Genomic DNA, 576716 nt, shown 5'->3' with positions numbered 1-576716 from the left:
TGAAATACACCTTTATTTCCAGTGGCCTACAGAGAGACAGCTGTCACATTCAGAGACAGGAATATTGCTGATTTTTATGTACGATTTTTACTAAATCAAGCCCAAAAATAACTCAAAAACATATGCAACTTTTGAAGAACAGATACATTTTTATGTTTATGTTATGTTTCTTTATTGTAGTTAAAACGATGACCTTTCAACCAAAAATGTCCTATGGAGAAGGAGGTAGAGGTTTGAATTGTGCATTTACATACCTGATATAGCTACTGTGAGTGAATTTTACATTAAGTTATTACCAATGTTACATTTATTGAGCGTTACAATTATGTAACACATGTTTGTATTTCTGTCATGGTGGGGACTTTCCATTGACTTCTGTTGTTTTTACACTTAGTTAAAGATATTTTCTAGCTTCTGACTACACCCCTAAAAACTAAATACTCACAGAAACCTTCTTGCATTTTTAGATTTTTTTTTAAAATTAAGACATTATTTAGTATTTTGTGTGTTTATTAAGTTACTTTCCTCCATTGTAGGTGATTTCAGGTTTTACTCTCCTTGTTGGGGCATATGGTCCCCTGCATGTTGAAAAATCCTGACCAACACACATGTGCACACACATGCAGACACTGACACAGAAGCTCTTTGCTGAAACACACAGAGAAGCAAACCCTTGAGAGAGTGGCCACTTCAGCATGCTTTGGAGAAGAGCTGTTTAAGTGTGGCTGTCTCCCTCATAGAACGGCAGACGGGGGGCTTGAGTGGAGGAGTGAAAGATGGAGGGAGACCGGAGGTGTGGAAATGTAGTAAGTGCAGCTGAATTCAGTGGGACAGTAATTATTTCTCACCGCTGGTATTTGACACCTGCCAGGGAGCGTCTGTAAAAAACCCTGCAGCAAGCAGAACAGAGAGATAGAGAGAGATATAGGCAGAAAGGGAGAGAGTCTTAGTGCTTAGTGTTTGATTGATAACTGTACTTATTCCACTCGACCCTTTACCCCCAGGCACTGAAAAGAACAATGAGACACTTCTTCTGAGTGTATGTAAGTATCTGTGAAAAAGAGTGTGAAAATCCACCTCTGTGTGAGTGTGTGGAAGCACCCTCATGCACATGCATGTTTGGGGAGACATTTGCTTTGCGGACTGTTAATCGCTACTACACTCTGCTATTTCAATTTCATAGTGTCACCTCACAAATCCCACACATTCCATTCAATCACACCTACTGTATTGTCTTCTCACTGGTTATGCTGAGGATGTGATATTGTCAGCCAACACAACACTTCTGTCTCATAAAGATGAGAAAGGCAACATTTCTCAAAACCACAATTAGGATAAGATTTTTACAATGATGGGGGCCTGGGTAGCTCAGCGAGTAAAGATACTGACCACCACCCCTAGAGTTCGCGAGTTAGAATCCCAGGGTGTGCTGAGTGACTCCAGCCAGGTCTCCTAATCAACCAAGTTGGCCCGGTTGCTAGGGAGGGTAGAATCACATGGGGTAACCTCCTCGTGGTCACTATAATGTGGTTCGCTTTCGGTGGGGCACGTGGTGAGTTGTGCGTGGATGCTGCGGTGGATGGCGTGAAGCCTCCACACTATGTCTCCGCGGTACCGCGCTCAACAAGCCATGTGATAAGATGCGCAGACTGATGGTCTCAGACGCGGAGGCAACTGAGATTCGTCCTCCGCCACCCAGATTGAGGTGAGTCACTATGCCACCACGAGGACTTAGAGTACATTGGGAATTGGGCATTCCAAAATGGGGAGAAAAAGGGAGAAAAAAACAAACAAACGATTCTTACGATTCAGGACGGAGCTTTTGTATTATTATTCATGCAGTTTTATGACCTTATACTCCATTAATTGAGAGACTGTATGGAATATTTGTACATTGAAAAATTAATTTGCCGAGGTGGGTAGTAGCGTGCTACATTTACTCCGTTACATTTACTTGAGTAACTTTTTGGAAAAAAAGTACTTTTATGAGTATGTTTTATGGTGGGTACTTTTCAGTCTTAAGTAAATTTCTGATTTAAAAAAGTATGCTTTTACTTGGTTACAATAGGTAGTGTTCCTGTCGTTACATTACTGGTTTTAATTTAATAAATGCTAATAAATGTGTAATTTATTAAGATTTTTGAATGAGACTCTTACGACAGAGGAACTTCACAGCTGCATACTGTCACTCGAGTCGAGTAAAACACCACAGCTGCAAGCAAAACAAACATTTCTTCACTCCACACAATGCCTTTATTTTACACCAAGACATATTTCAAGATTAAAATTGCAGCTCCAACTTAAGAAAACACAGTGAGGTTGACGCTTGAACAGTGTTTGACAGATACGGGCGGCTTTGTCTTATGGACAACACGCTTCCAAACACAGAAATAAAGTGCAATTTACCCTTAGTGTACAGAACTAATTATCTAAATTCTTTCGGCACTGACAATGCTGGACCGTCACTGAATTAATTCATACAGGGCTTAAAAAGCTGTGAAATAAGGACAGAAGGCATGAATAAACCATAATCTTGCTTTAGTGTATAATTAAACATTATATATAACTTGGGACTGTGTGACATTTTTCACTTTTTTCAAAAATGATTTAGTGACTTTGAAAATTTCTTTTGAAAAAGTAAAAGATATTAAAATACTGCACCTTGAGTATTTGAAAGTGTATGCAACTTAATAATTATTTTCAAAAAAGTTTTCAAATATATTTTGGGTCAGTCCATCTGAAGTGGTCCAATAATTGTAAAGTTGTTTGCTGGCCATTTTTAATTTTCCTTTATTTTTTTAAATTTTTTTTTGAGTGATTATCTATATGTATTGGTATTGCAAAACCACCAGTATTTTACTTGGTTTAACCACGGCAGCCAAATTTTGGTCATACAGATGTTTACGGAAACCTCAATACCTCAGCTCAGGATGGTCCTAGCTCCTTGGTCCTAGCTTCCACCCACCTAGACCAAGAACACCACTCAAGATACAGTATCTACTGAGGACAAAGCGTGGGTTTTCAAGAACAATGTTCTAAGAAAACTGACACCTGCCGAGTTGACTACTGCCATCAGATGCTCCCACAACATTTCCGGAGAATGCGTGAGGAAATCCCACAGCTTCTAATCAAACATGTAGCATGAAATTGTGGTATGTCAATCATAAACATAATTACTGTAAAATACTGTTAATTTTTATAATTTGTTATGCTTATATTACATCTGTTCATTTCTCAAATCGCATGAATGAAGTAGGCTTTTCCCCAGATTTCTACTAGCCTTAGCTCTGTAACCAGTGGAACCTCAAACTCAATTTGCTACTATAAAGCAGAATGCTACTATAGAATGCTACTATAGAGGACTTATTTATGTGAAAATTGCAGGTTGCTATCTGGTCCCCCACCAGAGATAATCAACCCGAAATTTGATTTAAAAAAAGTAAAACAATTAATAAGAGAAGTCTCAAACCCAAAATGTTCTGCATGCACAAAAACAAAAAAAATTTAGGACTGAGACTCAAACCCTTCCCATTATAAATTTACCCTAAAAGTGGAACTTTCAGCAATCTTGATCATTATATTAGGACTTAAGTTCTAAGTCTAAGGGTGTGTTCACACTTGGCAGGTTTGGTTCAATTAAAACGAACTCTGGTGCGATTGCTCTGTTAGTGCGGTTCATTTGAACAAGTGTGAACGCTGCCATCCGAACCTTGGTGCGCACCAAACAAGCGGACCGAGACCGCCTGAATAGTGGGTCTCGGTCCACTTCCAAATGAACTCTGGTGCAGTTCGACAGATATATGAACGCAGCATGGACCAAAGACGTCTAAACGGACCAAAAACAGGAAGTAATTTGCCTTTAATACTGACCTCAAGTATACCTGGTTCTTCTCATCATAGGAGCTATGTTGCCCATTACAGTTCAGTACAGGCGTTGGAACCGCCGTCAGCCGTCCTTGCAGCATATCTTCGTTTGTGTGTGCAATGGAGGAATTCCTGGTGCTGTTTTGACTCCTTTACACATTTTATTAGCTCTTCGTTTGATCTCAGCTGGTAAAAATACCGCCACATATATATACATAAATCCAATGAACGCATTTCGCCCAGCAGCCAGCATTGTTTTGGATGTTCGGCAAGTTCCGTCGCAAAATATACATCATAAAAGCTGTCCAATCAGGTTGTGACTTTTTCCTGATGCCTTTTGTTTGTATCTTTAGGTTCGGTGTTAAAAATGCCAGTGTGAACACTAAGCGAACCAGGACTAAATGTATCATTTTCTTTTTGGTCCAGACCATGAGGACCAAGAGAACCAAACTACAAGTGTGAACCCTAAGGAACAAGAATGTGCAAAATGTTTATATATATACACGTAATTTGTAATGTGCTCTAGAAATCAGTTTTTGTTCCAAGGAGCTAGGACCATTCTGAGCCGAGATATGGAGGTCATGCGTCATGACACAAAGATGGCCACCGTGTTTAAACCAAGTAAAATAAAAATAACTGGTGGTTTTGCAATACCAATATATAGAGGTAATCACTCAAAAAAATAAAAAAATAAATAAATAATAATAATAATACAAATAAAAATATTGGGAAATTAAAAATGGTCAAGCAACCTGTTTTGGACCACTTGAGATCAATTAACCCTTTTACATGTAAAAAGTATATTTTTTTACATATATCATGAATTTTTTAGTCAATAACATCAAGATTTTTTCTCGGGGTTACTTCATATGACCTGAACAAAATGGGCCTTTTCATAAAAATGTAGATATTAAATATTGATATGGAATGATATGACACAATAATTACATTTTTTAATGCTTCACACACAGTCTTGAGGGTCTAAAAGTGTCCTCTCTATTTTATGTTTCTTTGTTGTCACATGACAGCAAAATGGCTACCTACATGTTGGTTACACCACATGACCTTTATATGGTGGACAAAAGTTTATTATTTATCATATTTTAAAACAAAATTATTTCACTGCTTAGTTTTTAAGAAATGATATAACACAAGATTATTCTCCAACACCCCCAAAATGTTATGCTTCTCACAACACATACACATTTACTGTAATACTATTGTTACATTTTCTTGCTGCTTATCGGAGCAGTGCAGAGATGGTCAGAACATCCTAGATTAAATTTTTTTATGGCTAAGAATGAAAGAGATTAGTCTAAAATTACAGGCTTGTGCTTGTAGAAAAATTCTTTAGAAGTGCATAAGCCATTGCCTCTGTATGTGTTTTTGAGCGTGCATGTTTGTTTTTTCAATCAGAGCCTGCTCTGTGGGTTATTGGTTTAGTGTAATTTGGGAGTAGCTCTATTAAAAGAGATGCTTTTGTTTACACAATATTTTGACAACCCCTCCCTGAACATTATGGTTACAGTGTGGGATTTAGTCTTCAAATAGCTGCATGAAGACACTAACCACACGACCATACCTCTGACCATACTTAGACTCAGTAACAGTCACTTTATTGCTAGAGAGAGCATGTGTGAGTGTGTGTATGTGTCTGTGTGAGTACAGTAGAAGAACTAGAGTTCTTGCTTGGGTTGGCATGGACCTCAGTGAGCAAGAATTAAACTTAGCACTGCTGACAGTAAGAAATGCCTTATACAAACAAGATCTACTAACAGAGACAGAGAGTGAAGGAAAAAAACCAAGGGCAGATTGCGAAAATTTGTTTTAAACATTATTTAAATTTTTTATTCCATTTATTCTATTTGTTTTTTATTGTGTGATAATGTCTTACTGTAATATGTGTTTAACACCTACAATTGACGTGTTGCTACTTTAAAAAAAATTATTTGGCAACACTTCACATTAATGTTTTCTTTGTTAAGGATTCATAAATTGATTCATTAATGACTAATAATAATTTTCAAATGCATTATAAATCATTCATATGTAGACATAACAACATACATAAAAGGTGTTATTTTCATGCAATACCTGCCATATAGTGAGTTATATACTGATGAGCCAAAACATTATAACCACCTGCCTAATATGTTGTTGGTCCTCCGTGTGCCGTCAAAACAGCACCGACCAGCTGAGGCATGGACTCTACAAGATCCCTGAAGGTGTCCTGTGGTATTTTCACCAAGACATTAGCAGCAGTTCCTTCAAATCCTGTAAGTTGCGAGGTGGAGACGCCGTGGATCGGACTTGTTGGTCCAGCGCATCCCACAGATGCTCAATCAGATTGAGATCTGGGGAATTTGGAGAACACCTTGAACTCTTCATCATGTTCCTCAAACCATTCCTGAGCAATGTGTGCAGTGTGGCAGGGCATTTATCCTGCTAAAAAAGGCCACTGCCATCAGGGAATACCATTACCATGAAGGGGTGTACCTGGTCTGCAACAATGTTTAGGTAGGTGGCACATGTCAAATTGATGTCCACATGAATGGCCGGACCTAGGGTTTCACAGCAGAACATTGCCCAGAGCATCACACTCCCTCCATCGGCTTGTCGACTTCCCACAGTGCATCCTGGTACCATAATTTTCCAAGGTAAACGGCACACACATGCATGGTTGTCCACATGATGTAAAAGAAAACGGGACTCATCGGATCAGGCGACCATCTTCCACTGCTCCAAGATCCAGTTCCAACGCTCACGTGCCCATTGTAGACGCTTTTGAAGGTGGACAGTGTCATGGACACTCTGCGGCTATGCAGCCCCATTCCTCCCGTAACCATCATTTTAATTTACTATGACGTGCCACAGTAGACCTTCTGTCGGTTCAGACCAGACGGGATAGCCTTTGTTGCCCTTGCGCATCAATGAGCATTGGACGCCCAACACCCTGTCGCCGGTTTGTGGTTTGTCCCTCCTCGGACCACTGTCAGTAGGTACTCATCACTGCTGAGGGAGCACCCCACAAGCCTTGCCATTTCAGAGATGCTCTGGCCATAACTTGTCAAAGTTGCTCAGTTCTTTACCCCTGCCCATTTCTCCTGCATTCAACACATTGACTATGAGAACTGACTGTTTGCTTACCATCTAATCTACCCAGACCTTGACATGTGACCTTGTTAGGAGATGATCAACGTTATTCGCTTCACCTGTGAGTGGTCATAATGTTTTGGCTCATCTGTGTATTTCCCAGATTGAACACTTATTCAACATTAATAAACCATGAAAAGGTACCTTAATATAATGTGGACATATACAGTATGAACAATTTATTGAGGAGTTGCCAACATTAGAACCCTATGTACATAAAGTTCAGTATGGATTAATTGTAATCAGTCTTCATGCTGTGAATGAGCATGAAGACCTGAAAAGTGTTTTTGCAGAGGACTTTATGTAACTAGGGCTAGGTAAGTCAAGATACCACTCAGAGTAGCACCATTCTTTTGACATCAACATGACAAGGAAAGTATCTACACAAATGATTCAAGACATTACAAAAACAAAAAACACAAAGCAGACTGAAGCAAAATGACAACCTCCTTTTAATCTCACTATAGCAATCTATTTTTGCTGCATTGTGACATAAATCATGAATTAGGGAATTTTATGATTTTGATTAATAGAAGTATAAACAAGTGTGTTTATTAAGCATTTATAACATAGAAGTGAAAATGCTCACTATTTGTATTGCATATAAATTGCTGTTGTCATGTTGTTATAACAGCATATTTTTATTTAGAATGAATTTAAAAATGACTTCTTGGCAATTAATGTACCCTTTACATACCTTTTACAAAGAGAACATTGTAAGGTTTTACCAAATTTCCCTTGTAATGAAATTTTCCCTGTGGGGATTAATAAAGTGTTTTCTATTATATATTCTGGTCTGGTCTGTTATAAAGAAAAAATTACAATACAATTACCAAAACTGAATAGAGGATTGGTATATTCTCCCACAATTACCTTGAAGTGAACCCATAAGAATAGAATATCAGCATAATAACCCAGAGGAACATTAAATGATCCAAGGTTGCTCTTTCACAGCTCATGAGACAAAACTGTATTCACAGCTATGTTTCACTTAAGCATCAAACTTATCTGATGTTTCTTTTACAAACAGTATGTTTGTTTATATATGGTAAGAGTATACTGTATATGTACTAAATAAATTCATTTGTACAGCATACCTCAGATATTTTGGTCTTGGAGAAATGTTTGAGATCATTTTGATATCTGTTGACTTTTAATTTCAGACTTTGGTATATTGGCAAATCTGAGCACGGTTTAAAACATTGTTTAGATCTCCATTTTCTCTTCATTTAATCAATTGCTGTCTAGGAGAAAAAATTAAGAAATCTCATTTGAGAGATTTCATTTTTTTCTACAGCTGTAACTTTGGCCCCACCTTTTTTCAATAATGCATAGAGAATTGACAACCTTTGTATGATCAATAAATTGTTCATATCTGCCATGTGACTATGATATTTAAGCCTTGAGCATTCTGTAAAGGTCATTTAATTGAAATTAGTCTTATTAGTTATACAAGGACAACAATTCAGCCGGGGGAATTGATAAGCAAACTCGACATACAGAACACTTTAAGTGTGTGTGTTCCAGGAAAGATTGATTTTAAGTGTTCTAATGTGAACGACTATATGAAGTTACAGTTTAATTGTCCATTTATGAGTGAGTGTTTGTGTGAGAATGAGTGAATATACACTGGTGGCCAAAAGTTTGGAATAATGTACAGATTTGCTCTTATGGAAAGAAATTGGTACTTTTATTCACCAAAGTGGCATTAAACTGATCACAATGTATAGTCAGGACATTAATAACGTGGAAAATTACTATTACAATTTGAAAAAAAATATCAGAACTTCTTAAACTACTTCAAAGAGTTCTCATCAAAAAATCATCCACGTGCAGCAATGACAGCTTTGCAGATCCTTGGTATTCTAGCCGTCAGTTTGTCCAGATACTCAGGTGACATTTCACCCCACGCTTCCTGTAGCACTTGCCATAGATGTGGCTGTCTTGTCGGGCACTTCTCACACACCTTACAGTCTAGCTGATCCCACAAAAGCTCAGTTGGTTTAAGATCCATAACACTCTTTTCCAGTTATCTGTTGTCCAATGTCTGTGTTTCTTTGCCCACTCTAACCTTTTCCTTTTTGTTTTTCTGTTTCAAAAGTGTTTTCTTTTTTTTTTTTTTTTTTTGCGATTCTTCCTATAAGGCCTGCACCCCTGAGTCTTCTCTTTAGTGTTGTACATGAAACTGGTGTTGAGCAGGTAGAATTCAATGAAGCTGTCAGCTGAGGACATGTGAGGAGTCTATTTCTCAAAATAGAGACTCTGATGTACTTATCCTCTTGTTTAGTTGTACATCTGGCCTTCCACATCTCTTTCTGTCCTTGTTAGAGCCAGTTGTCCTTTGTCTTGGAAGACTGTAGTGTACACCTTTGTATGAAATCTTAAATTTTTTGCAATTTCAAGCATTGTATAACCTTCATTCCTCAAAACAATGATTGACTGATGAGTTTCTAGAGAAAGCTGTTTCTTTTTTCCCATTTTTGACCTAATATTGACCTTAAGACATGCCAGTCTATTGCATACTGTGGCAACTCAAAAACAAACACAAAGACAATGTTAAGCTTCATTTAACGAACCAAATAGCTTTCAGCAGTGTTTGATATAATGGCAAGTGATTTTCTAGTACCAAATTAGCAATTTAGCATGATTACTCAAGGATAAGGTGTTGGAGTGATGGCTGCTGGAAATGAGGCCTGTCTAGATTTGATAAAAAATGAATTTTTCAAAAACTGATTGTGCTGTTTTTTTTACATCATTAATGTCCTGACTATATTTTGTGATCAGCTGAATGCCACTTGAATTAAATTAAAGTGAATTAAAGTACCAATTTCCTTCCGAAACAGCAAAATCTGTACATTATTCCAAACTTTTGAAATAATGTTTTTTGTAAGTTTAGACTCGTGTTAGAAAATAAAGAATGCCACATATCCTGTTCAGTGTCCCACCCTCCTTACACACCAACTTACACCAATCTCATAGAAGGTACACCACATATAAATACACACTTACATAGCACTCATTCCTACCAGGAGTTCCAGTACACTCAGTTCCAGTACACTTAAGCTCTGTGTCTTTCCTTCTCCCTTTCTTTCTTTCTCTCTCTCTCTCTCTCTCTCTCTCTCTCTCTCTCTCTCTCTCTCTGTCACACACATATTCAGACACATAGTCACACCTGGTCTTCATCATTTAGTTTAGGTTAATGCCCAAGACTAGTAGAAAAAATACAGACCTAGACAATCTGGCATCCAACAGATTTCTCTGAGGTTGGCACAGAGGTGAAAGGTTTAGAGGCTCAGACAGATCTTCTCTCTGGACCTCTGTGTGTGTGTGTGTGTGTGTGTGTGTGTGTGTGTGTGTGTGTTTCTGTGTGTTTGTTCCTGGTTTCATGTAGGATACAGTAGGCATATTAGGGTATGTGATCTGCTTCCTCCAGTGTAATCACGTTAGGACCTCAGGAAGGTGGTTATTAAAGGTCACGGGAGTGGCCATTTCAATATCACGGGTTGATCGATTTTCGGACCCCTGGGGCTGAAGGGGCTCCCTGAACTCAGTGTTAAATTTTTCATTTCTTACTTTTTCTACTTATTTATATTTTCTTGTTCTTAAGTGATTTTACAGTATACTTTTATGTATCTTGTATTTTCTTTATTTCCATGTTAAGCACTTTGAATTACCACTGTGTATGAAATGTGCTATATAAATAAACTCACCTTGCCTTGACTAATCTACATTGTCTCTGCAAAGGATGTGATTTGAGCTTGCATGTCCTACAGTACATATCCAGTTTGTTGTGGATGACCAAATACAATGCAATGAAGGTTCAGAAATTAAATATGACATGGGTGAAAACATTTTTTCCCACTTCCTTAAAATGACAAAAAAAGGCCCCTGTGAATTCCTCACATATTAAAGGGGACCTATTATGCAAAAATCACTTTTATATGGTGTTTGAACATAAATGTGAGTCGGCAGTGTGTGTCCACCCACCCAAAGTCCACCCACTCCTCTTTCTTATATTTCAAATAATCTAAAACAGTGTCTCAAAGTGATTGGTTTTCGTTTCTGCTCTAACGTGACGTCACGTTAGAGCAGGCCTCGACCACGGCTGGTGACAGACTCCACCCTATTATCATAGATACTCCCCTGAGTGATCTACACACAGTCCGCCATTTTTTTCCATGCTGGAGCAGCTACAGCTACAGCTACACCTCGTAAGCATCATAAGTGTTCTGTTGTTGGCTGTAAAAGTGAACATAAGAGTCTTCATGTACTCCCGACATCAGAGCCACTGAAGGTGCAGTGGACAAGTTTTGTTTTTGAAGCAAATGTGCCCTAAAACATACCAAAATTTGTGTATGTTTGTGCAAATCATTTTACACTGGACTGCTTTGTGAATGAGGGTCAATGTAAAGCAGGATTTTCCAAAAATGTGATTCTCAAGCATGGATCAGTACCAACTGTTCATGTTCCAGCTTTATATCCTGAAGATGTAAGTATCGCACTTTATATTTTGTGAATGTTTGCAAATCGCCTTTCCGAATGTGCTTGTTAGCTGATTCCACGGCTAATGCAGCTAAAGTTACCATTGTTTCTGATTGTATTCACGGAGAACAGAGCTATGTCGTTATTTTTCATTTTTAACCCGAAAACGGTTACTGTCAGTTACCATTGTCTCTGATTGTATTCACGGAGACCAGAACTTTGTCGGGCGGGGAGCAGCAGCTCATTTGCATTTAAAGAGACACACGTGTTTTTGATTCCACCCAAAAAGAGGCATTTACAACATGGTATAATAAATGATCTGTGGGGTATTTTGAGCTGAAACTTCACAGACACATTCTGGGGACAACTGAGACTTATATTACATCTTGTAAAAAGGGCAATAATAGGTCTCCTTTAAGTAAGATATAAACTAATTTATTATCAAATAGATTTATAATTAGATACATTAAATATGTTTAGCTTTTCTAAGATAACATTTAGTTCAATAGTTCAATTACATTAATGCCAAAGCAAATAATGTATAGTTGCTTTGTCATTTAGCAAACTTGGTTTAAAACAAAACCAAGTTTTTAAAGTTTTAAAGTTTTATTCTGAATTCATAATATGTACACTATTTAAAGATCACTCATTTGATGGACATTTGTCATACAATTGATATACATTTCTTAAACTGATTTTTTTTAAATTAATAAACAACAACAAACAAAGACTGTATATTTGTGTGCTAGGCCAATCTATTTATGGGTTTAGTTGCAAACAGATGGTTTTGTAAAAAAAAATCAGTATTTTAAGGGCAAAAGAATAAAAATGCTACAGTAAAAAAACATTAATTGGTTAATGGGTAGATACCTTAACATATCCACCTTATTTTGCAATGTGGAAGTAAACAGCGGCTCCATTTCCGGCGAATGTGAGAAAGTTCCACTGGCATTGACCGCAGTGTAAATAACTAGAAGGTTATAATACCAGAGTTAGTGATCTGGGCTTATAAACTATCATACAACCACAGGATGTACAGCAGAATTATGTTCCAATGTCGGATAATCAGAATTAGAATGAGCTTTATTGCCAAGTATGCTTACACATACAAGGAATTTGTCTTGGTGACAGGAGCTTCCAGTACACAACAATACAAAAACAGCAAAAAGACTTTTAAAAAATAATTAAAATTGAATGAAAAATAGATAAATATTGAAAAGAAAAAAGTATATATAGAATACACAATAGACAATATATATACAGGTGCATCTCAATAATTAGAATGTCATGGAAAAGTTCATTTATTTCAGTAATTCAACTCAAATTGTGAAACTCATGTATTAAATAAATTCAATGCACACAGACTGAAGTAGTTTAAGTCTTTGGTTCTTTTAATTGTGATGATTTTGGCTCACATTTAACAAAAACCCACCAATTCACTATCTCAAAAAATTAGAATATTTTGACATGCCAATCAGCTAATCAACTCAAAACACCTGCAAAGGTTTCCTGAGCCTTCAAAATGGTCTCTCAGTTTGGTTCACTAGGCTACACAATCATGGGGAAGACTGCTGATCTGACAGTTGTCCAGAAGACAATCAGTGACACCCTTCACAAGGAGGGTAAGCCACAAACATTCATTGCCAAAGAAGCTGGCTGTTCACAGAGTGCTGTATCCAAGCATGTTAACAGAAAGTTGAGTGGAAGGAAAAAGTGTTGAAGAAAAAGATGCACAACCAACCGAGAGAACCGCAGCCTTATGATTGTCCAGCAAAATCGATTCAAGAATTTGGGTGAACTTCACAAGGAATGGACTGAGGCTGGGGTCAAGGCATCAAGAGCCACCACACACAGACATGTCAAGGAATTTGGCTACAGTTGTCGTATTCCTCTTGTTAAGCCACTCCTGAACCACAGACAACGTCAGAGGCGTCTTACCTGGGCTAAGGAGAAGAAGAACTGGACTGTTGCCCAGTGGTCCAAAGTCCTCTTTTCAGATGAGAGCAAGTTTTGTATTTCATTTGGAAACCAAGGTCCTAGAGTCTGGAGGAAGGGTGGAGAAGTTCATAGCCCAAGTTGCTTGAAGTCCAGTGTTAAGTTTCCACAGTCTGTGATGATTTGGGGTGCAATGTCATCTGCTGGTGTTGGTCCATTGTGTTTTTTGAAAAGCAAAGTCACTGCACCCGTTTACCAAGAAATTTTGGAGCACTTCATGCTTCCTTCTGCTGACCAGCTTTTTAAAGATGCTGATTTCATTTTCCAGCAGGATTTGGCACCTGCCCACACTGCCAAAAGCACCAAAAGTTGGTTAAATGACCATGGTGTTGGTGCGCTTGACTGGCCAGCAAACTCACCAGACCTGACCTATTGTCAAGAGGAAAATGAGAAACAAGAGACCAAAAAATGCAGATGAGCTGAAGGCCACTGTCAAAGAAACCTGGGCTTCCATACCACCACAGCAGTGCCACAAACTGATCACCTCCATGCCACGCCGAATTGAGGCAGTAATTAAAGCAAAAAGGAGCCCCTACCAAGTATTGAGTACATATACAGTAAATTAACATACTTTCCAGAAGGTCAACAATTCACTAAAAATGTTTTTTTTATTGGTCTTATGATGTATTCTAATTTTTTGAGATAGTGAATTGGTGGGTTTTTGTTAAATGTGAGCCAAAATCATCACAATTAAAAGAACCAAAGACTTAAACTACTTCAGTCTGTGTGCATTGAATTTATTTAATACACGAGTTTCACAATTTGAGTTGAATTACTGAAATAAATGAACTTTTCCACGACATTCTAATTTATTGAGATGCACCTGTATATAGTTACATACATACATACATACATACACACACATACATACACACACACACACGCATACATACACATACACATATACATACATATACAGTGCATCCGGAAAGTGTTCACAGCGCTCCACTTTTTCCACATTTTGTTATGTTACAGCCTTATTCCAAAATGGATTAAATTCATTATTTTCCTCAAAATTCTTCAAACAATACCCCATAATGACAACGTGAAAGAAGTTTGTTTGAAATCTTTAAAAAAAAAAAAACGAAAAAAATCACATGTACATAAGTATTCACAGCCTTTGCTCAATACTTTGTTGAAGCACCTTTGGCACCAATTACAGCCTCAAGTCTTTTTGAGTATGATGCTACAAGCTTGGCACACATATTTGTGGGCAGTTTCTCCCATTCTTCTTTGCAGGACCTCTCAAGCTCCATCAGGTTGGATGGGGAGTGTCGGTGCACAGCCATTTTCAGATCTCTCCAGAGATGATTAATCGGGTTCAAGTCTGGGCTCTGGCTGGGCCACTCAAGGACATTCACAGAGCCACACCTTTTTATCTTGGCTGTGTGCTTAGGGTCGTTGTCCTGTTGGAAGATGAACCTTCGCCCCAGTCTGAGGTCCAGAGCGCTCTGGAGCAGGTTTTCATCAAGGATGTCTCTGTACATTGCTGCATTCATCTTTCCCTCGATCCTGACTAGTCTCCCAGTTCCTGCCGCTGAAAAACATCCCCACAGCATGATGCTGCCACCACCATGCTTCACTGTAGGGATGGTATTGACCAGGTGATGAGCGGTACCTGGTTTCCTCCAGACATGACGCTTGCCATTCAGGCCAAAGAGTTCAATCTTTGTTTCTCATGGTCTGAGAGTCCTTCAGGTGCCTTTTGGCAAACTCCAGGTGGGCTGTCATGTGCCTTTTACTGAGGAGTGGCTTCCGTCTGGCCACTCTACCATACAGGCCTGATTGGTGGAGTGCTGCAGAGATGGTTGTTCTTCTGGAAGGTTCTCCTCTTTCCACAGAGAAATGCTGGAGCTCTGTCAGAGTGACCATCGGGTTCTTGGTCACCTCCCTGACTAAGGCCCTTCTCCCCCGATCGCTCAGTTTGGCCGGGCGGCCAGCTCTATGAAGAGTCCTGGTGGTTCCAAACTTCTTCCATTTACAGATGATGGAGGCTACTGTGCTCATTGGGACCTTCAATGCTGCAGAAATTTTTCTGTACCCTTCCCCAGATCTGTGCCTCGATACAATCCTGTCTCTGAGGTCTACAGACAATTCCTTGGACTTCATGGCTTGGTTTGTGCTCTGACATGCACTGTTAACTGTGGGACCTTATATAGACAGGTGTGTGCCTTTCCAAATCATGTCCAATCAACTGAATTTACCACAGGTGGACTCCAATCAAGTTGTAGAAACATATCAAGGATGATCAGTGGAAACAGGATGCACCTGAGCTCAATTTTGAGAGTCATGGCAAAGGCTGTGAATACTTATGTACATGTGATTTTTTATTTTTTTTATTTTTAATAAATTTGCAAAGATTTCAAACAAACTTTTTTTCTAAAGTTTGTAGAATTTTGAGGAAAATAATTAATTTAATCCATTTTGGAATAAGGCTGTAACATTACAAAATGTGGAAAAAGTGAAGCACTGTGAATACTTTCCGGATGCACTGTACACATACACACACACACACACACACACACACACACACACATATATATATATATATATATACATACATACACACATACATATACATACATATACACACATACACATACACATACATATACATATACATATATATACACAGATATACACATATATGAATATATATATACATACATATACATACACACACACATACACATACGTAGTGCAAATCTAAATAGAAATCGGTTATGTACAGTGCAAGGGAATTTAATGGCAGAAGAGGTAGGATGTGTTGGATAATATAAAAAGACTAAGCTGTGTATTGCACATTAATTATTTCTCAAAGGGGCAGTTTTAACTGTTCATGAGATGGATAGCCTGGGGGAAAAAACTGTTCCTGTGCCTGATGGTTCTGGTGCTCAGAGCTCTGAAGCATCAGCCAGAAGGCAACAGTTCAAAAAGGTAGTGGGCAGGGTGAGTGGGGTCCAGAGTGATTTTTCCAGCCTCTTTCCTCACTCTGGAAGTATATAGTTCTTGAAGGGGGGGGGGGGGGCAGGGGGCAACCAATAATCCTCTCAGCAGTCCGAACTGTCCTTTGTAGTCTTCTGATGTCTGATTTTGTTGCTGAACCAAACCAGACAGTTATTGAAGTGCAGAGGACAGACTCAATGACCACTGAGTAGAACTGTATCAGCAGCGCCTGTGGCAGGTTGAACTTCCTCAACTGGCGAAGGAAGTACAACCTTTGCTGGGCCTTTTTCGCAATGGAGTCAATGTGGGTCTCCCACTTCAGGTCCTGTGAGATGGTAGTGCCCAGGAACCTGAATGACTCCACTGCTGCCACAGTGCTGTTTAGAATGGTGAGGGGGGACAGTGTTGGGGGATTCCTCTTAAAGTCCACAATCATTTCCACTGTTTTGAGTGTGTTCAGCTCAAGGTGGTTTTGACTGCACCAGATAGCCAGCTGTTTAACCACCCTTCTGTATGCAGACTCATCGTCATCTCGGATGAGGCCGATGACAGTGGTGTCGTCTGCAAACTTCAGGAGCTTGACAGAGGGGTCCTTGGCGATGCAGTCATTGGTGTAGAGGGAGAAGAGTAGTGAGGAGAACACACATCCCTGGGGGGCACCAGTGCTGATTGTACAGGTGCTGGAAGTGAATTTCCCCTGTCTCACAAGCTGCTGCCTATCTGTCAGAAAGCTGGTAATCCACTGACAGACAGACGTGGGAACAGAGAGTTGGTGTAATTTTGTCCGGAGAATAGCTGGGATGATGCTGTTGAAAGCCGAACTGAAGTCCACAAAAAGGATCCTTGCATATGCCCCTGGTCTGTCCAGATGTTGCAGGATATGATGCAATCCCATGTTGACTGCATCATCCACAGACCTGTTTGCTCGATAAACAAATTGAAGGGGATCTAGAAAGGGTCCAGTGATGTCCTTCAGGTGGGCCAACACCGCTGGTCCTGTTGCATGTTTTCTGTTTTGGTTGCCAGTCTTCGCCTTAGTGCCCTGATTGTGGTTACCATCCTGTTGGTTGCATCGAAGCCTTGATGCTTCACCTGAGTATTCCTCATCGGTTATCTCTCTACACTGGACCTACTCTTCACACTACCACGATGCACACAAACCTAAGAATACACTATCCTCCACAGGATTCCTCGCAGATCTGCTCTTCACACTACCACGACGCACACAGACCTACAAACACACTATCCTCCAGAGGATTCCTTGCGGATCTGCGCTCCTCACTACCACAACGCACACAAGCCTACGAACACACTCTCCATCTCCACACTGCAGTCGGTGCCAGGTCCTTTCCATCATGCTTCGCCAGCTCTGCTGTGTTACATATTAAATAAAGTCTGTTACTTTGCCTCCATACTTGGATCGCTGGTCTCATCTGTGACACGGTGCCTGATTTAATTAATTCTGCCAGTACAACAGTGTGTGATTAAATGATGGCAAAATGCGATAAACGGTAAAACTATATGTGCTCAAAACCAGTGAGTTTATGAAAATCATAATTAATGATAATAATATGTAAAAATTTATTGCCAGCCTGAAATATAAAGCAGCATAATCTAGTATTTTCATATAGCTAAAATAGCTGGAAGTGGCTTATACCGGAAGTGGTCCACATTCAAGGCTGATAATGGCGGTGCCCTAGTTTTGCTGAAAAATAAAGTGGATAAGGTAAAAAAAATTATAATATATTTAGCAAGAGAATACATTTACTTTTTTTTTTTTTTTTTTTTACTATTGTTAATATTACAGTGAAAAACAACAACTGGGGTGTTCCCAGAAGTCCCTGAGTGACCCATCACATTTCATTATATTTTATGGGAATAGTTATGTTTCTTCTTATTTTTAATATCAGTTATGTACATTGTGGTGTTCTGAGTTATATTTTATGTAGTTTAGTTAATGTTTATTGCATTATTTTAGTGTCACATGATGGTGTTTTGTGTGAGTAACACTGTGCACTGTCTCTACATGTGCATTAATTATTGTTCCTTGATTAATTTTAAGTCATCATGTGGCCATTTGTAGTTACTACGGTGATTAACAATCCAATTTAAAGTGAAAAGCAGACTTTTATAGTTCCAAAAGGTTAGTATACTAAGTTTATATCATTTAATCATATTATTGGTAGTAAACCATAAAAAACATATACGGGCATCAAAATTACATACCATAAAGCATGAAACATTGTCACCATATTTTTTATAGTAAGTTTCTGGCAAACACAGCTGCCAGTATTTTACTGTAAATGTAACGGATTTCTTTTTTTTTTTTTTACAGTGTGTAGCTGTCAGATATCTCTGTATTCGCTGTCTCCAAGGTGAATTTTGTTGAAAGTGTAGCTAATATAAAGTTTTAAAAAAAAAATTTTAAGCTTTATTTACAACTATTTGTTCATTTGGTTTGACTTTATATGTTACAGCCATTATTGTTCCATTAACTGTGTGGTAATTACCATGCATGTTGAAAGAATTAAAATATTAAAGGATGAGAGGAGATAACGCCCAGTAAGGTCTACCTCTATCTTGTTCATCATAATTACAATGATTCAGTTGAAAATAATCAGCTCTCATTCTCAACCTCTTTTTTTGTGGCTTTTTATATCATTCACTCTTTCCTTTTTTATCTAAGAGAGTCAAGATACATTGACAAGAAGTGAAATGGGGAGTTTTAAAGCAGTCCGCTGAGAGAAGCTCTGGGGGGAAAGGGAGAGAAAGGGAGAAAAGGAATCAGTGAAAGAAAGACAGAGATGTGTAATTTGTATTTTGCCAACAAAAAGCTCTAATCCCTATACAGTCCACCCTCATCAGGCCTACAGCCTTTGCGTCTCCGACTATTGTTGGTCAAAGAGCAAGAGACAGAGCTAAGGAGGGAGAGAGAGACTAAGACCGAAAGAGAGATTTGGGGCTGAGATTGCTTCATTGTCAGCCTCATACCGTTTTCTGCCTGACATAGTTTATTTAGAGCTAATCTCTGTTCTTTCACTGTCTTTCTTCTCTCTCTCTCTCTCTCTCTCTCTGTTTCTCACACACTCTCTGCCTCCCTCTTTTTCTGGTGGTGTGGGGTTAGAGGTTGTTAGGATAGTCGCAACGGTTGTTGGACTCATTTAACATGAGGTTCTGATGAGCTCTGTGACATGAAGCAGTCAAAATAAAGTTACTATATGGTGACACATACAGGTTTTGAATTAATGGAAACAGATTTTTGTACTCAGGGGTGAATACTAAACAGTTGCACCACTTTTGCATGCGGTATTTCAGTGCAAAAACCTGCATCTTATTCGCTAACCACAAGAAATCCAATTGACCAGGTGCTAAATGCACTGGAATATAGCTTTACGTTGTGAGTATTTCATGTGCAAGTGCAAACAAATCTCTTATCTATGTAAATTGGCTTATTAAAGGATGCAGCATATTTACAGAAGTCAGCACTATTTGCCAAGTGCAAGTAACGTTGCACTATTACCACACACAGAAAGCATAAATTATAAAGATATAATTTAAATATGTCTGTGCACATTTTCTTGTGACCATGGCAGTAGTAATTCATTAAATGATGATCAAAAGATGGAGAAAAGTGTTATAACAGGGAAAATCCCCATACGAGTGGTGTAGTCGAGCACACTTTCAGCAACTTAAAGAGCTGATTATGATACCTGGACCGAGGATTTTGTCACGGTCCTGTCACTCTGTCAGTCTGGGTTTTGGTCTGACAGGACAGTGGCATTATCCGCCCATGTTTGTCTTTGTGTGAGCATGCGGTCTCTATTTTATTCCCTGCCGCACGCTCTTCAGTCTGTTGTGTTTCATGTCTGGAGTGTGGTGTCTGGGTCCTGACTTCCTGTCTAGTTCGGTTTCAGACTGTGTTGGGATCCAGAAATTCATACTCCTTGTCTGTCTGTTATTGACTTGGGTGCATCGCACTTGTGTCATCTTGGCTGCATGCACTCGCATCAATAATCTATGTCGGTCTTTGTGTCTGTCTCTCGTGACCGCGGACATGTGTTGCGCTCACTTTTTGGGCAATTTGGGCATTCCAATTTGGGGAGAAAAGGGGATAAAAAAATGGTGTTGGGAGTGTGTGTGACCGAACTTTCACACAAGTGTCTTCTCTCATTTTGTTTGTCGATTGGCATGAGTGTATATCACCTCATTGGTTTGGCGATGTGCACTCAGGCCATTTGGTTGTTTTGCCTTCTTGTGAAAACACTCGGCTTTGTTATTGTTTCCTTATCGCCGCGTGCTTCTCTGTCTTATGTCACACCCCACCTCGGTCCTGATCACCTTTCTGGTTTCAGTTCAGCCCGGTGGTCCTGTTCCCCGTTTCACCTGTAACAAACGTGACAGATTTGCATAATTCCTTTGATAAATCATGTGCTTAAAAACACAGACAGCAAGAGTAAATAAACAACACTATCAGTGGACAAAATTCATTTTTAGGGAATTCCCCCACACGGAATGTTGGGGTGCTGGACAAGGTGCATCATCTAAACCACATGGTGTTTTAACCAATTGGATCAAACAAACTCTCAGATACAAGATAGCTCCTCTTTATTACATCATCATATCCGTGTGTGTAATTGGTAAATAAATAGGGGAGGCAATGAGGTGATGGTAACTTTGTCAGTATAAAACAGAGAATGAGAGAAATGAGATGTGGCTCTCTATTCGCCCCCTGAGTCATTAGTAGTGATAGAAGAGTTCTCTCTTAACATCTTAATTTTAGTCTGTTTCATCTAACTCCCTCTCTCCTTTTATCTCCCTCTCTCTTTTTCTCTCTCTCCTCTCTCCTGAATGCAGCAGAATGCATGTCACTTTTCTGTTCTCTCTCTCTCTCTCTCTCTCTCTCTCTCTCTCTCTCTCTCTCTCGCCCTCTTTCTTTTATCACAATTTCTTTTTGATGTTGGCCTGATCAGTGATGTTTGAACTGAAAAATCCAACAACTAAAAATAGACCTTGAACAGGCAGAAAATCTTTAATCTGCTGCTGTTTCATAAAGTGTGTGTGTGTGTGTGTGTGTGTGTGTGTGTGTGTGTGTGTGTGTGTGTGTGTTACAGTACATTAGGAATCCTAGTGTGTAAACATGCATAATAATCATAGATTAATTCTGGCTGAGACAAGGTTAGAGTCAAAGGTTATGAGTTTACATAAACGTCAATAATAACTCTCATCTGTCTAGTGGAGAAGCCAAGATTCTCTGTCTCTTTCATAACCATGAAAATGAATCATTCAACATTAGCAGCATGCAGGATAAGTGGTAGCAGTAGAAGCGACATCTAAAGCATCAGAAGTAGGCAGATACTTTATTCTGAATAACTGCAGCAACATACAGTATATTCAAGCAACAGAGTATGAGAAAATAACATTAATGAATTCTACAACAGCAGAACAAGGATGCACAGAAGCAGTGTATAATGTAACAGCATCAGAATGAGTGTGTACAACAGCAGTAATGTATGCTAACAGCAGCAAAATGTGCATTTATAAATCTTTCAGATGAAATGAGTGAATCGCTGGTAGACTCGCAGGAAAACCTCAAATCAAATCTTCCTCCTCCCACCATCCAGGCAAAGCATTTATCATTTGAAATCAAACTATAGTATACACTGTACGTGACTTTCACCCTCAAGCATTTATACACCTCAAGGTCCCTTGTTGCCTTCTTCACAGAAAAACACATAACTCTCACACTCAATCATGCTTACAAACAAAATACTTTTCTATGCAAAAATGGTAAACACTGTATTTAGTGCAGTTCCCTGTCTGTCACTCACCTGTCTGATGTTGTGTTGATGTAGTGACACTAGGGGTTTGCTCTCGGTGGACGCTGAGTTGGAAGCCGTGCTTGCCCAGGTGGCCACGAACATTGGGCTGGAGTGCAACCCTCTGCCCTGCCCTGAGCGTTCGCAGCTAGATGATTGGTTTCTGGGCTCAGAGCGCAAGTCATGGCTGTGCCCCCCCCAAGTGCCCTTCTTCCCCGAAGTGCGCAAGGAGCTCGCAAAATCGTGGAAGGTACCTTTCTCTGCCCGTACACGCTTCACCGGCTCATCCACACTAACTAGCCTCGATGGCGGAGCGGCTAAGGGATATGTCGAGCTTCCCCAGGTAGAGCGCTCTGTCGCGGTGCATTTATGCCCGCAGGGCGCAGCCACCTGTAGGAACCGACCAAGGCTCCCTTCCAAGGCGTGTACTTTTTCTTCGTCACTCGTGGCAAAGGTTTACAATGCCGTGAGTCAGGACGCTTCCACCCTGCACGCCATGGCCATCCTGCAGGTCCACCAGGCCAAGGCGCTCAAAGATCTGCACAAGGGTAGAACCGACCCAGGGCTTATGCAGGAACTGCGAACCGCGACCGACCTCACTCTACGGGCGACAAAAGTCACGGCGCGCCCCCTGGGACAGACGATGTCCACCGATCTCCAAGAGCAGCATCTGTGGCTCAACCTTGCGGAGATGCGTGATGCCGAGAAAGTCCGCTTTCTATGGCCTCCGAAGTCCTGCGTCCCATCTGCCTCTCGCCAGGGCCGTCCTCCCGCGGTGCCGGCCCCGGCTCCCCCACCATCGGAGCCCGTACGCCGGTCTTTGAGAAGAAGTTCCTCCCGCAGGATGGCGGCAATGCCTGCCCACCAGCCGGCCACCATGAACCCCGGACGGGCTTCGAGGCAGTCCTGAGATGGGCGACCCAGGGATGAGGCAGCGCTCATTTACGACTCTGACCCAGGTGTGCGCACAGGCCCCACTCCCAATCCTGGATCTGCGTGCCTTGAACAGAGCCTTACACAGGTTTCCATTCAAGATGTTGACGCAGAAGCGCATCCTGACATCTGTACGACATCAGGATTGGTTCGCGGCCATCGACCCGAAGGATGTGTACATTCACGTATCAATCCTTCCTCGACACTGACCCTTTCTTTGGTTTGCCTTCGAGGGATGAGCATACCAGTACAAGGTCCTCCCTTTCGGTCTGTCCCTGTCTCCTCATGTCTTTACCAAAGTCGCAGAGGCTGCCCTGGCCCCACTGAGGGAGAAAGGCATTCACATTCTCAATTATCTCGACCACTGGCTGATCCTAGCTCACTCGCGAGATCTTTTGTGTGCGCACAGGGACCTTGTGCTTTGGTTCCTCGACCGACTGGGGCTTCAGATCAACTGGGAAAAGAGCAAGCTCTCCCCGGCACAGAGCATCTCTTTTCTTGGTATGGAGTTGGACTCGGTCACCCTGATGGCATGCTTTATGAACGAGCATGCACAGTCGGTGCTGGCCTGCCTGAAAACCTTCATGAAGAAGGTAGCGGTCATGGTGAAACAATTTCAGAGGCTTCTGGGGCATATGGCATCCTCGGCAGCGGTACTCCCCCTCGGGTTGATGCATATGAGACTACTCCAGCACTGGCTACAGACTCGAGTCCCGAGGTGGGCATGGCGCCACGGCACCCAGTGCATGACTATCACACCTCGGTGCCGTCAAACTTTCAGTCCTTGTTCAGACCTGGCATTTCTACGGGCAGGGGTACCCTTAGAGCAGGTCTCGAGGCATGTCGTGGTCACGACAGATGCCTAGAGTTCGGGCCGGCACACTCTCACGTGATCTTGAGACCCCCAAAGTTCCCACCACTCCCTTCCGGGATCAGGTGGTGAACCTGCAAGCGCTCCCTTCAGAGTGGGAAGACCCGGCCTTGTCATTGCTGTGTCCAGTTCGCACCTTGTGCATCTATCTGGACCGCACACAGAGATTTAGACGCTCGGAGCAGCTCTTTGTCTGCTTTGGAGGGCAGCAGAAGGGGAAAGCTGTCTCCAAACAGAGGATGTCCCATTGGATTGTGGATGCCATTTCTCTGGCTTACCAATCACAAGAACTGCTGTGCCCTTTGGGAGTCTGGGCACACTCCACCAGAGGTGTTGCATCCTCTTGGGCACTGGCGAGGGGCGCCTCTCTAGCAGACACATGCAGAGCAGCGGGTTGGGCTACACCCAATACATTTGCGAGGTTCTACAACCTCCACATAGAACCGATTTTGACCCGAGTGTTACGGGTTAATAACAGGTAGGCCGGGGCGGCCGGTCGGGTATATCGCTTGTATTGCTCCTTTCCCCTTTTGAGGTGATAATGTGCGGTATCTTGTCCACAACAGTTCCCCGTAACTGGTGAACACTGGATGCCTCTTTAATTCCTTAAGCACTATTCGGTGGCGAACTCGGCGGAGGAGTGATGCCGCCAGACCCAATACTCGTGGTATGCCCTTTTCAGGTGAGCCCGTGTATTTGGGCTCAGTGCTCCATACGTGGTGATTCCCCCTTCGGTAATCCCGTACGATGCGTTTCCAATGTTCGGTTTCCCCTCTGGTGAACCCTGTGTTTCCCCTCGTCAGAGCTCTGCTCTGCCTCTGCCACTGTTGCTGTGTACCCTCTCCGTAGATAGGGTCCAGTTCGCACCCTGCGCATCTATCTGGACCGCACACAGAGATTTAGATGCTCGGAGCAGCTCTTTGTCTGCTTTGGAGGGCAGCAGAAGGGGAAAGCTGTCTCCAAACAGAGGATGTCCCATTGGCATCATTCCATATGTGAACTTCCCCGTTGGTAAGTCCATGTGAGGTATTCTCCACATATTAACCTCTCTCCAGTAGGATGTGGTCTCCTTAGTGCTCTCCCTCCTGGAGAGGGAAGAGCACTTCCCCAGCGTTATTCTAGCAGGTGCTCGGGGGGAGATTACTTATCAGGAAAGTCCACCGCCTGTAGCTTCCTCGGGTAAGTGTCTCCTCCCACCCTTATTGGACCGCTGACATGGCCAGGACTCTCTCTCGGTTCCTCAGCACAACTCTGAATGAGTGGTGCATGCCATCTCCTTTTATACCCGTATGTCCAGGGCAGAGAGTGGCATGCAAATTCAACTCGCCAATTTTCATTGGCCTTTTCTGAATAAAGCAAAGGTGATTGGGGCTCTCAAGAGCGAACCCCTAGTGTCACTACATCGACACAACGTCTCGTTCCCTCCATCAGGAACCAGAGATTACACCAGTAACCAAGACGTTTAGAGTTGCATTTACTTTCTGCCTCGTGATTATCTGTAAGTTAATTTGAAGTATTTCTGATGGTCATTCATCTTAGCATTACTGTACATCACACCCTTGTAGCCTTTGCACACCAAACACCAATTTTCGCTGCAGTTATTTGTCACGATAAACATTTAGAATAGAAACAATGGATTCTTATTAAGCCAACACTGAAAAAAAATGGAGTGGGGTTTACTTAAAAAAACCTAGGAAACAATTTCCACACAGAAATTGTTAGTAAATTTAACAGAACATATTTAAGAAAAGGCTACACACAATTCTTGGTGATTTTAATCAGAATTTCTCAAATAAAGTTTACTTACTGTTTCAAGTATCCAGAGATGTGCATGCAGACCTCAGCACTTGGTTCACAAAACACAATGATGGTAACAATCAATAGACACTTTTTTTGATCATGAACGGGTAATTTTTTGGTAGAAAACAAACTTCAGTCTTCACTAAACAAGAAGTTTCTAAAGTGACTACAAAATCCACAATAAAAATGGTGTGAATCAACTTGCAAAGAGTGAAACAGTGCAAGCTCATTAATTATTCAAGCACGATGCATGCCAGGAACACCAACTTTGAACAGTAAAGCAAAATTTACTTATTTAATTTAACTGTAGAATTTACTCAAATAAACAAATAAATATGACAAAATGTTCTACTTTAGGATTGGTACATGATGATGCATTGGAAAGAAAACAAACTATCATAAATAATATTTAAGAATTTACTTTATATTTTCAAGTTCACACTTTAACTTATTAAAAAAAAATTCTGCTATATTTACTTCATCACAAAATATTATTATTTTTTTCAGTAAATTTTACACCTGGAGAGAACATTTGTGCGCTGTCAGAGAGAGGTTAAGTGTTTTTCTTGCCAAATATTATTAATATTAATACTATGCTGTGACTTGCAGTGCACTCTGTGTGACAATGCATACCAAAAAAGTGATGGTTTCTCCACAAAATTATGTTATTGCTGTGCTATTGTTAACAGTCGTTATCAGCTGTGCTGTCGTTAACAGTAAAATAATGGGTCAGACTGAAGATGGGTTTTGTGTTTAAAATGTCTTCATGTTTAATTTGTAACATAAGGGTTTTGAGCAAATGTACAACAAGCAGATATACATGTAAATAAGATATAATCAGTATTGTTCCAATTGACAACATTTGTATTAACAGTCATTATGTGAGTGCATTACACAGTGATTTTAAACAAATGTCCATTATATAGACTCTTGGAGTGTTTAGATGTTGTCATGTTTCATTTGTAACATAGGGTTTTGAACAAATGTATAAGACAAGTTGATGTACATGGCAATAAGATCAGTATTGTTCCAACATTTGTTCAACAGTTAATATCTGTGTGCATGACGCAGTGATTTTATACCTTCAGACTGTGTCTACATGATAACATTATCAGTCAACTTGTCAAGCAGGTGAATTGCAATAGTTTGTGAAAGTGTCTCAAATTTGTTCTTCTTCATTGAGCAAATCAACCACACACTCATCAAAGCTGCTGCAACTTGTAGAGAGATGCATTTTATATTATCGATCGTAACACTAGATAACTTGTTTTGCGTGTCTTTCATATTGTGACTATATTCCATGATAGTTCGTTTCATTCGTGATGAGCAAAGGGCAGACCAGCTGAAAGGTGCTAACCTAACGTACCGGGATAAAACTGCTGTCGATTAACGCCACCTATTGTTTTTAATGTGCCCTCTACATTTCATTTTACATTATCCTGTCGCCTCTGGTGTGCAAAGCCCTTTACTCAATATACCTGGCACCAGTGGTGCAGTAGTGTCTGAAGAGGTGGGCATACTGTGAATTTATGAAAGACCTAAGCAAAATCCTAAGAAAGATAGGTGGGCATATGACGTATGCCTGCGTATGTCCTAGACTACACTACTGCCTGATATACAGTACTGTTTGGAGCAATACAATACAATATATGCACACTCATGCATAATCAAATGCATATAACAAGAAATATACACACACAAACATACACTTCATGCTCTGTTTAAGAAAAACATTTGCACCAAGTCATTACAATCTTGGCTCTATCTCAGATGGAAGATATTTTGAGCAGCAAATTAAAATTTTAATGGTTTTAATCTCTCTCTCTCTCCATGTTGTGGCAGGTTTTTGTCAGGCTCTTTTAAGGCTGAGCACTATTGTGTACAGTGAGGTCTATAGAGACTGGCCAGTAATACGGTTCTCTCTCAAGGCTCAGTCTGAATCTCAATAGGAATGTAGGGGGCAGATTTACTCCTAAATCCGTTGGTAAACATCACACCAATGCTGCTCTCTGAGTACCAACAGGTCTCTTATAATTGTTCTCTCTGTGTACTTGTGTGTGTCAGTGTGTGTATACAGCGGAGGGTGTTTCTTTGTTTGTTCTGGTGACGCAGTTCTTGGCCCACATGCTAACTGAGTTAGGTGCTAAACTAAGGAGAAAAGAGCACATGGAGAAATGGATTCGTTCTGATTTTTGCATGAGTCAAATGTGAACCTTTAAAAAAACAAAAATAAATATGTGTGAATACCATGGTACAGTGATGGTATCAGATGGTCAACCATGATATGTTATATTATGTACTGAATGATACATGGTACTCCAAGGTATTTCAACGAATACCAAAGTATTTCCATGGTACATTTCTAACCGATGGTTATAATTCCACTGCACTATGATATGTGCCACTGAATGATTACCATATTGGTATTTACACTTCAAGGTACTTTAAAGAATACCATAGTATTAACATGGTACATTTCAAACCAATGATGGTTATTCCATGGTACTTTGATATATACCATGGCACTGAATGATTGCCATTGTGGTATTTTCACCTTCAAGGTACTTAAAAGAATACCATAGTATTACCAAGGTACATTCCCTACACATGGTAACACCATGGTACTTTTTGGTAGTTTTTGGATAGTGGATGCTTAGTTAGCAGGTCTGCAAATGATTTTCCCACTTGCCACATCTTAAATGATAGCGCAGAGGCATTCTCTAGTATACCATAAGAAAGAATGGAAGCTTCAGGAAGCAGTTAAATCATCAAACGACTTAAAGTTGCAACCTGCAACATGCGAAAGCCACAGTCAAGCTGATAAATAAGCTCTAATGGCATCTCAGACGTTGAGCTACAATCACAAGCTATAGACGCATAACATGTCTGTTACTCATCAATGCTGTGTATGTCCGATGTCTCAGAGACATGTATTAAACTATTATCAGTGGAGAATGTGGCATTAATTCAGGGTGTCTGAGGGAGAGATTAGGAGGAGATAGAGCAGGGCTTTAGGGCGAGCGAGAGCGTGGGTGGGGGGTGGCAGAGGGCGGTGGAGGGCAGAAATTCCAGGGATGCCTGCTGGATCAGGGATGAGGGCTGCTGTGTTTGGATATGGATCAATAGCAGTTGCACAGACCAGGACATGTGTCCATATGCTGCTTCATAGGTGACTTCTTCAGATGAACAGCCTTTAGAGGGATAGTTCACCCAAAAATGATAAATCTGTCATCATTTACTCACCCTCATGATGTTCCAAACTCGTATGACTTTCTTTCTTCAGTGGAACACAAAGGGAGATGTTAGGCAGAATGTTGGCCTCAGTCACCATGAACTTTTATTACATGGGGGAAAAGATGACTGAAGATAAAGATTCTGCGGATGATTAAATAATTACAGATTTTTCATTTTTGGGTGAACTATCCCTTTAATTACAGCCCATCACCGGGCATGACAATGCATATCTTATTAATCTACTGTAGTTAAAACTGAATATCTTTCAATTATTTGTAATTAGAGTTGTATCTGTGACTCTTGATGTGTTTGATTTTAATTAAAGTTAAGGTGGCATCATTGTGATCTCTCCCTGCATTTTGTAGGCTGCTTTGGTATTGCTTGTCTCAATGACAGATTTATGGCCATATCCTTGCACAAATGCATCCTCAAGGAAGACACTTGAATACATAAAAATTCAGAGGGCTCTCTGTGAGATGAGTGGACACTGTCTCTTAGAAGGATAATGGAAACAGGAATGGGAAAAAAGGTGCTGATAGGAGAGACTGGGGTGAGATTATATCTGCAGCATAAATAAGGGCTCTCAGGTATATGCCATGAACTCATTTCTGCTCGTGATCTTTTATTCTCCATTTTTTACAGCTCAATGATGAGGAAGCTAATTGATTATTCATAGCAGTACTGGCAGGTAGCCGTGCACAGATACACTGTCTGTACTGTACGGAAATAGAAGTTGTGACACAGATATGCCAATTTTTTTCTCTGTATTGGACAGAAACTCTGAAGTCCAAAAGGAATACCTTTTCTGTGGCACATACTTTAGAGTCAGAGACCATTACACAGAGATCTGGGTGTATGTCAATGATGTGTGTTTGATTTTGTGTGTGTGTTTCTAGGCCATGGTCTAGAATAGAAGGATAGTTGTATACCTGGCAGTGGGACATGACATATGGACAGTGCAGTAACTGAATGTACGGCAAGGTTGACAAAGCACCTTTTTTTAGCTTTTGTACCGTGTACAGTAACAATGCAACATTGTAACTAGCTGCATTAATATGTGTGGTCACAGGTGTGCATTTATAAGAAATTTGCAACTGCTTCAATCGCGGTTCATTGCAATCAGAATTTTAAGTCGAAACTATACATTTTATAACAAACATTTTACACAGGTACTGTGTAAAGGGACCATGATGAACACATAAATGCTTTAAATTGAACATATTGCTGTTACATGCACACACACACACAAACACACACATACATGCTCAGTGAAATACTAACTGTCAATATGCAAAGGTAGAAAAGAAAACAAACACAATTGCTATCAGCTCCTAAGGTTATCAGTAAAAGCATGCACACTGATAAGAGCTGAACTGGCAAAAAGATACAACAAATGTGGCTGTGTCTGTGTATTTTACATTTCACATGCTTTAAAAGCCCATGTGGTGTACTGATGCTTTAAATCTCATGCCCATCCTGTTTTTTTTTTGTTGTTTTTATTCCCTTTTCTCCCAATTTGGAATGCCCAATTCCCACTACTTAGTAGGTCCTCGTGGTGGTGCGGTTACTCACCTCAGTCTGGGTGGCGGAGGACAAGTCTCAGTTGCCACTGCTTCTGAGACCGTCAATCCGCGGATCTTATCACGTGGCTCGTTGTGCATGACACCGCGGAGACTCACAGCACGTGGAGGCTCATGCTACTCTCCATGATCCACACACAACTTACCACACGCCCCATTGAGAGCGAGAACCCCTAATTGCGACCACGAGGAGGTTACCCCATGTGACTCTACCCTCCCTAGCAACCGGGCCAATTTGGTTGCTTAGGAGACCTGGCTGGAGTCACTCAGGATGCCCTGGATTCGAACTCACGACTCCAGGGATGGTAGTCAGCATCAGTACTCGCTGAGCTACCCAGGCCCCCTGCCCATGCTGTTTTTTAAGGGATTTAGCCACATCTGTAATCAGTGAGAGAGTTATTGATTTGTGATTATCTCCCGCCACTCGCAAAATCACACTACCTTCTGATGTTGTAAAACATGGCCAGTAGGCACTCATAAAGGACCAAAATTGTTTTTAAGGGATAATTTTTACCCAGTTTAATATTCAACCTCTCCTGAAGGGAGGCCCTTGTCCTCACCTCTGCTCCATTGTGCATGTGGTAGCCAGAGGCTGGGGACACGGTTAAAGGGGTGAAACTGGGGAGAGAATTCTTGGTTTGAAGGTTCAGTCGGCTCTTGGGGTGGGAGGTCACCCACTCTTTCTGTTCATCAGGTTTCAGAATGTCTGACTGTGCATTCTGTATGGCCCTTAGGCCTGCTTTTCCTATACTGCCTGCTCCATTCAAACTCTCTCTTTCTTTCTCTCTATTGCACACATTCATTTTATTTAATCATCAATCTCTGTCCTCAGACCACAAAGCAGTGCTCTTGTGCAAGGTCACATGATCACACAAGTCAGTCTTTCAAGACCCCATGACATCAGAATTGAAGTTTTGTGGCTTTTAGTCCATATCTGTTAACTCTGAGGTCATCTACTTTATATCCTAGTATAAAATTGGACAAACTAAACAATAAGCAGATATACACACTTAAAATGTACGGTCTTTCTCTTACTGGAAAATGGATGACAATTGACTCATCTTGTTAGCAAATTTGTGTTCAATGAAATGCGCTTGACTGCGTTTCTCAAAAGCACCGTAAGCCAAAATAGAACGTAGAAACCATTGGCGCCAATGGTCTCTACGGTTAACTTAAGCCTGCGATGCTTTTGAGAAACGCAGCCTTGTAATTTTAAAAAGTGGTAACCTGCAATTATTATCTTAAGGAGCTATTCAGACATGATCTGACCTTTAACATTTATTTATTTTTTAGTTGAAACCTAATGTATTCAGGTTGATTCAGGTATTCTGAATAATATTTTTGACTTTATCATTTTAGATATTACCACATGAAGCAAATTTTTTTTAGGTTAACATTTTTTTTTTCAGTAATAAATGGCAATGGCCATTTACATTAAATTGAATTATACCGTAAATACCACATTTATCTTTCTAGCAATAGCAAGTAACATCATGAGTTATTGTATGTCTTAAGTTGTGCTGGTTTTGTCAGGTTGTGATGTAAACTAAAGGCTACTGGCTACTTAAAGCTGAAGTATTTAACATTTTCTGTGTTAAAATACTTTCTTTTATCCCAGCTTAAAATACAGACAACATAAGTAAGCCATTCATAGGTTAATTTCCTCGAAAACTGTAAACACTGTGTATCTGTAGTTCTATAAAAATTCCTGTTTGTTTTGAACACCTGCTTTGACCCACCCCAACAACATCACTCATCCAATGGCGTGAGTTGAGGGCAGGACTATCTGACGGTTTGACAAGGGCGTATTTATAAAGCAGTTGTGAAAACATTGTTTATTTTTGCAATTCCGTTCGGTGTCGCTAGTGTTGCATAAATTAAATACTTCAGCTTTAAAAAATGATGAACCCTTTAATATGTCTCACCTCAACTTCCTTTTTGGAAATACATCAACACAGGAAAAAAAAACTGCACTTGTCAAAGCATTCCATGGGGTCTTTAATGTCCTCTTATGATCCCTCTCTCTTTGTCTCTTTTTGCTTTCTCTTTCCTCTCTCAGCATGTATGGTTGTAGCAATCATGGAGTGTTTTTACAACTCACTGCCAACAAGCCAGTAAAATTCCTATAAATACCCATGCTGGGGTCAGAAGTCATCACTTACAGCTTTGTGAACGTACGAACTGTCAATCAATACAATCAATTTTTTTTTTTCTTAAGGCTTTGATAGATAGGATGTTAGTGGTGCTGCTATTTACTGTGAGGATACAGTTTTGAAATAGGCTAACAAAGGTTATTATTGAACGGGTGATGTTATGTCTTTAACCCTAGTGTCAGGAAAAAGAGTGCTGATGTGAATGAGAATCCCTCTCAAGACTCCTCATGTTTGCATGCTGATTTTACCACTCACAGGATAAAAGCCCTTCTCTTAAAGCAAACACAGATGGACAGCTACTGAAGAACTCTGTGTCTCTCTTCCTCCCTCCCTGTCCTCACACATACACACACTCGTCTGGTGATTAAGAAGAGGTTTCTTCGCTTTATGGCCCCATAAAGTTCTCTCTGCAAACATGTTTGCAACTTTAACAGTAAATGAGTCTTTGTTTTGGTACTTTTTCTACAGAATTACAGCTGTCGTCAACACTTGGCACTCAGCTAATCAGCCTTCAGGAGACACATGCATGACAGCTTTATGATGGAACAATCAACACATATGCACTGCCAAAAACACAGAAACCATATACACACACACAGACCTGTACCGATACACAAGCAGAAATACCTGATCACGCAGGCTGTTATTACATGCACACTTGAACTTCTGGTTTCTGCTGAAGAAATGACAGCAGCTTGAGATGTCTGAGGATAAAATAATGAAAACATAAAAGGAAAAAGTAACAGGCCTTAGGTTGGGGAATATAAAATGCAATTTATACCTGAATATTCAGTGTAGAAATGATCAGGATCATGCTTTTTGCCAACATGATGTGATTTAAGGTTCTTTTAGTCAGTCTTACATCTGAAATGACCTACAACCAGATCCAAAAAAATTTCCTTGTCATGTATATAGAATAGTAAGCTTTCCCCCCTTGAACCCCCCCCCCCCCTTCATATCTCACAATTGTTCCTTTATTTCTTTTAATTGCGAGATATAAAGTTGAGTGTTTATCATGCAGTTGCGACTTAACTCGCAATTGTGACTTTATAACTTGCAATTTTATATGTTGCAATTTTGACTTTACATCTTGAAATTGCGACTTTATTTCTCACAATTGTGAGCTTATATGATGCAATTGCGACTATATCATGCAGTCTATATCTAGTTCATGTCATTTAATTGTAACCGGGAGTTGCAAGTTATAAAGTCAGAATTGTGAGATATAAATTCAGAATTACCTTTTTTATTTTTGTATTCCATGGCGAGATCAAGGCACCATAGTATTCAGGTTGATTCAGTTATGTTAAAGGTGCAATTAGTCACTTTTTTGTTTGTTTCATATTGGAGTTTCACTGACACCTAAGGGCATGGATGCAGCATCATTCAAACTCAATAGTTTTCAATTAAGACTTGGACATACTTTGTTTTTTTGCGTGTCGGGTGGTCTCACACACTATCGAGCGCTCAGCCTTTTAAAGTATAGTCTTTTGACAGCATGCGAATACAAATGCGTTCAATGCATGCACACTATTACTGCTTTGTGATACGCTTTTAATACAGTCAACGGCAGGCACATACTCCAACAATGTGCACAGGCGATGACTCTCCATATGTCAAGAAAAAACTGGGCCAAACGCAGACAGTCCATGCAAACTGTGCTGATGACAAACAATCCGATCCGGAATGCGGAAAATCAAAGTATACTTTGGTCATTACAGATGCCTTTGTTTAAAATCACTATTCACATTCATTTAATCCATGATGAGTGAAAGTGTCCAATAACAGGGCGGTTACTGAGATTAAGTGAGTAGTATTCGGCTGGTCATGTGATTCTAAATCCTCGTTCACACTGTCAGCGATTTTGTCGCTAGATGTCGCTACTCTCTGTACTCTGTGTCGCAAGTGGGCGTTCTTACTGCTGTCGCTCTAATGTTATTAGTCGGCTGCACAAATCTGATCACAGATGAGATATATTGCCTGTAAAACTAAGATAACATTCTTATTTGACTAGCAATAAATTGTTTTGTCTCTAAAAATAAACATTCTGCAGGGGAGAGTGTTTTTATGTAAACTGCAGCTGTGCTCAATGCATCATATTATAAACAAGACGAACAAACTATTAATGTATGAATTAAACTCACAATGCCAACAATTTCTGGTACATAATCCAATCTACATCATCCCGCTAAAAATGAGTATTCTGGAGGGAAAAGTGTTCTGAACTGCAGCAATGCTCAATCATATCAATGAACGAACCTTTAATGTATCAATCAAACTCACTCAGAATGCCTTAGATTTCAGACACGGTTTTCCAGGTATACAGACAAACGATATAGAACAGTGAAATTGATGACAACAACAAATCCTCCGTCTTTTCTGCGCTCAGATCCATTATCTCACAAGAGACAGATGTCGTGAGCTCCAATGTCTTCTCTCATTGGTAGACTCTGTGCAATATTGCTCTGCATTTTTCATAAAGTTAAACTTTTCTCAACTTTGTCGCATCTCTTGACACGCATACATCCTGTCGCCAATGGTTGCTGTTACTCGTGTCGCCGGATGTCGCCAACTGTCATTTCATTGAAAACGAATGGTCTCCTATTGAGCTGTCCATGTTGTAGTCCAAAAACCCGGAAGAGAATACGGCATTAATTTTTTCTCAAAATTCACATTTGAGGTGTTTAATTTTAATTTAATTTGTAGTGTGTAATTTATGTTGTAGAACGTATCATCAAGTAATGTTTACCACTGTTTACCTTATTTCACTTATAAGTTGACAACCCCCATTTAAAAACCCATAGGAAAATCCAGAGGAAACCCATAGCGATTTAGACTTCTGAGTTCGCCTACAAATTGACGTTATGGCTGAACAGCTCTATAGCATCCAGCGACAAAATCACTGACAGTGAGAGCAGGGCTTAACATGGCCTCTCCATGTAGAATAAAACAGCTTTTATAAGGTTACTGATATGACTGGAGTACATACAGTATGTTTCATAATTACAGTTCTTCAAGGAGTAAAACTTTTTTAATGAGGAAAAAATTACCGAGTGCACCATTTTTTACTTGAATCAAACCAGTAAATGTAGATGTTACCACATGAAACACATAGCCTACTGTCTTTAGGTTAGCTCACAAAACATTTTTACAGTGTAATGCTGTATTTAAAAGAGTATGAACAGCAAATATTCGCTTTTTTAAATTGTTTTTCTGCTGACTCTCTCCACACACCATAGCGCGGTTTGGGTTCGCTTAGCGCAGCTCATTTGACAGTAAGTTGATTGAATATTCGGGTGTGATGTGGGAGGTGCCTGCAGCTCCAGTGCCCCCCTCTCTTTCTCCCTCTCTCAATGCAGTTTCTTTCTCTCTCCCTCCCTCTCTCTCATTTCAGGTTCTCTCTCTCTCTCCCTCTCTCAATGCAGGTTCTCTCTCTCTCTCTCTCTCTCTCTCTCTCTCTCTCTCTCCCCCTCTCTCTCAGTTCAGGTTCTCTCTCTCAGTTCAGGTTCTTTCTCTCTCTCAATTCAGGTTCTCTCTCTCTCTCTCTCTCTCTCTCTCTCTCTCTCAATTCAGGTTCTCTCTCTCTCTCTCTCTCTCTCTCTCTCTCTCTCTCTCTCTCAATTCAGGTTCTCTCTCTCTCTCTCAATTCAGGTTCTTTCTCTCTCTCAATTCAGGTTCTCTCTCTCTCTCTCTCTCTCTCTCTCTCTCAATTCAGGTTCTCTCTCTCTCTCTCTCTCTCTCTCTCAATTCAGGTTCTCTCTCTCTCTCTCTCTCTCTCTCTCTCTCTCTCTCTCTCTCTCTCTCTCAATTCAGGTTCTCTCTCTTTTTCTCTCTCTCTCAATTCAGGTTCTCTCTCTCTCAATTCAGGTTCTTTCTCTCAATTCAGGTTCTCTCTCTCTCTCTCTCTCTCAATTCAGGTTCTCTCTCTCTTTCTCTCTCTCTCAATTCAGGTTCTCTCTCTCTATCTGTCTCTCTCTCTCAATTCAGGTTCTCTCTCTCTCTTTCTCTCTCCCTCTCTCAATTCAGGTTCTCTCTCTCTCTCTCTATCTTTCTCTCTCCCTCTCTCAATTCAGGTTCTCTCTCTCTCTCTCTCTCTCTCTCAATTCAGGTTCACTCTCTCTCTATCTCTCTCTCACTCCCTCTCTCAATTCAGGTTCTCTCTCTCTCTCTCTCGCCCTATCTCAGTTCAGTCTCTCTCGCTCTCTCTCTCTCGCTCTCTCTCTCTCTCTCTCTGTGTGTACCCTGAACTCGCAAGGGGGGGGCGGCAGGCGGCGAGCATTGCACTCGCAGCAGGGACGCGGTTTGAAATCCGATCCTAGTTAATTTTTTTCCCTCTCTCCAGAGCCTGGTGCTCCGAACTGTTAGTGGGAGTCTGTCAGCCAAGCTTTCACACACAGCAACAAACGCCCCGCACCTCATAACCGACCGAGCGGCGCAGCGAAGCAGTTGTTCTCGGACAGTGCAGCGGAGAAGAGCGGAGCGCTTCATTAGATGATGAAATTTAGTGTGATTTTTAATACATTTGTGAACGCTTTTCAGCGGTCTAAGGACTGGACAGAGTTGGACAGTTCAAGGCTGTGTGGTGAATACGGCTTTCTTCTCAAACCGTCGGCTGACTACACGCCTGTCAAAGAAAGATTTCCTTGACGGAGCCCAACGCTTGGATTTGTAAACTTAAGTTTATTTTCTTTTCTATTCCTTTTTTTTTTGTTGTTGTTGTTTTTTTTTAATCTTCGTTTTTATACGGAGTTGGCTCCTGAATGTAATTCACGAAACATCTGGAGGGACCTCGCAACCAATCCTTCTCAAAGAGTCAATCAAAATAGCCTACTTAATTGTGACCTCGAAAAGGATTACTTCCAAAAAAGGAATCTTTGGTGAGAACTTTGCTATTAGTATTCTTATTACTACTACTACTACTACTACTATCAACTAAGAAGATAGTCTTGTAAAGCAAATTTCTAGTTGTTTCCTTGTTCCAGTTCCAAAACATGTTTGTTTAGTTTTAGGTAAGAAGCGCCCTTTAAAAAAAAAATAAATAAATAAATAAATAAATAAATAAAAAAATTAGACGAATGATTAAATCAAAGCCATTCGAAATGAAAGTTTTAGTTCAGAAGTGAGCTGCGGTTCCGGTGACATGTGGTGTGTGCTCCTATCGCTCTCAGTCGGACAGGTGTTGCACGGAGCGCTTGTGTATGGATGACTACACCGCGTGCTCGTAAGCTGCTTCACCAGTCCCGAGGAAGAGCCGCACCTGTGCTGAAAATACATCTGCAGTAAGATTCAGATACAATGTTTGGAGTGTATAATTTAGATTTGTGTTGACAGAAATAGGCTGTGGACAGACGATTAGAGTTATGGAACTGACTAATTTTCCTCAAACGAGTATATGAACCTGTATTTCGTAGGCAGCAGCAGGTCTTTGTCATGTAGTAGGTGTTCTTGATGGTGCTGAAACACGCCGTGGGATGTGAGGTGACGAGGAGAAACGCTGTCAAGGGCACTTATTTTAACCGATATATAGTGCTCTCCAACACAAAACTGTTTTGAACAGTGCAGCAGGCTATGTAGATATCTACTGACTTTAGCCAAAATACATAAGCTATAGACTATTATAAAACACTTGTGTGTTCATATGTTTACCTGTTACAAAATCACTAACTCGTTAACCTTCACTCAGCTGGTTAGAAAGACTACTCAAAGCACTTTACAGCTTGATGTGTGACGCATTTTAAAACCAAAATAACATCAATTTCTTCTGTGGCCACCTTAGCCAGGCTTCATTTGTGTTATTTTTAGCTCACACTGAATGGAACCTCGCTGCCCCCCCCCCCCCCCCCCGCCGTACCCACGGGCCATCTGAATCCAATTGTTGCTATCGGAGTGAATTAGATACTCTGGAGGTGTTAACGGGGGCTACTGGGGCCAATTAGCCACCTCATGTAGAATGACGACAACTAACTGGATAGAAACTTTGTAAACTGCAAGTTTTTCCCCAAATATAACTCATATAAAGATTTTCAGCAGATCTAATATTTATATCTGCTATTTTAGGGCTTTTACAAGGAAAATGGATGTTAAATGGTTTCTTGTTGCAAGTTTCACCTTGTGAGAAATTTGGTTGTAGAACTAATATGTGTAGGAACCAATATCACCACTTTTAGAAATTCGCCTCACTTTTGAGGAGGTAATAATTATTTTTCAGTAATGTGTCCCCTGTGTTTTCAGATCATTCATACAGCCCATCTAGAATTAGTTACAATCCCTCAAAAATATCCCAAAGGTATTAAGAGTCTTCACACAACTCAGCCATTAAATAACTCAACCGTTAAATGTGACAGGTCATGTCATCAGGGAAAAATCAGCTCCTTTTCAAATAGACGCAACAACGAATTGTGACCCTTAACTGACTGGTGCTGGCTCAAAATCAATATGCTTCTCTTAGGACTATCTTGCCAAAAAAAAAAAAAAAAAAAAAAAGAGGACTATATGCCATTAAGGTTTCTCTGTCTATCTATATAAAGCAATATTTGGACCCTATAGCTGTTGACAGGATTAAAAAAAAAAAAACTTCACTTAACAAATAATGTACACAAGATAATTTTGCACACAATGTACAATGCGGTCCAAGGGCTAAAAAAAGAATGTATGAAATTGAACACACAATAAACAATGGACAATGCAGAGCTGCTCACAAACTGTTTCATCCCTCATGTTTTTAATTTTTCTTGTGTTGCTCTTTTGCCATGAATAATGGTTTTGTGGACGGTCTCATGCCGGAGCCCTACATTTAAGCAGATGACATGTTGGGTTTTATAGGCTAGAAAGGACAGAAAAATCAACCACTAAAGAGTTTAGAGGGGGAAAAAAGACATTTCAGAGTGACAAACATGTGTAAATGTAATTTGGTCCTCTGATTTGTGCACTTGGAGAGTGGAAATGTGATGTGTTCCTACATGGAGATGTATAATAGAACTCAGAGTGGGTTAGTGAATTTATTTCTCACCACTGTGCAATGTTCTACATTAGACGTACACACACACACACACACACACACACTTGCACACAGAGCTTTTAGAGAGCCACAGGAGGGCCAGGGAAGTCCTCGGAAGAGGATTACAGCCCAACTCTAATAGAGACACCTATGGCTTCAGCTTTTTATCTATTTTCTCTCTGTCACTTTCTCTTTCTTTCTTACCGTCTCTCTTTATCTCGCTCTCTCTCTCTCTCTCTCTTACTCTGTCTCCCTCCTAATCCATATTTTCATTGGCTAATTTAGACTGGGCCGGCCGTTGACATGGCTGCACAATTACTAGAGATTACTGACATTTTTGAGTCCCAGTTTTTGTGCATTGTTTGACTAGCGTGTGACAGGACTCCATTAAAACTCTCTTTCACTGAAAACATTATACACATTATACACACATAAATGCCCAGTAAGTGACAGCATATTCCCATACACACCCTTGTTCAGTTCTGTAGTTGTTTTGTTGCCATCAAAGGAGCTTTCAAAAACAGAATGTTGTAATCTCTTTTAAATTTTTAGATTTTAATATTAGTTCCGTATCGCCAATGACTAAGCAGTCTAAAAGTAAGAGACAAGGAAAGATAGATACAAACAGACTGTAAACATAGAAGCTAGTCTTGATTTATTGACCGGACTGATAACCAAGTCAAATTCTTCAGTTATCCCATAGATAAACACTGACTGTTTGGAGAGAGCTGAACTTCAGAATACCACACGGTAGCACATTGCTGGAGATCAGTCATGTAAGACGCAATCCCAAAAAGCTGGTAATATACAAATTCTAAGAAGCACAAAACAGCACGTATTGTGTTTGTCACAATTACTGAAACAGATACAAGCAGGTGTAGGCATGTATGACAATTTAAGTAGACTATATCCAGAACATATTATTGGAAGATTTGCCCCAGTTGACTCATTTTCAGTCTACACCCTGCTAGTTTAAGGGATAATGTACTGTCAGCTGATCTGATTATTATTGTAAACCTTAGTCTTGTATTACCCTAAAGGAGTTTATTTTGTGCTATTGCACCAGTAGACTGTACGTTATTTCATTTATTGTACAGCTACTTACCAAATAAATAAAAAACAAGTATGAAATATTGTTTTATGTTGAGATTAAATAGAAAAAAATATTATTACACGAGAAGAAAAAGACCATACAAGAGATACGAAACTAGCACAGCTATGTAGGAAAATGGTCAATTAAACAGTTTAGTGGTCATTATACAATAAAATTTGATTGCTGAATGCCATGAATCATGATTGACCATTCAGAATGAAGTATCCCAGAGAGTCTAAAAGGAATATTCCGGGTTCAGTACAAGTTAAGCTCAGTCGACTGCATTTGTAGTATAATATTGATTACCACAAAAATTTATTTCTTTAAAAAAAAAAAAAAAAAAAAAGCAAAAATCTGGGTTCCAGTGAAGCACTTACAATGGAAGTGAATGGGGCCAATCCGTAAACATTAAAATACTCACTATTTCAAAAGTTTAGCCACAAGACTTAAAAAGTATATACATGCTAACATGATTTTAGTGTGATAAAATCACTTACTAACCTTTTCTGTATAAAGTAATAGCCAGTTTTACATCTTCGTTGCCTTGACAATGTAATGTCAACGAACTCTAAAACCCTAATGATTTAAACAACTTTACAGGTCAAATAATACACAATTTTTAACAGAAAAATTGATGTAAGTGCTTTTATAAAACTATAAGCTTCACATTTCTGCCTTTAAACCCTCCACACATTGGCCCCATTATTGCATTTTTAGAAAGAAAAAGAGAGACGAGTCGAAAATAATTTTTGTGGTAATCAACTTTATGCCAAAAATGCTGTCAATTGAGCTTAACTTTTCTGAACCCGGAATATTCCTTCAAAATAAGTAATAATATATAAAATAAGGCTATTTCTATCTCTGAGAATATGGTAGCAGACCCAAAGTTTGTTTCTGCTTAAGGCCAACCCCCCCACACACACACACACTCAAGACTGTTGCTGTAAGATAGTATGGCTCCAGAAACATTCTCTAAAAACACACCTGCGATACACACTCCAGAAATACACTATACAGATACACTTCACAAATATACCCTTCTCTCCCACAAACAGCCAGCGCTGATACACTATCAGCACACACCACTATGCACACTCCTGCTCAGTGCAAGCCAGGGAAAACACTGAGTTACTCAACACACCAACCTGGCTTCAAAGGTCCTTCTCTCTTCAGTATGTGCTGACCAAGAACTGAGTGTCTGCTCATCAGGGGAAAGAAAAACAGCGCTGCGCCAGCTTTAGAAGTGTGCAAGTCTCAACTGCGGCCATACAAGAAGAATGCCGCCGTTTCAAGTTAGCACAAACATTTTGTGTGTGTGCCTGTGTCTAAATCATGGCTGTTCTAAAATAACAGGAGTTAAAGTTTAAAGAAACACAGAGTTTTCACATATTTTTGACATCTTTGAGTGAAAATCTTTCAGTGGGGCACCAAACCATACAGCCTTCAGCTCTGTATGTATGTGCATTTAGCTAAACTTCTATACATTCCTTTTATTGTGACTAATGTAAACTCTCTATGTGGCATGGCGCAGACACACACACACTCACAAGCCACAGTGTGTGAAGGGAGCATATGTTTTCTTTAGAGAGATAAGTGTGTTTGTGTTAGCTTAGTGAAAGACGTGTTTCAGAGTAGTCCGGCCAGAGAGAAGGAGAGAGAGAGAAGAAAAAGAGAGTGAGTAAGAATGCAAAAGAGAGTTTACAACAAATCCCAGCCTCGTCTAAACTAGAGCAGGACATATAATTTCAAATAACTCCATTTTATGCAGTTGTGTGTGGTCGTCACACTTTATTTTTCAATTTACAGTAAACACAGAGAGCTTTGCACGTCAGCAAGGTATTTCAATAGAGTTGGCTGAGTATTCCATAAATAACAAGCAACAGGCCTAATGTTTATTGAAAATTTGTGACAATTTTTTACTCTACACCACTAAAAAATATGTTCTGAGTTCCTCTTTAGTAATGAATTTCTAAATGCTCTTTTGTTTCAGGTGTGGGACCAGCATCGTTTTTTTGACAGGTGTGTGTGTGGCAGCGCTACATTGACAGCATGTGTGTAACGGTAGAGGATGTCTGATTCTGGTCTCTGTAGTGAGGACACTCGTCCCCGCGCCGCTCCGCCCGGGATGGTCACGCTCTGTCTCCTCCTGTACCTTGCGGCACTTGTCTTCCCTCCGGTATACAGTGCCCGTCTGTTGTCCCCAGAGCCCACAGGTCAGACATTACATCTCATTCTACATGGCTCTCTCTCTCTCTATCTCTGTTTCTCTCTGTCTCACTATTTGCAGGGTTTACATGGGCTTCGAATACTTGGGAATTTTTCATTTTCAGGTCTGAAAAAGTCCTGGAAATAAAATCTTAAAGAGATATTTCACCCAACAATGAAAATTCTGTGATCATTTACTCACCCTCATGTTGTTCCAAACCTGTATAGCTTACTTTCTTCTGTGGAACACCTGTTGTACTTACACCCTGTCTACACCAGACGCGAGCAGCGTGTCGCGTAAAAAGCAGTAGAACTCATTGTAATTAATGATTTTGTCTACACTCGAAACGTCCGTTGCGCGCATCGCATCTATTGCGGCGCACCTCGTCCATTGCTGCATGTCGCGTCTCGCCAACAGTAAAAGAGTGTCTCGTTCCATTTTTCACTGCACGCACTAGCGCAACTACAGCCAACAACACAAATAAATGGTTTAGAATGTTTCTGTTGATGCGTCAAGTGTAGACAGCCTCAAGCCATTGCGTTGCATCGCATCAACGGACACGCCTGGTGTACACAGGGTGTTAGTCACCATTCACTTTCATTGCAACTTTTTTACATACAATAAAAGTGAATGGTAACTGAGGCTGTCATGCTGCTTAGCATCTCCTTTTGTGTTCCACAAATTAAAATCATATGGGTTTGAAATGCAAGAGGGTGAGTAAATAATGACAGAATTTTCATTTTAGAGTGATCTATTCATTTAAAAGTCATGGAAGTAGTAGTGAATACAGGTTTTTTTAGTTATGCTTAGCTATCAAATATTTCATTGGCTCTATATTTTGTGCTTGAGTAGGGAACAAATTGCTTGCAAGCTACGTATTGTGATGTTCTGTTTGTGAGCGAATCATTCTTTTAAATAGATTATTTTAATGAATCGGTCAAACCAGTTCACAGATTGGGATGAGTGATTCATTATCAAATTGTTCTGATTTAAACTTTATCACAAATGACTGAAAAGGTCATGCAAGTCATGGAAATTAATTGATCAAAAAGTAGGGGAACCGTGTATCTGAGCCTTTGAGTCTCATATGCATTCTTATTTAATGCGATCTGCACCTCCTCCTCTTATGAATTCCATAAACATTCATCAAATATTTAAACTAGGTATAAATTGATTTGAGCTTACTCAAAATTCATAAACCTGTTTGGACACACACCTCTTCCATCTCAATGCAAGCGCTCCTTAAACATTTATTTCAGAAGCAATCTGTGAACACTTTCACCAAGATTGCTGTTTATTACTGTTTATTACATACTGAAAATGAACAGGTTGTCAGTAAATCTGCGTTTTTAAGAGGCTCAGGTTTCCTGTACATAACAGGCTGAGTTTGTACTGTGGCACAAAGTGGGTATTGTTGCAATGAACACTTGTGTAGCTGATATTATGTAAACACACTTTGTCCTTGCCATTGATTTATTATCCCGCAGTTGACGGATGAGGCCCTGCAGAGCAGATTACATGACAGTAAAGTGTGTGTGTAAGAGAGAGAGAGGGAGAGAGAGAGAGAAAGTGAGAGAGAGTGTGTGTGTGTGTGTGTGTGTGTGTGTGTGTGTGTGTGTGCACGTGTGTGTGTGTGTGTGTGTGTGTGTGTGTGTGTGTGTGTGTGTAACGACTGAATAATAGCTTATCACTTCAGGCAGGTAGTAACTGAATTTTCTGCATATGTGGGCAGGCATGAGAGTTCATGTTTTGGTGTTGATAGAGGTGTAGATTGTTTGTTAAAGTCAGGTTTCTTGGCTGAGTTCACCCAAGTCTCCGTTTTGTTTGGATTTAAGATGGGTCTTCTAAACATGTTACAGTCACTTATGAAATAAAATGAGCTTGATTCTTTCTTGGCCCATTTCTCGGCTGTTTGAGTGTGTGTTGGGAGAGATCGTCTGATTGCAGGTGGATCTGATTTCTCATCCTGATATCAGGTAAATATTAGGAGACAGAGAGAGTATTACAGTTAATGTTCACACTTGGTCCAAAGAAAAGAATGCAGAATGTCTTTAGTGAACCCACAGCATAAACAAAGAGGAATTGTTCTGAGAAAGTAACCAGCAAACACTTTACCTCCTTTTTACTCTTAATTCTAACCACCAAATCCACTTTTCTCTCACCTTTTCTATGCTTCTGTTTATCTAATTCTGTCATTCTGTCAATATCCAGATGGAGTGAAAAAGTTAAAATTACTAACATTTATAGACAGACAGATAGTCAACTGCATCTGCATGCACACAGTTTGCTTCAACGTCTTAATATGTGGCCTAATGCTTGATGCTTTATAAAGTGTGTTAAATGTCATCTTAAATGTCACTTAAATACACATCCTATTCCAGTCCCCTCTGATTACATACTATCTATGGTCTATAACCATATTTAGACCCTATGAATGTGTGTACATGAGTGTTTTTTTTTGTGTGTGTGTCATTAGTTGGGGTTCATTCACCTTATTAATGCTCTTCGAAACCCGCTGCAGGTCAGCAGATGAGTTATTAATGAGCAAAGAAACAGTTTCTCCAAGTGTCGGCTATAGCCACCTGTTCACTAAAGCATTAAGTCACAAGGGGCTGTGCGTTACAGTGATTTCACCATAAGTAAGAGGTGTTTTGAAGCACAGCGCGAAGCGTTTCTTGGCATTTTACATCAGCTTCAAATGTGGCCTGTCCAATAAGAATTTAGAGTCATAACTATCTACTTTATGAAACACACACAAACTTCCTTACAGATAGCCTACCTGCACAGTAATGCACACACACACACACACACACACACACGGAGAAGCATGTACACACTTGCTGGTCTGTCAGCCTGTAGGATGGGTCTTAAATGTAATTATTAGTTCCCCTGAAGGAAATTGCTTTGATACTTAAATATGTGGTAGAACAAACGGCTGAATATGTGTGTTTGTGTGTACGTACTGATCAGCCACAACATTAAAACCACTGACAGGTGAAGTGAATAACATTTACTATCTCATTACAATGGCACCTGCCAAGGGGTGGGATATATTAGGCAGCAAGTGAACAGTCAGTTCTTGAATGTCATGTGTTCAAGCAGGAAAAATGGGCAAGCGTAAGGATCTGAGCGACTTTAACAAGGACCAAATTGTGATGGCTAGACGACTGGGTCAGAGCATCTCCAAAACGGCAGGTTTTGTGGGGTGTTCCCGGTATGCAGTGGTTAGTACCTACCAAAAGCGGTCCAAGGACGGACAATCAGTGAACCAGCAACAGGGTCGTAGGCGCCCAAGGCTCATTGATGCGCATGGGGAGCGAAGGCTAACCCATCTGGTTTGATCCCACAGAAGAGCTACTATAGCATAAATTGCTGAAAACTTAATGCTGGCCATGATAGAAAGGTGCCAGAACACACAGTGCATCGCAGCTTGTTGCGTATGGGGCTGCATAGCCAAAGACCGGTCAGAGTGCCATGCTGACCCCTGTCCACCGCCGAAAGCTCCTACAATGGTCACATGAGCGTCAGAACTGGACCGTGGAGCAATGGAAGAAAGTGGCCTAGCCTGATGAATCATGTTTTCTTTTAGATCATGTGGACGGCCGGGTGCGTGTGCGTTGCTCACCTGGGAAAGAGATGGCTGCAGGACGCACTATGGAAAGAAGGCAGGCCAGCAGAGGCTGTGTGATGCTCTGGGAAGTGTTCTGCTGGGAAACCTTGGGTCCTGGCATTCATTTGGATGTTACTTTGACATGTACCACCTACCTAAAGATTGTTTTAGACCATGTACACCCCTTCATGGCAGCGGTATTCCTTGATGGCAGTGGCCTCTTTCAGCAGGATAATGCGCCATGCCACACTGCAAAAAGTTTGGTGTACTTAGCTATAGTTTGGGGACAAAATGTTCCCTAGATCTTTTTGGGGATGTCCTTTTTTGGAAAAACCTTTCATAAATTGTTCAAAATAAAAATTCAGAACTGTATTTTATTTTTCATTCTATAATTGCAAAAAGTTTTTTTTTTAAAGGGTAGGGCTAGGGTGTGGGTCAGGGTTAGTCTACTGTAATTATCATTAGCTTTATATAAAAACAATAGAAGTCTATGGTATGTCCCCATTTAGGTAAAGTAAACGTGTGGGTGTGTGTACATCACTTTCTTTTATTAATTTGATTGTGTTTTATATACATTTTTGTGGGATTATATAAAGTACATTATGTGTGAATGAAGTATGTTACGTTGTATGATGGTGGTGGTGGTTTTGTGTGTATGTGTGTGTGTGTGTGTGTGTGTGTGTGTGTGTTGTTCTTGATTTCCCCCTGCTCTACAATACCACTTCTGGCAGTCATGAACAGATGGCAGAAGTTATGCTCTGTACGACATCCAACAAATACACATACACACAAACACAGACATGTACACTGCTCCTTTACCACCCATGAAATGAACCACTGCCCTGGCAATATTCCTGCATTTAACACATACACACATACCCTTCCGCACACACTCATCCACAACAAACCAATGCTTGATGTGTCACAAAAGCAATCTAATCTGTTCATCACCCTTCTCTAGTTGGGGTTATATTTAGGGTTTGGGTTTAGGTTAAGGTTAGTATATTCTACTATACTGCACATTTCAAGGAGTTTAGGAACACCGTTTCCTGTTTGACTGCTGACTTATCTTCTGGGATGCTTATGAATAGTTAATAAAGCATTAATAATGCATTTATGACAGGGTAACGAAGCTTATACCACACACTGATCAGTTTGTTACTGAAAGTGAGCAAGTGTTGGTTTTGTTTAGCCGTATGAGAGCTTTCTAAACTGTTATAATGTTACACAGGGACAGCGAGCCATAAGAATTTTTTGGTTTCAAATGTTAGCTGTTTATACTGTGTGATAGACTAAACAGTGTGTCAAATGTTTAGGGGGATCTGTTTTTGTTTATAATATTAAGTTATAAATGGCATTGCATGTTGATACACTTGGATTGTGTGTGTGTGTGTGTGTGTGTGTGTGTGTGTGATTGGGGATATTTCTGAGCAGCTGTTGCCAGTTGCTTCTGGGTATCATTGGCTGGAAAAAAGCAAGGCAGAGGATTAGTACTTTTCCTGCTCAGTAATACCTCATCTCTCTCTCTCTCTCTCTCTCTCTCTCTCTCTCTCTCTCTCTCTCTCTCTCTCTCTCTCTCTCTCTCAGTTTTCAGTTTCAAATTTAAAGTACTTATTGGCATTTTACACACAATATGACCAAAATATTAATACACAAAACAGATAATGACAAGAAAATATAATAATAATAATAATAATAATAATAATAATAATAATAATAATAATAATAATAATAATAAAACCGTAACAAATGACAATATAATATAATTAAGATAAGGTGCCAGGTAAGGAATAAAATAAAATGAAAACTATAATAACAATATACACTATACAATTTAAAATAGAATAAGCAAAAACACCCCTTTCTCTGTCTTACAATCTCTCCTCTCTCTCTCTCTCTCTCTCTTTCTCTCTTTCTCTCTGATCTCTCTGAAAAAGTTTCTTATTTCTATTCATACTAAAAGACAGAGGGGGTGAAGGGGGAAGGGCAGGGTCAGTGGAGAGGTGTGTGTGTATTTGTTTGATTGGTTGTGTTTTCCTTGAGGGAAATTTGAGGTCACAGAATTAAAAGAATAAAGTCTCACTCAGATCAGTTGTTATTCTGTCAGTCTTAACAATGTCATTATTACGCATTGTTCAGACAGTTAAGACCTATTTGGCTGATGCCTAACACCACAAATTTTGAAATACAATTATTGAGTAGTGTTAAACCGATATATTAGCCAGGCCAATTACTCAGCTGATAATGAGCTATTTAGAGATTGCATTAGCCTACAACCATGCCCACTTGTCTGATTAAAAGTAGTTAATTCCCCTTGTGTCAGCTCCAAAATCTATGAATAGCTTAGTCAATGCTTAGTTTCACATATTATTTTATTGATTTTTAAGTAAATAAGATGTAAAATAAGTGTTCATTTAACTCCAGCTATATTTGTGCTTCTCATTTGCTATCTTTAAATTGTATTATGCATAATTCGCCATTATATCAGCCATTTGCAACCCTGCTGTCTAGATATCAATGTCAGCACCAACATTGAAAACCCATAATGGTCAACAACTAATTTAGAAGTCAGAAATATAGACATTTTCTTTGGAAACTTCCATTGGAAAATATTTTAAAACTGCTCCTTTGTAAATATGACCATATTGTTTTGTTTCTTGAATGGGGATTAAGGGACCATTCACACCAAATGCATAAAAAAGCTATATGCAGCACAATAAATAGAATAGAACACAGGTGTCTCGAGAGACGTTTTTGACAGTTGAAGTTCTTCTTAACTTGACACAATGTCTAAAAAACAAAGCACGAGACTCTGAAGCGAGACAAGGTACAATGGTCAAGATGTCATCTAGGGCATGTTTAAATAGGGAAACAATTGAAAAACAGTGTGTACAGACACAAAAACGCATTGGGTGTGAATGGCCACTAAGTTGTGTCTTGGTCTAAATTACACTATGAATAGATATGGAAAGGATGCAACCAAATATTGAAAGGATGTAACCAAATATTACTTTTTGGGCGAGTAAATTATAAAAGTCAAGAATTGGTCTGTGAACAACATGGATCAACCACTATTTTTTATTAGAGGGTACATGTCCTGTTGTAAAATGTAAGTCTAGAATAGACACTCCATCATGTTCTAATGATAATGTTGTTAGAATAATGAACACTTTTTTTAATCATGCAATATTTTGGCAGGTTATTTTAACCCTACTTTCTGAGAAAATTACTTTAGAAAACAAAATTACTTAAAGACTTATGTTTGTGAAATATCCAATAATTTTGCAGGTGTTTCTTTAGATTAAGAGCATGTGTTGCATTGATTTTACAAGACGCTTCAGTGTGTGTTTTGGAGTGTGTGTTCTGTACAGTGTGTAGGGTTTGAAACTAGGCCAGTTCGTCTATGGAATGACAATTAAGATGGTCCGGTCCCTGATTACCACCTGTGTGTTTTTTTGTTTTTTTTCTCTGTGTGTGTGTGTGTCTGTCTGTGTTTTAGTTTGTAGATATGTGTATGTGTTTAAAAACCATTTAAATAATGTTTTAGCACAGAGATAAGAAAAGGTGTGTATATGTGTGTGTGTGTGTGTGTGTGTGTGTGTGTGTGTGTGTGTGTGTGTATGTGTGTGTGTGTGTGTGTGTGTGTGTGTGTGTGTGTGTGTGTGTGTGTGTGTGTGTGTGCTGAAAGAGTTTGGCTCAAACACTTGATGGGGCCTGAATGTTCTGAGCGTCCAGCTTCCGTTACTAATTAGTGCAGTGGGGCGAGAGGGTTTGTGTGTGTAGACAAGGTCTTTTTGGATGCAGCAGCTTTCTTAAAATTTCCTCAGGGGCATGCTGTCATACAAACTCACACACGCATGCTTCAACAAGACAGAATAAAAGAGGTAACAAGCTGCAAACCTCTTTCCACCCACCTCTCTTTTTGTCTTAATCCTAATCACAGATCCTGTCTTTCTTTCATTCCTGCCACTCTCATTCACAGGAGGAATTCAGATTACAATCGTGTTTACATCTGGCATCTTGTCTCATACATTTAGCGGACACACACTTTAGCCATTAGGCTGGAAACAAACTACACAAGTATGCAAATGCAGACACAAATGCTTGGCCAACAGATTGCAACTGTGCTGGCCCATCTAGAACATACTTAGGGACCATTCAGGCCAAATGCTTGAGCTATAGCTGAAGTGTGTAATGTCTGTGACACTAGGGTCACCGAATAGAATTGCAAAAATAAATGTTGTTTTCAAGCAGAGTTCCATATACCATTCAGTTGAAAAAACAGATAGTCCCAACCCAAACTCACACCATTGGTTGAGCCAGTGTTGCTTTGTCAGGCTGGCCCGGGCCGCTCAAACAAACAGATACATTTTGGAAAGTGCCACAGAGCCACAGTGTTTACACTTTTCAGGGAAATCAACCTACTAATGCTTGCTTATAGTTATCTTTACATATTAAGATGGGATAAAAGAAAGTATTTTAACATCGAAAAAATTACACTCAACAGCTTTAGAAATAGCTAGACAATGAATGGAATGTAATGCAGGTTTCGAGATGCAGTTTTAAAAGTTTAAATTCTTTTAACTTCTTTTTAATACAAATGTGGCACCCCTGTGCAAGACACTGGAAAAACAACGAGACATGGGGAAATGGTGAAAGACGTCAGTCTAGCACATTTACATTGAAAAACAATTAAAAACAGCACATAGCAATTTTATCAGTGTTAAAAACAACAATTAAAAAACCATGTTATGCATGTTTGATGTGAAACCCCTTAGGGTGCCTAAATCCATTGATTTTAGTGGGAATTGTGTGACACAAGACTATAAAATGAAAATGCAAGGGTGTGACACTCCATCATGTGACCAAAAGTTGAGAACATTTCAACTTTTCCCCTAACACACTCTACTGTAGGTATCCACTGTCCAATGAGAAACGTCAGTGAGGTGGGTCCAGTTGTGCTTCGAAAATCCAATTCTCTGTATTCCTGCTTGGTCTGGCCAATGCACTGCAAACGTTCTCATGTTTCTTTGCCTGTTAACAATTCTCGGTACTCAAGGAGGCGATCAAGTAACCTTCAATTGTGTTATTGTTCAGGTAGCTACCTATAAACATGTTAGCTAATTTGCTCCAAAAAATTATCTTCAAACTGTTTCTTCGCAATGACAGTAGAAAACCTGAAAAAGAAAACTGGCCGTAGAAGAAGACAGTTTACACTAATTTAGGCCTTAGCACCTCTTGTGGCAATTCTGAGAATGCAACATGTAATTGCATTGTATGAATTGGGGTTCGACACATTTCAGAATGCAGTGACACATGAAATGGAGCTTGTGTAGCTAGAAGCGTTTGCATTCATGCAATTGCATAAAGTATGTTTCAGGGATTATAGTATATGAGGTTGTAAGTCTTTATAAAAGACTAAATATTGCCTGAACTACAGTCCTCAGAAGGTTTCTATATCATCCCTCTAAAACCTCAGCACTCACACTGGCTCCATTTTCCACACGCCCTCCTGGGGAAAATGGAAACACACAGTAGCCATTTAAGATATTTATTTATAACCCCCTTCCCCCCCACACATTAGTGTCTTTGACTGGGCCAAGCATACGTTACACAAACACACATACACAAAAAATCTTGTACACTCCCTCTCTTTAATAGGTTCTAGAATAGACTTACACACGCATGCACACACACACATAGGCTTTTAATCACTCAGAGAGTCACCATCTGATGTCAGCACTGTAGAACCTCTAGATGAGATAGAGAGGTAGAGAAATGAATGAAAGACAAAATGAAAGGTAAGAGATGAAGGTAAAAAAGTGGGACGGAGTATAAAATGTGACGGCGTCAAGAGAGAAACTCACAAGAAGTGATATGAAAAGTGATCAAAGAGGCATTAGCACTTCATGTGGCCTTCAGACAGCCTCGGATGGATTGGTGTTTTTTGGGCTCACACTTAACCGTGTGTGTGCATGCGTTTACAAGTAGCAGGCGATCTATAATTTATACGCCTGAATCTGTATTCCACTCGAGCTTAGTCTCGTCTACAAGCCGTCTGCCAACACACTCCTGACCTCATACACACAAAAAATGCAATGCATATCAAATACATCAACCCTTTGTAAGTCTGTCTTTGTAGAGATGAATGTCACTTTGATAGAGACAAACTTTGAATAGAGAGAATGAAAGAGTGCTATAGAGATGCTACAGGAAAAAACAGGGTTTGGCAGAGAATAGAGAAAGGGATTGAAGGATAGAGAAATTAAGGAAATTCTGTCAGGTAGAATATTTATTCCATCATGTTTCATTTCTTCATCTCAGCAGGATCTCCATGATGATGATGGGGGGGATTTAAGGCATCATAGGCATGTTCCCAACGTGAGGACTGTTCCAAAAAGTTGGATCATTAGACGGCGAACAAACTGGAAGAAAAGTTGATTATCAATAAATATCTTGTCATTCATTTAATATCAAAAAGTTTAAATAAAAATACATCAGTCTAAATTATAAATTATATATATATTTTTATTTATTTTATTTTTTTAATGTATTTGTATACACATAATTTTCTTACTGAGTATCTTTGTCTTATTGTCTGGCAAAAATATCCTAAATATCCTTAAAAATATATATACTTTTAAAAATTTAAAAGTACTTAAAAGCAGAATAACATAATATATTAATTATTGTTTATCAGATAAATCTACCAAAATTTAGTGTTGTTTATGCTTAAAACAAGAAAAAACTATTTGCCAATGGGATATGAAAAATAAACTTTGAATCTCTCTTGAAACTCTTTGAATCAAGTTTTGTTTTTCTTACTCCATTGGCAAATAGTTTTTTACTTATCAGTATAAACATTTCTAGTTTTTTATTTATTTATTTATTTATTTATTTTTATTTCTCTGAAAACAAGACAAAATGTCTCTTATGTCATTTTGCTTCTCAAGTAAATTTTTACGATATGTTTACTGGAAAACAAGACAAAAAAACTCTTTTATTATATTTTGCACCATTAGCTTAGCAACATGCTAACGACAATCTGCATTGAAATAAATTGTGAGTTGAATCTCCTGTGCGCTTTGCATGTGGAGAACTATTTGTGTGGTGTGCAGAGATTTTTGTAGAGTGTTCTAAGTCACGCACACTTTGTAGAGTGTTCCAGATCAATCACTTATGAGTCTCCATTTTAGTTAGAATGCTGCCTTCGAAGGCAACTGCTTATCTAGGCAGTAGGAAGCAAGGCAGCCCACTAAGTTTTGGAACAGAGCTATTCTCCTCTACAGTATATGCAAATGACAACAGTAACTATCTTTAATTACTGTTAATGGTACTTGTGCACAGCATATCAGAACTTACTCCATTAATGCATGTCTCTCTTTCTCCTTCTGTTAGACTGGGTGTCGAGTGAGGTGGAGGTATTTCTGGAGGACTATGTGGCAGGAGTCGGAGACACTGTGGATCTCTCCTGTACTCCACATGACTTCCTGGTCCCCATCGTGTGGCAGAAAGATGGCGACGCTGTGTCACCTAGCAACCGTACGCGGGTGGGGCAAAAAGTGCTCCGCATCATCAACGTCTCCTATGAAGACTCGGGAGTGTACTCTTGTAGACACGCCCACAGCAGCATGCTACTAAGCAACTACACCATCAGAGTCACTGGTCAGTATTAAACTGTGTCCGAAACCGCTCACTATTCACTATATAGTGTACTATTATGTGTGTCGGCCATTGTGTAGTACTGTACTGAGTTTGTTCCATACATATGTTCCCTCATTCTTACCCACAATGCACTTCCATTCGAGTGTACAGCCGGTGTAGAGGTTATTGTTGATTTTTATTTTGCCATTAATTCCAAATGATTTCTTCCTTCACTAATTCACTGAGGTGACATTGTTAACTCAGAAGACCGTGCACTGTCGAAATTATTCAAATATTCCTTTACTTGTAGGTAACGTATTAGTCTAATAATCAGCGGATGTTATGTTATAACTTAAGTACTGTATTATAATCTCATGAGGGTGATATGCGCACATGTCATCTCTTCTCTGCGTTCAGAAATGCTGCCCAGTTTGGATGGGAGTGTGTGAAGAATCAAGATAATAATAATGTACGCTTGTTTAAATGTGTTTATTCTTGTTGGCAGTTTTTTATTATTATTTTATTATATTTATTATCATTATCATTAATTATCATAGTATTATTTTATTATATTTATTATCATTATGGAAAATATATTGTACATTAAACATCAAACAGAATAAAAATGTATTGTATATATACCATTTTATAGGAATAAAAAGTATTATTATTGTTGTTATTTTGATTATTATTATTCTGAATGTATAAGTTGTTTCTGCGACAGCTCCAGCAGTCCTCTCCAGGACACATGGTATATACGTCCGAATTCACTCATTTAGTTCACTCCTTGTTGACAAAGTGCACTCACTGCCATCCACTATATAGGAAATAATGAATGAGTGAACGGGTTAGCAATTTTGGACACAGCATTAGTCTCTCCTTAACTCTCTTTCATAATGTCTTCAAGTAGCAGTGTTGTCTTTTTTTATACACTAGAATTTTGAGCACAAGCTCAGGCGTGCAAAGCATTGATTGGCCACTTGCCAATCAAACTCGTTCCCAACAGACAAACAGGTCTTGAGACATATTACCTATAGGCAGACTTTGCAATTCATCATACTAGCACAATAATACATGCACAAAGGCGGAATACAGTCTGCTTGTTGTTTAATATTCCAGGGGGGAGATACAGAGCTCTTAGTGTTTTAGAATGTGATGAGGGCCTTACCTGAATAAAAATCAGAGAATTATGAAATGTGGCTTCTGTGGGGAAAACAAAGTGTTAAATATAGAGGTAAATGCAATATTTCGGTCATTACAGATTCAAATCAGTGTACAATACTCTCTAGACTGTATCGTTTGTCTGTGTGTCACATACCTGTGTGGCCCAATGAGTTAGCAGGTATTGTTACCTTTTAGTTGACAGACTTTTAAAGTGTCTCATGTTTGGAATTAAGTATTAGCGTATTACTGAAAACTGTGCAGTTTACACTGTATGCTGCCTAATATTTAAAAAAAATATATTTGAAGCAGTACTATGCATGAAAAATGTTTTAAACAGTAGTATGCTCCATGCATGCTTAATTCAGTGAGTGGCATCCAGTTATCATATTGGAAATTTAAATATGAATTCAAATTTTGGGTAAAAATGTCTGATCCTTTTGCCAGTCCAGTGAAATAATTAGTCATGAAATTGATGTTCAGAATCAATGTAATTACTAGGGATGCACCGATACCACTTTTTCTCTTCCGATCTGATGCTGATATCGCAAATCTCAGTATCGGCCAATACCGATACCAATCCCGATCCGATACCAGTGTTGTTTTTTGCATAATCAGTTTAGAATATCTTTACATTATTGTGTGGAACTAATTGGGAGTACTCTTTAATATGTAAAGAAACACAAACCTCTAACTACACATTATTTCAATATAAATGTATAGCTTAAAAAAAACTTTATTGGTAAGTAGTATACTGGATAATGTAGCAGCAAAATTAACAGTAATTCCAGTATAAGTCATCAGTAGAAAAGAAGCTATTTATTTATTTATTTATTGCTAAATTTTTTCAACTTGTATCTGGACTTTAAAGGATTCAGATCTCTTTTTTTTTTTTTCAATTTAGTTGTAAGATATCAGCTCACTTTTCATTCACACAGTTATTTTTTGGAACCCATTCAACTTAAATATTATTATAATTTATAAACAAATGATAATAATAATAATATATTATAATAGTAATATATAGTAATATATCTCAGTCATGCACCTTTTGTCATGGATCCAACAGTCTCTCTCTTTCTTCCTCACTGCCATCAGCGGTCACTCTCCCCTGAGTTCTGATTACACGCACCTGCATATCATTAGTGGCTAATCAAGGACTGCATATATACCCTGTTTTCACACACACTCTTTGTCTGTTCTCATCGATAGAATCTCTGAGACTCCAAATCTTTCTACTATGTCAAACATACCCGTGTCTTCATTATTGCCTGCAAGTATCATAAGACTGTTGTGAGTTATCTGTTCATCGTGTCTATACCCTGTCTGGATATTACTCACCTGCTGTTTGCCACTCTGCTCAGCTGGATTTACTCACAATGTTTACATCACTGTTTCAATCATCTGTTCAATAAACCCTGCTACTGAGTTCGTATCTCTGCCTCCATGACACCTTTAACTTTTAAACCCTCACGCTTTTATTTTGACATTCTGAACTCTCCAGGAAGTCCTGTATCTGTTTGTTGGAAAGTTCACAGTAGTTTAATTTGATTCTTATTCAAATTCTGGTAAAAATGCACCTCCGGTGTCATTCTAAATGCATATAAGTGAACCGAACTATTGAGCATCTACATCTGAGATGTTGTTCATGAGTAGCGCTCAAATATTGCACACCGCGGGAAGGCTACAAATAGGCGCGTGTGTGTGTAAACAGAGAAGCGCCATTCAATAACGCGCTGGAGCTGCACATGCATTTTATATTTACTTATAAAACACAGCCTTTTGTGATTCACAGAGCTATCGCACGTCTTCAAATGGCTTTGAATAAAATGCATGAGTCATATGAACTACTTTAACTGTGTTTTTATGGTTCTTTTATGTCATTTTTTGAGCTTAACAGTAACGAACATGACTAACACACAGTATCGGATTTGGATCTGGCTCATCGGACCGATACCCGATCTGTTTAAAAACTTCAGTATCAGAGCCGATACCGATCCAGGTATCGGATCGGTGCATCCCTAGTAATTACAAAATTGTATTTGTCACACTGGAAATTGAGCTCGTTTCATTATGCCAAACACTACTGCAAGCAATATGCGCTTTTAGTATACTGCAGATTTTGACAAATGTCTCTTTGCATGAATAAAATTTAAATGCTGCACTAAATAATACTGCAAAAGTATGAGTAATATGGTTGGATAGTATTCCGAACATAGCCACACCTACACAAATGTTCATGCTTCAACAACAATTATCATGAGAGCAAATAGACATATTACATGATAAAAAGCAGAGTTTTGTTCTTGTGAAAATGTGTGTGTGGTTGTGTTTGTAATGTGTGTGTGTGTGTGTGTGTGTGTGTGTGTTTAAACAGTAGTATGGAGTGATCTTAGGACCTGTAAACTTGAGGACACAAGCTGAGCTGCTCATTGATAACTAATTAGAACATAATTATCTGGAATCACCTAATCATTTAAAGCAGATGGGAGAAGGAAGAACTAAGTAAGAGTTTTTTTTTTTTGTTTGTTTTTTTTTACGCACATGTGTTTGGCGTTAGGCCAGAGCAAATCAGCTCTCTTTCTCTCCTGTGACTGGAGAAAGAAAGAAAATTTAAACGGGCGCACAGTCTGGACCAATTACTGCAATTCGATAAAGCGTTCACAAGACAGCAATATCCTGTTCTGCACACTTTAACACAGAACAAAGCTCCCAGACAAACTTACAGACAGCAACATTCAACAAAGGAACATAGGAACAGAACTTTAAAGGAATAGATCACTGAAAAATCATTTTCTCACCATCATGCTGTTTTCCAAAACCAGTATTTCTTCCGTGGAACACAAAAGAAGTTATTTGCAGAGTGTTTATGTTGTTCTTTTTCATAGAATGAAAGTAAATGGTAACTGGGGCTGTCAAGCTCCAAAAATGAAATAAAAAGCATCATAAAAGTACCATTAAAGCAATCCATATGACTGAAGCTGTAAGATAGCTTTATGTAAGAAAAAGACTGAAATTTTCATTGTTATTCATTAAAAATCTCTCCATCAACCATAGCTCAGTAATCTCATTCGCGTTCACGTATATTCAGATATGCCGCCTTAAGACACATCGTGCCGGCTTTGACATCAGTGACATAAAAAATAATTGGTTCTTGTGTGTCTCGTCATTGATGTCAAACTTGGTGCGACGCATCATAAATTTTTTTATTTTTAGGTGTTCTATTCCTATAACAGCATGTAACTCCACAGAACAACAACATACCTCTCAAAACTCCAAAATGTTTTATAAGATACAAACCACATCAGCCAATGAAGATAGTTAAAGCCACACACATAAACAATAAAATGAAAATATAACAAAAAAGTGACTGTCTGGTAAAACTAACGCTGTAAAAAATCCCACACAAATACACACAGAAAGCTTCAGTGTCCCGGTAACAGCATATCTTTAGCACTAAACAAGCCTAGTGTTGGATATCACGCTCTGCTGGTATTTTAGGAGTGTGTACCTTACAGTTTTACCTGTGTATATTGCTCACAGAGGAGGAGCTGAAGACAGAATAATATCTTTTTCAGGGAAATAGTGCTTTTTTCCTCCTCTGAATGAGTTAATTTAGAAGCAGGATACGTGTGTGTGTGTGTGTGTGTGTGTGTGAGCACGCGTGTGTGTTTCTGGGTATGTGTGTGTAAAAATACAGCTGTTGTCAGAAATCTCCGGGACGTTTCGCTTACTCAAACATCTGCCATCCATTTACCGCTGTGTGTGAGAGCGTTTGAGTGGTGTGTGGGTGTGTGCAGTAATTGGTTTTGATTTGTTATCAGTTTATTTTCCTCATTTTGCGGATCATATGAATAGGTTCATTGTTCATAGAGAAAGGCCACTGTGCTGTGTGGTAATAAGATCTCTCTCTCTTTCTGTGTCACTGTCTCTTTTAGATTCCTTGTCTTCTGGCGATGATGAGGATTATGATGAAGATTCGGACGATGCAGGTAATGGAAATGGTGTGTTTCAGCCTCTCATTCCTCATTTCATTCTTCTTTTTTTCATTTGATATTTTCATGAAATGTCTCCATTGCATAATAAATGCATTAGATTACCATCTCTCTTTGCTGGAGTTATAGGTTGCATCTCATTTCATCAGCTACTTTCTACCACTTGATGCTAAAACACAAATTCTCCTGAGAGAGAAGGAGAGGATGAGAAACAATTTAAAGTCTAACTGTTTCATGTGAAATGTGACTAAAAAATTGAGAAAATGACACATCTTCAGCTAAATTCATATATCTACAGAAAGAAAGAAATTACTGAACATTTGTCTATTGTAGTGAGGTAGGGGGAGGGCTCAGGGTTGAGGGGAGGGCATGAAACGAGGGATTAAGCAAAAACCAGAAACCCCTTTAGAGTTTAATGACCAGTAATCCAGCTCTAATTAATAAAGAGAGAGAGAGAGAGAGAGAGAGAGTTCAGTACATTCGAGCTAAAAGCTGTGAGGTCTGGCCTCTCTGAAATATTTGAGAAGCGCTGAGGTTGTGTGTGTGACATTCTGATGACATCATTCTGTAATATCTTAATGATGCAGCGCTGGTTACCGCTCGCAGTTTGGCTGACTGAAGCAAGCTGTGTGTAATATCAGCTGTATGGAGTTGTGCTTTACTTTGATGGCTTATTTTGGCTGTAGAATAAAAGGAAATGAAAAAAAGTTGGGTCACTGTAGATTTGTGGTCCCCACTTCAAAGCTTAGATTGTCTGTATTGAACTGCATAAAAAGTGTAAGCAAGGGCAAACCACACACACATATGTATTGGCCAGGACCACTGTTAGGTACGGACCCCTGTTGAGTTGCCCTGATGGTTTGACTGGACATGCTCTATTGACCAACAGCATGCCATCTAAGAATGTATTGCAAAATGGAAATATTATGTTTGTGTGCATTTGTGTACCTACTTAACCGTAGTTTGGGTAAAAAATTGTCCTTAAATGTGAGAAAAATCTGACATAACCTTCCTTTGTGCACTCTCAGAAATTTTTTTACCGTTTAAAGTATTGTGTACCTTTAAAGTTACATTTATGTTTTGTTCCTCTGGGAAAAAACAAAAACAAAACATACTTTTTAATGTATAAATATGTACCCAAAAAGTGGTGGGGACAGCTTGGAGGGGAGAGGGGGGTGTTGTGATGTCACAAAGTTGCGAAACTCATGAATATTACTTATGTTATGTGCAGATAATGTCAAATAATATTTTACTGTTTTGATAAATAGTCATTCTTGATGACTAATTCAAGCGCTCTAATAAATATTTCACATGATTAATTAGTTTTTATTTAAAAGCGCATAGTGTGCCTGACATCAACATGCAGTGACACAGATGAGAGACATGCTTATCTGAAGCTCAGTTAATACAGGTATTCCACTCAAATGAAATGTACTCGAAACATCATGTTTTTGCTTAGAATAAATGCTAGTTTAAATGGGAGAAACAGTGCACCATTTTGTTTTTCATCTTTTGGTCACACTTTATTTTAAATTATTCTTGTAACTGTGTGTTTATGTACCAATGTAATTACTGAATAATAATAATTTTACATTACATGTAAATACTCTGTAATTATTTTATGGAGCTGCTGATACTTACATATTGTTATTGTTATTACTATAGTATTTAATAATAGTTACATGCAATATGTGTAACATGGACATTTTAAAATGAAATGTTATCCTTCTTTGAACTTTTTGAACTTTATTACCATGCAGTAATACACTGCTGTATTGATTGATGTATGTGATCATGAAATCAGACAACCTCCCCTCAAAATCCAAACTCAAGTAGTCAAAGAGACGTATATTACGACCAGGTCTAAATGGTAATGTCTCGTTTGTCCACTTGTGATCGGATCACCCAAAACACATCTTAATACCAGGTGTAAACAGGGCCTATTTTATAATCCACATTTGGCTGGACAGTCCAGAAACTTTGATGCCATTTTTCTCAGTTTCAGGGTTGGCTTAGTTTGCATTTTCCCTTTGTAAGGCAGTATGGTATATGCCCATGGAAATAGCTATGGTAATGTATGTGTGCATGCATGCAGGCATTAGTGTGCCAGTGCTCCGTGTCAGAAATGCCAAAGGAAATGCCAGCCTGCCAGTCTCCCCTCAAACTTACAGCTGATACCATCTATACAGTAGGCAAAGAGAGAGAGAGAGAGAATTATATAGCTTCTATGCACTGTTGCATTTTCAGCTATATGTAGATTACAAAATTACTACAGTTTTTCCCAAGTCAGTTATTTATTGTGCTACACTTCTCTTTTCACTTTCTCTCCTTAGTTGTTTGTGTGTGTGTGTGTGTGTGTGGCATCTGTGGATTTAATCGCCAAGTTCACGGGTTGATCTGATTTGGAGTTAATTGTTTGACAAGGGTTGAAAGTATGTTTACTAAATCTCTTAAAGACACACTCACATTTACAAAGTACAAGACCAGGCCAGTCTGAAAATGGAAATAATGACTTTGTTTTGAGTTGTATTATTGTAGCTGAAGGATGTTACTGTAAGTATTTATGCTCTGATATTTGGCATTAACTACCAGGAAGCCTAAACACAGACCTGACCGCATGACAGTTAGTATTATAAACTTGTGGAAAAATTAGACAAAGGAAAACTTGTCTGTTATTATGTAGTTAATTATAATTAGGAATCCGCATTGTGTGTCATAGCTCTGTGAAGGATTTAACACTGGGTGTCTTTCAGAGTTCTGTCTCTAAGAGCATTAACATGCCTAACACTGTAAATGCGTGTGTGTTTGCTTTCACAAAAAAAATTTTATTCAGTCTGGGAATTAGGCAGCCAGTCTGACGCTGCCACAGGGTGCGCAAAAAAATCTTTCCATAAACATTCACCCACACGAAGACTCCCGGAGAGGGAACACCCTACCTACTGAAAAATAACGGCACACATCAGCTTACAGTGGCCACAAAAAGTATTTGGACACTAAGGTCACACTTGAAAATGTATGAATGTCATTGCACTAGAAACAATATATTAAACCAAGTGGCAATTATTGTAGAGAAAGATAGCACAAGAAGTTTGTTAAGTAAGTGTCAATTGCATCAGGAATGAGGACCCAAAGGCAGGAATGAGGCAAAAAAATTAAGATTTATTAAATAAAGTTATAGAAACAGGGAAAGCAAAACACTCTCAAGGGAGAAAACAACTAAAGAGAAAAAAACAACAAAACTTAAAACTGAAAAACAAATTACAAACCAGACTGGAGACAGAGCAACAAAACACAGACTGAACGTGAGAACAAAACGATGCGACAAACACAAGAGGAAAAGGAGCACAATATATACAGGTAGGGCACATGAGGAACAGGTGAAGACAATTAACATAACAAGGACTAAATGAGGGAGAGTGATGAGGGTAATGAGGTGGCAGAGTCAGGGAAGCACATGGCAGACAAACACAAAGCCATGTGCTAACACATGAGACTGAAACACACACGAGTGCACATGGTGATGAAGGACCATTCACACAACACACAAGAGTGACAGAAGAGCGCATGGAAAGAGGACCGAACCCGAAGCCATGCGCTCACAAATGACAAGACATGGAGCATGAGTGTCCGGATCCCGAACCAGAACAGAAACCGAATTAGGCTGAGTCAGGACCCAGACACCATGCTCCGAACATGAAAACACAAACACAGAACATGAGTGTCAGGATCCTGTCACCACTAAAAACATGACTGACAAAGTGACTGGATCCTGTCAGTAAGAAGAAAAAAAACCCAACATTTTGACACTTTCTGGTTGTCAAACAGATTGTAACATTTCCATAGTTAATGTGATAAACTACACCTGTGTGTACTCTGCTTGGACACTTGTGTGAACTTGAGGGGAACTGACTTCAGACATCCACTAAAATGACTTTGGAAGCAGCTAGTTAAAAGTAATTGATAAAAAAAAAAACAAGGTAAATTCTGAAAAAGGTTTTGACATCACTTGTTTACAGATGCCACTTAGTATGATCTTGTGTACCTAATGCAATGACATTCAGAATTTTTTTAAATGTTGCTTCAGTGTCCAAATATTTATTGGGCCCAGTGTATAAAGAGGATAGAGCTGTTTGCTAATCATTTACTCCTAAGGATTTCTGTATTTTCAATATTTTCAACTGAATTTGGCAAACTTTCAAAACATCTGCTGTGAACCATAAAGCAATTATTTTTGTATATTTTAAGCAACATACAATTCTATTCCTGTCTTTATCTTTCTTTCAAAACAGAAGCTCCATACTGGACCCGCTCTGACCGGATGGAAAAGAAGCTGTTGGCTGTTCCTGCTGCAAATACGGTGAAGTTCCGCTGTCCTGCTGCTGGCAACCCAACACCCACCATCCACTGGCTGAAAAATGGGAAAGAATTCAAGGGAGAGCAGAGAATGGGTGGGATTAAAGTAAGGCAATAGGAATTTTGATAAAGAATATGGGCTTCTAAACCTTTTTTTTTTTTTTTTATTAGATTGCGTTCAAGTGTTTGTTTAGGATTACATATAATAGAAGTCTGCAATTACTAACAATTTACACGATCACCATCTGCTCTTTCAAGAGCTCTCTCTCTCTCTGGATCTTATTTACATGTACAGTACACTGTAGAGAATTCTTCCACCTGTTGTGCAGAGGAACAGAAAGTGCGTGTGGTCTTGTTGTTATTTATGTGTTTGTAAGTGTGTGTGTGTATTGGAGGGGGCCAACTGATTCTTGGTTTATGTTTTTTTTTATTTATCTGATGGCTGTTGCTCATTAGCATTGGATGATTTTTCCCCCACAATTAAATACTGTAGAGTTATTAAACATAACTTTCCTTAAGAGTCACTTATGCCCACTTATGCTGTTTCAAGATAAAAATCACAAATGAGATATTGAGATGAAATGGAGACAAATGGCCATTCACAGAAAATGTGTTTCTGCATCTGTCTGCACTGATTTTCAATTGTTTTTCTATATAAACGTGTGATAATAGATGGACATTTTTGACTGTTGTGCAGTGTCTCACTGTTTTTTCAGCAGGACCGGCTCGTTTTTTAGATGCCGTGTCAATTTAGAAAAAAAGTCAACTTTTAAAAACACTCCTCAATACACCTGCATTCTGTTCTATTCATTGCGCTGTGTCTGCCTTTTTTTAGTGCAAGGACACTTTAGGTCTAAACAATCCCGTAAGTCTCCAGCATTTCAGAATTTTCTTCTGATAAAAAGTCCCCAGAAATCCAGAGATCTCAACAATGAGTGAAAGCTGCTTAAGACTCAAAATCAGAGTATGTATTTAAATGCACTGTGTTCATGGCTTTCTCTTTACTCCCATATACATGCGGCTCAGTAAGTAAGCAGCTTTCTCCACAGCAACGTAATTTCCCCGCGACGCTTGTGTAAATAACAAACATGGGACCTGAGGAAGACTTAGCAATTTTATTCTCTGTTGCTTCACTTTATTTCCAGATATTCCAGAGTTGTTGTTGTGTTTGTTTCCTTAACTTCCCATTGCAACCTGCAGCGGAATTGCGCTGCAATAGTGGAGTTTCTCTCTTTCGTCAAACCTTGGGATTCCCCCAGTGTACTTGAGCACGTATATGCAGATGTGAGGGACAGTCGATATTTTAAATTGGTGTGTGTATAAATGGGTATATTTGTTTTTGTTTTGTGTGTATGTGTTTTTGCCTTTTCCCATTTAGTTTTTACCGCTGTGTTGACTTGTTGATATGATGTATAGCTCCATCCTATGGCATAAGTTATCCGGTTTGTTCACACATGCACACTCCTCAGAAACCTGTAAAAACGCAATGCGTTTACATGGCCACATATGCTGCGTTTGTCAGGAGGAACCTGTGTGTCTTAAACTGATGTCTCCTCATCCCTTAAATGGTGTAAGGAAAAAGGCGTTCTCGTCTACACTATGTTTCAGAATGTCAACGTGCTCAATGTCACAAATAAAATACTGTCAAAGTCTGCAATCAAAAGTCAGGGATTTCAATATGATTTAAAACATTTCTTATCAAATTCTTCCATGAACAAATAATCTGAGCAATGCCATTGAATAGCTCTTTAATGATTCTGTATGTCAGTAATTGTCTCATTTATTTAAATTTATTTTAGTATTTTAGTTGTGACGTCTGAAACAAACTGATCTGTTAACTCTTAAAAGAAACATAACTGAGAACTCCACTAAGTCTCCTAAGCTAGTAAAATCAAACTCTTTATGACATTTTCTTCTGGGTCCCTCTACACACACAGATACAAGCATGCACATTCAGATTCTTTAACATACTCTTACTTTGCATTGACCTGTTAGCATAGAATATAACCAGCATCCCCTATGAGAGAAATTTAGAAACAAAACATTGAACTCTCCACCTCTTCATGGCCATAGTGACCACCCTGCCCTTACAAACACACACACGTATACACACACCAGGGGTTCACACTGACTCAGGGTCATCCTTTACATCAGACCTGCACTCTGAATCAAAACATTCACCACTGGCATAGAGACGCCTGACAGCATCATAATAGCTTTATTTAACACACACATACACAGAGGCTTGACAGCTCACATTGAATGTCTTCTGTCTCTATTAAGACCAAGGCTAAAAGTCATAGGTCTAATATTTATCCGTGTGTGCAAATGACAGGACTGAAAGCTTGATAATACACTCAAAAATGTGTTAAAGAGACAGTTCACCCAAAAATGAAACCTCTCTCTCATCACTTACCCACCATTGTGTTGTTATAAACCAGTATGACTGGTTAGGAACAACAAGAGGATGAGGAAAAGATGGCACAATTTTCATTTTTGGGTGAACTGCCCTTTAACACATTTTTGTGTTATTTTGCAGAGAGTCGTTGAAAATTAAACATAAGGAGTTTAAATGATTCCCTGGGAGATCAGTGTATTCGAAAAACTATTTTCTGCATGGAACAATAATGCCGGGATTATGTTTCAATCGGAAATGGAGCTAGTCATACATTTGAATACTTCTCTGGCTGACAGTCAGAGCTTGTTAATTGCACACTAAATGCGGTAAGATTACGGAATGAGTTTTAAATGCAAGTAAATGAGTCACATGTCATACTCTCATTGTTTAAAACTATCCATGACTTTGTTTAGACAGTTGACTTTCCCAGAGCTTTACCCTTCAAATGACCACACACACATTAACGCAAACACACTCAAACAAACACTCTTACAGACACACACACCCTAGACACTTTCTGTCCCTGACTGGCAGCGTTCTTAGGTCAGAGGTCACCTCTCTATTGAGTCATCAGAGGGGGGAGGTTCTAAGAGGGTGTTGCTGTGGCAATTTAGAGACATTGATTGACGGGGGGAGGCGTGGCTTTTTCCATGCTCACATATGGCAGCCGAAGTCGCATTGTAATAATGCTAATCTGTGGCACTGTGGGTTAGTCACACCTCGCACTCACATACACACTGAAGCTTTGTGAAAACAGTGTATGTGTGAGTGTGTATGAGAGCGTCTTGCAACATATTCAACAGCTCAATTGACAAGTGAGTGCACGAAGACTGTTACATCTTCTGGAGAGATGACTCAATTTCAGTCTGCATTCTCTGTGGGAGCACCAGTTCTTTAAATTCTACATGCTTAAAGCATTTTGTATGTCACTAATGAAATGCTGAATCCCTAATCCACTGACAAATGTACCGTTTTGTCTGTATGCCACAGCAGCAGTGAATTACTTTATTAAGTTGCATAAAGTGCCTGGGTAAAGAAACAAATGTTTTTGTGTGAAAAAAGCTTGATGTTTGAAGGTCAAGTGTGTAATTTATCGATGTTCAAATACTTTCGCCTTTCCCAGGTTAATGTTTGCAGTTTATTCTGCCTAAGACAGGACTTAGACAGGAAAAGTCTGTCTGACCGACATGAAAACTTTCTGTTAAGGGGCAAGTTTATATGAAACAGTTTATATCACAATAATAGACCACAGTGGGGGGAAAAAAACTAAATCAAATAATCAAATAATTGCACATCAGTAGACTTTGTAATCAGAATTTCTGTCCAAACAGTAAAGTAATTTACAGATTTTTTTGCAGACATAACCCAGAAAATATGCATAATATGCATGTGTATAATATATTATGCATAATATACAGTTCTGTTTGTGGATATCTAGTTTACTTAATACTTTAATGCCGCAAACAAAATATCTGATGTTACTATCCGGGCAAATTGTGGCAAATCTAAGATTAGTTCTTGTTTAAAAGTGCTCATTGCATCAAATTGGTATTGCATCTTCTTGTTCTTTTCCGATTTGTGTGCCCTTATCAATATGAACTGATTGATGTTGGCCTGTTGTATGTTCTCTAGAGCTCTTAGCAGACTTTCACATGATAGTGCATGTATGATTATAGGTCAACTGTATAATATTGATGGGATCATTTAATGATGAAACATTTCCCGTCAGACTCTCACTTTCCACTGAGAGAGACAAAGAGAAACAGTTTTGTCATTTTAATGACTAGTCCTGGGGTCAGTTGTTTTTGCTTCCTGTCTCTGTGGGTCAAATTAAACAACACCGCTGTCAGAATGAGCCTGCACTATCTTGACATAACCATAAATCCTGGACATACACACAAACACACACATATATGCAAGAGAGACCTGAGCTTCTTGTCACCTCCTGGGTCCCTTTACTTTTAATATTCCCAGAATTTCGGCTCAATCCACTAAACTGATTTTAACTCCTAACACAGTCTGACATTAGAGCTAAAGAGGCCTAATACGTTAACAGAGTAATGCTAGGAGGAATTTGAACTGTGAAGTTCAGCTGATTATTAACCCTACACTTCGGTATTTCTCGCTCAGAGAAGAATTTACTAAAAATGAATTGCGGCTGCAGATTTATTTCCAAACGCTGTCTACATTGTTTTAGAGCCTGGAATTAACTGGAATTACTGCTACCATGACCAATTGAAAATGTAAACAAACATGTCTCTATTGTCAATATTATTCTGTTTGTTTGAGTTGCCCAATCACCTGATGTCATGTCCACACTAATAGGTTTATGTTTGAAAACGTATTCACTTTAAGAGCTTTCTTAAAGATACGTTTTTACTTTGTACAACCTTCACAATGCATTCCATCATAGGCAACACAAAGTTTACTCAAAATTGCTGTCTGGCGACAAAACATGAGGGCAATTGCGTTTCAGCTGTATATGAAATGTCTATTTTTTGCATGCGCAGTAAGGGGATTTAAGCGTTTTTATACGTTTTAGTGTGTTCGAGCAACTTTTAGAAAACGTCTTGGTTACTGATATAACCTCTGTTCCCTGATGGAGGGAATGAGACGTAGTGTCGAAGTAGTGACACTAGGGGTTCGATCTTGAGAGCCCCAATCACCTTTGCTTAAAATAGAAAAAGCCAATGAGAATTGGTGAGTGGAATTCAGATTTATGCTGAGGAGCCGATAGACATAGTCCCAGCCATGTCAGCGGCCAGTTCAGCACCGCTGCAGGAGGAACACAACGTCTTGTTCCCTCCATCAGGGAACAGAGGTTACATCAGTAACCAAGACGTTCCCTGTCTGTCACTCACTCGACGTTGTGTCGATGTAGTGGCACTAGGGGTTCCTATACGAAACACTGCAAGCGCTGAACCGTGTCACGAGGTACGGAAGAGTGGACACGGGCAAGCTGCTGCATGCCTCGTGACCTTCCAGCGAGTTAGGCGACTCCCTAGTCCCGTTAAGGGGGGAGGAGGCACTTAGCCAAGGAGGCTACCAGCGGAGCCTTACCTGATCGCTGTAAGGAGTTTCCTGCAAAGCACTTTCTAAAATAACGCTGGGAAGTTCTCTTCCCTCTCCAGGAGGGGGAGCACTACAGAGACCACATCCTACCGGAGAGAGGTTAACATGTGGAGAATACCTCACATGAACTTACCAACGGGGAAGTTCACATATGGAACGATGTATGCAGCAACAATGGCCGAGGCAGAGAAAGCTCTGGCGAGGGGAAACACAGGATTTACCTAAGGGGAAACCGAACAGTGGAAACTCATCATAAGGGATTACCAAGCGGGAATCACCAAGCATGGGGCACTGAGCCCGAGCACATGGGCTCACCTGAAAAGGGGTATACCACGAGTGCTGGGCCAGGTGCCATTACTCCTCTGCCGAGTTCGTCACCGAACAGTGCTTAAGAATTAAAAAGGTGCCTGTGGTTCACCGGATAAGGGGAACTGTTGTGGACAAAAAGGCATTATCACCTTTTGAAAAAGGGGAAAGGTGCAATGCAAGCGATACACCCAACCGGCCACCCGGTCTTCCTGCTGTTACAACATAACACTCGGGTCGAAACCGGGTCTATGCATAGGTTATAAAACCTCGCAAAGGTATTGGCTGTAGCCCAACCCGCAGCTCTGCATATGTCTGCTAGAGAGGCCCCCCCTTGCCAGTGCCCAGGAAGACGCAACTACTCTAGTGGAGTGTGCCCAGACTCCCAAAAAGCACGGCAAGTCCTGAGATTGGTATGTGAGAGAAATGGCATCCACAGTCCAATGGGCTAGCCTCTGCTTGGAGACAGCTTTCCCCTTCTGCTGTCCTCCAAAACAGACAAAGAGCTGCTCCAAGTGTCTAAAGCTCTGCGTGCAGTCCAGATAGATGTGCCAAGAGGGAATCAGGCACGGTCTAGGAGGATTCAACCTCCTCGTGCCCTTGAGGAACCTGTTGATCAGGTCGCGCTGTCGTGAGGGTCTCCCGTCCAGTGTATCGTGATAAGCTGCTTTCTCATCGCCGAGAATTGTTGGGTGAAATCCTCGATGGTGTCGCCAAAAAGCCCCCCTTGTGGGATGGACACATCGAGAAAGCGGACTTCCTCAACGTCACACATATCCGCAAGGTTAAGCCACAGGTTCCGCTCTTGGACCACAAGAGTGGACATTGTCTGGCCCAGGGCACGCGCCGTGACTTTCGTCACCCGTTAGGTGAGGTCGGTCACAGTACGCAGTTCCTGCATCAGCCCTGGGTCGGTTCTACCCTCGTGCAGATCTTTCAGCGCTTTGGCCTGGTGGACCTGCAGGACGGCCATGGCGGAAGCGGCTTGACCCGCTGCCTTGTAAGCCTTCATAATTAATGAGGAAGAGAACTTACAGGCCTTGGAAGGGAGCCTTGGTCGGTCGCGACAGGTGGCTGTGCCCTGCGGGCAAAAATGCATCGCTACAGCACGCTCTACCTGGGGGAACTCGACATATCCCTTAGCCGCTCTGCCGTCGAGGGTAGTCAGGGTGGACAAGCCCATAAAGCATGTACGGGCAGAAAAAGGTGCCTTCCACGACTTTGTTAGCTCCTCGTGCACTTCCGGGAAGAAAGGCACCGGGCCAAAAGCCAGTTATCCAGCCGTGAATGCTTAGGGTAGGGTGGAGGGTTCCACTTAGCCCGATGTTCGCAGCCGCCCGGGCAAGCACAGCTGCCATCTCAGCGTCCGCCTCATCCTGTGCTCTACCGCCCGTGCGCAGGAACTCAGAAGATTCGTCCGCTTCTGATAGCAGAAGCCCACCTTCCGATGCTGCGATCGAAAGCTCATCCTCATCGCGATCGGACCACCTGTATTGCTTGACAGCTCTTCTGGATAGAATAAGCATGCTGGGGAATGGGAGATCCATGGGGCTGTGCCGGTGGAAACGCTCCCTTGTCCACATCCAGATCGCCCATGGTGCTTGCTGACCCGGCCGGCTGAGCATCAGCCCAGGGCGAACCAGGTTGAGAAGCAGCTGCGGTGGTGAGCCGTGACCACAACGTTCTGATGGGTATGTTCTCACAATGAGAACATGTCCCTTCCACGAAAGCTGCCTTGGCGTGCTGGGGCCCCAAGCACTCGAGACAGATTTCATGGCTGTCCGGAGGGGAGAGATAATGGCCACATCCAGTAGTGCAAACGCGGAAAGACATCTTTAAAAAGATGCCAAGCTTTTGCGTGAGCTCTTTTAGAAGGAAATATACTCTTTTGAATATACTCTTTTAGCACCCGCGGACTCAGCTGCCGAAGCACCCAGGGGAAACACAACACTCGACCGTGCGAGGGTGTCCGCTGATATGCGCTGTAAAATCCAGCAGCGTAAGCAAAATGTGAGAGGACGAACACAAGCATGCATTCGGCTCCACAGAAAAAATCTGAATGAGTGGTGCACACCATCTCCTTTTATACCCGTATGTCCGGGGCAGAGAGTGGCATGCAAATTCCACTCGCCAATTCTCATTGGCCTTTTCTATTTTAAGCAAAGGTGATCGGGGCTCTCAAGATCGAACCCCTAGTGTCACTACATCGACACAACATCGAGTGAGTGACAGACAAGGAACACAAATGTATCTGGATTAATGTAGACATAGCCTGACAGTGGCAATATTGCCTCAACCAGTGGTGTGAGTTTGTGGTGCAAGTATCTGTACAATTAACGGTAAACACTGGGAGTATTCGCAAAAGCTGTTTGAAAACAGTGTTTATTTTTACAATCCCATTCGGCGCTAGAAATTACACACTTCAGCTTTAAAAAAAACAAAAAAAAAAAACGTTTACTGCCTTCTTCCTGCAGGCGGTAATAGTGTAACGTTAAATTTGGCAGGCAAATAGCACTGATTTTTGTGAAGAAGGCCATACAATAATAAGCTTAATTTGTGTACTGTAGAAAGGAGGTGCATTTGTGCTGAAACAAAGAACAATGACTTAATTTTCTTTGCAGTGCAACCCTATTTCAGCGAATTTGCGCATAGTTAAACTGGATTTCTGGTTGTTAGTAAATAAGAAGCAGGTTTTTTATGCTGAAATGCCATGCACAAAAGTGGTGCAGCTGTTTAGTGAATTAGCCCCTAAGTTTTTTCAGTATCAGAATCAGCAAGGTAAAGCATGTCATCATAACACTTTTCCACTCCTATCATTTGATGAATGATGGGATAAATTGACTAACGGCACTCTTTCTCACTGCCTCTCTCTCCTCTCTTTCCTTCTTGATAAAGTGCTCGGCTAGATTCACGAACAGCTGAGAATTCTTTAAGGCTTTTTTTTTCCTGTGGACACATTGAGATAAATACACATACACACACACACACACACACACACACACACACACACACACAAAATGCCAGTGTCAAGTAAGTACTAATTTAACTCTCCCTCTCTCTCACACACACACTCTCTCTCTCTCTCAGATGTACACACATTTACGCACATTTCTCATACTGTTTAGCATGTCAGTCAGCAAGCTCCAAAGACTCACTGACTGAGAGTGCCAGCGAGAGGAGGTGAGGAACCTGGAGATGAGTGGGAGGAGAAGGAATACAGGGGGCATGGGCACATTTGCCAACTTTCTGAGGCATGTACGTTTGTGTGTGCGCATGTTGCTGCTCATGCGGTGTTACCATGTAACTGTTAAAAAAACATAGCCCATAATATTTACACAGCTAGATTTATTTCCACTCTGACCTCCAATGTGCAGAGAGAGGGAATGAGAGAGAGACAGAGTGAGAGTGACAAAAAGGGACAGCGAGAGAGAGACATATATGCAATTAGATTATAGTCTATGAATGAGTTGTTGGTTCTGTATGTATATATGCATATGCAAGGAGGTGAAGGGTTTGTGTAAACATAAAGAGACTTTGTGACCCATCGGCACATTTTCCATGCCTGGTGATGTTGGTTTGCCATACAAACGGTGCTGTTGACATGGTGTTCAGATGTGGCATACATGGGTAGCTGCTCTATCAGCAACAGGCCAAGCCCCATGGAGCTTACTCATAGCATAATACTGACATGAGGAATTCAGCACCTGCTTTTCGTAGACTAACAGAAAAACCTGAGGAAAGACTCAAAAGAACCTCTTAAATAATCTACCACTTTATGAATAAAGGAACTTTCCATAAATGCAAAACACTTTGATGTCACATGAATGTTTTTAAAGCATTATAGGCACAAATCCAATGTTTTTGTTGTGAGAACTGTTAGGTATTAGATACGTTTATTCATATTTTATATTTATTTTTATTTATTTTTTAATTTGATAAATGTCTGTTTTCTTGTAATTGTGATGTTCATTTAATGGTTTTGCTAGAAAATCACAAAATCACACAAATTAGGGTTTTAAACTGTTCCAACTTTTGGTAACAGGGCTGCAAAAAACAGACAGCCTCATATTACATTTATGGAAAATAACACAGCTCATTTTATATTGAGTTTGACCTCCTGATGTTGATGATTAACATTTTCTTAAAGTTAAGATTCTAAGTATCTCCTTTCACTAACCATTTCTTGTAAGTAAAAAAAATAAATAAAAAAAACAATGTTCGACTTTCAAGCCATATTTTTTACCCTATAAATTGAAAGCACATAGACCTCTCTGTCTCTCTTTCTCTCCCTCCTCTCTCTAGTTGAGACATCAGCAGTGGAGTTTGGTAATGGAGAGTGCTGTTCCATCTGACCGAGGGAACTACACATGTGTGGTGCAGAACAAATACGGGACAATCAAGCACACTTACCAGCTCGACGTGCTAGGTATGAACACACACACACATACAATCTTTAACCCAAACTCACCTTCAACTGTCTGCATCACTTACCGTATTCCATCTCTTGTCCAATCAGAACGCTCCCCTCACCGGCCCATCCTACAGGCTGGACTCCCAGCCAATCAGACGGTGGTGGTGGGCAGTGATGTAGAGTTCCACTGTAAGGTGTACAGTGATGCTCAGCCACACATCCAGTGGCTCAAACACATCGAGGTGAATGGAAGCCAGCATGGGCCCAATGGCGCCCCCTATGTCAACATCCTTAAGGTACAGCACTTAGTACAGTGTTCTGTACTGGCTTATCAGAAAAATGTATAAACAAACCATTTTTCAATTTAGGAGAGTGATTTCACTTCTGTTTTTTTTTTTTCTTTTTTTTTTTTTTTACGTTACATACTTTTATTATGAAATCTTTATTAGCTTGTGCATGTTGGTTCATAACAAGAAGGTTTACAATATTTGAAGAAAGCTATCCATTAGCATTTCCATTCATTTCAATGGTAGTTGCTCGGCTATACCTTATGTTGTCAAATTCTATTTAATGAAATTAAAGCCTTCCAAAAAAATAGGGGTACTGGTATACCATAATATAAAGAAATATTTATGATTCAGCAGTTATATTCTGAATGGAGAAACAGAATGGTGTAGTTATAGCATCTAGCAGCAGGGGCTAGCTGCCAATGCTAACCTGCTAAACCTTGACACCTCTGGTTTGTAATAGCAATCCTGGAAGATTGAACATGAATGTAGAAGGAATTTTTGAGAAACGAATCCAACTGCAGCTTAAAATAAGCCCTATATTATGTCTCACGTGAGGTTTGAGTGACTTTTAAAGCACCTCCCTCAAACTGCTAATCACACCCATGTTAGCATCTCACTATAGACTCTGCAACAGGAGAATTAGGGGTCTCTCAATCTGTTTTTCTTCTCAGAGAAGAGAGAGAGAGAAGGCAGACATCTGTTTTGGGCTAAGCTAACCGCCGCGGTGGCGTCGCGAAGGGAGACAGCCATTAGCAGTGCTGCCCCACTCACTCTTCAGAAGAGAAGGAGGGAGGGAATGAGGGAAGAGGCTCCCGAAAAAGCCATGGAAAAAAATAAGTGCGGGAAGCGAGGGAAGGGCAGCGTCAGCAGGCAGAGGAGGGGAGAGTGTCGGCTCGCCAGACTGCCACGCTATTTTAGACTCCCACATAATTGAAACAGTATTTTACTGGGAGCCGCGCGGCCGGCTTTTACCTTCCCCACAGTCTCATCTGCGCACCCTGCAAAATCTTGCTACACAATACATTTGTTGGTATCTTAAAAGAGTGGTAGAACAAGATGCTGCATTCATTTTAAATCATTAAGTGTGTGTATTCACATGTAAACATGCTCCCCTTTGACTAAATGTGTGTGTGTCTCTGCAGAGTTTTGTCAGTAAGGTAAAAGAGGCCCACGATATGCTGACTCTGTATAATGTGTCAGAGAGAGATGCAGGCCAGTACTGGTGCAGAGCCCACAACTTTTTAGGCATGTCAGAAAATGCATTCTGGCTCACGGTGTCCCAGCCAGGTAAAGCTCTCTCCAAACAGACTTTGGTGGTGGCGTAGAGTCAAACTCCCTTAATCTCTCTATATTTCTCTATGCTCTTCTCCCACATATCATCCTCCTCTTCTCACACATTAAAAACGGTGACCTGATCCAGGGATTTGTTATGTAAGGCGAGTGTGTATCTGCTTAATTTAACCGCTCGCTTTTTCTTCTTCTCCAATCAATACAACAAGGGCTTGTTTAATAGGAACCGAGTTGGTGCCACACATACTTATTGATTTCCCATTCACTTTACACTGCCACTCACATACCAATGCTCCTTTTTAGTATTTAAACACACATCTACACACCAGTTTTGAGGAAGCTACTTTGAAGCAGTGCTCATAATTTAAATCTGAAGTGTGTAATTTCTGCGCCACCAAACGGAATTGAAAAAATATACAGCTTTTTGAATACATGCCCCTTCTGCCGTTGATCGAACAGATAGTCTCGCCCCAGCTCATGCCATTAGTCGAGTCAATGTTATTGTCTCTCTTGAGATGGGTCACTCAAAACAAACAGAGGAATTTTAATAGACGAATGGCTTACTTATGACTGTCTCTTCATATTTAGCTGGGATAGGAGAAAATATTTTAACACCAAAAAAGTTACATACATCAGCTTTAAAGTAGTTAAGTAACCACAGTTAACTACTTAGGAAAAGTAGTTACTGTAACTACACTACAAAGTACTGACAAAAAGTAGCAAACTTTATGGCTACTTAAGGGGTTAATATCTTTTTAAAGATCACCATTTATCTGGCACAACAACAATGAAGATCTCAATCAGGGTGACAACATTAAACTTACACAATTACAGATACATTTATATCCAAACATAGTGACAAACAGCAGCATTTAAATAAATATTTTGATACAACATTTGAGTCCCTCGCAGTCACTCAAATTAATTAGTGAATCGTTTTGAATAGTTGGTTTACTCAATGAACACCAAAAAGCGGCTTATTGCAAGAAAGCGGGTTATTGTGAGAAAGCAGTGTTACGGTTTACATGCACTGTTTAAGCAGCATACACTTTACTACCGTATACGTGCGGTTTGGTCAGTAAGCAGCTTTCTCCACAGTAATGTAATTTCCCTGAGACGCTTGTGTAAATAACCAACATGGGATTTGAGGAAGACTTCACAATTTTATTCTCTGTTGCTTGCTTTGCTTTATTTTCTGATATTCCAGAGTTGTTGCTGTTTTTGTATCCTTTAACTTTGCATTGCAACCTGAAGTGGAATAGTGGGGTTTCCCTCTCACGTAAAACTTCGGGATTCCCTAAATGTACCAGCGTATATATGCAAACATGAGGGACAGTCGATATTTTACATTGGTGTGTATAGATGGGTATAGTTTATAGTGTATGTGCTTTTCCCACTGTACCCTGAGAAATGTTAAACTCCTTCCAATGTGTTGAGTTGTTGTTGGGCTGCATCCTATGACGTTTGTTATCCGGTCTGTTCAGGCACATGCGCACTCAAAAACATACATTAGAACGCTGCTTATGTGTTTATATGATCACATTAGCTGCGTTATCCGGGAGAAACCTGTGTGTGTTTTACCACTTTCTCTTAATCCCTTAAACGGTTTCTTAAGTGCATGTAAACCTGGTCAGTATGTTTACATGCACTTTAGAAGTTTGATTTCAGTCAGATTAACACCATAATTATGTCATGGCTCCGGTGAGTTTGTCGGTTTGTTTTGTATGTTTAGTCATTTTCTCTCCCTCATGTCTCGCAGGTGCGGCCGGCATGCACGATCGGCATTTCCATTGGAACACCGATTGTTCCCGGGGGAACGCTGATCATGCCACTGATTAGCATACCGAGCAACTCCTGTTCTCCCCTAATTCACTCCCTTCTTAAGCCCATCATGTTCTCAGTATCTTTGCTAGATTGTTGTTTGACGTTGAGTTCTAACCTCACTCTCTCTGCCTAGTTGGTCCTGTCTCATGTATCTTTTGGTTGCCCGCGTGTGGGGTGTGTGGTTGTCTTCCAGTATTGCTGCGTGTCAGCTGGTCTTCCACAGAGCATACCTCGTCTCTGCCTGCGTGTCGGGATTTAAGTTCGCTCATCTCTGCTGGGCGTTGTTCTGCATCTCACTAAGCTTCAGCGGAGGATTCTACGATCTCTTCCTGACTTCCACCACACACACACTCATCCTGCGAATGCTCTCTTCACGGATTGCCCCTTGCGCAACTGTGATGCGCACGCCATTGGAGATCGCTTCCCACTGCTGCAGCCGGTGTCGGGATTTTCTACAGTCCTCCACCCAGTGACTGCTCATTATTATTGTTAAAATAAATCCTTTGAACTATTCCTCTGCTCTTGGGTATGTTTGTCTCACTATCATTTGTTACAGAACAATCTAGCCAAGTATAGACCCAGCAGAGGAATCCACTCTTCGCTCCACCCTCTCTCAGCAGGGAGTCTTGCTGGGATGTCAGCAGGATCAAGACGCTGCCTCGAACTGGGCTTTGGAGATGATGGCTTCGCAGCTCGCCAAGCTCACCTCCTTTGTTCAGCAGCTCCGCCTATCTCCTGATGCTGGCCCATCTTAGGATGCTTCCTTACTGGCTCCGGTGGTTCCTCTGGCTCGTGGATGCTTTGAAGCCCGCATTCCCCCTTCAGCCCCGTATTCAGGTGAGGCGGAGTCCTGCAGCGCATTCCTTTCGCAATGTTCCCTGTTCTTCATGTTACAGCCCTCCACTTTCGCTTCAGATACGATGAAGGTGACCTGTGTTATTATGCTCCTCACCGGAAGGGCTGGCGAATGGGGCACTGCCGTGGGGGACAACAGACATCCCTGCTGTGCTTCCTATCATGCCTTTACTACAGAACTCCACCGAGTGTTTGATCGCTTGGCTCAAGGTCGGGAGGTGTCGCCACCATCGACGCCGCTTTCCACCTACCCTGGCGGCTGATCCTCCTACCCGTTCTGCCTCTCCAGCCAACTCACCAGTCTCACAGCCCGACACCGAGCCTATGCAAGTCACTAGAACTCAAATCTCATGCAGGGAGAAACAGCGATGTTTCGTTAATGGACTGTGTTTTTACTATGCTGCCTCTGATGATCTCTCTGCTTCCTGTCCGGTAAAAGACATCGCTCGTCAGTAGGAGAGGGGTTACTGGTGAACGCAACACCTTTGGACAAAACCCCTGGACTTCGGACACTTCTCCAGGCCCGGCTGCAGTATGGATCTGCCTGTCACATGGTTTCTGCCTCAGTTGATTCCGGAGCTGAAGGGAAATTTATGGATTTCGAATTGGCTTCTAAGTGGTGACTTCCTATGGTCCAGTTGGAAAGACCCATCACCGCCCACACTCTAAGTGGTATGCTGCTGTCCGTCATCACTCAATCCACAAAGCCTGTCACCTTCATCTCTGGGAATCATATGGAGCAGTTGTCCTTTGTGGCATGGGGGGGGCGTGGTCATGTGTTGGTCTGCAGGAGAGGGAGAGCGTTAAGGCTCGTCACCTGGGTTGTGAGTACTCTAATACCTGTCTCTAATTATAGTGATGGCGGAGGGAGACCTGAAAAGGCACGCCAGAGTGTCAGTGTGGGAGAGGGAGAGTGGCTCAGAGCAGTGGTGTCTGAAGAACCAGCAGCTGTTTATATTGAGAGCCCTATTTGAGTTGGCCACCATGAGCCGTTTCTTTGTTTTATTTGCTTTGAATCTGAAGTGTGTGAATAAAATACTCAACTGTTCGCTGTCTCCTGACTCCTCCATTGCCCACGAACTTGGATCATTACCAGCGTATATACGCAAACATGAGGGACAGTTGATATTTTACATTGGTGTGTATAGATGGGTATAGTTTATAGTGTATGTGCTTTTCCCACTGTACCCCGAGAAATGTTAGTCTTTCCGCTGTGTTGAGTTGTTGTTGGGCTGCATCCTATGACGTTTGTTATCCGGTCTGTTTAGGCACATGCGCATTCAAAAACATCCATTAGAACGCTGCTTATGTGTTTATATGACCACATTAGCTGCGTTATCCAGGAGAAACCTGTGTGTGTTTTACCACTTTCTCTTAATCCCTTAAACGGCATAAGGAAATCGGCATTCTCATTTACACAACGCCGCTTTCTGCAAAAACCCTGGAATAAACTGTTTTCTTAAGTGCATGTAAACGTGGTCAGTATGTTTACATGCACTTTAGAAGTTTGATTTAAGTCAGATTAACACCATAATTATGTCACGGCTCCAGTGAGTTTGTCGGTTTGTTTTGTATGTTTAGTAATTTTCTCTCCCTCATGTCTCGCAGGCGCGGCCGGCATGCACGATTGGCGTTTCCATGGGAATACTGATTGTTCCCGGGGAAACGCTGATCATGCCACTTATTAGCATACCGAGCAACACCTGTTCTCCCCTAATTCATTCCCTTCTTAAGCCCATCGTGTTCTCAGTATCTTGGCTAGGTTGTTGTTTGATGTTGAGTTCTAACCACACTCTCTCTGCCTAGTTGGTCCTGTTTCATGTATCTGTTGGTTGCCCATGTGTCTGGTGTGTGGTTGCCTTCCAGTATTGCTGGTCTTCCATGGAGGATACCTCGTCTCTGCCTGCGTGTCAGGATTTAAGTTCGCTCATCTTTGCTGGACGTTGTTCTGCATCTCACTAAGCTTCAACGGAGGATCTACGAATCTCTTCCTGACTTCCACCACGCACACACTCATCCTACAAACACACTCTTCATGGATTGCCCCTTGCGCAACTATGACGCACACGCCATTGGAGATCGCTTCCCACTACTGCAGCCTGTGTCGGGATTTTCAACATTCCTCAACCCAGTGACTGCTCATTATTACTGTTAAATAAATCCTTTGAACTGTTCCTCTGCTCTTGGGTCTGTTTGTCTCACTATCATTTGTTACAAATTAATCTCTTTTAAATGTCTTATAAACACTTCAGTCTGATCTAACTTTTTCCCAATTTTTGCTAAATTGGACTAACAGACCTAGATAATGCAAATGTAGCTTGGCTTCATCCAGCATGTCTACACATTAATCGGACCATAATTGTGCTCATGCTCTAAAAGACAGAGGTGTTACATGAGGTGCATTAACACTTCCACAGCTGTGTCAAATATACTTGGACTGACAGATGAAAACTGTTGCTTGACTATGCAAAAACCCGCTGTAACTCAATGTAGTGTTTTGTCATGAAAAAGCTACACTGTTATGAAACAAACAACTGAACTATTGTCACACTACTGAAAAAATTTAGTTCAGTTAGTTGCATTAATACTTTTAGTTTGTTACTTATAAAACACTGCTACTTACCACTCAGCAAAAGAAGTTTTAAATAAGCTTTAAAGCTGGTTCTCATCTCTGGGTGCATTTTTAACATTTTCTTTGCACCTCAAACAGACATTCTGGATGAGAATCCTAATGTGACCTGCTGCTGCTAATGGGGCGTTCAATTTTCCGCCATGGTTTAGGGGTTTTACTTTGCTTTGAGGTCATCTCCCTCACAACCAGGAGTGTGGGATTTCTTGGATACTGGTGATGGGCTGACTGATCTTCCTCCCCGGTGCTGGGTGCTGTTCTCCCCTGCTCCTTTTCTTAAGGGTTGTGGTTTATGGATCTGTCTTTCTCTCTCTCTCTCTCTCTCACTCTCTCTCTCTCTCTCTCTCTCTCTCTCTCTATCCCTCCATCTCTTCCTGCTTTTCCAGACTGCGGGTATAAATACTACAGATAAAGAGCTGGAGATTCTCTACCTGACCAATGTATCTTTTGAGGATGCGGGGCAATACACTTGTCTAGCGGGGAACTCCATTGGCTATGCTCATCACTCTGCCTGGCTTACAGTATTACCAGGTATACTCGTCTCTCTCCAGGACTTCTCACTCTGCTTTCGTCTCTATTTCCTGTGTTCCTTATTGTGCTTGCATGTGTTATTCATAACTTTGAAGTTAACTGAAGTTCACTGTTAAATTTTATGTGTTGTTATAATTATATTCTCTATGGACCATAGACGGTAGATGGCATTTTCATTTTCATTCATGGCTAATTAAATATGACGTCTACCCTGACTAAGGTCCATTTCCTTTAAACAAGAGCCCAGCAGTTAGTGATTCTTTTTAGATTTTAACATGACATATGCAGACAAAACATTGTTCAAAAATCATTGAATGGGATGATGTGATTTTCTCATAGACTGTTTCCACTTGATAGCACACACGCTCAAAATGGAAGTGTTTTTCATTGGAGTATTTGCACAATTCATTAATTCTTATATCCTTACAACTTTGCAATTGGATAAACAACAGAATGCTCATCCTGTTATCCCACTCTACATTCTGTTGTTTATAATTAAAATTGCTTCTCTCGTGTTGAGCTGCAGAACTCTGTAGGTAAAGCTCATCACACAAATGCTAAATAAGCCTCCCAGAGAGATGTTTGTACCTGCATGGGGTTGCGATAGCATGTTAATTAGTTTGAAAGGTGGCTGTACATTAACTACAGGCTTTCCGCTTAATGACCTAACTTTGAATAAAGAACAATCAGTAGTGATTGACTTAAGATCTCCTCTAATGTAATAAATGAGTGGGGTTTGTTCTTTTAAACTTGTCTTAAAGTTACTCTCACTCCCCTTTGAGTTTTTAAATTAAAGTCCTGAGGCCACAGTGAGTGGGGAATTAATGTTGGGGAGGATTTTGTGGTTAAAGGTTTTGGTTACTTGTACTATAGCGATAAGCAGAGTTCAAAATTTGCTAATTGAAGTGGCCATAAATATTTATTTTTGACCAGGAACAGTATTTTGCATTATTTTTATACAAATTATATACTTTTATCCCTTTGCCAGTGGGATTATTTAGTTGTTTTTCTTGCATATTAGTGATAAACAACACTGATCATTGTGCCACATAGAGTTCTGGAGAAAAAAAAAACTTTCGGCATCCTAGATAAACTTTCCAGTGCGAAGAAGACGTTAGAAGACATACGATTTGTTCCAGTTGTTTTCTTTAGTAGACGCTTTGTATGCCACTTATGTCACTTATATCAGCGAGGGTTAGACTATCAATGTCACAGTTCAACTCAAACCATGTATTATTTTGCTGTTCCTAATAAAACTTTAACTAACGTCCAATTGGCGAGTAATTAACACATATAGCAAGCATTCATTTTTTTGGACCCTGACGATAATTAGAGAACTTCTTTTATAGTTTTATATGATCATCACTCATAGTATAGGACAATGGTACACTTTGCTCATGCCTTATTGTGACGACATCATCATCACATCTTCATGTGTAATCTTCCTGTTTGTTCTTGTGTTCTGTGCCAGCTGTGGAGATGGAGAGAGAGGACGATTATGCTGACATTCTCATCTATGTGACGGGCTGCGTGCTTTTCATCCTCACGATGGTCATCATTATCCTGTGCCGTATGCGGATGAACACGCAGAAGACCCTCCCCACGCCGCCCGTGCAAAAACTGTCCAAATTCCCCCTCAAGAGACAGGTAACAGAAAGTAGATACAAGATTTGATCAAACCATTTCTCTATTTCTTCTTCTGTCGGTTTTCATTCAATTTCTCTTCTCGCAGCATAAAATTACCATGAATGCATAATTTGCACACTTAATAGTGGGGTATTTAACTCAGTAAAGCTGTTAAAGAGTGCGTAGTGTTTGAAATGGTTCTCCAAACACTGAAATCACCTACATTGTCACAATGTTTTTTTGTTTTTCATTCAAAAAATTAAAAAGTGTTCTTTTACTGGAAGGTTGTGGGTTTAGGATAATTTATAGTGGTTATAATTAGCTTTTTATGAAATCAGTAGAAGTCTACTGTATGTCCCTATTTAGATAGCTAAGTAAACGTGTGTGTAGAGGGAGAAAGAGATGTCATAGATATGATGCGTCAGAGGGATAATCATGCCCTCCCATGGCTGCCAGTGTTTAGATCGCATTTCACTCCTGGTGAAACTCATGCGCTCTCTGTTGATTTAAAGATTTTAAATTGCAGCAGCTGCAACTGAACTGACACACACTAAGACATATACAAACTCACTCTCTTTCTTTTAGTCTCTCTAATCTCTCAGTCTCTCTTTTTCACTCTCCCCCAAATTATTGTCTGCAATCAAAGTCTGACATGAGCTACATAATCATGTCTCAGAGTGGCTTTGTTTTCCTTCTCTTTTTCAAACAATGTGTGTTTGGAGGACGATTGTATTTGTGTGTCTGTTTTGAGTGAAGCAAGGCTGGTAGTTTTGATTTTATAAAATATTGAGAAATCATTGAGACAGTTTAGATCTTTCTACTGCTGCTGACACACTTTCTCTGGGTGTCATGAAAGACTCAATAAGTAAATGGCAGTGCTTGCAAGACAGCAAAAGAGTAGTGAAAGAAAATAAAATTATAAAAATTGAAGAAAAGAAAGAAAGAAAGAAAGAAAGAACAAGTGAGCTGGTGGCCTTAACAATCCTTTTAGAAGGCAAAACAACAGCAAAACCCCAGTTAAGAGCTGTGTGGGTGTGTGGCAGCAGTGAAATGTTGCTTTACACACTCTGCTGTGGTCCATTTTGTGGAAATCTGACAGCTACAAACCTGTCTCTCTCTTTGGAACACTCATCTGAGAAACAGACACCATATTATTGTCTGCAACGCAGCAGTTGAAAGTACTGTAGATGTTCTACTTAAAATAACTTATATATTTTTCTCACACTATTGCTCTCGCTTTTACACTAGATCGTTCTTCGTTTCTCTTGCAGGGACAATAACATGCTGTTTTTATTCTTTACCCAAGCAGGTGTCCTTGGAATCGAATTCTTCCATGAATTCAAATACCCCATTGGTCAGGATTGCCCGCCTGTCATCCAGCGATGGACCGATGCTGCCCAATGTTTCTGAGCTCGAACTGCCCTCTGACCCCAAGTGGGAGTTTCCTCGTACAAAGTGAGTTAAAAGAAGAAGTGAACATCAAAACTATCATCTTTAATGTTTTAAATTACCAAGCAATTCCAGTGTCTGTAGAGTTCTGTTCATTGCATTAAATTTTTCCCTTGCTGATTGTAAGTGATGATTTGGTTTCAGACTAACACTGGGAAAACCGCTGGGAGAGGGCTGCTTTGGGCAGGTGGTGATGGCTGAAGCCATTGGGATTGACAAAGAGAAACCCAATAAACCTCTCACTGTTGCTGTCAAGATGCTCAAAGGTGGGTGTGAGTGTGCATTTAGGACAAACTCTAAATGACGCAAGCTGATAAGTTCTTTGAACTTGTTATCTGTTAGCCAATCAGCTCGCTAACATGTGATATGTCAAGCCAGTCGGCTCACATGGTGTGAGCTGATAGGTCCTTTGGTGTGTAATCGGGTAGCCAATCAACTTGCGTACTCTCTCTTTGCCTAACATTTACATTTGCTCAGTTTGCAAGTAAGCGGTTTCACAGAAGCGCACTGCAAGAGTTTTATCTGAAACCCTCATCCTCTCCTGCTCCACTTGTCTAGATCTGATACATGGGCATTATATTAATGTCTAATTGTGCAGCAGCATATAATACGTGCTTGATGCAGCATGTCTTGTGTTTTTCTATTTGTGCAGCAGCAGCAGCATCTTGTCCACATGCTTAACTCAGTATGTTCTAGCAATATCAGTTCTTTGATAGTTGCCATGATTGAACTTAATGAAAACATGTCCAAACTTATGTTTACTTTTTTATTATTTTATAACTACCATTATTCTCAAAGGTGATTCTCATTAAATTATTGCTACTTTAATAAAACATACTGTACAACAATTGTAGTTTTTTTATTTAAATCAACATAAAGGCTGTACAACAATTACTACAATAATGTATAATTACTTTACAATAAATAATATATATATATATATATTTTTTTTCATTATTGTAATGAGAATGGGATGATGAGTCTAATTGTCATAAAAATAATGTCACAAGGCAAAAAACAAATGTTCTAAAAATATTTTCTTTAAGCAATATATAATTTCTTATTTCTTTCTGATAGCACGTTTATTAATCTGAAACAACTGCTTTCTTTCAGATGATGGCACAGATAAGGACCTGTCGGACCTTGTGTCTGAAATGGAGATGATGAAGATGATCGGAAAACACAAGAACATCATCAACCTGCTGGGAGCATGTACACAAGATGGTCAGTGCACACATATATACATTCAGCACAATACTGTATATGTTTCTTATAGACATGCAAAAGAGGCCTTGATTTTTCTGACTTAATTGTGTGTCTGTGTGCATGTAGGTCCTCTGTATGTGTTAGTGGAATATGCTTCTAAAGGGAATCTTAGGGAATACTTGCGTGCAAGAAGGCCTCCTGGGATGGACTACTCATTTGACACCTGTAAGATCCCAAACGAAACTCTGACTTTTAAAGACCTGGTGTCCTGTGCCTATCAAGTCGCCAGGGGTATGGAATACCTAGCCTCAAAGAAGGTAACACATTTTAATACATCTTCCCAATTGTTTTGTGCTTTATCTTAGTTTGTAACTTTTTTTTATAGAAATAATGTAAAATGATATTAACGTTATAATGTTTATTGTAACACTCTAAGAATGGAGATTTTCCCAATTTTTATGTCATACTCCACATTTATCAGACTTCAACATAAAAGATGGCCCTCCCTCTGTTTGTGTTGCCAGTGTATCCATAGAGACCTAGCGGCCCGGAATGTTCTAGTTACTGATGACAATGTGATGAAGATCGCAGACTTTGGCCTGGCTAGAGACGTGCACAACATTGACTACTATAAGAAGACCACCAACGTAAGTCGACACTAATTATCAATCTCAGAATGCTTGATGGATCGTGCTCTTGGGTGGTATTGGACCGAAGCAGAGGGGATGTGGTTACTTATTTGAAATGTCAACTTCATAGGTGTCGAATTAATGCAGAGTTTAGGAACAATTACGAGAAGACTGTTATTAATGAATTACCCGTTGAATGATTCCTGGAGTTGGTGAGTATTGGCGTAAACTGGACAGGATTTGGAAGCACAATACTGTTTAACTGGCCCTCTTTGTATTGTAGAATAAATGGCATGTGGAACAGTAAGGTGTTTTGAGGCGGGTTTTGATGTGGGGTGTGGTTGGTGAAGTATGTGGGTATTCGATGGGACAGTTGGAGATTAGAGTGCATTGGGGAATGGAACGCTATCAGGTTTTTACTGATGTGGTCTACTGAAGTGTATTTGTATTAGATAGGAAAGTAGGAGATTAAGCTGCGCCCCTGTTGATGTTCAATAGGCGTCTGTGTCAGCACTGCTGTTGTTCTGACTGATCTGTGTCCTTTCAGGGTCGTCTACCCGTCAAATGGATGGCACCAGAGGCGCTGTTCGACCGTGTCTACACACACCAGAGCGATGTGTGAGTTTACATTGCCACACATACCTCTTCTTTTTCCCCATCACTCAATCTTTTCACTCCTTCATGCCATCTGTTTATATAGTCCATCAAACGGTAAAGGAATGCAAGTGAACACTGTAACCCAGCATGATAGCATTAAAGCCAGCTGAGTGAGTGTGTGTGAGCTGGTTATTGCACAGCTTGTATATTTGCACAGAAGGATTTGATAAGTATGTTAGTATATTACACACCGTCTCTCAGTAACCCGAATACACATTTGTCACACACACACATATTGGTACCTGAAGCTGTACTTTCCAATGTGTTTAAATACAATTTAATAACAGTTCGGCTGAGACAGCAGTAATAAAATAATACCATCTGCCTCTGCATATAGGCTGTATTTTTGCTATGATATATGAGTCAGTTAGCTCTTAATTCAGTTGGTCTGTTTTGTGTGTTGTGTGTATAATGTGTGAGAACTATGCTGATGTGTGTAAATGAGATTTGACTCTGACATAAATCTAATGATGGGATAGTGATATAATGACGAGCCTATTATTCAGCTAACTGAGTGTGTGTGTGTGTATGTGTGTGTGTGTGTGTGTGTGTGTGTATGTGTGTGTGTGTGTGTGTGTTTTGCTGGCTAGCATTAGCTGGCTCATAGCTCCTGTTGTCTCTTAGCATGGCTAATTTGATTAGCACTGCTCAGTGGTGGCGTGGGAGGAATGGGGCCAAACAAAAGAGCCCTGACTTAACAGAGCAGCTTGTGATAACACACACCCACATACATTCGCTAGTTTAATAGACTCACATCTCATATCACAGACATACATTATGAGCTTCAGTGAGAACCAACAAAACTGCTCGCTCACATCTGCCAAGTATCTACACCCCAGAGAGAGATAGGAAGAGAGAGACAGACAGATAGAAAGGGCTAGTGAAAGTGTTGTTACTCCATATCAAACTATTTCAAGCAGAATGGACATATATATATATATACAGTTTCCCTGCTGGTTTGCTGGTGTACCCACCAGGCTTCTTAACTCGTTTAAAGGAATATTCGGGGTCAATACAAGTTATTATGACAGCATTGGTGCCATGATGTTGATTACCAGAAAAAAATTACTTAAAAAAAAAATAAAAGCAAAAAATCACAGTTACAATAAGGCACATATTTTGGAAGTTAATAGGGTCAAATCAAATGATGTTGATTTTGTGAACTTGGAATATTCTTTTAACCAAGCAAGCCTCCCTTCGTCAACTAGCTTCACCAAAAAAGATTAAACCAGCATGGCTGTGCTAATTCACCAGTAAGACCAGCAGCAACCCCTTTGGACCAGAATGGAAATTCATGCTGATTTAAGGTGGTCTTTTCTGAAGGGTTCATAGGTCTGCTCTCATTCCATACTATATATGTCTGATTGTCTCCCATACTGTATTTGCTTTGAACTTTGACTTCTCTTGCATCACAGGTGGTCTTACGGTGTGTTGTTGTGGGAGATTTTCACACTGGGTGGCTCACCATACCCAGGTATCCCAGTAGAGGAGCTCTTTAAACTGCTGAAGGAGGGTCATCGAATGGACAAACCTGCCAACTGCACTCATGAACTGTACGCCCATGATTTTCTTTGGACATTCACTCCAAAAACACTTGCACTATAACAATATAATATTATAATGGGGGAAATCTTCTTAAAGATAAAGTGTGTCATTTTTTAGATGTTAAAATACTCAGAGACAACAATAAGAAAGCAATTAGTTGGTTTATTCCCTTAAAAAATGTACAAACTCTGGATTTTATCAAAACATTGATGTGTGTGTGTGTGTGTGTGTGTGTGTGTGTGTGTGTGTGTGTGTGTGTGTGTGTGTGCATCCCGACCAGCCCAAAACAGCAACAATGGCTCAACCAGTGGCATGAGTTTGGGGTGGGATTTTGTTTGTCTGACCAATGGAAAATGGAGGGGAGTGTTTGGAAAACCAATTTGAAAACATTATTTTTGCACTTCCACTTGATGGCGCAGAAATTACGTACTTCACCTTTAATCTATATCTTAAAGGGATAGTTCACCCAAAAATGAAAATTCTCTTCTCATTTACTCACCGTCATGCCATCCCAAATATGTGTGACTTACTTTCTTCTGCAGAACACAAAGTTTTTTTAGAAGAATATCTCAGCTCTGTTGGTCCTTTCAATGCAAATGTATGGTGGCCAGAAATCTGAAGGTCCAAAAAGCAGATAAAAGCAGCATGAAAGTAATCCATAAGACTCCAGTGGTTAAATCTATGTCTTCAAAAGCGATATGATAGGTGTGGGTAAGAAACAGATCAATATTCAAGTAATTTTTTTACTATAAATCTCCAGTCAATTTCACTTGCAGATGTGAAACTGAAACTAAAAAGGTGCCACATGTGACTTTCAGATGTGAAATTGAATGTTGAAATTTATAGTAATAAAAAAAAGAACTTAAATAGTGATCTGTTTCTCACCTACACTTTTCATATCGCTTTTGAAGATATGGATTTAACCACTGGACTTGTATGGATTACTTTTATGCTGCTTTTATATGCTTTTTGGACCTTCAGAATTCTGGCCACCATTCACTTGCATTGATAGGATCAGCAGAGCTGAGATATTCTTCTAAAAATCTTTGTTTGTGTTCGACAGAAGAAAGAAAGTTATACACATCTGGGATGGCATGAGGGTGAGTAAATGATGAGAGAATTTTCATTTTTGGGGAATAATCCCTTTAACATAGACACATGATAATGAAGCATGTTGTAAATACATTTATTCTATTTTATCATGTTATTTGTGCAGGTATATGATTATGCGAGAGTGTTGGCATGCTGTTCCTTCCCAAAGGCCAACATTCAGACAGCTGGTGGAGGATCACGACAGAGTTCTTTCCATGACTTCCACTGACGTAAGAGCTCTTGTGCAATCAAACCAGACACCTTAACTGTTATACATTCATCAATTGCACCCTATTCTGATGTGTGTATTTGTGTGCATATGATCGTTTTAGGAGTATCTGGACCTGTCAGTACCATTCGAGCAGTACTCTCCTACCTGTCCAGACTCCAACAGCACCTGTTCTTCCGGAGACGACTCTGTGTTTGCTCACGACCCCTTACCTGACGAGCCCTGCCTTCCTAAACACCACCACAGCAATGGGGTCATACGAACATAAGCACCCTAGAGAGGAGTGGTGGTTTAAGAGCCATGGGGATCTGCTTTGGAGGAAGACCTGGGACCTTTCTGAAAGTTTTACTGGACCAGTCTCCATGTCTCTACATCAGTGTGGATCTCATGAAACAATGAACGAGCAGCTTCAGAGGTCCAACTGTTTGCAGGTCTGAAGGATGGATTGTGCTCCTCCTTTGGCTCCTCCTTTTCTTCCAAATCATTGTTCAGCTTTTTGTCTTCAAAAAGAGAATTCCTATTTTTGTATTCAGCCAGTTTCATTTTTCCTTTGTGATAGTCTGAAGGGTCAAACCATTCCGTGCCTACCAAAAACAAACAACAGAGACAAATTGTTGGAAAGGAAACAAAAAGAATGGATAAACACTGTGTTGCTGTGTTACAGCACAGTTCTAAAGTGGCAGTGACAGTTTCGACCTGTCATAGGTGTAAATTCTCTTCATGTTTAAAGAGAAAGTATTTTTACAGCAATATCTGACTGGAGTGAAAATTAAACCCATGGCCAGTCTCTTCTCTCCACTCCGTTATTTTCTCACAAATAACTTTTTTCATCCTTTTTTAATGAGAAAGATTAGAAAAGAGAGAAGGGTCTCCTAGATGTGAGATCTGATTAGAATATAACTGTGTGCTTTGTATGTATCTTTAAAAGGTTTTTATTGTAAATATACAGATATAAATATGTATCATATTGCAGTAAGTAGCAGTGTACTTAAAAAAAAATCATGAAATAATCTACGAACAATGCATTGCATGTGGGCATACACTGTTGAGATCATGTAAACATTCTATCTTAAAACAAGCAAAACAAAAGCTGTATTTGAATTTACATGTATATTTGTAAAGCTATTTATAGACTAAAGGTTTTTAAGAGGTCTAAAATTATAGTCTGGGTTTTGGTACTGTAAACAAAGGATTTTTCTTCTTGAGATTTAAATTTCTTAACTTATTTACCACAGAAGTGCAAGATTTTTTTTTTTTTTTTTCAACTGGTGGGTTGTACTTAATTTTTGCTCTTTTTCTTCTTCCATCTCTTTGTTTACAGAGACAAGAATGTATGAAAAATGAATTGGCAATATCAGCAGAGTAAATCGATGAAAAAGAACATGAAATAAGTATGCCAAATGTCGCTTTGCCCAGTATTACATTTCATTATTAAAAGGCCACAAGTGCATCTCCTCTTGAGGACAAAATGTACTACTTTTCACAAATTTCTGTATATTGATAAAACAATTTTAATTATCCACATTTGGGCTTCCATGCATGCAATTTCTAGAGACATCAACAGCTCACCATAGTTTTAGAAAAGTACTGGTCTTCTCTGAGGTACGGTGCTGTGGTCCTTTTAATCTAACTCTATATGAAGGAATGCTACGAGGTAAAACCTACAATGGCATAAACTGTAATAGTAATAGATATATGGTGAAACCATATTATGAAAGTTTGTTGTAAGGATGCTCTTATTTGCTCTTTTGCTAAATGAAAATGTATAATGTTAACATTTTTGAGGTAATCCTCTGGGTCGGTATGATTGCAAAGTGCCAAAATCTTAAACTTCCTCTATGCTGTTGGAGTTTTATGTTAATGAGTACAGAACCTTTATAGTTATTCAATTCTATCGTGCATGCTTGTCAGATGAGTGTCTCTGGCCCCATCGAATCTAAGCAAAAGCATTGTGGGATAGCTTGGTCATGTCTCAGAGTGTCCTTGGACAATTGCATTCAAGCAGAAAGCTGGCAAAAACATATAATGGGAATGAAAAAAGAGGAGACAGTAGGATGATTCGCTTGATGCTAAAATACGACAACTGTAGATTTGATACGAGATGACTGTAAAGAGTGGAGAGGTCTCTCCCTCCTTCTGCAAACCATTTAATTTTTGTACTTGCTAAGTGCCTGCGAGGGAGTTGAGTGGCTGAATATTGTGACATATGGTCTGAATGTACAGCCACATTAATAAAAGATATAAGCAGGGTCTTTCTAAAAAAAATTATAAACAAATGATTTGCTAGGCACTTTGTTACCTTAAAGGGACAGTTCACCCTAAAATAACAATTGTTATCATTTACTCACCCTCATATTGTTCCAAACCCAGACTTCTTACTTTCTTCGGTGAAATACAATAAGAGATGTTAGGCAGAAGATTAGCCTCAGTTCCCATTTACTTTCATTGCATCGTTTTTCCATACAATGATGGTGGATGGTGACCGAGTCAAGCCAAATCAGTTTGAAAAGATCTGTGGGAGAATAAATGATTACATAATTTTCATTTTTGGTTGAATGAACTCTTTCATTCTCAGATTGGATTTTCATACATCTTCTTCCAGCTGTGGGACATCATGTTCTGGATACAGTGTTTTGAGTATTTTGCTGTTTGTCCCTTATGTGTGTATGAAATTATTTGTTTACTGTTTGATGTGGGACAGCAGGGCAAGTGTTCAGTCTTGGCTTACTCTTTTGTACAACCTATAACCTCTGGCTCACCTCTGTTTGCCCTTGTGTCCTCTGCTCTACTACTGATCGCTCTCTTGTATTGTTTCAAACATATCAAAACAATGTTGCTGGTCCTTTTCCCTCAATGAAAAATCTACATTATTTATTTCTTTGTATTTATGTTTTATTTTATTAGTTTTTTGTCTTTATCCTTAAAACATCAGTTTATTTTAATGACCTTAGTGTTTATTTTATTCAAAAGGACGGCATTCCTTGATGCTTTTGTGTTTTAGGATGGAGGTAGAGCCATGATGCGTTAAGGGGTTGAAGAAGGTTTTCTTTAATGTTTACATGAACTTCCATACAGTTTTCAAGGACGATGTTTTTCCCAGCACTTTTAAAGTGGCTGGATGATTAGCAATACTGGTGTGATGTCAACACTTTCATTCATTTTAAACTCATTTGTTCTTTTCTTCTTAAGCTCTATTTGATAGTGCCATTCAGCTCTTATTAGAATTAAAATATTACATTAATTTATAGATTTAAATTTGCAAATTTAAATTGTTTTATGTTGAGTAGATTTATCTAGATGTGTTTTTTTTTTTAATAGGGATGAAAGCTTCTTTACAGTATTTTCTTACAAATGGATTGCATTGCATTCCAGGTAGATTTATATTTCTTTATGCAGTGAGGTAATTTGTTTGCAGAATTAAAATACCCAAGTCATTCAACCTACATCTGCATCAATCTGTGTTTAACAAAAGAATGGAATAGTTGACTAACAGTTTTTTTATGTTTTTTTTTTTTCTTTTCCATATTTCTGTATCTCTGTAACATTCCATTTATTTCAGTTGTGCCCCATACCAGCATTTGAACCTCTTTACACTCTATCAGTCTGTGCCTGACGGAATTATGCTGTCAATCAAAATGTTTGCAATAAACATAACAAAACGAGAAGCCGCTTGTCACGTTCTCATAAAATATCCATATGACATCAAGTAGTAAACACAACACAGTAACAAATGTAACCTGTATTTACAGTAATGCAGTTTTGGTCATATTTTCAGAATTTATAAGGATGAGAGCATGTCACCCCTGGAGTTGTGAGTTCGAATCCAGGGCGTGCTGAGTGACTCCAGCCAGGTCTCCTAAGCAACCAAATTGGCCCGGTTGCTAGGGAGGGTAGAGTCACATGGGGTAACCTCCTTGTGATCGCTATAATGTGTGGTGAGTTGTGCATGGATGCCGCGGAGAATAGCGTGAAGCCTCCACACGTGCTACGTCACTGCGGTAACGCGCTCAGCAAGCCACGTGATAAGATGCACAGATTGATGGTCTCAGATGTGGAGGCAACTGAGAATCGTCCTCCGCCACCCGGATTGAGGCGAGTCACTACGCCACCACGAGGACTTAGAGCGCATTGGGAATTGGGCATTCCAAATTGGGGAGAAAAGGGGAGAAAAAAAAAAGGATGAGAGCATGTCACGCAACCTGTCTAAGTGATACAAGATCATATGGGATAATCGACATGTTGCTTCTAAAGTTCAGACACCCTAAAATCGACCTTATTCAGCCGAATTACTGTTAAGTGGCATCCGCAATCAGACATTTTTGCATCAATTCCAGTGTGAATATATTTCCCTCTAGAGATTCTGATAGAAACCAGAATGTGTTGGGTAAGTTACTCAAAAAGAGTAATCCACTACAAATTACTAATTACTACTCTAAAATTGTGGTCAGATTACTGATTACTTCTTGAAAAAGTAATCACATTACTATAGTGGCAAGAAAAAGTATGGGAACCCGTTGGAATTAGCTGGTTTTCTACATTAATTGGTCATAAAATGTGATCTCATCTTCATCAAAGTCACAAGTTTAGACAAACACAATATGCTTAAGCTAACAACACACAAACAATTATAATCTTTAATGTATTTATTGAACACATCCCATTAAACATTCACAGTGCTGTGGAAAAAGTAAATGAACCCTTGGATTTAATAACTAGTTGTTTTTCAGCAACAACCTCAACCAAGCATTTCCAGTAGCTGCTGATTAGGCCTGCTCAACATTCAGAAGGAATTTTGGACCATTGTTCCATACAGAACAGCTTCAGATCAGCCATAATCTTAGGATGTCTGGTGTGAATGGCTCTCTTGAGGTCATTTTGCATCGTCTCAATTGGGTTAAGGTCTGGGCTACACCGTACTTCACTGCTGGGATGAAGTTTTCATGTTGGAATGCAGTGCCCTTTTTATGCCATACATAGTGCTGCATGTTCTTCCCAAACTATTCAACCTTAGTTTCATCAGTCCACAAAAAACTTTTCCCTGTAGCGTTGTGGGGTGTCACGGTGGTCTTTGGCAAACTTCAGGCGTGCAGCAATGTTTTTTTAATAAAATATAAATGTAAGATGATACCATTGTGCAGAGGTTTATTCATGTCAAACTGCCTCAACTCTCACCGGATGCACAAATGACTACACAGACTCATCGTGTGATTGATTACAGCAGCAGCCAATCACATGAAAGTATAGATGAAGTTACTGTTTACAAACAAACCACCCCGTCCCTTCCGGGTTCTTTTGGTTGCCCAGAAAATAGCTGCTGTCTATGGGCGCTTCGCTCAAATTGCGCTGAAACTGCCCAAAAAGTGCTGTTTGTGGGGCTGAAACACCCCGTTTCCCACAGATTATTGGAGATAAGGGCTTCTTTAAATTTCCACCAGATCGTTGCATCAGGAGAAACTCTGGATTTTACATAAATGATGACATTTCATGGATCACCATCATTGTTATCGCATCTGCTCTATTAAACACAATTGACCTACAGCAGCTGTTGGTGAATATTAACTTTTTTTAACGAACAAATCCCACAAACTCTCTCTGATCACAAACGGCTGTTTTTAATTTCCAAAGTGCTGTCGCTGTGACGGATATGAAGTTAAATATGATCTAACAATGATCTTATCTGATCAAGACCACCAATATACTAGCGGGAGGAACAGATCCTGTCTCCACCACCACAACGCATGAACTACTGTTTGTGAAAGGATAAATGAATAAAAATAATGTCATACAGCAAAAATGATGTCTTTGCATTTATTTTGAATGCAGTAAATAATATTGTTCAATCGAAATGGCTGTTATTAAGTTTTGATATGGAATATGGTCATATTGAAGTAAAATATTATTTATTGTATGTGGGTTAATAATTTAAGCCATTAAGACACATATTGTATGTCTGATGGTAGTTTTCATTTCTAAGTACTTAAATTCTTAGGCTTCAGAAGTGTTAAATGTGTGAGGATGTGTATTTATTCATCATCAACCTGTTACATGTCTGACATAACCATTCAGGCTCGCTGAACCAAGATTAAACTTGTTTTGCCGATATTGCAGAAAATTACCCACATACTTTCTTCACTGTAAACTATAGCTATTCCTTTATAATATATTTTTTTTAACATTAAAAGGCATTATTACATTCTATAAAGCTTAAAAGAGTATTAAAACTGCAGCGCTGCCTATTTCCACCATTGAACTCTGCTGCTCGAAAGAACCCGGAAGTGCGGTTTCCTGCGGTGTGACGTCAGAGTAATATAATCTATATCAATGGTCAATGGCGTGATGGGTTACAGCAGCAGCCAATCGCATACTTGCTGCTACAGCGCATGTGCAGTGTTTGGGTACTTGCAGGTTTAGGTTTTTTGAGCTTATTTCCTCAACCACAACAACAATATGACAATATGGACAAATAAATGGAGAAAAAAGAAGAAAGAGATTAATTTCTCAGTTTTTTTTTCAAGTCTTTACTGAATGATGATTCGATATATTGCTGTCAGTTGAGACATGTCCTCAGCACTTTCTGAAATAGCTTTCATCAGGTATGTGTATAATCCAGATGAAACACCTCCAGTACTTGTGTAGGAGTTTCTATTTAATCTGATCTGTGTACGTTTTGATTGGAGATCCGGCGCTGGAATGTATTATTATGAATTTTATGATAAATGTTCGTTGTGCCTGTTATCAGTTTCGTTTAGTGTCAGTAGTTTTTTTCTGCAGCTCACGCTCTTTTCCAGGAATTAGAAAAGCAAAATATGTCCCCCATTGTGATGGCCTTCTCGGCCGTATTGTTTGTGTTTGTAGAGCGTGTGTTTTCCCTCTCTCTTATGAGGCCAGCGCAGCTAGCACTGGGGGCGATTTGGGGACCCCAATGGGACCGCCTCCGCCGGGTATCCCCCCGCGGACCTCCCATTCACCAGCACGCTTGTCTGCCCCAATCGGGCTTCCGGATGAGTCCGCCGGCTCGTCTCACGGTGAGTTCGACCTCTTATTTGGAGCCCGCGAAAGTGATGAGCTCTCGAGCACAGCATCGGAGAGCGGGCTCATCCAGTCGGACGCGGAAGCCTCAGCTGGGCTCCTCCCTTTGGGGACGATTGGCCACTCACAGGCTGATGCGGAGATGACGACATGCTTTCCCGGGCAGCCACGAGCGTCGGCTAGAGTGGAACCCTCTGCTCTTCCCTGAACCCTCGCGGCTCAATGATTGGTTCCTGGGCTCGCGGCGCCACTCAAAGCCAAGCCCCGCCCCCGTTCCTTTCTTCCCGGTGCATGAAGAGCTGACAAGGTCATGGGAGGCATATTTTACTGCCCGGTCCCGAACTTTTCAGCTTCCCCGCCCTCACTACCCTCGATGGTGGGGCGGCCAAGGGCTATACAGCAAGACCCCAGTGGATAAAGTTGCTTACGGTGCACCTATGCCCGCAGAGCGCCGCCACCTAGCGTGGGTGCCCAAAGCCCCCGTCCAAGGCCTACGGTGCGCTGGACAAGCCACCTCTGCCCTGCATGCCATGGCTCTCCTACAAGTCTGCCAAGGCACTAAAGGAACTGCACGAGGGTAGTTCCGCCCCGGGATTGATGCAGGAACTGTGCTCGGCAACCGACCTCGCTCTCCGTACGACGGAGGTCACGGTGCGGTCTCTCGGGCGGACGATGTCCACATTAGTGGTCCAGGAGCGCCACCTTTAACTCAACCTGGTCGAAATGGGTGAGGCCGACAGGACACGATTCCTTGCTGCCCCCATCTCCCAGGCTGGCCTATTCGGCGACACCATCAAGGACTCTGCCCAGCAGTTCTCGACGGTGGAGCAGTAGAAGGAGGCTATCCGGCATATCTTGCCCCGGCGCGGCTCAAGATCCCGCACCCCGTCTACTCGTCGCCAAGGGCGTCCCCCTTCGGCCCGGCCCTGGCGTGGAGCCCACTGCAGGAAGCAGACGCCACCCATCTCGCGGCCACTCAGAACCCGTGAAAGGCTTCAAAGCACCCTTGAGATGGGCGACCAACGGACGACGAAACCTGCTGCTCTGGAACTGGTAAGCAGACCTCTCCATCTTTTTGTTACCTTTTCCATTTAATTGCGCTGCATGCCCAAGTGGCTGCAGTACTCAAGAGTTCAGCAAAAGCGGTTTCCTTGTTCCCTGGGTCATGTATCCGGTGCGCACGGCCGTCATCACGACCACCGTCCACCACTCTATTTGGCAGGTTTGGCGCTCCAGCGGCGGTCTCCCGCCCCTGAGCGCCCAGCTGTGGCACAAATCCGCCCCCGATGTGACAGTCTCCACGGGTCACGAGGACAGGCCTCTTCCTCCCCCATCCCAGGCTGTTCCGGGGGTGGTCACAAGGAGCCAGGTAAATGCTTCGATGTCCTTAGACTCAGCATGGCCACGACATGGTGTGGCACCTCGAGCTCCGACCCGCCGCAAGGCCCCACCTGCCGGTATGTCCGACGACGTTGTCCCTTAGGTCCCCCTTGCGCAGAACTTGGACGCATGGCTTGCGCTTTCCAATCCATTGCGATGGCTGGTCGGGACCGTCCGACTCGGCTACGCGATTCAGTTCGCCGGGTGTCCGCCCAGGTTCAGCGGTGTCCACTTCACCTTGGTAAAGGACGAAAATGCTGTTACCTTGCGCAGAGATCGCTACCCTCCTACGGAAGGGCGCGATAGAACCTGTCCCTCCAGCCAAGATGAAGAAGGGGTTTTACAGCCCCTACTTCATCGTACCGAAAAAAGGCAGTGAGTTGTGGCCAATCTTGGACCTGTGAGTACTGAACTGGGCTTTACACAGACTCCCGTTCAAGATGCGGACACAAAAATGCATTCTGGCGAACATCCGGCATCAAGATTGGTTCGCGGCGGTAGACCTGAACTTCCACGTCTTGATCCTTCCTCGACACAGACCCTTCCTGCGGTTTGCATTCGAGGGTCAGGCAGATCAGTACAAGGTCCTCCCTTTCGGCCTGTCCCTGTCTCCTCGCATCTTCACGAAGGTCGCAGAGGCAGCCCTTGCCCCGCTAAGGGAGGTGGGCATTTGCATTCTCAACTATCTCGACGACTGGCTAATCTTAGCTCACTCTCGGGACATGTTGTGCGCACACAGGGACTTGGTGCTCTCACACCTCAGCCGACTAGGGCTTCGGGTCAACAGGGAAAATATCAAGCTCCTCCCAGACCCTGTGCAAGATCATGGAGGACGAGGAGCAGGATGTCCTGGTAGCACCCTACTGGCCCGCCCAGGCATGGTTCTCGGACCTCACGCTCCCCGCGACAGCCCCCCGGCAAATTCCCCTGAGGAAGCATCTTCTTTCTCAGGTACGGGGCACCATCTGGCACCCGCGACCAGACCTCTGGAATCTCCATGTCTGGACCCTGGACAGGACGCGGAAGTGGCAGACACGATCACTCAGGCTAGGGCCCCCTCTACGAGGCACCTGTATGCCTTTAAGTGGCGTCTGTTCGCTGTTCGACAGGAAGACCCCCAGAGATGCGCAGTCGGATCAGTGCTTTCCTTCCTGCAGGAGAGGTTGGAAGAGAGACTGTCCCCTTCCACCTTGAAGGTGTACGTTGCCGCCATAGCAGCACACCACGACGCAGTCGATGGTAAGTCCTTAGGGAAGCACGACCTGATCATCAGGTTCCTAAGAGGCACCAGGAGGCTGAATCCCCCCAGACCGCGCCTCGTTCCCTCATCGGACCTCTCTGTAGATCTTCGGGGTCTACAGAGAGCCCCCTTTGAGCTTTTGCAGTCAGCCGAGCTTAAGGCACTCTCCTTGAAGACTGCGCTCCTGACTGCGCTCACTTCCATCAAGAGGGTAGGAGACCTGCAAGCATTCTCTGTCAGTGAAACGTGCCTGGAGTTCGGTCTGGGCTACTCTCACGTGATCCTGAGACCCCGACCGGGCTGTGTGCCCAAGGTTCCCATGACCCCTTTTAGGGACCAGGTGGTGAACCTGCAAGTGCTGCCCCAGGAGGAGGCAGACCCAGCCCTGTCGTTGCTGTGTCTGATGCACGCTTTACGCATCTATTGGCCCAGTCAGATAATCCCCCTTCTTTTTTAGGGAATGGAAAAAAAGAAGGGGAAAAGAGGCCACGACTGGGTTAGCCTGTCTCTATCTTTTGGGTAGTCGACTTGTCCCCAGAGGGCCGTTCGACACTCATAACTATGTTGGGGGAGGTTACGTGTCGACCTGGTGTGCTGGCTATGAGGCACACAGTAGTCTGCCCACCACACACTGCCAGTTCACGTAACACAGTTCAGCCAATTGTGGTGTTTCGTATAGGGACCCCTAGTGTCACTACATCGACACAACGTCGAGTGAGTGACAGATAGGGAACGTCATGGTTACTTGTGTAACCTCCGTTCCCTGATGGAGGGAACAAGACATTGTGTCCCTCCTGCCACAACGCTGAACTACCCGCTGAAATGGCCGGACCTTATATCGGCTCCTCAGCATAAAACCTGAATGAGTGGTTGCATACCAGCTCCTTTTATACCCGTATGTCCGGGGGAGTGGCATGCAAATACCACTCGCCAATTTTCATTGGCCTTTTATCAAAGACCAGAGGTGTCTCGGGCTCCCAAGAGTGACCCCTAGTGTCACTACATCGACACAACCTCTCGTTCCCTCCATCAGGGAACGGAGGGTTACACAAATAACCATGACGATATTTTTACAGGAAAACAATACAAAAATTATTATCAAGAATAAGATTTTTTGGGGGCCTGGGTAGCTCAGCAAGTAAAGACACTGACTATCACCCCTGGAGTCGCAAGTTTGAATCCAGGGCATGCTGAGTGACTCCAATCAGGTCTCCTAAGCAACCAAATTGGCCTGGTTAATAGGGAGGGTAGAGTAACATGGGGTCTGTTGTGTATTTAATGTTAAGAAACATATAAAAGTATGTTTTGGAATAATGAGGGAATAAATGCCATATGGCATAGTTTGTTTATTAAGGAAGATTGTATTTATGACAATCTTATACGCATGTGTATAAAAAATACAGCACCAGTGCCGCCTCCTGTCTGTGGTGGGTAGGACTGGTGAACTTGTTGATTGTTGAGGGCATGCCAATGAAGTCGGTTAATACATTTTTTTTCTCTTCAACCATGGCTTCAGTGAGTCTTTAAAATATGACCTTTCTGCTTCTTCGAAATCCCAGGTGGCCGTGCGGCTACAATAAATTGGAGACGAGGATGGGATAAGAGAAAGGGGCTAAAAGGGAGTCGGACTTGAAGCAAGTGTTGAATTAGAAGATACCGGTGTTTAGCACGGAATCGGGCCTGTGTTTCATAGAAGCTAGCAAGAGTTTCACGGATTATGAAGAGTATTTTGCACAGTTTGTGGAGGCCAACGAAATCGACATTTTGAAAGCGCTCAGAGAATTCTATGTACCCAAGAAAAATGTTTTGAGTGAAAGATACAGTTTCCGTGCACGGAAGCAGCTGAATGAGGAATCTCTGTCTGAATATGTGGCTGCATTAAAGGGATTAGCATCCACGTGCGAGTTCGGCGCGTCATTGGAGGAACAGTTGCAGGACCAGCTCATTTACAGAATATGCAGTAAGGATTTACGAGCTCGGCTTTTGAGTGCAGCTTATGGCGAACCACTGACCTGGCCTAAGGTATTGGACATTGTGAACAATTTTGAATGTACTGTTACGAGTTGAAAGGCATTTCAGCATGCGCCGTTGAGAACCGACAGTGTGAGTTATGCCAAGTGATCTTCTTGGTCAAGAAAGAAGATGACGCCCAATACTTCAAAGGACGAATGGAGCGTAGATCAGCTAGTACAACCACCAGACTCAGACTCCAGTGATGATTTGAATCAACCTGCTGTGGAGGCTGAGGGGCAGCAGTCAGAGACAAACAAGGACTGTGGACTGTTTGCATTAAAAGGGAACAGTGAGTATGTAAAACCATACATGGTAATGATCTGATGTAATGGTGTTAAGTTAAAGATGGAGGTCGATACAGGAGCTGCCATGTCCATCATTTCAGAGACTTTGTACAGGAAGAGGTTCGAAAAATGTAAACTTCAGCCTTGTGATGTAACCTTGAGGACCTTCTCCTCAGAGCAAATTTCATTGTTAGGTCAATTTCAGGTTATAGTGACATGTAAGGAACAGTCAGAAAAACTGTGTCTAAGGGTAAGGGGCCTAGACTCATGGGAAGAAACTGGATTCAGCGTTTACAGCTAGACTGGTCTAGAGTGAATTATGTGTCTGACCCAGTATGTGAGCTGTCTGAGAAATACTCTAGCATGTTTAACGCTGACCAAGGAGTAATTTCAGGGGTATGCGTCAAATTGCAGTTGTTGAAAATGTAATTCCAAAATTTTGCAAGAGCAGAACGGTACCTTATGCCATGAGGGACATGGTTGACAAACAGTTACAACTGCTGGAAAAGCAAGGTGTAATTACGCCTGTTGAGTACAGCGACTGGGCGGCACCCATTGTGTGTATACCAAAAACAAATGGTGATGTGCGCATTTGTGGTAATTACAAGGTCACAATCAACCCGTGGTTAGCTGTTGACAAATATCCCTTGCTGAAACCCCAGGACCTGTTTGCGTCGTAGGCAGGCAGTAAATACTTTACTTGCTGGTACGCCTGAGTTATGTCTAGTTTGGTAGAGTTAGACTCGCAGTCTAAGCCATACTTGACTATTAACACTCCCAGTGGATTGTATCATATGAATTGGTTGCCCTATGGTGTGTCTAGTTCACCAGCAATTTTTCAACGCATTTGGATCAGATTTTACAGGGTCTGCAGAATGTAGTCTGTTATTTGGATGACACTCTGATCACTGGTAAAAATGAAAGTTAGCATTGGAAGAATGTTGAACAGGTGTTAAAAAGGTTACAAGACAGAGGTATTAGAGTGAAAAGGGGCAAATGTGCTTTCTGTCAACCTCAGGTAACCTATTTGGGGCACAGAATTGATCAGGAAGGTGTACATCTGGTATCGGAGGAGGTCGAGGCTATTGAAAAAGCCCCAGCACCTAAAAATGTGACTGAGCTCAGAGCTTTTTTAGCGTTCCTTTCGTACTACGGCAAATTCATGGAGAACTTGTCAACAGTAATTAAACCCATGACTGAACTATTACACAAGACCGACCTTGGCAGTGGTCAAAGACCTGTCAACAGTCATTTGAAGAAGCTAAAAAGCTGTTGTCGTCATCAAGTATGTTAACACATTTCAACCCCCAACTTCCCATATTGCTAGTGTGTGATGCATCTGCATATGGAGTAGGGGCAGTGATTTCGCATCGGATGCCCGATGGTATGGAAAAACCCATTGCATATGCTTTGCGCACTCTTAGCAAGTCGGAAATAAACTATTCCCAAATCGAAAAGGAAGCCTTAGGTATCATCTTTGGAGTGCAGAAGTTTAGAGACTATTTGTATGGTAGGAAATTTCTACTCATCACCGATCACCAGCCTTTGGTTAAGATTTTGGGGCTGAAAACTGGAGTGCCTGCTTTAGCCGCCGCTAGGTTACAGAGGTGGGCATTACTTTTATCGGCTTACCAATATGATATCATATACAAGTCGTCTGCAGAACACGCAAATGCTAAGGACCTTATAAGATTACCTTGGGGTGAGACAGGACCTATGGGTAATACCAAGTTCAAGGTCTCATTTATCGAGGCGATTCCAATAGATCAAAAAGACATCAAAACTGAAACCGACAAAGACGAAGTTCTAATGAAAGTGAAGTCATTCACACTAAAAGGTTGGCTAAAAAGGGTGTCAGATGAAAAACTCAAACCATATTGGTATAGACGGGAAGAGATCATGTTGGAGGCTGACTGTCTATTGTGGGTATTTCGGGTAATTGTACCAGACTCGCTGAGACATCAACTCTTAAAAGAACTACAAGAGTCACATTTAGGGATGGTCAAGAGTAAGGCAGTAGCCAGAAGCCATTTTTGGTGGCCTAAACTGGATGATGATATTGAAAATATGATTAGTCACTGCAAGGTATGTGCATTACATCAAAAGGTGCCTAACACTGTACCTGTGCATCCCTGGAAATGGCCTGAATATCCATGGGGAGAGTGCATATTGATTTATGTGAAAAAGGGAAGCATCAGTTTCTATTGGCCATTGATGCTTATTCAATTTGGCCAGAGATCAAGCTGATGACTAATACTACTGCCAAAGCAACAGTTGAGGTTATGTGTAGTATGTTTGCCAACTATGGATTACCTAAGGTAATACTTTCAGATAATGGACCTCAATTTGTGTCCAGGGAGTTTGAAACCTTTTTGGAAAAGAATGGGGTAAAACATTTCAAATCGGCAGCGTACCATCCTGCCTCAAATGGTTTAGTAGAGAGACTGGTGCAAACCTTTAAAAAGTCATTGGAAAAACAAAAATAATGGAACATCACGGTTCAACACTGCATTAACAGATTTTTATTCAGTTACAGAAATGCTCCCTTGACTGTGACGGGAAAACCTCCATCTGAATTATTTCTGAAAAGAAAAATTAGAATGAGGTTGCTTCAGATACAACCTCAGTTCTCTTCTCAAATGCAAGAAAAACAACAAGTACAAAAATCAAGGGTAGCTCGTGGGAGAGTATTTTATCCACAACAAAAGGTACTTGTGAAACAATTCAGGGGAGGGGAAGAGAAGTGGAAGTTAGGAGAAATTGAAAGACCGTTAAGTCCAGTTACTTACCTGGTCTGTGTTGAGGGCAAGTCCTACAAAAAGCATGTAGATCAGTTAAGAGCAACAAAATTAATGAATACTGAACAGGATGAGGAAGCACTTTCAGCAGAAAACTTGAGTGACACTTCACAAATGATGTTGAAGGAAACTCCTGGGTTGAGAGAGAGTGAAAATTCAATGGTTGAACCAGAAGTATCGAAAGAGTCTGTTCATACTCGACCTTGTCGGGTAAAAAGAATTCCACAGAGGTTAAATCTGTAGAAACACTTGCAACCTGAAAATAAAATGTGGTGTCTGATTATTTTTGTTGTTGTATGGGTATGTGGGTTTTCTGTTGTGTGTTAAAAAAAAAAAATAATAAAAAGGAAAAGAAAGTGTAATTTTGGTTGTTGAATTGAGGGACGTCGTATTTTCAGGGGAGGAATGTAGTGTATTTAATGTTAATTAAATAAGTGTATTTAATGTTGATTGCTGGGGGCATGCAAATGAAGTCGGTTAATAAATTGTGGTTTTTCTCCTCAACCATGGCTTCAATGAGTCTTTAAAATATGACCTTTCTGCTTCTTCGAAATCGCAGGTGGCCGTACGGCTACAACGGGGTCACCTCCTCGTGGTCGCTTTAATCTGGTTCGCTCTCGGTGCGGCGCATGGTGACTTGTGTGTTGATACCGCGAAGAATAACATGAAGCCTCCACACGCGCTATGTTTCCGCGGTAACGCGTTCAACAAGCCACGTGATAAGATGCGTGGAAATTGGGGAGAAAAATGGGAGGAAAAAAAATATAATAGGATTTTTGCCCTAATATCAAAGGTCTTACTAGAAAAAAAGAAATTATGATCCAACAAGAAAAAAAATTTCTCCCCAATTTGGAATGCCCAATTCTCCTGGTGGCGTTGTGACCCGCTTCTATCCGGGTGGCTGAAGACGAATCTCAGTTGCCTCCGTGTCCGAGACAGTCAATCCATGCATCTTATCACGTGGCTTGTTGAGCGCATTACCGTGGAGACATAGTGCGTGTGGAGGTTTCACGCTATTTTCCGCAGCATCCACGCACAACTCACCACGCGTCCCACCGAGAGCGAACCACATTATTGCGACCACGAGGAGGTTACCACTTGTGACTCTACCCTCCCTAGCAACCAGGCTAATTTGGTTTCTTAGGAGAACTGGCTGGAGTCACACAGCACCCTGGATTCAAACTCGCGACTCCAGGGGTGGTTGTCAGCATCTTTATTGCTGAGCTACCCAGGCCCCCCAACGAGAATTTTCTTGATAAAAAAATATGATCGTGCCAGGTAACATGCACGTAAAATGGCTAGAAATAGTACTTTAGCTTAGCGTAAAGCTGACAATTTACACAAGGTTTATTTCTATTTCTTCTGCTCCAAACTTACTTCAAACTTCTCTGTCTGCTCGTATGAATGTAACACATCATAAGAAAGTGTTTCACCGCTGTTCAAATGCACTTTGGATCACATCATTTATATGTATACATTTTTTCCACCTGAAAGGACTATATATTAAATGAAACAAATGACAATAAAATGCAAAGCAATCTCTTCAGTAATCAAAATACTTTTTGAATGTAACTGTATTCAAATTACCAATTATTTAAATTGTAACTGTAGTGGAATACAGTTACTTATATTTTGTATTTTAAATACGTAATCCTGTTACATGTATTCCGTTACTCCCCAACCCTGTTCCTTCCTATATAAACAGAGTGTTTCATGGCTGTGTTGTGCGATGGGAGACGGGTGTTCGTGAGCTGTGCCATCTTGGTCACCGATGCTCTCGTGCAGATTCCCACTGCTGGAGCGGAGAGTTTGTGGTTGTTGCTGTCTTTGGAGTTAGATGTTTTTTTCATTTTATTTGTAAAGTGTAACACTTTTCCACTGACATACAGATGTAATCTTGGTTTATAACAATAAAAAGTTGTATTTGGGTGAATTAGAAACCAGAACCTCTAAAAATTAGATGCAAAAAGTAACCACTAGACTAATCAGCCATGTTCTTGATTAAATTGCTGATCTATATGTTCATCTACTGACTAACAAAATCCCAAGACTGATAGTGGCAGATGTAGAGATGCTAGCATATTATATGAAATATCTATTTCAGTGCTTGAATCGGTCATTAAGTATTAATGTTTATCAAAATAGGTGATTTAAAATAATCTTATATTGTGCATAAATTAATTAATATTTATGAGTTTCGCAGCACTGCCACCCAAAGTACAGTTTTCCTAGAGTTTATTTTATTTAGAACTAACTTTGTTAATGTTCCCTTTCAAATGGCTTATTCCAGCTGTAACAAAGTTGATAGGCCTACAGGATTTTATTAGCAGGGTATGCATGCACTCTCCATCCACTGGTACACTTAACACAATAAAACAATTTGGCCTGCACAATGTGGTGAAGTTTATTCCAGATTGCCAGTTTTATGTCAAGCTAAGGAACATTTAGAACTTGTTGATGTGTTTACTAGACAATGTCTTGGTACTCTGGAGATCATGTCTAGATAGGCATACATATGAACGTAATCCATGTTTTAAATGTATTATAAATAAATAATATTATTTTAGAAATATGGGTAACCTAAGCAATGTACTTAAAGGTAATCTACGTAATCTGGAAGTCAGTAACTAATCTGATTACAAGAATTACAATCGTAATTTATTACATTAATTTTTTATTTAAGTAATGTGGAGATTTCATGCAGAAATTGGAGCTCACATGTGCCCATATGTTCAAAGACATTTCCACCTCCGGTCGCTAGCGGCTGTGATTCGAATTTCAGTAAGCACAGACCTATTTCAGCAGCAGAACTTTTGAGCAGAGGTTCAGGAATGGCTAGTTAAGAGGTTCCCATTTGCCCTTGAAACTACACTCTACGGTGGCAAAAAGCATGTTCTCCCCTGACAGCCATTCAAAAGTAGTCATGTTTTTTACACTATAGTACCTCTTTTTCCAGTGACAGATTACTTTTGAAGGGCTTTTAAAAGCGTGAAATGGATTTATATTTATTATATCTATTGTCATTGACAATTGATTATTATTATTGATTATTGGCTATTGCCAATCCCCAAACTGTGCACCCATAAGCAAAGAAGGCAGCCTCCAGGTCACACATGAGAACCCTGTGCTAGCTGAGCAGATGCCATTGAAATAAATGGGAATGCTAATGAATACCTTTCTCCAGGTATTTTAGAGCCCCTTGTTTTTGACCTACTGTTGGCGAATTCACATCTGCATAATTTGGCTAGCGTCTACCAAAAGTGGGATAAAATTGTAGAGTTTGATCATATGCAAAGCCTTTGACGTCAACAACAAAAGATAGGAGAAACTTTTTCTACCCCTTTGTAAAATTTGACAAGCCTAATCATTTTGCAAGCCAAACAGTGCTTTATATAGTTATTTACATTTAACAATTTGCAATGTTGTCCTGCTGATCCCTATCAGAACAGATTTGTGACTCTTCGATTCTTGAGTCACAAACCACTGGTATAAACCACAAACCATTCTGAATAAAATGATCATCCCAGACCTTCTGATAAGTTTTAGAACAGGAAAAACTGTGACACAAAACTGTATTTTTGACTGTGAGAGTTTGTTTGCTGAAGTCCTGTAGGCTCTCCTGAGTCAAAAGATTTAAATGTGTCCTGAAGTGGAACATCCAGTCCCCCTGAGGCACATCCCCGATCTCTGAAGAGATTCATCCACACAGAGTTTATGTCAGTAGCGGTATTAACATTTTGTGGTATGGCATTTTACGTTTTGGTACCTCTGGCACATGCCGCTGGGTTTTGTGGCACATCCGGTTGTGAGTGGCATGTGCCATTGGAAGTTGTGGCACATGCCAGTGATTTTGTGGCACTGACATATGCCGCTGCATTTTGATACCGTCAATAATCCATTTTGGAATGCGTTCGTATAAAGAAAAACTTGAGGAGGAGTCGGCAGCACATACACAAAACTTAAAATTATGAATACATGCAGTATAGTGTTTGTTCTGACGCGGTTCAAAATGAAAGGTAAGTGGCTACTGTCGTTGTTTTAACTAATCGGGTTAGCTATTTGCTAAAGAAAGAAGTATGGCTGGATAATAGTGCACCCTTGATGCACCCAGATATTATGTATTATTCTTAACACCGTTTCAAAGCTTGTCATGCTCCCAGCATTTATTTCCACATGAAGAAAACGGATCATTCAAAAATATCTACACTTGAAACTTATCAGATTTGATAGTGTATTGCTAAACATTTTTATGGTTGTAAATTTAAAGTTACATCTTTTATTGGAGTATTTTGTGGTAATACCTAATTTATGCTTTATTGATTAAATGACATTAAACTTGAAGGCACTGTGGATTTTTTTCATTGACGTGTCAGTCAGCATGAACCCTGAACCTGGCTGGGGATCACTTCATTCTGTGGTAAGTGTAAAATATTGAGGTATTACTATTGGGTTTGAAATGTATTGTGTATTGTTTAGTCTGGCTCTTATGTTGTTTTTGTTTTATGTCAATGAATCAAAAAATTATGATTTGTTGGGGCTTTTAGAAAGACATACCAGAGTGGTACATGGATTTATTAGTTATATTGCATGTCTATTGCACATTCTATTGCATGTTCATGTAAAAGCAGGTGAATGTTAATAAACTTTAATGTGTATCATTTGTAATAGTATCTGTAAGTTCATTAACCTTTAACAGTTTACCTCACAAGACATGAAGAAACTGGAAAAAGTAATTAAAGTGCATCACTGGTGACTGTCATGCATTCTGTTTCTAGAAAGTGGGCCAAGAATAGGACTTGTTCATTTTAAACCACTCTAAGATTTTAAGGTAATAAACTTTTAACTCTTTTTTTTTTTTTTTTTTTGAAACACAATAGCAAGTTAATGTTTCCAAGTGCTGCAAGGATGTAGTGGGTACAGTGTGATGTATGTTTGGGTTGGCTGCACACTGATTCTGCTGGAGTTACTGAGAGTAAGATGCAACCCTACAAATCTGATAGGTAAGGTTAAGTGTAAAGCATTGGATTAGTTCATAGTCTAGCTCAGAAATCTTAAAATATGCCACTATCCTGCCAAAGTTCTTAATGGATTTTAACCAGATAAAACATAAATGTATGCAAAGAATGCAGTATTGACAAAAATGTATTTACCAGTCACTATTTGAGCTTTAAAGAAGGACTAATGAAACTTTCATACTGTATGGATCCAGAAACTGATTGTGCCACTAACAACCAGACATACCACTAAAGTCAACAGCATGTGCAAATCTGTTCTTTCAGTTTTTGGATCCATACAGTTTTTAATTTTCATTAGTCCTTCTTTAAAGCTTGACTAATGACTAGACGAGAGAGTTTATTGTAAATCAATTTTGGTCAATGCAGCATTCTTTGCATGCATTTATGTTTACCTTTCTATGGCAAAGAGTTGTGCTTAAAAACCGAATGTGCCAACATTCAGTAGCATGTGCAAATGGCAGTAGACTGTAAGACTCTGTTTCCAGCTGGTATTAAGATGCGTCTCGGGTGATCTGATCGCATGTGGTCAGGTGAGACACTTCACTGTTTACACATGGTTGCTTAAATGCATCTTCTGCGACCACTTGTGATCAGATTTGTAGAGGGACTCTGTTTCATGGCGACATACATCAATCACTATGTCAGTATGTAACTGCATGATAAACTGCAACAATGTCAGAAAAGACAAATATTCGTATGTGGTTTTTATGATCCGATCACAAAACGTTTTAGATGCCGTTTAGATCTGTATTTAGCACTGATCACATCTGATTGGATCACCTGAAACGCATTTTAATACCAGGTGTAAATGGGGTCAAAGATGCCATGCCACTAAATGCAGCAGCGGTTATAACTTTCATTGTTATGGCATCTTATGTTCTGTTGCCATTGGCACATGATGCTGTATCTTGTGGCTCATCCGGTGGCATTTCTGTTCACAAAATGTGTGGCACATCTGGTAGCGACTGACACATGCCACTGTATTTTGAGGTACTTGGGTGACACTTGTGGAGTCGGCAGCTTAGACAGGCTATTTTGTTAGAAAAAAAAAAAAAGCTAAGTGGCTTGTTTGAGATCACATGTGTGTGTGTGATGCCCCTAGAGGTACATTCTAATGGTTTATGGAATTAGTGTCTGAGACCAAACATACTTCATATACTGTACTGTATGACTCTACAAACCGAAAGAACATACAGCTCCATTATTTGTAAAACGAATAACTTAATGGTTTCAACCTGAAAGAATTAAACTTAATTCACTTTAAAACATTCACAGTCTCTTCATATTTACAGCTTTTGAAAGTGTGTAAAGAAGAAGGATAGGATATGAAAGGTTATAATTTTTTTAATATGTATGTAATGAAATGTCAACTTACAATATATATTTCTTAGAGTTATGTTTGTTTTTACATAGATTTTATCTGAGGACATGCTTTTATCTATGAGACCCAGAAAGTGGCCTTCCTCACACCACCAGCTGTGATGTAAACTTTCAAGGCTTCTTCTATAAACAGTTTTATCCAATAGTGTTCAAAATATCAGTGATGCTGCCATGTGCATTGTATGTATTTCTTTTTTTTTTTAACAAGTTGAACCATTTTTTTATTTATCTGTATTTTCTTGGGTACCACTTTGAGACATCTGTTGACATGGACATGATGGCATTTTATTTTCCTCTTGTAGAGAACACTGTATTTAATGTTGTGTTCTTGGTTTAGACACTGCTTGCAGTTAGGGAGAGGTGAAAGTTACAGCTCTGTATTTGGAAAGGCACTAATGTCTTCCTGCAACAATGTTCACAAGTCTACCATGTATGTGCATTGCATGTTTCTGCAACAGTATGCATAAAACTGTATTTAAGCACTCATTCTCTCTTAAGCATTTGACAAATGCACACTCATAACATCTATGTGTGTGTGAACAGTTAAAGGCACAGATAACATCTCTGTGTGTAAAGACACATAATCTCACTTTGTGTGATCTGATGAAGATAAATAAATGCATGTTACCCAAACTTCATCCACCACTTTCTTCTCTCCTCCTTGACATCAACACTTGTGATTTCAACTGTAGGTGCTTTTCATATGTCATTCCAGACAAAGGACAAATGGTGCCACTGTATAATCTTGCCATATTCCACATTAATAGTCTACAAATGATCTAAGCCAAACCTGATTGTAAATTATTGGTGGCAACTGGCAAATATCCTTTTTCTCTCTCTAAATTTTAGTTGTAGCCACCACTCTATATAGACTCAGAAGAAATCAATCACACATTGGTGATCACAGTGACATATTAACCAAACAAATATAATGAAAAGTTAAGCAGTTTAAATAGTTAAGCTGTCAGTGCACAGTGACTATTTAAAAAATAAAATGCCTGCCTACCCAAGATTTTGTTTTATTATTATGCATTCGGTCTCAGACATTTGGCTCATTAGTCGCTTCCACCTGAGAGAGCCCCTCCCTGGTTTTGTATTGAACAGGAAGTTCTTGCTCCTATTTTTCCATTTCCATTCCTTTCTATTAAACTAACTGGAGAAGTTAAGTTACACCCCGTTATCTCACATTTGCACTCGGTGTGGACAAAAGTGTTCAGAGTGTTTAATTCTGACATTTATTTAAATGTTGCCTCAAGCATATGGCTGAAACCTAAATTTTGTATTAATAAGTACCCTTTCTGTTGGTCAGAGTGGATTGTGAGGGGGGCATTACTACACTCGGTGACCTGTATGAGAGTGGAGTGTTGTGATCCTTTGAAAATTTGGTTCAACACTTTGAGATTCCCAGATCTCAGTTCTATAGGTATTTACAGCTACGCCACCTGCTCTGTATTGTTTTTGGGAGTAGCACACACCTCCCTAAAGTGGCAGATACTCTGAGAGAGGTGATTACTGCTTTTGGAAAAGGTCATGAGGCATCAGTGTATTACTCCCTGCTAATTCAGTGTCTTGGGGACAGAGCTTTAACTTCTGTCAAGAGATTATGGGAGAAAGATTTAAACTTGGTATTGGAGGAGGGAGTGTGGGCTAGGATTCTAAAAAACATCAAGTCTGCATCTAGAGATGCAAGGGTGCACCTTATGCAATTCAAGATTTTACATAGATTCTATTGGACCCCCTCTAGATTGTATAGGCTTGGTCTTAAAGACACACCAACCAAAATGTCACTTTGCCCCAGACTCTGTATTTTGGGCGATGGGGCGGTCATAAATTTGGGGGATGAACATATAAAAAATTGGGTTCTGACCAGTATCATGATTGGCAGGCAAATTATTTTAAGGGGATGGAAGTCAGATGGAGCCCCCTCATTTCCGGAGTGGCGTGCAGAGATGGGGAGGGTGGCTGCTTTCGAGGAGGGGTCAAGCAGAATTTGTTTGATAGGAAGTGGAGCAACTACTTAGTGTTTCTGAGGGACACTCAGGGAGGGACTGTGGAGAGAGTAGCTTAGTTTTAATTATACGTAATTATAGTATTTTCTTTCTCTGTGTGTGTGTGTGTGTGTGTGTGTGTGTGTGTGCGTGTATTCCTATTTGTGACCACAGGGGTGTTCATTGGGGGTCAGGGTGGGGTTGGTGACTGGGGAGGGGTAATAGTGGGGGTTAAATGTTAAATGTGATTCAATGTATATATGTTGTGTTTTTTTTCTTTGTGATATGTCTATGAATCAAAAAATTTTCATTGAAAAAATACAAATAAAAATAAAATGCCAATGTTGTTATAAAAAAAAATGATAAAAGACAAACATGGGTTGTTTAATGACAGAATTACTTTATTACAAGAAAACAAAATACATTTCATCCATAACACATATTACAACGGAACACGCAACAGACCTAAACTACAGTGTAAAACAATCATTTTTGGCTTTGTGCGGTTAGCCTGCCAAAAGCTAATGTCAGGAAGCAACATGATTTATACAGTATGTCCGCACGCCATCACTACCATTAAATAAACCGGCACGTATCATTGACAATGTCTACAATATGCCTTAAAATACAGTGGCATGTGTCAGTCGTCCAGTTGTGACACTAATTTCTGTGGCACATGCCTGTAATGACCGGAAATGCTACAAAATTCAGTGGAACATGCCTCTAAAAACCGGATATGCCACTGGATGTGCCAGAAAGTCCAGAGGCATGTGCCACAAATGTATTGGCACATTCCACTCACAAGCGGATATGCCACCGGATGTGCCACAACTTCCAACGGCATGTGTACAAAATGTAAGATGCCATACCACAAAATGTCAATACCCCTTCTCGTTTGTGTGTGTGTGTGTGTGTGTGTGTGTGTGTGTGCGCTCGTGCGCTTGTGGACTTTGCTCTGCAGCTGAAGAGGTCCTTTCACAAATGTGTATGAGCTGTGTTTGTGAGAGCCTATTTTAAATGGCTATGTTTGCTCAGGGGGTGATTTGCATCCCTCATTCCTTTACACCTCTTTTTTTATTTTTTCTTGTTTTTCCACCCCATGTCATCTTTTTCCGCTGCCTGTCACCTTATTACCATGTTGTCCCACTGTTCAGTAGTTTGTGTATAATTGCTCACACAGTTAATTGAAACTCAGTCAGTTCATACCTAAGTCAGTCTCTTGAAAATTATACAGCCTATGGTAGATTTGTCATCTTTCCGTAGCGCAATCCCTATATTATAGAGCGCATTACAAACTTTTGGATATATTTCTGCATAATTAGTTTCGCTGAAGGCAACTTGAATGTGCACATCTGTTTATTTATAAATATGTAATGTGTTTGGTCACACAATGGCACCAGTGATGCTGAGGTCATTCTAAAGAGTACTGAAGGAATTAGCAGTGAATTGTTGTGAGGGACAGTTCTTGCTCTGGCAACAGCATCTGTGACATGCTGTCGAATACCACAGAAAATTATTTCTACTCGTCTCTCAGGAAAAATGCATGTACTGTATAGGCCTAGTAATGCACTCACAATGGAAACCTACAGTTGTGCTCAAAAGTTTGCATACCCTGGAAGAAATTGTGAAATTTTGGCATTGATTTTGAAAATATAACTGATCATGCAAAAAAACTGTCTTTTATTTAAGGATAGTGATCATATGAAGCCATTTATCATCACATAGTTGTTTGGCTCCTTTTTAAATCATAATGATAACAGAAATCACCCAAATGGCCCTGATCAAAAGTTTACATACCCTTGAATGTTTGGCCTTGTTACAGACACACAAGGTGACACACACAGGTTTAAATGGCAATTAAAGGTTAATTTCCCACACCTGTGGCATTTTAAATTGCAATTAGTGCCTGTGTATAAATAGTCAATTAGTTTGTTAGCTCTCACGTGGATGCACTGAGCAGGCTAGATACTGAGCCATGGGGAGCAGAAAAGAACTGTCAAAAGACCTGCATAACAAGGTAATGGAACTTTATAAAGATGGAAAAGGATATAAAAAGATACTAAAAGCCTTGAAAATGCCAGTCAGTACTGTTCAATCACTTATTAAGAAGTGGAAAATTTGTGGATCTCTTGATACCAAGCCAAGATCAGGTAGATCAAGAAAGATTTCAGCCACAACTGCCAGAAGAATTGTTCAGGATTCAAAGAAAATCCCACAGGTAACCTCAGGAGAAATACAGGCTGCTCTGGAAAAAGATGGTGTGGTTGTTTCAAGGAGCACAATACTACGATACTTGAACAAAAATGAGCTGAATGGTTGAGTTGCCAGAAAGAAGCCTTTACTGTGCCAATGCCACAAAAAAGCCCGGTTACAATATGCCAGACAACACCTTGACATGCCTCACAGCTTTTGCCACACTGTAATTTGGAGTGACGAGACCAAAATAGAGCTTTATGGTCACAACCATAAGTGCTATGTTTGGAGAGGGGTCAACAAGACCTATAGTGAAAAGATTACCATCCCCATTGTGAAGCATGGTGGTGCCTCACTGATGTTTTGGGGGTGTGTGAGCTAAAGGCAGGGGGAATCTTTGTGAAAATCGATGGCAAGATGAATGCAGAATATTGTCAGAAAATACTGGCAGACAATTTGCATTCTTCTGCACGAAAGCTGCGCATGGGATGCTCTTGGACTTTCCAGCACGACAATGACCCTAAGCACAAGGCCAAGTTGACCCTCCAGTGGTTACAGCAGAAAAAGGTGAAGGTTCTGGAGTGTCCATCACAGTCTCCTGACCTTAATATCATTGAGCCACTCTGGGGAGATCTCAAACGTGCAGTTCATGCAAGACGACCAAAGACTTTGCATGACCTGGAGGCATTTTGCCAAGACGAATGGGCAGCTATACCACGTGCAAGAATTTGGGGCCTCATAGACAACTATTACAAAAGACTGCACGCTGTCATTGATGCTAAAGGGGGCAATACACAGATTTATGAACTAAGGGTATGCAGACTTTTGAACAGGGGTCATTTCATTTTTTTCATTGTTGCCATGTTTTGTTTTATGATTGTGCCATTCTGTTATAACCTACAGTTGAATATGAATTCCATAAGAAATAAAAGAAATATGTTTTGCCAGCTCACTCATGTTTTCTTTAAAAATGATACATATATTTCCAATTCTCCAAGGGTATGCACATTTTTGAGCACAACTGTATAGAGCAAGTGTACCGGAGGATTTTGTATAATGTTTCATACATGTATACAATTCATGTGGGTGATTTGCTCCATGTAAAAATGCTTTTCAGATAGTTATGCTACGTCCTTTCCTGTTATTCTTGTGTTGGTTTAATGTTAGTTAATGGGGTTACCACGTTTTTAAGACATGGTTGTAAGGTAAAGTTGGTGCTGTCCATAAGGTTACAAATGCTGTTAATTAGGGCTGCACGATTATAGCAAAAATCATAATTGTCGATTATTGCCCTTGATATTGTAATCGCGATTACTGATGTTGATTAAAATATTAAATTACCGTGACGTCACAAAGTAAGCAACCATGTGGTTCTTCAGATGAGCAGATTTCAATGGTGGATGTGAGCTGCTCCAGTTTCTTTTAAGCATTAAATATTGTAATAATGTTTGATAATGTTAGGAAATGGATATCTATGGTAGAATAAATAAAATTATTGCTAAATTACTTCTTAAATTATTAGTCCACATACAGTAAATAATATGACATATTCAATATTCAAACTTGTTAACAACCAATTTAAATTGACCAAGTTACTTACTGCGTTCAGTAAGCCCTTTGGTGGCGAGACGATACCATTCACCCCGTTAGATCTTCAGTGGTGATCTTGTTCATGTAAGATCATTGTTAGATCATTTTTGGCCTCACTGGTGCACTTTGGAAATTAAAAACAGTCATTTGCGATCGGAGTTTGTGCAATTCATGAAAATGTTAAATCTACTAATACTAGCTGCGTGGCAAATGGGTCTTATTACAGCAGACGCGATAACAGTGACGGTGATTCCTGAAATATGCTATTCATGCCATATTCTTTATGTTGGCTACACCTCCAAAACAAACTTAGAACAGTTAAGCTGAATTACTTTATTGCTATTTTGTACAAATCAAATACACACTGGCCTAATTATTAACATGACAAAACAAAACTGTTTTTGAATTTTTTATAAATTGTACACAGAAATCGAGCAACACGACAAACTCTCCCATTACAACGACTGCTGTCACTCACTGCAGGTTTACACTGTTTGAGACCTGCATTTCGAAGCGAGCTCAGTGATGCTCCACACAATGTTCTGCACTCTCGTGAATGCTCTCATTAAAAACAAAGCTGTCTAATCAGCATAATATATCAATTATTTACACCGCGTCTGTGCCTTGATTAGAACGGGAGCGTTTTAGTTTTGTTGTGTTGCTCATGTGCAGTGTATTTAACATCTATTTTCAAATCGAGCTGTGCAATATGCAATGAATCCAAAATAATTCCAAAGTGATTTTTGCTCTTGTTCTACAGCTTCTTTTTGAGTGTCAGGTGATGTTTCTTCAGTATTAATTTTTGTGTGCCACCGCGAACAGAGGTGGAACATAAAGTGAGCATCTGAGCATTCAGATGGTTTAAAACTTGCACATTAGGATCAGTTGTCATTACTGATAGGACAGAGGACTAATTTAAGCGGCTCTGATTGGCCATTGCCATTTCATTGCTCAACGGACATGTTAGTTATTGGTTAGAACACTCAACTGCTGCAAAAACATGTTGTAAATAGAAACCATTGACGCAACAGGAGCAGACTTAAATTGAATACTGTAATCGTCAGTTTTCACGATTACATAATCGTGGCAGCCGTAATCATCGTAATATTCGATTAATTGTGCAGCCCTACTGTTAATAGAGGTTAAAGGAATTTTCCGGGTTCAATACAAGTTGAGCTCAATCGACAGCATTTGTGGCATAATATTGATTACCACAAAAAAAAAATTTTTGACCTGCCCCTCCTTTAAAAAAATAAATAAATAAAATAAATAATAATAAAAAAAATCTTGATTCCAGTGAGGCACTGAATGTGGCAAATCTGTAAACGTTAAAATACCTAAAACACTTTTCAAAAGTATAGCCACAAGACATAAAAAATATGCATGTTAGCATGTTTTTTGTGTGATAAAATTGCTAACTAAACTTTTCTGTGTAAAGTAATAATCAATTTTACAACTTTATTGCCATGATGATGTAATGTCAACAACGACAGTAAAATGTCAAAACGACTGTAAAAAAAGTCAATTTAAACAACTTTACAGCTCAAATAATAAATGAGTTTTAACAGAAGAAGTAATGTACAGTAAGTTCTTTTACAAAATTATAAGCTTCACATTTCTGCCTTTAAACTCTCCAAAAATGGACCCCATTCACTTCCATTGTAAGTGCCTCACTGTAACCTCAATTTTTGCTTTTTTTTAAGAAAAGGGGGGACGAGTCAAAATTATTTGCAGTTAGTATATATTCTTGTATATATGGTGGACATGGACAAATACTGAATCACTAATCTGCATTACAGGGACACTCAGGTACATGACTCCCATAAACATCACTCATATGTTCTCGTTGAATATGTAGCCTAATACCAAACCCATAGGCATCAATAGCTTCAACTATAACAGCTTACAATCTTCTGGGAAGGCTTCCCAAGAGCATCAGTGAGATGGTTTTGGGTGATGAATCTTCCATTCATTTCATAACCATTTTGAAAAAAAAAAAAAAAACGAAAAAACAACTTGTCTTTTAATTTAGCAATTATTTACTTTGGTAAATTATTCACTAAAACGTCATGGTTACTTGTGTAACTTCCGTTCCCTGATGGAGGGAACGAGATGTTGTGTTGATGTAGTGACACTAGGGGACACTAGGGGTCACTCTTGGGAGCCCGAGACACCTCTGGTCTTTGATAAAAAGCCAATGAAAATTGGCGAGTGGTATTTGCATGCAACTCCCCCGGACATACAGGTATAAAAGGAGCTGGTATGCAACCACTCATTCAGGTTTTATGCTGAGGAGCCGATATAAGGTCCGGCCATTTCAGCAGGTAGTTCAGTGTTGTAGCAGGAGGGACACAACGTCTTGTTCCCTCCATCAGGGAATGGAGTTTACACAAGTAACCATGACGTTCCCTATCTGTCACTCACTTGACGTTGTGTCGATGTAGTGACACTAGGGGTCCCTATACGAAACGCCACAATTGGCTGAACTGTGTTACGTGAACTGGCGGTGTGTGGTGGGCAGACTACTGTGTGCCTCATAGCCAGCACACCAGGTCAACACGTAACCTCCCCCAACATAATTATGAGTGTTGAATGGCCCTTTGGGGACAAGTCGACTACCCAAAAGATAGAGACAGGCTTAATCCAGTCGTGGACTCTTTTCCCCTTCTCTTTTTCCACTCCCTAAAAAAGAAGGGGGATTATCCGACAGGGGCCGCCAGGTCTAGTTGGGGGGTGTCCCTCCCAAGGGGAAGACACCGTGGAGACCACACCTCGCCCAAAGAGAGGGGGGGATATATAAGTGGAAGAATATGTCACATGGTGTTTCCGACCATGTGGAGAGTCTTCAAGGTAGATCCTACCCAACGGGAGAGGAGTTACTACAAACATAGAGACTGGGGTAGAGGGGCTCTGCCCTAGGAAGACGCAGTTTGCCAACAGGGAAACAAACTAGTGGAAGATATATATCGCATTGGGGTTAGCCTTACAGGGAACCACCACATGCAGAGCACCTACCCCAGAACAGGACTCTTAGTTAGCACATGTACTGAGCCGGCAGCGAGTCTCTCCGAAAACTTGACTGCCACAGGGCTCGGAGGAAGTCAACAAGGGAACAAAGTTTGTGAACACTACTGGGAATTAATGGCGCACGTCTTCAGCTCAAAAGGAGCTGGAAGGCGCTATGTGCAAGCGATACACCCGGCTAGCTATCCCGGGCTTATCCGCTTGTGTTGCGTGCCACTACCTGGGATGAAACCTTGGGTGTTGCCCAGCCCACTGCTCTGCAAATGTCTGTTAGAGAGGCACCTCTGGCCAGGGCCCAGGAAGCCGCTACACCCCTGGTAGGATGGGCTCATAGCCCCACCAGAGGCGGCATGTCATGGGCGAGATATGCAATAGTTATGGCGTCAATGAGCCTGTGGGTGATCCTCTGCTTGGAGACAGCGCTTCCTTTCCGCTGTGCACCAAAGCAGATAAAGAGCTGCTCAGAGATTCTAAAGCTCTGCGTGCGATCCAAATAGATGCGTAAAGTGCGCACCGGACACAGCAACGACAGGGATGGGTCTGTCTCCTCCTGGGGCAGCACTTGAAGGTTCACCACCTGGTCCCTAAAAGGGGTGGTGGGAACCTTGGGCACATAGCCCGGTCGGGGTCTCAGGATCACGTGAGTGTAACCCAGACTGAACTCCAGGCACGTTTCGCTGACAGAGAACGCTTGCAGGTCACCTACCCTCTTGATGGAAGTGAGCGCAGTCAGGAGGGCAGTCTTCAAGGAGAGTGCCTTAAGCTCGGCTGACTGCAAAGGCTCAAAGGGGGCTCTCTGTAGGCCCTGAAGAACTACAGAGAGGTCCCATGAGGGAACGAGGCATGGTCTGGAGGGATTCAGCCTCCTGGCACCTCTTAGGAACCTGATGATCAGGTCATGCTTCCCTAAGGACTTACTGTTGACTGCGTCGTGGTGTGCTGCTGTGGTGGCAACGTACACCTTCAAGGTGGAAGGGGACAGCCTCCCTTCCAACCTCTCCTGCAGAGATGTGCAGTCGGATGTGCAGATCCGACTGCACATCTCTGGGGGTCTTCCTGACGGGAAGAACACCACTCAGCGAACAGATGTCACTTAAAGGCATACAGGCGCCTCGTAGAGGGGGCCCTAGCCTGAGTGATCGTGTCTACCACCACGGGTGGTAGACCGCTTAGGTCTTCCGTATCGCATCCAGGGGCCAGACATGGAGATTCCAGAGGTCTGGTCACGGGTGCCAGACGGTGCCCCGTTCCTGAGAAAGAAGATACTTCCTCAGGGGAATTCGCCGGGGGGGGGCTGTCGCAAGGAGCATGAGGTCAGAGAAACACGCCTGGGCGGGCCAGTAGGGTGCTACCAGGACGATCTGCTCCTCGTCCTCCCTGACCTTGCACAGGGTCTGTGCAAGTAGGCTCACTGGGGGAAAACGCATATTTGCGCATGCCAGGGGGCCAGCTGTGTGCCAGCGCATTTACGCCGAGGGGGGCCTCGGTCAGGGCATACCAGAGCAGGCAGTGGGGAGGATTCTTGGGAGGCGAACAGGTGCACCTGTGCCTGTCTGAATCGACTCCAAATCAGCTGGACCACGTGAGGGTGGAGTCTCCACTCTCCCCTGAGGATAACCTGTCGTGACAGCGCGTCCGCTGTATTGTTGAGGTTGCCCGGGATGTGAATGGCTCACAGCGACTTGAAGTGCTGCTGACTCCAGAGGAGGAGACGGCGGGCAAGTTGTGACATACAACGAGAGCACAGACCACCTTGGCGGTTGACATATGCTACCGTTGCCGTGTTGTCTGTCTGAACTAACACGTGCTTGCCCTGGATCAACGGCCGAAACCTCCGCAGGGCGAGCAGAATTGCCAACAACTCGAGGCAGTTGATGTGCTAATGCAGTCGCGGGCCCGTCCACAAGCCGGTGGTTGCATGCCCGTTGCAAACAGTGCCCCAGCCAATTTTGGAGGTGTCCGATGTGACCACGACGCGCCTGGAGACAAGTTCTAGGGGAACACTTGCCCGTAGAAACAAGAGGTCGGTCCAAGGGTTGAAAAGACTGTGACACACGGCGTGATGATCACGCGATGTGCCCTGCAGTGCCATGCCCATCTCAGGACTCAAGTCTGAAGCCAGTGCTGAAGCAGTCTCATATGCATCAATCCGAGCGGGGTGGCCACCGCTGAGGATGCCATATGCCCCAGGAGCCTCTGAAAAAGTTTCAGTGGAACCGCTGTTTTCTGTTTGAATACCTTCAAACAGACCAACACTGACTGGGCATGCTTGTTCATGAGGCGCGCTGTCAAAGAGACCGAGTCCAACTCCAAACCGAGAAAAGAGATGCTCTGAACCAGGAGGAGCTCGCTCTTTTCCCGGTTGACCCGAAGCCCTAGTCGGCTGAGGTGTGAGAGCACCAAGTCCCTGTGTGCGCACAACATGTCCCGAGAGTGAGCTAAGATTAGCCAGTCGTCGAGATAGCTGAGAATGCGAATGCCCACCTCCCTTAGCGGGGCAAGGGCTGCCTCTGCGATCTTCGTGAAAATGCGAGGAGACAGGGACAGGCCGAAAGGGAGGACCTTGTACTGATATGCCTGACCCTCGAATGCAAACCACAGGAAGGGTCTGTGTCGAGGAAGGATCAAGACGTGGAAGTACGTGTCCTTCAGGTCTACCGCCGCGAACCAATCTTGATGCCAGATGCTCGCCAGAATGCGTTTTTGCATCAGCATCTTGAACGGGAGTCTGTGTAAAGCCTAGTTCAGTACTCACAGGTCCAAGATTGGCCGCAACCCACCGCCTTTTTTTGGTACGATGAAGTAGGGACTGTAAAACCCCTTCTTCATCTTGGCTGGAGGGACAGGTTCTATCGCGCCCTTTCGTAGGAGGGTAGCGATCTCCACGCAAGGTAGCAGCGTTTTCGTCCTTTACCAAGGTGAATTGGACACCGCTGAACCTGGGTGGACGACCAGCAAAGTGAATCGCATAGCCGAGTCGGACGGTCCGGACCAGCCATCGCGACGGATTGGAAAGCACAAGCCACGCGTTCAAGTTCCACGCAAGGGGGACCAAAGGGACAATGTCATCAGACGTACCGGCAGGTGGGTCCTCGTGGCGGGGCAGAGCTCGAGGTGCCACACCATGTTGTGGCCGTGCTGAGTCTAAGGACATCGAAGCACTTACCTGGCTCCTTGTGACCACCCCCGGAACAGCCTGAGATGGGGGAGGAAGAGGCCTGTCCTCGTGAGCCGTGGAGACTGTCACATCGGGGGTGGATTTGTGCCACAGCAGGGCGCTGTGTCATGCTGTGGAATGGGAGGTCCGCGGGGGGATACCCAGCGGAGGCGGTCCCATTGGGGTCCCCAAATTGCCCCCAGTGCTAGCTGCGCTGGCCTCATACCCGTGGGTAAAAGGACCGAGGCGGGGAGCCTCTGGGGTGGCTTGCTTTCTTACGAAGCAATGTTCTCGCAATGAGAACATGACCATCCACGAATGCTGTCTCCGCGTGAGCAGTGCCCAGATACGAAAGACAGTGATCGTGACCGTCAGAAGGCGAGAGATAATGAGCGCAACCAGGAATAACACACAATCGGAAAAGCATCTTTAGAAAGACGTGTCTTTAAAAAGACGTTCCATATGTGCTGCTCTTTTAGAGAAATATACTCTTTTATTTCTGCCGAAGCGCCCAGGGGCATTCTCTGCATTGCACCAGTGCAGAGGGGGGAGAAGCCGCTGAAATGCGCCATCAGATCCAGCAGTGGTGAATGAACGGTCGTGGGAATTCAGCTCAGTGAGCATGACCGTTCGGCTCCGAAGAGAAAATCTGAATGAGTGGTTGCATACCAGCTCCTTTTATACCCGTATATCCAGGGGAGTGGCATGCAAATACCACTCGCCAATTTTCATTGGCCTTTTATCAAAGACCAGAGGTGTCTCAGGCTCCCAAGAATGACCCCTAGTGTCCCCTAGTGTCACTACATCTACACAACATCGAGTGAGTTACAGATAGGGAACATGTTTTTTCCCTGCTTAAAAAATGCATTATGCATTCAGAAAATTACATCCGAATCTTAATATTTCTTAATACTGATTTTGTAAATTTGATTTTCCAATTATCTGTAACTCATCCGTAGTTATTTCCCGAAATGTCCACAGAAGTTCTCGTAAAGGCTAACGAGGATTCACACTTTTAACCTACTTTATATTCTGCTGTTCCTGTGAGGATCATAGATGCTGGAACTTAGTTTTATATGGGGACATGGGAAAAGGTGATCATTACCAGAGATTCTCTCTGATTTTAATCCCGTGCGACTTGGTCATGGCAGTAACTTTTACAGACTGCATGTTCACATGTCAATAAAGATTATCCCGTAGACTATTATACCTTATATAAAATGGCTGGTAAAAATAACCCCTGGTTATAATCCCGTGCAAACTGACATGCTGGTAAAAAGCCAGTGAATCTGCACTGTCCAACATGTGAACCCTTTAACTTTCATTGTTTCTCAAGTTATTCAAGTGTCTGAAGTGGATGTTGGTCAAGGGAAGACACCAGAAATTGTTAAATGCACTTCACTTCAGATGAACTGCAGATAATGCTGGCTGATGCATTTGGACTGATGCATCGGTTAAGAAAAAGAGAAAAGAATGAGTTGATACAGGGAAACAAATAGAATAATATTAGCGTAGATGCCATTCAATTTATTCCAGAGATATAGATTATGAGAAATGTTTCTGAGAAATGTTTCTGAGAAATTTTTCTGGTTCCGGCAGACCTAACTAAAGCAGCCTAATTGTGAGTAGTTAGGTGTATGCCTGGTCAAATAGATGAGTGAGTGTGTCTGTGTCCCGAACAGTGTTTGGGAGACTATTCCATAGTTTAGGAGCCAAATAGGAAAAGGATCTACCTCCTTTTGTGGATTTTGATATTCTAGGAACTATTAACAGGCCAGAATTTTGTGATCGTAATGAACGTGATGGAATATAGTGTGACAGAAGGTCACTTAAGTACTGTGGAGCTAGACCATTCAAAGCGTTAACAGATGTAGTTAACAGAATTTTAAAATACGAAATTTAACAGGTAGCCAATGTAACGAAGATAGAATGGGGCTAATATGATCATATTTCTTGGTTCTATTCAGCACTCTGGCAGCTGTATTTTGAAGTTTATTTATTGAACTTGCAGTTTATCCTCCCAGTAATGCATTACAATAATCTAGTAGAGGTCATGAACACATGAATTAGTTTTCTGGCATCAGCAACAGAGAGCAAGTGTTTTAACTTAGCAATATTTCTGAGGTGGAAGAATGCTGTTCTACAAAACATTGAAAATTTGACTTTCAAAGGACAGATTGGTATCAAATATAACAATTAATTTCTTCACTGTAGAAGACGACATAACAGTGCATCCATCAAGAGTCAAATTATTTTAACAGCTCATTTTTAGAGGTTTTTGGTCCAATAATTAGTACCTCTGTTTTGTAGGAATTGAGTAGAAGGAAATTTCTGGCCGTCCAATCTTTGATTTCATTGATTCACTCTGCTAATTTGGAGAATTGTAAAATTTCATTGGATTTAGAAGAAATATACATTTGGGTATCATCAGTATAACAGTGGAAACTTATTCCACGATTCCTGATCTCCCAAGGTAAGCATATATAAGGAGAAAAGCAGAGGCCCTAAAACTGATCCCTGTGGCACTCAATACTTGACAATTCCTAGTTCACACAAACAAAGTGGTAGCGGTCTGATAATAGGACCTAACCATGCTAATGCAAGTTCACTAATGCCAACATAATTCTCCAGCCTATTCAAGAGAATGTCGAGATCTATTGTGTCGAAGGCAGCACTAAGATCTAAAAGCACAAGAAGAGAAATGCAGCTGCAATCAGATGATAAGAGCAAGTCATTTGTAGCTCTGATAAGTGCAGTCTCTGTACTGTGATGGGGCCTAAATCCTGACTGAAATTTTTAATATATGCCATTTCTCTGTAGAAATGAACATAGTTGGGATGACACTACCTTGTCTAGTATTTTCTACATAAATGGGAGATTTGAAATCGGTCTATAATTAGCCAATTTAAAGTTTCTTGGGACATGTCCTAAGGACAGTGAGAAGTTAATAATATTAAGAAGAGGTTCTGAGATTACAGAATGTGATGAGGAGGAGGGTGGTGCACGGCCGGCACTGAATCAGCTGATCAGCAGGAGAGCGAGATAAAGGGGAGCCAGAGGTGCCGGTTTGAGAGAGAGAGAGACGCACGTGGCTGCACAGCATGTGTGTCTGTGTCCTTATGTTTTATGTTGTTTTAAGTTCATTTATATCATTAAAGTTTATGTTTAATATTCAGCTGGTCCTCGCTGCTGCCATCTGCCAGGGGAGCAGCCGCGGCCATCTGCCTGGGGATGGAGGGGTCACTGCCAGCCGCCAAGAACCAGAGGACCCTTGCCATCCGCCAAAGAAGGGGAGGAGCAGTTCCGTCCGCCAGGGGCCGGAGGACTCCCTGCCATCCACCGGGGGAGGAGCGAGCTGGCTTCTGCCAGAGGACGAAGGAGCAGATGAGGATTGTGTGATAGCGCATCCGGGAACCGGCAAGCAAATTCTTCTCTCTCTCTCTCTCTCTCTCTCTCTCTCTCTCTCTCTCTCTCTCTCTCTCTCTCTCTCTCTCTCTGTGTGACTCTGCGTGACTCTGCTCACCCTTTCCCTCTCCCCAAGCTTCCCCTCCTCTCTCCCTCAGGTTCACTGGAGGCGGGGTGGACCACTGGCTGACAGAACGGCAGTGTCTCTCCTCCAGAGGTGGGAGGGAGTAAATCAGTCCAGTGGCACCCAGGCCTGAATTGGGCGGGGGAGGAGTGTGACGAGGAAGAGGGTGTGGCTGGGCCGTGATGGTGCACGGCCGGCGCTCAATCAGCTGATCAGCAGGAGAGCGAGATAAAGAGGAGCTGAAGGCGTCGGTTTGAGAGAGAGATGCACGCAGATGTGTTCTTATGTTTTATGTTGTTTTAAGTTAATTTATATCATTAAAGTTTATGTTTGCTGTTCAGCCGGTTCCTGCCTCCTCCTTGCCCACCTTTAACTGTTACACAGGGAATACCTCTTTTAAGAGCTTAGTTGGTATTGGATCTAACATACATGTTGTGGCTGTAGATTTTTTGATAAATTTTGTTAGCTCTTCATGACATATGACAGCAAAGGATTGAAGTTGCTTGTGAGGAAATTTATGAGACACTGTTTTCTGAGGTGCAGTGACCATTGATTGCATAATTCCAAATTTATTTCTGATGACTTCTATTTTATCAGTAAAGAAATTTATGAAGTCATTACTATTGTGCTGCAACGGAATATCTGGTTCATTCGATGCTTTATTCCTATCCAATTTAGTCACAGTAATTAACAAGCTCCTAGGATTGTTGTGGTTATTTTCTATGAGTTTGCTATAAAATGCTGACCTGGCAGCTTTTAGTGCCTGTATGCAGCTACAGACACTATCCTTTCGTGCACCATGAAATACCTCTAATTTTGTATTCTTTCACTTGCACACATTTTCCAAGCTTGTCTCTTGAGAGCATGAGTGTGATCATTGTACCATGGTGCGGGGCTTTTTTCTTTAATTTTCTTTCATGGAAGGGGGCGACACTATCAAGAGTGCTAGAGAAGACTGTATTTATATTTTCTGTTATTACATCAAGTTCATCTAGACTTTTTGGCTTACTGAGTATGTGAGACAATTCTGGAAGATTATTAGTGAAGCTATCTTTAGAGGTCGAAAGAATAGTTCTACCTGAACGATAGCATGGTGTAGATTGAGTGACATTAGTTGATCGCTGTAAACAAGACACGAGGTAATGATCTGAGATGTCATCGCTCTGCGGTAGAATTTCTATAGTATCAACATCAACTCCATATGACAGAATTAAATCTAGCATATGATCATTGCGATGAGTTGGTCCTGTCACATTTTGTCTGACTCCAAGTGAGTTGAGAATATCAATAAATGCCAATTCCAATGTGTCATTTTCGTTATCTATGTGAATTATGAAGTCACCAATAACTACAAGATCTGATTCACCAAGGAAATCTGAGTATGGCTCGGGTGATCTATATACTGTAGCAAGGGCAAAAGACGACTTTTTTTACTTATATCTTCAAAATACTTAATCGTATATCCTGTCCACTGAGTAACACCTAAAATTTCACTGTAAATAGTAGCAACACCTCCTCCTCGACCCTTCAGACAAGGCTCATGTTTATAACAATAACCTGGGGGAGCAGATTCATTTAAACAAATATATTCATCCGGTTTAAGCTAGGTTTCAGTCAAGCAGAGTGCATCCAAACTATGATCTGTAATAATTTACAATTAGTGCTTTGGTTGAAAGAGATCTAATGTTTAGTAGCCCTACTTTTATATAATGTTTATCTTTAAAAGAAAAAAAAAAAAAAACATTTCAAGTTTGACCTTAATCAAATTATTTCTAAATGATTTAGTGAGGGGTTTGTGTTTGGTAGTTCTGGGAACAGACACAGTATCTATATGATATCTAGGTGTTACAGTCTCTATGTGTTGTAGTTTATGGGAACTGTGTGATGTCTCAAGGCAGCAAGCAGACATTTGGATAAACCAGTTTGTCTGCTTCCTGACTTGGGCCCCAGTTAGTCAAATACTATCACTATTAAGACTATGAGCCAAATTACTAGAGAGCAGAGCGGCACCTTACCTGGAGGGATGGAGTCCGTCTCTCTTTAGCAGGTCAGGTCTACCCCAAAAAATCTTCCAATTGTCTATGAATCCTATGCTATTCTCCGGACACCACTCAAACATTCAGGTGTGCAGTGAAACAAAGGTACTATAAACCTCATCACCATGATGAGCAGGGAGGGGGCCAGAGCATATTACAGTGTCTGACTTAGTTTTTGCAAGTTCACACACCTCTTTAACATTATCTTTAGTGATCTCCGACTGGCAAAGCCGGACATCGTTAGTGCCAACATGAATAACAATTTTAGAAAATCTACGTTTAGCATTAGCCAGCACTAATATTAGGCGATCGAGCCCTGGAAATGCATTTAACAATGGTGGCTGGATTCTCTATTACCACGTTCCTTAAAAAAGAATCACCTATGACCAAAGCTCTTACAAAATGATTGTCAGTGGGTGCATCACTGAGTGGGGAGAATGGATTGGAAACCCTAACAGGAACGGAAGAGTGGTGTTGCTTTGCTGAGCAAGTATGCCGCCGAGACGTCACCCAAACACCCTGTTTTGGGGGCTCTACAGCCGGAACCAAAATGTGTGTTGCTCGCTGTACTACCCGCATCTGAAACAGTAACTACCGGCTTCTCTTTCTCACTGACCTCCACTAGTGTTCGGATGTGTGTCTCTAACTCATTAACCTTTTCCGTCAACCTGACTAATTCTTTATATTTATCACATGTAAATCCCTCACTGGTGACAGAAGAAGCTATAGTAAATATGTGGCATGTAATGCAGGAAAAATAACATGAGCAGATGCCATGACTTACCACAATTGTTTGTTGTTGTTGTTATGGTTGTTCTTGAGCGGCGAGGGTTTGAGATCAATGTGGTTTAATGGGGTTCCTGATCAGCCGAGGTTTGAGATTTATGCAATAATTAGTGTAACAGTTATTGCACAGTTGAGAAAACGAATCCATGCAGTCGAGATGCGAGATGTAGACAAGCGGAGAAAAAAAAGAACAAAAAAAAGAGAGAAAACGGGTGTGCGCGGTAAAATACATGCAGTTGAAACAGTAGAAAAGCGGGAAAAAATTAAGCACGCAGTAAAATGGCAAAGGATAAAATGATGAACGTATAAGAAGAATAAATGATGCTTAGCAGGCTAGCAAGCTACAAACACAAACTTGTGCAGTGTGCCAGCAGCAACCGGAACAGGAGGTCAATCATCGTTCAGTAGGGTTCAATTCTGGGCTTTGTGCAGGCCAGTCAAGTTCTTCCACAACAGAATCAGTAAACTACTCTATTGATGGCATCCTATGACAGTGCCATGTTGAAAATCACTGTGCTCTTTGGTACATGTTGCGTCAGCAGCATAGGAGACCAGGGTTCGGATCCCATGTTAAAACCCTGAAGTAATCGCATTTGCATAATCATTGATGAGCACGATTCGGAGGTTTAATTTTTCCCTCTAACATTATATTTTTACTCCACTGATGGTTGGTTTAGGTTTGGGGTTTGGGTTGGGGGGGTTCATTTTATAAAATATGCATTTCTCTTCACTGTTTTACACCTTGTACAGCTGAAAACAACTCGCTTCACAACTTGCTTTTGGCGCCCCTCCGTGGGCATCTCACCTGGAAAGTGGAGCTCACACATGCCCATATGCCCAACAACACTTGTCGCTTTGGCCATCGCTTTTGGGGCAGTGTTTCGAAATTGCGGTAAGCACAGGCCAAATTTAGCTAAAGAAAAGTCAACCTACTGTTTCCGCTTTCACAGTGAGATCAGCCTGAATGGACTTTGCCTTTTCTGAAGCAAAATATTTAGTTAACTGCTGCAGTTTATCATTGTATTTTGAGTCTGTTACATAAGATAGGGTTTATTAGTGTATACAATTTCAATCTTATTATATTGTAGTAACAATGACTGTAGTAACCACGTTTTTTGGCAGAAACCTTTGTTCTACTATAATATTGTTGTAATCATGACTGCAGTGGCCATGTTTTGTTTTGTTTTTTGTTCTTTTTTTGTGGTTCCTATGGTTTTAATACAAATACCATGGTTAAACAACTGTATGGTTACTGTAGCAAAACCATGGATATTTTTTGTAAGAGAATGTCATCTAAATTAAATATTCTGTATAACTAAGCTATTAGGTGATGTTACTGAATTCTGCAATTAGAACTGATAAAAAAAAAGTTTATATCTCCTATTGTATGGAAAACAGCAATCAAGACTTATTTTTACAATTTCTCCTTTTGTGTTCCGCAGAAGAAAAAAAAGTCAAACGGTTTAGAACAAAATGAGGGGCAGTAAATAATGACAGAATTTTAATTTGTGAGGGAACTTTCCTTTTAACAGACAAAGGCAGTTACATAGAAATCTTAAACGCACAGCAGCAAGAACAGGCAGTAAAATTCAGAGAGAGGGTGAAAAATGGTCATGACAAGCTAAATTATAACCATTTTGTCACAAAAAAACATGCTTTTTTCCCAAAACATGTATGTTAGATACAATGAAAATAATGCCTTTAAATAATGTCCCGTATTAAGTTTTAAAAATAAAAAAATGACCATAATGTTCCTGTAACTATGACTTGTGAGTTGTGTAGTGATAATAATGGTTCCATGTACCCAGTGTTGGTTTGTGTCAACACACTTATTATTTTTCTGACCAAAGAAAAACTCCAAAATGGTCCAGTGCATAAACAGACCTAAAAACAGAGTGTGCAGGAAATGTCCTCCCGACTCCACTTAACTGACTTGATATGTGTTGAATGTGTGTGTTTGCTGGATTCATGTCATTCCAAACCTTTCTGTAATTGTTGCTGGTTGCCTGTGTGTAGTGGAGAGTTGTGGCATGCAGTGTGTACAAATGCACACATGTACACACACTCATAGCATGGTTTGAGGTATGCAGAGTTTGGGAGGCCTGAGCATAATTAATACCTTCAATGTGGTCCCAGAAAAGGCAGAGTCACAGGCTTTATTTTTCGCTAAATTTAATAAAGTAAAAACATGATTTAATGTCCCTGGCTGGCACTGCGCTCTGACCAGACAAGCTGTTTACCGTTAGTCTGTGGCGTTGGATGGGACAGCAGCAACATTTTTTAGCCCCTATTAAAAACCTACTGCAGACATCGCCGTTTATGACGCACAGAGTGAAAGCGAGGGGGTGGGGGGAATGGTGAGGTGGAGAGAAAAATCACAAGAAAGTGAGATGGAGGGGGGCCTGGGTAGCTCAGTGGTAAAATACGCTGGCTACCACCCCTGGAATTCACTAGTTCGCTAGTTCGAATCCCAGGGCGTGCTGAGTGACTCCAGCCAGGTCTCCTAAGCAACCAAATTGGCCCGGTTGCTAGGGAGAGTAGAGTCACATGGGGTAACCTCCTCGTGGTCGCTATAATGTGATTTGTTCTCGGTGGGGCGCATGGTGAGTTGGGCGTGGTTGCCGTGGTGGATGGCGTGAAGCCTCCGCACGCGCTATGTCTCCGTGGCAACACGCTCAACATGCCATGTGATAAGATGCATGGGTTGACAGTCTCAGACACGGAGGCAACTGAGATTCGTCCTCCACCACCCAGACTGAGGCAAATCACTACACGACCACAAGGACTTTAAAAGCACATTGGGAATTGGGCATTCCAAACTGGGAGAAAAAGAGAGGGAGAGGTTGAGAGAGGAGAGATGTGTCAAATAGCGTCAAAGTGGAGACTCCTTTGACAAATGGCTAAACTCCAGAGTGAATCTGGCTTGGGTAAAGGACTCCCCACCATACTAAGAGAACAGTGTGTTTACAGTGAGAGACCTGCTATGATGTGCTTCAGGAAAGCTGAAAGAGTCTGAACGCCAACACAGCAGAATGTGAATTTTGTGTTCTGAACAGTAAAGATGAGTAAGACTCTTATAAAGACTGTTCCACACACTGTAGGCAGAATATATTCCAATTAATTACCTGTTGGTTGAACAGAGGCCCCAAAAAGTGTTTGGACATGTAAGCTACACTTAAATATGTATGAATATTTATGCATTATACTGTATAACAAAACCAATGGCATTTAGTTTTCTAAAGAAAGATAGCACAAACACTTTTCAAGCTATATATTTCACAAAAATAATTTTGTTAGGTTAGGTGGCATCTAGGATTTGTCTTCTGTGATGGAACACTGTCCTTCCAGACACGGGCAGAACGTTGTTTTGGACCATGCACGACACTGACGGGTTAAGCCGTTGCTGAATAGGTTTTGTGGCGGCATTCTTGGAATCCTCAAGTCTTTCATATCCCACATGTTTCCACAGAAAGACGTATTCTGTGTGAAAGCTTTTGGCTGCTTCATGCACAAGCTCTGGAACACAACACCAACATTTTTGAGGAAAGCTGGCACTGCAGACACTTTCAAAGAGTTGCTTATATGTACCTTTTTTTGCTTGTCTTCAGAAGAATGTTCTGGGTTACATACAACTTAAGCTCTATTGCCAGCACATGTGGCATGCTGTTGATTGCCACAGAAAGTTATTTCGGAGTGACTATTTGCACCCAAGTGTAGATGGCACCTGCCATACAGTGTGGCTATTTGCACCCAAGTGTAGATGGCACCTGCCACACAGTGTGGCTATTTGCACCCTAATAATCACGTGGAAACATAGAAATCTACGACAAACTGTGTTGTAAGCACCTCGGCAGTGGCGTGGGGCAAAATGCTTGTGCGAATGTGCCTTTTAATGCCGGCAACCCAGGTTTGATTTTGCCTTTGTTCCACTTTTTTCTCATTCTGTTTCCAGTCTCCACTCTTAATATTTTTTAAAAATGAATAAATAAAAATGTATATAAAGGTAGTTTTACTGACCGAGTAGTAACCATATTTAATTTTGTGGTTACTATGATTTTACTACAAAATAACATTGTGATACTATGGTTTCTATAGTAAAAGCATGGCAATTTTTTGTAAAGGAAGGTAAGGGTTAGGATTAGGGGTAGGGGTTAGTGTTAGGGTTGCAACCATTCCGTTTAATACAGAATTGTCCAGTATTATACAGAATTGTCTCGTATTTGAAGGAACAAATTTACGTTCTGTATGAAATCCATACGGGATGCCCGGGGCGGATTTCACGATTTGGGGGCCCTAGGCAAAGTAAAAGAATGGGTCCTCTTCAATGACACACATTTAGGTTGATGTCGATGTAAGGTGCTGTAAGCCTTTTTATTATTATTATGTTGGCTTGTTAAAGCCAACATACTGATCTACTATTTAAGCTTATGATGTTGGCTTGAAAACACATACCGTGAAAAACTTTTCCCAGTAATAACTCCTTTAGAGGATTCAATCTACCTCTTATCACTCCACCACTCATACTTTCTATCTATCACTCCATCACTCTCTTTTCTATCTTTCCATCACTCTTTTTATTCTTTCTTTCACTGCATCACTTTAACACCCTAGCATCTGCATACAACCTAGCAACCATTTAGAGCACCCTAGCAACCAAACCCCTATGACTTCCATTCAAAAAGGCTGAGTCTGCTATCTTCAGAACAGAATGTCCTATAGACATGAGAGTTGGCTTGTTTGAATTGGGTGAGCAATCAGTCTTCAAGTATCATCATGGAAACTACTTATCCACACCCTAGCAACCATTTAGAGCACCCTAGCAACCAAATCCCATTGACTTCCATTTAATCAAATCAAATCAATCAAATCAAATCACTTTATTGTCACACAGCCATATACACAAGTGCAATGGTGTGTGAAATTCTTGGGTGCAGTTCCGATCAACATAGCAGTCGTGACAGTGATGAGACATACGCCAATCTACAATAAACATCAAATTAACACAACACAATTTAAACATCTGTTATACATAATTAAACTCGACTTAAAACATCAAATTAACACAGCACAATTTAAACATCTGTTATACATAATTAAACTCGACTTAAAACATCAAATTAACACAGCACAATTTAAACATCTGTTATACATAATTACACAACTTAAAACATCAAATTAACACAACACAATTTAAACATCTGTTATACACAATTACACTCAACAATATACAATAATAACATACATTGCACAGTATACAATATGCTGTTTTTGTTTTTTGTTTTTTTTTTTGTTTTGTTTTTTACTATATAGATACTATATAGATACACATTATTCAATAAAAATTAAAATATATATGAAAAAAGTATATATATAGAATGTACAGTATTGTACTGTATTGACATTCAGGCTGTCGGTTGATAGTCAGTTGTTAAGAGAGACATAATATAATGACAGTAATATAATTTATGACAGTCCGGTGTGAGATAAAAGAGTAATAAAGTGCAGGGATGATGTATTTTGATCGTGGGAGATCAAGAGTTCAGAAGTCTGATTGCTTGGGGGAAGAAGCTATCATGGAGTCGGCTGGTGCGTGTCCTGATGCTGCGATACCGCCTACCTGATGGTAGCAGTGAGAACAGCCCATGGCTCGGGTGGCTGGAGTCTCTGATGATCCTCCGAGCTTTTTTCACACACCGCCTTGTATATATTTCCTGGAGGGAGGGAAGCTCACCTCCGATGATGTGTTTGGCAGTTCGCACCACCCTTTGCAGTGCTTTGCGGTTGTGGGCAGTGCTATTGCCGTACCAGGCGGAGATGCAGCCAGTCAGGATGCTCTCCACAGTGCAGGTGTAGAACCGTGTGAGGATGTGGCGGTTCATTCCAAACTTCCTCAGCCGTCTCAGGAAGAAAAGGCGCTGATGAGCCTTCTTCACAACGACTTCAGTGTGGACGGACCATGTGAGTTCCTCAGTGATGTGGACACCCAGGAACTTGAAGCTGCTGACTCTCTCCACTGGTGCCCCATTGATGGTGATGGGACTGTGTTCTCTGTCTTTTCTTCTGAAGTCCACCACAAGCTCCTTTGTCTTACTGACGTTGAGGGAGAGGTTGTGCTCCTGACACCAGTGTGTCAGAGTGTGCACCTCCTCTCTGTAGGCTGTTTCAACATTGTCAGTGATCAGACCTACCACCGTCGTGTCATCAGCAAACTTAATGATGGCATTGGAGTTATGTGTTGCCACACAGTCATGTGTGTACAGGGAATACAGTAGTGGGCTGAGAACACAGCCCTGCGGGGCTCCAGTGTTGAGGGTCAGTGATGAGGAGATGTTGCTGCCTATTCTAACCACCTGGCGTCTGCTTGACAGGAAGTCCAGGATCCAGCTGCACAGCGAGCTGTTTAAGCCCAGAGCCCGGAGTTTCTCATCTAGCTTGGAGGGCACTATGGTGTTGAATGCTGAGCTGTAGTCTACAAACAGCATTCTCACATAAGTGTTCTTTTTTTCCAGGTGGGAGAGAGCAGTGTGTATTGTAGATGCAATGGCATCATCAGTGGAGCGGTTGTTACGGTAAGCAAACTGCAGCGGGTCAAGATTGAGTGGTAATACAGAGCAGATGTAATCTCTGATTAGTCTCTCAAAACATTTGCTGATGATGGGGGTCAGAGCAACAGGACGCCAGTCATTTAAACAAGTTATTTTCGATTGTTTTGGAACAGGCACAATGGTGGATGTTTTAAAGCATGTGGGGACTACAGACAAAGAGAGGGAGAGGTTGAAAATGTCCGTAAAAACACCAGCCAGCTGGTTCGCGCACGCTCTGATGACGCGGCCCGGAATGCCGTCTGGACCCGCGGCTTTGCGGATATTCACCCGTCGGAATGATCGGGTTACATCCGCTACAGAGACGGAGAGTGAACTAACCTCTGTAGCTTCGGCCGTGAGAGCTCTCTCCGCGAGGGCGGTGTTATTTCCCTCGAAACGAGCATAAAAAGTATTTAGCTCATCTGGGAGAGAGGCAGCGGTGTTCATGGCGGAGTTTTTATTCCCTTTAAAGTCCGTGATGATGTTAATTCCCTGCCACATGCTTCTAGAGTTGGTGGTGTTAAACTGTCCCTCAATCTTACTCCTGTACTGGCGTTTTGCTGTTTTGATAGTTTTTCGGAGGGCATAACTGGCTTGTTTATGCTCCTCCGCGTTCCCGGAATTAAAAGCGGAGGTCCGCACATTAAGTGCTGCGCGAACATCGCTGTTGATCCACGGCTTCTGATTCGGATAGATTCGCACAGTTCTGGTCGGAATCACTTCCTCTACACACGTTCTGATGAAGCACATTACGCTATCAGCGTAAAGCTCGATGTCGTCATCAGAGGCGGACCGGAACATCTCCCAGTCCGTGCGATCAAAACAGTCTTGTAGCGTAGAGTCTGATTGGTCCGACCAGCACTGGATCGTTCTGAGGGTGGGTGCTTCCTGTTTCAGTTTCTGCCTGTAAGCGGGCAGAAGCAGAATGGAAGAGTGGTCCGATTTTCCAAATGGTGGGCGGGGGAGGGATTTGTAGCCATCCCGGAACGGAGAGTAGCAATGGTCCAAAACCCGGTCCCCTCGTGTGTTGAAACTAATGTGCTGGTGATATTTTGGTGCGACTGATTTTAAACTGGCTTTATTAAAGTCCCCGGTCACAATGAACGCGGCCTCAGGGTGCGCGGTTTCCTGCTCACTTATACTCCCATACAGTTCCTTGAGTGCCCGGTCTGTGTCGGCTTGTGGGGGGATGTACACAGCAGTGATAATGACCGCTGTGAATTCCCTCGGTAGCCAGAATGGTCGACACAGAAGCATAAGAAATTCCAGATCAGGAGAACAGAAAGACTTGATAGAATGTATGTTCCTCTGATCGCACCAGGATTTGTTGATCATAAAACATACACCACCTCCTCTAGTTTTACCTGAGAGGTCTTTCGCTCTGTCCGCTCGGAGCATGGAAAACCCCGCGGGTTCAATGGCTGAGTCTGGAATCTCCGCAGACATCCAAGTTTCCGTAAGGCAGATAACGCAGCAGTCCCTCGTCTCTCGTTGGAAAGAGATCCGCGCTTTCAGCTCGCAGAGCTTGTTATCCAGAGACTGAACATTTGCCAGTAGAATAGTGGGTAGCGGGGGTCGATTTGCGCGGCGTCTTACTCTGATGAGAACGCCGGCTCTGTTTCCCCTTTTCCTCCTGCGTTTCCGCGGCCGTGCTGCCCAGACAAAGGGCTCCGCTTGCGTGTTTGTAAACAGCGGGTCGGCATTGAGGAATGTGAAGTCCGGTTTACGGTGTGAGATCGCTGAGCCAATGTCCAAAAGTGTTTGTCTGTCGTAGACAATAAGGCAGGCAACATCCAAGACAAGAAACATAAGAATTGTAAACAAAACAAACAAACCATTGCTAAGTTGTGTCGGAGCTCGCAACGCAGCAGCCATACTCGGCGCCATCTTGAGTCCAAAAATCACTTAGATGGGTATCTCAGGATCAGAATGTCATAGAGACTTCATTGTTGGCTTGTATGACTCAGAACAGCAAGCAGCCTTCTTGGTATCACATTGGCAACTGCCTAGCAACCACATGGGCTTACCCTAGCTACCAAGTAACAAATCACATATCTCTGCACCAGAACATCATAGAGACTTCTGGGTTGACTTATTTCTCTCAGGATGGCAAGGAGCCTTGATAAGTATCACCCTGGTAACTGCTTAGCGACCAGATGGGGCTACCCTAGCAACCAAGTAACAAATCATATATCTCTGCACCAGAACATTGTAGAGACTTCCGTGTTGACTTATTTCACTCAGGATGGCAAGGAGCCATGTTAAGTATCACCCTGGTAACTGCCCACCAACCAGGTGGGGTTACCTTAGCAACCAAGTAACAAATCACATATCTCTGCACCAGAACATCATAGAGACTTCCGGGTTGACTTATTTCACTCAGGATGGCAAGGAGCCTTGATAAGTATCACCCTGGTAACTGCTTATCAACCAGATGGTGTTACCCTAGCAACCAAGTAACAAATCACATATCTCTGCACCAAAACATCGTAGAGACTTCCGGGTTGACTTATTTCACTCAGGATGGTAAGAAACCTTGATTAGTATTACCCTGGTAACTGCTTAGCAACCAGATGGGGTTACCCTAGCAACCAAGTAACAAATCGCATACCTCTGCACCAGAACATCATAGAGACTTCCAGGTTGACTTATTTCACTCAGGATGGCAAGGAGCCATGTTAATTATCACCTTGATAACTGCCTAGCAACCAGACAGGGTTACCCTAGCAAACAAGTTACAAATCACATATCTCTGCACCAGAACATCATAGAGATTTCTGGTTTTGTTCATTTGACTCAGGGTAGCAAGGAGCCTTTTGAGTATCACCTTGGTAACTGCCTAGCAACCAGATGGGGTTACCCTAGCAACCATGTAACAAATAACATATCTCTGCACCAGAACATTGTAGAGTCTTCTGGTTTCATTCATTTGTCTCAGAGTAGCAAGGAGCCTTTTTAGTATCACCATGGTAACTGCCTAGCAACCAAATGGGATTACCATAGCAACCAATTTGCCATTCAGAAAAACAAGCGAGGGGTAGGGTTGCATAGGACTTCTTGCAGCTGGATGTCTATCTGTATGATGTTCCTTCTGTCTGTCTGAATGTAAGACCTTCAAACTTCCAACTCTTCAAACCATTTTAAACTTTCAGACAAGGCTTTGTCAAGCCAACATAAAGTTTGTCTTCAAACTATCTAGTTATTATTATTATTTAATTTTTTTATGGAATGGTATGGAGAAAATATTCCTACACCCTGAAATACATCACTGACTATGGTTACATGGACAACAGAAAGCGGCTTATTGTGGGAAAGCGGGTTATTGCGAGAAAACAGCGTTCCCGTTTACATGCACTGTTTAGGCAGCATACATTACTCCCGTATACATGTGACTCGCTCAATAAGCAGCTTTCTCCACAGCAACGTAATTTTACCGCAATGCTTGTGTAAACAACACACATGGCATCTGAGGAAGACTTCACTATTTTACTCTCCGTTGATTCGCTTTATTTCCGGATATTCAAGAGCTGTTAATTATGTCTGACAACACATTATAAAAACACAATCTGGCTACTATGAACTACAATACAGTATATACTACAATACCTTTTTTCTTTCTTACTCTCCCTCTTTCTTAATGCACTTTTCCTCCATCAGCTTGACCTTGAATTAACTATATCCAAATTATTAGACTAAAAGTTTATTTGCATGTTTCGAGAAGGCTTTGATCAACTTTTAAATGTGAAAACATGAAAAAAATTGCTAGATTTATGCTGCTAAATAGGGCAAACACGTCAACAGTCAGATAATTTTTTTTTTATTTACGAGTGTCAATGCCCAGATCATAATAATCATCAACACGGTGTATTTGTGACTATAGTGAGTGCTATGCTTGTGGAAGCAGTGGCGGGTGGCAGTGCAGGCTGTGCAGCAATCTGATCCATTTGGAAAGAACTTAGGACAGGGCTCTTCAACTACTTTCTTGTGTGGGCCAGATTATCCAGATGAAAACTAGAGGGGGCTGAATTTTTTCTTAGCTAGCACTTTCAATGCAAGTAACATGTTACTTAAAAAACACCTTTAATACTGAATTTATTCATATTAAAATAGTCACAGGGTATACTGTATATTTAATTATAATTTTTTAAGGTCTGGACATCAATTCCTTCATAAGATCTGGCTGAAAAACAAACAGACCTTAAACTCTTAACTAACAAATAATTTTTGATAAACTTTACTATACAAAAAAAAAACATATCATTTTAACATTTTAGGGCTATTGTTTACAATTTTTTAAAACTGAGGAGAAATATTTAGATCTCCTAAAGCCCTTTTACAATATCAACCCACATATGAAAACAATGGTCATAAAGAAATGTCATATTTACTTAAGAATACATTTAAATTAAATTTTCTTTTTGAAAAAAGAGATAAAATGTCTATTCGTCCATTTTTTCTATAAAGTATCATCCTATTCAGTGAGGAAAAAATTTGTCCTGCAAATATTCTGAATTTGCACACAATAACCAGTGCAGGAGCCAGATGTTTGTGTAGGTAATCACTGGCAAAGAAAGAACTGATTTGATGCTGTTCGTGATTGAGAGGGCTGACTCACAGCTGTATAAAACCAAACATAATCAGGATATTTGCAGGTTCAGTTTCACATTATAATTTTTTCCCAAGCCCTACAAACCCTGAACAGATGAGACACAATCGTTTGACACTTCAAAAATAGTGAATAAAAGCAAACTTTTCAGCACATTTTTGTTGAACGGATGGTTTTCAAAATCGATTTATCTTTTGTTGCCTAAGATGTGCATATGTGCTGACAACATTTCTGTAACAACTGCGGTGATCATTTTTCCATCTGTAGATTTGACCGCACCAAGCAATTTTAAAAAATACATTTGATTGAAAAAGACGCGATCAAATGCTCACTTAAACGGTGCGATCCATCTTAAGCAAAGCAGTATAACTAAACTATCACCAGAAAAGCTTAAACGCGTGCTCCGGTCTGCACAACTGGTAATGGCTGAGTGCTTTTGCATGCGCTATTGAGCATTGTTAAACTCACCGCTGTTTGCTGTGGCTCGCGCCTATGAATGCTGAAATTTGCACAAAGAGCGCTCTGGTATTTCAGATCAGAGGGCCAGACAAAGATAATTGGCAGCAATATCAATCATATCGGTGTTGTAACAGTGATATTTAAAATGTCAGTACATGTTATTTAGCAGTAATGATAACAACAAAGCATATTATTTGTATTTTAAGGGGTCCCTTGGCTTCTGGGGGCCCAGGCGGATACTTACCTTTGCCTAGAGCTAAGTCCACCCCTGGGGACACCGTTTGTCCCGTATTTTAGTATCTCACACTTAAACTGCCGAGAATGTCTCATAAATCAGGAAAATGGACCTGAAACATACACCTTTCAAGTGAGTTGTGGGATATCGGCTGTTAGAAGTTACACAGATACCACACATGACAGAAGCGGCCGGGGAAATGATCAATGATAACCTGACGTGTTTTCAGTCAGAAGCAGGAGAATTTTGTCAAACATATAGCATTCGAGTGCATGATAATTGTTTATCACAATTGGGATTTCAAAAACACCAGTAATTCATGACATTACATAACAATGGATACCGCATATGAAGAGAGATTCAGCTAAATGATGGTGAGAAAAACTGCAGCACTTTTTTAAAAGTAGGCTATAATGCAGTACAGGTTTAATAAAAAACACTTTTTTTTTTTACATTCCCCTTGTGATAAACACTGTTTACTGCCAAAACAACGACACTGTAATCCAATCATGTTAAGTGTTTTCTCTCCTTTAAAAATCCATTAAAATGCATGATTACTACTAAGATTTGTACTGAGACAAATAATTATTTAATTTTTTTGGATTTTCTCCTCTTTTCTCCCCAATTTGCATACCCAATTCCCAATGCGTGCTAAGTCCTCGTGGTGGCGTAGTGACTCGCCTCAATCTGGGTGGTGGAGGACGAATCTCAGATGCCTCCGCTTCTGACACAGTCAATCCGCGCATCTTATCACGTGACTTGTTGAGCGTGTTACCGCAGAGACATAGCGCATGTGGAGGTTCACGCTATTCTCCGCGGCATCCATGCACAACTCACCACATACCCCACCGAGAGCGAGAACCACATTATAGCGACCACGAGGAGGTTAACCCAACGTAACTCTACCCACCCTAGCAACCAGGCCAATTGGTTGCTTAGGAAGCCTGACTGGAGTCACTCAGGATTCGAACTGTGTGGGACAAATAAGTTTTTTTTAATGATTAAAAAATATAAAAAACTATTTTTGACACATTCATATAGCAAAGTCATATAGTTTTTAACAGGAAGCGGGTTCGTTTAGCTTTAAAAATGGAAAAGGCTTAAGTTAATTATAGGGAAGAAAATTCTTGACAGAAAAATACTGTCTTTCTCATTTGGTTGCAACTTCTTTCTTTTGACAAAAAGTAGTGTTTATTAAAAGAGAAGATTGATAGAAATTATTTTACTCCTGGACATTGTTTTAAAGCGGTTTTCATTTTAAGCATATTTGTCATGGGAGGATTCATTCTGCTGGTTTGTTTCTGTGTGTCTCCCTCGTGTTGTTGCTGGTGCGGCGTTAATCACGCGGCAGCGTTGCCCAGCAACGCTCATTACCACCCGCTGCTTTATTAGCTCGGCACCTGCACACTATCTTCTCTCTCCCTTATAAGCAGCCCTTTTGTGTGAGTTCAGTATCGGATTGTTCTCTTGTTGTGTGCTTTGTTACTCGTGTTCTCACGCTGTTCTCTGTATTTTTCAGTCTGGATATTTTTGCTTATTTTCCTGTGCTCCAGCCATTACCATCAGCTCCATTCACCAGGATTTCTCACCTCTGTTTTATTAAAACTGCGCCTCTGACTGGTCTCACCTCTGCCAAAACTGAGTTTTGGTGGTCTCAGGAGGCCGAATTAGCCTTCACCAAACTCAAAGGCCACTTTGTTTCGGCCCCAATTCTAATCAACCCCGATCCTTCTCTTCAGTTTGTGGTAGAGGTGGACGCATCGGATGTGGGGGTAGGTGCGGTACTCTCCCAACGAAGTCCCTCTGATGACAAAATGCATCCATGTGCCTTTTTCTCCCATCGTCTTTCTCCCACTAAACGAAATTAACCTTGGAAGAATGGCGCCATTGGTTAGAGGGGTCTGGTGTACCTTTCATCATCTGGACCGATCATAAAAACCTTGAATACATCCGTTCTGCTAAACGTCTGAATTCCAGGCAGGCTCAGTGGGCTTTTTTTGGTTTTTTTTTGTAATTTTGACTTTACTATCTCTTACCGTCCAGGTTCTAAGAACATCAAACCGGACACCCTGTCTCATATTTTTGATTGTTCCGAGCGACCAACTTCCCCAGATTCCATCATTCCTACCGAAATGGTGGTGGCGGCGTTTCTTGGTGTTTCTTGGAAGATCGAGTCGAAGGTCCGCTTGGCCTTACAAGGGGTAACGCCCCCGTCTAAAACCCCACCAAGTTGGTTGTTTGTGCCGGAATCAGTTTGCTCAGACGTCATCCATTGGGGCCATTCTTCCAAGTTAGCCTGCCATTCTGGAGTCGGGTGTACCCTGGCTCTAGTCAAGCAGAGGTTTTGGTGGCCATCCATGGCCCGTGATGTTCGCCTATTTGTTGGTTCCTGCTCTGTCTGTGCTGTTTCCAAGTCTTCCTGCACCCCTCCAGCTGGACTCCTTCAACTGCTGTCGGTGCCTTCAAGACCCTGGTCCCACATGGCCCTTGATTTTGTTACAGCCCTTCCCCCCTCGCAGGGGTTCACGGTCGTCTTGACCATGGTGGACCGATTCTCGAAGGCAGCACATTTCATCCCTCTACCCAAATTACCCTCAGCTAGAGAGACAGCGGTTGCTGTCATTGATCACGTCTCTCGAATCCATGGCCTCCCGACTGATGTGGTCTCCAACAGGGGGCCCCAATTTGTTTCCAAATTTTGGAAAGAGTTTTGTAAACTACTGGGGGCTACATTTAGTCTTTCTTCTGGTTTTCATCCCCAGGCAGAGCGGGCTAACCAAGATCTATAGAGAGCTTTACTGTGTGTGGCCTCTCACAACCCTATGTCTTGGATGCAGCAGCTCACGTGGGTGGAGTACGCACACAACTCATTGCCAGTATCATCCACGGGCCTTTCTCCGTTTCAGGTTTGTTTAGGCTACCAACCACCTTTGTTTTCAACACTGGAACCCGAAGTTCCAGTCCCCTCCACACATGCGTTCATCCAGAGGTGTCATCGCACTTGGATCAGAGCCAGAAGGACTCTCATCCAGATGGGATGATGCACTAAGGCCCAAGCCGATCACCACCGGTATAAGCCTCCCGTGTACGTTGTAGGTCAAAAAGTGTGGCTTTCTTCTAAGGATATTTCTATGCGTTCAGTTTCTAATAAACTCGCTCCCAAATTTATTGGCCCTTTTTCTGTTACCAAAATAATTAGCCCGGTAGCAGTTCATCTCAAATTACCCCCAGCGTACAAAAGGATTCACCCCACTTTCGAAGTTTCCAAAATTAAACCGGTCATTCATTCTCCCATTAATCTACCTGCCCCTGTTCCCCCACCACCATGCCTCAAAGACAGGGAACCCACTTATTCGGTCAAGCGTATTGTGGATTCTAGACGGAGGGGCCGCGGTTTCCAGTACCTGGTGGATTGGGAAGGTTACGGTCCAGAGGAGAGGAGTTGGATCCCAGCCCGGGACATACTTGACCATTCTCTCATTGACAGCTTCCATCAGCAGCAGGTCACCCGTCCTGAGCGCGCCAAGAGGTACTGTCATGGGAGGATTCATTCTGCTGGTTTGTTTCTGTGTGTCTCCCTCGTGTTGTTGCTGCTGCAGAGTTAATCATGCGGCAGCATTGCCCAGCAATGCTCATTAACAGTCGATGCTTGATTAGCTCGGCACCTGCACACTATCTTCTCTCTCCCTTATAAGCAGCCCTTTTGTGTGAGTTCAGTATCGGATCGTTCTCTTGTTGTGTGCTTTGTTACTTGTGTTCTCACGCTGTTCTCTGTATTTTTATTTAGTCTGGATATTTTTGCCGATTTTCCTGTGCTCCAGCCAATACCATCAGCTCCATTCACCAAGATTTCTCACCTCTGTTTCTCTGCTCCAGTCATCACCATCTCACACCCTGGAATATACATTACCTCTACTCTCTCCCCGGTGCAGCTGCCACCGTCAGAGTCTTCCACCTTCATCTTCTTCCACCTCGTCTCTGGACTGTTCCGTTGTTTGTGCTACTTCATATTTTTTCATCATATACCTGAACTTTTCACTCATTAAATTGTTATATTTTTACTCCTGCGTCTGGGTCCTATTTATATCACGACAGTATTAGGGGCTATTCACACCGAACACATTTTTGTGTCTGTCTGCCCTGTTTTTCAATTGTTTTCAATGTAAACAAGCTTTAGGTGGACCTCTTTAACCTTTGCGCAGAGTCTCATGCTGGAGCCCCACTGGAAAAAAAGTGTTCTGTATTTAAAGCTGGATTTGGCTGGAAGAAAGTTGTCAACCCTAGTAGAGGTTGGTGTAGTGTGACTGTAGGAACCTAAATAAACACAATATACATGCTGCAGTGATACCCCAATACTGTATGTTATTTAAATAGTAACCGAAACTTTTGGTTACGAATTATCATTATAATAACTGTGAGTGGAGTTTTGTTTAATAAAAATGTACGGCAGTTATGTCACGTCCTTTTCTGGGCAGATGTCATGCAAAAGTAACATTGTAACATGTTCATGACATGAGTTGAAATACTGGACAGACTTAAAGAAATATCCTGAGTTTAATATTAGTTAAGCTCTTTTGACAGCATTTGTGGCAAAATGCTGATAACCACTAAAAACCTTTTCAACTTCTCTCTAGTTTGTACGGGAGTGGAATTAAGTGGGGCCAGTCCATAAATCTTAAAATGCACATTGTTTCAAAAGTATAGACACAAGATGTAAACATTATCTTCCTGAGACCCGAGCATGACTGCTGTGTGCATTTCCTATTTCCTTTTTTTGTTGTTGTTGTTGTTGTAACTAGTAGCACCTAATAAACAAGTTTTTTTTTTTTTTCTAGAGCAAATAGTTTTCCTAAAAATTGATGGCCACATATGTGGACAGTGTGACTAAGTTGTAAAATTTCAAATCACTGCCAACCATGCTAAACTAAGATTTTGCATAATAAATTCTGAATCTTTGTACTGAAAACCATTGTACCATGTCCCAAACATCATCTTCAGCCTGAAATTGTACTTTTGGTGGTATTTTAGGAGTGAATGGACTTAGCTGCAAAGAAAGCTAAGCTTTTGCTCCCTATTTAGAGAATGACTAAACCTCCAGTGTGCTGTCAGTGCTGTCTGCACTGGTCTCAGAACAGTTAGAAATGCACCTTAATTTCATCCTAACTCCATATAAAGACTCTGAAACGAACATTTTTAGCTTTTGGATAAACCCATTGATTCTCAGTGTGAAAATGCACAGTGAATATGGAAATACATTTAATAATGTTAATGAATAGAACCATATTGTACAGTGATAACAAATTAAACTATAACAAAAGGTATATTAAAATGAAGCGAAATGACCCACTGATGTGTTAATGTTGAAAACATTAGAAAAAAAAACCAATATGTTTTTTCAACTTTTGAGGGAATAATGTCCCAAAATCCACATATGTGGACATGAAGTTTATCACTGCACTGATGCACAAAAAAAGATTTTTTTACAGTGGCATATCAAATGAAACTAGAGACACTAGTCTTTACACTCAAACAGATTTCAATAAAAAAACGTAAAAAGGTTTCTTATCAGAGGCACTTTTGGTGGCTCTGCACCCGTAGAAGTGCTTCACGTAAATCAGCATCATGTTGTTGTGTCACGTAACTCAGTGTGCCAGAAGTTTAACCCTTAAATTACATTTTAGAGTGTTGCGAAAAGTATTCTGTCGGTTTAAATTAATTTAAATTATGCATTGCGTAGAGCGAAGCCAAAATACAATGTTCACGCATGTATACACAAGGTTGCACAAGGTTATATGTCTTAACACAATTTTAGTGTGATAAAATTGCATACAAAACTTATCTGTGTACAGTTATATCCAAAATTACAACTTGGTTCCCATGACAATACAATGCTACTGTCATGTGTATTTTGTTGATTCATGTCTTTTTATTTTGAAAAGTTTAGTTCCTGTTCCCTTGTCATGTGATTTCATGTTTTCCCTCCATGTTCATGTGCCATGTTTTCATTGGTTTATTGTTTAATTAGCTTGTTATCATTGGTTTATGTTCTCCCATGTCTTGTATTTAAGCCCTCATGTTTTCCAATGTCCCTTGTCAAGTATTGAATGTATGTGGATGTGTTTTGTTCTAGCCAAGTCAAGCCATGTTATGTTTATGTCAAGTCAAGTTTTGGATTAAATGAGCCAATCTCTTCACTGATGCCAGGCGTCACAGCAACGCCACAGCCTGCTCCATGCCACGTCACAGCAACGCCTCAGCCTGCTCCATGCCACGTCACGGCAACGCCTCAGTCTGCTCCATGCCACATCACAGCAACGCCTCAGCCTGCTCCATGCCACGTCACAGCCACACCTGAGCAGTTGGACCTGGAGATGGTTCCCACCCTTATACCCACCCTTAGTTCTCCTGAGCAGGCAAGGGGAACTTTCGGCCCTCCGACCCCGCCTGGACCCTCCGAGCCCTGGACTTTGCCTTGGCCTGTCGGTCCCTCGACACTGCCTCAGCTCTGCGTTCCCTCGGCTCCACTGCGGTCCTTCAGCCTGTCGGCTTTGCCGGGGTCCCTCGTCCTTCCGGCTCCTCCTTGGTCTGTCGGTCACCTGGCTCTGCTTTGGCTCTCCGATCCTCTGGCTGCGCCTCGTCCCTCCGATCTGTCAGCTCCACTGGGGACCTCCTTCCCTACGGCTCCACCTTGGTCCTCAGTCCCATCGGCTCCACCTCAGTCTTCCGATCCCCCAGCTCCGCCTTGCTCCTCCGAGCCTCCAGCACCACCTTGGTCCTCCCTGCCATCGACTCCACCCTGCCCCTTCGAGTCTTCGGCTACTCTCCGGGCACCAAGTTCCATGGCTCTGCCCCTCGAGCCTCTCACGGCTCTGCCTTCCATGGCTTCGCCCCTCAAGCCTCTCATGGCTCCACCCCCCATGGACTCTGTCCTAGTCACACGCCCCATGCCTCAATACACCCCCCCCCCCCCCAGCTCCCTACAGAACTTTGAATTTATGTCATGTTTTACATTTTTTGTTGATGTGTTGGGGCATTGGGAGCCACCCCTTAGTGGGGGGGATATGTCATGTGTATTTTGTTGATTCATGTCTTTTATTTTGGAAAGTTTAGTTCCTGATTCCCTTGTCATGTGATTTCATGTTTTCCCTCCATGTTCATGTGTCATGTTTTCATTTGTTTATTGTTTAATTAGCTTGTTATGAGTTCTGTTTGTTCATTGGTTTATGTTCTCCCATGTCTTGTATTTAAGCCCTCATGTTTTCCATTGTCCCTTGTCAAGTATTGAATGTATGTGGGTGTGTTTTGTTCTAGGCCAAGTCAAGCCATGTTATGTTTATAGTCAAGTTCATGTTTATGTTTCACGTTTGTAGTTAGGGTTATTGGTTATCACGTTTGTAAATAAACTGCATTTGGGTTCTCTACACTTCGTCATCGTCCTATTCATTGCCATTGCCAGAAACATTGTTACAGCCACTAAACCCGTTAAGTTATTTTATCACATTAGAGTCATGTAAACACAAATAATGTTTATGTGTTGTGGCTATACTTTTGAAACAGTGTGTATTTGAATGTTTATGGACTGGCCCCATTTACTTCCACTGTCAGTGCTTTACGGTAACCACAATTCTAACAACATTTAATGTTAAAGAGCAATGGTAAATTACACACATCATCTTTAAAACAGAATATTAATTACTATTTTATATAAAAATGCTCATTACAGTTTTAAAAACATTTTCCCTTTGTGCTATCTGAAAAGCACTAAGTTTAATACAAAGGATTTTCACATTGTGAAATCTGATATTAATTTAAAGCATGCGCTCTAGTCCAAGAGATCAATTATGCAGTATTGAAATTTCTGTATCTTGGCTTGCATTCATTTGATCGGCCTGTAAGATATGAGTACTTTTCTTAATATATTAGCAATTTTTTACAAGTATTACGCATAAAGATCATTTCGCAAGTGAGTTCACAGCAGTAACACAACAACAAAAGTTCAACACTGAGACCATGTTACTTACTAAGAAGACAAAAAGGGCATAAAAAAGCCCCAAATTATGGCATGTTTGACATGTTAGTGTATGTGCATGTGTGTAATTGTGTACGTTCATGTGTGAGAGCTCTCCTGCTGAAACTGGACCTTGGAATGTTGTCAGAGAATCACTGCCAAATCAGCGATTAGTGAGGTTGTGTGAGAGACAGCCGTGGAGTGGAGTGAGCTTTGGGGACAGGTGTCTTAAACACACACAAACACACAGCCCATCTTTGGCTCTTCATCTGTTGCGTATTGTGGGACAGTGCGGGTTTGCCTTTTGGTGGGTATTCCAGTTATGTGCAGTAGCAAGCTGAGAGCCCTGCTAACACGGTGAAGCTATTATTTTACCATTATTTTAATCACCTCCAATCCAACCAGTCTCCAGTCACCATAAACGCTTTACCCTTGTATGTGTACAGCTGAGCAGCTGACATTTCTACTCTAATGCTCCATCACAGAGAGTGAGACAGGCCCAATGTCTGATATGTGTACTTACCTGCAACACAATATGTAAAAAGCAGTACTTCAAATGAGAAGGATGTCCAAAAACTATTTACTAAATTATACTCTAAAATCAGAAACTCAGTAAATTTGGATGCAGCCAGAAAGAAAAACAGAGCAAGAGTGAAACACAAGATTATTTGTTATCTCTTGTATTGATCTTAGGTAAGGAGGTTTGTCCATAATCATGTCCTCATGGTTTAGATATATCCATAACTCAAGCATAAGGATTGCAGAATGAACAGTCATCCAGCTGTGTTTTGAAAAAAATAAAATAAAATAAATAAATAAAAAATATTAAATTTAAAGAAAAAATTGAAATAAAATGCTGGGAATAAACTCATTAAACTTTGAGAATAAAGTCATTGAGTTTCGAAATTAAAGGCATATGTGTTTCGAGAATATACTTGTTAGATTTTAAGAAATATTTATATACATTCACAAACATTTAATATAACTTCATTTGTTTCAGCCATCGATCAAAACTCATGCACTCTGCACACTTTCTGAGCAAGAAGTGAGTGAATTTTGACTTAATGCATGCATACCTTGTTTATTATTAAGGACTTTGTATCTCAGTATGCAAAAAGCAGTACTTCAAACGAGAAGGATGTCCAAAAACGATTTATTAAATTATACTCTAAAATCAGAAACTCAGTAAATTTGGATGCAGCCAAAAAGAAAAACGGAGCAAGAGTGAAACACAAGATTCTTGGTTATCTCTCGTATTGATCTTTGGTAAGGAGGTTTGTCCATAATCATGTCCTCATACTTTATATATATCCATAACTCAAGCACAAGGATTGCAGAATGAACAGTCAGCATCCAGGGGGACCCAATCAAGCATTTCATCACTGTTTCTAAAATTCACTGCTATATTCCAAACTCACATTTAAGGCAAGCTCTTAGATCTTGCTGATATTGCGACTATGCTCTTTATTCAGTGGCCAAACCCATGCGAGCGTGAAGGAATGATCTATCTGTTTAGGTCTGCGTCTATCTAATGTGGAATGTGTGCAACAGCATGTCTGTGATCCATTTAACTTCCAGACGAGAGCAAATGATAAACTCTATCACATTCACAGAGCTGCAGGACCCCTTGTAGAGGTCAAAAATGAAAGAATGGAAAAGGAAATGGAAAGAATCGATAAGGACATGGATTTTGATAGGTGAAAAGATGTCTCCACTGTGCCAGATTTATAATTTCTATCAATAATTTGATATACATCTGGCTCATTCCTAATTAAGTCCCATTTTATGTCTCTGTGACTTGCTACTGATATAATTAACAGAGCACTGAACACATTTGATATTAAAGGGTTAGTTTACCCCAAAATGAAAATTCTCTCTCACCCTCATGCGATCACAGATATGTATGACTTTCTTCCTTCTGCTCAACACAAAGATTTTTAGAAGAATATCTCAGCTCTGTAGGTCCATACAATGCAAGTGTACAGTGATCAAAATTTTGAAGCTCCAAAGAGCACATAAATGAAGCATAAAAGTAGCCCATAAGACTCCAGTGGTTTAATCCATGTCTTCTGAAGCGATCCAATCATTTTAAGTGAGAACAGACCAAAATTTAGCTCCTTTTTCTCTAAACACAACAACTTTATTCTCAAAGTATAATGAATTTATTCTCAACATTTTATTTATTTTTTTCTTGAAATATTGCCAGTTAAATCTCACATTATAATGACTTTAATCTCAAGTTTAATCTCATTTTTTTATTTATTTATTTTTTATTTGGCCCTAATCCTCTTCCGTAATATTTCAACTGTGTTATGGGGGGAAAAAATATAGTGATCATCTTTTTTACCATTTTTCTTTTTTAGTGTAAGTGTTAGTAGTAACAATAACTACAGAGACCTTAGTCAGCCATATTAAATTTGATGTGAATGAAATCGAGGCTGTGAGGGATAGACATCTGTTTAATGGGTCGTACTGTTGTGTAACTTGGTACAAGTCTTATTCATGTAAATGAAATATTGCATCTACCCTGATTTAGGTTCATTGGTCCTTTGCAAGGCTGTAACTGAATATTTAGGATTGTGGGTAATAGTTTAGGAGAATAGGGCAGAGAACGGAAAATATTAAAGTTCAGCAGCTAATTTACCTTTACATTTAGTCATTTAGTAGATGCTTTTATCCTAAGTGAATTACAAATGAGGAACATAGCAAATCATTTTTTAGACAAAAGACAACAATATCTGCAGTATCACACTGCCAAGTTCTCAGAGTAGCTATAGAAGCTAGCACAGACCAAAGAGACAGACAAGGATAGGGGTTTTTTTTTTTTATTATTATTTATTTATTTTATAATTAATACTTTATTACATACTGTAGTAAGAGCAGTTATTGTGGATTGGTTAAGTGCTTCCGGAATAGATGTATTTTCAGCTGGTTCTTGAATGTGGAGATGGTTTCAGCATATCATGTGGAGGTTGGAAGATCATTCCACTACAGAGGAACAGAGAAAGTGAATGATCATGAAATGGACTTTGTGCCTCTTTGAGATGGAACCTACCAGGCGCAGTTCATTCAGTGACTGCAGAGAGCAAGTTGGAACGTAGACATGGAGGAGTGAATTAAAGTAAGAGGGTGCTGTTACATTGGCTGTTCTTAAGGCCAGAGTCAAAGCCTTGAATTTGATGCGGGCATTTACAGGTACCCAGTAGAATGAAATTAACAGAGGGGTGACATGAGCCCTCTTTGGCTGATTGAAGCTGCTGCATTCTGGACCATCAGCAGTGGATTCATTGTGCTAGCTGCAAGGCCAGCCAACAGAAATGAGTAGTCCAGTCTTGAAATGACCAGAGCTTGGACCAGAATATATGCAGCATATTCAGACAGGAAAGGTCTGATTTTACTGATGTTGTAAAGCGCGAACCAGCAAGACCATGTGGTTGATAAGATGTGGGTAGTGAAGCTAAGTTGGTCATAAAACACCACTCCCAGGTTCAGGGCTGTCCTGGTTGGTTTTAGTTTAGCCAAGATGAGTAGTGAGGTTGTGGGCAACAGATGGGTTGGCTGGAATCACTAGGAGTTCTGTCTAGGCATGGTTGAGCTTAGAGTTGGGGTACTCGAGTTTGGACTCGGACTCAAGTCCAAGTCACGAGTCCAATTTTAATTAACTTGGACTTGTCAAAGACTCTGACTTGACTCGGTTACTTGATTTTTACTCTGACTTGACTCGGACTCGAGCCTTTGGGCCTTTGGGACTTTGGTCTAGCCGAGTCCATGACATTTGTGATGCAATGAAATTTTTTAATAAATTAATAACAAAACAGAAATTAATGAACACATCGCTGTCTGCATGCAGCTGTATTAGCCCTTGAAGTCATAGATGTAGCTAGAGTTTTTTCACTGTTTAAGCAAACACACGCACACACACATATGCACATGTACAAGCACACTCATCAGTCAACCAATATGCTTGAATGTTACTACAGAGACTGTATAACATCAACTACCGAGGTGGCTGGCATGACGAAAACATAAAGACGGGTATGTATCCAACGTAATAGAAACTAAACAAGGCAGTTTCACATGACACGGGACCTGACAACTGGTAAAATTGCGTGTGGCTTTGGTGCAGCCTAGACGGTGCTCGCATTGTGGTTTCATCGTGGTTAAAAACTTAAAATCAAGAACTTCATTGAGTCAAGTCATCCACTTCATGTCTCTCACAGTTTACTAAAAACAGCATATCAAAATAAAGATACATAAAAATAGTATTAATATTGGATATTAAGTCTTTTTAGGTGTACACAATAAATGCACAACAAAATATTAGGATATTTTGGGCAGTGAAATATTTTGTTTATAATTTAATTATAGACTATAAAATAAATGTATTATTCGATGACAGAGTTTGTGAATGAAGCTAAACTTCATGTTACGAGATGAATTTAGTTATTTATGACATTTTTATTTTAACTTTATTTTATTTTATTGTTATTGTAAACCACTTTAACTTATGAGTAACTTATGCATGTCTTTTTTAGCCTACATCTCTGACACTTTTGAAGGACAATTCTGTTAAATTTATGACTCAAAATTATTATTCTCCATGTTTTTGCAGTTAAAAAAGAGCTCAATTAAATTTTCTTTCAGATTTCAGACCGATTGCAGACCGAATGCTGCTCAAGCAAATATCAATTTTTTTTTATCTTCTGCGGCAGCTGCTGCGAGACACACACGAACGCATCAGGGATTTAGGTACACGAACAGCACGCAGAACTGCCCTGCATTGTGCAGTTTCCCGCAAATTAACTAGAAAATCATGTCCGTGATGACATGGCCCTAATATTATCAGTGGGCTTTTCCAGTGTTTTTGGATGTAGCATTTGCAGTCAAATCGTGAGACGTAATTTCTCAGCGAGTGCTAATTACTACTGTGTTGACTCATTTTTACAGTATGTATTTTCCCAAATCAGTTGGCAGACAGAGAAAAAAGATTCAGAAAGAAATCGTCATGGTTACTGGTGTAACCTCCGTTCCCTGATGGAGGGAACGAGACATTGGTGTCGATGTAGTGACACTAGGGGTCACTCTTGGGAGCCCGAGACACCTCTGGTCTTTGATAAAAGGCCAATGAAAATTGGCGAGTGGTATTTGCATGCCACTCCCCCGAACATACGGGTATAAAAGGAGCTGGTATGCAACCACTCATTCAGGTTTTACGCTGAGGAGCCGATATAAGGTCCGGCCATTTCAGCAGGTAGTTCAGCGTTGGGGCAGGAGGGACCAACGTCTCGTTCCCTCCATCAGGGAACGGAGGTTACACCAGTAACCATGACGTTCCCTATCTGTCACTCACTCGACGTTGGTGTCGATGTAGTGACACTAGGGGTCCCTATACAAAACGCCACAAGGCTGAACTGTGTTACGTGAACTGGTGGTGTGTGGTGGGCAGACTTGCTGTGTGCCTCATAGCCAGCACACCAGGTCGACACGTAACCTCCCCCGACACAGTTATGAGTGTCGAACGGCCCTTTTTGGGGACAAGTCGACTACCCAAAGATAGAGACGGGCTTAACCCAGTCATGGCCTCTTTTCCCCTTCTCTTTTTCCACTCCCTAAAAAAAAGAAGGGGGATTATCCGACTGGGCCACCAGGTCTAATCGGGGGTGTCCCTCCCAAGGGGAGGACACCGCGGAGACCACACCTCACCCCAGAGAGGGGGGGATATTTAAGTGGAAAAATACGTCACATGGTCTTTCCAACCATGTGGAGAGCCTTCAAGGTAGATCCTGCCCAATGGGGAGGAGGTGCTACAACATGGAGACTGGGGCAGAGGGGCTCTGCCCAAGGAAGACGCAGTTTGCCAGCAGGGAAACAAATTAGCGGAAGATATAGATCGCATGGGGTTAGCCTTACAGGGAACCGCCACATGCGGAGCACCTACCCCAGAACCGGGCTCTTAGTTAGCGCGTGTACTGGGCCAGCAGTGAGTCTCTCCGAAAACTCGACTGCCACAGGGCTCGGAGGAAGTCAACCAGGGAACAACTTTTGTGAACACTACTGGGAATTAACAGCGCACATCTTCAGCTCAAAAGGAGGTGGAAGGCGTTATGTGCAAGCGATACACCCGGCTGGCTATCCCGGGCTTATCCGCTTAGGTTGCGTGCCACTACCTGGGAAGAAACCGGTTCCACCCGGAGGTTGTAGAACCTTGCAAAGGTGTTGGGTGTTGCCCAGCCCGCTGCTCTACAAATGTCTGTTAGAGAGGCACCTCTGGCCAGGGCCCAAGAAGCCGCTACACTACGGGTAGAATGGGCTCGTAGCCCTACCGGGGGCAGCATGTCTTGGGCGAGATATGCCATAGATATGGCATCAACAAGCCAGTGGGTGATCCTCTGCTTGGAGACAGCACTTCCTTTCCGCTGTGCACCAAAGCAGACAAAGAGCTGCTCAGAGAGTCTAAAGCTCTGCGTGCGATCCAAATAGATGCACAAAGCGCACACCGGACACAGCAACACCAGGGCTGGGTCTGCCTCCTCCTGGGGAAGCGCTTGCAGGTTCACCACCTGGTCCCTAAAAGGAGTAGTGGGAACCTTGGGCACATAGCCCGGTCGGGGTCTCAGGATCACGTGAGAATAGCCCGGACCGAACTCCAGGCACGTTTCGCTGACAGAGAACGCTTACAGGTCACCTACCCTCTTGATGGAAGTGAGCGCAGTCAGGAGGGCAGTCTTCAGGGAGAGTGCCTTAAGCTCGACTGACTGCAAAGGCTCAAAGGGGGCTCTCTGTAGGCCCTGAAGAACTACGGAGAGATCCCATGAGGGAACGAGGGGCGGTCTGGAGGGATTCAGCCTCCTGGTGCCTCTTAGGAACCAGATGATCAGGTCATGCTTCCCTAAGGACTTACCGTCAACTGCGTCGTGGTGTGCTGCTATGGCAGCAACGTACACCTTCAAGGTGGAAGGGGACAGCCTCCCTTCCAACCTCTCCTGCAGGAAGGAAAGCACTGATCCGACTGCACATCTCTGGGGGTCTTCGTGTCGAGAAGAACACCACTTAGCGAACAGACACCACTACAAGGCATACAGGCGCCTCGTAGAGGGGGCCCTAGCCTGAGTGATCGTGTCTACCACTGTGGGTGGTAGGCCACCTAGGTCTTCCGCGTCCTGTCCAGGGACCAGACATGGAGATTCCAGAGGTCTGGTCGCGGGTGCCAGAGGGTGCCCCGTCCCTGAGAAAGAAGGTCCTTCCTCAGGGGAATTTGCCAGGGGGGAGCTGTCGCGACGAGCGTGAGGTCCGAGAACCATGTCTGGATGGGCCAGTAGGTTGCTACCAGGACGACCTGCTCCTCGTCCTCCCTGACCTTGCACAGAGTCTGTGCAAGTAGGCTCACTGGGGGAAACGCGTATTTGCGAATGCCAGGGGGCCAGCTGTGTGCCAGCGCGTCTATGCCGAGGGGAGCCTCGGTGAGGGCGTACCAGAGCGGGCAGTGGGAGGATTCTTGGGAGGCGAACAGGTCCACCTGTGCCTGACCGAATCGACTCCAAATCAGCTGGACCACCTGGGGGTGGAGTCTCCACTCTCCCCTGCGGGAAACCTGCCATAACAGCGCGTCCGCTGTAGCGTTGAGGTTGCCCGGGATATGAGTGGCTCGCAGCGACTTGAGGTGCTGCTGACTCCAGAGGAGGAGACGGCGGGCAAGTTGTGACATTCAGCGGGAGCGCAGCTTTTTTGTTGAACTGTTGGGTACCGCAGCCACTTGGGCATGCGGCAAAATCAAACAAAAAGGCAACAAAAGATTTTCCACCCGACCCTCCACCGGGGGATGGAGTGGTCTTTCTACCAGCTCCAGGTGAGTGGGTTCCTCGTCCCTGGTTTGCCCGTCTCAGGGGCACTTCGGAGACCTCCGTGGGTTCTTCGGTGCCGGCTGTGAGACGGGTGGCGTCGGCTTCCTGTGGTGGGCTCCATGACGGGGCTGGAGGGAGCGGGCTGCGGCGGAGCCGGTGCAGTCACCGCAGGGGGACGCCCTTGGCGACGAGCAGATGGGGTGCGGGGTCTTGAGCCGCGCCGGGGCAGAATGTGCCGGATTGCCTCCGTCTGCTGCTTTACCATCGAGAACTGCAGGGCAAAGTCCTCAACGGTGTCACCAAATAGGCCCGCCTGGGAAATGGGGGCAGCAAGGAACCGTGCCTTGTCGGCCTCGCCCATCTCGACCAGGTTGAGCCACAGGTGGTGCTCCTGGACCACTAGTGTGGCCATCGTCCGCCCGAGAGACTGCGCCATGACCTTCGTCGCCCGGAGGGCGAGGTCGGTCACCGAGCGCAGTTCCTGCATCAAATCTGGGGCAGAACTACCCTCGTGTAGTTCTTTCAGTGCCTTGGCTTGGTGGACCTGCAGGAGAGCCATGGCGTGCAGGGCAGAGGCGGCTTGTCCAGCAGCGCTGTAGGCCTTGGCCGTCAGGGATGACGTGAGCCTACAGGGCTTGGAGGGGAGCTTAGGGCGTCCACGCCAGGTGGCGGCGCTCTGCGGGCATAAGTGCACCGCGAGCGCCTTATCCACCGGGGGAATCGCTGTATAGCCCCTGGCCGCCCCGCCATCGAGGGTAGTGAGAGTGGGGGAACTGCGGGGTCGGGCAGTAAAAGGTGCCTCCCATGACTTCGTCAGCTCCTCATGCATCTCCGGGAAGAATGGCACTGGAGAAGGGGCGCGGCTGGTCTGAGCGGCGCCGCGAGCCCAGAAACCAATCATCAAGCCGCGAGGGTTCAGGGGAGAGCGGAGGGTTCCACTCTAGCCCGACGCTCGCGGCCGCCCGGGAAAGCATGTCCATCATTTCGGCATTGGCCTGTAACTGGGCGACCGTCCCCGAAGGGGGAAGCCCAGCTGAGGCTTCTGCGTCCGACTGGACAAGCCCACTCTCCGATGCTGCGCTCGAGAGCTCATCATCTTCGCGGGCCTCGAACAAGAAGCCAGACTCGCCGTGCGACGAGCCGGTGAACTCATCCGGAAGCCCGATTGGGGCAGACGAGCGTGCTTGGGAATGGGAGGTCCGCGGGGGGATACCCGGCAGAGTCGATCCCATTGAGGTCCCCAAATCGCCCCCAGGGCCAGCCGCGCTGACCTCAAACCCGTAGGTAGGAGGACCAAGGCGGGGAGCCGCTGGGGTGGCTTGCTTCCTTACGAAAGCAAGCCGCGACCGCAACGTTGCCATGGTCATGTTCTCGCAGTGAGAACATGAACCATTCATAAACGCTGCCTCCGTGTGGGTCGCGCCCAGACACGAAAGACAGCGATCATGACCATCCGAAGTTGAGAGAAAACTACCGCAACCAGGAATAACACACGAACGGAAAGGCATCTTTAGAAAGACGCATCTTTAAAAAGACGTTCCATGTGTGCGCTCTTTTAGAGAAATATACTCTTTTAGAGGGGAAAAACGCTCTTTTAGAAAATATACTCTCTAGTTTTTCTGCCGAAGCGCCCAGGGGCGCTGCAGTGCAACAGTGCAGAGGAGGGAGAAGCCGCTGAAATGCGCCATCAGATCCAGCAGAGGTGAATGAACAGTGCTATTCAGCTCAATGAGCATGACCGTTCGGCTCTGAAGAGAAAATCTGAATGAGTGGTTGCATACCAGCTCCTTTTATACCCGTATGTTCGGGGGAGTGGCATGCAAATACCACTCGCCAATTTTCATTGGCCTTTTATCAAAGACCAGAGGTGTCTCGGGCTCCCAAGAGTGACCCCTAGTGTCACTACATCAACACCAACGTCGAGTGAGTGACAGATAGGGAACTCAGTATATACTATTATTTCTTTAGATAGGGATCATTTTAAATAAAACTAAATTAAATTGAACTGACAAATTGAAAATGAAGTAGAAATAAAAATTAAATAAAAATTTGAAATAATAATAACTCTGGTTGTAATGACTAACACAGCTTTCACTTTCTTTGGTGTATGTTTGGGTGGAGGGGAAAAAGCAACAAATAACTGAAATGTCAACAGAATACAATAAGAAGTGTGTTGAAGGACAGTTTTGTCTTCATACACCTAAAGCGTATGCTTTCATTCTGAAACCACTCTGAAGTCTGTTCAGCAGGATACTAATCATAAAATGTATATATGAAAGGCAACAGAGGTTTTTTTGTTACATTTATATTGACAAACTTTTTTTCTTAGTTGTGAAATTTAAAATAAGCTTAAAATATTGATGTTGAGATTACAGGTACAATATTAATTCAGATTCATGAACAGATTCATTCGGACTCGGCCTGTTATGGACTCGGTCTTGAGTCCTACTCGGCCCCTTTTGGACTCGGACTCAACTCGGACTCAATTGTTTAAAGACTCGGACTCGACTATGGTGGACTCGAACCCAACACTAGTTGAGCTTAAGGTGGGGTTCCTTCATCCAGGCTGAGATCTCTGAGAGGCCAGCAGTGATACATTAAATAAAAATAATGAAAAAACTAACAAATAAATGCATTAAAACCTGTTCCTAAGAATGGACCATCTGCTTGCAACGACATTTCAAATGTCCTGTATATGTAAGTTTCACTGTGATGTACATTTTATGACATTATAAATAAACTTTAAAAGGTCAAATAAAGTATACCACACACCGATCAACTGTTATTCCTGAGTGTACAAGTGTGTTTGTGTGCACTGTTAGCAGAGCAGTAAGTCTCATTAGTAGAGAAGAAAGTGCAGCAGTGTTGCATATGTGTGTGAGATACAGACACATACTGTTCAGTTTGAAGGTAAAGACTTCGACTGGGTTTGCTCTACAGTTCAGTGGCAGTTCAATAGATAAGAGGACGGTTCCAGCACTTAAGCTTTACTGAGAGGAATGCTGTCTTTTCATGGCCAGTCGTAAATGGTGTGTGATTCAAAGGAATCTCTGTTGACTTATTTGCTGTGAAATTAGCAGTCATTATACCAAGCCGAATGCTTCCACATGCTAAACCTGCCTCTCCATCCTGTGGTAAACAGGTTACAGAGAGCTACAGAGAAATTTAAGGCTTGGGAATAATGTGTGTCTATGTATGAGAAAGCATTTCTTTGTGTATGTATATGTGTGTATGTGTACAGTTTAAAGAACACCCATCCATCAGAAGGAAAATATTGATGTGCAAACAGGACAGAACCCTGAAGATGGAATTCATCAGAGGAAAGAGAAAATGGTACTGTGCTGTTAACTTACACATATGCACACAAAACATATTTATACTCAGTAATGTCTCTTGTGGAGGTGACACTAGCAACACCAAATGGAATTCTAAAAAATAATGACTGCTTTCAGACATACAGAAGCCCACAGAGGCTGAGGCAAGCATCACCATTATTCAGCCTGATCTCATGAAAATTATGTGACTATGGCAACATTTTTGCAAAATTACATTGCGTGGTTCATTACACGTATCGTGCCAGTTCCAAAGTGAAATGTCCACTGTATGGCGTGAAAAAAAAAGCAGTTAAATGTTCTCCCAAACAGATGGTCTATTGAGTTTTAAATCAACAAAACCTACCTCCCTACAATTAACCTTATACCTAAACGTAACCAGTGGTGTAACAAAAAGCAAATGTGTCATGAAAAATGCAATTGTTGAAGCAACCATGTCATTTTGTGGTGCCTTTGGCTATCAATTTGACTCACATGTTCTTCTGGACTCGTACCCCAATCCTTAGCATTGTATGTGCAATGGTCATCAGTTGAGCTACCATGCAACTTGATTGCACTTGAATAAGCTAAATGTAAATGTAGTTGGTAATGTAATGCAAATGTTACAAGGTATCATCTTGCAAGTCATGCACTATAGTAAAAGTGTTTTGATGTCATAAGATCAGCATTATATGAGGAACAGTCTGAAGAATGTTTATGAACTGATAACCTGCCATTTTACTCATGATGTGAATAAAAGTTGTTATTGTTGTAGTGTTTGCTATTGTTGTAGTGCCTCTAATGTTTATTTCACCACCAAGTCGCAATACATACAACAAGCCATGTACAAATAATTTTGCTAAAATGTTGGTACAGTATAGTTATGTGATTCTATGGACCATGGTTGCCATTATTTGAACAAACCAGAGACACATCTATGGACAAGAATATCATAGAGACTTGGGGGTGGGCTCTATGATAGTAGGTTTCCACCTAGCAAAGCCCTAACAACCACCAAAACATCCTAGCAAACACAAAATAATGTGCTAACAACCATCCAGAACACCCTAGCATTGTGGCCACGAGTTTCACATGGGCAAAACAACACAGAAAAATAATAATGCGAGACCACTGTGGGCTTCCAAATGTTTGAAATCAGTTGTTTTTACAATTCTGTTGATGCCGCTAGTGTCACAGAAATTAAACTATCCTCTATCATCTCCATTTTTAACCTCCATTATAATCACAATCCCCTCATTGTCACTAAAATTTTAAGATTGTGTGAATTCTTCAGCACTGCCTGAAAGCGGTTTTCCTTCATACCCATCATTTTCAGCTTTGCAAGCAAACCTATCTAAGTGAGTAAACCCGTGTAGCTGGCCAAGCCTGTTTGAATTTGTCCACACCACACAGTGCTAGTCTGGGTTTATTTTGGAGCAGTTTTTTTGTTTACTCTTGATTTGTTACGGATTGTGTTTACTACACTTTGGGGTGTCCTTGCCCTTAAGGGATCCTCACCTTGACAACTGTTACCGAGGCAGTGAAGACCAGACCAGTGCCAGTCAATGGATTTCATTCAGTCTATATTTCCTCAAGAACAGAATGGGGGAGGGAGAGAGAGAAAAGAGGGAAAAAGAGAATGAAAGAGAGGGAGAGAGGAAACAGTAAAAGTTTTGCGCTGGCATCTTCTTCCTCTGCTATCTTTGCCAGCTGTCTTTAAAAATTCACTGCACCACACAATGCACTGGTCTCTCTCACTCTCTCTTTCGTTCTCCTCTTTCCCCATTTCCCTGCTGCCAAGTGGGCCCAACCATGATCAGTCAGCACATCTGGAACACACCACCTGCAGACAACAAAATCTGGACACCCAACATGCTCAATGTGAATGCATGTAATTTGCACTACTGAGCCTTCCTGTTTCTGCAGCCCAAGCCAAGTGTTCATACCCTGAAGAGAAGACAAGGGCAGGATACAGCGAAAAGGATGCAGAAAAAAAAAATCATGTCCCATAATATATCCCTATTCCTCTCTGAAAAATCTAATCAGATCCAAGCAGGTGTCTGTGAGCGTGTATGTGTGTGTTTCAGGCTGCAGCATGGCCAATATCACACAATGCTGGCAAGAGCTGCTGTTCTGCAGTTTCAAAATTACTTTCTCACAGTTTTAAATACCTTATGCATCCCACTCTCACACAGGAGGAAATAAAGAATAGAATATGAGAAAGATTTAGAAAACCAATTAAATCAAATCAAATCTATCTCATTCAAGACCAGCCTTCATCTCATTCAGCACTGCAAAGAAATAAATAAATATTATTTATATAAGATACATTTACTTACATAAGATACTGTAATAACAGTGTTGGGTTACACAAAGATACTCAAAAATCTTAAGCCAATACAAATGACTACAAATTACTAATTACGTCTCTAAAATTGCAATCAGATTACTTTAATGATTACTTAATTCAAAAAGTAATCACTTAATTTTTTACTTTTAAGTTACTATGTAAAACAATTTTCACAGAAAGGTTTTTGTTTTCTACTCAGCAAATTCAAAATAATGTCATATTAAACCATATAATATTGTCATATACTGTACAATATGTCCTCGTTAATTATTGCTGTCCCTTCCCTTGTCACAGAAAAACAAACAGACGTATATATAGTATGAACATAATTCATGTTAACATAATTCACAATTTGTGTAAATAATATTATTTTAGAAATTTGTAACCTGAGTAATGTACTTAAAAGTAATTAACTTGATTTAAAGTCAGTAACTATAATCTGATTACAAGAATTTAAATGCTAATGCATTACACTACTTTTTGACTTTTAAAGTAATTATATTACTGTAACTAATTACTTTGTAATCAGATTACACCCAATACTCTGTATTAAGACTTGTTTAGAAAGAATAATATATCTCAACTTCATTTATTTTTATTTTCCCTTTGGCATATTGTCATACATTTAGTGAGGTTTATGCTTAAACAAGAATCAATTGCCAATAAGGTAAGGACAATAAACCAACCTAGATAGGTGAAGTTTTCCAAAACTAACTTTGATGTTTTAAGGATGTTTAGGTAATTTTACTGGAAAACAAGTCTGATTAATACTGATTAAGAAATTATGCAGTGAGGATGTTTTCAACAGATACTCCTTTAAAGCTCTATAAGGACAAAATCTACTCATTTTCAAGTTATTTCAGCATGAGTTAATGAGAATATGCCAACTCTAACTTTACTTCACTAAAAGCAGAGCAGCTCTGCCTTATTTAAAGCTGCATAACTCATCCGCTACTGCACGGCTCTGAAATTACCTTTGAATAATTTCAGGCTTGATCTGCGATGGCTGTTAGCTTTCTCCACACTGACTAGGGCTGGCCCACAGTCACCCTGCTAACACAGCATGTCTGTAACTCATCCATTTACACAAACACTTACATTACACAACCACACACACAAACACATAAGGTGGTTAAAAGCCTGCACTAAGCATTATCACTAGGTTTGCAGTGGTGGACGCATAGAGCGCCATATGAGCTATAATAAGAGAGAGACACAGAGAAAAAGAGCTGTTGCCAGGCAACCAGACTTGGTTGGCAGGTGCCTTGGATGGATGTTTTTCAAGTCTCAACTGAAATCCTAAAGACTTTTATTAATCTTTTATTCTAGTATTTACTTTAGGATTACTTTACTTAATACTCTGGCTTGAACATCAATTTCTTTACTAAATAATTAATTTCCCAAATTCATATCAACCTTTACCAGATGGAAAATGCAAAGAGAGAGTGTTATGCATGTTAACTAAAGGAAAGTGGTGCATGCATTGTGATCAAAAAATTATTTTGTATTTAATATTGCTAATTGAAATCTTATATTTAACACTAACAAAAAATTACTTAGTAGTACTATGGTAATGCCATGTATTTTGAAACATTACAAGAGACATTAAAGTATAATGCAGGGGTTGGCAACCTATGGCACAGAGGGGTAATCACTGGCACCTGAACAACAGCGAGCAAAGTCAGGCTTGGCCATGAAGTTTTGGTATTTTTGTGCAAGTCTCATCCTTCCTCATACGCAGGGTGTTTTATGTACTTATATTTAGAAGCTTAACACTATTAAAGTGTGAAGAAACTGTGCAAGTCAACAGACAAGTACAGCGTGACCCACTTTGCATCGGTCACGCTGTACAGTTAAGCAAGTGACAGCCTTCATTTTCTTGTTATATGTGCAGCTTTTTTTTTTTCTTTTTTTTTTTTTTCAATTTGGAATGCCCAATTCCCAATGCGTTCTAAGTCCTCGTGGTGGCGTAGTGACTCGCCTCAATCCGGGTGGCGGAGGACGAATCTCAGTTGCCTCCGCGTCTGAGACTGTCAATCGTCGCATCTTATCACGTGGCTTGTTGAGCGCGTTACAGTGGAGACATAGCGCCTGTGGAGGCTTCACGCTATTCTCCGCGGCATCCACACACAACCCACCATGCGCCCCACCGAGAGCAAGAACCACATTATAGCAACCACGAGGGGGTTACCCCATGTGACTCCACCCTCCCTAGCAACCGGGCCAATTTGGTTGCTTAGGAGACCTGGCTGGAGTCACTCAGCACGCCCCGGATGCGAACTCATGACTCTGGGGGTGGTAGTCAGCATCTTTACTCGCTGAGCTACCCAGGCCCCCATATGTGTTGCCTTTTACTTTTAGCAGAACACTTGATGTAAATAAGAAGATACGCTATTAATACCAAAGACTGTTTAGCCCAAGATGAAGCACTTGTATTAAAATGAATGTGAGAAAGTGGTACACCCAATATGGTGGATATAGAAAAGAAAATCCCACCTCACAGGGAAAAGAGCCAATCACCTTTTAGATACAGACATAGTATGTCAGTCAACTTGAGAACGTGTATGCGCATTAGCTGGACCAGCCTGAAAAATAGAATTTTTTAGCAGGATCTGAGCTAATGAAGCACAATTTCTGATACCATTGTTGTCAGATTTAACTACTGATTTGAAATATGTTCTTTGATCGTAATCATGACCAGCCATTTTGGAGATTTCACTCTTTCCCCATTAAAGTAAACAGGAGCTGTACTTTTATGCCGCTTGTATCCATAGAAAATACTAGCTGCCCGGAAGCATTCCCAAAATGGCCCCCGAGTGGACTGACTTGCCTTAAAAGCAACTTTGTTTTTTCAACTCGGCATACACGCTCCCTAAACCACAATGATACAACTACATAACTACATTATTTAGGGATATGAGCAAACAAAACACACATAGTGGGGTTAAAAAAAAACACAGAGTAGTCCCCATGAAATAACAAGATTTATTTCTTTTATTTTTTTACAGAAACATGCTACTTTTAGGCCTGCTAAAATCCCCAACTTTTCTTTGAATTCTATCTTTGAATTCTTCTTTGAATTTATTCTATTATTTTAATTATCCTGATTTCATGAGCGAAATGTGTATTTGCACGCAGTGTGTGTAGCACTGCTGGATTGTCAGTGTGAAATCATTACGAGTCTCAGCAGTAGAGACAGGTGAGAGGTGTGTTATTGCATCTGCCCACTCAGCCCATACTATCTTCTGCCTAACAGACCTCTGGGAATGTTTGCACTAAAAATACAGGTCTAATGGCATATGTCATTACTGTGTGAGAGCATGTGTGCATAAGACCCTAATGGAGGGAGGCTATCATGGAAGATGTTACATAGGATGATAATTGTATAATAACAGGTTATGTGTGAGTGTGAGTTTTATTTTTCTACATGAGGACACTGTAGACAAAAAATAAATAAATAAATAAATAAAATACATTAAAAAAAAAACACACAACAAAATGAAAAGAAGCCTCAAGGGTGCTGTAGACTCACCCTTTCATCTATCTCTTACCTCAGGCCTTTAGTTGTCTGTGTTTTTGTGTCTGTTTTATATTTTTTATGGTTAACAGAATATTGCCAAAAACAGTATGAGGAGAGAGGCCGTTCATAGAAAAGTTAATGGGAGAAATCACAATTCTCAATATGGCAACTTTAGGAATGGATGTCCACTCTTCAGTTTCAAAAAGCAAATCGCCTTTTTGATCAACACAATCTTACAGAAAATCGGCAAGTTAGCTCCAAATTTTTTTCCACCCAAATTCAGATCCAACATGCCAAATTCCAGACAATCACTGTAATGCGACCAATTTTCAAGCCTCGAAAATCATCCGTGTTTTGCCTTTGACATCACTTTTTTCATCCTAAACTTAACCCCTTACAATGCTGCGTCCGAAACAGAATTATAGAGTTAGGGTTAGGATTATATTTAGGCCTTCTACTCTACTAAATTATGTTTCCAAAAATTGGATACACTGTGCCTTTCACATCACATCCATTTAACTGTTTCATTCGTATAATGCTTTATCATGTCTTGTGCTTAAGCAGTGCATCGCACAAAGGTGCCGTCTTGTCTCCTGTCGCCGATTTTCCATTGAAATCAGACTGTTTTGATAGAGACATTGTATTTTTTAATGCTAGAACATACACACACATTAGCTCCAGCACCAGAAAATACAGTTTTTTATCGTGATTTGAGCTACTGAAGCTAAATTTATGATATTGTTGTCAAATTTTATTGTTGGCATATGTTATTGAAATGCAATATTGTCAAACAGTTGGAGATTAATCTTTCCCTATTCAAGAAGATAGAAGCTGTCCTTGCATGCCTATTACTTACATAGAAGGTTTTCAGGTAAACCTGATGAAAACAAAAAACACAACAAAATGAAAAGGAGCTTTAGGGGATCAACGGCTGCCGTAGACTCGCCCTTTCATCTACCTCTCACCTCAGGCCCTTGTTTTTGTGTGTGTGAGGGGAGGTTACATTATGATCATTGAACCCTTCTGCAGCTCTTGCCCTGAAACAATGACCTGCTCGGAGATGAGAAATGATGCAAAAAGATCTGACGAACGGAGAGAAATCAAAGAGAATGCAAAAGAATAGAGCCAGTTTGTCAAACAGATACACAAACACACACAACTATAACAGATGAACAAATAACAATGCATTTGTTCAAAATCATAAAATTCTTTAAAAAAATAACACTTGGTCTGGATGTGTCTATGCCCTCTTTTATGTAAAAATATCTCACCCGTATGTTTTTGTCTTAAATCCATTTCCTGTAACTGTTCCCCACTGAGCACTGCTGTGAGTCTCTCGGGTGCTGGCTAGACTTCTGATCTGTCCACAGGACTCATCATTATTCCAGCCAACCCAGAATACTTCTATACAAAGCAACACAACCCAAACACAGCAACACAAGCATAATACACAAACTCTATTCTAAAAACCTAGTGAGAAAGTTGCAAAAGGTAGTGTTGTATCATGGATTAGAAGTAAAAATGAGACACCAGAGGCCAGGGATACAGTTGAATCAATCTCCATCCATCCATTCATCTTCGACTGCTTATCTAGGATCAGGTCACGGTGGCAGCAGACTAAGCAAAGTAGCCCATACGTCCTTTTCCCCGGCCACATCCTCCAGCTCATCCTGGTGGATCCCGAGGAGTTCCCAGGCCAGCTGAGAGATATAATCCTTCTAGCATTTTCTGGCTCTTCCCCTGGGCCTCCTCCTAGTTGGACATGCCCAAAACACCTCCACAGGAAGGCGTCCAGGAGACATCCTAATCAGATGCCCGAACCACCTCAACTGGCCAATTCAATGCGAAGGAGCAGCGGTTCTACTCCGAGTCCCTCTCGGATGTCAGAGCTTCGCTCCTTATCCCTTAGGCTGAGCACTGACACTCTATGAAGAAAGCTCATTTCGGCCACTTGTATTCGCAATCTTGTTCTTTCGGTCACTACCCAAAGCTCATGACCATAGGTGAGGGTTGGAATGTACACCTGGTAAATTGAGAGCATTTCCTTCAGGCACAGCTCCTTCACCACCACGGTCCAGTACAGCGACCACATTACGGCAGACGCTGTACCGATCCGCCTGTCGATCTCACTCTCCAACTTTTCCTCACTTGTTAACTAGATCCCGAGATACTTGAACTCCTCCACTTGAGGAAGCTGCTCTCTCCCTTCCTGAAGAGAGCAATCCAACCTTTTCCGGCAAAGAACCATGGCCTCAGACTTGGAGGTGCTGACCCTCATCCCAACTGCTTCAAACTTGGCCGCAAACCTCCCAAGTGCACGCTGGAGGTCAAAGTATGATGATGCCAACAGGACCACATCATCTGCAAATAGCATGGATGCAATCCTGAGGCCCCCAAACTGGACACACTCCACACATCGGCTGCACCTTGAGATCCTATCCATGAATATCACAAACAGGATCGGTGATAAGTGACAGCCCTGTCGGAGTCCAACACCCACTGTGAACAAGTTGACTTAATGCCGAGGATGCGGACACAGCTCTCACAATGGTTATACAAGGACCGAATGGCACGCACTAGCAGCCCCGGTACCCGATACTCCTGCAGCGTCCCCCACAGGACATCCCGGAGGACACGGTCATATGCCTTCTCCAAGTCCACAAAACACACATAAACTGGATGAGAAAACTCCCACGCGCCCTCTAGGACCCACACTAAGGTAAAGAGCTGATCCACTGTTCTACCACTGGGATGGAATCCGCATTGTTCCTCCTCAATCTGAGGTTCGACAATCGGCCGGAGTCTCCTCTCCAGCACACTGGCATAAGTTTTCCCAGGTAGGCTGAGAGGTGTTATCCCTCGATAGTTGGAACACACCCTCTGGTCCCCCTTTTGAAAAATGGGAACCACCATACCTGTCTGCCAATCCCTAGGTACCACCCAAGATGTCCACACAATGCTGAAAAGGCATGTCAGCCATGACAGCCCAACAACATCCAGGGCCTTCAGCATCTCAGGGCGAATCTCATCCAACCCTGGCACCTTACCACTTCAGTGACCTCTACTAGGGAAATGGGTATCACCCCGCACCCCCCTAAGTCCTCCGTCCCTGCCTCCTCCACAGAGTGTGTGTTAGTCGGGTTTAGGAGTTCCTTAAAGTGTTCCTTCCACTGCTCGACTATATCGCCAGGCAAGTTCAACAGTTCCCCGCCCCAGCCAACAACAGCCTGGACAAATCCCTGTTTCCATGCCTGAGCCGTGTTATGGTTTGCCAGAACCTCTTTGAGGCCAACCAAAAGTCCTTCTCTGTGGCCTCCCCAAACTCCTCCCATACCTGGGTTTTCGCTTCCACAACCGCTGCCCCTGCAGTCCTTCTGGCCTGCCGGAACCTGTCAGCTGAGTCTGGAGTTCCGCAGGCTAACCAATCCCAAAAAGCCTCCTTCTTCAGCCTGACGGCTTCCTTCACCACAGGTGTCCACCAGCAGGTTCTGGGATTGCCACCCCGACAGGCATGAACAACCTTCCAGCCACAGCTCACAGCGGCCACCTCTGCGATGGAGGCCTTAAACAGGGTCTACTCGGACTCCATGTCTCTAGCCTCCTCCTGGATATGGGAGAAGCTCCTCCACATGTGGTGATTAAAAATCTTCTGGACAGGGGTCTCTGCCAAATGTTCCCAGTTCACCCTCACAATCCGTTTGGGTTTGCCAGGTCTATCTGGAAGTTTCCCCCACCATCTGATCCAACTCATCACCAGGTGGTGATAGGTTGACAGCTCAGCTCCTCTCTTCACCCAAGTGTACAGAACATACGGCCGCAGGTCTGACGATACGACAATAAAGTCGATCATCGACCTTTGGCCTAAGGTGCTCTGGTACCAAGTACATTTATGAACAACCTTATGTTCGAACATGGTGTTTGTTATGGCAAATCCATGACTAGCACAGAAGTCCAATGACAGAATACAGCTCGGGTTCAGATCAGGCAGGCAGGCCGTTCCTCCCAATCACTCCCCTCCAGGTATCTCCATCATTGCCAACATGGACATTGAATTCACCCAGCAGAACTATGGAGTTCCCAGCTGGCAACCCCCATCCAGGGCCCCTCCTAGGGTCTCCAAGAAGGCTGAATACTCTGGACTGCGGTTCTGTGCAAAAGCACAGACCACAGTCAGAGCTTTTCCCCCTGCAACACAAAGTCGCAATGAAGCAACCCTCTCATCTACTTAAACTAAACTCCAAGATCGTAGCACCAAGCCGGGGGCTTGTAAGTATACCCAGACCCGCTCAATGCCTTTCACCCTGAGCAACTCCAGAGAAGGAGGGAGTCCAACCCCTGTCCAGAAGTTTGGTTCCAGAGCCAGGACAGTGTGTAGAGGTGAGTCTAACTATATCTAGCTGGTATCTCTCAACCTCACACACTAATTCTGGCTCCTTTCCCACCAGTGACATCACATTCCATGTTCCAAAATCCAGTTTCTGTAACCAAGGTCCAGTCCACACTGGCCCCTGCCTTCGCCTGCTACCTGTTGGGCATCGCACTGGTCCCCTATTTCTCTCTTTGCAGGTGATGGGCCCACAAGGAGACGGCCCCAAATTGTTTTTTTGGGCTAAGCCCAGTTGAGCAGAGATGCCCGGGCCAGTCAATGCCACCTAACCGTCTTGATCTGGAGATCAGGCTAGTGGGTTCCCCAGCGGAGGCCTTGGTCATGGGATGTCGAGTTCGTATCTGATATTGTCATTCAGCCACTGTGCCCAGTTCACTGGATACCTGTAACACAGGGGACATAACATAGATAAGCAGTAACTGTATGTTTTCAACTCCCTCCGGGGTCATAGAGGGGTGGAGCCATTTCACCACCTATCGGTCCACAGCATTGGACAGGGACTAAACTGAGTGAAGGTGAGTTGTTCAGGCTTCACCCTTGGGAGGCCCCTCCCCCACTATAAGGGAAAGTTCTTTCCTCAGGCTCCCTCACTCCTCTTGACTTGTAATGCTTCGGGCGTAATGACAGTGTAAGGCATGAGTCCACCTATCCTTCCCCATTACTTTTACTGCTGTTGGCATTATTACTAGAATGGTGTGCGGTCCCTCCCATTGGCCACCTTTTCCTTTTAACAATTTGACGTAGACCTGGTGTTCTGGTACATAATTATGCACCATCATGTTAGTTTCGACCAGCTCTATCGCTTAAGCATTTCCAGCTGCCTCTGACTGGCCATATTGGCTGTTTGATGGGGATTTGCATGGCCTTACCACCCTCCTCTCGATGAGCTGTTTGCTTTGAGCTCATCAGGGACGGAGCTTAAGGCTCAGATGTTCCATATCAGCATGCCCATTTCGACCTCTATGGTAGAAGGAATTTGTGTTAGTAAATCCAGCCCTAGTAAGGGCTGACACACCGGTCCCACCCACACTTGGACAGAATAAATTTGTGGGCCAATCCCTAATTGTATTGGGGTTGTTTTACGCATTGTCTCAGTGCTGGGCGTGGCCCCTGACATGTAACATATGTCACCAGTGGTTTTTAAATATCCCCATTCCCTTTTCGGTAGCACAGTTATTTCAGCTCCCATATCTAGTCATCAGTGGTTGCCCTTACATAGAAACCATCCTGTTTCTGTTCCAGCATTCCTCCAAGGGCCTGGAGGAAATGCTGAGCTATAAATCCTTCTCCTTTTCGGTCTCCTTGTGTCTGGCAAAGGCCCCTAGGAGAGCTCTCTGGGTGGTCAGTGACAATTTGCTAAACTGGGAGACTGGGCTAGGCTCATTCGTTTTCTCGATATGGTTAGAGGGTTACATCTGTTCTCGATCGCATTCATTTCTTCTAAAGTTTTTTTCACAATGCCCCTTTTTACTACAGTAACAGCACTCATCCTTAGCTGGCCAATGACGAGGTTTCTTCTGACCAGCTGATTGGACCCTCAAAGCTCTAAGGTTGTGTACTTGTGCTAATTGCTCAGTGCACATCATCATCGTTTGCATATTATTGGTTACTGTTGACGGGATGATCAGACTAGGAACTGATGCAGTGAGTGCCTTTCACACTTCGGGATGCAGGCCATCCAGCCACATTCCCATGAATGGGCCCGACGTACCATTCAGAAGCCACAGCGCATCAAGATCAGATCCAACACCTCCGATGCCTGTGTGTTGAATATATGCCACACCTAACCTCTCAGAAGAATCGACCATGCATTCGCCTGGTTTTTGTTTGATGCTCGCCACTTTAGACCAGTCTACCTTTTTCCGCATTAACTCTCTCAGGAAACCCCATATTATTCCCCACACAGCTTCTTCCGCTTTCGCTGTGTATTGCTCTAAATCAACAGTGCCGTTAACTACCACCCGATCTAGTGTCCTTCGGTCAGCCAATTTTAGGTTGAGATTTAGAATTGCACAACCACCATGCCACGAGAGCATAAATACCTGCTTGAGACAGTCCAATTGGTCTCTAGTGTTATGTGGGTCTTTACATGGGTCCCCAACTTCCCTAGCCCAGTTGCTCAGGGAGTTAGGATCTGGTGGTCTGTAATTATACTGGGTTTCTATATTGACTTCCTCTTCTTTTCTCGTCAATGCCCCACCCTGTCTTCACGTTGTACGTTCAACGGTTAGCAGTCTCAGTTTTTTTAGATGACGCATTGTTAGGTGGGTCAGTTGGTCCCACTGAGCCCCAAATAATATCATCCCATTCCGGGACATCTGGCTCTTCTTCAGTGTCTGTATAATCGCTCTCGCTGTCAGTGCCATCTACATAAGTGCCCTGAACCATTCTCAGTTTACTCAAGTCAGGGTAGATGGGGGAGGGCGTTGGTGACGCAGCTGTGGTTTGGTTTCTAGAATATGTTTTTCTCTCAGTGTGAGCTCTCGCTTCAGAGACTCAACTTCTTTTTCTAAATTCCCTTTTTCTCCTTGCACTGTTTTAAGTCTTTCACCCAAACCAGTTATTCACCCCTCTACCTTAGTTTTATCTATTTTAGTGGCCTCTTTAGTGACTTTTTCATCATGTCTGTAACAATTGGCCCATATTATCAGCACCCAGCGGCCCTTCAAGGACCACAACTTTTTCTTTCTTTCGTTGGCAACGTGGATAATTTCAGGTGACCAGTAACCTCCCATCTTACAGTTAGACCCACATTTAGTAATAATTTCATCCTCTAATTTGTCTAACCACCAAACATGCTCTGCACACTCATTTTTAATCTCCTCCAAGGAGGGAGAGCACCCCTGGCTTCCCTGGGCCATCCTTACTCTACACAATCAGGGAAATCTCCCTTAATTGCAGTTCTTTGATAGGGAGAGGAGTAGAAACTCAACTCATGTGTCTTTCATCCTTAGATGAGCTTCTGCTTCTTCTAGCTGGTTCGACATCAGCACACCCCGTGGATTTGAACCCATGACTTTTTGTTCTAGAGTTCTGTGTGCTATCCACTACAATATACAGCCACAGAGATGCCAGCCAACAAAGGGACATACCAAGCTTAGAGGAATCACAGCTGAGCACAGCTGTTACCATGATCAACTTTATATTCATGCAACTTTTCAACAAAGGGGAAAATAAAAATTTGCTTGGAGAAAAGCCCATCAACCATTCAGGAAACATAACTGAAAAATCTCAGATATGGCAAGCATTACACCATAGCAAGCACAACACATTGCAGGAATATGACATACAAAGCAACCCCACACTACTTCACAAGTCACCAAAAAAGTGGCAGAAACAGAAAAGTTTCACTGCTGCTAAAGAGACACACCAAGCTAAGAGTCAGCAGGTTTTGAATAAAAAAATTTTTTTAAATGGTGTTGTGCTGATATGGCTGATATCAAAGAAAGAATGATTAAACAGGTCATGATGTATTTAGCAAATAGTTTTTCTAATCATCCCAAGCTGGTCTCAAACCAGCAACCTTTCAAACTCCACAGCACACAGGTATAACGTACCACATCGCTGGACCACAATGCCACAGGATTTACAGTTGCTGAAGAAACCTACCAAGCTGCGAGACAGCAAGTTTTGAATAAAAAAAAGTATTCAAAATGGTGGAGAGCCAATATGGCTGACATCAAAAACAACAGAAAGAAAGAACAGACTGGTCATGATGTATTTATCTGATTAGCATGCTAGCTGATTTGCATGTAAAGCTAGTGTTGCCCTACAGTTAGCATTGTGATCAAATTGCCTTATAAGACTGAAAACCCAACAGTTAGCATGCTAACCGATTAGCATGCTAAGCTATCATAACATGTAGCATGAAAACCATGCTAAACAGATCATGTTCTTTTGAACTACAGGTGATGCTGTCTCCAAATTTCCTGGATGAGTCCTCGCTGTGCTCTTGGAGGAATTTTGGAAGGTCGGCCACTTCTGGGAAGGTTCACTACTGTGCCAAGTTTTCTCCATTTGGAGATAATGGCTCTCACTGTGGTTCTTTGGAGTCCCATAGCCTTTGAAATAGCTTTGTAACCCTTTCCAGACTGTTGTATTTCAATCACCTTTTTCTTTATAATTTCTGGAATTTCTTTCGACCTTGGAATATTGTGCTACTGGGTGAGACCTTTTAGCCAACTTCATGCTGCTGAAAAAGTTCTATTTATATGTTGATTTGATTGAACAGGGCTGTCAGTAATCAGGCCTGGGTGTGTCTATTCCAGCTGAACCCCATTATGAATGCAGTTTCATAGATTTGGGGATTTAGTAACTAAGGGGGCAAATACTTATTCACACAGACCCAGTTGGTATTGGATAACGTTTTTGCTTCAATAAATAACATTATCATTTAAAAACTGGATTATTTTGTTTACTCAGATTGCCTTTGTTTTATATTAGATTTAGTTTAAGTTAAACAATTTAGAATGAGATACATACAAAAACAGAAGAAATCAGAATGGGGCAAATATATTTTCACAGCACTGTATATCAGAAGAACAACACTAAGACAAGGAAGAACAAGAAGTACACCTGCAAACATAATTATCTGGTTTAAAACATGCAACTGTTCAGTAAACACAATACAATGATCTCCAGTACAACATAACTTCAATTGTAACACTGGTCACCTTGGGAATCAAACCTTTCAGACTATAAATCAGTGCTTTAACAACAGAAAGAAAGAACAGACTGGTCATGATGTATTTAACTGATTAGCATGCAAGCTGATTAGCATGTTAAACTAATGTTGCCTACGGATAGCATTGTGATCAAACAGCCTTACAGATATGTTGGTTAGTATTGTAACTCCCATAAGAAGTTCTTATAGGAATGTGATTCTTATAATTGCTAATGCTAATAACTTCTTATATTATATTATTGCCCCTTATTTTAATGCTCCAATCATAATGCTGCGCAAAACCTGAATTTAGAAAATCTGCCTAGCAATTGTTGAGCAGTCATGAATAGGTATTTGTGATTGGTTAAATATTTCAAGCTCCGCTCCTGTTAGATACACAGATGAGATGCAAGAGAGTGCAGCGGGAGATTGAGACGAAGATTATGAGCTGTAAGAGAAGATTAAGCTGCAAAAAACTTGTGTTGCTGTTTGAAAGAGTTAAAAAGGGAGCATATATATCAGAAAGGGGTGCAGGAGAATTGCTATTTGTATTTTTGTTGATTTCAAGAATGAAAGAACATTAAATCTCGGCCAGGTTTTTGGTTTTCCCTTGAATTCTCTCTTCTGGATAGAAGATGGCGAGTCACACGGTTTGAATTTGGTGATCTTCAGTTGATTTGTGCAGAGTGCCCTTGCATCCAGCATTTCGGTAGGACTGTACAATTACGATCTATGGATTTTCCCTGCTAGAACATTTGCTTGATGTTGAACCAAAAGGAATTTTACTCCCTGTGAATTGGAACAACTAATCTGAGCTCAGCAACGTGAACTGAATGGACAGACTGGTGATCCTTAATTCATCAAGTGAGACACGTACACTGATACCGCACACACACTTGGTTATTGTATTGTTATATTATTTGTTGTTCAAATAATACAAGTTATCTTTTTGTATGCAAGTACTTGTTGTTTCTGATTCCAACTCTTCCTAAGGTGAATTGTTGAATTGGGGTTTTCAGACTTCCGTATATATATTTATTCAACCGAACCTAGTGTGTACTTACTTATACCAGGGTTACACAGTAAAACGTGGCGAGCCAGCCAGGAGTAATTTGATTTCACATAATCCCTTTTACTAGATTTTATTTTCTTGTGCATATCTTGATATAATTCATTGGCTATAAATAACATGGATGTAGTACTCAAGGAAAATCTGAAAGTTCCCAATTGTGTTTTGATAAGTGGGTTATCAAACACCACTGTTGATGATGAAGTTTTTGAGTTTTTGTATAAATATGGAAGCATCTCTCGAATTGTAGCAAAAACTGATGCTCAGTCCCCATACTGTGGAAAGACAGTAGTTGAGATCGAACATGGTTCTGCCATGGCAGCTTTAGAGTCTCTCCCTTTTCCTCATCGCAGATCTTGTCATGGAGATCCTGAAATAGTTCATCACCTCCAGAGTCTTGCAAGTGTGTATACTGAAACCTGTGGCACCAACACAACTAAAGCCTACCTGTCAGAGCTTAAACAACTAACAAGGTTGAGTGGAAAACACTTTGAAGATATCCTTAAGGAGGAACTCAGCAGGATCAGTGATTCAGTTACAGACCAGTCTGTGCTTGAGGATTCTGACTTACCTTTAGATGCTGGAAGGTCTTCCCTACTTTGTGAATCAGCAGAAATGCCCCATGATGGTCTCCAGGCAGATCCAGGTGGACCTTTGGAAGGATCAGGGTATCATACACCCAAACAGACTGAGGTCTCAGAGAGTGGTCCCACTTTAAAAGTCAATAGTGCTCCTGTGATGCTTCCAACTAGCCAGCTTACTACACCGAATGTTCAGCGTGTGGTGGTAGAGCATGTAGTCAGAAGTGCAGAGTTAGCTTCACAACTTCATGCACCCTTGAAGCTGAAACCCTTTTCTGGCAGAGTGCCCCACCAACATTTTGAAGTTGATTATGGTACCTGGAGGGGAACAGTAAGTCTCTACTTGAATGATCCTATGATTAGTGATGCACAAGTAGTCAGGAAGATTATCAAGAGCCTTTCTCCTCCAGCTTCTAACTTAATTAAGTCCTTAGGGCCTTTAGCCCCATCCAAAGCCTACCTTGACCTTCTTGATTCTGCTTTTGCTGCTGTTGGGGATGGAGATGAGCTTTTCGCTGCATTTCTTAATCTTAATCAGAATGCTGGAGAGAAGCCCTCTGATTATCTCCATCGTTTTCACACAGCCTTGAGTTCTGTTGTAAGAAGCAAAGGCCTTGTTGCTACTGAGTCGGATAGACAGATTTTGAAACAATTCTGTAGAGGGTGTTGGAATAACTTCCTGATTGCAACCCTTCAGCTTGAACACCGCAAACAAAATCCCCCAACCTTTTCAGAATTCTTATTTCTGCTGCGCACTGAAGAGGATAGACAGGCAGCTAAGTGCAACCGTATGAGACAGCACCTTGGGGTGACAAGAGCAAAGACACAGCCAAATGTACAGACTGCTTGTAACCCGTGTCTGACAAATTTTGATTTACCAGTTGACAGTGACTATATTCCATCAGTGGCTGTACAGCCTTTGCAGAAGCAGATTGTTAAACTGCAAACTCAGGTTGCAAAGCTTTTGACTCTTCGCGACGAGAAGGGAGCATGGACAAAAGTTCCCAAGTGAGAGAATTCAAAGCCAGCTGGTAACAAACTAGACACAAATTTGTTGTCAGACCTTCCTGTTTCCACTCCAAAACCAAAACCTTGGTATTGTTTTAGGTGCGGAGAAGATGGCCACATAGCTTCCTCTTGCAGTAATGCGCCAAACCCCAACCTAGTGCGGGCTAAAAGGAAAGAGCTTAGAGAGAAGCAGCATGCTTGGTACATGCAGAATGGTAACCCAAGACGACAGGATTTAAACTAGATGAGGGCCCTGTTGCAGGACACACAGAGTCCATGCTTAATTCATGTCCCACATCCAAAAATCCACAGGGATGCACTTTAAAGACACATACTGTCACACAGAGCAAAAAGATGCTAAAACAGCTTATTGGAGAAAAATGCACTGCAGTTGTTCAGGTATTTGGGAAAGACTGCAACTGTCTACTGGATACTGGCTCACAGGTTACAACAGTTGCACAGTCATTCTATAACAACTATCTCCATGACCAACCCATACATCCTATCAATCAATTGCTTGCAGTCGAGGGAGCCAATGGTCAGTTAGTGCCCTATTTTGGGTACATTAAGGTCTGCATTAAGTTCCCCAAAGAATTCTTCTATTCAGAACCTGAAATATATACTCTTGCTTTGGTGGTTCCAGATGTCAGTTCTAGCAGTGAAGTTCCACTGTTGATTGGTACTAACACCCTGGACGCCATATATGAACAGTGCAGCAACCAGTCAAACATGCAAAGTAGTTCCACTCTTTATGGATTTAATCAAGTCTGGAGAGTCCTGAATAAGAGGCAAAACAGGTTGTAAGTGGTAAGCTGGGCCTACTGAAGCTAAAAGGAAGAACAAATGAAGTCTTGCCTGCAGGGCAGAAGATTATAGTGGAAGGATACATGGTGCAGTCAGCGTTCGTGGGAAGTGAGACCTGGGCTTTGCTTGAACAGCCATCAGAATCTGTTCTTCCTGGTGGAGTGTTTGTGGACAACTGTCTCATTACTTTACCGAGAAGCAGTCCTTTCAAAGTACCAGTCTCCTTGAGGAATGAAACTGATCACAACATTATACTTCCCAATAACTGCATTGTGGCTGAACTCAGCATTCCACTCAAGCTCATTCAAAATCTTGCATGAGAGAAAGGAAGCGGGCTGCAGCTAGTTGTTCTAGTCAGCAAGAGAGAACTTCTGATCCTAAACTGCAGTTTGACTTTGGTCAGTCTCCAATATCTGCTGATTGGAGAGAAAGTATAGCGCAGAAACTGGATTCGTTCTCTGATGTTTTCTCTCAGCTTGACCTTGACTTTGGTCATGCCACAAAGATAAAGCATCATATTAAATTGAAGGATGAGACACCGTTTAAACAAAGGGCACGTCCCATTCATCCCAGAGATCTTGAGGTAGTGAAAAAAACATTTGCAAACTCTTCTTGATGCCGGTATAATCTGGGAATCTGAGTCTTCATTCGCATCACCAATAGTTGTAGTACAAAAAAAGAATGGAGATATACGCCTCTGTGTGGATTATAGGAAATTAAATATGCAAATCATCCGGGATGCATATGTGCTTCCAAACTTGGAGGAGTCATTCTCAGCACTTGCGGGATCACAGTGGTTTTCCGTGATGGATTTGAAGTCCGGATATTACCAGGTGGAAATGGAAGAAGAAGATAAGCCCAAAACAGCCTTCACTTGCCCATTAAGTTTCTGGGAATTCAATCGGATGCCTCAGGGCATTACAAACGCTCCCAGCACTTTCTAACGCCTTATGGAAAGATTCATGGGAGACATACATTTGAAAGAAGTTCTCGTTTTCTTGGACGATTTAATCGTTTATTCTGACTTGTTGGAAGAGCATGAAAGTAGGCTCATCAATGTGTTAGAACGTCTCAGAGAGTATGTACTGAAGTTGTCTCTTGACAAATGTAAATTCTTTCAGACTGAGGTACGCTACTTGGGATATATTGTGTCTAGAGAAGGTGTTAAAACAGATCCTGAAAAGATTAGAGCACTAAAGACCTGGCTGAGACCCCAGAATTTAAAAGAACTAAAATCTTTCCTTGGTTTTTCAGGATATTACAGACGTTTTATTAAAGACTATTCAAAGATTGTAAAACCACTGACCAACCTCACGGCTGGGTACCCGCCTCAGTGCAAGAGGAGTAAGGTAACTACTAAGGGCCAGTACTTAAATACAAAAGAGCCTTTTGCTGAGCGTTGGAGCCAAGAGTGTCAGGAAGCCTTCAAGACCATTATTGACAAGTTAACTTCTGCTCCCATTCTTGGCTTTGCTGACTCTAAATTGCCTTACACCCTGCACACAGATGCTAGCACTACTGGGTTGGGTGCAGCATTGTACCAGGAGCAGGATGGCCAAACACGTGTAATTGCTTATGCAAGCAGAGGGTTAAGTCGCAGTGAATCAAGGTACCCAGCCCATAAGCTTGAATTTTTAGCCCTTAAATGGGCTATCGTGGAAAAGTTCCACGATTATCTGTATGGGAGTCAATTTACAGTAGTCACCGATAATAATCCCTTGACTTACCTACTCACCACAGCCAAGATGGATGCAGCCAGCTATCGTTGGTTAGCTGCCTTGTCCAATTTTACTTTTAACATCAAGTACAGGGCTGGCAAACACAACATGGATGCTGATGGTTTATCCAGAAGACCTCAGGATGTGTTGGAGGACGACGGTATATCGGAAGGTGAGAGTCAACAAATCAGGCAATTTACCTCGCATCTCTTGACATCTTCTAGACCATTGAGAGAAATTGCTAGAGAGACAGTTGAAGCAACATGTCAAAAGCATTATTTTAGCCAAAACTGTGAGCAAAATTCTTATCTTGGCTATGTAGAATCCTTAACAATGCAGTCATCAGCAGTTCCAGCTAGTTTTGAGGAACAGGACATTGAGTGTGGTGTTTCACTCCTGCAAAAGTATAGTCAGGTAGATCTCAAAAAGCTGCAAAGGGAGGATCCTATCATTAGTCAAGTGATAGAGCTTCTCGAGTCTGAAGAAAGACTACCTACCAGCTTAAAAGGTAACAGTCCTGATCTCCAGTTGATGCTACGAGAGTGGGACCGTTTTCGGCTGAAAAATGAACTCCTGTATAGAACACGGATGTCTGATGGCCTGACAGTTTTCCAGTTAGTGTTGCCAGAAGTAGTTCGACCTCTGGTACTCCAGAAACTCCATGATGACATGGGCCATTTGGGGATCGAACGGACTCTCAATCTTGTCAGGTCCAGATTTTATTGGCCTAGAATGTCTCTGGAAGTTGAGAGGAAAATTAAGACTTGTGAAAGGTGTGTCCGCAGGAAAGATCAGCCTAATAAGGCAGCTCCTCTTGTCAACATATGCACCACCAGACCCATGGAACTGGTGTGCATGGACTTTTTATCACTGGAGCCAGATAGTCAGAACACAAAAGATATCCTTGTCATCACAGACCACTTCACAAAATATGCAGTGGCCATTCCCACAAAGGATCAGAAAGCTTTTACAGTTGCCAAGTTTTTATGGGATCAATTTCTCACTCACTATGGATTCCCAGAGCGACTCCATAGTGACCAGGGCAGAGATTTTGAATCCCATGTTATAAAGGAGCTGTGCATCCTCACAAACATTTGTAAGGTGAGAACAAGCCCTTACCATCCAAGGGGGAATCCTGTAGAGCGATTTAATCGCACACTCTTGAGTATGTTGGGTACCCTGCAAGACAAGGATAAAACTCACTGGTGTGATTATGTGAAACCATTAACCCTTGCTTATAATTGTACAAAGAATGAGGTTACTGGTTTCTCACCGTATGAGCTAATGTTTGGTCGACAGCCAAGGCTACCAGTTGACATTGCCTTTGGCTTACCGGTCAAAGATGGTAACACTCCCTCTCATTCTCAGTACGTCAAGAATCTGAAAGCCAGATTAGAGCACAGCTATAAAATTGCAATCCAAAATGCAAGGAAGGTAGCTGAAATGAACAAAAAACAATTTGATAAGGTTATCAGAGAGTCCACCTTGGAGATAGGAGACAGAGTTTTAGTAAGAAACTTGCGCTTGCGTAACAAACATAAACTTGCTGATCGGTGGGAATCTACCATTTACATTGTGACCAAACGTATGGGAGATTTACCTGTATATTCTGTTAAACCTGAGAGTGCTGACGAGCCAGTACGGACGTTACACCATGATCACCTGCTCCCTTGTGGATTTCTTGCTGAAATGGAAGAGGGAAAAAATATTGTCGTTCCAGTTAGGAAGCTGAGGACGAGGAAAGAATGTGTTCAATCTGACAAACCTGATTCAGACGATGAGGAAGATTACTGGCAGCATGTTTTCATCACACCATCTCCTGCGAGAGAGAGGAAGGTGGAGTCATGGGACGTACCCAGGAACCACACTGTCCCAAATCAGTCTGTTGGAAAGGATGGGCCAGAAGAAATTTCATGCCAGCATGCTCCAGGTTTGAGTAAAAAAAAAAAAAAAAACATAATTTCCTGCCAAAAATGTTGTGGAAAGTCAGTGTGACGATACGGTTAGTGCAAACCAATTTAAAGATGGAGCCGAATACTTGAGTAACTCACCTCCGGTCAGAATTTATGAGGAAGATTCATTCGAGACAACTGTGAGCAGAGGAATTGAGAACTCACCTGAACTTCCAGTTGAACCGGACTCACCAGCACAAAACAGTCCACTCGACACTAGTGTTGATGAACAAACTTTTGAAGTGAGGGAACCTGGAAAAAATGCTGGAATTCCTCCAGATGAACCATCAAGTGAATGTCCTGTGCGCAGATCTGAAAGAACCCGTAGACGCCCAGGATTGTTTCATTATCCAACATTAGGGAAACCTATAATCTCGTTTGCACAAACTTTGCTGGAAGGATTTCATCAAGCGGTAATTGACACCTTGATGGAAACACAGGATGTTGTTGATCTCAACAACTATCTCAAATTGCAATGTCATTTAATAACATGAAGAGACTCATGTTGTTTCAGAGGGGGAGGATGTAACTTCCATAAGAAGTTCTTATAGGAATGTGATTCTTATAATTGCTAATGCTAATAACTTCTTATATTATATTATTGCCCCTTATTTTAATGCTCCAATCATAATGCTGCGCAAAACCTGAATTTAGAAAATCTGCCTAGCAATTGTTGAGCAGTCATGAATAGGTATTTGTGATTGGTTAAATATTTCAAGCTCTCCTCCTGTTAGATACACAGATGAGATGCGAGAGAGTGCAGCGGGAGATTGAGACGAAGATTATGAGCTGTAAATGAAGATTAAGCTGCAAAAAATTTAGCGAAATTGTGTTGCTGTTTGAAAGAGTTAAAAAGGGAGCATATGTATCAGAAAGGGGTGCAGGAGAATTGCTATTTGTATTTTTGTTGATTTCAAGAATGAAAGAACATTAAATCTCGGCCAGCTTTTTGGTTTTCCCTTGAATTCTCTCTTCTGGATAGAAGATGGCGAGCCACCCGGTTTGAATTTGGTGATCTTCAATTGATTTTTGCAGAGTGCCCTTGCATCCAACATTTCGGTAGGACTGTACAATTACGATCTATGGATTTTCCCTGCTAGAACATTTGCTTGATGTTGAACCAAAAGGAATTTTACTCCCTGTGAATTGGAACAACTAATCTGAGCTCAGCAACGTGAACTGAATGGACAGACTGGTGATCCTTAATTCATCAAGTGACACACTGATACCGCACACACACACTTGGTTATTGTATTGTTATATTATTTGTTGTTCAAATAATACAAGTTATCTTTCTGTATATAAGTACTTGTTTTTTCTGATTCCAACTCTTCCTAAGGTGAATTGTTGAATTGGGGTTTTCAGACTTCCGTATATATATTTATTCAACCTAGTGTGAACTTACTTATACCAGGGTTACAGTATGCTAACTGATTAGCATGCAAAGCTAGTGTTGCCCTACGGTTACCATTGTGATCAAATTGCTTTATAAGACAGAAAACCCAATAGTTAGCATGTTAACTGATTAGCATGCTAAGTTATCACAGCATGCAGCATGAAAACCATGTTAAACAGATCATGTTCTTTTGAACTACAGGTAATGCTGTCTCCAAATTTCTCAATTCTTTCAAAAGATATCACTCCCATATACAGTGTTATGAAAAAGTATTTGCATATAGAGTCAGAATTCAAGTATAGGTTTTCTTTTGAACTATAGGTGGCAATGTCTCCAAACTGCTCAAGTATCATCAGGACATGATGTCGATGATGCATACCAATTTTCTTTGAAATCCGAAAAAGATTAATTTAATAGATTTTAATACATTTAAATATGGTGGAGGGACAGTATAGTCGATATGTCAGCAGCCAAATCACCCTGCAGCTCTTGCCTGGTTGCCCACTAAAGCTAAACAGGTTTGAGCTTGGCCAGTACCTAGATGGGAGACCTCCTGGGGAAAAACTAAGGTTGCTGCTGGAAGTGGTATTAGGGAGGCCAGTAGGGGGTGCTCACCCTGTGGTTTGTGTGGGTCCTAATGCCCCAGTATAGTGATGGGGATACTATACTGTAAAACAAAAAAAAGCACTGTCTTCAGATGAAATGTTAAACTGAGGTCCTGACTCTCTGTGGTCATTAAAAATCACATGGCAATTCTCGTAAAGAGTAGGGGTGTACCCATGTGTCCTAGCCGAATTCCCCCCATTGGCCCTTATATATCATGGCTTCCTAATAATCCCCATCCCTGAATTGGCTACATCACTCTACTCTTCTCTCCTCTCCACAAATAGCTAGTGTGTGGTGGGCATTCTGGTGCACTATGGCTGCTGTCGCATCATTCAGGTGGATGCTGCACACTGGTGGTGGTTGAGGAGAGTCCCCCTACACTATGTAAAGCGTTTTGAGTGCCTAGAAAAGTGCTATATAAATGTAAAGAATTATTATTATTATATGGGACAAAACTGTATCGATAAAATCCTCGTGACACATAGAATCCATAGACCAACCTCATGATTTTTGGACATATGGTTCAAAAGTTAAGGGCAAAAATAGCAATTTTTCATAGGTGACCCATAGGTGGCGCTGTCATAAACTCTGCATGTGCCCTCAGATCATGGTGCTGATGAAACATACCAAGTTTTTTTTGATAGGATAAAGTGTTCCTGAGATACAGCCTCAAATCCGGTTTCACAGCCACCTCTTTAACTATGATTTTACGTAACTTTTCAACAAAGGCAAAAAATAAAAATTCTTATTCATTCAATTGTTTCGATACATCAAACCATTGCCGAGATATAGCCTCATATCCGGTTTTACATTGACCACATTAATTTTGCAAGGCCGTAACTTTTAGACAAAGGCAAAAGTCAAAATGCTTATGTATTCAATCTGTGAGACTCAGTCTGGAGATTATTTTGAGACCTTGCTTGGCAGAATTGAGCAATGTTTTGAAAGCACTTTCTGGGAAGTAAAAGCTAAAAATGGCTTACTAAGCATGCTAAGCTGGGATAGGAGAAATATTTTAACACTGAATAAAATGGCACATTTCAGCTTTAATCAAAAGCTCCACAGAAACACAATCACATCCAGCGATGAGCTTTGCACATATGACCAAAGCATCCCTTCCCATATCACTATGACACTATCATGCCAACAATTAGACAAGCCTAAGAACAGCTGGAAATTACCATGTCAAAATCACAGGGCATAGCAACATATCAACATTAAAGTATGTGGAGTATATGTAAAGGGCACAATAGATGTGAGATGAGTTTTAAACAGTAGAACATGATGAAAATGTTGAAGTTTGGAGTTTGTTTACATTTCATATAAGGTATATCGGAATATGGTAGGAGGTAGATGGAAATGGGGCTCTGCTCCAAGTATTTCCCATGAGAAACATGGGGAGAGAGACAAATAGAAAAGAAACAAGAGAGAAAGAGATGGGATCCAGGCCTCTGTACTCAGCTGTTAGCCTAATGATAAAACTAATGAGACAGCTGACCGGTATTAGCTGTCGCTGTTCTAAATACACACACACACACACACACACACACACACACACACACACACACACACACACACACTGGTTCCCATAGCCCATGGATCAACACAGTTACATTTCTGACTGTTGCTACTAATTGCATCTAACGTGGCATACATGTGAGTGGGCCACAGAGCTATGCCGTGATGTATCAGTGACAGCATGGAGTGGTATTTCCTGGCATTTTGTGGGGCCTCCACAGCAAAGTGGAGAATGAAGACCCTCTGGAGTCCCCCCACACACCAGGCCATAAATTATTTGAGTGACAAATAAATCACTCAGCCCATCCACACCACACTCGACCCAAAACACAGCACTCATTAAAATGACAAGGACTTCTCTCTTGAGTGAGTGCTATAGAAAACATTTCCATTTTGGATTTAGACACCTGCTCTGGACTGGGAGTTGTCAGTCACGAAAATGAGGGGTGCATGTCAAACAGAAGAGAAATTCAAATCTGTCAAATTCTATAGACATTAAAGATACAGTTAGTTACAGGGGTGGGACTGATTGTGCATTATTTTTTTCTGAGAGACGCCAAAGTTCCTTTAAGGCAAACTCCCTTTAAGGTTCACTCATTGTCGTAACGACATAATTGTAACACCTGTTTCCATCATGCAATTACAGCTCTGTATACTCTGTAGACTGTTGGTCAAGATTATATTTCAGATCAGGCATAAAATCGACAATTCATAAATCATGCTTCATTAGTTCAAATTACTGTATTTTCAAGGCTTGTCCAGCTAATGAGCATTCACGTTCTATATGGCCTCTATATAGAGCATTATAATGCCTTTATCAAAAAAGGTGATTGGCTCTGTTTACTGTAAGGCGAGACTTCGATTTCTATGGCCTCTATATTGAGATTTGTGATGCCACTATCAAAAAAGGTTATTGGCTCTTTTAACTGTTAAGTGGGACTGCCATTACCATAGCCTCCACATAGAGTGCAACAGTACCCGCCCACCTTTTCAGCCATCTGGGCTACGAAAGTATTTTTCCAGTCATGTTTTGCATAGGCTTCTCATAAAATCTTCCATAAAAACCAACCAGCCCTGAGGTAAATCACAACGTTACAAACTTTGTTTTGAGGCAGAAAAGTATTTGAAAATCAAACAAAAAGACAAAGGTACAAAACTGTGTACTTACCGTCTTTCACAAGGGCACAAACTACAATCCTATGAAGCATTGCAAATGATGTAATTGATAAAAAACAAAACAATGGGTATATACAGTATAAAACTAAGGTTTGTTGTTTATAAGTTTAGAAACAATATATGTAACATTTATTGCAAAATATTCCAATATGAACAAATATATAAGTAGTTTAAAAGTTAAGGGAAACAGACTTGGTTGCGTCAATCAGAGTGCATCATGGGAGTGGGCGGTCGCTCCTGGGCTACGGCGGTTTTCTGATTGGTGAAGCTTTCTCTGCTGTACCATGGGAAATGTAGTTGTTTACAAGGAATCCCGCTATTCAACACGATTTTTAAACAATGAAGTTAAAATAAAGCAGACTTATGGCTTCAACAGAAGCATATACCATCGATGAACAACCTCGGAGCTCACGGTAGGTCTGTCTTTAAAGGTTTATTATAAGTTATCCTTGAAAATCAGTTAGTCTATGGAAAAAATTAATGGGGTTTTTACTTCTGGAACCAGACTGTTACGCTCTTTTGGGCGTTATGATACCTCTATCAAATGGTGGTTGGCTCTTTTAACTGTAAGGTGGGATTACAGCCACCATATTTTGTGTAGCGATTTCTCGTACTCATATATGAGTGGTTTGTCTCCACCCCTTAAGCCAGTCGCACACCAGACGAGAAGTGACACGCCGCATCACAGGTAGGACAAGGCACAGGCAAGCTCTCAAAAAATAAAAAATAAATAAATAAATAAAAATACTACTTGTTAATGAAAATACATTGTGTAGGTTATTTGAAAGATACTTATACATAATATATCTTCTAGTCATAGCTAATGTCACTTGATATGTAGTAATCTATGTTACTTGATAAAGATTTGGGCCGGATTTAATGGAAAACTATGTTAGAGGAGCCTCCGAAGTTGTAGCTGGGTGCCGCTGACACGCCTTGTCATCCGCTAAATGCGTCCAGTGTGTGATCTGGACACTATCAATTTAAACTCTTTTTTTTTTTTTCTTTTTTTTTTTTTGGTAGCACTTTACTAGATTAAATTTTTTTTTTTTTTTCCTTCTTCATTTCTTGTTGTATGCCAGCAAAAATAAATAAATAAATAAATAAATAAATCATCAATAGCTAATGTTTGGTAAAAATCCAAAAGTTGAAAGAATTTATAAAAAATATTTTTTATAATGTGTTAATGTAGTGGCTTTATCACAGGTGCACAGGTAGCACACATGATCTTATATCCTGTTTTACATGGTGGTGCATGTGTGCAAGTGATCTGAGTTTGAATCCTGCTCCGTCCTTCTCATTTTCATTGCATCTATTAGAAATAACTGAAGTTTGTACTACAAAACTAGAACAAATTTGTAATTAAAAAATTAACTTTTTTTGAAAAGACTTCACACAGAAAAGTTTTCCTCAATTTAATAAAATTCTTTTAAAAATAATTATTTTTTTGTGTATACATAGATCCTCTTTAATCAGATGATTGCAAGAGAAATGCTGCAGTATCAGTGGGAAGTGGGAGCTTTGTAAGAGCAGAAGTAAACACAGACACAGGACCCTTCCGAGAAGCAGGAAGTTACCCAGCAATGTCCGTCTTACTGCAGCCAGCAGCTCTTAAACTGCTTCAGGAGTCTCCACTTCAGATCTCACCCCCACCCCTCTCTCCCGCTCTATGAAGCTGTCAGTCTCTGCAAGATGGTTTAGAGGATCCCTTCTGATAATTCCACATTCACAAAAGCAGCCTGCGGACAATAGGTCTCTTCATACCACTGTGTGCGTGTGGGTAGATATTATTTATAGAAGCTGGCAGTCAAGTGTTTGATGATGGGTTTGGATGTGAGTACAGGCCACAAGGAGGGCAATAAAGGCACTCTTCATGCATTTGAGCCTAAAAACATATGCAACACAATAGAAACACTTATGAAAGAGATGTGGAGAATGGAAAGATGGAAGAGGGGGTTAAGGGAAAGGCGAAAGAGATGAACAGGGTCATTTTTATGACCGGACCAAAGTACACGGCAGACCGTGACCTATCATTCAAGGCTCTGACAGCAGGACACACCCCTTCAGGAAGGAGATGGAGACGTCGACAAGAGCTGTCAATCTAAATGACACACACAAACACACATTTCTTTTGGTGGGGAGTTTCCATGATTTCTATTGTCTTTATTCTAAGCAAATTATATTTGCTATCCCCTGTAGAATAGGGGATAGCAAATCTCCATTTTTGCATTTTCTTTAAGACATTATTTAGAATGTTTATTGAAAAGTTTTCCATTAGTTGGACACACACATAATCACACATAGCAAGTGACACATAGCTGTAGTCCCTCTACAAAAGACCCCCTGCAAGTGAACCCAAGTAAAAGAAGCTGTTGGCCTTAATATTCATTTAACGTCAGATGTGTTTTCTGCTCAATATAAAGTGACAGGCATGGAGGCAGTGCTCGTGTAGTCTATCTCTCTATCTCTAATACACACACATACACACTTTCTCGTCACACTGACACCTCAAGCTTAAAATCACAGCTTGATAGAGCCAGTGTGACCTCTAAACACACATGCATAGGTGTAACAACCATAAATGCAATGTATGTAACGCATAGAGGCACCATTTGAAGGTTTCTACCCTTGGTTTGAGGGGGTTTGTTACCACAGGCGTCATTTCTGGTGAGGACATGTCCCCACCACTTTTTGCCATGGCTGATTTTATTCCTACCACATTAAGAAAGCCTATCTTATGTTGAATATGGGACAAAATAGCTTGAGGCAGAGGTATATTTAATACAGAAGAACTGTCGAGCAGGAGTTTTCATTTTGTTAGTGTGTGCTACAATGAGAAGGGATGTTGGAGTTGGTCCCTGTTTCTTATATAAATCCACTGAAATACAGCTGCAATTTTAAAAAAAAAAAATGTTTTATTAAAACTTTATATTATGTGAGACTTGAACCCAGGACCCCTTGCACTACAAGCAAAAATCTCTAGCCTCCTAAGACCCTGCATCCACATGTGTGGACACACTGGCATAGAACTGAGGGAGACGGGGGAGCACACGTCCCCCTAATGCTGTGAAGGGGTGATTTGTCCCCCCAAATCATGCATCTGTCCTTGTTTATATATATTTAGCAAGGTTGAAAATTTAGTATGAGATATGTCTTTAACATCTCAAAAGCATGAATAACCAACACTCCTGGAAACATAAACAATTTGATTTAAAAAAAATCTGACTTTCTATAGCTTGGTATTATTTAAAATTTCACAACTTAGTCTCACTGTCCACACATGTCCACACATGTGGACATCAATTTTTAGGAAAACTATTTGGTCTAAATATATACACAGTATATATATATATATATATATATATATATATATATATATATATATATATATATATATATCAGTCACGCAGTCACGCTCAGGTCTCAGGAGGCTAGACCAAAAGTCATTACCCTGTATATGACAGTGCCAGATTTAACAATGACATTGTCAAATAAAATATGTCACAGTTCATTTGAATTGATCAAAAAGTATGATTGCACCCACAACTTTTTAAAGAGAATTTGATTTTATATGCACTCACTGAGCACTTTAATAGGAACACTATAGTCCTAATAAAGTGCCCCATGTGGTCTTCTGCTGTTGTGTAGCCCATCCGCCTCAAGGATCGACATGTTGTTCATTCTGAGATGCTATTCTGCTCACTACAATTGTACAGAGTGGTTATCTGAGTGACTGTAGCCTTTCTGTCAGCTCGAACCAGTCTGGCCATTCCCTGTTGACCTCTCTCATCAACAAGGTGTTTCCATCCGCAGAACTGCCGCTCACTGGTTGTTTTTTGTTTTTGGCACAATTCTGAGTAAACTCTAGAGGCTGTTATGTGTAAAAATCCCAGGAGATCAGCAGTTACAGAAATACTCAAACTAGCCCATCTTGCACCAACAATCATGCCACGGTCGAAATAACTGAGATCAAATTTTTTCCCCAATCTGATGGTTGATGTGAACATTAACTGAAGTTCCTGACCTGTATCTGCGTGATTTTATGATTAGATAATCGCATGAATAAATAGCTGTACAGGTGTTCCTAATAAAGTGCATCTAATCGTAATGTAATATAATGTTAACATAATCGTAATGTTAATGTTAATAAATTGTTGACATTCCAGTTTAGACTTTGGAAACGTGTAAATCCTCACCACTTTTTAAAACTAACCCTTGTTACAAATTCATCTTCACACATGGAAATCCACAGGATTTGGTGCACCTGAAACTTACCATGTCTTTGAATTTAGGATCTCTTTCTGAATAAATGAGCAGCATGACTGCTCTGTGTTTTTATCAGAGCATTAATGTGGGCTCAGATTAATAAGAAAAAATGGAGATGCAGTACAGTCTCTCTGGTTCTCCAGCATGGCCATCTGTCCCAATCAGAGACAGAGTGGACCGGGAATAGAGTTAGCAGCACTGACCACAGCTGGTTAACTTCACCAGGTACACAGGGAGTGGAGTGGGGGTACACACAGTTTTGTGAGCTCATCTGGTCTGCAAAGAACATCTTGACATTTGAGAATAGGAGAGAGTGGAGCTGCGGGCCAACATGGACAGAGGTGAACTGCTGCGCCCCCTTATCTCTGCTGCCATAGACCATCAGACAGGACTACAGGTAAATTAATCAGAATTACTGATCCTGGTCACATTGATTAATGTCAGCACACTGACACATTAGTACAATCACAGACCCTACGTGGAGGGTCTTTAAATTCTGGTTAGATGCAACATGATCATCACACATGAAATCAACATGTTACTTCAGAAAGAGTTCATGTACCCTAAAATCAACCCAAGTACCTTCTGACACACAGGTTCTGGTCCCGTGGAAACCAGGAAATAATCCATATTCAGAGGCTGCATTTTCACTCTGAAATTAGGCCTACATTTTTACTCCACTGACGGTTAGGTTTAGGGTAGGTGTTTGTATTAGGGAGGAGAGTTAATACAATTTGCATTCCTGTTAACTGAATAACATAATTTACACCTAAACATACAACTCGCTTTTGGTGCCACTCTGTGGACATTTCACCCTGAAACTAGAGCTCACATATGCTAATTTGTCCAACAACACTTCCAGTTTCAGCCACTGGGGGCAGTGATTTGAAATTCTGTATCTATACACCGATTTCAGCTACAAAACTTTCAACCTACTGTTGCCAAATGCTGTGTGATCAGTCTGTTAGATTTGCCTAAACATTTTATTTTACACTGGAATCACAATAAGACGGAAACTGGAAAGTTGAATGTTGGTTTTTCGTGCACAGCCAGCAGTTTGTAGAACAGTTTGTAGACGGCCAGATTTAAACTTTTCAAATGACAGGAATCCAAAAGTCGAACACAAAACATCACAGAGCAGAAACAGGTGAAATAAAGGGAACGATTGAGCTAGATCACCCAAAATAATGCTTTCTATCAGCACCACTATTTCACCCCTGCTAGCTACAAACTGCTCATGGATGGGACTCCATCTCATGTTTCACGGGGGGCCCAAAGATTTGCGGTATGCTACTAGGTACAATCCTTGTAGTGCTAAACACACACACATATACAGGTGCATCTCAATAAATTAGAATGTCGTGGAAAAGTTCATTTATTTCAGTAATTCAACTCAAATTGTGAAACTCGTGTATTAAATAAATTCAATGCACACAGACTGAAGTAGTTTAAGTCTTTGGTTCTTTTAATTGTGATGATTTTGGCTCACATTTAACAAAAACCCACCAATTCACTATCTCAAAAAATTAGAATACATCATAAGACCAATAAAAAAAACATTTTTAGTGAATTGTTGGCCTTCTGGAAAGTATGTTCATTTACTGTATATGTACTCAATACTTGATAGGGGCTCCTTTTGCTTTAATTACTGCCTCAATTCGGCGTGGCATGGAGGTGATCAGTTTGTGGCACTGCTGAGGTGGTATGGAAGCCCAGGTTTCTTTGACAGTGGCCTTCAGCTCATCTGCATTTTTGGTCTCTTGTTTCTCATTTTCCTCTTGACAATACCCCATAGATTCTCTATGGGGTTCAGGTCTGGTGAGTTTGCTGGCCAGTCAAGCACACCAACACCATGGTCATTTAACCAACTTTTGGTGCTTTTGGCAGTGTGGGCAGGTGCCAAATCCTGCTGGAAAATGAAATCAGCATCTTTAAAAAGCTGGTCAGCAGAAGGAAGCATGAAGTGCTCCAAAATTTCTTGGTAAACGGGTGCAGTGACTTTGGTTTTCAAAAAACACAATGGACCAACACCAGCAGATGACATTGCACCCCAAATCATCACAGACTGTGGAAACTTAACACTGGACTTCAAGCAACTTGGGCTATGAGCTTCTCCACCCTTCCTCCAGACTCTAGGACCTTGGTTTCCAAATGAAATACAAAACTTGCTCTCATCTGAAAAGAGGACTTTGGACCACTGGGCAACAGTCCAGTTCTTCTTCTCCTTAGCCCAGGTAAGACGTCTCTGACGTTGTCTGTGGTTCAGGAGTGGCTTAACAAGAGCAATACGACAACTGTAGCCAAATTCCTTGACACGTCTGTGTGTGATGGCTCTTGATGCCTTGACCCCAGCCTCAGTCCATTCCTTGTGAAGTTCACCCAAATTCTTGAATCGATTTTGCTTGACAATCCTCATAAGGCTGCAGGTTGGTTGTGCATCTTTTTCTTCCACACTTTTTCCTTCCACTCAACTTTCTGTTAACATGCTTGGATACAGCACTCTGTGAACAGCCAGCTTCTTTGGCAATGAATGTTTGTGGCTTACCCTCCTTGTGAAGGGTGTCAATTATTGATCTGTCAGATCAGCAGTCTTCCTCATGATTGTGTAGCCTAGAGAACCAAACTGAGAGACCATTTTGAAGGCTCAGGAAACCTTTGCAGGTGTTTTGAGTTGATTAGCTGATTGGCATGTCACAATATTCTAATTTTTTGAGATAGTGAATTGGTGGGTTTTTGTTAAATGTGAGCCAAAATCATCACAATTAAAAGAACCAAAGACTTAAACTACTTCAGTCTGTGTGCACTGAATTTATTTAATACACAAGTTTCACAATTTGAGTTGAATTACTGAAATAAATGAACTTTTCCACGACATTCTAATTTATTGAGATGCACCTGTACATATATACACCATCTTTCACAAGTATATAAAATCTAAACATTGTTATGCATTAAATCACAATAAGAATTTAAGAGAGGTTTTGTCTCTCTCATACACAGCACACACAAAAATTACTGCATACAAAATGCAATACATCAAGCTCTAAAAATATCCAGTCCCAGTGCTCAAGACCAAATTATAGGTAAAAAGCAGCCTCTCACTCACATTAGATCCAAGAGAGTGAGTGTGGTGTGTGTGTGTGTGTGTGTGTGTGTGCAGGTTTGGGTGGTTTAGGAGGACTTTTTTTTAGGTTACAAACTGGTAATTTCAAGGTTATTATACTATAAATGTGGTTTGAGGACATTTCTAGTGTCCCCATAATTCAAATCGCATAACAAAATAAATAAAAAAAAAAAAAACATACCAAACAATGTTTGTTTGTTTTTTTTATGTAACAATGCATACCGTTTTTTGTGAGGGTTAGGCTTAGGGGTAGGGGATAGAATCTATAGTTCGTACAGTATTAAAATCATTATGTCTATGGAGACTCCTCATAAGGTTAGCATACCAACATATGTGTGTGTGTGTGTGTGTGTGTGTGTGTGTGTGTGTGTGTGTGTGTGTGTGTGTCTGTGTCTGTGTGTGTGTTTAAGCTAGTCTCATTATGAACAGATCAAATATGATTCAGATGGGTTCAGAAATGATATGGCTAATTACAATATCTCTGAAGATGACAAAAATCTGCTCATTCTCGTAACAGCAGTCCCAACATAACGGCTGTGAGACCGAGTCAGAGGGCTCAGAATTGCACGTTTTAACCACATCATCACTATTTTCAGTGTCACATCTGGTCTAGTGGATTTACCAGTGATGAAGACTCAACAACAGGTTAAAACCCTGAAACCATGGAAATTGATGGATGCAGTAAGGAACCGGGTGAGAAACTGGAAGCTGTTGGTCAGAAGTATTATTAGGATAGCTTTATGTTCATGGCGAACAGAGTCCTAGTTTTGCATGTGTGTGTGGATAACACTGGATTGTCAGAGCTGAAATGAGTCCCAGGGGAATGACCAGCTGTCTTACAGCCACAAAATCCACTTTCCATGAGTTACTTTCCTCCTACCCAACTCCCTCTCTTTTGCTTTTTCACATCACTCTGAGCTGTGCCAAAGGTTCAGCCTTCTAAGAGCAGCTTCCCCAACACCTGCTCAACAGTGCCCTGACACACATACAGCCCAGACACATACACACCCATACAACATTACACACCAAACTACACACTAACTGAAGCACAGTACACACTCTCAGAACTGATCAAATCATTCCAAAACCAAACACATCCTACACTTGCAAAAAAAAAAAAAAAAAAAGGATACTGTTACCATACTTTTGGCATAGTACCATGGTAATACCATGGTATTCTTTGAGGTATCTTGGAGTACCATTTAAATACTAGTGTATATAAATGTGTTAATCGTTCATGTGGTAATCTTGGCATATACAGTGACCCCAAAAAGTATTTGGACACTTAAGCCACACTTAAAATGTATGAATGTGACTGCATTAGATTAAAAAAAAAAGATCAAATCAAGTGATGCTACACCTTTTCTCAGAACTAACTGGACTTTTCTGAGCAATTTTCTGCAATTACATTTAACCAACTGGTCCCAAAGGGATTTTTAGTGGATATATGAAGTCAGCTCTTCAAGTTCTACTAGCAGAGTAACCACATGTGTAGTTCAGCACCTTTACTATGTTCCACAAAGTTTGATAGCCAGAAAGTTAATTTTAAACAGTATTTCAATTGTTTTATCATTTAAAACCCAACAAACCTCTTTTGTTTGGCTTGAAAAATGTGCACACTCTTAGGCTGTGTCCCAAATGATATACACTACACACTTACAATATACACTGTGCACTCAGCCATGTAGTGAATGAATATTCAGTGTAGTATTGTCCCAAATGGAACACTTAAATTTTTTTACTACATGAATGCATTCAACGTTTGACAGCTGACAAACTGAAGTTTCAAATGCATGCGATGTGTTGCCACTAGCTTTTGCACATTAGCTAACCTCAGTTCAACACTTGTATCTCAAACAACGTACATATACACACAGTGTGGGGTGATGGTAAATCATTCAACTCACATTTGTAAGGTGCTGTCTTCACTAACGTTTTTCTAGTTGCTACATTCTCCATTATTTACAATTGTTTTGTCAGACCAGCATAGCAGGCAGGTAGCCCCACCCCTTCCGCTACGTATGGTAAGCCGCGAGCGCTGAGTGCATGGAGTGTCCAACATTCCACACTCTGTTTTGATGGTTGTTTCTAGAAAATATATGCCATTTGGTTAGATATTTTGTTATCTTATGCAATGACATTCAAAAATGTATGTTTACGAGTCCAAATACTGTATATCAAAAGTACCATGGAATTACCATCTGATACAATCACTGTACAATGGTACCAAGGAGCTCTCAAATACCTGGAGACAGATATACTTTAGCATTCCCATTAATTACAATGGCATCTGCTTGCCTAGCACAGGCTTACCCGGAAGTACGCGATCTGGAGTCTGACACAGTGGTCTGTCAGTTCCGGGATCGGGTGTCATGTGACCAAACACTCGTCAATGGCAACAGATGGGGAAAAAAATAAGTCCATTTCACACTTTTCAAAACCCTTTAAAAACAACCTGTTCCTGGAAAAAGATGTACTATAATGTCATGAAATAAGTGCGATTTAAATATTCCTGGAAAAAAAAATATTCATCAGAAAACACGGCTACTTTTGAATGGCTGTCAACTGGGAAACATGCTTTTTGCCTTCATAGAGTGTAGTTCCAGCACCTTAGCTGGTTAGTAGGTCCCTTTTAGCACCTGCTAACCAGCTAATTCCTGTCCCCCTGCATGGTACTGCCACAGTACTTTTTTTGCAAGGGTAGTACTTCCTCACTAAAATCTCCACTTTCATTGACCCAAACCCACTGAACGCTCAAACTAAACATTAGACCAAACAATCACAATGAAGGCAGAGTAGGGAACAGGGTGAGGTCAATATTTACTATTACAGCAATATAGCGATTCAGCCCTGATGTTTTTGAACTTTAGTGAGACCCTACAGGGCCAGAGGGCACTGAGACGGTTTATAGTACACCACAGAAGTCACTGTACATGCCAGCAGTTAGAGAATTATACACGGCTGTCGTCAGTTCCTCATCAAGTCACACATGATCTGGTATGTGTTTGCGAGCAGCATGTTTAACCCGCATGCGTTTGCATCACACACACCTGATGGATTGCATGTGTAAAGAGGATCCGCTGTGGCCCCTGGCCTGGCATACACTGCAAATCCCACAAACATTTCACAGTAAGCGATCCTATTCTAGCATTTCAAAAGTCAAGCCAGGGCAAACCTCAAAATATCAATACTGCTTCATGCAGTCTTTTTCCTACGCAAACCATCACTGTTTGTTTTTCTTCAATTCTCACGACTAACACAGATCATCTTTACCAGCCTATGAGCGCTCCCCTTACTGACCACAATGGTTGGCATGGTAACCACGTTTCCTGGCCTCTGTGCCATGGTTCTGGTGACTGCAGGCGCCATGGCGGCGCAGGGTAACCAAAGGGGGGAACAGGGAGTAGAGAAGTGATGTGTTTGTAGAAGAGTTAGAGGAACAATATTAGTATAGGCAGACTGGGAACTCATGGAGAGACAAGAATTTGCTTGAATACAGTGTGTACTTCACCGTGCCATCCAATAATATCTCTACATTTGGAAAACATACATCAGTCACCCAAAGGGAGGAGAGAAAGAGAGAGTAAGCAGAGGAAAAAAGAGACATGTTTCTTTAACACGTGCTTATCTTGCCTGTAATACAAGTGTTACAATGTGGTTCCACTACCTGGTATTGTATGATATTCTCCCCTGCCATACCAGTTTTAATTTCTGAATTTTTCATAGCAGACTGACTCTTCATAAGCCCAAAATGACAAGTTTTAATGAGACAGAAATTACCCATTCGAGTGGTTGGGGTGTCAATGTTAAAAGAGATCTATTTAGAGATCAGCAGAACAGATTGTCATACACTGCCGTCTAGTGGTCAAACACTTTTAGGTATTCAAAAGACTCTGCTTTAAACATGGCAATGTTTGTAATGGAATACTAGCTAACTACTTACTGAATGATGCCAGAGACTTCATACTGAACAGTATATACTGTATACTGCCTATTACTTTTTATAAATACTAAGTGAAACAGAAGCCATTATTATTTGTCTTGATGTTTTGTTAGTATGCTACATTGTTGTTGACTATGTCACATGACCTTATCACATTATCATGTTTAATTCAATGAGTGCCATCCAGTTATCATCTCGAAAATAAAAACATTTTGTGTAAAAATGTCACTTTTGGCAGTCCCGTCAAATAATGAGTCAAGAAAGAGAAGTTAAAAATTGCAGCTGATATTACTTGCGGTTTGTACTTAAAGGTGTACTCAGTAATTTTTTCTGATTGAACAAGTTTTACTACTAAATAAATTAAGTAATTTTAAAATGTATGTATAAAAACATGTCCACTCACATAAGATGAAGACTCATATCAGTAACCTTATAAAAGCTGTTTTATTCTACATGGAGAGGGTCCCCTCATGGGGGCAGCCATGTTAGGATCACATGACCAGCTGAATACTACTCGCTTAATCTCAATAACCGCTCTGTTATTGGACACTTTAACTCTTGTAATAAATAACTTATGACTGACAGTGAATAATGAACTTCAATGGCATCAGGAACTGATAACTATTGTGTTTACATTGCATTGTGGGATATGTTTGCTGTGTACTGCTCATTATAAACAGCATACATGCTATATACTGCAACAATAGTAAGAGTAGTACGGATGTATTCTGTTCCGAACATGTCCAATGATTTTTAGCTCCCCTGTTTATGAATCAAGTCATACACACAACCTTTATTCAACAAAAACTGACCCTGTAGCCCCCACCTGTGCAGGCTTTGCCACTAGCATGTCAACTTCTGTTTAAACAGAAGCAAAATAAAACACAGCTACACTCATAATACCCAGCCTAAGTCTCAGTGCCCCATAGTGCCATGTGCCAAGCAAGCTGGGGAGGATGACGTGGAGTGTCTTTCCTGACGTCAGCAACATCTCAGTGTTGTAAGCCCAGTGTAAATGTTTGCTCCACAAGCATTCTCCAACCACCATTCCAGTGTTTCCAACCACCAAATACTCTTTCCACTGCACTCACATCAAAATACATTACATTTCTTCAAAGACACAATTTCAAAACAGTTTTATTTAATGTGTATTTCCATCTTAATGGTCAATGTAAGAGCACACTTAAGAACTTCCTAAATGTAATACATTTGCATTTTGCTGATACACAGGGTCCTTTTGCACAATTGTGAAGCAGTTGAGAAACATGTAACATAAACAGCAACATAGTATATAGAAGCATGTACATCTGTGTGACATGTGCTCAATGACAATTAATTAATGGCCATTAAATTAGCAAGATGTTGGTACTTATCTGTACCCCACACCGAAAAACTGCCCTCCACCAAAATAAAATTTTCCTAAGTATATTCAACAGTCATCACTCAAGAAAGCATTGTGAAAGTGTTTGTCTGAAAACAATACTGCCATTCAATACAGTAGCAGATGAATAATACACAGCAGCTTTAGTGATACTGCATAGCGAGTGACCTCTGATTGTAGAAAATGTTTCTTACATACATACTCTTAAAACATTCTGTGGTTTGGTTTAGACATATAAACAAGTCAAGAACAATTTTTTTTTATTTGTTATTTTTTTTGAAAATAAGTCCCAGGCACCCAGTTAAAGTGAAAATTCTGCAATCATTAACTCACCATCATTTTGTTCCAAAACTGAAGACTATACATTTTAGTGCGAAATATCTCTTTAAAGCTGCTGTAAGTGATTTCTGTACCACTAGCTTCATCAAACAGAAATGCATAACGCAATATATGCACAGAAATTGTTATATATATATATATATATATATATATATATACACACACACACACACACACACACACACACACACACACACACAGGCAGCCAAAAGTTTGGAATAATGTACAGATTTAGCTGTTTCAGAAGGAAATTGGTACTTTAATTCACAAAAGTGGCATTCAACTGATCACAAAGTATAGTCAGGACATTACTGATGTAAAAAAACAGCACCATCACTATTTGAAAAAAGTCATTTTTGATCAAATCTAGACAGGCCCCATTTCCAACAGCCATCACTCCAACACCTTATCCTTGAGTAATCATGCTAAATTGCTAATCTGGTACTAGAAAATCACTTGCCATTATATCAAACACAGTTGAAAGCTATTTGGTTCATTAAATGAAGCTTAACATTGTCTTTGTGTTTGTTTTTGAGTTGCCACAGTATGCAATAGACTGGCATGTCTTAAGGTCAATATTAGGTCAAAAATGGCAAAAAAGAAACAGCTTTCTCTAGAAACTCGTCAGTCAATCATTGTTTTGAGGAATGAAGTCTATACAATGCTTGAAATTGCCAAAAAACTGAAGATTTCATACAAAGGTGTACACTACAGTCTTCAAAGACAAAGGACAACTGGCTCTAACAAGGACAGAAAGAGATGTGGAAGGCCAGATGTACAACTAAACAAGAGGATAAGTACATCAGAGTCTCTTGTTTGAGAAATAGACGCCTCACATGTCCTCAGCTGACAGCTTCATTGAATTCTACGTGCTCAACACCAGTTTCATGTACAACACTAAAGAGAAGTCTCAGGGGTGCAGGCCTTATGGAAAGAATCGCAAAGAAAAAGCCGCTTTTGAAACAGAAAATCAAAAAGAAAAGGTTAGAGTGGGCAAAGAAACAGACATTGGACAACAGATAATTGGGAAAGAGTGTTGTGGATCTTAACCCCATTGAATTTTTGTGGGAGCAGCTAGACTGTAAGGTGTATGAGAAGTGCCCGACAAGACAGCCACATCTATGGCAAGTGCTACAGGAAGCGTGGGGTGAAATGTCACCTGAGTATCTGGATAAACTGACAGCTAGAATGCCAAGGATCTGCAAAGCTGTCATTGCTGCACATGGAGGATTTTTTGATGAGAACTCTTTGAAGTAGTTTTAGAAGTTCTGAACATTTTTTTCAAAATGTTTTTTGAAATTTCACTTTGGTGAATAAAAGTACCAATTTCTTTCCATAAGAGCAAAATCTGTACATTATTCCAAACTTTTGGCCACCAGTCTATATATATATATATATATTACACACACATACATATACACACACACTACCGGTCAAAAGTTTTGAAACACTTATTCTTTATTATAATTTTTTTTCACATTTTAGAATAATAGTAAAGTCATCAAAACTATGGAATAACATAAATGGAACTATGGGAATTATGTTGTGACTAAACAAAATCCAAAATAAATCAAAACTGTGTTATATTTTAGCATCTTCAAAGTAGTCACCCTTTGCCTAGAATTTTCAGAAATGTACTCTTGACATTTTCTCAACCAACTTCTTGAGGTATCACCCTGGGATGCTTTTTAAACAGTATTGAAGGAGTTCCCATCTATATGCTGGGCACTTATTGGCTGCTTTTCTTTATTATTTGGTCCAAGTCATCAATTTCAAAAACTTTTTTTTTTTTTTTAAATTGATGACTTGGACCAAATAATAAAGAAAAGCAGATAATAAATAAAAAGCATACATTTTAGATTTATAATGAAATAAATTAATATGGTGGCACAATTATATTTTTGTCTATAAAACTAATTTCAAACATTTAAGCATATACCTTCAGATCAAAAGATTTTTAAGATCATGGGAAACATATCGGTCAAGTGTTTCAAAACTTTTGACAGGTAGTGTGTGTGTGTGTGTGTGTGTGTGTGTGTGTATATATATACATATACATACATACACACACAGGGTTGGGCAGGGGTGGATTAACACTCTTGAGTGCCCCTGAGTCAGCCTAAGCAGTATCTATAAAAGCATTAATAAAATCCCTTTTGGCCCATCCTGTCCAGCACTGACAAACGGAACATGTACCACGTGACAGCGCCATCTGTGCCTGTTTTGGTAGCAGTTTGGACCTCTGGATAATTTACACTTGATTAATGATTCTGAAAAACTTTAATAATCATTCAATTAAAAACATACCTTAGACGATTTTACAAATGCTGTTGCGTGGTGCCCCTGGACATGTACCCAATTGCACATATGGTTAATCCGTCCCTAGGGTTGGGGAGTAACGGAATACATGTAATGGGATTACATATTTAAAATACAAAGATCAATTTGCTTTATCTTGTTTTAGAAGCCACACTGCATAAGATATTTAGGCTTTTTTCAGAGAATGTATTTTTAACATATGTATTTTTTCTTACTGTACTAGCAGATTTTTTTATAGTCAAAAAACAAATAAAAAATAAAATAATAATTCTACCAGTGCTGAAGAAGTAATCCAAAGTATTTAGAATATGTTACTGACCTTGAGTAATTTAACAAAATATGTTACAAATTATGTTTTAGAGCATGTATTCTGTAATCTGTAGTGGAATACATTTTAACGACTGTTTCCAAACAGGTTTATCAAACTCTCCTCACGTTTTTCATTGATTAGGCATACCCTTCCTAAACGCCATTGGCAAGGAGCCGCCTCCAAGTTTTTAGGTTGGCTAACATGCACGTCACTGTAAGATTTTTATTAGTCGTATTATTATTTTGCTTATTACAGACACTATGGCCATTACAGAAGCAAGTGTGATTTAACACCTTGTGGTATAGACCTGTAAATAATCACATCTCTTACAGCAGCTTTAATTTCAGTGCATTACTAGATATTTTGCTAAATGTGCCCAACACGAAGCTACTTGTGCTATATTAACATATTCCCAACAGCTTATTGCAACACACTGAGTATCCTACAGCTGAAACAAGTTCTCTTTGTCTGCTCACATATTTCACGAAGAAGGGAGCAGAGCAAAAGAGTCTAAGAACTCCAAGAATCCTTTCTAAGAAAGTACTCAGCATTTACTGAACTTAACATAAAGCATGCACCATTAATGTCTGGCTATAAGAATGACCCCAAACAACATAAAATACATACTGTATGTTAAATGCAATCTTTCACCATCTTACCACGCTGCACACCTAAAATACAAACTCTCAGAGCAGCTGGCCAGAGAAATTTGCTTTTACAGGTAGACATACAGCTGTTATCAGCTCTTACACAGAGCAGTGTCCTCTTACCAGCCCAAATGGCAATACTTACAGGGCAAAATTATTTACTATGACTCTCCCACCAGTTTTTCAGCCCACTTCAAGTCTGCACAGGTTGTTATTGTAGACTGCCTAATTTAAAGTCATTTCTTAGTTTGGGTGTCAGATTGTATATGAGCTAACTGTTTGAGAGCTAGGCTATTATTTGTCTCCTTTCTGCAACGGTTGTGTACATAAACCAGTGATAGCATGTAACATTTGTGACTGTTGTCAGTTTTCTATGATGTACTCATAAGAATGCACAACATATCCAGGAACATGCATAACAGCAGCATACAAGATTAGCTTCATGAGCAACATACTGTACATTGCAGAATAACAAATAGGGATGTTATGATGTTGATGATCGCCTTTATTAACTAAGACTATAGCACCCTCAAGTGGTCTGGCACTCTCCAAACATTAATTTAAGAAGAGTTGTTGAATGCAGATAAAAACAAACACTTAATAAACACTTTATAAAACCCTGTGACACATGTCCATAAATTATACACCAACAAGAAGGTCTGTCTCTCAACAGTTATGAGAAAGACAATAAGTCAAAAGCTCTGATGTATTATAACAGGTTAGTAAGTTGTTTTCATTTTTGTTTTAGATCAAAATTAGATTTTGAAAACTTTGATATAAAGGCCTGAATACAGAATTATTAAGTCAGGTTTTCATTGTATTCAGAATTCCATTTGTATTTATTAAGAGCTGCTAATAGCTTTCTGCATCCTAAAATGTGTGATATTTATTTAATCCAGAAAGACGAAGCAATATGCATGCATTGCATTAGAAATAATTTATGAACTTGAAATAAGCAGTGCCTTCAAACATAGCTTTCCTATACATATGTCTTTCTTTTCATATGCCAGAATATTTTAACAGCACAGCGCTTTCAAATGGACAGTCTGTTTGCCGGTCCTTTAAAATACTCACCTCTCTCCCAAACTGTTTGATGTCATTTTTCTTATTGTAAAGTAGGAACTGTCTTTGAACTTTGTCTTAGAACTGTTTTTGACAGTTTTAGGTGTAAAAAAAAAAACTAACAACAAAAACAATACCATAAAGCTGAGCAGTAACAAGTTAAATAAAGTGTGTAAACATTAAAGTGGAGAAGATAATTGGGATCTGATTCCATGTAATCTTTGGTCAGTAATGGTTGGATAGTGCAGCAGGGGAGTGAAAAGGAATAAAAGAGAAAAAATGAATAATAAAATTAAGATGACAAATGAAAAAATATAGTGACGGTGTGTGAAATGACGGCCAATGCACATGGATTTGTGTTAATAAGAAATTTTCAGAGATCAGTCTGGTTTAATTCACAACTTTTGAACCACTTTGACATAAATAGTGCATACATTTGTTGTATGATCAATACAATAAAAATTCTTATATATTTTGCATCATACAGATTTTCAATAACATTTCTTTTGCACATCACTCTATTTCCCTATTCTCCATTTTTCAGTCTAGAAGTTAAAAGGACAGTTCACCCAAAAATGAAAATTCTCATAATTTTCTCACTTCACGACTTCCCAGATGTGCAGGACTTTCTTTCTTCTGCTGAACACAAACCAACGAATATTTTTAGAAGAATATCTCAGCTCTGTAGGTCCATACAATGCAAGTAAATGGTGACCAGACCTTTGAAGCTCCAAAAATCACAAAAAGGCTACATAAAAGTAATTCATAAGATGCCAGTGGTTAAATCTACATATTCAGAAGGGATTTAATAGGTGTGGGTGAGAAACAGATCAATATTTATACTAGAAATATCCACTTTCACATTCTGAAAGTAAGTGAAAGTGGAGATTTATAGTAAAAAAAGGATTGAAATATTACTCCGTTTCTCACCCAAAGTGATTGCATCGCTTCTGAAGATGTGGATTTAACCAATGGAGTTGTATGGTGTGGCATAGGGGGCGTGGTCATGTGTCTGTCTGCGGGAGAGGGACAGTGGTAAGGCTCGTCACCTGGGTTGTAATTACTCTAACACCTGTCTCTCATTATAGTGATGGCGGAGGGAGACCTGATAAGGCACGCCAGAGCATCACTATAATGAGAGACAGGTGTTAGAGTAATTACAACCCAGGTGACGAGCCTTACCACTTTCCCTCTCCCGCAGACAGACACATGACCATGCCCCCCCCATGCCACATATGGATTACTTTTAAGCTTTGATTTATGTGATTTTTTGATCTTGAAAGTTCTGGTCACCATTCACCTGCATGGTATGGACCTACAGAGCTGAAATATTCTTCTAAAAATCTTTGTTTGTGTTCAGCAGAAGAAAGAAAGTCATACACATCTGGGATGGCATGAGGGTGAATAAATGATGAGAATTTCCATTATCCCTTAACTAGCATAACAGTACTAAGGTAATGTAGACTCGTTTTCTTGGAGATAAGATAAAAAAAAAAAAAAAAAAAAAAAAACACACAACAAATATACATAGGATGATCAGAATACTAATAATTAGTATGCTTAAAATGACTTTAAATGGGAGCATATTCAATGTCTATACCATTTTAATTAGTTCAAGTTTTAAATTAGTTAATTCCTGTAGTAATTAAATAATTCTTCAACGTCTCACTGTTTTTAATCAGTGGTCAGTTTTACGTGCACATGCACCATCCTTTAAAAATTTATCTGAGAGCTCATTTTAAATTTTCATTAAAAAAAAAAAAAAAATACAAAAGCAAGGTATCTTAATACCTTTCTACAACAGTCACACTTCGTCCCATCTATCACTATAAAAATTCAAGTGTGTGTCTCCTCAAATATCTCTCAATGTGCACACACAGAAATAACATGCATCTTCCTGAGTCTAATCAACACTCCAAAATGGGTCAAATAAAGCTCAGAATAATTTATAGTGCAATTATACATCAGCATCATATTCTCTGCTCTGTTAAAACACAAACAAGGACTGTCATACGCTACAGTAATACTAATTATTGAATATAGTTTAAGGCCTAAAAGCCGTCATCGCGTTTCAAATTTACACAGCCTTTACTGTAGTTAAATGTATAGTTTAAGCAAAAATGAAAATTCTGTCATAATTCTGTCTTACTTTGTTCCAAACCCTTAAGACTGATCAACACATTCCAGTTTATAGGTGCTCGGCTGGAACTGTGTGTATGTGCGAATGAGAACACATTCTCTCCATGTAAGGAGTGCAAGTTTATCCAGGGAGTATCTTGACTGTATCCAGATTGGCCTCTTCTTGCACAAGATGGGATGAGCCATACCCTGATTATTTCCACACTGGCTGAAGTGCCCTCTATCTTTTCCAAACACACACATCAGCTAACAGCCAGCTTACAAAGGCTCACAGCATAGACAACTGTTAATATCCAATTCAAAGTCTAGCAATACCTCCAGCAGTAAAGACTTAAATATTTTATAGCTTTATTGTTTCTCAATTTAACTTTTTTAAGATTATTAAAGGGATGTTTGATTACTAAGGCCACAATATAAATATGATGCTGAAATCAACCCAAGATTATAGCTTATTAAAATACAAATCAAAACTACAAATCTGATGTATCAATTAGCTTCTACCCTGAATAAAGCTCAAGCACTTTAGGGATACACCCCCATACTACCTTAAACCTTGGCTATGTGTCATAAAAGGTGCAAATAAATGTGTATTCACAAGTATAAATGAAGTTTAACCTCTGCAACAAATGTCCTTTGGTTATTAGATAAACATAAATATGATATCAATGTCTTTTGAGCAACATTCAACAATTTCATGAAAATGCATTGAGAATTGAAAACAAAAAAGAAAATATAAAACAGAATAAAGCTGAGCGAGTAGTGGAATTATGGTGATGGGTGATGTAATGTGCAAAGAGAGGAAATGACCTCAGTATACAGGAAATGCCATCACTGCCAACTGAAGAACAATCAAGTCATTTTTTTTTTTTTATCATTAATAATTTTTGTTTGTTTCTTTAGGGTCTTTCCAAAAACAAATCAACAAATATTCCTCCAACATTCATCTCTGAATTATTATTTGTCTTCTAATAAATAAATATTCCTCAATTCAGTCATTATACAAGTCTTCTTTGAACAATGCAAAATTTGTTCCTATTTTGTGTGCAAAACAGTACACGTAAGGGAACATCTGTCTTCTCTTCTTAGCAGTGTTTTTCTCTCTGAACAAACCAAAAAGAAAAACACTTTATATTGATTTTAATACAGAGTGGAGCTCTGAAACTGATTTACATATTAATGGTCTTGAATAGCTTCAATGTCTTTTCCATTCCCTACACAGTGCTCTCAGTTTTAGATCTAGTTTTGGATTTTAGCTGCCTGCTCCTTCTCGGACTTCTCCTTGGCTTTCTCCTTCTCCACCAACTTCTCTTCCTTCTGCAGCATGACCATGATCTCTGCAACCTGGCTGGTGGAGATATCAATGTCCTCCTTATCGATCAGCTCAACCACCTAACACAAAAGCACAAACACCAGATGAAAGTAATTCAGAATGGAATACTAGCTTAATGCTTACTGAATACTTTGCAGTATACACTGTATACTGCCTACTATTTTTTAAATAGTATGTGAAACACTATGTTCACTATGTGGAATGCTTAATTCAGTGAGTGGCATCCAGTTAAATAATATACAGCAGTTTTGCATTTTAAATGTAATTTTGTGCAAAAAGCAATCTTCACATTTGGCAGACTGATCAAATAATATACAATCGTTAAAGATCATTAAAAAAAAATGTTTTTCATCACACTGGAAATAGAAAGTCAGTCGAGCACAATGCATTGTGGATAACAGCGCGCTGATAAACATGACATCCACATACGTGGATTTTGGGACATTATTCCCTCAAAAGTAAAAAAAATAAAATAAAAAAAATATATTTTGTATAACTTTCAATATTAACGCATCTGTAGGTCAGTTTGCTTCTTTTAATATAAATATTATTTTGTGTTTTATTTTGTTATCACTGTACAATACGGTTCTATTCATTAACATTAGTAAATGCATTCCTATATTCACTGTGCACAAGGACACACACAGCTTGTTTTGAGCAATGCTCAAAACACAGCTTGATGGAGCACAAATCCAAACTTAGGGATCTCAATTTCTAAATATTAAACTACGTTTAACTTGACAGAGCGACCTAAAAATGGTATGTTTATGACGCGACGCAACCAAAGTGAGAAGCTCCAAAAGCATCTGTCTGATGCAGGTATACATTGACGGGTCCTTAGATAAGCACTCCTAATAAATCTAGGACTAACTGACAAATTCAATTGCAAAATTGACTGATGTGAACTGTAGGCCAGTGGATTGGCTTATGTTCAATAATATGCAAATAAACAATACATTGGATTCTGCATTTTAATTATCTGAATATTTTTTATTATATATATATATATATATATATATATATATATATATATATATATATATATAATATTTATATACTTATAAATATTTCATCATTATAAATTAAATAATTGTTACATGAGGATTTAATTAATTGGCACACCATGTAATTAATTTGATTAAAACAAATTAGCGATTGACAGCCCTACTTAAAATGTATTATTATTAGTAGTAGTAGTGGTAGTATTACAGTGAATATTACATACACTCACCAATCACTTTATTAGGAACACATATACACCTACTTATTCATGCAATTATCTAATCAGCCAATCATGTGGCAGCAGTGCAATGCATAAAATCACGCAGATGGGCCAGGAGCTTCAGTTAATATTCACATCAATCATCAGAATGGTCTCAGTGATTTCGATTGTGGCATGATTGTTGATGCCAGACAGACTGGTTTGAGTATTTCTGTAACTGCTGATCTCCTGGGAGTTTTACGCACAACCGCCTCGAGATTACATAGAATGGTGCCAAAAACAAAACACAACCAGTGAGCGGCAGTTCTGCGGAAGGAAATGCAATGTTGATGAAAGATGTCAACGGAGGATGGCCAGACTGGTTCGAGCTGACAGAAAGGCAACGGTAACTCAGATAACCACTCTGAAGTGAGCAGAATAGCATCTCAGAATACACAACACGTCGACCCTTGAGGCGAATGGGCTACAAAAGCAGAAGACCACATCGGGCACTTTATTAGGACCATAGTGTTCCTAATTAAGTGCTCAGTGAGTGCATATTTATCTAATTAAATATCAGCCTTTGCGTTTTAATAATCACTAGGACATGTTTATGCAATGACATTCTTACGTCAGTTGGTATTGTTTTGTTTTGCATTTTTACGAGTACATTGGACAGCACAGTATTGGACCCGATTCCGATACCAGTATTGGTGTCGGGACATCCCTAAATTTGAATGTGTGAAAGTAAACTATATTTAAGAATGGGGCAGTCTTTTGTGCCCACCTAACCACACCCCTGGTCCCCCCACACTTTAAGAGCCATTGCTATAAAGAGTCCTTGATCTATGGAAAGCCGCTCGCTATATAAAAGAAACATTATTATTATTAGGCTCCAGTATAGAGAGATTTTGCAAATGTGTTTCTATTCAATCAGCTCACCTTGATGACATCATCAATGTCTATCTTGCCATCCTTGTTTTCATCGAGTGCCTCTGCCATGCTGAGCAGCTTGTGTTCGGGAATGCTCTGGATCTGCCTCATGACTGCAATGAGCTCGTTGATACTAATCAGATTCTCCCTGTAGGACAGCAACACACTGCATACAGGGAACGGTTACTCGATAACACAACGGGTAAGATGGTGGAGGAGGAGAAGTGAAGTGTTAATCAACCAAATTGCATGCCAAGACATGCACAGCCGGGTTCCCAAAAAAGACTTCAGTTATTACTTATTACTTAGTAATGTAGTAGAGTAACAAGCAAATTATTCACTCTCTAATCTTCTCCTCTAAAATTTTACAAGCCTAATTTATGGTTTCACAGTAGTGAAACTTTACTCAAATTAAAGGTAAACTCAGTGACTCAGAAAGAAATAGTTATAGTAAAATAGTGTTTAAAATATGTATACTCGCATGAGATGAAGACTCTAGTTACATAAGTCATTAAAAAACGACTTTATTCTACATATGGTGCTGGGTGCACATTCATGCGCGGCGCCATGTTGCGATCACGTGACCACTCGAATATTACTTGCTTTATCTTGATAATCAACTATTTTAAGATGCTTTATTCACTTGCGGAATAAAGTAATTACGGCTATCTGCGAATAGAAAATGTTTTCAATGGCATCGGTAACTGACAACAGTAACTGTTTTTGCATGCTGCTACATCTATGCACCTAGGTGTCAGAGCAACGTATACCAGTACACAAATATAACTTAAAGCACCTTTAAGGGGCTGTTCACATGGATGTCTTTGACCGTTAAAACACGTCTTGCTGTTTTTTCAGTGTCTCATGCAAAAACATCAAGTTTTTTAAATACTGTGTCATTTTAAAAGAACACATCTTGAGACACCTGCATTCTGTTCTTATCGTTCCACTGCATCTAGCTATTTTTAACCACAAGAACGCCTTAAAAGGCCCCTTTGGCCATTTATCAAGTCATCATGTCATCACTAAGAACACTGAACAAGAGCATACAAGAGAAGCATAATTTATGCCACAATGTTACACAAACTACTGATTAATTTCAAAATGGCCAGCATTACTTATATAATGGTACCAAAAAACAAAATTACAAGCATGTTGTTGATGGATTAAAAAATCTGATTGTCCACATCCTAAAAGTTTTTTGTCCAAAATAAATCCAAGTTAATGTTTTTGGTGAAGAAATAAAAAAACAAAGCAAGAGTTCTCTCTGGTCCTTACCTTGGCAAGTCACTATGTTTCTCAAAGAACAATCTAAAAAAACAACAACAAAAAATAGCTTTAATTTGACTAGGAACCTTCTCTCTTTGTTTGCGTCTACACCTTTGTGAGGCTATTCTTCCACCACCATTTTAATGTGTAGATTTCCCACCATGTGTACACGCACTTCAGATGGAAATACATTAACACTAACACACAGATGAAAAGTACAAACATCACCATTCAACCCAATTCCATATGAACAGTCTCTTACCCGATTGGTGGTGTGGTTCCGCTGTCCATCTGTCCGTCTAGCACTACCTTGTCCTTCTCCAACTCATTGATGATCTTATCAATCCTGCCAATCATACGGTTGACCCGCTTTGACAGGCGTTTACTCGCTTTAGACTCCTCCACCACTTTCTCCTCTCCAGTCTTAGACAGCTCTCGCTTAATCTCTTCCAGGTCCTGTGCAGAGAGACAGGCACCACTACTTCCACAAGTGGATCTGATATTCTTGCATGTTTAAATGTTGTATTGAGACCAGAATTTTAAAAAAAAATAAAATTATGTAGTCTTATATCACACACACACACACACACACACACACACACACACACACACACACTAATAACTGTGTACCACAAAAAATATTTTGTATGTTGATGAAACAGATTATTTGAAACGAGGGAGAGTGTGTGCCTATAGTTAGTAATTACATGCCCAAACCATAGTAAAAATACATAATACAAGCCCAAACCAACTCCATATAAGGGCTTTCTGCACAACCTCTTAAATGTATCCTATCACTCTCTAAAAATTGGCTCTCTGCACTGTTTTAGCATGAGATTTACTAAAGGAATTATGCAGATCAGGAAACAGCACAAACGCAGCAACAAAATCTGCTCTCAACACAATTTGCACATGCAATTCTTGTCATGCAGGTCAATTCTGAGCGCTATATAGCAGAGGATGCAGCAGACTACCGCAATCTGGCACACTCTGCTGGGACTGTGCAGCATCACTCCACTACTGTGATCCAGACACCTGAATCATCTCTTTAACATGCTGAATGTGCACTTGACTACACCGTGCATCTGGATATATGCCAGATTATAATGCTCTTCTCAATCATTTAATGAATTACTGCTGTCATGTTCGATAGAAAATGCACCATAACATATCTTTCCTCGGGCAGTAATAACGCGATGGGCAAATAGCAAGGAGTTTTGTGAATGAAGCGCAATCAATAATGAGATTAATTGGGGGGCCTGGGTAGCTCAGTGGTAAAAGACGCTGGCTATCACCCCTGGAGTTCGCTAGTTCGCCAGTTCGAATCTTTATTTCAGAATAACCAAATGCTGAGTGACTCCAGCCAGGTCCCCTAAGCAACCAAATTGGCCCAGTTGCTAGGGAGGGTAGAGTCACATGGGGTAACCTCCTCGTGGTCGCTATAATGTGGTTCGTTCTCGGTGGGGCGCGTGGTGAGTTGAGTGTAGTTGCCGCAGTGGATGGCGTGAAGCCTCCACCCGCACTATGTCTCCGTGGCAACGCGCTCAACAAGCCACGTGATAAAATGCGTGGGTTGACGGTCTCAGACACGGAGGCAACTGGGATTTGTCCTCCGTCACCCGGAGTGAGGTGAATCACTACGCGACCACGACGACTTAAAAACGCACTGGGAATTGGGCATTCCAAATTGGGAGAAAAAGGAAAAAATAAAAAATAACATTTTTAAAAATGAGATTCATTTACATAGAAAGGAGACATGTTTGCACAGAAACGAATGACTTAATTTAAATACTCAAGACGCAGTACTCCTTCAGTGCTAACTGTGGCCGAATAAACTATATTGCAGGTGGTTAGTGAATAAGATGCAAGTTTTTGCTCTGAAATACCATGGGCAAAAGTGGCGCAACTGTTTAGTGAATTTCCATTATTTAGGTTATTCTGAAATAAAGACTTATTGTAGAGTCTCTTACTTTCAATTTCTAATTATAATAATAACAACAATTATGTGGCGGCCAGGGCGGGGCCGAGCGGCGTCTGGGCAGAGAGAGGCCAGGAAGATAAGTGGTGAATGAGGTCCACCTGTGTGCCACACCGGTCTCGTGTTCCAGTGAGGGGCGGCAGGAGTATTTAAGTAGAGGAGACAGCGGCAGGTGAGAGAGAGAAATGCACAAAGCCTGTTTGTGTGTGTCTTTTTATGTTCAGACATAGCTGACTGAAAAGCAGTGCATGATTTTGATTTGATACACACTGAAAAGTGTTTATTAAATGTCTACGTGTTGGTGAAGCCGGTCCCAGGTTCCTCCTTTGCAATCTTTGAATTGCTACGCTGGTGCTGAAACCCGGGAGGGAGGAGGGATGTCCTCGCTGCTGCCATCCACCAGGGGAGCAGCCACGGCCGTCTGCCTGGGGAAGGAGTCGTCGCTGCCGGCTGCCAATAGCCAAAGGAACCGTCTGCCGAGAAGGGGAGGAGCAGTTCCGTCCGCTAGGGGCTGGAGGACTCGCTGCCGTCCACAGGGAGAGGAGCAAGCTGGTGTCCGCCAGAGGGTGGAGGAGCGGTTGAGGACCAGGCGACAGTGCGTCCAGGAGCGGGTTAGTCAGACCGGCAGTGCCCCGGCCTGAATCGGGCAGGGGATTTGTGTGACGAGGAGGAGGGCGTGGCCGGGCCGTGATGGAGCACGGCCGGCGCTGAATCAGCTAATCAGCGGCACAGCGAGATAAGGGGTGGCCAGAGACGCCGGTGCGAGAGAGAGAGAGACGCATGCGGCCGTGTTGCATGTGTGTCTGTTTATGTTTGTTTAAGTTCATTGTTTAAGTTCATTAACGCATTAAAAGTTTATGTTGATTGTTCAGCCAGTTCCCACCTCCTCCTTGCCCAACCTTTACCTGTTACAAATTGTCTTAACACATTCCATGTTTCTAAGGCCACCAGAATTCTGTGATTTTTGCATTTGCATGGTTTGAGTTGGTTTTAAAATTGATAATTGCATAAATAAAGGTTTGTGCATGAACATGATTTTTGCATGAAACTGTTCACACACAGGTTTTACAAACAAAAATGAGTGCACACACAGTTAGTGAATGAGATCTACTGTCCCTCTAGCCACATTAACACACCTCACTATACTCCTGCACATCATCCTTGAGCTCCTCCAGTTCCTCCTTCTCTTTGGTGAGCAGTTTCTTCTGCTCTTTCAGTTTGGTGCAGGCATCACTCAGCATGTCAATCTCCTCCTTAGTGATCTCCTCCCCCTGAAAGGTCAAACAAACACAGTTTCCATCAACAGATTCACATTTTAACATACATCCTGAGCAGTGTTGGGGAAATTGTAGCTTGCCAGTGTTTTTGAGCTACTCATATTTTGAACTAAAGTTATGCTACCCAAAGAGCTACACAACAAATTACAAACAAAAAGCATCAAATTACATTGTAGCTATATAAGGGGATGACATTTCTTAAATTTTATATATTTTATAAAAAACATTTTTTTTTAAATAATAATTCTAATAAATTAATATTTTATCTCAATTAGTGTAACAGCATCAAACTCAACAATACATTTTATAATAAATAAATAAATAACAAGTAATTACAGCAGTATTTATTCTGCTATAAAAAAAAATAATTTAAAATGTCATACAGAGATGTCTAGGAACACTATTGTGTGATTTCTTAAATAAATCGGTGAATGTGTTTTTGAGCATATACTCCTCAGCTCAGTCACTTGTAAGGCTGGATGCGCAATACAATGTGATATCAACCAGCGATATACGTAGTGTTTATTCTGAAAACAGATGGACTACAGTCACAGTACTGAATAATGTAGTTAAGCTAATTTTAGTTACGGTAATTACTCCCCAACACTGATGCAGAGACAAAAGTGCTGGTCCTTCTTTAATAATAGGATCACACAACCACAGTCAAAGGAAGGGAAAGTCTACCATACAACAAAGGTGACTACAAAAAGGTAACTAAAACCAACCAGAACACATTGTAATGCCAATTTAGTGGACTTCTGTGACAAAACAAATATCCTCAAGGATTTGCTGCAAGTTTCATATGCACTGTCCTACAGACTCACACATACTCATAAACGGACAGAGTTGGGGTGGAGTGGGTAGGAGGATACAAGCATAACCACACAAGTCCTCTGCTCTTTCAAATCACCATATTCACACAAAAGGATGTACATTTGGTACAGAAACTAAAAATTATTTATTTTAGGTTTAAAATAAACAGATGTCCAAGCCTCAGTAGTGTCCATCCCTAACCCTAGGAAAACCATTTATGGAACAGATAATGGAAATGTTTTTGTGACGAGGAGGAGGGCGTGGCCGGGCCGATGCACGCCCGGCGCTGAGTTGCCTAATCAGCAGGAGGGAGATAAGGGAAGAGCCTGGGATGCCAGGGAGAGAGAGAGAGAGAGACGTATGTGCCCGCTCTGTGTGTGTGTGTGTGTGTGTGTGTGTTCGTCGATGTGTCATTATGTTACTAAATACTTTTTGTTTGTTACTCCGGTTCTCGCATCCTCCTTTCCCGAACTGTTACACTGGTGCCGAAATCCAGGAAAGGAGGAAGGGCACGCTGTCTGGGAGAAATCGCTGCTGCCATCCGCCAGGAGCCAGAGGAGCGGCTGCCGTTCGCCAGGAGGAGGAGCTGTTGTCGTCTGCCAGGGAACAGTGGAGTCGTTGCCGTCTTCCAGGAGCGGCTTTCATCTGCCCGGGGGTGGAGGAGCGGCTGAGGACCGGGTGGGCGTAGTGCCCGTGGGAGCCGAAGAAGAGCACTTTTCTCTCTCTCTCCCCCTCGTCTCTCTCAGATTCTCAGGAGGCGGGGAGAACCATTGGGTGGCGGAAAGGCCGGAAGGGCAGCATCTCCCCTCCAGAGATGGGGGGGGGGGGGGGGTTTAAGCCAGTCCGGAGGAGGAGGGCAAGGCCAGGCCGTGAGGATGCACACCTGGCGCTGAGTTGCCTAACCAGCAGGAGGGAGATAATGGAAGAACTGAGGACACCAGGGAGAGAAAGCGAGAGAGAGAGAGACGCACACGGCCGCTCTGTGTGTGTGTGTTCGTCGATTATGTTTTCAGTTCAGCGTTTGTTTTAATTAAAGTCTTGTTGTTTGTTACTCCGGTTTCCACATCCTCCTTTCCCAAACTGTTACAGTTTTGTTTGAGGAAGCACACATTAAAGTGACTAGAAGAGCAGAGAAGTCAGTGTGGTTTTCCCCAGATGGGCAGCAGTTTAGAAGTTTATCTAACCTGAATGTGCAGATACCTCTGCCACTGCTCGAACTGGAGAAATAAATAAACACGCAAAATTATACACAATACAAAAGACACAAAAAAAAAAGCAGAGAAAGAACAATACCTGTGGCATTGAAACAAGCACGATCAAGATCTTGTGTTCTAAAACTTAGTCAAGATTCGACACATCTGTAAATCCAGCGACATTATACGGAGATGGACCACTTCGAAAATGTACCGAGCAAAAAAATAAAAAATAACTGGTAGAAATCGCAACGCTCAGTATGGCAACTGTAAGAAAGTTCCACTTTTGAGTTAAAAGTAACAATCGCATGGTCTTATTGCTACAGAATGCACAAGCACATTAGCTGGACTTGTCAGTTGCAAATGTATAGACTACATGCTATTTTGTGTGTGTGTGTGTTTTGTGTGACTGTGTTACCTTGATACCCTCCAATACTGGTGCAGTATCTCGTAATGTTTCTGAATGGATGGCTACATCTACACTGGAGAAAGCCTGCTCAGCATCCACCCGCCTGTTTGCATCCAACTCCAGAATCTCACCCTCCTAAAAATACATTTGCATCCTTCCATAAACATTGCAACAATACTATAAAAATTACAAGGGTATTGCTGTTAGGCTGAAAGAACCTAATAGTGACAGTAATGACCCGTGTGGCCTGTTCCTTTGCTTTCTCTGCAGCATCAGCCAGTCTCTCCTGCTCTCTCTCTCTGTGCTCCTCACGGATGGCTGCCTCTTCCTGCAGTGTGGCCTCCAGCTTGGTCTTATTATCAACTTTAGAGAAGTCCAGCTCTGCCACCTTCACCTGCGCCTCCTTAGCCTGTGAATGCACACACAACCAAACACGCTCTTATTTTTCCAGAATAAAATGCAGCTTCAGAATTGTCCATAGAGACTAATAAGCCATTTAAAAGTCTGTGTACTAGGGCTGAGTGATATAGCTTAACCTTGTGGGGCCCCGCATCCACATGCGTGGATGTTGTATTTTGGCTTCGCTATATGAAACGCATAATTTAAATGAATTTAAACCAACTGAATACTGTTCACAAGACTCTAGATTGTCATTTAAGGGTTAAACGTCTGGCGTTTAACACTTAAATGACAACGATTTGAACCCAGTCACGTGGCACAACAGCATGGCGTCAATTTCTTTTAAGCGCTTCTATGGGCGCAGAGCCAACAAAAGTTCCTCTGTTAAGAAACCTATTTATGTTTTTCATTGAAACCTGTTTGGGTGTAAAGAGTAGCGTCTCTAGTTTCGTTTGATATGGCGCATTAAAAAATTCATTCATTTTTGCCACGTCAGTGCGCTGATAAACATGATGTCCACATACGTGGGTTTTGGGACATTATTCCCTCAAAAGCAAAAAAACAAAACAAAAACATGTTAGTTATTTTGAATAACATTCAACATTGACACATCTTCATTTCACTTCGTTTTAATATAAATGTTATTGTATTTTATTTTATAACTGTACAATATGGTTCTATTCATTAACATTAGTAAATGCATTACTATATTTACTGTGCATTTTCACATGGAATGGATTTTCAATGGATTCCAAAAGCTGAAAAATGTTGCTTTCAGAAGCTTTATATGGATTTGGATGAAAATAAGGTGCATTTTGAACTTTTCTGAAACAAGTGCAGACAGACAGCGCAAGGGAGCATCTTATAGCTCTCTGTGAAGCTAAGGGAAATTACTCCTAAAATCCAAATAAAAGTTCAGTTTCATGCTGCAGATGATGTTTGGACCACTCAACATGTTTGGCATGGGACAATGGTAATCAGTACATAAATTCAGAATTTATAATGTATAATTGTTTTTTTTTTTTTTTTTACATAGTTGGCAGTGACTGGATGATGCTGGCCATTACTTTGAATCAGAATTAATTATGTTAATTTCTGATGTAAGTTACAGACATTAAGGACGTTACGTCTCAAAAACATGAATAAACAACACTCCTGGAAACAAACAATTTGGTGAAAAAAATCTGACTTTCTATAGCTTGGCATTATTTAAAATGTCACTACTTAGTCCTGCTGTCCACATATGTGGACAAGTTTTTAGGAAAATTATTTGCTCTAGAAATTTTTTTTTTTTTTTTTGCTTGTTTATTAGGTGTTACTAGTTACCACAGCAGTCACTCTCAGGTCTCAGGAGTTTAAATATCTTGATTATTTTTTTATTATTGTGTACGCACCATTATCTCAGGCAAGTTCTGTAGAGTGGTTTTAAGCTGGTCTGCAGGGGACAGTGTGTCTGGCAAGAACATGGCTCGGGACAGCAGTAGAAGAGATGTGGGGATGTGCTGATTCAGATGAAGCTCCAACCACTGGAAGACACAGCAATGTAAAATATGTGATGAGAAGTCCTAGTACTAAGCGATTATGGATTGTAAAGAAATGTGTTTAAACCTGTTTAAGCTGCTCTCTAAGCCTCTCCTCCGTCACCCCAAGAGCTCTCATCCCTCTCACACGACATGCTGCCTGCAGCTCATTCACATTTAGACTGTCCACTCCCTCCTCTGCTATCAGCTGTCAATCACACATATATGCAAAGAAATCAGCACTGAAAGAAATGAACAGATGCAGAATTTTTGGCCTATAATTGTTTTTATGTTATAGCCGATAACCAATTTGATGGCCACTGCTTTGAATCTAAACTGTTCTTTCTATTGTATATAAACTAATTCTCCAATCTAGAATTTAAGAGTTAAATCTGTCAACAAAATATTACTTTGTACAGTAGAAAAGTTTAGTACTTTTAAAACCTGAAATAAGGGGGGCCTGGGTAGCTCATCGGGTAAAGACACTGACTACCACCCCTGGAATCACGAGTTCGAATCTAGGGCATGCTGAGTGACTCCAGCCAGGTCTCCTAAGCAACCAAATTGGCCCAGTTGCTAGGGAGGGTAGAGTCACATGGGGTAACCTCCTCAAGGTCACTATAATGTGGTTCTCGCTCGCCACGTGCCCCACGGAGAGTTGTGCGTGGATGCCGCGGAGAATAATGTGAAGCCTCCACACACGCTATGTCTCTGCGGTAACGCGCTCAACAAGCAACGCGCTCAATAAGATGCGTGGATTGACGTCTCAAGACGCGGAGGCAACTGAGATTTGTCCTCCGCCACCCGGATTGAGGCGAGTCACTACGCCACCACGAGGACCTAGAGTGCATTGGGCATACCAAATTGGGGAGAAAAGAACTGAAATAAGAAGAAAGAATATTTTTTTCTGACCGTTTGGATAAATAAGCTCTGATATTATCTGATTTCAGACCAAACACACATAATGTGTTTTTCACCCATTTTTCATCAGTTTATTAATTATATTTTAATGTTAATGTGCTAGATGGACATGTTTGACTGTTGAGTCACATCTCACTGTATTTTCACCATCTCTTGCATGAGCGCCGCGTTTTCTTTTACGCCATGACAAGTTAAAAGAATTTCAAATTTTAAAAATGTGTCTCACGATACTTGCATTCTGTTTAATTTGTTGCACTGCATCTACCTTTTTTAATGCAAGAATGCGTTCTGTCTGACTGGCCCCTAAGACAGATGTTGATAATTTAAAACTGTATTTAAAACTATGATTAATATAATAAATAATTTCTAAGAAATTATTTTATTAGAATTGTATTATTAATATTGGCGAATGCCAATTTAGTGACCACTATCCAGAGTAAGGGAGAATTAAATGTTTAATATGTTACTTCTGTTTATATTAAACTAACACACTTTTACGAGTAAGGATAGGCTCGTTTAACCTTGTCATCTGCTCGTATGGCACGGAGTTTCATGATGAGCTGAAAGCGCAAGAAGTTGTTCGTGCCAATGGACTGCAGCTCCAACAGCTTGCAAAGTGCCACCAGCTGTGGCCGTGTCAGATTATCTAGAGTCAGTTCATCCTCAAACAGCTTAGAGAAACGTATGATCTGCTCATTACTGGGTCTCTCTCCTGAGTCACGAATCTGAGTAAAAGGAAAAGAGGAGATAAAGAGAGAGAGTTTGATGTAAAAGATTTTTTAGTAAATACAAAGAGATGAAAAAGTCCACATTAAAATCTGGAATTCAGAACCTGGAAATATATATATATATTATTCTTGTCTGTGTGCTTATATATAATGACATAAAATTACAAATAAATTTTTAAGATTCTGCACTATTTCTATGTCACTTCATTCCAGCTTGAGTGCATGTTGTCACCAATTTTATGCTGATCATATAATCTGAAAAGAAACGCCTGTAATAAAGTGGACTCAGATTTTGAACCCCACTGCAATATCTTATCAAAGAGTACATCATAAATATCACCACCCAGGGGCAATAGAGAGCTGTTGTTCAATGTTTTGATTTGTCTGAATGTCAGTGTGGACAGTTGGATGAGATCTGAGTATGTGTGACTATGCTCTACCTTCTGGAAGAAAGTGGAGAACTCCTCGGTAACGTTGCCTTTGGCTGCTTTGTTTCTTAGTGCAATTTCCTCGATAGTGTCCTGCAAGAACTTTGCCATCTCTAACTTCACTCTTAGCTCCTTCTTCAGCCTTTCCTCCTACAAAACACACACACACACACACACACACACACACACACACACACACACACACAAGGATCACATAGATTAGCTCAAAGTATTGTACAAGTAGAGGAACAGAAGTACGATTAAGGTCATTATGGATTAAAACACAAAGGTTACAGGTCAGTGTACCTTTTTGGACTGTGTCTCAAAGGTGGACGGCAGCATGTTAGGGAAAAGCTTCAGTGCAATAGGAAGTAGAAACTCCATAAAAGGAACGATGATAAAAACCAGAAAGGGGAGAAGCCGGAAGACATCTGCACAAGTCCTCAGGAACTGTGATCAACATGAGAGAGGCAGTGATGTCAACAAACATTTAGTCACATAAACGGCTGCTTTGTTAATGAAATGTAATTATTGATGTATATGATATATGGAGTTCTAAATCTAATCTCTTGAACTAAACGAGCTCTGTGCTATCTGTTCACACAGCACTGCTTTGAAAAAGACATAACATAAAAATATAGCCGCAAGCGGCAATCATCGGGGTCCAAGCACGTATGGCCAGGACATGGCCAAAATAATTAAATTGGACACAACAGATCCTGTGGATGCTGTGGACACAGCTGGTTTTGTGAAAAGATTTGCATCACACTTGCAAAATTAGAATTTTATTAGAATGATAAAAGAATAATAATAATAATAATGGACAACAGCACATTAAATCTATAGCTAGTGAGAGGGATTTGGGACCATCCTGACAAGTTTGGTGTCTCTAGGACTTACGGTTTTTGCTACCCCATATGCTTTTAGGGCAGAAAAAGAATAAGAAGAAAATCAGTATGGATACAGTAGGGTTGCAGCACCATCGGTGCTTGGACCCCTAATTATCTAAAACCTCTGATAGCCCGTCATGAAGCACTTAAAACCACTTCTAGCGCATGATCTACTCTTTTTACTGGTGAAACCTTTTTAAACACCTCCAGTAAAGAATTTTCTGAATAGAACAGTTGTCTAGTGTCATTAAAAGCAGGACAGTCCAGTAAAATATGCTTAGTCAATGGTATTCTACAGAAATCACATGTTGGTGATTCTTCACTTTTCAATAAAAACACATGTGTAAGTCTTGAATGACCAGTGCGACAACTTGTGTATACAGTTTGATCATGTCTAGATTCAAAAGGAAATAAGTGAGTATCTTTCATTTATAATAGGGTTGTTAATATTTAAAATAATATTAAAAGTTTTTAAATAGTGTGTTCATGAGCGTGTTAGTTTTAGCTGTGGTATTGAAATTGGTATAGAGAATTGTGAACATTCACTGGTAATGGTATCCACTGCTGAAAATTTGTTATCGTGGAAAACACAAGGCACTATGTCACAATGCAAACAATCACAAAGGCCCAAAAAATAGGCTTGATTTTCTTTATGGAAAATATCAATTGTTTTCGTAAGATTCAACAAATTTACAAATAACAAAAAATAACAACGTAATGTAACATAACGCAACAACACATCATAAATTAACGTAATGCAGCATAACATGATGTAATCCAACGTAAATATGTAAAAATGCAATGCCATTTAATGCAATGTGACAATGCAATATAACAAAACACAACGCAACTCAGCATTATGCTACGTAACAAACTGACAAATTAGCAATGCAATGTAACATGACATAATGCAATGTAACAAACAACATAACAATGTAACAATGTAAATGTAACATAACACAATATAACAATGTAGCAATGCAATGTAACATAACACAACATAATGTAACAACACAAAGTAATGCAACACATCCCAGCGTAGAGCCACGCAACTTCACGCCACGCAGCGCAACAAAAGTGAGCCATGGATAGATGTGGAGATGTGACTTCCTTAATCACACCATATTTAATGGGAGATGAATTCAGAAAAAAAGAGGTAGGACAACAAAAGAAGAGGGGTCAGCTTTATGATCGGGGTCCCTGCTCCTCTTATTCCACCTGTGTGTCAGCGGTCCTAACGGGAAGAAGGATTTCAACCAGGCAGGCCTGAAAAGAGCCTTTGTGTTTGGCCCACTGACATGTATATCACCACAATCAGAGTGAGTTAGAGAGCGGTGGCAGACAGAAGAAAACAGGGAGGCCTAGAGTGTGAAATATTCAGGGATGAGTGAGAGAAAGAGAAAAGGCATTCCAAAGGAAGTGGCTGGGAGAGAGAAGGGGTTGGGAAGGGGGTTGACGGCTGACATCAAAAGCTGAAGGAACCCACGCTGTGTGAGGCTGTTTGTGAATAGGCAGGATAAAGCAGGTCAGAAGAATAGTGAGAGTGAAGTGCAACAGATACTAGCTGAGGCTGCTGGATTAGAATACCTTCGCAATGCTAATGTTGACAGAGTTCAAACCATAAAGATGCTAGGGCGTTATTATGCAGTTGCTAAGGTGTTCTTAGTTAGTCTGAGTCTATTTTGTTGCCTGTCAAGCACAAATTGTCAATCTTATCACTAAGAAAAGTAACAGCACATTTTTCCTAAATAAGCCAAACAATTTGAGGTGGGATTCATGTCTGCTCAAATTGTGAGATGAGTTATGTGCAGAAATTTAGTTCTTAGCCCTAAAATATTAACAATGCTAAATTAAAATCAATACTTAAAGTTTCTTACGTGCCGTTCAACGTGTTCTTGTAGAAAAAATCTAGAATGCAAAAAAAAGCTAGATGCAGCACTACAAATAGAACAGAACACAGGTGCCCCGAGATGCATTTTCTGAAGTTTACGTTCTTTTTAACTTGACATGGCATCTTAAAACATGTGCTCCTGCATGAAACACTGAGGAAATAGCAAGATGCTGTCAAAGAAAATCATCTAATACGTTTACATAGAAAACAATTACAAAAACAGCGCAGATGACGGAAAACACGCTCGGTGTAAACAGCCCCTTAGCAAGCGGCACTAACAACTAGAATGACCCTTGTAAAAATTATTTGCGACAAACTTGCTGCTAATATGTGGTAAATTTGCAGGAAACAGTTTGCCAAAAAGTAGTGCCCGACCGATATATCGTTCGGACGAATGCTCCGACTCCATTGTTTACAGAGCTGAACAGACGGTGGCTCTGCAGACAGGGTGGAGTTAAGTGGTGAGGTGTTAAGCGGTGTCTTCACGGTAAGTTGCTAACTAGTTTGTGAAATACAGTACATACTGGAATGTTAATAAACAATGACCCCATCATTTTCCCTTTTCAATATTACTAATATAACGTTTGTCAGTGCAGTCAGTAACAGCAGATTGAAAGGTAAGTATCAGAGCATCTTTTTGCAGCTCAGCAGACAACAGTGTGGTGGTGGATTGTGTCTGTTGATTGTTGATTTCACGCTATGTTGTTACCTAGTTGGTGAGACACAATGCTGGAAAGTAAAATAAACAACATCCGTCTTTAACTCTCCGTGACAATGAGCTTATAGCTAACTAACTAATCACACAGCTACTTTCATTGTTGTCAGCCGAGTGGAAGCTAATGAGTAAACATGTATTTACCAAACTGTTTTGTTCAGGATTCACAGTTTGGTACTTCCTTCAACCGAATAATTCCAGTTGTTGCATTTACAAAATGTAATATTAAAAAGTCTGGTTTTCCACCGTTGAAAGTTTCCCCTGAACTTGTATAGCTGTAACACTGCTGCCGCTGTTTATCTCTTGACTTGGCAGGTGTAAATGCTTCTTGTTTTACAACCTGCCAATAATTGACTGGCAGTATTAAAATAGTCAGCATTTGACTGATACTAAACAGTACTGATGTTTATTTAGCTATTTATTCTTTATTTTAATGGTCAGCATTTTACTGATACTAAACAGTGCTGATGTTTATTTAGTTATTTATTTTATTTTAATTTATTCTTTATTTAAATGGTCAGCATTTGACTGATACTAAACATACAGTACTGATGTTTAATTATCTATTTATTTTATTTTTATTTATTCTTTATTTTAATGGTCAGCATTTGACTGATACTAAACAGTACTGATGTTTATTTAGCTATTTATTTTATTTGGTTTATTCTTTATTTTTAATGGTCAGCATTTGACTGATACTAAACAGTACTGATGTTTATTTAGCTATTTATTTAATTTTTATTTATTCTTTATTTAAATGGTCAGCAATTGACTGATACTAAACATAAAGTACTGATGTTTATTAAGCTATTTATTGTATTTTTATTTATTCTTTATTTTCTCAGTGTTCATTTCTAGAAATTGTTAACGATGTATAATAATAATGTCAAATATTCGTTTAAGAAAGCAGCTTTCTGAGTACCTTTGCATAGTCATATCGGTGCAAAATCAGTGAAAAATCCATATAGAAAAGGTCTGTTTTCATTCCAGCTCAAAAATTAACTACATCGGTCACCATATCGGTAATCAGTGAATTTTCCCTCTCTAAAATCAGTATCGGTCTCAAAAATCCTATATCGGTCGGGCTCTACCAAAGAGCTCTTCTGCAGGTGAAAATATAACATTGTTGCACATTTTCCAGAACACTACAGCTCTGTTCCGAAACCTAGTGATCCCCATCTTAAGGCATCATAGCCACGCTCCTGAAATGCAAGCTATTCTAAACTTGTCTTCTTAGATACCTCATTTGACCAAATTCTCAGGCAGAATTTGTGCAGAACACAAACAAAAAATATATTATGCTTTTTTGTCTATACAATGCACATCAATGGGGTCCAAAACCTTCAAGCTCCAAAAAGGACATAAGGCAACATAAAGGTAATCCACATGACTTGAGTGATCCATGACTTCTAAAGCAATGCGATCGGTTTTGGGTGAGAAACAGAAACTCCTTATTCACTATAAGCCCTGGCATTTGCACTCTATTTGGCAAGTTCATGAAAGCAATTTGTTCACACTTCCTCACGCTTGATGCATGCGCAGAGCGCTTTTCACACTATGGATTATCTTTATTTACCTTTTTACCTTTATTTTTGCATTGTATAAACAAAAAACATCACATATCCTTCAGAATATCTTTCTTTGTGTTCTGCAGTAGAAAGTCATACGAGTTTGAAACAGCATAATGAGGGAATGATCATTTCTGAGTGAACTATTTCTTTAAGTGTTTTGCGTCATACCTCTCGCATCTCGCAAATAAATTGCAAGTCGAGGCCTCCCATGTGTTGTGCGTGAGAAGAGCTATTTGTGTGGCACAGAGTTATTGCTTATGCAGAGCATTTCAAATCAGTCATTTATAAGGTTCCATGATGATTAGGATGCTGCCATAGAAAGTAGCTGTCTAGTGAGCTGCAGGAGGCTTTTGGAACACACCGTATATTTTTGTAAGGGGATGTTCCAAATTCTGTGGCTTTATCTAACCTTCAGAGGAAAACCAAGCATCACTTCTCAATAATATTTCCATGAATATTAAAAATGATAATGTAGATAATGACATTAATATACTAGAAACTCAAGGACAGACAATTTCCAGTTAATAATGACTGGTAAAAATCAAAGAAGGTCTGCAGCAGTTATATATTGTATGCGTCACTAAAGTGTCACTTTACAACAGACTGAGTCACACAATTGTCTGAGAATTTCAGGCAGGAAGATATCAGCACTATGCAAAAAGAGAGCGTGTTAAACCGTGTAATAGCTGTGATCTGCCATGTGCTTGAGAACTGGTGTATATATAGACTAATATTAAAGAGCAGTAACCTTGTATGTAGTCATATTGGCCCAACAACACTGGCATCAAATCTCTTCCATGCAAATGTTTAAAAAGGAGGAAGAACATAATAGTAACAAAATATGTGAGTGGTGCTTGCCTAAGCAAAACTGCACATCTCTCCTCAACAAGCTGATTTGATTTTAAATCATTCATGTCAGTAGCACAAACAGTGCAGGACAAGTTACACACCAATGTTTAATAATTATGATTTGTGGTTTAGAAATTAAGGGTTGCCTTAGCCAGTACAACTAATAAACAAAGCAAATGCATATTTTCAGGTTTGGCCTTAACTAACCTTGCTTTACCTCAAAAAGAAAACATATCTCAGGGGGACATCTCTTTACTAGAGTCAGCCTGGTATTTGGGCACACTATGTGTCAATGTGAGCTGTATTGATCTATTAAAATCGAGGGAGAGAGAGGAGGAGAGATAGAAAACAGAGAGATAGAGGGAGAGAGAGGAGGAGAGATAGAAGAGTACCCAGGTGTGTATGACTTTCTTTCTTCTGCAGAACACAAATAAAGATTTTAGGAAGAATATCCCATCTCTTTAGTCCATACAATGCAAGTGAATGGTGGCCAGAACTCAGAAGGTCAAAAAAGGACATAAAGGCATTGTAGAGCCGAGGAGGGCAGGGCCGGGTTGGAATGACACACGCCCGGTCCCCAATCAGCCTGATGGGGCACGCGAGGGATAAAGGCGGCTGGGGACGACAGTTCGAGAGAGAGAGAATTACAGGCAGCTGTACGGTGTGTGTGTGTTTACGGTTGTATGTTTTTGTTTAAGTTGTTCATTAAATTATTAAGTTGTCAAGCCGGTTCTCACCGCCTCCTTTCCCTCGAACAGGCATCATAAAAGTAATCTATTCCAGTGGTTTACTCCATATCTTCAGAAGTGATATGATAGGTCTGGATGAGAAACAGAGCCATATTTAATTTATTTTTACTGTAAATCTACACTTTCACATTCTGGTATGGAAGTTACTTTGCCTTTCACATTCAGCTACCTACTGATTGTGGCTGGTCAAAGATTTTCAGTAAAAAGGACTTCGATATTGATCTGTTTCTCACCCACACCTATTATATTGCTTCTGAAGATAGGGATTACACCACTTGAGTCACATAGATTACTTTTATGCTGCCTTTATGTCCTTTTTGGACCTTCTGAGTTCTGGTCACCATTCACTTGCATTGTATGGACTTACAGAGCTGAAATTTCTTCTTAAAACCTTCATTTGTTTTCTGCAGAAGGACGAAAGTCATACACATCTGGGATGGCATGAGGGTGAGTAAATGATGAGAGAATTTTCATTTTTGGGTGAACTATCCCTTTAAAGTCAGCCAATCAGAGTTTGCCAGATCAAGAAAGGACTTTCCAGTTTTGAGATACTCTATGCATCAGATTGTGAGTGACCGGACAGTGGGCATGCTGTCTGGGTATACTTTGTTTTTCTGTGTGCCGTTATGTCAGCCTTTCAAAGTATACTTTTTTGACCACGAACACGTATGGATGCGAGGACTGTTTGCGTGTCTAGAAAAAAGCATTGTGCTAATGCCGAAATTTGCGTCACGTATACTGTGTGCAAAACACAGAGAAACCCTCTCAAAAACAAGTTGCCTTGTGATTTGTAGTAAAGCAACCTGTTATAAAAGGAACTAAATATATCCTAACTAGGGCTGAAACGATTAGTCAACATTATCGACAAATTCGACAATACAAAATTGTCTACAAAAATGTTCGTAGTTGAATAGCCGTTTGATCTCATTTAACGTAACATGAGATCACATTAAACTGTAATGATGACGCATGAGAGCAGCACTGCAGCTCACGCCTGACTTGAGGAGAAGAAGAAAACACAGCTCACAGTCCAGATGCACTCTAAACCTTCCAAACAGCTTCAGGTGATGTAGATCCCAAAGTACGAGGGAATTATAATGCAAAAATACTAAATAAGTAAATACAGAAGCACTCTCGTTGTGGAATAAGTGGAGCTGGAGCTGCCGCTCCACTGAAGCAAAACTTGCGTGTCGAGCGTCTTTAAATGAAAAACCCCGGCGTTACATCTTTAATGCAGTTGTGTTATAGCTTTATTTAGTTATATTTAATGCGTTATAGCTTTAGTAAAGTTCAAATAATACAGAAGCAGATCATGTAAATAAATACAAACTCTGAAACTGGCATTTCTCTGTGCGGTCAGCGCCTCTTCTATGAGTTGCGCGAATGTCCACAATCTAAGGGGGAGAGATTGAAACTGCACCCGGCTGATGCACACTCTGTCACGGAGACACTCATCCCACGAGTGCGCGCGCTTAATGCAGCTAGATTATAACGTGATGGCTCGTGATTTATTGAATTATAATATATGCAACTGTGTATTTCTTATCGTGAAGAAATTTGCAATACGCAGCTTTATTAATAAGAGAGAGTTCGTTTTTTTGTGAGTTAAAGATGTATTGAAGTGAACAGAAAGGTGAGAGAGGTAGTCTTCACCCCATTATACACTGCAACAAAATATGTTTTTGAATCTAAAACTCCTTTAAAACAACATTTACTTTAGCTGCTATACTGCAGAAGAATTTTTTTTATTTTTTATTTTTATTTTTTTTTATCTGAGAATGTTGAATATAATATTAAAAATACAATTTTCTTTAAATATCTAAAAATCCTTTAAAAAAGATGCATTCACCTGAGAAGCAGCATATAAGATATTTAGACTTGCTTATTAGAGAATAGATCTTGAATACAAGTATATTTTGTCTTTACTGCACTCGCAGAAGTATAAGCAAGTGAAACAATACACATATATACAAAATACACTTATATTTAAGATACATTCTCTTAAAGCAAGTCTAAATATCTTATATGTTACTTCTCATATAAATGTATCTTGTTTTAAGAATTTTTAGACAATTTTAAATGGAAAACAAGACAAAAACACTTGATAACAACAGGATTTTTTGCAGTGAATTTCTTTACTGAATTAAACTTTATAAAAAGGATTTTTTTTCCCCCTTTAATTCAGTGAATGTCATTTAGAGGTATTTCTTAAAGATCATTTTGTCCTCTTTATTGTTAGTAAGCACCTTTAATACAACTTTTAAGTCGGGCACAAGCTGAATAGTCAGCTAAGAGCTAATGATTAATCGTTGCAATAATCGCCGAATAAACATTCTAATAATCATTAGATTAATCGATTATCAAAATAATTGTTAGTTGCAGCCCTAATCCTAACCTCAACCTGTTCCATGAACTAAATCTAAACATCATTTCATTTTATCCAGAAATATTCTTAAACTGGACTTAGTGGAGTCCCAGAAGTCATTTGAGCTGGTTGAAATGTTTCTTCTGGCCTCCAGACTTACAGAGTAGTCTCTAATTGATTGTTCCTTGAAGACTCAGCATGCCACTAATTTAAATCATTAAGATATAGCAGTGATCCAGTGAAGCTTTATAGGGCTGGGATTAAACTGTGGAAGAACGCTAACACTGTCAGTCAAATCCTACTGCTATACTTAATTACATTGGGTTAACTCCACAGGGCAATGACACAAATAGATAACTGACCCCACGGTTACAGTTTTGCTCTTTAAAGAACATAGGAATCAACTGGAGATTTCTGTGAAAGACGCAAACATTTTTCATTAAAATTAGCTTAGAGAGCGTTAAAACTTGAATGGATACCAGCAACATAGATTTATCATATCGTTCTGAAGAATTCAGTTGGAAATTATTCAAACACACAGGACTTCCATAGACTTACATTACAAAAGAGCAATACGTTTGTCTGATAATATGGCAGATGGCAACAGTTGATAAAATAGGATTATCAAGGGGTTCCAGTCCACCAAAAGTACCTCAATGAGCAATGAGAGAGCTTACTCTTCCCCAGGGCTGTACAGTGCAACAGATTTTTTTAAGCTGAAGTGTGTAATTTTTTTCTATTCAACAAGTAGGTAATTTCTAGGTTGATTTCCCTGAAAAGTGTAAACACTGTGGCTATCAAAACATTGCTCTGTTGGTTTGAGCATCCCCACTAGCAACGTCACAGCAACATCGACTCAACCAATGGCATGTGTTTTGGGAAGAACTGTCTGTTTGTTTGACCAACAGCAGATGGGGATAGAGTTTGGGAAAATGTTTTGTTATGCTAATAAACACAGAAATAACACACTTCAGCTTTAATAAATGTCAGTTTGCACTACTGCATTTTGGAGTGTATGCCTTCTTTGTATGTTTATACCTGTCTCCTTTCTCTCCGTGACAGAATGTTTCCATTTAGTACCCTCCAGAGCATGCGCACAGCGATGGTTGTGTCTATCCACAAAAGGTGGAATCCATGATAGTAGTGCTTCACCTCATCGATCACACGCTGAGGTATTGTCCGTCGTACAGGTTCTGCATCCACCGTTGGGCTGTAGACTGGTCCGCCCTCCTCTAGCTTTTTGTTCCGATCCTTCAGTGAACGTAAAGAACGCTCTACCTTTGAATCATCATGGAGACGGCCTGTAGTATGAACCCACCGAACTGTACTGTGGTAAATGGAGTGGGTGTGGCCAAGCAGGGCACAGTCAGGCACAAGGATGGCACAGTACAGACGAGGTGACCTAGTCAAGCGACGCTGACTCACTGGTAAATTGTCAGGATACAGGACAGATGATGTATGAGGCCATGCGCTGCCTCCAAGAGCAATAGGACTGCTGAAAAACAGACAAAGATCTGATTTAATGTAGTAGTTCACGCAAAAATTAAAATGCTATTATCATTTACTCACCCTCATGTTGTTCCAAACCTGTATGACTTTCCTTCATTCGTAGAACACAAAATTTAAATTTTTTAATAATATACTGGGATGCTATTTTCCACATAATGAAAGTGAATAAGGACTGGGGCTGTCAAGCTCCAAAATTACAAAAAAGCACCATGAAAGGATCATAAAACACCATAATAAGTATTATAAAAGTAGTCCAAATGACTTGTGCACTACATTCCAAGTATTCTGAAGCCATACGATAACTTTGTCGTTATTCACTGAAAATCGTCCCTTCTAACGGGCTCTTAACCGTTTTGACCACATAATTGAATTAGTCGAGATCCAGATCAGTCCAATTATTAAACAAACCTTTTAGAATGCTTTTGTGAATTGAAACAACTAATTCAGTGAAAAGATCTTACTCAAAATAATTATTTGTTTAGGACTCGGATATCGCTGTCAAAAAGAGCTAGGGAAGATGTTAACATTTTCAGTGATAACTTTACTTTTGGTCTGTTCCTCACACAATACTTTCGTGTGGCATCAGAAGACATGGAATATAACAAACTAGTTGTTTAGACCACTTTTAATGATACAATTATGGTACTTATTTGTCATTTGGAGCTTGACAGCCCCTGTCCTTATCCACTTTCATCAAATGGAAAAGAGTGTCCCAGGATATCCTTTAAAAATTCACCTTTTGTGTTCCACAGAAGAAAATCATAAGGGTTTAGAACGACATGAGTGAGTTCATAAAATTGAGTTTACCTGTTTGTGGCTAACCGCAGTCCAGTGCAATTAAAACATGCTCCTTCTGGTAACTTTCCTAAAAGAGTCCAAGAAAGGAAAAATCAGGATTGAAAACATATTACAAAAGGCAAAAGACTTATAAGCCCACTGTGAATTGGAGAGGGCCTAAAAACACCTTGAGTATTCCATACAGTTGCATAGGTATTTGTGCATGATGCAACAAACCATGTTCTTCTGTTCTAAGCTTGCATTTGCAATGTGTGCATAGGTTGTTAACACTTGGTAAGATGATATGACATAACATAGGCATAGGGGGTCATGAAAAGTGCTGCAGGCTACATGCCAATACAGGATTAGAGCAAGAAAGGACAGGACAAAGACTGCTCGTATGCCACTGGTGTACACATTGCCAGGGAAAATACAGGCTGGTTGCACAACTGACAAGAGAAAGGTCACATAAAAAATGATCCAGTAGTATGAAGTTTCAGAAAGACAGAGATCATCGCTGAAAAGACCAGCATACGTTTCCATGCCTGTCCAACCTGGTCTATGCTGGTTAGTGCTGGTCTACAGCCATGCTGTTCACCAAACCTATTACTTAATTGGTATAGCACCTGCCAATGAACTATGAATACATACTTCAATATGACTTATTTAGAATTCTGTTATCCAGCAATTCAAAATGTTTAGTCATGTCTAGAATACTTTTGATTTGTGTCTCTTTGCATGGTGTGCAGGGCAGGCATTTATAGAGGCTGCACATCTGTAGTTACACTAGCCTAGTTTCCATCCACTTTTCACACTATTTTGTTATCGACAAAGTGAAAATGCGTAAAAATGTTTTTGCGAAATTTTCCGTCTTCTGCCTGTTTCCATTCAAATGGCCTTTTATCGATAAAAAGGGTGTGCGTGATGACGTCATGCTTAAAAAAAACACTTTGTCACATACGTTTTGGTTTTCCGCAAAAGAAATCTGCCCTTAAGCCGTTTCCATACAGAAATGTGTGTTTATCGCTAATTCGCCTCCCAAATGTCCCTAATTTTTTTCCTCCGAAGTTTTGGTAAAATGGGGAGAGTATTGAGACAATTCATTGAAATTAGCCAGCTAACTGTCATTTTAATTTCACAAATAAATGCAATCAGAAGAGGAGGAATTGCAATCAAAAGGGAACAGCTGTCCTTCTGATAGGACTGTAATATTGGTCCTAATGTTGCGCCTATTGCAAGTTGCCACCGGTTCTGACCCGAAAATGAATCGTCATGGCCCTGTTCAAGCTGGCAACCTGCACCAAGTAGCGGGGGAAAATTTCAGTCTTAGTATAAGGACCATCCATCAATGTTTATATGCTGTGTGCACAGCTATGAAAGAAAAACTGATGCTGTGTAATTTCAGGGTTTAAATATTATACATTCCTGATATTTAATAGACTATTTTAAACAATCGTCTAATCTAAAGCATCACCATCTCAACTGCATTATATCTGAACTTGATTATCATCTAAAATTAATTTTAGTGTCATAATGCAATTTATATTTTCTGAAGAAGCTCAGCAAATGCGATCCGAGGTAAAGAGGGTTAGATTTAAAATATTTAAAAGTTTTAAAAGGTTCAAAAGCTCGTTTTCTGAAAGTGAACTCAGCATTGGACAAATAGTCCTGATTGTTTATAGTCTTGAAGTGTAGAAAATGTCATTCAGCTGACTTTATTCATCTACAGAACAGGGTAAGGCTCATTTAAGTTTGTGTAAAGAAAAGGTCTAAAAAAAATTTCGCTTGGTAATTTATTTAATTTAATATAGGGAATTTTGCCAGCATTTTTTCAAAAGCTAAACAATAATTTTATAGAATTGGGCTATATGTTAGTGTTCCAAAAAAGCACACTGAAGCTTTTCTCCTAGTATTATGTATTTATTTTTCATTTAAAACATCTTTGTGCACAGAAATATGTTTTTTGTATTGTGGACTAATTCCGGGACTGCCGTCTATTATTTTGAATGGTGTGAAAAAGCAACTTTAATAAATAAACGGATGACTACCGTGATTTAATTAAACACAAAGAGTGGCCATTCATTTGTTTTCCGTGCACTTGTTGATGTGAATGATATGAGATATTTGTGTTGGCACTCCTGGAAGTGTCATGTTAGCATCGGATTAATATGCCGTTAAGATCAATCCATAATCACGTACAATAAATTGGCTTTCAAGGATGTATACCTTGTCATCATCATTAACATAGGCTAACGATTGGGGTAAATTCTGTCATGTGACACTACATTTTTGCGTTAATGCCAATTTTCTCGACAAAAAGTGTTTCCAAACCAGTTTTTTGCAACATTTGAGTTTATGCACTAGAGTTAAACTGAAAAATATTATGTCGACACTTATGAAATTTTAGCGATAATTTTGTTACATTTTCCATCAGCTTTATTTTTATGTGCTAAAACTTTTTTTCGCAAAAAATCCTTGGATGGAAACTTTTTGTCGAGAAAATTGTCATTAACACAAAAATGTAGTGTCACATGACAGAATTTGCCCCAATCGTTAGCCTGTGTTAATCATGAAGACACGGTATACATCCTTGAAAGCCAATTTATTGTACGTGATTATGGATTGATCTTAACGGCATAAAGATCCGATCACTGCAAACACGACACTTCCAGGAGTGCCAACACAAATATTTCATATCATTCACATCAACAAGTGCACGAAGAACAAATGAATGGCCACAAATGTGGATGGAAACTAGGCTACTGTTAACTTCACCCCAACCCCGAAACCTAACTCTACCCTAACCCTAATCTAACCTAACCCTACCCCTAAACCTACCCATACCTCAATCTAATAGCAGCAAACAATAATCTTGCGGGAATTTTGCAGATCAACAATTAGTTACACAATAGACCCTTTCACACATACCGTGATTTCCAGAAATTTGACTGCATTTTTCAGGTTAGAGGTCATGTGTGAACACCACCCTTTTGAAAGTATTGAGTTTTTTTCTCTGGCAATTTCCCTTAATGAGAAGTTGTATCATTAATACCTATAAATGTCCATTTTGATGGTATGTGTGAACAGCACATGGTACATTTACCAGTAAAGGCAACTCAATGATTTTCCTGTAATTTCCCTGGTTGCATGTGTGAAAGGGGCTAATAAGTACATTGTATTGTATGTATTTTACTGTTAGTACATAGTAGATAAAGACACCTATAAAGTGGGACCAACAGATGGAAAAGCGCACATGAAATGCTTGATAGATTTCTGAAGCAATCGTCATGCTATTTGTGTCGCTTTACTATCAGCTATGATGAGGAAAGGAGAAGCACTCTAAGAAGCAGATATCTCATGTCGCCATCCAGAACCAGCAACCTCGTGGTTATAGTTAAAAAAAAAAAAAAAGAAAAGAAAAAGGAATAGGATAGATTAATTTTAATTACTAATTAAATACTATTAAATAAAAATAATTAACAATGCTTTAAACAAATTTATTTTAATATAATCAGTATTTAATTTAATAATATTTATAAGAGTGTTTTGATAATTCTTTTATTGTGCTTTAAAGAGATTTCTTTAATATACGGTTCTTAAGAAACTGAAAAAATGTGGTACACTTCTAAACTGAGTGTTTTGATAGAGAACTGTTTATTACATTTTATGAACAGTTTGTTCATTTCTCGTTCATACTGAATGTAAAGGGCCACTTTGTTAAATAAAAGACATGTAGTCATTGTTTATTATTTTTATGACAATAGTGCTGCCAGTCAAATGCTATAACTACACAGTAACTGCACCAACAAAACAGTTACTTGATTTTAGTGTGGATTTTGAAGTTACTGAATTTTTCTCAAACTCTGGGAACAGTTGAGCTAGACCTGTCTGTCACAGGACAAATCACAGTCTAAGAAACACGATTTTGATCAAAATGTGAAGTTACTGTGTTTTGCCTTTGCAAAGTATAATAATCAATAAGACGAACTTGGATCTTTCAGCAATTGTTTTGGAATTGAACCGTGACTCAGAATCAGATTAAAATGTGAGGTGCCTAAAGATTCCCACCTCTAAGATATACATGTTAATAGGATCACAACTGTCTTCGTCATTGTGCGCATGCTCTGAAAAACAGAGGGGACATGACATGTATTTAACCCAGAGTCAAATGCAACACAAACAAGGTATCATGGCGAACACAAGGAACTTATATTTTCTTTAATAAATGGACTAACGAAAAACAAGAAACGGCGACAAAAAGCTAAAAAAGCAGGCTTTACGCAATAGGTCAACCTGAAAACATCAATGTCACTTCCTCAGCTGATGTCCTTCCTTCAAATATTCAATTACGCATTGTTGCGTCATGTACACTTGGACAGACAGATGAAGACTATAGCTCAACTATGCAAAAACCCACAGTAGCTTGATTATAACTGTGTATTTAAATTTACTGACAGATGTTCTCACCCTTTCTGTCTTGGTTCCTAATATACAGTAACCCTTCAAACCTTCTTTCTGAACCATTTCTCTCTCCAATGCTGTTAAACTTCATTTATATCCTGCATTTACAGTCTCTTGATTCTCTGACTGAACATTAGCCTTATCCAATCAGAGGCAACAAGAGCAGACCAGACTCCATAATTAATCTGTTCTCATCCCATTTTCCTGGTCTTTAATACTATGGTGTCTGTAGGAGGAGCTTTGGTCCAGTGCCCAGGTTAAGTCTAATCTCCGACTCTATCGCCATACACAGGTTATAGAGGGAGACCGTTGGCCCAGCACGCCTGGAGAAGCCTAATCTTCTTGGTGCCAGGATGTTCGTATTGAAGGATAAACACTTTCTGTCCATCTTGTCTCTACTTTCTCTCTCTAAATTTAGCTCTATAGGATCACATCATGAGGTCAGTCCACTGTTGCCAGAAGGCAAAAAGGCTTTGTAAGCCTTCTTGTGTTTGCATGAAAAAAGTCTTAAAATAATAAACCTGTTTGCCTGTAATAAAGAGATTGTGAAAGGAACCAGAAACCTGAACTTAGAGATCTGTAAATGATCATGGTCTAGCTTCCTTTAAGGGTGGAGTAAAAGGCAAACGTTGTGCTCACAAATTTTCTGTTCTATTTTGGGTTGCTATAGAAACTACACAACCGTAACAAGTTTTAGGGTGTGTCTGGAAGAGAACTCAACAAAGAGTCACCATAGAGCGTATATAGGCCCAGAAAATGCTTTTGACTCTGTATAATGCTTCAGATATACTGATTCAATGGTTAAGAGTAATCAGTTTAAAAGTGAAGTGTAAAGTTTTTCCAATAACACAATACATTCTCCTGCAGCTTAAAGGTAGAGTGTGGTTTTAGAAAGGACCTCACTGGGGTTATGATGCTTCCAGCTGCACTGAATGCACGTTTAGAAGCAGTGTTAACTTCAAAATTACTGACAAAATGTTCAAGGTGTTTTTTGATTCCGTTCACGAATACAAGATGAAAAATGCGCATCATGAGGATAATTAAGTAATTTTAATTAAAACATACTGTTGACAAAAATATGACAGAAAAATTAATGACACTGCATCTGGTTTATTCAAATGATTCAGTTCTGGCATTTTAAGGATTGGTCCATCTGAGCTATACGTGAGCTGAACATGGATAAACTGAAGTGCTTTACTAGTAGGTTAATCACTTTACTCAAATGCATCATAGGCTATATAAATGAGATTAATCAGCCATATAAACAATATAAATATTACAACTTACATCAACCCAGACAACAAAGCGAATGCACAGCTATAACTTGGACTAAGTTGCGTGCTAGATGTATAACTCATGTTGTGAATAGTTTGTTGCCGTAACAATGCACTATATAGTGCAAAATCCTAAAATCTCAACAACCCCCCCCCCCCCCCCAAACAAAAACAGAACATTAGCATGAAGCTACAACATAGTAACTACGGATGCAATTAGGGATGTGCAGGACTAATTGAGTACTTAATCTGCACCAAATATTAAAAACACTACTCCAATATTGCAAATTGATTTTCCTTTGCACATTGTTCACAATGCTGACTTTCCCTTTTAATATCTCACTAAATCTTGCATTTACAATTGAGTACACATTCATCAAGGTGTTGGTTGAGAGATGATGGCGTGTGCTTTTTTTTGTTTGTTTTTTTGTGATCAAACGTTTTTATTGCTTTCTACACAAACAACTATACAGACAAGCAAGGAACGACGCTTTTAGGTAAAGCTAAGTGTGGCAATACTTGCAATATTTTGATTCTTACTGAATTGTACACTATTTGTAATCGGTTCCTGTTAAAGTCATGCATACCAACGGATTAGGATCCATGTTTATAGTGGAAAGAAAATGCAAAGCGATACGAGACACTCGGAAGCTAATCAGAGCATGTGTGTATGTGTGTGAAATCTCAGAACGCATTTTCTAAAAAGCCAACTTTCCACCACTTGTTTTTCTGAATAATACAATGTGAAATTATACAAATGAGAAAGCATAGTTTATTGAAGTTAGCTTATTCTGAAACCATTCTTGATAACATTTGTGAATTAAACAAAATATAAATGTCACGTATATGTCATTCTTGTTATTTTAAACATAACTTTTTATTTACAAGTAATCGATTACTTGTTTGTAGGGGTTAGAGTACTCGACTACAAAATTACTCGATAATGCCTGTATCTAGGTCTAATACTTCACTTTACTTATTATATGCTATTATTTCAGGAATTTATTTCAGATTTTCGCAAGTTCTTATATCCACAGTTTTTCTGAGGAGCCACCATGATGATTCTAATTGCCTGTTTTCTATTTCTGGTCTTGAGACGGAATGTAAAACTAACCGAAATGAGTAACACAGACGCAGAACAGCAACCATTTAAGTGTTATTTGGAGTAAAAATGTATTTCACACTCAACTTGTGCAGTTGTCATAACAACTCAAAGTAGTTAATGATATCAACATAACTAAGCTTGGACCATCGCTTAATGTCATCTACTGTACATACTCAGGTGAGGCACTGTAAAAAAAAAAAAAAAAAGCAATCATCTCGACTCTGTGAAGTATCAGCACTATAACGCCACTTGTTTTTTTGGCAATTTTTGCAAATGTAATACTTTACCACTAAGAACAGACGCTGATGCAGGTGAAAACACTGAAGACCGGAAATTAAAAACCTTTTGAACACGAGTCTGTTTCCAGATGGACTGATTAAATAGTCCTGTATTTTTTTTTACTCACGATAGTAATCAAACCAGACAATCAGAATGGCTCATATAAAATTGTGAAAGTGTTTTCCAGTTTTGAGTGCAATAAGCATTCATTAAGATGGTTATTGCAAGAACTGTGGCCAGTCAGTGGGCGAGCTGTCTGAGGCTCAATTTTCAAAAGAGTTTAAACACTGTGGTGCATTCAAAACATTTCTCTGTTTGTTCAAGCGGTTTGATATGTCACCTTCTATTAACAAACAGTGCAAGTTTTTGGTGGGACTACCAGTGTGCGTGAAAACAACTGAAGATGGCAGTATCTGGGAAATATTATTACAATAAAAACATTTTTAAAAATAATTTCTCCTTTGTAGTGTTGCTCAACACAACAATAAATGTTAACAGGTATTACAAACATATTCTTTATAATACTTACACTTGATAACAGGCTTTATAATGGTATCTGAAAAATTATTTCCTACACTTGATTATCTGCACTCACATGACAGCAGAAATCACCAAGGCAACCTGTGTCTGAGGTCATCATGACCTGAGGACTTCCAGAAGGAACTACACTGAGAACAGGAAGTAAGTTCTGGGGGTGGGGGGGCTATATATTCCTTAGAAAATCTCCTAGCAGATAAAGTGACTGTCAGCATTCAGGGCTTTTCTACTGTAGTTTTGTGTGTGTTGGTCTTATCAGAGGTAACAGCACTTCTCAGAGAGTGATAACACAGCCGGACTAGAACACAAAAAGTTGCTCAGCTATACAGTACATCATTTATGTATACAGTAATTATAAGGTCATGTAAAAAACAAGGTCAACAATGATACATAGTCTTTAAAACAAAAAGCAACAGTGGAAATACAGTAAAACATCTGTGTGTTTATGCAAATGAATAAGCACAGTGGTTTATATCCAGTGATACATGAAGAATAGGACAGTCAACTCCAACCAAAGTATACACAGCAAAGCCTCACCCTCATGCCATCCCAGATGTGTATGACTTTCTATTATTTTAGAAGAATATCTCAGCTCTGTAGGTCCATACCATGCAAGTGAATGGTGACCAAAACTTTGAAGCTCCAAAAAGCACATGAAGACAGCATAAAAGTCATCCATATGACTCCAGTGGTTTAATCCGTCTTCAAAATCGATCTAATCGACAGATCTTTTTTTCACTGTCCATCTTGCCATTGCAGTTTATAGGCACAATCATGATTTCAAGCTCACTTCCTAGTCCTTGACACATGCGTAGAGTGTAATGAAACAGCTGATGCCAAGATTTATAATGAAAAGGGAGTTATATTTTGGCCTGTTCTCACCCAAAACTGTCTGGATCGCTTCAAAAGACATGGATTAAATCACTGGAGTCTGATGGATTACTTTTATGTGGCCTTTGTGCAAAATTTTGGTCACCATTCACTTGCATTGTATGCACCTACAGAGCAGAGATATACTTCTACAAATCTTCATTTGTGTTCAGCAGAAGAAAGAAAGTCATACACATCTGATGGCATGAGGGTGAGTAAATGATGAGAGAATTTTCATTTTTGAGTGAACTATTATAACCTTTAAGAAAAATAAACAGAACCACACAAATTTAGGCAGCTTGTCTGAATCTCAGACCAGGTGTCCTTTCCTCTTATATTGGTTGCCTGTGCCAGCAGGTACAGAAAAAAACATCACAGTCTGTGTTGGTACATTTAACCAGCTTTGTAGAAGCCCTGTGGAGTGAGCTAGTGGCCTGATAATAAAAACCCATTGCTGGCAAGCGACAATGTATGTTAAGACTTGGCTGCAGATGCTAAATTTATCTCACTGTAAACCTTTTTTGGCCAGCGTTCATTGATGCGGTTAACAAACTTTCATCAGCTAATTTTTTAAGTTCTGTAAATGGTTGCTTCTATGGAATGTCAGTGTTGTCGTGCAGGTCTTTTTGAGGTTAATCCACATTATCAATTAAAATACTCAATATACTTGTGGTTGTGGTAGCATTTGCTTACCCAACAAAACATCCAGATCAGACCTTTAATTTATAGGCTGCATGCAAAGGTGTGGTTAATCATTTTCTAGACCACTAGAAGACAAAGTCCACACATAGGTTACGGAGGTTTCTCAGGAAGCACTTCATGTATATTTCCAAATCAGTTACACATTGTGGTAACAATGTTGTTGTTGAGAAAGCAGGCAAAAGAGCATCTGTGTCATTTTTAACAGAAACGGTATATGACTGTGAACTCCCTCAGGGTCGAAAATCACTTACTACAGCTGCAGGGTCCATGGATATAATGGCATAATAATTTTTAATAATTTCCTCGATTTACTTGGAGAGAACTGTGAACAAATTACTATCCGCACACAAGCACAGAGTCCAAATAATTTTACTGGTAGCTGCTATAAATAGCCATATACAGGCCTCTTCGATTTCCAGTACATACAAGACTAAATGAGATTTAAGTAAGATGGATTGAGGTATAAAGTAGAAATAGGCCTAGATAGTGACTTGCATTTCTGGGGCCGGAAGGGTTGCAACTTAGTTCAACCATTAATCATTACATAAGACAGATATGGACCTTAGGACATACCAGAGTGTTAAAGGTACAGCTCACCCAAAATGAAAAAAGGACAATATTAACCTAGTTTCCATCCACTTTTCGCACTGTTTTGTTATCGACAAAGTGAAAATGTGTAAAACATTTTTTGCTAAATTTGCCGTCTTCTGCCCGTTTCCATTCAAATGGCCTTTTATCGATAAAAATGGTGTGCGTGATGACGTCATGCTTAAAAAAACACTTTGTCGCATAAGTTTTGGTTTATCGCAAAAGAAATCTGCCCTTAAGCCGCTTCTATACAGAAATGTGTTTATATCGCTAATTGTGTACCTTTCGCCTCCCAGATGTATTGAGACAATTCATTGAAATTAGCCAGCTTACTGTCATTTTAATTTCACAAATAAAAGCAATCAGAAGAGGAGGAATTTGCCCTTCTGATAGGCCTGTAATATTGGTCCTGATGTTGCTCCTATCGCAGTTTGCCACAAGTTCTGTCCCGAAAGCGAATCATCACGGCCCTGTTTAAGCTGGCAACCTGCACCAAGTAGTGGGGGAAACTTTTGTCTTAGTATAAGGACCATCCATCAATGTTTATATGCTGTGTGCACAACTATTATAGAAAAATGTATGTTGTGTAATATCAGGGTTATATATATATGATACATTCCTGATATTTAATAGGCTATTTTGAACAATCATCTAATCTAAAGGATTGCCATCACAACTGAATTATGTCCAGCAACTTTTAATGACCAACTGAATTTGATTATCATCTAAAATAAATTTTAGCGTCATAATGCAATTTACATTTTCTGAAGAAGCTCAGCAAATGCGATCCGAGGTAAAGAGGGTTTGATTTAAAATCTTTAAATGTTTTAAAATATTCTAAAGCTCATTTTCTGAAAGTGAACTCGGCATTGGACAAATAGTCCTGATTGTTTATAGTCTTGGAAGTGTAGAAAAACCCTTGGATGGAAACATAGCTATTGATCTGTTTCTCACCCAAACCTATCATATCACTTCTGAAGGTATGGATTTAACCACTGGAGTCTTATGGGTTACTTTTATGCTGCCTTTATGTGCATTTTGGATCTTCAAAGTTCTGTTCACCATTCATTTGCATTGTATGGACCTACAGAGCTGAAATATTTTTCTAAAAATCTTTGATTGTGTTTAGCAGAAGAAAGAAAGACATAAACATCTGGGATGGCATGATGGTGAATAAGTGATGACAAAATTTTTGGGTGAAGTATCCCTTAAGTGTGTTGTGGAAAGAAAAGCCTAATAATTTCCCCGTCATTATGTGCGTAGTGCATTCTTAACACTGCTATTGCTCTAGAAACACAAAGCAACCCGTTTTTTATTCGCCTACTTTTCATTTAAAAGCATATTAGCAGATGTTTTTTATAATACGGCATGTCTAAGCGCGTTTGCTTTACTATGGCTGCTGGTGAAACAGGAAACAGTCACTGCAGTCTGCGACAGACGGCTGTCCTCAGATAACCTCCAACACACACCGGGCTAATTAACTCCTATTCTCAAGATATAGCGCTGTAAAGCTATATGTAGTCACATCGCACATAGACTACGACTATTTAAACACAAAAACAACACATGCGGTATAAATTATCCATGGCGCTTTAGCGTCGCGTCGACGTAATCAGACGTCAGTTACGCTACACTGGTAACTGGATTTATGGCGTGATGGAAATTAACAAACTAGTTTCCTTTACAGTAATTAATGTATATCTAACAAAAGAAGCACTCCGTAATTACACGAAACTCAACTGTTTCTTTAAATGTGTGGAAACGACTCGTGTGTTAATCATAACAATGACCAGGCAAAACAGCGGCCAACAACAGTTACAACACTATTGTTTTCTGGAAATGACTTTACAGTAACAGAGAATGAAGACACAAAAGCGCAAACACGTGTCACACTTTGACACATAAGAACAGGTTACAGTGTCTCCATTATATGCTCCTATAATCGTTATACTGGACGCATCCCATATACATGCAGCACGTGAAAACCTTTAAATGTCGGATGGTTCTCGGTTATTACTGATCGCTTCAATCTGTGAAGCTAAACAGTTAGCTTGTTAGCTAATCACTTACAGCCTCCGATTTCACCCCCTTACTGTAATCTTGCGTACCATGATTGCAAGCTAAGTGGCTAGGTCATGAACTTTATGATTTACACACATGACACTTTACATAAAAGACACAGAGGCATTTGCATTATACATAACTAGTCTGGGCATATCCAAATAAATAAAATAAATAATAAACACTGCAAGTGAATCAGTGGAATATTAAAGTCACAAGGCCGTGGTGCGTTTTGCTCAAATATAAAGCAAATTGTTTACTGTACGCCGGGTATCAGCTCCGTATTTGACAGTTCGTAACGGGCTGTGGTCCTTTTAAAAATAACGATGCCAAGAAAATTACAATTACACAATACTTTCAAATGTTTTAAACAATAAAAATAACCCACACACAGATCTAACTCATGCGATTGGGAAAACAGTTTTACCTTTTCTGAATTCGTTCTTTAATGACCAAGATGTTTTCAGAAAAGGAGTCCGAGACCTGGTGAGCAAAATCGATGCCATTCTGTTCCCGTCTGTATGGATGAAAAGGCGCCTAACGTTAATGTAATATTTACAGTAACGCTGGATCGACGTACGTAGAATGCCAGAACGCTGACGGTTTATGAACTATCCACAGATATCATAGTCCCAAGCTCTTGGCTAATGTCCTTGCACCCTCCTCGGTGATCCCAGCGACGAGTTTGCAAGCGCTCGATACTTGCTTCCGTGTTCCTGTGCTTGGGCCGCTTTACGCCAGCAGGGGGCGTATTGTGCTGGTGGTGACAGGACCGACCCAGAATAAATGAAGTGCTGCCCCGTTGCGTTCAGGGACATCACATCACCACCAATCATATGCCTAAAAAAAGTTAACAGACTCTTAAAACCCTCTTAAAACAATCAAATCTTTCAGATATACCGGAAACGCTACATACTTTAGGGGGAATCATGTAATTTTACTTAAATGTTATGCACTGGTGATACATTGACGCATGTTTCCATTTTGTGATTACATTGCACAGATTTGTACTAAAAAGTTTCGAAATATTCGTCGAAATTCTTACGACATGTTCATAAAACGGACATTTAGCAATCAAGATGCTTGTGAGTCCTGGCGCGCTTATTTTCAGGTTGCCAGGCACTCTGTTAAAGCAAAATTTGACGACGAGGCCAAGTCTTATCAACATGTCTAATAAAAAAAAACACTTAAAGAGTAAATGATTCATTATAATATTATTTTATAAGCGACCAACAATCACAAATAATAAATGACAATATTACAAATTAAACAGTACAAGGACACAAAGCTGAACGCTGGCCCCATATTGCACGTGCAACCTGGCAACCACACCGAATTCCCGCCCTCTTTCGCCTGACGTCACATGGTGAGAAGCCCTCCTCCGCTCGATTTCTCGAGCAGTGGTCTGTGTAGCTTTGCCGTTTTTCGGAATAAAAACAAAAACAGATGACCTCAGAATCGCAAGAGTTTGACTTAAACTACATATCCGCGATGATGTTTGGAGCACGCCAGGGAAAAATGTGATGATGTTCATCGGAGAGTGACCCTTGAAGAGAGTGATATTTGAAAAGACCGGTTGAATTGTGCCGTCGAGTGTCAGCCAATCGGATGTGAGTATTTTTGGCGCTGATTGGGATGAGAGAGTTTCCCGCAAGCCTCTCAATATAGGTCTGGAGTAATGGAGATGCTGTAAACCGGTTTATTTTCCCACATAATAAGTCGTGGCACATCATAGTTAAGTGCGATAATTGTCTATTACACGCCGGGTGGGATATCAGAGAGAAAAACTGTTTTTTTGTCTCAATGGGTCGTTTTGCGGTGTGTCAGGCTGAGGCAGCTGTATCTCACTAGCTAGCTGGCTAGTTCGTGGAGTAATTCATCTCTGTTTGAGGGGGAAATTAGCGAGTATATAAAAGTGTCATACGAGTAGTGTATAACCCACCCCAGACACCCTCTCTGAGAATGCATACTAGTGCAACTATGTGTTTGACCGCACAAGTCGTTTTATTTGTTTGTGGCGTGTCATCTCTTTGCTAGCATCTTATTAGCTTTGGCTCTATACAGTAACTTTTGCGAACTTTGGCCGTAGAAGGCTTGATGACTTCACTGGGTATATACAGTTGCAGGGTTTTAACGTAGAGGACTGTGGCAATTTAGGTGTTTCCGTGTTAAATTTTGTCATTTTTACTTGCAGTTTGCAGTGAGTTATTAGGTATTGTTAAACGAGCTCATCAACAAGACGGCTCATCCATAATCTCCCTTCACTGATGTTAACGAGGCACCCCGACCGCTCATCGTGAATGACAATAGCTCGATAACTGCTACTCGTTTAAGACGGTTCGGGGATTTGCATTTGAGCGGTCACTCCGTTAAAGAAAGCTTAGCGTAAATATTGTTCTGATTCTCATGCAGAAGTACGGTTATAACTTCTGATTCAGCCATTGCCATGTTGCACGGTACATTTAGATAAACGGTACGTTTGATTTTTATTATTATTATTATTATTATTATTATTATTTATTTATTTTTTGATCGAAAGCTTGTAATTTAACTTTCGATATAGTTTGTTTTAGGATTAATTTGAGAAGGTGGCGTCGGGCCCACTATTTCATTGAACTGAATGAAAGCGGCTGGTCACTCACTCCCGCACAGCGAATCCGCCATGGTAGCCATTTTAACGTGGGACCAACCACTATTTTAAAACTTTTAAAACTCTTTCCTCAGCATAACTAACTGAATGATTTCACTTTAGCCACCCTGTCATGATGCGAACCAAAACGCAATGGCTGTATAAAGTGTTAATTTGTGGCTTTTGAGAGCTGGTGCTTGCAGCAGTCGTCACAGGTGCAGTGGTCAGCACGCGCTGCGTTTGTCCGCACGTTGCGTGTTTACGATGAACAAATATAAACGACGATGGTGAATTGTTTCGAGACCTATTTGTTTTCAGTTTCTCATCTATATGTTAGTTTCTTTGTTTGTTTTTGACGACAATATAATCACTTTTCAGAACTTTTTTGTTTCCGGTGTTGTTGTTTTTTCTATAATGTTTTCGTGAAATTAATTTGCTTTGTATATGACAACGTAATTTTCCTTGCATTATTATGAAACGCTATAGTTTTCCCCAAACTGATGTATCTGTTGTGTCGTTCTGTTCATAGGAACAATGCATGCTGTGACTCACAATTGTATGTTAAATATGTTGTAATTTTATTAATAATAATAAAATTCATTCATTTGTGTTTCACAGGCCACTGATTCGTAATGACAGACAGTAAGGGGAGATCACTGCCTGCAATGCCAGAGCCCAGGAGTCCTACCACCATGAAACAGCCCTCTGATTCACCTGGTGGACATAAAGGGCGGGGTGATGGGAGCACAGACCCCTCTATTCTTATGGATAAATCTGCTACCCAGCTGGCAGCTACACCTCAAGAAAGTGTTCTGCAGATGATTGGCAATCATAATCACACCCATGGTCATAACCATACCCACGAGCGACTAAAGGACCTGACCTCTCGCTTGTTAAATGGCGATCAAGACAAAATTCCAAAACTCTGTGCTGCCACAGCAGCACAGCCCCTTCTCAAGGGCGTGGAGCCAGTTCCTCAGCACGCCAGCCCTCCGAGGAAGTCCATTGCCTCTCCCGAACTCACGTTGAAAATAACCAAGTTAGTTGTAAATGGGAAGCCAAGTCGATATGAAGCAGATTATGTGGGGGAGGGAACAGAAGAGACAAATGCCCCTTCTGGACTATCAGAAGGTGTTCTGGGCTCTCCGACTGCCAGTAGAGAGAGACGAAAGAGGAAGAGGGGGCTTGTGAGGAAGAGAACTCCACTGAATCTTAGACGTCCTATTTTATCCCCGACTGTAAACGCTGATAGATCACCTCTTCTGCACGCCACATTGAAGCCACATGACCTAACCAGTGATCCATGTGTCCTTCCCACTAAGTCTAATCAGCAGACTAATTGCGAGAGACCTGCTAATGTAAGTCCCACACCAGACCAGGGATGGCTCATTCAAAAATTATAATTCTCGAATCATTTACTCACCCTCGTGCCCTCTCAAACTCGTGTGACTCTTTTGTGCGGAGCACAAACATATTTTAAAGGATGTATGATGGGTGTTTGTCTATACAATTTAAGTCAATGGGGTCTAAAACTTTCAAGCTCCAAAAAGCACATTAAGGCAGCATAAAAGTAATCCATATGACTCGAGTGGTTTAATCCATGTCTTCTGAAGAAATACGATCAGTGTGGGTGACAAACAGACCAAAAGTCCTTACTCACCATAAATCTTGCCATCCACAGTCTCCTTGGCACTTTCATGAGAGAAGCTCATTCACACGTTTTCTCGTGATTGATGCATGCACAGAGCGCTGTGCATGAACCACACACAATGTTTCCAAGTTTCTCTGTTCTCACGCCCAGTTGTGCTATTTTGAAGAAGCAGACGCTAGTTAAAATGATTGAGTATCTTGTAAAAAATTTTTAGGATATTTATCAAATTTAGTTAGCACGATGACCAAAAGGTTGATGATAAAAACTAGAAAATGAAAATGCAACGTCTTATTGATGTATAATACCGGGATTGAAGTCAAAAGCGTGCAGCGTTCAATTCGGGCCGGATGTCAAAGTTATAGTGAATAAGGGCTTACATTTTGGTCTGTTTCTTACTCCAAGCAATCAAATTGCTTCAGAAGACATGGATTAAATAACTCAAGTTGTGTGGATTGTTTATTTTGCCTTTATGTGCTTTTTGGAGCTTGAAATTTTACGTTTGTGTTCTGCAGAAGAAATTTGTGAGTTTGAGATAGCATGAGGGTGAAAAAAATGATGAGAATTCTCATTTTGGATGAAATATCCCTTTAATGACCCTCATTTACCAGCACTTTTTCCTTTAAGTAACTTTCGTACAAAATTTGCTATTTATTCAAGTGAAACATTTTTTTATTTGCCGCTCTTTAACACAGCATTGTAACCCAGCAACATTTTACATTCATTTTTGTCATGCAGCAGCCTATGCCGGAGTGCGAGGTGAGTGATGTTGCACAGGGTGTGGATGAAGTGAAAGCAAGTGATACAGAGACACAACCCCATGTCCAGTACTCGGTGGGTGACATTATCTGGACCAAAGTGTCTGGATACCCATGGTGGCCATGCATGATCACTACAGACCCTGAGTTCGACGTGCACTTTAGGTTGAAAGGTAAGGCCTAGAGCAGTTGATTTGATTTCCTCAACCACAAAAGATTAGTATTATTTTCGTACTCAATTATTTGACAATTTGTGGCGGATCATGCCGATATTTAAACTCTGATGTTGGCTGCCCCCTTTCATGATGCTTAGTGTATGTTTGCTTGTATACTGACATTATAAATTGTACATTGCAAGCTAAAAACAAAAAAACGCACGGGTAATATAAAATATAACAACATAATCAAATAGGTCAAGCACTAACATTACAAGACCGCCTGCTGAAATGAAGAAAAAAATCAAGATCAGTAGCAAAGCATGAACCTGCCATATTTACAGCATTGCTAGGAATCAAATTGGGATTCTCTCATTTCTTTACTTTATGACAAACACAACTGACTGAAAGGTATTTAGGAAAAACATTGATAATCAGATGTGGAAAAATAATACTGTGAGAAAAAAATAATATTTGCATTTTCTTAATGCTGCAAGTTATAAAAGCATAACTTCACGCCTTGATTATGGACAAGCTAGTTAATGTGGGCTTTAAGTCTTAGAGGTGGGAAGAGTTTGTCCAAATAGCACAACCTACAAAGTCATTATCATAGCTGTGGTAGCTAAGACCATGAAAGTGACTAAGGAGGACCACGTAAATATTGACAAAAGGGTCCAGAGGTGATCTGTACTTCTGGATAAAAATATTGTCTAAAAGTGGGATTTTAAACATGAGAGAACCATGTCATGACTTCTCTTTCAACACCATACACAATGTCAAAAGCAGCACTTTTGGTCTAAAATAGGCAAACACTACTAATAGAGGAGAGCACAGAGCCTGTGAAAATTATGTTTACAGAAGTGTGATCCTGAGATAACAAGCAGAGAGAAGGACTGACTTCCAACTGCATTGTCAACAGGACAGCATTAGAAATTTAGCTTCTGTAAAAGGTGGAATTCTCAATATTTGTTTGTTTTAACAGTGAATGGCCGCAAAGGAATGTTGTACCATGTACAGTACTTTGGAGATGCTCCAGAGAGAGGATATGTCTTTGAGAAGAGCATAGTCACTTTCTCTGGTAAAGACCAGTATGAGTCACTTAGTCGTGGCAACAAACTCAGTGAAACCAGCGGAAGGAAGGTACAGTTATTACTACATACATATTCCAAAACGGTTTGTTTTAAAAAAAATCTTTTTTTATTTTTATTTTTTTTGTGGTAGTATGATGGAATTCACTGGTCTCATACTTCCTTAATTTCCTCTCTCCAGCGATCAATTCCTCGTAAGATTCGAGAACAGTGGGAAATAGGTGTGTTGCAGGCTACAGAAGCATTGAGTCTACTCATAGAGGAGCGACTAAACAAATTCAGCTATGTTTATGAAGAAGGGATAGCCCAGTTCAATCCTCACATGCTACAAGAGCTTCAAGCACAGCACAATCAGGAACCACAGCAAGACCACAGAGAGTCTCAGCAGCTTGTCAGTCTCACTCCCCCCGACTCCACCCAGTCCAGCCCCAACTCCACGAAAACTTCCATCAAAGACCTTGCTCCTCCAACAGACATCAGCACTTCAGCAGGGAAAACCACCCTCCCCAGAAAAGCACCTAAAACTTCAGTTAAGAGGGATCGCCGTAGACAATGCCCAGCAACACCGAAGAGGGAGAAGACGGCAGCTACCTCTGCGAAAGAGATCCCTCTAACAGAGTTTACTGTTCAGGTAGCAAGTAGTGTTCTTAGGATTGTTTGCATCTGTATAAGATTTCATTTTGTGAGGTAATGTAGGTTTAGAGATTGAATGTTGCATATCTTTTTGTGTTGTAGAATCCATGCACTGCATCAGAGACACTTAAACCTCAGAGGAAAAGACAGACAAGGGCTGGGAAACGGACAACCCGGAAAAAAGTATGTTTTGTCAAACTGGATTATGAGCAGTGTTAGTGGTATTTGTTGTTCTAATCGCTTTGTTTCTTTCCATGTGGTGTGGGTGAAGGACATACTCTGTATTGGCTTAGACCTTCAGCCAAAAGCACCTCAGAAGAAACAGAGGCAGCTCAGGCAGAAGTTTCCTGCAGCACCAAATTCAGTGAAGAGGAGGAGAGCAAAAGCAGGCGTCAGTATATCTGACACTTTGAAGGCAGAGTCCTCTAATCCTGGGCTGTCAGGTGAGAAACAATTTAAAACACATTTTAAAATCTTTGACAAATCAAACATTTGTAATAATATAATGAAAATATTGACATTTCCATGGATGCCTTGCAAGAACAGACCTAAATCAGTCTGTGAGTGGTTTTGATCATATTTGTTTTTTTTAGATATAGTGGTATCAACACCAAGCCAGAAACCAGTGAAGGACAAGGCTGATGCAGCTTCTAAAGGTGTGTGGGTGGTTTCTTTATTAGTTGCATCCTTTCAGTAGCTGGAAAAACGAATTCTTAGTTCTTAAAGGCTTAAAATGATGAGCGTGTATTTTGACTGCTTCATACAGGAAGGAAAAAAGGATCTAAACGTTTACGAGAGGAGTCAAAAGAGGAGGGTGTGACATCCCAGCCCAGAAAGAAAAGCAGGCTGGAAAAGGGGTTGAAAAACCAGAGAAGCCAAAAGGTATGAAGGTGGAGAAAAAGCCCTGCAGTCACTGAATTGAAGGAGTCTGATCTGAAACGTTTTGTGTTAATTGTTTTTAAAAGATTGTTTTTTTTCTCCTCTTTCTCTTTTGTCAGAAGACCACATCAGATGAGGCAACTTTCACCACACAGAGGAGGAGGAAGCAGAAATCTGACCGGAATGAGCCAAGAAAAAGATCTAGAAAAGCCTCAAGTAAGTTTGCAAACTATTTCAACAAAAAAGGACAAGGCAAGGTCTAAATACTGTTTATCTTTATTGCTTTCTTCTAGATGTGTCCATTTATGCTTCTGTTTTTAAACGTTTCTCAGGGGAGGAGTCTCCTGCCAAGGTCAAACGTGTCAGGAAGAGGAAACAGCAGTCAGGCAGACAATCACTTCCTGCCTCATCCAAAAAGCGTCGTCCATCAGATTCTCCGGAGCCAGAGGTGTGTATGTGTGTGGGTTGTGTTATGGACTTGGCAATCCACAGTCAATATGCAGGGTTCTTACTGTCATGGAAAGCCTGTAAATGTCTGGGAATTCTATAGTCAAAATACTTTTTGTCTAGTCATACTCGGCTCTAAAATATTTTATTGGCTTGAAATATTTATATATATATATATATATATATATATATATATATATATATATATATATATATATATATATATATATATATATATATAGGGATGTGCGAGTCTAGTCGACTAAACGGTTCTGATGCTGCTAGTCGACACCGGAATTGCTAGTCGGTTAATATTTCCCCCCATTAAACTGATAATAATTTTTACACATTTACGTTTGGCTTTATATTTTTACAGAGATTGCACTTAAATTACTGTCATATTAATGTTACATATTTTAAATAGAATTAATAATACAAATATTATTTAAAAAGAGGATATCTGGAGCAGATACAGAGCTTAATTTCACCTCCGGCTGCGTGTGCTTCTTCCCCCTCTCACTCGCGGCGCGCGCAGGAAAATGTCCTCTCGCTAGACAAGAAAACTCAGCAAAGTAGTTATGAAATCACTTCGGTGGTGCGGGAATCGGCTTTCCAAAAAGTCCCTATGGATGTTTTCACATTTGAGTCTTCTTTACATCTGTGTATGCTTGTACATTATTTTTCCGCTGAGCGGGCTTTTTCAAGTGCAGGATAGACACCTCAGGTGAGTCAAGTCCCTTCTTTCACCGGACCATGTCGATGGGTTAATTTTACTCATCAAAAAATTTATGCTTTTGAGTAAGTAGCCTAGAAAATAACTGTTTTAGACTAGGTATGCCATTTTTTTAATCTGCAGATTAAGAAGGCTATTTTCAACGAGGTGCCGACTGCTTAACGTGTCTATCTTTTATTCTGTGTGCACGTCATGTTTAGAATACATTAGGTTTATTGTAGTCTACATCACAGGCCTATTTTTTCTATCCTATAGCTACTATTTTTTAAACTGTTATTGGTTAACGTTCTTTACCGAACAGCTGTCATATTAGATCAATGGTTAACGCACGACTGCACGTCGTGAAATACGCGTGACTTTTCAGCGCAGTTTTTTTCTCTCATAGATTTGGCTTAGTTACCTGTTAATTATTTTCAACAATGTCCTGACTGTTTTAATGTGTTAAGTAACTTTTACTTGGTGAATTCCGTTTAGAACAGGCTTTTAGGGTTGTTTCATTTAATCCTGCACTATTCATTCAATTGTTGTCAATAAATATGTCTATTAAATATTCGCTAACTTCGATTCAGTGAATGCGTGTCATGTTCTATATTTAATGTACAATGATCATGATTCAAGGCGAGGACGTCGCAGATAAATGCCCCTTTTCAGTGGAATTTAGCATCGGATTTGGAATAGATTAATTATTTTAAATGGGTCGCATAATTTTTTTTTTTTTTTAACTGTTTTCTGAAGGTTGGTTTCTCTTTAGACTAGTCGGTTACAATACTTCCGTTTAAACGACAGTCAAATTAGTCGTAGCGCACATCCCATATATATATATATATATATATATATATATATATATATATATATATTATTATTTTATTTTTTTTGTAGTAGAGTGCAATCTCTATTTAAAATAGTACTCATCCAGTGAAAAATAATGGAAATTAATTGGTCAGAAGTTGTGGGAACCCTGATTATACCATTCTTGGTTGTGATATTTAAAAAACAAAATGTGACAACTTTTACTTTGTGTATGCATTAGCGATTCCGGTCTTTTTCTGGAACAACAAATGAATGGTTTGCATTGCTTTTGTGTTATGAATGCTTATTTGTTTTTGGTGTGTGAGCAGAGACCGGATTCTCCCAGTGATAGCACAGATGAATCACAGACCTCAAAGAAGACAGAGCGCACTGCAGGAGCAAAGAAAGAGTGTGTGTGTCTGGTAAGTGAGCTAAGTGTTTTCTGAGACTTTCTGCCATTTTATTTGCTGCATGGGCATGTGTGTGATGTGTTACTGTTCCACAGGTGTGTGAGCGGACAGGTGAGGATCTAGTGTTGTGTGAGGGACAGTGCTTTGGCTCATATCACCTGCAGTGTATAGGACTAGAGCGATCAGCAAAAAAGGTGCTCTGCACCACCTGCAGCTCAGGTTAGACACTCAGTCACTGGTTATGTGGGCTGTTTTTTATATATATATATATATATATATATATATATATATATATATATATATATATATTTAACTATTGTGAGCTGTTTGAACTTCATATTCTGTATTATTTTCAGATGTGCATGTGTGTTTCACCTGTAAGAAGTTTGACGGAGAGGTGCGGCGCTGTTGTGTTCTTCACTGTGGCCGCTTCTATCATGAGTCCTGTGTGCAGTTGAGTGATCTGACTGTGTTTGAGAACCGAGGGTTCCGCTGCCCCCTGCATACCTGCCTCAGCTGCCATAACAGTGGCCGAGGCAATGCCAAAGCCACCAAAGGTACTTAAACTATCTATCTATTTATTTTATCTATATTTATTTAATTATACAGTGACATGTATAAATCTAGTCAGTAAGTTTTTGACCGATTCATTACAAGAACTGTCTCATAAGTGTCATTCGTTTCAAAACAAACAGGCTCGTTGTTGTGCCGTCCTGGCTATGCAAAGTAGGATGTGTATTCAGTTGCTGCTGGTTTTGTGTTGCACTATAGTAAAGCATACGTTCCATTGTCTCCTTGCAGGAAAGATGATGCGCTGTTTGCGCTGTCCTGTGGCCTATCATGTTGGAGATCTATGTGTTGCTGCTGGTAGCGAGATGCTGTCTTCCACTGCCATCGTTTGCACAAACCACTTCAGGGCTAAGAAGGGCTACAGTCACCACTCCCACGTCAATGTCAGCTGGTGCTTTATCTGCTCAAAGGGTGTGTCTTCCACTGTATTCATTCACGATTTAAGATTTCTATTAGTTATTCAGTGAGCAGTGTCTGCAGTAGTCTCATTTAAACATTGCAATTTGGGGGATTTAAGTGTCCCTAGTTTAGTTTTATTTGATCATGAGAACAATGTGCCTGAAGTACTGTACACGAATATAAATATGCATATGTTTGTGTGTTTTAGGTGGCAGACTGCTGTGTTGTGAATCGTGTCCAGCTGCGTTTCATCCTGACTGTCTGAACATTGCTATGCCTGATGGCAGCTGGTTCTGTAATGACTGCCGCTCGGGAAAGAAACCCAGATACAGAGACATCATCTGGGTCAAACTGGGGAACTACAGGTCAGTTTTCAGCTGCAGTACAAACTTGAACTTTATTTAGTGTTCAAATTCAGTTACTTCACGGCTCAACAATAAGGAGTGGCCAGTGTGAGAGAATTTCCGAATTTACGTTGACGGAACTGTTGCTTGCCATGTCTGGCCGGTGCTTAAATTCTTATGTTCCTAAGATCCTGGGGGGGGGGGATTGTTAGTAAAATGTTCACAGAACTAAAAATCTGAGCTTCTGGCCAGTATAACTAATCCTTATTGATGAGGTCTTCACTTACAGCAGGGGTTTTATTTACTTTCGTCATCTTATATTAACAGGGTACCCGTGGGTCCTTAAAAAGTCTTAAATTTACTTTTTTAAATTTAAGGCCATAAAAAGTCTTAAATATCTTAACTTACAAGAAGTCTTAAATGTAGTTTTCTGAGGTCTAAAATTTTGGGGAGTGAATAGAGGAGACGCTTAAAACAGCAGAATCTGCGTGAGTCAAAATCATCATCTCTCTGTCTCGTGCATTTAGTAGCTGATGCTTGAGTTTAGCGTGAGCGCGCGCAAGAGTGCATTTTTACTGAATTACGATGTTACACATGTATAAACCTTCATAAACCCGTTAATCAGAAATGCAAATGCCGTTATTTTGCATCTCGGTAAGCGAGCGATGTGCTAACACTATTGCTCCTGCTTATAATCGACAAAGCTGTCAACGTTGCAATTTGCGAGCATGTGAGGTTGGAGCGGTTTTGACTAGGGATGCACCGCACCGATGCTACTTTTTCTCTTCCAATTCCGATATCGGAAATCTCAGTATCGGCCGGTCCCGATCTGATACAAGTGTTGTTTTTTTGCATAATTAGTTTAGAATATCTTTACGTTATTGTGTGGAACTAATTGGGAGTACTCTTTAATATGTAAAGAAACACAAACCTCTAACTACACATTATTTCAATATAAATGTATAGCTTAAGAAAAACTTTATTGTTAACTAGTATACTGGATAATGTAGCAGCAAAATTAACAGTAATTCCAGTATAAGTCATCAGTAAAAAAGAAGCCATATTTTTTTTGTTTTTTTGCAAATTTTTTTCAACTTGCATCTGGACTTTTAAAGGATTCAGATATCTTTTTAGTTGTAAGCTAAATTTTCATTTACACAGTTATTTTTTGGAACCCATTCAACTTAAATATTGTTATAAATTATAAACAAATGATAATAATATACTATAATAGTAATATATAGAAATACATCTCAATCATGCACCTTTAACTTTTAAACCCTCACGCTTTTATTATGACATTCTGAACTCTCCAGGAAGTCCTGTATGTGTCTGTTTGTAGGCAAGTTCACAGTAGTTTAATTCACTGCTTATTCAAATTTTGGTAAAATGCACCTCTGGTGCTGTTCTAAATGCATATTATAAGTGAACCGAACTTTTGAGCATCTACATTCTAAATGTTCGTGAGTAGCGCTCAAATATTGCGCACCGCTATGAAGGCTAAAAATAGACGTGGGTGTGTGTAAACAGAGAAGCGCCACTCACTGACGCACTGGAGCTGCACGTGCATTTTATATTTACTTATAAAACACAGCCTTTTGTGATTCACAGAGCTATCGCACGTCTTCAAATGGCTTTGAATAAAATGCACGAATCATATGAACTATTTTAACTGTGTTTTTATGGTTCTTTTATGTCATTTTTTTGAGCTTGACAGTAACGAACATGACTAACACACAGTATCGGATTTAGATCGGGCTTGTTAGACCGATACCCGATCCGTTTAAAAACGGCAGTATCAGAGCCGATACCGATCCAGGTATCGGATCGGTGCATCCCTAGTCTTGACACCTTTCAGATCGTGGCGCTTCCTTATTTTACATCACCTTTGACAAGAATTGTAAAGCTAACAGAACTACTCAGCTGCAGAGTTAAACCTGTTATATCTCTCATCTCCATCTCTGTAGATCTGACATATACAGGTATTCTCTCTGCCATCTGAATCAGTCAATTTTATTGTAATAATATACAAAACAATAATATAATTACATAAATATTATAATAATAATATACAGTACTGTGCAAAAGTACTGTATATTATAGTACTGTTTAGGCACATAAGATGTTTCACAAAAACATTTGTCTTAAGATGATTATTTATATCTTCATCTTTAGTGTGTCAATAGGAAAAATACATTTTAGACTCCCAAACATTTCTTTTGCAAATAGAAAAGATTAGAATAGAAGAACAGGGAGCCCTGCAACAGATGTCATGGCACCCACAAAGCCCCCCACTGAACATTGTTTCAGTCTGAGATTACATATAGAGACAGAAGCAATTGAGACAGCCTAAACAGATAGAAGAACTGTGGGGAATTCTCCAAGAAGCTTGGAACATCCTATCTGCCAACAACCAAGAAAAGCTGTGTCCAGATGTGTACCTAGGAGAATTGGGGCTGTTTTAAAGACAAAGGTGGCCACACTAAATATTGATTTAGCTTTTTTATGTTTACTGGACTTTGTATGACGTTAATTGATAAATGAAAACTATTTATGGCATTATTTTTGAAGACATCCTCGCTATGCAACATTTTTAACAAGTGCCTAAAACCTTTGCACATTACTGTATATAATATGAAAATATAATATATTTAATATTTAGTATATAATCTGTTTTCAGTATACATCATAACTAATTATGCAGCACAGTTCTCTTTCATAATTTAATCTGTTAACATTTTCAATACATATTGTCACGTTTAAATGATAATTTTTAAGGTAACCAATGCATTTTGACTTGAGATATTTCACACAAAAATGAAAATTGTCATCACTTACATTCATGTTGTTGCAAACCTGTATGACTTTCTTATTTCAGTGGATATCAAAAGGAGATATTAGTGAGTTTCAGTTACCATTCACTTTCATTGAATGAAAAAAAGATGCAGTGACAGTGAATGAGACTAAACATTTTGCTTAACATCTCCTATTTTGTTCCATGGCAGAGAAAAATTCATGCAGACTCAAGGGTGAGCAGTGATGACAGAAATTTCATTTTTAAATGAACTGCCCTTTAACTACCTGTTAAAGTATTTGTTAAAGGTATCTGCCAAGAAAAAATATATAAATGTTATTCAGAACATGCTAGACCTTATTCACAGCAGCGCCATATTTAATTTTTGACGAGAATGACAACGAGGCTGTGAGGGATAGACGTACAGTCTCTTCAATGGGCTGTACTGCAGTTTAAAGTGTTTTTGGATCATTCTGCAGACAAAGCATTGAAAAAATATCTGTAAATGATCTAGGAGCTTTTTACTGCTCTATACCGTGCATGCCATTGAAGAGATGGTAAGTCTGTCCAAACTAATGAGCACAGTTTCACTTCCATTCCCATTAAAAATCATACATGGCGCTACTGTGAATAAGGTCCATAGACCAATCCTCTTGTTTACAAAAATGTCAGCGCATGTGTAGTAAGTGGTGGCAGAAAGCCATCTGACTGTTAGATTTGACAGATTAGATGATTAAATGAAAGTATGACACAAAACCATCATAAATACAAACGTATTCTTAGCGATACAATTACTATAATGAAATGAGTTAATAACAAATGTAATCATGCTCACTATAAATGTTTGCTGCAAAGTTGTGAGTTGAAATTATCTCCTCAGTCCAGCCAGCTCTGTTGATGGCTTGAAGCCACAGCAGTCAATGAGAGCCCTCTGAATAATTTTTCAACCATGTAATCCAATAAAAGTTTACTTTTTACGCATGGTTTTTGCCACCACTTCTGTGTTTGATATAAGCAGTGACATTGCCGAAGCATTGGTCTATTGCATCATGTCTTGCTGGAAAGCAAGTGACTAAAGAGAAGGGTCACAATATAGGCTACATACTTAAGGCTATGTGCATTCTTAATTAATTCATTTAGAGTTTTAATGTTGTATTAACTTATTTAAAATAAGAAAACACATAAATACACAATAAAATATAAAAAACATGTCCAGAGACATCCAAGTAGCCTCAGTGGGTTTGTTTTACCGGCTAATAAATTTAATGTTTTTTTAAATTTATTTTATTTTATTTTTATTGCGAAAGCGGTCTTAAATTTTTCTCCTTTTTTTGGCCTTAAAAAGTCTTAAATTTAATTCCTTCGAACCTGCAGAAACCCTGATTAAAGATAATTTTCTTGTTCTAACCATTTTACTTCATTTTGAAATTCTAGATGGTGGCCAGCGGAGATTCGTCACCCTAAAAACATCCCAACAAACATCCAGCATCTGCGGCATGAGATTGGAGAGTTTCCAGTGTTCTTTTTTGGCTCTAAAGACTACTTCTGGACACATCAGGGCAGAGTGTTCCCTTACATGGAGGGAGACAGGGGAAGCAAACACCAGCAGACTGGCATCGGCAAGGTCTTTAAGAATGGTAATAGAAGCCTCAGGTGTCTTATCTTATGCATATCAGTATTTTCAGTGCTGTTATTGAATTCCTCTGTCTGGTTCCTCTGTCCCCATCTATACAGCCCTGTTGGAGGCTGAAGCTCGTTTTAACGAGATAAAGATGGAGCAGGAGGCCAAGGAGGCTCATGAGAACAACAAAAAACCTCCTCCATACAAATTCATTAAGGTACTGCGATTTACTTTGTTCCACAATGAACTTTATAAGGGATACACAAAAATTTTCAAATCAACTGGTCTTTAAGTGAGGCAGATTTAGGGTTGTGTCCTCAATAATGATTAACAGACAGATTCAACAAATAAATATGCTAAAAACTATAAACTCTTGTTGCACAAAGTCTTTTCTAAACCGAGACCTACTGATTATGCTTAAAAAGGGAACATTGCTCACAGCAAGTGATGTGAAGTCTGACAGTTGAATTAAGGGGTGAATTTTCAACAGAAGCAGTGCTTTGATGCCTACAGCTGCAGTGCTTTAAAGAGGAGGAATTTAGAGAAGCAACTTCTCAGAAAGGGTTTTAGTGTACCACTGAATGTCTAGTTACTGTCAGACTCTTGGTACGCTTTCTGAGCAGTTCTCTTCCCATTTAAATGTAAAGGTAAAACAATTAAAATAAATTTTGTGAACTCAGAGGACCTCACTAATTGACTAGTTGGTGATTTGACTATTTGACCATCCTGGTCCATCCCTAGGTCTTTAAACGCATTTGTAATGTACAAGCTAATGAGCATGTGTGCTGAATAATATATTGGTGAATGGTTTCAGGTGAATAAGCCTTGCGGGCGAGTCCAGGTCTACACTGCGGACACCTCTGAAATCCCCAAGTGTAACTGTAAGCCATCAGATGAGCGTCCCTGCAGCTTTGAATCAGAGTGTCTGAACCGCATGCTGTTGTACGAGTGCCACCCTCAGGTGTGTCCAGCTGCAGAGCGCTGCCAGAACCAGGACTTCACTAAACGCCTGTACCCTGACACCAAGATCATCCGCACTGCAGGCAAAGGCTGGGGCCTGTTGTCTATGCGAGACATTAAGAAAGTGAGTGTGCTGGGTTTTGAAAAACTGTAACTTATAAAGGAGTTTTACTTTGTGGTTGCTGATTGGGTTTGTGTCCTTGAGCTGATTTGTGTTTTTTGGTGTCATTCAGGGGGAGTTTGTGAATGAATACGTGGGTGAATTGATTGATGAGGAGGAGTGCAGAGCCAGAATCAGATACGCTCAGGAGAACGACATCACACACTTCTATATGCTCACAATTGACAAGGTAATTCATATAAAAAATAGTCCCCCCTCCTTATTTATTGCAGTAATCTTAACATTTATTTATATTATGAAGGCACAGTGTGTGTACGAGTGGTCGACAGGTATATCGCAGAGGCCAATAAATTTGCAGATATTTGGTATTTTAAAATTATCTAGCATGTATTAGAATAGCCTGGATCAGACTAACGAATATTGCGCAAGGTTCAGTCTGTGACACTTCAAGAAGGCGATCTGGGCCGAGTTAACTAGAAGCGGCCTCCCGCTGGATCGAGAGCGATAGAGCAACTTCAAAGTAAAAGCGTGTAATGTGCTCTATAACTAAATTCCATATTCACTGTATTCTGTATGTACAATTGGTTTGATTCAGTCTTTTGTGAGAAAATGCGATTACTAATGCGGACACACTGTCCATGGTTGTTGGACTTCTGTGTACACTGTTGTTATTTCCTTCTTCCTAATGTATTACAATTTTTTAATGTGCAAGTAATTACTAAAATGGGAAGATTAAACTGAAACATAAATGTACAAAACCATCTAAAAAACACTTATTTTTTTAAGTTAAAGTGAAATTGAGTAAATATATGCTAAATAAAAATGTATTTATCCAATTTATGCATGTCATGAACTACAGTATTATTAGGGTTCTTACAAAGTCTTGAAAGTTTGGAAAATACTTGATTTTTCACTGTTTGGTTTTCAAGGTTTGAAATATGCTTGAATTTTCAATATATTCCTTGAAAATGCTTGATTTTTTTTCTCAGGTAGTTGAAAGTTATAAAAGGTCTAAAATTATTTCAAATTTGAAATGGATATTATACAGTCTTTATGCCTGTGGTCTCGTGAGCGGAGGCACACGTGCGGCTCTATGCATTTTGCTTGATGTCGCGTGAACACGGGAGTACTGCAAATCTCAAAATAATTTACAATCAAAATATGGTATCGCATGAATACTTCAGTTGGGCAGAAAGTCAACGTAGGCTATGTGATAAATATGTTAAATGTAGGACTGAGTTAGGCAAAATAAAATCATAATCGTGATTATGAACCAGTGTGATTTCTATTTTTTCTGATTAACATTTTTATTGATTCCTATAAATAACAAAGTAAAGCAAAACACACACACATATATATATACACGCACACACACACACAGCATCAACATTTAACCCCACTATTACTCCTCCCAATCCCCAACCCCACCTTGACCCTCAACATCCCTGTGGTCACAAATGATTATAGACACACACACACACACAAATAAAATAAATTATATATATATTAATCACACAAATTTAAAACTAAATCTCTCCACTGCCCCTCCCCGAGAGCCCTCCAAAAACTCAATAGTTTGTGTCCCATTTCCCAACAAACAAATCTAAGTTACCCAGTCTTCTAAATGACACTTCTGCAAAAGCCACAACCCTCCCCATCTCTGTGAACCACTCCTGAAATGGGGGAGCTCCAGTCGACCTTCATCCCCTTTAAAATAATTTGTCTGGCGATCATTACTCTGGTCAGAACCCAATTTTTTGTGTTTATTCCCCACATGGATGACCGTCCCATTGCCCAGAACACAGAGTCTGGGACAAAATGAAATCCGTGTGCCCAATACATCACACACAAAATTCTGAACCTTCAACCAAAATTCTTGGATCTTAACACACCACCAAAAAACATGGGTTGTGTCTCCATCTTCTGATTGGCATGGCCAGCAGGTGGGTGTGTCTTTAAGACCAAGCCTATACAATCTAGAGGGGGTCCAATAGAATCGATGTAAAATCTTGAATTGCATAAGGGACAACCTAGCATCTCAAGATGCAGACTTGACATTTTTTAGAATCCTAGCCCACACTCCTTCCTCCAATACTAAGTTTAAAAAAAAAAAAAGCTCCGTCCCCCAGACTGAATTAGCAGGGAGTAATACTCTGATGCCTCATGACCTTTTCCAAAAGCAGTAATCACCACTCCAAGAGTATCTGCCGCTTTAGGGGGGTGTATGCTACTCCCAAAAATAGTACAGAGCAGGTGGCTTAGCTGTAAATACCTAAAGAACTGAGATCTGGGAATCCCAAAATGTTGAAACAAATTTTCAAAGGATCTCAACACTCCACTGTCATATAGGTCACAGAGTGTGTTAACCTCCCTCACAATCCACTCTGACCAGCAGAAAGGGGACTTATTAATACATAATTTAGGGGTTCAGCCATATGCTAAAGGCAACTTTTAAAAAAATGTCCAAATTAAACATTCTGGACACTTTTGTCCATACCGAATGCAAATGCGAGATAGTTTGATAAAGGCTTTGTAATGGCGAAATAGGGGCAAGAACTTCCTGTTCAATACAAAACCAGGAAGGGGCTCTCTCAGGTGGAAGCAACCAATGAGCCAAATGTCTGAGGCCGAATGCATAATAATAAAACAAAATCTTGGGTAGGCCTAGCCCACCTTTGTCAATCGGCCTATCGGCTTACTGAAATGTAATCTGGGACATTTACCATTCAAAATGAAGGACTTTGCTATGCTATCAAATTGCTTGAAACAAGAGAGGGGGACATATACAGGGAGAGATTGTTGCAGGTAGTTACATTTTGGAATACAATTCATTTTAATAACATTAACCTACCCAATCATAGATAAATGTAATGAAGCCCACCTGCCCACATCGTTTGAAAACCTTTTTTTTAAAGGGTCAAAATTGACTCACATTTGCTGGGAATAAAATGCCCAATTACTTAATGCCCTGTTTGGGAAACTGGAAGGCGCCTGGCTGAAAAGCCGTTACTGGGCAGTACGCTGTCAGAGCCAAAGCTTTGGATTTAGACCAACTGACTGAGAATTTAGAAAAGGAATTAATTTTGTGAAGGCAAGGCGTAGATCTAGTAGGGTCAGAGATCATCTGGGTAAAGTAAAAGTTTATGCGCCACATATCACGCCACCATCCCTGGAAAATCCTCCTTTCTTATCGTGGCTGCTAATGGTTCCAGGGAAAGACGGAACAATAATGGGGAAAGAGGGCAACCCTGCCGGGTGCCCCTATCCAAAGTAATCTGAAATTAATCAATTTGTTTGTACCGCCGCTACCGGCTGTCTATAAAGTAACTTAGTCCATCCAATAAAAGTATCAATATGTATAAGAGATGTCATAACTTAATCGGTTAGCCAAAATTTTTGACAATATTTTTACATCTAGCTGGATCAGGGAAATTGGATGGTAACTCTTACACTTGCTTGGATCTTTGTCCTTTTTAAGAATCAGACTGATCGGGGGCCTGGGTAGCTCAGTGGTAAAAGACGCTGGCTACCACCCCTGGAGTTCGTTAGTTCGAATCCCAGGGCGTGCTGAGTGACTCCAGCCAGGTCTCCTAAGCAACCAAATTGGCCCAGTTGCTAGGGAGGGTAGAGTCACATGGGGTAACCTCTTCATGGTCGCTATAATGTGGTTCGTTCTCAGTGGGGCGCATGGTGAGTTGGGCGCGGATGCCGATGTGGAGGGCGTGAAGCCTCCACATGCGCTATGTCTCCGTGGTGACACGCTCAACAAGCCACGTGATTAGATGCGTGGGTTGATGGTCTCGGATGCGGAGGCATCCGGATTGAGGCGAATCACTACGCGACCACGAGGGCTTAAAGTGCACTGGGAATTGGGCATTCCAAATTGGGTGAAAAGGGGGGGAATCCAAAAAAAAAAGGACTGATCCGGGCTTGTCACGGTTGGCGGAAGCTTTCCATTCTTTAATGTTTCCATATAAACTTCTAGCAAAAGTAGAGCAGTTCTGTAGCATAAGATCTAAAATATTCAGCGGCAAAGCCATCTGGCCCCAGAGCCTTGCCTATAGGCAAGGCCTTAATTACCTCGCCAAGCTCCTCCCAAGATTATCTCAGAATCATGAGAATTTTTTTGCTCAGTCATCAGTTTAGGAAGTTCTAATGGATCCACAAAGTTTCTAATATCTTCATCAGTAGACGAAGATGTGGAACTATAGAGATCAAGATAGAATTCTTTAAAAGCATTATTCATATCAATGGCCGAGATAAATATTTCACCACCAGCAGAATTCACTGAGGGAATGGTAGAAAAAGACACTCTCTGTTTTATATATCTAGCCAAAAGTTTCCCTGCCTTGTCCCCCATCTCAAAGTATGACTGTCTTGCCCTGAATAGCCAAAACTCCACCTTCTGTGACAAAATAGTATTATATCTGTATTTCAATTGGGTCAATTCTCTGAGGCCATTAGACGACATTCTGCGTTTCAGCTCTGCTTCGGCACTTTTAATATTCCCTTCCAAATCCACGAGTTCTTGTGCTTTGGATTTTTTGGGTGAGTGAGGCATACTGTATGATCCGGCCCCTAAGAACCACCTTAAGTGCCTCCCAAGCCACGCCCACAGAGGATACTGAGGACCGGTTGGTCTCCATATAAACATTGATTTCAGCCTTTAGCATTTGTTGGAATTCAGGATTTTGCATAAGGGATACATTAAAGCGGCAACTATATGATTTATTTTTCTCCGTATGTGGCAACACCTCTAAATACACCAGGGCGTGATCTGAGACTAAAATGTTTCCAATTGAGGAATCAACATCAGATGAAATGAGGGACTTGGATATTAAATATATATATATATAGTCTAAAGTAAATCTTATGGATTGGTGAAAAATTATAGTCCTTACCAGTTGGGTTCAAAAGTCTCCAAATATCTGTAAGACCAAGATTTTTACATATCCCGTCAATGATGCTCAAGGGGACATGCACACTTTTGCTTCACTATGATCAAGGACTGAGTACATCAAAAGATTAAAGTCTCCTCCCAATATTATATCATGTGGGGTGCCAGCGGCTTGCAACATCCTTTCAAGATCTATAAAAAAGCCCTGATCATCAATGTTAGGTACGTAAATATTAGCCAAAATAAGATTTTGCCCCTGAATTTCTGCTAAAACAATAATGACTCTTCCTAATTTATCTTTAATCTGTTTGAGACATTTGAATTGTATATGTTTATTTATCAGTGTAATGACTCCCCTGCTCTTACTTGAGCCAGCACTACAGAAAACCTGCCCACCCCATATTTTCCCAAATATTTTAGCTTTCTGCGGGGAAAGATGCATTTCTTGAAGAAACACTATATTATATTTCTTACAATAAGAAGAGAAATAACCTTCCTTCCTTTTTATGGGGTGCCCCAACCCATTCCACGTGGAGAGAGGCAATCCACTCATATTAACATTTGACATTTTGACATATGAGAAAAAATAGATTGTGTCAAAAACAAAATTATACAGACCACATTCCAACATTAGAGCAACAATCAAACCCCGAATTTCCCCCAGAACCAAACAAACAGAAAAAAGAAAAACGTGCGCATTAACCCTGTGCACAACAGCGCCAACTGGCGTCCATCCCTCTAAACTCAAACAGTCCATGTACGCCTAAGAGAGCCCCCACAACACATTTGCCGTCGGAATGCTCAAGTCCGGTGTTTCAATACAAATTTTGTGAGACAGAATTACACAACAAAAGTCTATAAAACAAACTCCAGCCAATAGGCAGAATAAACACAAAGAATGTGTAAATTCATCCACATATCTGTCCTGAAGGTGTGTTTCACCACAAAACAAACTCCAGCTGCTAGCGGAACCAGCACAAAAAAGAAAGAAAAGAAAACCACTCCTTTTCCTCGGACAGTCTGACAGAGCTCGCCACGCATGACGCCACACAATTCCACCAGTGCGATTTATTAAACCCCACAAAAGGCTGCAATTTCATTAAATTCATAAAATATAGTCTGGATTAACATGGTCCAGCACAGCCACTGTTTTCAACTGTCTCAGCGGCCCGCAAACAGCGAACGGCCCACACAAACTCCCAACATGACATTTTGGGAGTGTTCTGACTCTGAGTTTGGTTTGCTATTAGTTCACGGTGTGTTTTCTTATGTGCATTGAGAATGCAAAGTGCCATGAAATCACTTTTTCACGTAATTCAGAAAATTTTTGTAATAACGTCCAGTCTGTAATCTGATTACATTTTGTGGTAATGCAGTAATGTAACACATTACTTAACAAAATAAATAATCTGATTACAGTTACAGACATGAATGAAATTAAGTTACTTGGATTACACATTTATTGCTAAAACAATAATAATTAAGTAGAATGCATTTTAAAATGTTTTACGTTCCTTTGTTGGAACTTTTATGAGTGTTGCTGTGTCAGCTAATGAGCATGCGCTCTAACAAACCACCATGGCATTGAAGACACGTATATCGAGGCGATGGCAGATGAGTGAGCTGTGTTGCTATGGACGCAGCGGAGTGTAGTTATTTATTCAAATTGAAAACGAAAGTGAAGCGTTTCAAATTTTCATGCACTCACAATCGATCTCAGCGAGCTCTGTGTCAGCATGCTCCCAGCCCTAGCTGAGGTACGCAAGGCTGGGCCAGCAACAAATCCTCCTTAAATATCCACGCTCCGCCCCATTGGGTGTCCCTCTGCGGCTGCCGCGGGATGAGAGGGGATCAGTTTCGAGTGTATATGGAAAACAGCACTTGTTCCCATCTGACAGAGGGATATATAGCTCACAATATGGGAACATTTGCAGAATGGCGTCTTGAAAACGACGTTGCTAAGCAAATGGCTTTTTGTGTTCTTTATGTATTGTACACAATAAAACACAAACACAAAGCTATAGCATTACAGATGCGCAAGTGATAAAGGATACTCAATTCGTCCGAGCACAAGCAGGGAGGTAGAAATAATCCACTCGCTGTAAAGTTATGTAAACACACACATGCTACACATGTACACACAAACAGACAGACATGCATGATGCAACACACAAGCAAACCTGTATATTCACACCGAAAAGAAACAGCAAGCATTCAGATACACAATGGTTTTACTATCAAAGCTGTCTGCAAATGGGTTTCAGAATGGTTCTGGTCTTTTATACCAACACAAACACAGGTAAACAAGCTTACTGTACACATACATGCCACACACAGCTAATAAGGTTGTAGATAGCGGGTACACACACACACATACCTGAAGGTACTACTACAGCATATTTGAGATAAAGTTAAGTTGCATTTTTAGAAATGCATTGGATCTCTTTAGCCAAGTTTCTGTCTTTGTCATATTACTGTAATTTGGTTAATATTTCAGTCAATATTAAAGTACTAAAAGAGCTATTAATGTCACCTTTGTTTTTGTCACAGGTTTGATTGGTTTTAGAAGGTAGCTTCAAAGTAATTAGTAATCTAATTACAATTTCCTAGAAGTAATTAGTAATCAGTAGTGGACTACTTTTTTGAAAATAATTTACCCAACACTGATAACACTGTGGCACAGAAGAGGGGGAGGTGGCATTTTACCACATTGTAAATAAGGAGCATGTAAAAAAAAAAATAAATAAATAAAAACTACGCAAGAAATAAAAATGTCTTCAGTTTACTGTTTAAAAAAATAAATTAAAAAAAACATGAGGGTTTAATGGGACCAGTGCTGTGTGAATGTAATGAAATAACGACAGAAACTACAATAAGTTTATTGCTGTCAGTCCATGCATGAAATTTTACAAAATCATTTAGTATAATTTGTAGGTGAACATTTGTTGTTTATTCATCGGCTGTGTATTTATATGTTGGTCAATTTACCAATTTTAATATGATTAACACACATTTATATTTATGATGAATATTATTCTTCCATGAACTCATTAAGTGGGAAAACACGACTTGATTATTTTAAACTGGCAGAAACCCTGTTTTGCTGAGAAGCAGTGTTACATGTTCATAGGCCTTGTTGAATGTGTACCTTACATATTTTAGCTGTTAGAACAGAGATTCCACATGCATCTAATATCTTGTCACTGAATAGCTTGTATTGTTCAAAGAAATCTTATTTTAGCCTTTATTCAAATAGGGGACAAAATATCAGTTGTAGAATTTTTGCTTGTATTAGTGAAACACCCACACAAACATTGTTTAAAAATATCCAAATATATTTTATATTTCTTTACATTTTGCACATGGAAAAGAATAAGTAACTACAGTAACCAGGATTTGTTTTCCCCCATGGTAATTCACGTCCTATAGATAACTGGTGTTACTGACTGTAACTGTGTGTAAATGCAAGACTTTGGTTGTAATCATATTAAGGATTTTAGTCTTGGTTATCTGTGGTTTTAAAGAAATTCTTAAAACTTTAATTTTTATAGATTGGGCAATGTTTGAAATTAAAGACAATGCTTTTTTATCATTGCATTTTTGTCAAGTAACATTTAGATTTGGATAATGTAATGCTTAAAGTTGAATTTCACTTCTAAGAAGCTGTACGAACGAACCCTCTATTATAATACATTGTGGGTAACACTTTACAATAAGGTTCCATTAGTTAACATGAACTAAAAATGAAAAGTACTTTCACAGCATTTATTAATCTTGGTTAATTTTAATTTCAACATATACTAATACATTTTTAAATCAAAAGTTGTATATGTTAACATTATTTAATGTACTATGAACTAACAATGAACAAAGATTAATAAATTATGTAAAAATATACTGTTCATTGTTAGTTCATGATACCTAATGCATTAACTAATGTTAGAGAATGGAACCTTATTGTAAAGTGTTACCAAATTGTGTGATATATCAGCATTATATCGGCCTCCCTGCTTTCTGGATATCGACCAATAAAAAGACCCATATCAGTCAACCTCTAGTGTGTACGTATTTCACTTTATTTTGGGGGGAAAATTGTTTTTAAAATTGTCTGTTTTTAAAGTTGCAAATTTAGGGGTAGGTTTAGAATGTGGGTTTGGGTTAGTCTAGTAATTATAATTCACTTTGTATAGTAGTCAATTGATAGCCAAGTGAAGGTGTGTGGAAGCCCCATTCGCTCTGCCTGTACAGAGTTTATGCTGCGTGGTGTTTGAACCCTGTGCAGCCGAGCCAGAGAAACAGTGCTGTATTTGGAGTGCCACCAAGCAGCCTTGTGTGGCACTACAGTTCACAGTACTACAGATGATAGATAACACACTTGTAACAGCATAAAGGTTTGTGACACTTCTACATTGATAATGTAAATCTTTGTGTGTAGGATCGCATTATAGATGCGGGTCCCAAAGGGAACTTCTCTCGCTTCATGAATCACAGCTGCCAGCCTAACTGTGAGACTCAGAAATGGACTGTTAATGGAGACACACGTGTGGGCCTGTTTGCTGTGTGTGACATCCCTGCTGGTGAGCTCACATTCTGAAAAGGGGAATACAAAGCCGACTATGTTCGGATATATTCTCATTCAGCTGCAGATTGAGACTTCTCTGGATGTTAATTTAGGAATATGTGATGTTTTCAGGTACTGAGTTGACTTTTAACTATAACCTGGACTGTCTGGGGAATGAAAAGACTGTGTGCCGCTGTGGAGCACCCAACTGCAGTGGCTTCCTTGGTGACAGACCCAAGGTGAGCCGGTCTAATACATTAATATGAGATCTGGCTGTTGTCACTGGTGTCTCTGTAAACAAAAATAAGAATGACTTCAACTAAACATGGAGACAACTCTTATATACCCTTCTCTTTCCACCCCTCATTTCAGAATGGTCATTCTTCTGAGCCTAAAGCAAAGCATCAGAAGAAAAAGGCCAAGCGGAGAAGGTCCCGTAATGAAGGCAAGAAGTCTGAGGATGAGTGTTTCCGCTGTGGTGATGGAGGTGAGCTGGTTCTGTGTGATAAGAAGGGCTGCACCAAAGCCTATCACCTTTCCTGCCTGGACCGCACCAAGAGACCATTTGGTAAGAGCCATTGCTACAGGCTTTGCTGTACTTATAACAGTGATTTTTTAGTGTGGAGAAATACCTGGAAATCTTGCTTTGCCAGAAATGTTCTGTATTGAAACTGTGTGAAGGATGTAGCATTAGTGGTTTAAGTGCACACAAGATAAGGATGCTCTAATATAAGACGTCTGCTGTCAAAGAGTTGAAACAGATCACATAATTTGGAAGGAGATGATATTACTTCGTTTACTTGTAGGCAGTGTTACTCAAAAAAAAAAAAAGTAATTACTATGGGTGTAACAGTTTACTCATCTCACGATTCGGTTTGGTTCACGATACTGAACGCACGGTTCAGTTCGTTTCACGATTCTTTAAACTAAGCCTGAATCAAGAAATGTTAAGATTGAAAGTTTTTATTATTATTATTACTTTGTCTATAAAAACAGTTTGTTTCCTTTTAAAATTTAGCTAAAAGTACTGTTCTTAAAAGTGCTAAATGATCCATCAGAGATGTATGACTAGAACAAGGCAATGATGACACCAAATGGAAATTTTAGCTAATAATTCTGCTTACTGAAAATACGGAATTATGTTAGATACATATGCTGCTTACACAGTCACAGATAACAAACATTTAAAATATTTTAAATTAAAATCAAAACCTATGCTTTCTTTTAAAGATTTGGAGACCGTTTTTCATGCATTTATCTCATCTCGGCTTGACTACCGCAGTGCCCTTTACTCTGGAATAAATCACATGACTTTGTCGCCTGCAGTTAGTCCAAAACGCAGCCGCCAGGTTACTGACTTGCACTAGTAAGAGGGAAAGTATTTCTCCTGTTCTGGCTTCTCTGCATTGGTTACCTGTTAAATACAGGATGAGGCTGAAAAGGCACCTCTCCCTCCCACTGCTGGTTTCACTTTCCGCCAAACTCATTGAACAACACCTGTGGCTGCTAGTATGCAATTGTATTTTAGAGCTCCTTGAGCCAATGAAGCGATTTCCATTTGTATGCCCACGTTACATAGGCATAGGACGTTGCGTGTATTGGACAGAACAGACGCTATAATAATTAAAGGAAATTAAAAAACGTCCCATCTCCGCAATGCGTAGTCACATTTATGAACCGTGATGCATCGTGCCACGATGAGCTGTTACACCCCTAGTAATTATTACTATAAAATTGTAATCAGATTACTGACTTTACAGTTTTTTTTTTTTTTTTTTTATAAAGTAATCACATTACTAATTACTTTTAAGTTACTTTCTAACAATTTTCACAGAAAAGCTTTTGTTTTTCTGCTCAAATTCAAAATAACATCTATTTCCTCGGTCATCGACTGATTAGGTGTCACACACCCTTCAATTAACCTAATTCATGTTTGAAATGTATTCTAAATATATCAATTTATTTGAGAAAAATGTGTAGCCAAAGTAATTAACTTAGTAACCGTAATCTTATTACAAGAACTTTTAAACGTAATTCGATTACTGGAATTACTTTGTAATTAGTTCACACTAAACACTGCTTGTAAGCCATTACATGGGGCTAAAAACTGATTTTGCAAGTTACATTGTGGAAAATGTCAGTTTGGACAGACGCTCAAACAGAAAATCTTGTATTTACCCAAGGGTTAATTACTACTATACTTAATTTAGCTACAAAATGTCCAGAGTTGCTGGTTAGAGGTGATATCATGCAAATGACATCATAGAGTGTTGAACCATTTGGTGCTTGTGTGGCAATTATTTTGTGGCAATGTGGCAATTTCACAGCAATTTGACAACACAAAAGTAGCAACTATTCATTTCCATTCATTTTAAAATTCACCTATTTTGTGCCCATTTGTTAATTTTCCTTGTCCTTTTTTTATTTTATTTTTTATTGAGGGTGAACATCCTTGTTGGAGTAGTGTTTAATGTAATTTGAACTCCGTGTTGTCTCCAGGTCGCTGGGATTGCCCATGGCATCACTGTGACGTGTGCGGAAAGAACTCTGATGCTTTCTGCCAGCTGTGCCCTAACTCTTTTTGCCAGGCTCACCAGGAGGGGGCACTGCAGTTGCACCCACTCACAGGCCAGCTCTGCTGCCAGGAACATGAAGACTCGGATCTCCGCCTCCAAGTAGAGACCCCGGTGGAGAAAACCTCCACCACCAAACCGAGAAAGTACAGGTGCAGAGCAGAGCACAAATCCAACAGCAAAACAGCTCTCAAAAAGAAGTCTAAAAAGGCTGCAGAGGTGTAGTGGGTTATAGAACTGTGGAACATGCCAGTCCTTCCACTAACTCTGCCCCCTTTCCTCTCCAAATGATTCAGTGATATTGACGTCGCCGTGACTGTTCTGCCAAACTGAAAGCACTGCATGTGTCTGATCAGGGAAGCATGTTAACACTGTAGAGCTCCACAGAGCTGCCAAATCAGGTCCCTTTCTACTCACCCTGCCTCTCTTCGTATTCCACTCATGTATGTATGTGTGTGCATGCACTGAGAAATACAGACACACTTGGGTGCATGTGTACCCAACACAGAGCCGACAGATCAAACACCTCAAATAAACAGCATTACCGACGCCAAACTTGAAACTTTGTTCACCTTTTTGAATCTTGGCATAGATTTTTTTTTTTAAACAGTAGATATGTATATGGAAATGTATATGAAAGACCAAAATTATAATGATACTGGATTTATTGTTAGCAACAGGTGCCAGGACTTGTTTTTTGTGTTTTCTTTTGTTTTATAACAAGTGGTATCTTTAAATAATAAGACACTATGGGTAGCCCTTGAATTACATTTTTATAGTCAGTTATTGAGTTTGTGTAATTATAGAGCAGCACAATTATTTTTAGCTCAGTTCATTGTTGTAGCTCTCTTTTTTTAGTTGATTAACCAGTATATTAGAATGTTAAATGAGTCTGTAAAATCTACCTATCCAGAGTTTTAAATCGGCAAATCGTAACAGGGATTCTTGTGATACTTGCAGGAAATAAAGCTTTTTGAAGCAATTATGTGTGATTTTGTTCTTTGCTGAAGTTATGGAGTAAATGCAATTCAGTTGACATCTTGTTAAAGAGATAAAAATGATTTATTCACCCTCATGGTGTTCCAAACCCTGATGACTTTATTCCTATGGAACATGAAAAATGTTAGGCAGTAGGTTTGTCTGACACCATTCACTTTCATTGCATCTTCTTTGCCTTCAATGAATGTAAAGTGAATGGTGTTCCACGGAAGAAACTAAATCATATGGATTTGGAATAACATGAGGGTGAGTAAATCATAAATAGCCATTTACAGTTTTTCTCGAGCGATTTTACACATTTCTCCAAACTCTGGTCACTGCTTTCAAAACAATTAACTTAGCTATCTGAACACTTGTCCTAAAAAGATGGTACATTTTTCTTGATTTTTGTAATTTTCTTGAAACTCTACATAGAAATTTCTCTGATCCAAGATTAATTATTTTTATAAGGTAACACAGATGACTAAATTAAAGTCATATTCTCAAATGCACATCAGGTTGTGAAATCCCCATCTTCTGTGTTAGTAATGCACACAGCAAAGAAAATGCAGTTTACTAAATGTTTCACTGAGCTATCATGACTACTTTCTATGAAAGAGGTCAAATAAATTCAGAGAAACAAACAATGAGGAAGAAGAACAAGACAAAGGAGAGATGCAAACTGAGAACAGGTTGAGTGGGTAAAGGAAGAGGAAATAGGAGGAAGGTGATGAGACAAGGGGAAGGTTTTCTCAACTCTTTCAGAGGTGAACATAGAAAGAGTTGGGGAATAGACCAAATGGAGATGGTGTAATGATGGTGAGTGAGAAGAAAGAGGACAGCAGGGTGGAAGAGTAAAGACACGAGAGGCTCAAATGATCTGAGAGTCCTTCTAATTGATCATGTTATGAATCACTGTCTCTGAGACAAAGTGTTCTGCTGACATACAGTGACATCAATCTCAACAAAGAAGAAGAGGGATGAATGGCACTGGTCTGCATGCCACAATCAATGTCCACAATTACTGTACCATCTGTGCTTACTGTGCTGTCTTAGGTAGGTCCATAAAATACAGCATTTATTTATTTATTTATTTATTTTTTCAGCAAGCTTCCTCATAGTTGAAAATGTTTTGAAGTCAATAGAAAACACATGTCAAAAGTTATATCTGTTAACACTGTGAACTATCAATGTTAATGTTGGTAAATAAAAAATTATATTGTACCAAGATTAATAAATGATGTTAATATTGTTAATTGTTTCTTCATGATTCCTAATGAATTAACTAATGTTAACGAATGGAACCTTATTGTAAAATGTTACTGTTTTGTGTTTACAAAATACACCAAAATGCATAGGCCTATTTGTCATTTGTATGTGTAATTTAATGCTCAGATAAGTGCATTTGTGTACACTTCTGAGACTCAATATCACTCTTAAGGGTGAGAATAGCATCGGGTAAGACTTTTATTTTATTTATTAATTTATGTATTTGATAAATTATTTATCATCCCTCTAACAAAACTGTTTAATTGTGCTGTGACATACTGATAAGAATGAGGTTACTTTTCTCTGGGCAGAATTCCAACCCCTCAAAGAACACGGAATGCGATTGCAGTGACAAGATTCTATTGTGTGACATCACAATCTTCTCACACACAAAAAACTGCAGCTCTGACAGAATCAGGTTTCATTGCACTCACAACACTTAAGAGAGGTACTTAGTGCAGTTGATACAGATATTTGGATTGCGAATTACTTCGTAGTAAGTACTTCAGAGTACTACACAGTTTTGTATAATGGGACTTGTCAATAGTCTTTTTGTGCGACTTGGATGTTTTGGCACCTGTATGCCACTCGACCAACAAGTGAGCACACATGAACGTCCACATCATGTGCTGAAGAGCAACATGTCTTACATGAAGACAGATGAGAAAAGAGAGAGCAGGCATGAGAGAGAGACAGGAAGAGAGGTAAAGAGACAGAGGAAGAGAAGGGTGAAGAAGAGAAAGATTGATGAGGGTAAACAAATGAACAGAAAGTCTGGAGATTCAGAGACGAATCTGAGGAGAAGAGTGAAAGAGTCCAAGCGAGAGAGAAAAGCAATGGAACTGGGAGAGAGAGAGATGAAGTTGCAGTCAGAGATGGAGAAAAAGAGGCAAGAAAGGATTCTGCTGAAAGCTGAATGGAAACAGTGGGCAGAAGCAGAGTTGAAGCAGAAAGAGATGAGCAGTAAAGTTAGGTATGCAGTTCAGCGTGAGTCAAGCGAGGTGTTACTAGACTTAACCCCAACATGCGTTGAGAAGACAACCTTGCAAAATCCTGCTCTGCTTTCACAAATACCTGAACCAATGTTAGCTGCTCCTGCCCATCAAGACCTCAGTCATGCTAAGGTGAAGAAGGTGAAAGCTGCAAGGAAACCCTGGGCAGAAGCTGAGTTCCAGGTGAAAGAAAAAATTTGCAAAAAGATGAGGAGGCAAGTTCAGGATGCAGTTCAGAAAGAGACTAGCGTGGTGTCCCAAGACACAACCCTATTATGTGTTGAGAAGACAACCTTGCAATCTTCTGCTCTGAGTTTAGTAATGCCTGAACCATTGCTGGTGGCTCCTGCCCATCAAGTCCTCATTCATGGTGAGATGAAGAAGGTAAAAGCTGCAAGGAAACCCTGGGCAGAAGCTGAGATACAGGAAAAACAAAAAAAAGAGCAAATTCAAGATTCAGTTCAAAGAGAGACTAGAGATGTGTCTTCTGCTCTGCATTCAGTAATGCCTGAACCATTACTGGTTTCTCCTGCAAGTCAAGTCCTCAGTCATGGTGAGGTGAAGAAGGTGAAAACTGCAAGGAAACTCTGTGAAGAAGCTGAGAACCAGGAGAGAGAATCTTCTGCTCTGCATTCACCAATGCCATTGCTGATGACACCTGCCTGTCAATTCCTCAAGCATGTTGAGGCGACCCCTCAGCTGACCTCTTCGTCTTGGTCCGGCCACAATGCACCACTCACCAACGTCTTAATGGACATTGAGGACGATGAGTGCGTGGATATGGAGGACAACTCTGTATGTGTGCTGGAGGACATCAAACCCAGAGATGGCATTAAAAAGACATTTTGCTGGTTAGAGGAGGAAACTGAGACTCTGGAGCCAGAATCAGAGATGCAAGAGGTGGGCGGCAAATCAAGAGCTCCAGAACAGCTGGAGTCATCTACAGATACGACATGCAAAGAGTCCATCTCGAACCAGGACCAGATTCTTAAGATTAGTGAGATTAATGAGAGAATCATCAAGTTGTTCCAAACAAGTTCTCTCAAACAAGAGGCTCAACCTAGTTTAATGGGTCAGGAAAGGCCAACAGTGATGAAAAAGGGTCTCTTTGCTCTTCATCATTGGGCTGAGGAAAAGGCCCGTGAAAAAGTGCAACAAAAAAGACTGAAAGAAATGCAGCTAAAGGAAAGACAGCTCCTGAGGGAGAGATACAGGAACGATCCAGCTTTAAAGCATCTTTTAATAAACAAACACAACCACTTTTACAACTCTTCCAACACCAGGAGTTAGAGCTTCTCCAGAGAAACAAGCATCAGAAAAGAATGTATGCACAGCTTTCATGGGTTGTCTCCTCTTAGCCCAGATGGACAGATACTGGACCAAACTGGATTGATAATCTTCATTTGTGACTGAACTCCTCTTTCCCCAACCCCCTTCCTCAGTCACTCATTACATGGATCCTGAAAAAAAAAAAAATAATAAAAAAATAAATAAATAAATAAAAATGAATAATTTATGAACATGGTTGCCCTTTATTTACTGTAACAGAAAAAAAAAAAAAAAAGCAAAAATGTTTAAACAGAGTTCATTATGATGTTAAAGTTGTTCCACATTTGCACACACACACATCTTGCTCAACAGGTGGCACTCAAAATACACATAATTTTATGTTTAATTTAATGCACTGAAAGATTAAAGATTTTTTTAAATGTAAAAATGCAGAAAGTTTTTTGGAAGGGTTAGGTTTAGGGGTAGGGTTAGGGTTAGGGGATAGAATCTATAGTTCGTACAGTATAAAAATCATTATGTCTATGGAGAGTCCTCATAAGGATAGCCGAACCAACATGCGTGTGTGTGTGTGTGTGTGTGTGTGTGTGTGTGTGTGTGTGTTTTCATGGTCAGTGTATGTCAGGTAATTTGGACCCCCTTCCCCTATCCAAAGCAATTTATAAATGAAGAAAACAAGCAATTATCATAAATAAGCCTTATGTAACCGTAAACCAGAACTGTACAGAACACAACTAGAGGAAAAGTGTAATTAGGGCTACATACAGTATAAGATTAGAATAAAAGTTTAAAACAAAGATGGGAAACTGATTGATGATGTATTTTTCTTTCTAGTTCATTGACTGCCTCTATTTTCTTATATGAAAACGTCAATTTAGGTAAATATAGAAATAGTGAAAACGCGTGAAAAGAAGATGAAAGACAGTCTGTTTATTCATGTATTATTTTTTTCAATTGAATCAGGTCATATTTTGAGTTCATTTAAAGTAGTAAAAAATATCAAATCAAACAATCACAAGGTTTGTTGGGGTAAGTTGTTCTGTCATTACTGTAAACAGCAAAATGTGAACAGTATAACCATTATGAAATACCAAACAGTTGATGAAACATCACAAATGTAAAAGACAACATACATAAATATTAAACCATTTTTTTTATTTTTTTTTTTGTAAAAAATAAATAAATCTAATTACTGTAACAATAAACCTGAACAGTACCCAACACTGTTAAAAAAATACAAAAATAAAAATAAAACATAAAATAACGGTAAATGGATTGCAGCACTGGGTGCCAAATGTTTACCAGACACTGAAATAACAGTTTTAGACTGTGAAGTGAATTAACATGTTTAGACTGCAAAATGAAATAGGCGTTTCAACCATAGACTGAAATTACACCTTTAAATTGTAATTCGAAAAAACATGTTTTAACTATAAAATGAAATTATGTTTTGACTGTTCATTAAAAAAAATAAAATAAATAAAACATATTTTTACTGTAATTACTGTGCCTCACAAAAAAGTACAGTACATTTCAGTATTTTAACCCTAAGAGTCTAGGTTTACTTCATTATGTATTTTAAGGTCATTTAGACTTACTTTAAGACCTAGAAACTTAAAATTGTAGGAGTTTGTAAGCTCAAGCTTGACTCTTCACCACAGTGGTAACCCCCAAAACTCAAACATTACACAAACTCTTCTAAATCTCAACATAACAGAACATTAAATACTTAAAAATCTCCCCCTTTATTCATCTTGCACAAAAACACATAAAATAGCTCAATTTCAACATTTACTCTCCCCATCGAGTCTCATGCAAAGCATGCTGGGGGAAAAAATCTATGGTAAAGTACCGTAAATTTACAGTTCACTACTGTTTATACTATTAAATGTTATAAACTTAATATGTCAGCCTTCTGGAACAACAAAAATCCGTTTTTCACTTCATCTGCTTTTGTTTTATCTATACTGTTTTTGGATTTTCTCCCCAATTCCCAATGCACTCTAAGTCCTCGTGGTGGCATAGTAACTTGTCTCAATCTGGGTGGTGGAGGATGAATCTCAGTTGCCTCCACGTCTGAGACCATCAATCCGCGCATCTTATCATGTGGCTTGTTGAGTGCGTTACCACGGAGGCTTCACGCTATTCTAAGCAGCATCCATGCCCAACTCAACTGCTTAGGAAGCCTGACTGTAGTCACTCAGCACGCCCTGGATTCAAACTCACGACTAAAGGGGTGGTAGTCAGCGTCTTTACTTGCTGAGCTACCCAGTCCCTGTTTTATCTGTATTGTTAAACACGTAGTTACTACAAAAGGCCACATGATGAACAAAGTTAATCAAAAGTGGCTCTTTAAGGAGCAATAATTAATACACATGTACAGACTAAAAACACCATCAGGGTAACACATGTGACACTTAAATAATGCAATAAACATTAACTAAACTACATAAAAATATAACACAGGACACCCTAATGTACATAACATTAAAAAATGAGAAGAAATCTATCCATTCCCATAAAATATAATGAAATGTGATGGGTCACGCAGGGACTTTTGTGAATGCCTAATGATGTTTTTCACTGTTATTTTTTAGCAATAGTTTTCCCTGTACTCTGTTGTTTGATAATTTAAATTTTTACCGTGAATTATATGGTCAAATCATACTTTTACATCTACTTTTCTTTTTTACAATATTTTACTGTAAAATTACATGTATTGTCTTATTATATATCTTATCATTTGTACTGTATATGTTGAAGTAACTATCTGTTAACTAATTAACATCTTTTTACTTGAGCATTTTTACATTCTTTTTCTGTTAAAATTAGACATTTTTACATTCTAGAAATCCCCCATCCTGTTTCAGTAAAGCAAAATACAGAAAAAATATTTAAATTTTGTAGAGCAAATTGCTGAAGACACTCAATCTTCATATTATCTTCATATTATGAGTACAGTGTAAACTCAATATCTTGTGTCGTAAATGTAGCATCAAATTAAGAAAACTTAAAAAGAAAATAAAATCTGTTTATGAGCAATACATTTTTAATTTGGTGTGAATAAATGTATTTTAGGGGAAATGAATCTTAAATTATACTGTATTTTCTCTATGAAATAGATTTTTTTTTTTTTACAGACATATATTTACAGACACCTAAGGTTAAAATTAAATTTTCACACGTGAAAATTAAGTAAATAATATTTGTATTTAGACCCCCAGTGAGCAAGCTAAAGGGTGACTGTGGCAAGGAACGCAAAACTCCATAAGATGTTGGTTGATGGAGAAATATAACCTTGGGGGAAACCAGGCTCACTGTGGGTGCCAGTTTCCCTCTGGAAAAACAACATATATATAATGCCAATTTTAGTTATTTATGTGTAGTATGAGTCATGGTTTAAAGTTAGTAAACTAAGTAAGTGTTAGGAGCCAATGTTTAAACAAAAAGATTTTGTATAATCTGTAAGATTAATGAATAAAGTCTTTCAAGTCCATCCTGAATTAACTGCAGAAGTGAACACAGATGCATTGTCCTTTGTTATCTGGCTGATGGAGGCTTTAGTTGATAATTAATTTATTCTCTATGTATTCCATTATAAGATTGTAGTTCATCCTTTGACCAAGGTGATGCAGGCAGAGGTCAGTGAGGTGCACTGCAAGCTTGCAGCAGTTAATTTCCAGCAAAGTCCATCCTAAATCCAAGGTTCAGGCAGTGGCCAATGTAGTATCCCATGTCTGACGGTTGGTGCTGGCATCAGTTCATCCTCTGTGAAGTCCATTGTAGTAGACTGAAGTGATATCTGGCTGGCACAGGCTGCAGTTAGTCGTCATTACTCAGCGACACATAGCAGTGGGACTAAAGTTTTTGTTAAAGTCAAATCCCATTTTACTCTATAATTTAATAAAATACACTGATCAGCCACAACATTAAATCCACTGACAGGTGAAGTGAATAACATTTATTATCTCATTACAATGGCACCTGTCAAGGGGTGGGTTATATTAGGCAGCAAGTGAACAGTCAGTTCTTGAATTTCATGTGTTGGAAACAGTTAAAATGGGCAAGCATAAGGATCTGAGCAACTTTGACAAGGGCCAAATTGTGATGGCTAGATGACTGGGTCAGAAGATCTCCAAAACGGCTGGTCTTGTGGGGTGTCCCCAGTATGCAGTGGTTAGTACCTACCAAAAGTGGTCCAAGGAAGGACAACCGGTGAACGGGCACCAGGGTTATGGGCGCCCAAGGCTCACTGATGCGCGTGGGGAGCGAAGGCTAGCCCGTCTGGTCTGATCCCATAGAAGAGCCACTTAGCACAAATTGCTGAAAAACTTAATGCTGGCCATGATAGAAAGGTGTCAGAACACACAGTGCATCACAGCTTGCTGCGGAAGGGGCTGCGTAGCCGAAGACCGGGCAGAGTGCCCATGCTGACCCCTGTCCACCGCTGAAAATGCCTACAATGGGCACATGAGCGTCAGAACTGGACCATGGAGTCATGGAAGGAGGTGACCTGGTCTGATGAATCAAGTTTTCTTTTCGCTTCTGTGGATGGCTGGGTGCGTGTGCGTTGTTCACCTGGGGAAGAGATGGCAGCAGGATGCGCTATAGGAAGAAGTCAGGCCGGCGGAGGCAGTGTGATGCTCTGGGCAATGTTCTGCTGGGAAACCTTGGGTCCGAGGGGGACCTATACATGATATTAGGCAGGTGGTTTTATCGGTGTATTTTTAATGAGTTTGACTAGAGTTGATGATGATGATGGGCTGTGCAGAGCGAACAGAATAAATTAATTTCCACGTTCCTCTATCTGCAGACTATTGTGAGAAATCTACATGCATACTGTCCATGTAAGAGGTAAATTTGAACCGTTAAACATGCAGTGCACAGCATAATGGCTATGTTTGGAATAGTAATGTTTTAGTACTATTTCTGGTACATAACCGGATGTCACTCTGTGAATGAGTTAATGTGACAAAGTAGCATACCACTTTTTTAAATGTTTAGCATTGCATAGTAATATAGTTACCTAGTATTTAATTTAAATTATAGCCAGTGACAGTAAGAATAAAAAACGGATTAATCTAAATTCACATTTAGGTCACTTTTTCTATAAATATATATAAAAACATTTATATATTAAATAATTTGAAAACATAATTGTAGTAGTAATGATTTTATTCAGTTAAGAAATCAGCACATTTAACATATTTACCTCTGTATATACAATGGTCTATTGCACTTATGAAAAAAAAAAAAAAAAAAAGGAAAATACTATCACCACAGGCCTAACATGGGTAACAGTTTGCACATTTAATATATTTACATTTAAGTTAGAGCCTTGCTTTATAGGCCAGTTCACATTACACGGCACAATCTGAGGTTTTATTCACAGGTATAGAATATCTGAGGCATATCAACTTGATCATCCCTCAAAATGTTTTTACGCAGGCATCATAAAATTTGGTCACTCTCAAAGGAAAATTCAGGTTTAGGGATGTTTACACTTTTCTAATGGATTCACAATTTCCTCTGTTGGCTAAAAGAACACTTTACCCCAACAGCGGTTACCTGTCTTGTTTGCTCTCAAAATGTTAAATAAAACTATTTTAAAATTCTGATTGGCAATATTTAACAGTATATTCACCTCAGAAAAAGAACAAAGGATGCATATAGCTCCTCTGAACTCATGTAAACGGATTTCAAGAGCACACCTGCATACTGTAGCTTAAGATCACTGTTAGTATCGGTGAAGTGTAAGTGCATTTAATCCATGTTAAAAGTCCAAATGACATTCAGCAGCAATTATACAACATCTACTTGATCTGAAAATCAAAATGTAAAAAAACAACAACAACAAAAAAATAACACTTTCAGTCAATCCAAGAGCTATGGCCATATGAACCACGGCAAACATCAGTGTTCACAACAGTATAGCAGTGATGGTGATGTATTTGTGTGGGTGAGCTGTACAGTAGTTTTCAATAAATTCAGTATTTTCAGACAAGGTAAAAAAAAACAAAAAGAAATGAACTGGATGGCTCCCAGATAATGGAAATCTATGAATACATTTTTAATACATTGAAGTGTTTGGGTTAATGCTCATCTTTGTCTCTTTGACCTTTCTTCTCTTTCTCATCCTGTAGTGCCGTGCCGAGTTTCTTGATGAGAACAGACAGAACTTTATCCAGAGGGTCCATCACTCCTCTCTGCAGCCACTTGGGAATGGTAGTCCTGGCATGATGGAATCCTAGCTTCTGCAAAATGTAGTCCACTCCAACTGGATCAATCTTACGACCTGTCCATGAGATCAACCTGCAACATCCCGCACAGTTCATGTTACATCAATTCATTACTAGATATTAAACACACAGACGACGTATGCAAATTCTGATTCGTACAAAGTATGAAAATAACAAATTGTGCTACTGGTGGAAAAGTACATACTTTATGGTCAACCGATTTTATTTTATTAAAAATGTCAAAAAGGCCTGTGCATATCTGTGATTTGTGTTGATGTTAGGTGACTGGAGTATATTACCGTAGTGTGGGCTCCAGATGCCAGGTATTACAGAGGAACTCTCTCCAATCCACGGTGGTATAGTTCAGTCCCTCCTCTTTCTCCTTTTTCTCTGATGAACTCTCGTCCTGCTGTGCTGTGGGGCTCTTCTGACCAGGCCGAGATGCAAAGATGCGTGGAGCAAACAGGGCTGTAATGTAAAAGTAAGTACAGTAAATTTTGATTTCTTGTTGGTTTTCTTGATATCCATGTTTTCAGTGCTCATGTTGTTGGATCTCACCTTTCTCCTTCTCTTTCAGGTATGCTGACACCAGGTCATGCAGGAACATGATGAGCTCTGCATCCATGGTGACACAGATGTGATCGGTGAACTCGGTCACCACACTGCACTCCACTTTGGGCTTACTGCTGGCATCTACAAAACAAAGCTCTGAGTCAGCACTCTGTTTTCTCACACCATACAAGCTTATCACAGGCATCTATGATTACCTTAACAGAGGCTACCAAAACATACTTAATGCTACACGTCAAATTAAAAGGAAAATTGTCAGTTTGTCTGTACCGCTAAGAGAGGGTTCCTCTGGGTCTTGTACATGGATGGATTTGAATTGGAGCTGCATTTTGGGAAGGGCGAAAATGGTCTCTGTTTCGTGGTTGTAGCTGGAGGAGCCTCTAAAGCCACTCAGAAGACTGGAGCTCTTCGCTGTAGCTCCGCTCTCAGAGTTATTTGCATCCACATTCCGCAGCAAGTTCAGCTCTGACAGGAGAGAGAAGAATTGAGAGGACAAGAAAGAATAAAATATTTTTAGCAACAGAGAATAGCAACCTCTAAACATGTTTCCTTAGTGGAGAATGCCATCCAGTAATGCACTGACAAACTCAGTAGAAAAAAAATCTAAAACCAAGATAGCGTACAAAGAGAGAGAAATGTCGAAAATTGTGAGTCAAGTCCCCCTTGTGCTTTTTGTGCAGTGCACTATTTGTATGACACACAGAGTTGCTATCTTTGTAAAGTGTTCCAAATGATTTCCCCCTCAGTTCCATTTCAGTTGAGATGATACCCATGTAGGAAGTATACAGCCAGACTAGCACACTAAGTTTTGAAAAGAGATTTTAGTGTGCAAATTTACCTTCGTTCCTCATGGCAGTGACATAGCTGAACCATTCTTTGACTGTAGCCACACCATGCGGAGGGTTTTCATGTCGACGGCGGGTAACCTTGGTGATTGTAGCCATTGGGCTCTCCAGAGCACCACAAGGCTTGGTTACCATGGTATTATGCCCAAGGTGAAAGTCAAGGGTCTGAACAATGTATGTAGAGTCATCACTGGAGCCTAAGCAAAGAACAAAACCTTTTAGTTTTAATTTATGGATTCAGAGAACACTACCAAGGAGGAAAGGAAGGAAGAAATAAAAGGAAGTAAGGAAAAAAGAAAGAGGGATGGAAGAAAGGAAGAGTGTAAGAAGGGAAGGAAGAAAAAAGGGAAGTAAGGAATGAAAGAAAGAGAGTGAGAGAGAGAGAGAATGTTGGTAAAAAGACAAAGAAGAAAGGAAGGAAGAATGTAAGAAGGGAGGGAAGACAAAAAGAAAGATAGAAATAAAAATAAAAAATTTTCATGGATTGCAATTTGAATGCAAGAATGCAATTCATGTATTCAGAGAATACCACCAAAGAGGAAAGGAAGAGGAACCAAGGAAGGGAGAGAGCAAAAATGGAAGGAAGAGTGTAAGAAGGGAGGGAATGAAAGGAAGAAAGAAAGAAAGAGAGAGAGAGAGAATTTTATGGATAACAATTTGAATGCAAGAATGCAATTTATGGATTTAGAGAATACTACCAAGGAGGGAAGGAAGAGGAAGAAAGAATGCAAGAAGGGAAGAGAGTAAGTAGGGAAAGAAGGATGTAAGAAGGGAAGGAAAAGTGTAAGAAGGGAAAAGAGTGAGAAAAGAAGGCAGGCAGGAAGGAAAGGAAAAAAGAAAGAGAGAGAGAGAGAGAAAGAGCGAAAGAAAGGATTTTATGGATCGCAATTTGAATGCAAGAATGCAAATAATAGATTCAGAAATTGCCACCAAGGAGGGAAGAAAGAGGAAGCAAGGGAAAGAAGAGTGTAAGACAGGAGCGAATGAAGGAAGGAAGGAATAGTGTAAGTAGGGAAGGAAGAGAGTCAGAAGGAAGGAATGAAAATAGAAGAGAGTTAGATGGGAAGGAAGGAAAGACAGAAGAGTAAGGAAGAGAGGAATGAGGGGAGTAAGAAAATAAGAAAGGAAGAAATTAAGAGAGTAAAAAGGGAAGGAAAGACAAAAAGGAAGACTGGAAGCAAGGAGGGGAGTAAGAAGGGAAGGAAGAGAGTAGAAAGAAGGAAGGGGAATATAGTAAGAAAGGGATGAAGAGGAAGTGGAGAAAAGAAAGGAAGAGGATAGATAGATGGATTAAAGCTGGCTTTGTGGTTTTACCATCCTCCCAGATCTTCTGTGCCTCAGTCCAGAAGGCAATGTTGGGCTCTTCCAGGTGAAACAGCACCCAGGATTTGGAACGGAAGTTAGGCCCGTGGAAGCAAGCCAGCGTCATATGGTTGCCATGGAGACTCATTGAACCACCCAGCTGCACAGCATCTTCTGGGAGGGGCATCTGAAACAGGGAAATATGGCATCCTGCCACCATCTTCAACACACTGGGCCAATGCCTGTGATGAGCTGCATCCATATCTGTAAGAGAGAAATTAATGTTTGTGCTAGCTATGTATCGGTCATGTAATTTCAGCTACAGAACTGTAATTTTACTATATAAGTGCAAGTAATGTAGACAATGTATTAAAAAATAAAATGGACGTATCTACAAATGGAACTTAAATGGATAAGAGAGCACTAACAGAGTTCAGCTGCTCCTTTGTCTGTGTTGATGACTGGTGTTTTGGGAGGCATGTAGGGCACTGGGCCCCAGGTGGACAGGGCTCGCTTGCTGGTGTCAAATTGCTGTGTGAAGAACTCCTGCAACTTCATGCCGATCTTTATCAGGTCAGGGGTGGTGGAGCGTGAGATGATCACCTGGAATATGTCCCACTGCAGATCTCCATGCACGAAGATCTCACTGGAGGAGATACAGATCAGAGAATGATGGTTATGGTAGTGCTTGTTCTTACTGTTTCATCCATCTTACTGTGTTTTGAGCTCCCTTACCTCTTCTCAGACAGACTGGCCTCTGTGGTGCAGAGGTTCACCTTCCACTCGTCTTGCAGTTGCAGGTCAGCATTACTGAAGATGCCCATCAATATGCTGGAGCCCATATAATCCAGCCGGGCCTCAGTGGAGCCCATGGTGATCTGGATCTTATGACTGGGCTGCTGATTTGGATGTTCTGAAATGTGGGCTGTATGAACAATCAGTTATTAGTCACTGAATAGGATGCCCTATATATCCCCCCCCCCCCACACACACACATTAGTCTCAGCTTCAGATGGCATGGCCACAGTCAGTTCACTGACCGTCTGATGCGTTGCATATTGCAAACAAAAATTACAAGAGCTGGTTTAAATTGCCAGTTCCAATCTGAATGGATTGTGCAATGCAACTTCATCAGTTGCCATCAGATCACTGTTCTGCTCAGCAATCATGTTTTAAAAATGTACAAAGAGGCATAAAAGCTTTTTATTGTTCTAACAATAAATAATTTCCATTGATCATGGATTGAACCTTTTGAACACATGACTGGCCAACATTTTTAAGGAGAGACACAATGAAAGAGCAATAGAAGACAAAAAAATATTGAAAAATAACTAAATATAATAGCATGATAATTGATGTGAATTTTAATTTTAATTTTGTACTTCTAAAATTTTTTTGCACTTCTGTTTTTGCAGTTCAAAACAACAAAACTCACATTTTATATGTTTGTACTGTATATAATAGAACATAACATTTATATTATGCATATGTTGGGCAATTTCACGGAAATGTCAACCACATCATAAAAAACAGAAAAAGTTCCATTCAGACCGCTAGAGGGTGCCGCTTGCTTACACAATACTGACTGAAGTGCTCATTGCTGTCTATGAAATGCAGCCTTTCAAGCTTTCGTAATCGCGCAAGACCATATTACGATTTCAATCTTAACTCAATCAATATTGCAGCCTTAATGGATACCATACCAATGTCTCAGAAGTCAAAAGTTTTCTGGTTTCAAAGCGTTATGGATGGTTTTACCTCATGTACAGGTAAGTGCCACTTTCACAACTGTCAAGTCTGTAACAATGGTTTTACCTCAATGTGAGAATGAGAATGATTATAAATGAAATATTACATGTTCTTAGGAGTGCCACTGCCAACCCTTCTACATTCTGTGGCTATCATTATTTCTGGATTGTGCATTTGAATTCAAAGAGTTTTTACAAAATGTGTTGATAATTACTTATAAATGAACCATCGGTTTTTCATATCAGCATTTTCATGCTTAAAACCCATTTGCAGATGGTTTTAATTTGGTCAATAACTGGCAGATAAATATAGGCGGCTGATACATCGGTACATTCCTAGAAATAATCACTGGATTCGCTAAAGGGTTTACAGGATTATAGAGCCTACAGACATTTTTTCATTGTTTTTAAAACAGCCTTTTAAAGACACTGCCACACCATTATTTGAATTGTTACTGTATAATCGATTTCAGATAAACCCATCCTTTAACAGCATGTAAAAATGGTTTATGCCATCAGTCAAAAGTCTAGCTAAACAAAAGTACATACACATACCTTCACTCAAAGCAAAGAAGTGTACTTACAGACCATTTCTAGGGTGTTGACGTCAATGTTGCCACCCACCACTCCTCCTTTGGAATCCAATTTGGAGCGGCCCAGTCCAATAGACATGCTGATCTCACGATCTCTGTTACTGCCCACTGACAGACGGCCATGACTCTTCAACCCACTTGTCGTCCAACTGTTTAAAACAAAAAGGCTCATAAACAAACACATCAAACAGAGATATTATGCATTTAAAAAGTTAAACCAATGGTGTGGTGAGATTAAGTTTGTAGATTAAGAGATTAGGAGAGTGCTGTTTCTCATACGTATTGTTGCCCATGACATTGCTCATGTTCATCTGGACATTAAGTTGTTTAAGGTTGATGGCGAACACCACCAGTGTCTCCCATGGCGATCCCTGCTGCGCCGCTGCTTTTCCATTGCGGAATGATGGGGTAGAGGTCTTTGTGACTGAGTCTGAGACAATTTATTTAACATATAAGGATAGTTCAGCCATAGAGTTGTAATTTAAACATATTACTAACCAGTGGTGTGCTGCAGTGTGTGTTGATGTGTACCTCTGCGTGGTGCTGAGGAGTCTGACACGCTGCGGGACCGTCCGGTGGCAGGAGACTTAAGGTGTGCATGGCTAGGTGTGGCATCATTGAAGACGGAGGAGGTGGGGTGTTGATTGGTCTGTCCGTCCCACGTCCTCCAGTATGCTTTACGGCTGGACTCTGGAGACAGGTGCTGGGCGATGCTCTCCACCGAGTCTGGTGTGGCAGGACCTGAGGCTACACAAAAATTTCATAGCAGTTATCATCAATATGTTTCCAGCATTCATCTGAAGACGCAAGATGATGGGAAACAGGTGAGTAGAAATCTATAATGTTGAAAGTATATGTACAGTACATGTATAACCTGGCAAGTTAATGGTCTGGTCTCCAAGAAACAATCTCCTGGCGATGCTTCGGCGGTACCAAGCTCTTGGGAAGGCAAGAATCTCACTCAGACGTCTCATGTCGTACTTAAAGGATGCAGAACCGATATCACACACCGCTAGAAAAACACATGCACATGCAATATTTATAATATCTATTTTATATTGTATGTTGTAGTCCAATGATGATTTATTGTGTCAAACAGATCCAGTTGATCTCTATTAACAAGACACTTCTGACATTACAAAAAAGGACATAAAATTGATTTTACATCATAATTATTAATTAATCCTATCAGTCGTTCATTCAGAACATTCAGAGTTAAAAATCTAGTTAAAGATAATTAATGCATGTTTTCCACAATACAGTGATTAAAAAAAGCAATATTTACCTACATATATTTTTACAAAACACTGAACAGGGTGTGCAAAACCTACTACTTCACCCAGTAAATTTTGGAATTCAGTTGTTATTTATTATTATAATCCAACAATTATATATTGTTGTCCAGTTTGTCATTATAATATGATACAGTATTACTTTGAGGGTTTGTTGTATACAACGGCAATATATTCCTGTTATTTACTTTACTTTCACCTGGAGCTTATATTCTGATGCTGCAATGCATTGTTTATCACGTGCAAAAGGCTGTATTTTTTGTAAGCAACATTCGTAACAGTATTGTAACAGTAAACATACAAGGCACGGTGGCCCCTCAGCACATTAGAGCAGAAGGGAAAAAAATCATTGCCGTTTATCAAGCGCTGAAACTTTGCTTGGTGTAGAAAAATCTGGAATAATGTTAAACATTGTAACAGTCACCTCTTTGCAACCTGAACTTGTTCAGAACATTAAATCTTTGTGACACCTGCACTAAAAACCATCTAGATGCAGCGCAACAAATGAAACAGAATGCTGGTGTCTTGACGTGTTTTTGAAACCTGAAGTTCTTGTTAACTTGACACAGTGTCTAAAAATGTGCCAGTCGTGAGTGAGACACTGAAGAAACGTTCATCCAGTGCATTTAATAATAATAATAATAATAATAATAATAATAATAATAAACTTTATTTTATATAGCGCCTTTAAAGAAACCTCTCAAAGCGCTTTAAATAGAAAGGAAAAAATAAAAACAAATTATAAAAATACAGAGCTTAATACAAATGGATAAAACATGCATCTCAAAACAACTTATGATAAAACACAGTAAATAAAATGATAGTATTAAATTAATTGAATACAATAGTACCAATTAAAAGCCTCCCATAAAAAATAAGTTTTAAGATATGATTTAAACTCATTAAAAGACCGAACTTCTCTAAGTTCTGAGGGTAGAGAGTTCCATAGCTTCGAAGCATAAGAAGAGTATGCCCTGTCACCCATAGAGCGTAAACGAGTCTGAGGAACAGTTAAAAAACCAGATTTAGAGGAGCGGAGATCACGCTTTGGGGTGTACGTGGTTAAAACTCAGACAAATATTGGGGAACCAAACCATGCAAAGCCTTGTAGGTAAGCACAAGAATTTTAAAATCAACACGAAACCTGACAGGGAGCCAGTGCAAGGATTCCAAGATAGGAGTGATGTGATCACTTGCCCTGGCCCTAGTCAGGATTTTGGCAGCCGAGTTTTGCACATATTGCTATTTATTTAATGTAGATTTTGAGACTCCGGCAAGGAGAGAATTACAATAATCAATGAGAGAGAAAATGAAAGTACTGATCAGTTTTTCAGCCACAGAGCATGATAACATAGGGCGCAGCCTTGCAATGTTTCTGAGATGATAAAATGATGTTTTAACAGTATTTTTTACATGCGGCTCAAATGACAAATTTGCGTCAAAAATAACACCCAGATTTTTCATTTTTGTTTGAAGCTCCAAAACTGAGCCCTCAATGGACAGAGTTAAGGAGCCAGCCTTCCGAAGCTGGTGAGGAGATCCAATAAGCATAACCTCTGTCTTATTACTGTTAGACAAAGAAAATATTGAGCCATCCAAATTTTTATCTCAGAAATGCAGTTTGAAAAAAAGGCATCTGCCAGATTGTCACCAGGTTTAGAATGAATATATATATATATATCATATATATATATATATATATATATATATATATATATATATATATGTGTGTGTGTCGTCTATGTAGAAATGATAATTAAGACCCAGTGATCTTAAAAGCTGACCAAGAGGAAAAATATAAATACTAAAAAGTAAAGGGCCCAAAATTGAACCCTGTGGGACACCAGAGTGGACTGAACCAATCTCAGACCTGTAACCACCTAGAGAGACAAACTGCCTACGATCAGAGAGATAGGACCTGAAACAATTTAATACAGTACCGGAGACACCAAAGACAGATTCAAGGCGGGTGAGTAAAACAGTGTGATCAACAGTGTCGAAAGCAGCACTGAGATCAAGAAGGATGAGAATAGAAAAAGAGCCTGAGTCTAAAGCCATTAACAAGTCATAAGTGACCTTAACTAGAGCCGTTTCTGTACTATGACATTTCCAAAAACCAGACTGAAATGGCTCAAAGAGATCATTGACACATTGTGTAATTGAGAGGCAACAGCTTACTCTAAGATTTTTGCAATGAAGGGAAGATTTGAAATGGGACGGAAGTTGCTCAAATTGTCCAAATTCATATTTGGCTTTTTTGGAACTGGAGTTACAGCAGCAATTTTAAATGCTGCAGGCACAACACCAGTACGCAAGGAGTCATTTATTATGTCCAAGACAATGGGACACAGAGAGGCAAAACAGGATTTGAATAGACTAGTCGGTAGAGGATCAACTACGCTAGTGGTAGCTTTCATACGTGATACCTCATTACTTAGAGCAACATGGTCGAGTTGAGAGAAATTTGAGAGAGGTGTGCCAGAGAAACAGGACAGGCTGAGAAATGAAACTGAAAAAACAGATGTGGTAGCAAGAATATTTTTCCGAAGAGTGTCTATCTTAGTGCTAAAAAAGTCTAAAAACTTGTTACACGGTGTTAGTGATGCGGGCAAGGTGGTAGAACAATTACATTTGAGCAATCTATTAATAGTATTGAATAGATGTCTCTGATTGTTTTGATTATTTAAAATTATTTCAGAAAAATAACAGGTTCTGGCTGATCTGATTTCTTCTTTATAATCATGTAAGTTGTCTTTCCAAGCCTGGTAATATACATTCAGGCCAGAAAGATGCCACTTTCGCTCCATTTTACAACAAGCAGCCTTCACTGAGCACAGATTGTCATTATACCAGGGAGCAGAACGCAAAGAAGAGATAGTCCATGTTTTCAGTGGAGCAAAATCATCTAAGCCAGATGTGAGAACAGTGTTTAACAGAGGAAAACAATGAAAAAACCGAGCGGACGCACACAAAAACACATTCGGTGTGAATGGCCCCTAACTCATCTGTTTGCAATCTGTGAGTGCGAGCACGTGGGCAAAACAAGTTCAGAAGGCCTGTTTATTTTTTCATAAATTACAAACCCGAACCCAACGCCCTACTTGATAAACTGTGAACCGCTCTGAAAGCACTGACAACAGCGTATTCGCACATGAACCCAGAACAACATGTCACTCGAGCGGTTTTTGCAGAGCCTTCCTAATGGGGCGGGGCAATTGTGTGGTGGTTAAAACCGCTACTGTCAAAAGGTCCAGTTGTTCCCCACTTATCGGTGGCTCTGCTTGCGAGACCTTCACGTGGAACAAGGCTTCACTCGCGCTCTTCAGATGAGAAGCATATTTAGCACTTACAAAGAGTAGAATGCGAGATAAATATCGTAACATTTGCTTCCGTGACCCAAAACTTTGCTTTGACATTGCCAAAAAATTTTCAATGAAGAAAAAAGGCAAATTATCCATCAATATTTTCTAAATTCGCTATAAGACGAAGAATTTTCAGTTACCACAACATCTGATGTAATATTTAAGTAGCATTTTCCATTTTGCACAGATAACATGATCGGATCTCTATCTGATCACAGTGAAGACACATTTGACTGCAAGGTGTAAATGCAATCCAGCTAAGGAATATCCAGATACTGTCTGGATACTGCCGCACTACAAAAAAAAAAAAAGAAAAAACCTTGCCTATTATGTGCGGTTTTAAATAGAAATAACCGTCCAACTGGAAAATTTAAAAAAGCGCTTACATTTACATGCAAGAGATCCTTACAGATCTTGTGCAGTGTGCCTGATATCAACATGTAGTGACACAGATGAGAAGCACGAACATCTAAAGCTCAGTTAATACAGGTACGCCACTAAAATAACAGAATTCTGTTCGAAATGTTGTGTTTGTGCTTAGACTGAATTTTAACTGCACCTGGGAGAAACAGTGCACTGTTTTTGTTCTAGCTTTCTTTGTCTTTTATGACTCTTTTGTGGTTTATTATCATAGTGATTGATGTGTCGTTATGAAATAAGACTTTCCCCTTGAAATCTGAACACAAGTGATCAAGTGTAAACAGCAATGTGTCTCTCCTGAACACGTGATCAGATCACCCGGGATGAATCTTAATTACCAGGTGTAAACAGAGTCTAAATGATTCCCTTTTATTTTATTATGCTACAGTGAAGGCTTTTGTAAAAGCTGAAGTAGATACCTCAGAACTTATTTTCAATTCCTTACCTGAGATATTGATAAGTGTTGTGTCCATCTTCCCGCCCTTGCTGGCAATAAAGGTGTCAATAAATGCTGGACATCCTGCTCGTCTCATCCTGGAAAGACTGACTTTCACAAACTCCAAGTTGATGGAGAGAGAGTCTTTCCTGCCTGTCACTGAAGACGCCTCCTCATCCACTGCTCCTACAAACAACCAACGTCTTATAATGATCATAAATATCAATAACAGTACAGTGCAAAGCTATTTTGAGAGCACAGTTCACAATGTTTTTGAGCAATGTCTCTGCATGAAGCTTTTACCCAATGGTCCTGGTCCAGGTGGGAGGCCAGTGACTGCAGATTTTTGCTTGCCAGCTCCGTAAGGATGGAACACATATAGTGAGAAATCAGACATACAGGCAGTGAAACTCAGACCTGAGGAGCTTGTGGGAGGGCCTGTTAGATCTGACTGGCTGCTGTGGTGGCGACTCCGCCCCAAGGGACTGCCTAACCCCGTGGATGGGCCTGTGGAATGTAAGAAATGACCATGATTACCATAATCAAAATCCAGAAAAAAAGGCATGCACAAGAGTCAGTGGAATTTCTATGAATTAGTCACTCTGAACAATTTATTTTCCATCTTGACTAAATCATCTCATGATTAATAGATAATTTGGTCACACTTTATATTATACAGACTATGTATTTACTGTGTAAATACAGGTTGTTCTGCAAAATTCCCACATTTGCTGCTACTGAGGTTGAGGTACGGGTAGTTTTAGGAGTAAGGGTAGGGTTAGGATTAGGGTTAGAGTAAGAGTTTGGTTTTGGGGTAAAGGTTGAGTTAGGGTTTGGGGTAAAGTTAACAGTGTAACTACAAATGTAATAAATGCAAGTACTTTAAATATAATTACAATGCAACAACATGTATGTACATAATAAGTACATTGTATCAAATGGTTAAGTACATAGTAATTAAGGCCACCTAATATAAAGTGTGTCCGATAATTTTTATTTCAGTAAGTTCATTACATAAATCAACATAAAAGAAGGATTGTCAGTAAGGTACATTCATACCTTTGCTTCCAGGCAATCTGTTGACATTGTGTACTGATGGAGGTGTGGAAGAGGGTGTGTGTTGGCCGTCAGGTGGATGGGTGGAGCTGGTGGGCTCAAGATCACCCCTATTGGATGAGAAGACCAGGTCCAGAGAGGGAAGTTTCAGCATGCACTCCACTCGAGACATGGGCAGACAACTGAACCGGATCTGAGATGGCTGAGAAATAAGCAAGGTGAAATTAATGAACTGCTCTAAAATATTAACATCAATATTACCAGAATATAAAAAATGTGTGCATCATATTCCAAGTCATCTGAAGGCATACAATATTGAAGTAATTTTTCTGTAAAAATCTTTGTCCTTTGCACATTCATAAGCACTATGATTGAAGCTTGTTCACGAATACTGACATGAGAATTTCAATCGTTTTATCACTAAATGCGTTTTAGCATTAACATGCAAGACACTGAACAAGTTTCTCTCTAGCACTCATGAACGTGCAGCGGACATCATGATTTTCACTGAAAAATGACTTTAATTTGGGTTGTTGTTTGCCTTCAATATGATGCAGGAGTCACAAGGTCTACTTTTAGGATATTAGGAGCCTTTTTTAAGCTTTAATGTGAGGAGTTAACTGTGAAATTCACTAAAAACTCTCCTTTGTTCTGCGTAAGAAAGAAAGTCATGCAGGTTTGGAACGAAATGAGGGCGAGTAACTTCAGAATGAAGAATTTTCATTTTTGGGTGAACATTTAATATTACCAAAACATCAATAATAACAGATATTTATGGCTGGATGTTTACTTTTACTTTTTCCTCTGCAGAGTTGGTCTTCTGTAAATTGCTTCTCTTTAACTTTCAAAGCAGCAGAACATGTCTATACTCTTGGAATAATGATGGAGTATATGGATTTGTCTTGAGTACCTGCACCCTGACGTAAACCACCACATCCACAGGGAAGGAAGAGTATGGAGATGTAGCAGAAGATACAAGAGACACCTGAGATTCCTCCAGAGGCTCCACAGAATCAAAATGGCCCACATCCTCCTCAGGTACATTCAGGGCTACACTCCCACACGGAGAAATTTATGTAACAAAATGTATACATAGAAACATCTCACAAACTGTTTTTTTAATTTGTTCAAATTTGAACCTAATGCAAATAAAATAATTGAGACATTTTAATCCATCCACACGCCTGCACTCACTTGTGTAGTTCCTGTCGACTGGTGTGATGGGAATGGTCTCCAGAGCTTTCTCCAGGAAGTCCAGCAAACATGGACTAATGACCATTTCCTCTGGCAGTGTTTGTAAGGCAACCCATGCATACAGCTTTGCAGTCTTCCCCCCTGCACTCGACTTACCTTTACCTGCTCACACAAACACAATAGCATAAATTAAAGTCTCTATGCTGACTTATGCAAGAAAATCCATATGCCACCAAATGTATCTTCAGCATGCATGTAATGTGTATGAAGCATAACAATGCAGCCATAATACCCAAGGATTGTTTAAAACAAATTACTTGCAAACATGCTTAAACTGCAGTGACAAACCATAGCAAAACTTAAAACAGAAGCTACAAAAAAACAGAACTATTTAAGCCATTGTGATTTTTAGTGACATAAATTGTTCTAATATATAAAGTACACTACCAGTCAAAGTTAACTAAAGGAATATTCCGGGATCAATACAAGTTAAGCTCAATCGACAGCACTTGTGGCACAATGTTGATTAACAAAAAATGTATTTCGACTCATTCCTCATTTTCTTTAAAAGCAAAAACTGGGTTACATTGAGCCATGGGGCCAATACATTAACAATAAAATACTCTCAGTTTCAAAAGTATAGCCACAAGACATAAACAATATGCGTGTTAACATGATTTTAATATGATAAAATCGCTTACCAACCTTTTCTGCGTAAAGTTATTTCCAGTTTTACAACTTTGTTACCATGACGACATAACGCTGTAAACACTAAAACTCTAACACCTCCGTAAAAACTACGATTTGATTAAATTTACAGCTTAAATAATACATGAGTTTTAACAGAAGAATTAATGTAAGCGCTTTAATACAATAATTTGCTTCACATTTCAGCCTTTAAACCCTCCAAAAATTGGCCCCATTCACTTCCATTGTAAGTGCATCACTGTAACCTCAATTGTTCCTTTTTTTTTTTTTTTTTTTTTTTAAAGAAAAGGAGAAACGAGTCAAAAATCATTTTTTGTGGTAATCAACATTATGCCACACATGCTGTCGATTGAGCTTAACTTGTACTGAACCAAGAATATTCTTTTAAGTTACATTTATAATGAATTATTATTAGTTTAGCTTCTTATACTATCTAATCTTTTTACTAGGCACCAATTGCTTTATCTTCCAGCTCTGCACACTCTGGGCATTCTCTCAGACTTCATGAGGTATCCTCCTGGGATGTTTTTTAAACAGTATTCAAGAAGACTTTTCCCATTTATGCTCGGCATTTGTTGGCTGCTTTTCCTTCACTATCCTGTCCAACTCTTCCATTTCTAAATTCTTCCATATGCACAATTTGTATTTGTCTACACATATCATTTCAAACATTTGAACAAAGAGTTTAGTGGTTTTTAAGATTATAAGAAACAAGTGTGGCCAAACTTCTGACTGGTAGTGACTGCTGTTATATTCTCTAGTTTCAGTAGACTTTAGCAAGGTACAAGTTTGTTCAAACAAATAATGAATAAAAAACAAAAGCTGAGCTCAGAAGTGTGGGCCATGCTCCAGAGACAAAAATGAAGCTTAGAGCATGTAAGCAGTCAGCAGCTGAGGAGACTGAAAGAGAGTGTGTACCTGAAGGGAGAGGAGGGGGAGGGGGGGGGAGGAGAGTATTAGTCTTGCCAGGGCCTGAAGCTGCAGGTGCATCTTTCATACCATACAGCTTGGACTCTTTGGACAGGGTTCTGGGGAGGGAAGAGCCACGTGAGGCATTGGGCGAGTCGGTTTTCAGCATTTTAGAGTTGTAGTGTAGCTGTAAATAGAGATGGAGACAGTAAAAGATTCAGAAAAAGATATTTGGTGCACAATCAGCATTATAAACTGAATATGGTTTAAATATGACATGTTCATATATCATCTTTGAAATGGCAAATTGAAACGGTGCTGGGCAAATAAAAGCAAGCCATTATGGTCACTTTGTTTTGCCCATTTCTCTTAAGAGCCCAAAAGTGCTATTTGGTGCAATTTGCTTTCTATTCTATAGACAAGCTTGTATCACTATTTTGATCAAATTTGAACACATCATCAATCGCCGTGCTGCTACAAAACCCATTTAATGAAGAACCAACAGGAGCAGTCACACTGCAGGAATGTGGACTAAAATCTTGGACACGGCCAGAACTCTGTCAGAGACTTGTACTTTAGCAAGGTACAAGGTACATTAAACCAAGGCGGCACTTAATCGGTCAAGTAATCCAAGTATTCTAAAACTGTCCATTTTGTATTCCCATGAAAGAAATCATTTACGATCTTCAAATTAGGTCTCAAATTTGCTTTCAAAATACTTTCATTTTGCCTCTTTCAAAAATCCTACAGTGTGCACCCGACTTTACTCAAGGCAAAAGAAAAAAAAATGCATTTTTGTGTAGAGCATAGGTCCACAGTAAGGCTGCAGACCTTGACATCTACTCCAGGGATGTAGAAGACAGTGGTCTCGATGTCACTGCTCTTGCTCTGCAGAGAGGTGGGCACTCTCTTAGCATTCAGCAGATGAGAGCTGGAGGCGAAACTGGGCTGCATCTTTCGCTTCTTAGGTGGAGAGTCCTGATCCAGACTCCTGGAGCTCCGCTCACAACTCCTAAACAACAGAAAGAATAAGCGAGTGTGCAAACATCTGACATAAAAACACTTCAAAGCCCTGATCAAAATTATACCCAATCCATTCAAGACTCAACTTCTGTAAAGTAATATACAGTATTGCCAAATGAAATGGGATGTTCAGCGAGAATAAAAATGTAATGCGGGTAGTGATGAAAAATAAGAGGGCATAGAGATTTTTTGGAATAACCTGCACCAATGCATCGTTCATGATAAGACCAGGAACATGTATTAAGAATATAAATAGGGGGGACTGGGTAGCTCAGCAAGTAAAGACGCTGACTACCACACCTGGAGTCGCAAGTTCGAATCTAGGGTGTGCTGAGTGAGCCCAGTCAGGCTTCCTAAGCAACCAATTGGCCCGGTTGCTAGGGTGGGTAGAGTTACGTTGGGGTAACCTCCTCGTGGTCGCTATAATGTGGTTCTCGCTCTCAGTGGGGCGCGTGGTGAGTTGTGTGTGGATGCCCCGGAGAATAGCGTGAAGCCTCCACACGCGCTATGTCTTCGCGGTAACACGCTCAACAAGCCACGTGATAAGATGCGCAGATTGACGGTCTCAGACACGGAGTCAGCTGAGTTCATCCTCCGCCACCCAGATTGAGGCGGGTCACTACGCCACCACGTGGACCTAGAGCGCATTGGGAATTAGGCATTCCAAATTGGGGAGAAAATTCTGACACAGCCAGCATGTATGGATATCTGTTATGCATTTCTTTACCTCCGCAGTGCGACGTCATCATGCTCGGGTGGCTGGGTGCTAGGGTGTAGCACACACTTGCCGCTGTCAATCTCAACTCGTACATCCAGCTCAAAATCAATGTTCCGTTCAGTGGGAGGGGCTAATCCTCCACGCTGAGGGGGTGTGGCTGGCCAGCGCTCACTGAATAATGCACTCAGTCCAGTTGACTTCCTCTGAGAACCCCTGAGAAAACAAATACCAATCTGTCAGTTTAGGGAGCTTGTAATTTTTTTTTAAGTGTCTTCCTCTAAATGCATGCAGCACTCTCATTCAATCCAAAATGTTATTGAACCTCAAACCTGAATATTTAACAAAGAAAAGGTGAGTTTTGTCTTTCTCAGGGGAATATATAATTGTGCACAATTATTAGGCAACTAAATTACAAAAAGAATTTCTCCCAACTCAATTGTTTATTCTCAATTTTTTGAGAAAGTGCAACAAATAAGTAACACAAAATGACAATTAAATAACATTTATGGCCTTTCAAAAATATTCAGCGACCAATATAGCCACCCTTCTTTTCAATAATTGTCTTCCATCCATGGAGTCTGTCAGCAGCAACCACAGCCTCCCAAATGCTGTTCAAAGAGGTGTATTGTCTTCCCTCACTGTAAATCTCACATTTGAGAAAGGCCCACAAGTTCTCAACAGGATTTAAGTCAGGTGAGGAAGGGGGCCAAGTCATTATTTGGGCATCTCTGAGGCCCTTGCTGGCTAGCCAAGCAGTGGAGTACTTGGATGCATGTGATGGATCATTGTCCTGCATAAAGATCATAGTCATCTTGGGGGGCCGAGTTCGAATCCCAGGGCATGCTGAGTGACTCCTGCCAGGTCTCCTAAGCAACCAAATTGGCCCGGTTGCTAGGGAGGGTAGAGTCACATGGGGTAACCTCCTCGTGGTCGCTATAATGTGGTTCGCTCTCAGTGGGGTGCGTGGAGAGTTGTGCGTGGATGCCTCCACATGCGCTATGTCTCCGCGGTAATGCGCACAACAAGCCATGTGATAAGATGCGCGGGTTGACGGTCCCGAGATTCGTCCTCCGCCACCTGGATTGAGGCGAGTCACTACGCCACCACGAGGACGTCGTGCTTAATGATAGCAGCCCATACCACTGCTGAAGTGGTGCCCTGTGACAATTAGTGATCCAGCCACAGACCCATCCATCTGGTCCATCAAGAGTCACTCTCATTTCATCTGTCCATAAAACCTTTGAAAAAATCTGTCTCCAGGTATTTCTTTGCCCAATCTTGATGCTTCAACTTGTGAATCTTATTCAGTGGTGGTCTTGTTTCAGCGTTCTTGACCTTGGCCACATCTCTGAGCACTTGACACCTTGTACTTCTGTACACTCAAGGTAGGTTGCAGTTCTGGAATATGGTGGCACTGGAGGATAATGGGTTCCTGGTAGCTTCATGTTTAATTCTTCTAAAGTCTTTTGCAGTTAATTTGCGCCTTTTCTTCTCAATGCGTTTTTTGTGCCCCAGTTGACTATTCGCAACAAAACGTTTGACTGTCCGGTGGTCACGCCTCAATAGTTTAGCTGTTTCAAGAGTGTTGCATCTGTCTGAAAGGCATTTTATAATTTTTGACTTTTCAGTGTCAGTTAAATCATTTTTTTGGCCCATTTTACCTGAGGTAATGAAGCTGCCTAATAATTATGCACACCCTGATATAAGGTGTTAGTCACTTTCGCCACACCCTCCCTCATTACACAAATACATATCACCTGAAAATTATTGAATCCAATAAGCATTCAAGTTTATATGGTTTGGAGTTGGAAAATGGAAATGGAAATAATGATAAGATCAGAATACTCACTTGCCTAATAATTGTGCACGCAGTGTATAAAATAAAACTTGGTTTCAAGTTTTTGATAAGCTTATTTTTCACATAAATTAAAGAAACATTTGATTATTTATTTATTTTAAATAATTTGGGTAACAATGCTGAATGATTGAGCTTTACAAAGTCAGGCTGCTGTCAACCAGGGCTGGGTATTGATACAGATTTCCAAATTCGATTTGATTAAATTCTATTTTATTGTCCATTTTGCCCATATTTTATCAATAGTTTTTTGGTCACATTTCAGCTTTTTAAAAATGTACAAATCCATGTATTCTTTCAATAAATATGATGTCTTGGAGGAACATGGATGCCATGTGAGGTTCGGACGTGTGACTGGCAAGCTCTGCGCACTTTGCTAGTTTTAACACTATTTAATGTCATAAACCGGTGAGATTCGATACACTCTGTTCCATAACTGTTCTAGGATGACAATATGTCAAAGAATTCAAAATCCTTGGGCTCTGGAGACATTAAAAAGACACTTACGTGCTAAAGCTGACACCCCAGAGCAGGCCCCGAGCCCGGGAGTCGATTTGGTTGGGGAAGTGCGGGAAATTTGGCGAGAAACGTTGAACATGACGGCAATGCTGACGAAGGTCGTTGCTGACTTGGAGGATCTTGCTGTAATAGGCCGATCGATCACTGCCATGGAGACGAAATTCACTGAGATGGTTACAAGAGTGGGGGATGTCGAGAAATGGATCGATTATCTGGAGTAATCGGAGAGGGAATAATCTGCCAATCCGCTAGCGACTAAAGTGGATTTGGAACATGTCTGGGAGAAGTTGGAGGACTTGGAGAACCATAGCCAGCGGAATAACGTCCTTATTGCTGGAATTCCTTAGGTCGAAGAGGGTCAGGATATGGTGAAATTCCTGGACTGGCTCTTTCCAAGTCTGCTCGGCATAACAAGCCATAAGCTGGAAATAGAGCGAGCTCACAGGGTTCCGGCTCGGCGATCGCCTGAGGGAGACAGGCCCCGATCAATTCTGGACAAATTTATGAGATCATCCGATAAAGATCTCGTGTTATGCAACATGAGGAGTAAAGGAAGGCATTCTTGGAAGAACCACAGCATTTTTCTTGTTCCCAGACTTTGCGAATTCAACAAGAGAGAAACGTGATCAATTCAAGGAATGCAAGAATCTCTTACATCAACGGAAGATTGCTTTTGCACTGATGTTCCCGGCCAAATTGAGAATAGATGCTAAGGATAGCCGTAAAACATTCACATGTCCCCAGCGATGTCCTTCATAAAGTCAATGGAGTAAGTTATTTTGTGGTACTCGCGTTGCAACCGAGTGGACCGACTCACTGAATATTCACTCGACTGTCTGAGGAAACTGAGCACCTTTTTCATTTCTTTTTATGCTGGTTCCGCCTAGTGGCTGGAGTTTGTTTGTGGAGGAATACACCTTCGGGACAGTTATGTGGTTGAATCTACATGTTCTTTGTGTTTATTTTGCCTATTGGCTGGCAAAATCTTTGTTTGTTTGGTTCGGGGGGAAGTTTGGGGTTTGACTGTTGGACTAATGTTGGAATGTGGTCTTTATAATTTTGTTTTTGACACACAATCTTTTTTTCTATTATGTCAAAATGTCAAATGTTAATATGAGTGGATTGTCTCTCTCTCCACATGGAGTGTGAATGGGTTGGGGAAACCCATAAAAAGAAGGAAGGTTATTTCTCTTCTTAAGTGTAAGAAATATGATATAGTGTTTCTTCAAGAAACGAATCTTTCCCGCAGGAAACTAAAAAATTGGGGAAGATATGGGGTGAACATGTTTTCTTTAGTGCTGGATCAAGTAAGAGCAGGGGAGTCATTACACTGATAAATAATCTACAATTCAAATGTCTCAAACAGACTAAAGATAAATTAGGAAGATTTATTATTGTTTTAGCAGAAATTCAGGGGCAAAGTCTTATTTTGGCTAATATTTACACACGTAACACTGATGATCAGGGCTTTTTTATAGATCTTGAAGGGATGTTGCAAGCCGCTGGCACCCCTCATGATATAATATTGGGAGGAGATTTTAATCTTTTGATGGACTCAGTCCTTGATCATAGTGAACCAAAAGTGTGTAAGCCCCCTAGAGCAACATTGACGCTTCAAAGGATGTGTAAAAATCTTGGTCTTACAGATATTTGGAGACTTCTGAACCCATCTGGTAGGGCCGGATCATACAATATGCCTCATTCACCAAAACATCCAAAGCACAAGAACTCGTGGAGTTGGAAGGGAATATTAAAAGTGCCGAGGCAGAGCTGAAGCGCCGAATGTCGTCTGAGAATTGACCTGATTGAAATACAGATATAATACTATTTTGTCACGGAAGGTGGAGTTTTGGCTATTCAGGGCAAGACAGTCATACTCTGAGTTGGGGGACAAGGCAGGAAAACTTCTGGCTAGATATATAAAACAGAGAGAGTGTTTTTCTACCATTCTCTCAGTTAAATCTGTTGATAGCGAAATATTTACCCTAGCCATTGATATTAATAATGCTTTTAAAGAATTCTAAATTGATCTCTATAGTTCCACATCTTTGTCTACTGATGAGGATATTAGAAACTTTGTGGAACCATTAGAACTTCCTAAACTGATGGCTGAGCTAAAAAATTCTCTTGATTCTGAGATAACCTTGGAGAAGCTTGGTGAGGTAATTAAGGCCTTGCCCAAACAGGGCATTAAATATTTGTCCATTTTATTCCCAGCAAATTTGTGATTTAGTTAAGAGTTATTTCTGACCCTTTAATAAAAAAAGGTTTTCGAGTGATGTGGGCAGGTGGGCTTCATTACATTTATCTATGATTGGGAAGGTTAATGTTATCAAAATGAATTGTATTCCAAAATTCAACTACCTGCTACAGTCTCTCTCTATAGATGTTCCCCTCTCTTATTTCAAGCAATTTGATAGCATAGCAAACTCCTTCATTTTGAATGGTAAATGTCCCAGATTACATTTCAGTTAGTTGCATAGGCCGATTGACAAAGGTGGGCTAGGCCTATCCAAGATTTTGTTTTATTATTATGCATTCGGTCTCAGACATTTGGCTCATTGGTCACTTCCTCCCGAGAGAGACCCTCCCTGGTTTAGTATTGAACAGGAATTTCTTGCCCCTATTTCGCCATTGCAAAGCCTTTCTATTATACTAATTGGAGAAGTTACACCCCGTTATCTCGCATTTGCACTCGGTGTGGACAAAAGTGTCCAGAGTGTTTAATTCGGACATTTATTTAAATGTTGCCTCGAGCATATGGCTTAACCCAAAATTATGTGTTAATAAGTCCCCTTTCTGCTGGTCAGAGTGGATTGTGGAGGAGGTTAATACACTAGGTGACCTATATGAGAGTGGAGTGTTGAGATCCTTTGAAAATTTGGTTCAACATTTTGGTATTCCCAGATCGCAGTTCTTGAGATATTTACAGCTGTGCCACCTGTTTTGTACTATTTTTGGGAGTAGCATACACCCCCCTAAAGCAGCAGATACTCTGGGAGTGGTGATTACTGCTTTTGGAAAAGGTCATGAGGCATCAGTGAATTACTCCCTCCTAATTCAGAGTCTGGGGGACGGAGCTTTAACTTCTGACAAGAGATTATGGGAGAAAGATTTAACCTTGGTACTGGAGGAGGGAGTGTGGGCTAGGATTCTAAAAAGCATCATGTCTGCATCTAGAGATGCAAAGGTGCGCCTTATGTAATTCAAGATTTTACATCGATTCTATTGGACCCTCTCTAGATTGTATAGGCTTGGTCTTAAAGACACACCCACCTGCTGGCGATGCCAATCAGAAAATGGAGACACAACCCATGTTTTTTTGTTGGTGTGTTAAGATCCAAGAATTTTGGTTGAAGGTTCAGAGTTTTGTGTGTAAAGTATTGGGCACTCAAATTTCATTTTGCCCAAGACTCTGTATTTTAGGCAATGGGGTGGTCATCAATATAGGGAATAAACACATAAAAAAATGGGTCCTAACCAGTGTTATGATTGGCAGACAAATTGTTTAAGGGGATGGAAGTAGGCTGGAGCGCCCTAATTTCAAGAATGGTGCACGGAGATGGGGAGGGTGGCAGCTTTCGAGGAAGTGTCATGTAGAAGGCTGGGGAATTGTGATTCGTTTGATGGGAAATGGGGCAGCTGTTTGGCGTTTTTGGAGGGCTCTAGGGGAGGGGCAATTGAGAGAGAAATTTAGTTTTAAATGTGTGTGATTATTATATTTTTGTTGTTGTTGTTTTTTGTGTGTGTGTGTGTCTATAATCATGTGTGACCACAGGGATGTTGTTGAGGGTCAGGGTGGGGTTGGGGATTGGGAGGGGTAATAGTGGGGGTTAAATGTTGATTTTGTGTATATTTGTTTTGTTTTCTTTGTTATCTATATGAATCAATAAAAAAAAGTTAATCAGAAAAATAAATATGTCTTAAAATTGCTATATATTTTACATCTATACACGTCTATTGTTTACATGCATAATTTGTACCATTTACAACTATTAACATACATTTTTAGAATACATGCTAAAAACCAGTACTGTCTCTAAGAATATCAGTAGTTCACTTAGCGTCTCTGTGTTCTAAACGAGAGGATTCGAAAGGCTTCTTTACCGCATCTGTGCTATCTTTGCTTAGAATTCAATGTTTATTTTTGCTGTTTTTGAACAACAACTGACTGTAAAGAACAGAAAGGATATTAGCCCTCCTATTATGTTTAATATAGTCCAACACCTTTACTGTTTGAAGTTGACTGGAAATGGTAAATGTATTAAAAAAAAAATAATAAGTCTTACAAGACTAACTTCCCTGAAGTAATACAAATTTATGCACTTCTTTTGGGATTTAATGCTATTTAGATCCTATTTACCTATACATTTCTCAATTACACCATTAATTTGTATATGCAAATAACCAAATATATGTTAACTTCACTATAGTAAAAACCTGCACTTCTATAAGTTGAATCATGTATATGAGAATATGCCATGTACGGAGGGCAGATTGCTGACATCTGGTGAAAAAAAAAACTAACAAAAACAAACAACTCTGTCGGTGCAAGAATGTTCGCTCCAGGTGTGCACTGACTTCATAGGAATCAATTGTTTCAATTCAAAATGTTAACTGCATGTTTGGTGTACAAAGGCCTTATTTCTCTGTCTTCTGCATTGTGGCTGCTTTATTGATTTTATTTGACAAACTTCCAAAAATTGCTCTTTGTTATAGTCTCACCAATTCATTCATGTGTTTGTTTATTTTGCACTCTGGATGTTTTATGGTTTTTCCTCTTCATTTCTGTTTGTGTATGTTTTGCATCGAGGCTGATTTATTGATTGTATTTTACAAATCTAAAACAAAATGGTGCCGTGTTAGAGTCTCTCCTAATAATTTCGCATGGTCGCAAACAGTAAAGGCATCACTCTTTTTACGGCCACTTAGACTCATCGAATCATGTCCAATTTGTTTTTGTGCGTGTGTAGATGGCAAGTCTAGGAAAAGTCATCAAGTCCTGTACTGACAGATAAAGGAAACCATTTATATATATATATATATATATATATATATATATATATATATATATATATATATATATATATATATAATTAGTATATAAATGGTTTCCTTCATTCCATAAATGAAAATAATAAAAAGAATCTGTCAAAAATGACCAAACAGAGGAGGAGGGTTAAAAGAGACATTATTCAATGACAAATGGGTTGTGTGGATCTCGTCTTTGGATACACATTACACGGAATGAGTCAAACTTTTGCTCTCAACACACATGCACTTCATTTACATGGGCAGTTATAATAGCAAACTACCGCAGGTTTTTTTGTGTTGATGAGCTACAGTCTTCATTTCATTTTTAAGTAAAAATTGAGAATATGGAATGACAGACCTTTAAAGACTTTTTTTTTTTCAATTAACATTTTTATTGATTCATATATACACAACAAAGAAAACCCAACACATATACAATGAATCAACATTTCACATTCAATGAATGTCCCCACTAATATCCCTCCCCACCCTGACCCCCAACGAACACCCTTGTGGTCCCACATAACAATAATTAACAATAATAATAAAAAAAAAAACAAAAAAAAAAATTGAAAACAAAAAAGACCATATAATGAACATACATAATTAAACTGAACTATACTCTCCATGTCTCCTCCCCGAGAGTCCCCCAAAAATGCTAAATAATTGCCCAACAAATAAGTCCCAAAACCCCAACCTTCTATTTGCCACCTCCTCAAAAGCTGCCACCCTCCCCATTTCCACACACCACTCCCAAAATGAGGGCGCTCCATCCGACTTCCATCCCCTTAAAAAAATTTGCCTGCCAATCATGATACTGGTCAGAACCCCATTTTTTTATGTGATTATCCCCCCATCACCCAAAATACAGAGTGTAGGACAAAGTAAAATCTGAGTGCCCAAAACATCACACATACAACTCTGAACTTTCAACCAAAATTCTTGGATATTAACACACACCCAAAAAAACATGGATTGTGTCTCCATCTTCTGATTGGCATCGCCAGCAGGTGGGTGTGACTTTAAGACCAAACTTATACAATCTAGAGGGGGTCCAATATAATCTATGTAATATCTTGAATTGCATAAGGTGCACCCTTGCATCTCTAGATGCAGACTTGACATTTTTTAGAATCCTAGCCCACACTCCCTCCTCCAATACAAAGTTTAAATCTTTCTCCCATAATCTCTTGATAGAATTTAAAGCTCCGTCCCCAAGACTCTGAATTAACAGGGAGTAATTCACTGATGCCTCATGACCTTTTCCAAAAGCAGAAATCACCTCTCCCAGAGTATCTGCTGCTTTGGGGGGGGGTGTACTACTCCCAAAAATAGTACAGGACAGGTGGCACAACTGTAAATACCTATAGAACTGAGATCTGGGAATCTCAAAGTGTTGAACCAAATTTTCAGAAGATCTCAACACTCCACTCTCATATAGGTCACCGAGCGTAGTAACCCCCCTCACAATCCAGTCTGACCAGCAGAAAGGGGACTTATTAATACATAATTTAGGGTTCAGCCATATGCTCAATGTAACATTTAAATAAATGTCCGAATTAAACACTCTGTACTGGACACTTTTGTCCATACCGAATGCAAATGCGAGATAGTTTGATAAAGGCTTTGCAATGGCGAAATAGGGGCAAGAACTTCCTGTTCAATATAAAACCAGGGAGGGGCTCTCTCAGGTGGAAGCGACCAATGAGCCAAATGTCTGAGACAGAACGCATAATAATAAAACAAAATCTTGGGTAGGCCTAGCCCACCTTTGTCAATCGGTCTATGTAACTTATTCAAATGTAATCTGGAACGTTTACCATTCCAAATGATGGACCACGCTATACTATCAAATTGCTTGAAATAAGAGAGGGAGACATCTACAGGGAGAGACCGTAACAAGTAGTTAAATTTTGGGATACAATTCATTTTAATAACATTAACCTTCCCAATCATAGATAAATGTAATGAAGCCCACCTACCCACATCGCTGGAAAACCTTTTTATTAAGGGGTCAAAATTAACTAACTAACTAAATCAGACAAATTTGCTGGGAATAAAATGCCCAAACACTTAATGCCCTGTTTGGGCCACTGGAAGGCACCTGGCTGGAAAGCCGTTACTGGGCAGTACGCTGTCAGAGCCAAAGCTTCGGATTTAGACCAATTGACTCTATATCCTGAGAATTTAGAAAAGGAATTAATAATTCTGTGGAGGCAAGGCATAGATCTAGTAGGTTCGGAGACAAATAATAAAATATCATCTGCTTAAAGCAAAAGCTTATGCCATACTTCCCGCCACCACCCCCTGGAAAATCATCTTCCTTTCTTATCACGGCTGCAAATGGTTCCAGGGCAAGACAGAAAAATAACAGGGAAAGAGGGCAAACCTGCCGGGTGCCCCTATCCAGAGTAAAATAATCTGAAATTAATCCATTTGTTTGTACCGCCGCAACCGGGTGTCTATAAAGTAACTTAATCCATCCAATAAGAGTTTTCTCGAACCCGTATATTTCCAAAATCTTAAAAAGATAATCCCATTCTACCATATCAAACGCCTTTTCGGCGTCAAGTGAGATGGCAGCGACTGATCATTCGCCAATGACCACATGATATTGATGAAACGCCTAATGTTATCCCTTTGAAGACTTTTGATGTTTTTTAACCTAGCTACTTTTCATGCTAGATTAATTTCCTGTTAGATAATAGTTCTCACAACAAAATTTTTTTTTTTTTTTTTTTTTAAGACATAGGCCTTCAAAGTGTACCTTATTCAAGAAAAATACCATGTGTTGTATAAAGAGTGAATGTGTGCATGTGTGTAACTCACCCTGGTCTGCGGTAGCAGCTGTGCGGTCTGTCTCTGTCAAATTCGTCATCTTTGTCAGAGTCCTCTGACGATGTCGATGAGAGGTCATCGCGACGACTGTCGTCAGGCTGGAAGGGAACGGTTGGTGAGAAGACTGCGGGTGTGCCAGGTGCACTGAACACTGAGCATGATGGGTAATGGGCAGGATCATCACTGATGACAGACAACAGGTCCATCTCTGTCTCCTCCGGGAACTTCAACAGCCAGTGAGAGCCAACAGTCAGATCATCTATCTGTGCATCTAGCCATCTGTTTACCTCTCCAAAATGATTCACGTCTCTTTAACTAGATGAGTGAATCTCATGAAATTAACTAGATGAGTGAATCTCATGAAAACATGTCCATGTTACATTTCACACCAAAAATCAAAAGATAAAAAATTTAAAAATAGGAAATGAAATTTTGCATAAAGAAAAAGATGCCTATTTTGGAATCATTGGGATTTTTTGCAGTGAAATTATTTTCATGATTGTTTTTTTTTTTTCACATAACAGTAATGAGAATTTGGAAGGGAGGGTTGCTAAATTGTCATGAAAGTAATGTTATGACACACACGCAAAAAAATCTTAATAGGGATAGTTCATCGAAAAAAAAAAAATTGTCATCATTTACTGTTTAAAAACTGTAGGGCTTTTCAAAGAACACAAAAGATGATGTTTGGCAGAATGTTATCATCATTCACCACTCACTTTCATTGCAAGATTTTTCCATAAAATGAAAGTGAATGGTACCTGAGACTAACATTCTGCCTAACATCTCCTTTTCTTTTCCACAGAAGTCAGTCAGTCATATGGGTTTGGAACATCATGAGGGTGAGTAAATTACAGAATTTTAAATTTCGGGTGAACTATCCCTTTAATAGTCCTAAAACAAGCTTTATTCTCTTTAAAGCAATATGCCATTTCTTTCTTTTTTTTTTTTTTTTTTTTTAATTTGGGGTGAAATTATAGAAAAGTTTTTTACAGCTTTCATGAGATTCATCTATATGCATCTATCCATAAGATCAATGAGCACTAAACTACTCTGTTGGGTCGGTCTATTAGGTAAGTTACTCTAAAACTGCATTAAGATATATGGGAGAAGAATTGCACTGCAACTGAAAGAGCAATCTGATGTACCACTCACAAAACCACCCACCCTCACAAAATATAAATCCCTTTATCAATCAGTCTGCCATTTACCTCCTCAACTGAGCTTCTATCAAGATCAAAGAATTTGAATGTGGAAGGGCACAACTATATTTCCATTGGACACTCACTTACAGGGCAAATATTTAGGTCATTTCATCCATTTATCCATCTATGTATCATCATTTTGTTTCTCTATCTGTTAAATGTACAGTTGAGGCCAAAAATATTGGCACCCTTGGTAAATATGTGCAAAGAAGGCTATAAAAAATATGTCTTTATTGTTTATCCTTTTGATCTTTCGTTAAAAATATTCACAAAAATCTATTCTCAAATGGAAATCAAACAACTTCAAACACAGCACAAGTTTTATAAAAAAAAAAAAAAAAAAATAAAAAAAACATATATCTTTGTCAAATATATGTGTGGCACAATTATTGGCACCCTTTTATTCAATGCAACCTCCCTTTGCTGAGACAGCAGCTCTGTCTTCTCCTATAATGCCTAATGAGGTTGGAGAACACATGGCAATGGATCTGAGACCATTCCTCCATACAGTATCTCTCCAGATCCTTCAAATTCCGAGGTACATGCTGTTGGACTCTCCTCTTCAGTTCACCCCACAGGTTTTCTATGGGGTTCAGGTCAGGGGACTGGAATGGTCATGGCAGAACCTTGATTTTGTGGTCAGTGAACCATTTTTGTGTTAATTTTGATGTGTGTTTTGGATCATTGTCCTGCTGGAAGATCCAGCTAGGGCCCATTTTAAGCCTTCTGGCAGAGTTAGTCAGGTTTTGATTTGTTTTATCTGTTGGTATTTGATAGAGTCCATGATTTCATGTATCTGAACAAGATGTCCAGGACCTCTTGCATAAAAAACAGCCCCACAATGTTAAAGATCCACCACCATATTTAACCATGGGCATGAGGTTCTTTTTCATATGGCTACCTCTCTGTATGTGCCAAAACCATCTCTGGTGTTTGCTGCCAAAAAGCTCTATTTTTGTTTTATCAGACCATAGAACCTGGTCCCATTTGAAGTTCCAGTTGTGTCTGGCAAACTGAAGAAGCTTGAGTTCATTGTTGGATGAGAGCAGAGGCTCTTTTCTTGAAACCCTCCCAAACAACTTGTGGTGATGAAGGTGAAGTCTGATTGTAGTTTTGGACTAATAACTAATATCTGCAATTCTCCAGCTGTGATCCTCGAACCATCCTCCTCAGAGTGCGTGGAGACAATATAGACACACGTCCTATTCCAGGCCGATTCTTAATATCTCCAGTTGACTGGAACTTCTTAATTATTTTCCTGATGTTGGAAATGGGTATTTTTAATGCTTTAGCTTTTTTCTTATTGCCACTTCCCATTTTGTGAAGCTCAACAACCTTTTGCCGCACATCATAACTTTATTCTTTGGTCATGCCAATTGTGATGGATGACAAAGGGAATTTGGCTTGTGTGTTACGTCATATTTATATCCCTGTGAAACAGGAAGTCATGGCTGAACAATTTCATGTTCCTAGTCACCCAGGTGTACTAAAAAATGTAAAATATTAATGTGATTATACTTCAGATATATTTTACTCATAAGAATTAAATTTAATTGTGGCAAACATGTTTTGGAGAAAAATATTTAATTATGCGATATATTATTTAATATATTTCCCCCTTACAATTAATTTACTTGAATTAAAGGTTAGATTTTTGTGAATATTTTAAATGAAAGATCAAAAGGATAAACAATAATGACATATTTTTCACAGCCTTCTTTGCTCATATTTACCAAGGGTGCTAAAATTTTTGGCCACAACTGTACACAAAACCTAACCTGAACTGACTCCAGACTAACTGCCCTGTCATATAACCAGTGAGCACTTTGGAGAAAGCGTTTCCTTTTCCTAATTCATGCTCTCCACTAAGACCCAGCGGAGGAGAGAGGGATGTGAAATGGAGAGATGAAAAGATGGATAGATGACAAGACTTGCAATGAGCAATGCATTGGACAAACATCAACTCCCATACATGCCAAAGAAACAAGAGTCAATTAGTACCAACACAGCACACCTAGAGCAGCTTCAACATATGGAGCAACTGAGTGTGTGAATAAATGTGGCAGATTTAGAGAAGAAAAAACAGAAAATGAGGCCACATTCCAACTTTCAGAGCAGTTGTGGTCTGAATCAGTATGCAAGAAAGCCCAAGTGAAAGTTCCAAAAGGCTAAAATCCTTCGAGTTGTAAGACGTAGATTTTTGATTGGGTTTTGAAAAAGAAGTTATTAAGTGATTCAGTAATTTAATACCATGAGGTTTCCATGCACAGCTGAGTATTTTAGAAGATTCAAAGATGATTTGGAGATTAGATTTGGATCATTTTTCTCCTGTACCTTGAATACAGAGCCAGCTGGATTTGGAATTGGGGTTTCCAGAGCCACACTTCCCATCTTAAACACAAACACATTAATGAAAAACCCATCCAAAAATGAAATCTAGCTAATCAGAATGCGAATGTACCTGTTCAACAGAATGCACACTTAATTAAAATGTGTGTGCATAAGTGTGGCTTTCATTAAGTAACTTTTTAAATAAGTGAAGCAACTGCATGCGTTTGTGTGTTGTCCGAGTATTTTTAGAGCAAGATGGAACATGGTGCATAATGCACTGACATGAACAAATGTACACAGACAGGCACACACACACAGATGTAGTCATGCACACTACCGTGTCGATGTTGAAGGTAACCCTCGGTGCTGTAGATGCTGCATCCACTTTTATGTCTGGCAGGTCGTCCCTAGAGAAACAGAGTCAATGAACAAACTAATCATATCTATTTGAAAGACACGAACCCATCCGTGATTAATGAAGTGTGTGTTTGTGTGTACCTGGGTCTATCCGACCTCTTGATTGCTGGTCTGCCTGTTGTTGAGATGCTCTTCGACCTGCTGTTGCTATAGCTGGGCTTGTACCCTAAACCCCACTTGTCTTTCAATGATGCGGCCTAAAACAAACATCCACTCAAATTCAACATTTCACTTCCACCATACATTTAGGCCTGTTTCACACCGCACACATGAACAGTGCGCACTTTGGGGTTTGGATTCTGTTCCACGTAAATTAATTACCAACTGGATGTAAATGTGGTAAAATGTGTTCACTTGATTAAATTCAGATCAAATTTGTACTAGTTCTCAAAAGCTCACTCCCGATAACCATTTTATAATTAATTAAAATAAATATTCAGTTTGGCATCCAAGAAATCATGTCATGTTACTCTGCAGAAACGCTGTCAGTGGCAAGGCACAATTCAAGTATGCTGTTGCAGTTGTGAAACAGGCCTTTGAATCTATAAAGACATTAATTTGCTGTAATAAGTGCTAAATCAAGGCTTGCTGACCCGCATGCTGGAGCGACGAAGTTTCTTGCGCACATCCCGGCGGATATCGTTGACAGCAACAGATTCTAACTGCTGATAACGCTGGATTTCCTGATTTATAGTGCCTTCACTTGCTCCTAGTTTCCTTAGAGAGGAAAAAAAAGAATTAAATGCATTTCCTTTATGCCCAAATCAATTACAGTATTTAAACATCAGTCTTAGGTTTGACCTTACTTGAGATCATCAATGACCTTGGCCTGCTCGTTAAGTTCCCTAATGTCCACCAGGCGTTTGGAGAATTTTCGCCCACGTGCGTCGATTATCTGGCTGCTCATCACTGCCTGTCTGCGCAGGTCAACAGACTCCTGTACGTGGGAGACAACTATCAAAATTACACATCTACATATGAGGCACACTTGGAGTTGGACGGTATGACCATAATCTTATATCACGGTATGTGTGATTTTGTTTTTTGGCAATGGTATATATCAAAATAAAGCTATTTTTGCTGGAAATTCAATGGAGAAAAAATGGTTTATAAACTAAAAAACGATGTGGTAATGCATATTTTTGGATAATCCAGTGAATAAAATGCTTTACAAATAAAAGGTATTTTATGTAATTTCATTATTTTCTCTTTTTATTTGAAACGTGATAGGCGCAAACCACAAAATACGACTTTTATGTATAGAAATGTATTGTAATGAATAAATGCTGTCTGGCTTCACAATATGTAACAGCTGAGTAATATTATAAACCGGATAGTTCTCTTGAAAATCTAAAAACATGCATTTCGACTTAAAATCTCATTGGATGAGTCATAATCTAAGACATTGTAAAATAGCCAATATATGCACACCTGTGACCGCACATCTATTGGATTCTATGTTAATGCGGCAAGTTGCGTTATGTAGCTCTGCCCACTAAATGTACAAAATTATACATACTACTATATATTGTAAAATGTAATTTTGTATAGACAAATCTCTACTGTCGCACAGTACATATGTCATACCGCCCAGCCCTAGGTATACTCATGCATAAAGAGCTGTTCCAAAATCACACAGACTGTTAAACAGTCAAAACAAATGTGGATAATTACAGCACATCAGAGAAACAAACTCACAACACCACCCCAAAAAAACAAAGAAAAAAGATTATTGAAGCACAGCCAATCCATGAGAAATCTTATAAAATGTGATGAAGATTGGCCACTCATTTCTCATGGAGAGGAAATCAGATAAGACTAAAAAGCAGCAAGAAATTTTAGAATACAGACTCCCGTGACATATTTCAGTAAAACCAAGAGTAAGGCATCATTCTTGGAACAATTCAAGTATTTGAATGATCTGACTGATCTTAAAAAGCAACTTCCACCCTAAGAGCATTATCAATGTGGAGGGGAAAAAATGTAATAGAAAAACAGAGAGAAAGAAGGGATTGAAAAGTAAATGGGAGCTCTGCAGTACATACACAGCCCCAGGACAGGGGTCTGGGATGTCTAGATCGTTCTGCATTGGCAGTGGCTGGCAGGCGAACACTTCTCGACTTTAGCCGAGTGATTGTGGATGAAGGAGAAACATTACGACACTCAGAAGGTGAGGGGGGAGGGGGGCTGGGGCTAAAGCCCAGTATGCTGTTCACCAGCCGCATCCTGAACGAGAGTCTGGGACTGAGATCACCTTCAGCACACTGTAAACATGGGTTGGTTTAAAACAAAGACAGATGCAAACCACTACACAAATATTCAGGAGAAATGATTACACATACAAAGGAATGGCTAAGTTACTGTTTTGAGCACACAAATTAAATTAATATACAAACAACAATATTAAAACCAATGGAACCAAGCCCCAAAACTAGATTTCATATTTAGGGCTGTCAATCAATTCAAATTTGTAATTAAATGAATTACACGATAATCTGATTTAGTGAATTAATTGCATATCAGTATTTGCTCTGAAAAGGCCTCAAATGAATACAATTCAAATATACTAATTATTGTGGCTGATGAGGAAAGCATTGAATAAACAAAAAGAGGCTTTAGAAATCAATATATTGTTTTATTTCCATTCCACTGAACATAAGCCTTTCACTCCCCTACAGACCACTGCGATCCATTTTGCAATCAAGTATGTCACCTGTCCGATCAGTCTGAGGTAGAATTAGGGGCCGTTCATGCCGGATGCATATTTGTATTATGCCTGTACTTTTTTTTTTTTAAAGGGATAGTTCACCCAAAAATGAACATTCAGTCATTTTTTTACTCACCCCTGTGTTGTTATAACCCCATATGACTTTCTTTTTCTGAAAACAAAGGGAGAAATTGTGAGAAAAAGAATTGTGCTCAGTGATGTCATACAATGGCAGTTTATGGTGACCACCTCTTCAAGCTTCAAAAGGACACAAAAGTATACTGTAATTCAGAAGTCTAATAAATTATTGTACGCGACTCGTGTCTTGTTTTGAAGGAATATAAGGTTTGGTTACAAACAAACAGAAATAAAATGTATTATTTAGTGAAATTCTCCTGTCCGTGTTCATGAGACAGACTGCACGTAAACTTTAGAGCTCCTTGCACGAGAGCATGCTGCAGCCACTCGCGAGGTGGGATGTTCAAGCGAAAACTCGTTTTGTTTCAAAAGGACTACCAGCGATATTAACAACAGAAAACACAACATGGCTGCACACAAATCAGAGAACAGAACTTACATTTCTGAAGAGTTTGTTGTCGAAAAATAGATGCATTTCTATGCCCAGAACTAGAGAGAAAGGCGGAGGGAGCGGGAATGTCAGTCACCTCTTCTCTATTCTGAACCTGTGTGTGAGACAGACCTCCGCCTGAAGAGACGTCTGCGAAAACTCTCGGTATGTGTAACATTCTCAGCCAAAATCAAGTAGTTTTAACCAGCATGTGACATGCTGGCTTCAATATAATGTTATCAGAATGATTTTGGATCAGTGCCAGTTCGTAGCGGACGGGACTCCCGGAGTGATGCCAAATATAGAAACCAAGTGATCGACAGAATGTCCCGTCGCAGCTGCTTAAGACAAAAACTCTGATTAACATGGAAAATATTACTTTTATTGCTTGTCGTTTGGTGTCTGAGGAGGACACGTTGTGTCAGTAGCTAGCTTCAGCCCCATCTCTCTGTTTGATTGAGGACTCCGGTTCAAACAAATAAGGCTGGCATAGAAATGCATCTATTTTTCGGCTACAAACTCTTCAGACATGTTTTGTGTTCTGTTCTCTGGTTTGTGTGCAGCCATGTTGTGTTTTCTGTTGTTAATATCACTGGTGGTTCTGTTGAAGCAAAACGAAACAAGTTTTTCGCTTGAATGCCCCACCTTGTGAGCGGCTGCAGCATGCTCTCCTGCAAGGAGCTCTAAATCTCGCGTGCAGTCTGTCTCATGAACGCGCACAATTAATACATTAGATTTCAGTATTACTTTAAACAAGACATGAGTCAAATACAATCATTTATTAGACTTTTGAATTATACTTTTGTGTTCTTTTGAAGCTTGAAGGGGTGGTCACCATAAACTGCCATTTTATGACATCACTGAGCACAACATTTTTTCACAATTTCTCCCTTTGTGTTAAGAAAAAGTCATATGGGGTTATAACAACACAGGGGTGAGTAAACAATGACTGAATTTTCATTTTTGGATGAACTTATCCTTTAATGGTTTGTCTGTACGTACACATGCATCAAAAAGAAAAATTCCGTATTACGGAATTAACGTACGAGTCAGGGGGCATACATTTGTAATTTATGTAAATCTTGCATTAATGCATTTTTAATTGTGCTTTTTTTTAAATGATTAAACATACCAAACAAACATGTTAAAACTGACAGCCCTAGAAATAATAAAAATGTATGTTAAAACACAAGGACCAACACTTTGCACTGAAATAAAAAGATGACAGAATTAGTTACAAAAAAAAGTGAGAGCTCTGACCATGTGTATGGGGGGAGACATTCCATCACTCTCGTCTTCATCCGAGATGTCAGCCATGTTGACTGAGTTTAGGTCTGTGATGTCATCGGTGTCCTCTTCACCTGTCAGAGATGTTAGCGTGTTACCCAGTGCATTCAGACGCTTGCCGATGTTAGGATCCATGTGCACATCAATACCACACATCTTCCACAGAACATTCAGGGTCCACGTCCCGGCACTGCTGCTCTCTGGAGTATACAGATGTTGTGTTATTAAATTCACACAAATCAAATTTTAACGTTTAGATGCAATCAGAATGTATTCATGGTCTTATCGAGCACGATTCATTGGTGCATGTTATTGCAAAGAAAATGTTTGTCATCTTGTTTGTAATCTTTTATAAAGTTAAAACATTCTCCGCCTCTGAAAAAACTTCCCTTTTCAGCTGATGTCACAAATCCCTCTTTTTTGTTTTTCAACCCCTCCTCTTAACCTAACTGGCTCCATAATGATATTCAAAATCCAATCAATTCTCACTGGATAAAATCAAGTCCCGTCCTACATTTCTTCTTACTGAATGTCCAATTTAATTTGGAAATACTTCAGATTACGAAATAAAATGATTCCCATACTGAGAAAATATAAACCTTGTATTGTAAGTCGCTTTGGACAAAGGCATCTGCTAAAAGCGTAAGTGTAAACGTAAATGTAAATAACATCAATTATTGTACACACAAGCTCACATACCTGCAGAGGCTTGGCCTGTTGTTCTGGAGCAAACTTCATAAGTACCGTCAGGTACAACACCTGAAAAGACAAATACAAGCAACAATTGAGCATTTCAAGAGTCAGGTGTATTATGGGGTTAACACCAGACATAACTGAGTGTGTAGAATTGATGGTTACTCACAAGCGTTCATGACCAGGTCACCTCTGATCTCAGGCTTCCAGTCATCCCAGGTTGTCTCAAAGCCCTCAGCAAATCGAATGCAGAAGTTCTTGAAATGGCCTTTGCTGACCAAAGACTCAGAGGAGCAGGCTGTTATTAGTGTACTCTCAATGGTCAATACCAGCGCTGAGCCAGTGTCGAAATCAATACTGTGATTGGCCTAATGTACAGCACAAGGCAGAAACAAACAATTAACATCACTCAACAACCACTTATGGTCACATTTTAAAAAATGCATATGATAAATGTATGAGAGATAAAACACAATTAGACAGTATTTTTACAGTCAGCTTTTCTGTATGAAGAATAAAGGTGTGTTCTAGTGAGCACATATCACCGGTGAAGTGCTGGTAATGGGCAGGCAGATGCCCAGGTCATTGACAGTGAGCTGCAGGAAGAGAGTGCTGAAGGCCTGTACACTGGTCTGCTGTATGGCTGGCAGTTTGTCAACCACCTCTTTGGTGGCCATATGAATGTCTGAGTTTAGAGCCAAGCGCTGTTCCTTCCAGTTGTCATATGCAGCCTTATAGTTCAGCCAGAACAGCACAGCTACAACAGACACACAAGTACACAATTACACAGATAAAAATATACAACAATAGCCAAAAATGAAAAAAGCTTACTGGGAACCGACCTCTGTCAAATGCCACCGGTTGGGCAAAAACGATAGGACGGCTGAGAGTGATAAGGACGGCCTCTTTGTCAGAGCAGCTACTGATCTCCTCCTGTAGGGCATTGCGCAAGCCGATTCTTGTGCGAAAGTACGCAACCTGGTGGAAATCTGACCCCGCCTCCTCATACACCTGCAAAGGAAAGTGTCATGATAATGAGCACATTTACATTCACAGTCTTGTGCCGATTATGCCTTCATAAGCTGACAATGTCTAAGGTCATGCAAACACATTAAAAGGCTTTCCTTTATCTGGGTACGGTTATAAACGGTTTAAGCAAAAACAGATTTTTGCTCATTATACCGATTTCGCATTGCATGTAAACACTTTCACCAGTCATCTTACCAACTAATCTAATATGCTGTGCAAATGTCTGTTTACATTTTGACGTCAAAAGCAAACAACGTGGTTTTCTTCCATTGTCTGACTTTTTAAATAAGCCAATTTATAATAGTTATCAGCATATTGGTGTGCATGTCAATGCACTCAATGAGCAACTGATAGTGTTTTAAAATTTTGATTTGTGTGTAGATATTCGCCACCTGGTGCAAAGCTGACAGTCTCATGCACTTGCAAATAACATAACAAAAATTATTTCTTCAAGTTGCATGAGGACTACCTGATGTTTGACGATTTGGCCCAGAGCCAAGTTAAGATCCACTTGACACTTCCCAAACAGCTTCAGATAGTTACTTCCTGTGGGTGTGGTCTTGCATTGAACCCGATTGGACAGTTCAAGTTCAATCCAGCCCGTCTCAAAGCGCACTGCCCTCATAGAGGGAGTGGTGGCTGTCATCTGAATCCCCTACAATAGAAAGCAGAATTTTGTTACTAAAAATGTCTTTAGAATTCACCTTAATCTATAAACACACAATTTATGGAGGTCCATACCTTAAATGTCAGGTTAATAGAATAAAGCAGGATTTTAGGTTTGTCCCCATCTGTTGACATATCATGTTCATTCCAGAGTGGGATGGGCTGTTCTCCTCCTACAGAAACAAACATTTCTAGCCTCAAACTAAAGCCAATAAACTCTCAAAATTCACTTAAAATTGAATGTGCTAAGAGGTGGTGGATTTTCTACAGTTTCGAATTAGGGTGATGGAAACAGTTATCCGCAAAACGATGACATGACTTGAACACTTGTGCATGTGTTATGAGTGTGCGATAGCTTGATGTGACTGGTTTAACAAAAGGTCAGACCGTGGCACACAATCCTTCAAACATAGCCCTTGACATTCGAAGTGTTTAACCCACAGTTGGTCTTTAAATTGGGTCCTCACAATCAGCCAGAACAGTTTTGAGTGCTAAATTAGACTAGACAGCAAACCCAAAGCCCGTGTGTGAGCACTTCACAAGCAAAAAGTGCATTTATTTAGATGTTTTAAAGGCACAGAAGCAAAATCAGTCAGTAAGGATCGAAAAAAGGATGGTAGTGAAAAACGAAATTAATTATTAAAAAAAATAATTTGACCCCTTTAACTTTGCCATGTTTTCTCATACAGCATTCACTTGTTGTCTTGATTTAGCCTGTCCTCCATGACATCTTACCTGACACTTTCTGGATGACCTCATTGACCTCCTTCATGAAGACCTTCTGTAGAAAGACCAGGTGGTTGAGCAAATCTGTGGTCAAGTTGTGTTCAAAAGAGCCAATCTAAAAATGAAAAAGCCAGTATGAATCCAGTGAGCTCCATTACAACCAAATCCATATGTTATACTGAAACAATCTTCATATAATCCATGTGAGTGATAATTAACCCCAGCATTTAGATGCAATATGATTTTGCAGAGAGAAGTCAATGGCACACCTCAGCCACACAGCGCAAGTAGTTTCCCTGCAGATAGCTGCTGTATTCTGGGGCCCAGGCAGTGTCACTGTGGCCCTCGTGCTCCTGTATGATGTACTGTCCTGACATAGTGACAGGAGGCAGGTTCAGGCTGGCGGTGGGGGGCATGGCCGACACGTCCACAGGGGAAACCTTTGACTGGAAACACAGCTTGTGATTGGGCAGCTCAAATGTAAAGCGTGTCTGAGCACCTGTGAAGGGAAACAGCAAAATGTGACCTTTTGTTAACAAATGAATCAAATAAGTATGACTATATGAAAAAGCCCTTTTAAGCATTTTTAATTCTCCCTGCTCTATATGAGGGAAATCTGGGTACCTGTCATGCCATGACTCTTCATACGGCCCATCTTGTATTCTGCTTTAAGAGATGGCAATAGAGCTGCACCAATAGTGATCCCGTCCAGCATAGCACTGAACTTCAACACGATTGGCTTCTTCTCTAATCCCTCGGGCAACTGAGGAAACTCATTGGCCTCCACTGGAGTTTGATTGACACTCACTTCAGAGGGCTGTGGAGTAGGTGTGTCTTCTCTGTTGGGAGGGGGGCTGATATAAACAGATTTGGATTAATTATGATTTAAATTTGATTAGAATTTGTGAAAAGAAAGCGTAGATGACTTACATGTTGGAGGGTTGCCGAATGAGGTCTGAGATCTGTTTAGAGAGCTGGTGTGAGCTGCGGACCATCATGCTGTGCAGAGTTGCAGGGTGTTGCGGGATGTTGATGAAGATGGCACCCACTTTAAATACAGCAGCGTTATTGGTCTTCAGTCCACGCTGAGCACTATATAAAGCCTGGGACTTTGCAATGTTACACTTCACCACAGTCCTAACACAAACAAAAAGAGACATTACAACTGCCTAATTAGATATCTTGTCTTGGATTAAATATTCAGCCAAAACATATATGAAAACAATGGCTGAAAAGAAATGAAATGTGACAGACTTCAGAAAATGTACAAATCAAATGTTTATATGGCTGGAAAAGAGGCCTTTAACATGTGGGAACTGCAAACAAATGTAGATGGATTAATGGACGACAGTGGCAAGGGAGAGTTTCAGCCTCAGATGGCCAATGGGCTGTTCACTGACAGACTGATGCATACTGCACACAAAACTGGCAAGCATTTGCCAAAAATCACAAGCTCTAATTAGATTGCCTGACTGATATGCAACTTCCAGGAGTCAGGGAGCAAAGATTTCTATCTGTCTACCAGGAAACAAAGTTGTGTTTAAAGATTAAATCTCACTCAATTTGACAGTTTGTGAGGTTAACAGCATCAAACACTTAAAAGGATTTTCAGAATTTTGTCTGAAGCACATAGAGGCTAATAAACTAGATATCCATGAGCAGAATACTCTATTTGCTTTGCTTTTTAATTATTTCTCTGAAATAATCAGTAGTTATTACTTTCAAAAGTATACACACATTTTCCACTAATTTCTTCTGTTTTCTATACAATCGTTCGTAAATTCTGCAGTGCCATTATGTGAAACAGTTTGTTCCACGCCAGTCAGTTCAGGGTTCCAGCACCTTTTAAGATTTTATTAATTTCCATGACTTTTCCAAGCCTGGAAGCCACAATTTAAAAATTAATTGATATTTCCAGGTTTTGCATGAGTGTAGGAGCCTGTACGTTATTCTAGAATCATAGTTATTTCAGATTAACCTGTCCTTAAACATGATGTAAAAACAAAACAAACCGTGATTGTTTGCTTTATGTGAAAACAACACATGGTCTCTTGGGCAATTCCTGGCCAGAATAATCTGCAAAGTGGACCACACTTCATGTAGATAGTCAAAATTCTGGCGTTGCGAGACTAGGCAAGGGAAAACAAGTGTATCATAAAATAATGATAAAAATATCTCCATTATTTACATATATCCCACTGACAAAGCTTTAAAGTAAATATGACTTGGCAATGAATGTCATGAGTATGTTATTATTAGGGCTGATCCAGATTTCATGATTCCATACCGACTCACAAGCTCTCGATTTGATTTGATTCAGATTCCATTAGATTCAATTTCCATTCATATGGGTTCATTTCAGTTATAATGTCCATTTTACTTCCATATGAAATAAATTCTCTCCCATCTAATGCTGTTAATTATACAGGCGACCTTCTAACTAGGTACATTACGAAAATATCCTTTTTTTATCATCATTTTGGTCACATATTAGCCTTTTAAGAATGTACAAATCCATGTATTCCATCAATGAATATGATATTTTAATGCATATATTATATTTTGTTACATGATTATTGTTAAATGCATAATTTATATGATTTACAAGTATTTACATTGATTTGTAGAACACCTGCTAAAAATCTGTATTGTCTCTTTAAGAAAACCGGCACGTCTGTGTCAGTAAATGAGCACGTAATAATGACAGATGACTGGAAAGTAGCTCCTTTACCTGCTATTCATGATTAGAATTAAATATTTATATTTTGTTGTTTCCGATCAACAATAGACTAAAGAACAGAGAGGATATATATATATATATATATATATATATATATATATATATATATATATATATATAAAGAAGACATTATCCAATGACAAATGGATTGCGAGGATATTGTCTAAACATTTACCAGCCAGTGGCTAATCACTGACATTTTTAGTCACATTATTACCACGCAATTTTGTCTCACATGCGAGTGATTTATTTGTATTGTAGGGACTTGCGCAAAATAGTAAAAGATCAATCTTGGGATTTAAGAAACTATATCGAGATTGTTCAAAATAAGATTGCGATGCATCGGAAAATCTATTATTTTTACCCAGTTCTGGTTATTATGATTTCATGAATTAGGACATTAAAGCATGCTGTGAAGCATTTAGAAGAGAGGGATTTGAGGGCTAAATATGGTCTGGAATTTCATGGTTTTAAGAGTGACCAAAGGCATATGAAGAGGACAGTGAAACACAAATATTATGAAATGGTATTAATTGTTATGGAGGACAGGAAAGGGTTAATGAGGAAATTTTAAACATACAGGAACTCCTGCTTTGATGTGCTGGTTGGTGAGGTTGGAAAATCCTCTAGTCTGCCAGTGAGAGAGGCAGAAAACAAAAGAGAGGGGAGATGTTGAAAAAGAAAGGTAGAAGAGGGGAAAGTTACCCACAGAGAAAACATTTCAAAATCAGTCAGGCATTCTGTGATATATCTGTACTCTGAAAAATACATTTGAGGAAAGAATAATCAATGCTCTGAAAGAGAACAAAATAACAGTGTTGCTATAGCTGTTCATTTCAAAAGGTGAAAACAGAATGCAAGAGAACATCAACAATAGACTGACAAACGATTTTTAAATACGATAACGACAGAGTATGCTGAGGATAAAGTGTATTTTAAGTTCAAAATCAGTGTTTTCACAAGGGTTAAAGACTGCAGCAGGAATTACAAAGGCTCTGTTCCTAAGCCTATTGAGCTGCATATTGACTGTTTCGGACTGCTCTGCATAGGCAGCAACTCCACTGGATTCTAACAGAGTTTGTCAATAGCACATGTTGCTAAGCTAATGACACAAAACTCCAATAAACAAACTAGATTTTTAGATTTACTGAAGAAAACTTAAGTGGTGCTTGCCATGCAAAACAGCCACAATGTTAGGGTACTCAGGGTGGTTGCTTACTGGTCCAAGTCAAAAGAACCCTCACCCAAATCTCTGATATTCTGGTCCCTAGATATGGCACAGGCCTCTCCTTCATAAGCCTATGGGATTATTTCCACCCGTTTTATCATTTACCAGGCTAAAGTAAGTCCAATATCTTAGTAAAGTAACAGCATACTCTCCTCAACAAGCAGCACGATTTGAGGAATCATTCCTGTCTAAAGCACAAACAGTGTATGCATCCAGGGCCGTATTAAGGTGCTCCGGGTCCCCAGGGCTTTAGTTTAGTTTACATCAGCATCTCCCGCTGAACATGTTTACATGCGTGCCTTCCCAAGAACATCGACGGAGGAGAATACGTGGAGGATGCCATGACTGGGCCCCCCCGGTAGTTCGGGGCCCCCCTGCTGCTGCAGGCCCTGGGGTTTAAGCCCCGGCAGGGTTCCCACTCTTTTCCAGGACATTTTATGCACCCAAAAAGTGAAATATTAAAGTAAAAACATATGCGTCCATTTAAATCTAGCTTTTATTTTGGCATTTCTGTGTGTTTTTGAGAGTTTCTCACCTCCAGATTAGCAGTTTGCTTCATGGCCCAGTTTGATTATTAATCCCCATAAAGCTGTGATTTAATTAAATACATAGTCTGTATGTGCTGTGCACTTCAGAGTGCTCTATGTCATCTCACACACAATGACGATCATGATGAGGTGTTTATGAGCAGAGGTACACATTCATTTTGAAGTGCACATCAAATGCAGATTATTTATTTATTCAAATAAATCAGATACTTTTTTAGTTTATCACACTAGGACGTATCCCAATTTTAATTTGATTAATTGTACATTCAAACATAAATTTTCGTCCAAATACTGTATGTTATATTCCATGACATTCTGCGTTTTATTGCTAATGCCATTTTTATGACTAGATTCCATGTTTTCCACATACTACTTAATTCACATCCCGAGGTATTAAGGCCAAATCACGACGCTACCAACCCAGTGTGAATAATTATTATTTTTTTTTTTTAGTGGTCCGACTGTCATTGTTGTCTAAAGTTTATAACTCACAGGGATGCAAACTCATGAGGGTCGTTGAGAATCACTGATCCATGAACATGTATATCTTTCAAAGAATAAGTTAAAAGTGCCAACTTAAGCTATTTTAATGATTTAAGTATAGAAAATTATCTGCCCAATTGTGCAAAATTAGCTGCAAAAATAAAGGCTACTTTGTTGTGGCTTGCTTTTGTTTCACAAATTCGTTCAGTTTATTAATTGATAAGTTTAGTGACCACTTCTGGAGATGCCACTAGATGGCGACATGTGTGCTATGAGTGAGTCATTGAATCATTTTGAGATGTTCAGGACTGAAATCTGCCAAGAGACTTTATAGTATTTAAGCACTATAAGAACAAAGATCTATGATTTCTGTTCAGTTTGTGAACTACCGAGCATGACTTTTCATCCAAAAAGACAACAATAATAGTTTATTATTAATAATGATATTAATGAATTTAATAATGTCAATAACATCCTTCCCCTCTCCTTTATTAAAATTTGCATGTCAAATCTACTGACTTCAGTAGAATGTTTAAGCATTATAAGAACAAATGAGGTCTACTGTATTATTTTCCTACAGTATTTAAACTGCTGAGCATGACTTTTATCAGAAAAGACAACAATAACAGCCTACTAATAATAATTTTGAGTTTCAATACTGTCCTCTTGTCATTGTCAAAGCGCATTTCACATGAGCTGAGTCGAGGCATCAATGCTCCACTCAACGGCAGCATCAAGTGGCGCTTTGCCCTCCACATGACAAGTGTTTATTTTTAGGTCTTAGCGTTTTTTTGTTTTTGTTTTTTTGGTTAATGTAATTACTATAGTTCAATAACTGGGTCTCAGGATACTCGGAAACGATAAGTTAACAATGAATTCAAATAAATTATGAGACATATACATCTCTACATAAATTTGGACAGTTTAAAAATATTTATTGTAGCTTTGTACTCTCAATGTCACCATTTGTGAGGCAAAAACATGTGTGAAAAACACTTTGGTCTTTAGTTGGAGCCGAAGTCGCATTGACGTGTCACTTCATAGACTTCAGTGTATTTGGCAGCGCTGACGCAAGTCATGTGAAAACCCCTCAACGTGTATAAACATCAACACACAACAACTACACACAACCTAGTCACGTTCGGCAGTTCTAATGCTGGTGTTGATGATGTTATGTCTGTCGCTGCATCTGGTGAGTGGTCAATGGATGATGTTGCCGCCCCTTCCCCCAGCGAGGGCGAGGTGCGTGCACGTGCCACTGACAAGGAGATGCTTCGCGTCCTTTCAAGGGTGGTCGAAGAGCTCGGTCTCGAGTGGTCTCCTCCAGAGGAACCTGAAAAATCTCACCTTGATGAATGGTTCTTGCAGTCCGGACGCCGTCAAGCGACCGCATTCCACAGATCTGCCCCGTTCTTCCCGGAAGTTCATAACGAACTAACAAAATCCTGGCGCGTGCCCTATTCAGCTCACTCACACAGCGATTCCACTCTCCTCACTAAAGTGGATTATGGGGAAGACAAAGGTTATGCCCAACTACCCTCTGTGGAAGAAATGGTAGCAGCACATCTCTGCCCGGCGTGGAAATCACACCCCATTCATCCTTCCAAGCCGTGTAGACTGATGTCCACACTAGCTGGAAAAGCATACTCAGCGGCAGGCCAAGCAGGTTCAGCACTCCACGCGATGGAGGTGCACCAAGTTTTCAAAGCAAAGCTCCTCAAGCAAATGGACGAGCAAGGCTACAATCCAGAAACATTCAAAGAGCTCCGCACTGCTACGGACTTAGTGCTGCGAGCCACTAAAGTCACTGCACAGGCCATTGGCAAGTCAATGTGCAACCTGGTAGTTTTGGATCGTCACATCTCACGGAAATGTGTGATGCGGAAAAAGCTGCTCTATTTGATGCTCCAGTGTCTCCAGAGGCTCTATGGATAGATTTGCTGAGTGCTACGTCACGACTCCGCAACACTCACAGGCCATGAGACATTTTATGCCAAAACAGAGCAATACTTCATCACAACTGGCTCGGTCCTGCTCCAATTTGCACGTTGGCCGCCCCGTTTCAACAGTGTTCTGTCTTCCACGGTCCACACGTCGGTGTTACGAGCTGAAATACACAATCTTCTCGCAAAGAACGCGATAGAGGTTGTTCCAAATTGTCTAACCCACAAAGAGTTTTACAGCCACTTTTTTCTTGTCCCAAAGAAAGATGGCTGGCTTCGGTCAATTTTAGATCCGAGACATTTGAATGACACACTTATGGAGCGCCCGTTCAAAAAAGATCAGAAAAAGATCTTCTCACGTCCGCCTACACGAAAAATGCGTACTTTCATGTTCAAATTGTACAACATCACAGGATGTTTTTGAGATTCGCGTTCAAGGGAACTGCGTATCAATTCAAAGTCCTGCCCTTCGGACTGTCGCTGGCTCCTCACACATTCACAAAGTGCATCGATGCGGTACTCGCTCCTCTGAAACTGAGCGGCATGCACATTTTGAACTACCTCGATGATTGGCTATTACTGGCCCAATCAGAGGCTCTATTATGCCAGCACCGGGACTTATTGCTCCAACATCTGAACAGCTTGGGCCTCAATGTCAACTGGGCGAAGAGCACGCTCTCCCCTAGCCAACAAATTTCCTTTTCAGAAGTGCACCTCGACTCCGTGAGCAAGCTTGCATCTCACAAGCGAGCGGATTCAGGCCATTCTCCAGTGTCTGTCTCAGCTCAAACTGGGGAGAACATTTCCACTGAAGCTGTTTCAAAAAGCATTGCGACTTATTAGGTCTCTTACACATGAGACCTCTTCAGTGCTGGCTCAAGCGCCGTGTGACACGGCATGCCTGATGCCAAGGGCGCATGCGCATCACTATATACTATATGGCCAAAAGTTTGTAGACACCATATGTGCTTGATAAATATTTGATTTCAAAACCTTAGGCATCAATTTCCCCCTTTGCTGTAATAACAGCTTCCACTCTTTTGGGAAGGCTTTCCACTATACTGTATGTAGTAACATGGCTGCAGGGATTTGCTCTCATTCAGACACAAGGCTATCAGTGAGGTCAGGAACTGATGTTGGTCGATGGGGCCTGACTTACAGTTGCTGTTCCAGTTCACCCTAAAAGTGATCAGTGGGGTTCAGGTCTGGGCTTTGTGCAGGCCAGTAAATTTCTTCCACGCCAGACACAGTAAACCATTTCTTTAAGAACCTCACTTTGTTCACAGGGGCATTGTCATGTTGGAACAGAAAAGGGCTATCCCCAAACAGTTGCCACAAATTTGGAAGCACACAAAGCCCAATCATTACATAAAGAAACATTAAGATTTTTCTTTACTGGATTTAATAGAGTAACCAAATTCGTTAATTAGAAGGGGGTGTCCACAAACTTTTGGCCATATAGTGTATCTCGCCACTGTCTAGCTGCTCTAGCACCTTGGACAGCTCCTGCCTTCTACCAGCAAGGTGTCATGCTGAGCAGATTTTCAGGCAGAAAGTGGTGACCACGGATACTTCCGTGGATGCACTGAGCAGGCTAGATACTGAGCCATGGGGAGCAGAAAAGAACTGTCAAAAGACCTGCGTAACAAGGTAATGGAACTTTATAAAGATGGAAAAGAATTCTTCACTTCTACACTTTATTTTAAGGCTCTCTGATTAAACTCACCATTTCGCAAACTGTCACAGTAGGCTGGTAAAACAGCAAATTCTTTAGGTATGCACGTGAGTAGTATGAATAGTTTCCGGACATAATTCATCCGGGGACATGGGTATTGACCTGTGAACGCTGACCCGAATATATAATGTAATAACAACTGTGAAAATAATCTATTCTGGTAAACACCATATAAGCAAAAGGGACAACTTTCTTGTTATATATATATATATATATATATATATATATATATACACACACACACACAAACAGTATTTTACTTACAGTTGATAAGAGCCTTTTGACTTGCGGTTCACCACCGTTCTTCAAATTCTAGCATTTTTAACGTGATGTCGTCTCAGCTACCAAGGTATTATGGGATCATAAAATGTCCAGTCAATCCGCACTTCAGAATCTCGCCAGAAATAGTAGGTCATCTGGGTATTTTTCGCTTATAGTTTGATGAATACTGAGGATTCAGACATAGTATGGATATTCGGATGGAGCATCCGTGTTTTTGAAAATATGTTTCTTCATTCATCTCCACAAAAATAGAGTAAACGGGAATCTCCTCCTCTGTGACATTAATGCTGCATGTATGAACCCACAAAGACCAAGAACATTTACCATTAAACTGACTTGAAATTAAATTGAAACGGCCCACTTTCCGTTCACTATCAAAATCTGTTTATATTTTCATGGGATTTGGCGCAAATCTCCGCAGACGGGGCATGCATCACAGTGCTTCAGAAGCGTTTAAAGTTCATGTGCTCTTTAGGAGCTGCTCTGAGCGCGGTCTGCGGATGGTCGGAGTTCAATTAAATGAGAAACAAACACAAGATTATATATTCACTTAAAATCTCCTTTTTAGACAATAAAATGTGATTGGAGTTTGAAGTGGACAATAATCGTGGTTCTCAAAATAACTGCTGTTAAATCAAATAACCGCAATCAAACAATTATTTACCAATCACAGCAGGGCAACTGCGCACAGATGTGAAAAAGGTGCACGAGATTACAAAACTGGGTTGCATGCAGACGAGCCATGCAGACTGTGCTGCTGACGAAACTTACGCAATATACACTGCAAGGGGTTTGTTCACATAATAGTGATGCTTGTTCCACTAAAAATACATAGCGCAAAAAAATATTGAAAGAAATAATTCATTTTAGTTAGATGGAACTATTTTTTTCTATACTTCTCAGTTTTATAGTCAGATGCACAGGTAAATGTCTAAACCTGCTAGGCATTACTGCCTGCCGCACCTCCGCCGGTGCCTTCAGTTGTCCAGCTACAGGGTCATCAGTTGGGAGCCACCTATCACAGATGTTTCGCCCCATTAATCCCAGAACATCAACTGGTGGTGGGGCAGCGGTCAGGGTCGTCTTCCTCCCACCCCCCGCAGCTGGACACTGGATCCTTTCGATTGCATCTCGTTCTTGCTTTCCCATCAAGACATTCCTGCTTTCCCGTCAAGACATACCATACAACCAGGGTTCAATAATCCCCTCCCCATTAGCAGACCTACCCTACATCCAAGGCCTCTTCTCTGTTAGAAAAAAACACAAGATATCAATCTCTGCCTACCACGCATCCAGTGCCTCTCCTTAAACCAATCCTACAACAGGATTAGGAGTAGGAGAGCGACGTGAGAATTTATAATTCAAAAATTCTTTCGACTCTTAAATTAATTCTTTCACCAATATTATCGCAATGCATTCTGGGATTGCTAATTCGTAAAGGGTTCATGGAATGCTGCCTTAGAATTTGGCCAAAAGTAGGTATCTTAGAAGCAACTTTGCTGTTAGGTGTTTGGAACAGCCTTAACATCGGGTGCGCACCTGTGATGCCTTAAAATGCCAAGTCTGGCAATAAAGGAGTTACTGACTGTATGTCTGGAGTGATTCCTTCCAGAAGCACAATGTTCACACATCCGATGTGAGCCGAGGCACAAGTCTCAGTCATCTTTTGATGGAGAATGTCTGCAGGAGAAGAGTAGGCTTGAATGAGTATTCAACAGAGTGTTTTGTAAGTTTACAAAATGTGTTTTAAAGAATGTGAATGCGGTTATATTACCCTTCATTTTCTCCTTAAGAGTAAAACTGCCGTGTATTTTCTTAAGCTCTGCCTCCATGGTCAGTCCTCCGATGTCTGCTTCTAGGTGTGTACGGTTTACCATGCCAACGCCAAACACAATCAGTGTAACGTGCTGAGGCTCAGAACTCACCAAGCTCCGCCTACGACTCAGTCGACTGGGTGGAGTCTCGCCCTCCGATTCAAACACCACTCGACAGGGAGGATCGATAGGGCTCCGCCCACCTTCTGAACAGTGACAGTTAACAGTTGAATAGGCAAGTTTTGGGCCAAAACATAAATATTATGGTGGCTGATAGGTTGATTGATAAAATACTAAAAAGCCTATGATATCTTCTAGAAAGATACATCACAAAATGCTTCATTCCATACATTACTGACTTATCGCAGTTCGGAGACAATTCAACAGTATTAATATTTCAATTCTAATGTGTGAACCTCACAATGATTGTGAAGAACATGTCCGTGTCAAATTTCACTCCAAAATCCAAGAAAAAACAAAAACATATATTTTGCAATAACAGAAAAACAACATTTTTTATACTATTCAGATTTTTTGCATTGTGACAATTTTCATGACAGTTTATAATATATCATTTTATTCTCATTACTGTCATGCATAAAGGAAAAATTGCTGATATATTATTTACACTGTCAATTATTTTTACATCAGGGTAGTATTTGTTGTACAGCCTTTCATTTACGTTAATTTAAATAAAAATCATTGTGTCCAGACAGGATGAGAATCTAACAAAAACTTAATTGAGAATAATGAGAAAATTAAAAAAAATTACAAACTAACTAAAAAGTAAATCATCCTGACACATTATAGTAATGACACCTGGTAGGGGAAATATGCTTAACTGTCAGGAAAATAATGTCACAATGCAAAAAAAATCTTAAATGGTACCGAAAATGGCTTGTCTTATTTTGTTCAATTGATTCTGGGTTGAAATTTGACATAGACATGCTTTCATGACATTTTATGCATGCTACATATGAGTGCACAGACTCCTATTCATGCACATACATTTGAAGAGGCACAAATCAATCAGTGCTAGCACAGCACTCAGTAACAGCTTAAGACAAATGAAGAACTTGAAGTCCAACCTGAGAGAGCATTGCCTTGGTTCATCTCCAGGATGCCTGTGGGGTCTGATATCAGCGAGTAGAAATTTAGAAGTTTGTACATATTCTGCCAGCACTCAGCTGATGGCTCGCTCTGTTCCGACACTGTGATGGAGTCCGAGTCATCCATCTGAATGGTCATGTGGTCGGCCACATCACGTGAACCTTTCCGTGACACTTTTGACGTCCTTCTCTCCGAGCGTCCCAGCGTGCCTCTTCCACGTGGCTCCCGATTCCTGGTGAGCGTGTCGAGCCCCGGCCCAACCACAGTCCGCTTGCCTTTCTGAGTGCTCAGTCGATTTGCTCCATTCAGACTCCCCCGTGAACTGCGGCTGAAATCCGACGAGCGGAACTCACGGTACGGCCGTCCCTTGGTGGGCGTAGGGGATGAGGAGCCAGCGGTGTAGCGGTTGAGTTTGATGTCGGTCTGTGTGGCTTTAATGTCATCGATCATGGTGCTGAATTGGTGAATGAGGCGGACCAAGGCCATATCCACATGCTGGCGAATCGCCTGGCAAGCGAGTGTGAAATGGCAGTGCACACTGGCCTGTGGTCTCCGGCTCAGCTCATGGAAGGACAGCGCGCTGGCAGAGGGAGGGGTGGACATACACTTCTCCAGGATGACTGCGTTTAGGCTGAATGTCTCAATCATGAGAGCGGGCTTGAACTCAAGTGGGGGGAGGTTCACCATGCCCTGCCTGAAACACAAACACATCAGCTTTAAATTAAATGTGTTAATTAGGAATGGTTGATATAGCTTAAATACATATATATATATATTGCAGCCTTTTAACAATATTATATACACTCACTGAGCACTTTATTAGGAACACCTGTACACCTACTTATTCATGCGTTCATCTAATTAGCCAATCGTGTGGCAGCAGTGCAATGCATAAAATCATGTAGATACGGATCAGGAGCTTCAGTTAATGTTCACATCAAAAATTATCTCAGTGATTTCGACAGTGGCATGACTGTTGGTGCCAGACGGGCTGGTTTGAGTATTTCTGTAACTGCTGATCTCCTGGGATTTTCACGCACAAGTCTCTAGAATTTACTCTGAATGGTGCCAAAAACAAAAAAACATCCAGTAAGCGGCAGTTCTGTGGACGGAAACTTCTCGTTGATGAGAGAGGTCAACGAAGAACGGCCAGACTTGTTCGAGCTGACAGAAAGGCTATGGTAACTCAGGTAACCACGGTGTACAATTGTAGTGAGCGGAATAACATCTCAGAATGCACAACACATCAAACCTTGAGCCGGATGGGCTACAACAGCAGAAGACCACATCCGGCTCTTTATTAGGACCATAGTGTTCCTAATAAAGTGCTCAGTGAGTGTATGTATATTTGATCTCAAATGGCTCTACTAATTGCACCTAGTGGGATTAATTAAAGTAAACTAAAAAAGGGTGATAAGTTTGATATTTTTTAATTTTAGCCAAACAGCAATTTTTGTCAAGTAGATTCAGAATGTTTAAATGTAAGAAGCAAAAAACAGAAACAATCTAACTATAAATAATCAAAGCCTTTTTTCCACTTTATTTTATTTTTATGCACCAGTAAAAAATATGTAGGAATAAACAGCAATATTTACCTGTACATGCTTTTACAAAACTTATATTTAATATATGAAAAATGCAGACTTCCATGAACATTTTGAGTGATGACACATATGAATCTTTGAATGAGAGATTGAATCAATTCACTTCAAGTGAAAGTTTGAACTGAATCATGGAAATGAATCAAACATTCCAACACTGACAATGTTTTTGGAACTGAAGATTAAATCAGAGTTGCTTTTAAAACAAAGTGATTGTAGATGACGTGGAAAATGCACATATATTACTGAATTATGACTTTTGGTCCAAAAAATTTGCTGTGGACCTCAGGGAAAATAATAAAATGATTATATATATATAAAATAGTATGTAATGACCCCTTTAAAATAATTGCTATGTTTAAGATGTTGCTTAAATTTATACCGCAAGAAAAATCATCACAAATATATTGTGAATATATATTTAAATCACCCAGTCCTAGTGCTAACACAGAATGACTTCAGACAACAGGGAAAGAAAAAAATTGTCTTAAGATATCCTAGACTCGTTACTGAGGAAGATTGGTTAAGGCGGGACAGCTCATTTACCTGTGTGCTCGTTTGTTCTTTCTGGCTTTGCTGGTGTCAGAGTCGACAATGTCAGCTCTCAAACACTCAAGAGTGCCACTAAAAGACAGGTGCTCCCCAAAATACATCTTATAACTGAGTGGAGGAGCATCCTGGGGCTGAATACCAATGTAACTCAACAAAGGCTTAAAAACCACCTGTAGAGGTAAACACACAAAAACAGCAATAATAGGGGACAATAATAGTGCATTCATAAATTAATACATCTGAGCGAATATATCCATTGAATTGTGTGTGTACCTGTGCATCAGCGAGTTGCACAGCTGCAGGGCAGAGGTTTGTCTCATCTTGTTCCAGCAGGTCATCCTGGCTTGTGCTGTGCTGGGAATGTGTGTGCTGAGAGTGTGTGTCCAGTGTATTCTGATCACTTGACAATACCGTGTTAAAATCAGATGCAGAAGGAATGGTGGGGAGCACTCCTGTATGAAGAGAATCAATGACTACAGTGCATTTTAAATAAAACAGACTCCAAACACTGTACACAAAATTAGACTCTAATCCCAGACAGTTGGACAGATGTAGATGCATGCATGCGCACACACAGTCAATAGACTTCTCATATTCTTATGTCAATATGATAATCATTCACAAACACACTGACCTCCAGTCTGCAGGCTGTTGTGTTGAGAGCGGTTGAGGGGAGAGTCCTGGACGTTGCTGCCCCTGCGGTTGCCAACAGCGTTTGACATCCAATTGTAGAAGCTGACGGAAAATGGCTCAGATAGAAGAGGGTGTTCCGTGAGCACGTCTGTACCCACACTGTTGCCTATTCAAATAAACAAGACAAAGTCAACATCAATTATAGCCGTAATCGACAATCATCATGGTCCGAATGAAGAAAACAACCACAACTGCCAAATTTGGCAGAATAGAGTTTGTGGATGCAGTTGTCATCTTCCTTGATCACACAGTTGTACAGTTAAGAAGGCTCTTTTATCTTTAGACAAAACAGATTCAAAATTTGATTGCATATTTCCATGCAACAATTTCACTGGAAGGCACTGAGAGATCTAGTCTTTTTTTTTTTTTTTTTTTTCCCCAGAGAAAATAAATAATCATTTCAAAGAAGAAAACTGGTACAAACACAACAGGGACAATAAAGCCTAAACATAGAGCTCTCTTACGGGAAACATCATACATCAAGAAAATGCTTTTTTCCTCATTTACATTTTCACTCATCTAATATTAGATTACAAAAAGTTCTATGCTCCAAAGGATCACAGTCATGTACCTGTACGTGTGAGGGAGCTGCTCTTGGCTGCAGCTTGTTCACTGGCTCGATGAGGCGTGGCTTCTAGCAGGTTATGCAGACTGTGAATACTTCCTGTTAAGTAGCTTAGCAGCGATTCCTTCCTAGGGCTGTGATTGGACTGTAGGCCTGTCCGACCTACGTGAGCCGGAGAATCGGCAGCAGTATCTCCACTCGTGTAGCTCAGGGACTGGTAAGGGTGGGAACCCTATGACACAATCAGATTCCAGGTTTAGACAACTAACTAGGGTTGGAAATAAAGAAACCGTTGTTGATACTGGAACCAAATGATTTATGGCGTTCGGTTGAGTTAACGGTTCTTGAACAGCTTCATTCTTCCACAGTTACGGACAAAACACCATCCTAAAATACTCTACTGACCTCGCTGGTTGCACGCGACAACAAACATACAGTGCGATAAGTGTAGCACGATTCATAAATGAATGATATTTATGAGCAGGTTCTTTTTAATGAATGGGTCAAAAAGACTGAAAAGTTATTGGTTGTTCTGATTGTCCATATGGCAAAGTGTAGGTAAAGATGCACTTTCGGAAAAGTTGTTTTATGAAAAACAAAAAAAACATATGAATGAATTTATATGAACAGAATATGTTACCAGAAATAGTATAGCATCTGGAGGTGGGGTGTTTCCTCAAAAGTACTACAAGAATCGTTCATTGAATTAAGGAAACGGAATTTCAGGTTGGAATCGGAAACCAGAACTGCAAAATTCCTTATTATTCCCATCCCTACAAGACTGATTCATTATCACTACTTTCTTGTCCCCTCACCGAACCTGTACAACATAATCAAACATGCTATGCAAATAGACCAACACAAACCTTGATCTTGAGAGCAGACTCGCTGTGTGTATGAGATTTGGACAGTTTTCTCATGATCTCAACTCCAGTCACAGGGGCAGAGTTACCGGTTGGAGCAGGACGACTACAAACTCCCTCTAGAAGCATGGTATGTTCACTTACAGCACCTACAAACACGTAACACAAAAGATAAAGATTTCATCTCAAACTCTGAATAAATCAGCCAAATGTGTGAGATTTACCAGCATCAAACTCAAACTCTGCTCCGTCAGCACTGGTGTCACTCTGCAAGGCAGTGCCGCTGTCGGGCCCCTGTGTTGGTTCAGGCTCAATGGGGTCCGGCTCTTTGGGCTTAGGAAACTGACTGGGTCGCGGCAGACCAACTGCTTTAAAGCCCTGAGTGACAACGATAAATTTCATCCACTGACGAGCAAGTGCCACCAAACCTTTTCTCAGGGTGACCAGAGCAGGAAGTCCATCATTCTAAAGGGACAAAGACAATATATTAGTACAAGTTTAGCAAAGAATTACTAATGACAGGCCGTTGAAGTACTGAAAATTTAATGAAGACCTAAAGTGGTAATGTGGCCACAACGCAGTCAAATATTCTACTTAGTTACCACATGTACACATTTATCTCAAAACATTGTTCAGGTCTTCCAACCTTAAATGTTCTTGTATATAGAATTTAATGATGAAGACGCTGAAAAATCAGAGACACAGCACAACAGGCAAAAACATCTGTCTAGCGCATGCTTACATAAAAACACAAAATGCAAAAATGCATTTGTGTGAATGGCCCCTAAGATTACATATACACGCAAACATGCACTTATCCAGATATACAGACTCACCATGGTGGCCTCCTCTATAATGCTGTAATCAGCCTGCTGCAGGTAGCGATGTAGAATATTACACAGTAAGCAGGATGGGTTCTCGTGAAGATAACGTGCTCGCTTTGTAACACGGTTATACTTGCTCCGAAATGGAAAATGGATACTTTTCTTCTATAGGATTGAAACACACATACATACAAGCAAGCATATAATATTAGGTTAGTTAAAACATGCACACGATTCTGCTGAATTACACTGTGCTTCACCCTCATGCCATTCCAGATGTGTATGACTTTCTTTCTTCTGCCGAACACAAACAAAGATTCTTAGAAGAATATCTCGGCTCTGTAGGCCCATACAATGCAAGTGAATGGTAGCCAGAATTTTGAAGGTCCAAAAAGCACATAACAGCAGCATAAAATTAATCCATAAGACTCAAGAGGTTAAATCCATATCTTCAGAAGCGATATGATAGTCTAGGTGAGAAACAGTTTAATATTTAAGTAATTTTTCACTATAAATATCCACTTTCACTTTCTCATTCTTCTTTTGTTTTTGGCGATTCGCATTCTTTGTGCATATCGCCACCTACTGGGCAGGGAGGTGAATTTATAGTAAAAAAGGACTTAAATATTGATCTGTTTCTTACCAACACCTATCATATCGCTTTTGAAGGCATTGATTTAAGCACTGGAGTCGTGATGATTACTTTAATGCTTACATTGTGTGCTTCTTGGACCTTCAAAGTTTGGCCACCATTCACTTGCATTGTATGGACCAACAAAGCTGAGATATTCTTCTAAAAATCTTCATTTGTATTCAGCAGAAGAAAGAAAGTCATACACATCTGGGATGGCATGTGGGTAAGTAAATGATAAGTAAATTAGAGAATTTTCATTTTTGGATAAACCATCCCTTTAAGTCCAAGGGTGTGTGCATAGCTAGCAGTGTAAGTATCTGAGAAGGTGCGACATGTCTGACCTCCAATGCCTCAGTCATAATGCAGCCCATAACCGCACACACACGCAGCGTGGCCTCCATGTCCAATTTTTGCAGGGAGGATTTCAGCTGGTCAATGGGAACCAACCATGCTCCAACCGCAGGTGTCGCAGTGCTCAAGAGATTCAGCTGCCTGCAGACACATAGCAATAACATAGCGTGAGCCAAGAACAAATTTTGTGTGTAAGGTTACCAGCAAGCCCAGGATGCTCAGCTGACCACATAAGACATTGAAACAAAATATTACTCCATGATTTCCTTTTAACCGAATACAAGAATTTGCAGGCAAATAAACATTTATTTTCAATATACAGTCTCTAAAAAGCAATGGACCAATACATTAAACCAGGCAAATTAATTGACCAATATTTGGCCACTTTGTGATTATTGCATCTGACGATAACTGTGCCCAATTGGCCAATTAATATAAACGCCGCTTACATTTATGTGCTTACCTGGACATAGCTGGAGTGTGAGAACGAATGTTGGTTGGGGCAGCAAAGCTAAACCAGATCTCCTTTATAGTCAGCTTCATACTGCTAGAGTCAGGAGGCGGTGGCAAAAAAGGCAGGTCTTTCTTCAGGTCATCTGACTCCACCCCCTCATCCTTAAAATTGTGTGGAAAAAAATTAAGACATACAAAGGCAGGCAAGATAAGAAGAAAAAAGGAAAGCTGACCAATATGTAGGCCCACATAGACTCTGCCCCTGCAGAACTCTGCATGATTCTACAGAATTGGAACTCCCATCATCTTTAAAAATTAGTTAACAAATCCCCTGCCTCTTGAGAAAATTTAGTACTCTACAGTACCCAACGATTCCGTCTGGGCCTACAAATAAGTATAAAAGGACAATATATGAGAACCTGTTCGTCAGAGTCAGAGTTGTTGTTGGGTTCAGAGGCAGGGCTCTGTGCATCATTAGGCAGGTTGTCATCAGAAACATCAGTGCTGTAGCCACTTCCTGTCTGAGAACCACTAGAACCATTCGATTTTGAAACTCCATCTCTAACACCACTGTCAGCCCCACCCATCACCCCAAACGCACTGTAGAGCACGGCTCCCGACTGCCGCCCACCTGAAGGAGAGTCAGAGCATTCCTCACATTCCCAATTCACAAATATTTAATGAGTTGTAATTCAGATGGAATGCTGTGTGCGTACCTTTGACAGTGAGGTTTTCAATCCCACACTCAAACATAATCCACCCCCATTTTTCAGGACTAGCTCCAGAGCGGGTGTGGTCAGCAGTGTGGTTTGGGACATGATCAGTGGAGGTGTGGGGCTCAGTCTCATCAACTAAGACAAAGTCATCGGTTTCTTCCAAACTGAAGAGAACCTTGGACTTCTCAAAGGGAATGGCAGTGATAGCACAAGCTCCAAGGTCTGTAATAAATACACACACAAACAATGAACAAACATATTTTAAATTCTCAAAGGCATTCTCGGTTCAGGGAAGAAAAAAACAGCACCCCAAACAGAATAATATTTTTATGAAGTTGATCAAGTTTGTGTGTATATATGGGATAAAGTATGGTCAGTCGGTCATTATCACAAAATAGCCAGTGACAGGGTGATCAGTCTTGTATCATACTGAAGCGGAACATTTTGCCATAATGACCAGCTGGCTGTACCTTTTCCACTTTTTATACAGCTAATTGCCAAACAAATAAACAAACAATAAAAATATAATTCTGAGTTTAAATTATTTTATTATGTGAGAAGAGCCCGCAGAGTGATATGAGAGACATCTATCTGGCTATGTAGGAAATCGGTTGCCTGGGACAATGGTCAATTTTATAGATAAGCTGTCATGATATAAAAATATTTGATTGAGAACGCTACCACTGACAATAAACCAGAGAGCTGTGTAATAAATATTTATTATAAATATATACTTAAAGTCTGAGTAATTTATAGGTACCTGATGAGTCCAAGCCACGTAGCTGGCTGTGTATGCGGTGAATGTTGAGTCTGGCTGCGATCTCTTTGCCTTTCTCAATCCCAGCATTAGAGCGGAGAGAACCGCTGGACTGGGGCGCCATCTTCGATGCAGAGGAGAACTTCTCCATCATAACAGAGGGTTTTTCTGTGTCCTCCACTATACCCCTATACATAATGCATTAATACAATCAGATCGCATGTAAATGGTAAGCGTGTCCATATCAGTATCAGCCATTATAAGCAGATTTTTAAACTACTGGTATGTGTTTGATTGGGCCATTATAGGTAGTAGATAAAATCAGGAATTATGTTTTCCTAAATTAAAATTCATTAAAAAAAAAAAATGCTGCAGTAATACATACTCAACCATTTAAGCTCAGATGAGCCTGCTGGCCAATACAAAATAGGTTTCGTTTTAAAGCTTAGAAGCTGTACTTTACAATGCATGTAGGCATTACTACCAAAACTGAACAAGTGCTTTGAAATTTGACCACAAAACAGAAGTGTTCCGTTTTGATACTTTTTTAATAATTCTGCACTGTACATATTATTGTAATCAGTAAAAACACCAAACTGATCAAATAGCCATGTGTCATATGTTGTTGGAAAGCTCTGAAAGAGTAGAATAAAACCAACCTATTTATTTTCTCACAGACAAAAACATAGCAAGAAATAGCAAAGAAAATATCTGTGACATAAATGATTATAAGCCGCGTTTACATTTATAACTACATGAAAAATAAACAGAACATAAAATATCACATACCATTAGTAAGAGGAGGGGATTCCCGTTAAAACAAACCCATATAAAACATAATCGGATTCACAGGTCATTAGATAATCCACACAAAGCACAATGTGCACACAGCACATTATGTGCTATCTGGAACAGATGACTTCATCGGAAATTATGTAGTACGTTGTTCAGCATCATGGAATGCTAAACCAATCATATTAGGATTCAGATCGCTGCAACCAGAGGTGGAAGTCATCCAAATATGGGCAGAGAGGGTCGTTCATTCTAATTACATATGGCCACCAGTAGATGGTGCCAAGTACATGACACAAACTCAATGATGAGTCAAATGACACAGAATGGAACTGAATGAGATCTAATTACTCATGCTTTGGAGAGAGAGCATACCTTTAGTCATTATTGTATGTGCATGTGTAATTAGTTCTTATGTACAATTATTATGTTTTATTTGTTTGGAGAGGTTTTTGGACACATGGAGACATTTTTGTTCACTAGGATAAATTATTTTTGTAATGCTATAACTTTTAATTGCTTTGTCATATCAACACAAAAGTTTACTCAGTTACATGTGACATGATTTCTTAGGCTGAGAGTATCATGATTTATCAATCTAAATCATTAAAAAAATGTTACAAGTTTTCTTTCAAATGATACCACACAATTGACCCTCTTTGTTTTTTTGGTAGTGTCATAAGCCTTTAATTTTGGGCATTCCACTTAAATAGACATCTTTAAAAACACATTTAGAGCTTAAAGTGTTAATATATCAGTTATTATAGCAGCTATAGGCCATAATATAAAAATTACGATCAATACTGATCTATATCGATGCATCACTTACAAAGAGAAAAAGATTTGTGAAGAAGTGTGTATTACCTGTTCATGCGCAGCTGAGTGGCAATGCGGTCGAAACACAAGGCCACAAGAGAGACATGTGTGACACTCTTATTGGAGGGTGAACCCTCTTCAACTGATGCCTGAAGCACACAGAGGTTTACCTGCAAACACACATGTACATTTACTTTCTCCCAATTTAACACACAAAATTAAGCACACAAAATATCTCTCTCACACACACACACACACACACAAATGTACCTTAGGAACAGTGACGTTAGCCTGCAAACCCTTTATCTTCACATTGTCAGGTTTGATTGACAGATCAGTTTGTCCGTGGGGTGTATTCAGAGATCCAGGTGTGATTCCCTCTGTCTTAGATATTTTGTGCTCTGGCTTGGCTGTACTCTGGAAAATATATTTATCATCATGATCACATTGTTTAAATGTGCTGTCACATCTCTATATTTTGTCATTGATCACTTACAGACTCAGAGACAGTGGATTTGCTGATCTGATACACTTCATTCAGCACTTTCCCATGCAGGTCATCCAGGATTGATGCAGGATGGCGAATACTGGCAAAGTGAACCATGGACTCAATGTACCTAGAATGCACAGTAAAGAGGGATTTCATGAACACTGCAGCATTTTTTAAAGGGTTACAAAGCTGAATGCTGTTATTATCACCACGACTGGATCATTGAGTCAGTCATGAGCTAAACGTTCAGTCTGATTTGTGAACCGGATCAACTGGTTAATTGAAAAGTACTGGAAAAGAACTATTCGTTCACAAATTGGACTGATTCAGATCAACTCACTCACTCACTCACTCAATGGTATGGTCACAAAGCTACTGTATTGCTTCAGAAGACTTGAATGTAGTGCACAAGTCTAATGGGCTACTTCTATGATGCTTTTTGTCCTTGATGGCGCTTAAGAGACGGGCCACGATGAACTGTCATTGTATGAAAAAGACTTAAGATTCTTCAAAATTTCTTCTTTTGTGTTCTGCAGAACAAAATAAAAGCATACTGCTTTGGAACAAAATAAGGGCACGGAAATAGTTCACTTATTCCATTAGTGAACTATTCCCCATCAGAAGGTGTGTGTGATGTGAAAATCACTGTGATGTCTGACCTGTCCAGAGCTTCAGCCACTAAAGGAGTCAGGACTACATTGACTGCCCCTTTGACCTCTACAATGGCTGTAGTTCTTGTCTGGGCAAGTGGCTGATCAACAGACCAGTCCTCCATCATTGTGTCCTCATCTGTGTTGTCCATTGCCCGCTTGTCAAGGGGTGTGTAAGGTGTGCTGCAAACACACAATGCTTGTTTGTAATGCAAATGCTGAATGACACTGAAAAACTTTGTTCCAAGATCTAATATTACCTGTTTGGATCTCCCATGAGCTGAACTCCTCTGTCCAATAAAGAGCTGGCAGACAAACCTGCCTTTACCATCTTTGATGGACCACAAATACAGTCAGCAACAATACATTTTGAATAAAAAAAACAATAAAAGAAAACTAACATACAGGTGAATTTCATAAAAAACTACCCTTAAGCATTTTCTGGGTCATATTTCAACCCCAGAATCAAAAGAAAAAAAAAAAATACATTGTATTTTCTATAAAGAAAATAAAGCCAACCACAATTGTACAGAGTGATTACCTGAGTTACTGTAGACTTTGTCAGTTTAAACCAGTCTGGCCATTCTCTGTTGACCTCTCTCATCAACAAGGCGTTTCCGTCCACAGAACTGCCACTCACTGGACGTTTCTTGTTTTTGGCACCATTCAGAGTAAACTCTAGAGACTGTTGTGTGTGAAAATCCCAGGAGATCAGCAGTTACAGAAATACTCAAACCAGCCCATCTGGCACCAACAATCATGCCACAGTCCAAAACATTGAGATCAAATTTTTTCCCCATTCTGATGGTTGATGTGAACATTAAATGAAGCTCCTGACTAGTATCTGAATGATTTTATGCACTGCACTGCTGCCACATGATTGGCTGATTAGATAATTGCATGGATGATTGTTGGTGCCAGATGAAATGATTTTAGTATTTCTGTAACTGCTGATCTCCTGGGATTTTCACACAGAGAACAGTCTCTAGAATTTACTCCGAATGGTGCCAAAAACAAAAAACATCCAGTGAGCTGCAGTTCTGTGGATGAAAACGCCTTGTTGATGAGAGAGGTCAACAGAGAATGGCCAGACTGGTTTGAACTGACAAAGTCTATGGTAACTCAGATAACCACTCTGTACAATTGTGGTGAGAAGATTAGCATCTCAGAATGCTATTCTGAGATGCAGGTTGGTGCTGCATCTCGAGGGGAACCAACACAATATTAGGCAGGTGGTTTTAATGTTGTGGCTGATCGGTGCATATATATACATTATAATTAATTAAAATTTCAGATTTATAAATAAAAAAAATTTAAATAAAAAAAACGTACTTAATAATTTACTTATTTACTCATAAAATATATTTTATTAAAATAATCTTACAATAAAAAAAACTTGTAACATGTAAACGTGAATTATTAAACAACATGTAAACGTGAATTATTTACACAAATTATATAAACACTCCTTTGTAGTATTCATGGTAGTATTTGTTGTACTAAAAAAAAAAAAAAAAAAAATACTGTGTCTGGACAGGATGATTAAAATGATTGTTTAACAAAATATACGCACTATTAATATTAAATATGTTATTTTTTTATTCTGATTTTGGGGTGAAGTATAACACGAACATTTATTTGTGAGATTCAGTCTATTAATAATAAATAATAATGAAACAGAAAAAACAATACTCAACCTTAAAGGATGGGATAGACAACTGGTCAAAGGAGACGGAGCTCTCCTCACTTGTAGGTGTGTCAAGGTCAAGTGGCCGATGCAACGATGACTTAGATGTTCTCTTATTGGTTGGCTGTTTCACGCCCCAGTTTGACACATGGTAATGCCCTAGGTAATTTTGGTAACAAGCCATTAAATGTGGCTGTGTTGTAAGGAGGCCTGGTTCTGCCTTTTCTGTTTCAATGGAGCCCTCCTCCTCCAATCCAAGTGCAGACACAAATGAGGCTTGGGAGGTGTGGCTAGGCAGTGGAGGTGGGCGAGTCTCAGTGATTGACAGAGGTCCTTCTACACTATGGTATAAAGAGGTGCGGCTGTGTTCTGCATAGGGCTGACCCTGTTGTCTTCGTCTGCGTTTCCTCCCTGGGTAGGTACCCGGCCCTTCATCACTGCTAATTGGCTCAAACTCCTCATTGGCGCTAAAGTAGGCTTCACTATCGGCCACAGACATGGAGGAGTCGACTGAGCGGTATTGATGGAATGTACTAGAATCAGCTGAAGGAGTGAAAGGGAAGGACCCGTAGCTTCTCCTCTGTCTTGGCGAGTCCAGAACATTTTCATCACTACGGGAAACCTCGCTGCTAAACTGCACACCAGTAGGAGGCGTGGCTTTCTCTGCAAAGACAGCAGCTGATAGGCTCTTGGTGCTGCCGAGGCGAGCTGACTGTACAGAGGCCTGACGCTTGAGCGGAGAGCGAAGTGGAGAGCGGAGTGGTGGACCCTCAGGGAGAGGACCATCAGTGGTGACGTTCATTAACCTGTAAACACAAACACAGTAAAAATACATACACAACCCATTTTTATTAATGGGGTAAAGTTGCAGTAATGGTTCTTCTGTTTTCGTTCGGCTCTGTTAATGTTTCTTCCATCTGTATTTTTCCACCGAAGCTGGCAGAACACCGCAATAATAATAAGAAGAAGAAGAACTAATAAGCACTAATAAGTATAAACCTGTTCACACTAAATCTGTAAATTACATTATATCATCTGGGAGTGCATGTATCCGACTCACTCTGCAGAGGGGGAGGGACTCTCTCGTTCTCCAGCCAGTAGAGGCAGGGCAGCACTGGAGGAAGAGTTCTCCTCTGAGGAAGAGGCAGAACTGTGAGAACGTTGAGGTACGTGCAGACTGAGGTGCTGGCCAAGTTTTTCCACATCTGCCATTGGAGCAGGAGAACACGTTTCTCGCCTCATACCAACACCCTTACCTGCATGTAGACCAATACGTTTCCAATAAAACAGTTCACATGGCAAACAATCAACATACCATCAAAAATAAAAAAGGCAATATACCATCAGAGAGTTTAGGAGTTTCCTTAGTGAAAATCCATTCTCCTGGATGTAATAGTGATTGGCCATAAGACATGTCACACTCAGCACTAACACTGGAGAAGGCGGAGCATGATGAGGGTGTGATTTCCTCCAGACGGAAGAAATCCAGGCCACCAACTGTGCCACCAAAAAAGCGACATCCACCAAGACATCCACAGCGGTTACGACTTCGCTTGTATTTCTCCTCTGGCCAAAGGAACCAAAGTCTAACACACAAACCCAAACAAAGACCAACATGATAAATAGAGTGGCCACTTGTATTTAAGCAATACTCAAAAATGCATGAATGTCATTGCATTAGACAACAAAATATCAAACCATGTCAAATTTATTTTAAAGAAAAATAGCACATGCACATTTTAAGCAAAACATTTAATAAAAAAAGTTTGTTAGGTTTAAAATGAAAAAACCAACCACTACATAATTAATACAAAAAGTGTTTAGACATGAAATAAATCATAAAAAGTGCATGAACCTCTTTGTTTTCATGTCATGAAGCTCCAGGAAATGCCTCTGGACCTCATATTTGGCTGGATGATCAGCAGCCAATGCCACATCAGCAGTGATGAGGTTAAAGGTCACAGAACCGGCTTCAAGCCAATGAGAGCGCCGAAGGAGTGGCGGGGGCAGGCCAAGCCTTGCCACTTCCTGTTGCTCGATGAACTGAGCAATCACAACGTCTTGCAGAACGGCACTGATGCCTTCACCCACAGCAGCTGTGTGCAGGTTACAGGTGGCCAACCGCAAAGCTCCGGTCTGGTGGGTACAAATACACAATCGTTACTGATGTCTCAAAAACTACATCAATATCGCTAGTTTTATCTATCCATCCATCCATTCTCTATAGCCGCTTATCCCATGCAGGGTCGCGACTCGCGAGTTGTGCTGGAGCATATTCCAGCTGTCTCAGGCCAAAGGCAGGGAAACACGCTGGACAGGTGGCCAGTCCATCACAGGGCTAACACACACAAACCTACACATTCACACTCACACTCTTACCTATGGGCAATTTAGAGTCTCCAATTCACTTGACCTGCATGTCTTTGGACTGTGAGGGAAACCGGAGCACCCGGAGGAAACCCACAAAACACGGAGAGAACATGCAAACTCCACACAGAAAGGCCCTGGGTGAGCCGGGGCTGGAACCTGGGACCTTCTTGCTGTGAGTCGCTAGTTTTAGTACACCTGATTGTAGTCACTAACCTTAATGTTGGCCGCACAGCCATGTTCAACGATGAAAATATGGGCTCCGTCAACCGTCAGTCGTGTCATGATATACTTCAGATCCTCTGATGTCCGACAAGGACCAGGCAGGCCTGTATTCTACACAGACACACACCGAGTTGTACTGTCATGTTTAAAATGATGCGAACATACTGATAGCTCAGAAGGGATCATTCTCTCTTGGGCAGACACCAAAACAAGCATTTGTGTGCATGAGCATTTATGCTGTACCTTGGAATCGCAGACTCTGCGATCGACTCCATGTTGGCAGGTGCCAGATGGTTTTGGCTGTTCTAGCTGGAACTCTCTTGACATCACATGGAACACAAATGCCTCGCCCCACTCCAGAAGGGAGGCACACTACAACACAAACATTCCCAGTTCTGTTCTGCCAAATTAAGTACATTAAAGCAATATTATGTTTTTTTTTTTTTTTTACTTAATATCCATGTACAGCATCTGTGGCATGCTGTTGACAATAATTTCAACTCAATTTCCCTCAGTATCTATGACCAAACTGTGCTTACAGTAATACAACCGATATCTAGAGAGCAAAATGGCTGATGTCCGATATAAATGCTGATAAACATAATACAATTTGCCAACAGCAAATCAGATTTAAACAAGTGAACAAATATTTACTCAAATGCATAAACTTGAAAAGAAAAAACTTGGAAAATAGAAAGTGTTGACTATCCATTGACAAATCTATAAGTAGATTTTAGAAACTGACACAAGCGAATGTTAATTGGCCAAGCGAACACTGTTCTATTTCATGCCTCCTGATCACCAGAGGGCGGCTCAGCCTATGGATATTCCTACTGCGCGTAGCAGGGATTGAGACATAATACCAACACAGAAATGCAACCTAGTCCAGCCACCCCCCCACCTTAAAAGAGTATGACACTCGTCACTCCTCCTCTTTTTCTTCTCGCATTTGGATAGCAGACTGTGCAGTTCCATTGAGCTTACACTCCCCTAGAGCTTGATGACGGGCATACGGAATGCCCCCTTTGTCTCGGTCCCGAACACCTACGTGAGGCCTTGTCGGACCATTGCACACATTGCGCCTCTATGCCCTTGAAGGTGGGAGAACGTTGGCCGGCGGACATTATGGTGACTACAGCTAGGGTGAGTAAGAGGAAACGGGCGGATGCCTTACCTTGATGATTGGCTCGTCTGTTCCTCAACACGGGCGCACACTCTGGCAGACATTTCCATGCTTTGCAGCCATATAAACATGCTTGGCCTCACCATGAATATGGAGAAAAGCCCCCTCGTTCCGAGCCAGTCCATTCAGTTCATCGGCATGGTCCTAAATTCCAAAATCCACTAATGCGACAGCCGCTGCTTTGACAGCAGAGACCCCAAGCCCCGCGCTCCATTTTACAGATTGATTATTATTTACGGAGAAATATAATGTCTAAGCGCACACACGGGGCAAAGTAGTGAACTGTGCTCATCCGCCACGTCCATAAAGGCATCTAAATCTATCGATTGCTTCAAAACCAGGAGGCATGAAATAGAATCGACAATCGCAAAATAGCTAAATATTGTCTGATCTATTGGTCTATCACTACTCTTAACCATTACACCATGTTAGCATGAGATTGGTGTGATAGAATTACTAACTATGTCTGTGCAAAGTTGAAAGACTTGATTATAACTTATTTCATTACCAGCCAGTTAGAAAAACCCAGTTACTTTCACATGGTATCTGCATGAGGATACCAGAAAAGCAAATCCACCAACAGGAATTACATCAGTAACACATGACCAAAAGTTCATTCACCTACAAAATTTGTCCCACGTCAAAAGAATCATTTAAACACTTTCACAATTTAAGTAAGTACCAAACAGTTGTACTTGAAGTACTTTAACAAAAATTCAAGCTTGACAATTCTGGTTTTAAACTCTTGTCTGCTAAAGGCCTCAATATACTTCCGTAGAAGTTCTTATTCGTTCTTCGTTCAGAGGTAAAAAGAAGTTCTAACCAACCGAGCAACAGTATACTGTTTGCAAACATTCAGACACCCGCCACACCGCTGTGGGGGGTGTTTAGAACTACATTTAAGTATGAGGACGCTACATGTAAAACCTAAACTAATGTGACATTAAAATGTGTTATCAATGACTTTATGCCTCATTCTATGAACAGAATTAACATGTGGTCAGTTAAAGAAGATGTTTTAACCACTCGATGATCTGAAGTAATATATATGCAGTAGAATTTTTTTTATTTGTCTTGTTTACATTTTGAATTCATGGCGCTAATGCCAAAACATGCTATAATATGCGCCAGTTACACTTTTTATTGTAATTTATGATGACACTGATACTACTGCAAAGATGAGTGTATACAAGTGTTATTGTGCAGAATAAAGACAAAAGAATGATGATCTGGGCAGATGTGTAAATAGCTTTCACTGCAGATGGCACATGAGTTAATGGTAACTAGAGAGCATTTGAGTTGATTTGATTCCTTTTGTAGACCAATAAAAATAAAATAAAAAAACATTTGCGTGACATAGGCTTGGAAAATGTATCTACATGAACGATCGTAGGTAAATGTATGTAAATTTGCACCAGCTCGCTAATAACTCTACGAGCCGATGTGTTCATGTTCACTGATTTTGACTAACTCAACAATGTAAACAAAATTAGCTGTCTGCCTTAAGGTAGGTGGAGCTCTAGGTCACATCTACCCATGACATGGACCAATGGCAGTAAGAAGGTAAGCAGCCGGTTAGAGGTTTTCCTAAAGGTTTACCCAGACGAGCTGTTACAAACCACTGAAACGAATGCAAAAACATCATCTTTTTAGCCAGATTTTGTTTTACATGACATCACACCCATTCATTCTTCGATTTTGTATAAGTATATTTGGGCCTTAAGCCTCCATTATAAGGGAATTTATTATAAACATTTCCAATTTGGTCATACAAAATTATTGTCTGTGGTAAATCGACAGCTTGCACAGATGCACAGCATAGACATTACAAAAAAAATGGAAATGCTCCTTTAAGTATGTCAGGCACACAAACTCACCTGTGGTACAGTAACTCTTCCTGTGAGAGCTCCAGCCTGCACATCAATGAGCCAAGCATACTCAAGTGTGTCACTGCCCGCTGGTAAGCCCTCCGCTGAGAACATGGCGTGGGCTCTCATCTGCAACCCCGAGAGGCTCAGATGCCCATCTCGCAACACAGCATCAACTGCAGGCCGCTACACACACACACACGAATGGAAATAAATTACATACTAAAACTCTCAACACCTAAGAGAATATGGATGAAGTCATATCCCACTCCCACCTGATAGTTATCACTGACAAATACATGTAGAGGTGAGAGTACAAGCTGTAGCATGGTCTCTTTATAGCCCTTCTTCATCTCAAAACACAGACGCTCCAGGAAGCCTGTGGGGCCCTCAGGACCATCACTGCTGCAATGCTTCAGAGAGAGTACAAACATACTATATTTACAACTGAATTTGTATTTCCTGAAGGAAAGAGCAGTGCTTGCAAGGCAGAACAAGAATACGTTTTAGGTAAGCTTAGGGTTTAGGCAAATATAATGTTGCACCAGAACCATGAAAAATCGCAAAGAGGATCTTGTGAGCTTCAATGGAAGCAAGAAAATCTGACATTTAGTACAAAGTTAACAAGATCAATGTCACAAATTTGCATATTTTTGAATCTCAATTTCTCAGTGTACTTTTTTAGTTGATGTACATGCATGGAAGTTCACAATCAAAACTCAGTATTCAAAGAGATGCAATAAAGGACCAATCACAATTCAGTATGTAAGCTTTATGATGAAGTCATCACCGTACATTTTGAATAGTTGAAAATTCTATCAATGTAACTTGAAGGGAGATTTTTAATCCTAAATTTCTTAACATAAAAATAAAAAGTATTAAATGGCAGGTCTCCTCTGAGGCATGTGCTGGCGGCACTGACCGTGGGAAGGCGTCCATGGATCTTGTGTACATTGATAAGTACAGTGATGTCCCAGGGCCGTAGGGAGAGAGGGTGGGGTGTTTCTTTACAGCCTTTTTCCTCTAGGCCCACCCCTGTCCAACCGGATGAAGAGGAGCAGGAACTCAGCACAGGGCTGGACAGAGTCTCCTCAAAGTCAGTGTACATGTCATCCTCTCCAAAGTAGTTTTCCTGCACAAAGACATACCACAACCACCACCAAATATATGAATTTAAAGTGTGAAATTTGAGCTATACATTTTAGTTATTAGATAAATTGTCACTTATACTAGAGGTTCCAGCGCCTAGTCAACTAGACGAAAAGCGCCCCAGTGTACAGTTGCTGTGTGTCAATGATTGTTGTATAGTAACCTATGGTAATCAATTATATTTAACATTATGTAATAGTAGAAATAAACCTGGAGCACTGTGTGTGTACAACAACGCATGTTACAAGCGAACCAAGCTGGAGATTATTAGCTAGTAATGAGTAATCTTGCAAGCCTTAATTTATACCTTGATGGACACCAGTGCTCTGAGCAGAGGGCCATAAAGGGTAATGTGAGAGTCTGGGCTCAGCTCCATCTCCACATGTAGACAGTCTGGGGGCAGCAGGTTGGGGTCAGAGGGGATTCTAGGTGGAGGCGGCAAAGGTGGAACTAGTTCTGGTGGCCGCAGTGCTGACAGCATGGACTCTTCTATTTCTGATACTGAAAAGAGGCACACAAAACAAAACCATGCCAGAGTAGTGACTGATATTGATAAACAGGTTTTAGTAAATAAAATAAAAAATTGCTCAGATTTTTAAGTGTATCTAGCAAATTTAGTGTTTTAAAAATAAACACCAGTAAAGTGGTAATTTCAACTAACCTTGTACACTACCAGTCAAAAGTTTGGACACACTTGACTAAATCTGTGTTTCTTGATACAAACCTTTTGCTTTAATACTTAAAATAAGTTTTTTAGGGATATATAAATTGTGCCTATGTATTTGAATTCACTTAGAAAACAAAAACATATATAGATTTTCTTTGCTTTTCAGTTTTTGTAGCATCCACACCACTAGGTGTCAGTGTTACTGCAAGATAACTGCCATTTTGGCCAGTGCTACATAACAAAAATGTTAATCAGTGCACTTTTGATAAATCATGCAAGTTTAGTTTCCAGAATCAAAAACCAACAAGCCAATGAAGGTAAAATGCCTAAATATACAATAATTCTATTTTTCATGATTTAGTGGTATTTTACAAACACTTACATGATTGTTTGAGCTGCTGGTCAGATTTCTGAGGGTAGATGGGATGCCAGGTATACTCTATACTGAGCATGAAGTTCGGAACACTCCAGCAGTCCACCCAACCAGCCCTAGAAACAACCACACACACATAAACACAACACAATGGTAAAAGGGTGCATGTGAGAAAGAGCAGAAAACAGAGCGGGGCAGAAATAGAGAAAGAGTTCTCCCTTACTCAGCAAGAGTCATGTTCCTCCAGCGTGGTTTGTTGTTTTTGGGAGGGGCTCCTTGCCCTTCTGCTGGCATATTGTTGTCTGGAGGTGTCTTACAGAGCTGGTAATCCTTAGTGAGGGTGAGCAGCGGGTACCGGCTGGGGTGGCAGTCAGGCAGACACAAGCGCATGTCTGTGTCCTCCGCCTGTACGAGAGTTTTAGCATCATTTAGAGCTGATTGACCACTGATATGGTTTAATGAAGTTATCAATGCTTTGATCACACATCAGCACAACAGTGTGTGTAAATGTTTGTAAGGGAGTACACTCACTCTCAAACAGAAACGTGTGTTACAGGTGGCCGGGACAAACTCATGAAATGGCAAAGTGAAGTCAATATTCAACGTTTCCCCACAGGCAGCAAGATATACTATAGATAGAGAGTATGAGCAGTTTGTAAGTTGTTGCAAAATTTTGATTGAATTTATTACATGGCATGCTAATTAATTAATCAAATTAATTGCAAAATTATCAATTATAGCAATAAAGCTCCCAAATGAAGATAATTTATTGTTCAGCAATTTAACAAAAAAGTATGCAAGTGATTTGTTAGGTTTACTCACAGTAGCCACATTTCTCAAAACTCAGCATTACTTTTTGTTAGTGCCTTAACAGTGCTAAAGGTCTCTCTTACCGTTCTCCTGCTGCTTGGTGGAACAGTCAATCCAGTTGTGCTGATTGGCGGCCCAAATCATCTCAAACTGGTGAAAGAGTATCTTAAACTTCCACGAATACGGAACAAACGAGTAGATGTCTGGCTCACTGTCACTAGCCCAGTCCTGAATCAGATCTATAGATCAAAATATCAGGAGGTCAGCTGAAGGACAGGCTTTAGCAGACAAACAATTTAAGGTAAGAGAGAGACATTACCTGTAAAGAAGTTCTTCTGTGCATAGATGAAGTGGTAAGTGGCTTTGTACACCTCGATTTCACACTGCCAGGATTGGGGCATGTTCCACACGCGTGGGTAGCTGGCTATTACATGGAACTGAGGAGGACAAACAGCTTTTAACATGCACACATAGACATTAACATAAGGGATAGGACAGGATGGATTCAGAAGCTGATAAGTGATTAGCGAGTTTAGCTTTAAGGTAGTTTTAATCACTGTTATCATAATTTCCATCACTATTATTATTAATGTAACATTATAACCATAATTTGTTGTTTACATCACTTGCTTTGTGCCAAAAACAGGTCTATGCTGATTGTTGAAATGCTGAAAACATCCCCAAAGAGGTCACAAAACAAAAGCTGCATGGGTGAATTTCAGCAAAGTGGAAAAGGGCCGTGTAAAGATTACAAAGATTACTTCTCTAAATTCATGTTTAGTAACAAATTCACTGCCTCAACAATACATTTCAACACAATTACTGTCAGATTTTTAAAAAGCCTACTGCAAGCAATGTTCCTATTATTATGCATAATCTGCTTTATTGAGGAATATGGAAGTTGTGCAATAAAATGTTCTAGTTATTTAGCATATACATCTAATCTGTCAGTCTCCCAATTGAAGGGCTCCTATGCTTGGTGTCCACACATCTCTAAGAAACAGCTGGACCCAGGCAAATAGGAACTTAAACCCGCCTCATTATACTTCCTTAAAACGTGATATCTTTCCATGTTAAAATATTTTCTCCTATCCAGGTTTAAGATGCAGAGATTATTTTAAGTAAGCCATTCATTTGCCGTTTAAACATTCTAGCTCTATGGCACCTTTAACATTGCTCTGTTGGTTTCAGAGGCTCAACATAGCAACATGGGCTCAGCCAAAGGTGTGAGCTTGGGTTGGGACTACCTGTTTGTCTGAGCAATGTAAAAAAAAAAAAAAAAAAAAGAGGTTGTATTTACACTGCAAGGCTTAATGCGCAGATCAGATCTTTTGACCATATCCAATTTTTTTTTGTCCCGCCTGTTTATATTCACTTGAATGTACAGTCACCATTATTTAACATGCCATTGTTCATAGAAATATCAATAAACATCACAAACATTTCTTACAATTCATTCTTCAAAGGAGAAGATGACTCACAAGGACAAGACAATTTACATGTAAGAATTCCTATGCAAGCATTCATTCACCAACATGAACGCTATCAAGTGCTGATTTCACAATGGAGCCCACTGTCTGTCGTCACTGATAATGGTAATTAATTATACTGGTTAAGACATTAACCAGTAAAAAAATATATTTAAAAGCATAAAAGAGTGTTCATCTATTTTGAATATTCCTGTACATGTGGTTACATCTAAACTAAAATACTCATTCTTTTACTGCTATTTTCTTCTGGAAGTACTAGAAAGTAGAGGCAGACAGATATTTCGGTTTTACGGATTAATCAGTGCCGCTAGTTGCTTTTATTTTTTTATTATTCCTCCGTGTTCCCCTGATAATTACGTTTTTTGTTTTTTTTAAATTGGAGCGAGTGCATGCAAAGAAAAATGTGACTATATGGAAACGTTCCTCTTAAGCACATACATCGTGTCTCCAATTCATTTCATTTCAAAATATGAGTCCCCGGTGTGTTTCAGGCTTGTTTAGTTTGAAAAGTCCCACATTATGCACCCAATCTTTTATTCTGATTATAATTGGGATTTTGGTTGAAAAATAAACTACATCTGGGATTGTATTCATTTTGGACCCTGGCCTCTATGTCTGTGCCAACTAAGAAAATGTTGTAACATTCTATGAACAGATTTTTAAAACTATCGGCCGATTAATTGGTTATTGGCCATTTCCACCACCTTAGTTATCGGTATAGTCAAAATCTACGATCGGTCGACCTCTACTAAAAAGGCTTACTCTTGTAATTATTTCCACTGCATTTCAATAACTTAAAATAATTATCTTTGATGTCCTCCTCATTATGGTAAAGTGTGCACCAGGGCTGTTTCTAAGCATAGGCGAACTAGGCGGTCGCCTAGAGCGCCAACTGCTGGGAGGGTGCCAAAGAGGAGGCCTCTGCCATAACATCCCCCCCCCACCATCGATGGAGGTACCAATAGGGATCTCACCTAGGGTGCCAGAATGGTCTGAAACGGCCCTGGTGTGCACATAATTAGCCTCAAAGCGTATCGTAAAACTTTCTGATAGACTTAAGGGGCTTTTTACCCATACTGATTTATGCTCATTTCTTTTCAAGTTTGACATGTCTCCTCACTGCAAATACGACTGACATTTCCCATTTGTTTGACATCTCATATACCCAGCACAACATAGCTATAAATGCACAGATATAAACGAAAATTGACCAGTCGATTTTGTGTCAATGGCAAATGTGCCATTTTGCATATTCCCAATAAACATACAGGGTCCAAAATTAACTTTTTGCCACACCAGCCAACTGGCGAGCTAGCACATATTTACTCACATTTGGCACATGTTCATTTTGAACCCTAATCACACATACTGTACATAATCATCTGTTGCACTCACAGCCAGCATCTCGGCCTCCAGTAGTGTCCTGTACTGCATACTGCTGGTGGTGTCAACATGTAATAACTGACCTTTAACAGTAGGAGAATAACCTGAGAGAAAAAAAGAATTAGAAAGAAAAAGAGAATTAAAAAGAAATGAAGCACAGGAGGGGAAAAAAACTGTGCTAGAACAAGAAATCACATATTATAATGTGGCAAGATAATTTAAAGGCACACTTGGTAATGTTTTACCTCATTTCTACACAAAGAAATGAATAGTACTTTTGGAAAATATGTTTAAAATAATGTACCCTCATATAAGATGAACAACCTAGTCATATCAGTATCCTAATAAAAGCAGTTTTATTTTACAAGAAGAGGGTCGCCTCATGCAAGTGAACATGTTGAGATCACATGACCAGCCAAATACTAACGTACATGCTTTTTCTCAGTAACCCACCTATTATAAGACATTTTTGCTTGCAGAATAAATTTATCATAGCTGACTGATTTTCTACAATGGCTTTGATAAAATGTTCCTTTTGTGTGACGACTGCCAAATTGAACAGAGCAACATAAAAATGCACAATTCACAAAATGTACAAATAAATTACAAGGTGCACCTTTACAAGAAAGAAAACTAAAAAACAAACAAAGTCAGATGTGACCCTCACTAATTTCTCTGATAAATTGTTCTGTTAGGTCTGATCATTACCATTCTCCCCAACAGTCATGGGTATGTTGACCTCCAGGTATGAACCTGCTCCTACATTCACATGGACTGCATTTGTCTCCTGTGAAGTCAAATGGATAATGGGTTAGTGATAAAAATAATAATAATAATAAAAAAAAAAAAAAAGACAAAACTATTAGAGGGAACACATTCTTCCTCAGGATTTTATAAAAGTGTGGCTTTCCCATGAACAGCAAACCACACTCTTACCAAATTTGTGCAAACCATTTATGCAAAGGAGTATGGGAGTCAAATTGTATCAGTAGGTGTGCAAATACCCTGTTCTTGGTGAATAGCAGGTCTATGGTTGCATCAGCTATGATGTTCATACGCAGTTCAAAGGCAAGGATCTGCCGTGGTTTGCCAGGTGTGGGAACGTCGCTCACTTTCATTGGCTGATAGTCTGCAGGCAGGAAGAACTTCCAAAGGCTGTCTCTGAAGGGACAGAGACAAATAACAACAGAATAAAAGACTGTGTTTATTGTGACGAGCGAAAAAGTCTTTCAAGTTTTTTAACTAACTCTGACAAGCGACAGGACATTTTGCCAATCGCAACTTTGCCGATGGCATCATGCTGGGTAGCCCTTCCCAGTGTGACTATGTGTGAGTACCTCTGTCTGTCAGCCCATGGTCCATAGTTAAAGTCTGTTCCTTTGCCACAAACAATGTCTAAACCCCAGCAAGGAGGCAAGTCTTGTAGTTTGGTGTCTTCAGAGCAGGCTTCTGCATCTCCGTTCTCCAATTCCTCTGGGACGAGACCTATAGAACACACATACACAGATAACATTTATATGAATACAGATTAAACTACACCAACACACACAACTGTTTATGTGAATATACCAACAACAACACCAGAATAACATATACAAATAATAACCTACATAATCCTGTTGTGTAATTCTTTATGTATTTTCAATTAAGCATTCCTTTTATATACACGTGTTTGAAATGATATTGTAGTCTATGTAAGTGCTTATATTTGTATATCTCCTGTTATACCCCTACTTATGCATGTCCTGTTATGTAACTTTTTGTATGTTTTGCTGCATAAAACAAGACATAGCCTACATGTTTACAAAAAGATCGACCATTCACAATTAATGTGACTAAAAAGGTTTTCACACACAAGAATACTGACAGATTGGAAACACAGATTACCTGGTTCATCCTGGTAGTAGTAAATGTCCACATCATTTGATTGCATGACCACAAACCCCTCACCCATGAGTCTGGGAGGTCTGGAGACAGGAAATCGTTCTTTAAACAAGTGCTACATCATTCTAATTGATCACTAATCATTATTGATCGAGCAGTTGACAAATCAAGACTAATCCTCTAATATGCCAATTAATTACACCATTTAAAACAAACCCACAATTACTGTCAGCTAAACTGCAAATGACAATGGAAAAACCCTGCTCCATTCCAGCAGAGATTAATGCTTCAGTTTTCAGGTCATCATGGTAATGTTATTTTGAATCTAAACTGAATCAGTTTATTGTAAATAATTGTTGTAAGTAACTACACAACTTAACTGCAGTGATGTATTAAAACAGCACATTAACAACCCTTGATAAATGTATTTAAAATAACATCAATACATATGCGCATAAAACAATTCTTTGCCTCAGTGTTAACTGAAAAAAAATCTGTAGTTTATTCCTAACATTTTGCACACTTTAGGTTTTTTTTTATTTTTTTATTTTTTTACTCAATGCACCTCTATTCTATCACCATGCCATTTGCACCTCAATGGTCACTTGCCATTTATTTCTAGTTAGATCATGTATATTGCACCTTCTCTTCATACTATGCAACTTGCATTTTAATGGTGTTTTACCATTTATTATAACAAACTCATTACTATTATTAAAAAAATCTATTTAATCTTTACTATTATTGAACTAACAGAAACTTCTCTATTTATCCACCATTCCATTTGCATCATAGCTGTTACTTGCCATATAAGTATAACTAATTATCACTTGTACACTGCACTTACTCTATTTATATTCATTCTGTTCATCTATACATCATACCATTTGGCCCATAATATTATTTCAAGCTGAAGTGTGTAATTTTTGTGCCACCAAACAGAACTCCAAAATAAAATAAAGACTGTTTTTAAACAGGTTGCCCGAATACTCCTATATCTACCATTTGTCCCAAACTAATGCCACTGGCTGAACAAACACTGCTTTGTTGGGCTGGACAGGATACTAAAACAAACAGATCAATGTTTTGTTTACACTTTTTTTTTTAATAACCTAATGTAAATCATTAAAAGCGGTTTCATGATTGCTGTAGCAAAGCGGATAGCCACAGTCTACCAGCTGATAAATATTGTGGAGGATGAGAGTTTAAGAGATTTAATACCCAGTGCAATGAATATGGAACCTATGTGGGGACTAATTCTTTCAATTAGTCAACCTCCCAATTGGACTTTGGGAAATGTTTAATGTTACTTAAATTGGTGCTATTTTAGTGCATTTCTACAGTATATTTATATTGTGGAAGGCTTTGTTTGGAAAATGTTAATAAAGCATTCTATTGTAACATATTTTGTTTTCTTTCCTAAGATGGAAATAAATGCATTTTGACAGGAAAAAATATATACTGTATATATGGTGGCAAATTTCAGCACTTTCAAAATCTACAATTAATCATGATTAACTACAAAAAATATGTGATTAATCGTGATTTTAAATTTTTTATGGACTGACAGCACTAATTTTAACATGCAAAAAATAAATGACACTTCAGCTTTTAATAATATATTGCACTTCTGGCTAACTGTATTTCATTGGCTCTGTATTTGTACACTGCACAATGAAACTAAACTTAAGTCTAATCTAATCTAATGTGAGAGTAGACATTATTAGACTCACTCATCATTCTGAAGGCCCAGGTATCGCGGGCTGGGCACCAGCATCACACGGACGTTCTCCAGAGAACCCTTCACAATGTGCATAAACTGATCCAAGTGGCTGCTGGGTGGTTTAGTGGCATAAGTCAGGAAGGCATCATCAAAGTTCATACACAGGGTCTGAGGAAGATGGTGATTCCCAAATGCTACGCGACCCTGAGGGCAAGACCAGCAAGAGGGAATGTATGAGATAGACAGACAGACAGACATATGTATAGACAGACAGATGTACTCTCTCTCTCTTTGTCTGATAGATGCACTTTACCAGTATGACTTTCTTGCGTAGAACACAAAACGAGATATCTAGCAGAATGTACAAGCTGCACTTTTCCATATAATGAAAGTCTGTCCCTGGTCCCCATCCACTTCCACAGTATGGAAAAGAACAGCTTGTACATTTTGCTAGATATCTCCTTTAGTGTTCCACAGCAGGAGGAATGTCATAAAGGATTGGATTGACATGAAGACGAGTAAATGACAGAATTTTCATTTTTGGGTGAACTTTTCATTTTATTGGGTTTATTCTCATGACATTTCGAAACATATTGTAGGCCTATGAGTATGGAGTCTGAAAAACAGGCAGCAGCGTGTGGTGAATAGTGACTGCAGTGCTCACTGTACTGATGTTGACTTTGATGACAGGGATGAGAGACCTCCATGAAGATGATGGGTCCGGAGTTTCAGCTTTGATGTGAACACTTCAAAAACAACAAAAACACACACCAACCCATTCATAAACATCTTTGGATATGAACTGCTGTTGAATTACTTTATTGTATAAAAGACCAAAAAAACAGAAAGTAAAGGCCTCTAATCAATTAAACAGATTGCGAATCCAAATAACAATCAATCAATTAGTTTAATAGCAACCACAATCAAACCCTGGATGCTAAACTGCTTATCAAGCTAAAAAGCTCAATCTAAAACATAGTTCAAGTCCACAAATGATACAAATTATGACTTCACTTGCTAAATTAAAAGATGCAACATCAGACATAACCAATGTCTGTCATACACTCCCTCTATCCCTACACTACCCCATGCATATCTCATGGATTCTTATTCTAGTAGAAGTCCTTTTAATAATTAGAATTTTTTTACTATGTGGCTGGATAATATCTGTTCAAATTAAAATAATGTATGTATGTTTTGTATAAATTTTTGCCAGCCAGAGGAGGGCTTTCCCAGCTGAGTTTAAGTTTATTTCCCAAGGTTTCTTTCTAATCCACTTAAATATCTTAGGGAGTTTTTCCTTGAAACTGTCGCCTTAAAATTATTCCTTGTAAAGCTGCTTTGAAACAATATGTATTGTGAAATGCAAAAAGAATGGCTATTTTCAACTATCTTTCATAAACATCTCACACGTCTGCCACTGTTCAAACTCACAACATTGGTTGAGTCTGTGTTGCTTTTTTGAGGCTGGTCATTTCACTCAACAAATATAGCAATGTTTTAAGAAACACAGACCCACAGCATTTACACTTTTGGAGGGAATCAACCTACAAATGGTTAACTTATGGATGTTTCTGTATATTAAGCTGGGTTAGGAGAAAGTATTTGAACTAGGGCTGTGAATTGATGAATTGTTTTATTTTTTATTAAATCGCACAGTTTTCCGTGATTAATCGTGAGTAATCACTGTACATGGTACACTAAAAGTGCAATTTCACTAAAACATTAAAATAAAATCATAAATGTATTTACTTTATACTTTGTCTCAAAGAAATTCCAAGAAACTGGATTGCCATAATTTATTTGAATTATTTCAATATGTACAGTACTGTGCAAAATCTTAGTCACATAAGATGTTTCACAAAAACATTTGTCTTAAGATGGTTATTTATATTTTCAGCTTTAGTGTGTCTTTAGGAAATATACATTTTAGACTCCTAAATATTACTTTTGCAAACAGAATAGGATAGAAGAACAGGGAGCCCTGCAACAGATGGCATGGTCCCCACAGAGCCCCCCACTGAACATTGAGTCAGTCTGGGATTACATGAAGATACAGAAGCAATTGAGACAGCCGTAATAGATAGAAGAACTGTGGCGAATTCTCCAAGAAGCTTGGAACATCCTATCTGCCAACAACCAAGAAAAACGGTGTCCAGGAATACCTAGAAGAATTGGTGCTGTTTTAAAGGCAAATTTGGTCACACCGAATATTGATTTAGCTTTTTTTAATGTTTACTGGAATTTGTTTGACATTAAGTGATAAATGAAAACTAATTATGGCATTATTTTTGAAGACATCCTCACTATACAACATTTTTCCGAAGTGCCTAAACTTTTGCACAGTACTGTAAATGACAAAATGTTACGTGTTTTGAGGACAGAGTCAAATTAGACACATTTTTACAGGTAAAAATCTTTGATACAAGTTTAGGTACAAATGTCATAAAATCAGTGGACATGCTATAATTAATATTTGGGCAAAATCTTCTGACATTTTCCAGTGGACTTTTTTAATAATAGAATCAAATGGGCAGATTCAATTCATATCAAGCTTTATTGGCAAGAAAAACTTTTTAGTCACTATACATACAGATATTATACAAATTGAATGCTGAAGATTAATTTACTGAAGTTTAAAATATCTAGACTATTAATATTCTCACTGACACTGGTTCAGAATCAAATGACAGTAAGCGAGCATTTTCGGGCAATACGAAGAGATATGGCAGTTTGCCCGTATCTCTCCCACACCTGGCTCACCACTTGTGGGTACAGTAAACTCCCGGGTTTAGTATGCCTGGGACATGCATTGCGCGTAATGAATAAGCGTGCACTGCTCCATACAATTAGTTTCTGTGATAGGATGTGCAGTTGAGTAGAGGGTGTACCTCCTGGAAATTTCTATATGTCAATTTTAGCCACAAGACGTGGGGGAAAAAACATCAGGGAAGTTTCAGAAAGAAAAAAAAATGCATTACTGCATTAATTGCATATTTTTTTACGCATTAAACCGGCAACTATTAAAAAATTGCAAAATTAACGCATTACTTTTTGTTCCAGCGCTAATTTTAACATTAACAAAATTACACACTTCCCCTTTAATCTTACGTCCCATAACCGTAGCCATCATTGCTATATTACGTGGAGTGTTGCTAGATTACCTCTCCAGGGTTTGATCCCTCTGGTCTCGCCCTTTCTCCTCATCCCGGTGGGGTGTGATAAGGGTGGGCTCCAGGCCAAACACTTCCTGGAGTCGAGCGTACAGATCCGTGCGATTGTACACATGGAACTCAAAGCCGTTAACAGTCACATAGAGCCGTGTCTCAGCCTTCGGGTCTGCAATCACAGTAGAACAGATCAGGTACAGCTACACATGGTCTTCAACTCAAACTCATCCAGAATGATATAATTATATAATTAATTATTCTTAGCATAAAATAAATAATAATGAATTATTGTATGCTGATAGATAAATACAGTGATCTCGCCATGCTAAAATACACAACAAAAACAACTATGACAAAAAAAAAAAAAAAAAGACCTGTTCACCTTGCTATGATGTATATCACTCACAGCAACCAAAGAAAATGCTCAGTTATTGTTTACATGTCAGGGACTACTGTATGTCTTCTACCGGAAGGATGGTGCTTAAGGACTTCACTTGATATAATTTTAATGAAAATGTGTCCTCTGTACATATTTATAATATGTTTGTTTATTAATAATATACAAATATATTTATTATAGGTGACCATTTTATAAACGTTAGTAGGCACCCAAAGTTGTGCTATATTGTAAATATAGTCATGATTGAATGAGTTTCATTCATTCTGTGCTGTGCATCTGCCTAACAACATCCATCAAACATACAGTAAATATATTCACAAAATAGTATAGCCTCAACCCAATCAAAAAGTGACATTAAAAAACATGCTGAAATTGTGGGCCTGAAGTTATGATGTATTTGTTCAAGGAACATTCTAACACAACAATAAAAAAAAAAAAACATTCTGTGGCTTGTCTGTCATTATTTGTCACTGACCATGTTGTTTCTGTTTGGGGTTGTACATCTTCCACCAACGAAATATGAGTAATCCATCTTGGATTCTGAAAAAAGTAAATAGAGTAACTAAAGACAAACATATTCCATACACAACAATACTAAAAAAAAAAAAAGGGCAGACAGGAGCATGAAACACAGACAGGAAGTACAAAAAAAAAAAAAAAGAGTTTGCGTCATATGTACCTGATAGACATGTCTTTGTTGATGTAATAGACGTCTCTGAACATGACCTTGCCGGAGAGTACAGAGAATGAAAATGAACCTGTAAATAAATAAAATACACAAAGAAAACACATTAAAAAACAAACAAAATAAAAACCCAACTAAACACAGAACATAGATGCTAGCATTGAAGCTAACTGACCAATGTGTACGTATCCATTCTTGAAGAGTCGGTTAATAATGAGGGTGAATATGAGTCCAATATTGCGGGAATTGTAGTATGTCAGGTAGATGATCCATCCACAGGACATAATAGTGGCTGTGGAAGACATTAGCAAGATTTAAACCACAGACTTCAATAAATGAGCATTATTCAAAGTTTGAGTTAAATATAAACACTTTTAGACAGATAAGGGAAACAGAGTGCATAAGTAACCATGCATAGTGTCAAAAACAGAAATGGGTATCAGTAAACTCAACGGACCCAATGTGGGCGATAAGTTTACGCTTACATTGTAGTCCTAGGATACATAAGTCACTCATATGTGGCACCATTTGAAAGCTTAGAATCTGAACTTTCCATAGAATAACATCAGTTTTGCATTTATGCTACATAAAATAAAAATCAAAATCAGTTGAAAAACCTCCGCGTGGCAAATGAGCGCCACCTTGAGGTGATGTAGAAATAGGAGTATGAACATAAAGGTTTTTCACATAGCACATAAATATACAAGTCATATATCATATGAAAGCTCTCATTCTCAAGAATGTGACTGTAAAGTTTTATTTTGTTGCTCTTACACCACAGATCAAATGATTATCAAAAGAGTCATGAAGTAAAACATGATCTCTGTAATACAATAAAGACAAACATCTCATGTCTGCTCCGATCACAAAATTAGCTGCAATTTAGTGGAATAAAATAAGACATTTTGCAGGGAGATAGAGCAAACAGAACCAGAATTACATACTTACAAATTTAGGACAATTTTTACTATGTCATAATTATCATAAGATAAGACTGTGAACATAGACTGCACTATTTATAAATTATTGGAACCTTTTTTATTTTTTTATTTGGGTGGCTGGGAGGGGGGTTGGGGGGGTCTGTACATTAAGACCACTGTAATTAGTATTGCAATTAGTCCACTGTATGTGTGCAAGGTAAGCTTTTAAATTAAAACGTAAATGGGTTAAGGTGCAATGCGCTGTATGGGGCAGTTCCGCCATACAACAGCTTTGTTGATTATAAAGGGAGCGATATAGTTTTGATGCACTGCAACGTGCCAATTGCACCCGCACACTGTGTAAACCAGAGACTATTTAGCAGAGACAGACCACTTCTATTAAAATGAATGTGAGAAATTGAAACGCCCAATGTTCAATGGATGTAGAAAGGAAGTGCCCCCTTACAGGTAAAAGAGCCAATCACCTTTCAGATACAGACATCACCTGTCAATCATCTCGAGAAAGTGCATTAGCTATACAAGCCGGGAGAATTTATTTTTCAGATTTAACTGCTGACTTGAAATATGTTCTTTGATCGCAATCTTGACCAACCGCTTTGGAGATTTCTGTCTTTCCCCATTCAAGTAGATAGGAGCTGCACTTTCATGAAAGTGGAAGTGCTTCTCGAGAGCGTTCCAAAGATGGCCGACAGTGGATGAGTGCTTCCCGAGAGCATTCCAAAGATGGCCGACAGTGGATGAGTGCTTCCCGAGAGCATTCCAAAGATGGCCGACAGTGGATGAGTGCTTCCCGAGAGCATTCCAAAGATGGCCGACAGTGGACTTGCTAGAAATACATTGGTAAAACTGAAAACAATTTATAAAATAACATTAAATGTCCACTTACCCACGAGGAGCCATATGAAGTTGGAATTGCGTTTGATGAGGTAGTCATCTAAATCATTAAAACTGGGGAAACTGTTGTTGGCTTTGATATCCATGGTTACACCCCACTGCAGATAAATTGAACAAGCATCACCATCAAGTTAAACAGAATTTACATTAATTTATGACTTATTTATCAAGGAGAGATATCATATACACTCCCAAGACACAATCAGTGGAGTATTCACAAAAATCAGCTAGGTTAGTGACAGAACTAGTTCATTAACTGCTGTGAAGTAATCCACCATTTAGGAAGACATTTAAACAGCTAGGAGTTTTGTAGCAAACTCTGCTGGTCATGTAATCTCTGCGTGTTTGCAGTCATGTGAGTTTATTTGAGCCTCTTACAGTACACAGCTTTTTCTGTGTTGAACATTTGGTATTCTAACAGGTATTATAAATCTTCAGTTATGGAAATTAATTGTGACTGATTTCTGATGGAAATGTATATTTCATATTCAATTCAAATTTAGACCGTCAACACAACAGTGTCATTATCTATTTAAATCGAGTTAATTATTTATTACCATGACTAATTACAGCGACTGTGAATTGCACCTTTAGCTGGTTTGTATGGAGACAATATAATGCCTTATATATTTGCAAAAAAATAAAGTATTGCAAAATACAAAGCTGTGTTTAATAGCAAAAAACATTGTATGTTGTAAACGAAACCCAAGAATTTAGATCTTTTTTTTTTAATCTGCAACAGACTTATGGCATAATTTTTTTGCAACACTTCTTTTTCTTTGAGTTTCACTTTGCGGAAAGTATTTTTTCTTTGCGATGCTCCTTTTAATGTTCGCGGTACCTCTTTCCCTTTGCGCTTCATTTCGCGCTTCACTATGTGGCACTGTTTTGACATGGGGTGGAGTTTCGAGTCTGACGACATCACGTGGGGGTTGCGGCTTATTCACGAGGTCAAGGAGCATGCGCAGTTTACGTGCACCATGATGCCCGCTAACAAGTGGACGCGATCAGCAGAAAAATGTCACTGTGATTTAAGGTTTGTCTCATTTTCTCTCATTTCTAACCAAAAATAATCTCACTTAATGTTAAAAGCTGGAGGGGGAAAAAAAGCTAATTTTTAGGGTGAAAGTCTTGGTTACAGTGCTTTTGTGCTTCATGTAGCTTTTTAGCTAATATCACTGGCTTTGGTTGTTTGATGTTACAGTCTGCTATTTTCACCTTAGGTTTTTAAAAACTCCTTTTTACATAATGGGAAATATGTGTTTGTGGCATCAAATCCTTGATTAGTTCTTAATGTTACCTGTCTGATAAAAACACCTGACACAGTTTCATGGTGACATTTGATTCAGTGTAAGAAGCTGTTACATAAAGTGCAACATAACAATCTTTGTCTTGTTTTTAAATGTTATGAATAAATTAAAAAAATAAGGCATTAATGCAGAAGAACAGCAGTATAGCTATAGAAGTGCCTTTATGAAATATGAATCACAATTCCTGAAGAACATATACCATAAATTAATACTCTAAATAAGAGTTTGTGCAAGAATTGGGTTTTACATTTGTTAATGTATTAATAATACACATTATAGTTATATTTAGCATTCTTTTGTCTGCTATGGCAGACCAGTCTTGTAATACTTTTATAAAATACTATTTCATGTTCAGTAATGATTGACTGGTGCTTGCTATCTTTTTCAGATGTTTCCCCTGTGAACTGCCCATCAACTTTAAGTACTTGACTCAACTGCTCCCAAACACTGTGTTTCCAGTTCCAATACAGGAAACATTTTTAAATGTGTAACATAAGATCAGTAATTCTTCTCCGTGGATGTTGTCAGACTTTTTAGCAATATTTCCATGTCTTCAAATGAAAGTATAATAAAACTTGACAAAATTAGCAACACTGACACTTTTCTAAACACTTTTAGCTACATTAAAGGATTAGTACACTCAAAAATTACTATTTTGTCATTGTTTACTCACCCACATGTACGACTTTCTTCCGTTGAACATGAAAAATTGTGAATATTGGCATCGCTGTTTTTCTCATACAATAACAGTCAATGGTGACTGAGGCTGCCAGTCCCTAACATCTGCCTAACATCTTTTGGGTTCCACGGAAGAGTGTCAAATGGGTTTGAAACTACATAAGGGTGAGTAGATAACAGATTTTTTTTTTTTTTTTTTTTTTTTTAACTAATCCCTTAAATCTCTTATTCTGTGTTTTGTTTTACCAAGGGATTTGAGGTTGGTTCAGTTTTTAAACAAAAGATGACTCAAAAGCAAGTCTGTTTGCTAAAGTATTATTTATAAATTATTAAAAACATTCAGTAGCTTGTAGTATATTATACATTTCTGTGCATGGTATTACAAAAGACAACTAATTTGAGTCACTTTACACACACTGGAACACAACATGACAGTTGGAGCTCTGGCATTTTGAGTGTGGTCATGTCAGTTGTCTGGGACTGATGCCTCTAGTCAGTGCAAGAGCATTCTAGTCAAATAAAAATAATTAAAATTATATGTAAAGTCCATTCCTTTACTGAAAGGAAACTATTACACATAGAAACAAGATTGTGGCCATGAAGCATTGTAATGCCTCACCAGTAGCACAAAAGCCCCACAACTGTTTTCATCATCTTGTGATAAGGAGCAGGGAGCACCATTTCTCCAGTACACTCTAAATTCTTTGGTCTTCTTGTACCTCACAGCATATAATTCCTCAGTAAATAACTGGAATACACATTGTTTACAGGGTTAATATAACAAATATTCCTCATGAGTAACATTGGATTGGTCTGCCACAAAAACATACAAAAGTGCTAAAGAAAACAAAATAATGCTGTAAAATTATACTGCAGTTCTTCAGCATTAATGCCTTGTTTTCTTATTAATAACATTTAAAAATAAGACAAAGATTGTTATGTTGTGTTATGTTGCACTTAAAGTAACAGCTTCTTACACTGAATCACAAGTTTATATCAGACAGGTAACATTAAGAACTAATCAAGGATTTGATGGCACAACACGTATTTCCCATTATGTAAATAGGAGTTTTTAAAAACCTAGTTAAGTTGAAAATAGCAGACTGTAACATCAAACAACAAAGGCCAGTGATATAAGCTAAAAAGCTACATGAAGCACAGAAGCACTGTAACCAAGACTGTCCTACACACACTCATGGCAAAATCGTAAGGATTCATACGACTTTTCTAAATTTGACTAATTCGTATGAATTAGTACGACTTTCACTACAGCCAATGACATTTGCTGGACATCATTTCCATCTAATACGTGACAATTCCTTGCTTCTGTCACACACAACAGCTTTCTAACATGTTTACACACTCTACTGATCGGTTAGGTTTAGATAAGGGGTTTGGGTAAGGGCATAATATTAATAACAACATTTAATAAGTATGTCCTTAACAACTCGTGCACGAAACACACGCTTACTTCCGCATTAGACATCCTGACATTTGCGCGTGATGAAATCATACAAATTTATACAAACGAACTTGTACGAAATCATATGCAATAGCCAACTCGTAAAAGATGTATGAATTTTCATGAGACTGGGTTGAGACCTTCACCCTAAAATTTGCTTTTTTTTCCTCCAGCTTCTAACATTAATTGATATTACTCTTGGTTAGAAATGAAAGAAAATGAGACAAACCTTAAATCAAAGTGACATTTTTCTGCTGATCATGTCCGCTTGTTTTGAAGTTAGAGGGCATCATAGTGCATGTAAACTGCGCATGCTCCTTGATCTCGTGAATAAGCCACACCCCACATGATGTCGTCAACTCCGCCCAATGTCAAAACAGTGCCACATAGTGAAGCGCAAAGGGAAAGAGGTACCGCGAATATTAAAAGGAGCATCACAAAGAAAAAATACTTTCTGCAAAGTGACACTCAAAGAAAAAGAAGTGTTGCAAAAAAATTGATGCCAAAAGTCTGTTGCAGATTAAAAAAAACAAAAGTAATGCATGTAACTAGTAATGCACCTAAAATCCAAATTAACACAAATCCACCTGAAATTCACTCGAACAACGCAGGCTATTTCTATTCATTTGCAAACAATCATCACTCACACTCTTACTTGCACACACACACACTGTACCTTCTCTTAGAACACCAATGTGCCACACTCTTTACACAGCCATATTTATTTATAAAAACCAAAAAAGTAACACTTTTTCAGTGTTCCACACTGGCAAACTGCACAAACTCAGTATCAGCTTGAATATGAGCTACTGGGACTGATAAGATACAGCTCATCAAGGCAGATGAAGCAGATGAAGGCAAAGATCTAATGGGGCTTTTCCACTGCACGGTACGACTCCATTGTGGATAGTACCTGGTACTTTTTTTAGTATCACCTCGGTCGAGGTTCCAAACGCGCCGAGCCGATACTAAATGTGACGTCAAAACCCTGCAGATCACTGATTGGTCAGAGAGAATCGTCACTACCAGCGATTTGCGACACGTGACATCAACCTGCTAGTTTTAAAGTTAGCAACAGCGATAGCAGTATCATTTGTTCACACGACTTTCAAAACCACGCCATGGTCAATAAACGAGGTGCAGACGTTCCTCTCATTAGTAGCCGAGGAGAGGATCCAACGAGGGCTGGATGGGGCGACACGAAACGAAAAAGTCTTTCAGGAAGTGTCTGAGCAGCTGTTGGCCGCACACGGCTACCACAGGACCTACCAACAGTGTAGGGAAAAGTTAAAAAAGCATAAAAGTGACTACAGAACCATCAAGGACCATAACAGCCGGAGAGGTTCAAACAGAAGTGGAAGTGGTTTGACCAAATGGACGCTATCTATGGCAATAGACAGGTGAGCAATGGGAGGGAGAGTGCCCTGGACTCTGCCACGGAGTTGTTGGAGTCCACGATGGAGGATGGTTTGTTAGGTTAACTCTATATTCTGCATGAAAGCTTCACTTTATTTAGTTGGCCAACTACTGGAAAGCTTGCTTCTAAAACAACCAGGCCAATTTAACTGTTACACTTGTGTAAAATCACCATGCAACAACTGCTTTATGCAGCACAATGAGCTAGTAGCAAACAGCTAGCAGTCGTGCTATTGTTTATGGTCATTAATGTTTTTTTGTTTTTGTTTTTTCACCCAATTTGGAATGCCCAATTCCCAGTGTGCTTTTAAGTCCTCGTGGTCGCGTAGTGATTCGCCTCAATCCGGGTGGCGGAGGATGAATCCCAGCTGCCTCCGCGTCTGAGACCATCAACCCGACCATCTTATTACGTAGCTTGTTGAGCGCATTGCCACGGAGACATAGCGTGTGTGGAGGCTTCATGCCATCCACCGCGGCATCCGCGCTCAACTCACCACGTGCCCCACTGAGAACGAACCACATTATAGCGACCACGAGGAGGTTACCCCATGTGACTCTACCCTCCCTAGCAACCGGGCCAATTTGATTGCTTAGGAGACCTGGCTGGAGTCACTCAGCACGCCCTGGGATTCGAACTAGCGAACTCCAGGGGTGGTAGCCAGCGTCTTTTACCACTGAGCTACCCAGGCCCCAGTCAATATTGTTCTTGAGTTGTTGTTGCTAATTTGTTTTGTGTCGCAGTAATTCGTGCAATACAAGCAAATTGTACAAACTTTCTGTTTCAGTTTTAGATGTGTTTGTGTCGCTTTTAAGATGATGTCGCGGCGCAACTATGACGATCAGCCTATAATCCCACCCATGTTGAGGCTGCACTAAATTGCAGCAGAAAAGCAAGCTCAGAAAAGTAAAGCGAGCAGAGTCGAGTCGAGTCGTAATGTGCAGTGGAAAAGTGCCGATTTCTGTACCCTATTATTTGCATTTAACACCTCAAAGCAATTGGCGAAAACAAATGTGTGAAACTAGTGAAACCTTAGAGTCTGGATCATTTGGAAAGCATGCTTTTGATGATACTTTCTCGATCCTTGCATGACAGGTCTGGGTTAGGATTAGGCCAAACCATCATGTTACTAAGTCAGGGTCTGTGATTCTATTGTAAAAAGCATAGACTCTAGAGCTGAGCTTTATAGGGTGATTTCTTAAATATCAATGTGTGACATTTCTTCAAGTCAAGATGAATCTTTTATCTCAGTCCACTCTGGCTTACACAAGAGGAGAGCAATCTTTTTTTAGTGTTGAGGTTGAGTCTAATCCCTGGTATAGTCTGTCTGATTTAAAGCTAGAATCTAAATTTGGTGAAGTAGCTAATAAACAAGAGAAGCAGTCTTCCAGGGTTAAGTGTATAAATCTTACAGAGTCAGACAGAAACGACAGCTACTTCCCCTTCCTCCGCTCTCCAGGAAATATTGTCCAACTACTTGAGCAACTAAAACAGCTTACCACCATAACTTTTTAGACAGGCTATGGACATTACAGGAGTCATGTAATTTATTGACAAATATTATACATACAGTAACATTTATTATTTAATTAATGAACATATTATCCATTTGTTTTCTCTCTGAGGTCCACTTATAATGTTAGTAAAGGGTTTCCATTGAAAAAAGACATAATTTTAGTTTTATATGACCATTTCCACCCTTTCTCTGCTCTATTCTTGTAAAAAATAATAGGCCTACAGAAGGATAGGCAGAGCTGTAGGTGCTACATACCTACAAAAACAGAACATGGTTTGGCAGCCTTTTTACACATTTTACACTCGATTTTACCTCCAGGAGTGTCAGGTTATAATTTTCTTCGAAATCTCCATCACTATTTTAGCTAAATAGCATCAATGCAGCTCAGACTTGCAATCTTTTAAGCCAGTTTGATGTGAATGCCTGACATGGCTGGATGTAACATGCAACAATGTTCAGATGAATTCCTCTTATCTGTAGTGGCATGTTCATGCTTAAGGAGAAGTTACAAAAAACAGGGTGTTTAAATGCCTCAAGTATTGCAGTGGTAAATTAAGCCTATCTTCCTTTTTAAAATGTAAGATTTGTAACCTTGGATTTTATTACACAACAGATCCAGGGTATCTTATGCCAAACCAACATTATAAAAGAATTGTACATTAATTTTTAATGTGTCAGTCAAAATGAAACTGATGGCAAAACCAGTGCAACTTGAGAATCTAGTGTCAAGTGAGAGATTACCCTGTTATTCAGTTACTTAATGTGACAGGATCAAAGCTCTTTAATATATGACAAATCAATGTCAATATCAATATATAAAGACCTAACAGATGCACCATGTCCTTACTGTATTCAAGATATATATCACACGAGCATATGTGATGTTGTTCCATATATCAGCACGCAGGCTTTTATACAACAGTTCAACAAACTAGTAAATGGACCCTTTTCACACTTTCACATGCACGAAGTGGTCAACGTCTCCGAATGTAAATACAGGCAAAACTTGTAAGGACTGTGAAAACACATACACCTCAGCAGCGACCATAGCTGCGTTGACCCAACTATAACGACTTCTGCTTCGCGAACACGGATGTGTGAAAAGGGTCCATAATATTAAAATAATTTATGTTTCAGACAAAATTTGGCCTGTTTGTTCATGCATTTCTTCTCTGCCAGCGAGCATCAAGCAACTCCGCTCTCCGCACTGGATGAAGAAAAGCGTTTTAGGCTGGATTACACTACACCACTTCTAAAATCTGAACAGAATCTAAAAATACTAGGTATCACACACTTACAGACTACATAAATGGCTACAGACAAAAACTGGGAATCACACACTAAACCACTTAGGATCTCTCTGGCTGTCAAGATGATCCGATCACAAACTCACGTGGAAGCACACGACCACATTCTAGGAGACGCATGACAGATGTAAACAAACATGCATGTACGGGAGCTGCCGTTGATGTCGCTGCTTCTTTGTTCCGAGTCTCAAAAGAAACAGGCCAAGGGCATTCGGGTGCAGTCTTCAGTGGAAAGATGGAGACTGTGACGCGAGTTGGAGGTTAGCGACTTGAAATGTGTAGCTTCACTTTGAGCGGTTATTCACCATCTCCATTTCTTCATGGTCCAGTGTCGTGGACACGTGCGGCTGATTTCCATTGGCTGCTCACCATATGACTTCAGATTTGAGACTTGGAGCACCAAACACTATGAGATTTCCTCTACAGTCCGCTTTTAAATAAAAAAATATTTTTTATACAATTTAATAATTTCACTATCTGTCCAATTTGATGACATTTTTCTGACTCCAGAGTAACTGAATCATCTCCGTGTCTTGACCTTGTCCATGCTCAAACCGTTTATCTTACGACTCTCTTCAGACACAGCACCAAAACTGAACTTATCAGGTAATGTTACAATTTCTTATTCAGGGAAATAACCAAAACTAAATTTACCGGTATTTTAGAACGGGTCGTGTTCACACATGATCTCTAAACTGAAAATCGTCGTTTATTTACTGGAAAAAGCCATATGTATGAAAGTGACTACTGATTCAATGACTCACTCATAACACAAAAGATGCTCGTTTGTCGCCACCTACTGGTGTAAATATGCGATCTCCAAAAATGGTCATGGTACCAATCAGTCAAAAATCACAATGAACAGTGAATCAAAACCTCAACCACTATTTGCGCCCCAGTGCTACTAAAGATCAACACGTATGGAGCGCCACTTGTCCAATCAGATTCGAGGACTGGAAGCTTATACCACCCAAACAAGTCAATCAAAACCGACACATTCTGACCCATTTCAACCAATGAACTGTTTTGGCAAAAGGTAAGGCAAGTTTCACAATAATGGAGCTCATTATGTCCATGTGTGACAACTGGACCATTGTACGTCTGTGTCCTACAGACACCAAAGCAGTTCTGATTAATAAATAATGTATTAATAATGATGAAACTCGATGTGTATAGTTCACCCAGTCTACATCATGCGTTTTGCAATAAATAGGTACAGGTTAACCTTTACAAAACAAGCGAAACGACAATGATGGAAAGTATTCGATACGCATTCGATTTTGGCGTGGCAAACACAGCCTTTTGATGTTTATGGACAGCAAGAACAGACATTTGTGAACTTTATTAATCGGACTACAATCTTATGTACATGTAATGAAACAGATGGCATTATAAATGACAACAGCACTGGGGCTCAGCAGGTGATCCAGGCTCAAATCCAGACTCAAGAGGAGTCATATATCGCACAATCTCTGCTGTTACTGTAGGCCGCAGCCCGTTCTCAAACACAAAGCTTTATGGACACAAGCCGTGTACCCACCTCGCCTTGTACAGTGTAGAATCACATTTCACGTTGTCATGATCCTTAGAGCTGCTCTCTTGTGCTCCTCTCAAGCGGCAGCACACATTTCTCAAGCGAATGATTTCTTTTCCGGAGTATTTACACGGACAGCGCTTACGCTTCCTGTTTTGTCGTCAGGTGCCATGGCCAAACCAATCACACATCTGTTGTGGACAAATGAACCAATAATAAGGCGAGGTTGTAGAACATGGGCGTGAGTGGCATGGGGAGTAGCCAATAAAAATACCGTTAACTGTGTCAGGCTTGACCTGAGTATCCAGTGGATCAAGTGCTTCAGAATGAAGTGTGAAGGAGGGGATCAAGTGACATTGTAGTGTAAGACTGTAATAATTTTAAGAATTAAATAAACTTAAATTGGTCTTCAAAAACTAATATCACTGAAAATAAACTTTGCATTATGAAGTGCAATTAATAAGGGATTATTATATAATACAATTGTACATATATAAAAAAAATTATATTAAAAAAGTGCAGTATACCAGTAATTAATTTATTCAAATAAATGAATTCATAAAAAAGTATTTACAATATTTATTTATTATATATATATATATATATATATATATATATATATATATATATATATATATATATATATATATATATATATTCAGGGACAATAAAAGGTTGGGAGGAAAATAATAAAAATACACACACCAGTAAAAGCAATACACCTGCCTTTAAGATATTGATAAAGTGAGAATACTATGACTATCAAAGTTTTAACAAATGTTGTCTACAAAACAAACATTCTCATTGGAGAAGGCAAACAATAATATTAAGCCAAATTGACGTAGGCATGGCCCAAGAATGAAAAATAAAATGAAACAGGGGCCCAGTTAGTAGGTGGCACTATGGGAAAAGGTAAAAAGCATAAAAAATAACATGGACATTTTTCCAAAATTAACCTAAACAGTGTATTTTACAAAACATTAAAATGTGGGATTGGAAAAAAAAAATTCTAACATATACTTTTGAGCTAAAAATAAAAATATCACAGAGTGCAATTGTGTACAAATAATAGGATTTGCTATTCCGTAACATGACAGAAATGATTAAGGGTCTAAGTACTTATGCAAGGAACTGCAATAAAATCAGATTAGGGCTCTTGCATATTCATTATAACTTGTCTCCTGGAGTTTTTCTGCATTGTGGAATAGGCTACCTGCTGCTCTGTCCAGTGTCCAGCCATGTTCATCTTCTCACCATATAATAATTTCCATATAAGCCTCAATAAATAAACATACTGAATATTTGTTCGTTTTGGAAAAGCAAATAGTTAAGGAAAGGAGGATTTTACACTAATAGACAGGTATAATAAGACAAGTTATGTTTCACAAATAAAATAGGCACCATTTATTAAGACAACACATTTACAATTTAAAATGTATAATATACATATTTCAGATTAAAATTCAGTTTATGACTTTCACAAGTTTCCCAAAATGTTCAGAACACCCCTGACAGAGTCATCATTACACTACCATTACACCCTCATTACGGGTCTGCCATTAACACAAAGGCTGTGTGATAAATAACAACAGTGGAATAATGCAAAAAAAAAAAAAACATTTCAAAATTAAAGCAAGATGGCTAAGGGCCGTTCCTGTTATTTGCTGACTTCCTTGCACATTTTACACCTGAGATTTGGCCTAATTTAGATATAGTAAGTCAAGGTACTTTTTTTCTTGGTGTTCCCAAATTTCCACCAGCTTCCCTACATGTCTCAATCCAGATGCGCAAGTAAGAGTAATTTAATTAACCATAACTGTAGTTTAGTTTGTCAAGTTAAAGCTGGTGTGTTTAATACTGTCTCCTATCCCAGCTTATTGGGCTCTGTGGCACTTAAATTTATTTAAACATTGCTCTCTTTGTTCGAGTGTCATGACCAGCCAACACAGAAACACTGTCTCAACCAATGGTGTGGGTTTTGGGCGGGACGATCTTTTTGGCTGAGCAATGGTAGACGGGGGAGTGTTTGTTTAAAAACTAGTTTGAAAATTGTCCTTATTTTGCAATTCCATGTGGTGCCTTTAGTTGTGCAGAAATCACACACTTCACCTTTAGGGAACAAAGAAAAGTCTCTGAAAAGAAGAGTTCTGGGAAGTAGCAGATCAGTCACGTGAATTATGTGCAGTGTTGAGACAATCATATCATTGTTAAATGGCCAGGGAAATTTATTAAAGAGTTGAGATTACTTATGTAGATCCTGTATGGTATTTCAATTGAAATAAGACGACAATCATGCACATAGGAAGACAAACCCACAGTGAGATTAAAATTCCATCTACTTTGTTCTTTTGTCACATATTTATTCAATTAGTAAACAAAACGGCTTCTCTCACATTTATCCAGATATTATGAATGACCGGCATATGCTTTCATGTTAGTTATCATGTCTATGCAGGATATCCAAAATGATCAATGTTTGGTATGGTATAAGACTTGCAGTAAAGAAAATCTCTTAAGTACCAGAAAGCCATTGACTGTGAGACCCAAACACTGTCTTTCCCAGACACATCTCGCCTCCTTCATGAGGCCAAGAATCTCATAAGCATAAAAAGTGTCAAAGATTTTCACACAAATAAGAATTTACCAACATCACTAGCAGTTTATAATTTCACAGCAAAAAATGTTCCAATTAACATTTCAGCAGCAGGCATTGTGACGGAGCACTTAAGCACATTTACCAGCACTTTTCTGAATGCTGTTGAAACATCCTTAAAATAAACATAAGGATGTGGGTGTGGTCACAGAAAAATGATGACATCTATAGGCACTCCGGCAGAGTTCAGAAGCTCATGAGGAGGTCACGCTCCTGCACGCTGGTGAGGAAAGACTTCCCAAAAACGAAGGAGTGAAGGCCTGCCCGCAGCTTCTCCGCCATCACCATTATGATGTTCAAGTCCCCCTCCACTGTCAAGTTTTTAGATTGCGTAGAGATCTGAAAGGATTCTTCCCCTTCTGCCTGTAATAAATAATAACACTGTGATCAGTAGATAGTCAATACAATGCAATAAGCCTGAAACTAAAAACATATTTCATGACCTACAATTATGAACGTTGATCATTAAATGTGCCCAGAAGCTTGAAAACCCTCAAACTAATTTACAGTATATTGTTACCATGAAAAGGCAGACAACAGCACCAAAACTGAGCGTTTCTGACAGAGGTTTGAATGAGGGTGGAAAATTATCATATTTAACAAATATATGACTCTTTTTGTGCAAAATTTTTTACTATAAGTGAACCTCAAGGAACATATTCAAATAATAAAAAAAGAATGTCATGACCCCTTTAATATTACTGCAAATTGCTGTCATTTAGTGCACATGAATGCATTAATTGTCATTGTACATGCTAGATAATTTATACTTAATTTCTAGTTAAAATGGACAGTTCTTACTAGTTTATAGTCAGTGTTTATAGTGATTTATACCACTGTATTTTTTAAGTCTTATTTCTTATCAGCTGACAAACATTACAAAGTGTTCCTGTACAGATATGAAGTAGTTCCAGGCTGACCGCATTGCAGTTCAATATCATTTCGCTATGTTCTTTCCAATTTGTTGAAGAACTTCAAACAGCCGTACAGAGTAATAAAATAGCACTGGACAAGCATAACATGAAACAAAATTTTTTTTTATCTATGGAAAGTACAGTCATTTTAGCAGCTGGACGAAAGACGAATGGCATGACTCTCCAGCCAAATAACATTGTAATAATATGTAATAATGTGAAGTCTCTCCAGAGACAACTCTCTCTCTCTCGCTCTCATACATACACACACACAAAACCTTGTTACACCATTGACTAGTTAGAAATGGTTTGAGTCACTGCTTCTAATTCGAAAGTGATGCTTTTAAACTAGTAATGGGATTTTGAGTCACGTTTTCGAACTAGTAACAGCAGCTTAATCGGTGGCGTCTGAAAGTAGTTCTACACTACACACTAGAACGTTTTAGGGATGAAAACCTGAAAAATGTTTTGTGCTAAACAAATACACATGTGGCAATTGTTGTATATGTGGAATAATTGGATGCAGACTTTTAGAAAATAAATGCACACCTACGGAGTAACAACATTACTACTGCAGGGTGTGCATACATTTTCAATGATTCAACAGTCCGTTGTCAATAATTCCATCAGTATCCGTCCATGCAATGTTTAAACAGAATGTAAAGAGAACATTACAACTGCATCTGCCCATATTGCATAGAGCACATTCAAAACATATCCAATATCTGTCTGCGTGTCTATCTTCAGTATATTGAATATTCAGACTGTCAAATATGTGCATGTTCAAAGAATGTAATATAAGCAAGGTGAATATATCTGTGGCAGCATTAGATAAGTAATAAGTTGATGTACATATGTCTCAATATATCTGAGCAGTGTCAGAGCCTTTTTGTGCAGCAGGAGAAGGAAGTGGGACAAGTACGCTCCGCAGAGACAGACCTGGTTTTAACAGAAACACCTACACAAATACACACGTGTTATCAAGGCCACAGTAGGAGTTGTTATAAAGCTCGGGAGATTCAGAGAATTTGAAAGGGGATTAGTGAAGGCTTACCTCATTTATGAAGGACTTTACAAGTGTGTTTTTGTGCATCACGTCCTGAAATATATATAATATAATAATACATTCAGAAAAAGATTCAAAAGAAGTTGACTACTTGACATGTCAAGTTGACTGCACTGTTTTTGTATGTGTACAAAACACATTGAGCGAAGGATATAGCAAGTGCCCTGAAATAGGGCTGCACGATAATGGTTAAAATGATAATCACAATTATTTTGCTTAAAATGTTAATCACGATTATTCTGCCCTTTGGAGTTTTATTTATTTATTTATTTTTATAGCAGGGCTGCACAATTTGCACAAAAAATACTGTTGCCATAGCTTTGATATTTGTTTCTTACATAAAAAATAAAATGACATTAAACAACAGCTCTCATGTTGATCAAGGTTTTAAAACGACAAACAAGTAAATTATTCTTTTTTACTAATATTAAGTCATGTTTTGCCTATGCTTTACTTCTAATTTAAGGGTTTTCACACTTAAGTTCTCTTTAAACAATTTTTTACTGGGAAGTGTGTGTGTTGTTTCTGTTGACAACAGTTTTGGTAGGCTCTGGTGCTCCATCCAAACATGGTGAAATGCTCTTGTGACGAGAAGGAGGGTGGAGCTGGACCGTGACTACGCACGCCCGGCCCCCAGTTGGGCTAATCAGCCGAGGAGAGGGATAAGTGCAGCGGAACGCGGCAGTTCGGGAGAGAGAAACACACACGGCAGCTGCATGTGGCTCTCTCTCTCCCGAACTGCCGCGTTCCACTGCACTTATCCCTCTCCTTGGATGCTTAATTAACCGTGAGAGGCAGAAATCGTGATTGCGATTAAAATACGATTCATTGTGCAGCCCTACCCTGAAATGAATTTTTACATTTCTCTGTTCCACCTCTCAGCAACTCTGTGAACTTTTAATGGAAAAATTCTCTGCCAAACTGTCACTGGCAGTCTTTGAAAACAAATCAATGATGCATTTCTATGCTGGCCACAGCACTGAACCATGACAATACTAGAAACTGAAGAGTTTTCAGAATATCAAGGACGAACATCCACACACACAGAAATCTCAAAGGAAGTTTCTTGATAAAGAGGATTCAGATCAAAAGATCAAACATTTCCTCTGCAATTTATTACAATCTGTTGCATGGCTCTCTAGATTACTTGATTCTGACTGGTCAATTAAGGCATTCTGTGGTCAAACATCTTTGTATAATGACATATAAATTGTATAATTGCCCGTTGCAACATTCAACTGATTTCTATATAGCTGTGCTAGTTTCATGTCTTTCATTTAATGTCTCTTTCTTCTTACATAATCAAAAGGCAGCACAGTATTAAAAATTGCTCAAACATTCTGGGTAGGGTTTTTTCTAAATCCCTAACCCTAAGTATTCAACTTCTGGAATTAATTCAGCCTGAAACACTTAGCGTACAGACTTCAATAAAAATGAATAATTTTAGTCTTAGGTACATGTATGTGTATGCTTTCCATTAAGATAAAGTACACAGCGCAGTGACTATGTGCTGATTTCAGCTGAAAAAAGACGTCCGTTTTGCCTTCAAAGCACAGCTATTTTCACCTAAAAATGCAGCTCTAGTTTTAACTAAATAACTATTATTAAACAATAAACTTTTATTATTTTTTATTTGGCAAGTAGCCGTGTGTGGCAGCGGGGACGTGGTCAAGCATCTCTCCGGAGAGAGAGAAAGCAGTAAGGGCGCTTAAACCTGAGCCAAATTATGTCTAACACCTGTCTCTATTTTCAGTGAGCACGGGGAGAGTGGCATAAAGAGGGCCACGCAGCACTCAGATGAGAGAGAGAACCTGGGCACTAGAGACCTGATTCTGAAGCCAAGAGCTTATTATTGGAAAGCTGAGAGTTTATTTTACTGCAGTAGTCGTTTATGTTTAGATTGAGTTATTGAACACGGTGAGAGCCCTGAAAGAGTGCATTTGCTGCAGCGGGGAGAATACAACGCTCACCTGAACCGGAAAATCTGCTTCTCGCCTCCTCCTTTAACTGAGAAGTGTTACACTGGTGCCGAAAACCCGGGAAGGTTTGAAGATGGACGGAAGTTGCCCCGTAGAGTCCTCCCAGTTGGCGGAGATCCTCCAAGCCCTCGCCAGCCTACATCAGAACCACCAACAGACGCTGCTTGAGCTCTGACAAGATCAAGACCGCCGGTTTGTCGAGCTCGTGCATGCTCAAGCCGAGGACCGGCAGGTGATCCGGAGCCTCCTCAGCCAGGGGGCAACCTCAGCCGCGACCCCGGACACTCCCACACCGTTACCCCCGCCAGCATTACAGAAAATGGGGGCGGCGGACGACCCCAAGGCCTTCCTGGATTTGTTTGAGCGGACCGCCGAGATCTGGGGCTGGCCGCTCGGCCAACGGGCAGCCCGATTGATCCCACTATTGTCCGGGGAAGCCCAGCTCGCGGCTCAACAACTGCCAGCGTCAAGCCTCCTGGCCTACGGAGATTTAAAAAGAGCCATCTTGCAACGGGTTGGTCGCACTCCAGAGGAAAGTCGTCAACTCTTCCGGAGCTTGAAGTTGGAGAGCTCCGACCGCCCGTTTGCCTTTGCCCAGCGGCTCTGTGATGCCTGCCGAAGATGGCTGCTAGCGGGGGATCGCGACGTCCAGGGAATTATCGACCAGGTGGTACTGGAACAGTTCATAGTTCGACTGCCAAAAGGGACGGCGGAGTGGGTCCAGTGCCACCGCCCGGCGTCGTTGGAGGAAGCTATCCGACTTGTGGAGGACCACATGGCGGCGATCCCGAGTGCGGAAGAGCCCTCCTACGTTTTCTCTCCTCCCTCTGTTTCTTCCCCCTCCCCTCTCTCTCTCTCTCGTCTGCTCTCTCTCCAGGTCCCGTTCCTGCCCCACGCAGACGAAGAGGACCTCAGCCCCTGAGACCAGTTCCCCGGGTGTGGGAGACGACACCTTCCCCTACTCCAATGCCCCGCCGCTCTCACCCTCGGGGGGGGGTGCCCGCTGACACAAGTGCGGGCGTAGCGCCTGGGCCGGCCTGCTGGAGGTGCGGAGACCCGAGCCACTTCCGAGATCAGTGCCCTCTGATGGAGCTGGGGATGGTGGTGCGGGTCTCTGACCTCCCACAGGCTGCCCCCGACCGGGCCGGAGCGTACCGGATACCGGTAAGTGTCATACCGGTTGTAATCAAACCACTATCCACCAACGCCTGGTTCAACCCGAGGCATTGGTCACAACCAAAACGGTGAAGGTAAAATGTGTACACGGGGATATTCACAAGTATCCGGTGGTAACCCTGACAATTAAATTTCGGGGGAAAAAGCATAGAGTGGAGGCTGCGGTTAGTTCCCGCCTCACCCATCCGCTGATTTTGGGGACTGATTGGCCTGATTTTAGAGTTTTATTAAAGGGAATTTGCGCGGATGGGTCCTGTATGAAAATAGGGATATGTGTGATGTGCGATGCTCTGGCAGGGGAGGCGGAGCCGGGGCCGTCCTTGACAGCTGCAGCCCCTCCCCTTCTCAGGGAATTCCCTGACGGGGATATCCCTTTGGAGCAATCACGAGACGAAACCCTCAAACACGCCTTCGACCAAGTGAGAGTCATCGATGGTCAACGACTCCAGCCTGACATCGCACTTTCATACCCCTATTTTGCAATTATAAATGAGCGGTTGTATCGAGTGACACAGGACACTCGGACCAAAGAGGATACAACCCAACTGTTGATTCCAAGGAGCCATCGGGAAATGGTATTCCAGGCGGCTCATTATAATCCCATGGCGGGTCACCCAGGAGAAAGGAAAACACTGAACCGTCTAATAGCCGTTTCTATTGGCCAGGCATTGGCGGCGATGTCCGCAGGTGGTGTGTGGCATGCCGCGAATGCCAGCTGGTTAACCCACCGGCCACCCCAAAAGCGCCATTGCGCCCTCTCCCTCTGATCGAGGTCCCCTTTGAGAGAATTGGAATGGACCTCGTCGGGCCATTAGAACGGTCAGCACGCGGACATCGCTTTGTATTGGTCCTAGTGGACTATGCAACACGATATCCGGAAGCAGTGCCTCTTCGCAACATCTCAGCACGCAGTGTTGCGGAGGCACTCTTCAAAATAATCTCCCGGGTGGGGATTCCGAAAGAAATCCTCACCGATCAAGGCACAACATTTATGTCACGAACACTACGCGAACTGCATGAGGTGTTAAATATTAAATCGATTCGCACCAGTGTATACCATCCTTAAACGGATGGCTTGGTGGAACGATTTAATAAAACCCTCAAAAACATGATTCGTAAGTTCGTGCACGATGATTCCAGAAATTGGGATAAATGGCTCTACCCCGTTATTTGCAGTATGAGAGGTCCCGCAAGCCTCCACTGGCTTCTCCCCATTCGAGCTGCTGTAGCGACGCCCATGCGGCGTGCTTGATGCATTGCGAGAGGCCTGGGAGGAAGGACCTTCAAACAGTAAAAATGAAATTCAGTACGTTCTTGATCTTAGAGCAAAACTCCACACCTTGGGGCAACTAACACAGGAGAATTTGCTCCAAGCTCAAGAACCACAGTGCCGACTGTATGACAGGGGAACTCAGCTAAGGGAATTTGCACCGGGAGATAAAGTGCTTGTATTGCTTCCCACATCGAGCTCTAAATTACTCGCCAAGTGGCAAGGACCCTTTGAGGTCACACGACTTGTGGGAGATCTCGATTATGAGGTTAAACGAACCGATAGAGGGGACGCACATCAAATATACCACCTCAATCTCCTGAAATTGTGGAGGGAGGCGGTTCCCGTGACGTTGGCTACGGTAGTTCCCGAGAAGGCGGAGCTCGGACCGGAGGTGAGTTCAAAACATATTCAGTTCACCCCGGTCATTTGCGGAGACCACCTCTCACCAAGCCAACTCGCGGAGGTTGATAGGTTGCAACAGGAGTTCGCAGATGTGTTCTCCCCTCTACCGGGACGTACAAACCTCATCCATCACCACATCGAGACCGAGCCGGGGGTCGTGGTACTTAGCCACCCCTATCGATTACCCGAACACAAGAAAAAAATCTTTCGGGAAGAATTGGATGCGATGCTTGATATGGGGGTAATAGAAGAATCCCACAGTGATTGGTCCAGCCCAGTTGTTCTAGTGCCCAAGAGCGACGGGTCTGTGCAATTCTGTGTGGATTATAGAAAAGTCAACGCGGTGTCTAAATTTGATGCATATCCAATGCCTCGCGTTGATGAGTTGCTCGATCGGTTGGGCACTGCTCGTTTTTATTCGACATTGGATTTGACGAAGGGTTATTGGCAGATCCCCTTGACACCAATTTCCCGTGAGAAAACCACTTTCTCCACACCGTTTGGATTACACCAATTTGTGACTCTTCCGTTCGGTTTGTTTGGAGCCCCGGCTACGTTTCAGCGTCTCATGGACCGAATCCTTAGACCACATTCAGCTTACGCCGCTGCCTATTTAGATGACATCATTATTTATAGCAATGATTGGCAGCGGCACATGCAACAACTGAGGGCGGTTCTGAGATCGCTACGCCGAGCGGGACTCACAGCGAATCCGAAGAAGTGCGCGATTGGACAGGTGGAGGTACGGTATCTGGGGTTCAAAAACCTTTGTGGGGGGCCGCTTTTACATTCACCTGACTTCTCTCTCCCTTTTGTTTTACAGACAGATGCTTCAGACAGGGGGCTGGGGGCCGTACTCTCGCAGGTGGTGGAGGGGGAGGAGCGCCCGGTGCTGTACATTAGCCGTAAGCTCTCGTTAAGGGAAACTAAGTACAGCACCATGGAAAAGGAGTGTCTCGCCATCAAGTGGGCGGTCCTCACACTCCGATACTACCTGCTGGGGCGGGCCTTCACCCACTGCTCGGATCACGCCCCACTCCAGTGGCTCACCGCATGAAGGATACTAATGGCCGGATCACCCGTTGGTATCTGGCTCTTCAGCCGTTTAAGTACAAGGTGGTCCACAGACCAGGGGCGCAGATGGCTGTCGCCGACTTCCTTTCCAGGAATGGGGGGGGAGTGGTAGGCAGGCCAGATGCCACCCCGGCCTGAGTCGGGCGGTGGGGATATGTGGCAGCGGGGGCGTGGTCAAGCATCTCTCCGGAGAGAGAGAAAGCGGTATGGGTGCTTACACCTGAGCCAAATTTCAGTGAGCACGGGAAGAGCGGCATAAAGTGGGCCACGCAGCACTCAGATGGCACTAGAGACCTGATTCTGAAGCCAAGAGCTTATTATTGGAAAGCTGAGAGTTTATTTTACTGAAGTAGTCGTTTATGTTTAGATTGAGTTATTGAACACGGTGAGAGCCCTGAAAGAGTACATTTGCTGCAGTGGGGGAATAAAACGCTCACCTGAACCGGAAAATCTGCTTCTCGCCTCCTCCTTTAACTGAGAAGTGTTACACCGTGTAATAAGTGGGATAATGTACAGTCGGCTAATTATTATCGCAAATTAAACCCTTTCAGGGTGATACAAAAGCCCTCAACTTCACATCAGGGTTTATTCTGCAATAATGACTGCCTGACTGTACATTATCCCTTACACTAAAAAAAAAAAAAAAACATTGTCTAATGGCCTAAAAGACCATATGAGCTGACTTTCCTAACAAAAATAAAGAACCCAACACTGACTAAGAAGGGATTTTGAGATCAAAGGTCATACAAGTCAGGGGTGTAGGAGTCCTGGGCATTGATGAGGTTGTCTGGACTGATGTCATCCTCACTGGCAGCCCTCCAGAGGGCACCGAGCTCAGCATGCATGTAACACTGCTGATGATATGTGTGCTCATAGCAGGGGGGCATCTGCTTCACCGTGTTAATGTCCACATCGGTGTGAGTGGTGGGATACGGGGAGTAGAGCACCTGCCGGTAGGGCAACACGAAGCTCCCTGCAGAGTCTTGGGAATAAGAAGAAAGGGACCTTTCTAAATCTCCCATCCAGCAAATATAATCACCTGTAGCCACATTAAACCAGCGGCACTTGATGATTATGGACCAAATATTTTATTACCAAGCAGAAAATTCTGTGCAAATGAGCAGTATTTACATAAGTTTCCCACAGAGGGATGTTGTAGATACCTTGATGAGGCCCTGAACAAAGAGACCTGTGTCAAATTTGAACGAGCTGTCAGGGTGACACAATCGAGAGCACTTTCTCTACACAGGAGTGAGGAAGAGACTCCGCGTGAGCAAGATCTAGTGAAGGAAACATCGTAATTCAACTTACAGTTCTATACTTACAGTTTACATACCCGTTGTAGAATCTGCATTTTTTTTTAAATAAGAGAGATCATAAAATGTAACTGTTCTGATGAAGATATTACATATACTTTTATTATATATCAGATATTTAAATATACTCCAAAAGACAAAATATTAACTGCATTTACACAAATTATTCTTGATTCTTAATATCATGTTTTGCTTCCTCAAGCATCAATAACTGTTTGTAGCCTTTTGTGATGGTTGTGCATGAGTAAACATGGCTTGTCCTGGTTAGTGTATTTGCCCACTGTTCTTAAAGGGATAGTTCACACAAAAATGTAAATTCTCTGATTATTTTCTCACCCTCATGCCATCCCAGATGTGTGTGACTTTCTTTCTTCTGCAGAACACAAATGAAGATTTTTAGAAGAATATCTCAGCTCTGTATGTCCATACAATGCAAATAAATGGGTTCCAAAACTTTTAAGCTCCAAAAATCACTTAAAGGCATCATAAAAGTCATCCATATGACTCCAGTGGTTAAATCCATATCTTCTGAAGCGATGCAATCACTTTGGGTGAGAAATAGATCAATATTTCATTCCTTTCAGAATGTGAAAGTGAAGATTTATAGTAAAAAAAGGACTTAAATATTGATCTGTTTCTCACCCAAAGTGATTGCATCGCTTCAGAAGATATGGATTTAATCCTTATCATATCCGTTCTAAAGACATAGATTTAACCACTGGAGTTATATGGATTACTTTTATGCTTTTTTCCTTTATGTGCTTTTGGAGCTTCAAAGTTCTGGTCACCATTCACTTGCATTGTAAGTACCTACAGAGCTGAAATATTCTTTTAAAAATCTTCATTTGTGTTCAGCAGAAGATAGGAAGTCATACACATATGGGATGGCATGAGGGTGAGTAAATGAGGAGAGAATTTTCTTTTTTGGGTGAACTATTCCTTTAACTTGCTCACTGGGAATTGTTAAGAATACTGTAAAGCAATATTCTCTAAAGCTGTTTTGGAACAATATATATTGTGAAATGTATGATACACATTTCTTCTCAGGTTTAAACATCTAACATTACTCTAATATTGTGTAAAAAAAAAAAAAAAAAAAAGATACGCCATCAATGTAATACAGAGTAAATATCTCCTAGATAATACTTTAATGATTTCTTGTGACTTTAGTATAATGACGATATAAAAGCCAATTATTTAATTTTGCAAACAACATGTTGTCTTTATAACATCCTGGTTAATATTTGTTTCACACAGTATAAATGAGACTACATTTAGGAAGGGGGTCCCTTGCAAAAGGATCATTATATCATAGGGTCCTTGGCATCAAAAAGTTTAAAAACCCCTGTTCTAGGCAATACTAAATAAAACATTTATTTTTATGTTAAACATAATTTAGATTCTGCAAAGGTTATGTTAAACATATGAGCTCAACTGTACATACTGTACATCGATGTGAATGAAGTGAATGTCCAAATAGGAATGTGTACCTTATTGTCTTTCTTGGGATTGCTGCCAACCACCATAGAACAGCCACAAGTCTGAAGATGAGAGCTGAATGCCCTGTGAAAGAGAAGAATAACACATATAACAACCTCTCAGGAGAACTCTGATCCAAACAACAAAATAGATCATTCAGATCATTGGCTTCTCCAAAAGATGCAATACTTCTTACTTGAGCACAGTCTTCAGTCACCAATATCCAGGGTTGGGAGGGTTACTTTTGAAATGTATTTCACTACAAATTACAGAATACTGCTGTTGAATGTAGTTTGTAACGTATTTCATTACATTACTCAAGGTCAGTAACGTTTTCTAAATACTTTGGATTACTTCTTCAGCATTGGTAGATTTTTTCACTTGTTTTGACTATAAAAACTCTGCCAGTACAGTAAGACAAAATACACATGTTAAAAATACATTCTCTGAAAAACCTAAATATCTTATGCAGTGTTGTTTCTAAAACAAAATAAATCAAATTGAATTGAAAGGATTTTTAGATATTTTTACAGGAAAACAATACAAAAATTATCATTAAGAATAAGATTTTTGCCCTATATCAAAAGTCTTACTAGAGAAAAAATTATGATCTAACGTGAATTTTCTTGATAAAAACACACTATCATGTATGGTTACAGGTACATGTAAAATGGCTAGAAATAGCATTTCAGCTTAGCATAAAGCTAAATGTTCACATGACAATTTACACAAGATTTATTTATATTTCTGCTGCTTCAAACGTACTTCTCTGTCTGCTCGTATGAATGTAACACATCATAAGAAAGTGTTTCACCGCTGTTCAGATGCACTTTGGATCGCAACATTTATATGTATAAATGTTTTCCATCTGAAAGGACTAAATGTTAAATTGAACAAATGACAATAAAATGCAAAGTAATCTCTTCAGTAATCAAAATACTTTTTGAATGTAACTGTATTCTAATTACCAATTATTTAAATTGTAATTGAAGTGGAATACAGTTACTTATATTTTGTATTTTAAATATGTAATCCAGTTACATGTATTTCGTTACTCCCCAACGATGCCAATATCATCATCATTCAGCACAGTGTCCTTTATCTGTAACAAGAAAGATTACGTCTTTATGTGGGTCAGTGAGAGAGAGAAAGAGAGTAAGATAAATACTATTGAAAGAGCTTTAAAACCTCATACCACACTTTCTATATTGTTGAACAACTACCTGAACTGTGCACTCACAGACACAAGCCACTGCTTTGATAACCATATTCTCTATTGTATGTCTTGCTGAATATTAATTTTTTCTCTGCACTCTATTTTATTTACCCATTTTATTATATTTGTATATTTTGTATTACTGGAACTCTGAACAAAGACCTTCTGCATGCAGATGATGATGTGCTTCAGTCTCTATACACGCTGTCAGAGGCAGGTAGAAGCTTAGCTCTGACTGTGACCAAATGATTGACAGCGCACAAGTGTTCTAGTCACCCTTGAGTTCCCCGTCGAAGATCAGCAAGATGATGATGACTCCCTTTTCTGCCAAGACGAAGAACTTCACATCCACTGCGCCACTCTCAGCGCTCCGCAGAATCTCACCGTTCAGCGTGTGATTGGCCAGAAACGTAACCTCACCGTCACAGAGCAGCAACAACCCCTGACCTTTGGGGGCCCAGATGTGTCATACAAGGGTACCCAGGACATTGTCCCAGTTGGCGAAGGTTGCAGCTAGTAGGGGACATCAGTCCTCCACCAGAACTATAGACTTAGCTACAGCTGGTGACTGGGGAGGATAGGCTGCAGACATGATGCCCACACACACACACACACACACACACACACACACACACACACCTATACAGTCACACTACTGTCAGTCTCACAATGCAGAGCTTAGTGGTGACAAGCAGATTGCGACATCTCTCTGCTGATGCAATCTGTTTGAGAAGGAGAGAAAAAAAAGTGAAGACAAAGATTTGACATTCAATCCATACTAGTGACATTAAACCAAAATAACATCATAGACAGAGACTAGAGTTACATTATTGATGTCCAAACCTACTTATTTGTTTGTCATGGGTTTAAAAAGGTAAATATTTAGATTTAATGTACCATAGGTACTCATACACATCCCTGGACTAAAAAAAGAAAAACATTTTCTCACAAGCGACGAGTTTTTCGACCTCAGATAATCGAATGTAGTGTTCACTCTGCCACAGCTGTCATACAGTAGAAGAGCTTCATACATCGAGCTACTGTCAACCAGTACACAGCGACTTCCCTTCCCTAACATCTGTCTGCGTGCCTTAAAAAGCTTAATGCATTTGTTTAAGTTGCCAGTGTGTGACATATAAATAACAGTACCTGTTTTAGCTCAAAACAACACAGCACATCCGTGAACCCTTAAACCTTTTTTCCTGGTTTTCTGTTGCTATAGCACAGGGCAGAGCACTCCCTCTGGCGGAGGAAGATTTCATTTGATTACATGAGCCATATGCCCCAAGGAGAAATTAATTTACCTTATGTTTTTGTTTTTTATTACCTTATGGTTAGTCGTTTTGTCAAACCATCACTTTCGGCTGTGAATTATATTGAGAAGGATACCACTTTTACATTATTGTTTTGAAATTGTGTACCAGATCATATTGCTGGTATGTTGTATTTATTATATTGATTTTTGTGTGTGTGTATCATATCCTGACGCTATGGAATATCCATGGTTCATTTTGAGGTTTTTTATGTGGCTTACTCATTTTTAAAGGCTAAAGAAGCAGCCTAATAAATTTTGCTTAGGCCCATAAATATATAAAAAAAATTAAGTAATAATTTAAGTTACTCATTTTATCCAAAGAATTCTTAAAAATTCAATTTAATAGAGGTATCGGTATTGGTATCGATATCTGCGATATTGGCCTAAAAGTACTTGGTATCGGACTGAAAAGAAAATAAGTGGTATCGCCCATCCCTAGTAAAGGTTTTGGTTATTTTTTACATTAAAGGTGCACTCAGTAACTTTTGTCTTTGTGTCATCTTGGACTTACACTAACACCTAGCGGCGTGGATGCAGCATCATTCAAAATCAATAGTTTTCAGTTACTGATGCCATTGTAGGAATTTACAATTCACAGTCAGTCAGCCATGATTCATTTATGAGTGAAAGTGTCTAATAACAAGACAGTTACTGAGACCTCGTTTCCACCTGGTATTAAGATGCATTTCTGGTGATCCGATCACATGTGGTCAGCCCTAAATACAGGTCTAAACGTGGTCTAAAACGTTTTGTGATTGGATCACAGAAACCACGAGCGAATGTGTTCAAAAAGCATGTGTCCACATCACATTTGAGGTGCAACACTAATCCGTCATGTATGCATCCTGGCAGCAGTGAAGCGCCACCCCTCACCTGTCAATCAACCGCTGCACTAAAACAAGAGTTTAAACTTTGCCGTTTATGAGCGGCTTTAAAGGAAATAATCGTCCGATCAGCAAATTAAAAAAAGCAGATACATACACAATCACGAGAGCTTCACAGATCTTCTTTAGTGTGTCTGATATCAAAACAGATGAGAAGCACGAAAACCTGAAGCTCCTTTAATACAGGTAATCCACTAAAATAACGTATAATTCTGCTTGACAAGTTGCATTTGTGCTTATATAAAATTTCAGCTGCATCATGGAGACATTTTTATTTTTCATGCTTTCTTTGTCTTTTCTGACTTTTTTGTGCTTTAATATCATGCAGTAACACACTGACATAGTGATGTGATGCATGTCATCATGAAACATAGACCCTCCCCTCCAAATCCGAACACAAGCGGTCACAGGAGGTGCATTTAAGTGGCCAGGTGTAAACAGCGAAATGTCTCACCTGACCACATGTGATCGGATCACCCAAGACCAATACCAGGTGGAAACTGTTACTGAGATTAAGCGAGTAGTATTCGGCTGGTCATGTGATTCTAATGTGGCAGCCCCCATGAGGGGACCCTGTCCATGTAGAATAAAACAGCTTTTATAGTAAAAAAGGACTCAATCTTGATCTGTTTCTCACCCACAACTGTCATATCACTTCTGAAGACATGGATTAAACCACTGGAGTCTTATGGATTACTTTTATGCTGCCTTTATGTGCTTTTTGGAGTTTCAAAATGTTGGTACCCCTTCATTTGCATTGTATGGACATACAGAGCTGAGATATTTTTCTAAAAATCTGTTTGTCTTCAGCAGAAGAAAAAAATGAGACTTTCTTCTGTGGAACACAATAGGAAATGTTAAGTATAAAATTAGCCTCAGTCATCCTTTCAGAAAAAAGGCAATGAAAGTGAATAGTACTTGCTGACATTATACTTATCATCTCCATTTGTGTTCCAAGAAAGGAAGAAAGACAGAACAACAAAAGGGTGTGTAAATGATAACAGAATTTTCATTTTTATTGAACTATCCCTTTACGTATTTCTTGTAATGACAGATAAAGGGATATCCTCTTATATACACTATACTCTCTTTGTCAGCTGCATTGCTGTCCTTACTCTGAGGTGTCCGACTGGCACATCATCTCTCTACCTTTTTGTATGTAATACACACCAGCCAAGTTGAACCTTTCCATTTATCTCAATTTTGTGATTAAATTACGTCACTTGACCCAAGCAACCTCAAACCACCGTTGGTGGACGAAATATATTGTACTCTCAGTTTTCCATTACAATGCCATGAACCTTGTTGACTTATTGTGATGGCAGAAAGTGAGAGAGAAAGAGAGAGACAGAGGCATTTCAAGTTGTCATGGCAACAGTAGTGAGAAGCAGTGTTAGCGACACTTTAAGGTGGTGCCTAGCAACCGTATCCATGCATCCAAGGGCCAGGTTACAAGACAGCACAGGAAGGAACATCAGTTGTGTTAGGTGTTGCCTTCTGCATGATTTGCTTGACTACATGATGTGTTAGAAATAAAACAGCAGATTATTTGCAGTTCACTACAGATGAGTGTGCGGTTGTTGTATTAGTGTGATTATGAGTGCAACTGGATGGGTCCTTGTGTACATGTTTCCAGTGACGTGCACAGACCTGAGCAGGGACAGGGGCGGAAGGATAGAAAAGGGCACTGATTTGTTTTTTTGTTTTTTTGAATGAATAGTAATTATAAATACTAAGCTAATTTCTTTGCTTTTTGAGTATTTAACCATTTTCTGGTGTGTGTGTGTGTGTGTGTGTGTATATATATATATATGTACTGTATATAATTTTATCACAAATAATAGCCTATTCTGTTATATTTCTCACATAAATCACCATGGTAATACACTTGTTTATTTATTTATTTTGAGACATGGTCTGTGATAACCCCATGTTTATGACGTGTCATAGTAAAACCATGGATTTTTTTTTTTAAGTACCTTGTAGTACCATGACAGTATCATGAAATATGAACATGATCAATCATTCAGTACCATGGTATTACCCTGGTAACGTGGTGCATGGTGCGAAGGCAGTAATATGCGTATAGGGAGCTGTGGTACTGTGGTAGCCTAATGGTATTTTACTAAAAGTGATCTAATGTGAGTCTAATGGCTTATTAGTTTCAACAAAACCAAACTGGCATTGGCTGAACCAGACAGCTCCTTCAGATTATGTCAATATTCTAAAAAGACGATTCTAATTTATATCACTGAAAGCGACGCAACCGCTCCCATTATAATGAATAAATCTGTCTACACTAATGGCACGTGTAGATGTCGGAAATGCGGTAGCAATCGAGTATTATTCTTTTGATGAACTTACAACACAGTACATGGAGTGGACTTCTTATCAGACCTGTTACTCGTCAGAGGTAACGGCACTTCGATGTTCCGAGGCGAATTCAAAACTGCATTTTTTGCTTCCTTGAAGGGCACTCTTGCGGAAGGGGATGCCACTCGAAAGCTTGTTCAAAACGAAAGTGAGAAAATGAATCTTTTCTCAGAGGGCCCTTTTAGAAGACTGTTAGCGAAGGGTACATTCATACAGTAATGCCATGTTTCCTTCAGAGTACCCACTTCAAGGGCTCTGCAGGTCAGAGTGAGTAAAGGGCATAGGGAGGACCACTTGCGATTGGAGTCCGCCCCTGATCTGCTGTAGCATGCTCTTAAAGGCACCTCTGCTTAATTTTCTTTAATACGCCCATGATTTACAAAGAAATCTCATAATAACACATTATTACTTTTATTGTGAGATTCTGAGGAGATTTTAATTTTGTTTTATTTAACTATTTTAATTTAATTCTTAAAATTTCTCCCCTTTTCCTGGACGACTAAAAGGGCACCTTTAGATTTGTGAATAAAACGGGCAGGGGCTTGTGCCCCAGCTGCCCCCGTTCTGTGCACGTCAGTGCATGTTTGTATACATAACCCTCACAAGCACATACTCTTCTCACTGATTATGGCTCACTGTGCTGATTAGCAGTTATCATGTCTGCTCTTTACAGAGGCATTTTCCTCCATCACGTTCCTCATTGCATCATTCTGTGGTGTGGAAGAGTGGAGATGCAGCCTGCAACACTCATGGCCGCACAGAGGAAGGATAATGGGTTGTTTATCCTAGATCAGTCCCCATAGGAAAGAAAACTCACCAATGAGATCTCTTTAATTCCTCAATTGCTTCTCCTTGACAACAATGAGAATAAATGGTTTCCTTTGTAGATGTTTCTCCTGAGAAAAAGACCCCGGTAATCTCACATGCATCTCCTCTAGAGACCTCAACAGTGCCTGTGCTCAAATTTAAGATATCAAGATATCTACTATTAAACGTCAGTTCAATATGAACTTATACTGAAATCTAGATGAAAACATTTCTTATCAAATTCTTGATGTGAATTTTCTTCCAAAATGTCCTTATGTTATTCTTAGTTCTTAATTATTAAGACTTTTACCTGAATAATTAAAAAAGAAGAAGCAATATTAACTTAAATGAAAGACACTTGAAGACAACATGCCATAGTTTAAATTTACAGTAATGTTAATATTTGAATTAAAATGTGACTTTTTAAATAAAGTTCAACAGCAATATTCATTCTCGTGGTATTGAAACTGGTATTGAGAATCGTAAAATTTCACAGGAATAGATACAGACTACTTAAATATAAAAATTGTATAGAATAAATATTTTATTTATTTTATACATTATATATACACTCACTGAGCACTTTATTAAAAACACCTGTTCACCTACTTATTCATGCGATTATCTAATCAGGCAATCGTGTGGCAGCAGTGTAATGTATAAAATCATGCAGATATGGGTCAGGAGCTTCAGTTAATGTTCACATCAACCATCAGAATGGGGAAAAATGTGATCTCAGTGATTTCGACCGTGGCATGATTGTTGATGCCAGATGGGCTGGTTTGAGTATTTCTGTATAACTGCTGATCTTCTGGGATTTTCACTCAAAACAGTCTCTAGAATTTACTCTGAATGGTGCCAAAAACAAAAAACATCCAGTGAGCGGCAGTTCTGCGGACGGAAATGCCTTGTTGATGAGAGAGGTTGTTACGAAGAGGTCTACGGAGAATGGCCAGAATGGTTAGAGCTGACAGAAAGGCTACGGTAACTCAGATAACCCCTCTGTACAATTGTAGTGAGCAGAATAGCATCTCAGAATGCACAACATGTTGAACCTTGAGGCGGATGGGCTACAACAGCAGAAGACCACATTGTGCACTTTATTAGGACCATAGTGTTCCTAATAAAGTGCTCAGTGAGTGTTTATTCTTCTCAAATGGCCGAACTGTCTGCCCAGTAGTAATAGGTTTTGCTCAGCAAAAACAAAAATTAAAGGGAACATTGCTGACAGACATAGTGTTTCCCTTTATATTGACTTTATATTTTAGGAATGGGATCCCACACAAGGGGATCATCATATTTGTGTGTCCATGGCTTAAAAAAGTCTAAACCAGCCTAGACCAGCATGGTCTGATACAGTCTGATATGATCACATACCCATGTGCGTCGAAATTCAAAGCAAGCATGCCTTCAGTGCCAAAAAGTCAAACTGGGACACAGAAGGGCAAATCTGGCCAACAAACCTACAGACATGTGCCACAGGGGACAGTTGTTTGTGCGATAGTGTAACTGAAGCCATTATAAAATATGAGAGAAGCTCAAAGATTTATGTCTAGGGTTCAGCTGTTAACATGTCGTTACCCACGCCAAGCCCTTTGTTTGCTTCTTTTCCTTATTTGGCAGGCAAAAAGACACTGCTGGCAAACACCGTGTGAAATTTCCCTCCTTTCCTTCAGCCTCCTCCTTCACTCAGAGTGAATGATATGGGGGAGATAAGCCACACCTTGCTAATCAATAACCAACATCCATTTTCCAGTGACATTAATCCACAGGGTAAAGACTTTAATGTTTTGGGAGGAGTGTTTCCCTCAAAATTAGATATATGAGGACTTTGTGGAAGTATTGATTACTTGTCATTTAGCAGGTGTTATTTGTCTGAAGTGATTTACTGTACACTAACTGAAGGCCCAGCCTCCCTGGGAGAACCTGGTGTAAAGTGCTTGTCTGAGGAACACAGTGGGAAAAGGGAACTCTCATTTAAAGAGCTCTACAGTTTGCAGGTAGTCCTTAAAGAGACAGTTCACCCCAAAATTAAAATTCTGTCAATGGCTGTGTCTCATTTGGAAGGCTGTGTCCTCCAGAGGTCACAGCCTTCCAATGCGACCTTCTTTCACGGGAATTCGGAGGACGCATGAGGTGTATCCTTTGTGGGCACTCACAACCCACAAATCTTTGCTTCAACGGAAATGTCTAAAAAATTGACAACAATTTGTCCGTAAATAAGATATTCAAACGCAAGGAATGTTAATTCCCAAGTTGAAGTACCTCAGCAGATGGGTGCAGAGTATTATAATATGTATAATTATATTAATATATAATTAAAATAAAGTAATAGACTAAAATTACACCTGTATTACAAACATACATGCCGCTTGTTAAAGCGTGCTGCCATAGCAACCATGTTATGTTCCGTTTCCATTTGTCCTATGAAAGCCGTCTCGTTTAAACGAGATTTGTTTAAAGGAGGACACTCGGTATACTACAGCCTTCAAAGGACATGTCCTACCTAGCACGCAGCCTTCAAAATGAGACACAGCCAATATTTACTCACCTTCATGTTGTTCCAAACTCATTTGACTTTATGCGGAGCACAAAATAATTAAATAAAAAATCAATATTTAACCACTGGTGTTTATGCTGCCTTTATGTCCTTTTTAAAGTTTCAAAATTTAGGCCACCATTCACCAGCATTATATAAACCTGGCTCAGTGGTTAATGCTCTGGGTTACTGATGAGAAAGTCGGAGGTTCAAGCCCCAGCACCACCAAGCTGCCACTGTTGGGCCCTTGAGCAAGGCCCTTGACCCTATCTGCTCCAGGGGCGCCATGTCACGGCTGACCCTGCACTCTGACCCCAGCTTAGCTGGGATATGTGAAAAAAAAAAAGAATTTCACTGTATATGTGCAATGTGTGATAAATAAATATAATTATAATTATTAATTATGAGGGAGAGTAAATGGGCGAACTATCCCTTTAAATATTGGTTTACTTGCATCAAGGATAAACATGGTTTGTACCACAATTTGTTTTGTGCAATGAATTATTGGCTACAAAGATTAATATTATTTTAATTATTAATTACTTAATTTATTGTTCAATTAATATGATTAATATTAATAAATTTCACTCTTTGATTTTAAGGACATTTTAAAATCTTACTTTTGTACGATAAAGTCAAGTCAGTCAAATCATTTTTTATTGGTATAGAGCTTTTCACACACACATCGTTTCAAAGCAGCGTTACAGAAAAGTATGCTTTAACAGAAAATGAAGATGTCTGTAATGTCTCAAAGTCATCATTATGTGGTTTAATGAAAAAAAAAGAGATTGTAGATTATGCACTGATATATATATATATATATATATATATATATATATAACTGGATTGCTCATGATGTCATATCAGTGAAGCCACTGCGCCGCCATATTGCTATGCCCAAACATTCCAATGTCCCTACTGACTTAATAGGCAATCATCTCATTTCAGCGAGTAAACGTTAGTCAATCAATCACCGATTTTATATCTGAAATCTGCATGTACATCTCTACAATGCAAATGTCCTACACATGTAATTATTTATTTATTTAAATTCTGGAATTTTTCCTGTTTTTTGAAAGCCCGAGCGAGTTATGTATATCTACTGTATATCAAACAGTATCCACCTCTAACAAACTTCACTGAAACTAAGATGTATCTTATCTGTGGTAAGATAGAAACAGACATTTTCAGACTTACTTATTGTGAACATCGAAGTGTTTGTTCAGAGTTACTTGCTTTATGTTTTCATCAAAAAGTGCCTTGTTCTCACTTTCACTTGAATAAGAGGAGCACATGCTCTCTCTCTCTCTCTCTCTCTCTCTCTCTCTCTCTCTCTCTCTCCCTCACGCACAGCTTCTGAGGGATACACACAAAGCAAAGTTGGTTAAAATTAAACTGATATGCTTGGTTTAAATGGCAAACAAACACACAATTTATGACATGTATCCATGTATGACAACAGCGAGCGCTTCAGTATGGAAACAGGCAAATCCCGGGCATTTTAGGCGAATTAAAAATCCCAGTTTGACATTTTTAAGGACCTCCGAGGCAAACGGACATGTTGTCACCCCAAAACAAGCAAAAATTACAGCTTTTCATCCATACATTACAACTTGTGGACAGTTTTGCCACTTCCTTTGGTGATCGTTGTGCTGTACTGATAGACTGAACACCGGGGCAGACGAATGCTCTGACATCGCGACCACGTATATCTTCTCCGTCGTAACTAATATTATCCACAACAAGCTAATTAAATATTAAACATGATTGTCACTACAGGACGAAATGCAACTGTCGTATCTGGAGGTCGGAGACCGTAAAACGGGGGTGTTTTCATCTGTCAGTCATTGCTGCTCTGTGACAGTTTGAGCATACCAAGATGGCCGCTCGAACATTTCTGGTGGCTTCACCTCCTGTAGGAAGTTTAATGTTGCATCAGCAATCCAGTTCGATATATATATATATATATATATATATATATATATATATATATATATATACAGTGAGATTATGCCTAAAAAAAAAAAAGTGCTAGGACGCCACTTGTGAAATCCAATGTAAAATCTGGGTCCTAATGCAAAACCAGTTGCTCTACAGGATTATCGCTACAGGATTTTCTGGTTAAATGAACTGATGAGCATAGTTAAATAGAAATGTATTTGAATAACAAAAGGCAATGGGTCCAATCAATGTAGTAATGTTTGATTTTATAAATTACTCTTGGGATTACAAGTAATATGGTAAATCTTCATAAAGGGCCTCCTAATACATTCTCTTAGTTGTACTTCGGCACTCTGGTCCCAGGGTCCATTTAGAAGCAAGCCTTTATGCATCAGTTCTTGATGCTTTAATGTGTCTCTGTGGGAGACTCTTTCACATAAAAAAATTCACATTCATTCACATAGAAACATTTTCACCCCAACTCATCCTGATAGAACACTGCAAGGTCAGGAACTTAACACAGTACAGTACTGTACGCACTCATATCTTGATGACGCACACTCTGACACACTTTGTACCCATGCAACTTCTATTGTTTAAATATGTGAGTCATAAATGTGGCGGCAAACAGGACATGATTACTTCAGGTATATTTAGATGCAGTTGATTGTGTAACAAAACAAGCTCTCGTCATAAGGACCAAACACCTTCAAGGTACCAAACACCTTCATGGAGGTTAAAGGTTCAGCCAGCAATTTCATTATTACAGCTGGACCACTTTTGGCACCAAGGAAAAAACTGTCGTAACCTAAGGCATATTGTCTAGATAGAAAACTAGGTCCTTGCACTTTTGTGTAAAGTAACCTGTCCAAAGCAGTTTAGGGGGTAGTTTAGGAAAGACTTAAAAGAATGTGTTTGGACAGGCTTAATTGAATTCTAGTGTAGTGGTTATATCAAATACAGTTTGGTTTCCTGTTTTTCCTTTTTAGAATCGAATTAAGGTAGAGTCAGGAAGGAATATAATGTAACGATGTGTACATATCTGTTGTGAGGGGTTTTGTGCAACAGGGTACAATTGAGACTGACAAAAATCAGTTTAGAGATGACAGATACACTTATCAAGCTGTATGATTTATATTTATTTTCTTTGGAAAATATAACCAGATATTTAGTATGTAAAAACATTTGAGCAGCATTTGACAGAACAGAAAAAAAGAAAAAAAAAAGTACACAGTTCCACAGACTTCCACTGAGTCACAAATACAGCCCCTGGAACCCACCATGTCAAACGGCTCCTTGCATTTTAACATCTCTATGACAAAATGGCAAACAACTTCCCCAGTCCCCCAGAGTTTCTGCTAACAACAGGAATATGTCCCAAGAGAACAGCAATTCCGAGCAAAACCAAACACTTCACAACACAGCACTGCCGAGGCTTTTTCCAGTAGATACTTTGCGTATTGGGGAAGACAACTTGAGTTTTTGCAGCGCTTTGAAATTTAATTGTAATGTATCTGTAAATAGTTATAAATATATATATATATATATATATATATATATATATATATATATATATATATATATATATATATATATACCATTCTTTCCCACAAATATGAAATATATGCAACAACTTGAAAATACACACATCTACACTGCCCAATTAATGCTTTCCAAAGACAAAGCATCGCAGAAGGCGCTCATACTATTGTTTTTTTCCCCTTTTCTTTCTTTTTTGTTGACAAGTGTTTTCACTGGAAACCACGTGTAAACTTCATGATGTAATACGTCCTTTGCATCTTTTGCAGCACACATACTCAAGGACTCACAAAGTTCAATAGACACGCACATGCAACCCGTGAAGTCTTCGGTCATGTAAAAGGTTCAGATCATCTTCATGTTGACTCGTCTGGGCCCGCTTGTTTCTGTAAGTTCTGAGTTCGCGCCTTTCCTCTTTCGTGGGACATACTGGATATCCACGCTTCCTCTGTGCTTCCCTTTGCCTCGGCTCCATGCAAACAACAAGAGGAAACAGAATAAAACGACGCCTAGGAAGCTGAGGCAGCCCATTGCTGTGGAAACCAGGATGGTGGTGAAGTCCAGCACCACCCTGATGGTGTACTCCTCAGTGCCATTTATCAGGGAGCTGTTATAGTCAGGGTCAAAAATCAAGCTGTGGTTGGCATATAGGGCTCTGTCCCTGATTCCCGAGCTTTTAACAGCAAGTGTCACAGATAGAGTAGCGTTACCTGCCGGGTTTGAAGCCACACAAACATACATGCCACTATCCTGAGGCTCTGCCATGCGGAACTCCAATGAGCCATTGTTGTGTACCACCACTCTGCCGGTACTCTTCGTGGTAATGTGCCGCCGATGTGGTGTCAGCCATGACACCGAGGGAGGTGGCGCTCCCTCTACACTGCAGTATAGCCAAGCTTTCTGCCCTTCTTCCGCCTGTGGCGGAAATGCTGCAATGGAGATCACCCTGGGCTTGGTGCAGATGACATAACGAGAGAGTAGAGGTTCCACCAGGTCCCTCAGGAGTTTCCTAGCCAAGGGGGTAGGTGCATTACACTCAGGTTGAACTTCTCCATACAGCACAGGTGGAGTCCTTTCCAGCAGCCAGCGCAGACGACAGTCACACACAAAGGGATTCTGACCAATCAGAAGACTCTGCATGGCCTCGGAGGCAGGAAAAACACTCCTCTCGAGTGTGGTGAGACGGTTGTAAGAAAGGTCGAGAAGCCGCAGAGAGGAAGCTCCTTGAAAGGCCTGAGGCTCCACTCTGAGCAGATTAGCCTGTCGCACTCGTACAACTTCCAGCCTGTCCATTCCCCGCAACCAGCCTGCTGGCAGGACCCGTATTCGGCTATAGGACAGGTTGAGGTGTGTTAGATACAACAGGTGTGTCACGACTGGCACAATCGACAAGTTGGTGTGTGTAACAGACAGTGTGCTGAGGTTCAGCCCCTGCAAAGCTGAGGTGGGAAACCCCTCCAACAAAGGCCAGTGGTCCACTTCTAAATGTTTGAGTCGTGGAAGACCCTTAAACGCATGTGCCTGAAGCTCAGCAATACCCAAGTCCCGCAAGCGTAGGCTGGTCAAGCCGTGCAGATGAGCAAGAGCATGTGTAGGCACTGTGCTCAAGTTGCTGCGCTGCAGCGTTAGAGAGCGCAGAGATGCCAGGCCGCTAAATGCCCGTGGGGCGATAAACACCAGCTCATTATCACTCAGCTCCAGCACACGCAGCCTCCGCTGCTCCTCAAAGCCGTAGTCCAGCAAAATAACAAGGCGGTTCTGACTGACATCCAGCAGAGTGAGCTCACTGATGCCGGCTAGCGCTCCACGGGGCAGCAGGGTCAGCTGGTTGCTGCGCAATCGGAGCTGGCGTAGCCGTGGCTGGGCGCGGAAGCTGCCAGGCTCCACAGAGGACAGCAGATTGTTGCTGAGATCTAGTTCTTCGAGTAGCAACAGTGAGGAAAAGTTCTGTGGCGTCACAATGCGCAGACGGTTTTTACTGAGGTCCAAAGCCCTAGTCTCTATAGGTATACCCTCGGGCACCTGCGCTAGCCGTCTGCGATGGCATGACACAGAACGCGTGGGCACAGAACACTCGCAACGGGCAGGACAAGCGTGGGCAGGGCACTGAAACAGAAGGAGGGGCAGGAGGGTGAACCCCAGAGCACACAAGATTTGAGAGAACAGCATGGCCACCTACGGAGAGAGAGAGATAGATAGATAAAGAGAGAGAGAGCAAGAGAGAAACGGGAAAGATAAAGAAAAAGACATATGTTCAAAAGTCACATTTAAATCTGGAAATTAAATTGAACAAGAAATATTTAAGATTCTGCATTATTTGTATGTCACTAATAAGCAAAGTTGTGACATTAACCCCTTTAACTCCTTTTTACGAAAGGTCAGATTTCCTTGCTTCCATTAAAGCACACAAAATAATCTTTGGAACATTCTCATTTCATGCTGGAATAAGATGGTGTAACAGGTAAAGGATTGGCAAGGAGGAGGTGGGAACCGGCTGAACAGTAAACATAAAGTTTTAATGAGAAACTCAACTTAAAACAAACGTAAACAAACACAGACACATATGCAACGCGGCCGTGTGCTTCTCTCTCGAACCGGCGTTTCTGGCTGCCCTTTATCTCGCTGATCAGCTGATTCAGCGCCAGCCGTGCTCCATCACGGCCCGGCCACGGCCTCCTCCTCGTCACAGATGGATCATCAGGTTTTGCACAAACCCGTGGAGTTCATGCCAGCTTGAGTGCATGCTTAAATCAAAAGGGGGACATACCAAATACTAAAAATTCTTAAATTCATGTACATTTTTCCAATTCAACTTTCCACTCAAATGTAATGCTGATAAAACAGTTTGTTAAAGGAATAGTTCATGCAAAAATAAAAATTCAGTAATTGTTTACTCACCCCTGTGTTGTTATAACCCCATATGACTTACTTTTTCTTAACGCAAAGGGAAAAATTGTGAAAAAAGTTTTTTTGCTCAGTGATGTCATACAATGGCAGTTTATGGTGACCACTAAAGTATAATTCAGAAGTCTAAAAAATGATTCCATGAAACTCATGATTGTTATGAAAGCATACGGTAAGGTTTGGTGAGAAACAAGCCAAAATCAAATGTTTTATTTAGTGAAAATGTTCACTGACCGTTGATCTCCTTTGCATGTTCATGATAGGGCACGAGAGCAACAGTTCACGCAGCGGAAACTTGCTTGTTTATCTAAAAACAGGTTCTCCACAGCGATAGCAACAACAGAACACAACAAAGCCGCACACAAAACTGAGAACAGAACTTACTAAACATGTCTGAAGAGTTTGTAGTTGAAGAATTGATGCATTTCTATGCCCAGCCTTATTTTTTTAAGTATTTGGAAATCATGCAGAAAAATATAGGAGGCTACAGGCAGTCGCAATCACACCGTGTCCTAAACTGATGGCAAACGACATGCGATAAATTTTTTTTTTTCACCCAATTTGGAATGCCCAATTCCCAGTGCGCTTTTTTAAGTCCTCGTGGTCACGTAGTGATTTGCCTCAATCCGGGTGGCAGAGGATGAATCCCAGTTGCCTCCGCGTCTGAGACCATCAACCAGCGCATCTTATCACGTGGCTTGTTAAGCGCGTCGCCACGGAGACATAGCGCGTGTGGAGGCTTCACGCCATCCACCGCGGCATCTGTGCTCCACACACCACGCGCACCACCAACAAGGAACCACATTATAGCGACCACGAGGAGGTTACCCCATGTGACTCTACCCTCCCTAGCAACCGGGCCAATTTGGTTGCTTAGGAGACCTGGCTGGAGTCACTCCAGGATTCTAACTAGCGAACTCCAGGGGTGGTAGCCAGCGTCTTTTACCACCGAGCTACCCAGGCCCCCATAAAAGATCTTTTCTATGTTTTTGTCCTAACTAGCAGTGACGATCTATTCCTGGACTACAAATTCTTCAGACATGTTTAGTAAGTTCTGTTCTCTGGTTTGTGTGCAGCAGTGTTGTGTTTTCTGTTGTTAATATCACTGGTGATCTTGTTGAAGCGAAACAAAAGAGTTTACGCTTGAACGCCCCACCTCGTGAGCGGCAGGGTAACTAGTGTTGCTCTCGTGCAAGGAGCTCTAAAGCTCTCTTGCCCTATCGTTAACACACACAGGAGATCAATGTTCAGTGGGCATTTTCACTAAATAATACATTTGATTTTGTTTTTTTCTCACCAAACCTTTATCGTATGCTTTCATAACAATCGTGAGTCTCATGGAATAATTTATTAGACTTCTGAGTTATACTTTTGCATTCTTTTGAAGCTTGAAGAGGTGATCACTATAAACTGCCATTGTATAACATCACTGAGCACACAATTTTTTCACAATTTTTCCCTTTGTGTTAAAAAATAGAAAGAAAGTCATATGGGGTTATAACAACACAGGGATGAGTAAATGACTGAATTAAAATTTTGGGGTGTACTGATCCTTTAAGAAATAAGCTATATTAAAATGTAAAAATGTAAAAAAGAAACATTTTCACAAGTGGACTCTTAAATGGCAATGCATATCTATAGTAAATAGACTATAATGGACATACACGCACACAAGCTCCTTTGTTCCATGCCAATTTCCTAACACCCTCCTGGTGCAAGACCTCTCCTGATTCTAGCTGATAGAAACCCTGTGGTACATCGATCGACTCTTTCATTCTCTCTCTCTCTCTCTCTCTCTCTCTCTCTCTCATGCACACACATACACACAAACACACACACAAACAAAGCCTGCTTTCAGAAAGACATCTCCAAACATGCCATAACCATGGAAACCCCATGCTCCCTTGGCACAAGTCCTGCTTTGCCAATCAAAATCAATAATGGAGGAGAGCAAAGCTAGGCATTCCACAGGTCTGTTAGAATCAGACCTCAAATGAGTAATATACATGAGCTGCAGTAGACACATTTTACCCATTTCTGTCTAAATGTTCTGTCTGCAGTGTGATAAACAGCTAATAATTAGAGCAGATTAGGAAGTGTAGCCATGACACACTGCACAGACAATAAAATAGCCACAGAATATTAAATGATCACACTATTGTGCAACAACAAAAGACTTAAAGGAGTTTTTTTTTTCTTTTTCATTTTATAGATTTATACAGAGGAAATTTAAGCTCCTAAGAACTTCCCATCAAACCTTTTCATTCTATGAAAATGGTTGAAAAACACCCCTTATTACAGACAATATGAAAATGAAAAAGGCAGTTTTAGCATCTCAGATGAGCATCAGCAACAGGAGATAATTTTATTTTTATTTACTGTGGTATGCATCTTGTATAAAATTGCATTAAATCAGCCTCAAAATTACAGTAATTTAGTCTTGGCATTAAAAACGAATGCTTCCATCGTAAAAACCCAGCATGTTCAGATTTTCCCTAGAAAACAGCACAGAGCCTTCTGCTATGGATAATTAAACCCTAAAACATCCCTTGACTGACCATTTCAGAAGCTCTCATTCCTTACGGTTCTCAATTTCTGGCTGTTCTTCCTAGTTTAAATGTTCCCTCAGACATAATGTTGTTGTGTACTACAAGATGAATTATCTCATTTTTTGTTTTGTTATGAAAGAATGATGACTGTATTTATTGCTGTGGAAACATCTTAAACGAGCATTGTTTGGGATAAGTTATGTGCACATAATAGCAAAGAAATAGTCGATAGTAAAATCATAATGGAATCTGCTTTCTTTGTTGCTCTAAAATGGCCATAAAGTGAAATAACCACTGATTATAATGTTGGGCTGAAAAATGGAGCACACAATTTTCAGTTAAGTAGTTAGCCACCATTGAACACTCTCATAACCAGTTTAGCTACAGATTGACCTGTATACACTGAATCAACCTTTTTCCTATACACTCTAAGGGGTTATTCAGACATAAATGCTAAAATAAATGATAGATGCAGCACAATGAATGGAGCAGAATGCAAGCATAACATTTAATGTTCTTTTTAACTTGGCACAACATCATTAAAATGCAGCACTCCTTGCACGAGACCCTGAAAAACAGCTAGACGCGGTGCAACGGTCACAGACATCCATCTAGCCCATGTTTACATAGAAAAACTATTGAAAAACAGACTTATATAAAACAACTTTTTATTTTATTTTTGTGCCAAAAAGGTTCTTTTTTATTTAAAATATTTTTGACATAAAGGGTTGTTTATTGTTAAGTAAAGAACCGGTTCCATATAGAACCACAAAAAAAAAAAAAAAAAAATTCTAAAGGGATTCACACACTGGACTAGTAGGACGAAACACTGGTAATGCACATAGAAAGAGTTGTGTCCTAACTTTATACTCCAGTTAAGATAAATAATTTTTATTGAATAATAAACTGTTATTGAATGTGAACCAATTAATTTATGTAGTTTAATCTTGTAACATTTTAAGCTTAATATATATATATCTTTTTTTTTTCTAGGTAACTATGTAGCTGTTAAAGTAGGCCTACAAGTTACATATTAATTATCTATTTATTAAGCTAAGGTTAGCTAGCTTGCGTGACTGGGAACACTAAAGGGATAGTTCACCCAAAAATGAAGCTTCTCTGATTATTTACTCACCCTCATGCAATTCCAAATGTGTTTGACTTTCTTTCTTCTGCTGAATACAAACACAGATTTTTAGAATAATATTTTAGCTCTGTAGGTTCATACAATGCAAGTGAATGATGACCAGACATTTGAAGCTCCAAAAAGGAGATAAAGTCAGCATAAAAGTAATCCATAAGACTCCAGTGGTTTAATCAATGTCTTCTGAAGTGATCCAGTTGGTTTTGGGTAAGAACAGATCAAAATGTAACTCCTTTTTCACTGTACATCTTGAGAGCAGTCTCCTTGTCAATCATGATTTCAAGCTCGATTACACTTCCTATAGCGCCATCTAGCGCTCTGTGCATGTGTCAAGCAATATAAGTGTAATAGAGCTTGAAATCATGATCGCCAAAGAGACTGCTCTCAAGATGTACAGTGAAAAAGGAGTTACATTTTGGTCTGTTCTCACCCAAAACCAACTGGAAAATATTAACACGAAGCGTCAGCAACTCCTTTAGTTGATGCCACAAGTGTACAGCATAATGCCATCCCAATGATGACAAATCTTCGCTGCCACTGAGGTTTAAACTTTCCAGACAGTTTGCAAATTTCTAATCCACAATTACAGCAGGTTGAATTCCACACACTGGCAAAAGCATCCTCCGATATTCCCGTCTTGCATGCCCTCAGTGAGAAGCTTTTCACTTCAGAATCACATTAAAACAGCCTTGCGGAGGACACCTGGACTAGACACATTTAAAAGGATGCTGCACAGATTTGACTTCACGTCGGCAAAAAAAAAACAAGGACAATAGTAATAAAAATATACTAAAATAAAGAAGTTAGCCAAGGTGAGAAATTCTATGACATATTAACCTAACAATTTTTGTTATTTTAGTATTTCTTTGTAAACTAAAAGATATGTGGCAAATTGCAGTTTAGCTTATGCTTTGCCCTCTGTTTTTATTTTGAATGTTTTTTTTATTTTTTATTAGATGCTAATTCCATGACAGAAAAGCAGCTATATTGAACAAACCTTTATTGTTCATTTACTTGACTGTGTCATTATTATATTGCATATTATGCACAGTCCATCTCGGTATAGTGCAAAATAAACATCGAAATAAAATGACCAGATTTTTTTCAATCTGTCCGGTAAACTTTATAATTCCCGGACCCGTTTGCCGGCACCAAATTTTTTTGCCGGAAATCTGGCCTAGAGACTGCAATGGCATGATGTACAGTGAAAAAGAAGTTATATTTTGGCCTGTTCTCACCCAAAACCAACGGGATCGCTTCAGAAGACATTGATTAAACCACTGGAGTCCTATGGATTACTTTTATCTTTTATGATGCCTTTATGTGCTTTTTAGAGCTTCAAAGGTCTGATGACCATTCAGTTTCATTGTATGGACCTACAGAGCTGAAATATTCTTCTAAAAATCTTTGATTGTGTTCAACAGAAAAAAGAAAGTGACACACAACTGGGATGGCATGAAGGTTAGGAAATTATTTTTGGATGAAGTAACCCTTTAACCAAAAAGGCTATTTGATATGTTTGTTTCTATCTAAAAGCCATTTTTATATTGAATTTAATCGAACTGCGACAGCAGTCTGCTTACATTCATAGATGTAATTAAAGGATGTCGTCTGCCTGACACATCCGGTGTGGGACCCCCATAAGAGTGCAGTGATCCTCTAAAGTGTAATTAAGACAATGTCTTCTGCCATGTTAGTAAAATACAATGTTTTATTAGTATATTTCTTTGTATAGCTACTTATTGATGTAATTAACATCTTAATTACAAGTTTTAAAAGGTTTTAAAAGATACATGCATTTTTAAAGTTCACACAGTACAAGACAAACACTGTCTGCATTGCTGGCAATTTGCCTGTTTCAGTCATCTTTTCTTTCTTTTTTGTGCTTTCTCAAAAAAAAGATGAATAAAATTTGAATTTCTTTTCATCATTGATGTATCTGTAAAATGACATGACTGTGTCAGCTGGCTAGCAAAAAGAAAATACACAAAATGATTTCCTGCCCTCAAGTTATACCTCATTGTTTTTTCCTCCCAGTAGAATCTTAACACAATATTTTCTTCAAGAATCCTAACGCTGCACTTTTCCATACAAAAACAGTTCATATTGACCACTGCTATCAAGGTCCAAAGGGGGAAAAAATGTATTAATATACCATAAAATAGTCCATAAAACACTAAGCTTTTCAATGGCCCCAGAAAGCTTGGAATATAGTGCACTTGTCATATGGAAAACTGTTATTATGTCTTTATACTGAACCTTTAATAGTGCTTTATAGTATTTGTCCTTTTTGAAGCCTGACAGCTTCCAAGCTCACTATAAACTGTTATTCTATGGAATAGAGCTGCTTAAAATATCTATTTTTATGTCTATATATATGGGTTTTGAACAACATAAGGGTGAGTAAATGAGTGAGTAAAAGTACATTTTCCATTTTTAGGTGAACTACTCCTTTAACTGGTGGCTCATTTTTTGAGCACAAACCTGACAAGACATACTCAAAATAAAACAGTCTCTTTTAAAAGATGACTCTTAAGAGATGCTGTACAAAATACAGAATTAATTAAAAATATAAAGAAATTATTTAGAAAATCTTAAATTGATTTTAAATTATTACCTAATAATCTTTGCAATAAGAATTATGACACTGTCCTTGCCAAAAACCTAAAAGCACAACAGAAGTCACAAGTCACAGGTCTTACCATGTTCTAGTTCTAATCTGAGGTTGATAATGCTCTACTTTGTGTTTTTTTTATAAATAATTTTCTTAGACAATGTCAAGAGAATTTTCTAAAAAACTGCTTCAAAAGCCTGCCAGATTACCACATTCATTCAGTTCCTTTACAATATACACACATTCGCTCTTTGTCTTAAGCCTGATTTGCTGAAAACTGCTCCATTAATGTTTTCACATTCACAGTTATGAATGACATACAAATCATGTACTGTACATGACATATTTTAAATTCAAAATGGCGAATTATGCCAAATGGTGAATAGTTTGCACCCTTGGAAATTAATGTTGGTCGGTACAACATTTCAATCATAAAACAGTGGTCAAATATTGCATGTTTAGTTAGATACTTACATCTTACATGACACAAACACTCTTAAACTGAACTGCTAGCTGATGCGCGGCGCTGGAATAATCCACGAGGTTCCCGCTTAGCATCTTAAATTTGAGTCCTGCCTTCATCGATTTGATTGGCTATCTCATATGACATTGAGGAGCAGTGTTAGACTACTGAGCGTGGTAAAAATGTAACATTTTTAAACCATTATGTGATTCCTGCAACAAATTAATGACAATTAGACAGCGGTGCATAATGGACTGCAGCAGAACAGCAACAAGGATATCAATTATTGGGGGGGACAATCTGGCCATATATGATTATTGGGGGGAACTTGTCCCCCTCAGAGTATATTGCGCTTACGGCTCTGATCCAAGCGTACAAACATGTACGTTTAAATGTTACAAATATTAACATACACATACAGTAGCTACGTATATTAATGAGATCAGGCTGAAAAGCCATTGAAATGTGATGGCAGTGTGCTTACATTCATAGATGTACTTAAAGGATGTTGTATGCCTGACACTTGCGGTGTGCGACCCCCATAAGAGTGCAGTGATGCTCTAATGTGTAATTAAGACAATGTGTCTTCCGCCATGTTAATAAAATACAATGTTTTATTAGTATATTTATTTGTATAGCTACTTATTGATGTAATTAACATCTGCCATGTTCCACACAGAAAATGTCTAATATAGATCAATACAAGAAATCATTAAATCACCAAGAAATCGTTGAGGTGCAAATAAAACAAACAAAAAAATCCATCTACTGGCCTTAATGATTCAAACCCCAAGTGAGGAGCACAGGTTGCCTCATTCAAACTCAGAGTGATTAGCAAACGCAATACTACGTATGCTTTCCTTTTAAATCAATATCAATACATGCCACAGGATTTGCTGCCACATTTTCATTGTGTTTCAATGAGTGTGATTGCAAACGTCCTTGCGTGGCTGCGTGCACAAGAGAAGCAATTCTCAGCCTTGGCAGAGTTCCGTTTTCTTTCATAACTCCATCAAGGTTCAACGTCAAACATTCCCCTGCCAGCATGAGTGTTAGAATGAAGACAGAGGACACGTTTATGTGGAACATCGGGGGCCCCGCGTCGTTATGGGGAGCAGCTCGCTGACAGCAGAGGTTTATTACGTTTTAATGAGTTAATAATTCAATTAATCCAACCGATCCAATGATGGTATCAGCAGCAGGGGAGAGCATGAGTGCTGATATAATTGTTGCTAAAGGTGTCTGGATTAGTGAGGCATTTCGAAGGCAAAATTAATCAATTAATCATTACAAAGTCCTCTTTTTGAGAACTGAGATTAGCTGTTAAATAATAGGATATGTTGTCACACAGCAGGGAATGGCTTTTGGTTTGGACAAATGGACACTTTTAGTCTATCACAAAATATCAGTCCTTCAATCTTTCACTCTATCAGTGTGACAGTTCACCCAAAAATTATAATTCTTTCATCATTTACTCACTCTCATGTTGTTCCAAACCCATATGACTTTCTTTCTTGAGTTTGAGCACAAAAGGAGGAATTTTGAACAACTGTACTTGTCGCTTTTTATGCACTACAATGAGTGGGGACTGAATATTTCCAGCTTCAAAAAGGATGCAGAAGCACCATAAAAGTATCTAAGAGACCAAGTAAAAAAGGGAGAACTACAGTAGGTGTGCTTCAAAGGTGTCAAAATATACAACCACAGGTGCTCGTTGGAAAAAGAGGTTACAAAACAATACGGTGAGTTATAATGTGAACTAAAGTGGGTGCCTTTGATTTTGTTATCTAAGACAGGGTTTCTTAACCTTTTGCGCACTGCGACCCAATATTTGTAGCTTTGGTGCTGCTGGCTGAAGTTTTCAAATGGTCTCTTACCACACCCTCCACAGTTTTAGCTCGTTTTACCACAATGTGAGAACTTTTCAGACGGTCCCCTACCCACCGTAGGCACAGTTTCCAATGAATATCAAGGTTAAATTAATGATCTTGAATTATTGATTCGATACGGGACGCATCATTTTATCTTTAAATATGGTACGGGTGGCAACCCTACTTGGGACTGCCGCTCTGAAATGATGATGTCCAGAGATTGGATTGCATTCAGACTAGCACAATAATGCACAGAGCTAACGCATGCAATTCTACGTCAAGAGACCTTGTCCAAAAATAACATTTTGTAGCATTGATGGATTATTGTGATTGGACAGCAAATAATTAACGTCAGAGAAATGCAGCCTCTTACTTTCGGACGTTTTACGTAAACCTGAACACGATTCGACAATAGAGGTCACTGTTGCCCCAAACATTGCAAATGTACAGTTCTATCCTTCTAATTGGTAATTTGTACTCATGATAGAAAAGATCTCAGTGGTTGAGAAACCCTGATCTAAGAGAATGTCCAAGCAGCTCTTTTCCAATACAGTGAAAGTGAATGGTGACTATTGTTTTCCTTTGTACCTATTCTCTTTCATTGTATGGAAAAGAGCAGCTTGGACATTGTGCTAAGTATTTCATTTTGTGTTCCATGCAAGACAAAAAAGTCATATGTGTTTGGAACGATGTGAGGGTGAGTAAACAATGACAACATGTACATTTTTGGTGAAATACTCAAAAATACTCATAATAAACATCACTTACACACCATACAGACATCAAACACTAGCAAAACTCAAGAGATCACACAAGCTGTGCTACTCGGTTTTCGCAGTGAGCAAGTGAGTATTGAAAAACCTTGTGTGCCATCTTCTAGTGCATCAAAACAAAGGTCAAAGCATTTCTTCATGCATTCCAGGTGAGCTCTTGATAACAGAATCTGCCCGTGTCCCATTGCTCTACATCAGTGTCTTGCTTCCACAGACGGGGATTGTGAAGCCTGCGGTTTCTCTAACTTTGAGGACATTCTGCAGATTAACTTGGTCTAATTTTAGTTTATCTAATTTTAGTCTCATCCATTTTTCATTGAGTGAAACCACCACAGCCACTGAGAGCGCAGTGTCCCATCTCCCAACAGGTGGATGTGCGTATGGTGTGTGTGTGTGTCTGAGCAATTTGAGACCGAAGGGAACAAGCAAAAGTTGTTGTTTGTTGTTAGAGAAGCAGTGGGGAGCATACATACATATAGCTGAGTGAATATGGGGGAATGTATGCTCAAGCATGTAGAGAGTGTGTGTGCGCTGACCTTGATCCTTTGGGGTCTTTGGATCTCATGTTTAATTCAGTGCTACAGCGCAAACTTGAACTACATTTGGTGATTATTTCATACTGAGGTGTGTAAATGTAGGTGCCACAGGCTGTATGTGTTCCCCTGTATGTTGCCTTCAGACAACGTGCTCTAGTATCTCTATGATACTCTGATCCAGCCCAGTGGAGCGCTATTGACTCCTGCTATTGATCTCGGCGTTATTATTACACATTCATTCCTTCAAGCATCCCTCACATTGCACAAGACCAAAACCCCTGTGTAGCTCTGCTGAAACCCATGGCAACAGAGTTGTCAATTAAGCCCTTATTTTTGAATGTTTCATATCCCCAGCACTTAGGTGAGAATCCACAGAATAATTTTATAAAACCCAAATGATTTAGCTGGTTTCACACATTTAAGTATTGAGATGACCGTTTCCCTCATATGGAAGGAAGCATTGGTGAATATTACCTGCATGTCGTATGCTGTCAGCTATGCTTAATTTGTATAAATTAGTATGCTCATGTGTGCGTGTTTTTGTATGTCTAGGGCGGTCTATCTTGGAGAGCATGTGTAAGGGCTGATGCAATGTGTTTATGTTTAATAAACATCAGTAGGGTGTCAAGGCGCAGCTGCTAATGCTTTAATTTAGGGTGCGTTTGTCAAGTCTGCCAGCAACCGCTTTTTTAATGACAGGGATTTAAACAGATATACTAAGAATCATAAAATACAAACACACTTTTTACACACATAACGCTTAAACGTATGCGTATCTGACAAATAATACACTGCAAAATTTCAACATGCATAAGACAAGATTAGTTTACTTGAGAAGCAAAACTGCCTAAGATATTAAGACTTGTTTTCAAAGAAACATCTTGAAACCAGTTTATTTTTCTTAAGCCATTGGTAAATTCAAATTTTGTTGGATTTATGCTTAAAACAAGTAGAAACAATTTGCCAGTGTGGTGAGAAAAATAAACTTAATTAAAAATAAAGTCTCTGAAAACAAGTCTTATTATCTTACACAATTTTGCACAATCTTGTTGTAAGGATGTTAAAAAAAAAAAAAAAAAAAAAAAAATGTAAGAAAGTGATTTTTTTAAGGGTATGGATATTTGAACATGACACTTTTTTAGGTTACAAATTATATATTTGTTTAAGGGAGAATGTATATTTTTAGATGTTGCACCTGATCACCATATGCTGTTCACTTAAATAGTCCTGCGGTGTGAAAATGTTTAAATATTCCATAGTATTCCATAGTCTCTCAATTATTATAAGGGGCTTTATTTACCACGCATAAAGTCTTATCCTATTTTCAAGAAAGTGCTAATTCTAAGTGCAATTTTTGTGCCAGCACAAAATGCAAGTGGCTGTGGGTGGAGGGTCTACGCTATTTGTGGGTGTATGTGTGCAAACTGTGGGTGTAATGTATGGTAATGAAGTGCTGCAAAGCGCAGTTTGCTATTTTCCTGAGAAATAGGTAATTGTGTTAAGATGTTTCAAAAGCAGGTCTTATATCAGCTAAACTTAAAGTCTAAACACATTCCCTGCATTTGCAGTTTGGAGATTCCACCAGCATGTGGTAATAAAGTTCATGTCCAAACTCTGAAAATATAGGGGAACATTAAATTATGTCCTTGACAAAAGCCTTTTTTATGACACAAAAACGTATTCGATTTGTATTAAACTATCTATAGGTCATGATTTTTTTTATCAGTTATTATTATTGTTATGTGTATACTGTATTTACAATTGTATCTATGATCTAATTTGTATTGGTATTTTTCCACCTGTTGTCTTACAGTTATTTTTAAGTCACTGCAAAAGAGGCTGGTGAAAGAAGTTAGAGAGAGTGAAATGTTTGGATTTGGTATGATTTTTTGACCACTTCATTATTTTAAATATATTTTCATTACGTTTGAAGTGTAATATGAATTTAGGTATATTTTTTGTTAAATGTAAACATTTGGTCCTTTTTTTTTTTTTTTTTTTTTTTATAAAAATCAACCAGTAGAAGTGAAGTGCATGGCAATCACTGTTAATACTAGCCATGAATTGTGTCAGTAGATGAAACTGTTTAATAATACTTACATTCTCTACAATTTAGCAGAGCCTTCAAATCCTGACATTCAACAAGGATGCAGTTAATGCATAAAAGATGTAAATCCATATTTGTATTCTTCTAATTCATTGCATACAGTCCATTAACACTACCAACTTCTTATGAATGTGCTGTCTTTGTTTATGTTGCTGGTGCTTGAAAGGGTATGGACCACAGGCGCTGATCCCGTGGGAAAAGCACGAGATATTCCCCGTCAATTTTCTCCGTATTTAGTAAATATTTCTGAGCCTTTACCCAAACCAGATAGCTCTAATATTAATGACATTAAAACATTTGATTTGAAGCAAATAATAAAAAATAAAAAAAAGCTATTGGTAATTGGGGTCTTCTCTGATTGGTGGATCTCTCTTCGGGAACGCGGTTCCGGTGGGTCGTAATACTCGCAATGCCTCATAAGAATTCGTCTTTTCATTTTGTTAAAAATGGCCAGGTTTATAATTAAAATAAAAACTTCAGATTGTTTGGGCACCCACCGACCGAAACATAAATCGGCACCTATGGAATGGGCTATATAGTAGGATGCAGATGGTGGAATAACCGGAGAAAAACCTCAGAATTAAATTGCACTTGACCTAGCCCATTAGCGCTTTGCGAGCGTAATTTTGCCAAACCAACTTGCGCCTAGACTTATAGCGCATGCTTGCACGAAAATACCAAATCTACATGGCCATGCCACTGACATTGCTGACTTAAAGCATAGCCCTGCGATTAGCGCTAGTGCTCTTAATACAGGGCCCAAGGTCATAAAAGAGGCATGCATTATAATTATACACAAATTCTGTTTAAAATAGTTTTAGATGAAGTATAGCATATCAGGACATGCCCATAAGCAATTACGTACACACATTATAATGCATAAGGATTCTATAACACTACAAATTTGCAAACTCTTATTTAAAATAAAATACAACATTTCCTGAGAGGAAGAAAGTCAAAATGCAGAGGACACATAGATATGAGGTTAGGGCAGAGAAAACAATTGAAGACTATAGAAAAAAATTATCTAAAAATAAAATGATGAGAATATAGTATGATGAGAATATGAGAGGTCTAAGAGAATATAAATGGTAAATTAGAAAAAGCAGCATGCTGCAATGAATAATAGCAAAATAACAGGACTAAGAGATCAGGCACACTGATTTATATTTCAACCTGCATGCCTGGATAACATTAATGTGTGTGCAGTCACGTTTATTTGGCCAGCAGGTTTTGTCTTCACATCGTCTGTGTGTGTATGTGGGGGTAGTACTACTGTGTAGTAGAAGCATCACTTATGCTTTCTTCTTGATTTCTCCTCTGCATAAACAGCATATACACAATCACACTCACAAAAAGGAAGAAAGGGATGTGCGAAATGGAAAAAAGGCAAGATTTGATGAGCCGACTGCCTGCAGACATTGCTTCAGCAATGCAAATTAACCCTGCAGGCAAAAACACTGAAGCAGTAACCCTTACCATTAAAAAAACATTGGTAACTCTGTATGAAAGTTTCAGTTAGCTGCTGTCTATTATTTTCCTCTATTTTCTTTGACATTCATTTGCTTTTATAATTATTTTCCTTTGATTTATAAAGGAGATCTAATCACTTTTATGCTTGATTAATTATTTTCAAACACAACAGACATTTGTATTTTATTTTATTTTTTTACATTTTCTAAAGAAAATGAAAGGGGTGCTTGCAAAACTCGTCGTCTCAATGCTAGGGTGTTCTGGGTGGTTGATAGATGGTTCCTTGCTAGCCAAAGTCAAAAGAGCCAACTCCCAAGTCTCTGATATTCCTATATGGCTCAGATTCCTTCTTCAATGTAAATCTAGGGGTTTTTTCACCTGTTTTATCATCTGCCAGGTGAATATCTTAAATCAGATTGCTTTGATAAGAAATAGTACATCTATCCTCAAAAAGCCACAAGCTCTAAGGTTTCATTCATATACGAAGAATTCAGTTACATAATGGGTAACACTTTACATTAATGTTCCCTTTCTTAAGGGTTTAGAAAGAGGTTCATTAATGGCTAATAAGTCATTTACAAATGCATTATAAATCAATATATATTGAATATAAATGTATAAATTGATAAGCAGTTATAACAACATGAACAGAAGGGCAACTTTCATGTACTACTTTCATGTACAACTTGCCAAATAGTGAGGAGTTAAACTTACTTTTAACTAAACTTTAATTGCTACAATAATAACATGTTAATAAACACCTACTTATTATAGCTGTTTTAATCAAACACATAACATATCATAATTCATTGTCACAATGCAGCAAAAATAGGTTATTATAGTGTGATTACAAGGAGGGATAATGTCTTTGCTACAGTTCGCTTTGTGTTTTAATTTCTGTAATGTATTTAATCACTTGTGTTGTCACTTTTCTTTGTCATGTTGATGTCAAAAGAATGGTATTACTCCAAGTGGTTACCTAACCTACCTACTCTAGTTAGCTAAAGTCCTCTGCAAAAACACTTTTCAAGTCTTCATGTCCATTTGCAGCATATATTTTTTAAAAAGGGTCTGATGGACCATTAAACCTTACTAAACTTCTATGTACAAGTTTCTAATGTTGGCAACTGCTTAATAAATGCTTCATATGTGTCTACTTTACATTAAGGTACATTTTCATAGGTTACTAATGTTGAATAAGTGTTATTAAGCATTTATAACATGAGAGGTAATGATCACTTTATATACCTTTAAATAGGGAATATGAATATATAGTGTTACACCACAATGTTTCATACTTGAAAAGTTATGTTCAAATCCCTAACTCCAGATATGAGAAAGTACCACTAATTACTTGATAGATGACATTGGTTAATAATATCTTCAGGTCATAGAAATGACAAAACTTGGTCTTCTTTTTCTTTATGAGGATTCTGGTCTTCACTCATTGGGACATTTTCTACTTTCTGGTAAAAGAGAGCATCTATCCTTATTTGGCAAGTGCACTGAATCAAGATGATGTCAGCTGTTCTAAGAGGTAGTGCTTTTAAGAGCAGTCTGTTTTTATTTCATTGAGTGCATTTCCATTATGGGTCCAAACTGACTTTGGCATGAAATCTTAATTGGCACTTGACTGTATAATGGTCCTGCAACCAGTGCCACACACAAACAAAACGCATGAATTGATCAGCACTGTGAAGTCCTCCATACAAGTGAATTAAACCCTTAAATTACTTAAATTCAAATTAAAGCAATGAGCAGCGAGAGGCTGTGCATTACATTGATTTTCTAGGGCCCAATGTGAGTTTTATAAAACGGTGCCAACAGTACTTTAATAACATACACCAATGTTCAATAAAGAGTTACATTTATTATTGATATTTTTTGGAGTACACAATTCTTCCACCATATAATATAGTTAATTATTACACAGCTCTCTGGAATACTTGATTCTGATTGGTCAATAGCGCCATCCAGCAGTCTGATAGAATATTTCTGAATAATGACCACACATCCAAGTGATTTTAGACCAGTAATCGTGAGTCATCTTAGTAAGTTATCAAGTAAGCAAATAAAATAAATTCAACTTCAATGTTTCATGTCCATTTATTTATTTATTTAGAAAGTAGTCTTGTAAGCGGGATAGTAATCAGTCATACGATCATTTTCACAAAATAATCCCCAACAGAACTCAGATGTTGCAAACTGGAGTTGGAATTCAGCTATTTCTAGAGACTTCGTGATCTCTTTCTTCTCACATAATAACATAATTTCAGCGCAAATCAATATTTCATGTCCATTTATTTATTTATTGGGTAGGTAGTGGTGTCATAAGTGGTATAATGTACACTGTAAACCCTAATGTTGTCACTGATGGAAAAGTCAAGTTGTCTTAATTAAACATTACTTGAAATGTCAACTTTTGGACTCATATCTCAAATATCTAAGTTCCTTGAACTTATTTTTCTTAATCCATAGACTTATTGAGTACAAAATTGAGGCTATGTGCAATACCCACAATGCCTTGCGTTTGAATTATTTCATTATGTTTCCTTGGTCAAAGGGAACATATGGGGGAATTTAAATAGTTGTTATTAAGAATTCATAGACGTTTTAGCTCTTTTGTTGTATTATTTATGTTGTTTTGTTGCAAATAGTGACTGAAAAAAAAAATGATTCCCCACTTCAGCAAATATTGCTCAATAAATATAAACAGATATTACTGAGAATGTAATGTTGTCAACTTTCATTAATTAAACACTATATTTGTGACACAAGATATTAAGATTAGGCTGTACTCACAATAATGAAGAAACTTTGCTAATTATTTTCAGTGAAGTGACATTAATCTGCAGTTTAGTAAACTCAACCTAATTTTTTAAGATTCCATGGGAAACCACATGATCAGTGATTGAATTGCAAGCATATTTGGGACTGGAGTGCTTGTGGACAATGCAAGGTTTTGCCAAAAAGTTCAAAGGTAAATTACTTTAAACATAATGTAAATCAGTATTTTATTTTTGCTATCAATTTTCTACAGTATAATGAATGTGTGTCTGCATGAGGCTAATTAGATGTGTATATGTAAAGCATGTATTTTTTCACAAGAGGCTCTTCATCTGTAACCGCTGCTCAGGGCCCTTCCTCATGCGGCAGCTGCAACTCACTCGCATCGCAGAAACTCAGCAAGCAACAGGTAATTTCAACAAATAAATCACTTTTCTAAATGTTTTAATGCAAATATCCAAATGTCTCTTTGAAGCCCTTCATCTTAAAGGGAAACCAGCTTACATTAGCTGAGTGTTTGTTTATGTTCACTTTTCAGCTTAATCAAATGATTTTAGTAGTTCACCCAAAACTGCTATTTCTCTTGGCATTTGATCTTCTGACCCCTTATGCCTTCTCAAACTCGTACGACTTTCTGTCTTCTGTGGAACACAAACCAACATTTCCACTCAAGTCATATGGATAACACTGCTGCTGCATCTTGAAAGTTTTTAACCTCATTGACTTGCATTGTATGGGGAAACACACCATATATCCATAAAGAAAATCAAATGAGTTTGACATGGCATAAGAGTGCATAAATGTCTCCTTGGTTTGCCCCAAGGAGACACCCTGATATCAACATGTGAAAGTTGGTTTGTAAAACAAAGTGTCACATTATAAGTATAATACTGTTGCAATATGTAGCAGGATTTGCAGTGGTTGAAAATGGTCTCGTCATGAATCTTAAATGTAAATTAGCCATACATGTAGCTTATCTTGTCAGTTACGATTATACTCATTTTGTCTAACAGGATAGGGTCGTTTAAATTATAGTCCTGGCATGTCTACAACTATAACTGAAAGAAGAGTAATCAAAAAAAAAAAAAAAAAAAGGTAGGAAACACATTTGGATGACATGATTCATATTTATATAGCAAGATTTTAACATATCAATGTATCAATTGTATGCATGTGGTGCAGTGGTTGAAAAGCTTTGTGTTTCAAATGAAAATTAATAAATACGGCATTAAAGATATGAATACGACTCCAGTGGTTTAATCCATATTTTCAGAAGTGATATGATAGGTGTGCGTGAGAAACAGATCAATATTAAAGTAATTTTTACTATGAATTTTCCTCCCTGCCCAGTAGGTGGTGAAATGCACAAAGAATGTGAATCCCCAAAAATAAGAGAAGACAAATATGAAAGTGAAAGTGGAGATTGATAATAAAAAAGTACTTAAATACTGATCTGTTTCTCAACCACACTTATCATATCACTTCTGAAGATCTGGATTCAACCACTGGAGTCATATGGATTATTTTTTTGCCACCTTAATGTGCTTTTTGACCACCATTCACTTGCATTGAATGTACCAACAGAGCTGAGATATTCTTCTAAAAATCTTTGTTTGTGTTCAAAATAAGAAAGTCCTACACATCTGGGATGGCATGGTGGTTAAATTAGATTATTTTTATTTTTGGGTGAACTATCCCTCTAAGCATCACTTTTCTTTTTACTCTGTAATTATTGATTTTGAGGATATTTAATTGTGCAAATAAATACAATGGAAATTGTCTATGCATTTAGGAAGAGGAGCTTGACCAAGCACAGATAGGAGCAGATGCCATCAATGCTTTGGAGCAGGAAGAGCGAAAGTTGCCTTTCAACCCATTGGATGTATTGACTGAAAATAAGTTGGGGACATTTGTCAAAATTTGTCATTTGTCTTTTTTGAGGTCATACAGTAAGTGGTGTTGAATCTTGATGATGGCAAGTTCTGGCCGAATTTAAAAGATATTTTGAATGAATAGTTTCATTTATAAATAAAAACTGTTTCTGGTGTTTTTATTACAGAATTAGTTCAGAGAATTTTCTCCTACCTGCATATATTTCTGCAGTGTGCAGTCTGTTAAAATGCATTTTGAATTGTTTATTTAGATTAACTGAAATTGTTTATATCATTATATGCATATATGCATTTCTGTAGGGAAATAAGTTTATTTCATGACTGACCTATAATCGGTTAAATTTGAGTCCATTCAATAAAAATAATTAAGTGGAAACAACTACATTTAAATAGCAAATCTGAGTTAAGTCTACTTGCATCTAGTTACCTTAACTTAAAAAGTTCAGTTCATTCTATATGATCTCCAAGTTAATTGAACTTAATTACACAAGTTTTGGAGACGCCATTACACAATTCAATTGAGGGAACAAGTTTACTCAGTTAATTAAGTAAAGTAAACTTATTAGGGTTTTCAGTGTACAGTCAGTCTGTCGTTATCAAAAAATAAACCCCTTCAGGGTGATACAAGACTTTTTAAAATAAAGTAATTAAACTGAGTCTACTAAGTGATATTGCTTGGCAATTGCCATGCACATAAGTTTCACAGCGACTTGTCTGAACAGATTCCTTGGCCAAACGTTCACAAACTCTCACATCCAGACATGACTGACACAGCCACACATCTATCCACATGCATATTTAGTTTGTTGCCTGATATATGCTAATTCATGCACATAATGCAGATTAGTGAGATACTTATCAGGCTTCAGCTCTTTGAGAACTGTTTGTCCCCAAACAAGCAAACAAGTGAGAAGGATGAACAAATATATGACCTTATTTTCCTGTGTAGCGTTGCGTAAAGCTACAGCAGTCACTGAAACAAATATATTAACAATTACAGTGTGCCACCTCAGTGGTTAGTGACACCGAGTGTGTGAACTGCATGCAGATTTACGGTTGAACCATGGTGGCATTTGTTTACTGTTAGACCAGGCAAGAATTTATTAAGTGAAAGATGCAATTGTCAGCTCATATATACAGTAGAATTATTAATTCTCCATTTAGAAATACTGAAAGTTTGAAAACTAGTCATTCAAAGATGACTCACAGCATTCGTGGAGGAAATACATTTAGTAAAAAAGCCTTCTTGCATGCTGTCTCCTTAGAGGACATTCAGGAAGCTCCTGAAGGCCACCAGGGCTAGTGGAGTTGACGCAAAGCTATTTGCACATTGAAAGGAAGCCTAATTAAAAAGCACAAACACTTGATTAGTTGTACAAGATTTAGAGGAGATTTTTTCATGTATCTTATATCAGGTAGGATAATGAATCTGTCTAATTGTGAATATTAGTCAGCTTATCAAGTATATGTGAGATATGTGAAACCTCTCATGAAATATGTGAGATATGTGAAACCTCTTGTTACAGTAAGATTTCGTTCATTAACATTAGTTAATGCATTAGATATTATGAAAAAAAAAATGCATTTATTAATCTTTGAAAATGTTAGTTAATAAAAATACAGTTTTTCATTGCTAGTTCATAGTTCATTAACTAATGTAAACATAAACAGCTTTTGAATTAAAAAATGTATTAATATACAGTATGTTGAAATTAACATTAACAAAGATTTAAAAATGCTGTAAACGTAATGTTCATTGTTAGTTAAACTAATGTTTTTAACTAATATTAACAAATGGAACTTTATTGTAAAGTGTTACCTACAGTGATAATATCTCAAGTGGGATAAATTGTTGATATTTATAGCTCAGTGGGCTGTTTACAACCGTCCTATTTCAAAGAAGAAACTCAAAGTACTCTGACCTAAAATCAACCTTTAAAAGGGATAACCTAGCTAAAATGATAATTCTTTCATCATTTCCTCACCTTTATGTCGCTCTAAACTCTTACTGCCTTCTTTCATCCAAGAAATGCATAAGGTGGATTTTTAAGGAAGAAAATATTGTGTTCCATGAAAGAAACACCTGGAGTCATCTGTAGACTGTAAATCCTCCCCATATGTCCTCTGCATATATTGCAGACTGTTATCACTAGTGTGTCTAATTAGTAAACCTAGTGGCAGCTTGCAATTTTTTTAATCAAACCAACAGCTGAACTGTCAGCGTTATTAGTATGGGCAGCACAGACTCAAACTTTAAAAACCCCTGGGGACTGAAGGTTTTACATTGCTTGACACTAGTTCTCAATTACTTCAACTTAATATCATAGTAACCCTGCACTACCCTGAAGCAGAAGTTTGCTGAGGCTGAGCTGCCTTTCACTACAGAGAGAGGTGTCCACCTATACATCAAAAACATCTCAATAGTGGAATAACATCCCAAACATATAAAACTACCAACTTAATGCTACTTTACCCCGAGCGTAAACGTGCCTTTCTTTGAAGTATACTTCCAATTAACTGTTCAAGATAAAAAAAAAAATGGAAAAAATAAAATAAAGACTAACTCCAATTATCAACAGACAACAATACATTCTCAGTAGGCACTATGTTCCTGTTGCCACTTTCTAAATTGCCTTCATGGCTTTATTCTTTATTCAGATCTTTTGCAACCTGCTGAAAATGAATTGTAACTGTTCAATGCACGTTCTAATTAGTTAAAAGGTATATAAGAAATATGTTGATGTAAATGTATTTTGGCATTCATCTGAAAACACTTCAAACAGAAAGTATTGGAATGTTATGTCTTTGGTATTTACACATATTCACTGAGCAATCTTTTAAAATGTACCTTTCAATTCTTGTGGCTTTACTGAAATTCTCTGAAAGCAGTCTAGTGGCTTGCATGAAATCTGGCAGGACTAATCTACAGAAAACCATTTTGCTTTACTTAAAAAAAGAAGAAGAAGAGAGAATCACTTGATTTTATGGTCCAGTTGGTACAAAGCATCAGGAAAATAAAAGCAGTAGCACTACAATATCAATACAGACCTGTTGGCTTAGTTTACAGGGCTAACAAAGCAGAGATTAAGCTTTTAAGCCCAGTGAAATTCCTGCTACAATTATCACATTATAATTACATGGTAATTATATTAATATTACATTAAAGAACATTTCCCCTCAGGCTTGATTAGAAAACAGTAAAGATGTGAAACACTGATTTTTTTTCCTCCTGAATTTAAACCTCTGGGGAGTGATGTTACTCATGATGTGGTTGTAAAATTTAATTAGTTCGGACATAAATTATGAGGCTATACATCAGTAGGTGTGAGGGTTTTAGTTCACAGTATATTTAATACATAGACAAAGCACTTTGCCATGTTTATAATGATCTTGTAATTGCGTTCCCGATAGGTTGAGTGTTCACATTCAAAGCCATGTTCCAAACTTTTTCTCAGAATAGCAGTGACCTCCATTTTCACACATCCATTTGCACTCTCAAAAATCACATTACACACTCACACATCCAGTGACACTTACACTCAACTCCTTTCATTCATGGATTTATTGGTACAGTTTTTCCTAACCCCCACAGCCCACATGCACCCTAACACTCCTGTAAGAATAAACTTTCTCTAAGAAAGACCTAATGGTGAATTTATTTGTAAATGAAATCTAGATGGGATGTTTAAAAAAATTTAAAGTCATTTGCACTCTGTTTATGATGGAATTTATATATCATAGAACAGGGCTATATAATTCCCCTCCTGGAGGGCCACTGTCCTGCCAAATTTAGGTCCAACCCTAATCAAACACATCAGAACCAGCTAATCAAGGTCTTCAGAATTATTTGAAAATTGCAGGCAAGTTTGTAAGGATACTTGTTAGTGTTAAATGTTTTATGTGTTATTTAGAAGAGTTTCTGCATAGTTAAAGTCTTTGGGGGATACCTTTATGTTGAAAAGGGGAGCTTGAGCTACAGTATATTGCTTTACTCATTGAGAATCCGCTATGCTAATTAAAGCATAGTGTTTCCAATTAACATGCATTCAGCATGCTAGTATTCACTAGCTTATTCTAGCTAGTACTAGCTAGTTAGGTTCCCTCCACTTGAAGAATTTAAGTTGAGCTTACATAGTCATCTTAATTCCAGCCAAAGTGTTAAACTTAAATTTAATTACCATTGAAATGTATGAGTTAGCTTACTCAATATTTCAAGTTAAGGGCAATTAACAAGCATATGTATTACAAAACCAAAACCTGAAAGTTCTAATAACTTAAACTTGGGAGTTTATTAACTTAACACTTAATTGATTCCCTCAAAATGTTTGAGTTCTGCAAACTTATGAGGGTTTACAGTGTACCATTGAAGCTCAACAAGTATGAAATATCCCCCACCATCAATGGTACCAATTTTAATGAGAAGTTATGACTTACAGTCAGACTTACAAGCCAAATCAAAATCTTTCTTAATACTTTTTATTTGTAATTATCTGATGCTCCCTAGATCTCTCCTACAACAGAAAAGAAGCTTACCTAGCAACAAACCTAAAAAGCCTCACATCAACTTGCCAGGTCCATTTCCTCAATGTCTTTCTCTCTGTTTTTTCCCTCCTTCAGCCCCTAATGGATCTGAAAATGGAATTCCATATCTGGGAGATCTGCTGAGTTCATATTTTACCCTAACAGGATTTAAACCAAATAATAGTGCTCTTATTCCTACAGTTTGATGACACACTTTGGTTAGCTTAAAATGCAAATGTGCGAATCACACCCTGACACACTAATTAATTCTGTAAGTCACTTACTTATTCAGTCAAAGCTCGGTCTGTCTCTCCAGAATGGAAGGCAGGTCTCTATCCTCTTTATTGCTTGACAGACCAAACCTGTCCCTCTCCATCCCTGAAATCCAGACTTTTTGCTCTTTACCCTGGAACAGCATCCATCACTGTCTAAAGCCTCTGTCTTGAACGCCAAAGGAGAGCGAATCGCAGTGTCTTGCGTCCACTGAGAGAAGAATGAGCGCATTGACATTGACACCTGACCATCACAGACAAAGTGAACTACTGACACACTTAGCTGTACCACCCACACAGTTTGCTGATGAAAAATCAAATTTCTTTCTGCCCACCTCTCCACTAAAGCGCAGCAGCTCTCTCCAAAACCCCTGGCAGAATACATCACCACTTTCCCTTTTATGAGTCACAATGCACACACATACACACCTCTGATGCGTTCCTACCTGCAACACACAAAGAGTGTTTTAAATGCATGCACACTTTGTCTTTCACACGTCCAAAAATAAAGCACATATAGGTATTTCTTTTAGTTTTACATGCACTACACTCAGTTTCTCTGTTTAAAACAGTAATCCTAACTCATACACACACACTTAAAGGCACAGGTAGTCTTGCATGCTGATGTGCTCAATGTCTGCTGGTTACCTGTGGCTGCTGCTCTAGATGCCATAAGGATCAGCCTCCTTGTGATCAGAGTCTGAGTGATCGGCTAAGAGGAAGAAGGAACAGCGAGCAGCCAGCACTCTGTCTCCACGACAACGCCCGGCAGATACCACACCTCCAGTTTCAGGCTGCTCAAGAACAATAAGCGTTTATCTCCACCCTCCCTCTCTTTCTTGCCTTCTCTATCCGTTGTTTCCCGCGGTAAAGCCAAGCTCACTAGTAGAGAGTGACGTGCCCGTGTAAGTGACGTCTTACCAAAAGAGAAGCATGCAGGGATTCTGGATGTGTGTCAGTTAGACTGAGTTCCACAAGGGGATTAGGCACTTTTCATCTGTATGACGCACACTAGAAAGAGAGAGAGTGAGAGCAGAAGAGAAGAGAAAAAGAGGGAGACAGAGGATGGGGTCGTCATGGAGATATTCAACCATGAAGGGAATGTAGGGTGAATGACAGAGTGTGAGAGAGAGAGAGTAGCTCAAGGAAAGCCCTAAGATGTACAAACAGACTACACCACACTTTTTATTCAGTTTTCACAGAAAAGAATTAGCCCGTGCACTAATAACCAGCCAAAAAAAAAAAAAAAAAACACAGCACAAAGGCACCCGTGTCAATTTGCATGCACATATTTTCTCTGTCTCCTCCAGAGCTTTAATAGTGTAACTGGCTAACCCTGAGGGAGGCCCCTCTACAGCGCTATTGTGCATCTAACTTAATGCTCTAGCCTTCAGATTAAAATAGCTGCAGCCAAATGCCTTAAACCTGCTGCCTTCTCTAAGATTACATAGCACATCTTGCCCTGTCCAGCAAGGATGCAATGTGAGCTTAAATGTGAAACCCTACTAATAGGACCGGGTGGAGGGCAAATCTCACCACGATATTTTAGGTAACATGAAATGCAACGTCTAATTCATATTAACATAGTGTAGAGGACAATTACCTACCATTGGGGTACAGCAGGCTGTTCTTTCTACTTACTAAACAAAGGAACCTACAGTCAGCCATATTGGACACAGTAGTGGGTCTTGTAATTAAACCATCCTCCATCAGTTTTAATGCGTTAGTTTATTCAAAAATGAAAATTCTGTCATCATTTACTCACCTTCATGTCGTTCTAAACCCATTCGGCTTTCTTTCTTCCATTTAGCACAAAAGAGATGTCAAAGGAATGTTCCGGGTTTAATACAAGTTAAGCTCAATCAACAGCATTTGTGGCATAAAGTTTATTACCACAAAAATTAATTTCGACTCGTCCCTCCTTTTCTTAAAAAAAAAAGCTAAAATGTGAGTTCCAGTGAGGCACTTACAATGGAAGTGAATGAGGCCAATACGTATATGTTAAAATACTCAATGTTTGAAAAGTATAGTCACAAGATGTAAACAATACACATTTTAACATGATTTTAGTGTGATAAATCACGTACCTTTTCTGTGTATAATTATAGCCAATTTTACAACTTCATTGCCATGACGATGTCAACAAACCCTTAAACCCTAAAACGACTGTAAAAAAGATGATTGAACTTTACAGCTCAAATAATACATGAGTTTTAATAGAAGAATTAATGTAAGTGCATTTATAAATTTATAAGCTTCACTTTTCTGCCTTTAAACCTTCCGAAAATTGGCCCCATTCACTTCCATTGTAAGTTTCTCACTGTAACCTTGATTTGTGCTTTTTATTTTTAAAGCAAAGTAGGTACCAGACAAAATTATTATTATGCCACAAATGCTGTAGATAGAGCTCAACTTGAATTGAACCTGGAATATTCCTTTAAGTAGAATGTCCAAGCTGCACTCTTCTATATAATGAAAGTGGATGGGAATTACAATGCTACTATGCATGTATAGTTCTGAAGCATTTTTCGGTAGTGGCATTTTTTATAACCCAGAATTGTCAAAACACAATGACTAGTGCGTTCTTTTGAGTCTAGTTAAAATTGAATAAATAAGATACATGTAAAAACTGAAAATAAACAATGAGGTTTCATTACCAGATCTTTAAATAATACATTGAGGCAACAACATTTCTTAAAGGACATCAAACGTTTACCTGAAGTGACATGTACCTTGTTGCATCTACACGAGAGAGATGATGAAAGCATATCGTTGTTTAGATGCTTTTATTTCCTTGGCAGAAATGTCAGGAATATTTAATCGCTCTCAGTATAATCAATGAAGCTGTTAGCAATGCAAGTGTGTGACTTATGATAGTAGCGACCTATAAGATCACTTTCAGTGCATGTAAACTTAAAGAAATAATCAACTCTACCTATCAAACTTAATTGGCAAAAATGTTGTTCTCTTACCAGAGATAAAATATGTGCTATATCCTACAGTCATTAGTACTGTACATATCCAGCCATAGCTTCACTGCTGCAGTCCATGCATCTATTTGTATTTTATTTTTCGGAAATCTAAACACGTTCATTTCCGTTAGTTACAGGCATCCAGCCCCCAAACAACATGGTCCAAATTTTAATGTTGACATTTTATGACAACCATGTTAAAGTTACTGCAACAAGTCACAATGAATAAAGCACCTCTCGTTGTTGTTTTGAATGTGTTTGACAACCAAAACTATAGAACATGCTTTGAAAAGGTCTATATTCCAAGTATTCCAAGCCATATGATTAGTGTGAGGAGTAGAATTAAATTTAAGTTGTTATTCAATGAAAATCTTGCTTGACAGGCAACTGTGGTCACCATTAACTTTCACTGTATATAAAAAAGTAACTTGGAACTTCTACAATAAATAATTAATTTTCTGTTCCATTGAAGAAAGAAAGTCGTACAGGTTTTGAAAGACATGACAGTTAGTAAATTACGACATTTTTGGGTGAACTGTCCCTTTAAGTGCTTCTAACAAGAAAATAATTGATTGAATAGGCCGTCAGCTGTATAAAAGAAGCCTTGATATATATGATCTGATAGTAACTAGTTAGACAACTGTATCTGGGGCATAAATGTATGCAGCATGTGCTCTGTGGAATGCCAAATGTGTTTTCAAAGGTGCAGCTGTAATTGTAGAGCTCCATCATCTGATCCTGTCATGCTGATCTGATATCAAAGAGATGAAAGCTCACTGTGATTGCACATTCCAGGAGCTGGAATCCCATACACACAAAGCCTCCAGCCTGATTTAACGGAGAGAATTACACTGAAGCTTAGACAGGCCAGGCTTTAAACCACATTACAGTAATAGAAAAAGGGCCAAAGACCAAAGGCAATCATATTCTGTTTGGTACATACAGCAAGTGCGGGCAAAGTGCCAACTGTGTTGCCTTTTTTATGTGTATAAGTGTTTGCCTCTTTCCCATGAATACAAACACGTGTTTGTGTTTGGTGTGTTGTAAACAGTAAAGGTCAGCACCCCTGGGGATAGACAGAGTGTAGGAACAGGGAGAAGAAGGCCACATACACACTGCATCTAAATACTCCTGTTTTGAGTGCTTGAGTTAAATCACTCGCATGTCGTTTCAAACCCGTGTGAATGTTTCATTCATGGAGATCTGTGGCAGCGGGGGTGTGGTCAAGTGGTAAGGGCGTTTGCACCTGAGCTAGATTATGTTTACCACCTGTTTCTAATTCCAGTGAGCATGGGGAGAGTGGCATATAAGCAGCCTCGCCACCAGCAGAGCGGAGAGAGAGTCTGGCACAAGGAAGGCCATGGTGTTCCTGAAGCTGTTACGTTTAATCTGTTATGTTTGTGAAGCTGATGTGTTTAAGTGACTACGTGCCTGTGAAGCTGATGAGTTTGTGAAGTTGTAAAGCACTGAAGTGGCCAATTAAAAGTCCTACCTGAGCCTGGAAAACCTGCTTCCCTGTGTTCTCCTTCCCTTCTGTTTGTGAAGCTGTGTTACAAGAACAAAATGAGGAAATTTGAAGAACGTACTGGTCGCTCTAGATTGATCACACTGTGAATTTTGGTGATAGGTGAAATCATCCTGCTCTTATCGAAATTCGAAGCACTACCCCCAACGGCGGAAGCTGGAAGTGTTGTTGAATGTATGGGAACGTGTGAATGTCCACAGAGTGGTGCCAAAAGCAAGTTGTAAATGATTGAATACAGTCAACAGGAATGCATATTATATTAACCATACACCTAGGATGGCCAGACGTCCCGTTTTTCCCAGGACAGTCCTGTATTCAAGCACTTTTTCTAGTGTCTCGACTTATTCTGAAAAAAAACTGTGTTTTGTCCCATATTTCCCCTCTCCTAAAATTCGCCTATGTGGCTTTCTCAGTCACGTGAGTATTCTAATCAAATGTAGCCATGGATAGGACTTGTAAAACCAATAAAATCACACCGTGTTATTTGAAGTACATGATTGGATTAAACTATCCAATCACAATCAACAGATGTCCAGTTAGTGAATTGATTGAAAAGTCAGATTGAAAGAACACAGATGAAATTGCAGCTGGAAAAATGTCAAGGAAGAGTGCATGTACATTTAATGAGGATCTTCAAAAAGAGTTTACATTTCTAAAAAAGGAGTCACAGACAGAGCCTAGTAAAGTGAGGTGTGAGATTTGTGGAGCTCGCTTTTCTATTGCCCATAGAGTCCGCACTGACATTGCGCAACCTGTTCATACAAAAAAGCATGTGGATGCTGCTAAAAGTAAGTGTGCCACACCAAGCGTTTGCGATTTTTTTGTGAAGCAAAGTTCTGAATCTGACAAGGTGCACGCAAGTGAATGACTTTTTGCTTATCATTCTGTTGTGTACGGCCATAGTTTTCGGTCGGCTGACTGCACTGCGAAATTGATCAAGAATTTGTATGATCCCAAATTTTCTTCTGCCCGCACCAAATCTGAAGCTGTCATATGCAACGTACTCACTTTTGTGCAGCTGTTCTATCAGAAATTACTGCAGCATGGCAACACATGTTTCCTCTCTCTTGGTCCAGTTCTTGAAAGAATACTACACATTTCACTCAATGGTCTGCATGCATACTTTCTTTCTCAAGAAAAATGCCCAAAGTTTCTAAGAGACATTTTCAGCTATCTTTGCAGTCATGTGTACAGAACCAAAATGAGCAACTAGTTGCTAATCCAGAGGCGCTTCTCTCTTTAAGACACTGACAGCTAGTATGAGAGTGTGTCTCTCTTCTCCATGAGCGTTGCTAGCAAATCAAGGAGACAGAGGTACGTGTCTTGACTCATTTGCACATTTTTGACACCAGTCTGTGTCCACTGTAGTTGAGCCCACCAGTCTAGTTATCTAGAGAGAACCCATATATTATGGTTCAGAGAGAGCACTCTGTTTAAAAGTAGCAGCTAAACGAGCATTTTAAAAAAAAAATGGCAGATGATAAGATGTCTCTTGTGGCTAATATTACTTTGATTAAAAGTAAACATATAGCTAAATAGCTAAATGCGGGTAAGACCACTGGCATCCATGTTTATTGTTCACTGCCATAAGGCACCAGAACAATTAGGTTAACCACTGCAAGTTTAGGAGTGACTCGTGTATTCAAAAATGGAACAATACATTTGTGGATTTACTCCCGTATTGACATGCAGGAGTCACTCCCAAAACTTTGCAGTGTGTATAGACAAAAAATAAAATAAAAAAGAAAATAATAATAATACAAATTCAACCAACAAAAAGTATTTTATGTCAGTCAAATTTTTTTATTTTTTATTTTTTAATTTTTTTAACAACATTGGCAAATCTATGTTGGTTTGCCTCAAAAAAAAAAAGTTGCAATAAAAATTGTGGATATATATATTTTTCAATATAGGAACATTTAAAGGAATATTCCGGGTTCAATACAAGTTAAGCTCAATTGACAGTATGTGTGCCATATTGTTGATTATCACAAAAAATTATTTTGACTCATTCCTCCTTTCCTTAAAAAAAAAAAAAAGCAAAAATCATGGTTACAGTGAGGCACAGTGAATGGGTCCCAATTTTGGAGGGTGAAGCTTATAATTTTATAAAAGCATTTACATTTATTCTTCTGTTAAAACACATGTATTATATGAGCTGTAAAGTTGTTTAAATCATCATTAACAGGGATTACAGAGTTTACAGCGTTACGTCGTCATGGCAACAATGTTGTTAATTTGGATATAATTTTACTCTAACCAGAAATGGTTAATAAGCAGTTTTATCACACTTAAATCATGTGAACACACATTGTTTTCATCTTGTGGCTATACTTTTGAAATGTTTTGAGAATGTTTATCAAAGACATATAACATTGTAAGAATGTTCTTAATGTTGCAAGAACATTTGTTTGTAACTTTGAAAGAACATTTACAGAACATTAGCCAAAGTTCTGAGAACGTTCCCTGTTAGCGGGGTACGTGGCCAAAGACAAATATAATTAGGTGTGAAGATGGTACTAAGGATTGTAGCTTTGATGAACGTTTTTAAAATCACTTTCACCCTGCATGTCCCCACAGACAGATGATTGAATTCACTAACAATAATTAAGCAAGCACCAACAGCTTCATGCACTGAAATGACAACATTTGAAGAGACAATTGTTGTGCATTCTGTATGAATTAACAATGGAACATTGTAAAGTAAAAAACTGTAAAAGCAACCAATCTATTATGTAGAAGACACTTTGATGTTTCTTTTAATGTGTTATCATTTGAAGCGTCTTTGTTTGAAAGAAACATATAGAGACTCTGAGACGTGATGGCTTACTTTGACACAAAGAAAAAGGAGACTGGAGTGAGATGCATTCATTAACGTCTCTATTCACACGTATGTCATGCAAGAAAAATGAGTGAGAATCGTGCAGCTTTGCATGTCAGAGTTTAAGTGTGAACAGAACACACTTAAAGGCTTCCTCAACTCTCACACACACTCCATTTGTAGCCTCTCACTGGCCAGTCGGTTGCCATGGGAAACCATCCGAGCGCATCACAAAAAGAGTCCTCAAGGGACTCCTGCCACAAGCAATCCTATCCACTGAAACACACTTAGCAGTGTGTGTGACAGAGTGCAGTTTCCGAGATGTGGACAATTCGGTTTCTCACCTCTTGCCTCATAGAAGAAATAGAAACCCATCTGTCAGCACTCTAATAACACAGCCGGGGAAAGCATTTGAGGGGTCCTGCTGTGCTCCAATATTGAGCAAGACACTTTAGAAAATTGAATAATTATTGGGGAGTACAAAATAAATCTGAAGAACAAGGCCAAAAACATAAAAATCCACACTTATATAAACCTTTCATTTGTGATTTATGTAAGGCAGTGGAATGTAAAGGTTTGACCATTCAATATTACATTTAAATAATTGAACATTTGTAAATAGGGGTAGCATTCATAACTGAATTTGAGAAGCATATGTTAAATAAATAAATAAATAAATGTATGAATAACATTTTTACCTCAGGCAAATGGGGGAGATTAATCCGAAACCTGTCAAGAAAATGTCCTGTTCTATTTTATGCCAAAAGAAACTAATAAGAAATGATATTTTTCATATAGGAAATTAAACCTATTTTAGGGCTATTAAGATATTTACTTCGTAACATTATTTTCATGACAGTTATTCACATTTTACTGCCCAATTCTCATTACCGCAATGCAGAAAAAAGATGGTCATTGTGGTATTAATGATACAGGCCTATTATTTAAATGGTAAAGTATTTATACATCATAGTAGTACTCCCTTTGTATTGCTTTTTTTAATTAATAAAAAAAAAAAAAATTGTACAGCACCATCTTTTGAACTGTAATAAAGTAAACTGCAAATAACACCTGCCACACAGCGCAGCTATTTGCACCCCAATAGTCTGTTGGAAGTGTGGAAATTATTCTACAAACTGCACTGTGTTTTTTCAGTGGCGTGGTGTGTAATAACTGTGCCTTTTTGACCTGGGTTCGATTCCACGTTTGTCCCACTCTTTTTTCCCCCCACTCTGTTTCCTGTCTCCTCTATTAATATTTCATAAGTACTACATGTAATAATACATAAAAATGTATATAAAGGTAGTTTTAATATAGTAATATTATAGTAAGCATGTTTTTTTGTTTGTTTTTTGTTTTTTTGACTGAAACCATAGATTTGATGCCATTAACAATGGTGTTACTACAGTGATATGGTGTTTATATAGTAATCATGTTTAATTTTGTGGTTACTATGATTTTACTGCAAAATACCATGGAGATACTATGGTTACTGTAGTAAAACCATTGTTAATTTTTGTAAAGGAAGGTTAGGGTTAGGTTTAGGGGTAGGGGTTGGAGTAGTGTGTCTTTGGGACTCTAAATAAACACAATAAACACCAGAGTGCAAATAGCATCTGCCAAAAAAAATAAATAATAATAAATAAATAAATGTGTTATGGTAATGAGAACTATCATTGAAAACAATGGGAATAGTAAAAGTAAAATGTCCGACTGCATTAAAATAATGAGAAGTGTTGCTTCATTTTCTTTATTCAAAATATAATTTAAGATTTTTTGTATTGATTTGGGGTCAATGTGACCAGGACATTATCAAGACAGGTTTTCAGGTTTCTGCCCAAAATATTGTGGTTTTAAATTTCAGCAGACATCAACAGAAACATATGATTCTTTTGAATATATAGAACAGCCACTAAAATTCTGTGAACAGTAGCAAGTAATCACTATGGCTAGAGATAAAGATGTGAACTCTTCAAGACAGTGAGGGGGTCTGATTGGCAGAGACAAAGTAAAGGTTGAGTCTCCATCTTGTGGTCATTAATATTGCCAGATCTGTATCTCACCACCTTTCCTCAACATTTATCAAGTATATTACTTTCACATTTAGTTTATTGGCAGTGCAAACTGTAAATTGTCAGTGACAATTATCTAAGCATGTACAGAACACAACTAAATCTACACCTTAATTTCCAGTTAGAACAGATATAAAATGTCAACTATTGTGAATATTGTGAATAGTGTTTATTAGTGTATACTGTTTGTGGCACTTTCCATTAATAAAGTACACTTCGGTGTCCCAAGGCTTTTTATAAGCATTAGCATTATATTTAACATATAAGGCAAACTTTTTATAATATGGGTGTATCCGTTAACATTAGTTAACTACATAATCTTGGTTAATGTTAATTTCTACAAATACTAATACACTTTTAAAATTAAAAGTTGTATACTGTATGTTAGCATTAGTTAATGTCTTATCTCACATGAACTAACAATGAACAATTGTGTTTTCATAAAATTAACTAATATTATATAAATGCTGTAAAAATACTGTATATTATTCATTGTCAGTTCATGATTCCTAAGACATTTATTAATGTTAACAAATACAACCTCTTTGCTAAGTGTTACCCACCTAGCATGAAAAGTACACTGATTTTTTTATTTTTATTTATTTAGTTTTAATTAATTCAATTGTGGACATTCCACATAATGAAAATGAGTTCCTTTAACATTAAATTAAAATGTAGGCTCTGTTTAGCATAAACCTAAATTACCTGTTCAAATAACTCTATTGAACCTTGCAGCTTGTTACTAGCTAGCAACAAACACATTAGCTAGAGGTGGGTTGAGTAGCCAAAAACTGTACTCAAGTAAAAGAACAATAAAAAAAAGAATTACTCAAGTAGAAGTAAAAGTACTAACATAAATAATTACTTGAGTAAGAGTAAGAAAGTATCCAATTAAGAGTACTCAAGTAGTGAGTAACTCGTTACTTTCACGAAAGATATTATGGACGTTAACTCCCTACATTCCATTCCATAATACACATTTAAAATGTATTACAGAATTATTATTTTTATTATTATTATTAATGGAAATTCTGTCATCATTCATAATCATGTTGTTCCAAACCCGTATGACTTTCTTTCTTCCATGCAACACAATAAGGAGATATTAGAATGTTAGCCTTGGTCACCATTTTCTTTCAGTGAATGTGTTTTTTTTTCACTATATTTTGAAAGTGAATGATGACGAGACTGTCTGTCCCTAACATTCTGTTTAATTTTGTGTTCCACAGAATACAAAGGGTCACACTGGTTTGGAACATCATGAGGGAAAAGATGACGGAATATTAAATTATGGCTGAGCTATCACTTTAAAGGGGAAGTTCACCTAAAAATGAATAGTCTCATCATTTACTTACCCTCATGCCATCTCAGATGTATGACTTTCTTTCTTCTGCAGAACACAAATTATGATTTTTAGAAGAATTTCTCAGCTCCTTTGATCCATACAATGCAAGTGAATGGGTGCCAATATTGTGATGCTCCAAAAAGCACATAAAGGAATCATAGTCATAATAAAGTAATCCATATAACTCCAGTAGTTAAATCCAAATCTTCAGAAGTGATATGATAGGTGTGGATGAGAAACAGATCAATATTTAAGTCAATTTTTTGCTAGAAGTTTTTCTCCCAGCCCAGTAGGGGGCGATATGCAGAGAAGAATGTGAATCACCAAAAACAAAAGAAGAAGAATTTGAAAGTGAACTGTTTCTCATCCACACCTATCACAACGCTTCTGAAGATATTGATTTAACCACTGGAGTCTTATGGATTACTTTTATGCTAACTTATGTGATTTTGAGCTTTAAAAAGTTGGCACCCATTCACTTGCATTATATGGATCAAAGGAGCTGAGAAAATCTTCTTAAAATCTTCATTTGAGTTCTGTGATGGCATGAGTGTGAATAAATGATGAGAGAATTTTCTATCCCTTTAAGGGCTCTTGTCAGATCTGGATAAATTTGTCAATGAGAAAAGAGGTTTTGAAACTTTTCTGGTAAATATTACAGTGAAAACATGAACAATGTTCCACAGGGACATTATATATAATGCTGAAATAAAAACCAAAGCAAGATCATGCTTTATTAATGTCTACTTTCGCTATTTCATAGCTTTTAGTTGTTTGTTCAGTGCGGTTACAGTTTTCAGTGTCGAAAGAATTTAGATCATTAGTTCTGTACATAATACCGCCGCTCCCTAAACACAGAGTACGCAGCCTGCGTAGGGCACCACGCAGAGAAATGCAGTCTGTTTGCGCTCCAGTTGTCAATTACATGTTTGGTAGAGCAAAAAGCATTTACACTTAACATGGATGTTTAAATGGATTTCTACAGTTAATCAGCCCAAAGAAGTTGCGATAGTTTCCAATATCCCCGTGAGGGCATGGGGTAAATGCGTAAATGCGTATAATGACATGCAGGATGCAGGACAAAGCGCACTGATATATTGCTGCAGATTTTAAAATGTACACTTAAAAACTGATGTCACATGAGCCCATATTTACAGAATCACCCAGAAAATGACCATTACCATGACACAGAAATGCCCACGTTAACATTAAAGTCATGACTTACCTCAGAGTGCTGCCTTAAGTTGGAGCTTCAATTTTAATCTTCAAATATCCGCTTCACTTGGTGTAAAATGGTGTTGCATGACGAAACTATTCTTTTTTCACTGTGCGGAGCGAAGAAAGTGTTTCACTTTGAAGAGCTTGATGCTGCAGCAATGATGGACTTGAGTGACAATCTTTGACAGCGCACGCAGCTGTGTGAACTTCCGCTCTTGTAAAAGTCCCATTCAGTAATCTCTCAATAAATTACGCATTAATTAAAATTAAACCCAGTAATGTAATGACAGGAACGCTGCCCATTGTAATGAAGTAAAAGTAAAAAAAATTCATTATTAATTTACTTGAGTGAGAGTAAAAAGTACCCACTTTTAAACCTACTCAAAGTAATTTTTTTCCCAAAAAGTTACTCAAGTAAATGTAATGGAGTAAATGTAGCACGTTACTACCCACCTCTGACATCTGCTGAACTCAAATGAAGATTTTGAGAAGAATTTCTCAGCTCCTTTGATCCATATAATGCAAGTGAATGGGTGCCAATATTTTAAAGATCAAAATCACGTAAATTAGCATAAAAGTAATCCATAAGACTCCAGTGGTTAAATCAATATCTTCAGAAATGATGTGATAGGTGTGGATGAGAAACAGTTCACTTTCAAATTCTTCTTCTTTTGTTTTTGGTGATTTACATTCTTCTCTGCAAATCACCCCCTACTGGGGTGGGGGAAGAACTTCCAGCAAAAAATTACTTAAATATTTATCTATTTCTCATCCACACCTATCATATCACTTCTGAAGATTTGGATGTAACTACTGGAGTCGTATGGATTACTTTTATGATTCATTTATGTGCTTTTTGGAGCATCACAATTTTGGCACCCATTCACTTGCATTGTATGGATCAAAGGAGCTGAGAAATTCTTCTAAATATCATAATCTGTGTTCTGCAGAAAAAAGGAAATCATACATCTGGGATGGCATGAGGGTGAATAAATGAGAATTTTAATTTACTACCCACCTCTTAAATTAGCATATATATATATATATATATATATATATATATATATATATATATATATTTTTTTTTTTTGGACTGTGTAAATATAGTGCTGCTGAGAATTTACAGATCCCCAAACAATCATTACACTAATAATCTCTCAGAATTTTCTTCATAAGAAAAGCAATACACACTGATTTTTTTATTATTAATAGTAATGACTTCATGAATTTCTTTACTAACAAAATTTTAATCATCAGAAATAAAATTGGAATTATGCAATCATCTGTCACAGCACCTCATAAAACAGTGTCCTCACAAGCAACTTCAATCCTTTGCTGTCATAGGTCATGAAGAGCTAACAAAACTTATTGAAACACCAAAAGCCACAACGTATGTTAGATCTAATACCAACTAAGCTCTTAAAAGAGATATTCCATGTAATCTCAGAACCTAATATTATTAACTCCTCGCTCAACCTCAGGATTCATTACCAGAGACGACCAGATCCAGCTCCATTCCTGCTTGATGTTGGACTCCACTGCTACGTGTGATGACGACAAACTGCAGCTGGTGCCAGCCAGACATCACTTCAGTCTATTACGATGGACCTCAAGGGATGAACTGATGCCAACTCCAACCATAAGACATGGGATACATCATATGCCATTGCCTGAACCTTGGACTTGGACGAAATGACCTGCTGGTTGAACTGTGATGCACCTCATTGATCTCTGCCTGCATCACCTTTGTCTATTGATGGACTACACTCTTAAAATGTAATACATAGACTATCAATTAATTGCCAACAAAAGCCTTCATCAGCCAACTAACAAAGGACAATTGCATTTATGTGAACTTCTGCAGTTAATCCAGGATGAACTTCAAAGACATTAGTCATTCACCTTACAGTTCATAAATTTATTTATTTTTTTTAAACACTGGACCTTAACGCTTATTTTACTCATTTTAAACCATGACTTTCACTACATATAATTAAGTAATATTGGCATTATACTAATGCTGTTTAGCCAGAGGGGAACTGGCCCCCACAGTGAGCCTGGTTTCTCCCAAGGTTATTTTTCTCCATTAACCAACATGGAGTTTTGTGTTCCTTGCCACAGTCGCCTTCAGTTGCTCACTGGGGTTCTTAATACAGTTCTTATTTAACTATTCATTTTTACACACCAATTACAATCATATTTAATAAAACTACACAATGATGACAATAAGACTTTATAGACATTACAGTTTTATTTTCTGTTAATGTATGATTTTATTTGGTAAAGCTGCTTTGAAATTATGTGTGTTGTGAAAAGTACTATATAAATAAAATTACTTGACTAGTATTGTATCTAACCTCGACATAACCATTAGCTCCACTCTTCTCCACAATGGTAACCTCTACATAAATTCAACATGACAGAAACTCCTCTAAATCCCAACATAACAGAATATTAAACACTAACAAGTCTCTTACTTGTTTCATTTAGCGTATAATACATTAAAATAACACTTCATTTTCAAATTTACTCTCACAATCCAGTCCCATGCAAAGCATGCTGGGAACTAGAAATCCTCTGCTCCGTTTCAGCAATACATTGATGCAACAAATATTATTCACATAGTCCCAACACAACTGGATTAAGTGAACATATTTGGATTGTACACATTGAAATTCAGTTGAGTCCAAATGATAAAGAATTGTGTTGCATTAGCTCATTTGAAATAAGTTAACTGAGCAAGCAGTAAAAATCACATTGAGTGGACACCATCCATTAAAAGTCTGAATCCATTTGAACATTTCATAGCATTGTGATCATATCATTTTTTGATGACAGTGTTGAATATCACTTGGACTTTACACAATTTAGTATTTTCAATAGAGCTGCTTTCCCTTTTTTCATTGTAGCTTAAAACCTCTGATGGTTTTGGCCTGTCCCAACTTGGTGGTTTTAGACTGTATCCAACAATTAAAATCATACTACTGCAATGCCATAATAATTTTGACATATTCTGTTCAGTTAACTTCAATATTCACTGTAGTAAAAACAGATAGTTGTAATCTAATTTTAAATACCAAACATTTTATATTTAGCTCTATGTGCTAAATTTTGTTTGCCACCGTATTACCAGATGACCCCCCCCCCACCCACACACACACACACACACACACACACGCACGCACGCACAAAAAATATGAAAAAATTTCTTTATTTCCTTTCCAAAGTGTGACACCCAAGAACTAACATAATTTGGATCCTCTCTACATTTTTACAAATATTGTTGTGTTGACTGCATTTGTCAAGCTCAAGCATTCGAACCTGTTACCCAATATTATCAGAATTTTGTTTTTTAGTTTAGCAATAACTACAAACCAACATTTCACCCCAAATAGCTAGCACACAAATCAGCATTTTAAATTATATTTAGACATGTCCCATCTTTTGGTAACAGGGCTATAAAAAAGGCAAAATAGTTCAAATAAAAATATGTATTCAACCTCCTGAGGTTGACAATCATCAATTTCTGAAGTGTTAAGCACCTCATGTTACTGACCATGTGTTGAAAAAAAAAAAAAAAAAAAAAAAAAAATATATATATATATATATATATATATATATATATATATATATATATATATATATATATATATATATATATATATATATATATTTAAAAATATATATTATTATTTATTATTATTATTTAAAATTAAACCTATTATTTAAAGCCCATGTTTGTGGAAGTGTCATATACACTGCTGATTAGGTATTTATATATCCCAGTAGATACTGTATTGTTTACTTGCATTACACTACATTGCTGTCCACTGCTGAAATGCTAAAAATGTTTGGCAAAAACCCCAGCCAGATGCCAGTACTGCTTTTACAATGAAGATGTGTTCATGCTCTCTGGTAGCTAGAGGCAAGAACAAACATGTAAAGTAATAAGACATGACTTAGCCTAATAGCATCCTGCCCAGCGAATAACCATCTATACTCTGGTATTCAGAGGTCAGGCCGGCTTTAATGTCAAATCTATGCCTGATTGCTTATTTTTCCATTTTAGAACAGTTGTATAATACTCTCCCTCCCATCATATTCTTATCTCAGTTCAGAGGTCTGCCTGTTATTAGCTTTTTTTCTTGGTCCGAGTCCTCTGTTTAGCAAAGACCTGACTTTCATTACAGAGTATGTATCTCTGCACACATAACAAATATTCACACTACATGTAAAACAGGCAACTAAATTAAGATTTCAACAGTGCCTATCTCCATCTGCTCTGGAGCAGTAATTGGTGAACAAACTGCATGTGCATCATTAGAGTTTTGTAAGGATCACAGAGACAGATTTAAGGGCCTCTCATTAGAGATGCTAGAGGTGTAAAGTGGGGAGGTGCAAACAGCACATTTGAGGGTGGCCTCATTATCCTGCTCTCCGGCACCAAATAATCATCCAATGAACACCAAGATGATGTTAAGAACTATTGACAAGTGCAGCCATAGTACATCTCTATGGTCATTATAAGTTGCCCTAGCTCCCATGCACTCAGTAAGGCAGAATATAATTTTATGGCTATCACAGATTGAGTTTGTGGTTGTCAAGTTTGATTTGGTTCGGGCCTCTTTAGGATGGTTTGTTGAACTGTTACTGCATCTGTCTATCCATTGATCAAAGACCTTTAAACTGCATTAGACCCATTAGGCCTATGATTCGCTTCAAAGATTGCTCTGCTGAAGTCAGTGAAATGCAAAACAACAGAACATGGCAGGAAAGTAAATGAGTAAATTATAGTACAAATAAAAATACATTTGAAGCACACATCTTTCACACTGATGCATCTGACTGTCCACTTAAAAATGCACTGTGGTTGTAAACACAGTTTGACCGAAACATGTACAGATTGGTTCACTGATCTGTTTAAATCGATAAAAAATATTATGTCTTTGCAATAATAATGTTAACATTATCTATACTGTACATGCAAGGAAGAGCTGAGCTTAAATGTATGCAATTAAAACAACAACGACAGTTCTTCGCAGTTATCCTCGACTAAAAAACCTGTCTTTCAAATCTGAGTTTGCTTTCATCTGCAGTATCAAATCAAATCAAATCACTTTTATTGTCACACAGCCATATACACAAGTGCAATAGTGTGTGAAATTCTTTTGTGCAGTTCCGATCAACATAGCAGTCGTGACAGTGATGAGACAGTACCAATTTACAATAACATCAGATTAACACAACACAATTTAAAATCTAATATACACATAATTACACAACACAATATACAAATAATAACATACACTGTACAGTATACAATACACACAATACAGAATACACATTATACAATAAAAAAGTATATATAGTATATATAGAATGTACAGTATTGTACTGTATTGACATTCAGGCTGTCGGTTGATAGTCAGTTGTTAAGAGAGAATATAATATAATAATAATATAATTTATGACAGTCCGGTGTGAGATATAAAAGTAATAAAGTGCAGTGCTGATGTATTGATCGTGGGAGATCAAAAGTTCAAAAGTCTGATTGCTTGGGGGAAGAAGCTATCATGAAGTCGGCTGGTGCGGGTCCTGATGCTGCGATACCGCCTGCCTGATGGTAGCAGTGAGAACAGCCCATCTGATGATCCTCCGAGCTTTTTTCACACACCGCCTGGTATATATGTCCTGGAGGGAGGGAAGCTCACCTCTGATGATGTGTCTGGCAGTTCGCACCACACTTTGCGGTTGTGGGCGGTGCTATTGCCATACCAGGCGGAGATACAGCCAGTCAGGATGCTCTCCACAGTGCAGGTGTAGAACCGTGTGAGGATGTGGCGGTTCATTCCAAACTTCCTCAGCCGTCTCAGGAAGAAGAGGCGCTGATGAGCCTTCTTCACAACGATTTCAGTGTGGACGGACCATGTGAGTTCCTCAGTGATGTGGACACCCAGGAACTTGAAGTTGCTGTCTCTCTCCACTGGTGCTCCATTGATGGTGATGGGACTGTGTTCTCTATCTCTTCTCCTGAAGTCCACCACAAGCTCCTTTGTCTTGCTGACATTGAGGGAGAGGTTGTGCTCCTGACACCAGTGTGTCAGAGTGTGCACCTCCTCTCTGTAGGCTGTTTCATCATTGTCAGTGATCAGACTTACCACCGTCGTATCATCAGCAAACTTAATGATGGCACTGGAGCTGTGTGTTGCCACACAGTAATGTGTGTACAAGGAATACAAGAGTGGGCTGAGAACACAGCCCTGCAGGGTTCCAGTGTTGAAGGTCAGTGATGAGGAGATGTTGCTGCCAATTCTAACCACCTGGCATCTGCTTAACAGGAAGTCCAGGATCCAGCTGCACAGCGAGCTGTTTAAGCCTAGAGCCCGGAGTTTCTCACCAAGCTTGGAGGGCACTATGGTGTTGAATGCTGAGCTGTAGTCTACAAACAGCATTCTCACATAAGTGTTCTTTTTTCCTTGGGGTTTACTGATACCTCTAATGTTGAGCAATACCTGGGTAGCACCAAACAACAATATCATTTTCAGAAATGCCTGTTTTGATCGACTGCAAATCAGGATCTTCAAGTCTTGAAAACAAACTGATTCATAGGTCTCGTCAATGATGACTCGGTTGTTAAGATGCACACAGCAAAAATGTAAATGTAAAAAAAAATAAAAAATACTTAAGGCACCATTTGGGGTTCCTCAGCTTCCACACTGGCAGAACCCTCTGAAGATCCTCCAGACACCCTTTCGGAAACTTTTTCATAGTTCCTGCAAGAACTCTAAGGACTGTCAATGGTTCCTTCAGTAACCCCATTATAAAGAAAAGGCTTTAAGGCATTTGAAATATATCTTTTATTTCACTTTAGTACATAAATAGGATATTTTTAGGCTACTTTAAAGGGTTTCTGCTGATTTGGTAGCTGAGGAACCCCAAATGGTGCGTCGGTATCTTTTCATTTTTACAGTGGCAGGCAGCATTTGAGACAACTTACCAACATGCTTTTTAATAGGAGAACTATTTAAAGCTAGATTTGCATTTAGAAAACAGACGACAATATAGATGTGGGGTCTTCAACAGGGGGCCCAATGATTATTGTTTGATCTCAAACTAATTTTAATGAAAAAAAAAATTATAGTGTCTTAAACAGCAAATACATTTTAACTTCAACCAATGCTAAAGTTAAGAAGCTGAAGTACAGCTAAATGTTTTAAAATTAAATGTGCATTTATGACTATATAAAAAGAGTGATTATTTTGATGCCGTTGCAATGTTAGTGTCATAACAAAGTATGCAAAAACATTCATATGGTCCTGGACACATTATAGGGCCAGGCCAGGCTTAAAATGAAGCAGGAAAAGGGTTGATGACTCCAGATGGTTTACAAGAGCCAAGAAAGGAAAAATTAATTACAGTTTAGTATGCACATTGTGTCATAGCTGCCAGCTTTGGAATGCTAAACATTCTAAGAGTGTAAGTCAATGGGTGATTTTCAATATATTGAATATAAATCCACATAATGAAGGAATATTCCGAGTTTAATACAAATTAAGCTCAATCGACAGCATTTGTGGTGTGGATTACCACTAAAAATAATTGACTTGTCCCACCTTTTCTTTATAAAAAAAAAAAAAAAAAGCAAAAATCTGGGTAACAGGGAGGCACTTACAGTGGAAGTGAATGGGGCAAAATTTTGGAGCTTTTAAAGTCAGAAATGTGAAGCTTATAATTTTATTTACATTAATTCTTCTTTTAAAACTCATGCATTATTTGAGCTGTAAAGTTGTTTAAAATGTGTTTTTTTACAGCCAATTTATGGGTTTAGCATTTACAGCATTACATCATCAATGAAGCTGTACAACTAGCTATTGCTTCACACAAAAAAGGTTAAGTGATTTTATCAAACAAAAGTCATGTTAACACACATTTAGTTTACATCTTGTTGCTATACTTTTTAAACAGTGAGTATTTTAACGTTTACGGATTGGTCCAATTCACTTCCATTGTAAATGCCTCACCAGATTTTTACTTTTATTTGTTTAAAGAAAAAGGGACAAATCGAATTGAGCTCGTATTGAACTTGTAACGTTCCTTAAGTAGGCCTTTAATGTTTCCAAAGACCAAAAGTAGAAGGAACAAACAAGCCTGAATGGAGTCTGTATGTTAAGCGGTTCAAGCTGAACTAATTGGAGAAAATTGTGGAGAATTTCAAGTCATGTTGGAGGAAAAATATCTGCTCACTTACAGATCTGTGAGGCCTGCTCTTTCTCTACTAACTATAGTAATGCTAACAGTGCATGTTTTATTATGTGGTTATCAAGGGAAGTCATGTGTCTTTTTTTCCCCGCCATGAGTCTTAGATATACCTTAGAGAAGTTTTGATGTACTGGCTATTAATTAAGCACTAATTGACCATTAATGCTCATGCAAAACTGCCGTGATTAACATTGAGACGCCTCTCCCCCTTTTCAGTGAAATATATTTAATCAACATAAAACTATTATTTTCAGTACCTAATCATGCTATTATTACCTTACTAAATAACCAATTTAAGCTAATTACATAAAGACAAGCAAGATTCATCTGTTACAGCACTGTAAAAAGTCCCACAGTTTACTATTCTAACAAGGAATGTACATTTATGATGCATCAAAAACTCACAATATAAAAAACACATCTTGAATTGAAACCCCCAAATTTAATCAAGTTAATGCTTAAAGTAAGGCAGTTCTGTGGCAGTTCTGATCTTGATTACAACTCAATGGCCAAATATCATCTCAATGAAATGTTGAGGATTACTCTGAATAAATTATGTTTATATTCATTAGGAACTGAAGCAGCGAAGCTGCTGGATAAAAGAACACATACATTTCCTTTTTCATAAAATAAATTGACAATTTTTCCTTTTCATAAAAAAAAAAAAAAGAAAAAAAAAAGATATATTTTACAAACTCTTAACAAGACTAGAAGGATTAAACAAGGGATCCTTTTTCAAGGAAACTGTGTAGTGTGAATGTTAAATGTTTGGTTAAAGAGAGAACACCCTCTGTAGTGTAAGGGTGGTACAGAAGTAAAACTAATAAAAAAAATGTGTGTGTAAATGTAACAAGCAGCAGAGGTATCATTATTTTTACAACTCTGTCTGTGCCACAATCCTCATAGTTTATGTTTAAGTTGAAGTCCAGAAATGTGTTTTTAAAGGGCTTTTGGGAAAAGTCTATTTGAAGGGGTTCATAGCTGTTTGCGTCCATTTTTTGTTGTTGCTTCGGTTTTAAGGGATAGAGAAAGAGACGGGATGGAGGGAGAGAAAATTCAGGCCCTTGATGATTTTCAGACCACAAATTTGTTCTTAGTAGTGGAGCCACTCTTAGTGGCTGTGTCCGCATGAGACTGGTAGCCAATGGTCATATTCATAGGGATGCCTAACCGTTCCTTGTACACCCTCCTGCCAAACCAACACAAAAGACAAATATGATTACACACTGTACTAAGTTGAATTTTCATTAAATAAATAAAGATAAATTAATCATTAAACTTAAAGGGATAGTTCAAACAAAAATGAAAATTCTCTCATCATCTGCAGAACAAACTGAGATTTTTCAAAGAATATTTCAGCTCTGTAGGTCTTCACAATGCAAGTAAATGGTGACCAGACATTTGAAGGTCCAAAAAGCAAATAAAGGCAGCATAAAAGTAATTAATAAGACTCCAGTGGTTAAATCAATATCTTCAGAAGTGATATGATAGGTGTGGGTGAGAAACAGATCAATTGGACAACTTAAGTAATTGGATTATTGGCATATTTTTTCTTAATAAACGTTTCAGTCACTGTATATTAATACATTTAGACCTTGTTTAACATGAATTTAATTAAATTCGTTAATTTTTTACTGCTTATAATAACGTGTATAGAAAATACGACTATCTCCATTAAAAGTTTACTTGGATAACAAAATATTTGTACTTATATTTTATGAAATATATTTACCTTAGACTGTGAATTTAAGTAAAACAATAACAAGTAGTGTGAATGCAGTGCATAAAAAAATCACAACACAGGTCACGGTGAGATTTCAGGTGAGTGTACCAGCATGCTCTCCCAGCGGGCACTGGCATGATTGTCAGTTGGGATGATACAGGGAGACGAACAGATGAACAGTGCTTGTTGTCAAGTTGTACTTTGTGTCGCATGCAGTGTGCACTCTAGTTTTCAGATGACTGTATAGGCAGTAATTTTGCCATCTGCTCACGATTACTGAACACATTTGTGCGGAGATTTATATATCAGTTAGTTTTATAGATTACATTTTTAAAAATAATTACTTTATCATCGCTTTATCATGAACATCATACGTTTATATATATGTATATACAGTTGTGCTCAAAAGTTTGCATACCCTGGCAGAAATTGTGACATTTTGGCATTGATTTTGAAAATATGACTGATCATGCAAAAAAACTGTCTTTTATTTAAGGATAGTGATCATATGAAGCCATTTATTATCACACAGTTGTTTGGCTCCTTATTAAATCATAATGATAACAGAAATCACCCAAATGGTCCTAATCAAAAGTTTACATACCCTTGAATGTTTGGCCTTGTTACAGACACACAAGGTGACACACACAGGTTTAAATGGCAATTAAAGGTTAATTTCCCACACTTGTGGCTTTTAAAATTGCAATTAGTGTCTGTGTATAAATAGTCAATGAGTTTGTTAGCTCTCACGTGGATGCACTGAGCAGGCTAGATACTGAGTCATGGGGAGCAGAAAAGAACTGTCAAAAGACCTGCGAAACAAGGTAATGGAACATTATAAAGATGGAAAAGGATATAAAAAGATATCCAAAGCCTTGAAAATGCCAGTCAGTACTGTTCAATCACTTATTAAGAAGTGGAAGATTTGTGGATCTCTTGATACCAAGCCAAGGTCAGGTAGACCAAGAAAGATTTCAGCCACAACTGCCAGAATTGTTTGGGATACAAAGAAAAACCCACAGGTAACCTCAGGAGAAATACAGGCTGCTCTGGAAAAAGAAGGTGTGGTTGTTTCAAGGAGCACAATACGACGATACTTGAACAAAAATGAGCTGCATGGTCTAGTTGCCAGAAAGAAGCCTTTACTGCGCCAATGCCACAAAAAACAACACCTTGACACGCCTTACAGCTTCTGGCACACTGTAATTTGGAGTGACGAGACCAAAATAGAGCTTTATGGTCACAACCATAAGCACTATGTTTGGAGAGGGGTCAACAAGGCCTATAGTGAAAAGAATACCATCCCCACTGTGAAGCATGGTGGTGGCTCACTGATGATTTGGGGGTGTGTGAGCTCTAAAGGCACGGGGAATCTTGTGAAAATTGATGGCAAGATGAATGCAGCATGTTATCAGAAAATACTGGCAGACAATTTGCATTCTTCTGCACGAAAGCTGCGCATGGGATGCTCTTGGACTTTCCAGCACGACAATGACCCTAAGCACAAGGCCAAGTTGACCCTCCAGTGGTTACAGCAGAAAAAGGTGAAGGTTCTGGAGTGGCCATCACAGTCTCCTGACCTTAATATCATCGAGCCACTCTGGGGAGATCTCAAACGTGCGGTTCATGCAAGACGACCAAAGACTTTACATGACCTGGAGGCATTATGCCAAGAGGAATGGGCAGCTATACCACCTGCAAGAATTTGGGGCCTCATAGACAATTATTACAGAAGACTGCACGCTGTCATTGATGCTAAAGGGGGCAATACACAGTATTAAGAACTAAGGGTATGCAGACTTTTGAACAGGGGTCATTTAATTTTTTTTTTTTGCCTTGTTTTGTTTAATGATTGTGCCGTTCTGTTATAACCTACAGTTGAATATGAATCCCATAAGAAATAAAAGAAATGTGTTTTGCCTGCTCACTCATGTTTTCTTTAAAAATGGTACATATATTACCAATTCTCCAAGGGTATGCAAACGTTTGAGCACAACTGTATATACATGGCACTGGAGCCAAAGGCTTGGAATAATGTACAGATTTTGCTCTTATGGAAAGAAATTGGTACTTTTACTCATCAAAGTGGCATTCAACTGATCACAATGTATAGTTAGGACATTAATAACATGAAAAATTACTATTACAATTTGAATTTGTATTAATTTGAATTAAACTACTTCAAAGAGTTCTCATCAAAAAATCCTCCACATGCAGCAATGACATCTTTGTAGGTCCTTGACATTCTAGTTGTCAGTTTGTCCAGATACTCAGGTGACATTTCACCCCACGCTTCCTGTAGCACTTGCCTTAGATGTGGCTGTCTTGTTGGGCACTTCTCACACACCTTACAGTCTAGCTGATCCCACAAAACCTCAATGGGGTTAAGATCCATAACACTCTTTTCCAATTATCTGTTGTCCAATGTCTGTGTTTCTTTGCCCACTCTAACCTTTTCCTTTTTGTTTTTCTGTTTCAAAAGTGGCTTTTTCTTTGCAATTTTTCCCATAAGACTGCAACCCTGAGTCATCTCTTTACTGTTGTACATGAAACTGGTGTTGAGCGGGTAGAATTCAATGAAGCTGTCAGCTGAGGACAGGTGAGGCGTCTATTTCTCAAAATAGAGACTCTGATGTACTTATCCTCTTGTTTAGTTGTACATCTGGCCTTCCACATCTCTTTCTGTCCTTGTTAGAGCCAGTTATCCTTTGCATGAAATCTTTTGGCAATTTCAAGCATTGTATAGCCTTCATTCCTCAAAACAATGATTGACTGACGAGTTTCTAGAGAAAGCTGTTTCTTTTTTCCCATTTTTTACCTAATATTGACCTTAAGACATGCCAGTGTATTGCATACTGTGTCAACTCAAAAATAAACACAAGGACAATGTTAAGCTTCATTTAATGAACCAAATAGCTTTCAGCAGTGTTTGATATAATGGCAAGTGATTTTCTAGTACCAAATTAGCAATTTAGCATGATTACTCAAGAATAAGGTGTTGGAGTGATGGCTGCTGGAAATGAGGCCTGTCTAGATTTGATCAAAAATGACTTTTTTTCAAATAGTGATGGTGCTGTTTTTTTTTTTACATCAGTAAAATCAGCTGAATGCCACTTTGGTGAATTAAAATACCAATTTCCTTCCAAAACAGCAAAATCTGTACATTATTCCAAACTTTTGGCCGCCAGTGTATATATAAATAGGACATTGTGTTAATTAGCCTCACCCTATGTGTGTTATAGCATCTCTGTTCTCATAGTCAGTTGTCCAGACTGCAATTTTATCTCCTTTCGTTCTGACATTGACTACGGCACCACACACATCATCGCTGTGGTCATCGAAGGCCTCGCCGATGAGGCACAAAAGCTGTGGGCAAAACACAGACTAACGTTAGAGAGACAGAACTACAGTAGTACATGAATAACTACTTGTATATTGAGGGGGCGTCCAATGACTAACTCAGAACTCTTACAGTTTCCAACCAAAAACGGTCCAGGTCGTATTTCCTCTGCTGTTTGTTGAGAGTGATGAGCCAGCGGCCACCTCTCTTATTTCTCTCATCCTCCCACATGGGTTCAATACCATCCTGCAAAATCCACAGTAATCTGGAGAATCTCAAACTACTTCTAAAAAGCAGCAAGCTACACTAAAATAGGCAAATCTAACCAAACAAACAAAAAAGGAAAGAATTAAACGCACAAGCATAAACAGTATTTAAACTCTTTGCTATCAGCAATCAGCTTAAAGCTCTTGAAATTATGGTAATGAGTTTCTATTATGTAAATATCACTGAGCTTTCATTTAAAGGGATAGTTTACCCAGAAAGGAAACTCCTGTCATAATTTCTGCTGAATAGATATTTTTGTGTTCCACACCAGAAAGAAAATCATACAGGTTTGGAACAACATTTCATAAGGGTGAGTAAATAATGACAATTTGTTTTGTTTTTTGGTACTAACTCCTTAAGAATCTTAAAAATTACAATAGCTATGAAGTAAGCATACCTTGAAAAGGGAGTAGTCACAACCTGACATCAAGTTACTGGAGACCTGAATGTGGTTATAAAGCCTAAAAAGAAATTACTCATCAACTCAATTATATTGGTCAATTTATTACACTCAAAAAAATATTTCAGCTTATTTTTAAGATTTACAAATTTCAATTTCATAACAAAATTCTATAAAATGAAATTGTGTAATTTTGAATGAAAATAAATTAATAAAACTTAACATATATATGTTTTATTTTGTTAAAGATACCTCTATTCAATTTGATAGAATTTTGTTAAGAATCTGGAATGCGTAAATCTTAAAATTATTTTTTGAGTGCAGAAAAAAACAATGTTAAAACTGCTTATATTTTGAAAATAATAATTATAATAATGAGTCTTACGCCCAGAAATCTTCTACTGTGTCAAATTTGGAGATCAGTCTGAGGTTTGCCTGCCATGTTTTAGCCTTGTCATTTTTGAAGAACCATAAAGACCATCTTTTGTGGGGGGGACAAAATGAAAACATCACTGTATATATTTAAAGAATACTCATACTGTATAACATGATATGTAGTAGGGGTGGGTAAAAATATTGATTTTCTGATGCATTGTGATCGATCTCGATATCAATTCCTAACTCACACAATCGATCTTTTACTCTATGGGCAATCCTCTATTAGAATGAGAGGAATTCACTCTCATTTGCAACCAAATTTCGCACTACGTGACTAAAATGTATATATTTAGCAACTGGCTGGTAAATGTTTACATTTCATTCACCAGTGATTGTGTAGTATAGTGGTGGACCATTCAGCAGTGAGATCTTTCACTGCATGTTGAGAGTAAAAGTTGTTCCATGTGTGTCCAAAGAGGAGATACACATGACCCATTTGTCATTGAATAATGTCTCCTTTAATATCTTTTCTGTTCTCTACAGTCAGTTGTTGATTACAAACAACAAAACAGAAACATGTTAATCATGCATGGCACAGATGAGATAAAGCCATCTGAGTCTCTCCTGTTAACGTGCACTCATCTGCAGTTGCTCTTTTCAGAAATGCCGGTTTTGTTAAAGAGAGAGTACTGGTTTAAGCATGTGTTGAACAAATCAAGGTCAATACTTGGAAATAGTTCAAATTATGCAATTAAACAATAGTCATGTAACAAAAAAATAATATGAAATATCTTATTGATTGAATTCGTGTATTTGTTCATTTTTAAAAAGCTGAAATGTGACCAAAATTTTTGAAAAGCTAATGAAATCTAATTAGTAACATTTATATTTATGTTATACCTAGTAAGGAGGTCCCCTGTATAATTAAGAGCATTAGCTGGGAGAGAATTTCTTTCATATGTATGCAAAAGGGACATTTGAACTGAAGTATAACCACATGAAGCCATACTGGATCGAAACGAAATCGAGAGCTTGCTAATCGGAATCAAAATCAATACCCAGCCCTAAAAAAGCAGGATCTGTAAATTATTTTCAAGGTCATAAAAAGTTAGGCCAACACCAGATTTTAGCAACTAAAGTTTTATGGGAAAAGATCAAATAACAACATAAGTTAATGAATTCACTCTACCTGTTCTGAAGTGGGTGTTTCATGTAGCTCTCAGGGCTGACGATTTCTTTGTTGGTCTCTTCTGAGTTCTCCTCTTCACTCTTACAGGAATTTGAGTTTATTTCCTGGACAAGACCATTTAAAAATGTGTTTTAATGCTTAATCATTTCAAACTCAGATGAATTCTTGCAGTGCAAAACTGATGGAACTGATGGAAAAGAATGCCTTTATCCAATGCTAATTTATTGTCTTTATTTACAAGTAAACACGAGCATCCAGAACTGATTCAACAGCTGTCTAGGATCAATGCAACATCTGCTTTAACTTTTAGTTGAGGTTGACTGTTTTCTGTCTTATGTTTGTCTTACCGTTACTTAGTTTTTTCTTAGTAAGAAGTTTAGTAAAGACTGATACATTACAGATGCAATGACAACAGAGATTACATAAATACATTTGAAATGTCATGTCAATCTTTTTGTGTATGTGGACTGTAACAGATGGGGTTAAACTGTGAGTTCGACACAGCTCTCTGAATCTGATCCAGCATGGTGGCTTCACACTTTATTTCACTTTCCACATTTGCTGTCGCTAGTTTTTGACAGTTGATGTGGCAGCACGCCTTCTTCATCACTATATAAATAAAATAAAGTAAAAAGCGTAGCTAAATACATTCAGGAAAGTGCAGGCAAATGCGCAGGTGGAAAAGTAATTATGTGACTTAAACGGCCAGCTTTGCCAACTTTCGGCCAAACTTATCCCTCTACCCCATTCAAACATGCCGAATCACTTTGAGAAAGTTCACCGAGGATGCCAACAAACAGTCATTTTACCCTAAAACCAACTCTAATGTTATTGTTAAGGATAAACAATATTACGAGAAGTGGAAAAGGGCAAGAAAGTGTAAAATAATATTTGAGAAGTTTATTGACTCACCGGCTCCTCCGTCGCCATTTTAAGTGACTCGTTCACACAGGCCTCATAAGGGACGTTCACGCTTTGCTCCAGTGCTTCACTCTGATTGGCTGACACCGCTCCGAAGCGAATCACAGACTGCGTATCAATACCTACTGCGACGCCTGTTTAGACAGCATTCGATCGCGTTCACGATGCCCAAAACGATATCTAGGTAGGTAGCTCGCCAGGTTTTAAAACACAACAGCTGTATTTATTTATGGAAAGGATTTTTTAAAAGTTATATTTTAAAGTAAACATTTACATTACGAAGCGCTAAGAAATTAAACAATGAAACATAATTAAACAGGGATATTTTTGTTTTTAAACCTGCTTCTACTTCTAGCCGTAAAAAAAAAAAAAAAGAAAAAGAAAAAAGAAAGATAGAAAGCTACATAGCCGTCATTCAATTCAAAACAATCGTCATAGTTTATTCTGGATTAAATTAAACAAATAAATGTAGTCCCGTTATTAATTTTATAATAATGCTTTTAAAACGACAGCCCCCCTTTGGGGACGATTAATGTTTTTTTTTATTTATTTATTTTAATTATTATTAAAGTTCCTTCGGCATATTACAATAATAAGACATTATACAAATGGTTGATACGACAATAATTAGTTATAACTAATTAGTTATAATAATTAGGAATAATATTAAATCGAAAAAATAATAAAAGAACATATCAGAACGATGAATGTTTTATTTTGACTGCGCCGTGATTCATGACGTCAGGATTGACAGCCGAGACCGGAAGTAAGGCAAACAGCCTGCTGGTACTCAACCCTTCGGCCCTATCTCAGGTCAGCATTAATAATTCTACTTTTAAGGGCAAAATATGTCAAGCACTTATCCAGTAGTGAATGATACAGAGGTACGTCATCGTGGTGACTTATGCGGGACGTCAAGTCGATGCGGGTTTCAGCGCACTGTCAGCGCTCACAGACACAGTGAACAGGTACATCGAGTTTCTCTAATCCTACTTTCTTGAGTTTTTTTCTTTCTTTCTTTCTTTCTCTCTCTCTCTCTCTCTCTCTCTCTCTCTCTCTCTCTCTCTCTCTCTCTCTCTCTCTCTCTCTCTCTCTCTCAAAGTGGCTTCGCATTATACTGAAGACGTGCTGTGTGTTTCACTGTCTTTCTTTCACTGTTGTTCTGCAGTTGCGGAAGAGTCTATTCGGCTGTTGTCACATTCATTAGGTATTACATAACACATATGTTGGGTGTTTTTCAGAATATACCTAAAGTATAAACTTAACTTACATACACTAAAATGCATTAAGTTTAAAGTCATTTAGATTTTTTTCTGGGGCTAAAAGTAAAAAAATATAATGTGGTGTAACCGAGTAGAATGACCTTTTATTAAAATTTCTTTAATATATATATATATATATATATATATATATATATATATATATATATATATATACCGGTGCATCTAAAAAATTAGAATATTGTGGAAAAGTATTTTTCCATAATTTAATTCAAAAAGTGGAACTTTCATATATTCTAGATTCATTACACAAAGTGAAATATTTCAAGCCTTTTTTTTTTTTGCAGCTCATGGAAATAAAAAAAAAACAAAATCTTAAAATCTTAAAATAAAGAATTTATAATACAGAAAAAAATAATTCTGAAAAGTATGTTCATTTATGCACTCAATACTTGGTCGGGGCTCCTTTTGCATGAATTACTGCATCAATGTGGCGTGGCATGGAGGTGATCAGTTTGTGGCACTGCTGAGGTGGTATGGAAGCCCAGGTTTCTTTGACAGTGGCCTTCAGCTCATCTGTATTGTTGGGTCTGGTGTCTCTCATTTTCCTCTTGACAATACCCCATAGATTCTCTATGGGGTTCAGGTCAGGCGAGTTGGCTGGCTAATCAAGCACAGTAATACCATGGTCAGCAAACCAGTTACTAGTAGTTTTGGCACTGTGGGTAGGTGCCAAGTCCTGCTGGAAAAGGAAATCAGCATCTCCATAAAGCTTGTCAGCAGATGGAAGCAGGAAGTGCTCTAAAATCTCCTGGTAGATGGCTGTATTGACTCTCGACTTCAGAAAACCCAGTGGACCAACACCAGCAGATGACATGGCACCCCAAATCATCACTGACTGTGGAAACTTCACACTGGACTTCAAGCAACTTGGATTCTGTGCCTCTCCAATCTTCTTCCAGACTCTGGGACCTTGATATCCAAATGAAATGCCAAATTTACTTTCATCTGAATAGAGGACTTTGGACCACTGAGCAATGGTACAGTTCTTTTTCTCCTTAGCCCAGGTAAGACGACTCTGATGTTATCTCTGGTTCAGGAATGGCTTGACACTAGAAATGCAACACTTGTAGCCCATTTCCTGGAAACATCTGTGCGTGGTGGCTCTTGATGCACTGACTCCAGCCACAGTCCATTCCTTGTGAAGCTCCCCCAAGTTCTTGAATCGGCTTTGCTTGACAAACCTCTTAAGGCTGGTCTTTTCCACGATATTCTAATTTTTTTAGATGCACCTGTGTATATATATATATATATATATATAATAAGCAGTGAAACAATTTTGTTTTAAAATATGCAAATTCATGTGGTGGTACCAACATGCAGGTAGCCATTCTGTTGTCATCTGACAAAAAACAAAACAAACAAACAGAGAGGACCTCTTTAGACACTCAAGAAGACTTAAAAAAAGAAGAAAACAATTATTCTGTTATATTGAAATATCTTTATTCTGAAATTTGTATGAAAAGGCACATTTTGTTCAGGTCATGCGGAGTAACCTTGAGAAAATATCTTGGTGTTCTTGATGTAAAAAATTATATTTTGTAAAAATTATTTTTTTACCTTGGAAAATATGTTTGAAACTTTTTTGACATTAATGATTAGAGGAATAGTTCACCCAAAATGAAAATTCTCTCATTATTTACTCACCCTCATGAATGACTTTCTTCTGCTGAACACAAATGAAGATTTGTAGGTCCTTATAATGCAAGTGAATGCTGACCAAAAAATTTGAAGCTCCAACAAGCACACAAAGACAGCATAAAAGTAATCCAAAAGACTCCAGTGTTTTAATCCATGTCTTCTGAAGCAACCCAGCCGGTTTTGGGTGAGAACAGACTAGAGGTAGACTGATATATCGGTTTTACCGATTAATCGGTGCCTATAGTTACTTTTTTGGAACTACCGGTTATAGTTACAGATATAGATGTAGTTATAGGTATAGTTATAGATATAGTTTTTTCATTATTTCAAAATAAGAGTCCCTGTGTGTTTTGGGCTTGTTTATACTTAAAAGTCCCACATAATGCACTAAATCTTGATTTTTTTTTTTTCTGGTTATTATTGGGATTTTGGTTGAACAAAAAACTGCATCTGGGATTTTTTTCATTTTGGACTTTTGTCTTTGCCTGCCATAGTAAAGAATTAATAAGAAAATGCTTGACATTCTATAAATCGATTTTAAAAACAATCAGCCAATTAATCGGTTATCGGCCTTTCCCACTACCATATTTATCAGTATCAGCAAAATCTACTATTGGTCGACCTCTAGAATAGATCAAAATATAGCTTCTTTTTCACTATAAATCTTGACATCTGCAGTCTCATTGGCAATCGTGATTTTAAGCTCGATTACACTTCCTATAGCGCCATCTAGTGCTCTGCGCATACGTCAAGCACTAGGAAGCGTAGTCGAGCTTGAAATCATGATCTTGCCTAGAGACTGCAGTGGCAATATGTACATTGGAAAAGGAGTTATATTTTGGTCTGTTCTCACTCAAAACCGATTGGATCCACGCTCATGTATTTAAGGTGCAAGTGAAGTATTTTAATGCCTTTCACTTGACGGTTACTCCACATAACATTTGTAATCAAATTTTTGCAGAAAATGCTATAAATGTTTTTCAGAAATTTGGACACAAAGATAACATTGCTACAGATCCTCTACAGTCCCTGCTTTGCCTTGGTCTTGTGATGCCACCTTGTACAATTTAGACTCCACTTTCTGCTTGATGTTACTTAAAAGGGATTGTATAATTAAGTCATACCTTTTTCATCTCTCTCAGAATGACCTCAGGCGAAGAGAAAGACCACACAATGTCTCGACAGCAGAGCCACAGGCAGCAGAAGAGCCTGCGCCAGAGGCTGCCTTGGTGGATGACTGCGAGAGGCTGGGCACTCTGTTCGGAGAGCTCAATAAGTGTTTGAGAGGTATTGGCTTCACCCAGCTTTACTTTGGAGAGAAGATTGTGGAGCCTGTGGTCGTGCTGGTTTTTTGGTTGCTGCTCTGGTTTCTGGGTATCCAAGCTCTCGGCCTTGTGGGAACTCTATGCATTGTTATAATTTATATCCAGAAATAACAGATGTGACGTGACTGCCAGGCAGATGTAGCAACTGATGTGCATTTGCTGTTCATAGCCAGTGCCAATGGGAAAGGAAAAACTCCTTTCTGAAAAAAGATGATTTTAATGAATGTCATTGGAGCATATTACCCACAAACATGGGTCTCTGTGTTTTGCCTTCTTTATATGTGTTTATGCAGGAGAGGGTGTGTGATTGTGGATAATAAGAGGATTTGCTTATAATATTGGGATGATTCATCCAATCTATCCACAGCTGTGCACTCTTCAGTATATACAGTATGAAAGGTATTTCTGATAAGCATGCTTCCCTTAAATACTTGCATTAATAAAATGGGTGCATATTGATTTGCTGACTACCACTAGTTTAAAGGACCTTTAAATGTAAAGAAAACTGATCTAACCTGATTCTACATCTCGGATATACCATCATTTGATAAGACAATGGTGCAATTGATGAATGTATACTCTTCTTTGCCCAGGTGTCAGCCAGGCATTCTCCACACAATTGCACTAGAGGGCAACCTTCCTAATTCTTCTTTTAAAATGTATTGAGAAACATACCAGACAACAGTAATCCTTCCATGTTAAAACTTGAATGTGTTGACACTGCATGTGAATGTTCTAGGGCTATTTGGGACATCTTGCAGTTCTTAGATGTCTCTGACAGTATGAATTAAAATTAATTAAAATGCACCTATAGTTTAAGTAGAGAAAAATAATTCTTCAACTTTATTAAAACCTTTGCACTGTATGCTCCTGTTTATATTCATTTGATTAGAAAAGTGTTTATTCCTATCAGTTGCTTTTACTTTGATCTGCTCCTGCACCGTCTGTTCTTCTCATAAAACTATGATGCAAGATCAGTTTCAATGAAATTAAAGAATTATTTTTGTCAAAATTGCAAATACAGTATACAACAAAGTTTTCTAGTTAGAATACCTCAGTTTGGGATGACCCATGTTCAGGCGCAGAATTTATGTAAACGCCTGTACATGCACTGTATTCTTTATGAAAATATTATTTTTGAAAATTAATGAATGAACGCTAACTTTTTAAGCAAGATTAAGCTGATCTTTATATAACTGTGAATATGTTTGCAAGATGAAATCACTTTACATTCATGAAAATCATGTTTATTTGTAAATCATGGTTGATTATGATTATGTGGTACTGCTGTAAACCAATTATTTATTTGGTATATAATAATACACTTTATAATTGCTGATGTAGTGCCACTTAACAGGATTTAGCTTTTATAAATACAGTATATCATTATTTATTTTCCTTCATTGTGAATCAGGGACAGTTTGCAAAAGCGCCCATGCCATGTTGCCATGGATCATACCGTTTGCCATAATTTATATATAATTTATGCCACAATGCTGTTTTATTTTTGTTTTTTTTTGGGTGGTGGTGGTTGTGGCAGATTGGGAGGAATACATTTATGTATTGTTTATTTTGAAAGGATCAGTTTTTAAATATTTAAAATCATTTGCAATGTAATTGAAATTTAAAGCTGCATTATCATAATAAAAATGATCATGTTTATAAGTAATAGTTTGTTCTTTGTTGGTTTTTTCCCGTTGAATTCCACCAAAACTCAAGAGATGAAAACCACTGGCAGTGGGGCAGTGGTACTGCAGGTGGAGACATAATACTTTTAAATCATCTTGAAATATTGACCTAACTGGTTAGTACACAATTTAAATGCTAAATGAAAGTGGAAGTATTTTGTTAACTTTGGAGACAAGGTTATGGAAAACATTTAATAACGGTGTTCCACAAGGATCAGTTCTTGGTCATTTCTTATTCTTCACCTCATGATAAGCAATCTTGTTAGCCTTTAAATCAGCCATCACATCTTGTACAACAAGAATATCCAAAGACATATTTTTAATCGTGTTAATATATTACATTACATTTACTCTTATTCATTTGGCAGACGCTTTTATCCAAAGTGACTTACAAAAGAGGAAAACATAAGCGAATCATCTTAAGGAGACCGTGGATGAAAAGTGCTGTATTACAAAGTTTAACTAGCATCATAATAGTATTCAAAACAGAATAAAGTGCAAGAGGATTTTTTTTTTTTTTAAATGACTGGTTAAGTGCTCATGGAAAAGATGTGTTTTTAGTCATCTTTTGAAGACAGAGAGTGAGTCAGCTTCACGGATGGAGTTGGGAAGGTCATTCCACCAACATGGTACGATGAAGCTGAAAGTCCAGGAAAGTGTTTTGGTGCCTCTTTGTGTTGGTACAACAAGGCGACGTTCCTTAGCCGACCGCAGGCTTCTAGTGGGCGCACAGCTCTGCAGAAATGATTTTAGGTATGCTGGAGCAGACCCAGTGACTGTTCTGTATGCCAGCATCAGAGCCTTGAACTTGATACGTGCATCAACCGGCAGCCAGTGGAGAGAGACAAGGAGTGGTGTAACATGCTCTCTTTGGTTCATTAAAGACCAGACGTGCTGCTGCATTCTTGGATCATTTGCATGGGTCTAATTGCACATGCAGGGAGGCCTGTAATGAGAGCGTTACAGTAGCCCAGTCTAGTTATGACAAGTGACTGGACAAGCAGTTGTGTGGCATGTTCAGAGAGGAAGGGTCTTATCTTCCTGATATTGTAGAGTGTAAATCTACATGATCTTGCGGTCTGAGATGTGGTCTGTGAAATTTAGTCTGTTGTCGATGGTTATCCCTAGATTTCTGACAGTTTTGGAAGGCGTTACTGTAGTTGCACCCAGCTGCAAGGTGATGTTGTGTTCAACAGCAGGGTTGGCTGAAAAGACAAGGAGTTCAGTCTTGGCTGGGTTGAGTTGCAGGTGGTGCTCCTTCATCCAGGCTGAGATGTCTGCCAGCAGGCAGAAATTCGAGCAGTCACTGTGGTGTCGTTGGGCTGGAAAGACAAGTAGAGTTGCGTGTCATCAGCGTAGCAGTGATAAGAAAAACCATGTGCCTGAATGATGAAACATCAAAGAGGATTGGGTCCTTTTTAGAGGCTAATACATTTATTTAATACATATGATACAAATCTAATAAAGCCTAATAAAGAGGTTGTGTCTTTCTAAGTACCTCATGACCAAAAAAATAACACAGCACTTATAACCATATAACCATTCTATTTCTTTTTCTTGAGGTCTTCTTTCTTCTCTTGCACTCTGTGTGGTTTTCAATGGAAAACTTACACTGTTTACTCCACTCTCACAAAGCTGCAACCATAAGTCAATGTCCAGTTGCAATTAGCTGGATGAAAACCTGAGGAACAGTCACACCTGACCAGACACCAAAATTGGCTTGATTATAGCCTAAGAATTTACTTTAAAATACATTTAGCCCCTTTGGACCAAGAGCATCCAATATACCTGTGAGGTCTTCATGGTTGTACTAGTACATAATGAATAAATAAAGATTATCTTTATGTATATACAGTATGCTGAGCAGGACAGAAAATAGTAACTGTGTTTTTGTCACTGAAAGTAGAGAAAACAAACAATTTTGTCAGATTGTTTCAGAACATAATATTAATTAATTTAAGGCATGATTTTCAATGACGTTTTCAATAAAACTGCTCAATGAGGACTAAAAGGCATGACAGACAGCATAATTTTCTGTAAAGCTGCTTTTAAATTATTTGTATTTTGTAAAGTGCTATACAAATAAAAGCGACTTGACAATCTCTTTTAGCTTTAATCCCCTTCCTCTACCACATAACATCAATAATGCATTTACAAATAGTTAAAGATGTGTCAAGATTTACTAACTGCTTAAAAAGTATTATAAATAGAGACCAACTCTTGTCAGATCAAACTCATACAGCAGAGTAACAATCTAGTGGCCTTTAAAAGGATTTGGACACTTAAGTCACACTTAAAAACTGATCAATGTCTTTATGTCACACAGCAAACCAAGAGGCATTGACACACAAAAACACTGTTCAAACAAAACATTTCTCAAAAAGAAGTCTGGCTGGTTTCAAGTTATAGAATAAAGCAATAGATACATTTTTTTTTCCATTTTTTTAAATATTAGACAAAAAGTATTAAGACATTTTCTGTTTGTCAAACTTCCTATGCCTATAGTTAATGTGATGAACTACACCTGTGGTTAATCTGCTAGGACACCTATGAGGGTCACTGAACTTCCTACATCCACAAAAATGACTTGGGGACCATTTTGTTAAAAGGGGTCAAAAAGAATAAGAAAAGTTCTCAGTTCTGTGAAAACCTCTGCATCATATTGCATTTACCTCTTGGTTTGACATTTTGTTATGTAATGCAATGAAATTCATACATACAAATATGACTTATTTGAACCAGAAGTATCCAGAAACTTTTTGGGGCCACTGTAAATGTCTTAGGAAATGCCTATATCTTCAGTACATTCATCAGTCACACGCAGGGTTGGGGAGTAACGAAATACATGTAACTGGATTACATATTTAAAATACAAAATATAAGTAACTGTATTCCACTACAGTTACAATTTAAATCATTGGTAATTAGAATACAGTTACATTCAAAAGGTATTTTGATTACTGAAGTGATTACTTTGCATTTTATTGTCATTTGTTTCATTTAATATTTAGTCCTTTCAGATGGAAAACATTTATACATATAAATGATGCGATCCAAAGTGCATTTGAACAGCGGTGAAACACTTTCTTATGATGTGTTACATTCATACGAGCAGACAGAGAAGTAAGTTTGGAGCAGAAGAAATAGAAATAAACCTTGTGTAAATTGTCAGCTTTACGCTAAGCTAAAGTGCTATTTCTAGCCATTTTACATGCACATGTAACCAGGCACAATCATATTTTTTTATCAAAAAAATTCACGTTGGATCATAATTTCCTTTGATATTAGGGCAAAAATCATATTCTTGATAATTTTTTTTATTGTTTTCCTGTAAAAATATCTAAAAATCCTTAAAACAAGATCAGTTAGATTTATCTTGTTTTAGAAACAACACTGCATAAGATATTTAGGTTTTTCAGAGAATGTATTTTTAACATGTGTATTTTGTCTTACTGTACTGGCAGAGTTTTTATAGTCAAAACAAGTGAATAAATCTACCAGTGCTGAAGAAGTAATCCAAAGTATTTAGAATATGTTACTGACCTTGAGTAATCTAACGGAATATGTTACAAATTACATTTTACAGCATGTATTCTGTAATCTGTAGTGGAATACATTTCAAAAGTAACCCTCCCAACCCTGGTCACACGTTTAGTTCTGTGAAAGTGTAAGGCAGGTTGCCAAGGTGTTTACATTTATGGGCAATTGCCCAGGGAGGCAAAGATCAAATGAATAATCTCTGAGAAAATCAGCATAGAAACTTCCTCGCAAAGAGCTCACACCCAACTGAGCGAGAATTACCTCATTGTTGTCTTTTCCCTATACCCTCTCTCCTCCTCTCCTTCTCATCACAGAATTACCTCAAATCCACCTAAGATCTGTATGTACAAAAATACCATAACTAAAAGTATACAAAGAATGTAACTATTCATGTTTGATTTCATTAGAAAGGTCTTAGTGTAACGGGTACTATGGTCTCATCCCCACAAAAGGTAGAATATCTGGTAACATAGTTTTGGGAATTTAGAGAAATTATGTCTCTGTGTTGATCTGTCTTCTTGAAGTCTTAATGGAAATTATCTCCAAAACAGTCAGGAAGGTGTCTCCTCCTGAGAAGTGGAATTCCATTCAATTCCAGATTCCAACTGAATAGCATTTTGTTAACCATTTGGCCTTTTGAAGTAAACTCCGATCTGGATACTTAAAGGAATGGTCTGGGTTCAATACAAGTTAAGCTCAATCAACAGCATTTGTGGCATAATATTGATTACCACAAATATCAGTGTTACAGTGAGACACTTACAATGGAAGTGAATGGGGACAATTTTTGGAGGGTTTAAAACCAGAAATGTGAAGCTTATAATTTTATAGAAGCACATACATTAATCCTTCTATTAAAACTCATGTATTATTTGAGCTGTAAAGTTGTTTTAGGATTTTTGGTTTTGTGGACATTATATCGTCATGGCAATGAAGTTGTAAAATTGGCTATAACTTTACACAGAAAAGGTTAGTTAGCAATTTTATCACAAAAATCATGTTTACATGCATATTGTTTATGTCTTCTGGCTAAACTTTTGAAACAGTGAGTATTTTAACACAAAAAAAATTAGCCCCATTCCCTTACATTGTAGGTGTCTCACTGTAACACATATTTTTGCTGTTTTTAAAGAAAAGGAGGGATGAGTCGAAATAAAATGTTGTAGTAATTAATATTATGCTACAAATGCTGTCAATTCAGCTTAATTTGTATTGAACCCGGAACATTCCTTTAAGGGAAATTTGCAAGAGGCTCGGGAGATTCTGTAGCCAGAGTAGATCCCCATGGTGTTGTTTGTGAAAATCCCACAACACCATATATTATTATGAAAGTCAATTATGCATCTCTTACTCTTAAGATTCATCTTTGATGAATGTGGATTTTATTCTTTTATTGCAACATTAAAGCATCATAGGCTGATATGTGTCAACAATAGGCCTATACTCTTAAATTACTTAAATGTTTATATATATAAAGCTTGTTATAGATGATAAAACAATTGACCAATTTAATGGTAGTGTGTTCGCTAACCACGCAAACAGACGAGGGTTCAATTCCCCTGAAAACATCTGCATTTGATTTAAATTGTGAGAATAGCCTCTTTTACTTTTCAAAGGTTCTGTGCATGACAGTGTCGTATGTTTATGACTACCCATGACACTGCCAAAAGATGATCTTTCAGAACAATGCAATTTTTTGTGGAGAGCAAGTACAAAGGCCAAATTGACCAATGGGTAAGAATAAAGGATACTCTGAGAAAGCATGAGAAAGTTCTTCAGAAACATTATGATTTATTTTTGTTTTTTTGTGCAAAATCTCAAGATTTTCAATCTTAAATTGTTGACCATTTTAAAAAGCCTGTTAACTTAGTTATAAGTTATCACATTTAGTATCAGTAATTCAACCATTCTCAGAAAAGTCAATAGATACTATATTTTCTGGCTGTCAGATTCAGTATCAATTATGATTGATTTCTTTCAAACAATATCATAAAGTGTGTCTGTGTAATTGTTTTACAAAATAATTTTTAATAGACCTATTAAAAATACATTATAATCTGCAGAAAAGCTACAGATGTATCCTGATTGATCAGGATTTGAGTTGGTCTATGCACAACCTGTAAACTTACCGCTGGACCATGCATCCAACATCAGATTCACTCTGTTAATCTTTAGTGTAGGAGAAAGTTACTCAAACTATTATGATTAATCAAGCCATTATTCATTATAAAGAAATAAAAGCAATTGAAAATACATTATTGACAAATATCAGCCTATGATGCTTTAGTGTTGTAAAAAAATAATTCTACTTTTTTTACACGTGCTCTGACAAGTGTAATCGCCAGTTTCCATTCAAACTGCTGTCCCACGTTTACATAGGCAACCATGCTACCATGTGAAACCGTTAACCCTCTGGAGTACGAGGCGTTTTTTGGATCCTGGAGATGTTTTGACGCCCTGTTGTGTGCTCATTTCAGCTACTTACACCATATTACTTGCAAAAGTCTCATTACACTGTATTCAGTACAAATTGTGCTACAGTAATATGTGACCAACATGTATAGTTGAAGTCAGAAATTTACAATGCCAAATACATTTAAACTAAATTTTTCACAATTCCTGATATTTAATCGTAGAAAACATTCCCTGTCTTAGTTAGGATCACTACTTTATTTAAGAATGTGAAATTAAATAGTGAAACTATCAGAATAATATTAGAGAGAATGATATCAGCTTTTATTTCTTTCATCACATTCCCAGTGGGTCAGAAGTTTACATACACTTTGTTAGTATTTGGTAGCATTGCCTTTAAATTGTTTAACTTGGGTCAAACGTGTTGGGTAGCCTTCCACAAGCTTCTCACAATAAGTTGCTGGACAGAACTGGTGTAACTGAGTCAGGTTTGTAGACCTCCTTGCTCGCACACACTTTTTCAGTTCTGCCCATATATTTTCTATCGGATTGAAGTCAGGGCTTTGTGATGGCCACTCTAATACCTTGACTTTGTTGTCCTTAAGCCATTTTGCCACAACTCTGGAGGGATGCTTGGGGTCATTGTCAATTTGGCAGACCTATTTGTGACCGAGCTTTAACTTCCTGGCTGGTGACTTGCGATGTTGCTTCAATGTATCCACATAAATTTCCTTCCTCATGATGCCATCAGTTTTGTGAAGTGCACCAGTCCCTCCTGCAGCAAAGCACCTCCACAACATGATACTGCCACCCCCATGCTTCACAGTTGGGATGGTGATCTTCGGCTTGCAAGCCTCACCCTTTTTCCTCCAAACATAACGATGACCATTATGGCCAAACAGTTAAATTTTTGTTTCATCAGACCAGAGGACATTTCTCCAAATAGTAAGATCTTTGTCCCCATATGCACTTGCAAACTGTAGTCTGGGTTTTTTTATGGCAGTTTTGGAGCAGTGACTTCTTCCTTGCTGAGCAGCCTTTCAGGTTATGTCGATATAGGACTTGTTTTATTGTGGATATAGATACTTGTCTACCTGTTTCCTCCAGCATCTTCACAAAGTCCTTTGCTGTTGTTCTGGGATTGATTTGCACTTTTCGTACCAAACTACGTTCATCTCAAGAGACAGAATGCGTCTCCTTCCTGAGCGGTATGATGGCGGTGTGGTCCCATGGTGTATATACTTATGTACTATTGTTTGTACAGATGAATGTGGTACTTTCAGGCGTTTGGAAATTGCTCCCAAGGATGAACCAGACTTATGGAGGTCCACAATTTTTTTTTCTGAGGTCTTGGCTGATTTCTTTTGATTTTCCCATGATGTCAAGCAAAGAGGCTTGAAGGTAGGACTTAAAATACATCCACAGGTATAGCTCCAATTGACTCTAATTAGCCTATCAGAAGCTAACTGACTAATTGCCTAAAGGCTTGACATAATATTTTGGAATTTTCCAAGCTGCTTAAAGACACAGTTAACTTAGTGTATGTAAACTTCTGACTTCAACTGTATGTACACATTTGTATTTAAAAATAAATAAATAAAAATAAATAAAGTTTAAACTTGGTTAGTAAAAAATAAAATAAATAAATAATAATAAAAAAAGGACATTGATATAGGGCCATAGCACACATACTAAACATTTTTTCACAAGACTTTTGGTCATGAATATTGATGTACTCCTCACCATGGGTGATAATGGCCCACCCCCTAATGGGGCTATCAAAGTGGAATGTCATTGTGAGGAAACAAAAAGAAAGAAAATGAGGAGAATAAAAGAAAGATTTTTTTTTTTTAAATAGTTTATTCACAACAAAGTGCACAATTTAATTAAATATAATTAATGAGGGTTATATGCACATTTTTGAGCACACAGACTTTAACAGAGTCACACACGTTTGTGCCATTCCTTGAAACAGTTCCTGTTTAACTGAAGACACAAGTGAATGTCACATGCCTGGTGTTTGCTGCTTCTTGCCATGCACTGCTTTGCAATACACACAGATCCGGCGACCAGCAGTGGCAATATTCCTGGCATCGGAGGTCAGCTCAGCTCCTGGAACCGGCACATGGTCACTGTTTTGGTGTACTCATAAAATTCCAAAGCGTATCCATTTGATGAGTCCGCAAGGACAAACAACTTGAAGCCCCAATCGGTTGGCTTGGCTTTCATGTACTGTGTCATTCCCATGTTTGCATCCACAGCTAAATTCCTTCTAGGATGACAGATGGCTTTGCACGTATGACTGATAGTGTCCATGAGGGGTTTGACCCTGAAAAGATGGTCATATTCAGCTGTGCCCCTCCTTCTGTCATTCTCCTTGCCTGCGTTTGGGTGACTCATGTGCACATTCCATGAAGTGGTGCGGTATCTGTCCCTTGATTTAATTGTGGCAGGAAAAGGTACAGAGAAAAGACTGCCCTGCCACCAGTAGTCCGTGATGTGGTTCACCTTCACCATGGCCATGTAGAATATCAGTCCAATGTATTGGTACAGCTCACTGATGCTGACATCTGTCCATTTGTATTTATGACCCTTCGCAATTGCCCTGGCAGCCTGAGCATTTGTGTTGTGGTACAGAGTTGACACAGCACTCTCAGAGAAAAACAGTTTGAAGAGATTCAGGGGAGATCGCGAGTCAGCAGGTTCCCATGCGGGCAGGAATCTCAGAGTCTGTGGAACCATGTCAACATCAGTCTCTGCTTTCCATGACGAAGTTGACTGCCTGTAGCTTGCCTGCTTGTTTGTCTTGGCTCTCTTTGCAACAGGGATTTGGTCACTGTCATTCGCACATCTGTAAAAAAACGCCAACAACTGTGAGCATGTTGATAACAGCATCATAGCAACTACACTGCCTGGCCAAAAAAAAAAAAAAAGTCGCCATTTGGATTTAAATAAGCAGATATTATGATTGGATCATTATTGCAGTGATTAATACGTTTCAGCTGGCAACAATTATTTTAACCCTAACTGATGCAGTGTGTAGCTTCTCATTTCTTAAACAACCATGTGTATCCCATGGTCGTGGAAAATTTGTTACTGAAGGGGCAAATTATTGGCCTGCATCAAGCAAAGAAAACAACTAAGGAGATTGCTGAAATCACTGGAATTGGGTTAAGAACTATCCAACGCATTCGTAAAACCAGATATTGACAGTAGAACTCATGGCTATGTTTAATAATGAAAGTAAGTGCATTTCCACATGCACAATGTGACAAAAACTTATAGGATTGGGACTAAACAGCTGTGTGGCCACAAGAAAGCCACTTGTTTGTGAAGCTTATCGGAAAAAATGACTTCAGTTTGCTAGGGAGCATAAAGATTGGACTGTGGAGCAATGGAAAAAGGTCATGTGGTCTGATGAGTCCAGATTTACCCTATTCCAAAGTGATGGGTGCATCAGGGTAAGAAGAGAAGCGCATGAAGCGATGCACCCATTATGCATAGTGCCCACTCTACAAGCCTCTGGAGGCAGTGTTATGATCTGGGGTTTCTTCAGTTGGTCAGTTGCTCAGCAACATTACGTGGCAATAAAATAAAGTCAGCTGTCTACCTGAATATACTGAATGAACAGGCTATCCCAGCAATAGATTTTTCTTTCCCTGACAGCACTGGCATATTCCGGGATGACAATGCCAAGATTCATAAGGCTCAAATTGTGAAAGAGTGATTCAGGGCACAGACGCCCTGATAGAGGGTCAGATCTGATTTTTAGGTGTTTTTTTCATCATTTGTTGTGCGCGACGAGTTGTTTCGTCTTGTGTTGCGACGAGAAGACATATACTGTGTTCCAAATGGCATAAATTATGCCTTCACAGTGCACTTCAAAAGGGAAAACTATAATGATGGCAACACAGTAGGATCATTACAAGAACATTTTCAATAACAAATGACTTAAAAAGTGAGTTTAGATTTTAGAATGACCATTCTATTACATCTTTCAGCCCTCCGACAGTGGGAGGTAAATTCCATTAGGGGCATAGGGATTATCACTTCTGAATGGCATTTTAAACCTTTTTGACTACCTCTGTATGTGTTTTTGTGATCCAATCACAAAACATTTTGCACCCCGTTTACAACTACTTTTAGCGCTGACCTTTTGCAATCTGATGATCCGAAACGAGTCTTATTACCAGCTGTAAACAGGGTCTAAAATGACTGCAGCCAGAGCTAGGGAATGCTATAGAATGACTTCCGGTAAAAGTCCCACCCACATTTGTTTCCCCAGTGCGACCGCCAGGACAAAGGTGGTATCACCGCTGAATGGAAGTTCCGAGACAAAATTTTCAAGATGTTTGCGTGCCAGTTTCTCTGGCGCATAAGGTGAATAGGCATTTTTTTAAAATGCCTTGACCAAAACCAGAAAGCTCTATTATTAATTAACGACATTCCGTCCTGATGCCTCCCGGACAGCAGCGATGCACCACCTCTCACCAGTCAATCACCTGCCAAACAAAAGTTTAAACTTACGTGTGGATTTAAAAGGAAATAACCGTCCGATCAGAAAAATTAAAAAAGCGATTACAAGGGAGTCACATGATGCCATGCGAGGATCGGACGTGTGAACGGCGAGAACTGCGCACTTTGCTAGTTTTAATACCTTTTATGACATAAACCGATGAGATTCGATACACTCTGTTCCATAACTGTTCTAGGAGGACAATATGTTAAAGAATTCAAAATCATCAGGCTCTGGAGACATTAAAAGACACTTACATGCTCAAGCTGACACCCCTGAGCAGGCCGCGGGCCAGGGAGTCGATTTGGTTGGAGAGATGCGGGAAATGCGGTGAGAGATGTTGAACATGTCGGCAATGCTGACGAAAGTCGTTGCTGACTTGGAGGATCTTGCTGTGATTCATCGATCGATCACTGCCATAGAGGCGAAATTTACTGATGTGGTCACAAGAGTGGGGGATGTCGAGAAACTGATTGATTATCTGGAGTCATCGGAGAGGGAATTATCTGCTAATCCGCTAGCGAACAAGGTGGATTTGGAGCATGTCTGGGAGAAGTTGGAGGACATGGAAAACCGTAGCCAGAGTAATAACATCCGTATTGTGGGAGTCCCGGGGGGAGTGGGGGGACGGGATATGGTGCAATTCCTGGATGGGCTCTTTCTGAGTCTGCTCGACATAGTAGGCCATAAGCTGGAAATCAAGCAAGCTCACAAGGTTCTGGCTCGGCGATCCGCTGAGGGAGACAGGCCCCGATCAATTATGGCCAAATTTCTGAGATCATCCGATAAAGATCTTGTGTTACGTGAGGCGAGGGGTAAAGGAAGGCTTTCTTGGAAGAACCACAGAATTGTATTTTTCCTAGACTTTGCAAACTCGACAAGAGAGGAACGTGATCGATGCAAGTAATGCAAGAAACTTTTACATCAACAAAAGGATGCTTTTGCACTGATATTCCTGGTCAAATTGAGAATAGATGCTAAGGATGGCTTTAAAACATTCACTTGGAGTCATTATACTGATAAGTAAACATCTACAATTCAAATGTCTCAAAGAGTGTAAAGATAAATTAGGAAGATTCATTATTGTTTTAGCTGAAATTCAGGGACAAAGTCTTATTTTGGCACCTAATGTCGATGATCAGGGCTTTTTTATAGATCTTGAAGGGATGTTGCAAGCTGCTGGCACCCCTCATGATATAATATTTGGAGGAGACTTTAATCTTTTGATGGACTCAGTCCTTGATCATAGTGAAGCAAATGTGTGCAGGCCCCCTAGAGCAACACTGACGCTTCACAGGATGTGTAAAAATCTTGGTCTTACAGATATTTGGAGACTTCTGAACCCATCTAGTAGGGATTATAAATTTTTTTCATCAGTCCATAAGATTTACTCTAGAATAGATTTATATATATATATATATATATATATATATATATATATATATATATATATATATCTAAGTCCCTCATTTCATCTGTAGTTTATTGTTCAATTGGAAACTGTAGAAGTTCCAATAAAAGGAAGGAAGCGGGACGCGGGGTGGCAGTCCAGGTAAGATAACGTTTAATGGTCTTTAGCTTGACAGCAGTACATGCACTTTTAGCTTCACAGCACAATACACTTCAGCTCTACAACTAAATACATTTCAGCTTCACTACTAAATGCACTTCAGCTTCACTACTGCGGGTTCCTTGGTTCCCATCTCTCTCTTCCTCACTGGCATTCTCAGCGGCCTTTTCAAGCTCATCCCCATCGTCACTGTAACGAGACACAGGTGTTACGTACCATTAATCACCAGGTGATGGCCCTTACTGCTTCCTCTCTCCCCAGTGACAGACACATGAACACATCCCGCTCCACATACCCCCACCGCCCGACTCAGGCCCGGGCAACATCCGGCCTGCTAACTCCCCCCCCCATTCCTGGAGAGGAAATCAGCTACAACCATCTGCGGCCCCGGCCTGTGGACCACCTTGAATTTGAAGGGCTGAAGTGCCAGGTACTAATGAGTGATCCACGTGTATCCTTCATGAAGTGGAGCCACTGAAGCGGGGCGTGATCCGAGTGGAGGATGAATGCCCACCCCAGCAGGTAATAGCGGAAGGTTAGGACCGCCCACTTGATGGCAAGACACTCTTTTTCGATCGTGCTGTACTTAGTCTCTCTCAAAGAGAGCTTACAACTAATGTACAGCACGGGGCGCTCCACCCTCTCCACCTCCTGCGAGAACATGGCCTCCAAACCCCTCTCTGATGCATCTGACTGTAAAATGAAGAGGAGAGAGAAGTTAGGAGCACAGAGTGCAAAAAAAGCCTGTTGGCATGCCTCCATCCACTGGACCTTCTGTAATAGCCAGCCAACCCCATAAACTGTCTCAACTCTTTTTTGGACTTGGGACGTGGGCAGGCCGCTATCACTGCGTTTTTATTAATTTGGGGTTGTACCTGCCCATGACCCAAGTGGAAGCCCAGATACCGTACTTTTTTTGGGTTTGCCTTGAGTCCCGCCCACCTCAGTGATTTCAACACAGCTCTTAGATGCTGCATATGCCTCTGCCAATCATTACTGTATATGATAATGTCATTCAGGTAGGCAGCGGCATATGCGGCGTGTGGCCGGAGGATCTTATCCATTAGGCGCTGAAACATGGCAGGAGCCCCAAACAAACCGAACGGAAGAGTGACGAATTGGTGTAATCCGAACGGTGTGTAAAAGGCCGTTTTTTCTCGAGATAATGGAGTTAAGGGGATCTGCCAGTATCCCTTAGTTAAATCCAGTGTCGAATAAAATTGAGCTGCACCCAACCGATCGAGCAGTTCGTCAATTCGGGGCATTGCGTATGCGTCAAATTTAGATACTGCGTTGACTTTCTGGTAATCAACACAGAAATGGACTGACCCGTCACTCTCAGGTACAAGAACAACCGGGCTCGCTCAATCACTGTGCTATTCTTCTATTACCCCCATTTCGAGCATTGCCTCTAATTCATCCCGAATCACCTTTTTCTTGTGCTCGGGTATGCGGTATGGCCGACTACGCACAACCACTCCCGGTGGGGTCTTGATATGGTGCTGTATGAGGTTAGTCCGCCCGGGAAGAGGAAAGAACACATCCGCAAACTCTTTTTGCAACATGGCCACCTCCATGAGCTGGGACAGTGAGAAGTGGTCTCCTTTAAGTGAATGGATCGACTTTAAACTTCACCACTGGCCCGAGCTCCGCCCTCTCCGGAACTACCGTCGCCATGGACACGGGGACTGCCTCTCTCCATAATTTATTTGAGGTTGAGGTGGTAAATTTGACGTGCCCCGCCTCTATCCATTCATTTAACTTCATAATCGAGGTCCCCAACTCGCCGTGTAACCTCAAAGGGTCCTTGCCACTTAGTGAGTAATTTCGAGCTCAATATGGGGAGTAATACAAGTATGTCTATGTCTCCCGGTGCAAATTCCCGTAGCTGGAATAAATGCTCTTCCATAAATTCTTCCATAACTATTCCATTTCTGTCTGTGACTGAACTCCCCATATAACATTATGTGCGTTAAAATCCCCACACCATATCACAGTACCCTCAGCATTTCCCCAAATTTGATTTAACTTTTCTGTAGATAACTGAGCACAAAGATTATAAAAAATCACTATTCTCACACTCCCAGCTGATGTCCACATCTCCACCATAACACACTCACTCTGTGTTTCTATATTTATCTTTCTATATGCCATAGCATCCCTAACAAAAGTTGCATAACCTCCACCACTTATTTCTACCCTATCCTTCCTCATGATGTATACCCAGGAATAAAAAGTTTAATTGCTGCTTAGGCCAAGTCTCTTGAATACATATAATATCTGGGACAGTTGTTAACTCATGTACCATTTTTTTGAATTCTTGACCATTTGCAATCAAACTTCAAGCATTCCATTGTAATATTGTAAATGTCATGTCATTTGTTTTCTTCTATGCCTATCTAGTGATTCCTGAGAAGGTATGGCACCCTCAGCTGCCCCTAGAAGTGCATGAATTTTCTCAACTGATATTTCTGTTATACCCAAGTTGCAGGCAGCTGCAGAAATTATGATCTTTAGTATTTATGTCCTTTTATTTGTTTCAGCTGAGCAGTTAACAACTTCTGCAATAAATGCAATAAAGTTAACTTTACTGACCACAAGCACATCTGCAACAATATTACACTTGTGACTACTCACTCCCTTCCCAGACTCTTCCTGTGTGTTAGCTTGGGTTAATCTATTTTCCATGCTGTGTCCTTGCTCACCCTGAATTTGTCTCACTGCTTGGGCATACGATACATTGTGTACTGATTTATATTTCATTCCATTGCTTGTTTTTTGGCCCTGCACCCTAGAAAGATTGCACTATGAGGCCCACCACAATTACAATACTTGGCTCAACACCTTCTCCACACCAACCATACTCGTGATCTCCACCACATTTACAGCATCTCTTTCTTCCCTGGCACACTTCTGCAACATGACCTAGTCTTTGGCAGTTAAAGCACCTCAGTGCAGGGTTTTATAAAAGGATGAACTAGGCAGCTCACATATCCTATTTTTACATGTTCTGGCAGAGTCTTACTATTAATCGTTATCATCACTGTAGTGCTTCCTTCTTTTTTCCCCGTTTATATTTGATGATAGTCGTCTTATATCTGTTACTATTTCACTCATTATCTGTGATTTAGTACATAATTTCCCAAAGACACAGGTACACCAGTAATCACTCCTTTAATGCTGTTATTTTCACAGGAACATGGAATATATAGTGCGTATTGTATACTGTACAGTGTATGTTATTATTTGTATATTGTTGAGTGTAATTATGTGTATATCAGATGTTCAAATTGTGCTGTGTTAATTTGATGTTATTGTAAATTGGTATATGTCTCATCACTGTCACGACTGCTATGTTGATCGGAACTGCACCCAAGAATTTCACACACCATTGCACTTGTGTATATGGCTGTGTGACAATAAAGTGATTTGATTTGATTTGAATTTGATCACTACTTCCCCCAGTTCCTTCAGCTTTAATGCAACACCTTGTTGTTTTTATCCATTCAAAAAAGCAAAACACGATTGTTGGTTAAATATTTTGCTGATTTTATGTTTCCCACTGCTTTCTTTATTAACTTGGTCAATCGCATCAGATTGTTTATGTCCCCCATTTCAGCAAAAGTTATCATAACTTTGTACTCATCCTCCATCCTCACTGATTTATTGATTCCTCCATGTTCTGTTACATTATCATCCGTTTCAGAGTCTCTTTTTTCCGCATATGTGATGCATAAAAACTTGGGACCATTCCTCACTATCCATGACTGAAGAGTCATCTTCACCATCCAAACAACCCACCTCCATCCTCTCCAGTCACAGCACAGTCGTCACTAACCCGCCAACCACCAACGATCGAGCAATCGGTCTGTGGTTCTCTTAACCTTTGATAGACTCTTCTCAGCTTCAGTACAAACAGGAAGTTAGATGACAAAATTCAGAATCCTGACAGTGTTTAGTTCTGCATACAGATGTGTGTCATTCACAATCCTGAACATCATCAAATCATGATTATTTATTATCTGCACAAGTATATTGCTCCTGTGTTATAATTCATGTGTGCAGGACAAGAAAAGGCTAATTGTCCCCTCATTAAATGGGAGGATAATAAAGAAAAAGGAAAAACAGATATAATGCTCTTTTTTCAGTTTTAGGATACATTTATTTTTTGTAAAAAGACATTAGTTTGTCATTGTTTTCTTAAGTGGGTTGATATTGTCAAAGATACAGACTTAAGCAGATCTAAATGCTCTTCCTCAGTTTTCATAAACTATAACCCTACTTTGTATGATTTTATTTTCAAAGTAATGTTAATCAAAACCTATTTGTTATTTGAGGGTATGAGGTCATGTTTGTTTTTCATTTACAGCCAAACCTTAAAATGTACAGTCAGACCTTAAAAATGTTAATTAAATACCTTTTTTAAATGTAGTTACATACTATTTTAATGTAAATAAATGCATATTATTAACAGTTTTGTTTTTCATGTTAACATGTTAGTTACAACATTTTACTACAAAATGTTAACTAATGCAAGTATGAATAAATTACTTATAAGAAATTGGATCAAGTCGTTCTTCAAAGTGCAACCGTTTATCGTCAGATAGAGTCAAGCTCTTCTTCAGATGAAAAGGTGAATTCTTAATCACTGTCAAGGATCAGCTGGAGAGCTCCCTCGCGCGAGTGGCGTGCCATCTTCCAAAAGTGATGAAAAATCAATTAATCTGATAAAGCGTGATGCCATTTTTATAGCATTTATAGGGGCGTTTACCATATTTGTAAATTTCATCCAGGTCATTACCGTGTGAAAAGCACTTTGAAAATGGGTGTCCTGAACAGCGCTCATGAAGCAGAAAAACAGAAAAACTGTACCTGAATTAGTTTCATACGCATTACATAATCGGAGAATATTTGTTTTGATTTGAATATGCTCATTTAAAAGTAGACATTTCAAGGTTTCTTAGACATTTTTGTTCATTTTTGTGACCGAAAAAAGTGTGCAAAGATAGTGCATCCTGTGTGTTTTCTGTATGTTACAAAAGCACAGCGTGTTGTTTTTATTGTGAGTGGACACAAATAAAAGTAGACCATATACAGTTTAGAATGATGTCTTCCTCTTATCCGTATGACCATAAATGACTGTTGTTATAAGAAAAAAACGAAAAAAAAAAAAACGTGATCACACCGACTCTAGAGGGTTTTAAAATCGCTCTTAAACTGTGTCAAATTTATTACAATAGACATCAATGAAACAACTATATGAAATTGGAGTCAAATTAAATTATTATTGGTGTCAGATTCAGTCTTAACTAAATCAAATAGTTTACAAGTAAAACGAACACACGTAGGCCTTTGCCATAGAGTGAGGGAGGGGTGGATTGAGTATAAAAACGAGCACCAAAGAATCTCTTGCTCTCTTTGCATTCAACACAGCAGTACGACCACGTTGGGATATGGCCACTGTAGGGAAGGTTTGTAAACTTTTCATTTGGTCTCTTTTTTATTTGTGCTGCAGAGCAGTTAATGCATTTTTAATGTTACTTCAGCTCATTTCCAGCTGACCTATTGATCACCAGGGTAGAAATTTACAATTCAAAGACAGAAATGTTTAATTCTGATTCAATCAAATCAATTGAAAAACAATTATGAAAGGAATGGTACTGTTTTGAATGCTTTAAACCATCATTTATTGCTGCCATAAGCAAAAACTGGTAACACAATAATGTCGAACTGACTTGCTGCAGGGTTTTACTAATCATAATGCATTATAAAAAGATTGAAGGATATACTTGGATCTTTTATTTTGTATATAGCCTAACAATAATTATTTTAAAAATCTTTTTAAAAATGCTTTAATATTTCTTCGAATAGTTCTAGTGGAATGGAAACTATTTATCCTCACTTAAACCACAAATAAGTTTTCTGGTTAATAGTTATCTGCAATTGTGAAATCACACATAGCCGTGGCTCTGAAAACAGATGTTTCATGTTTCCACTGGCAAAAACCAAACAGCTGGACAAGCTCCAAGAGCAGATAGAGAGCAGAGAACTTGCAACCACTCAAGTACAGCGGTTGCATAAACATCTATAGTCCAAAAACATGCTGAGCCAACATTTTGTGTGTGCTTAAGGTGATTAAATGTCGGGCTGCTGTTGCCTGGGAGCCAAATGCTCCCCTGGTGATGGAGGAAATTGAAGTGGCACCACCAGAGGAAGGAGAAATACGAATTAAGGTTGTAAATGTTCTGCAAAAGCTGCCACATACCCAAGCGACTCAATTGCAAACCAGTTTGTAAAGCATATGATACTGTTAACTCTTTATTGGTTAACAAGGATTTTCCCTGTCCCATAGGTTGTGGCTACAGGCGTGTGTCACACCGACCTGTACCACCTGTTTGAGGGGCAGCAGACGCGGGGCTTCCCCACTGTGCTGGGCCATGAGGGGGCTGGAGTGGTGGAGAGTGTGGGACCTGGAGTCACTGGTTTCAAACCAGGTCTCAAAATAATACCACAGAGAGTGGGGTCCAAATATCTGAGATGATACTGGAATAATTGGATTCAAAATCTAATTTAAATATGAAAACAAACAGATAATTTTTGTATTTTGAAATACAAATTAAATAAGCAAATGTGACATTGACCATGTTAATTACTGTAACTTCTTTGTTCTTTGCTTCCACTGAAGCACACAAGATGCTCTTTGGAACATCCTTAAAGGAATAGTTCACCCAAAAATGAAAATTCTCTCATCATTTACTCATGCCTCAGATGTTTGACATTCTTTCTTCTGCAGAACACAAACAAAATTTTTTTAGAAGAATGTCTCAGCTCTGTTGGTCCTTACAATGCAACTGAATAGTGACTAGAACTTTGAAGCTCCTAAAACTCCAGTGGTTTAATCCATGTCTTCAGAAGTGATATGATAGGTGTAGGTGAGAAACAGATACATTTTTATGTCCTTTTTTTTTTCTATAAATCGCCACTTTCACATTCTTTCACATTTTGAAAAAGAAAGTGAATGTGTAGATTTATAGTAAAAAAAAAGATTGGATTACTATGGATTAAGTATGGATTACTATGTTGCCTTTATGTGTTTTTTGGTGCTTGAAAGTTCTGGCCACCATTCACTTGCATTGTATGGACCTACAGAGCTGAGATATTCTTTTAAAAATCTTCTTTTGTGTTCAGCAGAAGAAAGAAAGTCCTAGTCTTTGTACACATGAGGGTGAGTAAATCATGAGGAAATTTTATTTTTGATGAAATTTCCCTTTAAATCATGCTGAGATAATTTTTGGTCATGTTAATTTTACATTCTACACTTTTAAAATAAGTTAGATACACTTCAAGTTACTAACAAAAAGTAGCTAACTACATTGAAACTATTTAAAGAAGAAAATATTTTTAAATATTTTGTAGTTCTGATGCAGAATTAAACATCGCCTGATAGTTATACAAAATCTATGACAATATCCAATTAAACATGCATTTATACTAAATATAAACAAATAAAACTAGAAAACACCCTATTTTATCAAACTGATTCGAAATAGAGTGATAAACAGCAGCAATTAACAAAATATTTAACTTCAAAAAAGAAGGCAAAGCACAGCTTAAGTGAATTAATGAATCATTCATGTAAACTAGTTCATTTAAATGAACCGTCCAACCGAACCAGCTTTCTACAATGAACTAGAGTTTCCAACACTAACTAGCCAATAACTGAGTCATTTATTTTAGTTGGTTCATTTACATTCATTTTTCTAAACAATGATTCACTCAAATGATTTGGACTTCCCAGCAGTGCATGAGGACAGTTTGGGTGAGCTTGTTTGATTTCTCCACTCCATAGCTGCATTTTGACCAGTGTTGGGTGTAACACATTACTAAGTAATTAATTACTGTAATTAAATTACTTTTTCACTGAAAAAAGTAAAGTATGGGATTACTCTTAATTTTTCAGTAATTTATTTACAGTTACTTATGATGTAATTGTGTTAAATTCTTTATAGACTCTGGAACAATTCTATATAAAACAATAGTGAATTTAAAATCTAAATTTAACATCTAATGTTAAAATGTATGTTTTCTAATTTAATGCTGCCCCCTTAAATTCTTTGGCCAGTTCATGAATAATTTATTTGATTTTATATGATTTATTTGAAAGAATTAAAAGAAGAGTTTCATGTCTATCCTTGTATTTTTCATCTGGTCGAGGTTGATAAGGGTTTTAGAAAGTAATTAGTAATAAGTAATGCAACTGCTTTTCAGACAGAGTAATTAGTAATGTAATCTAATTACACTGTAGAAGATGTAATTAGTAGTTAGTAATTAATTACTTTTTTTAGAGTAACTTACCTAGCACTGATTCTGACACAATGTGATAAAGAAGCATTTTGGGACAATCCTCTATTCGTTGGAAAATGTAATTTGTTCCTGAAAAAGGTACACTCTTGTGAAAATAGCTGAGCTACTGTCACGCTACTGAAAAATATAGCCTAGTTACAGAGGTCGGTAGTAATGCACATCATTTACTCCGTTACATTTACTTTTTGGAAAAAAATTTTTACTTTTAGAGTAGGTTTAAAAGTGGGTACTTTTTACTCTCACTCAAGTAAATTTCTAATGAAAATGTTTTATTTTTACTTCGTACACTTGAAATTAAAATGTGCATTGTGGGTAAGAATGAGTGAACAAAAGTAGGGAATGAGTGGCTCACTCAGAATTCAGATACTCCTACAAAATGGCATACACCCGAAATAATGCACTACATAATGGATAGGCAGGCGGTTTCAGACACAGCGAGTGTTCTGCGACCGGTATTGAAATGTTTCCAAACCTCTCTTCTTATTGACAAATTCATCCAGATCTGACAAGAACCCAAAAATGAAAATTCTCTCATGATTTACTCACCCTCATGCCAGATGTGCATGACTCTTTCATCTGCTGAACACAAATTAAGAATTTATCAGCTCTTTTGGTCCATACAATGCAAGTGAATGGGTGCCAACATTTTAAAGCTAAAAAAAAAAAAAAAAAATCACATAAGTCAGCATAAAAGTAATCCATAAGACTTCAGTGGTTAAATCAATATATTTAGAAGCAATTTGATAGGTGTGGATGAGAAAGAGATCACTTTCACATTCCTATGCTTTTGTTTTTAGTGATTCACATTATTTTCTGCATATCGCCCCCTACTGGGCTGGGAGAAAAACTTCTAGCAAAAAATGACTTAAATATTGATCTGTTTCTCACCCACACCTATCATATCACTTCTGAAGATTTGGATGTAACTACTGGAGTCTTATGGATTACTTTTATGATTACTTTATGTGCTTTTTGGAGCATAACAATTTTGGCACCCATTCACTTGCATTGTACTGACCTACAGAGCTGAAGTATTCTTCAAAAAGTCATAATTTGTGTTCTGCAGGAAAAAGGAAGTCATTCATATCTGGGATGGCATTAGGGTGAGTAAATGGTGAGATAATTTTGATTTTTGGGTGAACTATCCCTTTAAAGTGATAGCCCATAATTTAATATTCCATCATCATTTCCTTACCCTCATCATGTTCCAAACCTGTGTGACCCTTTGTATTCTGTGGAACACAAAATTAGACAGAATGTTAGGGACAGACAGTCTCGTCATCATTCACTTTCAAAATATAGTGAAAAAAAAAACACATTCACTGAAAGAAAATGGTGACCACGGCTAACATTCTAATATCTCCTTATTGTGTTGCATGGAAGAAAGAAAGTCATACGGGTTTGGAACAACATGATGATGAATGATGACAGAATTCCCATTAATAATAATAATAATAATAATAATAATAATAATAATTCTGTAATACATGTTAAATGTGTATTATGTAATGGAATATAGGGTAGATAATGTCCATTATGTCATTTGTGAAAGTAATGAGTTACTCTTTTAATTCGATACTTTCTTACTCTTACTCAAGTAATTATTTATATTAGTACTTTTACTTTTACTTGAGTAATTATTTTTTTTAAAGTAATTGTACTTTTACTTGAGTCAGTTTTTGGCTACTCTACCCACCTCTGGCTAGTTAATTTAGTAGCGTCTCTACATTTAGTTAGTTACTTCAGAGACTATTTATGGAGCACTTGTATTAAAACAAATGGGAGAAACTGGAACACCCAATAGAGCGCAACAGTGTGGCTCCGGAAGTAAAAATCCCATTCATTTATCCCATAGATGAATTGATTTCCAGCGATAACTTATAAATCTTTAAAGACAGACCTACCATGAGCTCCGAGGTTGTTCATCGATGGTATATGCTTCTGTTGAAGCCATCCGTTTGTGTTATCTCAACTTCATTGTTTAAAAATCATGTTTGATAGCGGAATTCATCGTAAACAACTACATTACCCATGGTACAGCAGACAAAAATCCACCAATCAGAGAACCACGGCCAATGTAACCCACAAAACATGCCTCGGAGCGATCACACGCTCCCATGACGCACTGTGAATGACGTAATCGAGTCTCCCTTACTTATATTTGTACATATCGGGATTTTTCGTAATAAACGTAAAATAAATTGTTTCTATACTTATAAACAACAACCTAAAATCAATAGTTATATATATTCCCATTGTTTTTTATTCAGTGACATCATTCACAATGCTTCATGGGATTGTAGTCCATGCTCACATGAAAGATGGTAAGTACACAGTCTTGTACCCTTGTCTTTATGTCCGATTTTCAAACACGTTTTTGCCTCAAAACAAAGTTTGTGATGTTGTGATTCACCTCTGAACTGGTTGGTTTGGTTCATGGCTCACAACTCTTTTATGAAGGATTTTATTAAAACTCTATGGCAGAAATGAATGGGGAAAATACTTCCGGAACTCCATGGCTGAAATAGTGGGCAGGCACTGTTGCGCTCTACTATATGGTAAGGTAAAAGAGATAATCACCTTTTAGATACAGACATTGCCTGTCAATCAACTCGAGAACGCGCATGCGTATTAGCTGGAGCAGCCTGACTTGCATCGTTTTTTAACATGATCTGAGCTATGGAAGTACGCTTTATGATACCATTATTGTCAGATTTTATTGCTGATTTAAAATATGTTCTTTGATCGTAATCTTGACCAACCGTTTTGGAGAGTTCGGTCTTTTCCAATTCAAGAAAATAGGAGCTGCAGTTTTATGCCGCTTGAATACATAGAAATAGCTGCCCGGGAGCATTCCCAAAATGGGCACCAAGTGGACAGACTTGCCTTGAAATAGACTTTGGTTACTTCCACTGTAGATGCATTGCTAAGCATGGCTTAAAACATCTGTACCTCTGTGTTTTGATGAACAGGTGATAAGGTGATTCCACTCTTCCTCTCTCAGTGTGGAGAGTGCAGGTTCTGTAAATGTCCAAAAACGAACCTGTGTGACCGCAGCTGGTAAGAATCACAAACATACAAAACAACAAAAGTAATACATACATTTTTCACAAATTTCATCCTCCTGCTTTTTGTAAGCTTTCAAAGTCTGTTTGCCTGACAGGTCAAGTAAGTATTATGATGTGATGTCTGATCCCACCTCACGTTTTACTTGCCGTGGTCAGCCCATCCTGCAATTCATGGGCACAAGTACCTTCTCTGACTACACTGTCATAAATCAGATTGCTGTGGCAAAGATTCGGGATGATGCCCCACTCGACCGCGTGTGTCTGCTTGGATGTGGCATCGCTACTGGCTATGGAGCTGCTGTCAACACAGCAGGGGTGCGCGTATAGCTCTGTATACTTACAATACTGTACACAGGCATGCTTTGTAGTAATGTAGTGTGAATACTTTGAATATACAGTGGCCCCATAAAGAATTTGGAAACTTACATAACACTTATATGAACGTCTTTGCATTTCATAACAAAATATCAAACCAACAAGCATCCTTTCCAAACAAATCCTTTGAAAAACAAAAGGAGTTTAACATTTTTTAATTAAGACAAAAGTATTTGGACACTTTTTGGTTGTCAGACATTAGTGGAACATGTCCATATTAAATGTGATGAACTACTGCACTCCTGTGGTTTTCCTGCTAGTGCACCTGTACAGATTTGAGGGGAGCTGAATTCTTACATCCACTAAAATGACCATGGGATCAGTTGTTTAAAAGTAATTGCAAAAATGACAAGGAAATGTGAAATTAGATCTGAGAAAGGTTGCTGAGGCCATTTGTTTTGATATTTTGTTTTCTAATGCCATGACATCCATACATTTTTAAAGGGTTAGTTCACCCAAAAAGGAAAATGTTCTCATCATTTACTTACCCTCAAATGAAGATTTTTAAAAGAATATCTCAGCTTTGTAGGTCCATACACTGTAAGTGAATGGTGACCAGAACTTTGAAGCTCCAAAAAGCACTTAAAGGCAACAAAAAACGTATTCATTAGATTCCAGTGGTTAAATCTGTCATATCATTTCTGAAGACATGGAGTCGTATGGATTACTTTTGTGCTGCCTTTATATGCTTTTTTGAGTTTCAAAGTTTTGAACCCTGTTGACTTGCATTGTATGGACCTACAGAACTGAAATATGTTTTTTTTTTTTTTTTTAATCTTTGGTTTCAGCGGAAGAAAGAAAGTCATACACATCTGGGATGGAATGAGGGTGAATAAATGATGAGAGAATTTTCATTTTTGGATGAGCTAACCCTTTAAGGGTGATTTTTAAGTATCTACAGTTGTGCTCAAAAGTTTGCATACCCTTGGAGAATTGGTATATGTACCATTTTTAAAGAAAACATGAGTGAGCAGGCAAAACACATTTCTTTTATTTCTTATGGAATTCATATTCAACTGTAGGTTATAACAGAATGGAACAATCATAAAAAAGTCTGCATACCCTTAGTTCTTAATACTGTGTATTGCCCCATTTAGCATCAATGACAGCGTGCAGTCTTTTGTAATAGTTGTCTATGAGGCCCCAAATTCTTGCAGGTGGTATAGCTGCCCATTTGTCTTGGCAAAATGCCCCCAGGTCATGCAAAGTCTTTGGTCGTCTTGCATGAACCGCACGTTTGAGATCTCCCCAGAGTGGCTCGATGATATTAAGGTCAGGAGACTGTGATGGCCACTCCAGAACCTTCAGCTTTTTCTGCTGTAACCACTGGAGGGTCAACTTGGCCTTGTGCTTAGGGTCATTGTCGTGCTGGAAAGTCCAAGAGCGTCCCATGTGCAGCTTTCGTGCAGAAGAATGCAAATTGTCTGCCAGTATTTTCTGATAACATGCTGCATTCATCTTGCCATCAATTTTCACAAGATTCCCGGTGTCTTTAGAGCTCACACACCCCCAAATCATCAGTGAGCCACCACCATGCTTCACAGTCGGGATTGTATTCTTTTCACTATAGGCCTTGTTGACCCCTCTCCAAACATAGCGCTTATGCTTGTGACCATAAAGCTCTATTTTGGTCTCGTCACTCCAAATTACAGTGTGCCAGAAGCAGTGAGGCATGTCAAGGTGTTGTCGGGCATATTGTAACCGGGCTTTTTTGTGGCGTTGGCGCAGTAAAGACTTCTTTCTGGCAACTCGACCATGCAGCTCATTTTTGTTCAAGTATCGTCGTATTGTGCTCCTTGAAACAACCACACCTTCTTTTTCCAGAGCAGCCTGTATTTCTCCTGAGGTTACCTGTGGGGTTTTCTTTGTATCCCCAACAATTCTTCTGGCAGTTGTGGCTGAAATCTTTCTTGGTCTACCTGACCTTGGCTTGGTATCAAGAGATCCCTGAGTTTTCCACTTCTTAATAAGTGATTGAACAGTACTGACTGGCATTTCCAAGGCTTTGGATATCTTTTTATATCCTTTTCCATCTTTATAAAGTTCCATTACCTTGTTACGCAGGTCTTTTGACAGTTCTTTTCTGCTCCCCATGACTCAGTATCTAGCCTGCTCAGTGCATCCACGTGAGAGCTAACAAACTCATTGACTATTTATACACAGGCACTAATTGCAATTTAAAAAGCCACAGCTGTGGGAAATTAACCTTTAATTGCCATTTAAACCTGTGTGTGTCACCTTGTGTGTCACCTTACCAATATACATCAGCACTGCACTTTATTAATCTTATCTCACACTGGACTGTCATAATTATATCTCTCTTAACAACACACTGGCAACTGACTATCAACCGACAGCCTGAATGTCAATACAATACAATACAACCTACTGTACATTTTATATATACTATTTTTTATTGTATAATGTGTATTCTATATTGTGTGTATTGTATACTGTACATTGTATGTTATTATTTGTATATTGTGTTGTGTGTAATTATGTGTATATTAGATTTTAAATTGTGTTGTGTAAATCTGAAGTTTATTGTAAATTGGTACTGTCTCATCACTGTCACGACTGTTATGTCTCTCAGAACTGCACCCAAGAATTTCACACACCATTGCACTTGTGTATATGGTTGTGTGACAAAAAAAGTGATTTGATTTTGATTTAATTGTGTGTCTGTAACAAGGCCAAACATTCAAGGGTATGTAAACTTTTGATCAGGGCCATTTGGGTGATTTCTGTTATCATTATGATTTAAAAAGGAGCCAAACAACTATGTGATGATAAATTACTTTATATGATCACTATCCTTAAACAAAAGACAGTTTTTTTGTATGATCAGTCATATTTTCAAAATCAATGCCAAAATTTCACAATTTCTGCCAGGGTATGCAAACTTTTGAGCACAACTGTAAATACTTTTTGGGGCAACTGTATGGTACAAAGGTAACTGGTTTGTTTTTGTGTGTTAAGGTTACTCCAGGTTCTGTGTGTGCAGTGTTTGGGCTGGGTGCAGTAGGCCTCGCTGCGGTCATGGGTTGTAAAAATGCCGGAGCTTCTCGGATCTTTGCTGTTGATATCAATGAACAGAAGTTTGAAATGGCAAAGGTTTTCGGTGCCACTGATTTTGTGAATCCAAAATCATACAATAAACCTGTCAGTGAAGTACTGGGAGAAATTACCAATGGAGGAGTGGACTTCTCACTTGAGTGTGTGGGCAACACAGCAGTAATGGTAAAATCTGGGATCAAAATCTAATTTCATTTTATGATTTTGAAAAATATCAAACAAATAAATATGTAAGATTCTGCACTATTTCAAGGTCTCTAATCAAATAGATTTTGAAGCACGTAAGATGCTCTTTCTTAAAGCATGCTGGGATAACATGGATCATCAGGATTTGCGTAAACCTGTGGAGTCCAGTTCAGCTTGAGTGCATGCTGTCATTAAATCAAAAGGGGGACATAATAAATACAAAGAAATGCTGAAATTCATGTTAATATTCAATTCAACTTTTCACTGAAATTGTTATGCTGATAACATAATTTGTAATGATTTTTTTATTTTTTTTATTATTAAATTAGAAAAATGCAATTTAGAAGTACGTTTCTAAGTGATCTTAGAATTTTGGTGCATTAATTTTCTTGTTTAAAAGCGTTCAGTACTTATTTTTTATTCGTGAATTGATGATGTCTTTACAGAGGAGTGCACTGGAGTCATGTGTTAAAGGTTGGGGTGTGAGTGTTTTGGTTGGATGGACTGATGTGACAGACTTTTCTGCACGGCCGATTCAGCTCATATCCGGGAAAACCTGGAAAGGTTCTCTGTTTGGAGGTAAGCAAGCTTTCAGTTATCCTTTTCCTTGGAGAAGAAACTTGAGTACTGTATATCAATACATTCATTTATTTTTGTGTGATTAAGGTTTTAAGAGCAAGGACAGTGTTCCAGGGTTGGTTCAGGACTACATGTCTGGCAAAATAAAGCTTGATGAGTTTATAACCCACAACATGAGTTTGGAGCAGGTCAATGATGCCATCAACCTCATGAAGACTGGAAAATGGTAAATTTCTCAATCCAATTCTTACTATCACTTTTCTGGTGTTTTAGTTTTGTTTCTCAGGTTTAATACTGTAATAATAAAGTACTATTAATTGTTTTCTATCTTGCAGCATTAGAACCATCTTGAATGTTTCCAAATGAGAAGCAAATCATCCAAACGTAACCAGTTTCTAAGCCACGGTTATAGTCTAAACTGTTTATGTCACGTTCCACAAATAGGGTACAAAATGCTGCCTGAAATTCTATAAAAAAAATAAAAACAAATTCAATATTCAAATATTTTGAGCTGTTTTGTTTTCTACCCATTTTCTGTGAGGTTTGCAACTTTTGCAAAAAACAAAAACAAAACCCTATTAAAAAACTTTGGAAAATGTCTAAATACAGTGTAGAAACCTGGATTGTGTAAACAGACAAAATGTATACAATTACTTGTAAACAAATTACCAATAAATAACCTACGCCACCACTCCTCAGGTTTAGCGAGTTTGGGACCAAATTTTGATTTGTTGTGAAACTTACATTTCCCAAAAAAATAGTGAAATATTGTTTTGATCATTGTTTTTCTTAAAATAACTTGGGTAACAGGGTTAAATGGTTGAGCTTGAATACAGGCAACACTACAATTTGTGTTGTCAAAGTTACTTCATGACATTTCTGGATATAGTAAAAAAGATGAAAGACCCCTGAGGTGGGGCTGGCCATTTTTGGTGATGTTTAAACCATCTATTTTTTATGCTAAGTTAATTTTATGTTTGATAGTAGTTTATCAAATGGATCTTGTAGTTCTCACAAAAAACATGGGATTTGTAGTAATGGTACTGTTGTAATGGTTAATATGTACTGTATTTGTGGAATGCGCCTTATTCTCTCGTTTCTTTACAATACTTCTGTACCAGCTGAGTGCATTCAAGGATCTGTTTTAATAGCATATTGCAGCCCACTGCTTCAATAAATGCTTTCACTTGCCTTTTTCAACAACTTTCAAGTTGTGTTATAACCAAGCAAAATGTATATTATACATGGTTATGGAAGAATGCATGTAAAACTTTGTATTACACCAAAATGTTGTTCAATTCATCTGCAACACAACATCTTCCTTAAAACTTTTTAAAGAAAATGTTATCTAATCTGTGGCAAATAAAAAAAGAGACAAGTAGACAAATTTTTTCAAGTGCTTTTGTATAACCAATTTATGATGCTGTCAAAAACAGTTTATTTCACTCCTCTGAGCCAGACTCCAGAACATTTGTCTAGCTTACATAACCATCATGGGAATGTTAGGGGGTACCCAAATGTATGCAGCTGAACATTCACCCTGCAGCTTCAATTTATAACCTGACAAACAGACCCAAACACTGATAAACACTAAATACTCTACAGTATGTAGTCCTCAGTACTTTTTATTTTTATTATCTCGATTTGCAGAAACAGTTTCACAGGAATCCTGCTTGCTACTGTATTTTGTCTTCTGGCCACTGTTCTGCATTTTTTAGTTTTTGAGGAAACTAATGGGAAGAATTGGTGATGTCGAAGATGTCGTCTCCCGAGACGATTTTTGAAAGAGGCACAGGCAGAACTAAAATGATAGCTTACAGTATACCTTGTACTCATGTTCTGCCAGTGTCAGTGAAAAGTAGCAACAATAATAACTGAATAAGGATGAATCCTCTTGGATGACTGCAAAACATTAAAAACTGCAGCTGCATAATAGTTTAGCTAAAAATTCTGTAACCAGTGGAATCTCAAATTAAATTTTTTTTTACAGCAGAATGCTACTATAGAGGACGTTATTTCTGTGAAAATTTCAGGTTCCTATCTGGCCCCCCGCCAGAGATATTCAACACGAAAGTGAGGGGAATTGTAAAAAATTGCACTTTCTCACCCCCATAAAAAAAAATAAGAGAAGTCTCAAACCTGAAGTGTTCTGCATGCACACTATACTTACCTAGGTACCCCCTAAAAAATTAAGACTGAGACTCGAACCCTTCCCATTATAAATTGACCCTAAAAGTGGAACTTTGAGCAATCTTGAACATTACATTAGGGCTTAAGTTCGAAGTCTAAGTAAAAATAATGTGCAAAATGTTTATATATTTACATGTACCTTGTAATGTGCTCTAGAGATCAGTTTTTGATCCAAGGTACTAGAACCATCCTGAACCGAGATATTAAGGTTTCCGTAAACATCTGTATAACAGAGTCGCTTGGCGCCATGGGAGGTTCTGACGTGTGAACGACGAGCTCTGCGCACTTTGCTAGTTTTAATACTTTCTGTGTCATAAACCGGTGAGATTCGATACTCCCTGATTCTTAACTGTTCTAGGAAGTCAATATGTCAAAGAAGTCAAAATCCTCAGGCTCTGGAGATATTAAAAGACACTTACGTGCTCAAGCAGAAGCCCCTGAGCAGCAGGCCGAAAGCCCAGGAGTCAATTTGGATGGTGACATGAAGGAAATCCGCCGTCAATTGAAGAACGTGTCGGCAATGCTGATGAAGGTCATTGCTGACTTGGAGGATCTTGCTGTAATAGATCACTGCCATGGAGACGAAATTCACTGAGATGGTTACAAGAGTGACGGATGTTGAGAAACGGATCGATTATCTGGAGTCATCGGAGAGGGAATTAGCTGCTAACCCGCTAGCAACCAAAGCAGATTTGCAGTGCATCTGGGAAAAGTTGGATGACCTTGAGAATCGTAATCAGCGAAACAACGCCCAAATTGTTGGAATTCCTGAGAATGAAGAAGGCCGAGATATGGTGAAATTCCTAGACGAGCTCTTCTGAGTCTGCTCGACATAACAGGCCATAAGCTGGAAATCGAGCATAGATATAGGATTTATTCTAGAATAGATTTTTCATCTAGATCATTTCATCTTTTGTTGATTGCTTAATTGGAAACATCTGTCTCAGATCACGCCCTTGTGAGTTTAGAGATGTTGCCACATATGGAGAAAAATAAGTCATATAGTTGGTGCTTTAATGTATCCCTTTTACAAAATCCTGAATTCCAACAAATGTTAAAGGCTGAAATCAATGTTTATATGGAGACCGACTGGTCCTCAGTGTCCTCTGTGGGCGTGGCTTGGGAGGCACTTAAGGCAGTTCTTAGATGTCGGATCATACAGTATGCCTCATTCTTCAAAAAATACAAAGCACGAGAACTCGTGGAGTTGGAAGGGAATATTAAAAGTGCAGAGGCAGAGCTGAAGCACCGAATGTTTTCTGATGGCCTCAGAGAATTGACCCAATTGAAATACAGATATAACATTATTTTGTTGCAGAAGGTGGAGTTTTGGCTATTCAGGGCAAGACATTCATACTTTTTATTTTATCCCCTTTTCTCCCCAATTTGGAATGCCCAATTCCCAATGTGCTCTAAGTCCTTGTGGTGGTGTAGTGACTCACCTCAATCCAGGTGGCAGAGGACAAATCTCAGTTGCCTCTGCATCTGAGACCGTCAATCAACACATCTTATAACGTGGCTTGTTGAGCGCGTTACCGCAGAGATGTAGTGCGTGTGGAGGCTTCACGCTATTCTCCACGGCATCCACTCACAACTCACCACACACCACACCGAGAGTGAGAACCACATTATAGTGATCACGAGGAGGTTACCCCATGTGACTCTACCCTCCCTAGCAACCGGGCCAATTTGGTTGCTTAGGAGACCTGGCTGGAGTCACTCAGCACACTCTGGATTCGAACTCGTGACTCCAGAGGTGGTAGTCAGCGACTTTACTCGCTGAGCTATCCAGGCCCCCAAGACAATTATACTTTGAGTCGGGGACAAAGCAGGAAAACCTCTGGCTAGATATGTAAAGCAGAGAGTGTCTTTTTCTACCATTCCCTCAGTGAAATCTGCTGGTGGTGAAATGTTTACCTCGGCCATTGATATTAATAATGTTTTTAAAGAATTCTATCTTGATTTCTATAGCTCCAGGTCTTCGTCTACTTATGAAGATATTAGAAATTTTGTGGAACCATTACAACTCCCTAAACTTACGACTGAACAAAAAAAATCTCTTGATTCTGAGACAACCTTGGAGGACCTTGGCGAGGTCATTAAGGCCTTGCCTAGAGGCAAGGCTCCAGGGCCAGATGGCTTTGCCGCTGAATTTTTTAGATCTTATGCTACAGAAATGGCTCCACTTTTGTTAGAAGTTTATACGGAATCATTAAAGAATGAAAAGCTTCCGCCAACCATGACACAAGCCGGGATCAGTCTGATTCTTAAAAAGGACAAAGATCCAAGTGAGTGTAAGAGTTACGGTCCAATTTCCCTTCAGCTAGACGTAAAAATAGTCAAAAAGTTTGGCTAAATGATTAAGTTATGACATCTCTTATACATATAGATCAGGTGGGGTTTATTCAGGGCCACAGCTCTTCTGATAACATTAAGCGTTTCATCAATATTATGTGGTCAGTGGCGAATGATCAGACTCTGGTCGCTGCCATCTCACTTGACGCTGAAAAGGCATTTGATATGGTAGAATGGGATTATCTTTTTAAGATTTTGGAAATATATGGGTTCGAGAATACTTTTATTGGATGGATTAAGTTACTTTATAGACACCCGGTAGCAGCGGTACAAACAAATTGATTAATTTTACTCTGGATAGGGGCACCTGGCAGGGTTGCCCTCTTTCCCCCTTATTGTTCTGTCTTGCCCTGGAACCATTAGCAGCCGTGATAAGAAAGGAAGATGATTTTCCAGGGGTGGTGGCGGGAGGTATGGCGCATAAACTTTTGCTTTACGCAGATGATATTTTATCATTCGTCTCCGACCCCACAAGATCTATGCCTTGCCTCCACAGAATTATTAATTCATTTTCTAAGTTCTCAATTGGTCTAAATCCGAAGCCTTGGCTCTGACAGCGTACTGCCCAGTAACCACTTTTCAGCCGGGCGACTTTCAGTGGCCCAAACAGGGCATTAAGTATTTGGGTATCTTATTCCCAGCAAATTTGTGTGATTTAGTTAGTTAGTTAGTTAATTTTGACCCCTTAACAAAAAGGTTTGAGGGATGTGGGCAGGTGGACTTCATTACATTTATCTATGATTGGGAAGGTTAATGTTATTAAAATGAATTGTATTCCAAAATTCAACTACCTGCTACAATCTCTCCATGTAGATGTCCCCCTCTCTTATTTCAAACAATTTGATAGTATAGCAAAGTCCTTCATTTGGAATGGTAAATGTCCCAGATTACATTTCAATAAATTACATAGGCCAATTGACAATGGTGGGCTAGGCCTACCCAAGATTTTGTTTTATTATTATGCATTCAGTCTCAGACATTTTGGCTCATTGGTCGCTTCCACCTGAGAGAGCCCCTCCCTGGTTTTGTATGAAACAGGAAGTTCTTGCCCCTATTTTGCCATTGCAAAGCCTTTCTATTAGACTAACCGGAGAAGTCAAGTCACACCCCGTTATCTCGCATTTGCAAAATTACGTATTAATAAGTCCCCTTTCTGCTGGTGAGAGTGGATTGTGAGGGAGGTTAATATGCTCGGTGACCTATATGAGAGTGGAGTGTTGAGATCTTTTGAAAATATGGTTCAACATTTGAGGATTCACAGATCTCAGTTCTTTAGGTATTTACAACTGCGCCACCTGCTCTGTATTTTTTCATTTTGCCCCAGACTGTGTATTTTGGGTGATGGGGTGGTCCTGAGTATGGGTGATGGATATATGGAGAACTGGGTCCTGACCGGCGTGATGATTGGCAGGCAGGTAATCCTCAGGGGACTGAGGTCGACGGGTCAGTTTGTTTCTTTTTATGTTTCTAAATATTTTCTACTGTTTTATTGTCTATTTGTGTGTCTTTGTCAGTTGGCTTTTGACCACTGGGGTGCTTGTTTATGTCGGGTGGGGTTGGGGGGGTTTAATGTTCGGGGGGAAAGGTTGTGATTTCATGTGCTTTGATTTTGCATTTTCTGTTGTGTCTATTTGCTGCATGGAATCAATTAAAAATTGTTAATAAAAAAAAAAAAAAAAGAGAAAATCTGTATAACCAAAATTGTGTGCCATGACACAAAGATGGCCATCGTTGTTTAACCAAGTAATATATTCTAAAAATATTGGTTTTGCAATACCAATACACAGAGGTAATCACTCAAAACAATTAGGAAAATTAAAAATGGTCAAGCAACAAACTTTACAATTATTGGACCACTTGACATGGACTGACCCTTCTTGTAGTCAACGCGTTGAATGCAGGAGAGATAGGCAGGAGTAGAGACCTGAGTGAATTTGACAAGGGCCAAATTGTTATGGCCAGATGACTGGGTCAGAGCATCTCTAAAATGGCAAGGCTTGTGGGGTGCTCCCGGTCAGTAGTAGTGAGTACCTACTGACAGTGGTCCGAGGAAGGACAAACCACAAACCATCAACAGGGTTTTGGGCACCCAAGGCTCATTGATACACGAGGGCAATGAAGGTTGTCCCGTCTGGTCCGAACTGACAGAAGGTCTACTGTGGCGCAAGTCACAGTAAATTTTAATGATGGCTATGGGAGGAATGCGTCACAACACAGTGCATCGCACCTTGCTGTGTAGCCGCAGACCAGTCAGAGTGCCCATGATGACCCCTGTCCACCTTCAAAAGCGCCTACAATGGGCACGCGAGCATTGGAACTGGACCTTGGAGCAGTGGAAGAAGGTCGCCTGGTCTGGTGAGTCCCGTTTTCTTTTACATCACGTGGACAGCCGTGTACGTGTGAGCCGTTTACCTGGGGAAGTAATGGCACCAGGATGCACTGTGGGAAGACGACAAGCTGGAGGAGAGAGTGTGAGGCTCTGGGCAATGTTCTGCTGGGAAACCCTGGGTCCAGCCACTCACATAGACATCAATTTGACATGTGCCACCTACCTAAACATCATTGTAGACCAGGTACACCCTTTCATAGCAATGGTATTCCCTGATGGGATGGCCTCTTTCAGCAGGATAATGTGCCCTGCCACACTGCAAACATAGTTCGGGAATGGTTTGAGGAACATGATGAAGAGCTCAAGGTGTTGCCCTGGCCTCCAAATTCCCCAGATCTCAATCTAATTGAGCATCTGTGGGTTGTGCTGGACCAACAAGTCTGATCCATGGTGGCTCCGACTCACAACTTACAAGACTTGAAGGATCAGCTGCTAATGTCTTGATGCCAGATACCACAGGACACCTTCAGGGGTCTTGTAGAGTCCATGCCACAGTGGGTCGGCACTGTTTTGGCGGCACGTGGAAGACTAACAGCATATTATGTCATAATGATTTGGCTCATCGGTGTAGTATATCAAAATATAGTTGACGACTGTTTTTCCTTCGAACCAATCTACTACATTATGTTAGTTTCATATCTCTCGTAGTGCTCTGCAAACTCTTCTCGTGTAATAAAATAAATTCCATTTATATAGTTATTTGGTAAGTAGCCATGTAATAAGAAAGATAATGTAGTCATCCAGTCTATTTTCTCAAAGATTCAGGATGATGCAAAAGTTCTGGTATTTGTTGAAATACACGGTACATGTTTAAAAAACATGAGTCAGAATAAAAGGAGAAAATATACTTTTATTCAGCTTGAATACTGAAACACTGAAATTGATTTCATGAGATGCATCAAACGACAGAGAGCATCAATGACACTGCAACTGCTTTTTACACTTCTGCACTTTCATTGACCAAGGAGGACTGCACTGGATGGATCAGAAAGACCATCCCCTCCCCTTTACAAAACAGAAAATAACAACAGTATACCATTGCCTAATTTCACAGACACGTGTTTAGTCAAACAATACTGATTTATAGGGACAGTTCACCCAAAAAAGAAAATTCTGTTATTTCTCACCCTCATGTTGCTCCAAACCATATGGCTCTTTCTTTCATGGAACACAAAAGGAGATTTTAGGCAGTATGTTAGTCTCAGTCACCTTTCACTTTAACAACATCTTTTCCATACAATGAAAGTGAATGGTAAGGCTAACAATTCTGCTTTACAACTCCTTTTTTGTTCCATGGAACAGAGAAAGTCCATGAGGGTGAGTTAATGATTACAGCTAAACCTACACCTTTAAGTGGACCTTATGAATGCTGGTAGAACTTCATGAAAAACATTTTTGCAATGTTCAATAATATTAAGCACTCTTAACTCAGAAGAATTTTCATATATCAATCATGTTTTGATATAATTTGGGGAGCCTTCACTGTATTCTATAACACACATCCCAATACTCATTGCATCTGGAACCCACAACAATGGCTTACAAAAAAAAAAAAAAAAGTAAACTACAACGAGCCAGGCATAAAAATGCACTGAAGCAAACTGAGACAGCACAGCTGACACACTCTCTCAAACACACAAGTGCACATACAAAACCACTCAGATAGCTCAGCCTCCCATGTAGACAGAGTGTGGTGGCACTGTAACCATGTTTAAGGCCAGTGCTTTTTCATTTTCTCAGATCCAAGCTGATTAATGTGACAGTCCAGTGACACATTTAGAAGTTACCAAATCTCCACCTCCTGCCCAAATCCACTGAAACGGCCACTTGGCCAATCTCTCCTGCCCAACAGAGAACCAAACTGTGATTGGCTGATCGGTGATATGGGGCGGAGCTGTTGTATCCTCCACTGCAGAATAGGGCTGATACAACCTCACTATCCTACATTAGGGACAAGAAGTGAGCACGGCCATTATCCTCAAAGCGACGTGTGAGGATTTCACAGCCAGTCTCCGTCACAAGGAGCGTGTGCTCAAACTGGGCTGAGCGTTTGCCATCACGAGTGACTGCTGTCCAACCATCCGGCCACGTTTCATCCTGCCAGCCACCTGCATAGAGCACAGTCTTTTAAACTTCCTTCTTTTAGAATTTTGATACTAATATTTAGTCATTTAGCAAGATTAATCAAACTTTCTGTTAAAAAGGAATATTCTGGGTGATTTCAAAATCAACAGCATTTGTGGCATAATGTTGATTACCACAATACTTGTCCCTCCTTGTCTTTAAAAAAGCAAAAATTGAGGTTACAGTGAGGCACTTAAAATGGAAATGATGGGGCCAATTTCTGGAGGGTTTAAAAGGCAGAAATGTGAATCTTATAATTTTATAAAATAACATATTAATTCTTCTGTTAAAACTCATGTATTATTTGAGCTGTAGAGTTATTCAAATAAATCAATGTTTTACCGGGATTACAGCATAATATCATCATGGCAACCAAGTTGTAAAATTGGATATAACTTTATACAAAAAAGGTCAAACTAAAATCATGTTAACACGTATATTGTTTACATCTTGTGGCTATACTTTTCAAACATTGAGTATTTTAACAATTACAGATTGGCCCCATTCACTTTCATTGTAAGTGCCTCACTGTAACCCAGATTTTTGCTTAGTCGAAGTCGAAGTTATTTTTTGTGGTAATCAACATTATGCCACAAATACTGTCGATTGAGCTTAACTTGTATTGAACCCTAAAATTATTTTAATAATTGAAGAAGAAATCTCTTACCTTCGCAGATCATTGGCTCAATAGTGAACACATGGCCAGGCTTCATCACCCCTACTGCTTTATTCTCTGTACAAATAGATATATAAAAAAAAAAAAAATCAGTTTCACCCTGAGGGCATTACATGCTTTAGCGTCCAATCTTTAATTGTTTTTCTGTGTAAACAAGTGCTAGATGGACGTCTTTGACTGTAAGGCCACGTCTCACTGTTTTTTTTCAGTGAGTGTGAAGAATGAACTGCTCCTTACCATCAGGGCTCTCCAACTACTTTCCTGCAGGAGCCAGATTACCCAGATGAAAACTTGATGGGGGCCAATTTTTTTCTGTATTTATCTTAGTTGACATTTTTATTATAACTAACAAGTTAACAATAACAACTAAACACTGTTAATATGAATTTATTTACTTTAAAATAGTCAGGAGTATTCGGTTACATTTCTTTAAGGTCTGGCCATAAATTCCTTCTAAAGATCTGTCTGAAGAACAAACATTACCTCACACCCTGAACATTCCTTTAAAAATAAAAACAATTATCTTTTTAACAGTGCAGGGCTATTATTTACAAATGATGAAAACTTAAGAACATTTAGATCTTCTAAAGTCTTTACATAAAATACAGTTAAAACTGATAAAAGAGAAAATGTCTGTTTTGCAAACGGAGATCAAACTGATTTGATGTTCACGATTGAGAATGCTGACGCTGGTTCAGTGTCGCTACATGTTCTCACTTTTTACGAGCAATAGACCTTAAACAGATGAAATGCCCATTTAACACTGGAAACATGGAAAATCAAAGCAAACTCTTTTTTGCATTTTCTTTGAAGGTTCAGTTTTCATTGTCGATTTATCTTTTATTGAAAAAGGTTGTGTATATGAGCCGACACCACTTCTTAACAACTGCTGTAACTAATTTTTTTTTAAAGTTTTTTTTTTTTTAAGTATTTTTTTGACTGCACCCTGCAGCTAAGCCATTTGCATAAATACATTTGATTGAATAAAACATGATAACATATGCTCACCTAAAGGTTGCTGGTTCATGTTTTGGTGAGAAGTGTAACTGAACTATGCCCAGACAAGCTTAAACACGCGCTCCGGTCCGGAACTGGACCACGGATCACTTCTGACGACCGCTGGTGCTGTTGCACGCAACGCTGAGTGTTGTTAAAATCACCGCTCGGAGGGCCAGACAAAAGTGATTGGCGGGCCGGATTTGGCCTGCGGGCTGCCAGTTGACTAGCCCTGCTGTAAAGTGTAAATCCTAACCAGGTGCAATGTGATAAAGCAACAAGTGATTAAAGCTTTCTCTTCCATGTAAATCTGAGTTTTTATAACTGTTCATTAAACATCAATTGTTGTGAATGAGTCATGTCACGCTGCAGTTTCGTCCTCAGTTTGCAGACAAATTGGTTGCATCATACCAAGTTAGGGCATAGTATTATGAGAGTTTGCAATCTCTACAGCTGATTGCATCGTTCAGACTGTGTATAAATACTCACTAGCATAGTGCGGTACGTTGGGTGCAGTGTGGAACAGTTTGTGTATGCCATGGCCACAGTAACTCCGTACCACAGAGAATCCATTAGCCTGTGCATGTTTCTGGATGATGTTCCCAAGCTCACGATACCTGATACCAGGCTTCACTAGACAGAAGAAAGCAACACACCTTCTCAGATCACAATTCTGCCCTCTAAAGATCATTCTAAAGCTCAAAATGTAAAATTCATAAAAAAGGGTGTTTTTCTGTTTTAAACAATTTAACAATCCTGTTGAATTGTTTCTCACCAGAGTCGATGGCTTGCATAAGACATTCATAAGTGGTCTGAACCAATTTCTTGGCTCCCTCATCCACTTCACCCACAAAAAAGGTTTCATTCAGATCTCCATGGTAACCATTGTGGTAAACTGTAATGTCAACTGCAGGAAAAAATAATATATGATTCACCAAGCAAGCATGTAACAATAAGTGCATTTATTTTAGTCTGAATGCTTGCGACTGCTTAATCTGTGACTGCATATTTTCACAGAATCCCCCACCCCATGCATTTTAATGTATTAAATGACTTGCCTAATTTAACAATATGCTCTTTTAAACATATGTGTATGCCTCTTTAATAAAGCAATTTGGATTGCAGAAAGAAGTTCTGCAAGGACTATTATGTACGCGTGTATATGCCGATACGCACTGTTAAGTATGTCCCCTTCCTGGAGAGGACGTCGGTCAGGTATTCCGTGACAGATGACTTCATTTACGGAGGTGCAGCAGGACTTGGGGAAGTTGTAGTAGTTCAGAGGTGATGGGTAGCAAGTCCTAGCTGTACACGCCTTAACCAGTAAACATGAGTATAACACATTAGGCAATACTAGAAAATTAGCCATTTGATTACAACACATGATTTCACCCATATGGTTTAAAATTGCTAGCAAAATTTAAAAAAATTTTATAATGCACAAACCATTTGGTTCAGAGCAATTTAGTGAGGCAATTTTCCATCTGCAATTTCACATATCCCCTTACAAAGCCATTATTTAAAGGTGAAGTGTGATGCTGAAATAGTTTCTTCTATCCCAATTTAATATGCAGTACAGAGACAACTACGAGTAATACATTAGTAGGTTGATTTTCCTGAAAAGTGTAAACACTGTAGCTGTGGTGCAATAAAACATTGCTCTGATTGTTTGAGCATCCTGACCAGCCCGACACAGCAACATTTGCTCAACCAATGGCATGAGTTTGGGTAAGGGGTATCTGCTTGTCAGACCAATGGCAGATGGGGGAGTGTTTGGGACACCTGAACAGTCATTAAAAACCGTCATTTTGTCGCTAGGGCTACAGAAATTACACAATCCACCTTTAACCTTTCTGCGTTAGTCAGAATACTTTTTTATATTTTAAGATAAAAAAGAAAAAAAAAGATTGTGAAGTTTTACCAAATGCACTGCATGGTCGATCTCCTCTGTTGTCACTCCAGGTTTCACCATCATGGCAGCAATGTCAAGTACTTCTCTAGCCAGCTGAAGGAAGCAAACAGCCATTGTTATATTCAACAATACAAAACTCTTCAGTGCTTCTGCTCATGATAGACTGACTGAACAGGAATGCTGATCTAGGACCATCTAACTTTGATTGACAATTACTGTATTTATGTCTGGACCATATGACGACGTACCACGCCACAGTAGAAACATGTCATGAGATTCTGCTATACTTTTTATACCGTGGTTGCTTTATCAGTATGACTATTAGTTGATAGGACTGCTTTATGTTATTATATGTGAGAGCAATGCCAAAATGTGGACAGATGGAAGAAATGCAGCGTGGGGATGATCCCAAATAAGTGAAATCAATTATCTTCGTGTTATAATATGAAGCAACTGTTTCCACACTGATGCTAGAATGATCATTCATTGATTTGCACCCACAGAGTACCAAATAAAAGGACAAGATAATATGAGATGAAGTACATTTTATTTGTAAAATAATTAACTGGATTATGCAAAAATAGGAACTACCAAATGGTTCCTTAAAAAAAAGTTGCATTTCGAAGCAAAAATAACTATATTGTGATCTATACCGATACCATAATATAATATTACTCATACCGCGATAAAGACTTTCTATATCTAGTTCATCAATTATATGGTTTCTTGCTGTGTATTACTAGGTTCTTTTTGTACTTCGTCCCTGACTCTCAAAACTAAAACAAAACACCCATTTGTCAAAAGACACACTTAACACTGTTACACTGCACAGCACAGACAGTTATTATTCTTTGAACAAAGTTATCATTTTGAAATGTATGATGGTGGTTTACCTCGCAGACAACCCTCATGCCCTCAATTTCTTCAGCATTGAGGATCTTAATCTGAGATGTCCCTTTCATGGTCTGTTCCGACTCTGACATCCCTGTAACCAGTGATAAATTGGTAAATGTACAGTTAAATATACAGACACCCATCTTGTCACAAAAGCATCTCACTCTCACTCAGATATATATACTAACTTTGCCTACGGACCTTCACCACAACAAATTCTCAACAGCATGGTCTCCAGTCAGCTGATGAAGATGGCACAATCACTTCTTAAGTGACATACATACACACACACAGTCACTGATCCAGTAGGTCTATGACATGACAGTTTGGTAATGGCATAATCACGGACAGTTCCAGCCAGGGCTGGGCGGTATGACGGTATATACAGTGCGACAGTAAAAATCTGTTAACTGATAGAGATTTCCTTATACTGTTTAAACTAGAGGTCGACCGATACTGGATATTGCCGATATGATAACTAAGGTGCTGGAAAAGGCCAATAACCGATTAATCGGCCAATAGTTTTTTCAATTCGATAGAATGTAAGAAAAAAAATGTTCTCTCTTTTTTCTTTTCCTCCTCCTCCTTACTATGAAAAAATAAAGATGTGGTGCATAATCGGGGACTTCTAACTATAAACAAGCCCAAAATTCACCAGGGACTAATTATTATGTGATTTTTAAATGATGTGACTTACTGTATTTACCAAATTAAGCTTTTTGTAGCCTATATATATATACACACACACACACACACACACACACACACACACACATGGAATATATATGTATATCATATATACATATATATTTACATATACATATATATATATACATATACATACAGGTGCATCTCAATAAATTAGAATGTCGTGGAAAAGTTCATTTATTTCAGTAATTCAACTCAAATTGTGAAACTCGTGTATTAAATAAATTCAATGCACACAGACTGAAGTAGTTTAAGTCTTTGGTTCTTTTAATTGTGATGATTTTGGCTCACATTTAACAAAAACCCACCAATTCACTATCTCAAAAAATTAGAATATGGTGACATGCCAATCAGCTAATCAACTCAAAACAACTGCAAAGGTTTCCTGAGCCTTCAAAATGGTCTCTCAGTTTGGTTCACTAGGCTACACAATCATGGGGAAGACTGCTGATCTGACAGTTGTCCAGAAGACAATCATTGACACCCTTCACAAGGAGGGTAAGCCACAAACATTCATTGCCAAAGAAGCTGGCTGTTCACAGAGTGCTGTATCCAAGCATGTTAACAGAAAGTTGAGTGGAAGGAAAAAGTGTGGAAGAAAAAGATGCACAACCAACCGCAGCCTTATGAGGATTGTCAAGCAAAATCGATTCAAGAATTTGGGTGAACTTCACAAGGAATGGACTGAGGCTGGGGTCAAGGCATCAAGAGCCACCACACACAGACGTGTCAAGGAATTTGGCTACAGTTGTCGTATTCCTCTTGTTAAGCCACTCCTGAACCACAGACAATGTCAGAGGCGTCTTACCTGGGCTAAGGAGAAGAAGAACTGGACTGTTGCCCAGTGGTCCAAAGTCCTCTTTTCAGATGAGAGCAAGTTTTGTATTTAATTTGGAAACCAAGGTCCTAGAGTCTGGAGGAAGGGTGGAGAAGCTCATAGCCCAAGCTGCTTGAAGTCCACTGTTAAGTTTCCATAGTCTGTGATGATTTGGGGTGCAATGTCATCTGCTGGTGTTGGTCCATTGTGTTTTTTGAAAACCAAAGTCACTGCACCCATTTACCAAGAAATTTGAGCACTTCATGCTTCCTTCTGCTGACCAGCTTTTTAAAGATGCTGATTTCATTTTCCAGCAGGATTTGGCACCTGCCCACACTGCCAAAAGCACCAAAAGTTGGTTAAATGACCATGGTGTTGGTGTGCTTGACTGGCCAGCAAACTCACCAGACCTGAACCCCATAGAGAATCTATGGGGTATTGTCAAGAGGAAAATGAGAAACGAGAGACCAAAAAATGCAGATGAGCTGAAGGCCACTGTCAAAGAAACCAAACTGATCACCTCCATGCCACGCCGAATTGAGGCAGTAATTAAAGCAAAAGGAGCCCCTACCAAGTATTGAGTACATATACAGTAAATGAACATACTTTCCAAAAGGCCAACAATTCACTAAAAATGTTTTTTTATTGGTCTTATGATGTATTCTAATTTTTTGAGATAGTGAATTGGTAGGTTTTTGTTAAATGTGAGCCAAAATCATCACAATTAAAAGAACCAAAGACTTAAACTACTTCAGTCTGTGTGCACTGAATTTATTTAATACACGAGTTTCACAATTTGAGTTGAATTACTGAAATAAATGAACTTTTCCACGACATTCTAATTTATTGAGATGCACCTGTACATATACATATATATGTGTGTGTGTGTGTATGTATGCACTCTGACCCCAGCCTAGCTGGGATATGTGAAAAAGAAGAATTTCACTGTATATGTGCAAATGTATAATGTGTGATAAAGAAAATTAATTAATGAATTAATATACACACACACACATATATATATGTGTGTGTGTGTGTATGTATATTATATATATATACACACACACACACACACACACACATCAGTGAGGCTGCTGTTGTAATAAAAATCAAGCCGTTCTAACTTTAGAGAAACAGGGAGAAAAACCAACTATTGGCAACTATCCAAAAAGCAACTATCGGAACATTAATTAATCGGTAAAACAGATATATCGGTCTACCTCTAGTTTATACAGTATATATTTGGATGGCTATTAGGAGGTGCCACTGCTTTATGCTTTTTACACATGAGAGCAACAAAGAAAAATGGAGTAATGTGAAAATACAGAGCAAGATGTATCCCAAACAACTCAAGATGAAGAAAAACATTTTGGTTGCCGAGCAACATCGCAACTTGCCGCATTTATTTACTATTCAACTGATACGTTGTCACAGATGTGCGTACATTCTATATTTCATAATGACTTTAAATGTGGCTCATTCAATAAGAACTATCCATTTTATAACATTAGATTTACAGCTTTAAGCTTAAAATAAAGCTGTTTTTACACTGATGCCAGACTTTTTTTTATGTATTATAAATCATTTTAATCTTTTGACGTGCATCCATCAAGTTAAAAGAAAAAAGATAAGAGGTAAACGTAGCCTACCTGTCATCTGTAAAATATTAAATTCACTGACTTGATTATACAAAAATATACATGTTTTTAAAATCTAACTTCATTTAATTTCCAGCAAAAATATAACATTACTGTGATTTCAAATTACTCATACCGTGATATACATTTTGGTCATACCGCTCACCCCTAGTTCCAGCTGAGTAACTATATCAGCCATGCAGAAACAAACAGAGCCATGCTATTACACTGTAACACTCTCACTAAATACACCCACACGCCCACTGTGGAGCTAATGGCTCCATTGTAATACTGTTAAAACAAGTGGACAGCACCACCCGGACATATATGGGGAGCGGCGGGACTTCGTACCTGCCAACAACCCAACCTCTGCAGCTGCAGAGAGCGAGAGAAGAGCTTCAGACACACATTGCAGCAGCACAACCCCAAACACACACACACTGGGGGAAATGGTAACATAAATAAAGTGACTTCTGGACCATCACACACACACTCTCACAAAGACGTGCTATTAAACATACATTATACACACATACCCTCAGTAGGCTCAAACAGAAAAAGTTCACATTCTTTTTCATATGGCTTTCTTCCATGAAACACAAAAGATTATGTTCGGCAGAATAACAGCCTCCTTAACCATTCGCTTTTAATTGCATCTTTTTCCATTCTGTCTCATCTTCTTTCATGTTCCATACAAGAAAGTACAGTATGTCATACAGGTTTGGACAGAAATGTCATGTTTTTGGTGAACTATACCTTTAAGCCTATAAACACAAACACACACACACACACACACAACCACACACACCTGACCAAACATTTGATGCTTTTGAAGACATTAAGACTTTTACACTACTTTTGAAAGCTGAGGGCCAGGGTCTTGAGGATGAGCTAATGACAGAGGACCGAGAGCCTATAACTATAGGAGTCTAATGCCAACTAATCACGGCCATAATGGTTACTTACAGGAAGACTCTGAAGCATTAGTTAATGAGGAAAAGAAAAGCATTTACCCGCAGTGTTTCACAAGAGATGCTTCTATACTCTATACTGTAAGAAAACAAGCCCATATAGGGCTAAATATGGGTCCATGGTATTGAGGCTGTGTATGTGATGTTATCACAACTGGTTCTCAAACACGTTTTGTATTTCAGTGGCTACATTTACATGTACATCAACAGTCTGATTATTGCTAATTAACGTAATCACAGTATTCTATTTATACGAGCTGGAACTTAAATGCATTATAAGGGTATGTAACACTGTATAACACCATTAAATCCTGATGCTTACCCATCACAACAATATAAATTTAGAGAAGCCAAATGTTCACACACCCTAATAAGTAAACTTAAGATTTTTTAATAAATAGTTAAATTTGTATGAAACTTCAAATCATGATATCACATGGGTATCAATGAGATGCAAAGATAAGATATTCTTGTACATTAAATTGTGGTTAATTTGTTGTTTAGCAGATGTGCAGTGTTTCTGGAAACATTCCATTGATAAATCGAATGGCACTTCAAATGATGAGATGGAGGCCATTAGCTTAGAAGCACTTATGCCAGTGCTCTGTTGCAAGGGTCAAAGGTTCAAACATTACAGAGCGGTCTGTTAGAATGGTGCAATGACCCAGATTGAGGGCATGGGTTATTCATTTGGGTGCATAATTTACTGTGGTGATCACAGAATGAGGTCCATTTTGCAATCCAGCTTTTGCAATCTTACCCAAAGGATGATCTGCATAGTCTGGCCTCTGAATGTTGCTAGGAACAAGACGCATGGGTGTCTGAAAACAAATAAAGAACTCTTGAAATCCATTAAAAGTATTAAAGTCAACATGAAATGGCATTTACAACCTATTTTACTTCCTGAAACAGGACATTCACCAAGAAATAAAAATGTAGGACGGGACTTTATTTTATCCACCGGGAACTGACTGGATCATGAAAAGTGGCCAATCCATACCAGAATGGAGCCAGACCTGAATGCAAGTGATAGGGATGCAACGATACCACTTTTTCTGTTCCGATCCGATTGCAATAACTGAAATCTCAGTATCGACCGATACTAATCCGATTCTAGTGTTGTTTTTTGCATAATCAGTTTAGAATATCTTTACCTCATTGTGTGGAATTAATTGGAGGTACTCTTTTCTATGTAAAGAAACACAAACCTCTAACTGCACATTATTTCGATATAAATGTATAGCCTATTAAGAAAAACTTTGTTAACAAGTCAGCAAAATTAACAGTAATTCCAGTCTAAGTCTTCAGTAGAAAAGAAGCCAGTTATCTTTGCATAATTTGGATTACTGGATTTTATGGAACCTATTCATCTTAAATATTGTTATAATTTGTAAACAAATAATAATGATAATAATCAATTATTATTATAGACTTTTAGAATTGTAAATACAACAGTAATATACTGTATTTCAGTAGTGCACCTTTAACTTAAAAACCCTCAGGCTTTTAATTTTTCATTCTGAACTGAAAGTGTCTGTATGTAGGCTAGTTCACATTAGTTTCATTCGCTTCTTATTCAAATTGCGGTAAAATGCACCTCTGGTGCCATTGTAAATGCATATTGTAAGTGAACCAAACTATTGACCATCTACATCTGACATATAGCGTTCCAATATTGCGCACTGCTGTAAACACTGAAAATAACCGCAAGTGCATCACCAGGCTGCGCAGAGCAGCGCCATTTACTAACACGCTGGCGCTGCGCAAGCATACCATATATTTACTTAATAAACGCAGCCTTTTGTGATTCACAGAGCTAATCACATTTCTTCAAGTGGCTTTGAATACATTGCACATATGAATAAAATGAGTCACATGGACTATATGGATCGGTGCATCCCTAGTGAGTGGAGGACTATTATGATAGGTGGTTGGAAGGGAGGTGTTGACAAAGAGGGCTTGGTGACATTAACCAAATTGAAAAGTAGTTTCAGAGACATGCAAGTTTTTACATTTAAAAGGGATAGTTCACCCAAAAATTAAAATAGTCTCATCATTTACTCACCCTCATGCCATCTCAGATGTGCATGACTTTTTTTCCCTTCTGCTGAACAAAAACAAAGATTTTGAGGAGTATCACAGCTTTGTATGTCCATACAATTCAAGTGAATGGTGGCCAGAACTTAAGGTTAAAAAAGCACATAAAGGCAGCAAAAAATGTTTCCATAATCCATAGAACTCCAGTGGTTAAATCTATATCTTCAGAAGCAAAATGATAGGTCTGGGTGAGAAACAGATCAATATTTAAGTCCTTTTTTACTATAAATTCTCCTCCCCGCCCAGTATGTGGCGATACACAAAAAGAATGTGAATCGCCAAAAACAAAAGAAGAAAGTGAAAGTGGATATTTGTAGTAAAAAAAGGACTTAAATACTGATCCATTTCCACATCCACAGCCATCATATTGATCTGTTTCACACCTACAGCCATCATATAGCTTCTGAAGATATGGATTTAACCACTGGAGACGTATGGATTACTTTTATGCTGTCTTATTGTGCTTTTTGGACCTTCAAATTTCTGGCCACCATTCACTTGCATTGAAAGGACCTATAGAGCTGAGATAGTCTTCTAAAAATCTTTGTTTGTGTTAAACAGAAGTAAGTCATACCCTCATGCCATCCCAGATGTGCAAGTAAATGATGAGAGAATTTTAATTTTGGGGTGAACTATCCCTTTAATTCAATATTACAACAACAAACATTCTTTTCTTCAGAATAAAGTGCACAGACAATTCATGTTATGTACAATAAAACAAAAATATGCATTAAGCAAGTACATGCAGTCAATCCTAATTTCACACTGACTTTAAACCAACTGATCTGTAGTAATTTCGCCACATGAACGTGTGCTCTCTCCTTACCAGTGGATAGTGGGGTCGCAGTTTACCAGTGTATCTGTACCCAGGCCATGGGTCTGTGTTGATTTCTTTCTCTACACAGTTCTTTCCCTCATCTTTTGTCTTGTCCTCCTCTGAAAAAACAACAGCCAGACACTGATGAAGGCAATACATGATTTTTATAGCACACGTTAAATGCAAATACAAAGAACATCACTCAACAATAAGAACATTTGCATGCACTTTAAAAGTTCGATTTTTAGCACAGACTACAACAAAAATTTGTCTTTTTAATCATTAAAACAGACTGAAATCAAACCAGTCTGATTTTTGCAAAGTCGGACTAACAGACCAAGATAATGTGACTGCAGCTCGGCTAAATCCAGAATGCATACGTGTTAATCTGACCACAATTTTCCTCGGCATAGTGTGCATGCTCTGAAAGACAAGTGATGTGCAATATGTATTTAGCCCAGCACTTTTGTCATCCTATTCTTCAAATATTTGGTTACGTATTGTGTCATGTACACTTGGATAGATGAAGACTGTAGCTCAACTTTGCAAAAACCCGCTGTAGCTCAATTATAACTACCCATGTAAACATACTCAAGAAGAGCGGACAACACACTTACTTGCTTTTTTGTGGAGCAGTTTGTGAGTGGCCCAGCTGCCTTTGAAACATTCCTGAAAACATGCAGGGTACTCAGACAGTCACTTCTTAAAGAAACTGATAGAACACAGCAAGTACCATGTCAAAAATCTAAACAATGTGGTGCAAACTTGTGTACTCTGGCACAATTATTTATATGCATAATGTTCATCTTCACTTTTACATGGAATGTAGGCATACAAATCAATTCACAAAGAAAGGCTGAGGAAAACACTATTGATCAACATGTGTTTTTAATGTCCGATATCTAGAGAGCAGAGTGGCAGATGGCCAACATAATGCAGATACATGCATACAGCTGAAGTCAGAAGTTTACATACACCTTAGCCAAATACATTTAAACTCAGTTTTTCACAAGTCCTGACATTTAATAGTAGAAAACATTCCCTGTCTTAGGTCAGTTAGGATCACTACTTTATTTTAAGAATGTGAAATGTCAAAATAATAGTAGAGAGAATTACTTATTTCAGCTTTTATTTCTTTCATCACATTCCCAGTGGGTCAGAAGTTTACATACACTTTGTTAGTATTTGGTAGCATTGCCTTTAAATTGTTTAACTTGGGTCAAACGTGTTGGGTAGCCTTCCACAAGCTTCTCACAATAAGTTGCTGGACAGAACTGGTGTAACTGAGTCAGGTTTGTAGACCTCCTTGCTCGCACACGCTTTTTCAGTTCTTCCCACAAATTTTCTATCGGATTGAGGTCAGGGCTTTGTGATGGCCACTCCAATACCTTGACTTTGTTGTTCTTAAGCCATTTTGCCACAACTCTGGAGGTATGCTTGGGGTCATTGTCCATTTGGAAGACCCATTTGTGACCGAGCTTTAACTTCCTGGCTGATGTCTTGAGATTGACGTAAGCTCGTTGGTAAGTCAGGAAGCGCGTCATTGTTTACATTGGTTTTTTTTATTATTATTTGGAAATTATTTTTTTATTTTATTTTATATTGTTTTGAAATTGTTTTGGACTATTTTGGTTTATGAACGCTTGATCTACGGTCTGTGCAAGTTTCTATTGTAAACAATGACGCGCTTCCTGCCTCCGCCTCCTCTGCCTCCTCCACGCGTGACCTTACCAACGAGCTTACGTCATCCCTCACATAAGCGCACGTCACAGAGATGTACAGAAGTGAACATTTATAGTTAAAAAGTATAGAAGTATTGTTTTGTTTCTCAAAATAATCAATAGTTTTCATTCAGAACAACTTATGCTTGGAGTCGTGTGGATTATTTTGATGCACCCTAAATACGCATTTTGGACCGTCAAAAGTACATTCACTTTGTTTAGAGGAGGAGGCCTGAAATGAAATCCTAAAAATCTTAAATTCTGTTTTGATGAAGAAAGAAACTCTGAAGGTAAATTATCAGCAAATTTTCATTTTTGGGTGAACTATCCCTTTAACTAGAAAATACCCTTTAACAGCACTTCTCATTCCGTAGTATAATCAAGCAATAAGGTTCAAGAGGCCATGCTATATTTGTCATATTATTATGTGGTAACTGTTTTATAAAAGCAATAAGGCACTCAAGGCTGTGCCAGTTTGTGAATACTGATAGGGCTGAAGGGCTTGCAGGCGCCATGCCTAACAACGGCCTTCAGCCCTGTCAATATTCACAAAATGGCACAGCCTTGAGTGCATTATTGCTTTTATAAAACAGTTACCACATAATAAAAATATTAAGGACACAAATGTTCATTCAAATGTTATTTTTTTAATTAAAATCATTAAATACCCTCCTTCCGTTTGAAGAAATAGTCCCTGACAGTAAAGAGTAAACAGAACTTTGCTAGGCAAAAAGAAGCTATGGGTGCTGTGGAGTGATACAAATAGAAGTTTCATGAAGAGGTCAGAGCTGTGCTTTAGTAAGGAATAATTGATGACGGACCATTGAATTGTTGAAAAATAACGCACACCCGAGGTGGTAATGCGGTCACGACACGCAGCAGAGTGACCACTGCACCTCGGGTGTGCATTATTTTTCAACAATTCAACGGGCCGGAGTCAATTATTCCGCTTATACCACAGTTACCACACCATAAGACATCATTCAGGGTTTTCTCTCAAAACATTTTCTGGTTTTCATCCCTAAAACGCTCGTGAATGGAACTACTTTCTTCCGCCACATATTCAGCATCTTGCTTTAATACAGTTGGAGCCTTCGTTGCTAATTCGAAAACGTCATGTTAGAACTAGCAACGGAGGCTTGTGCGGAAGTGGTAGCCCTCGGGTAAAGCCCTCTTCGTGTGAAGACCTACTTGGGTAAAGACCAGCGAGTCTACCTGTGCGAGTCCACCGAGCAAGGACACCGACAAGGTGCCACTCACCATAGCACTTAAGTATCTTGTTATTGTATCACTTTTCTTATTTTCCATCTATATACTAACATGTCTACTTCACGAATAATGCATGCCTTCAAGCACATCCCACTCGCAACTTGTTTAGAACATTCAACACACTTCTCTGCCCTCCCCCTCCACCACCTGACACATCACTGACAGCAGATGTCTTTGCCACATTTTTTACTAATAAGGTTACATCCATCAGAAAAACATTCTCAGCACCACACCCTGTCAAACACCGGTCTCCTGTATGCAACTCCTCTGTCTCTATGTTCTCTCCTCTGACTGACACTGAGGTCTCTAAACTCCTCCTCTCCAACCACCCCACCACCTGTTCCCTTGACCCATTCCTTCTCACCTTCTCCAGGCCATCTCTCTGTCCATCCTACCTGCACTCACACACATAATTAACACATCTCTACTTACAGGCACTTCTCACTACATTTAAGCAGGCTCGAGTAACCCCGATGCTGAAGAAACCCGTACTTAACCCCACACAAATAGAACACAACAGACCAGTCTCTCTCATCGAATTCATGGCAAAAACACTTGAAAGGGCAGTTTTCAATCAAATCTCTGCCTGTCTCTCACAGAACAAGCTGCTGGATGACAATCAGTCAGGTTTCAAAAGTGGACACTCCACCGAGACTGCCCTGCTGTCTATCACTGAGTCGCTGAGATGGGCGAATGCTGAATCCAGATCATCCGTCCTGATTCTGCTGGACCTTTCTACAGCCTTTGACACAGTCAACCATCAGATCTTACTCTCTACCCTCTCCTTGCTGAGCATCACAGGAACTGTGCTTGACTGGTTTAACTCCTATCTCTCAGGTAGGTCCTTCAAGGTAGCCTGGAGTGGTGAGGTATCCAAGCCACATCTGCTACTTACTGGGGTACCTCAGGGATCATCAGTGCTTGGGCCACTGCTCTTCTCTATACACACAACATCACTGGGACCCATCATTCAGGCACATGGTTTTTCTTATCACTGCTACGCTGATGACACGCAACTCTACTTGTCTTTCCAGCCCAACGACACCACAGTGACTGCTCAAATTTCTGCCTGCCTGGCAGACATCTTGGCCTGGATGAAGGAGCACCACCTGCAACTCAACCCAGCCAAGACTGAACTCCTTGTCTTTCCAACCAACCCTGCTGTTGAACACAACATCACCTTGCAGCTGGGTGCAACTACAGTAACGCCTTCCAAAACTGTCAGAAATCTAGGGGTAACCATCGACAACAGACTAAATTTCACAGACCACATCTCAGACCGCAAGATCATGTAGATTTACACTCTACAATATCAGGAAGATAAGACCCTTCCTCTCTGAACATGCCACACAACTGCTTGTCCAGTCACTTGTCATAACTAGGCTGGACTACTGTAACGCTCTCATTACAGGCCTCCCTGCATGTGCAATTAGACCCATGCAAATGATCCAGAATGCAGCAGCACGTCTGGTCTTTAATGAACCAAAGAGAGCACGTTACACCACTCCTTGTCTCTCTCCACTGGCTGCCGATTGATGCACAAATTCAAGGCTCTGATGCTGGCATACAGAATAGTCACTGGGTCTGCTCCAGCATACCTAAAATCATTTATGCAGAGCTACGCGCCCACTAGAAGCCTGCGGTCGGCTAAGGAACGTCGCCTTGTTGTACCAACATAAAGAGGCACCAAAACACTTTCCCGGACTTTCAGCTTCATCATACCACGTTGGTGGAACGACCTTCCCAACTCCATCCGTGAAGCTGACTCGCTCTCTGGCTTCAAAAAACACATCTTTTCCATGAGCACTTAACCAGTCATTTAAAAAAAAAATAAATAAATAAATTCCTGTTGCACTTTATTCTGTTTTGAATTCTATTCTGATGCTAGTGAAACTTTGTAATATGGCACTTTTCATACCACTGTCTCCTTAAGACGATTCGCTTATGTTTTCCTCTTTTGTAAGTCGCTTTGGATAAAAGCGTCTGCCAAATGAATAAATGTAAATGTTGTGCTGCTTTATTCGAGCACTTGCTCGAATAGTGCATTTGTGCATGTGTGTGAGAGAGATTGCATTTGAGGGATCGAAAGAGAGAAACTCAAAATGAGAGAGATTGCTTCTGGGATTACCGTTTTTGTTGCAGCTCTCGTCAGAAGTAACATTGCTTCAAAATCGGCATATTCCCATTATAAACCTTAACAACTTTTTTTCATCCCTACTGAGATGCGGTGACATGATGACTCTGTTTTTCTCTCACGAGTACGTTTGGGCCTTAAGTGTGTGCGTTACACGTATAATGTGTGTCCTCGAGGATTTTTCCCACAGATATCTCAGATAATATAGAAACTGTTGTATTGACCAAGTGTATCTAGCTTTAATACAGCTCAAGCCTTCGTTGCTAATTCCAAAACATCACGTTAGAACCAGCAACGGAGGCTTGTGCTGCTTTTCTTTCTCTTTCTCTCTCTCTCTCTCTGTGTCTCTGTGTGTGTGTGTGTGTGTGTGTGTGTGTGTGTGTGTGTAAGCGAAACGGGGGGCGGGGGGTAGCGCAGTGTTTTCCACTACAGCTATGTGAGGCTGATTAGGGCAAAATATATTGAAACATAAAAAGTTATTTCGGATAATATAAATTGTTGTATTGATCAAGTCGCGGGGGTGCGGCTCTATTTGTCGGTTGCGACTCGAGTCTCAGTGTGTGCATGTGTGTGAGCGTGTGTAAGCGTGGGGGAGACGAGGAGCGCGAGGGCTCTTTTTAACCGAAATTGAAATATATGTAGGATATTTTAGACATTGTTTGACGATCTTAACCGATTTACTTTAACCAATGACTTTGTTTATATGGTTATTTTGTTGTGGTAGCCTGTAGGGCTCTTTGAAATAACTGAAATAATTTGGCGAAGTGATATGGAACTGTTATGCGGTCAAGACCTGGAAATACTTCATAGCCGTGCCTTTACTTGAAAAATAATTGCACGCCTTAGAACTTCCGTCAACCAATCAGAATCAAGCATTCAACAGACCTGTGGTATAATCATGAATAAAGCACGGCTGTTGACCAATCAGCATCCAGGAACGGAACTATCCGTTTTATAACATTTCCTAATTATTAATTGCTCAAATGTAACTAGCAACAATGTTGTATCTATTAAAAGCAAAAGTTTGAATCAGAAATTGGAAATGTCATCGTCATGTCACCTTTCAAAACCTCACAACTCAAAGCAGGAGAGCAAATCTTCCTTGCAACAGGTGCTGGAGTCCAGGCTGTGTATCAAAACATAGTGAGCCGCCTACATACACAGCATTTTAGGGCACCATGGGCGTGTAAATTAGAAAAACACACCCAAAGACGCTATCTAGGTAGGCGGCACACTAGGTTTTGATACATAGCCTAGGAGTGTCCAGCAGATCACATGAGAATAGAGCAGAAGTCTAAAAAGTCATCTATAGACTGCACACTTACAGAGTAAAACACCATGAAGCACAGCCAATGATGAGGTCAAGATAGGGACGAACTCTTAATTTCATGGCCCCTTATCTTTTAATACCTTTAGAAAGGCTAGAAATCACAAGTCAAGGGCTGATCTTTTGATTTGACAACTGAACAGAGCAGCAAGCGGCCACGCTGAGCTCAAGTCATTTAAAGCACGCTGAACAAGCCTGACGCATGATAAATAACCTGCAAATCAACATTTTCTTGCCGTGTTTAACATGAAACGCCTGAGACAAATCTGTCACCCTTAAAATCCTCAAGCACCCTTTAATAGAACCGTCAAAGCTCAACGTGTGGTTTAAAGTGCCTCTTCGTGATGTCTGACAGCTAACTGGCTAATGCTGGAGCGCAGTCTGGTAGGCCGGCAGCGTGACAGGCGCTACAAAACCTCATAACTTCGCTTGGTTCCTACAACACAAATGTCTAAGCTTCACCTGAGAGCAGAAGTATGAGCCTTGAATGCCGAGTTTGATGCAGGTGGGACACTGGAGCTTGGCTTCGCTGCAGCAGCCTTTCGTCTCACACTCCCTCGTCTCCACCGCCGCCATGCTTCTGTTCCTATCGACGGTGTGTGAGTGAGTGAGTGAGAGAGAGAGAGAGAGAGAGAGAGAGAGAGAGAGAGAGAGAGAGAGAGAGAGAGAGAGAGAGAGAGAGAGGGGGGGGGGGGGGGGGGGTCCTCACCAAATACAGGCTCAGTGATCACAATCTGGCCATAGAAAAAGGCAGTCACAGACAAACATAGTTTCCAAAGGAAGAACGAGTCTGTGCTCACTGTGACACTGGTGAGGTCGAGACAGACACACTTTCTCCTTCACAAATTTACAGAGGTGAGAGAGAAATACTTCGATAAAACTCTCTACCCTCATGCCACAGTTTTCCAGTTCAGCAGAAACTTTAAAAAGATTAAATGCAGGTGTTATTGGGGGAGGACAATCATGCATCATTTGCAGCAGAATTCATTTTTGAAGTGCACACCCTCAGAAACCAATTACTGCCTTAATGTACTTTGTTCACAGTATGTTTTTTTTTATGTGCATAATGTCTTGTTAAATGCTTATTTTATTTTATATTGTATAGTGTATATTGTTATTATAGTTTTTATTTTATTCATTACCTGGCACCTTATTTTAATTATATTTTTATTGTTGTTTGTTACTGTTTTTATTATTATTATTATTATTTGTCTTGTCATTATCTGTTTTGTGTATTAATGCTTTGGTAATATTGTATGTAAACACAATCATGCTATTAAAGTACTTTAAATTGAAACAGAGAGAGAGAGAGAGTGAGAGAGAGAGCTGCTGAAGTGATCTGAGATCAGAGGGGCTCACTCCACCACTACCTCATCAATCACTGCAAAAATGGGTATTTATTTATTACAACTTGTTGTAGCCACCAATAACAATATATGTACAGTACTGTGCAAAAGTCTTAGGCACATACGATGTTTCACATAAGCATTTGTCTTAAGATGATTATTTATATCTTCAGCTTTAGTGTGTCAATAGGAAAAATACATTTTAGACTCCCAAACATTTCTTTTGCAAATAGAAAAGATTAGAATAGAAGAACAGGGAGCCCTGCAACAGATGGCATGGCCCCCACAAAGACCCCCACTGAACATTGTGTCAGTCTGAGATTACATAAAGAGACATAAGCAATTGAGACAACCTAAATAGATAGAAGAACTGTGGCGAATTCTCCAAGATGCTTGGAACATCCTATCTGCCAACAACCAAGAAAAACTGTGTCCAGGAGTACCTAGGAGAATTGAGGCTGTTTTAAAGGCAAAGTTGGTCACACCGAATATTGATTTAGCTTCTTTTTTTTAGGTTTACTGGACTTTGTATGACATTAAGTGATAAATGAAAACTATTTATGGAATTATTTTTGAAGACATCCTCACTATGCAACATTTTTCATAAGTGCCTAAAAGTTTGCACAGTACTGTGTATATAATATATACAGGTGCATCTCAATAAATTAGAATGTCGTGGAAAAGTTCATTTATTTCAGTAATTCAACTCAAATTGTGAAACTCGTGTATTAAATAAATTCAATGCACACAGACTGAAGTAGTTTAAGTCTTTGGTTCTTTTGGTTCTTTTAATTGTGATGATTTTGGCTCACATTTAACAAAAACCCACCAATTCACTGGTTTTCGAAAAATATTGTCAAAATATCGTAAAAATTCTGGCTAACCGATTAAGTTATGACATCTCATATACATATAGATCAGGTGGGGTTTATTCAGGGCTGTGGCTCCTCTGATAACATTAGGCATTTCATCAATATCATGTGGTCAGTGGCGAATGATCAGACTCTGGTCGCTGCCATCTCACTTGACGTCAAAAAGGCGTTTGATATGGTAGAATGGGATTATCTTTTTAAGATTTTGGAAATATACGGGTTTGGGAATACTTTTATTGGATAGATTAAGTTACTTTATAGACACCAGGTAGCGGCGGTACAAACAAATTGATTAATTTCAGGTTATTTTACTCTGGATAGGGGCACCCTGCTGGGTTGCCCTCTTTCCCCATTATTGTTCTGTCTTGCCCTGGAAACATTAGCAGCCGCAATAAGAAAGGAAGAAGATTTTCCAGGGGTGGTGGCAGGAGGTATGGCGCATAAGCTTTTGCACTATGCAGATGGTATTTTATTATTCATCTCCGACCCCACTAGATCTATGCCTTGCCTCCACAGAATTTGTAATTCCTTTTCTAAGCTCTCAGCACACAGAGTCAATTGGTCTAAATCCGAAGCTTTGGCTCTGACAGCGTACTGCCCAACGACGGCTTTTCAGCCGGGCGTCTTCCAGTGGCCCAAACAGAGCATTAAGTATTTGGGCATTTTATTTCCAGCAAATTTGTGTGATTTAGTTCATTTTGACCCCTTAATAAAAAGGTTTTCGAGCGATGTGGGCAGATGGGCTTCATTACATTTATCTATGATTGGGAAGGTTAATGTTATTAATTAATGTTACTACCTGCTACAATCTTTCCCTGTAGATGTCCCCTTCTCTTATTTCAAGCAATTTGATAGCATAGTGAAGTCCATCATTTGGAATGGTAAGCATCCCAGATTACATTTCAATAAGTTACATAGGCTGATTGACAAAGGTGGGCTAGGCCTACCCAAGATTTTGTTTTATTATTATGCATTTGGTCTCAGACTCACTGGTCGCTTCCACCTGAGAGAGCCCCTCCCTGTTTTTGTATTGAACAGGAAGTTCTTGCCCCTATTTCGCCATTGCAAAGCCTTTCTACAAACTAATCGGAGAAGTTAAGTTACACCCCGTTATCTCGCATTTGCACTCGGTATGGACAAAAGTGTCCAGAGTGTTCAATTTGGACATTTATTTAAATGTTGCCTTGAGCATATGGCTGAACCCAAGATTGTGTATTAATAAGTCCCTTTTCTGCTGGTCAGAGTGGATTGTGAGGGAGGTTAATACTCTCGGTGACCTATATGAGAGTGGAGTGTTGAGATCCTTTGAAAATGTGCTTCAACATTTTTGGATCCCCAGATCTCAGTTCTTTAGGTATTTACAGCTGCTCCATCTGCTCTGTACTATTTTTGAGAGTAGCATGCACCCCCCTAAAGCGGCTGATACTCTGGGAGTGGTGATTACTGCTTTTGGAAAAGGTCATTAGGCACCAGTGAATTGCTCCCTGCTAATTCAGGGTCTGGGGGATGGAGCTTTAACTTCTATCAAGAGATTATGACTTAAACTTTAAACATGGTATTGGAGGAAGGAGTGTGGGCTAGGATTCTAAAAAATCTGTATCAAAAGATGCAAGAGTGCACCTTATGCTATTCAAGATATTACATAGATTCTATTGGACCCCCTCTAGATTGTATAGGCTTGGTCTTAAAGACACACCCACCTGCTGGCGATGCCAGTCAGAAGATGGAGACACAACCCATGTTTTTTGGGGGTCCAAGATCCAAGAATTGTGGTCGAAGGTTCAGAGTTTTGTGTGTGACGTGTTGGGCACTCGGGTTTCATTTTGCCTCAGACTCTGTATTTTAGGCAATGGAGCAGTCATCAAAATAGGGGATAAACACATAGAAATGGGGTTCTGACCAGTGTTATGACAGGCAGACAGATAGTTTTAAGTGGATGGAAGTTGGCTTGAGCCCTCATTTCAGGAGTGGTGCATGGAGATGGGGAGGGTGGCTGCTTTCAAGGAGGTGTCATATAGAAGGTTGGGGATCTGGGATTCATTTGATGGGAAATGAGGCAGTTGTGTGGAGTTTTTGGGGGACTCTCAGGAGGGGCTGTGGAGAGAGAGGCGTAGTTTTAGATGTGTATGATTATTAAATTATTTGTGTGTGTGTGTGTGTGTGTGTGTGTGTACTTATGTGTGACCACAGGGATGTTCATTGGGGGTCGGGGTGGGGTTGGTGATTGGGGATGGGGAGGGGTAGTAGAGGGAGTTAAATGTTGATTCAATGTATATTTGTTTTGTTTTTCTTTGTCAGCTATTTGAATCAATAAAAAATGTTAATAGGAATTACAGCACTTCCCTAATGCCCAAAAAATTTGGCTTCTCTCTGTTTATTTGAACATGATAAGCATGTGCTTTGATCCTGAAGGAAACTGCTGCATCACACATTTCTTTCATTTAAGGAGCACTCAGTAACTTTTGTCTCTATGTCATCTTGGACTTACACTGACACCTAGCGGCTTGGATGCAGCATCATTTAAAATCAATAGTTTTCAGTTTCAGATGCCATTGTAGAAATTTAGTATTCACAGTCAGTCAGCCATGATTAATTTAATCAGTGAGTGAAAGTGTTAAATAACAGGACGGTTACTGAGACTAAGAGAGTAGTATTCAGCTGGTCATGTGATTCTAACATGGCAGCCCCCATGTGCGGACCCTCTCCATGTAGAATAAAACAGCTTTTATAAGGTTACTTATTAGACTAGCATTTTCATTTTAATGTGAGTGGTCATAATTTCCTAAATATGTTGCAAAATTACAATTCATGTCTTTACTTTTTTAATGAGGAAAAAATTACTGAGTGCACCTTTAATGCACGTTGTGGCTGTATACAGCCTTTTGTGACATGCTGAAGACCTTTTAGACAACTATAAATAATTGTTACATATACATGCACGGTTAATCCGGATACATGGAAAAATATTGAGGTAAATAGTACATTTCTCAGTTATTTCCAAGTCTTCACTGAATTATTGTTAGATATGATGCATTGATACAGATTTGATCCTGCCGGGTTCTAACCGAAAAGCAGATCTGTAATTAAAACAAATAATAAAAAGAAAATAAATAAGTAACTATTAAATAATTATGCGTTTATAAAATAATAAATAAAATAAAATAAATCTGCCCACATAAGATTAAGTTTAGGTCAAACGTGCCCACACAGTGTGTGCATGAATGCAGGATTTTGGATATTAATTAATCTTATATGGCCAGATGTATTTTTGAAATATTTGAAATATTTTTGGGGATATGTTTAATATAAAGAATAGTCAAGTCATTTTTTATTTGTATAGCGCCTTTCACAACACACATTGTTTCAAAGCAGCTTTACAGAAAACCATGTATTAACAGAAAATGAAACTGTAATATCTATAATGTCTTAGAGTCATCATTGTGTAGTTTGATAAATTACGATTGTGAATTGTGTTTAAAAATAAGTAATTAAATAATAATTGTATTTAGAACCCCAGTGAGCAAGCCGAAGGTGCCTGTGGCAAGGAACACAAAACTACATAAGATGTTGGTTAATGGAGAAAAATAACCTTGGGAGAAACCAGGCTCACTGTGGGGGCCAGTTCCCCTCTGGCTAACATCATGAATATAATGCTGTAGAGCTGAGGAGGGCGGGGCCGGGCTGGAATGAGACGCACCCGGTCCCCAATCAGCCTGATGGGGCGCGCGAGGGATAAAGGCGGCCGGGGACGACAGTTCGAGAGAGAGAGAATTACAGACAGCTGTGCTGTGTTTTTAGTTGTGTGTTTTTGTTTGGGTTTTTGCTTAATAAATTATTATTTAAGTTGTCAAGCCGGTTCTCGCCTCCTCCTTTCCTCTAAACCCCCTTACCCTGGTGCCGAAACCCGGGAAGGAGGAGGGATTCCCGTCGCAGAGTCCTCGACACTGCCGTCCACCCAGGGGAGCGCCGCTGCCGTCCGACGGGGGACGGAGTAGCCCGACTACCCGGACGCGGGGAACGGCCGCCGTCCGCGAGGCGAGTGGGGACGGGACTCCCCGACCGCCTGAAGAGAGGGAGCCGCTGCCGGGGGCGGAGGAGTGCCCTGCCGTCCCCCGGGAACGCGGAGGGGTCGAGAGAAGACCGCCGTCCGCGGGGGGGAGGAGGGAAGCGACTCCCCGACCGCCTGGAGTGGTAGGGCCGCTGCCAGGGGCGGAGGAGAGTCCCCACGGGACGCCGGGAACGCGGAGGGGCGTTCTGTCCGCTGGGGGTCGGAGGTCTGACTCCGGTCCGCCCGGGGAGGAGCGGCTGCAGTCCGCCTGAGAGGGTGGAGTAGTGATCGAGGACCACGCGACGGCGCATCAGAGAACCGGTGAGTTTCTTTTTCTCTCTCTCCTCTCTCTCTCTGCCGCTCCGTGTTGGCCTTTCCCTCGCCATTTTGTGTTGTTTTTTTCTCCTCCCAGGTCGAGGAAGGCGGGGAGGACCCGCCGGCAGTCGGGGCATAAGGCACGCCCCCCCACCCGGAGAGGAAGGGTGGGGGGGATGTACGTCATGCCGGGGGCTCCCCGGCCTGAGGCAACGCCGGGAGGAGTGTAGAGCTGAGGAGGGCGGGGCCGGGCTGGAATGAGACGCACCCGGTCCCCAATCAGCCTGATGGGGCGCGCGAGGGATAAAGGCGGCCGGGGACGACAGTTCGAGAGAGAGAGAATTACAGACAGCTGTGCTGTGTTTTTAGTTGTGTGTTTTTGTTTGGGTTTTTGCTTAATAAATTATTATTTAAGTTGTCAAGCCGGTTCTCGGATGCGCCGTCGCGTGGTCCTCGATCACTACTCCACCCTCTCAGGCGGACTGCAGCCGCTCCTCCCCGGGCGGACCGGAGTCAGACCTCCGACCCCCAGCGGACAGAACGCCCCTCCGCGTTCCCGGCGTCCCGTGGGGACTCTCCTCCGCCCCCGGCAGCGGCTCCCTCTCTTCAGGCGGTCGGGGAGTCCCGTCCCCACTCGCCTCGCGGACGGCGGCCGTTCCCCGCGTCCGGGTAGTCGGGCTACTCCGTCCCCCGTCGGACGGCAGCGGCGCTCCCCTGGGTGGACGGCAGTGTCGAGGACTCTGCGACGGGAATCCCTCCTCCTTCCCGGGTTTCGGCACCAGGGTAAGGGGGTTTAGAGGAAAGGAGGAGGCGAGAACCGGCTTGACAACTTAAATAATAATTTATTAAGCAAAAACCCAAACAAAAACACACAACTAAAAACACAGCACAGCTGTCTGTAATTCTCTCTCTCTCGAACTGTCGTCCCCGGCCGCCTTTATCCCTCGCGCGCCCCATCAGGCTGATTGGGGACCGGGTGCGTCTCATTCCAGCCCGGCCCCGCCCTCCTCAGCTCTACAAATGCCAATATTACTTATGTATAGTGCAAGTCATGGTTTAAAATTATTAAACTTAGTAAGTGTTAAGGGTCAGTGTTTAAACAAAGATTTGGTATGAACTGTAAGATTAATGACTAATGTCTTTGAAGTTCATCCTGGATTAACTGCAGAAGTTCACATTGTTGCAATGTCCTTGTTAGTTGCATGATGAAGGGTTTTGTTGGCAATTGATTGATAGTCTATGTGTTCCATTTCAAGACTGTAGTCCATCATTAGATTGAGGTGATGCAGGCAGAGATCAGTTAGGTGCATCGCAGTTCAACCGGCCGGTCCTAAGTCCAAGGTTCAGGCAATGGCATATGAAGTATCCCATGTCTTATGATTGGAGTTGGAATCATTTCATCCTCTGAAGTCCATCGTAATAGACTGAAGTGATGTTTGGCTGGCACCGGCTGCTTTATTAGTCGTCATCACTCAGAGACACGTAGCAGTGGATTCCAACACGAAGCAGGAATGGAGCAGGATCCAGCCGGTTCAGGTGACCTCAGAATAGGAGTCCAGATGTTGAGACAGGAAAATAAATAGAATAATATTAGCACAGATGCCATTCAATGTATTGCAGAGTTATAGATCATAATCAGTTTTTCTGGTTCCAGCAGACCTAACTAAAGCAGCCTAATTGTGAGTTGAAGGATAAATTAGGTGTATGCCTGGCTAAATAGATGAGTCTTTAGTCTAGACTTAAACTGAGTGAGTGTGTCAGCATCTCGAACAGTGTTAGGGAGATTATTCCATAGTTTAGGAGCCAACTATGAAAATGATCTACCTCCTTTTGTGGATTTTGATATTCTAGGAACTATTAATAGGCCAGAATTTTGCGATCGTAATGAACGTGATGGAATATAGCGTGGTAGAATACATTTATTGAAAAGACTCTATTTTATATAGGCTACTGTATACTTTGCTTATTTTTGCTTTAATTGCTTATCATCACTTGTTTTGGTTGAGGCAAGTCCCTCATTTTGAGCGTGTTTTTCCAGACCGGGACCCTTTTGTTTCTTGATTGATCTGGTAACACTGCAACTGGTACATCGCCCACCCGTAGCACAGAGTTGTTATTTAAAAAAACAAAAAAAACATTATAAACCATTCTTTAATTTCGCTCTAACAGGTTACCAATTGAAAAGGAGGCAGCAGAATGCTGGAACCGGTGAGCGCAGTGAAAGTGCAGTCTTTACTAGTCGTACACCAATATTTTGGCCAGGCTGATAAATCGACCAGTATTTGTCCCTTTTGAGATTATGGTCATCTGCCAATACCCATGCCAAATGACAGAAGTGTACTTTCTCCCTTTTGATAGTTTCAAAATCTACCAAAAGCCTGTTCAATAGATAATACACATTTTCTGATAGAATTTCTAATATATCTGAGGGAATTGTAAACATTAATATATTGTTCATTGTGTAAAATATGTTCATTTAATTTCAGATTATTGTGGACACACCTTTTGCTATCATTCAATTGTATTATATATGTATAAATCAACATTGTATTGATTATTGAATATGATATACTGTAACTAGATAATTGTAGACAACAAAAAGATATCGGCATTGGACATTGAATGATTCACTGATTCATATAATTAAAAAGTTATTGTAATTATATCAAAATTAAATCATTTTATTTATAGTATTATTGTTATGCATCTGTAAAAATGCATGTTTTTCTTTATCATACACTGAATAAATGTGTTGATCTGCTTTTCACCAGAGTAATCTGAACTAATCCTTTTAGTGTATATCTTAATCTACGGTAGTGTTTGGGAATGTCACACTATGGTTAATAGAGGAAGTAGTACTTCCTTCCTGGAACAATAGTGTATGAGATACTTCATGTGGCACTTAGAGCGATGCATCAACTTCTATATGCTCACCTCACATTGTGCTTGGCTTTGGTTGTCTGTGCACAGAGTCCAGCTTGCCCGTCTCTGTGCATCTGTGTGTTCCACAGTTGCAGCAATGGCAAGGGACAGAGGTACAGTTCGAGTTAGTCACTGTGTACTCTGCACAAGAAAAGGCGGATGGCAATTATATCGATCTTCAAATAAATGGCAGAACAGTTAGCATGCAACTAGACACAGGAGCCTCTTTGTGTTCGATGCCAGAGTATATCTATAAAGACAAATTGAAGGACTGTATGTTGCATCTGACCTCCATTCATTTGGCTTCGTACACTGGGGACAAAATCCCTGTGTTGTGTGAGCTCAAGGTTCCAGTCACATATGAGGGACAACAATGGTCACTCCCATTGATTGTGGTCAAGGGAGACAAACCTCCATTGCTGGGGCGTAACTGGCTCCAGAAAATATCTTTAAACTGGAATATCTTCAGTTTGAGAAACGTGACACCGGTGAGTGTTCCTTCACTCTCTGATGTACTTGAAAAAACAAAGAGCTGTTTGGAAATGGATATGGCGAGATCAGTGGCTTCAAAGCAAAAGTGAGAGTGCAAGAAGGATCTCAACCTATCGTTCACAAACCAAGCCGGTTCCATATGCTCTTAAGGAAGCAGTAGAAAAGGAGCTTGATTGCTTGGAGAGGAATGGAATTATCTCTCAAGTCTGAAGTAATGATTGGGCGACACCAATATTTGTTGTGCCAAAGAAAGACAAAACAGTCAGACTGTGTGATGATTATAAAGTCAGAGTGAACATATGCATACTCACAGAGGGTTATCCGCTACCAAATGTGAAGGATCTTTTTGCCACCTTGGCTGGGGGAAAGGTCTTCAGTAAGCTTGATCTGTCCTTTGCATATCAACAGCTTGTGTTGGATGCTGAATCTGAGCAGTACCTTACCATAAACACACACAAAGGCCTGTTTAAGTACCATCGTCTTTCTCATGGAATTTCCACAGCACCTGCGATTTTCCAACACACAGTGGATCAAATCCTGCAGGGACTCGAACAGTGTGTTTTAGGGATGATATTCTGGTCTCTGCGCCATCTTCTGAGGAACATTGGGCAGTACTGGACAAAGTGCTATCACGACTTCAACAACATGGTGTAAAAGTTAAGAAATCAAAACGTGAATTCCTCTGTAACTCTGTGGAATACTTGGGATTTAGAATTGATGGAAAAGGGTTGCATCCAACTGAGAGCAAGGTGGAAGCGATCGTGAAGGTCCCTGCTCCAATGAATATCTCAGAATTAAGATATTTTCTACTGCGGAAAGTTCGTGGCAAATCTTTCCATGTTGTTGCACCCACTTCACAGATTGTTGCAAGCCAATATAAAGTGGCAATGGTCTCTAGAGTGTGCCCAAGCTTTTAACACCTATAAACAGCACCTGTTGTCAAGGAAGTGGCTAGCCCACTATGATCCCAAGAAACCACTAAGACTCGCCTATGATGCCTCTCCCTATGGATTCGGAGCAGTTATCTCACATGTTACTTTCGGGTGAGGAACACCCCATTTCATTTGCATCAAGGACGTTAACAGCAAGTGAGCAAAACTATGCGCAGATTGAAAAAGAGGCCCTGAGCATAGTCTTTGGAGTCAAAAAGTTTCACAAGTATCTGTATGGACGCAAGTTCATCTGCTGACTGATCATAAACCTCTTCTTGCTATCTTAGGTTCCAAGTCCGCCATCCCTATACTTGCTGCTCTCTGTATGCAGCGTTGGGCTTTGATTTTGTTGGAATATGATTATGACATAGAGTACAGACGCTCTTCTGATCACGCAAACGCGAATGCATTGTCCAGATTACCATATGTGAAAACCTCTATGGGGGGAAGAAGAGACAGTGTATCAAGTTTCACACTTAGATGAATTGCCTATCTGCGCAAAGGACATCGCCACAGAAACCAGGAGAAATCCTCTGCTATCAAAAGTGTTGGACCTAACTTTGTCTGGATGGCCCAGCTCTCAACAGACCAGGGCTGCATCCTGTGGGGTTCGAGAGTGATCATTCCTCCAAAGTACAGGGAAAGACTGTTATCTGAGCTGCCTGAGGGTCACCCAGGTATAATAAAAATGAAAGCATTGGCAAGAGGATACCTCTGGTGGCCAGGGCTCGACCAAGACATCCCAAACTTCATAAGTAAGTGCACTTCATGCGAGTTGGAGTGAAACCAACCCCCCATCGCTCCTCTTCATCCATGGTCCTGGGCGACAACACCCTGGGAGTGCATTCACATTGACTATGCAAAAATAGACAAGCAACATTTCTTAGTGATTGTGGATATCCACTCAAAGTGGGTGGAAATTTTCCCCACTCAGCTGACCAATGCAGAGAAGACCATAAACCTCTTGCATCATCTCTGGGATTCCTATGGGATCCCCAAAAGAGCTGGTATCAGATAATGGCCCACCATTCACTTCCAGGGAGTGTGAGAAGTTCCTAAGCAACTATGGTGTGTGTCATGTTTTGTCACCTCCATGTCATCCAGCCACAAAAGGTCAAGCCGAGCGGGTGGTACAAACCTTCAAAAAGGCATGGGAAAGGTTACAAGCGCAGTCTGTAGCACCTCATCTGCATCTGGCTCATTTCCTGTTAACCTACCGCAACACTCCCCACACAGTAACAGAACGAACACCTGCTGAACTGTTTCTGAAAAGACAGCCTCATACCCGGCTCACACTGCTAAATCCAGATAAGCCTGCTGTAGTTGTCAAACACCAAATCCAGCAAAAGAGAGCTCATGACACACCATCCAGGAAACTCAGATCATTTGAGGTTGGCCAGAAAGTGATAGTGCTGAACAGTCGACACTCAGATTGTGCCTGGGTTCCAGGAGTGATCTTGTTAAAACATGGACCTCTCACATGCCAAGTACAAGTCGGAGATTGTAGTGTGAAGGTACATGTCGACCATTTACTGTCATCTAATATACAGGACAGAACGGCTGCTATGGATGGTACCATGGCAGATGACTTTGCTTCGGATGTGTGTGGCAAAGGGTAATGTCAGTGTGACACAACCACATGTTTCAGTGGATTCGGGGACAGCTTATTGCGAGGGCACACAAAACTTATTGTGAGGGAATGCAAAACCTTATTGCGAGGGAAAGAAAAACCTTATTGCGAGGGAAAGCGAACTATTGCTAGGGCATACAAAAATATTGCAGAAAAAAATACCCACCCTGTCCTCTTAGGGGCTCTGTAACTTAAACTTTCATTGTATGGGAAAAAAAAGCAGCTTGGACATTTCACTAAGTAACTTCTTTTGTTGTCCACTTTAGAAATCAAGTCAAAGGGGTTTGGAACATCATGAGGGTGAATAAATGATGCCAGAATTTTATTTTGGGGCAAACTATTTCTTTAATTGTTTTTGCTATTCATTTCTTTATACTGTCTTTCGAAGTACTGTGCTCTGTAAGAACCCAGCCTTGACTGCCATTCCAACAGATCTTCCAAGTGACATTGTAAAGTTTTGTCTGGAGCACCTCTGTCTCAAGTATTTTTAGAGGTGCTTTCTCCACCATGCCTGAACTCCTATATTTGTGGCTTATGTATAACTCCATCACTGTTCTACATCTGAGAAGTTTTACAAACCTGTGTTACCTTCATGAGTTACGATTGGATGGGTACATTCTGTCCACCTTCCCCTGGGAAGGACTAAGGGATGTGCCCCGCCTCCGAACACTTGGACTGCACAATAACCACCTGGCATGGATCCCACCACTGGCTGTGTGTTACCAAGGAAACATCACTTACCTGGACCTGTTGAGCAACAGGCTGAGCACCCTGCCTAATGATCTGACTGCTCTCTGCCCATTCAGCACGCTCAGTGATAGCTCTCAAGACCAGCGCTCTGTGGTTCTAGGTGAAACATACAGAGGAGACCACACACTATAGGTCATTTAAAAGGCTATAATATAGGACCACTACATAAACAGATGTATTTGTATGAAAACTAGCTAATTTACAGCTTGTCAGCCATGTGATATACAGTATGTATATATATATATATATATATATATTAGGGCTGTTGATTTAATGTGCTGATTAACTGTGATTATATATTAAATATATTAAAAAAGAATGTGTTAAAAACATTAACACAATTAATCATGCTCCCTGACCCCTTTTAAATAAATATAAAAATAGATTTTCCTACCATAATTTTTTGCATTTAGTGAGTCAAAATAAATAGGAAAATGTTCTTATCACATACAATAATAATGTATTAATACACCTTGACTGGCCCTTGCACATCTATATAGACACATTGTTCCAAGCACACACCAATATACACTGCCAAATTGAAACTAAATTAAGTCATTAATGTCTTATGGTAATTAAATATTTATCCAGTCTGACTGGTTCACACAGACCCACACATGATATCTAAGTGCAATCTGAGAGTCTGCAGTCTTTAGATGGCTCACTGCATTTAAGTCTCCAGTGGAAACCAATGCTCCATACTCTAATAAGCCCAGCCATGCAGAAGAGCATTATGTAACCAAATGCACACATTTGTAGACTCAATATGCAAAAGTGGCATTTTATGAATAGCTCTCTCGCTGTAGTAGGCTCTATGTAGTGACCTCTGCCACAAAAATCACAGCTATGCAGGGTAGCAATGTCTTACTTCACTGTGATGCTACAGAATACCCCACTCCCACAGTTATGTGGATGAAATCTGCCAGAGCCTACCTTTATAAAACAGCTATCTTCTTATAAACTCATTATTTTAATGCACACAGTTAGTTCGTCTTTTTTTTTTTTTTTAAGAATCTATATACTTAAGCCACACTTTAAAATGTATTATTATGTAATGTCATTGCATTAGGTACAAAATATAAAACCAGGTGTCATTTGTATAAAAAAAAAAAAAGGAAAAAAAAAGAGGTTGGCAAAATCACACTTTTTAAGCAAAACATTTCAAAAAGGTTACTAATAGTAGGTTTAAATGATTAAACAATAAATATACTGTTAAAACCATAGACAAATAGACACATTTTATTTGTTAAAAGGTAGTGGACCTCGTCCATAGTTAATGTAATGAACTACACCTGTGTAAACTTGAAGTTAACCGACTTCATACTGTACATCCACTTGAAACCACCTTGAGACCAGTTGGTTAAAAGTAATTGTAAAAATGGCAGAAAAGTTAGTTAGTTCCCAGAAAAGGTCTAGCATATTTTGTTTGCAGATCCTTCTTGGTTTGATATTTTGTTATCTGTGCAATGAAATTAATCAATTTTGTACTTCTGTAAAGCTTCTAATTAATCAAAATTGAAATTTTGGCATTGAGGGCATTATGTTTCTCCTTTTAATTTGACTGTGCATGAAACTCTGTTGCTTGTCTTATGTGCGTTTGATAAGGACGGACCAATTGTGTAACATATGTATTGTCTTTTATTTTAAGCTTGTTGTAAGCAGACACAGAAGCCCAGAAAATTTTCCAGCTGTATGTTACCATGAGAACTTTGCCACCCTGAAAATAATTAACTTTAGTTATAGTGCACCTTCATGTCTAAATATTACCTTACAAAGCACGTTGTTGCAAAAGTTGCAAAGCATCCAGAATGAACTTTGTCACCTATTAAACTGTAAGTTAAGGTGTACATGAGTCTCCTCGAGTGGGAGTTTGTTGGTCTGCTGTCAGCCTTAATGGAATATTCTATAAAGATGCAGGGGAGACCCGGTGCAGAGTGCAAAGCATGGCAGGGATATCAGAAGCCATTGTTAATCTGAATGTGGTTGGGGTAATGGCTGAATATTCAGACCTTCAGCAAACAGGGGCTAAATTCTAAGAGGAAACCCAACCAGAAATCTACAGTGACATATTTGTTACCTCAAAACATAACTGTACCACTCTCTCCTCCTAAGAGAATCATGAACATCCCCAAAACCAACAGAGACAAGATGAAATGGGACAGAACCGCTGGAGAAAACCTGCCACAAAATCACTTTTTGATTGTTTCTGCTCATCTAATCCACAAAAGAAAAACACCTCATGTCACCATGTCCATTCACACCTAACACAACCATATAACAGTTTAAGGTCACACTTTATATTAGGTGTCTTTAACTACTACGTACTAACATTAAAATACATACAATACAATGTATTTATTATTTAACTACGTGTTGTTCTGCCAACTTCTCACAAGATTCACATTTGCTGCTACTGAGGTTGAGGTACAGGTAGGTTTATGGGTATGGTTAGGGTTTAGATTAGGGTTAGGGTTTGGGTAGTGTAAGCTTTATGATTAGGCATAAGGTTAAAAGTGTAACTACAGATGTAATAAAAAATAGCTACTTTAAATGTAAGTACAATGCAATAACACATATGTACATAATAAGTACATTGTATCAAATGCTTAAGTACATAGTACTAAAGACACCTAATATAAAGTGGGTCCCAGTTTAACCTGGGAAAATACTTTGAGCATTTACTCACAAATTTTCTCTCATTTGATACCTTGTGTAGCTCCTTGTGTAGCCTATCTTTTCTTAACTGAAAGGTTATTTTCACAAGTAATTCAGCCATTATGACCACCAGATGGCAGCTTTCAGCTAAAGATGATTGACTACAACTTGATTATTTTCTTCTCATGAAGAATTCATCTGGTGAACCATATTGAGCTGAAAAATAGTACGACTATTGTTATCCATATTCAGTGTCAACATACCTAATTTGAATTATGCATTACAGATAGTGCAGGCTAAATAGAGGAAAAACATTGTGATGCTCAGGGCCATAGCTAATGGGGTAAAAGATAATGATTCTGGGAGCTCACAGGTCCAGGGGGGCCCACAACAAATTATAAACTGTATTTTTTAATATGAAAGGGGCCCAGAGCAATATACTGTCAGGGGGGACTCAGAATACCTGACTATGGCCCTGGTGATGCTCATCATGTATAATGCAGTGATAGATTTAACTGAATTTTGTAAGCAGTGCTACATTGTATTCTGTAATAATTAGCTAGTATCTGCTGTTCAACAATTTCTAAGAGGCCAGGATGACCATTTTGCTGAATTTCTTCTGAAATGAAGCTTCTAGTAAGTCAAATAATAAAGTGATGAAACTAACAGCTTCCACTCTGTAACATATCATAGATAATCAGACTCCTAGATTGCCTTCAAGACTGATGATAACAAAAGATTTATGATTATGAAACCTAATTTGACAGTGATAACAGTTTTAACAAGCTCTTTGTTGTCTGTATCATTGCCCTGCTGTAAAGATTCAAGAATGGATTTCAGTCCTGTGAAAACATTACACACCATGCTATATTTAAAGGTGCACTCAGTAATGTTTTTCCTCATTAAAAAAGTTTTAATCCTAAAGACATGATTTGTTATTTTGAAATAAATGTAGGAAATCATGAGCATTCACATTAAAATGAAGACTCCAGTCATACCAGTAACCTTATAAAAGCCATTTTATTCTACATGGAGAGGGTCCACACATGGGGGCTGCCATATTGGAATCACATGACCAGCTGAATACTACTCGCTTGATCTCAGTAACCGTCCTGTTAAACAAAAAGTTTAAAAGAGAAAACATAATCTGATAAAAATCTGAATCTATTCAAAACTTAAATTAAACCTGGAAATAAACTTTTAGAATTTTGCAGAAGTGATTCACCGAAAAAGGCTAAATAGTTTATCGGCTTGTGATGTGCGAATGGCTTGCACGCGCAGCGCGAGTCTCATCACACTTTAATAGTGTTTAGTCTCACATTCGGCTGATGAAAACATGCTGCGTGATCATGAGGAAGGATTACATCAAGATGTAGATTGGAATACAGGTGCGAACAACTCTCTCGCTGTTGCTTGCATGCTAGTGATTACATGATTACAATGACATAATATAATAAATATTTAAGATTCCACACAATTTGTGATCAGTAATCAAATAAGCAAATTTGTGACATTAACGGTGATATCTCATTTTGTTCAGAAGGTTTTCTTTCATTAAAGCACCTTCACAAGATTCTCTGTGAAAATTCACATGCAAGATTTTTCACATGTGGGTTTTGCACACATTTTTCACTCAAACTGTTATGCTGATAATATCATTTGTAAGGAAAAATAAACAATTAAAATAGAAAAATGCTAAATAGAAACATTTTCACAAGTGTTTGCGTCCGTCCACGCTGTTTTTCAGTTGTTTTCCTACATGCTCAAGACGGAAGTCTTTGACTGTTGAGACCGTGTTTAGTTTTTTTGAGCGTTTTGTGCAGGAGCGCCGCGTTTTTACACAGCGTTAAATAGTTCTTCAACGCGTCTCCAGTTACATGCATTCTGTTCTATTCGCAGCGCTGCATCATTTTCTTTGACGAGTTTTATGGCCCCTGTGACTGTAAACCTGAGCCCCGAACAATATTTAAAACTAACTGTTCATTCTAATCATTTGTATTTCAAAAATAATAATAATAATATAAAGTAAATAAAACAATAAAATGACATAAAACTTGTATGTAGTCTTAAAGTGAGTTCACTCAACTTACCCTCATATTGCTCCATACCCATATGACACAAAAGGCGATGTGTTACCTCAGCCAGCATTCGCTTTCCTGCTTCTTCTTCTTTTATTTTTATTTTTTTTTCTCTCCATACAATGACAGTGAATGGGGGCTGAGACTGTCATTCTAGCTAACATCTCCTTTCCACAGAAGAAAGAACGTCACTCAGTTTTGAAACAACATAAGGGTGACTGAATGATGACATAATTTAAATTTTTGGGTGAACTAACCCTTTAAGTTTGCATATGGGATTCTTGTCCAAAACCATGCTGCCAACAATGAGTGATTGTGTTTGAATATCCCATGTACACTGTAAAACATTTCAAGTTGTTTAAACGTAGAAACGAATGTTCACCTGCTGCCTTAAAAACGTGAGTAAACTCAACTTGAAGATAACCTTTGTTTCAACTCAAATAGTTATGTTTTACAAGTTGTTTAACTAATGATCATTTGTTGTTTCAGCTTGATACCCTGAGTTAAAACAACTTACTATGTTACATTATCAATTCAAGAAAACTCACTTTATCTTGTTAAATAACCACACAATTCCTCACTATTTCAACTCACACTTTCAAGTTAAGATAACAAACTATATTCATATCAATTGCCATTTTAAGTTAAGAGCACTAATGTTTTTAAATGGTTTCTTAAATGTATTTCTCATCTTGACTAATAACGGCAAGTTTGCCAGTTTCCTTATTTACACTGAATGAACTTACAACTTATCTGCTCAAAAATATAACATTTATTTTAAAAAGGACAATGTTACATAAGCTTTAACATTGGCTTGGGAATTCATTCCTAGTAGGACAACAGGTTCTAATAAAGGCTGGTTGTAAAAACATCCGTTTCATCAAAATAATATCCAGGTTTCTCCAATGTTTTACAGAATTGGTGCAGTCACATTCGCAGAGCACGGTCACCACACAAGAAAGTGGCAACGTTATTCAATTTTATCAACACAAATTAAAAAACACAAACTCACCTCCTCACCTCCTTTGTGTTACTCAACAGAAATTCAGCTACTCCAGCTCACTCAAAAAGGTGGCAACTTCTCTGTATTTCCCACTCAGTATCACCCCTCCTCCTCCCCCTTCCCCTTTTTCAACTTATAACTTACAGACATGAGTTCAAGAAGTCAAGACAATGGATTACTTGACGTTTAATTTTTTGAAAACGTATAAACTTGAGTTCAATACCCAAAACGTGTCATGACAATTGGAGTTAAACTTAATGGGGCTATCATGTTTTACAGTGTACAAGATTTAGATAATTTGTTCCTTAAAATAGAAACTGTTGTGTTTTAAAAGGACCACTTATACAGTAGTTGCTGTGGAGTTTAGTGTCTAACAAAATGAGTCTTACTTTACAATCTTAATCCTGGATTTTGATAACACTTGGACAAAGTGGATAAAATGTAAACTGAAACACCCTGATAACACCTCCTGTCCTCTACTCTCTTCATAATTACCCATTCCACTGCTGATTAACATGTTTTGATTGATGTTTAACTGAAGGACGGTACAAATTCAGCCCTGTCTCCTATCTATCCTTGCTATCAGCCTGAGATTTAGTGCCACACTACAGCTTGGGATCACCTCCTCGTATGAACAACTGTGTGGAATCCAAGCCATTTTTTGATTGTATTGAAACTTAACTCCTGCTTTAACATCTGTGCCTCCCACAGGCTGCCCTGTATGAGTGTGTGTGGGACTGCATGTGTGCATGCAGATGTTTTCTCTCTTTTGAGGTGAGAAGAAGTGTAAGGATTGAGTGTGTCTTTGTGTGTGTGTTTGGGAGAGAGTTTAAAGTGTTGTGACATTCTGTGAACTTTGAGTGTTTGTACACATTCTATCTTTTAATATGCATCGCCTTTTTGCCATGGAAATCCTGGAATTTGAAAAAGAAAAACGTTACTGTATCCGCAAGACACACACTGCTGTCATCTGCGCAGTGGTCATAGTGACAGGTGTTGCTGTGGGGCTCGGGGTGGGTTTGAGCCAGAAGACCTCCTCATCAGAAGAGGAAACCAAACCAACACTATCACCCCCAACACCACCACCACCACCACCAGCTGACCGGGGTCCGTGCAAACCCTCTAACAACACAAATGGTGACTGGAGCAATTTCCGCTTGCCTGACTACATAGTACCATTCCATTACGAGCTACATCTGGAGCCAGACCTTGAAACAGACATCTACACTGGGAGCGTGTCCATCCATCTGTACCTGAGGCACCCCAGCTTGCATCTTTGGCTCCACATCCGAGATACTTTTGTCACTGCAGTTCCCACTTTACAGCGCAGTGACCCATCTGGCCTGACCTCTGTTGGGGTGAAGGAATGCTTCGAGTACAAACCACAGGAGTATGTGGTGATGGAGGCAGCCGAGGAGCTTCCTGGCACAGGCGAGCACTACATCCTCACTCTCCACTTCCAGGGCTGGCTCAATGGCTCTCTCGTTGGTTTCTACAGGACCACTTATCAGGAGAATGGAGTTACCAAGTAAGTGTCACAGTATCTGTATTGTAGAACAGGGCACTTAAACTATAGTCTGTCAACTATTGTTTGATCTCAAACTAATTTTTGTGGGGGCAAAAACATACGTATATATAAGGAAACCAGAGCTGGTTGTTACACTTTTTACTCCAGTAAACATTTCTCATGGTAGGTTTATTTTTGAAAGTCAATTTCTGTATATCCGCATACATTAAAGTCTTGGCTACATTTTCACAATTATTGCCCAGGAAAAAAGTTACAGTTCATTGAACACATGTTTACTTTTTTCTTTTTCTTCCATATATTTTATATAATTTAGAGTAGACTGGATCTTCTTTATATATATATATATATATATATATATATATATATATATATATATATATATATATATATATATATATATCAAAACATTATTTTGGACAAAAAAATACTGTAATTGAAAAATTGTGTAAATGTATAACATTTAAAACACATGTGTCAGCATGCCCCAACCAATCCTATACCTTTGTCCTTAGATTTTCTGTAAAAATCTGCCTTTATAATATAGCAACACAACCATAATATAATATGACCATTGTCTGAATGTATGCCTTGTGGTTTGATTATGTTACCCAAGAGTAAACAACAATAATAACAATTTATTAATCTGAAAGGTTTTGTATGGAGTGTGAACATTAACAGTTGGTAGTAGATGCCATTTAATCAAATATTGTGTCTTGAATGCAGGGGTTAAATTGAGATTTCGGAGGTAAGGAACCTTAAAATCGTGTGATTGCTGTTGAACATCCATTCAATTAAAAATGTGGGTGTCTAAATATGTATATTCATAGGCCTGTATGGTATATATATATTTGACTGGGATTTTGTTATATAACTTGTCTGTCATTATAACTTAATTGTGAACATAGTTATTTGATTTAGTATTTTACATAAATGACAAAATCTATTTTTTAATAATGATGTCAGATGTATTTTATGCATTTTATAAAAATCAGATGACAGCTGGAACAAGTTTATCTTCTTCCTGCCCCAGGTAAATCGTCATCTTGCCTTTGAACATGCTAAACTATACACTTATTTTACATTTTAAAAGTTGTCTAAATGCACATTCTTAAGGGTGTACAGCTTTGAAATAAACTAAGCAAAATTTCTACTGCATATTGATCTCAGAAATGGATGAGTAGTTGATTCCATACAGTATTTCGCGATTTCTATGAATTAGAGATCGGACCACAGAACAATAGAAGTGCAACGTGCGTTTATATGCAGGGGTGCGCGGTCTCATGCCGTTTTTGAATAGCTGTCTCTACTTGCATGCGGAACAGACTAGCAGTGGTGGAAAGAGTACTGATTTATTTTACTTAAGTAAAAGTACTGCTACTGAAGAAACAATTCACTTGAGTACAAGTAGAAGTACTGAGAAATAGAACGAAGATTTGGGAAGCGTCCACTCGCAAGTTGCGATCGAATGCAATATAAATAAAACATAAAGATGAAAATGTCCCAGTGTCTGTAACTGTATTATATTTACAATAGTGAAAACAATGACATTAAAACACTTAAATGCTGTGTCTTTGGACTTGAGTTGAGCACAATAATCCTCCGGGAGTAAGCTGAACAGCACGCACAGCTCCTCATGAACTGGGAAAACTTTGTGCTGATAATCGCATCGCTCAGATAGTTTTACACATTAAAGTGCTAAATAACACATGCTGAAGTGCTGTGTTAATACAAAGAAACAATGAAACGTCTGATGTTTACAGCCAAGTCCGTCCAAGTTGGCTAAATTTTTTTAGAATAATTGCGATTGTCCACAGACAGATCAATGGGTGGATGTTTGGTTACGCTACTATTCGGAGCCGGATGTGACGACACGCAGACTGTGATAAAGGCCTATACGCTTCTTAACGCATCGTAATACCAGGGAATAAAGAGAGCACACATATGCAGTGGGAATGTGAGAAACAGAGTAAAGTCTAAACTGATGCACTAGGTTAAACTGTTTTTCTTGTTTCTTTTTTTTTTTTTTTTTATGGCAATTTGACCTACAGCATTTGGAATTATCCGTCAATGTTTCAAAAATCTGTAAAATCAGGTTTAGTGATTGTTTGTGCCCCACCAGAAATTATGACCCTGAGACGCCACTGACTATGAACTAACATGAGCTAACAATGAACAACAGTATTTTCATTAAGTAACATTAAAGATTAATAAATGCTGTTAACTATATACTGTTAATTGTTTGTTCATGATACCTAATGCATTAACTAATGTTAACAAATGGAACCTTATTGTAAAGTGTTACTGGTTAACTTTCAACCAAAGCTAAAGTTAAGCTAAATATTTAAGTGTCCTTCCACATTCAAATGGAATTTAAAAGTAATGTACAAATATGTGACTCTGCACATCATTAATTATTATTTTAATGACTTTGCAATGTAAGCATCATAACAAAGTATGTAAATACATTTATATACTACTATATGCATGTTATTATATGCCAGGCTTAAAATGCAACACTCAGTTTTAAACAATAAGCAACAGGGGGTCCTGCTCCATTTCTCTATCCATCAAGGGGATCATGCCCTGAAAAGGGTTATAGACCCCCATTATAAAACTTTGTGTGGTGTAATTAGTCAGCATCCAGAATTGATTAATAAATAAAAAGCAATGGATCATTTTTGATATTTTTACTATAACAGCTACCAGGTACAAGTAGTAAATTATAGGTTATTCCCTTACCTTTCATGGTTGCCAAAATAAATTCTGGACTGAATTTGACATACATAATATGGGTTATATTAATGTATCAGTGGAACAACGTTCTGAGAGTTACTGCATGACTTCAGCAGCCAGCACTCACGTATACAACCTTTTACCATATTACAGCATGTCCCAGGGATGGATACAATATACTAAAACTTATTTAGGCTATTTTTGAAAAATATGTTTAAAATGTTGTCATTTCAGTCTTGGAGAAATAGCTGCTTTATTCTACACATGGCGCTGGGAGCACATTCAGGCACATTCACACTTCACTCCACACCGCTTACATACTCTGGTCTGGAATGCCACAAACACAGATAAGCATAGTGATATAAACTGTGCAACTCCCCTGTGCTGTTATTCTAAATATCAGCACTCTTGGAATATCACTTGGCCAATCAAAATAAGAGGACCATAACTAACAGTGTGTTGATCAATCTACATTATGAATCACTTTTGCTTGAACACATTACTTTTTTTCAAAGCAACTGGACAAAATCTCAGGAGCCTCCTAAATCCATTTTAATGCATACACATAGAACTGGCTTTGGACTTTATTTAGTCATAATCAGACTTGATTAGATGTTAATGAAAATGTTGCTGTGGTTGGGCTTTCCCCAGATATGCTTACTGAGGTAAATGTAAACCACTGGTTGAGTTTTATGAATCCCTCTCTGATCTTTTACAGGAAAATCGCTGCAACAGACCATGAACCGACGGACGCTCGTAAATCTTTCCCTTGTTTTGATGAGCCAAACAAAAAGGCCAACTACACAATCTCCATCACCCATGACAGTGCATATAAAGCTCTGTCCAACATGCCTGTGGAGGTACATTCACTTGCTCCTTCAGTCCGGAAAAATCTTTTATAAAAGGGTTCCAATGGGGAGCTTAATCTTTATTTACTTGTATTTTGTGTTTGAGTGCTTATTTCTGTGGTAAAAGAAGTCTTGCTCCATTCATATTCTGTATGTGACATGTTAAAGGTGATATAATTTTTTGGATGTTACAATACTGTCTCCAATCCCATCTTAATGTGCAGAGGTTTAGGTTGATTTCCTGGAAAAGTGTAAACACTGTGACTTTGTGGTGCTTTCAAACAATGCTCTGTTTGTTTGAGCATCCCAACCAGCCCGGCACAGCAACATTGGCTAAACTAATGGAAAGTTTGGAGTGGGACAGTTGGTTTTCTGAACAATGGAAGATAATCATTATTATTTTTGCAATTCTGTTTGATGACTGAAAATTACGCACTTCACCTTTAGTTTTAACATATAAACAGCATCTTTTGGTACTCTCTCTCTCTTACACAGAAAATAGAAGAAGTGTCAGACCAAAGAATAAAAACCTCTTTTAAAACATCAGTTAAGATGAGCACCTATTTGGTATGTTTTGCGGTGCACCAGTTCGATTTTGTGGAGCGGAAATCAAAAAGTGGAATACCAGTAAGCATTTTCTATCAATAGCCATTCTATTTGATCAAACCCAAGATGTACAGAAATAGTTACTGATGGTAAGAACACCTTTTTCAGCTCTCTTTTTTTCTCTCCTTCACTCCCTCCTGACAGCTGCGGATCTATGCTCAGCCTTTGCAGATTAAAACCACTGAATATGCTGCAAATGTCACCAAGATTATATTTGATTACTTTGAGGAGTACTTTGACATGCCATATTCCATACAGAAACTAGGTAAATCTGCAGATCTGTACTGCCTTGCAGAAGTGCAGTAACTCAAACTGATATACAAATATATATATATATATACAGGTGCATCTCAATAAATTAGAATGTCGTGGAAAAGTTCATTTATTTCAGTAATTCAACTCAAATTGTGAAACTCGTGTATTAAATAAATTCAATGCACACAGACTGAAGTAGTTTAAGTCTTTGGTTCTTTTAATTGTGATGATTTTGGCTCACATTTAACAAAAACCCACCAATTCACTATCTCAAAAAATTAGAATATGGTGACATGCCAATCAGCTAATCAACTCAAAACACCTGCAAAGGTTTCCTGAGCCTTCAAAATGGTCTCTCAGTTTGGTTCACTAGGCTACACAATCATGGGGAAGACTGCTGATCTGACAGTTGTCCAGAAGACAATCACTGACACCCTTCACAAGGAGGGTAAGCCACAAACAATCATTGCCAAAGAAGCTGGCTGTTCACAGAGTGCTGTATCCAAGCATGTTAACAGAAAGTTGAGTGGAAGGAAAAAGTGTGGAAGAAAAAGATGCACAACCAACCAAGAGAACCGCAGCCTTATGATTGTCAAGCAAAATCGATTCAAGAATTTGGGTGAACTTCACAAGGAATGGACTGAGGCTGGGGTCAAGGCATCAAGAGCCACCACACACAGACACTACAGTTGTCGTATTCCTCTTGTTAAGCCACTCCTGAACCACAGACAACGTCAGAGGCGTCTTACCTGGGCTAAGGAGAAGAAGAACTGGACTGTTGCCCAATGGTCCAAAGTCCTCTTTTCAGATGAGAGCAAGTTTTGTATTTCATTTGGAAACCAAGGTCCTAGAGTCTGGAGGAAGGGTGGAGAAGCTCATAGCCCAAGTTGCTTGAAGTCCAGTGTTAAGTTTCCACAGTCTGTGATGATTTGGGGTGCAATGTCATCTGCTGGTGTTGGTCCATTGTGTTTTTTGAAAACCAAAGTCACTGCACCCGTTTACCAAGAAATTTTGGAGCACTTCATGCTTCCTTCTGCTGACCAGCTTTTTAAAGATGCTGATTTCATTTTCCAGCAGGATTTGGCACCTGCCCACACTGCCAAAAGCACCAAAAGTTGGTTAAATGACCATGGTGTTGGTGTACTTGACTGGCCAGCAAACTCACCAGACCTGAACCCCATAGAGAATCTATGGGGTATTGTCAAGAGGAAAATGAGAAACAAGAGACCAAAAAATGCAGATGAGCTGAAGGCCACTGTCAAAGAAACCTGGGCTTCCATACCACCTCAGCAGTGCCACAAACTGATCACCTCCATGCCACGCCGAATTGAGGCAGTAATTAAAGCAAAAGGAGCCCCTACCCAGTATTGAGTACATATACAGTAAATGAACATACTTTCCAGAAGGCCAACAATTCACTAAAAATGTTTTTTTTATTGGTCTTATGATGTATTCTAATTTTTTGAGATAGTGAATTGGTGGGTTTTTGTTAAATGTGAGCCAAAATCATCACAATTAAAAGAACCAAAGACTTAAACTACTTCAGTCTGTGTGCATTGAATTTATTTAATACACGAGTTTCACAATTTGAGTTGAATTACTGAAATAAATGAACTTTTCCACGACATTCTAATTTATTGAGATGCACCTGTATATATATATATATATATATATATATATATATATATATATATATATATATATATATATAATTTTTTTTTTTTTTTTTTTTTCACTGCACAGATAATCGTCTAAGAGGCTATTTGGTCTTGACTCAGTTTGACAATTTTAACAAAATGTGTAGTTTCTGCCTTTTGCTCGAATGTTTAAGATTTTAGGGATATCATTAGACTCTTCTGAACATTTGATTTGTTAACTGTATCTCTAAAACAGGCAAATGAAATTGACTTCTGTCTCGAGCATCAGATTGAAACAGCTGTACATGCTTTGATCCCATCCAACTGACTGACTGTCATTTCTGTCTATGCTGTGATTACTGTAAAAAAAAGAATGTATGATGCATTCTGTCTCTGTTGCAGATAAGATAGCAATCCCAGACTTTGGGACAGGTGCGATGGAGAACTGGGGGTTGATTACCTACAGAGAAACCAACCTGCTGTTCGATGAGAATGAGTCTTCATCATACAACAAACAGCGAGTGGCCAGTGTCATTGCACATGAGCTTGTTCACCAGGTTACTATTTCACTAATCCTGTCACATCACATCAATGCTCTCATACAATTCTGTAGGGTATCTTCTTGGAATAGAGAAGTAATTCAAAGAATAGAGATGCTAAGAAGCAATTCCAAGTCAATACAATTAAAGACTTCTTTTTGTGTCATGATTAGTCTAAGTATCATTTAGAGTTTTGAGTCTGAATCTAAAGATAACTATAATGTAAATGTAGTTATGTGGGATTTGAACACAGAGTGAATGCACTTAGCTGCATAGGAAAGCAATAGGATGCTCCCTTGCTCCCTATTTAGTGAATGACTTAACCTCCAGTGTGCTGTCTGTCAGCACTGGTCTCAGAACAGTTCGAAATGCACCCTATTTTCATCCTAACTCCATATAAAGACTATATAAAGCAAAATATTTTATTTATTGGATGAACTCATTGATTCTCAATGTGATAATGCACAGTAAATATAGGATTTCTAAGGAAAAAATGCATTAAATTACACATTAGTGTACATTGTGTTTAGCAGCATGGGGTTTCTCAAATCTTTTGACTCAAACAAGTTTCAGTGTAAAAGCTTAATTAGGTATTTTACCAGATGTAGTTTTGTTGCCGTTTCTCTCAAAGACAAACTCCGCTGTGATCGGCACCATGTTGTTTTGATACATGAAATTTAAACCTTTACTAACAGCCCAGAGTCTTCTGAACTGAGATCCGTCGGTTTAAATGAATTTAAATAATGCATTGCGTATAGTGAAGCCAAAATACAACGTCCATGCTTGTGTATGTGGGGTTGCACAATGTTATTGATGCTTTTTGGTCATTGTAGTCCAAAATATAGAGAAAGTCAATATATATGAGTTAGATAATAGGCCAGTATACTGAGGTGTGATAGGATTCTTAACTCTGCATTAAGGAACATGTCCAGACTGCAGTTTTGTTATTCATAGAACACTAAAGGAAAACACTTCACGTGCAGAGTCCAGTGGCCACTTAAGTTTAGTAAAGTCTTTGTTATGATTGTAAGGGAATTAACACTAAAGGTTTTCTTAACTTAAAGAGTTTGGTGCAGCTGGCTGCAGGACACTATCCAGAGCATGGACAGGGTATACATCATCAGTCACACATCAGAACAGGCCTTGGCAGAACACCCTGTGCTGAATGCACATCTCATTTTACTGTGTACACCATTGTTTCCTGTAACTGCATTTTCAGTTAAAGAGAGTTAATTTTATAGACCCATTTAAAATACTGATGGAGAATAAATATAGTTACCATAAAGATGACTATCTCACAGTTATATATTAAACTCACTTAAAAGCATCCAGCACAGTGATGTGTTGGGGATAATGACTGCAGTCATATTGCATACTGATAAGATTATCTTTTTATGGGTTGGCCCAAGGCTGTTAGACATCAACAAAACAATCAAAAGTTACAGCTTAATACATTATTATGATTTAACAGAACATGGGTGAACTTTAGAAACCTTTTATAGACAGTTTTGAATCTTGGTGTCATTAGATATCACTCAACTTATTCACCACAATGCCCTCTGTTCAGAAACTTTATTATACTGACTGCTGATGTTGCAATGTGTATTACTTTGTATATTCAATTAAATTTAGGCACCAAAGGCCAATTTGGATGCATTGTCAATTGTGACGAGGAGGAGGGCGTTGCCGGGTCGTAAGGTTGGGTGCCTGGTGCTGAGTTACCCCAATCAGCCGGGAGGGGGAAAGGAGGAGGCGGGAACCGGGTGAACAATCACGAAGACTTTTAATCAGACAACACAAAAACTGCTTTTCAGCACAACCAAACACTGACGCACACACATAGCTCTGCGTGCATCTCTCTTGAACTGGCTTCTCTGGCTCCTCCTTATCCGCGCCAGGCATCCAAACATATGGCCCGGCCACGCCCTCCTCCTCGTCACATCTATGTATTAAATTCATGAAATATTTGTAAATCCTTTAGTTTCGAGCATCAGAAATTCTATGCATTTGTAAAAAATATTTCCTTAACCAGGCATAAGCACATTTTTGTCAAATGCACAAGAGTAATTTGTGGCTGAGTAAGCATGAGGTCTACCGTTTAAGGGGCTGTGTTTTGTCTTTTATCTGCAGTGGTTTGGAAATATTGTGACCATGGACTGGTGGGATGACCTGTGGCTGAATGAGGGCTTTGCTAGTTTCTTTGAGTATGTGGGAGTGGAACAGGCAGAGCGTGACTGGGGAATGGTGAGTACAATCATTCAAATATGATGCCAAATAGAGCACAACAGTCAGGTTCCAGAAGTAAAAATCCCATTCATTTTGTCTGTAGAAATCATTTTTAACAATCATATACAATATAAACCTTGTAGGACAAACCTAATTTGAACTCTGAGGTTAAGCAATGGTGTATTTCTGGAAAAGGCACAACTTTTTTTTTAATCCAAATTGTTGAGTTTTCGGTCAAGTCAGTTTTATTTTTATAGTGCTTTTCACAACACATATCGTTTCAAATCAGCTTTACAGAAAATTATGCTCTAACAGAACTTGAAGCTGTAATGTCGGTAATGTCTTAGAGTCATCATTGTGTGGTTTGATGAAAATGTGATTGTAAATTCTGCTTTAAAAAATAATATAAAGTATATATACTCCTCCGGTGAACAACTACAGTACCCATAATCCTAAGAGCTCACCTCCTATGAAGCATTGCTGCTGTTTATATATAAACTTTTTTGATGTTTTTCAGTAAATTTAAAATATGTTGGTTTTGTAATTATGATTTATATTTTACTGTCATTGTTTCTTTGCTTAATACGTCATTTGCAATACTTTATCAGATGAGCAGTTCATACACTTTATATATATATATATATACACACACACACATACATATACACACACACACTACCGGTCAAAAGTTTTGAAACACTTATTCTTTATTATAATTTTTTTTCACATTTTAGAATAATAGTAAAGTCATTAAAACTATGGAATAACATAAATGGAACTATGGGAATTATGTTGTGACTAAACAAAATCCAAAATAAATCAAAACTGTGTTATATTTTAGCATCTTCAAAGTAGTCACCCTTTGCCTAGAATTTGCAGACATGTACTCTTGACATTTTCTCAACCAACTTCTTGAGGTATCACCCTGGGATGCTTTTAAACAGTATTGAAGGAGTTCCCATCTATATGCTGGGCACTTATTGGCTGCTTTTCTTTATTATTTGGTCCAAGTCAACTTCAAAAATTTTTGTTTTTTTAATTAAATTTTAGATTTATAATGAAATAAATTAATATGGTGGCACAATTATATTTTTGTCTACAAAACTAATTTCAAACATTTAATCATACACCTTCAGATCAAAAGATTTTGAAGATCATGGGAAACATTTCGGTCAAGTGTTTCAAAACTTTTGACTGGTAGTGTATATATATATATATATAATATTATTATTATTATTATTATTATTATTATTATTATTTTATTGTATTTTTTTTTTTTTTTTTTTGCATGACATTTTTTGTTGTAAATAAAGGTTGTGATGTTGTAATTAATCTCTGAGCTGGTTGGTTTGGTTCAGGACATATAACTCTATTTATGATGTTTTTTGTAGAAAATTAATGGGGAAAAATACTTCTGGAACCAAAGGTACTGTCACTGTTATGCTCTTTTGGCAATATTAAACCACCCAATTACAATGAGGTGGATCATTTTTGGATGTCATTTGTATCTCTGTGTTTATGCCCTTCACTCTGTTCTCAGCGTGACATCATGCTTATCGATGATGTATTTCCTGTCATGGTTGATGATGCACTTCTCTCCTCCCATCCTATTATTGTGGATGTGTCCACCCCTGCTGAGATCACATCTGTGTTTGATGCCATCTCGTACAGCAAGGTAAGGTAATGCCAGAGACACTGACGTGCACAGAACGGGGGCAGCAGGGGCACAAGCCCCTGCCCCCTTCGTTCACAAATCTAAAGGTGCCCTTTTGGTCGTCCAGAAAAAGGGGAGAAATTTTAATAATTAAATTAAAATAGTTAAATAAAGTAAAATTTTAATCACCTCATAATCTCACAATAACAGTAACAATGTGTTATGAGATTTCTTTGTAAATCATGGGCGTATTAAAGAAAATTAAGCAGAGGTGCCTTTAAGAGCACGCTACAGCAGATCAGGGGCGGACTCCAATCGCAAGTGGTCCTCCCTATGCCCTATACTCACTCTGACCTGCAGAGCCCTTGAAGTGGGTACTCTGAAGGAAACATGGCATTACTGTATGAATGTACCCTTCGCTAACAGTCTTCTAAAAGGGCCCTCTGAGAAAAGATTCATTTTCTCACTTTCGTTTTGAACAAGCTTTCGAGTGGCATCCCCTTCCGCAAGAGTGCCCTTCAAGGAAGCAAAAAATGCAGTTTTGAATTCGCCTCGGAACATCGAAGTGCCGTTACCTCTGACGAGTAACAGGTCTGATAAGAAGTCCACTCCATGTACTGTGTTGTAAGTTCATCAAAAGAATAATACTCGATTGCTACCGCATTTCCGACATCATGTGCCACTAGTGTAGACGGATTTATTCATTATAATGGGAGCGGTTGCGTCGCTTTCAGTGATATAAATTAGAATCGTCTTTTTAGAATATTGACATAATCTGAAGGAGCTGTCTGGTTCAGCCAATGCCAGTTTGGTCTTGTTGAAACTAATAAGCCATTAGACTAATCACTTTTAGAAAAATACCATTAGGCTTTATCTATTTATTTATCTATATACACCCATTCAAATGGATGTTTAGCTACAGTGCTTGAAGGCAGCACTGTTTTGATATTCCTCAAAAATTCTGGTTAGGAATGGTTCTAAATGCCTAATCCTCAGTATTTAACTTCTGAAATTAAACTTTTGACTTGTCCTTCCTTTTCTTTAAAACAAGTACAAATCTAGATTACAGTGAGGCACTTACAATGAAAGTAAATTGGGCCAAATCATAAACGGTAAAATACTCACTGTTTCAAAATTATAGCCACAAGACGTAAACAATATGTGTGTTAACATGATTTTAGTGTGATAAAATTGCTTACTAATATTTTCTGTGTAAAGTCAGCCTATTTTACAACTTCTTTATCAGTGTTGGGTAATGTTACTTTTAAAAGTAACTCGTTAGAATATTGTGTTACACCCTAAAAAAGTAACTTAATTAATTAAAAAGTTATTTTTATGGAAAGTAAAGGGTTACGTTACTTTTGTATTAATTTATTCTCACAGCCACTTTCTCTTCTGCTATGCTATTGCATTCCATACAAATAAACCATGCATTTCATAAAGAGACATTACAGGTTATGCTAGCTACTGCTCATGTCAAAACAACAGTAAACAAACAGATATTTAAAAATAGGTCTTCATGTCATATTTATAATAAAGAATCAATAACATGAATATGCATGATCTGTTTTTACATCAACATGGCAGCCAGTATGAATAATGAAGAATAACCACTGTCTTACCTAAAGCAGCAAATCCAACACTTGAACCTGCATCATATATTGTATGTCATCATGAGCTGTGCCCATCGACAATGTCAGTCAACTTAAGATGCTTTTCAAAAGTCAGGATAAAATTTAGTGGGGAATGCCAGACTAACATGTTCAAGGAATAAATCTGATGAATAAATAAATATTTTTCACTTATGTCATCTCAGTGCACACTTTTTTTGAGTTGATCCACGGTGCGTACAGATGCCACAACTTTAACGGTGAATGTTGATACAACTTGAATGGAATAATTTTTAATGCTACCAAAATGTCATAAAAATGGTTTGTTTCATGAATCAAACTACTTGTTTATTATAAAACAAAAATTTAGAATATTTTTAGAAACTAAGACATTTTCTCTGCATACACAATCGATGTAGAACGTTGCTCGGAGCCACTGATCCAGAGTCAGCTTTTCTCATGCCATTCTCCCAGTTACAGGGAGCTGTAACACAGAGCAGTTTGGCTACATAAGGAAGTGAATTGAGCGAGTATTTCACCCTGTGTATCATGTCGTGGCCAGTGGAACACTAGTTTTATAATCCCTCTGCCTAAACGCATTTACAGATTTTTTTGAATGCAGTTTGAATTAACACATGAATCAATCACGTTTCACTCAACCGAATGTTGTTGACCTCATATTAGGTTAAAACACGAAATGCACATGTGCATTAGTGAGTTGATTGACAGGCGATGTCTGTATCTTTTACCTGCAAGGCGGGACTTCATTTCTATATCTGTTGACTGTTGGGTACTAGAGCTTCTTAGTTGGGCATGACAATTTCTCCCATTCATTTAAATAGGAGTGACTCGTCTCTGCTAAATAGTCTCTGGCCTCACACTCTATAGAACAACAATACCAATCATTCACTATGTCTCCTCCCTGAAGTTTCACACTTTTACTCCTGATTTCTCGTGGGACAGCAGAGGTGTACAAAAGCAACTCGTTACTATATTTAAAAAGTAACTCAGACATTATGGTCTAAAATAAAAAAATATTGTGTTTCTTTACTCGTTACTCAAAAAAGTAATCTGATTACGTAACACGCGTTACTTTTATCATGTTACCCCAACACTGTTTGTTACCATGATGATATAATGTCTGATTCTGAAGTCTAGCGATGCATCTGAAGTATCTGGTTTAGCAGCGTCAAATACACAGGCAGAGTCACAACCTCCTCTAATGCACCTGTATGGCTCTGTAGATGGAGGCGGTTCAATGGACAGAGAAGAGCAGGGGTGTTTTTACTCTTAAATGTGCAATGTTTATCATTACAGCGCTGCCAGAACCAGCGAGAAACACAGCACGAGACGCGGAAACCATTTGAATTTGGAACAGAATTCTCCAACCTTGAATTTACTAGTAACACTAACTGTACTTTAGGTAGAAATAGATTCATAATAAATATTATCATATCACTACCTCAGCACTATTAAATTTACAAATAGTCTACATTAGGGGTGTGAGAGAATATAATTAATTTTGGAATGAAGCTGGGGGGTGTTCTTCCCAAAAAGGAAGAGAACCACTGCCCTAAAACCTTAAAACGACTGTAAAAATGATGATTTAAACAACTTTACAGCTCAAATAATACATGAGTTTTAACAGAAGAATTAATGTAAGTGCATTTACAAAACTATAAGCTTCAGATTTCTGCCCTTAAACCCTACGAAAATTGGCCCCATTCACTTCCATTGTATATGCCTCACTGTAACCTTAATTTTAGAATATTTTAAAGAAAAGGAGGGATGAGTTTAAATTATTTTTTGTAGTTATTAACATTATGCCACAAATGCTGTCGATTGAGCATAACTTGTATTGAACCCGGAATATTCGCAAACCGACAGCAATGATGTCATCGTAATACGTGCATTCATGAATTATGATTTGTCTATTTGCATACTAAATTGGTAGTGTCTGTCCTGCATCTAGTTAAACAACTATAGACAGCAAAGCGGCTAACCAAAGCCTAGAACTTACGATTACCTAAAACTCTATTCTTTGGCTACCTGGGATCATGGTATTTCCTACAGGAAATGTAAATATTTCTGATTTGTGATCACACTCTATGTTTTAGGGAGCTTCTATTTTAAGAATGCTGGAGGACTTGCTTGGCCGTGACATCTTTAGGGCTGGATGTCGAGTAAGACACCACATCTCTTATTTTTTGCATTTATTTTCCTTTAATTAGGCATTCATATCTGAAATAAAACCCATTTCTTTCTGCACCACAGAGATATCTGAAAACCTTCCCCTTCAAGAATGCAAAGACAGCAGACTTCTGGAAAGCCTTGGCTGATGTTAATACCTTTTATTAGTCATGCCTTTAAGGGTTTTTGTTAATCAAGCTCCAATTTTATAAATGTTCATATGTCAGTGTTGAGAAGTTACACTCTAATTTCTCTTGGGTCATACTTTAGGAGAGTGGCTTACCTGTGGCAGAAATTATGGACACATGGACCAAACAGATGGGTTATCCAATGCTGAATCTGACCACCACAGGCACTGATGCCAGACTCACCCAGACCAGGTTTCTCCTGGACCCCAAGGCAGACCCCAGCCAGCCTACCACTCCCCTGGGGTGAGCCTGAGAGTCCTGCATCCCTAATCTCTTCCAGTGCCTGATTATATTCTAGATCCTCTATAATATTCTTTACATATTATATATAATATTCTTCTGTATGTCTGCCATGATCTTCAACATAATCACAATGTATAATTTATTAAAAAACCTTTCTAGTCAAAAACAGAGATATTGAGCTGACCCCAATGTCTGATCCTGCATCTTTCATTTGGTTCCCACAGCTACAAATGGACCATTCCTGTGAAATGGAGCACACTGAACTCCAGAAATAATTCCATCTTATTTGACAAAGGACAAACAGGTAAACAAGATCATATGCTCAGACTTTTGACATTCAGTGTGTTTACACGCTCAACAGTAACTTATAAAATCAAACTGTGTATAAAAAATCTTTCAAAAAACTTGACAACGAAAACTGTGTTTGCATGAGATTTGAAATGATCAATGTGTCTGTCCATTTATAGCCTTCTCCCAATTAAAAGAACACAGCTTATGATGTGGATTTACAGGATTTGTAGGATTGTGCATGTAAACATACTCAGAATCTGTTAAAGGGATAGATCACCTAAAAAGAAAATTCTGTCATCATGTACTCACCCTCATGTTGTTGCAAACTCATATGACTTTTTCTTCCATGGAATGCAAAAAGAGAATTGAAATGACATGAATGGCAGCTTCAGTCACAAAAGGATGTGATGAAAGTGAATGGTGACTGAGACTAACATTCTGCCTAACATCTCCTTTTGTGTTCCATGCATAAAAGGAAGAAAGGCATACAGGTTCGAGCAACACGAGGGTGGTTAAATGATGACATAATTTACATTTTTGGGTGATCTATCTTTTTAAGTTCATAACTGAGATGTTCCACTGTGTAATTTCCCTCATTGGGCTTTGTTTAATCAGAGTTAGTCATTACTGGCTATTCCCCTACAAACGATGGGCTCATCAAAGTCAACAAAGACCACATGGGCTTCTACAGAGTTAATCACCATGACAGTGTGTGGAGCGCTATCGGCGAGCAACTTCTCACAGATCATCTGGTATTGTCATTCATATCCCTTTCTCTATAAGAACTCTAAGTAATAGAAATATTGTTTGTACTGAGTGTCAAAATATAATAACCCACATGATGCTTTTCTTTGTTTAGGTGTATGATGCAACTGACCGAAGCAGTTACATTGATGATGTTTTTGCATTTGGACGGTGAGTTGGTGCAATCATTTTCCCACTGCAAATAGTTTTTCAGTAACACTTTACAATAAGGTTACAACTGTTAACATTAGTTAAGGCATTAGATATCATGAACTAACTATGAACAAAATATTTTTTACAGCATTTATTAATCTTTGTTAATATCAGTTAATAAAATGAAAATTGTTCATTGTTAGTTCATGTTAATTCATAGTGCATTAACTAATGTTAACACATACAGCTTCTGATTTTAAAAACACATGTTGAATATTGTTGCAATTAACATTAACCAAGATTAATAAATGCTGTTAAAGTATTGTTCATTGTTAGTTCATGTTAAATTATGTTGTTAATACATTTTAACACATGGGACCTTATTGTAAAGTGTTGCTGTATTTTCTTTTAATTTGAGCTGGAAGACAGATAAAAGTGAATCATATAATATACAATATAATTAGTATTATAGCACAACTACAAATGGTCTTGATGAGCGACGAGATGGAAGTCTAGAGGAGAGATGATGATGGAAATACTGACGCCATGACTTCTGTGCGTTTTAACAGGGCAGACATTGTTGATTATGGAAATGCCTTCAACTTGACAAGATATCTGTTTAATGAAACAGATTATATTGTTTGGGATCGGGTATCCACTTCTATCTCCTATGTGAGAGAAATGCTGGCGGATGATCCAGTGCTATACCGCAAATTGCAAGTAGGATCCCAAAGTCTTACCTTCTGAGGGCATGAGCACAATGTTTAAATTGTAATTTTTAATGAAAAGACACAACTGTCATTGTAATATAGAATGTTGAATTGTTCCCACTGTGATATTTAACACTGATACTATATATATGATGTTTGCAAGATGTTCCTTTTCATATCTTCTGTTCATCTTCGTAATCCGTGTTTAGAAACTTTTCCAGGACCATGTGCAGAAGATATCCAGACAGCTTGGGTGGGATGACGTGGGGAACCAAACAGAACGGTGAGTGACTTTGTTTTAGCTGAACTAAAAAAACATTCCTACAGCACAGCTCAAGGACACACTCTTGGATTTAACAATCTCTTAAAGGTTTGGGGTTTGGGTGAGGAGAAAAATTGTAAAAACATCGTTGGTTGGTTCGTTAATTTTTCTCTATGGGAGGAAAAGTTGTATGTTTTTGAATGAGCCAATGCATACAATTTTGTCGTCTCGTACTAAGTATTACTTTTTTTATGAGACAAGTTTGCAACTATTCCTTTAAACCAGATGTTAAAATGCTGGATATGTACTGTATACATATGCTGAATAGTTTGCATAGGTGTTATCATGTATGTACGCAGGCCTTTATGCATGTGTTTGCAATTTCTATCCTCCTGAGACCCAAACATGACTGCTGTGTGCATTTTCCATTTCCATTTTTTTATTTGTAACTAGTAGCACCTAATAAACATAAAAAAAAAAATAAAAAAAAATCTAGAGTAAATAGTTTTCCTAAAAATTGTTGTTCACATATAGGGACCAAGTTGTGAAATTTTAAATAATACCAAGGTATAAAAAATCTGATCTGCACTGGTCTCAGAACAGTTCGAAATGCACCTTATTTTCATCCTAACTCCATATGATATAAAAACTCTCTGAAAGCAACATTTTTCAGCTTTTGGATGAACCCATTGATTCTCAATGTGAAAATGCACAGTAAATATAGGATTTCTAAGGAATCCGATGTGGTTTTGTTGGCGTTTCTCCTAAAGACAAACTCTGCTATGGTCTGCGCCATGTTGTTTTGTCACATGTCTCTGTGCGTTGAAAGTTTAACCCTTTACTGACAATATAGAGTCTCCTGAACTGAGATCAGTTGGTTTAGATTCATTTAAATTATGCGTTGCATATGGCAAAGCCAAAATACAATGTCCACGCATGTGTGTGCGGGGTCTCATGAGGATATGCAACCAAACAAACTGAAGTCTGTGTTTTCTTCGCAGGCTGCTGAGAGAGACTGTTTTGGGCATTGCATGTCAGATGGGTGATCAGGAGGCTCTCAACCAAGCCTCTGACATTTTCAATAAATGGATTAATGGAACAATAAGGTAAGCACATTCATACATGAACTCATATATCATAAGAAGTCCACTCAAGTGTTTATGTATGAAAAGAGGCTATTTGTCTGATTGGGGAGAGCAGCAGTGTTGCTGTCAACTTGAGGTTGCTGGTGTACCGTTATGGAATGAAGAACTCGCAATTGTCAAGGAGTTGGGAAATCATGTTCCAGAGGTATCTCTCTGTTACTCTTGCACAGGAGAAAGACAAGCTGCTCTATGGCCTGGCATCTGTAGAGGATATCCCTCTCCTTAATAGGTAACTTCACTCTTCTCAAATAAGCAGTATTAATGTTAGAAGAAAATGCTGAGGCAGCGTTAAAGGGATAGTTCACACAAAAATGGAAATGATTTAGTTATTTTCTCCCCCTCAGTGTTGTTCCAAATCTTTATGACATTCTTTATTCCCTTGGAACACTTAAGGCTGCCAGTTCTATACTAATCGCATGTATAATTATTGTTAGTCTGTTCAAATGGCAAATCTTTATTTTATTACAGGTTGCTTGAGGCCGCTAAAAATGAGAGCATTGTGAGGAGTCAAGATGTTTTCACTCTAGTGCAATATGTGTCCCGAAACAAATATGGTAAAACCATGGCCTGGGATTGGGTCACTCTCAACTGGGATTACCTAGTGAACAGGTCAGTTGATTTATCATCAGTTGCGGTGAGGTGATTAAACCACTTTTTACTGTTATTAAAAAGTAATGTTCTGAATGATCTCATGTCTGTTCTAGATACACCATCAATGACAGGAATTTGGGCCGTCTGCCCTCCAGAATTACAAGTACATACAACACAAAGCTGCAGCTGTGGAAGGTGATGCACACCTAAAGTGCTGACGAATGTCAGATAATTGACAAGATTAAATCAGTTATAGAGTTGCCTATATATTAAGTAATTTTAGGCTGGATTTAGAGTATTCTCGGAATGGAATACTAGATTGTGGTAACACTTTACAATAAGGTTCTACTCATTAACATTATTGAATGCATGTGGTATCATGAACTAACAATGAACATTGTTTACAGCACTTATAAATGTTGGTATATTTATATATATATATATATATATATATATATATATATATATATATATATATATATATATATATATATATATATATAGGGCTCTCAAACGATTAAAATATTTAATTGAGATTAATTGCATAATTTTTGTAGTTAATCGCAATTAATCGCTATATCTTTATAAACATGAGTGGACAAAATATGCATCATCCAGATGTATTTTTCAGTCTTCCACACAAAATCTACCCCACCAACAGAGTTGGACAACAGAAAATGAACACAACACAACTCAATTCAAATAATGTACAAAATATGGTAGTTGTAAGTGTAAGACAGGATTTATTTGCTTCTTTTTATGGTTTTGACAGACATGCAAAAAAGTCTGCACTGTCATTAACAATTGACATCTCTGTGCAAAATACCTCAAAAACTCCCTTTAGACCCCGGTCACAATTGTAACCGGTGGGATTAAATGGGTTAATGACAGTGTAGATTACCTGCAGGGTAATGTCATTACTTAATTGGACTGCTAAAAGTTATGAGTCAAAATATATATCTTTGCAATAATTAGTTCATTCATCAAACTGAAAATGGAAGGTCTAGTTGATTGCATTGCAATGTATAGTGTATGCTGCACATTTTGGCAATAATAGGATATCTATGTTTTCTATGCATACAGAAAATATGCATACTGTGCACAGTATACATAGATACTGTATACTGCAGAAATAGTATGAGTTGTAGTATGCTGTTCTGAACTAGCCTCAGTTTAGTATTATACAACCAGTACCATAGTCTAGAAAAATGCTGTCATGGTTAACATTGATTTGGCAGTTAATCACTTATTCACTTTCTGATAATGTAGGTTTAAATTATGAAAAGGCCTCACAAGTTGGTCTCACAAGTCAATCTCTTTTTAGATGGAGCACTTTTTTGCCCTGAACCCGAATGCAGGAGCAGGTGAGATGTCAAGGAAACAGGCTTTAGAAACAGTGAGGAACAATATTGAGTGGATGGAACGGAACCAGGATGAGATCCGCTTCTGGCTGGAGAGCAATGTGTCTTAGTTCTGTCAGAGAAATTCATCCCACCACCCTTTATACATCACCCATATTTGGTTAAATGTTTTCAGAAAGTCAATGAATTGCTCAGGGCATCTTGAAAACGAATCCTAAGCAAAAGAGTCTTAAATGAAAATAATAAAGTAGTCTTGGATTCTGTTGCCAGTACAGTTAAATGAATTGAGACTAAGCATTATTGATCTTTAGGCACTGTACATTGTTTATTTAATGTTGCAATATATTGTATTTGTATGTGTCGCAAGATAAATATAGCATATTAATTCTTTGTAAAATGTGTAAATATATAATAAATGTTATTGCCTAAATTCTGTGAATTAAACACTGTGTACACGTATCCTGAAGTGCGTAAAACAAAATGTGCTTAAAATATTGTTCTTCGAAAATTAAAAGACATAGAAATCATGGTGGAACAGTATTCAAATTAAAACATATAAAGTACACACAGCAGCAAGAACCATTCTGACAGTAATACCAAATCAATAACATAAGAAGTTACACTGTAAACTCTATGTAAAAATTTGGAATTACCTCTGATTTGCAGGAAATACCATGGAAATAAACAACAAAATGTAACAGTATACTGTCAAATGTAGTCAATGGCTTGCAAGATGGACATTTAATCATGGAACAGTATTACAAATGACTGAGACTCCAACGTAACAATGCCCTAGTGGTGTTATAATGGTGTAAGATAGCGTCCAGCGCTGGATAGTGGCCATGCTTGATGAATATCCGCTTCATTCCTCTAGGGGTTGAGAGGTAAAGAAGAGCCTGTCATTGGAACCTGGTTGTTAATCGTTATGCGCTGTCGTGTCTGACATCGTAACATTCCAATGATGGCTCTTCTGAACCTGCAGCAATCAACAAATTCAAATTACTAGTAAGGAAAGAAAGAAGTTATATAACACAATAGAGATGCAATACATTGAGGTCTTACTTCTTGTTGGCAATGACATAGATGCAAGGATTGTAAAAAGTGGAGGACTTGGCAAAGAGTGGGGCGATTATGGCCATTGGAGCTGGGATCATTTTGGGGTCACCAAATGATGCCCACAAACACACAATCGAATATGGAGACCAGGCAACCAGGAACATCACTATCATTATAATGGACATCTAAAAAAAGGGGCAAATAAATTGGCATTCAAAAACTAATGCTTGGAAACCAGAAAGTACAATGAGTGCATGGGTGAATCTCACAAAACCTGTCAAAGGTTTATGTCTGGGTCATATGACAACCTAAAATCAAAGAAATATTCAATTTAAATTTTCTTAAAAGAAATTAAACCTACTTTGTACCATAAAATTTTTTGCCATCATATGTATTTTCATGAATTCTCATTACTGTAATGCAAAAAATAATTCTAATGTAATAAGAAAGGAAATATATATATATATTTAAAAGATATTTATTATTTAAATTAAAGTATTTATCATCATGGTTTGTACTGCTCATTTGTTGTCTTTTTGCTGATTTAAATAAAATAAAATAAAATATTATATTACATCGTGAAAAGTCTGTAAGTAAAAATAAGTTAAAAGTTTCATTAAAATAGTGAACTTTTTTAGAAGAATATCTTTTTCTATAATAATGACTTTTTTCTTTTGAATTTAGGATAAAATGTGACCTGGACATGTTCTCGTGATTAAAGTATCAAAAAGTGCTGCTTGCCTTGGTCACATCCATCTGGTCTGACCAGTCCATGTTGATGCTCTCTAGGCAGTTATTGGCTTTGTACCTCTTCACAGTAACTGAGACATTGTAGTAACAGTAGAACATGACCAACAGGGGAATGATGAAGTTGATAGTGATCACAGCCATTGTGTAGGACACGAAAGATCTAAAATAAACATGATTAGTCTTTCTTGTATTCCCTTGTCACCTTCATCCTCACTTTGTTTATTAGCATGACGTTGTGATACAAGGTGACACCTCATACATTATGGGATGTGATCACGTGAAGGAAAGGTTTACAGAGTGGTAAATTAATAAAACAAAGTGGTAAACTAATAAAACTGGTCTGAATTACTTGAATTGTCATTTTTTAGCTCAGCTCTTCACTCACGTGTCATTGTTCCTCCAGTTAATGGTGCAGGTGGCCCCTGTGGGGTCAGGGGCATATCCTGCCCAACCAACGATTGGCATGGATGACCAAAACACTGCATTCAGCCAAGCAGCCACAATTAGAAGTGTGTATGATAATGTTGTCAGCTTCCGCACTGTAACAAATGCACATGGAAAAAAGAGCTCCTTTGAAGAAAGAGTACACCACAAATTATACCACAAATTAAAGAGTATTCCACCATAACCTTTCACTAAGACAATGACAGACCTTATTAGTTCATATTACATTCAGACAGTTATATAGTATATTCATACCTATGTCAGGTCGACATATGGTAAGATATCTGTCAATGGCAACCACGGTGAGCAATCCAATACTCGCCATTCCAAAGAATATATTCAGAGCTGCATAGATCTAGGAAAGAGGCATCTGGCAATGAGTCAAAAATAGCATAACATGCCAGTCTACACTAAATCACATCTACACTAAACACATACTGTATGCTGTACCATTCTTATGTATTTGTAGCACACCCTAGACCTCTAAAAGTGGGAGCTACCCTGAGTTCTTTTTCGTAACATATACTCTTTGACAGGGCCGTAACCACCATAGACATAGTCATAACAGTGGTCTACTGATATGGGTTTTTTCCATGGTTGATTGTTAAATTATTACATTTTGTCCCCCCCAATCCTGAATATGTGGTTACATCCTTGCTCTTTGAAGTAAGGATTACCGGATAACACTTAATTACTCAAGTAAATGATCAATATAAATGAAACACTCTTAAACACCTTATCACTTCTCAATGAAATAAACTCAAGTATAAGCTTAGTATAAATAGGTCTGCATTAATCAGAATTAGAAATGGTTGAACATTTTATTCTAAGGGTATTTAAAATCCCCATTATTATATTAAAATTTATGTTTTGAAGTATATTTGGGTAAATCTCACAAAACCTGTCAATAACATGTCCGGGTCATATTGCAGCACAAACACTTTACAATAAGGTTCCATTTGTTAAAATTAGTTTACAACATTAGTTAACATGAACTAATAATGAACAACACTTTTAATGCATTTATTAATCTTCTTTCATTTTAATTTCAACATATAGTAAAACTTAAAAAAAAATCAAAAGTTGTATATAATAACATTAGTTAATGAACTATGAACTAACATGAACTTACAATGAACAAAGGTATTTTAATTTACTATTGCCTTAACAAAGATTAATAAATGCTGTAAAAAAGCTGCAACCTCATTAGTTCATGATACCTAATACAAAGACTAATGTTAACAAATGGAACCTTACTTTAAATTATATTTTGCTTAATGAAAATCAGGCCTATTTTTCTGACCCATTAAGATTTTTTGCATTGTGACATTATATTTAGGACAATTAAAGGGATAGTTCACCCAAAAATGAACAGTCTCTCATTATTTACTCACCCTTATGCCATTTTAGATGTGTATGACTTTATTTATTCTGCTGAACACAAACAAAGATTTTTAGAAATATATTTCAGCTCTGTACGTCACAATGCAAGTGAATAAAAGTAATTCATACGACTCCAGTGGTTTAATATATGTCTTAAGAAGCGATATGATAGGTGTGGTTGAGAAACAAATCAATATTTAAATCCTTTTTTACAGTAAATTATCCTCCCTGCCAAGTAGGTGGTGATATGTATGGAGAAGATATGGCGAATAGACAAAAACAAAAGAAGAAGAATGTGAAAGTAAAAGTAAAAATGGAGATTAATAGTAAAAAAGGATTTAAATATTGATCCGTTTCTCACCCACACCTATCGTATTGCTTTTTAAGACATATATTAAACCACTGGAGTCGTATGGATTACTTATATGCTGTGTTTATGTGCTTTTTTTAGCTTAAAATTTTGGTCACCATTCACTTGCATTGAATGGACCTACAGAGCTGAGATGTTCTTCTAAAAATCTGTGTTTGTATTCTGCAGAAAAAAAGAAAGTCATACACATCTTAGATGGCATAAGGGTGAGTAAACTACTGATTTTCATTTTTGGATTAACTATCCCTTTAAGCACATTTTCCTTCCAAATTCTCTTTAGCATAATCCAAAAACATAATTGTAAAGTAGTTTGTAAAGTATTTGTACATTATAGTAGTATTTGTTGTACTACGTTTAATTTTTTCTGTTTCCATTTTAAAATCACTGTTTAACCCAAAGAATAAACAACCTGACACATTATGGTCCTTATAATAAACTTAATTTTCTTTATGCAAAATATAAGATATTAGTCTTTTTTTTTCTTCTTCTTCTTCTTCTTTTTGATTCCGAGGTGTAATGTGACTTCAGCATTTTTTTTTTTTTTTTTTTTTTTTTTTGTGATATTCACCCATTTATATTTGTGTGTCTGTCTGAAAATGATGTAGGAAGTTAGCACCTGGCAGCCCGTGTAGCCGAATTTCCAGCTCCCATGCAGGTCAGAGGCTGCTGACATTGGGTAACCTATACCGGCCACACCAACATCAGTGAAGGCCAGATTAATAATGATAGCATTTGTGGCATTACGCAACTCTCTGAACTTCACAAACATCAGCAGCACCACAATATTACTAGACAGACTGATCACTCCTGCCACAAGAGAGACAAACAGACATGGAGAGGGAGGTTAATACATCTGTGGACCTACACAGAGAGAGTCACACATATGTCAGGTCCAACGATAACATTTCACATTTGCAGTTTCCCATTTTACAAACTCCCCCTGCTGGTTACCTGCCACACTTGGCTGAATCTGTAAATGTCAATTTCAAGGAATGCTTGAAAACATTGCAGCAGAATCTGACCCTTTTAGGCCATAAAATTAAGGGAATTGGTGCAAGAGCAAATATAGCTTGGATTTTGAGTACTAAACTCTTACATATTGAGATAATACAGGTTAATTGCCAACTTTCGGTATCGCAAGAACTTAAAACTGTTAAAAGTGTCTCCCAGTTTGTAACTCAACTGCTAAAATCAAACATACATAGTACAAAAACCACACAAAAACATGTACTTTACCTGCTGTGATGAGGTATGCAGCGACAACATTGTGTTCTGTTTGTGAGAAGGCACTCTTTTCACCATAGGGAACAGTCTCAGTTGAAGAACTCAAAATTCCAGATGCCATCGCTTTGTCACACATAGTCATTTACACACCACTCAGATTTCAATTCTGTCTAACAATCACATCTGTTCAAACAAAATCACACAAGTGGAAAGAATTTTAGGTCCAGACTCCCCTTGTTCTACCTTGTGAAAGAGGAGATCATGAAAGTGTGTGTAAATGAAAGGCTGGAAAAGCAATGGGCTGGATTAAAATTCTCTGATTAGGATCAAAGAAACCATTGTTTCAGTACTAATCCACACATGAAGGCTTTTCATTCCAATCATAAGAAAAGCTTTCTTGGAACAGTGAGTACAAATTATAAAAAGAGTTCACATTAAAGACAACAAATACAGTAATCCATCACTAGATTATCTGTTCACAGTTCAGTAGTTTAAACATTTAGCTACAAATGGTTGAAAATAGTTTTGGGCCCCAGGATTATTTGTAAAACGTTCATGAGGTCAAACACACCTGAATTATCTAGCACCATCTAAAGTATGTATGAATGTATGAAGGATGATGTATGTACATTTTTCATTGTTAAAATACTTTCTCATGTCCCAGCTTAACATGCAAAAACAAATTTAGTAAGCCATTCATAGGTACATTTTCTCGAAAACTGTAAATACTGTGTCGCGCTATGAAAATTGCAACCCGCTTATTACTCAACCAATGGCGTGAGTTGGGGGCGGGACTATCTTTGTGTTTGACCAACGGCAGACAGAGGGCGTATTCAGAAGCTGTTTTGAAAACAAAGATTATTTTTGCAATTCCGTTTGGTGGCACCAGTGGCGAAGGAATTAAATTTTTCAGATTTAAAGAATGAAATAACGTCACTTTTGAATTAAGTGGCTTAAAGGTATAGTTCACCCAAAAATGAAAATTCATCATTTACATCATTTATTCGCCCTCATGCCATCCCAGATATGTATGACTTTCTTTCTTCTGCTGAACACAAATGAAGATTTTAGAAGAATTATTTCAGCTCTGTATGTCCTTTCCATGCAAGTAAATGGTGAGACCGCTGAAGCTCCATAAATCACATGAAGGCAGCATAAAAGTAATCCATACAACTCTAGTGGTTAAATCTGTTTTAAGAAGCAATATGATAAGTGTGGGTGAGAAACAGATCAATATTTAGCTAAGTCCTTTTTTTTACTATAAATCTCCACTTTAACTTTCAAAAATGTTTGGGTGTTTCTCACCCATGCTTATCATATCACTTCAGAAGATATTGATTTAACCACTGGAGTCTTATGGATTACTTTTATGCTGCCTTTATGTGATTTATGGAGCTTCAAACTTCTGGTCACCATTTAGTTGCATGAAAAAGGACATACAGAGCTAAGCTATTCTTCTAAAAATCTTTGTTTGTGTTCTGCACAAGAAAGAAAGTCATACACATCTGGGATGGTGTGAGTGAGTAAGTGGTGAGAGAATTTTCATTTTTGGGTGAACTATCTCTTTAAATCGCATTTCAAAGTGGTATTGGCAATTCAAAGTGCTTTACGCAAGAATAATACATGATAAATATATGTAATAAACATAGCCTAAAATTAAAACAAAGATTTTAAGTTCGTTTTAAATGGACTAAAATGAACTGTTAGTAAAAGTACCAATAAAAGGATATAATTCCAAGAATTAAAGCCTCCTCCCAAAACTCACATAAAAACACCACATCACCGCTCTAACGTAAACAGCAGCTTTATTTTTATTGATAACACAATGTTCATACAAACGCACACAACTCATAACATAAGTGGACAAAAAAAATTAAATAAAAAGAATGAACAGATATGTAAACATAAAAGCCACTAGAGGGCCTATACACGAACTCTGACTGGAAGTGACGTATCAACGGATATTGCGTATGCGGAAAGGATTGTGTTGTCAGTCATGTGATGTGATGTGCGCACTTAAATCGAGAACTTTTCATAAAATCGGGCAACATTAAGGTAATGAATTAAGTGTTCTGTTAATATGTAATCTCCTTTAAAACAGTTTTTATGTTAGCTATATATGACGGTAAAGTACGTTAACGTTTGAAACGTTAGTAGCTAGTTAGAAATGACTGCTTTACAATGAGAAACCAACAAGATTCTCAGAATTTCTAATAATTTAATGTAATGTCTTCACACCTTTTGTTTCAGGCTACAGCAAACTACACAGCCTAGTTAATTAATATGGCAGATGTGAGTATAGCATCTTATCTGACGTTTGTTATGCATTTGCTGAAATGTTGAATATCATTCAAATTGCTTAACATGTTTGATTCAATTATCACAGAACCTGAGGAGTTATTTGTATAAACAACTGCCAAGGTAAGCAGATTCATCTTGGTTTACGCAAAAACCATCATTCTTATTTGACTAATGTATCATTATGCATTATGTGAGATGTAATGAACGAAGCATCAATGTGAACCATTACGTTAGTATGGCACAAATATTGTTTTCATACAGGTTAATTTTTCTCCCATCACTTAAGTGTTGAAGGCCTCCACGCAATAGTGGTAACAGATAGAGATGGAGTCCCTGTGATCAAAGGTAGCAGCCTCAGTACAGTAAATTGAGTTATCTTTTATCTTATTTTCTCCATCTAAGTCTGGGTTTTTGTTTTTGCCATCACTCTTAGTTGCCAATGACAATGCCCCTGAATATGCTCAGCGGCCGGCTTTCCTATCTACCTTTGCCTTAGCTACAGACCAGGGCAGCAAACTGGGCTTATCCAAAAATAAAAGCATAATTTGCTACTATAACACATATCAGGTACTCTCTTCATAAAATGATTACCTCAAAACACTTTTGATTTGTTACTTTCTAAGAATTTGATCTGTTATGGATTTCTTTGGCAGATTGTACAGTTTAACCGATTACCCTTAGTGATCAGTTTCATCGCAAGTAGTAATGCCAACACAGGTTAGTCACTTTGGTTGAACTATGCATGGAAATAACAAATATTAGATTGATGTTTCCTAAATGTTCTTTTGTCATATTCAGGTTTGATCTTCAATCTCGAGAAGGAGCTAGTACCTCTGATTGAAGAACTAAGGCAGGTGGTGGAAGTAGCTTAGCATCAGAGGACAAAAGAGACACACTCCCATCCATCACTGATGTTGCACTTTTCCTTGTAGTTCTAGCTCATATAAATACAGATGTAGATACATAATGTTGGCTGGCTGTTTATGTTGGTTTTTTGATGCTGTATGTCTCTTATGAATGTAACCTTGTAATTAATACATTTGTGTAAAGCTTTGGTTTACGAAAATATATTTTATTTATCATCCATTATACATTTTTACAGAAGGGAAACTGTGTTAGGAAGACCAGTACTAGTGTACACATTCCTGAATATCACAAGCATTTTCATTGTCAGTCATCACAGTAGAAATAGCCTTTGGTAGGTTTAGAGAATTTACACATTTGTAACTTTTATTTTAGTGATATATTCTGGGTAAAAAAAACAAACCATATTTGATCCAAAACTCTTACTGCAAACAAACTACATTATACTTTATAGACACTATAGTAGCAGAAATATATAAAACAGAATATGCACATATGTTTGGTTGCACACACACTGTTTCAAGGCATGTTAAGTTCAATGCTGAAGGTACAGTTTTGCTTTCACAACTGAACACTACACAGAACAAATGAAAAAACCAATAACTACTTTCAATTATTCTAAAGTTGGTAGTGTACCATCTCTAGGTGTTATTTTATTTAAGCATGTTTGCCTTGGCACTTTGCTTGTCCTAGATGGAAAATCTTTAATGTGTGACTCACTGCCCTGAAGATATCTTGTTTGTGATTAGTTCAGTCATGATACCAAGTTACAGGGCTCCAGATGCAGGCAATGAATCCTATGTAATTACAAACAAAAATGTGCAAACAGCTCTCATTTGCTCTAATACTTGTCTTCTCCATGATGACCATCATCGACCTTTCCTTATCTGTGACTGGAAATGTAGACCAGTTGCCATTAGTGATAAGGAAAGCAAAAGACAACTACATTTCACAATCAGTGACTGATGCAGAGGTGTCAACTTTATTCAAGTAAACAATTAATTACATTGGAACAAGGACATAACAGGACTGACAGTATTTAGACTGTTTACCATTATGTACACTCATTATTCATTGCTACTCTTCTGTAATGCATGACTTATGATGTTCCCCTTACCAGTTTCCATCGTAGTATCTTTATCCATTCATCTGCCTCAGCACCAGATTTCGCACACAGATAAAACGTTCTCTCAGGGAACACCAGACTTTCAAAAAGAAAGAGGAAAAATGGATAAGGATAATTTTGCTCACATTCATGGAGAATCAGTAAAATGTAATAAGTTTGCACAAATATGTAGGCAGGAGGAAGTCCATGTAAAGAATTTCTAACTACACTTCCCCATTACGATGCTTCACTATCACAGAAAATAAGACATTTCCATTTGAAACATGCAGCTAATGGCAGTTATCTATTTCGATTGTTTAGTCTAGTTAAAAACAATACTTCTTCAAAGTTTAGTTTTTCTCACTTTTATGTGTTATCTCTTAATGCCACTGTTTATTCGATATAAATCAAATCTTCGTTCATATAAATCAAGATGTTCTCAAATGCATATAAAGTGAGCATAGGAACTGTTTAAGCTACTTTTTCAATTGTCAAAAATAGCTAGCAGTTTTATGGTTGGCCAGTCACAGAAGTTTCATTTGTAATCATGGTGAGGGTGTGTAGTCAAGCACAACAAAGTTCTTATTTCCATTAAAACAACTGCTTATTGTAATGTAATATTATAGTCTGCTGCAATAATGGATTGTCCTCAGGCATGTTTTTCTATTATACATTCACCGAATCCATTTTAAAACAGCTTTATGATAAAGCAACATTAAAGCCAACCATTTCACATTCACACACTTGTGCAGGCAGAACATGAATCTCTCACCAGAAGCAATTAACTCTCTCCTGGCTGTAATCAAACTGGACAGCAGAGCACTCTGTCAGATCCAGGGTTCGAAGTGGCTCTACAAACTGAAGGGGATTGAAGAACAGAAATTATAACAACATATAATCAAAATACTAAAATTATTCTTTAGGGTTATTGTAAGAAAATGGATTTACCATTTTGTCCTTGAAATATTTAAGTTCATGTCTATTCAGAGTGAACCATCTCTGCTTCCAGTTCTGCCCAGCCAAAAAAAAAAAAAAAAGGCATCTGATCAGCCAACAGTGGTTTACAACATTTTACAAAGCCACAATCTAACCAAAGCCATATTTATCTGGAACTGGAGTATAACACAAACATTGGTTTGACTTTCAAATAGATTTACATATTTCATAACTTGTGAAACCTAAAAAGAACCATACCATACATACCTTGATGATGGCTCCTTGTTTTACCAGGTAACCCTCTTTAGTTCCAAGCTGTAGAAAAAGATTATGAGGTTTTTAATGATTCAAGAGCACACACACAATACTATTAACACATTAAAAATATCAAAAGACACATTCACTGCATTAATTAATTAGTTGATTTTTAACCCGGTGTCAATCCCAATAGCTGTTTTTAATGCATGGAGTCATACTGATCACAGATGAATGCATAACTCTTTTCAAGTCATATCAAACTTTTAGTTGTTTAAATGAAGTGCATATGATTATGCAAATGCATGTCATTGACTTACTGATGGAGCACTTGGCACCAGGTCATTTTCATGCCGCCCTGTCTGCATGGCCGTATGCACACACACAGTCTCATATATAGATGGCTCCTCCACTTGCCGTGGGTATGGGAACTTCAACACTATCAGGTTTCCTTAAATTAAAACAGGAAGCAGGGTCACTATGCCATAGCAGTGATGGAAAAAAAAGAAAAAGAAAAAAAAAAAATGTATAAAACCGTTAAGTAAAAGTGCAAAGCTTACCTGTCTCGCTGCCAAGCAGGGGCTGATTGGCAAGGTGACTGGCAAAATCCTGAAGACAAGAGAATTCGTTGAAGCCAAAAGAATATCTTCCAAACTGCCGCCGGACATTAAAGTGTTTGACCGAATCTTTTGCTCTGAAGAAGATTTGGAGATAAGAAAAAGAGTGTGGAAATTTGATCAGAACCTATTTTTTGTATGTTTACTGTGCCTGCCTCCTCCACAACTTTAGTTCCTCAGCAACAAATACATTTGACTCAAAACAAAGAGATGAATTTAAATCACAATAATGCTACAATACAAATATAAAAACCTTGGGCACTCTTAGATAGAATGTAATGAATGTACTTGTGACTGTTTTAATAAAGCAATAAGTCACATAAAATCTTACACACAGCCTCTCAGCACTATTAGAGAATTATATTGCAATAATAAAATTCAACTGATGTCACCAGTGTGCATATCGCCTTTGAATGTGGCTCATTCCATCAAAATTTTGAGTCGAAGTATCAGTTTTTTAAAAAGAATTATATAGTTCCATTTTGAAAGGACAAACAGCATACCAAGGGTGCTGATATTTTGAACAACAGCACTGAAATGTTTTACTCTTTGTCTCTTTCTGCTTGACTGTGTTCGCTACATTAAATTTAATGGTTCACAACTTTGTAACCAAACTATTTTTATTGGTAGTGCAAAAATAAACAAAATAGCTTGCCATATTGTGTCTGAAATTGTTACTTTATAGTAACTTCTTGTTGAAAGATCTGTTCTATGGAAGCAATATCATACTCGTAATCGTAATGTTGTACTGAAATAAACAATAATATTTTTGAGACCTACAAGATGACACCCTACTTAAAAGAGGAATCAATAAATATATTAGACTTAAAGAGGTCATAACATGAGTAATACAATTTCCCTTGATCTTTTTACATATAAGAGGTCATTGTGCTATAAAAACATACTGTAAGTTTCAAACATCTAAACTTCCTCCTCACTGCAAAAAGAGCATTTGTTGAAATCAAGCTGCCATAACGACAAATTCTCTACTTCCTTCACATTAACTATGTTTCCATCCAAGGATTTTTTGCGAAAAAAGTTTTAGTGCATCAAAATAAAGCTGATGGAAACGCAAATTATCGCAAAAATTTCACAAATGTCGACATAATATTTTTCCGTTTAACTCTAGTACATAAACTCTGTCGATACATCAAATGTCACGAAAAACTTGTTTGGAAACACATTTTGTTGAGAAAACTGGCATTAACGCAAAAATGTATTGTCACATGACAGAATTTACCCCAATCGTTAGCCTGTGTTAATCATGAAGACAAGGTATACATCCTTGAAAGCCAATTTATTGTACGCGATTATGGATTGATCTTAACGGCATATTGATCCGATGCTAACATGACACCTCCAGGAGTGCCAACACAAATATCTTGTATCATGCACATCAACAAGTGCACGGAAAACAAATGAATGGCCACTGTTTGTGATTAACTTAATCGCGGCAGTCATCCGTTTATTTATTAAAGTTGCTTTTCCACACCATTCAAAATAATAGATGGCAGTCACGGAATTAGTCCACAATACAAAAAAAACTATAATTTCTGTGCACAAAAATGTTTTAAATTAAAAATAAATACACAATACTAGGAGAAAAACATCAGTGTGCTTTTTTGGAACACTAACATATAACCCAATTCTATAAAATTATTGTTTAGCTTACTTTTGAAAACATTTATTAAATTAAATAAATTACCAAACGAAAAAATATATATTTTGAGACCTATATATGCCTTTTCTTTACACAAACTTAATTTAGCCTTACCCTGTTCTATAGACAAAAAAAGTCGGCTGAATTACATTACCAGAATGTTCTACACTTTTTTCAAGACTATAAAATATCAGAACTATTTGTCCAATGCTGAGTTCACTTTCAAAAAAAGAGCTTTTGAACATTTTAAAACTTTTAATTATTTTAAATCTAACCCTCTTCGGATCACATTTGCTGAGCTTCTTCAGAAAATGTAAATTGTATTATGACACTAAAATTAATTTTAGATGACAATTAAGTTCAGTTGGTCGTTAAAAGTTGCTGGACAAATATGTGAGACATAATTCAGTTGTGATGGCAATCCTTTAGATTAGATGATTGTTCAAAATAGCCTATTAAATATCAGGAATATATCATATATGTATAAACCCTGATATTACACCGCATAATTTTTTCTTTAATAGCTGTGCACACAGCATATAAACATTGATGGATGGTCCTTATACTAAGACAAAAGTTTCCCCCACTACTTGGTGCAGGTTGCCAGCTTGAACAGGGCCGTGACGATTCGCTTTTGGGACAGAACTTGTGGCAAACTGCGATAGGAGCAACATCAGGACCAATATTACAGTCCTATCAGAAGGGCAAATTCCTCCTCTTCTGATTGCTTTTATTTGTGAAATTAAAATGACAGTAAGCTGGCTAATTTCAATGAATTGTCTCAATACTCTCCCCATTTTACCAGAATTTCAGAGGAAAAAAATCAGGGACATCTGGGAGGCGAAAGGTACACAATTAGCGATATACTGTAAACACATTTCTGTATGGAAACGGCTTAAGGGCAGATTTCTTTTACGATAAACCAAAACTTATGCGACATTATGTTTTTTTAGGCATGGCGTCATCACGCACACCATTTTTATCGATAAAAGGCCATTTGAATGGAAACAGGCAGAAGACGGCAAATTTAGCAAAAAATGTTTTACACATTTTCACTTTGTCGATAACAAAACAGTGCGAAAAGTGGATGGAAACTAGGCTATTGTGATGTCACACTGTGGCAGACATTTACATCTGACCGCCTCCAACACAACATATCAATGCCTACTTTACCCTTAATCATGTCCATAGCCTGCCCAATAGTGGTGAGCAGTGAAATGGCAAGTAAAGAGAGCAGGTCAGTCAAGAGCAGAGAGCCAATCATAACAGTTGACGTTGACTGTCAAGTCTTAAAGGAGAAGCAGCACCAAACCGAGCATTTCTAACAGACGGTCAGAATGAGGGTGGAAAATTATCATGTTTTACAAATATATGACTCTTTTTTTGTGTGCAAAAAACTTTACTAAAATTATAGGTGAACCTCAAGGAAAATATTAAAATAAAAAAAGGCATGTCATGACCCCTTTAAATGCATTTAAACGAATCACAGTGATGAAACAATGTTTTACTAATAGATTCCAGTGGGTGGATGCAACAACCTTTATTTTAAAGACTGAGCGAGACTGCAAAAAGGTTCACAACTGACACTTTTAAAAAAGAAAGGGGAACTGAAAAGTTTAAAGCAAATGCAAAGAACCACAGAATGGAAAAGGAATGGAAAAATAAGGAGAATGACAAAAAATAAAAATAAAATCATACTTATTCATCAGTTGATATTTAACTTGCATATATTAAAAGGTCAGAGGAACAAAGTTTATTTTAAGAAAAGTTAGTGCCGATGCACAGAACAAAGGCTGCATATGTTCAAGAGTATTTAACCGGTTAGGATGTTGTACCAAATTTGTGCTTTACAGTCAAAAATCAGTGTGTAATTTCTGCGTCACTAGTGTCGCCAAATGCCAAAAATATTGACTGATTCTAACGAATGGCTTACTTATACTGTATTTGTCTCTGTATATAAAGCTGGGATGGGAGAAAGTATTTTAACATTGAAAAAAAAAATACACATCACTTTTAAGAGCCTATCATCTTACAGCCTGTCATTGAAAGTTTAGCATTAAGTACCAGTATATAAGAACATCACGCAAGTATAAAGTAAAAATTGTCAAGGTGTGTATTGCACTTTTATACCTCTTTTAAGTGACTCAGAGGAGGTGACTGAAAGTACTTATGGAAAAGGACTTGTGTCCAAAGTTGACGTATCTTACCGGACGGACAGAGCAAAGCACTCAGGTCCTTGGTTACTGTTTCTGAGTAAAAAATTTCCGTCAACCCCATTTGAAAGGAGAAGAGCTTCAGCTGCATGCCGGGACAAATCATAATGATACCAGCTACAGAGAGAAACAGAGAGAATGGGAGAATAATCACAAAGCCATGATGGAGGTATAGTATTATCCACTATCAGTTGTAAACATCCACTGTATATTCAAGGTTACCAAGCAACATTTTTGGATACAGGCATCTTTGTTAGACACAACACAATTTATTCACTCAATTAAGTCAGTAACTACAGCAGTATTTCTCAAATGGTAAGTCACAGGTCTGTTTTTATAGAGGAAAACGATGATAAATGCAAATTAAAAATGCAACTAACCATATAAACCTGCATAGTTAGGACAACAAAATAAATAGGCTTATCAACTTTTAAAAGGGAGGATAAAAAAATCACTTCCTATAACTTGTTGTTGTTGACGTCAAAGGCTGCCCATTCAATCAAACACTTTGGTATTTTGGTACAAATTCATCTTTCACTTGGTAGAAGCCAAACGAGGAACTAGATGCCAACATAATATAATAATTTTGTATGTCAACACTATAAGTATGAAAAATTGTTGGTTCAACACTTGATTGTCCTCTACAAAATGTGGGTCCTGAAGCAAACCCAGTTGAGAACAGCTGAACTCTATCCTTTCATATCTTTCTGTTCCATACTGCATGCCCAAAATACTGTCCTAGTCATGTGCAGGACTGATATGTCTTAAACCAGGGGAGACACATTACTTCCTTCGATTCAACAGGATGTAAAGAAAAAAAGATAATTCGACAATAACATGTTTTATTTTAAAGGCGCTGCATTTAGGATTATTAATACTTTTGTTAATAATCTCAAAAGCTTCAAGTTGTACACGGCACAATGCTTTTTTTTTTCTTTTCTCGGCCAACAGACTGATATTACATAATATTGATCTGGATACAGTGCAGACTGTATTGTGTAGAGTAATTACATATTTACTATTATATCAGATGTGCTGGTACTGGTAAAGAAAAAAATTAGGTTCAACACAAAGCTTAATCGACAGCATTTGTTGCATAAAGTTGATTACCACTTTATGCAAGAATTGATTTCAACTCGTCCCTCCTCCTCGAGGTCACATTGAGGCACTTACAATGGAAGTGAATGTGGCCAAATTTTGGGGGGTTTAAAGACAAAAATCTGAAGCTTATAATTGTATAAAAGTACTTACATTAATCCTCTTAAAACTTGTGTATTATTTGAGCTATAAAGTTGTTTAAATCATCATTTTTTTCTGTCTTTTAAGGGTTTAATGTGTTACATCGCCATGGCAACGTTGTTGTAAAATTGGCTATATCTTTAAACAGAAAAGGTTAGTAAGCGATTTTATCACACTAAAATCATGTAAACACTCATATTGTTTACGTCTTGTGGCTATACTTTTGGAACAGTATTTTAACATTTACTGATTTGCCCCATTCAAGTCCATTGTAAGTGCAACCAGGGGCGGTGGCAGGATTTTTTCACAGGGGAGGCCGGGCAGCGTACTGGGATCAGTCTGTGGTGGCACCGAAATTTGGGGGGGGTTTGAGTGGTGGGGCACATAGGGGCCGATGCCACCTCGGGCCTCCCTCAGAACCGCCCCTGAGTGCCACACTGTAACCCACATTTTTGAATGTTTTTAATGAATGGAGCAACAAGTAAATGTTTGTGTTATTATGCCAAGAATGCTGCAGCTTAACTTCTATTGAACCCGGAATGTTCCTTTAAGGGCCCTGTCACCTATTATATCTGTGAAATTTGAGAATAATTTCCTCATACTTCAACTGAGGCTTACTAACACAGTAGGCTAATTAGTTTGCTGATTACTTCCCTATATGTTATATAATATAGGAGCATAACACGACACAAATATGAACTGTAAAAAGAAAAGTTGGTATCACAAATGAAGAATTTGTCACAAGTTTCACAGAAATTAGTTCAAGGAACTTGGATGCATAGGGATAATTTGGAGGGGCAAAACCCAACCTAGCACCCCCCTAGATCCGGAGTATCTGACTCTCCGCCAGAATTTTTACCTAATCCCTAACCATACTAGGGAGTAAGAAATTGGCACGACACAGGCCCTGGTTTCGAGACACCTGCGTCCAGCTTTGTTTTTTTAGCGCAAGAGCGCATTCGGTCTGAACTGCCCCTAATAGGATCTAATACATAAGTGGAAACAATAGCTAAAAACGTAATTAATGGAAGACATAAAAATATATAGTTACTACGAGGCTATTATTTCATGAGAGGCTAAAATTCGTTTAAACTAATGTCCAAGTAGGTCAAAGTAACAAAAGATTGCTTCAGCTCACCTGACTGACTCCAGCTCGTCCATTTCTTCTCCGCTGCTGCGCGTTGAACTGACGCTCATATTGCCTCTGTTCTTCAGTGCCTCAAGGCCGATTTTGCACGGTGGTTCGCGGGTCGCTGTCAGCCAGCACAAATGTCAGTTTAGGTAGAGCTAAAACAGTTGCTTGCGCTACAATCGAAAGCGTCAACACGGGAAGTCCGATAGGTCCGCCCACAGATGAATGCCATCATACCTCATAAACTAGAAAATCAGAAGCAGAAGTCATTAGAAAGTAAAAGAAAGAAAAACTAGAGAAAAGTCGGCAATATCCATTTATGAAGTAACCGGGGGAAAAAAATAAATACAAAGTTTCTCATTTGAGTTCTGAAAACAGAACTGATAAGCGTTATATGGACCTTTCAAATATGACTTACTTTCTTAATAATTTACCAGACCTTTGAAGCTCCATAAAGCAAATAAAGGCAGCATAAAAGTAATCTAAGACTCAGTGGTTAAATCCACGTCTTCAGAAGCAATACGATAGTTGTGTAATTCAAGAAGCACATACACAGATCAGCCACAACATTAAAACCACCTTCCTAACGCAGGGTTCACACATACTCCGTGAGCTGCATGTTTTCGTTTCAGCGCCATTATTAACAGATGACACTGTTTACACTGCAAGCGTGAGTTGCAAGGTGAAGGGTCCCAGATGCGCAGTGAGCGGATAGTTTCAGTGTTGAGCCTATATTTGCAACGTGGCTCACGCTGAGCTCAGCAGTACAACCCTAAAATAATCCGATTATTGAAAAGACACAAAAGCAA

At 39.2% G+C, this 576716-nt stretch overlaps 14 protein-coding genes, 1 long non-coding RNA gene and 1 pseudogene across 42 annotated transcripts; 7 read left to right on the top strand and 9 right to left on the bottom strand.

The window, feature by feature from the left end:
• The first annotated feature begins 37109 nt into the window (after positions 1 to 37109).
• On the top strand, positions 37110 to 93609 carry LOC127411879 (fibroblast growth factor receptor 3). 4 transcript variants are annotated; one of them, XM_051647729.1, is made up of 18 exons: positions 37110 to 37704; positions 42908 to 43130; positions 54132 to 54398; positions 59477 to 59530; positions 63823 to 63992; positions 73965 to 74088; positions 74179 to 74369; positions 81348 to 81492; positions 82964 to 83139; positions 84425 to 84573; positions 84712 to 84833; positions 85681 to 85791; positions 85900 to 86090; positions 86298 to 86420; positions 86950 to 87020; positions 88475 to 88612; positions 89821 to 89926; positions 90029 to 93609. In XM_051647729.1, the coding sequence occupies exons 2-18, from the start codon at positions 42986 to 42988 to the stop codon at positions 90191 to 90193; spliced, it is 2448 nt and encodes an 815-aa protein (XP_051503689.1). In that variant the 5' UTR covers positions 37110 to 37704; positions 42908 to 42985; the 3' UTR covers positions 90194 to 93609. The 4 variants fall into 4 exon arrangements, with proteins under 4 accessions (XP_051503689.1, XP_051503688.1, XP_051503685.1 ...); XM_051647728.1 differs by having other exon boundaries at positions 59477 to 59542; positions 84428 to 84573; XM_051647725.1 differs by having other exon boundaries at positions 59477 to 59542.
• Positions 93610 to 206302: 112693 nt separating this feature from the next.
• LOC127412154 (mitochondrial proton/calcium exchanger protein-like) lies at positions 206303 to 244984 on the bottom strand. Of its 4 annotated transcripts, none has more exons than XM_051648285.1 (15): positions 244709 to 244984; positions 232435 to 232492; positions 231157 to 231613; positions 221395 to 221538; positions 221101 to 221238; positions 220454 to 220657; positions 219100 to 219219; positions 218886 to 219017; positions 217331 to 217501; positions 217102 to 217227; positions 214537 to 214671; positions 211685 to 211878; positions 211432 to 211464; positions 210163 to 210319; positions 206303 to 208078 (listed from the first exon to the last, which is right to left on the bottom strand). In XM_051648285.1, the coding sequence occupies exons 1-15, from the start codon at positions 244785 to 244787 to the stop codon at positions 207926 to 207928; spliced, it is 2301 nt and encodes a 766-aa protein (XP_051504245.1). In that variant the 5' UTR covers positions 244788 to 244984; the 3' UTR covers positions 206303 to 207925. The 4 variants fall into 4 exon arrangements, with proteins under 4 accessions (XP_051504245.1, XP_051504246.1, XP_051504247.1 ...); XM_051648286.1 differs by having other exon boundaries at positions 210163 to 210301; XM_051648287.1 differs by lacking the exon at positions 211432 to 211464.
• A 677-nt stretch (positions 244985 to 245661) lies between these two features.
• On the top strand, positions 245662 to 274272 carry LOC127412226 (histone-lysine N-methyltransferase NSD2-like). 5 transcript variants are annotated; one of them, XM_051648436.1, is made up of 24 exons: positions 245662 to 245891; positions 247529 to 248268; positions 249297 to 249489; positions 250454 to 250611; positions 250741 to 251190; positions 251295 to 251375; positions 251464 to 251635; positions 251786 to 251848; positions 251959 to 252074; positions 252194 to 252287; positions 252404 to 252519; positions 254370 to 254462; positions 254546 to 254669; positions 254807 to 255007; positions 255252 to 255431; positions 255628 to 255784; positions 259992 to 260194; positions 260292 to 260395; positions 260993 to 261262; positions 261372 to 261488; positions 270592 to 270733; positions 270850 to 270956; positions 271090 to 271285; positions 273217 to 274272. In XM_051648436.1, exons 2-24 carry the CDS (start codon positions 247543 to 247545, stop codon positions 273513 to 273515), a joined length of 4362 nt encoding a protein of 1453 aa, XP_051504396.1. In that variant the 5' UTR covers positions 245662 to 245891; positions 247529 to 247542; the 3' UTR covers positions 273516 to 274272. The 5 variants fall into 5 exon arrangements, with proteins under 5 accessions (XP_051504396.1, XP_051504392.1, XP_051504395.1 ...); XM_051648432.1 differs by having other exon boundaries at positions 252191 to 252287; XM_051648435.1 differs by lacking the exon at positions 245662 to 245891 and adding an exon at positions 245921 to 245949 and having other exon boundaries at positions 252191 to 252287.
• An 8783-nt stretch (positions 274273 to 283055) lies between these two features.
• Positions 283056 to 377011, bottom strand: LOC127411898 (transmembrane protein KIAA1109 homolog). Of its 11 annotated transcripts, none has more exons than XM_051647756.1 (87): positions 376873 to 377011; positions 367638 to 367743; positions 365986 to 366102; positions 365805 to 365883; positions 365601 to 365665; positions 364720 to 364894; positions 362220 to 362301; positions 361566 to 361759; positions 359836 to 359915; positions 359286 to 359433; positions 358953 to 359109; positions 358657 to 358735; positions 357961 to 358052; positions 355395 to 355512; positions 355159 to 355314; positions 354797 to 354894; positions 354489 to 354670; positions 354275 to 354381; positions 353533 to 353726; positions 352999 to 353208; positions 352352 to 352489; positions 352086 to 352262; positions 349269 to 349397; positions 349017 to 349136; positions 348289 to 348569; positions 347775 to 348019; positions 347494 to 347689; positions 346444 to 347239; positions 345007 to 345077; positions 344756 to 344929; positions 344103 to 344223; positions 343877 to 344023; positions 343655 to 343776; positions 342002 to 342186; positions 341242 to 341463; positions 340945 to 341156; positions 340536 to 340687; positions 340063 to 340213; positions 339100 to 339252; positions 338488 to 338728; positions 338267 to 338412; positions 337407 to 337632; positions 336777 to 336941; positions 336416 to 336594; positions 336137 to 336312; positions 333968 to 334683; positions 332840 to 333085; positions 332652 to 332745; positions 325427 to 325477; positions 323037 to 323243; positions 322731 to 322960; positions 322376 to 322605; positions 322116 to 322221; positions 321456 to 321553; positions 321184 to 321369; positions 320528 to 320696; positions 320231 to 320442; positions 319855 to 320053; positions 319692 to 319751; positions 318966 to 319192; positions 316476 to 316694; positions 315237 to 315367; positions 315024 to 315147; positions 314512 to 314627; positions 314351 to 314420; positions 314017 to 314073; positions 310469 to 310701; positions 300241 to 300444; positions 299322 to 299502; positions 298500 to 298677; positions 296874 to 297035; positions 296590 to 296729; positions 295683 to 295881; positions 294927 to 295130; positions 294633 to 294809; positions 289979 to 290125; positions 289645 to 289860; positions 289393 to 289543; positions 289105 to 289262; positions 287508 to 287697; positions 287201 to 287418; positions 286785 to 287036; positions 285464 to 285667; positions 284896 to 285090; positions 284614 to 284748; positions 284355 to 284523; positions 283056 to 284128 (listed from the first exon to the last, which is right to left on the bottom strand). In XM_051647756.1, the coding sequence occupies exons 2-87, from the start codon at positions 367729 to 367731 to the stop codon at positions 283909 to 283911; spliced, it is 15033 nt and encodes a 5010-aa protein (XP_051503716.1). In that variant the 5' UTR covers positions 367732 to 367743; positions 376873 to 377011; the 3' UTR covers positions 283056 to 283908. The 11 variants fall into 11 exon arrangements, with proteins under 11 accessions (XP_051503716.1, XP_051503719.1, XP_051503718.1 ...); XM_051647759.1 differs by having other exon boundaries at positions 289988 to 290125; XM_051647758.1 differs by having other exon boundaries at positions 294633 to 294803.
• A 537-nt stretch (positions 377012 to 377548) lies between these two features.
• On the bottom strand, positions 377549 to 392549 carry LOC127412286 (guanine nucleotide exchange factor C9orf72-like). Its single transcript, XM_051648522.1, has 7 exons — positions 392364 to 392549; positions 391577 to 392136; positions 391240 to 391300; positions 390964 to 391066; positions 390210 to 390282; positions 381488 to 381532; positions 377549 to 379882 (listed from the first exon to the last, which is right to left on the bottom strand). Exons 4-7 carry the CDS (start codon positions 391041 to 391043, stop codon positions 379706 to 379708), a joined length of 375 nt encoding a protein of 124 aa, XP_051504482.1. The 5' UTR covers positions 391044 to 391066; positions 391240 to 391300; positions 391577 to 392136; positions 392364 to 392549; the 3' UTR covers positions 377549 to 379705.
• A 10296-nt stretch (positions 392550 to 402845) lies between these two features.
• LOC127412207 (leucine-rich repeat and immunoglobulin-like domain-containing nogo receptor-interacting protein 2) lies at positions 402846 to 441209 on the bottom strand. Of its 4 annotated transcripts, XM_051648404.1 has the most exons (4): positions 429367 to 429659; positions 429054 to 429164; positions 428731 to 428929; positions 402846 to 404987 (listed from the first exon to the last, which is right to left on the bottom strand). In XM_051648404.1, exon 4 carries the CDS (start codon positions 404979 to 404981, stop codon positions 403158 to 403160), a length of 1824 nt encoding a protein of 607 aa, XP_051504364.1. In that variant the 5' UTR covers positions 404982 to 404987; positions 428731 to 428929; positions 429054 to 429164; positions 429367 to 429659; the 3' UTR covers positions 402846 to 403157. The 4 variants fall into 4 exon arrangements, with proteins under 4 accessions (XP_051504364.1, XP_051504365.1, XP_051504363.1 ...); XM_051648405.1 differs by lacking the exon at positions 428731 to 428929; XM_051648403.1 differs by lacking the exons at positions 428731 to 428929; positions 429054 to 429164; positions 429367 to 429659 and adding an exon at positions 441125 to 441209.
• Positions 441210 to 449352: 8143 nt separating this feature from the next.
• Positions 449353 to 457208, bottom strand: eif4eb (eukaryotic translation initiation factor 4eb). Its single transcript, XM_051648463.1, has 7 exons — positions 457140 to 457208; positions 456228 to 456331; positions 455046 to 455141; positions 454658 to 454721; positions 454126 to 454239; positions 453880 to 454019; positions 449353 to 450119 (listed from the first exon to the last, which is right to left on the bottom strand). The coding sequence occupies exons 1-7, from the start codon at positions 457155 to 457157 to the stop codon at positions 450005 to 450007; spliced, it is 651 nt and encodes a 216-aa protein (XP_051504423.1). The 5' UTR covers positions 457158 to 457208; the 3' UTR covers positions 449353 to 450004.
• Positions 457209 to 457876: 668 nt separating this feature from the next.
• On the top strand, positions 457877 to 463054 carry fam241a (family with sequence similarity 241 member A). The gene is made up of 2 exons (XM_051648464.1): positions 457877 to 458116; positions 461212 to 463054. The coding sequence occupies exons 1-2, from the start codon at positions 457997 to 457999 to the stop codon at positions 461503 to 461505; spliced, it is 414 nt and encodes a 137-aa protein (XP_051504424.1). The 5' UTR covers positions 457877 to 457996; the 3' UTR covers positions 461506 to 463054.
• A 17471-nt stretch (positions 463055 to 480525) lies between these two features.
• On the top strand, positions 480526 to 492154 carry LOC127412141 (alcohol dehydrogenase 1-like). Its single transcript, XM_051648267.1, has 9 exons — positions 480526 to 480591; positions 481252 to 481353; positions 481473 to 481614; positions 486457 to 486544; positions 486648 to 486867; positions 489907 to 490167; positions 490635 to 490767; positions 490855 to 490993; positions 491103 to 492154. The coding sequence occupies exons 1-9, from the start codon at positions 480574 to 480576 to the stop codon at positions 491131 to 491133; spliced, it is 1134 nt and encodes a 377-aa protein (XP_051504227.1). The 5' UTR covers positions 480526 to 480573; the 3' UTR covers positions 491134 to 492154.
• A 6377-nt stretch (positions 492155 to 498531) lies between these two features.
• On the bottom strand, positions 498532 to 518403 carry metap1 (methionyl aminopeptidase 1). Of its 2 annotated transcripts, XM_051648095.1 has the most exons (12): positions 518264 to 518403; positions 511968 to 512019; positions 511360 to 511469; positions 509197 to 509257; positions 507817 to 507840; positions 504303 to 504394; positions 503419 to 503502; positions 502674 to 502812; positions 502273 to 502404; positions 501987 to 502130; positions 500493 to 500558; positions 498532 to 499809 (listed from the first exon to the last, which is right to left on the bottom strand). In XM_051648095.1, the coding sequence occupies exons 1-12, from the start codon at positions 518375 to 518377 to the stop codon at positions 499643 to 499645; spliced, it is 1185 nt and encodes a 394-aa protein (XP_051504055.1). In that variant the 5' UTR covers positions 518378 to 518403; the 3' UTR covers positions 498532 to 499642. The 2 variants fall into 2 exon arrangements, with proteins under 2 accessions (XP_051504055.1, XP_051504056.1); XM_051648096.1 differs by lacking the exon at positions 507817 to 507840.
• Positions 518404 to 527292: 8889 nt separating this feature from the next.
• On the top strand, positions 527293 to 533373 carry LOC127412032 (leucine-rich repeat, immunoglobulin-like domain and transmembrane domain-containing protein 3; annotated as a pseudogene).
• Positions 533374 to 534764: 1391 nt separating this feature from the next.
• Positions 534765 to 536947, bottom strand: LOC127412061 (uncharacterized). 2 transcript variants are annotated; one of them, XR_007892386.1, is made up of 4 exons: positions 536854 to 536947; positions 536099 to 536178; positions 535854 to 536008; positions 534765 to 534875 (listed from the first exon to the last, which is right to left on the bottom strand). It is a non-coding gene; the product is annotated as an uncharacterized LOC127412061 (long non-coding RNA). The 2 variants fall into 2 exon arrangements; XR_007892387.1 differs by having other exon boundaries at positions 535854 to 536005.
• An 802-nt stretch (positions 536948 to 537749) lies between these two features.
• Positions 537750 to 558788, top strand: enpep (glutamyl aminopeptidase). Of its 2 annotated transcripts, XM_051648093.1 has the most exons (20): positions 537750 to 538372; positions 541824 to 541965; positions 542449 to 542580; positions 542704 to 542824; positions 544854 to 545008; positions 547121 to 547234; positions 548757 to 548891; positions 552598 to 552663; positions 552755 to 552820; positions 552941 to 553101; positions 553326 to 553405; positions 554008 to 554144; positions 554252 to 554307; positions 554859 to 555009; positions 555209 to 555282; positions 556263 to 556367; positions 556462 to 556635; positions 556875 to 557015; positions 557111 to 557192; positions 558322 to 558788. In XM_051648093.1, exons 1-20 carry the CDS (start codon positions 537750 to 537752, stop codon positions 558466 to 558468), a joined length of 2862 nt encoding a protein of 953 aa, XP_051504053.1. In that variant the 3' UTR covers positions 558469 to 558788. The 2 variants fall into 2 exon arrangements, with proteins under 2 accessions (XP_051504053.1, XP_051504054.1); XM_051648094.1 differs by lacking the exons at positions 557111 to 557192; positions 558322 to 558788 and having other exon boundaries at positions 556577 to 556635.
• A 141-nt stretch (positions 558789 to 558929) lies between these two features.
• On the bottom strand, positions 558930 to 563813 carry rrh (retinal pigment epithelium-derived rhodopsin homolog). 2 transcript variants are annotated; one of them, XM_051648099.1, is made up of 7 exons: positions 563598 to 563813; positions 562978 to 563168; positions 560864 to 560963; positions 560550 to 560703; positions 560156 to 560324; positions 559421 to 559599; positions 558930 to 559360 (listed from the first exon to the last, which is right to left on the bottom strand). In XM_051648099.1, the coding sequence occupies exons 1-7, from the start codon at positions 563725 to 563727 to the stop codon at positions 559282 to 559284; spliced, it is 1002 nt and encodes a 333-aa protein (XP_051504059.1). In that variant the 5' UTR covers positions 563728 to 563813; the 3' UTR covers positions 558930 to 559281. The 2 variants fall into 2 exon arrangements, with proteins under 2 accessions (XP_051504059.1, XP_051504058.1); XM_051648098.1 differs by having other exon boundaries at positions 558930 to 559334.
• A 1700-nt stretch (positions 563814 to 565513) lies between these two features.
• On the top strand, positions 565514 to 566952 carry lamtor3 (late endosomal/lysosomal adaptor, MAPK and MTOR activator 3). Its single transcript, XM_051648471.1, has 7 exons — positions 565514 to 565640; positions 565836 to 565877; positions 565972 to 566006; positions 566173 to 566231; positions 566320 to 566453; positions 566540 to 566603; positions 566685 to 566952. Exons 2-7 carry the CDS (start codon positions 565869 to 565871, stop codon positions 566756 to 566758), a joined length of 375 nt encoding a protein of 124 aa, XP_051504431.1. The 5' UTR covers positions 565514 to 565640; positions 565836 to 565868; the 3' UTR covers positions 566759 to 566952.
• Positions 566938 to 576408, bottom strand: dapp1 (dual adaptor of phosphotyrosine and 3-phosphoinositides). Its single transcript, XM_051648470.1, has 9 exons — positions 575914 to 576408; positions 573531 to 573653; positions 569607 to 569740; positions 569367 to 569497; positions 569059 to 569106; positions 568804 to 568866; positions 568628 to 568713; positions 567868 to 567955; positions 566938 to 567643 (listed from the first exon to the last, which is right to left on the bottom strand). Exons 1-9 carry the CDS (start codon positions 575970 to 575972, stop codon positions 567620 to 567622), a joined length of 756 nt encoding a protein of 251 aa, XP_051504430.1. The 5' UTR covers positions 575973 to 576408; the 3' UTR covers positions 566938 to 567619.
• Between the last annotated feature and the right edge of the window lie 308 nt (positions 576409 to 576716).

The sequence above is a fragment of the Myxocyprinus asiaticus genome, chromosome 21 (assembly GCF_019703515.2).
Source record: "Myxocyprinus asiaticus isolate MX2 ecotype Aquarium Trade chromosome 21, UBuf_Myxa_2, whole genome shotgun sequence".
NCBI lineage: Eukaryota > Metazoa > Chordata > Actinopteri > Cypriniformes > Catostomidae > Myxocyprinus > Myxocyprinus asiaticus.
This window is presented reverse-complemented; position numbering and strand designations above follow the sequence as displayed.

Excerpts from the sequence above, each read along its gene's own strand:
- rrh (XM_051648098.1), bottom strand. The coding sequence starts at position 563,727 with ATGACTATGTGTGACAAAGCGATGGCATCTGGAATTTTGAGTTCTTCA. Across the intron at positions 563,169-563,597 it reads TGCATACCTCATCACAGCAG|GAGTGATCAGTCTGTCTAGT; the intron begins GTAAAGTACATG and ends CTCTTGTGGCAG. Across the intron at positions 560,325-560,549 it reads AACTGGAGGAACAATGACAC|ATCTTTCGTGTCCTACACAA; the intron begins GTGAGTGAAGAG and ends TGTTTATTTTAG.
- LOC127412141 (XM_051648267.1), top strand. Across the intron at positions 481,615-486,456 it reads AGTCACTGGTTTCAAACCAG|GTGATAAGGTGATTCCACTC; the intron begins GTCTCAAAATAA and ends TTTGATGAACAG. Across the intron at positions 490,768-490,854 it reads GAAAGGTTCTCTGTTTGGAG|GTTTTAAGAGCAAGGACAGT; the intron begins GTAAGCAAGCTT and ends TGTGTGATTAAG.
- fam241a (XM_051648464.1), top strand. The coding sequence starts at position 457,997 with ATGTCAAGCACTTATCCAGTAGTGAATGATACAGAGGTACGTCATCGT. Across the intron at positions 458,117-461,211 it reads CTCACAGACACAGTGAACAG|AATGACCTCAGGCGAAGAGA; the intron begins GTACATCGAGTT and ends CATCTCTCTCAG.
- metap1 (XM_051648095.1), bottom strand. The coding sequence starts at position 518,377 with ATGGCGGCGGTGGAGACGAGGGAGTGTGAGACGAAAGGCTGCTGCAGC. Across the intron at positions 509,258-511,359 it reads TGCGACCCCACTATCCACTG|ACACCCATGCGTCTTGTTCC; the intron begins GTAAGGAGAGAG and ends ATTTGTTTTCAG. Across the intron at positions 500,559-501,986 it reads CAACGTACCGCACTATGCTA|AGAATAAAGCAGTAGGGGTG; the intron begins GTGAGTATTTAT and ends CTATTTGTACAG.
- enpep (XM_051648093.1), top strand. The coding sequence starts at position 537,750 with ATGGAAATCCTGGAATTTGAAAAAGAAAAACGTTACTGTATCCGCAAG. Across the intron at positions 554,145-554,251 it reads AACTTCTCACAGATCATCTG|GTGTATGATGCAACTGACCG; the intron begins GTATTGTCATTC and ends TTCTTTGTTTAG. Across the intron at positions 556,636-556,874 it reads GATATCCCTCTCCTTAATAG|GTTGCTTGAGGCCGCTAAAA; the intron begins GTAACTTCACTC and ends ATTTTATTACAG.
- LOC127412286 (XM_051648522.1), bottom strand. The coding sequence starts at position 391,043 with ATGTTGCGATCCAAAGTGCATCTGAACAGCGGTGAAACACTTTCTTAT. Across the intron at positions 381,533-390,209 it reads ATCCCAAGAAAGACAATAAG|GACGTGATGCACAAAAACAC; the intron begins GTACACATTCCT and ends TATATATTTCAG. Across the intron at positions 379,883-381,487 it reads TAAAGTCCTTCATAAATGAG|GCAGAAGGGGAAGAATCCTT; the intron begins GTAAGCCTTCAC and ends TATTTATTACAG.
- LOC127412226 (XM_051648432.1), top strand. The coding sequence starts at position 247,543 with ATGACAGACAGTAAGGGGAGATCACTGCCTGCAATGCCAGAGCCCAGG. Across the intron at positions 270,734-270,849 it reads TGTGTGTGACATCCCTGCTG|GTACTGAGTTGACTTTTAAC; the intron begins GTGAGCTCACAT and ends TGATGTTTTCAG. Across the intron at positions 270,957-271,089 it reads TCCTTGGTGACAGACCCAAG|AATGGTCATTCTTCTGAGCC; the intron begins GTGAGCCGGTCT and ends CCCTCATTTCAG.
- LOC127412154 (XM_051648285.1), bottom strand. The coding sequence starts at position 244,787 with ATGGCATCGATTTTGCTCACCAGGTCTCGGACTCCTTTTCTGAAAACA. Across the intron at positions 221,239-221,394 it reads TTGAGACACAGTCCAAAAAG|GAGGAAAGGCTGAAGAAGGA; the intron begins GTACACTGACCT and ends TGTGTTTTGTAG. Across the intron at positions 211,465-211,684 it reads GGAACCACACCACCAATCGG|ATTGTTCTTTGAGAAACATA; the intron begins GTAAGAGACTGT and ends TTGTTTTTTTAG.
- lamtor3 (XM_051648471.1), top strand. Across the intron at positions 566,454-566,539 it reads GCTACTATAACACATATCAG|ATTGTACAGTTTAACCGATT; the intron begins GTACTCTCTTCA and ends TTTCTTTGGCAG. Across the intron at positions 566,604-566,684 it reads AAGTAGTAATGCCAACACAG|GTTTGATCTTCAATCTCGAG; the intron begins GTTAGTCACTTT and ends TGTCATATTCAG.
- eif4eb (XM_051648463.1), bottom strand. Across the intron at positions 454,722-455,045 it reads ACAGTAGAAGATTTCTGGGC|GCTTTATAACCACATTCAGG; the intron begins GTAAGACTCATT and ends ATTTCTTTTTAG. Across the intron at positions 450,120-453,879 it reads GATGCTATAACACACATAGG|GAGGGTGTACAAGGAACGGT; the intron begins GTGAGGCTAATT and ends TTGGTTTGGCAG.
- dapp1 (XM_051648470.1), bottom strand. The coding sequence starts at position 575,972 with ATGAGCGTCAGTTCAACGCGCAGCAGCGGAGAAGAAATGGACGAGCTG. Across the intron at positions 569,107-569,366 it reads TGGTGCCAAGTGCTCCATCA|CTTGGAACTAAAGAGGGTTA; the intron begins GTAAGTCAATGA and ends CTTTTTCTACAG. Across the intron at positions 568,714-568,803 it reads AATATTTCAAGGACAAAATG|TTTGTAGAGCCACTTCGAAC; the intron begins GTAAATCCATTT and ends AATCCCCTTCAG.
- LOC127411898 (XM_051647756.1), bottom strand. The coding sequence starts at position 367,731 with ATGGATATCAAAGCCAACAACAGTTTCCCCAGTTTTAATGATTTAGAT. Across the intron at positions 354,671-354,796 it reads ACACACGTTTCTGTTTGAGA|GCGGAGGACACAGACATGCG; the intron begins GTGAGTGTACTC and ends ACTCTCGTACAG. Across the intron at positions 289,861-289,978 it reads TAACTTGCCAGGTTATACAT|CCTCAGGTCCTGCCACACCA; the intron begins GTACTGTACATA and ends ATTTTTGTGTAG.
- LOC127411879 (XM_051647725.1), top strand. The coding sequence starts at position 42,986 with ATGTCTGATTCTGGTCTCTGTAGTGAGGACACTCGTCCCCGCGCCGCT. Across the intron at positions 59,543-63,822 it reads CGATGCAGGTAATGGAAATG|AAGCTCCATACTGGACCCGC; the intron begins GTGTGTTTCAGC and ends CTTTCAAAACAG. Across the intron at positions 83,140-84,424 it reads AATTCCCCCTCAAGAGACAG|CAGGTGTCCTTGGAATCGAA; the intron begins GTAACAGAAAGT and ends TCTTTACCCAAG.